The 442532-nt window shown below is 43.8% G+C and overlaps 11 protein-coding genes and 3 long non-coding RNA genes across 47 annotated transcripts in view; 7 read left to right on the top strand and 7 right to left on the bottom strand.

Moving 5' to 3' along the window:
• BRINP3 (BMP/retinoic acid inducible neural specific 3) overlaps positions 1 to 6844 on the bottom strand; it is a 245326-nt gene extending 238482 nt beyond the window's left edge. The window contains exon 1 of one of the 3 annotated variants that reach the window (XM_080602066.1): positions 6639 to 6844. The gene's annotated coding sequence lies outside the window, so the exon portion shown is untranslated. Of the gene's footprint in view, positions 1 to 3201; positions 3662 to 4702; positions 5788 to 6638 lie in introns of those variants that run through there. The other 2 variants (XM_080602067.1, XM_080602068.1) reach the window with 2 other exon arrangements.
• LOC308198878 (uncharacterized protein) lies at positions 4907 to 17040 on the top strand (the record flags this gene model as incomplete). 6 transcript variants are annotated; one of them, XR_013954258.1, is made up of 5 exons in its annotated part: positions 4907 to 4986; positions 5785 to 6291; positions 6604 to 8767; positions 9086 to 9158; positions 9323 to 17040. XR_013954258.1 is itself a non-coding variant. In XM_080602069.1 (2 exons), the coding sequence occupies 2 exons, from the start codon at positions 7021 to 7023 to the stop codon at positions 9349 to 9351; spliced, it is 468 nt and encodes a 155-aa protein (XP_080458195.1). In that variant the 3' UTR covers positions 9352 to 17040. The 6 variants fall into 6 exon arrangements, 1 of the variants encoding a protein (XP_080458195.1); XR_013954260.1 differs by having other exon boundaries at positions 6604 to 7459; XR_013954259.1 differs by lacking the exon at positions 9086 to 9158 and having other exon boundaries at positions 6604 to 7990.
• Positions 17041 to 128214: 111174 nt separating this feature from the next.
• LOC308199231 lies at positions 128215 to 149929 on the bottom strand. Of its 8 annotated transcripts, none has more exons than XR_013954515.1 (5): positions 149373 to 149929; positions 147108 to 148431; positions 144862 to 144944; positions 144092 to 144716; positions 137214 to 137352 (listed from the first exon to the last, which is right to left on the bottom strand). It is a non-coding gene; the product is annotated as an uncharacterized lncRNA (long non-coding RNA). The 8 variants fall into 8 exon arrangements; XR_013954516.1 differs by having other exon boundaries at positions 144092 to 144738; XR_013954514.1 differs by lacking the exon at positions 144862 to 144944 and having other exon boundaries at positions 128215 to 137352; positions 144092 to 144253; positions 147108 to 147161; positions 149370 to 149908.
• Positions 149930 to 158971: 9042 nt separating this feature from the next.
• Positions 158972 to 234617, bottom strand: LOC308199022. 10 transcript variants are annotated; one of them, XR_013954338.1, is made up of 6 exons: positions 234209 to 234617; positions 205927 to 206118; positions 190498 to 190609; positions 184887 to 185184; positions 171947 to 178592; positions 158972 to 160861 (listed from the first exon to the last, which is right to left on the bottom strand). It is a non-coding gene; the product is annotated as an uncharacterized lncRNA (long non-coding RNA). The 10 variants fall into 10 exon arrangements; XR_013954339.1 differs by having other exon boundaries at positions 184887 to 185187; XR_013954346.1 differs by lacking the exons at positions 190498 to 190609; positions 205927 to 206118 and adding an exon at positions 162915 to 171285 and having other exon boundaries at positions 171947 to 172004; positions 173307 to 178592; positions 184887 to 185187; positions 234209 to 234347.
• Positions 211857 to 215764, top strand: LOC308199023. The gene is made up of 2 exons (XR_013954348.1): positions 211857 to 213054; positions 215218 to 215764. It is a non-coding gene; the product is annotated as an uncharacterized lncRNA (long non-coding RNA).
• A 1078-nt stretch (positions 234618 to 235695) lies between the features above and the next one.
• Positions 235696 to 257029, top strand: LOC308199020 (1-phosphatidylinositol 3-phosphate 5-kinase-like). Of its 3 annotated transcripts, XR_013954336.1 has the most exons (7): positions 235696 to 235808; positions 239281 to 239524; positions 251342 to 251468; positions 251768 to 251963; positions 253250 to 253324; positions 256272 to 256409; positions 256779 to 257029. XR_013954336.1 is itself a non-coding variant. In XM_080602384.1 (4 exons), the coding sequence occupies exons 1-4, from the start codon at positions 251287 to 251289 to the stop codon at positions 256323 to 256325; spliced, it is 507 nt and encodes a 168-aa protein (XP_080458510.1). In that variant the 5' UTR covers positions 244083 to 251286; the 3' UTR covers positions 256326 to 256715. The 3 variants fall into 3 exon arrangements, 1 of the variants encoding a protein (XP_080458510.1); XR_013954337.1 differs by lacking the exons at positions 235696 to 235808; positions 239281 to 239524 and having other exon boundaries at positions 244083 to 251468; XM_080602384.1 differs by lacking the exons at positions 235696 to 235808; positions 239281 to 239524; positions 256779 to 257029 and having other exon boundaries at positions 244083 to 251468; positions 256272 to 256715.
• Positions 240104 to 242891, bottom strand: LOC308199016 (antigen-presenting glycoprotein CD1d-like). Its single transcript, XM_080602381.1, has 6 exons — positions 242550 to 242891; positions 241966 to 242223; positions 241548 to 241829; positions 241154 to 241438; positions 240950 to 241046; positions 240104 to 240758 (listed from the first exon to the last, which is right to left on the bottom strand). The coding sequence occupies exons 1-6, from the start codon at positions 242611 to 242613 to the stop codon at positions 240698 to 240700; spliced, it is 1047 nt and encodes a 348-aa protein (XP_080458507.1). The 5' UTR covers positions 242614 to 242891; the 3' UTR covers positions 240104 to 240697.
• On the top strand, positions 256826 to 258698 carry APOBEC4 (apolipoprotein B mRNA editing enzyme catalytic polypeptide like 4; the record flags this gene model as incomplete). The annotated part of the gene is given in 6 exon segments (XM_080602382.1): positions 256826 to 256843; positions 256846 to 256927; positions 256930 to 256998; positions 257001 to 257320; positions 257322 to 257387; positions 257389 to 258698. Coding segments are annotated over 6 exon segments (987 nt in total). The 3' UTR covers positions 257821 to 258698.
• An 8-nt stretch (positions 258699 to 258706) lies between these two features.
• ARPC5 (actin related protein 2/3 complex subunit 5) lies at positions 258707 to 262900 on the top strand. Its single transcript, XM_080602385.1, has 4 exons — positions 258707 to 258927; positions 259118 to 259190; positions 260965 to 261141; positions 261652 to 262900. The coding sequence occupies exons 1-4, from the start codon at positions 258785 to 258787 to the stop codon at positions 261712 to 261714; spliced, it is 456 nt and encodes a 151-aa protein (XP_080458511.1). The 5' UTR covers positions 258707 to 258784; the 3' UTR covers positions 261715 to 262900.
• A 496-nt stretch (positions 262901 to 263396) lies between these two features.
• Positions 263397 to 276747, top strand: NCF2 (neutrophil cytosolic factor 2). 2 transcript variants are annotated; one of them, XM_080602380.1, is made up of 16 exons: positions 263397 to 266187; positions 266468 to 266775; positions 267130 to 267212; positions 267498 to 267606; positions 267828 to 267962; positions 268327 to 268434; positions 269118 to 269177; positions 270245 to 270288; positions 270508 to 270649; positions 271241 to 271303; positions 271816 to 271894; positions 273220 to 273263; positions 273839 to 273981; positions 274053 to 274164; positions 274306 to 274465; positions 276506 to 276747. In XM_080602380.1, exons 2-16 carry the CDS (start codon positions 266602 to 266604, stop codon positions 276601 to 276603), a joined length of 1554 nt encoding a protein of 517 aa, XP_080458506.1. In that variant the 5' UTR covers positions 263397 to 266187; positions 266468 to 266601; the 3' UTR covers positions 276604 to 276747. The 2 variants fall into 2 exon arrangements, with proteins under 2 accessions (XP_080458506.1, XP_080458505.1); XM_080602379.1 differs by having other exon boundaries at positions 263397 to 266775.
• A 1285-nt stretch (positions 276748 to 278032) lies between these two features.
• SMG7 (SMG7 nonsense mediated mRNA decay factor) lies at positions 278033 to 329412 on the bottom strand. 7 transcript variants are annotated; one of them, XM_080602376.1, is made up of 24 exons: positions 329028 to 329412; positions 312286 to 312317; positions 310910 to 311027; positions 309808 to 309940; positions 307489 to 307660; positions 306564 to 306635; positions 305429 to 305579; positions 304931 to 305066; positions 302755 to 302917; positions 301555 to 301711; positions 298469 to 298539; positions 295115 to 295175; positions 294388 to 294507; positions 293589 to 294024; positions 289741 to 289885; positions 288405 to 288545; positions 288157 to 288287; positions 287062 to 287427; positions 285370 to 285519; positions 283130 to 283210; positions 282377 to 282536; positions 280905 to 281075; positions 280654 to 280802; positions 278033 to 280149 (listed from the first exon to the last, which is right to left on the bottom strand). In XM_080602376.1, the coding sequence occupies exons 1-24, from the start codon at positions 329054 to 329056 to the stop codon at positions 280036 to 280038; spliced, it is 3459 nt and encodes a 1152-aa protein (XP_080458502.1). In that variant the 5' UTR covers positions 329057 to 329412; the 3' UTR covers positions 278033 to 280035. The 7 variants fall into 7 exon arrangements, with proteins under 7 accessions (XP_080458502.1, XP_080458501.1, XP_080458500.1 ...); XM_080602375.1 differs by adding an exon at positions 317057 to 317173 and having other exon boundaries at positions 288157 to 288545; XM_080602374.1 differs by having other exon boundaries at positions 288157 to 288545; positions 301558 to 301711.
• Positions 329413 to 333559: 4147 nt separating this feature from the next.
• On the top strand, positions 333560 to 355818 carry NMNAT2 (nicotinamide nucleotide adenylyltransferase 2). Its single transcript, XM_080602383.1, has 11 exons — positions 333560 to 333719; positions 346454 to 346542; positions 347050 to 347117; positions 347490 to 347568; positions 348397 to 348523; positions 349160 to 349240; positions 349336 to 349380; positions 349856 to 349932; positions 351510 to 351611; positions 352334 to 352401; positions 352559 to 355818. The coding sequence occupies exons 1-11, from the start codon at positions 333635 to 333637 to the stop codon at positions 352659 to 352661; spliced, it is 924 nt and encodes a 307-aa protein (XP_080458509.1). The 5' UTR covers positions 333560 to 333634; the 3' UTR covers positions 352662 to 355818.
• A 151-nt stretch (positions 355819 to 355969) lies between these two features.
• LAMC2 (laminin subunit gamma 2) lies at positions 355970 to 374179 on the bottom strand. 2 transcript variants are annotated; one of them, XM_080602370.1, is made up of 23 exons: positions 372944 to 374179; positions 369532 to 369720; positions 368661 to 368790; positions 367925 to 368023; positions 367523 to 367659; positions 367129 to 367251; positions 366668 to 366857; positions 366250 to 366362; positions 365715 to 365933; positions 364920 to 365099; positions 364175 to 364408; positions 363393 to 363529; positions 362602 to 362755; positions 362114 to 362319; positions 361742 to 361821; positions 361137 to 361274; positions 360809 to 360953; positions 360426 to 360575; positions 359774 to 359888; positions 359157 to 359356; positions 358430 to 358588; positions 358242 to 358341; positions 355970 to 358032 (listed from the first exon to the last, which is right to left on the bottom strand). In XM_080602370.1, exons 1-23 carry the CDS (start codon positions 373236 to 373238, stop codon positions 357782 to 357784), a joined length of 3744 nt encoding a protein of 1247 aa, XP_080458496.1. In that variant the 5' UTR covers positions 373239 to 374179; the 3' UTR covers positions 355970 to 357781. The 2 variants fall into 2 exon arrangements, with proteins under 2 accessions (XP_080458496.1, XP_080458497.1); XM_080602371.1 differs by lacking the exon at positions 372944 to 374179 and adding an exon at positions 372704 to 372933.
• Positions 374180 to 377686: 3507 nt separating this feature from the next.
• Positions 377687 to 441462, bottom strand: LAMC1 (laminin subunit gamma 1). The gene is made up of 28 exons (XM_080602369.1): positions 440999 to 441462; positions 401355 to 401659; positions 399234 to 399364; positions 398089 to 398255; positions 396277 to 396465; positions 394180 to 394297; positions 393968 to 394066; positions 393728 to 393864; positions 392796 to 392918; positions 392517 to 392706; positions 392129 to 392241; positions 390614 to 390835; positions 390332 to 390520; positions 388630 to 388875; positions 388388 to 388541; positions 387789 to 387931; positions 387207 to 387385; positions 386922 to 387078; positions 384857 to 385062; positions 384362 to 384441; positions 383862 to 383999; positions 383504 to 383648; positions 382783 to 382932; positions 382263 to 382377; positions 381700 to 381899; positions 381417 to 381575; positions 380979 to 381078; positions 377687 to 380540 (listed from the first exon to the last, which is right to left on the bottom strand). The coding sequence occupies exons 1-28, from the start codon at positions 441393 to 441395 to the stop codon at positions 380284 to 380286; spliced, it is 4809 nt and encodes a 1602-aa protein (XP_080458495.1). The 5' UTR covers positions 441396 to 441462; the 3' UTR covers positions 377687 to 380283.
• Between the last annotated feature and the right edge of the window lie 1070 nt (positions 441463 to 442532).

A 442532-nucleotide genomic window follows, 5' to 3' on the forward strand; every position in this document is an offset into this window, starting at 1 on the left:
TCTGTTGTATTTATTCTGAAGTACTGTTTTATACAAAATACTGAAAGAGCTAAATGATCTCTCCACGGTTCTCAGTAGTGATAATATGGGATTAAAGGTATAGAGTAGTGATCTGATTCCCCAGATTTAAGTCCTTTATTTGTAATGTATAATAAATATCCAAAAAATCACTTTTCTCATTAATCGTGTGCTGGTAGATGTGGCCGTGAAAGTGTTACTGCAAATGAGCAGAACTTTCTAACCGTCGTTAATGTGACTGCTACTATAAAGATATCTGACAAACAAGCCTTGAGATCACACCTCGTTATTAGAGAAACCGCTACTGTTTAATAATATTAACTTAGCTAGTAGCATATATTGCCTGGTCAATCTTCTTTTGAAGGTGGAACAAAATCTGTGGCATTTGTGAAAGGCTCATTAAATATTTAAAGCTTTGACGTGGCAGAGAATGTCCTTGTTTCCTCTTGTCAGCTCGTTATCTTGTGGCATATAGAATAAATGGAGACTTTCAATGGAAGGTGGGAAAAAGACTGTGCTTAACCACACGGCGTGACCATGCAATTAAGGACTGTGCTTAATTGCATGGTGTTACCCAGGGCAAAGGAGCAATTATACATACCATATGTGTGGAGGAATAAATGGATATATATGTATGGTATAAATTATACATATTTATATGCACCTGTGCATATGTATATAAAAACTATCTTCATGCATTCACATTTATTATAGTACATAAAAGCAATTAATTTCAGAGCCTGGAAACAAAAATAACCACATAATAGTTTCAGTAGCATGACGACTTGAGTCACAAGGTACTGAATGCCTGCAGTTCAGCGAGGAACTTCAGAAAATGGAGCTCTCTTAATGTTCTTCAACTTTATATATATATATATATACGTATATATAATGTTAATTTATCAATGATGATATAATGCTAAGATGAAAAGCAGCATAAGATCATATTAAAAACCCTTCAATTCTTTACTATTTTAATAATATTTGACTAACAATATGCAAAGTCTTCTACAGCTCTGTATGCAGTATTTAACTTCATGGTGCTTGCATTTTTTTCTAAAACTGAAGTTAATTTTGGTTCCAATTTATTATCTTGGAAATTGATCTTTCTTTCAGTGAAGTTAATGACCATGCTTTGATCTACTTTAATAGTGCAAGATCAGGCCCTCACTGAACAGCAGACATATTGAACAACAGGAAAACAATGCCACAAGAAAAATGTGGTTGCAATTTAAGAAACAAAGAAACAAATTATCACCCACACTTATTTGGGTGTTAGGATGAGAATAAGAAGAGTAAGGTAACTTCTAAAATTACTAACTTAAATTACTGCCTGCAGTGGTCTATCAAGACAGGTTTTATTAATGCAACCTAAGAGTATTTTGGCTCTATTTGCCAAAATGTCTTTCTTGTGATTTCACTCCCAAATGAGATTACTAGTATTTCAGGACAGAAAACAAAAAATCAATGTCTACTTCTGACTTTGAGAAGGAGAGATGAACCTTTGGGAGGAGTAACAAAGAGCTGCACATAACACCTATAAAACATGTAAGGTTTCCAGAAAGTATCAACCACCACTCCCTTTTTCTCCTAAGCAAAAACTTAGGTAAAAATTATTTGATGTCCCATTTTTCCATTTAGATTTTCAAAAATCACCGAAGACGCAAGCTTGCTGGTTAAAAAAAAAAAAAAAAAAGGAGTTTTGTTTTAGTTAGGTGTTGCCTTTTTCTTTGTTGAAATCTTAAGCAATATATTTTCTAAACTGATCATAGCCAGAAGTGATAACTTAATTCCAAATTAGTCCAAATGAAATAAAACTATTTTAGTCCCATAAAAAATTGTTTCCACATGGGATTGAGAGGAGTGAAATCACTGCAATGTACATGACTAAAGAAATAACTTTTCAGACATACATTGGAGTAAACAATGAGTAGGCTCCTGTAATTGATTCTTCACAATACCATTCAGACTGTAGTAGAAAAAATGGGAAAGGATGAGACAGAGAGATTACATCACTTCAAGATCTTCAAGTTGTTTTGCTGGTTTGTTGAACAAATGCTGCCTTCTGCAGCAAGATCTGTAAAACATTCAGCTGCTTGTTTTCATGTTTCCTAGTTAACGTTTTCACTCACAGGGTTTCAGCATTTCATGAAGAAGCACCCCAAACAGCAACTCTAGTGAACTCAGCATCTGTTGAGAAGGTTAGTTCTCACTGGAGGTTGATCAGCTTACTGAAAATATAACAGATTTTGTTTTTTCTTCCTCACTTAAATTATGTACATGATTTAGAGAGAAAAAAAAATGGTTGTAGGCAAGAAACTGTAGGTAATTTCTTCATTTCTTCTTTGGAACTCTGATAATTAGCACTGCAACAGTGTGTAAGACTACAGGTCTTGCTATGCTTAGATAAAGAAAGCAGAAGAGAGATACATCAAGCGGCTCTATTCTCAAACCCAGGTCTTCCAGTAAAGCTGATAGAGCACATATTTAAACTGAGTAACCCCTTGTACTGCTGGAGTTGGGCATTGACAGCAGTCTGAAAACTCTGATATCTAAATGGATTCTGAAGTTATCTCTGAAGTTATTTCTTATATCTTGTAAATGTAAGTAGGACCACTCTAGCTTTATCTCTGTATACTTAATATGTCGGAGTTACCTGTCTTTGAAAATAAACAGTCTTTGAGGTTTTGACTTCACTTATTCTTTTTAGAGCATTCTTTTGTGATGGCATATTTAAGTAATGTTAGATGTGAGCAAATACGTTATTTTTGCTTCTTCTGTCAAACTTGCTTGTCAGATGCACGTCTCTGAATTATTCAATATATATATATACTTTGTAAATCAGGTCTGTTTCACATTGGCCTTCATTTCATGTGGATCTATGACTGATTTTGATGCTGTAACAGAATATTCTTCACTTATCACATGCATTACATTTTTCTTCCAGTCATGAATTTACTTTACTTCACATGCATACACTTCCTTAATCTCTAAAAGAAATCATTACTACTTGAAAATAATGTAGTCTTTCAAAAAAAAATTCTCAAACGGTAAATCATAACATATTCCACTTCTTTCCACTCTCTGCACTGCATGATTTAACACTTAAAGAAAGGTATGCAGAAGATACACTTGAATTCGGGAGTCAGTCACAATACAGATCGCTGGTAACAAAGTCCTTACCTTTTTTAATGCTTGATGATATCTAAGTAGCACAGGAATCGTAGCCCCCAAAAATCAGGTCTCCTGCCTTCTGATATGCGGTGATGGTGTACACCCTATTTTCTTTACCTCGATTTTTACACCATGCTACATATAGTTCATGCTTCTGTTGCCTAGGATTGGCTAGCGCATCTATGAGGAGCACTCAGGACTCATGCTTGGAGCACCCTGCAACCCCTGATTAACCCTTCCCAGTCAGGTCCCTCCGGCCCCCTGCCGCAAGCAGTCTTCGCAAGTCTACAGGGACGGTGGGTGGCCTGAGGGCTGGAGCAGTGCAGACACCCAGTCCCTCAAGGGCTCAGTTCCTCCTTCCCCTGCTTAGGGCCAGGTGAAGCAGTGAAGCAGCAAGCCTCCCTCTCCTGCGGGGATCGGTGGGAGGCTGGCGCTGCCACCGGACTGCCGGAGCCCCCCCCACCCCGAGCCCCTCTGGCTGCCCCCCACCCACCCTGCCCACAGCGTCTCGCCCCCAGGGACAGGCACAACTTAGAGGAATGATGACGCAGGGTTAGGTCCAGGCATGCATCTCTAAAGGCGTTTCCTCAGTCCGAGCCCCCTCCCTGGGGGCTGGCCTGCCACTCATAATATTTGAGAATGGAAAATCATCTCCTAATCGAAAAGGAGTCCCAAAGCCACATAGCTTCAGGGAGTTTGAAGGTGACAGAGGAGGGAACGGTAATCCTTGACAGCGAAGCCAGCCACAAACAAGCAGAGAGGCTGGACACCTAAAAGAAGGGAAGAGGACTGTTTCGGACCATTCCCCCAGGACTGAGGCGCGAGGATCGGGAGGTATTTACATGCTGCCACTCCTTTGTACAAAAAGCAAAACAACCAACCAAACCTAAGCAAAAAATCACCAGGCTGCTCCCCGGCATTCTTATTTTTTCTGAGTCATCCAGCCCTATTCGAGTAGAGGGTATCCTCTGGTCTGGGAGTGCTGGACGCTGGAAATGAACCATAAAGGCTAATGGGAATCTTCTGTATTAAACGTGCCTCATGCTCGCTGGTTACAATCGCCTATTAAGACTACATTAATTACATTGATTTATTTGATGTTTGTATGGAAAAGGTTCGGTGCCCCCCCTCCCTGTCTGCTGAGTATAGAAACACCACCCTGTCCAACCTGTGTCAGTTTTACTGCCCAGGCACCGCTGTCATCCATCACCGTGACTGTGATCTAAACAACTCCGCTGCCCTCATCCTGTCCTACCATCTCCCACCCTCGTCGGCACAGAGAAAATACAGATTGCTCTGAAACCCGGGAAATATTCTGCTGATGGGCACATAAATCTCTTCTGCAGAGCGCTATCATTTAACTAGCACGGCGAGGTGATGCTCAACAACGGATGAGTTATTCCCGCAGCGAGTTAACCCCCCCGGACTTTTTTTTTTTTTATGTTTCAAAAAAAAAAAAAAGAACAAAAATAGGGTGAAAAATCAGGTAGAGATTTTGAAACGCACTTACCTAGGTAATCCTCTATACTTGGGAAGGGAAGGGGGTCTGAATGAACAGAAACTTTCCTGAGGAGCCTGGTGCGGGAGAATCCCCGTAGCAGCAGCGTCAGAGGCGGGCAATTCGGGAGAAACGGCTGGGATTTGGTTAATTACCCCCGTCCCGTGAGAAGAGGGCCGGGGCAGGAAGCGGTGTGTACAGGAGGGGGGGCGGGAGGGGGAGAGGACGGCTGGTCGGCAATGCCGGTACGAGGAAAATCTGCTGGAGGACAGCCTCCGGGAGAAAGACACTTGTCTGTAAGGAGGGAAGTAGCCGGGGGCGGGGGAGGGGGGGGGGGGGAGTCCAGCTGCTGGGAGAAGAGAGGAGCTGGAGGAAGGATGAATTTTGGATCCCACGCTTGAAGGGCTCTTTTTTTCACTCCCCCTTTCCCGACATCAACCAGAAATTTGGAGGCGGGGGTAGGGGGTGGGGGAGGGGAGTGGGGCGGGCAGAGCACTCTCGGGAGCACGATATTGAAGAGGGCATTGATTTTTTCGGTTCTCTGCTTGCCACCAGGCAATAAATTCAGGTCTCGTGTGTTTCTCACTGGCACCTCTACCTGCTTGCAAGCCTTGAGCACCCTTATCATGATCTATGCACGTACTGCTTTGGAGACATGACTGCACACACACACACACACGCTTATCCCGCACACTAAATGACAGATTTAAATGGAGCTCAGTCAATACCTCCCCGTGAGAAGTAACATGTTCCCTCCCTACCTTCTGCTATTGAATGTGGGTGGATCTCTGCCGCTAATTAGAGACGCTAAAATGTTGGAAGTATTAGCCAGAAATAGCACTCTGAAGGTGCTCAATCTTTTTTTTTTTTTTTTTTTTAACAAAAACAGTTTATTTCCCTTGGTCCTCTTCTGTATTTTTTCTGTCAAAGTAAAGAAGTGCCTACATGATTCAAAAGACAATCTTCACTTGGAACGCGGCGGGTATATATATATATATATGTATATATATATGTGTGTGTGCGCATACGTTTTGTGAAGGCAATGCCTCGTTCCTACCCTAGGCGAGCAAAATTATAAATATTCCCTAAAACAGTAAAAAATACAACCGGGACGTGCAGTGGGATCCAGAACCACAGGAAGGGCACGCAGCGGGGGCAAGCACCAGCGCAGCGGGAGCGCGCTGCAGCAGCACTCCGCGCCCCCGGCGAGACCAGCCTCCCTTCCCGAGGTGTTCCCTTCGAGCAGAAACGGCAGGACAGAGGTCTGGAAAATCCCTTCTCTTCCCCTCCAGCCCCTTCTGGGGCACAATTCCCTGCCCCCAATCCAATCCAAGCTTCTTCGGGGGATCAGTAAGAGTGATGGACTTTTCCACATTATCTCCCCACGCAGACCTCCAGCCACTCCTTTCCACACACAACCCCGTAACCACTGGCGATTTCTGTCCGTCTTCCCACACGGAGAAAAACACCGGGCCCTTCCGACATCCCTGCGAGTCGCTGTGTCTGCAAGGGTTAAACCAGAGAATGTAGCAGCTAGAGTGTCTGATGAAAACATTAATAAAACGTGATGAATAAGCAGCGGAATGGTAAGGACGGTGCATGTGAGACTGCGGTGCAGATCGCAACTTAGTGCTGAGAGCTGTGACTAACGTGTGGAATGGAGTGGGCAAATAGGGCTGTTGCTTCAGGATTTCTTTGAGTTCAGAAAGTGGAGAGAAGCAAGCTATTGAAAGATTGAGAAGCAAGACGAGACAATTGGAAGGTTCCTTTCCTTCCTTTCCCTTTCCTTTCCTCCTTTCCCTTTCCTTTCCTTTCCTTTCCTTTCCTTTCCTTTCCTTTCCTTTCCTTTCCTTTCCTTTCCTTTTTCCTTTCCTTTTTTTTTTTTTTTTTTTTTGAGGGTCTGTTTGGTGGAGACGAGCAATCTGAATGTGAAATAAAACCTACTCACCGGGTGAAATCTCAGGAAACGAAGCGGCTGTGAGAAAAATGCATCCCGAATCCAAACATACAGTCCATGATCTTCAGCTTCAAGCTAAAGGAGGGATTTGCGTGGTGGTGGGACTTTGGAAACCATCAGCAGCTCCTTGTGGCACAGCGGCAAGTAAAACCATTCACACCGTGCGTGCCTGTGTGTGTGTGTGTGTGTCTGTGTCTGTGTGGGGGAGAGGCACAAGACCCAAAGAAACTGAAGGGGGAGGGGGAGGGAAGGAAATCCAAATAGCAAGAGGAGGGGATAGGATTTGGTGTTGGGTTTTTTTTGTGTGTGTGTGTGTGTGCTTCTTCTTGTTTTGTGTTTTGCTGTTGTTTTTGTGTTTTTGTTGTTGTTGTGGATGATGGTGGTGGTGATCCTCAAGGAAACCGGGGGATCTGAACAGCGGGCAGGAGGAGAGGGATTTCGCCGACCCGGGCCGAGCAACGACAAGCCTGCACCGTGCAGCAGACGACCCGCAGGCGCGCTCGTCCCGCCGTCTGCGGCAGAGGGGCGGGCTGGGGCGCTGGGGAGGGGACACCAGCAGGGGTCCCCGCGCCGGAGCCAGGACCCGCCGATCCCCCCCGGGAGGGAGGAGGGAGGTGGGAGGGAGGGAGGCAGGGATAGCGCGGGGAGGGGCAGCCGCGGAGAGCCCCGCGCGGCGGGACGCGGGGAGGCGCGGAGCAGGGCGGGGGGCACCGGGCCTCGGAACACGGGGGAGCGGCACGGCCGGGGCCGGCTGCCGGCCCTCGTCCTCCTGCAGCCGCAGTCCAGCGAGCGACAGCGGCGGTATCGACCGGGTAAGAGGACCCCTGCGTTCAGCATCTCCCCTGCCCGCGGAGAAGCCTTTGTTTCAGATCCCTTTGTTTTGGATGTTGGTTGTGGGTGTGTTTTTTTTCCCCCCTTTTTTTTTTTTTTTTTTTTTTTTTTTTTTTCTTTGCGCAGACGTGCCCCCCCCCATCCCCGGAGCTGCCTCTCTCCGGCGCCTGGCTGCCCGTCCGGCGGCTGCGGCTCCATCCTGGCCGCAGTGGCCGGGGCCCGCTCCGCGTCCCCAGCGGGGGAGGGCGCCAGGCGGCGGACGCTGCGCGGGGAACCCTCGTCCCGCAGGGGAGGGCACCGAGGGTGGACGGTAGGGCTGGGGAAGCGGAGGGAGAGTGTTCCCGCTGAGCATCCGTGCCCCCCTCCCTGCACTGTCTAAACGAAGCGTTCCCCCCTCCCTCCTCCCCTCCCTGCGCTTCTTGGCTCTCTGTATGGAAATCACGAGCTGGCTTGGTGGAAAAAATCTCCCTCTTCCTCGCACAGTGGCTCCAGAGTGTGTGCTGAATTTCAAGGTGTATGTGTGTGGGAGGGGAGCCAGCGACAGCATTTGTGCAGCTTGATCCTCCTTCCCACCCTCCACCCCTTCTGCTCTGTCCCGCTCTTACATATATGTACTGTAACCAGACATGCATGTTTATGGCAAGTAAACACATAATTCCGTAGGCATAGTTAGCCTGAGAGCTTGTTATTAATAAACTGAGAGCTAGCCACTGACAGGGAATGGGCTGCAGCTCAACAAGAAGCTTTGGCATCTTTACATGAGAGTAAGGTAACTTGGCCATGTTTACACCATGTTTATATGCTTTCCAGGATCAGTAAGAAAAGCGATCATATAGACCATGTGATGTATACATTGGACAAAATGGGGTGGCTGCCAGTATAACACCAGCTCTTGTTCATTGTGCTACATATGCTCTTCACAAGACACATCATTTCTGTTGACCTTTTTGATCAAAAAGGTTTTTGTCTTCTCTCAATCATCTGATTGAGCACTAGGGTGAAGTGTTCGTACATATGTCAATCAGGCAGTTTTTTGCTTCTACAATCCTTTTTGAGCAGTTGCAGAAGCCCATTTGCATCACCTTGCTTTGCTCCTATCAGCATTTTTAAGTCATTTTTATAGTAAAAAATCATGAAGTAATTTGTTCTTAGTAATGATTTAGTCTGCTTTTTGTTGTTGGTGGTGTTGTGTGTGTGTTTTTTTTTCTTTTTTTTTCTTTAGAGATGAGGGAAGAAGTAGAGGAAGGATGCTACTGTTAATGAAGAAAAAAATACGGTGTCCATTTCAGGTGTAGCAGCTGTTAAATATGTAGGCATATGTGTAATTATATATTTGACGCAGTTATAAAAATGAAAGGCATACCATCTTTCCCCTTTGCCTTGAAATACACTTTCTCCTACATCAACAAGTAGTACAGGCTCTCTCCCCCTCTTCTCTCCCCCTCCTTCCTTCAGCCGGTCCTGACAAAATACCAGTTAAAAAGGTTAGTCTGTTTATGTAAAGATCAGTGTTTCTTAACAAAGACTGCTGCACGTCAAGTCTGCAATGACTATCAAATAGACTTTGGGACTCAAGATACTCAATAAGACTACTGTTCATTTTCTAGAATTGATGAAATCCCAGAGAAAACACAAGACAAAGAGACACAGAGTGTGAATGGGATAGATCAACAATGCCAGGTTGTGCATAGGCAGCGATGTCTTCATAACAGTGTTTGTTGCTGTAAATGCTTTTAAGATCTGGTGGACAAAGGTCCACATATGTTTATGTGTGTATATGATATATATATGTATGTATAAACAGATTTTCTGCTATGCTAATGTTTTTCTCTTCTTCTCTTTAGGTTTCGTGCTAGCCCAAATGATGTCATAGGCTGAACTTGTTCTTCAGTCATTTCACACCAAAGATAGTTTAAGTCAAGCAAGAAGAATTTCGAGTCTGACCGACACCACCAAAAAAAAAGAAAATTAACTTAATTACAGTTTGGCTCAGACCCTTCACAGTTAGGTTCATTCTTCATTTATCCAGAGTGCAGTAGAAACTGTCTGATATGTATTTCACAGTTTCCATTTCCCTCCTGATAACTTCTTTAGTCAAGAGTAATACAACTTTGGTTCCTCAATTCATATCACTTCTTCTGGCCCTTTTTCTGCTTTAAATCTAATGAGGATTTTTGATATTATTCATTTGTGTACATTTGCTGAATACCTAAAAGTTAAAAAAATGTTGCCTTAGAGTAATGACATAGATCTTCCAATGATGCCAGTTTGCAGAATCACAGAATCATTAAGGTTGGAAAACACCTCCAAGATTATCTGGTCCAACCATCACCCTGCTACCAATGCCACCCCCTAAACCATGCCCCTAAGCACTACGTCCAACCTTTCCTTAAACACCCCCAGGGATGGTGACTCCACCACCTCCCTGGGCAACCCGTTCCAATGCCTGAGTGCTCTTTCTGAGAAGAAATGTCTCCTCATTTCCAACCTAAACCTCCCATGGCACAACTTGGGGCCATTCCCTCTAGTCCTAAAGCTAGTTATCTGTGAGAAGAGGCCAACCCCCAGCTCCCCACACCTTCCTTTCAGGTAGTTGCAGAGATGAATAAGGTCTCCCCTGAGCCTCTTCTTCTCAACTAAACAACCCCAGTTCCCTCAGCTGCTCCTCACAGGACTTGTGTCCCAGGCCCCGCACCAGCTTTGCAGCCCTTCTCTGGACATGTTCCAGGGCCTCAATGTCCTTCTTGTAGTGAGGGCCCCAAAGCTGAACACAGTACTCAAGGTGCGACCTCACCAGAGCAGAGTACAGAGGAAAAATCAATGCTGGCTACACTGTTCCTGATATAAGCCAGGATGCCGTTGGCCTTCTTGGCCACACTGATGGCTCATGTTCAGGCAAGCATCAACCAACACCCCCAGATCCTTTTCCTCTGCACAGCTTTCCAGCCACTCTGCCCCAAGCCTGTAGCACTGCATGGGATTGTTGTGGCCAACGTGCACGACACAGCACTTAGCCATGTTGAACCTCATCCCACTGGCCTCTGCCTATCAACCTATCCTGTCCAGGTCCCTCTGCAGGGCCTTCCTACCCTCTAGCAGACCGATACTTCCCCTCAACTTGGTGTCATCTGCACACTTACTGAGGGTGCACTCAATTTCCTCATCTAAATTTACATCAATAAAGATATTAAAGAGGATGGGCCCCAACACTGATCCCTGGGGAACACCACTGGTGACTGGTCGCCGGCTGCATTTCACCACTACTCTGTGGGCCCAGCCATCCAGCCAGTTTTTAACCCAGCAACGAGTGTACCTGTCCAAGCCATGGGCTGCCACTTAGTCTCCAGTCATCTGGGATCTCTCCGGATGACCATGACCACTGATAGATGATGGAAAGTGGCCCAGCAATCACATCTGCCAACTCCATCTTGCCCCATGACTTGTGACAGTCCAGGTGGAGCAGCCTGTCTCTAGCAGTCTCCAGCTGAACTGTGGAGGGGTTCTTCTGCTCCCCGTCCCAGAGTTCTAGGTCGGGAGGCTGAGTACTCCGAAGATAAGTGGTTTGGCTAGTAAAGATAGATGCAAAGAGGGCATTAAGAACCTCAGCCTTTTCCTTATCCTCAGTAGTCATGTTCCCCCTTGCATCCAGCAAAGAATGGAGATTCTCCTTGGCCCTCCTCTTGCCATTAATACATTTATAAAAACATTTTTTGTTATCCTCCAACACCTAATTGCCACCACAGTTCCATGTTAGCCTTTAAAATAGTCCTGAAGTAGGGTTGGAGTCTTGTAGAGCACTCTGATGCCTTTTGTTCAATGATGGTAATAATCCATGACCCTGTAATATAATTGATATGATATGATATATGATGTGATATTACAAAAATTTATAATAGTGCAGAATACTGGAATTGCAAGCAATGGAACAATGGCACTAAAGTACTTGAATGGGGTAAGAACTTCTACCATGAACTGGAAATACTAAATCCAAACTCAGACCTAGTCTCACCTGAGGAGCGAGACAGCACAGCATCATGTGAGAATGGAGAGGCACATTACGTCTGTCAGTCTTAAAAGCCAAGTGGCACTGAAGTATAGTTCATTAGATTCCTTTGTCCTGTTAATCTACATTCGGTAGTGCTGTGTATGTGTATTGGTAAATGCACATCTTAACAGTGTATCCCATAAAATATTTTTTTACTTCATATGATCAGATTTTTGACCCTCTGTCTTCCAGAACTAGCTCCATGCTTCTTTTTAGATACCAAAAATACATGCAATTCATTAAATCAGTTCAGCAGTTACCCTTAGTTTGCAACAGGCAAACATATTATGCAAACAACAAGGCCACCTTCTTGAAGTAGCTTCCTCTTCAAGCTATAATGAATTCTCTGCATGGTACTCTCCTGTAAATTCCTCATCTAAAAATTCCATCCACTACATGTTTTGTCAGGGGAAACCACTTGACTTTTGAAACAGTTGGGAGGAGCAAAATGATAACCTGCTGAAGTCCCTTGCCCTTAACTGAACTAACGGCAAAGTAATTAAAGATAAAGCAAAAAGGCTTAAATTTTGGACTCCTCATATTCTAAGAATTGCGTGTTTTGACATGGGTGAGGTTTTTTTTAGAAGTCTGATTTGAATGTCAAATTTGCATATTCAGCTAGAAAGCATAGGGAATGCTTAATTGTCTATGTCCAAGTGTTCATATTTTGCTTTGAAAACAATGTGTCAGATATTCCTGGGTTTCATTTTCTGTTACTATTTAAGTGCATCCATAAATTGAACTCATATCTAAATAAGTCCTGTGTTTGCTCACTATAGAAATAAATATGCTACATTTAGAATTTTACTTCACAGACACATTGCAACATATATGCTTTTATTTAAATGGAGATATGATTCATTTGAATAAAATTATAACCACTGACTTTTTCTTTTCTAGCAGAGGATTTTATTTTTAGGATTTCCCAGCATTTCACTTATAGGGAACAAATTGGAACTGTAGAATATCTTTAATTTCCTACCAAAAACTGCATCAAAGAAATACAGCATTAATGATGATTTTCTGCCTACTTAGAATCGTATAATCATAGAATATCCTGAGTTAGAAGGGACCCACACGGATCATCATGTCCAGCTTGTGGATCCACACAGGACTACCTAAAAATCAAACCATATGCCTGAGAGCATTGTCTAAATGCTTCTTGAACTGTTCTGGTGCCTGGCTACCCTCTCAGTGAAGAACCTTTTCCCAATATCCAATCTAAACTTTCCCTGACACAGCTTCGTGCTGTTCCTACAGGTTTTATCACTGGTCACCAGAGAGAAGAGATCAGCGCCTGCCCCTCCACTCTCCCTTATGAGGAAGCTGTAGGCCGTGATGAGGCCTCCCCTCCGTTTCCTCTTCTCTGGGTTGAACAAACCACATGACCTCAGCTGCTCCACGTGTCTTGCTTTCTAGACCCTTCACCATTTTCGTAGCCTTCCTTTGGACACTCTAACAGTTGTACATCTTTTTTATATTGTGGTGCCCACACGGTGCTTGAGATGAGGCCACACCAGCGCAGAGCGGAGTGGGATAGTCACTTCCTGGAACAGCTAGCAATGCTGTGCTTGATGCACCCCAGTGTACGGTTGGCCCTCATGGCTGCCAGGGCACACTCTTGACTCAGATTCAGCTCGCTATTAATCCCAGATTCCTTTCCGCAGGCTGCTTTCCTGCCACAAGTCCTGCAGTCTGTATGTATATCCAGGATTGTCCTGTCTCAGGTGCACAATCTGGCACTTGCTCTTGTTAAATTTTACATGGTTGGTGATTGCCCAGCCCTTTAATTTGCCAAGATTTCTCTGCAAGGCCTCACCAGCCTCTAGGGATTCAACCACTCCTCCTAATTTGACATCATCTGTAAACTTAGTATGCGTTTGAGTCCTGCATCCAGATCATTTATAAAATCATTCGAGAGACCTGGCCCCAAATGCAGCCCTGGGAAACCCCAGCAGTGACTGGTTGCCACCCTGATGTAACCCCATTTACCACTTGAGCCTGACCCTTCAGCCAATTGTTCAACCATTATCTCATGTACCTGTCTAGCTGTATGCTAGATATTCTGTCCAGAAGGATAATGTGAGAAATGGTATCAAAAGCTTTGCTGAAATACAAAAATATTACATTTACTGTCTTCCCTTTGTCCACTAGGGGGGTAACCTTGTCAAAAAAGGAAATTGTTAGTTAAACAGGACTTTCCCATGTGAATCTATCTTGGCTATAGCAAATGATTGTGTTGTCTTTCAAGTGTTTTTCAATGCCTCACAAAATGATCTTCTCCATAATTTTATCAGTCACTAAAGTGAGACTGACAGGCCTGTAAATACCAGGGTCTTCTTTCTTGCCCTTCTTGAAGACGGGGACAACATCTGCCAGTTTCCAATCAACAGGGACCTCTCCAAATTCCCAAGAATGTTAAAGAGTAATTGAGAAGTCTCATGATGACATCAGATGCTTCTTTCATTACCCTGGGATGAATCCATAAGGCCCCATATATGTCTTATACTCACCTTATCATTTGGCAGTAGAGGACAAAAGGTGGTTCTTTCTTTTTGTTTGTTTTGTTTTGTTTGTTTGTTTTCCAGGCTCTTGGTATCATTCAAACACCAGTCTTCTGAGATGGGATAATGCATAAGAAAAGACCAATGGTATTTTGCTACTCTTTTCAGGCCTGTAAGACCTGTAAGCTCACATGACCTCACTAGAAATAGCTATACATATGTGTCTTGAAGGGAGATAATAGCACGTGAGATATGGAGGCATGAACATTTCTAGGGCTTAGCAAACTAGCTACTCACTCACTGTTCTTGGAAGATTGAAGTCTGTTTTTTGGAATCTTTGCTGCAGTTATTATCTGTGCTAGGTAGAGCACTACAAGGTCCTCTACTTGTATTGAACACAGCAGCCCAAACCAGAAACACTATCTTTGAATGAACAGATGGATTTAATGTCTGTACTGCAATAGACATAGCTTTATAATTGTAAATTCTCCTTAGTATATAAAGCAAATGATCACTGCTATCTGGTATCTTGGTGGGTAAAATCACATAATTCCTTCAAAGTGTTCCCAATCTTGACATTAGAACTGAAGTGGGCAACAGAAAATGAAGCAATTTTCTTCAAATCCATGAGAAAATGACAATAATAATGTTAGAATACTGTTACTGTCATTTTTCCCTGTTTTATTTGCTTATATGTTTTTAAATTAAGTCATATTTGGCCACGTTTCCAAGATTTTGTAGGCAACTGTAAGGGCTTGGAATTTTTAAGTAACTTCTGATATATTAATGTATTCACTTTTTATTGGTAGCTGGACTTTAAAAAATCACCAAAGACTGTTACTTTCAAGAAGATGAAAATATAACTGTAGGGAAAAGGGTAAAGAAGATGTGTTTTAAATCCCGTTGAAGCTTTGTGCTGGAGTGTCTTATAAATCAAATGTCATGTTTTATTGTGGAAAATTTCTTCTCAGTGACTGTGGTAGCCCACTCTTCAGTATCAGAACTAGTGTCCTGCACGTTATGCAATATGTACTTCTAGTAGTTGGTGTAATGGAAATGGAACGGAGGAAACTATACCACAAGCACTAACTTTACAAACACTGTGAGAAACACTAGCCTAACATTTCAACAGATCTGCAGAGGAATGGAGTGGTACTTTCAGCGTGTTTGTGTTTAAATGCAGAAGCCATGCATTTAAACAGCAGGTAGCTGACTATAGTATGTCACACAGACTTAAAATCTGGTTGTTGGTATTTTGTTACTTCTGTGTCATCAGAATTGAGTCATTTCTGGACTAGGCAAGATATTAACAAAAAATAATTAAAAAATAAAAATAAATAAAAATAAATAAAAATAAATAAAAAATCACTGCCCAGAGAGGTTGGAATCTGAAAAACATTTGAATTAATAAAGGAGGACAGAGAAGTGTTAACATGAACAGAAGACTCTTCAGTGTGTTTTCTGTGGTGCAGATAAAAGACCAAGACCCACTTTCAGATGAGTTTTTGGAAGGGTGGTTGGTTCAAATGAAATTCTTTTCTATCTGTTCTGTGGTACAAAGGACAGACTTGCTCTAAGTTTAGCAAAAACAATTCTGTATTCAGCTGGTGGGAGATCCTGATTAAAATCTATGTACTTTTTCTTTATGAATGCTTGCAGAAGTAAAATATATGTTTGTCAGGGTGCATTAAAGAAATTTGTCACGGACTGAAAAGAAACGACTGGTATATACCACTGAAATTCTTGAATGATGCTTTGCAGTGTGAAGGAATTACACACTAGAAAAGTAGCGTTTTACAGGATACTTATGCTGGGAAGAAAAGGGCATGCATAGAAAGTAATTTGCATTTGGAAAATGGATTATTTTACAGATATTATTCCAAATATATAGTCATTCCCTGAATAACATCTGGTGCATTATCTCAATAGATGTATTTATGTCCCATATAAATGAGCTGAACAAAAGATAAGACTTGAAAATAACCTTTTTTTGTTATATGTCATTGCCTCATAAGAATCAAAATACATGGGTCACTAATGACAATGAACAAGAACAATACAGTTTCTTGAATAATCTGTTCAATGTATTTTCAGACTCTAGCATACACTTAAAATACAGCAATATTACAAGCATTTATCATTTGTAAAGGCTATGGAGCTAATGAGACAGAAAAAACATGATGTATGTAGATTGATGAACTTAATTTACTTTGTGGTTATTTATTTATTTATTTATTTATTTATTTTCTGTTTCTGTCTTTTACTATTTCTGTGGGAGTTTGGTCATTGTGGAACAAAATCGGTATATTTTTGTCAGCAACAGCTATGACCATTGTAATATTTCAACTTCTTACAGACTTGTGGGGGATTGATATTAGAAAGATCTCAGGTTCTCTTCTCAGTCACAAAGGAAAGGAGGCAGTAAAAAAGATGTCATTTGCTTCATTTATTTGATTTGATTCCCCATTTGTCAAGGCAGTGGAGCACAAAGACCAAATGTATTTTATGAAGCACTCTAGAATCTGCTTGATTTGAAGCATGTGCTTAAAAACTTCAGCAAAGAAGGATGGCATTATGTCTTTGATAGATCTTTAGCATGTGTTTTTCCAAGTCATATGGCAGTAATAATTTATACAATTAAGGTGGTGCAAATTCCTTTATCATAAAGCAATGATTTCAGTCAAATTTCTTTTAATGACTTTGTAGGGAGAACAAATCAAATCTTAGGACCTAAATCAGAATATGTGTATCCAGTTTTGAGTTAGCTGCCTTGGTTTTGTTCAACCTTAAAAATAACATTGACTTTTTAGCAGAAATCTCTTACACAACAGAACATTAAGTCATGTTCCTATTTTGAACACTAGGAGGTCAAACATCTGTTTCCTTGTGGTTTCAGATAAAGATGTGAAAAGCAACACTGAGAAAACATGCATGTAGGATAATCTCAGTGCGCATCAGTTGTGCATTTTGCATGGCTAAATAAAATAAAACATAACAAAACACAACCCTAAGGTAAAGTTTTCATTGACCATTGTTTGGACCATCTAGAGGCAAGAGTCAGCCTTTTCAACCAACTACAGGAATTTGTTCGACAATTCAGTGTCAGCATATAAAGTAATTGGCTGTTGCTCTTTTGAGGCAATAAACACTGTTAGAGGCTGAATAACTTTTGTAGCTAAAGTTTGATGTATGTATAAATAGAAATATGGTCAGTATGAAGTTAACCAATCTGCACTTTACAGCTGCACCTTACAGTTAATGGTCCAACCATTGTCTACGCATAAGAAATAGTTGTAGCATGATTTTTTTTCAAACTGAGTAGTCAGCAATATTTACTTACTAATGCAAAAAATAACATAAATAACAACAGCAAAAAAATGCAGTTATGAGTACATGAAGAAATCACTTACAGTTTCCCAGACTTCCAAGAGAGAAAAATATTTTTCTCTGTATAATTAAAACAAAAAAACAGAAAAAAAGAAAAAAAAAGAGAGAGAGAGAAAGCAAGGACAAAGGTACTCAAATTGTTCTTCTACTTCCAAAAATAAAAGGAATTTTTGATCATGAATTTTTCTTCTGCAACAATAAAAAAACATCAGTGACGTATAACAAAGAAAGCTCTACTACCACAGCTTCAAAACAAGCTACTCACTAAAAAATGTGGGCTTGCAAATGGACGTTTAATTGAAAAATATCCTATCTCACTATGTATTTTAGCTTGTTATAGAATATTCAGACCTCGTGATTAAGAATATTCAGTCTTCTGTAAACCTTTTTACTGGGTCTGTCTGGGATAGAGTTAATTTTTTTCACAGCAACCCATATGGTGCTGTGTTTCAGATTTGTCACCAAAACAATATTGATAACACACCAGTGTTTCAGCTATCACTGAGTGGTGCTTGAACAACACCAAGATCTCTGTTTGCCACGCTGTCCCCTGAAGCACGAAGGCTGGAGGCCTGCTGGTGGGCAAGAGATTGGGAGGGGGCACAGTTGTCCCAAACTGACCAAAGGGATATTCCATATCATATAAGATCACGTTCAGCAATGAAAGGTGGACGGGCAAGTTTCTTCCAAAGTTGCCTTTGCCCACAGGCCAGCTGGACACCAGTTTGCTGTTATGAAGTGGTGAGTGATTACCTTTGCATCATTTGGAATTTGTTTGGTTTGTTTTTTCACTTATTAAGCTGTCTTTATACCAACCCATGAGTTTTTATTACTTTTGCCCTTCTGATTCTCTTCTCCATCCCACTATGGAGGAGTGAGACTGACTGAGTGCAGGCCTTGCCACCTGCTGAGGTTAACCCTCTACAGCCTCCATGGCCACTTTTGGAAATGGAGAAGTAAGAGGTGATGCCTCAGCAATTGTGGAATTTTTGAAACAGAGAATGGTCTCCCATCTGCCAGATACTATAGCTTCATCCAGCTTTGCTGTTTCTCAAATCTCAGATTCAGTATATACTTATCTGTGATCTTCAGAAATGTAAGAAGGCACAAAAAATATCCAAGTAAGTAAGAAAATAAGAACATAAGGATTTGAAGTTAGAAATAACTTCACATGTAAGTTAGAAAATAAGAACATAACGCTAAAGGATGTGGGAGTGCATTCTCATAGTATTAGTAGTATTAAGCTGGGTTTTGGTGTAATGCTTCATTTTCTAGGTAGCTTTCAATAGCTGTTGTGTTTTATGAGTAATTTTTCTGATGTTGGTTTCTACTTTTTCTGCTACTGTGGTTATGGATGAATGTACACAAAAAATAAGTTATTCACACACACACACATAAAAAAAAAAAAAAAAAGGAGGTTTCAACAGCCTCATTGCCTCATTTAGCTCTGGGATTATTCTGTAAAGTATGTACAGAGTCAGCAAACCCTGCAAGGGGTAGAACCCCTAATGGAGGTGGATAATAATATTTGCATTTGACATCTTAAGTGAAGATAAAGACTTATATAATGCATCTGGATATTTATTTGGAGACCTAAAAGGTTACAGCACCTGTTAGTGAGAGCCAGTGGGACGACATGCATATGCTGTATGATATGAATGTGCTTATGCAGCTTCCAGCCTGCTTTGGTTTTAAATAGACTGTGGCTCCATCATGCACTAATGCACACAGCTGTCAAACATAACTGACAGATCTTATCGCTGCCTTAAACCTTCATTTCCATTGCCTGCTACTATCACTTATGCTTCCTTATTATGCTTTGATCCAAGTGAACCTGGAAATGTTTTTGGTTAAAGAATCCTGGTTTCTTGTATGTTTGCACACATGTTCCCTACAGAGATTCAATACCACCTTGTAGTATCAAGACAGCATGCAGAAGGAGAGGGGATGGTGCTAATCTGTGGAATGCTCCCACAGAGAGAAAAATTATACCTATAAGGATAACTGTTTATAATTTAGAAACTGTTTTATGTATTTTGCATTCAAAGAATTGTGGGGAAAAAAAAAAAAAGCTGGGATGGAAATATATTTTTTCATAACCTCAAAAAATAATATTATATTTTTTCCCCAAATTGCTTTCAAAATAGAAGTAACCCAGAACATTGAAGGTTTTAATTAGAATAATTAACATGGCTAAACTAGCTGGTAGATCAGACATGAGATCACTTTAGTTGTCAGTGGTTATTTAGGTTCTACTTTTAAACCACATGAGGCAGACATTTGTTGCAGGACGAGATCTTCCCTATCCTGTCTTGCGTTTTGCTGTCTAACTGAAGTAAGCTCACTAACTCAAAATTTCGTTTTAAATCTGAGAAAAATTGTTCTGTTTCATCATGCACTTACTGTGGGTCAATTTCTGACAAAACTCACCAGGCTAATTCACTGAATAGAAAGTTCACTGACTAACTTGTAAGCAGTTTCAATTGTAAATATACTTTAAGGACTGCATCTTAACAGAATATAATATAAACCTGACATTATGTTAAACAACCTATGTGGATTCAAATGTTTCGGTTCTTCCAACATGCCTCATTCTTATAATAACAAGACCATCTAATTTTTAAATGATGTGAAGAAATGAACTTAGAAACATGTACTGATGTTCACCACATCTTGTATTTTTCAAATGCTAAATGTTTCCACAGAAAAGCAAGACAAAAATCAATCATATTAAAACAAACAAATAAATAAATAAATAATCATCAATCTCATTCTTTCAGCAGTGCATTTCATATGTCTTGTATTTGCATGTAGATGATCTTATTCTGCAAGGTACCATAAGGAACAGTTGATAAAATGTACCTAACACATAAATTATTATCTTATGCTTGTCACAGGTAATTGCGGTGCACTTTACAGTGTCTTAGTTAAAAATTTCTCTTCTGGTAGAGCTGTAATGTTGGTAAGCAGCAAAGAACTCTTTTGCAAAGTTTCCAATGCATCTACAATTATCCTAACAAGTGCTCTATGTTATTTTTTATTTGAGTTAGCTAAAACACATTCAGAATGCTAGCTTTTCCATGAAAATCTACCTCTACACCCAACGTTATTCTGACCCTACTCAGACACTCTCCAGTATTATTTAAATAATCCTCTCACAAAGCAATGAATGATGTTTTTAGCCAATCACAAACACAGTCTTGTCTTGGTCACTGAAAATATTCCCTGGAGGTAAGTACATAAGCACCTCCTTCTTGCTAAAATCACAACTATTTAAAGCCTTCACTCTCTAAGTAGCTTGAAAATAGTTTCTAAGTCTTCTTTTGATAATGTAGCATCATTAAGGTGATATTTCTAAGTATGAAACTGACCTAACCCTGCACCATTGAAGTTGGTAGAAATTGTACATGAACCATGCAGAAATTGTTCCACGTACCTCCCGTGATAGGAGCAATTTGTACTTGCATTGGGTTGACCTTGCTCAAATGCCACACACCCACTCAGCCACTCTCCCACTGCCCCTTCTTAATGGGACAAAATAAGATGAACAATCTCATTGGCCAAGATGAAGATGATGGGGCGATCACGTAATAGTCACCATCATGAGCCAAACAGACTCATCTTGGGGAAAATTAAATTTGTTTCTAATTAAAGTAGGGTCAGATACTGAGAAACAAGGGCAAAACTTTAAAACAACAAAAAACTTTAAAACAACAACCCCCCACACTAGTCTCCTCTCAGAGGCTGGCCTGTAGCCCCCTTTTTGCAATGTCTGGATGTGGACACTCAATAGAATACTGTTGTGGAATACATTAGAAAATACTTTTTCATAAGAATGAGAGTATATTGACCTCATTTCTGTAAAACAAATAAATGAATAAATAAATAAAGTTCTAGTCATTGGATACTAAATAAGGACAGGAATAATGTTAAAATACAGAAACTCTGGAATTCATTGTGCTATAGCATACCATGCATAAAGTGTATTACTGTGGGCTAACATGAAACACAAGACAGGGATAAAAATTGGAGGGACATTACATAGGGCTGGTCCTCCTTTTAAGAATGATCTGTGAATCTGTTACCTTGTTGATCTCAGTTTGTTTATCATAACTGTGCCAGAAAAGACCTGACAGGTAATTCTCTGGTATCTTTTGTCTTTTCATGCTCCTTCATTTTTCTTCTTCATTTAAAGCAATATCTATCTATCTATCTATCTATCTATCTATCTATCTATTTATCTATCTTTCTTTCTATCTATCTTTCTATCTATCTTTCTGTCTATCTATCTATGACAGCAGCATTGTCTATATCTTTCCTTTGAAGGAAAGGGGGAGCTGAAAACAAGGAGAGTTGACTTTCCAGATGTACTTACAGCAACATGAAGGGAGACCTTTTTTCGGTTCAGATTTAAGTTTACCTAACACTTTTCACTACACATATCCTGTCTGTTTGTCTTCGCACAGGTGTTTATATGCAGACTTGAACAGAAATAGATCGACAAATATGCCTGAGTGCTCTCCTGAATGATTGCCAAAATCTATACACAAATGAAAGAGGGTCTGCTCTAGTTTATTCTAAAGATATTACTGGAAGAGAAAAAAATGGTAAGCACATTCCATAAGTTGTCAAGATAGGCAATGAACTAAACACAAAGCCAGAGAGAATAGGTCCTCTTCATTGTATGCCAGTTTCTACAGTTCTCACTATAGGAGGCAAAATAGAATGTACTGTAGTACAAGTATCAGCTTTGTTAATTCGCCCCTTTTCTGAAATCCTCATAAAAGAAAGATCAGCATAAGAGTGCAAGATAATTTCTGTCCATTGCCAAAGTACAATGAAACTACAATGAAATAAGAAGTCAATTACTGTAAGGAGAAAGGTCCAAATACTCAGAAGGCAGATACGGTAAAAATGTTCAACTGTATTGTGGCATGGTATACTGAAAAAGATACAAAGCAATTTCAAGTTTCTCTCCCAGATTGCTTTTGAGAGAAGAAGGTGCGCCAGAGGCTGCATGACCTGAAAATCTAGTATTTTCCTTTTGTATGTAAGTCACAGCAGGTTGAAGGTTTTGATTGGTTGGTTGTTTTTTGTTGTTGTTTGTTGCTGTTGTTGGTTGGTTAGTTGGTTTGGTTTTGATTTGGTTTGGGTGCTTTATAGTTATTATTTTATGTTACTTATTTATTTTTAATTTCAGATGTTCCTCTTTTAAAAACAGTACCTACAAGCAAAGCTGCCTATGCAATAGACTGTCTGGTGTTGTATACATTGGCAATGCAGAGTGGAAAATTATGCCTTGACTTCAGAACATTCCCCCTAAGGGAATTCTCTTCTAGGAATTTAGAGCTGTCTTAATAGTGCCTATGTTAATTCATGTTTTTCATATTTCATGTATACCAGTTATAGATTGGGATCTAAGGCAGCAGTTCTCAAATATACTTTGTGTCTGTATTCATAACACCTCTTGTGGTCACACTTCCAGAAACATGATTTCTAGTTTGGGAATTGTTGGTCTAAGGGACAGATCTGACGGTCTCTGTCATGATGTAGAGTTTAGATTCAGAAGAACATAAGCTTGGTTTAGTATGACATTGCTCAAACAAGATGTGGTGCTGTCTCACATCAGTTGAGAGACTGGGGACATAATTCTCTGTAATAATCTGGATCTGAACAGAAAGACAAAATGGCAAATAACTCTGAGTAGGCTGCTTTTGGCTATATAGAGTAAAATTATGCTGGAGACTGATAAATCATAGCAAGTAAAAGCATCAAACCTGTCTTCCAACATCCTTTGAGTAGTTATCGATGGACTTGTGGTTCAGAGACATCCCAATTCTGAACCAATGCCACATTTAGGGGTGGAAAGGCCTATACCTATATTAGCAAAAGGTGTAGTGCCACCAGAAAGGATTTGTAGAACGAAATAATTAGATGTCAGCAAAAATTCTGTGTGGTGCAAACTGAGAGCACCTGGCCATCAGAAATTCCAGTCCTGTGAGGTACAGTAAGCACAGATTGATCAAAGAAACAAAAAATAAATGCCAACAGCCAGCCACAAATCTTTTCCTTCATTATTTTCCCCTGACACTTTGTTTTTCTACACTTCTGCTTCTTTTTCCTTAACACACACACACACACCATAATAATGCATGTTCATCAGAATAACTCGATATTATACTTTATAAAATGTATTCTCAATGCATTGCATATGTAAGAATTGAATACTGACAGACAAATACCAGAGTTTGCTGTCAGTCTTGATTGTGCTTGAGTTAGCTTCAGCCTTTTTCACAGTGAATTATAATGTCCTTAACATCTTTCTGCATAGTTTAGCAGCTGGCATTCAGTCTCTTCAACCTCTTTTTTTTTTTTGATCGTATGGAGCAATTGCCTCAGGACAAGTAGTACATATACAGAAAATGTAATGGAGGGGTACAGACCTTTAGGGGTTTGTAGAAACCCGTTAGGGGTTTTATAGGGTCTGTTCAGAGATGTGCTAAGCTGGTATCTACAAAGAAGCTTAAAACTAGACCCATTTCATCAAGGTTTCTGTTAATACTGATGTTCATCTCATGGCTGGAAACATCTGGTGGTCTGAGAGAAAACTGCAATTTGCAAAAAGGGTTCCCATGTGTTCATTTATTGCTTTCTTGTATTAGACTATGTGATTATATTATACAATATATATGAAAATATATAGAGATGTCCTTGTGGACTATGCTGTGAACCCAGTAAGTGTCTCATTTGCACTGCCAAAAATTTGTCCTCTCATTACTACATGGTCCAAAGCTATCTAGAGTTTCCTTGAAGTGTCAGTTGTGGTTATAATGTGCTATTTTTTAATTTATTTATTTTTTTCATTCAGAATACTGATATTACGAGAGGGCAATGTCACAGTTCATGAGAACAGTCTTGAATATCATGACACTCAGCAAGTATGTGAGTTGATGGGATGCGGCAGGAAGACATGCACATACTTATAGTGACAGTGTTTGTGGAGATATCCTGGATTGCAGGAAACAAGGTTGGTACAATTTGCATTCATCTGGCTTGGACTTGGGTCAATTATATCCAGATTCTTTCTGGTAGGATTTAACAAAGCAATTCCCTTTCCATGGCATCAGGCAATGAAGAGGAGGCAGTGAACGGCAAACAAGCAGCATTAGCAGTTAGGGGCCTGGGGCTCCAGGAAAAAAACAAGGAACAAACAAAGATGACAGGACAGAGTTACCATGACACTCATCATTTTAATTTCACTCTCTGTATTTTTAAAACTAATATTTTCTCTAATAAACATTTTCATTTATTTAAACAGCAGTATAATCTTTTTAGTCACAATGGTACTTTCTGTAAGTTATGGGAACGTTTTAACCACTTCTTTCCTCATTTCCACCGGATCAATTTCAACATTAAGTTTTTTTTTTTCTCCTTGGTATTGGTATAACTTGACAAATAATACCTTCCAGTAATCTTGTAGTATTCTCCTGTGCTGCAAATGGGAAACCATAAGGACCATTGTCCCATCTTGAATAAGCTTAGGATAATTTTTCCCAAGTTTCCCATCTAAACCTTTCTGTCATGAATAGGTTGTTCATTAGGATTAGGTGCTGAGGAGGAAATAGGAGAGCAGAGTAGAAACTAAGGCTTCCTTTGGGAAGACAGCTGTATAAGAAATACTTAATAGAAAAGAAGTGTCACAAACAAAAGTACAGTATCTTTGTAATGATTGTCTTGTCTCCACATGTAGCGAAAGTGTAACTGTTCAGCTCCCCCTGCTGATCTATTTGCCCTGCTTTTCTAGACCAGGTAGATCTGTATATACCTGTATAAAATTGTTAATACCTTTATCAACAGAATAAACATGATGCACAAATTCTTTTCTCCATGTATTACAATGATATCTTTGACTCCCATAATTACATGTTTACTTAATTTTACTCTCACATTTAGAATAGAGTAGTTCAGTTGAAAGAGACCTACATGGATCATCAAATCTAACTGCCTGACCACTTCCAAGATAACCAAAAGGACCAGAATGACTAGATCTGTCAGAATTTCCTGTATGTTGTCTTCTCTTTACTGCTCAGATTTACTTGCACAGATACCTCCTCCTCTGTCTTTTCAGATCCTCCACCTACCACACTCAGAGCCTCATACCTATTCATTAATGGAGACTGTGTGGGCAGACAGGGGCTGTCTTCCCAACCCTTCCTGAAGGTTGGCCACCAGACAGAGCAGCTCATTTACCTGGGCACACCTCCCACAGGTGTGTGTGCTGTCACCCTCTATATCAGGGAGCAGCACTAGGTATAGCCCACGGCCTGAAAGCTGTGTGGTTACATGAACTGCCTGGAGGTTTGCCTGGGTGTTTGCATTCATCCTACTGGGGGCCAGCAGTTGCTTTATAATTCACAGTAATTTTTTTAGAATTAATGAGGCCTCTTCATGGTAGGAAGGCTAAAACATGCACTTGAGTTGCAGCTTCCTACTGGAAAAAACACTTCAGCTCCTATCAGGAAGACACTTTTGCTGAGTACAATCGACAGCCACCTAAATTCTCATCTGTGCTATCTACAGTCTTGAACAAAAAGATGCTGTTTTTTTATTTAAATATCCAATTTATTTGTATACTAATGTAGAGTGCAAAACACCAATTAAAATGAAGAGTTTTGGAAGGAACCTAAGTAAATAGTCTCTTAGGTTTCAGCATTGAGGTCATGCAATAATTATTGGAGAGTATGAAAATTTATATATAGGACAGACATGCTACGGGAATGGTAGAAAAATGGAATGGAAAAAGCATAACAATCAACTCACTACATGTGCACTTTGTGTACTTACATACACTTATTTTATATGTTTAGATCTCTCAAATTAACAGAGGCTGAGTTAGAATGTCATTTTGGCTGACAGATGCAGCAGCTCATAAAGTTCAGCCATAAAGAGGAAAGAAAATAAGAAGGTTACAGGTAAAGATACAATACCTTTGAAATGAATGTCGTATCCCCATCCTCAGCAAAAGTAGATGAGGTCTTTTTCCTTTTAATAGGTGGTTAAAAGTGTAGTGGATATAATCCTGCACTGGTATTATAGCAGTTTAGTTGGCTTTGACAGCAGTATGCGGATTATACCAGATAAGTGTCTAACCCATTTGTGGTACTGAAGTTGAAATCTTGAAACACATACTGATTTAAATTCACTAAAACATTTAGATGAGCACAGGATCAGTGTGTTGATCAGTATGGCAAAAGCTCAGCTTTTCATAAAATTGTTATGAGTTGAAACTAGATGGTTAAACTTAGAAGTTCATAACATGGTAGATACGATATTTACCATTACTAATAAGAGACCATTAGTAATGGACTTACAAGCCTTGCATTAACCTGACAGTACTGGGTCTCAGGATTTGCCAAGTTTGCCTTGTCCTGAGCTGTTCTTAACTTGTAACAATGGTCACTTGTAACTTGTAACTCAAGGATCTAATGTCTGCCCAATGGCTGCTTAAACTTAATTAAAACTACATGTGATAGAGGTTTGACAAAACTCTGGGGTCACTTGGAGCCAATGATAGCTGGTTTTGTGGTTTAAGACTAGGATAAGTTTGCTTTGCAGTTTTCAAATTTAATCCAGGAACCAATGAGGAGGAAGAAAACTGTATTAATAAAACATGTGAGTAGCCCCAAGCAGAACCCAAAACTGAGCAGAAAGAAGCCTTCATCTTAGGCTTCATAATCCCTCCAGGAAATATCTCAGAATTATAACTGTACATGATAAATCTCCCCTCATCCAGCTCTTCAGGAAGACCAACATTTTTAACCCCAGGGTATAGAAGAATACTGGAAGGCTAAGCATAGTGCTAAAGTAAAGTACTATGAATGTGTTTTGAATCATAGAATAGTTTGGGTTGGAATGGACCTCAAGGATCACCTAGTTCCAACCCCGCTGACATAGTTAAGGACACCAGCCACTAAATCAGGTTGCTCAGGGTCTCATCTAACTTGGTCTTGAACACCTCCAGGGGTGGGGCATCCACAACCTCTCTAAGCAACCTGTTCCAGTGCCTCACCACCCTCTGAGTGAAAAACTTTCTCCTAATTTCTAACCTAAATCACCCCTGTCTTAGTTTAAAACCATTCCCCTTGTCCTATCACTATCAACACATGTAAAAAGGTGTTCCCCCTCCTGTTTATACGCTCCCTTCAAGCACTGGAAGGCCGCAATGAGGTCTCCCCAGAGCCTTCTCTTCTCCAAGCTAAACAGTTCCCTCAACCTTTCTTCACAGGAGATGTGCTCCAGCCCTCTGATCATCTTAATGGCCCTCCCCTGGACCCATTCCAAGAGCTCCAAATCCTTCTTGTGATGGGGGCCCCAGGCCTGCACGCAGTTTTCCAGGTGGGGTCTCACAAGAGCAGAGCAGAGGGGGACAATTGCCTCCCTCTCCCTGCTGGCCACCCCTTTTTTGATGCAGACCAGGACATAGTTGGCCTTCTGGGCTGCAAATGCACACTGCTGGCTCATGTCCAGCTTCTCAGCCATCAGGACTCCCAAGACCTTCTCCACAGGGCTGCTCTCAAGTTATTCTTCACCCAGTCTATATAAATACCTGGGATTGCCCCAGCCCAAGTGCAACACCTTGCACTTGGCCTTGTTGAACCTCATTAGGTTCTCATGGACCCACTTCTCCAACCTGTCCGGGTCCCTCTGGATGGCATCCCTTCCCTCTATTGTATCAACTGCACCACTCAGCTTGGTGTCATCTGCAAACTTGCTGAGGGTACACTTGATTCCGTTGTCTATGTCACTGATAAAGACGTTGAAGAGCATCTGTCCCAAGACTGACCCCTGAGGGACACCATTTGTGACCAGCCTCCACCCAGACATAGAACTGTTGACCACAACCCTTTGGCTGCGACCAGCCAACCAATTCTTTATCCACCTAACAGTCCATCCTTCAAATCCATACCTCTCCAATTTAGAGAGAAGAATGTGGTGAGGGACCATATCAAAGGATTTGTTCAAGTCCAGGTAGATGATATCCATCGCCCTTCCTTTGTACACTGATGCCATCACTCCATCATAGAAGGCCACCAGATTGGTTAGGCAAGATCTGCCTTTGATGAAGCCATGCTGGCTGTCTCGGATCACCTCTTTATCTTGTGCATGCCTTAGCACGTCTTCCAGGAGGATCTGCTCCATGATCTTCCCGGGCACAAAGGTGAGGCTCACCAGCCTGTAGTTCCCCAGCTGTATGTAGGCTGAACAGCCCCAGCTCTCTCAGCCTTTCTTTGTAGGAGAGGTGCTCCAGACCCTCAATCATCTTTGTGGCTCTCCTCTCAACCTGCTCTAACAATTCAATGTCCTTCTTGTGCTGGTGCTTCAGACTCAGGCACAGTACTGCAAGTGGGGCCTCACAAGGGCAGAGTAGAGGAGGACAATCACCTCCCTTGACCTGCTGGCCACTCCTTTTTTGATGCAGCCCAGGGTGCAGTTGGTCTTCTGGGCTGCAAGCAAGCATTGCTTTCTCATGTCAAGCTTTTTGTCCACCAGAATGCCAAAGTCCTTCTCCACAGGGCTGCTCTCAATGACTTCTTCGCCCAGTTTGTAGTCATGTCTGGGACTGCCCCAGCCCAGGTGCAGCACCTTGCACTTGAACTTGTTGAACCTCATTAGGTTCACATGGGCCCAATTCTCAAGCTTGTCCAGGTCCCTTTGGATGGCATCCTTTCCTTCTACTGTATCAACTGCACCACTCAGCTTGGTGTCGTCTACAAACTTGCTGAGGGTGCACTCGATCCTACTGTCTGTGTGGTTGATAAAGATATGAAACAGTACTAGTCCCAAGACAGACCCCTGAGGGACACCACTTGTCATCGGCCTCCACTTGGACATAGAGCCATTGACCACCACTCTCTGGTTGCGACCAGAGGGGATACACTCTCTTTGGCCTTTCTTTTCTGAGCAATGTACGTCCTATAGAAACCCTTCCTGTTATTCTTTATGTCCCTTGCCAAACTCAGTTCCATCCATGCCTTGGCTTTCCTAATCCCACCCCTGAACATCCAGACTACATCTCTGTACTCTTCGCAGGCCACGTGTCCTTGCTTCCGCTGCCTGTGCATTTCCCTCTTGCATCTCAGTTTGACCAGCAGGTCCTTGCTCAGTCATCCCAGTTGTCTGGCCTCCCTGTCCACTTTTTTACGCAGGAGGATAGAGAGTTCTTGTGCTCTAAGGAAAGCATCCTTGGAGCAATTTCCTTTTGGTTTGGTTTGGGTTGGGTTGTGTGTTTTTGTTTTGTTTTGTTTTCTGTTTTTTTGTTTGTTTTTTCTCCCCTTGTAAACATTTTTCATTACATTATTAATGAGACTTCTTTAGCAAGTAGAAAAATTGGGCAATTAAGCAGTTAAAATATAAATCTGGCTAAAACCAAGGTCTTTGTGTCATATATGCAATGTGCACAACAGTATTTTGATTGTTAAGGTTTTATCAGAGAAGTCTGATTTTCAAGATTGGAACATCAACCCACCAAGATGTCAATTTACTTTGAACTTTGATTTTTCTCATCATATACTTTGATTTTTCCCACTATTGTTATCTAAATTCTTAAGTTTATATAGAAAAGATCCTATGTTCATATTGTAAAATGTCCTTCATGCCTAGGCCAAGTATTACACGCATTTCCATCCTATCTCTGATCATTGACTCCAAATGCATACTTTAATGAAGAGTGATACACACCAGTGCTGGAGAGAATAGGTAGAGAAGAGACAGAAATGACACCACTATTCTCCACCCTGAGACAATCTCAGCATGCCTAGGAGATGTATAATTCTGACAAACATTCTTCCTAAGGCTGCTTTTGGTGTGGAGTCTTAGAGTGGTTGAGGTCTTTGAAAAAGAGTACAAATCACTGCTCAACCACTGTGCATTTTTCCTTTCCTGGCAGATAATTCATACAAGCTGTGCAATAGGAACTGCTGTGTTTAGGCCCATCGAACAACGTGAAGATGTAAGTGAAACATGACAACTTCACAGTTCTCAAATAAATAAATAAATAGCCCTACTGAGGCTGTGAGTTCAAGGCTCAGAAGGAATATTACAAAACAGCTGCCTGAAGAAACATAAGTATATGTGGAACTTGAGAGAAGTACTCTGGAGAACTTTTGCAAAACTTACTGAGTAAAGGCATCCTCAGACAAATGGGAAGAACTGAGTGTCTCTGAAAATTCCTTGAAAAAAGTTTAGGAGTGTGAGGCTTCCTGAATGCAATACCTAAGGGCACAAATATGTTTGAGTAATACCATACTAGAAGGTGTGACAGACATCCTGATTTGAAGGTTTAGACTCGTATTCTTCATTATTACATTCCTGCAGAGAGGAATGCATAACTATGGGGTCTTCTTGATGTTAAAAGTATTTCCAGAACATTTCATAGAGTGATGTGCTAATCTTGTTTTGCAATTTGTGTAGAGATGTCCATCAATTGAGTCACTATTAGGAGGCTACATAACTTGGCACTTAAAAGGTTGTATCTGTTATTGGTACAGTGGTTTACAACAGTGATACAATGCTCAATGTCAGAACATTAGCTTCTTAATTTTAGGTGTAGTACTTATTACATTAAGTAAATTAATTTTTAGCCATCTTCCTAGATAAATTACAATACTTCATATTCTTAAATGCAACATTTTTTCAGTGTAGTCCATGACAACTACATGATTGTATGGCAAAATAAATAAGAACATGCTACTCACCATTTATATTAAAACAGTATTTTTACAGCAGTGGCTCAGAACACTGCATCTTTCAGTTATGCTTCTTTAATGCTCTAGGCCACTACTGCAGAACAGTCTTATTTTTATAAGCTGATGGAAAGATTAGGTGTCAAATTTAATAAACCCTTTGGCTCTTTTTCCATTATTCTCTGCTGTGGGTCACCTCTGCTTTGAAGTAGAATATTTTTTCATTTGGTGGTGGCAATAATCCAAATATATAAACCCCCATATATCATTTGATATAATTTGTATTGATCGACAGGTTTAAAGCAGACCTGTATTAATGATTTTTTTTTATATAATATAAATGGTTCAGACAGACTAGGGTAAAAATCCCATTAGTAAAGTACAGAGAAAGCTGTCTTTGGCTGAATAAAAAGTTCATTTCTTCTGCACTAAAATATTTTAAAAACTGGGTATGAGTAACTCCAGGTTTAAGAAAAACAATTCACAGATTTTTGCTGATAAACAAAAGTACTCAGTAAACTGAGTAGCTAATATCTGTACATCTCTGAGAGTAATCTCTTTCCCTCACACACATTCTTCAGATGTTATTATATACATGCTGAGTTGTATAGGAATTGTTTGACTATATGTTGATTCTGGCTGCTATAAAATGTTAGTTTATCCAAGACTGAAATATTTCTGTGGGAACGTACCGGCACAGGCTAAACTTGCACAAGGAAAGATACTGTAGAGAATTCCTGTCTGATTTGATAACCAAAGAGCAATCACAGCCTGGTAGCCAGATAGTCATCAGGACTGTATGAAATCATATTTAAGCCTGTGATCTTAATCAAGTAGAAAAGAGACATGTCTCATTTGTAATGTAACAACTAGCAACTATTTAATTTTCCCTTTACCCCACAAGAAGTCTTGGTTTCTGCACAAAACCAGGAAATCTCCCCTTATTTATTTATTTATTCAAGACAGAGTATTTCATGTATAGCTTGAAATGCCAAAGGGAATGACCTCGACTTGGGCTGTGAAACTGAGATCTGTTTTGGTGGTTTAAGTGGAAGACTAAAATACCACATGACTCATGTTGAAAATCTTAAAGAAAATATGATAATGCACTGAAAAACTCTGGGGAAGGAAAAAAAAAAAAAAGCTGAAGTCCTGCATTGTGTGTATGTGCTGCTCTAAACCCTTCGGGACTGTCAGGAGTGACTTTGTTTTCATGAAAACAGGAAGACCAATTTGTAAAATGGCATGAATGAACAGGAGTAAAACACTACAATAGGCATGGCCTAGTGAAAAGATTAACTTCCTAAGGGTAAAAAAATAAGCAGAAAGTTGAAAGACAAGAATTTTCTCTATGTAGTACATTAAAACAGGCCCTTGGGTTTGAGTAGCTGGTTGGAAGAGCTTGTTGGAAAACAGAATCAGATGACAGGGCATAATGAAAATGCTTTCAGCCTCTCTCAAATGTGTCTTAAATATCTTCATAACTATTTGGAATGAGATGAGATCAGAACAAATCGGATGATTTTTGTTAATTTATTTATTGAAATTCAAAAAAAAATCCCCTATGCTTCAAAATTTCTGCAATAACAATAACTGTCTCAAACAGTGAGTCCTAGTTTCCCCTTGGGGATCCTTTCTTTATTTTTGGTGTCTCTGTTCAGTACACTTTATTTAAGAAATCAGAGAAAAAGAATCAGATTCCACTGAAACAGAATATAGAAAGTACTTTTGTTTTCTGACAAATACTTGAACAATACATTCCATTTACAAAAGTCTGTATAACCTGAGAGATGAGAAAGGTCAGAAGACACTTAAATGTGCCTCTGTACCTGTTACTTATAATGATACAGCATTTTATGTACAGCTTTTTTACTTTCATTTATGTGTTTCATACACCAAGCTAAACATTTATTTAAACTTGCCCATTCAACACTACTGCCTACAAATTCATAGGCTTATAGATAATGTAAAATATTCCTAACAAGTTTGATAATGGAGTGCACATGTAATTTATTTGGAGTAATGAGATTCTGAATGGATGATTTGTAAACAGAACACTTTTTGTGACCTAGCAGCTCCACCAATTCACATTCCTAAATGATTTGTTTTGTTCCTTTTCAACTCAAGTGGAAATGCAGATACCATGGTTGATATCCCTTTTATATATATATATAAATAAATATATATATATGTTTATATATAATATATATATATACGTTGTGAGGAGCTACTGTGTATGAATATTAAATCATACAGGACAGAAAATGTTGTACTGGGCACAAATACAGGCATTCCAGTGGGACTTTTTTCAGAATATTTTGTTAACTAATTTTTGGGCTTGCAAATATATTGTGGGCTTTTGGCACTACTTGGTCGAGTACAGCCTGTTATTAACTATAAAATAGCTATATTCAGTATTATTGGATACGGAATACATTCCCAAACTTCTCAAGCCACTTGATTTCTGAGTCATCAGTTGCCATGACTCATCACACTTCCCTGAATGAGGAAAAAAAAAAAAAAAAGATACAAGCTGCAGAAACAGCATCTGCAAAATTTTTCTGCAGTTCTAAGGAAGTACCCTTTCTCCAAAGCATCCCTATGCTGTGGTCCTAAATTTCAGTCTGATTGGAAAGGATATGATTATTTCTTGTGCAAGGAAATGTGGAAACGGAGACCAGAACCACATGATGCAAATTTTATAGAACAAATAAGAATGCTTGTCTATAAAACACAGCTTCAGCAAGACCTAAGAGTGATTAAAGATAATACATTAGCCATCTGCACAATGTCTGGTAGCAGCAAGAAAGTAAACAAAGTCTTGGCATGTATTATGTCTCTAGAAGTGAGATGTGTGAATCAGAATTTAAACACATATAAAGCAGTAACATAGATTCATTTGGAATACTCTGAGCTTTTCTTTTAAAGATATTATATGAAGACTATAGGAAGCTGGAAAGCATCAATAAGCTGCAACAAAAGGTACTTAGACTAACACTGGAAACAAAGGAAATGCCTCATAAGGAATGTGAAAGCTGACTGTCAGTTTGCACAAAGGAAACTGAGGCCTCAGAAATCTAGGATCTGATATACCCTAAAAGGGAAAGATAGATGCCAATGCAAGCCATTTAATACAGTAACAGCTAACTGGGAAAAATAATTAAATAATAATAATAATAAATATATAAAAAAATAAAAAAGAGAGATAAAGGTTAAAATGAAAATATGGATTAGTACACTGAAGTAATTTGGACAGAATTAGGACATTCACAAATGGCTGATCTACACTGTAAAATAAAAAGAGATTATACATCAAATCAAACGAATCCTTAGATAACTAATCATAGGTAGACTGTGCCCATGAAATAACTTTAGGAAGGTAAATAAATTTATCTTTCCATCTTACAGATAACCTACCTGTGCTAACTATTACAGCAAGTGACTGCTCTTATCTGGAACAGATTAGATTTAGCTTTGGTGATGCAGAGCATGCATGTGACATAATCTGCATTTCAACCATAAAACCCATTATTTAAAAATAAACAAGCAAAATCTTTTAGGACCTGTTTTAAAAGATACCCTTTTATCTATCTTAAGGAAGGGGACAATGCTGATGTGGGATGAATGACTGAACTTTGCAAAGATGGGATACAAAAGGAAATTTCCCCTGGAACATCTGTGCAAAGATTTATGGCACAGACAGAACCTGAAAACAAAACATTTAAATTCTATACAGACTATTTTTCTCTAGCTGCTGCTGTATGTAACAAGACCACCTTGATGAAAAAAATCCACTTCTTTTTAAGAGAGCTCAAAGCCATTAACGATCTGCCCTCCTTAAGAGGAATTAATTCCTAAATGAATTATTTTCTTAGTTTTATTCTCAGGTCTACAATTTCTAATTCAAGATCAGTAAACAGCCAAGAACATGAGGAAAAGGGATGTGATAAATGCTTCCTCAGTTATAAAGAATGCTTTGAGAAAAGGCAATGGCAGATTGCTGTTTTCCTCTGGCAGAGTTTATTTGGGCAGAGATGGCTGACAGCTTTGCAGTTCTGTTGGCAAATTTTGTAGAGATAGTAGAGACAGTTGTGCACAGAATGAGAGAAGCAGAAGGGTAGGACTTACCCTCCATTTTATGTAACAGCTGCCCCTTTGAGTCACAGGATAGGGCTGTCCCTCAAAGCACTTTCCTTACAAAACACAACCTTCCATCTAAAAGCAGTTGTATCAGTCAGGAGACAGCTACAACAGCTGATCTTTGGCTCCAGGGAGTACTGTCATCTGCCTTAAGATTTTACAGGTAAATTGATACTCTCTGGACTTGTCTTCCCATATCACAGGTAAATTGATATTTCCAGCTTTCAAAAAGTTCTCATTTATTCTTCTTCTTTTACATAACTTCAAAATGCCTAAATATAGATATAACATACAAAGGACAGCTTTATGGGAAAGGCAATGTCAGTCAGGTCTCCTGGAACTCTATGTAGAATACAGGACACATTTCTCATATTATGTTTGATGTTATTTTGATAGTGTTATATTTTCTACTAGAAAACAAATGTGATCAGAAGTACCATCTGTTACAAAAATGAAGTACATGGCATAAGATCATAAAGCAGTCTTTTAATAAGTGAGATCTACTTATGTATCAATAAATTTTAATGTATGCTAACAGGGTGAGGAAGAGACACAGAATATGAAGACTATAACCTGAAGATTTCCACTAATGGAAAATCTAATGTGGACTGGTCCAAATTAGGACCCTCGGCTGTTAGACCATGCATACAAAATTTCACTTTTCTTTAAAGAAGAATTTATGTTTCTACCTAAATCAATAGCAAGTAATGTTTCTCTGCCAAAGCTGTAGTAACCAATGACAAATAAATATTCAGTTGTTACTGGAGAAGTCTTCAATCAACTATCATCTGTATTCAGACTCAGCAGTCAGAAGTAGGGTTATAGTTTACATACGTAGAACTGGAGTACTGCAGAGGTTTGGAAAAGCTGTCACTGGAAATGTTTACCGCAAATATCATTGTCTTGAACATCGTTATCCTCTGTCATCCTGAAAGCTACAACGGCCGCAGAACTAGGAGAGAAAGTAGTGCTTCTTCCATCAGAAATATATCACATTGAGATGTCAAGTTTGGCAGTGAGAAAACTGGAATGGGTAAATGGAAAACATTTCTTCTTTAAGCCGACAAAAGTTGCTTTTGGTTAAAATATTGTGTGTTAATCTGAATCATTCAAATGGTTCCTTTGGTTTTACTTATTCAGCTACAGAATTTGGACTTCTGGGTCAGCTTCAAAGTTGACTATTTGGACAACATATTTCAAAGGTTATGACATTCCCTTTTTTTGTCTTGGGCATGACTCTGCAAATGAAACAAAAAGGAACTTCTTGACACTTTGTAGGCTAAGCTTTAAACAGGTTCTTTCTTACTTGTATGCATTTTATTTCTCATGAAATAGAAGAAAATGTCCACTGTTTTCTTTGGTTCATCAGTATTCCAATAGTTAGCCTACTATAAAAAAAATAAATTTAAAAAAAAAAAATTTATTATGAGTTTGGGCTTGGGATGTGTGGGGGGCGGGGGGGGGGGGATTCCCCCCAATCTGTAAGGAATTCAGGGCTTGTTTAATAAAGATTCAGAAGTAAATTGAAGTAAATGATCTCCTTTATGGTATATTCTACAAAAAAAAAAAAGAGTTTAGGACTGGATTTTGCTTAATATGTCTAAGGTTAACTTTCTTCAGTATTGATTATTTTGAAGTCACCCTGACTCTGAAAGGATGCTATGTGTTGTTGGATTTTATAATGTGGTGTTTTATGTATTGTAATAACAACAGGGTGATAATTTTGTTTAGAAAACTTAACAATTTGAGTTTGCCAAAGGTAGCATAGGCTACACAGAGCCATAAAATGGAAGGTTCTTCAATTTCACGGAATTCCCACAGGAGCCATGATATTCCTCTGAGTGCATGTGTGTGCTTGTGTGCTGACAGCCAGATGCTGTCAAGGGCACACAAAATGTTTCCAACTTCAAATGCAGAATAATATTGAGATTATAGTGCCAGCAGGATTCCCTATTGTTATTTACCAGGTTAGTGAGAAGAAAAATACATTCAATGTCTTGGCTTACGTTATAGGGAGATGTGACTGGAGTATTTCTGTAAGTATTGCTTACAGAGAAGCTGCCAGACTTGATTACTCACTCATCATGAAGGACTTTTTCTCCCAGATTTCAGGTTTCACAAAGTACTGCTGTACTTGGAGATGTTTTTATTTTGATGTTTTAATAATAAGAAGAACCTGGTAACAGGCTCTAATGTCTTAGGAATAGGATTTGTCGGGAACCTAACTTTAAGACTTTGATTTCTGTCTTGTCAACCTTTCCGAATTGAAAAGCTCAATTCACAATTAAAAAAGGAACACAAAAAAAAAAATTCTAAGCTTTGAAAATATTGATAAGGTTTTGCTTTTTTTTTTTAACCTATATTTTTATACCTTCAAATGGAAACATAATCCTCCAATAAGAAACAGAAATTAATTTGGGATCATGAACAGATAATTAGATTCCAAGATGACCAGGCAGTAATTAAGGTCTTTTTCTGTTTTTGTTTGTTTGCTTTTGTTTTGTTTTGTTTTGTTTTTAAGCAAACATAGAAAAATGTGCTAAAGAGTAAGCAATATAAGAATACTGTCTAGTAGACAGCAATTGCAGATTTTCCTTCTGTGTTACCCACAAGGTTTTCAGAGAAAAACACTTTTAACTAGAAATAGATTTCTATACTCTTCCAAAATTCATTCATGGGTACTCAGCCAGTGCTATGACTTCTTATCTCATAAACTAAATATAAAAGTTTTATTTCAGAAACAGAAAAGCTCACTTGTGTATTTATTACACAAACAAGAAACTGAAAGTGTAATCATTACTGAATTAGCTCTTAAAGCAAAAAGTCATTGCCATTTTTTTCAACAACTTCCTTGGGCTTTGAAACAGATAGTTCAAAAAAGACTGCCAGGCCTCTTAACCTTATATAGCACAAATTTCTGTGACGCTATAAACGTCCCAGCCATTGCTATGGAGTAAGCAGGTTTCTTGCATCATCCTTACATGCTCTGAGTATGGAACAGGAAATGTCTGGACAGCAGGAGAAAAGAAGTCAAGTGAGAAATTATAGTTATTTTGTTATCTTTAACAATCTCGACTAGGCACAGAAGAATCAGTACTGAAAGAAGGAAAGAAGGAAAGAAGGAAGGAAAGAAGGAAGGGAGGAAGGGAGGAAGGGAGGAAGGGAGGAAGGGAGGGAGGGAGGGAGGGAGGGAGGGAGGGAGGGAGGAAGGAAGGAAGGAAGGAAGGAAGGAAGGAAGGAAGGAAGGAAGGAAGGAAGGAAGGAAGGAAGGAAGGAAGAGAAAGAAAGAAAGAAAGAAAGAAAGAAAGAAAGAAAGAAAGAAAGAAAGAAAGAAAGAAAGAAAGAAAGAAAGAAAGAAAGAAAGAAAGAAAGAAAGAAAGAAAGAGAAAGAAAGAAAAAGAAAGAAAGAAAGAGAAAGAAAGAAAGAAAGAAAGAAAGAAAGAAAGAAAGAAAGAAAGAAAGAAAGAAAGAAAGAAAGAAAGAAAGAAAGAAAGAAAGAAAAAGAAAGAGAAGAAAACAAACAAACAAAAACAAACAAGGAACTACTAAAGCACTTGTTCATATCCAAGTTACAGAGATCAGTTCCAGTGTTCAGAAGATGTGAGACAATGCTGTAAGATAATGACGTTCACACAACAAAATTCATCATTAGAGATGTTGTATTGTTTATGTAAGGTATGTAGAAGGAGACCGTATGCTCCTTTTAGGGTACCTGGTCAAGGACCTTTTCCAATGCAACAAGGGATAATAAGAAAGGGAGACAGTGACAGGATCCTAGTCTGGTCAGTCACACTAATTTATAAGAGCATATGACAGTGCAGGAAGGATTATGTCAGCAGAGTTACCTGATAGAGGACTTCTACACTGGGAGATGATGACCAGAAACAAATCTTCCAGTCACACTAATTGGTGGGCTTACAAGCCACAAGCACCGCTGAGAGGGAGTTAGGAGAATCTTAGCAAATAGAGATAGAGCGCTGACAGTGTCAAACTAGTGGATGCTGCTTAATGTCTTTGCTAACTATCGTGCATTGTGCAAATTAACTAAAGCAAGAAGCCTTGGGCCTCTTACTAAGGTTAGTCCTTTGATAAGAATGTGAGCCTATTCTAAGAAACTGGCAGAAACTGGTCCTGCGGATGGACAAGAGCCAAGGAGCAACTGAGTCTGTGCAAAGACAAGAGGTCAACTAGCGGTGATGAGGAAGACACACCAACCTTCATCCCCATGACCCCCAGCGACCACTACCAGGAGACACTGCGCAAGTGCAGATGGGAGGAGCTTATGGAAATGTCTTCTTGAATTAATTTTAATATGAATTAGGTTATGCATATGTATAAGCGCATTGTGAAACTTCATGCATATGTAACTCTTTAATGCATATAACCATGTCAAGTTGCTGCATCGCATGCGCACAACTTTGGTGGGACTACCCCCCAGGCTGCCCATCGCTGAATGTTTGTATGTTTGTATGGGCAAAGACCTGGGTTGCCTGGGTGCCAGGCTGGGCCCCCTGTGGCCAGGCACAAGTGGTCTTGTCACTGTGGTCTTGTGTTTGATGTTCTCCCCTGTGATATCCTTGTCTCTAAATTAGAGCGGCATGGATTTGGTGGAGAGATCTCTCAGTGGGTAAGGAGTTGTTTGGATGGCCACACTCACAGAATCACAGAATCACAGAACTGAAGGGGGTTGGAAGGGACCTCGAGAGATCATCGGGTCCAACACCCCTGCCAAAGCAGGTTCCTTAGAGCAGGTTGTCCAGGTAGGCGTCCAGACGGGCCTTGAATATCTCCAGAGAAGGAGACTCCACAACTTCCCTGGGCAGCCTGTTCCAGTGCTCCGTCACCCTCATTGTGAAGAAGTTCTCTTGCATGTTGGTGGGGAACTACCAGTGATCCATTTTGTGGCCATTGCCCCTTGTCCTGACCCCACAAACCACTGAAAAGAGGTTGGCCTAATCCCTCTGTCTCCCACACTTAAGGTATTTATAAACATTAATAAGATCCCCTCTCAGCCTTCTTTTCTCAAGGCTGAACTAACCCAGGTCTCTCAGCCTTTCCTCATAGGGGAGTTGCTCCAGGCCCCGTATCATCTTTGTGGCCCTCTGCTGGACTCTTCCCAGGAGATCCCTGTCTTTTTTGTACCAGGAAGACAGGTACACAACTCACTCAAAGAGTTATGGTCAATGTCCAAGTGGAGATCAGTAAAAAGTGGTGTTCCTCAGGGGTCATTGAGACCAGCGCTGTTTAACATCTTTGTTAATGACATGGACAGTGCAATTGAGACTAACTCTTAAAGCCTTAGCACATTCCCTAGACTAATCTTAAGACAGTTTAGCTATAGACTTGGAAAAAGTACTTTGCAGGTGACTGAACAATAGCAATAACAATAATGTGAGCTGACTTTTGGATGGAAAATGCTTTATTTAATCAGAAATTAAAATTTGTCTTGATTGTACTATTTTATTTTTTCAGAAATGTAAATTCAAATTTATTTATTTATTGCTTATTTTAGTCTTTTATGGCCTTCTTCCCAGCTAAGGTCTTGAACAATTTTGCATTAACATTTTCAAGAGCTGTGGACCATCTTCCTAAGTTCTTCTCTACAGCACTCTTTTTTGGAAACATTTGTCATCACAGTTCAGCCTGAGATGGACACAAATGTTGGATTAGTACATTATGACACAATATTTATCGGTGAAGACATCAAGAAATTATAAACTTGGAATGTCAGGGAGGGAGCAAAATAAGAAATTCAAATTGGAGCTGAACTTGGCAAGAGATGCAAAGAACAATAAGAAGGGATTCAAGTGCATTAGTCAGACAAAGAAGGCTAACGAGAGCGTACCCCTTCTGATAAACAAGATGGCAACCGGTGGCAACAGCCATGGAGAAGGCTGAGGTAGTCAACAATATTTATGCCTCAGTTTTCACTGGCAGTCACTCTTTCTACACCTCTCAAGTCTGTCAAGTCCCTAAACCTCCAGGCAGGGATGGGGGGAGTGAAGATCCTCCCACTGCATGCAAAGGTTGGGTTCGAGACCATCTGATGAACCTGAACATACATAAATCTGTGGGGCCCCATGAGATGTATTCTAGGGTCCTGAGGGAACTGGCTGATATAATTGCCAAAACACTCTCCATCATATTTGAAAAGTCATGGCAATCAGGTGAAGTCCCCCATAACTGGAAAAAGGGAAACATGAGTCCCATTTTAAAAAGGAGTAGAAAGAAAGACACAAGGAACTGTAAGACTGGGTCTACAGTCTTCCCTGGGAAGACCCTGAGAAGTTCCTCGGGAAGACCCAGGTAACTACAAGAATACAAATCATTCCTGACCAACCTAGTGGCCTTCTGTGATGAACTGACTACATCAGTGGAGAAGGGAAAAGCTACTGATGTCATCTACCTGGATTTCTGGAAGGCCTTTGATATGGTCCCACATAACATCCTTGTCTCTAAGCCTGAGAGAGATGGATTTGAAGGGTGGAGTATTTGGTGCATAAGGAATTGGCTGGATGGTTGCATCCAGACAGTTGCAGACAACAGCTTCATGTCTAGGTGGAGACCAATGATGAGGGATGTTCCTCAGGTGCCTGTATCGAGACCAGTAATTTCAAATATCTTTATTTAACATAGACTGTGTGCACCATCAGCATTTTTGCAGGTGACACCAAGCTGAGTGCTGCAGTTGACACAAGAGAAGAAAGAGAGGCCCTCCAAAGGGACATAGCCAGGCTTGAGAAGTGGGCCACATAAACCTTCCGAAGCTCAGCAGCTCCAAGTGCAAGGTCCTGCACCTGGGCTGGGTCAGTCCCATCAGTATAAACTAGGTGATGAATGGATTGAGAGCAGCTGTTTAGAGAATGATTTGAAGGTACTGGTGGATGAAAGTCTTGACACAAGCCAGCAATGTGCACTTGCAGCCCAGAAAGCCAATCAAATCCTAGGCTGCATCAAAAGCAGCATGGCCAGCAGGTCAAGAGAATTAATTCTCCCCTTCTACTCTGCTCTCGTTAGACACTTGGAGTACTGCATCCAGTTCTGGGGCCCCAAGTACAAGAAAGATGTGGACCTGTTAGAGCCAGAGAAGAGGGCCACAGAAATGATCAGAGATCTGGACCAACCCTCCTATGAAAAAAAACGTTGAGAGAGTTGGGGTTGTTTAGCCTGGAGAAGGGAAGGCTCCAAGAAGACCTTACCGCAGCCTTTCAGTACTTAAAGGGGGCTTATAGGAAAGGCAGAGAGACTTTTTACAAAGGTGTGTAGTGCCAGCTCCAAGGGTAATGATTTTAAACAGAAAGAAGGTACATTTAGATTAGATATAATGAAGAAATTCTTCACTATGAGGGTGGTTAGATGCTGGATCTTGTTGCCCAGAGAAGTTGTGGATGCCCCATCCCTGAAAGTGTTCAGGGTCAGGTTCAATGGGGCTTTGGGCAGCCTGATCTACTGAGAGATATCCCTGCCCATTGTAGGGGAGGTTGTACTACATGACCTTTAGAGGTCACGTCCACACCAAACCACTCTATAATTCTATGAAATATGACTCCAGAATACATGTGTGATTATTTAGTGAGTGTGCCACATTCCAGTATTGTTGACACACTACAGTGCTTAAGAAATTCCTTAAAGAAGTCTAGAATTGCTTGTTCTTCCTTTGTAGCTCCTCAGAAATGAGCAAGAGGACCACCTTATAGCTACAAATACAACCCATTATCATAATTTCTGCTTCTCATTGTCTAACTCAGATAACAAAAAACTATAAGAATAACTCATAACAAATCTCACCAAAACTACACATCGCACACACACACAAATAAATAAAGGCAAAGTCCACCTAGTTTAGTGCAATCGCATCTGTTAATATGACTATTTAAAAATAGTTAGAAGTTCCATCTGCTGCTATTCACAAGAATCCCACTCCCTCAGTCACCCTTGCGTAAAAGGGACTCATGTTCAAGCACTAACATGTGTCTCTGTCAAAACAGTAAACTCAATCTTCAACACATACTGAAGTCTGATATAGTCTGCTGGTTGGATTTATCTTTATTGGGACTATAACCAGACACTTGTGGATTTTCCTTTGCTTTTGTTAACATTCAGTTTGCTTACAAGGGTTTTGCAATCTGCATATTAACAGAAATTGAAATATTTGCCATGCTGTCACCATACTATCTTCCAGAGACATTATTTTATATAGCAATGGATGAGGCAGACTGAGAAGCAGAAATAACTCAGCACAGGTTCTTTCTAGTCTTTGGTGAAGGAGAACAGGAGGGAATGCTAAGTACATGGAAAAAGAAAAATCAACTGTATAGATACACAGTAATTTTATAAAACTTAGATTCTACTACAGAATTCGCCAAAGACAGAGGAAAATTACTCTTTTTTTTTCTCTTGAGCAACTATTACTGATGTTGATAAACGTGAACGTGTACTAAACTGTTATATTAAATTTACAATGATAAAGTTGAAATATATCTCTATGAAGGAAAATCACTTATCAGACAAGTATAGGGGAAAATACAGCCAGCTAAAATTATTTCTTTGAGATGACCGTGGAATTAATCTTGCAGCGATAGAATAACAGTATTAAGTATCTAAGCACAGGTGCTCAACTTCTGTATTTCTGCTCATTCTGTTTCATTCATTGTAATTCCTCCACCTGCTGCGATATTAGCCACGATCTTTCTGGAACTACTTCTAAGAACACAGACACATAATCCTAGTCTTACTGGCAGATAAAATATTTGCCTACCTACTCTGCAGCAATAACCCAGTTAGGAAAGTTCCTTTTCTCTTAGTGTCACCTCATGTTCAAAAGGTAGAATACTTAGTGTTGTTTTCTGAATGCGTATGTATAATATCTGTACTCCCTTTTCCACAGTGAAAATTTCCTTACTGAAAAACAGGCTTTTCAGTATCCTGAAACTTTACTTCAGTCAAAATACAGGATTGATTTTAAGGGTTCTGTTAAGGTATAAGAGTGTCTACCTTTAATGTCTTCTTTTTTTACTAGAAAATGAACTGATTTTATAATGAAAAGTAGACTTTGTTTTTCTGAACATTTGAGAACTTTGTGTATATGAATTGTATATTATATGAAAAGCCAAGTTATTGATAAAGGACTACATCTTAGCACAAATGAGTTACCTGCTTTTCAGATGCAACAATATTGTTACTGGTGAGATTAAGTTCAGAAAGGATTAAGGATTTTGAGAAGGAAGTTCTTAGCTCAGTAAAGACCTTTTTTCCTTTTCCTTTTTTTACCTGCACCTGTAACAGTTACACCATCTATTAAGTGAAAACTGTGGTCCTTGGTCACTTAGTCATGTGTAAGGCAAAAGTAATGGCAATGAAAAGAAATGAAAAGGGACCCAGCAATACTGGGAACCCAGGATAGGAATACAGTAAGAGTGATCTTTGAAAATGTCAAACTAATACACGTAAAGAAGAGTTACTTCAGTACCTCAGAGATTCAGTGTTGATGTGGGAGACATAAAAGAAAAGTAGAACTCATAAAAGACAAATTAAATCTGTTTCAGTAAGGCAGAATGCCAGATGAGAGAAAAAATTCCAAATGTTTTTTGTGTTGCATATGTTAAAGTCATATCATGGTGAAAAGCAGAAAAAATTTGTCTGTGTCAATGTTGTACAAACCACTTGGAACATCATGTTTGACTTTTAGGATGTAAGAAGGTGTCAGAATTAGCCAGATGCACTGCATGGATAAAGGAAATTTGATAGAGCTCTAAAACAGAACACTAAACTCTGTTCATCCAGATGAATAACATTTTGAAAAACTCCTGTTAACACTTTGTGTAAAAGTTGAAAAAGTCATTAATAAAATCTTTACTGTCTCTGTATGTCTCTCCATCTTACATTGTAGGACAATCTGCATGGCCTCCTCTTGGTAAAACAGCCTGGATAATACATTAGGAACTAGAACTCCAACAGTGTGTGTGACCAGAATACCCCAAACTTTCTCCTCTGAAAGGATGCTTGCCTAAACAATAGTGATGGTCAACAGCAAATTAACATTAGCAAAAGATTACTTAAAATGATGATGAACCAAATTAAATGGTATCCAGAGGATGAGCGAGAAACTTTAGAAGAAAAGATTCAGCTTGAAAAGTCATATGCATTAAGATACTTGGGGGATAACAGAGTAAACTTGGGTGTAACACCACCAGAAGTCACCTTGACAGCAATATGGTCTATATTTATTTCTCAAGAACAACCCCACCACCACCAGACGCCATGAGCCACCAGCACTCAGTTTATGGGGTGACAGCACAGGGGCAGCAAGTAGACACCCTTTATCAGGTGGGAAGCTATGACTCCTACGGGACTTTGTCACCATTATTTCTGTCAGCATGTATGGGGAGTGGCAGTGGTACACATGAAGCTGAAGCACCTGCATCTCCCATGGAGGGTGTGCAAGATTGGGATCCCACAGTGTTAGGAGAAGGAGCATGGGTTTGTAAGAGACTCAACTGTGGGAGATGGGTGTGCACATGTTTGTGTATGTTTGTGTACATGCATATTTAAAATTTGTAGGGACTAATTATGAAGGGGTCTTTAGAAATTTGTAGGTATTTATTAAGATCTAATGAATGTCTAGTAATGTGGTTTATATGTTGCTTTGCTGATTTGATCCAGAAGGTATATCTGTGTGATTGTCATTTAATTATGTGCTATTAAAAAACAAACAAACAAACAAGCAAACAAAAAAACACTGATTCTGATTTGAGTTGAGCTACATGAGCAGAGCAGTTTTTTTCTCGTGTCATTCTGTAATTTCCATACCATGTATGGTTGGTGTGTGCAACAATTATACTTGGTATCACTCAAGGAAGTTCAATGAGGGATTATTTACTTCTCTGCACTTCTGTTTTTATAATATGACCATAATTTCTGTCACTGATTTAATTTCTTTTTTTATGAAGTGCTGATGGCAAGCAGATTCCTAATTCCCTGTAATGAGTTTGCAGAATTTACTACTGAGATATTGCCTGTTGGGATAAAATATTCCAAAATCCACATTTTGTTTAAAGAAAAGTTATTTCTAATTGTAAATAAATTTTTCAAAGCACAAGCAGTGAACATGAAGATGAAATAATGTTTGTAGACAGACTGAAGAAGGCCAGCCAGGATCAAACCTTGTAAAAGAGGTTTTGTCATCCCTCTGTAGTGGCAGCTGTTTGCAAACACCCACTACCACTCATTCTCCAGCACTGCCTGTTGCAGATCTGTGTCCCTCTCCGGATGACAGCAGGAAGGGGAAGGGTTGGCTTGTTCAGGAAACACTGAGTGCTTGAAAAGCCATTTTCCTTTCTCCAGATGTAGGAAGGGAGCTTGATAGGACACTTGCATGGGCCATCTCCAGTCTTTCTGTTAGGATGTATACCTCAACTTAATTGATTATTTAAGGTGTGTTGTACTTTTAAGTTTATGTCCTTCAAACTACTGCACCAATAAAAGCAGTCCTGTCCTGCCATACCATCAAAACATCCAGTTTCAACCTGGATAACTGGATAGGAAATGAATGACTAAATGTATTAGGTGTGGACACAAGCACAACCCTGATATCCAGCTCTACTAGAACTGTAACTATGGGACAAACATTAATTTCACCCTACTAATACCCTTATAACGTGTGTTCCTGAACTCTTGTCATACAATGCCTGTCCTAGATACAAGATAGTTCAGTGCCTTTGGCTATGTTGCTTCACAGGAGTGACAGAGCTTCTGGCCATGATAGCTCCTGCTGTTTATTAACTGAAGAAAGTGTTAGTGAAAAAATGAATAACTGAATTATTGGAAACACATGATTTTACTGTATGAAGACACAAGCTACAGTGTCCCCAAACACTTTTGCCCAATGTCCTCTGGAAGCTTGCAGAGACTTCTGCATAAGCAGTAGCCTGCACAGATGCCCTCTGGATTATGTTCTATGCATCTTCACTGAGGGGAGAATAAACAAACTAAACCTAAATCCACACACTGTTAAATTTATATTGATTTTGCCAAAGTAAGTTGTTGACTTTTAACTCATTGTTAAGCATTTCATATTAAAAAATATATATATATAATAATAATAATAAAATTTACTTCTGGAAGTCTTATTGTAAAATGTTTCCTTCAGGCTGACTTTCTCTTGCCTGGATGAAGTTCTACTCTTCATAATTGTTCAGTTTTCAGTTTTCAGTGCAGAGGACAGTCCATTTGACCTTTTATCATTTGTACTTTAAAGATGAGTGAAAGGCAACTGACATTAATGTTTGACAAACCTGGATCATGTTCCGCGCTGGTCTGCCAAAACTGCAACCTCCACCTGACCCACATTTACCTGCAGCTACTCAAAGACTATTATTATACAAAGGACATAATCCTCTATAAATACCAGTGTGGGAAGCTTTCAAAGTTTAAGTATCTTATGACAAACACAAACTTATGTCTGGCTGGTAAAAATGGTCACTGTTCTCTATGTCGACACTATTTCTGGTCTCAATCTGCTTTAGTGCTTTTGTTACTTGGCTTAGGTGTTCAGTGTGAACAGAAAACAATGAAAATAAAATCTGGAAGAAAGCCTAAATTGATTTGTTTTCAGAATTTGGGTCCTTGGATCAACACTAGGAGATATAACTCATTGACATCTTGGATTAATCTCTAAAACCACCACTATTGATTTTATACCAACTGTCTTTAGCCCCTGTTTTTCAGAACAGGAAGCATGAGAAGATGGGTTTGAGGGCAAGGAGAGACATTTTAGGGCTGTTCAGAAGGAGCCATCTGGAGTTCCATACTTCAGAAAGGATGCATGGAGAATGGCTTCTGGAAACGGGTCTATCTGCTCTAAATTGTTATAGCATGTAACTGCTGTAATTTACCTATAGAGTCACAGGAACAGTAAAGGAGATAGACAATCTGTACTCCCTTTACCATGAAGTCAGCAGATTTATCTTCCATTTCCTTATTTTCCCATGGAACCTGTGATTACCAGGAGCAGAAGCATCTTCTATGGTAATTTAAAATGAATAAATAAAAGAGGTTATATATTCTGTGTTGAATGTATCTTTCTTTTTGCTTCAGAAGTGGGTAAAGAGAGACCAGTTAATTGCTTCAGTTGTTTTTAGGAAAATAGACATTTCTTCTGATGAATCACTTTATTGAAGTGTAAGAACTACTTAAAACTGTGGCATAAGAAAATTGCTGAGGTTTATTTCTAATTAGGGCCACGAAGAATGAAGTTATTTCATTTATTACTATATTGAATTAATATTTTGTATTTAACTGCAGGTGCCCATTTCGATGATTCAGTCTGTTCTAACCATTAACAAATAGAAAATGAAACTCCCTCCTTCTCAGAGAAAAATGCCACCAAAAATTTTTAGCAAAAATAACCCATTTCCTGCAGAAAAAAAAAAAAAGGGAATATGTATGCAGATTTTGATAGCTAGTTAAGATGAAATGAAAATCCACTCCCCCAAATAAAATTTTATTATATTTTTAAAAAGACTTTTTTTCAGACTCATTGAAAGAGATGCAGAGATTCTCTCCAACGTAAGAATACAAAGATGAAAAGAATAAATTAGGAAGGCAATTTTAAGGGTAATTTAAAACCTTGTTGAGTTAGTAATCTTCATGAAAATATAATATAAAGAGGTTTTATGATGTAAATAAAGTATTTATTATTATTATCATTATGTTGAGCTTCAAATGATGCTATTCTTGGAAATTAACGAAAAGAAACTGAGGAGTGCCTTGGGTTGGAGAAATACTTTTCTCTAAGGTGGTTCTCAGAAATCTTACATGACACAAGTAGGATCTAGGCAGTTTTTCTCTTCCTATGCATATGCTATTGTTCTCTCTCTACCTCTCCAACGCTTGCCCATGTGCCTACCTCTTTGCTCCTGCTTTGTTATTTCTCTTTAGCCCATAATATGCAATAACACAATGAACACCTAGGAAGAATTAATTTCTTGGGCTAATGACAAATACATATGATCTAATCCTGTGTGGTGTTTATACACTTGACAATGTTTTGTCTTTTCATCTCATTGTTTTCAGATTAGAACAAATATTTAAGATGGCTTTTTTTTTTTTTTTCCCCAAGACTGTCTTTTGGTGTAGCCTGCATGAAACCCATACACCATTACATAACAGCTAGAGATGTGCTGCAGATGTTCTGATTTTCGTTTATGAATGATTAGCCATTCTTTTTTTAAAGCATTGCAGGGAAGCAGTCCTTGATCCTGACTGCCTTTTGGCTAGGCCTCCAGACTTTGGCTTAAATGGATGAGAATTTTTGATCCTAGAACAAAAAATGAAAACAGTTGTTAGGAACAAGTGTACTTTTCTCCATAGAAAGGATATAAAGTCAAATTTTGATTCTTTTCACTTCAGTATGAAATTAAATACATTTTTCCATTTTGTTTTGCCTTTTTACTCTGGCCTTTCTACACAACTCAATTCAGAATAAATACAGATCAAGGAAATTATTGACTAGTTAGAACAATTTGCTCTTGAATTGTCAGAACGTTTTGTTCACTGTTGATAAGGAACAGTTTGGTAAATTCAATATGTTATCTTTTTGGTGTAGAACACAAGGATTGATTGTTTCCATAACAGCAGCATGAAAAAGTACTTTGGTGGTGTGAGCTGCTTCATTTAAAGAATAATAAGCTATGGGTATATGTGAACTGTTTCTGATAACAATGACAGTATTAATTTTAGAATGAATATGTACAATGTAACTGAATATGTATATAATAACTTTTATATTTTGCCATTTGTTTTAATGTAGTCAACTACAAAAGAGAGCTAAAATTAATAAAGAAAAGAAGAATTGTTATGTTTTTTCTTATGAGAAACTGAAAAAACAATTCAGATATGAAATATAAATTGTTTTGTTAAAACATAAAAAGAAAAATAACTTTGCAGAAATACTAAGCAATTTTTTTGTGGTTTGTTTATCAAAATTTACTAAAGTTCTAACAGAGAATCCCTTCCAAATGAGATATACTTTTTAATATATATATATTTTTAATTATGATTTACATAGTATTACGCTTTTTTAGGTGGGCTAATAAGTTTGTTGTAAATAGTAACACGGCCATCCTCTTGGCTTCGTTTGGCTTGAGTAATAAGCTTAGTGAGAGACATTCAGCATGCTTCCATATGGAAAATCAGTGGTACAACACAGGATGTTCCATCTGAGTTCTTTACACAACAAAGCTCAGAAAGAGAAGTTCTCCACCCAAAGGGCTTCTAGCATAATAAGTCAGTCTCTGTTTTAAAATTTCTGACCAACTACTTTAAAACAATGAATAGTATTTTTCACTTTGGCACACAGTGGAAAAAAAATAATAACAAAAAATCCAGCCAAGCAGGACTAGGTAGAAGACAACTTACTCTGGCAGATGTCTTAAAGAGATGGAATTATTTTATAAACACATGCAATACTGGATCTTTCTTTCTCCAGCCAAGAAATTTATGTTAATATTGGCTACAGGGAGGCTTTTTTCTTAAAGGAGTTATTGTTTTTGTTGTTGTTGTGTGTGTGGTTTTTTTTTGTTGTTTTTTGTTTTTTAACGTTCAGTGGCTACATCTTTAACTTTTGCTTTAATGTTATTTAACACTGGTGACATTGAAGTCTAGCATTTTTTATAACCTTTCCTTTTTTAATTTCTAATTGCACAAATTATAATTTGCACACATAGTATGTAGTAGGAAATAAATGTGCTTTCTATCACAGCACAACCTGATAATACAAATAACAACAGCATCTGTATCCTGAGTGAAAACTGTTTTCCTCATTCCAAATGCCAAAAACCTTGAGCCTAAATCTGGAATCTGACTTTAAACATAACTTGTCTATCTTCATGCTGTTTTGGCAGACAGAACAGAAACTGAGATCTTAAAAAAATCTATGTGCGCGTGCATCGTTGAGTCTTTCCCTTAGTGTATTTTCTTAGGTATGTTTGTTCCCATGCGAACTATGTTTGTCTTCTTTATGTAAAGTAACATAAAGAATTTTAACTTTTCTTTGATTAGTTACTAGAATCAGAATCACCAAAAATGCATTTTCAAATGAAGGAATAATAACATCATATCTCAAGCAGATGTTCTGTCCCGTGCAGTTCTTAAAATAAGAAATCTAGGCTCCAGATTTTGTTCTGAGAGAACGTTCTGAACATCTCCTCTATTTCCAGGTCCACTGAAACAAACAAACAAACAAACAAACAAAACTGTCAAATTCACTGTCACTTTAGAGTAATACTGTGTACTTATTACAAAATTGCATTTGATTATTTTATAACTTTGGATAATTTTCATTTACGTCTTTGTATTTGTAATAATCTAATATTCACTATACAATAATTTTGCATTTTGGCATATAGTAGAAAAGAAGCTTTCTGTTAGTTAAATTATGCTGGAACCAAGAGTAATAAGGCTGGAACTGCATTGTGAATTTTATACTAGAGGATTCAAAACTGCTTTAAAATTTTCAAAAAGCAACTTATAAATCACTTCTTGCTGAAACAGAGCCAGTTTCAAGGCACTACGTGCCAACTGGTTTATGCCACAATAACATTTCTTAAGGGTTAAGACTAGATTTATCTTTCAGTTGCACTGAGGTAGCTGTGAGAAAACTGCATGGGTTAGAGACTACTGTCACCAAGAACTGAAACTGTATTTCTGCAATTGGAGTGTTAGACAGGGTATAGGAAATGATAATTTTTTTAAACAAATATTTAATTTATTGTGATCAGTTCACATGGGAAGGTGTGCAGAGAGGGCACTGAAGCTTGGATGGCTCGATCAGGAAGCAATGGTATCCACCCGGCAGAAGGCCATGGCCTCTTGGAGCTGAACACGCACCACAACTGATGCAGCTTCCCAGACAGAGCTCCAGGGGAACACACCGCCAGCCAGGTGTCAGGCTGCAGGGTGAGCCCTGCTCCTGCACCAGCACAGGAGTGAGCACAGCAGTGCTCAGGAATGAGCACAACCATGGGAGGTGCACCCAGGTGGAGGCACTCCTCTGCCTAGTGACAGAGCTCAGGGAGAAGGTGAGTATGTTGAAGAGTATCAGGGAGTCAGAGGTAGAGACAGACCACAGAAGTTGCTCCTTACCTTCCATGGGACAGGCCCAGCAGGCAGAAGAGACACACTGTATGGAGGATTCCCTATCCTCTCCCCACATGGCTGCACACAGTGACCTAATGGACATGGGGCAGTGGCAACAAGTCCCTGCCCGGCGTGGCTGGTGCATCTCCTCAGTGAATACCCCACCTCCCCAAGTGCCTGTGTGCAATAGGTATGAGGCTCTGCAAGTGGAACCAAATGATATTGAGGAGTTCGGTTCATCTAGTTTGGAGGTGTCACTGAGGTTAAGTCAGCCTATACCCTGCATCAAAACTTTGCACAAAGACAAAAGGTTGTGTCATTGTCAGAGGAGACTTCCTTCTGAAGGGAACAGAAGACCCAGTATGCTGACCAGACCCACTTCATAGGGAGGTCTGCTGCTTCCCAGGGGCCTGGGTTAGAGATGCAAAGAGAAAGATTCCTTCTCTGATGAAACCCCCCAAATCGATTTTTCATGTAGGCAGCAAGGAAGTTTCAACAAGTCCAAGGGCAATCAAGAGAGACTTCAGGGTCTTGGGACAACTGGTTAAGGGATTAGGAGCACAAGTAGTGTTTTCTTCTACCCCTCTAGTTGCAGGGAATTATGATGGGAGAAACAGGAAGTGCCAGCAGATCAATACCTGGCTCCAAGCACTTTTGTCACAGGCAGGATTTTGGTTTGATGTTTGTTTGTTTGCTTTCGTCATGGGTCATTTGACAAGACACCAAGCTTGCTGGCAACAAATGAGGTATGCTTGTGTCAAACGGGGGAAATTGTTTTTTAACAGGAGTTGAATGGACTCATTGAAAGAGCTTTAAACTAGATTTGAAGGAGAAAAGGGATAAAACCAGGCTTGCCTGGGAGCAGTATGCCAGGGGTTGTGAGATGGTATGCTAGCAAGGTCCTTCAGTCTGTTGTCCCAGAGGAGGTAGGGGATGGAGAGCCATGTGACAGCAAAGGCACAAGGGATACTGATGGGTTAGAAATCACAGAAGTGCCCAGGAATTGTCATGAAGGAATTAGGGCTTCTGTAACCCAAAAGGTAATGGGATTGCTGGCTGGGGGAAACACAGTAACAAGAGATAAGGAAAAGGCTGATGCCTTCTTGGCCTCAGTCTTTAGCAGCAAGACCAGTTATTCTCCGGGTATCCGGCCCGCTGAGCTGGTAGATAGGGACAGGAGCAGGAACGAAGCTCTCACAATTCATGAGGAAATGGTTAGCAAACTACTAAAACACTTAGACATATACAGGTCTATGGGGCCAGATGGGATCCACCCAAGGGTACTGAGGGATCTAGCAGACATGCTCATCCAGACACTTTCCATCATTTATCAGCATTCTTGGCTACTGGGGGAGGTCCCAGTCAACTGGTGGTTAGCAAATGTGATGCCCATCTACAAGAAGGGCCAGAAGGAGAACCCCGGGTACTACAGGCCTGTTGTCAGTCTGACCTCAGTGCCACAGAAGGTTATGGAGCAGATCATGTGGAGTGCTATCTCACAGCACATACAGGACAACAAAGCGATCAGGCCCAGTCAGCGCAGGTTTATCAAAGGCAGGTCCCACCTGACGAACCTGACCTCTTCCTATGACTGGAGGCGGGTCATAAGTGGTGTCCCCCAGGGATCAGTACTGGGGCCAGTTCTCTGCAACATCTTTATCAATGATCTGGATGAGGAAATTGAGTGCACTCTCAGTTAGTTTGAGAAGACACAGAACTTTTCAGAAGTTAGGCATGAATATCGATCTTCAGAGGTCCCTTCCAACCTAGGCCATTCTGTGATTCTGTGATTATGGATGCACAAATAACATAATACACCCTCAGTCTAGTCACGTTCCATGAACTATCATGGCCACACGTAAAGAGTTTGGTCACGTTCAATGAGAACTATCATGGCTAGATTAATGAGTAGTACAATTTATTAAAGCAACAGATACACAGGTTCTTTGGATTGCCGGTGATAAATTCCCTGCCTTCAAAGTACATACAAATACCAAAAGTATCAATAACAGTATCTGGACAGATTGGAGAGCTGGGCAATCACCAACTGCATGAAGTTTAACAAGAGTAAGTGCTGGGTCCTGCACCTGGGATGGGGCAACCATGGCTATACATACAGACTGGGCGACAAGACGCTGGAGAGCAGCCCTGCAGAGGGATCTGTGAGTTGTGGTTGATAGCAAGCTGAATATGAGCCAGCAGTGTGCCCTGGCAGCCAGGGAGGACAACCATGTCCTGGGGTGTACCAAGCACGGCATCGCTAGTCAGTTGAAGGAAGTGATTGTCCTGCTCTACTCTGCGCTGGTGCAGCCTCACCTGAAGTACTGCGTGGAGTTCTGGGCGCCACACTACAAAAAGGACATGAAACTATTGGAGAGTGTCCAGAGAAGGGCTACAAAGATGGTGAAGGGCCTAGAGGGGAAGACATATGAGGAGCGGCTGAGGTTACTTGGCCTGTTCAACCTGGAAAAGGACGCTGAGGGAAGACCTCATCGTGGCCTACAGCTTGCTCACGAGGGGGAGCAGAGGGGCAGGTTCTGATCTCTTCTTCTCTTTAGTGACCAACAATAGGACCTGTGGGAATGGTGTCAAGCTGCGACAGGGGAGGTTCAGGATGGATATCAGGAAGAGGTTCTTCACCAAGAGGATCGTTGCACACTGGAACAGGCTCCCCAGGGACATGGTCATGGCACCAAGCCTGTCAGAGTTTAAGAAGTGTTTGGACTGTGCTCTTAGTCATATGGTCTGAATTTTTGGGTAGACCTGTATGGAGCCAGCAGTTGGACTCAATGATCTTTATGGGTCCCTTCCAACTCGGGATATTCTATGATTCTATGATTCTATAACACCTCCTGGCTATAAATGCATTAAAAGTTATAAAGTGACTCTATAGAGATGGGGGGGAAGAGAGGCTCAGCCCATCGACTGATCCCAGAATTCAGAAGGTATATATTCCCTTACATGATGGTATCTTCCCTAACATCCCCTCTTCCTTAAGCTAATTTATATCATTTTCTTTTATGTGGAGCTTAAGTGACTCTAGCCATGCTTACCTTTGCAGCGATTGGTATGAAATTTTCTCATTTTACTTTTAAAGGTATAGACTTTATAAATTTAAAGCACAAGCTCAGTGAGACATGGTTATACCTTAGAGGAGGGTAGCCTTTGGGATGGAGGTGTGCTTTTATAATGATATTATAATAGGCAAAGTTCACCAAAGTATAGCATTTTGTCAAAAACATGACAGGCCATTGGCTCAGGGTAGCAAATGTGCAGCTTATTGGTTCTGCTGTGCACAAGAACAATCAAGTTCCCATCTTATCACAGAGCCTGGTCGTGGTGTCTCTGCTCTGTTCCACACTATGTACAGTTCCTCTTAGAGTCAGCACACCAAATTCCCCCAGTATGGTCAACTTCTAAGGTTGAAGACCTAGGGAACTTCTATGTAGTGCGGCTACACTCCATCCTGGAAGCTTCTTCAATACTGTACCTTTTCTTTAAAACGTGAATATAAGTTTAATTTCTAAGTCACCTCTGGCAATTATTCCACAGTTTGTGGGAGTGCTTTAAGGAAGAAGAAAACTCTGAAGATACATGTATCTTGACCAATTACATGCTTTAAATGCAAAAGCACAAAACCACAGATTAATTTAGTCTGATAGGGACCTCAGAAGGTCTACTTGTCCAACCTCCCGCTCCAAGCAAGGTTGACTGTGACATTAGATCAGGTTTCTTAGGGCCGTGCTCAGTTTTGACCATCTCCAAGCATTGAGATTCCACAATGATTTATAGAATTTCTTGACATATTGTATTTCCAAATGAAAAACTTTGAATGAAAATTCTTGAGAAGAATGAATCTTGAGATCTTACAGTGGCCTAGGAGTACCTAAAGGGGGCCTACAAGAAAGCTGGAGAGAGACTCTGTCAGGGAGTGTAGTGACAGGACAAGGGTTAATGGCTTTAAACCAAAACAGTAGATTTAGATTACATATATGGAAGCGATTCTTCATGAGGCACTGGAACAGGTTGCCCAGAGAAGTTGTGGGTGCCCCATCCCTGGAAGGACAGGTTAGATGGGGCTTTAGGAAACCTGATCTAGTGGGAGCTGTCCCTGCCCTTGGTTTGGAATTACCTGATTGGTCCCTTCCAACTAAGCTATCTTCTGATTCTGTGATTCTATGAAATATTCATGTGTTTGTGCAGGAGGGCTTGGCATGTTATCTGGATGGAATCTTAAGAATGGATGGAATCTGCATGTTATCTTAAGGAATATTATTTTAATCATCATTTAAAAAAAAAAAAAAAAAAAAAAAGAAGAAGAAGAAGAAGAAGAGTAAAGGCTCTTCATACACATTCTCTTTTAATATTTTATTTAAACAACCTTACCTTTCCAGAAAGGGATTATCACCCCTAAAGAAAGAAGTTTCTTCCTGAGACTATTATAGGTAGGATTATTTGTTCTTGGCGATAAAAGCAATCAATGACTGCCACAATCTAGTGACAGGAGTAATTAGTGCTAGCAGGATTAAGTTTTGTGCAAAGGCAGGTGGAAAGAGACTTTCATAATGTCTAATTTCTTTTCTCACAATTGGAAATTGATGAGGGAGGAAGACAGTGTTGCACTGTGTGCTTGCCATTGAGCAGTTTGACCTATAGACACCTCAGGAGAATAAGGTAAATATGGCATTTACATGATGTTTTTAATAGGATTGACTGAATTATTTTGTTCCAAATTATTTCAGTGTACTGCCTATTGTTGAAAAGTGAATTTCACTTCTTTTTTTTTTGAATCTACAAGAACTTTTTTCCTTCCTATAGAACAAGCAAAGAGTGTGCTTATAGTCATTCTACACTATGAAACATTATAATGTATATTTTCTTGTCCCATAATCTTTGTGTTTAAATGGGGGAAATATTTTTTAATCATAGAATATCCTCAGCTGGAAGGGATCCACAAGGGTCATCAGATCCAACTGGGTCCACAAAGGACCACACAAATATCAAACCATGTTTCTGAGAGAGTGTCCAAGCACTTCCTTTAAGTACTTGATTAGTGCTGTTGAAGGGGTTCCATATAGGCAAGCATGTGGTGTCTGTGTGTGAAAGATCCCATGCTGAGGCACCATTTATTTGGTTTGAAGGAGTTAACACCTATCTTTTTTAAACTGTTTTGAAAATGTACTTTTCGATCATCTTTTTTTTTCTTGAATGCTGAGAACTCTCAAAATAGGGGACTATACTTATATACTTATTACAATTATATATTTTTATATATCGATGCTAAATATATAATTTATATATCATTATATAATTATATAAAATTATTATATTATAGACCTGCCAAAATTCAGGAATTCAGTTCACAATGCCTTTGCAATGCACATCTGCAATTTGAGAGTCCTTTACTGTGACTTGGTATAGAAGATCATGGAAAGAAAATGCAGGAGTCAGCACAGATGAGTGTCAGTGAAACAAGAATCCATATAACCACCCTATACTTTTCAATAGAAGGATGGAGACAGGCTTTCTGGACACTCAGTTATTTCTCCTCTGAATTGAACTTAAAGATACAAATAAACAACTCACAAAATTTTTGATAACTTAAGTTTTTCCAAGGTTGCTTTTTACCAATACTAGAATTTTGCAGTTTGCAGGCAAAAAGAGGAATATCCCACCCTTTTCTTAACCTTCCTTCCTTTATATTCCAATTCATTTTTTCTCATACATTCACTAAAATTACATAACCTTTATGTTATCTTTTGAACTCAAAGATGATGTGTTTTTCTGAATCCCATCTTTACATGGTTAAAAGGAATAAGGCATATAAGAGGTATATTTACCTAGTCAGTGCACTAAATTCTTTTACAATAATACATTTAATACAGACTTTGAACACATGTTAACTCATCTTTTAGCAAGAAAATTTTTGCTTTTCTGTATCTCTCTGCAATTATCTATATATTGTGATGTATTATGCAACATTTAATGTAGCTAAAGCTTTATAATATTATAATTGAGCACTTGAGCACTAGTTGTTCATTTTGCCACCACTTAGTAGCTATCAATGTTCTCTCACAGGCAAAAGTAAATTTAAAAATAGAAAAAAGAGCCTGATCCTATTCCGTTAAAGGCATTGGGGGGTTTTCAAGGTTTTGAATTGCCTTTAGGGGGACTTGGATTAAAACTGAAATAATAATTACAGCATCAATAGCTTTATATGAACAAACCTAATTTTCTTTTTCTAAAAAAAAAAAAAATCCTAATTAGTGGATAGAATATGTGTAATAGATATATTATATTTGGACTTTAGCAATACATTTACTGCCATGTCTCAATATTTTAATTAAAAAGTTATTTTAAATTAACTTTCATATTAACTGTCTTGTGGTTTGAAAATCTGCTCAGTGACCATCTTCATTTCTAAATTCTGCTGTGTCTCTGAAAGCCGTATCAATCATTAGAGAGTGCTAAAGACCTATATGAAGTCCATTGTACAGAAGCAGCTGAGCTGTAAATGAAAGTCTTATGTAGTCTGGGATTTTCCAGTTAATTACATACTATTGTGAAACAAATTCATTTATTTTAGCATATCTCCGAGTGTGTGAACATGTGTCACTTCACCATAAACTTTATTAGTTTTCATTACACAGAGGTCTGATATAATCTGATGGTCATTCTTACCTCTATATTGATTAGCAATGCTACATCATTCTGAAATACTGACAATTAAGGCTTTTTTTTTTTCCTCCCCTGTGAGAGGTCATGAGCATGTTGAGTTAGAATGTTTTCCATTAATTTTTTTTCTGTAATAACCTTAGTCCATTTGAGGCATTGCTTAATAGTCCATAACTTGTACTTTAATAGGAAACAGTAATTGATTTCCACTTGCACTTGAATACTGTAGGCTATAAATTTTAACACATTTAATACCCTGTTAATGATACACCTTTGGAAATACTAATAGAAACAGAGTGTGGGCCATCACTCTTTACACATGTATACCTTCAGGTTTACAGGGTATTTACTCAAGACATATTGCCTACAATGAAAATAACCAATTATATACGGGGCAAAAAAAAAAAAAAAAAAGGGCTTATATTTTACCTGCTTCTGTCCCCACAAGTTTTATGTGGGAGTCCTAGCTATAGATATGATAAATATGATATTCACTCAATGACAGCAGAACTAGAATAGGACGTGTTCAACTATGAAAAGATTAATAATATATCATTATATCCCCTTAGAAGGAGTAATGTTCTTAGTCAGCCTAGAGCTGAAAACAGAGACCGATAGCACCTAAAAAGTGGAAGCAGACTAAAAAGGTGTAATTACTATTTTCTTGCCTAAAACCCATACCCAAGTATACTAAAAAGTGTAACCAGTGACAGTACTTTGTAGCATCGTAACTTTACTAATAACATGACCAACAAGCATTTTGTACCGTAGCCAAGCATAAATGTGTAAATAATACAAGAATCAATCCAATGTTCTTGCAAGGGATGGATGGTGGAACACATGAAAGGGATTAGTAATATTATTTTTCCTTAGTTTTATATCTGTGTTTGTAGAGGGACCACTTTTAATATGCATTGACAGCCTGATTACAATGTAAATAAAAAGAAAGATAAGACGTCTCTGCAGCTAAACTGGCATTTTAGATGGATGAACAAGGATACAGTTCAGAAGGCACTGGTAGCTTATAGATTTATAATGAAAACAACAACTAGAGCCTGTAAAATTCTCCAGTTTGTAACTTTGCATACTAATAACTCACATATATCAGAAGCTGGCATTTTATTAAAGTTTAGGCAAGCCTGTGGCTTTAGATTCATAAAATTAAATTAAAGAGTTAGCAAAATGATGCCAATGGCTCTGCAAGACTGGGGGTGATTTGCTATTCTATCCTTGATAAAAGAGTGTTCACTGGTAGAAAAAGAGAAAGAGAAATAGAAAAGAGAAAGAAAGAAAGAAAGAAAGAAAGAAAGAAAGAAAGAAAGAAAGAAGGAAGGAAGGAAGGAAGGAAGGAAGGAAGGAAGGAAGGAAGGAAGGAAGGAAGGAAGGAAGGAAGGAAGGAAAGAAAGAAAGAAAGAAAGAAAGAAAGAAAGAAAGAAAGAAAGAAAGAAAGAAAGAAAGAAAGAAAGAAAGAAAGAAAGAAAGAAAGAAAGAAAGAGAAAGAGGGAAAGAGAGAAAGAGAGAAAGAAAGAGAAAGAAGAGAGAAAGAGAGAGAAAGAAAATAATAATAATAATAATAATAATAATAATAATAAAAGTCCTCTGTGGAATTTAAATATTGTAGCGATTTTATCATTACTCTCTCATAATTCAGATTACTTTTTCTACATTGTTTTTGATACATTATAGCACTGAACAAATAAACTGATGAAAAATGAGATTGTGAGGAAAAAAAAAGAGAGAGACGGTCTATTGGTTATGACTTTTTAATACTTGAATAAGTTTTTTATGATAGAATCATTACTTTTTATAAAAATTTAACATGGGATGAATGTTTGTTGACTGCATTTTACATAAAAATCTTATTTGGGGGCAAGGATTCAGCATGATGATTTCCTGAGATCTCATTCTGCTCCATTTCTTACACCTCTAATATTATTTTTCTTTAGTCAAGTTTAGTTGCATTAGTTTTTCTGAAGGGCTATAAAATCAGTCTTACAGTATTTTTTAAATTGTGCATTTCTATTGAACAGTTAGAATTGAACCATATCACTACGGTTTATATATTTGTACTAGCAATTGCTGTATAAATTACCTGCAGCACATCTCCAGTCATAGTGTGTTCTTGCTGAAATCAGCTTGGAATAGTATAATTGCCATAATTCTTTAAGAATCACTCAGCTGAGTAGAGGATAATTGTGTAAATAAACAGCTTTACCCCAATCATTTGTTGTTTATTTCATAGCTACATTTTATTTTTCTTCAGAAGTTTATATGTGGAAGGTAGTGGAGAAGTACATTATTTGTACACTAGTAAGTGGATAATAATAGATTTTGTGGTCACATTTGCTGATTGCAAATCCTGAAATCTGTAGGCAGTTGCTGTTTGAGAAATTTTTAACTAAAAAATAATAATTGGTGGAGATTCACCTTCAAAACAGAAATTGCTGTCCTCTTGAGTATGATTTACTTCTTCTGAAACTAAACTGAAAAGCTACAGCCATCCTAACAATTGGATCAGACTTGGTTTGGTTTTATTTAATTTTAAATGAAGACCAATTCATACCATTATTTATTTCAGCTTTGAATTTATCCCAGGGACAGCTTGTGCTTTCCTACATCTGCTTTTCTTTAATGGCATAGGAGACAATTAGGCATCATCAGCAGTCAGTCACTTAATATGAAATGATAGATTGTCATTCAGCAGTTTCATGCACATCTCCCACTGTAAAACCTCAGTGGAAGGGTATGGGTAAGAGGGACCAATATTCACATATGTACAGGACAGGCTCAGAGAAACTTATTGGCAAACATTATTCCAAAGAACAGGAGAAGTGTGTTCCCTGTTCCAAAAAACAAAACACAGTGGTGGGTAGGTAGCTTTCTTTTGTTTAAAAGAATTGTAATTCCAAAGAATTTTACAGAAAATCATTACGGAGTCCCTGATTTTTAAAGTTAAAATTAAGCAGGAACAGTCAGACAATAGAATTTACATCTTTGGAGGAAAAGTGGAAACAGCCCCTGTTGTAAAACTATTTGTAATAAGCGTACTCTGTGTTTTTTGTGGAGTATTGCATTTATTGCAATTCACTTCTTCACTTTTTTTTTTTTTTTTAATGTCCTGAGATACAGTAGATATGGCAGCAATTAAGAGAAAACAAGGGGATTAGGAAAGGTATGCAATAATAGTAGTATTAATATTTCACTCTATCGTCTTATTGTTTTACTCTGAAATAGCATATAAGTACTACACAGAAGAAAACTGGACTCTGATAAAACTCTATGTGGTGACAAAGACATTCTTATTATTACCCTTTCTGCGTCACCGAGAAAACATTTGAAAATCTTGATTCACTGGACCAAGGTCATCTCCTCTTTTTTTTATTTTTATTTATTTTTTTTTTTATGCCAAGAGTAAACAGACAAGTTAGTTTAGTATAGGGCTATGAAAGTAATCTATTAGCATCAACAGAGCATTTTTATTATCTCAGCCGGACTTAAAACTGCAATGGAAATCATGTGACATATTAGCTGTAGACAGAAGCATTTAAAAAAGATGTTTGCATATTCTTCAGTCTTATGCAGGAAAAAATTCAATTATATTGGCAATATAGTATATAAAGATTAATTTGTTTATTCAGTTTAGAAAAGATAACAAAATTAACTGTGTGGGCAAGTTCCTTATCTACCTTGGATAGGATGGTTTTCTCTTGCTGTTATAGTGACATAGGAAAATCTAGAAAGAGCATGTATTTATGGGTAAACCCCTCAGTGTAGATATTTTTTCTCTCTTCTTATTTTCAGCATATCCGAAACAAAGAGAAAAAAAAGAGGGGAAAAAAAAAAAAAAGAGAGCAGAGCAATTCCTATCATTTTGTAGATTAGATTTGTTTTTATTTTATTCAAATGTGCCTTTCTCTAGGAAAAAAGGAATATAATGGGAGGTGACAGAGTTCCACCATTTTATTTAGTGGATGTTAAAGACTACTTGTTTCTGTCAAAACCAGCATGGGACCATGATGGGAAAGTCATGCCTTACTAACTTAGCTTTTATGACAAGGATACCCACCTAAAGGACAAAGGACACAGTAGATGTGTGGTATTTTTAGATTTTAGCAAACTTTTTGATACTATTTCTCACATTATCCTTCTGGACAAAATGTCCAGCATACAGCTAGACATGTATTCAGGATGATGGGTGATCAAAGGTTTATAGTAAATGGGGTTCCAATCAGGCTGGTGTCCAGTCACTAGTGGAGTTCTCCAGGGCTTCATTTTAGGGCTGTTTCTCTTCAATGTTTTTATAAATGATCTGAACACACGACTCAAATGCACACTAAGTTTGCAAATAATACTAAATTAGTAGGAGTTGTTGACCTTCTCAAGTCTGGAGAGGCCTTGCAGAGAGATCTTGGCAAATTAGAGGGCTTGGTCCATCAACAAACATTTAAAATTCAACAACAGCAAGTGCCAGATTCTGCACCTGGGATGGGACAATCCTGGGTATATATACAGACTGATGGACAAATGGCTAAAGAGCAGCCTTGCAGAAAGCAATCTGGAACTTTTCATTGATGGTAAACTCCATAGGAGTCATGTGTGCCCTGGAAGCCAAAAGGGCCAACAGGATCCCAGGGTTCATTAAGCACAGTCTAGCTAACTGGTCAAAAGAAGTGATTGTCCCAATATACACATCATTGGTGAGGCCTCACCTTGAGCATCATGTGCAGATTGGGGTTCCACAATACAGGAGGGATATAAAACTATTAGACTGTGTCCAAAGGAGGGCAATTAAGATTGTGAAAGGACTAGAGGCCATGACTTGTGAGGAATAACTGTAGACACTTGGTTTCCTCAGCTTGGAGAACAGGAGACTGAAGGAAGACATCGTTGTTGTCTCCAACTTCCTCATGAGGGGGAGAGGAAATGGAGGTGCTGATCTCTTCTCCGTGGATGGGATGCGAGGTAATGGTGTAAAGTTACCTCAGGGGAAATTTTGACTAGATGGGCTGGATGTTAGGAAAAAGTTCTTCACTGAGGGGGTGGTCAGCCACTGGAACAGGGATGTGGTCATGGGTACAAGCCTGTTGGTTTTCAAGAAAAATTTGGACAATGCTCTTAGATATATGGTTTAATTCTCACTTTGCCCTGTGTGGAATCAAGGAATTGAGCTCAACGATCCTCATGGTTCCCTTGAAACTAAGGATATTCTATGATTGTATGATTCTTTACATCTCAGTTTCCTAGTAAGACATTTTTCCATGGAATCACCTTCCATAGGATAGCTTCTATCTCAATTAATGTGTGTTGATCAATACTGATAAAATGCTCAAAATGTATAATGGGCACATACTGAAATATGAGAAATTCTATCTAAACATCAGAAAACAGGGTGTTTTTGGGGGGGGTGTTTTTGTTATTGTTTGTTTGTTTGTTTAGACTGGTTGAGCATTTGAGCAGGTTGCAAAGAAAGGGTGTGGAGTGTCCATCCTTGGAAATATTAAAAACTCAGGGGATACAGTCCTGGGCAATGGACTTAATCAAGTGGGTTAAAGTGTATGGTCTCCAAAGGTTTCTTCCAACCTCAATTATTCTGTGATTTTGTAATCTTATGAATATGAATGAGGAAGAAAGACAACAGTTATACAACAGCTGAAATGTGGAGTTAATGAAAGACAAGCGTTTGCCACTATTACTATTGCTCCATTATTTGTATATAGCATACAGTTAAAACACAAAGGAATTCAAACAGGCTCAAAACCTTTTAATCTAGATTTAGCATTTAATTCTTTAGCCATTTTTCAGCAAACATCAGAACATGTTTATTAATATCTCACCTTAGTGTTCCTAACAGAAGCAATGCTTATATAATACTTGCCCATAAGTAGTTCTGTTTACATGGTGTCCATTATTCTTTCTGTAAATAAACAGATTTACTATTCTGCGTGTTACATGTTGGAGCTGTAAATTACATGTTGGAGCTGTAAATAATATCCACTATATGGAAACAGAAAATAGCTTTCCTGGAATCTGTCCATGTTTGTTTTGGTCTCTTGTTAGAGCTAACATTAATTCATAAAGTATGGACTGAATACAGATTTCTCCAAAATGGTGTACTGAAAAAGACTAATTTTATAGCATCATAACCCCAATGGCTTTTTCACGAATGTACCAAAAGAATAAGATAAGATAACTGTAGAGGCATTGAATCAAGAGAGGTTACTTCATTAACCTGCTGGGAAAATACTTACAGTTTCTCTACCGCTTCAACACCTGGGAAATCATTGAATCATTAAGGTTGAAAAAGACCTCCAAGATCATCTAGTCACACTGTCCCCCACCACCAATATTGCCCACTAAGCCATGTCCCTAAGTACCACATCCAGCCTTTCCTTAAAAAAAAACAGGGATGGTGACACCACCACCTCCCTGGGCAACCTGTTCCAATGCCTATCCACTCTTTCTGAGAAGAAATGTCTCCTAATTTCCAAGCTGAACCTCCCCCGGCACAACTTGAGGCCATTCCCTCTACTCCTATCACTAGTTACCTGTGAGAAGATGCCAACCCCAGCTCCCCACAACCTCCTTTCAGGGAGTTGTAGAGAGCAATAAGGTCTCCCCTGAGCCTTCTATTCTTCAGAATAAACAACCCCTGCTTCCTCAGACGCTCATCATAGGACTTGTGTTGCAGGCCCTTCAGCAGATTTGTAGCCCTTCTCTGGACACATTCCAGGGCCTCGATGTCTTTCTTATAGTGAGGGGCCCAAAAGTGAACACAGCACTCGAGGTGCGGCCTCACCAGAGCAGAGTAGAGAGGGACAATCACCTCCCTGGTCCTGCAGGCTATACTATTCCCAACACAAGCCATTGATAAGGTCCCCCCGATTCATCTCTTCTCCAGGCTGAACAGTGCTAACTATCAGCCTCTCCTCACAGGAGGGGTGCTCCAGGCCCTTCATCACCTTTGTGGCCCTCCCGTGGACTCTTTTCATTATGTCCATGTATGTCTTCTACTGGGGAGACCAAAAATGGACACAGTCCTCAGACACAGCCTCACCAACTCTGAGGAGAGGGGAAGGATCACCTCTCTTGATCTGCTGGCAACACTTTGTCTAAAGCAGCCATGAATGCAGTTAGCCTTCTTAGTGCCAAGGGCACATTACTAGCCCTTGGAGTCCTCTTGGACTCCTCTGCCAGGCTGATTTCTGACTGAGTGGCCCTCAACATGTGCTGGTGCCGGGGTTGTTCCTCCCCAGGTGCAGGACTCTGTACTTCTCTTTGTTGAACTTCATGGGACTTTTGTCAGGCTACCTCTCTGCCTGTCAAGGTCCCTCTGGATGGCTGCAGCCCTCTAGTGAGTCAGCCACACCCCCCAGTTTTGTGTCATCCGCAGACTTACTGAGGGTGCACTCTACCCCATTGTCCAGATCATTAACGAAGATATTAAACAAGACTAGACACAGTATTGACCCCTGGGGTACTCCACTCATTCCTGTCCTCCACTTAGACTATGCACCACTGACTGTTGCCCTCTGGGTCCAGCCGTTCAGACAGTTTTTGAAACACCTCACTGATCATCCAGACCATACTTGCTGAAGTTCAGGAAGAAAATATCCACTGCTTCCTCCTCATCTATGAGGCTGGTGGTTTCATTAGAGAGCCTTATTTGATTGGTCAGGCATGGCTTTCCGTTGGTGAATCCATGCTGACTGCTCCTGATGATATTCTTCTCTGTCATGTGACTGGAAATGGTTTCCAGGATTTCACTAATGCAATCCACTAAAGATAGGAACTGGACATTGCTGAATCAAGTTTTGAAGTCTGTTAAAAAATGTCTAAAGATGTTAAGTATGAAATCTAAAGTTTTCCAAATCAGATATTATGCTTTTGAGATGAAGTTAGACTTTGATCTAGTAAGTGGTTAATTGTCACTTAACAGTCAGCTTATCAGCAGTTCAATCAAAGTTAAAAGACTGTTCATATTTGTCAGTTCAGATGTGCCTGTATTGTTTGTAGATTTGAGGCCTTTGTAACTGACTCTGACTTCAGAAAGAAAACAAAAAAAAAATGTAGGTTTCAACAGATGCATGAAGATCTCAATGTAAATGCTGGTTTTGTAGCTCAGACCCATATCCACTTGGAAGATATAATATTTTATTAACTACTCTACTTCCAAATTTTTTGATAAAATATGATTTCAGTTGACTCTATTAAAAATTATGGAAAATGACACAGAGATTGAAATATTGATTTATTTTTAGATGTCATTTATATTGTTGCTTTAAAGAGCTCCAAATCACAAGGCATCCCGTAATTCTACTAAAGTCTTTATGACCTCTCCCTATTCCATTAATTCAAATATAAATTTTCCTTTTAGAAAACTGTAGCTGCTTTTTAATAGGAAAATACCATCTTGTACAATATGTCAGTTCTTTTAGACCTGCTTAAATTACTTTATGTGAATTTGTTTGAGGTTTTCTTGGTTGGTTGGTTCCTTTCATTTCATTTCATTTGGTATTTTTAAGGAAAATTTTTAAAGTTTAGTATTTTATTCTAATAATATAACTGTGATAAAAAAATTAGATTTTTTTTTTAATTTTTTATCTGGTGTTCTATTTCAGGATTATAGATAAAGATGTTCATGTTAAGATATTCAAGAAATTGCTGCCTGTTTGTGAATAAGGAAAATCTCTAATTCTGTGTATGTATCCATGCAAGAGGAAATAAATTGTCAAGTGATTTCTTGTAAACGATTGTCCCTTATTATTAATTCTGTCCTCTCTCTCCCAGTGCAAGTGTCAAACCAATCCTTTCCTAGCCCATTAATTTTAAATTTAGGTATTCATGTCTGGAAACAACTAAAATTGAACTACAGCCCTTGCATCTGCCTCTTGAGCTATTGTCTGTGACAGACATTTTTCCTTATTGATTGTGATCAAAAGAAAACTCAGAGCTAGAGGATTAGCACCACCACTCTAATTTTAAATACTGTGCAGGAAAGTGATTTTATTAAAAAAAAAAAAGTGTGCCATATTAAGGGGATATGAGTATTGTATCTTGAGTAGATACTTCATATTATATAGCAACATTTTACATGATCAGATAGTGACTGGACAAGGGGAGCTTGTTTTATATGAAAAAAGGGGAGATTTACATGGTAGGAGGAAATTCTTTACTCAGAGGGTGGTAAGAACTGGAACAAGTTGCCATTGTGGATGCCAAATCCCTGGAAGTGTTCAAGACCAGGTTGGATGGGGCCCTGGGCAACCGGATGGGGCCATGGGTGGTGTCCCTGTCCATTGCAGGGAGTTTGTGTGACAAACAATCTGCAGCCAATAACACAGGCTCAGGCAAGGATCTAAGTGAAGTTGCATTTTTATTCATGATTGCAATGGTAGGCATCCTGCAAGTAGGAGGAAATTCTTTACTCTTTTCCTTTTTTTTTTTTTTTTTTTAATCTTCTTCTCTTGTGACTAGAGGGCCCATGATTTTTTGTTTTTACTGATTTCTCACTGCTCATCTTGTTTTTCTTAGGTATCCTCCTTATTTTTGGACATTGGGACCTTCCCCTTATCTGCTTAACATACTCCCCACTGTTATGCCACTGTTATGTGTGTACAATCACTTTGGAATATGTAAGGTTAGTGAAATTTTCCACTGCAAAAACACAACTTTATTTCTCACAGTTGGAATCAGATGATCTTTAAGGTCCCTTCCAACACAAGTCATTCTATGTTCTGTGATTCTATAATTCTATGATTCTATATTCATCCTGTTATGGACTGAGTTTACTGGTTGTTAGTTCCCACATGGAACTAAGGTCCACATATTTTTTGTAGCTCAGTTTGCAGCAGTGCTACTCATCATTGGCCTCTGTCTACCATTGCCAGAAAACATATTTGTGATTTTAGTAAATCTTGTCCTTTTATGACTCATAGATTACTTATTGCACAGTCATCTCCAGCTTTCATGTCCAGTGTTCTCTAAATGAATGCCATCTTATAAAACCCAGTATATAACCACAGGACAATATACTTGCAAGAGCTAAAGTTACCTTGAGGAAAAAAAAATGGATATGTATCCATTTCTATTGTAACTGACAAGTGTTAGAGTCCAAATAATACATTTTTGAAGTTATAAAACATTTGGAATTGTTTTCCTTCTCCACCATCTATTGAAGATTTCTTTTTTCTATATCCAAAACTGTGAACACAAGTAAATCAAACAGTGTATTAAATGGCTGCAGAAGAGACTGAATATCATCTGCTTTGCAATATTAAAGAATTATAGCCAGAATTTGGCATATGGCTTACTTCTAATTCCCGTATGCATTATTTTGTTAAAATATATATACTATTGTCAGCATAATTCATTATGAATTAGAAGAGTGAAACTCATCCAAAACAAAATGGAAAGAGTAGCAAGTCAGAAAGGAATCTGGATTGCTGACAAACTGGGACAAGTAATGACTATGGCATGGTCACTAATGCAGGCTGAAATAAGGTGCTTGTCTTCTCTTTCGGAGAGAGAGGGAATTAATGATAAGATCTGGAGCCAGCACAGTCTGTGCATCTTTTAAGTGGTTCAAAAGCAGCAGAAACTGATTATAGAACTTCTCTCTATATATTCTTAAAAGGAGAACAAACCCTGAGGCAATATAGTTAATCCTCAAAGTAAGCCTGGCAACACGTGCCACCATGCCTCATATTTAAGCTAGAGGCTACCTCTGGTGAATCATGGGGCAGCTGGGTTTTAAGTCCTTTTCAGTTTTTCATGTCTCCTCTAAAATCCTTGAGAAAAGTACCTAAGTAGTGAAACATTTTCTATCTAATAGAAATATTAGGTTTAAATTTATGTCCAAGTATTTTTCAGTGATCTATTCAACTATTTCTAGGGACTGCTGTTAACCTCAGATTGCTTCTTTTTCGCTACCCAAAATCAAACCAACCTCACATAGTATGAGCCTAACATAGTAACAACAGAAAGATAAGAGAACATTAACTGTGAAGATGATTTGGTGATATGAGTGGAACCATATTCAAGGTCATAACCAAGTGTGGAGATATTAACCACTAGCTAGATGTGAACTTCAGCTGTGTTTGAACCAGTTTTGAAAAGAATTGACAGCATTGCTGTTTTTATTCATTCTGCACTCAGATGAAAGGATATTGTATAGATTGTGAAAGAAGTGGACAACTGCATTTTTAAAAGTGTCTAAAGAAAATACTCAATTCTCAATGGAAGTAAATGGGGATTACAAATCACCTTCATATGTTACTTACATTAAATAGGACTTGGGATTAGTCATGAATGTGTTTTACTAAAAATACTTATTCAAATGGAAAAGGAAATACAATTTCTCTACATTCAGCAGATTCAAATGATATGTCTATTTTCTGTTTTAAATGGGAGTTTGAATTTAGAGCTTAACAAGAAGAAGCTTTGTTATCAATTACCTACAATATGATGATTTGTATTCATATATTAATTATGTTATTTTATTAATGAATTCCATACATTCATATTTCTCTTTAATATAGTATTTCATTTTGGTATACATTTTTGTGTAGGTCCATCTTTTATAAACAAAAACATAAATAAACATGCAGAATTCTCAATATACAATTGTTTTCCTAATCAAAAAACTGCATTTAATCTGTTTCTGATTGTTCTTACTATAAATTAAGCATATTTTGAAAGGATCAATTAAGTGTGAAGAACTACAAATAAAAAAAAATGCTTAAACTTGGATTTTTCTGGTCTGTTCACCTTCCATATGAACTTTAGAGTTCAAATTTTCCAAAAAGAAAATTGAAGAATACTTTAAAAATATATGATTTTCCAATAGTTTATCAATCAAATTTAGATATGCTGTAAAGTAAGGCTGAGTGGAATTAGCCAATGTTGTGAGTAGCTGTAGCTAATTTAGGCATCCACTGTCCTATTTGTTCTGATTTACAAAAATGTCAGACTAGTCTATTTGTACTGAATATCTGATGTCTTGAGATTTCTCTAGTTCATTATTATTATTGTTTTCTTGTATTAGACTATCATTATCTGGAGAATGATAGCTTTAAATTCACCAAAAATTCTTCCATTTATGTATTTTGCTTTATTACACATTTTTATGCTTTTTTTTATGCTGCAGAGAACTTTTCTACAGCTCAAAATATTACATTTTTAAACTATTCCCTTAAATATATAACATCATTAAAATGTTTATAAATTTACTATAATCTTTTGCAAGTCTCCTGACTGTTACATTTCTGCTGCAGGAGAGAAGGATTATAGATGCACAGGTATAGATAACACACAGGGAGATGCATTTAAGAAAAGCACAGATTCCAGCCAAAATTTTGAAGAATTATCAGTTAGACACCTATTAAGATTTTTAAAGTGTATTTTAAAAATTGTGGTCTCTTAACTATACCTCTCGTATTATGCAAGTAAGTTAATGACACTCAGAGATCTGTTTCTAGTGTTTTTGCATTTCTGAACACACATTTGCTGCCATCTTCTATAACACTTCCACAGTCTACAACCTGCATCTATATGGCTGTGATGAAACGCTTCTTATACTTCTGTCCAGTTCCTTGGACAACCCTCTTTCTGTTCTTCAATTTGACCAGAAAATCGAAGATAATTCCCTTCTCAAGATGGGACATAATTTCTGTTGGCTGTGAAAGGGAGGAGTTCATAGAATCATAGAATTATTTAGGTTGGGAAAGGCAGGATACGGTTGGTTTTCTGCACTGTAAGCACACGTCAGCTCATGTCAAACTTCTCATCAGCCCACCCTTCAAATTCTACTCCTCAGGGCTGCTCTCAATCCATTCTCCACCCAGCCTGTATTTCTGCTGGGGACTGCCCAGGTGAACGACCTTGCACTCGGCCTTGTTGAATGTCATGGGGTTCACACAGGCCCATCTCTCGGGCCTGATCAGGTCCCTCTGGATGGCATCCCTTCCCTCCAGCGTGTTGACTGCACCATACAGCTTGGTGTCACCTGCAAATTTCCTGAGAGTGCACTCAATATCACTGTCCTTGTCACTGACAAAGATGTTAAACAGTGTTGATACCAGTACTGACCCCTGTGAAACACCACTCATTACTAATCTCCATTGGACATTGAGACGTTAACTGCAACTCTTCGAGTTTGACCATCCAGCCAATTCCTTACCCACCTATTGGTCTATCCATCAAATCTATGTCTCTCCAATTTAGAGACAAAGACATCATGGGGGACAGCATCAAATGTTTTCAACAATTCCAGGTAGGTGATGTCAGTTGCTCTTCCCCTATCCCCTTCCAATGCTGTAACCCCACCATAGAAGGGTACCATATTTGTCAAGCACAATCTGCCTTTAGTAAAGGCATGTTGGCTGTCACTAGTCACCTCCTTAAAACCAGGACACCTAGTCTGTCTTTTTTCACCTGTGTATAGGAGCTCTTCTTGTGGTCTTTAATATTCCTGGCCAATTTCAATTTCATCTGGGTTTTGGCTTCCTTAACCTCATCCCTGGATGTTCAGACAGTGTCTCTGTTTTCCCTCCAGGTTACTCATCATTGCTTTCACCCTCTGTATGCATCTTGTTTGTGTTTGAGTTTTGCTGCTTTCTCTTTGTCCATCCCCTCAGGCCTCCTGACATTTTTGCCTGACTTTCTGTTCATTGGGATGGACTATCCTTGAGCTTGGAAGAGGTGGTCCTTGAATGTCAATCAGTTTTCTTGGGCAACTCATCCTTCTGATGGGTGGACCCTGTGGTACGGACCCATATTTGGAGCAGTTGTTGAAGAGCTGCTGACTGGGGGCAGCCCCCGCAGGATCAGTTCGGGAGGGATGGCGACCTGTGGGAGGGACCCCATGTGGATCAGGGACAGAGAGTGACCGAGAAGGAGCAACGAAGATGAAGTACTATGGACTGACCGCAGCCACCATTCCCCCATTCCCCTGCACCGCTCGGGGGAGAAGGTCGAAGAGGGTGGATGGGGAAAGGTGTTGTTTCTCACTTCTCTAGCTTGTTAGTAATAAGCAATAAATTTTAGTGTCTCCCTACGCTGAGTCTATTTTGCCAGTGATGATAATATTTGAGTGATCTCCCCATCCTTATCTCAAACCTTGAGCCCTTTGCATCTTATTGTCTCCCCTTTTCTTTTGAGGAGAGGGAGTGAGAGAGCAGCTGTGGTGGAGCTCAGCTGCCCAGCTGCATGAAACCACCACACTAAGAAGCATGCAGAGAATAGTATCTGCTCTCCTGGTGTTGTAATCTCTGTTTTTTCCCTGCTCCTTCCCTTTTGGATCCTGAACTTTCCCATCATATGATCACTGTGGTCAAGGCTGCCTTTGAGCATCACATTCCCAACATGCATCTCCTTATTGTTGAGTAGGAAGTCCAGCTGAACACCACTCTTCATTGGCTTTTCTATCATCATCAACACAGTCCAGGAATATCCTGGATTGCTTATGTTCTGCTATGTTGTCCCTCCAGCAAATATCAGGGTGGTTCAAGGACCAAGACCTGTGAAAATGAGGATTCTCCTTTCCATCTTTAGAGGCCCTCATTGATTTGTTCTTCCTGGTCAGGCTGCCTATAGACAACCACTATAATGTCACCATTACTTGTCTTCTATTCAGTCCTTACTCATAAGCTCTTACTTGGCTCATCACCATGAGCTCCATGCATTCCAGCTACTTTCTCACATAAACAGCCACTCCTCTTCCTTGTCTTCCCAGCCTGTCCTTCTAAAAGAGTCTGTATCCATCCATAACAACATATCAGTCATGGGAGACGTCAATTCACATCTTCGTGATTCCAGCAAGATTGTAGTGTTGCAATTGTACTGCATTGAATTTTTCACTTTTAGAGTAGCACAGATTGAGATAATAGGTGCAGCAGTGCAGTGTTTTTCTTTTTGGTTTTTGTGTTGTTTTTTGTTTTTGTGTTGTTTTCTTGTTGTTTTCTGTACATGAATTTGGCCCCTGATCAGACATATTAAATCATTACATTCATTTCGTATTTCATCTTGTTATATTTTAGCACAAATGACTGTAGTACAGTCATTGAGACACAGTATTCTCCTGGAGAAACTGGCTGCTCATGGCTTGGAGAGGTGTGTAGTTAGATGGGTGAATGAGTGTCTGGATGGTTGGGCTCAAGAAGATAGGCTTCATACTGAATACAGTTCGATCCAGCTGGTGGCCAGTCATCAGTGTCACCCTCCCAGGACTCTGTATTGGATCCAGTTTTGTTTATTATCTTTATCAGTGATCTTGATGAGAGGATCGAATGCACCCTCACTAAGTGTGGTTTATGGACGATAACAAGTTAGGTGAGACTGTTAATTTGCATGAGAGTAGGGAGGTTCAGCAGAGGGATCTGGATAGGCTAGATTAATGGGCCAAGTCTAATTACACGACATTCAACAAGGATAAGTACTGGGTCCTGCACTTGGACCATAACAACCCCACGCAGCAGTATAGGCTGAGGAAGAGGGCTGGAAATTTGCCCAGCAGAAAATGACCCAGGGGTGCTTGGTTGACAAAGGGTCCAGTTTTGGACCCTTCACTACACTAAGGTATTAAGTTGCTGGAACGCATTCAGATAGCAATAAAGCCGCTGAAGGAACTAGAAAACAAGATATATGAGGAGTGGCTGGGGGAATTGGGGTTGTTTAGTCTAGAGAAAAGGAGGCTGAGGGGAGACCTCATCGTTCTCTACAACTACCTGAAAGGAGGTTGAAGTGAGGAAGGTGTTGGCCTGTTTTCTCAGGTGACAAGAGGCAGAACACAAGGAAATGATCTCAAGTTGTGCAAGGGAGGTTTACACTGGATATTAGGAAGAATTTCTTCATGGAAATGCCAGTTAGGCATTGGAACAGGCTTCTCAGGGAGGTGGTGGAGTCAATGTCCCCGGACATATTTAAGAGATGTGTGGATATAGCACTTAGGAACATGGTTTAGTGATGGGACTAAGTAGGTCAGGTTCATCACTGGACTTGATCTTAGAGGTCTTTTTCCAACCTAAATGATTACATGATTATATGATTCTATGAACACTCCTTTTAATTTCATCTCATTCATTCTGTCTCCTTTTTTGTATATTTTTCTGTTACCTGACTGTGACATTTTATGTCTTCACCCACTTATCAACATTTAAATGTACAACTGGGTTAGATCAAGATCCTAATTATAACAAAAAGTGTAGATATATTCCCATTAATTTTTATCTCTTAGTGATTTGCTACACTTGTCTCATGAAAACATATTTGATGGCCTAACACACTTAAATTAGGGGAAAATCTATCGAAGTACCTTTAAATTTAATACTTGTTATTGATCTCAAATATCATGGCTTCAAAACAAACATCTGAAATACAAAATAAAACAAAACAAAACAAAACAAAAAAAAACATTAATCTCTCCTGAGGAAAAATACTTAGTTTCCCAAGGAAACTAAGCAGTGACAGATTTGAGTTGTTTGGCTCACCTTTTGTGTTTACGACACAGATTAAGATATTGCACTATGTGATTAATGATTTGATAAAATATAGTCTCCCAGGATTAATTTTATTTGTCAGTGTAACAGAAAGCGTGTTCATTCCTCTTAAGGAGAATTATCTGTATTTTATCTAAAGTTAAGTTAATCACTTCCTGGTTTCCCCAATTTCTTTTTCTTTTTTCCTTTTTCTTTTTTTTTTTTCCTTTTCCCCAATTGTCTTTTATCTTTCTGCAGATTTCCATTAAAAGAAAAAAGATCTTTCTCTGTTAGGTGAAAAATCCATAAAATATTGCTGCATCCTGGATGTCATTAGGGTTGAATATTGTTTCTCGTATTTTCTTATTTACTGAAAACAGTTATCTAATTGTGCAAATATAAGCACAGGCTGTGTTTCATTTGGATTAATTAGACCACCACACCTTCTCTTTCATGTCTTAAAAAAATAAATAAATCTGAATTTTCATTTTAAACAAGGTTTCTCAAGATTTATCCAGTGCATATTTTCAGAGACAGAAGGCTAAGATCCTTGTTCTTAAGTTCTTACAAAGTTCTTAACAATGCAGTAATCAAAATGATATAACCAGTTTTCCCTCCTAGTTTTGCTATAAACCCAAGCTTAAGGCCATACAGAGTTTTCGGTTTAGCAATTTTTAATAGGTGGCATAACGGGATTTTGTCCTTTTTCCCCTTTTGGTACAAACCAAAACATAATAGTTATACACAATAAACAGTAGAGTTAAAAACATCAACCCTGAGAGATTTTTACAAATTAGTTGGCTTAACCAAAAGGAACGTTCCAGGACATAAAGTTGTGTAAGAGTGTGTTCCCATCAGCTTAAATTAGCTATTGGTTGTGTAGCAAGCTTATCTTTTATATGTGTATATATGTATGTTTGTACATAGTACACAACAAATGCATATGCACTACATGAGTACACTGGGTTTTCAGAAGGACTGAAGAGTAATATCAGCAGTGAATGTAATCTTAACTTTGAAGCTGCAAAACTGCAGGGGATACATTATGATAATTAACTTTTTGTTTCATCTTTTTTGCCATAGCATGGGTAAAATTCTCATCTCCATCCAAAAGTGAAGTCCATTTTCCTTGGTTACTGACAGTAAATTGTGTCTTATCTGTCCACAGAGAATAGTTAGTTAATTTAAAAGCCGGTGATCCCTTGGGAGCCGGTGCATGAGTCTTCCTTAAATTGTGTGTGGCAGGACTTTGCCATGGCTAGTTTCCAGTAACTTTAGTATCAGACTTGTGTTATTTCCTTTGGGAAATGATTTGGCAGTTTAAATATCTGTATTATGGAACTTTCTCTGATTACATCACTATGTTTTGTTGTGTTTTGTTTTTTTTTTAACTGCTCAGAACACTCCCATTTGCCCTATTATATCTCAATGCATAAAATACTTAGCAATTATCAATGAAAAGATGAGAATGTGTGTGGTGTTTCACAACGATGGCTAGCTAAGCTCCACCACACTTGCCGTCCTCAAAGGAACAGAGGGAGAAAATTGGATGAAAAAGTCTCAAGGATTGAGAGAAGTATAGTTTCACTGTCTTCAATTTTCACTCACCAATTACCGTCATGGGCAGAACAGACTTAATATAGGGACATTCATGTAGTTTACTGACTATCACTATCAGACTAGAACAGTGAGAAACTAAAAGCAAACTAAAAACACTTTTTCCTCCATGCACTCTCTTCTATGTCCTCCCCCTGAGCAGTGCAGGAGAATGGGAAATGGGGACTGAGGTCAGTCCACAACGCTTCATTTCCACCGCTTCATCTCAGTCACTCTCTTCTCTTGCTCCATGTGGGGTCCCTCCCACAGGATGCCATCCTTCCCGAACTGATCATGTGTGGGCTTCCCACAGGCAGCAGCTCTTCAAGAACTGCTCCCACATGGCTCCGTACCACAGGGTCCACCCGTCAGGAGTAAACTGCTCCAGCACAGGTCCCCCATGGGCTGCAGCTTCAGCCCAAGGCCTGCTCCTGCGGGGGCTCTCCATGGGCCGCAGCCTCCTCCAGGCCACATCCACCTGCTCCACCGGGGGCTCCTCCACGGGCTGCAGCATGGAGATCTGCTCCGTGTGGGACCCGTGGGCTGCAGGGGGACAGCCTGCTCCACCAGGGGCCTCTCCACTGGCCACAGGGGAACTTCTGCTGCGTGCCTGGACCACCTCCTGTCCTCCTCCTGCACTGACTGTGGTGGCTGCAGGGCTTTTTCTTACTCCTCTCTACCAGCTGATGCTGCACAGTAGTTTTTTCCCTTTCTTAAGTCTGTTCTCACAGAGGTGCAACCAGCATTGCTTCTTGGCTCAGTTTTGGCCAGCAGCAGGTCTCTTTTCGAGCCAGTTGGAGCTGGCTCATATATCTAACATGGGGAATCATTCTGAACTCTTCTCACAGAAGACAGTCTTGCAGCCACCCTGCTACCAAAACCTTGCAACATAAACCTAATGCATTGTGTAAGAGTGTTATCCAAGAACAAAAGAAAGGGAGGGAAAAGAAGGCGCAAATCCATGAAGACTATAGTTCAGGAGACCTTCGAGACCTTCCAGGCTTTTTTTTTAAGTTTTGGTTAAATGGCAGGATCTAGACAGAAGTTTACATGTTTTTCTGAATGTAGGTGACCTTTGAACAGTGGGACTGAACACAGATTAAGGGCTTGAGTAAAGGAAACCTATATTCATTTGAAAACTTTTTTTTTTTGGTATGGTAAAAAAAATTGCTTTGCCTTGCACATGAAAATACATGCAAACACAGCCACACTCACACATGTGCACAGGCATGTTTGCTTATATTTTTAGTGAAGGTATATAAATATTTTTGCTTTTGAAAATGTTAGGGATAGAACAGACTGAGATGGCTTACAGCTGCTCTACACAAGGTATACATTAATTGTATCAATTAATTATGTTGGTTCAGATCACATTTCAAATTCTGACTGTCATATTTGTATTTGTAAGTGTGATATGCTTTAACATATCTATTGACATTCTTAACAGAAGAGTCAAAATAGTTCTTCGATCACATTTCAGTTTCAGTTTTGTGTGTTTCAGGACTGCAATGGTTAATGGAAATGGCTTCACCAAGGGTAAATCGTGCTTGACCAATCTGTTGGCCTTCTGTGATGGAGTAACTGCATCAGTTGACAAGGGAAGACCAACTGATGTCATCTACCTGGACTTCTGCAAGGTCTTTGACATGGTCCTACATGACATCCTGGTCTCCAAATTGGAGAGAGATGGATTTGATGGGTGGACCATTCAGTGGATAAAGAGATGGCCTGAAGGTCACACCTAGAGAGTGGTGGTCAATGGCTCTATGTCCAAGTGGAGGCTGGTGACCAGTTGTGTCTCTCAGGGGTCTGTCCTGGGAACAATACTGTTTCATACCTTTATCAAAGACATAGCAGTGGGATTGAATGCACCCTCAGTAAACTTGCAGATGACATCAAGCTCAGTGGTGCAGTTGATACAACAAAAGGAAGGGATGCCATCAAAAGGGACCTGGACAAGCTTGAGAAGTGGGCCCACATGAACCTAATGAGGTTCAACAAGTCCAAGTGCATGGTGCTGCACCTGGGCTGGGGCAATCCCAGACATGAGTGCAGAGTTGGAGAAGAACTCATTGAGAGCAGCCCTGAGGAGAAGGATTTCAGTGTTCTGGTGGACAAAAAGCTCGACATGAGAAATCAATGCTTGCTGGCAGCCCAGAAGACCAACTGCATCCTGGGCTGCATCAAAAGAGGAGTGGGAAGTAGGAGGATGGAGGTGATTGTCCTCCTCTACTCTGCCCTTGTGAGGCCCCACTTGCAGTACTACATCCAGGTCTGGAGCCCTCAGCACAAGAACGACGTGGAACTGTTAGAATGGGTCCAGAGGAGGGCCACAAAGATGATCAAGGGGCTGGAGCACCTCACCTATCAAGAGAGGCTGAGTTGGGGATGTTCAGCCCAAAGAAGAGAAGGCTCCGGGGCAACCTCCTTGTGACCTTTCAGTACTCGAAGAGGATTTATAAAAAAGATTGAGAGTGACTCTTTGCTCAATCAGATAATGACAGAACAAGTGGAATGGTTTTAAACTAAAAGAAAGGAGATTTAGATTTGAGGTTAGGAGGAAATTCTTCACTCAGAAGGTGGTGAGGCACTGGAAAAGGTTGCTCAGAGAGGTTGCGGATGCCCCAAACCCTGGAGGCGTTCAAGGCCAGGTTAGATGAGTCCCTGAGCAACCTGATCTAGTGGGTGGCATCTTTGACTATGGCAGTGGAGTTGGAATTAGATGATCTCTGAGGTCCCTTCCAACACAACCCATTCTATGATTTTATGATTCTATGAAATAATTATTAGAAATTAAATTATATAATTAATATATAATTTACAACAACGTGTTTTTTTCATTTACAACATTGTTTTAGAAAAACAAGCTATTTCTATTAATCACACAGTGCTAATACAGTATATATTTTAACCTGGAAAATTATGTGGTATTTACTTGTAGTCTGCATACAATAAATCATTTACTTTTTACTGAAGAGAGCTTACATCACCAAAACTCTGCCAGCAACCTAAAGGAGGGATGATGGTGACTCCCTTATTTATGGAGTTTAACCCATTTCTGGATTCTTATCAGCAACAGTACTAATCATATCATCATACTAATAAATACAACTTGGAAAGAATAAAGAACCAGTGTCTGTCATTGGAAAAGAACCAGACTGATTGTAATAATATTTAATATATAGAGAAAAATATAATGTATAACACATATAAATAAAGATGTCTCAAGTTTACTTCCCTCTAGTTCATTTTTCCCATTGTAACAGTACACAGTTTAAAGACCTCTGTACTTTTGAAGCATTAAGGAGACTTTTAAAATTGATATAGGAATTAATACTGAAATTATTCTAAGACTGATTAACAACTTATTTTTAGCTATGAACTTCTTTCTTGAAAAACAGTGATAATCAGAAATGTTATGTGTTAATGTTGCTGTATCTGTGATACTAACTACTGTAAAGCTTATGTCAAATGCAGTACATGGAGTTTATCATATACTGAAAAGCTTCTGAATTAAATATCAGTAGCTTATCACATCACATAGGTGAGGGTACAGCATGCATGTCTTGCTGCATCTTGCCTGTAATTCATGCAGCTACATATTGAATTGGTGCTGTTCATTATTCTATGTATGAATGAGCAAAAAGGCATTGCAAATATATTCAGCTTTTATCAATTAAAAAAAAAAAATATTTATACACTCATCATTAATAATGCATGTTCTTAAATTATATTGCATAGAGATGTAATAACAGGCAAAATGCAAAGAGGGAATATAACAGCAGGCAGTAATTAGAGGTTGTCTTAGCCACAGAGTTTTGGAAAAGTATCAGATAATGTATTTAAAATAGTTGGGGTGGGTTTCACAAGCCAGTGCCTGTGACTTTTCATTCTCCTTGAAAATAGGGACAGCTTGTTTGTTCCTAGAATGCTGTCTTTTGTAAATCTGTGCACATAAATCTTTGGGAAATGCAGAAAAGGAAGGCACTGTTTCCATTTATATTCATCCGCAACAGCTCCCCAGTGGATGTTCATACACAAAAACATAGGATGATTACTTTTGCCTTCTAATTCTTCCACTGCTGGTTTGTTACCGTTATTGTGCATGCTGCAAATGGCAGCTGTTGTTTTGTTTTGTTTTGTGTTGTTTTGTTTTTCAGAGATGTAGTGCATGAAAATAGGACAGACAAGCAGTGGAACAAGTTGCACAGAGGTTGTGCTATCTCCATCCTTGGCGGTTTTCAAGTCCTGACTGCATAAAGCCCTGAGCAACTTCAACTGGTGTAGAGACCTTCAGAGGCCCCTTCCAACTTTAGCGATTGCTTAGTTTTCTGAAAAAGGGGCAAGAGGGATGGAGCTATGAAGAGTGTGTGTCTCTGTAACAGGATAATCACAATATGAAATACATCTCATCGGACTGGGGGGAGTTATGAATATTTTGTACAATGAAGTATGTCTCTCAGTTTATTTGCATGATGTTCTTAATAATTATCAGAATACCTAAAATTAAGTCAGAGGGAATTTAAGAAGGTAAATAGGAGTAGCAGAGATGAGCTTCCTGATGGAAGAAATACAAGCAGATCATTAAAAATGCTTCTGACTAACGACCTATTAGGCTGGAAACATTTTTAATGAATCAAACTGAAAAATCAAATTCAGGATTTGATGAGCAAAGGGCAAAAAACACCCTTAAAGATCAAGGGTCAAGGGCTGGTCAAGGGATGGCAGGGAGTGGAGGTAGAGGATGAAGAGCTGATTGAAATGTCAAGAGTGCCACTGACAATGATACAAAGAAGATGCTTCAACAGTACAAGCTGTCTCTTCTGACCCAGAGATCAAGGTCATCGGGCTAACAGCAGCTTAATAAACTTTGTAAGGAAAGATAAAGGTTTAGGAGACTAACACAGACTCCTTTTTTATTTTTTTTTTAATACATCCCCTTAGCTTGCCTTTTACTTTTGGGGAGAAACAATAAAAATGCTCCAGTTTGTAGAAAGTGTCTGTCAATCACTTTAAACACTGCTAACTGTATGTCATACCTATACCTGAAGAAACAATTTGATTACTCACAAGCTTTTGTGAGCCTGTTGCTTTGTCATAATTACGTGTACAAGTGGGTTGTTTCTAGGTTGTACCCTAGAAAGTCTCAGAGCACTTGTAAGTTGAGTCTGCTCTTGAGAAAGATGATACCTGTCACCTGAGTGGCTCACTGAGAAAAACAATTTTATCACAGAATCACAGAATTGTAGGGGTTGGAAGGGACCTAGAAAGATCATCAGGCCAAACCCCGCTGCCAAAGAAGGTTCCTTAGAGCAGAAGAATGTTCCTTAGAACATTCCTTTATCCAGTAATAATAGGAGTTCTGCATGCCAACAGGATTAATTTTACTGAAACACTCTTTTAAAGCTGTAGTTCTTCTAGTACTATGTCTTACTGAGAAACACGGTATATTTGCAGAATCTTCAGCAAGTTAAGGTAAGACACAAGTAGTGGTGGAGAAAGATGTAACAAGAAATTAACAGAATCCTCCAATGCTTAAGCTACAATATATTGACTTTGAATGAATGATGCTCCCCTTAGAACTACAAAACATCACTCACCTGATCCACCAAGACAAAAATCAAGGTGTCTTTAACAGGAGCACTTCTGTAGTACAGCTGAACATTTACAGAGTGGTTTGAGGGGGAGGGGTGAAAAAGAAGTCAGGTTGAGTGAGAGAATAACTGATCTTTCTGCTCTGCACTTGTGAAATGGTCTTATGTTTGAAATATTTTGTAGCTGTACTGAAAAGGAGTTCCTTCCATGAAGAAATCTTACCGATGCTTTACTTTCCTTGTCAGATAATGTTGAACTCTGAAGGATGAAGAACATTCCCTATTACCTATATTCTTGGGTGCAGATTGCTTGTGACCACCACAGCTGTATCAAATGTTCATTGGGAAGTAGTGCTGGCATAGTAAAGTTTTAAATTTTAGCACAGTGGATTTCAATAAGACACTATGGAAGGAACAGAAGGAGAGACCTAGAAAGGATTCTGAAACAGCAGAAATCTGTTGTTAAGGGACATCACCTCTTGCTGTTCTCTTGCACATCCTTATGCCTCCTTATGCAGCAAAGGGAGTATTGTTCAGTCCAGAACTGCCTACATCTGAGGAGGTTTTTTACAGAGTTCCTGTGGGAATGGGCTGCTCTACATGACATCCTGGTGTCTTTTCTAGACATTTAATTACTGCACTACTGAAGAAGACCTCATAATGGAGGCAGATTCAGCCTTCAGCTCTTTCATAGAGTTTCAGGCTTAAATAGAGGTGATCAGAAAACTACAGGATTTCCTCTCCACCCCCCTGCCACTTCCCACCCTTCAAATACCTGTCTTTAATACAGACTTTCAGGGTTCAACTTCCTTTTAAAACTTTCGTAATTCCACTGTGTTTACCTAGGAAAAGACTTAAGAAAACAGAAGACATTCATAGTGGGGGGGTGATGTGTCTGAAAACTGTGTTGTCCATAATCAAAATTTGTTTTTTGTTATTCCATGTGCTGTTCTTTCTCCCTCTATGTGCTGCTAATAATACACAGATGATCTTGTGATCAGTGTTGACACACTGATGGCTTGTAGGCAGATACAATTTTAAATGTATCAAAAAATCTCCTTTGAGACCCTGCATGTGCAGTAGGTCTCCTTATGACGGGGGTAATGTTGTTAGTATTACTTCTACAATTCTGTATGTATTTAGGTGGTAAGACTGTTAGTGAAATGCTGCATATCAGATGTCTATGCACAGCCTCTGGAATACTGAAATCCTGGCCTGGGTGGAACATTAACAAATGACTGTAAAATAATAACTTAACATAACATAACATAACATAGCGTAGCATAGCATAGCATAGCATAGCATAGCATAGCATAACATAATTTATAGGCCTTCTATTTATCAGGAAATGGTTATATTTTCTTTGACGTCTGAAATTCTATTGCACATGATAATGTACTTTTAAAAATAGTTCACACATAAAGAAAAACGTTACTATTGTTTCAAATAAGTAAATCCCAGCTATTTCTGCACAACATGAAAATAACTTTTGAGTAGTTTCTGATAGTTTTGTTCTCATTTTTAGAGTGAAAAAGACAAAATTTTAATTAAATAAGAAATTTGGCTGGAAATTGATCAGTCATTAATCTGGTCTGGTGCTTTCCACTATTTATGTAAAAAATGGTTTTGTACAATTATGAAATTCATTTCTAATAAATGACCAGTACTTATGTAGGTTTAATAGACTCAAGCCTCTAGTGCACAGAAAACAGTCAATGTCTCTTGAATTAATTGCAATTCATGCAATTACAGTAAGTTCCAATATGTTAACAGATGAGCATCCTAACCTTGTGATTTTTATGCTTATCCCAATAGACTTTTTCATAGCCCAGTATAAATCAGATTACTTCTGTCACTGCTAAAAATACTACAATATGGGGAAATAAATATAATCTGAAATAATTTATGTCCTTATATGAAATGCGAAGATGAATCCAATAAGGTTTAATAGTTAACCAGCAGGGTCCAGAATGAGGAAAACTACACTCCTAAGAAGATTTTAACATGCTTTATATATATAAGGACATATCCATACTACAGCCTACCCCCTGGGATTTGGAAGCATTTTCTTAGAGCATGGATCTCAGTGTGAACTAATTTGCTATCTTTTCTATTTTAATACATATGAAAGATTATGCTTATGGAAGTTTAACAGACCTGTGGAGAAGAGCATGCATATTAGTCATCTGAACTCCATGCTCGATGCATAAGTTGCTTCCATTACCTGAAATAGCTCTAGTAAATCCAGCTCAGCATTTCAATGCAACACAACATTTGATACTGCAGTTTTATCCTACATAGTCTGAGCTTTCCTTAACAGGTTTCTAGTTCAGCCTTTATAGCAGGGTCTCATTCTTCTCAAAATATGCTCAAAATTCTAGTCTAGCGTCAATTAGTCTTTTTAAAGGCAACAAAAAAGGAAAGAGATATTTCCATTTCTGACTGATATACACCTGATTCCAAATTTCTCTTCTCTACTTCTTTGCATAAAACAGGGGTTAGTTTTCTCTGTTTTTTATTCCTTGTAGTATTGTGGAAGCAGAAGTTGAAGAGTCATTCTATTTAAAAAATCTAGTGCAAGAAACTTTCAGTCCTCATGCACAGCATTCTAATGCTTTGGGAAAAGATGTTATGAATGACTTCATGATGCTTTGAGATCTCAACAATAAATATCTCTCTATTGGTAGAATTAGGATTTTGCCTCACTCACATACAGGGATAGATTTATTGACTACATCTTAAGTAAACATGCATACTAGTTCCAGAATTCTTGGAATTTGAAACTCAGTAGATCTTTGTCCATGCAGATGGCATAACAGAGCCAAAATCCTCTTCCAGATGTCCAGGAGTCAGGTATTTCCAATATAGGAAATACACAAGGATTCTGCAGGATGCTACGTTAGACTCTTTCTCTGTGTATGGCTCTTTCTGAAAACGTAAAGCCTGTCTAGACAATTTAAGAGAGATTTTTTTTCCCCTTTTTAATCAAAAAGGAGAGACATAGAAAAAGGGGAGATATTTAATGCATTTTTCACCTCTGTCTTTAATACCAGTTATGAGCTTCAGGACCCCAGCTGCCCTGCATTGGAGGACCATGACTGTGGAAATGACAAACTCCCAGTTAATCCCAAACTTGTGTGGGATTTGCTGCTCCACTTGGAGCAGCTGTGCACTGGCCACCACACAGACGTGAGGGACATAAAACTGAAAGTAAGAGAAAGAGAGAGTAAGGTCCTGCACCTGGGAAGGGGAAATCCCAAGTAGGAATACAGGCTGGGCAATGTGTGGATTGAGAGCAGCACTGAGGAGAAGGAACAGAACACCTTCCCTGTGAAAAAGGGCTAAGAAAGTTGGGGTTGTTCAGCCTGGAGAAGAGAAAGACATGGGGAGACCTTATAGTGGTGCTCCACTACCTAAAGGGAGCCTACAGGAAAACTGTGAAGTAATTCTTTCTCTGGGAGTGTAGTTACAGAACAAGTGGTAGTGGTTTTAAACTAAAAAAGGGTAGGTTTAGATTAGATATTAAGAAGAAATGCTTTACTCATTGGGTGGTGAGGCACTGGAACAGGTTGCCCAGAGATGAGGATGCCCCGTCCTTGGCAGTGTTCAGGGCTGTGGTGGATGGACATAGAGCAAACTGTTCTAGAGGAAGGTGTTCCTGCCCATAGCAGGGAGGTTGGAACTAGATAATATCTAAGTTACCTTCCAACTCAAACCATTCCGTCATTCTTTGATTCTGTGGGCTCAGATCCTCGCCCCAGAGTAAGGCTGGATCATATATGGGATATCATAGACCCATAGAATCATAGGATCATAGAATGGTTTGTGTTGGAAGGGACCTTAATGATTCTCTAATACAAGATGAAAGGCATTTGGGTGCCTGAATAGCCCTTTCCCACAGCTATGGTGTCATTGGTATTAGTGAGACTTGGTAGAATGATTCCCATGTCTGGAGTGCTGGGATGGAGGGCTATGGGCAGTTTGGAGGCATAGGCAGGACAGTCAAGGTGGAGGTGCTGCACTGTATGTACGGGAAAGATTAGACTGTACAGACCTTGCCTTTAGGGATGATACGGTAGAAAGCCTCTGGGTGAGGATTATAGGGATGGATAGCAAAACAGATGGTGTTGTCAAGGATGTCTAGTATTGACCACCCACCCAGGACAATGGCATGAATGAGCTATTCTATAGGCAATCAGGGGAAATCTCTGGATTGGTTGTCCTTGTTCTTGTCGGAGATTTCAATTTCTTACATATAAAGTGGGAATATCATAGTGTCAGGACACACAAGTCTGGGAAAGTCCCAAAGCAGGTTGAAGTTAACTTCCTGTCACAAGTACTTAGTGAGCCAACTAGGAAAGATGCCCACCTAGATCTGTTTTTTGAGAATAGAATAGACCCTGTGAGAGAGGTGACGGTAAGTGGCTGTTAGGCCACAGCAATCACAGAATAGTTGCATTCAAAATGTTTGGTGTAATAAGGAAAAAAGTTAGCAGAGTTGCTACCCTGGACTCTAAGAGAGCAAACTTTAAGCTTCTCAGGGAGCTAGTTAGAAGTTTCCCTTGGGAATCTCTTCTCTTCTCTTCTCTTCTCTTCTCTTCTCTTCTCTTCTCTTCTCTTCTCTTCTCTTCTCTTCTCTTCTCTTCTCTTCTCTTCTCTTCTCTTCTCTTCTCTTCTCTTCCCTTCCCTTCCCTTCCCTTCCCTTCCCTTCCCTTCCCTTCCCTTCCCTTCCCTTCCCTTCCCTTCCCTTCCCTTCCCTTCCCTTCCCTTCCCTTCCCTTCCCTTCCCTTCCCTTCCCTTCCCTTCCCTTCCCTTCCCTTCCCTTCCCTTCCCTTCCCTTCCCTTCCCTTCCCTTCCCTTCCCTTCCCTTCCCTTCCCTTCCCTTCCCTTCCCTTCCCTTCCCTTCCCTTCCCTTCCCTTCCCTTCCCTTCCCTTCCCTTCCCTTCCCTTCCCTTCCCTTCCCTTCCCTTCCCTTCCCTTCCCTTCCCTTCCCTTCCCTTCCCTTCCCTTCCCTTCCCTTCCCTTCCCTTCCCTTCCCTTCCCTTCCCTTCCCTTCCCTTCCCTTCCCTTCCCTTCCCTTCCCTTCCCTTCCCTTCCCTTCCCTTCCCTTCCCTTCCCTTCCCTTCCCTTCCCTTCCCTTCCCTTCCCTTCCCTTCCCTTCCCTTCCCTTCCCTTCCCTTCCCTTCCCTTCCCTTCCCTTCCCTTCCCTTCCCTTCCCTTCCCTTCCCTTCCCTTCCCTTCCCTTCCCTTCCCTTCCCTTCCCTTCCCTTCCCTTCCCTTCCCTTCCCTTCCCTTCCCTTCCCTTCCCTTCCCTTCCCTTCCCTTCCCTTCCCTTCCCTTCCCTTCCCTTCCCTTCCCTTCCCTTCCCTTCCCTTCCCTTCCCTTCCCTTCCCTTCCCTTCCCTTCCCTTCCCTTCCCTTCCCTTCCCTTCCCTTCCCTTCTCATTCTTTTCTTTTTCATTTCTCTTCTCTTCTCTCAGGAAAAATTACATTATTTTAGAACAGCATTCTCAAAATAGCTTTTGAATTTGAGCTATAGGCTACCATGGCCTGCCTCAACACACTCACTTCCAAAATCATGTTAATGTTCTATATTACATAATATTTTTCTATACATATTTATATATTGTGATGTGCAACTCCAACTGCACCTTCTTCCTGCAGGAATATACTTATTCATGACTGCTTCTAATAATTATTTCTAATATTTTTTGTCTCTACTGTGATTTCTCTTACCTGAAGAAAAATGTTGATAGCATATTAGTCTTTCTCCTTGTAGGCTGTTTCAGTAATTATAGCTGTTCTCTGAATAGTTAAATTTTATTTAGAAGTATAAATAGTGTTCTTCAACAGAAACATTTATTTCTTATGTTTACAGATTAGCTTTCCCCAAATCTTGATGATCATTATGCATCTTAGACTACTTTCAAATATTGGAGTTGCAATCTTCATTTCCATTAGGAGTTCGTAGAAGAAAAACTATGAGTCCTCCTAAGAACCCAGATTATCTGGAATTTCTGACAAAACTCTGTTCTCCTCAGATAGATCTTTTTTCCTCTACTAGTCTGCAGATCCATAAATAAATAAATAAATATTGTCATAAATAACTAAATAAATATAATTAATTACTCAATTGCTTATCCAAGCACTAATTGTACACAATTCTGTATAAATCAATGAACAAGTGGGCAGCTCTAATACTTTGAGATAGTGCTGCTAAAATTATCTCATTGGTACCAAATTTGAAAGGGAGCATTTTAAGATGTTTCATCTGGTCATGGATATGTGAAACAAAACATAGTAGCCCCAGTGTCATTCTTGTTGTGTATTTGACTAACCATTCAGAATTGGCATAATTCTTCCTCAATACTTAATCAGTTTTAAAACCTTAGAGAATGCTTCCAACATACTTTTCACAAAATGAGAAGCATGCAGATACAACTAATCATACATACTTGGAAAAAAAAAATGATAAAAACAGATTTCTTTTTGACTGGAAAAAATGGTTTACATAGCACCACACAAGCTACTAAGAAGAAAATTAACTCTGTCTCAAGCAAACAAGGACATGGGCAAAACAGTCTCAAGCACAGGGAAGATTATTATAATTTATTGCCAATTATTAACAGACTAGAGCATTAAGAATTAAAAGAAAATAAGAAATATCTTCCCTCCACCCCCATTCTTAAATCTCCTCCCCCTGGGTGGCTCAGGGGGTTGGAAAATGAGGGTTGAAGACATTCCATAATACTTCAACTCTGATGTGGCTTCAATCCTAACCCTCTTCCGCTACTCCGCCATAGGGTCTCTTTCACAGGATGCTGTCCTTCATGAACTGATCCAATGTGTGATTTCCATGGGCTGCTGTTCTTCAAGAACTGCTCCATCATGGTTCTGTATTGTAGGGTGTATTTCCTGCCAGACAATCTGTTTCTGCATGGGCATCTTTTCCATGGGCTGCTGTTCTGGCCTGGAATTTGTTCCTGTGGGGACTCTCCATTGCCTGCAGCTTCTTACACATCACATCCATCTGCTCTAGCTTGAGATCTTCCATGGGATTCAGCGTGGAGATCTGTTCCGATGTGCTACACCATGGGCTGCAGTGGGACAGCCTGCTCCACCATGGTCCTTACCACAGTCTGCAGGGGGATCTTCTGCTCCCTGCACCTGGGGAGGAACAACCTCAGGTACCAGCACATGTTGAGGGCCACTCAGTCAGAAAGCAATCTGGCAGAAAAGGACCTTGGTGTCTAAGAGGACTCCAAGGGCTAGTAATGTGCCCTTGCCACTAAGAAGGCTAACTGCATTCATGGCTGCTTTAGATAAAGTGTTGCCAGCAGATCAAGAGATGTGATCCTTCCCCTCTCCTCGGAGTTGGTGAGGCTGTGTCTGAGGACTGTGTCCATTTTTGGTCTCCCCAGTAGAAGACATACATGGACATAATGAAAAGAGTCCACGGGAGGGCCACAAAGGTGATGAAGGGCCTGGAGCACCCCTCCTGTGAGGAGAGGCTGATAGAGTTAGCACTGTTCAGCCTGGAGAAGAGATGGCTCAGGGGGGACGTTATCAATGTCTATAAATAGCTGAAGGGAGAGGGTGAAGAACATGGAGCCAGGCTCTTTACAGTGGTGCCCAGTGCCAGGACAAGAGGCAATGGGCACAAACTGGAACACAGAAGGTTCCATCTAAGCATCGGGAAGCACTTCTTTGCTGTGCAGATGACAGATCACTGAAACAGGTCACCCAGGGAGGTAGTGGAGAGAGAATCTCCCTCCTTGGAGATCTTCAGAAGCTGCCTGGACATGGTCCTGCAACCTGCTCAAGGTGACCCTGCTTGAGCCAGGGGATTGAACCAGAAGACATCCAGAAGTCCCTTCCAACCTTAACCATTCTGTTATTCAGTGGTTCTGTCATTCCGTGATTTTTTGTAATCAGTAGATGCATTTCCAAATGTATGTCATAAGAATTGATACAAAAATGCAGATTAGCAAGGCAATGAGTGCTGCATTTTCCATGAAACAAAAGCTGAACAATGTCACTCTAGTTATTCATTGCAACCTGGTTCAATGAGCTACTTAACCAAGTGTGAAATTTCATTGCTTTCATTGAGAAACTTCTGTCTGCTTAAAATATGATACTGGCAGGGAATAAATGCTGAGGAATTTCATTAAACCATGTTTTGTAAACTTTGTCTTTCTTTGCCTAGAAGCATCTAGGAGTTTCCAAGAAAACAATACATAATCAAAGACCTTATAATACCATACTTTAACAATGAGCAATTACCTATACAAAAAAAAAAAAATGTTGTTGATATGAAGGTGATAGTTTCAGAGAAACAGAAGTGACTATCAGGCTTTTTAGGTGGTGGGATAACAGCAGGAATGCACAGAGTACTTTATATTTTGGTGTTTTCTCCTCTTCCCAGCATGTCATGATGTCAAGCTTGGTGACGGTATGTGTGCTGTCAGTTCTTAGCACGAGGGAAAAAAAAAACACTCTCTCAATCTTACCAAGATTTATGAAGTCACTCTCTTCAGTGTAAGAGCCGCTCGTGAAATGAGATCAAATACAATATCATTTTATGTGAGTTCAGGATATTATTTCAGTAAGTAGCTACTGTAGAACTGAATGAACATCAAGTAGGCACAGTACTGTCGAGATAGTTCCTTCTCATTCCTGGATTTGACTTCAGGAGGAACTAATAAAAAGCAGATAATTATTCACTACAGGAAATGACAAGGCATAACATGGATTGTGAATTAGTCACTCATTGAAAGTCTGAGATAAAAACAGAAAAACAGAAAAAAAATCAGCATGTCATAGAGTGTCCATCAATGGTAGTCTACGTTCAGTGATCATCCAGTTAGTTGTGCCAAACACAGCTTATCTGCTTATTTGTAAGATGATGGAAAATAATTTTAAAACACTGAAATATGGCAACATAGTACCTCACTTTAAGTATTGATACTATTCCAGGTAAAACTGAAAAATGAGGCAAGGATTTATGTTAACGGTGCTTTTACTTCACAAGATTAGATAAATTTCAGTTTGACACCAAAATTCACACAGTGAAGGAAAGACAAAAGAATCTATAACCTTTGCTAGATCAAGCATCATATACATCTAGCACAGGACTTTGTTCCCAATAGTAAGCATGCTTCAAAGAATCAGGTAAGAAATCTCAGTGTGTATGCTGTAGAAAGCACAAAACTGTATTTGAAGTTTTAAGTATATGTATATATTTTTCCTGGCAAATATCTGCATAAAACTTATCAATCTGAATTTCATTTTAAATTTGATTGCTACTGAAAGAAAAAAAAAAAAAAAAACTAGATTATCTATTCCTTCAGTTTTACACTGATTGTAGAATATCAAATTTTTCATTAAGTATAAGACTTTGAGCAACCTTTTATTGTATAGATTTGGCTCAAAAATGTGCAGAGGCAGTTTAAGAGCTTTTCACAGCTTATTCTAGGTATGAAAGTCAAAAAAGGCTTTTAGTGATGAAAGATGTTCAGTATCTATTCATTTCTTTTGCTGTATCTGTGAATCATGAACCTGACCATTGCCAGAACTGTAGTAAATATTTTCAAATAGTCTGAAATTTTAGAACACTTCATTCTAGAATTTTCAAGTTATTTATCATATATTTTTAATTATTACTGTACTTTAAATGACTCCCCTTCTAAATCTCTAGTGAAATAAATTATGAAAATCCAAAACAGTGAGTAGGTAGTATATTCTTAGAAATACATCATTTCCTTTGTATATTTTCTCCCTCATTATGATCAAATGGGATATATAAATTATCAGAGTAACATAGGTTTTATAGACAGAGAAGCTGAAACTAAATTACAATGAATATTCATTGTTACTTCCCCACATGTCAACACTTACACAACTTTCTAAAGAAAATTTACACAAACCTTTGTCTTGTTTTGTTTTAGTTTTGTGCATTTATTTTATTTGTGGAGAACCATATGGCTGAGAAAAGATTTTAGAATTTATCTAATGTAGATTTGATAATGAAAACTGAACTGAAATAATGAAAACTTGCCCCTGAAGAGATCTCTACACAGTCACTGTTTGTATGGATATCAATAGATCTAACTGTGAGGCATAAACACATACCAAACAGATTTTTAAAGAAATTGTCCATCTAGGACTAAGAGACCACTAGCTCCTCATGAATTCAATGTAAAGAAGAAACCCAACAACATTCCTTGACCTAGTTAATCATCTGAACAGCTCTAACCCTATTATGAAAAATATCTTACAGCAGATATTTCACAATTAGATTTTTTAACAGTTATTTACATGTGATTGTATCCTGGCCACTCATTTATTTGAATATCCTTTGTTTCATTTTGTACAAATGAATGAACAGCTATAGGATTAAACTTCCAACTGGGAAATGCTTATTCCTTACATTCCTAACAAGTCGTCTCCTTTTCTGACATTTCTGTTGCTTTAGTTTTTCTCTCATACAACCATCCAGTACAGTGTACATACAGAGGTAAAAATAAAGTAGTAAATAAAACAATCTTTCTATGTTAGTTATAGAAGTAATTCCAGAACTGCAGAGACTATTCCAATTGGTTGGATCCAGGCTGAAGTTCCCAATCGTCATTCGTATTGCAGGCTTTGAGAAATTCTAGACTAGCCCATGTAAAACCATATTGTTTCAAGGACAAGCATCCTCAATTCTAAAAATGCACTTTGTTTTCTGAGGAACTGTTACATTGAACCTCAGCCTTTTCCTTACCCTCAGTAGTCGTGTTCCCCCCCTATGTCCAGCAAATAATGGAAATTCTCCTTGGCCCTCCTCTTGCCATTAATATAGTCATAAAAACATTTTTTGTTACCCTTAACCACAGTAGCCAGGTTGAGCTCATACTGGCCTTTGGCCTTCCTGATTTTTTCTCTGCATATGCTGGCAACTTGCCCTCTCTTGTACTCTCCCTGAGTTGCCTGCCCCTTCTTACACTGGACATAAACTCCATTTTTTTCCTGGACACTCAGCAAATGTTCATGTTCAGCCATGCCGGTCTTCTTCCCCACCGGCTCATCTTACGGCACACAAGGACAGCCTGCTCCTGCGCCATCAATATTTCCTTCTTGAGGAGCATCCAGCCTTCCCAGAGCCCTCTGCCCTTCAGTACTGACTCCCAAGGGAACCTCCCTACCAGTGTCCTGAACAGTTCAGTCTGCCCTCCAGAAGTCCAAGGTAGCAGTTTTACTGATCTCCCCCTCCTGACTTCACCAAGAATACCATTTCGTGGTCACTCTGCCCAAGACAACTCCCTACCACCACATCTTCCACCAGTACTTCTCTGTTCAGGAACAGCAGGTCTAGTGGGGCACCCCCTCTGGTAGGCTCACTAACCAGCTGAGTCAGGAAGCTGTCTTCCACACACTCCAGGAACTTCTAGACTGCTTCCTCAGGGCTGTATTGTATTTCCAGTATATGTCTGGGATGTTGAAGTCCCCCATGAGAACAAGTGCTAACAATTGCACAACTTCTGCCAGTTGCTTGCGGAATGCCTCATCCATCTTTTCATTCTGGTTTGGCTGTCTGTAACAGACCTCCACCAAGATGTCCGCCTTGTTGGCTAACCCCCTGATCCTTATCCACAGGGACTCTACCTTTTCATTCCCAACAACGAGCTCAACAACATCAAAACACTCTCTAATATAGAGAGCCACACCACCACTCCTCCTTTGTTGCCTTTCCCTTCCAAAGAGCTTGTAGCCATCCATTGCAGCACTCCAGTAGTGGGAATGATCCCACCACATTTCAGTGATGGGAACTAAGGTGTAACTTGCCTGCCACACAATGGCTTTCAGCCCCTCCTGTTTGTTGCCCATGCTGCATGAATTGGTGTAGCTGCACTTCAGTTGCGCCACTCCCATCACCCCCAATGATGACATTGCTCCCCCATGCTCATTTCTATCAAACCTCACTTCATCCCCATCCCCCGTCACACCTAGTCTAAAGCCCTCTCAATGAGCCCTGCCAGCTCCTGGGCTAGAATTCATTTTCCCCTTTAAAAAAAAGTGGGACCCATCTGCAGCCATCAGGCCAGGTGCCAAGGAAACCACCCCGTGGTTAAAAAAAAATAAAAAATCCTGAATTCCTGCTGTGGCACCAGCCTCTCAGCCATGTATTGATTGGCTGGGCTTTCCGGGTCCTCTCAGTAACCCTCCCTGCTATTAAAGTATAAAGGAAAACACCACCTGTACTCATACTCCATCCACTAACTGCCCCAATCCCCTGAAGTCCATTTTTATAGCCTTCAAGCTTCTCTCAGTGACTTCATCACTGCAGATCTGAATAAGAGATAATAATCAGAGGTGCAAAACCAGTCATGGCATTACCTGTTACCGTTCCTGGTGATGTCCCTGACCTGGGCCTCAGGGAGGCAGCAGACTTCCCTACGAGTAGGGTCTGGCCAAAACATGGGGCCCTCTGTTCCCCTCAGAAAGGAATTACCTATGACAATTAATCTTTCCTTCTTGGTGGAGGAAGTCTTGAGGCATGGATTTGACTTTGTTGCCCTAGACACCCTCCTGTGACTTTTCCCCACATCCTCACCACCCTGTCCCTCGAGCTCCAGGGCCTCAAACCTATTGTGTAAGGGCACCTGGGGTGGTGAGGCGGGTAGGGAGGCGACTCGCCTGTGACACCGAGCAGAGACCTGTTTCCATTCCTCTCCATCTCTCAGGTCCCCTCCCTCTGCCTGACAGCAACAGGGCAGGGGTTCCATCACTATTAGGGGTGTGTCTCCCCGGTGCCTTTCTCTCAGGCATGGCACGGAGTGACTCCACCAGTCTAACTCCTGCTCACACTCCCTGACAGTCCTTAATCTCTCCACCTCCTCCTTGAGCTCTGCCACCAGGCTGACCAGATCCTCCACCTGCTCGCACCTCACGCAGGCAGTATCTCTGCCACCCTCCATTGGCAGCAACAGGCTCAGGCACTCCCTGCAGGCAGAGACCTGCACAGCCACATCTTTGAGCAGGCACTGGGTCTGGGTTGCCACAGTCTTTTTGGCGAGTGCTTTGGTGAGCGCTTGCTGCCTGGCGGTGACAATGGCTGGGTTTGGTGTCTGGGAGGCAGCTGGTAGGTGAGCTGGTCTCCTGAGTGGGGAGGGATCCTCAGCCCTCCCTGCTCCCCCTGCCTGCGCAAACTGCCGTGCCATGGCCTGACTGACACGCCATGACCTGGTAGCTTGTCCTGTGCACTGCGCTCCTTGTATGATAATATGTAATATATGATATTATATGGAGAAAATTGTCCAGAAACGTGTTCTTTGGATCAAACTAGTAGTTAACACTGATTAGTCTATTACAATGATGACCCAGAGAAATATGAGTTGCACTGTCAGGGCTCCTCAATATAGTGATTTGTTGTTTCAATATTTATGATAATAAAATAGTTTTCCTACAGTATCTTCAGATTAAAAAAAAAAAAAGTCTAAGTTAAAATACTTTTTTATAATTTATGCTAATTAGTTGATATTAGCAATGCTTTAGCATTTTATGGCCTGGTTCAAATAGACACATTTAATTCTATACCCAACATGCTGTATTTGTTGTTATATTTGATAATTTAATTTTTACTTGTGTCTGCTTTCTTAACATTTCTATGGCATAGTGCCATCTTGGGGATGCTGCTAGCATCTGTAAGGACACAAGCTGTATATATAGGCTTTGAGAGAAAGATTTTTTCTGTTCTATGTTGCTGGTTTAGGATACTAAAACTGAATGTGATTGAAATTTGATTCTCTATGCCAGTGCTGATGGTGTGCTTACAGGAACTATTAGGAACTCTTGAATTTGTTTATATAACAAGAAATGTTTCACTGCATGGAGACTTCATGAAATTACAAGGGATAGACGAATATCAAATAAGCTACCTAGAATATAACAGGGATCCATATCTTGCAGATAAAGAGGAGGTTGAAAAATTCCAGCCTGAGCTAGTTAGACCTGTCTCTGGTGGGGTTGCAGCTGAGTGAAGGGCCAAGACATTTACAGGAGACAACTGTTAGTTCAGAAATTAGACCTGTAAGCAGCAGATTTTCTTATGCCTTTTCTTCAGCAGCAGCTTTGGACAAAACCTTTCTGCCCTCTCTAGTTGCAGCCTTCATTCTTTTTCTAACTAGCAGCTCAATAACATGGGCTTGTGAAATTGTAAACTGCCTGTGGACATGGAAGAGGAGAGGAAGAATGTCTTACACACTAAAAGTTAAAGAGAATAACAGGGCCCCAGAGGAAAAGGCAGGGCATGGTAGGGGGCAAGAGCATCTCAGCTTCCCATGCAAACTTCCCCCTATATTATCATTCCAGCACAGCTTTAAGTACTGATGTTTCTTAACATTTCTTGACTCTTTTCTCATCTCCTGAATACTTCTCTGCAGCTGTTATAAAGATAATTTTGTGGTCTTAAAAATTTTTGGAATTATGAAATTAAATATTTCCTTAAGCTGATTATGGAGCCACACTAACTACACGATTTACATAGAATCATAGAATCATAGAATATCCCAAGTTGGAAGGGACCCATAAGGATCATGGAGTCCAACTCCTGGCACCACACAGGTCTACCCAAAATTTTAGACCATGTGACTAAGTGCACAGTCCAAATTCTTCTTAAATTCAGACAGGCTTGGTGCAGTGACTACTTCCCTGGGGAGCCTGTACCAGTGTGCAACCACCCTCTCAGTGAAGAACTTCTTCCTGATGTGTAGCCTAAATAATTTTCCTGATGTCTATTTAGACTATAAAAATAGACATTTTTATAGTGGAAATCATATCATCACTATAGCACAAGAAAAGCATACGAGATACCTGTTCATTTTGGGAGCTTCTGCAACAGCAAGAAGTTCAAAAAAAACTGTGCTCATACATGAGAAGGGAAATACCAGACTGCTAACATACTGAGGTTTTGTTATGAAGTTCTGGCTGGAAAGAAATGAGTTTTAGTGAAAATGTTTAAGAAATGGACTGTGATTTTGCCACCAGGTATGTATATACCCAGTAATAATATTTATCTGTATAATTTAAAATTATGAAAGGTAGTCTTCATTTTAAATTATGAAAGCTATGGCATTTATGGAGAAAATTTTCAAATACCTTTGGATGTCAGAAATAAAGATATATTTACATATCACATGTGACCCCATTAAAACTGACACATGCAAGAACATAAAATGCAAAAATAACTTTGAAATTTTCACAGGATATCAATCTGAATAAGTTAGGGATCTGAACACCTTTCTCTTTGGTGAGTGTTTCTAAAAAATACTAACAAAATAAACTGCAACTCTTTTTTTTCTGTAGAAACAAATCTGTTTTCCTCTATATAGAGCTATTTCAACCATGACACCTTTATTTTCAGAGTTTTGGAGATTATTCTACAATATTAACAAATACTTAACCATATTAAATTAGAGTTTGTTCTCTAAAACAAATGAGAAATTGTTATAATTAAACATGGCATTCACAACTGCTATTATTTAACAATTATTTAGAAGTCTTTTATCATGTATTATTAGAGCATTTGTACTAGACATTTACCGTTCTGTGGTGACAGCATATGGTAATACATATTCTTCAATTCCTAAGTAGTTGTTCTACTTGTAAAACTTGAGAGTTGAAGTAGAGTTTAAGTGTATATCAAAAGATGATTAATTATACAATCTAGTATCACAAAGAGTACTTAAGTCATGAGATAGAAAATGGAGAACTGCTGGAGAAGTTTCACAACTAATATGCTCAGTAACACTTAATTATGCACAAATTCCCAATGCATTTGGTTGGTGGAGCTACTCAAATTATAGTAGCAACAGGCCAAGGAACAGTTAGTAAGCTTTGTGTTTGAACACTGATGTAATATATAGTGAATTTCTTATGGAATCACGAGTCTTCTTTCACCTACATATACTTGTTGAAAAATTTATGATCCAGGGCTACCTCTCAGTGTTTTGAGTGTTTGTGTAACCTTTGGGGCTAGTTTACAGGTTGCCACTGTAATTCAAAGAATCAGAATGAAACCAGTTCTTGATGTTGAAGACTGCTTTCTAGAGATGTTTCTGCTACTCAAAGACAATACAATGTGGCATGAATCATAACCTGAGAGCGTTTCTGAGTTTTGAAAACGTGGAATATTTGCAAAATCCTACATGCAATCAACATATGAAAACAGCTTGCCACAAATCACTTGCTATAGATCAGAAAATCATGTTTCGCTACCAATTTGTACCTCTCAACATGTAGGAATGTCTAGTCTTCCTGACCTGATAAGTTGTATTTTATAAATATTTATATTATTGACAGAGTAAACTATGTTTTGCAATACAAAGAAGACAAGAATCTTTGAGAATATCTGAAGGACAAAAAATAGTTTTTTCCATGTTTCCTCTCTACTTATTCTAGTGGCTGGTACCAAGGGCATTCCCTGTTGACTCACTTTTTCCCAGTCATACGTTTTGAATTACCCAACCGCTCCTGCACTACCACAGCCATGCTGCTGATTAATACAACTATAGACCAGGCATGGGTTCCTCATTTGATTAATTACTAGCTTTTCATGTAACCTGGGAAGGCTGGTAGTCCTTGAATTAACTTGTGGGGAAATTTGATATCTAATGCCAGGAACACATGAAATTGCATGTGAACTCTATCTCTAATTAAGGGGTGTTGTGTTAACAAGAGGTTCGGATATTTACTTTTTTCAAAGAATCAATTGTTACATTTAAAGGACTGCTTTATATGAGTCTTTGAATACCTAGGAAACAGAAAGAATTATGTTCTGTTTCTAGATTTTCTAGCTATGTTATATATTTTCAAACTTACATAACCATCAGATGGGTCCATAGCAGCACTAATCAACCTGATGATTGCCATTGTAAGTAAAGTTAGAGTAAACAAAACAAACAGCAACAACAACAACAATAAATATTAGGAGCACAGCTGAGCCTTATTATTTTCCCCTAATTCTTTAATATCAGTGGAAATTATATTTTCTTCAGATCTTCAAATAGTTAACATTCTCCCTTTGCTTTACCTTATTTTGAAATAAAATGAAATAAAAAAAACTTTTCATTTTCATAAAGTGAAAGAAAAGTCCCTTCCTTTTCCAAGCCTTTTTTTGACTGTGCACTCCAAAACTAGTGTTAATAAAGCTGCTTGCATCAAGTGCTTTATACTTTCTGGGCTGTGGGTTGTTTTGTTTGTTGTTTGTTGTTTGTTTGTGGTTTTTTTTTAAAGGCTGTATGGTGTTTTCACAGGGACAGCCTCATGATACTTTTGATTTTTGACAGTTTGTCACAATACAGCCATGGATCTGGAACACAAAGATGGATTCATGTCTCCCAAAACCTTTAACATCTTCTGCCCACACACTGCACACAGGATTTCATAACTGTGCTGTGGTGGTTGATGAACTAGTGTGGATGCAGTTATGCCAGGGAATTAGGTGAGCCCATGCTTAATTTAAATAATTGCTTATTGATTAAAAATAAGGATGCATTAACAAATTAGTAAAGAAATAATGCTTAATAGTACTAAATACTAAATAACAGTGACAAATAATAGCGTAGCACAAACACATCTCACTCACACCTGGCTTGTTACTATAATTTGTGATCTACAGCCCACACCATGGATACACAACTGAAAACATGCTCCCACTCACCTATCTCAACAGGCTACAGATGGGGAGGGGCACATGTTTTGGCACAAGTTTTGACAAAAAAAGATTATATTCACTACTGTCCCAAAGAAGATACAACACTTAGCTTATTCCATAGTAGGTCCAGTAATGCAGACAAGGCTCCAATACTTTGATGTAGCAGTCAGGACTATGGGTCTCTGTACCTCTGGAATTTTGGGAGGATCTTCCCCAGGTTTGCTTTACCGTACTAGGTTTACATCATGAGTCTCCTAGTCCGCCTGTGACATGGGCCACTCAATCACTTATCAGTTTTGACAGTTTAATTCAATCACTATCTTTTTTATTTACTGTAATTGTTTACTCCCTAAAATTATTTTGTATACTAATCCACACTTGTTTACAATTTATCTAGCTTTTGTATCACTAATCTCCAATCAAAACACTGTTTGCTTTCTTCCACCAAGATAATTTGTTCTGTTTTCTTGCAGACATAAAGATTACACATATAAAGTTCGCTATATAGATATTGATCTTTTACAAGGTCATAGCACCAAAAGAAGGCCATGCGGACTCTTCCCCAGGTGTCTGAAGGACAAATGATTGAAAGATTAGTATTAATTAACTTTCTTTTATTTTCAAATGGCTGGGATAATTCTCCATTCTGCACATGCAGAAGTTGTGGTTTAGTCATTTTTGTAATTGAAAAAAACAAGGACACAGAAGATGTAGACTGGAAATGGCAGTCATTCCTATGAATGAAAGATTAGAAGCAGTTTTCAGTTTTAGAAGGACATAATTGAAAAACTAACTAACTAAATAAATAAATAAATATAAAATCTCACCACTGAAAATAATTCATTGACAAAATCACAGAACAACTGAAGGGGCCTCTGGAGATTCTCTAGTTCAACCACCCTGCTCAGTCAGAGTCAGGTAAAAGAGGTTACACAGAACCAGATCCAGAAGAGTTTCGACTGTCCAAGGATGAAAGCTCTGCAGCCCCTCTAAGCAGACTGGCTTGGTGCTCAAAGTTTTCATGTCTTCAGTTTCATTGCCTTCAGTGTCCATTACCTATTCACTGACATATTAAGGTTGCTGGACAAAAGTTGCTAAACCTCCAGCAATTACAGATTAGCTACCTACAAAGCATAATTAACAAGAAATCCCCCATATACTTTCTAGGAATACAACATGTTCTTAAGTTCCTGTACACTAACACATGCAGTATGGGGAATTGTGCTTTACATTTCCTATTTACCAGATATTTTCTATTGATTGATCCCATCAATTTTTCAATTTTATATAGGAAAGCATAAGTTCCTTGTGGTTTTCATGACTGCTTTGCCTACAGAATTATTGAGTCCTATATGCAAGCAAAATTAATGCTACAGAATTTTTTGTTTGTTTGCTTTGTCATCTTCAGATAATATGCTGTTTAGGATATCTTACATTCATATAACTTTTATCCAGTACCCTTTTTTTTTTTAATAATTTGTTGTGTTTGCTTTTGTTTACTCGATTGGTTGGTTTTGGTCCATGTGAGCAGCAAACTCCATGGACAATTCAAGGACATTCCAATAATTTAGAATTTCTGCATTACAAGTTAACTATTTAGATAGAATGTGGATATGAATGACTAATAAGCTATGCAGCAAGACATGATTGGATGGGTTACTCTTGGCACTGTTTCAGCATAATTTTCCCCTTTTTATTTCTTTCACCAAAAGTGTGGAAGCCAAACAGAGACCTGGAAAAGTTCCAGATTCTTTGGAACTCTCTAGGGATTATAGAAAATGAAATATTTACCTAGTTCTTCTGAATAATAAAATAAATTAAAATAAAATAATATAAAATTAAATTAAATTAAAAGAAATGATAAGTAAAAGTAGCAAGGGGAAGAATTTTAAATAACACCTGCAACTACCACAGTAATTTAGAAAAGTAAAGTTGTTCTAATGAATATATAACACATAACTCCTGATTCCAGAAGCTTTTAGCTCTGAGTTGGAAAGTAAAAGCCAGTAGTATCCATTTACCAGAGAACTTTGTGTTTGTGTTAATCTATAATTTTAAGGTCAATGGTAGCAGTAAACTTTAGCTCAGATTCATATTTAGCTCACATATACAGTACAAATATATATATATGCTGGAAATGAAAACAGCACTAACCCTATTTTTTGCAAACTAACTGCTTCTTTGACTCAGATGGAGAGTTGGTAATAAAAAACTCTGCAGCGCTTATATGATCTAAAACTTACTGTACTCAGAATTTTTAAAGCTTTTTGTTTTTGTCCAATAGAATTCTTTTGCATGTATGTAATAGCATTAGATATTTATTCTTAGGCATCCCAATCATTTCCAAAGCATCTGTGTGTAGGTGTTGCTTTTTGTTGTTGGTGGTGATGGTTGTTGTTGTTTGCTTTTCATTTTTTAAACTGTATGTTTGGAGAACACATCATATGTCAACATGCTCCTGCATGTCAACATCATGTGTCAACGTGCTCCCGCTCTGGCCTTACTACAGTAGGATACTAACATATTCATGATTCACCACCAGAGATTACTGGCTTGATTTTGGAGCACAAATTTCTGAAAATTTTCTGATGCCTTTTTTATTAGAAAAGGTGAACTCCTTAAAACAAACAAAAAAAAAAATCGCTGAAAGCCACAGGATTCAACCATGTTATTTATCTATCTATCTACTTATTTATTATGTGAGAGGGATGTTTCTGGTTTATTTCTGGAATTCTCTCTGAAATTCTAACATTTTTTTCCTCAACAGAAATTTCAGGACAGTTGATAGGGATGTGGTATACCCTGATGGATATACCATCCAAGGCTTGTGATTCAAACCTTAATGTAATGAAACAGAGTCTAAAGCTACTTCCAAAACAGTCAATAGAAAGTGAATGGCCTCAACCTTGATTGCTTGCATTTCCTGGATAATATTATCTTCTGGGTTGGGACATTTTGAAGTTTGGAAGTAAAGAAATATTATTTATTGTGCAAAGTACAGGGGGGTTGATCTTGATTCTGGTGGAAATGGAGTACATCAAGACTAAATCAGAGGAAGCATAAGCAAAATAGTAGAAAATCTTAAGTGCAACATTTTCCTTTATTTCTCCCTATGCAACTGTAATTACATTAACCCAAGATTACAAATATAAGTCACAGGAAATAATACACTGGTGATCAAACAGCGGATCTGTTTTAATTTGGTTTTAAAGAAAAAAAAATACAAAAAAAAAATCTGGGCAATCCTTCCATAAGTTACTTTGGTTTTGTTTGTTTTTTTCATCTGTTTCTTCTTTAAATGGCAAGTGTTAGCATCTTGTTGAACCAAATGCTTCAACATGTGGCATCTATGTGGCATCTGCTTTTACGCACATGGGAAAATGAAACTTGCTGCGTGGAAAAATCCAATAGTCTATCAACTCCTAACCTTTAATTGACATGAATAAGATCAAATGTTTCTGACAACAAAGTGAAACCATTAAAGTAAGAAAAGATGAGGTAACATTCCTTTACATAGGTCTCCTATGCCTAAAGGAATGGATGATAAACATGAAGTTCCCACCTATATGGGAGTTAGCACAAATTCTAGGACTAAAAAATTATGTCAAACCAGGTAAGCAGAGGAAGAACACAATAAGAATGTCATGGAAGATATTGTAACTCTGAGAAAATATTATAAGCCAAGCTAAAGTGCACAGTAAAGACAAATAACTCTGAATTCAAGAAAAGTAGAAGATGAGAAAAAGAATTGAATCCATTAAACTGCAGGAGACTTAACAGAGAAGTGTAAACCAGATCAATGATACTCTATAGGAAGAAACAACAATTACTTTAGAAAGATTGGAAAGATTATCAGTTTAGGCACAAAATAAACATGATCTAACAAAATATTTATACTGGCCACATTCTACAAAGGGCATACTGAATATACCAGTAGATCTGAGCAAAGAAAATAAACATATATAAATTTTTTGTGATAACTGTAATAAAACGTAATGATACTTCTTCTTCTACTAAAGTAGTGTAAAGACTATTCTGTAGGCATATAATAAGCTAGATGTGCCATTTTATGGAGTCTCATCCTGCCTGCACCTCTTTGAAGAGGTGACTTCATAACTTTACAGAAGTGATCCGACTTGGGTCTTAACTGCAATTAACACAGAATTGTCCAGTTCACAGTCCTATACATCAAGACTACACAGTCTGAAATTTCTAAGAACAGATATAAAGAAAAAAAAAAGTGTCCAAAATGCTAAATAGAATAGGAGGATACTTTTCTTCCAAGTGTTGGAGTAGGAAGAGGATTTAATTGGTCTTCAGCTAACAACCTGGCTCAGCATAATTAAATACAATGTGACCCCACAAATAGAGATCTCTTTTGATGTTTGTCATGGTCAATAAGATTTTATAGCCTAAGATTGCTCAATTTTATTCAAAATATTTTTTGTGGAATTGACAGCCCAAAAAGATGTCTGATTTTTATTGATTCTTAGAGTTTCTTGTTTTTGTGGATCTCTATCCTAATTGCCCTGGAAAGCAGACAGAACAGGTGTCAGTTTTGCAAGTAAAAAATAAATTATTAGGTATGATTTCCCTCATTTACACAAGATAAAATAAGATAGACTTTTACAACTAAAGGCAAAAAGTAGAAATTTAACACATGCTACCTGATAATAGGTGATATGAAAAAAAAAAAAAACAGTTACGAACATATTGCCTACAAGAAGAGACTTAAGTAATGGTATAAAATATACTTGAGTTCTTCACAGGACAGTCCATTGTGAGGGTGCTGTATGGGGTCTGGCTGGGACGGAGTTAACTTTCCCTACAGTAAACCATACAGTGCTGTGCTCTGCACCTCTGGCTAGAACAGCACTGGTATCACACCAATGTTGTGTCTATTGCTGAGCAGTGCTGGCACAGCATCAAGGCTCTCTCCAAACCCCCTAAAGTCAGTAGGCTAGGTGTGGGCAAGAGGTGGAAAAGGGACTCCACTTGGGCAGCTGACCTAAACCAACCAAAGGGATATTCCATATCACATAATGACACACTCAGCAATAAAATCTGGGAAAGAAGAAGGAGACTGGCTGAGGATTCTTGTTATGGGGGCTGTCATATGTCCTTCTGATTAACTGTGTGTGTTGAGGCCATGCTTCCCAAATGTTGTTTGTTGATGGGAAGTAGAGAAAAATTTTTCTTCCATCTTTGCTTCTGTCTGGCCTTTGCTTGTTGTTTGTTGTTTTGTTTTGTTTTTTTCTTTGTTGGTTTGTCTGTGTGTTTTTATGTCTTTTATTTCCCTTTATTTAAATCATCCTTATCTGAACCTATGAGCCTTTTTTTCTTTCCATCATACACTCTTCTCACCCTCTTCTTTTGAGGAGGGGGAATGAGAGAGTGATTGTGTTGGAGTTTAGCTGCCTATTCATAGAATCATAGAATCATGTAAACACAAGGTTGGAAAGGACCTACAAGATCATCTAGTCCAACCATCCTCCTATCACCAATACTACCCACTAAGCTATTAAATCATATCTCATAGCACCTTGCCCAGGCGCTTCTTAAACACCGCAAGGGATGGTGACTCCACCACCTCCCTGGGCAGGCTGTTCCAGTGCCTGACCACTCTTTGAGAGAAAAAGCTTTTCCTGATATCTAATCTAAATCTCCCCAGGCGCAACTTGTGGCCATTTCCTCTAGTCCTATCATTAGTTATCTGAGAGAAGAGGCTGACCCCCTCCTCATCACAACCTCCCTTCAGGAAGCTGTAGAGTGCAATGAGGTCTTCCCTGCCCCCTCACAGTTTTATTGTTCAGCATGACACCATAAGGTATGCAATATCTCTTTGGCCAGTTGGGATCAGCTTTCCAGGTTCTGTCCACTCCCAGCTCCTTGTGCACTCCCAGCCACCTCACTGGCATGGTGGTGTGAGAAGCTGAAAAGTCCTTGACTTAGTGTAAGCACTGCTCTGCAACAATTAAAACATCAGCAGGTTATCAACATTACTCTGATCCTAAATCCAAAGCACAGCACCTTAGCAGCTACTGTGAAGAAAATTAACTCTTTCCCACCTGAAACGAGATCTAATGATATCAGCAACAATTTTACTCTTGTAAGATGTGACATATTTATAAGCAGTCATTCCTAAAATATTTGGATTTTACTTCAGATAAAAGCAATATTATATGCCAAATTGTGTACACCTTACAACTGCATTGTTTAGTGGCAGCTTTACATAGTTTACTCTAACTTTCTATAATGTTACACAAGAGCTTAGTGTAATTCTCATACCTCACAATCAAAAGTTACATAATCAGAAAAAATCATTTATATCAGAAATACTTAAAATGCAATAAAGGAGATGAAGATTTGAGTTTGCTGACTTGCCAGTTTCAATTTCTATGTCCTTGAAATATATTTGCCCTGTTTGATATTTAATATAAAATAAGGAAAAGACATACTAAACCGTTATTCTTCTGATGTTATGAAGATTCAAGTAACAGTAGCATGTTGTAAAAACTGCATATTTATATATAATAATTGTAAAAATACTATTAAAACTGTAAATTTATGTAAAAGTTTATGGTTTTGAGGTTTGATAAAACTAGGCTTCATATTCAAACAACTTTTGTTTTTTCCATATCTTGTGTCTACAATATGTGCATTCCAAAGAAATAAAATAATTCATTGACTTTTGACTTTGATGCGTTCACCTAGTTGAAAGGACAAAGAACCAGTCTAAGTCTAAAGTACCAGTCTGTACTCTGGGCTGGCGAGGCTGCACCTCAAATACTGTGTTCAGTTTTGGGCCCCTCACTACAAGAAGGATATGGAGGTGCTGGATTGTGTCCAGAGAAGGGCAACAAAGCTGGTAAAGGGTCTAGAAAACAGGTCTTTCAAGGAGCAGCTGAGAGAACTGGGGCTGTGTAGCCTAGAGAAAAGGAGTCTCAGGGGAGACCTAATCACGCTCTACAATTACCTTAAAGGTGGCTATAGTGAGGAGGGGATCCGGCTCTTCTCCAAAGTGATAAGATAAGGGGAAATGTCCCCAAGTTGTGCCAGGGGAGGCTTAGGTTGGATATTAGTAGAAATTTCTTTACTGAAAGGGTTGTGTGGCAATAGGAATAGGCTGCCCAGGGAAGGAAGGTTTTCAAGAAACGTATAGATTTGGAACTCAGTATAGTGGTGAACTTTAGTACTAGGTTAAAGGTTGGACTAGATGATCTTAGAGGTCTTTTCCAACCGGAATGATTCTGTGATTCTAAGCATGTCTCATAGAGCATAAATCTCTTACTGGAGTTGGCAAAATTTGCTCTGTATTGCTAAAGCTAGCATAGCTGTGAAAATGGAGTTGTGAAATCTCTACTACAGATGAGCATTTTGGAAAGTATACCCATAAACTGACATAATCTCCGGAGAAATTGTATCCCCAGTCTTGCTGGCATTTAGCATCTCATTTTGAGATGCTATGATAGCAATATTGACACCGTTTGTTTAGAAAGAAGGAATTCAATGTAGAGATCATTATCTTTAAAAGTATTTTGCAACATGCAAAGAATACAGAGATTGTCTTCTATACAGGGCTGAATACCCTCTTTGGACATTGAATTTTAAATAACAGGAGAGTACTAACTAATAGAATAGTATGTCTTTGATATGTGTGAGGTACATAACTTTCAGACTAAAAAAATCCTTCATGCATCATGCATAGACATTTGAATTTTGAAGTTGAGCACTTAGTCACATTTACATAACTTTCCCTGAAAATTCCAACAACTGTATACCAACCCTTCCAAAGAAGTTCAGAAGATTTCAGCTTCATTCCACAACTCCACACAAATTATGGTCTCATCATATAAATTTCACAAAGCAAAAGAGCATAGTTTAAATTATTATAGCCTTCAGTATTTATTTCTGAAATATTTGTCTCCTGTATGCAGGTGTAAAACTAAATATTTACTCTGTAATAATTCAACAGTACTTAGTGTTTTCACTTCTTAACTGCATATTATGTTCACTTTACTACAAAATGATAACACAAATGCAGATTTCTTATTAACAGTTAATCCAAGTGACACATATGGAGCCAAGAGTTTTGAGACAGGAGGGCTACAGTGCATGCAAATCAGTGAAATGTTTCTACCAGTATATATGACAAGGATTTATAAAAAATCAAAAGGCACTATCTTTAGTTCAAAGACCTTACTTTGAAACAGAAAACAGGAGATGTAGTAATACTATTTACTTGAATAGTCTTAACTCACAAACTTTACACACAAGATTAATGTTTATAATTCCATGTTTTGACCTTAGAATCATAGAATCATTAAGGTAGGAAAAGACCTCCAAGATCATCAGGTCCAACCATCACCCTACTACCAATGTCAACCACTAAACCATGTCCCTAAGCACCATGTCCAACCTCACCTTAAACACCTCCAGGGACAGTGACTCCATCTCTTCCCTGGGAAACCCGTTCCAATGCCTGACTACTGTTTCCGAGAAGAAATGTCTCCTCATTTCCAAACTAAACCTCCCCTGGTGCAACTTGAGGCCATTCCCTCTTGTCCTATCACTAGTTACCTGTGAGAAGAGGCCGACCCCCAGCTCCCCACACCTTCCTTTCAGGTAGTTGTAGAGAGCAATAAGGTCACCCCTGAGCCTCCTCTTCTCCAGACTAAACAACCCCAGTTCCCTCAGCTGCTCCTCACAGGACTTGTGTTCCAGACCCTCCACCAGCTTCATAGCCCTTCTCCGGACATGCTCCAGGGCCTCAATGTCCTTCTTGTAGTGAGGGGCCCAAAGCTGAACACAGCACTCGAGGTGCAGCCTCACCAGAGCAGAGTACAGGGGGATGATCACCTCCCTGGCCCCGCTGGCTGCACTATTCCTGATCCAAGCCAGGATGCTGTTGGCCTTCTTGGCCACCTGGGCACACTGCTGGCTCATGTTCATGCAAGAATCAATCAACACCCCCAGATCCTTTTTTTTCTTCACAGCTTTCGAGCCACTCTGCCCCAAGCCTGTAGTGATGCAACTTTGATTGCCAGTATGATATTTACATGATTAAACTGTGACCTGTTTTCTATTCTTTTAAATATTTTAGAGGTACAGAACAGCATATTAAAAAGAATATATAATCACATCTCTAAAGCAATATCTAGGAAGAATATTATTCCATTCATTACTTACTTTAATAAAGCAAAATTTATTAAGCCATACATTATAATTCTTTATACATTATATTATACTGTAATAAATATAATTATAATAAATCATATTAAATTCTGAATTTTATATATCTTTTAATTAATTCAAGGTACATTCACTGTGCTTTACTAAAGCTATAGAATTAAAAAAAAAAAGTTTAGCTTCAACTATAAATTGGTAACAGAAGGTAGAAATTTTAAGGATTTTTTTCTCTCTTTTTGTATTGTTTTCACAGAATCACAGCATTGTAGGTATTGGGAGGGATCTCTGGAGATGGTTGAGTTCACCCCCCCTGTAAAAGCAGGTCTCCTACAGTACGCTGAGCAGGAAAGTGTCCAGGCAGGTTTTGAATATCTCCAGAAAAGGAGGCTCCATAACTTCTGGACAGCCTGTTCCAGTGTTCTGTGACCCTCACTGTAAAGAAGTTCTTAAGCATGTTTGTGTATAACTTCCTGTGTTCCAGACACTTGTCCTATAGCTGCACACTACTGAAAAGAGTCTGGCCCTGTCCATTAGCTATTTATAAACATTGATCAGATCACCTCTCAGTCTTCTCTTCTCCATGCTGAACAGACCCAAGTCTCTCAGCCTTTCACCATACAAGTGATGCCTAGAAGATCCCTATCTTTTTGGAAATGGGGAGCCCAAACTGGACACAGTATTCCAGATGGGGCTTCACCAACGCAGAGTAGAGGGGGATGATCACCTCCCTCAGCGTGCTGGCCACGCTCTTTTAAACGCATGCCAGTATGCCATTGGTCTTCTTGGCCACAAGGCCACACTTCTGGCCAACCTGCTGTCCACCAGGACCCCTAGGTCTTTCTCTGCAGATTTTCTCTCCAGCAGGTCAACCCCTAACCTGTACTGATGCGTGCAGTTAATCCTCCCAGATACAAGACTCTATACTTGCTCTTGTTGAACCTCATCAGGTTCCTCTCTGCCCAGCTCTCCAGCCTGTCCAGGTCCTGCTGAATGGCAGCACAGCCTTCTACCACTTCTCCTTCACATACAGTATACACCTAGCCGTTGGGCTTAAATATGTTCCTTACATCTCCCATTACTAACATTTTTAGTTGCTAGGGAGCACTGCAACATCAGTTGAATACAGGGTGACCCTTACATTCTTTTTAGAGCTTCTCCTCCGACATCCCAGGAATCCCCATTAAACACAGATCAAATGTGCTACTTTAACTCTTGTTAAATAGTATGTGGCTTCCCCATGTTATCAGAATAGCTATTAGTGCTGAAAAAAAAATTTGCAGAATGATAAAATCTGGATTTGTGGGATTAGAAAGTACCCATCTCTACTGGTTTTTCTGTGGGTTCTCTAGTTGTTAAAGGCATTCAAGCACTGTTAGAAAATGAGAGAGAAAATACTTTGACAAAGGTTCAAATTTCACTTGGCTCTTGCATCACTGGACTAAGTCCTTGTTTTCTGAATTGAATTGGATATCTTCATTTCAATGCAAATCTCATGAATGTATCAGCATTAATTCGACTAGCATGCAGGAGAAACACATGGTGAATGTGTTCACTCTATTTTGTGAAAAAGCTATTATTCTAAATAGAAGCAATAATTACATAGATGCTGCATTACAGAAACTAAAAACTATATCTTCTAAATACTTAATAAAATATTACAATCCATGGATTTTGTGTTTTTATGCAGAAATTATTCTAGTATATTTTAAGTTAAAATGTTCTTATTCATGTAAATTAAAATGATTGCCAATCAATAGCTCCTCAGCCACTTTTTTGACTAAACAAAAATTACAAAACTAGAAGTGCAATGGTCAAATACAGATGCAACTCTGCAACTGATATTTAGCCTAGTCCTCTTTTCCGCTGGAACATTTAGAGGACACATTGATACCACAGAACTCAAGCTCATAGTCTAATTCTTCATTTTTATTGTTATGCCTAGTCCCCCGAATCCTAAATTAAAATCTACTGAAGTTATTAAGAAAAGAAGGCAATAAATGCTTCCATGGTTTCTACAGATTTTGACCAAATGTGCTCACCATGAAAATTAATTTAAAACAAACAAAAAAAAAAGTTTAGTCTAGAATAATAGAATAATTAAATAATCTAAAATAATAGAACAATATAGAAAATTGCACCTCGTTGCAAGTCTAGACAAAAGTCAGAACTCAATAGAAGAGATCACATGGAAAACAATGCCAAAACTCAATGGAAACTAAGAATAGAGATTGAAGAGACTATTATTTTGTTTATCCCTCTGTGTTGTTGTTTTGTTATTTTTTCCCCAAAGGTCACTGAGAGCTGGAGAAATTTATAACAACTGTATAAAGTCTGAGATCTGTTCCTAAAGTTCAGCTTTCCTCTCAGAGACCATACAAAATTCTAAATATTTGGTTCTTTATTAAAGCATAAAAACTTACAAAGAAATAAAGGCCAAATAGATTATTATCTCTATCAGTGGTGATTTTATTTGCTTTGTTTCTTGGTTTCTTAACTGGTTCAATGTGAAATTTGATACAAGCTATGCAATTTCTTCAAGTCTAGAGCCACACAGTTTGCATTGGTTTTTTCCTCCTAGAAATTTTGTGTATGATTATTCTTCAATTTGCCTGGTTATTTCTACTAAGTGTAATGTGAAGCAGGGGTGTATGACTGTAGATCAAAAGGATACCAAAATTACAGGTTACTCAATCTTTTATATTCTATTTTCTTCCTCAGGGAAAGCTGCAAAACTGCTTTCCCCTGTATCTGTTAACAAAGTATGTGCACTAACTGTATGGATAGTATAAATAATAGTGAGAGGTACAACAGGCAGAGTATCTGTGGGAAAAATATTTTTTGTAGTGCTTTAGCTTTTTTTAATATCTAGTTGTCAATTACCAATTTGAGAATATGCAGTCTGTCATGTCATTGTGAAGGGGTATTTGATTTAGAAGTGACTTCAAGGATCAACAGACTTTGAGTACCTTAGCAATCTCTGAGTGACATAGAAATGACTTAAAAGACTTACACTTCTTATTTATGCATGAAGATTTAGGTATATTTAAACTAAATATAAACTAATTTTAGGCATATTTAAACTAAATTTATGAATCACAGATTATTTGCATAAACTTAAATATTTTTGATTTCAGTAGAACCATCTCATTTTTTACTTACTGGGGTTTGATCTGTAAATTTAATGCACAGAATTGATTAAAGATGGTTGTGTGTCATTAGGTTCAGGGGGAAAAATCAGTAAGACACAATTCTTTTTGCTAAATAATGACTGCTTTCAGCTTACACTGAATGAAATATTTTTTGTTTGTAATTCTTCTCATCACACAACAGCTGTACTTTAATTTTGACAGGATGTTCACAGAAAATCAAGTAATCAGTTAAGATACGTACACATTGGAATATAAATATTCCTCTGTTTTGTTCATCTTGTTATTTACACATTAGAGTATCAGGCTGACTAGCAGGTTTTGACAATGTATTACATAAATATATTCAGTGAGGCAAAAATGGTGTCCACCCACCATCCACCACTGGAGGTGTTCCAGGCCAGGCTGTATGGGGCCTTGGCCAACCTGATCTAATGTGTGGAGATCCTGCCTATTGCATGGGGTTGGAACTAGATGATCTTTAAGGTCCCTTCCAAGCCTAGCCATTCTATGACTCTACGTTTCTATGATTCACCTGAAGAAATATTTTTGTGGTTTTGAAATAAATATTGCCATCCACTTTTTTTCAAGAAGAAATTTGTATGTTCTAAGAATCAAATTTGCATTGAAACTGACTTGGATGTATGTAGAAGAGTAGTTTTCTAAACAACAAATAGATCAAATTTCCATGGGTCCTGAAGGAACCTAATAGCTTATGAAACAACACAAGACTGGAAGCAAATCAGTACATGTTCATAACTGCAATATTGTTATTTTGCTGTTTTTAATATAGCCAAAATTGTTAGTATTTTAAGCCATATTTTGATTCATCTTTCCCCAAGTCACTATCTTTCTGTCTTAAAATTGGGGTTTTATAGCAGAAAATAAATCTGCATTCTTCCTGAAATGTCTTGTCAAAGAATATGTGATAGTGCATTATGGGATTTATATAAATGAACAAATAATAAGTAAAACCAATATTTCATTAAAATTTCTTTCCAATAGTGACTTGAATTGTGTCTATATTTTTAATTAGTCTGTCTTCTACCAACGTATGCACAAAGCAATTTATACGACTTATTGATTAAGATTCTTCTTCACAGTTCACGGTAATAACATTCAGTCAGATATTATGAATTCCAGCAAGTTTTATAGACCTTTCACCAAATCAGTTTTGGAGAGAAGCACTTCACTTGGAATTTCAGTAGCAATTGTTCCAAATCACTGGTAAATATACCAGAACAGCACTGACAAGCTTTTGTGCGGTGCTGTTTCAATAATAATATAAATGATATACAAATGCCCTAAGGGGGGACAGAAAACAAACAAAAAAATAATTTGGTTTGATGAAGTTCACTGGTTTCATGTTATTATTGGCTAGTATTAGCCTGTCTGTGAAAATGTGGAGAGAAAAACTCACAAATGGTGTTGCCCAGAGTTTAATGTTAGGGCAAGCTTTTAAAAATACTTTTATCAATGATCTTGATGAGGGGATCAAGTGAACCCTCAGTAAGTTTGCAGACAATACCTAGTTGGGTGGGAGTGTTCATCTGTATGTTGGTAGGAAGTCTCTGCAGAGGGATCTGGATAGGTTAGATTAATGGGCCATGTCCAGTTATATGGCATTCAACATGGTTAAATGTTGGGTGCACCACTTGGGTCATAAAAACACCATGCAGCAGTATAGGCTCAGAGAAGAGTGGGTGGAAAGTTGCCCAACAGAAAAAGTAGTAGCAAAAACATGAGCCAGCAGCGTGCCCATGTGGCCAAGAAGGTGAATGGCATCCAGGTCTGCATCAGAAATAATGTGGCCAGTAGGACTGGGGAAGTGATTGCCTGCCTCTGCACGGTGCTGTTGAGACCGTACCTTGAGTACTGTGTCCAGTTTTGGGCCCCACATTATAAGAAAGGTAGTGAGTTGCTGAAATGCATTCAAATAGCATTGAAGCTGCTGAAGGGACTAGAAAACAAGACATATGAGGAGTGGCTGAGGAAATTGGGGTTGTTTAGTCTGGAGGAAAGGAGGCTGAGGGGAGACCTGATCATTCTCTACAACTACCTGAAAAAGGTTGCAGCAAGGGGGGGGGGGGGGGGGGGGGGGGGGGGTTTAGTCTCTTTTCTCAGTTGACAAGAGGCAGGACACAAAGAAATGGTCTTGAGTTGTACTGGGAGGTTTAGAATGGATATTAGGAAGAAATTCATCATGGAGAGGGTGGTCAAGCATTGGAAGAGGCTACCCAGGGAGGTGGTAGAGTCACTGATCCTGGATATATTTAATAGATGTGTGGATGTAACATTTAGGAATATGCTTTGGTGGTGGACTTGGTAAAGTGATGGTTAGACATGATGATCAAAGAGGTCTTTTCCAAACTAAATGATTCTATAATAACGCTTTAGCTAATATCTAAGAGCACCAAATAAAGTTTTCTGCCCCTATGTATATCATTATCACTCTTACATAAAATTTATATAAAACGGATTTCATTTTTGACCACAGAAAACGTATTTTAACATTTTTTTTTTAAAATGTACTCTTCAAAGAAACAAAAAAGAGAGCAGATAAAATACTTGAACAATTTTCTTTCCTACCGTGTCTTTGAAGCCTTAATTATTTAGATATATTTTCCTCTTAAATCTGTCTTCCTCTTGCCAATGGATCTAGTGAATAGTACATTAAATAACATTTTAGCTCATCATTCCCAAGGTAGTTTGCATTTGGATTCATGCATGTCTGAATGCGCAAATATTTGTATGCTATTTTATGCCAGAACTAATATGACCACAACCCTTTTTCAAAAATTAAACTTTTCTTGTCATAGAATAATAGAATCAAGGAACCATTAAGGTTGGAAAAGACCTCCAAGATCATCAGGTCCAACCATCACCCTACTACCAATGTCAACCACTAAACCATGTCCCTAAGCACCATGTCCAACCTCACCTTAAACACCTCCAGGGATGGTGACTCCATCTCTTCCCTGGGCAACCCATTCCAATGCCTGACTACTGTTTCCGAGAAGAAATGTCTCCTAATTTCCAAACTAAACCTCCCCTGGTGCAACTTGAGGCCATTCCCTCTTGTCCTATCACTAGTTACCTGTGAGAAGAGGCCGACCCCCAGCTCCCCACACCTTTACAGGCACTTCAGGGAGCGAGCTGAGCACGTCGATTTCACCCCAGGGAGGTGGGAGGCCTTCAAGTTTTCATCAGTGCTAGAGCGCTGCCCCACCAGTGCAAGCCCAGCTACAACCCATCATCACCCAAAAATGGAAGGAAGGAAGAGAAAATAACTTGCATCCCAGACTCTTTCACCAACCAAGGCCTTGAAGTCTTTCTTCATTCACCTCAGATTACAGGATGTAGCTTCCTCCCCACCTGTCTGGAAGATCACTTGGTAGCAGGTAGTAGTCTGTCAAGTGCACCAGGTTGGGGAGTGTCCTGGTGATATCCCTGATCTGAGCTCCAGGTAGACTGCAGACTTCCCTAAGTTGAGGGTCAGCTGCATATTGGGCCCTCTGTTCCTCGCAGAAGGGAATTACCTACTACAATTACCCTTCTTTCTTTGTTATGGGAGGCAGTCTTGAGGTGTGGTGTCGACTGCCTCTTCCTACGTGACCTCATAGGCGGGCCTTCCACCTCATCCACACCTACCTCTCCTTCAAGATCCAGGGCCTCAAACCTGTTATGGAGCAGCACCTGGGGAAGCGAAGTAGGGAGGGAAGGAGGTTGCTCATGATGCCAAACTGGGACTCGCTTCCAAACCTCCTCATCTTTTTGGTTCCCTCCCTTTGGCCAATAGTGACAGGGCAGGGGCTCCACCACCTTCTGAGGGGCACCCCCCCCAGCACCCTTCTCTCTGGCACACCAGGGAGTTACTCCACCAGTCAATCTCCTGCTCACATGTGCTGATGCTCCTTTGTCTCTCCACCTCCTCCTTGAGCTAAGCCACCATGGTGAGAAACCCTTCCACCTGAGAACAGGCGGTCTCCCCTCTGCCCTCCCCAAGCAGCAGTAGGCTCAGGCACAACCTGCAGCCAGAGGCCTGAACATCTCTGGGCAGGTCCTCCATCTGGGTTGCCACAGTCTTTTTGGAGTGAGCTATCTGCCTAGTGGACACCATGGTAGGTTTGTAATCTTGCAGACTGCCAATAGTGGGTGCTATCGATTGAATTTTTAATGTTCTCACACAGTTTACAACCATTTCAATATTTCAGTATACTGTTCACTAAATGAACAATTTTAATATCAGTTGCATTTAACTTGCTGCTTTTTTTTTTTTTCTAATACTTTAATGCATGTTTTTGTATGTATCCAGGGTTATATATTACTAATTGCTTGACCTGAAACTGCCAACTTCATTATTATATACTGGAAGCATTTTGCTTTACTAAATTCTTTCTAATATTTTCCACCATAAGCTACATGATGGAAATCACCAAAAGACAAATGTCAATGGAAATTGCAATACATTGATAGAATGGAAATATGAAGATTCAGATCCTGAATACATGGTGTCACATTGGTTTTCTTGAACCTTAACAATCTTTAACAAAAATAAATGCATTAGAATTACAGTCTCTACAAGAAAGTAACAAGAGTGTGCATTCAATGTAGCGATCTGAAGCAAAGTACTGTAGGAGGCAAAGATTTTTTTTGGACAGCCAAAGATCAGGGGCTTTGATCTGTAGCCAACCCACTGAGAGTATCTTTCTCTATTCAAGCTTTATATTCAAGATCACCTCACTCAGACTCTGATGTTGATGCTGATCAGACCAAAGACATGCCTCTGAAACATTTATAGAGCAAAGTACGTTGCTAATGCATGTAACAAACACTATTTTCAGGATAACTAAAGGGAAAACATTGTCTGAAATAACCTTCATAACGCTAAAAAACATTCTCCATCTAACAGCGGGATGAAGGTTAATTATCTCATTTTTCATGGGGATACATAGATGTATGAAGTTTGGAACACAAGATTAACATTTAGAATGTTTTCCCTTTAAGGTACCACCTAATTAAAATTTCTCATCCAGTAGGTCCAGAATGAACCATAATGGGCATAAAATTTAGAAGGCAGGAAAAAAAATAGAAACAGTCTAAACTGGGAGAAAACAAAGTTCTAGGTAAAATACCTCTGCTAGTAAGTAACACACATAACTTATCAAAAATTGCCTGTTGATGACAAACTGCATTGTTCACATATTATTAGTGTTCTTATTTTATCATATGGTGTGTTGGAATTATGAAGTAATTTAGTGTATACTATTGTTTCTCACCTAATTTCTGTGGTTTGCGCTTACATGACTCTGATGAAAGGATTAAACTGGTCACAGTACCTTGCAGATAAATATATCACGTTATTTCTATGATGGCAGCAAGTGATAATCAAACTCAGGATCAAGCTGGATTTCACTGTTGACATGCCCTAACTTGCCTGTCAGAGATGTTTTTCTTTCTGAAGCTTGGAAAAAAATTCCTTTTTGATTATATATTTTATATATTTGTTAAGAAAATAGTTTGGTCTTTTTCTAGCTTTCAGCATCTTTTGTTACAAACACAATATTCTATTCTCTTTTTCATCTTTCTTTTTTTTCAAATGCTGGTGAGTTTTTATTATACTAGATAACTTCCACCTTTTCTGGTAAGTGAACCTTTCTACCTTATAGCCATGACGCTTTTTAAAATACCTGTGAACTTTAAAATTCTGTATTGCGTCAAAGAACTCAGATGAGAACAAAAGTATTTCTTACCTGAACTATGAGACTTGATCTGTTGTATTCATTTTTATTTCTTGATTTGTAATATTAGCAGATGATTCTCCAATTTATAAATATATTTGTATTTCATTCTTCACATAAATCATAAAGCACCAATCTTTATCCTTCCAATTTTCTAGTATCTCAACTAACTACAGTTAAAGATTTAAATAAATAAATAAATAAATACAGGTTTTATTTGTTGGCTAGATTATTGAGAACTTGTATGATTCAAATACATACAAGATTTTCCATTTTCCTTTTCATAAATTCCTTTTTGATGAAATATGTTTTTTAAAAAAATCATAATAAAGGGTTTAAGATAATTTTTCAATTTATATATTCCCGATTTTGGGTCATTTTGAGCTTTGCTTTAATAACAGTATCAATTTCTGTTGTGATGACATAGCAGAAGACTGTTGGACCCACAGAACTAAAAGTGCACTGTGCAAGATACAACACACACTTACATTAATCTCAGGCACTCCCAATGTGCTTGCACCAGAATAAATAACCACTGGCAGTGTATAAGCATCTTGTAACGTTATAACACTAACAACAGCATTTATATAGCTGTTGGTATATAGCAATCTATACATGTTTTAGAAATAATATATTAATAGTGTAGTATAGTATAGTATAGTATAATAATTTTCAGTGATTTATTTTTCTTTAACTTTCAAAGTGCTTTGGGTTGAAAGTATAATTCAGTAACTTTAAATTATTCATGAGATTTATGCAAACAGAAAAGTGACATTTCTCCTTCACTAGTTACCTACTAGCATTTCAGATATAAGAGAGAAACTTAGTTGTAAAAAAAGTCATGGAGACTCATTCTAATAAACAGCAATGTAGTGAAATCATATCGATAAATTATATAACGAAGAGCCTATATTTCTCAATGTTTCTGACTATATTTCCAGCTAAAGACAATCTGTTTGAAACTCGTGAAATTTGTAAATGGAACAAAATGCCATGTTTGTAGAAGACCTGATTTTGCATGCAGTTTGATTTTTATTTATTTATTTATTTTACATTACATGAAAAAAAAGAATTGAAAGAATAAGGTAAACTTGAACTCCCTATTATAACAGGGAATAAAAGAACAGAATGAACCATTCCTCCAGAGACCTGCATTTTTCTTCATTGTAATTTCCCTAGAATTCCCCTGATGAAGTTAATATGAAAAGAAACTAAAATGATATAAAATAGATATATCTGGTTGCATCTCTTTTGATTACTGCAGCACTTTAGCAATTTGCACTAACTGAAGGTCTTAATCTGAAACAATTTTATTTGTTTCATTCTGCACTTGAGAAAACAAACAAACAAAACACTAGCAAACCAAAACCAGCCAAAAAAAAAAAAATCTTTGTTCCAAATTCTCTGAGAGCTTCTTACAGTGCATTTGAAGGTGTAAATGGATTACAAGTAATCAAGTTACATGACTTTGAATAACTGCTTGTCAGAAGTAATTAAAATTTAAGGTGTTTACGATTATTGCCAAAAATTAAGGTGCTTTATATCAAAGTATTTTATGTTAGGGTTGCTTCCAGCTAAGTTTTCCGCTGGTGAACTGAGTAAACTATCTTACTAACATATGGTAATGTAATTGCTTGCAATTGTCTGTCCATTCCCTGAGATACTACTTACATATTCTTGAAATTTAAATTGATCATTTATGAACAGCAAATGTGCTATGCTTCTTCTTTTGGTGGTTTTAGTATCACCCTAGGGCAAAGACTTCACATTAGAACTACAACTCCATGTATCTGTCTCTCATGCGTGTATTTCAGATTTATGGGGAGAGGCAATAAAGCTGATCCCATTCCTCCTTTCTAGAATTCTGGATGCAATCATTAATAAAGCCATTGTTTGCACAGTTGTGGTGGCTCCATCAAAGAGCAAGATAAAACCTGGTTTTAAAACTTAAGAAAAGGAGGAGGTTGTATATGACAAAGAATAGCATACAGAAAATAGAATAATAGATAATTGTGAAAGGGACAGAAGATAAGAGGGTTGCGAGCATTGCAAACTTTGACTCAACTTTTCAAACTAAATTAGAGTTTCAATGTGTATGTAAGCTATAAATATTTGGTAGAAAGGTCCGTGTGTCCCCTACAAATTTCTAGTTCTGTTGGTCAAATTTTGGCACACAATCAGGGTTTTGATGGTAAGAATCACAGAATCACAGAATGGTTGAGATTGGAAAGGATCTCTGGAGGTTCCATCTGGCTGGGTCTTATCCAGCCCTCCTGCTCAAAGAGGGTCAGCTAGAACACGTTGCCCAGGACCATGTCCAGATATCTGTATAAAGCTTCTTCTTGGTAGTGGGAAGGGCTGCAGGGTGAGGGGAGGTGATACAGGGTATACTCTGGGGGAAGATAAGAGCCAGTCCCAGTCAGCTCCAAAAGAGACCCTGGCCAAAGCTGAGCCAATGAGCAATGTTGGTTGCACCTTTGCGAAAGCATATTGAGGAAAAAAAAAATGTTGTTTAACAGCAGAGATAAGTGAGAAAATAAAACTGAAACAACTCTGTAGACACCAAGGTCAGTGAAGAAGGAGGGCAGGAGGTGCTCCAAGTTCCAGAGTAGAAGTTCCCCTGCAGCCTGTGGAGAGGACCATGATGGAGCAGGCTGTCCCCCTACAGCTCATGGTGTACCATGGTGGAACAGATCTCCACACTACAGCCTGTACAGAGGAGTCTACATTGGAATGTGTGGATCTGACCTGAAGGAGGCTGCAGCCCATGTTGAGCTCATGCAGGAGCAGACTGCTGGAGCTGCAGCCTGTGGAGAGGAGCCCGTGCAGGAGCAGGTGATCTAGGGGGAGCTGCTGCCCTTGGTGGAACCATTCCATAGCAGTCCATTCCTGAAGGCTTGCTCCCTGCTCCATATTGGAGATATTCTTTAAGAACTGCAGTTTGTGGAATGCCCACATAGGATCAGTTTGGGAAGGACAGCATCCTTTCGGAGGAACCCCACGTTGGAGCAGGGTCAGAGTGACCATGAAGGAGTGGTGGAGATGAAGTGTTAGGGACTGACCACAGCCCCCATTCCCCATTTCCCTGTGCTGTTTGGGGGAAAGAGATGAGGGTGAATGGGGGGAAGGTGTATTTAGTTTGCTTTTAGTTTGTCACTGCTCTACTCTGTTAGTAATAGTCAATAAATTATATTAATCTCCTTACTCTGAGTCCATTTTGCCTGTGACAGTGATTAGTGAGTGATGTCCCTGTCATTATCTCAACCCTTGAGCCTTTTTTCATCGCATTTTTCTCCCCCTGATGTTCTGAGGAGGGGGGTAAGAGGGCGGTGTGGTGGAGTTCAGCTACGCATCGGTGTGAAACCATCACAAAGTCTTTTGAAGATCTCCAAGTAGGAAGACTACACAACCTCTCTTGGCAACCTGTGCCAGTGCTCAGTAACCCACACACTTAAAGCGTGTTTCTTCATATTCAGACAGAACCTCCTGTGCTCCACATTGTGCCCATTGACTCTTGTCCTGGCACCAGGCACCACTGAAAAGAGCCTGGCTCCATCCTCTTTGCACCTTCCCTGCAGGTATTTGGAGACATTGACAAGGTCCCCCCTAAGCCGTCTCTTCTCTAGGCTGAACAGTGCCAACTCTATCAGCCTCTCCCCACAGGAGGGGTGCTCCAGTCCCTTGTCCCTTCACCCCCTTTGTGGCCCTTCATTGGGCTCTCATACAGGTGACATCAGAACTGGACACAGTACTCCAGCCTTGCCAGTACCTGAATAAAGGGGAAGGATCACCTCTGTCAGTCTTCTGGTAATGCTTGACCTAAAGAAGCAAAAGATACCATCAGCTTTCTTTGCAGCAAAGACACATTACTGACTCGTGTAAACTTTGTGTCCAACAGGGCTGCCAGGTCCTTTTCTGACAGACCGCTTCCCAGCTGGGTGCCCCCCATCACGTTCTGCTCCATCAGGTTGTTCCTTCCGATGTGCAGGTTTTTACACTTTTCCTTGCTGAACTTCATGAGGTCCTTGCCAGCCCATTTCTCCACTCTGTCCTGGTCCCTCTGGATGGCAGCATGACCTTCTGGTGTATTGGCAACTCCTCTTAGTGTTGTGTCATAAGCAAAAGTGGAAAAAAAATCTTCTATGTAATCTGTTTTTTGTCAATGATTTTCTATTTAGTAGAAAGCTGGAAATGTATTCGTAAGCATACTGAAGATATAGCTGTCAAAAACTGTTTTAAACAGTGTTCAGTACTATTTAAAAATGTATACCACACGTATGATTCACATGATTCTTTGTCCTCCTTGTTCTTTCGCTGATCTTGCTAAACAGCTGTATACAACACTGCAGCTCAATAAAAAATACACACAGCATTGATATACATTTCACTGATCTCCTGATTTAGTAAGATATTGAATATGCTGGGAAATTTAGATAATTTTTTAGTAATTTGGAGTTTAGCACTTGATTTCTTTTTGTTTTTTTGGAGTTATTAGCTATAAAGCCTCCGAGAAATGTAAATGTAAATAGTTTGAATCATTTTTATTATTATTTAAAAGCCAGTGAGAAAAAAGCAATTCCAGCTGACTTAACAGAAATGCATATTTTGTTCTCATCTTAATTCTAAATAATTTTGTTTGATTAGATAACGGTGCTTGTTAATAGCTCATGCTGGAAAATAGAATTTTAAAAGATACAGATAAATGATTAATAATTTGATAACATTTTTCTTCAAATGTTACAAAACTGTCTCTTCAAATAAAAGCAAGAAATTGGCAGTCAGTTATGAATGATGATGTGACACAAATGGTTTTATTATATTTAGCATGCACAGCAGAAGGATTTCTATCCTTTTAAAAAGTTTCAGAAACAGAAGAGTTCAAGGCAAGTCTTCCACCAGGGGCCTCAATTTTCCAAACTCAGTATTGCCAATTCTTATTCGGCTAACTGCCCAGCAGAAACCAATGCAACAGAATTACTAGGAATCTAGCTTCCTCTCTGTTAAAATTATTTTGATTAACATTAGAAGTCTTCCATATAACATTTCTGACTGTATGTTTATTTATTGGAAATAATTCCAAAATATCTTTTAAACTAATATTATTTGTTTGTTTCTAATTCAAGTGTTTGCATCACAATCCAAAAGAGTAGGGAAATTTTATTAGACCTCAGCAACATCTGTAGTTTCCTTGCTCAGCTATAACATGAGTATGTTTCACTACTTCTGTGCTTAGAAACTGTATGTATGTGACAAAACTGTATAGTTTTGCAGAGTCTAAGGATCAAAAAATGTTAGTAGTAGCACTTTCTATTTTGTTTGTTTATGCCTCTAGAACCACTTTAAAAACAATTTGGAAAAGTATACCTTGCTCCTTCATAATGTAAGAATTAAAGAAGTTGTTTTAAAACACACTCTTTTTCAATTGACTGCTTCAACTCAGCTGACTCCTCAGCCCACTCACCTCCTCCCTGAGCTGTCACTAGGCAGAGGAGTGCCTCCACCTGGGTGCACCTCCCATGGTTGTGCTCGCTTCTGAGCAATGCTGTGCTCACTGCTGTGCTGGTGTAAGAGCAGGGCTCACCCTGCAGCCTGACACCTGGCTGGCGGCGTGTTTCCCCGGAGCTCTGGCCAGGAAGCTGCATTGGTTTTGGTGGGTGCTGAGCTCCGAGAAGCCACGGCCTTCTGCTGGGTCGATACCATTGCTCCCTGATCCAGCCGGTCACGTTTCAGTGCCCTTCCTGCTCACCCTCCCATATGCAATGCTGCGCAAGCTACACACCATGCCCAGACTGATGCCTAATGCCCTGTTTGCCCTCTCTGTTTGCAGCGCTGCTGGTCACTCCCGCTCCCCAGGTACTCCCAGCTCTGCCCAAGCCTTGTCAGCCTCTGTTGTGAGGACTTCCAGGAGTTCCCCTGAATTTCCTCAGTGCAAGAAACCCCCCTGCATGCTGCAGTCCCCCAGTCCGCTGCAGAACATGTCTGCCCCAGAGCTGATCTCCTTGGTGATTATTAAATCCTTTGTTAACTGTCTATGCTTAATCTCACTGTCTCTCCCATGTGTATGTGTTCTGCAAGGACTAAGTACCAGGTATCATGGGGACTAGCATGAGTGTGGTGGGTGCCAGCTCCTGGAGTCTGGTTAGGAGTGTGGGTGCCCCTGGCCAGTGGTGTCAGCTCATGGAGCCTGTGTGGGTCTTTAACCTCCAGACGCTGGAGGAGGAATAATATGTCCTCAAAATCAGATACCAGGGAAAAATACTGTAAGTGAGGCAAGTGAGATGCACCTGGTGAGTAGGGGACCCATGAGGAGGGTCAGGGGTGGGGAATCTGTGGGGACAGAGGGACCGTGCTAGTACTCATAGGACCTGTGAGTGTGCATGTGCAAAGATCATTTGAGATACGCCTGAAAAAAGTGGAATAAGGACAAATGGAAAGAAGTCTGATAGGCAAGAAAGTGGAAGGCCATCCAAAGACTTTAGCTCTGCTGAACCTACTCCGCACAAGATAAAGTTTTCTTACTTGAGGTGAGAGCAATTTTGAGGCACAATCTGTACAAAAATTTTTTGTCATGTTGGGAATCCAGAGGGCTTTCTGCATCATGGTTGCCATGAGTGAAATATTTCCAACACTAAATGGAGATTATTTTAGTGGTAAAATTATGCTTCTGTATGTTTTTAAAATATTCCAAGGAAAATGATAGAAAATTTGAAAGTCATAGTTATGTAAACCACTAAAAAAATTATGGAAGTCATAGTTAGCTTTTTATCTATTTCCATTAAATAATAATAATTGAAGTAGTGCCAAGGCTTCAATAGGAACCAAAGGTGGGGAAAAGGAGGAATCAAAGCAGTTTGGGAGGGAAAAGGGGATAAAAAAAGTCCAGTTACATGTAAACAAGCTCCTGGTCAGTACACTTGACAGGCCTTCTTCTGTGCCTGTTTGCTGCAGTCCATCCTACCTTCTCATTAAATTCCATTTATATTTTCCTGTTATAGAGAGCTAACTGCCAGCAACTAGACAAGGAACCCACGTGGTCCATGGTGCTAGCATAGACCAGAGTGAGTTTAGATATTTGCCAGCAACTGAAGTGGGAACTGCATGTCACACATGGGACCTCTCTATCTGTGGTGTCAGCAATGGTAGTGAGCACGGCTATGCATTTCAGTGTGTGATCATGGTCAGACGAGATGTTGAGTAGAGTAACTGGCTCAGAACCAGGTGTGTTCTCATCAGGTTGTGCCTGAGGACATAGAACTGGAGGTGCTGGCTGTTAGAGGATCCAGGAGGTCCAGGCCAAATGCTAGGCAGAGTGCTGGGTCTGGGAATCAACTGAGAGTCTCTCCTGTAAATCTGGAAGGTGGTGATGTGTGTGTGTCCATGAGTAAAGGAGTCTGTACCAGCAATTGAATTGGAGCTGTGGACCTCTGTGGCTCACATATCAAGGTGCCAGTAGCTGGGGAAACTGAGGATCTTGAGCCCATTACTGAATGAATCACATGTCTAAGCCCAGTTACCTGATCCTGTAATGGATCTTTATCCTGATCAGCTGGAGAGAGGGGAACAAGACGAGGCCATTAGTGTTGCTTATCTTTGTATGAGTGCTAAGTATTTCTATTTTTAATGGTCTGTGGCTCAGTGTACATGTGTAGTGTATAAGTATGTTTGTGTGTGACTGCCTATTGGAAATCCATGGTCAGCTTTGCTACTGGTTTGACTCTGGAGACATGGAATTGTTACAACCTTGCTTCTACCAGGCTACTGAATTCAGCAACGGCTAAAAAGTGGAGCTGATTGACAATAAACTGAACAAGAAAAAACGTGTACCTAGAGCATGGTACCTCTTTAAAACATATGTCTACCAGGTTGCTTTTCCAAAACTAACAAAAAGATGGGATATATTTCACAACTTGTACAGAAGGTGACCTTAAGAAATAGGTTTTTGAATAATTCAGCAGTGTGCTGTACATTTTTTCTTCATTCATAATGAAATAAGAGACTAGTACTTGCTATTTGTAGAAAGCAAGACACACAATTGGCTAAATGAGATGTGTTCTGCGTGGTCATTAAAGAAAAAATGTTCACTGCAAACATAGGATACACTATTCATTGCAATCATCCTGGTTTCTTTACACTGAGCTATAGTGTTCCCTCTGCACTGAAGTACAATGAAATAATTCTGAAACCCTTAAATTAATATCATTCCATCGTTCATCAGTTTCATTGATCTAGCAGCAGTCTGGAGACCTTGGGAGAATTACTCTAATAAGCATTTTTGTAAAGCATATGGTGGACCACCTATTCGAAGGAGAGAATAGGAACAATCTCATTTGCAGGTGAGCTTTATGGGAGGAAAGTTTTACTTTTCACTGAGTAAGAGGTGAGAGGTGACTGTGTGGTTTAGCTGCTGCAGCTGAGATGACTGCTGTCAGGATACAGGACCGATGTAGCTGACATTGTAAGCACTGGTCCGTTGGCTGTAAGGAGTCTGAGTAAGAAGAGGAAGATGGCAGCAGAAGCATGAGGACCTCAGTTTTTCATTTGCTTGAACACCTCCAGGGATGGGGCATCCACAATCTCTCTGGGCAACATGTTCCAGTGCCTCACTAGCTTGTTTAAAGCCCTCTTCACCAGTTTGGCAGGCCTATGACCACAGATGTTCTTCCCCTTCTCTGACCCCATCAGCTCCCAGCAGACCCGGTTTCTCAAAGTGAGTCCCATGGTCTAAGTAGCTGAAAACCCTGCCTGTGGCACCAGTCCTGCAGCCATCTGTTCATCTGCCAGATTCGACTGGCCCTTTCAATCCCTTTGCCTTTGACTGGCAGGATGGAAGAAAAGACTACCTGCACTCCTGAGTCCCTTACTGCTGCTCCCAGCACTCTGTAATCCCTCCTGACACTCCTGGCTACATCATTGGTGCCCATGTGAAACAGCAGCAGCAGATAATAGTCCTTAGGCTGTACGAGGCTTGGCAGCCTATTGGTGACATCCCTGATACAAGCCCCTGTAATCAGCACACTTCCCTTAAGAGCAGATCAGGTCTGCAGATGGGTGCCTCTGTACCTCTCAGAAGGGAGTCTCCTCCTACAACCACCCATTGCCTTTTCTTAGTGGGACTGGTTGTTATGCAGGGAGCAGACCCTGCCCCCGTCTTACTCAGCTCCACACCCCCGCCACAGGTCTTTCCTCTTCCATCTGCAGAGAGGTGAAGATGGAAAAGGAAATAAATATGAAAGAAAAATTGCAGACATTAAAACTTAAGGCCCTCAAACCTTAAAGAATAAAATGACACAGACTTTTGCTATCTCACAAAGATATACATGTTGACGTGTTGAGAGTAGCCTAGGAAGTGTAGATACTATCCGTTAATTTCAGATGAAAAATAGGCTTCAGTTCCCAATCCTATGCTGCTTTGAAAATCTCACCATTGTTATGCAAAGGCGCGAGGACATCCAGTAAATTCTGCTGAAAAACTTATAGTAGTTCCATAGCTTTAATGAATAAGAATGTTGTAAGAATATTTATTTATAAACAGTTCTTTTATGTCAATATTTAAAGTCTTCTTAGACTTCTAAAGATATTTTTGAAAAAAAATAAGTGTGTATATTTTTGACTATTTCAACACGTTTTGCTTTTAATGAACAGAAAAGTTTGAAAAGAGATTATTATTGTTATTTTAATTTTGAGAAGTTCCTTTAATTTTAATGTTTTAAAGCATTTGCTGAAATACATTTCTTAAGATAAAGAAGATAAGAATAAATAAGAATAAAGCATTTTTCAAAAATGCATATCTAAATTAGTAATTTCACTTTCCTAATACCACTCTGCTTTTCAGTCAAGGAGGAGAAAAATTGAGTCTTAATTAAGAGTTCAACAATTAGTCAGACTAGTGGTACTTACTTGCTAAATGATGTATTCCTGAAAGAATTCCCATTCCTTTTGTTAAGATTAGCCTTAAATTTAACTATATACTTTAGTTGCATATCTTTTGAAATAGCTAAGTTTTTCCAGCAATTTTCCTCGTATTTCTTTCCATTTTGAGCAAATGTATTCTTCAAAAACTCGTTACTATTAGTGCTGCAATTACAAGACCTGCATTTTTTTCATTAATTTTGTTTCTATTTGCAAAAGGCTAAATAAAATGTTCAGTTTAAGGCTTTTTTTTCTCTTTTTTTCTTTTTTCCCTTTTTTCTGCCTTTTTTTCTCTTTTTTATTGTTATTTTATTTTTAAAATTTGATTACTGTAAACCATACTCCAAAAGACCTTTCTTGCTCTATGTACTGATGCTTTCAAATGAACATAGAGCACGGCACTAACAACATAACTTATGCAAAAACTGGTGATTCTGTTGAAGGTTAATGGCTAGCATTGCACGAATGCCAGTGTAAAATCTATAATTAGGAGTGTCTGATGGCAGCTTACACTATAAGGTAAACAGAAAACATCTGCATTTTCACAGTAATGACAATCTCTGTCTCTCTCCATACCATTTTTTTTTGTGTTTTCATAGCATGTTTGTCACTAAATCTTAGTTTCTCATTAAATCCCAAGCTATAGGGAAAAATAAGTTTAAACTGCAGTTAAGAAAATGAAGGACATGTCTTTTCCATCTCCTTTTCACTGCCAGCTAGAATGCTATAAATTCATTTTTACTCTTAACAATGTTTTGCTTTGCTAAGATGGCAAACAAAAGAGACATCTCTTTTTGTTAAAGATATTTGCAAATTTCAGGATAGAAATAAGTAGAGACAAAATTCCATTATTTGGTGATTGCCTCATTTGAGATAACACATTTATGGAATAAAGTCCTTTTCTCATCCTGCTTCCAGGTTATACATTTGTCCTTTTGCTTGTAAACCATATTTAGAGAAAAGAATATGACCCATGTCTCCTCCTTGCAAGTAGAGTCCTAATCAATGCTGAACATCAGGTATATCTTTCTCTGACTCAGTGAACCTTGATTTTTCTTTTGTAAATTTCCATAGCTTCGTAGCCAAAAAGGAAGGATGCGTGATCCCAGATGTCACCCAACACTATGGAGGGAAGGCATGTTCTTCAGAGATCCTTGGCAGAATGAGGAATGGCCACAGGGTTTTGTTTATATTTGGATATTTATTATTCAATCAGTATAGCTTATTATTTACAATTTCTAGCACTGAGCATAGATTATAGTTGTGCAGAAATTTTAGAAATCTGAGTTACTCAGGCTTTTCAGTCACCTGGATGGACCCTCTGCAGATCTGGTCAAATTTTGATCTATCAGTGCACAATAATCCAGACTCAGCCTTTACTTAAAAGACCATAAGTAACTCACTCAGTCTTTGGAGGAAGAAGATGACTGTGAAGGCATACCTGGCCACCAGGGATCACAGGTTTTGCCACCCAGCAGCAGTTTCAGTATAAATCCCTTGTGACTTGTAGCTGCTTGATTTTATAGAGAGTGTTGCCTGTGCTGTTATACTACCCTGTGTTGTTATGCTTTCCTTTTCCAGGACTGGTGTCACCGTCTTCTGGCAACCCAGCACCTGGGTATTGATAACCCTGATGGGCTTAACTACCCTACCAACTGGCGCTCCTACTATGCTCTTGGTGAATCAGCACTCGAGTGTTGATAACACTAATGCCCTTTATCACCATGACAATGGTGGCCACACACACTGCGGCCAGAGAAGGGGCAGAAAGAAGTTGTGCACATTAACAGTCCACTTACATATTACAGATATTTTCCATACTGCCAAGAGTCAGGAGCAAAGGGTACTAGTCACAACAGAGCAGCCTTTAATCTTTTGATTATGACATCCTGAGAAAACATCCTGAGATATTAAAATCCTGAGAGCATTTTGAGATCAAATAACCAACAATGTACAAAGATACTCGTCATGAGTTACTGGGAACAAAACAACTTGTCTGTGGTTATATTTTTAAAGTGAGAAATAAACTTCTGTCAGGCAATAAATTAGTATATAATGTGAGAGTCAAGCTTCAAGGTAACAAGAGTTTATGAAGGTAGTTCAGTCTGTGGACCTCTGTAATTTGCGATTATTAGATTGTAACAGATTCCTTTTCATTTTATTATTTTAATCTTTGAGCTGTTCAATGTCATTCAATTCACTAATGAACTTAATTTTAATTTTCAGTCTTTCCTATTGATCTTAAATTTCATTATGTGGGCTCATTTCTTAAATGAAGTCAATTTGACCAATTTATTCTTTTCTCGGTAACCAGACGTACTACCACATTCTCAGCATTTATCCAATGATCAAATATGATCCCCACCTCATGATTTTTGGAGAAGACATGAATAAATTTCTAGATATCATTTTTAGGCCTTACCACTAATAATATCTTTTGAGGATTTGTATTGATGTTTGTAGAGTTTTTACATTTACATTTGTAGAGATGTCACCAATTGCGTTATATATACCTATTACTGAACGAATTCTAGTATAGAAAGAAGTCTAGTATATTCAGGCTAAAATCTTCAAAAAATGGTTTGGGGACCTTTCTGATTTGTAATTTTGTGGTTGGACTTCAATAGTTACTTTGCCTATGCAGATATCTCTGACATCATGTAGACATCAGCTCTTCTGAAGATCAAGATTCATAACCAACAAAAAGCAGAAAAAAAAACAGAAGTATTTTAGAGTTATACTTGAAAGCAAACCTTCAGGTGCTTATCACTGAAAAATATAGTCTGGGGGCATCTATCCAATTCTATCCTCTTCACTGTGTAATGTTTATGTTCATGGGGATGTCTTATGTACATAGGGATGCCTTAATGGGAACAATTTTCTTGAAAGAGTATCTTGCTACTGAATCAAGTTATCCTTGAGGATCTATTATTACTGTTAAAAAAAAAAACTGTTTTCTTTGATGTTTGGCTTTGAATATGAGCTATTTTCACAAATATATTTGAAGATTTGAACAATTCTTCCTCTCATATCAAAATTATCATAGAATCATAGAAAGGCTCAGCTTGGAAAGGACCTTAAACATCACCTAGTTCCAACCCCCCTGCCATAGGCAGGGACTCCACTCACTAGATCAGGTTGCTCAGAGACTCATCTAACCTGGTCTTGAACATCTTCAGGGATGGGGTATCCACAGCCTCCCTGGGCAACCTGTGCCTGTGCCTCACCACCCTCTGAATGAAGAATTTCGTCCTAATCTCTAATCTAAATCTCCCCACTTTTAGTTTAAAACCATTCCCTGTCATTATATGATTGAGCAAAAAGTCACTCTCCATCTTTTTTATAAATCTCCTTCAAGTACTGAAAGGTTGCAATGTAGTCACCCCAGAACCTTCTCTTCTTTAGGCTGAACAGCCCAAGCTCTCTCAGCCTCTCTTCACAGGAGAGGTGATCCAGCCCCTTGATCATCTTTGTGGCCCTCCTCTGGACCCACTCTAACAGATCAATGCCCTTCTTGTGCTGGGGTCTCCAGACCCGTATGCAATACTCCAAGTGGGACCTCTCAGGGGCCAAGTAGAAGGGGACAATTACCTTCCTTGACCTGCTGCCCACTTCTCTTTTGATGTAGCCCAGGATGCAGCTGGCCTTCTAGGCTGCAAGTGCGCACTGCCAGCTTATGTTGAGCTTTTCATCCACCAGAACCCACAAGTCCTTTTTTGCAGGGCTGCTCTCTGTGAGTTCTTCACCCAGTCTGTACTCATGTCTGGAATTGCCCTGGCCCAGGTGCATCACCTTGCACTTGAACTTGTTGAACCTCTTTAGGTTCACGTGTTCCACTTCTCAAGCTTGTCCAGGTCCCTAGGATGGCACCCCTTCCTTCTATCGTATCGACTGTAACGTTCAGCTTGGTGTCATTTGCAAACACGCTGAGGGTGTCCTTGATCCTATTGTCTATGTCTTTGATAAAGATATTAAACTGTACTGGTCCCAAGACAGACCCCTGAGGGACACCACTTGTCACTGGCCTCCAGTTGGACATAGAGCCATCAACCACCACTCTCTGCTTGTGACCTTCAAGCCAATTCCTTATGCACTGAATGGTCCACCCATCAAATCTAAATCTCTCCAATTTGGAGACCAGGAAGTCATGTGTAATTGTGTCAAAGGCCTTGCAGATTTCCAGGTAGATGACATTGGTCAGTCTTCCCATATCAGCTGATGCAGTCACTCCACCGTAGAAGACCACCAGACTGGTCAGGCATAATTTATTCTTGATGAAGCCATGCTGGCTGTCTCAAATCACCCCCTTGTCCTGCATGTGCCTTGACATTGCTTCCAGGAGGATCTGTTCCATGAGCTTGCCAGGCACAGAGGTGTAGGTCACCGGTCTGTAGTTCCCAGGGTCCTCATTTCTATCCTTGTTAAAAATGAGAGTGATGTTTCCCTTTTTCCAGTCACCAGGGACTTCGCCTGACTGCCAGGACTTTTCAAATGGGATGGAGAGAGGCTTGGCAGCTACATCAGCCAATTCCTTCCAGACCCTGGAATGCATGTCATCAGGGCCCATATAGACTTGTAGCTGTTCAGTTTCATTAAGTGGTCTCGAACCTGCTCTTCACTTACAGTGGGAGGGACTTTGTTTCCCCATTCCTTATCTACAGGATCAGGGAAACAAGAGACATGGGAGGCCTGACTGTCAGTGAAGGGTGAGGCAAAGAAGTTGATGAGTACTTCAGCCTTTTTCATGTCTGTTATTAACAGTTCTCTTGTCTCATTTATTAGAGGGGCAACACTCTCCTTGGCCTTTCTTTTGCAGCCAATGTACCTATAGAATCCCTTCTTGTTATTTTTAGCATCCCTTGACAAGCTCAGTTCCATCTGCACCTTGGCTTTCCTAATCCCAACCCCGTACATCCAGACAGCATCCCTGTACTCTTCCCAGTCCACATGTCCCTGTTTCCATTGCCTGTGCATTTCTCTCTTGTGTATCAGTCTAACCAGCAGATCCTTGCACAGCCATCTGGGTTTTCTGCCCTCCCTGTTTGCTTTCTTACTCAGGTGGACAGAGAGATATTTTGCTCTAACAAAAAATATCCATAAAGAGTTTTCAGCTCTGTTAAGCTCCTTTGCCCCTTAAAGGCAGTGTTCCAGGGGATCTTGTCCACTAGGTCTTTAAATAGCTGGAATAAATAGCTGTCACTTTATACAGTGGTAAAAAAGCTGTCTGCAGTAGTTACTGCATATTAATCAAACTAAATGGCATTACTGGTACAGAAACATTTATGATTACATCTCAGAAAGGATGCCAGAGGGTATATTTTACTTCTTAAGTAAGAAAGAGTTAAGAACTATAAATTTATTGCACGGAAGCTGTTGCAGCTATTAAGAACACTTTTTAAAGAATTGAATGCTGAAAAGCCTTATAAGTGGAAGCCAATCCCATTAAAATAGTAGCACAAAGCAAATACATCAGATAACTTAAAGATAAGGTCATCACCCTGTTGTTAATGAAAGTTACTTCTGTAAAAAACAAATTGCAGGAGTGTCATGACCTTAATGTGATGCATTCCAATTTAAGTGCATTTGTGGAAATTTATGTGAATCAAAAGATTATACATGAGCAATCTAATTCAGTTTAAAAATTCTTTTGAATGACAGTACTTAGTCATGCAGAGGGATTTATAGAAAAATTGTTGACCCTGACACACTTTTATTAAGTTTACACCATGATGTAAGGTATTGCAAAAGATTGGCACCATCCTTAGGTAAGAAAGAATTTTCCTTCCATTTAATGCCCATTCATATATATAAAAGGATATATATGTAGAATAAGGATATATAAAACTTGCATGCATTCAGTTTTTATAAGACAGTTGTTAGTTATTTCCAAAATAATCTACAAGATTAGCAGTTGACAGTATAATTAATTGATAGAACTACCCTTGATGGGAAAATGCATTTGGAAGACGATATTTGAGTAAGGAGACCAATACATAGTATATAACCTGAGCATATGACGGTCCCGTTGTAATTTAAAACAATGAGTTTTTGATACTTGGCAGGAAGTCTAAGATAATGTTTTTCTCTTTCTTTTTTCCTTGTGATCCTGCTTCTGTCTTCTCTATTTCTCCCTACTCCAAGATAAAAATTAGAATTACCTTTCACTTTTCTATAAGTATTTAATGTTACTTCAAAATTATCATGAAACTTATCTAGCTCTGCAAAAGACATTCCAAATTTTCCTTCAGTAAACAAAATCCTGTCATGGAAGCTTTCACGATGATTCAAGTTTATGAAGGTTGTTGAGAAAGTCTCTAAGGAATATTGATAAGCATATGCCAGGCAATTATATGTGCTGTGGCCTTCATGGAAGAAACAAAGTACCAGAAAGCATTACACTGCCCTTTCTACCTGTGCGCTGTCTGCCTAGAAGTACTGGGTGTGCACAGGTTCTCTTTCAATCTGAACTTTTTTTTTTCTTTTATACTCTTCTAAAGCACTTTCAACCTGCTGATATAGCGCCTTTAGTTATCTATTTTCTCTTCCCTACTAACAGCAAGCTCTAACCTACTAAGCTAATTACTTCAAATTCATTTTTCTCTTTTCATTCCAACTTTTTTTAAGGAGAATTAGAGAAGGTTTTGTGCCTGCAAAGGAATGAAATAACATCTTCAGTTTTTTCATATGCCTTTGTCACTCTGACATTCAGTATTCATTCAGTCATAGAATCACTTATGTTGTGAAAGACCTCTAAGATCTTCTAGTTCAATCTTTAACCTAAGACTGCCAAGACCACCCTTAAACCATTTAACTAAGCACTACACCTACACATTTTTGGACAACCTCCAGGGATGGTCAGCTACTCATGATGGACTCAACTACTTCCATGGTCAGCCTGTTCTAATGTATTCATACTCTTTCAGTGAAAAAATTTTCCTAAACTTTCCAAACTAAACTTCACTTGGCACAACTTGAAGCCATTTCCTCTTGTCCTATTGCTTGTTACTTGGGAGAAGAGACGAACCATCACTGAACTACAGCCTTCTTTGAAGTAGTTGTAGAGTATGATAAGGCCTCCCCCAAGCCTCCTTTTCTCTAGCTAAACAACCTCAGCACCCTTAGCTGCCTTTCATAGGATTTCTCCTGTAGACCCTTCAGCAGCTTCATTGTCCTTCTTTGGATGTGTTCCAGCATGTGGACAGCACGTGTCCCTTCTGCCTGCTGGGCCTGTCCCATGGAAGGTAGGGAGCAACTCCAGCAGTCTGTCTCCACCTCTGACTCCTTGATACTCCTCAGCCCACTCACCTCCTCCCTGAGCTCTCTCACTAGGCAGAGTGCCTCCACCTGGGTGCACCTCCCATGGTTGTGCTCACTCCTGAGCACTGCTGTGCTCACTCCTGTGCTCGTGTAAGAGTAGGGTTCACCCTGAAGCCTGACACCTGGCTGGCGGCATGTTCCCCCGGAGCTCTGTCTGGGAAGCTGCATCGGTTGTGGTGGGTGCTGAGCTCTGAGAGGCTTCTGCCAGGTGGATACTATCACTCCCTGATCAAGTCGGTCAACCTTCAGCATCCTCCCTGTACCCTCCTGTGCACACTGCTGTGCCAACTGCTGCACCACACCTTGACTGACTGTTTGTGAGCTCTGGTTGCCCGCACTCCTGGTCACCCACGCTCCCCAGGGGCTGCTTTTGTATGACAGATGAGGGGTACTCCTGGCTCTGTCCCAGCCTCATCATCTGCTCTCATGAGGGCTGCCAGCTCCTGGTGGCTCCCTCAGCCTTGATGTAGGGAACACCCTGCAGGCCATGATCCCCCACTCCACTGCAGAACGTGTCTGCACTGGAGCCGACTGCCTTGACAAGTGAGTCCTTTCCTTATGATCAGATTCTCAGTATGCTGTGCTCCAATGCAAGTGGTCAATTTGAAGTTCCAGGAAATAAAAGAAGCTTTGAATGGATGAAATGTTGCTGACATGAAGAAATCACAAATAGATTTACATATAAAAGCAACTGAGGATGAATTTGGCTTTTTTTCCAGCATGATGCTTCTTAATGAAACTTTGAATCAGCATAATTTTGTAAGAGTTTCTATGGCTTACAGAGGTATTAAAGGCATTAATATTGGTATCCGTATTAAAATATATGTAAGATCCTCTACTGGAATACATAAATTCATATATATTTTTTAGGTTTTTTCTTTCCTGAAGAAAAACTGTATGCAACACTTCAAAAAGAGCCGATGTGCTTTTGTAGAATCACTCAGAAATGACAGTAATTTGCACTTGTATTGTAGGTTTGCTATCAGGGAGACTGCAGGGGTAGTCTTTGTGAGAAGAGTCCAAAAAGGGACCTGCCACTGGCCAAAGCTAAACCAGTAACAGATGTAATGAGTGATGTTGTTTGCCCCTCAGTGATGTTTAAGAGTGAGAAAATGTGTGAGAGAAAAAAATCCTGTAGACACCAAGCTCAGTGAAGAAAGAGGGGGAGGAGGTGCTCCAGGTGATGTAGCAGAAATTCCCATGCAGCTTGTGGAGAGGACCACGGTGACACAGGTTGTCCCCTTGCAACCAATGGTGTACCTTGTCAGAGCAGATATCCATACTGCAGGTCATGGAGGACCCCCACAATGGAGTAGGTGAATGAAGGAGGCTGGTGAAGGAGGCTGCAGCCCGCGGAGATCCCCAGCAGCAGCAGACTCCTGGCTGGAACTGCAGCCCATGGAGGGGAACGGCAGAGCAGGTGGGGGGACTCGTACTGGAGCAGTCCATTCCCAAAGATCTGCATTCTGTGGTACAGGCCAATATTGGAGCAGTTCTTGAAGACCTGTACTCTGTGGGAAGTCCACGTAGCATCAGTTTGGAAAGGACAGTGGAGCTTGCAGTTGGCGATGGCAAAGTTGAGAGCCTCTGTGTAAGGATTAAGGGACAAACAAATAAAGGGGATGTCATTGTGGGAGTCTATTACAGACACAGACACACACACACACACACACCCCTCCTGCCCAGGATGACAACAACAATGAATTATTCTTTGAGAAACTAAGAAATACCTCAAGATCAACTGCCCATGTCCTTACGGGGGATTTCAACTTGCCAGACATAAACTGGGAATATCAAACGGCCGATGCGAGCAGGTCCAGGATGTTCTAAAAGCACCTCAATGCTAACGTCTTGGTGCAGGTACTAAGGGAGCCAACTGGGAAAGGTGCCCTCCTACCTCTGTTGCTTGAGAACAGAGAGTATCTTGTGGGTGACATGGCAATTGGCAACCGTCCTTGTCATAGTGACCATGAAGCGGTTGAGTTTAAAATTTTTGGTGACAGGAGGAAAACTGCCACCAAAACTTCAGCCCTGGATATGGGGAAAACAGACTTCAGGCTGCTCAGGGAACTAGTTAGCAAGGTCCCCTGAGAAACTGGTCTTGAAGCCGTTGGCATCCATCAGTGCTGGTCAGTCTTTAAGCACTGCCTCCTAAAAGCACAGGATCAGGCAATGCCAAAATACCGGAAGTCAAGCAGGCAGGGCAGAAGGCTGGCTTGGCTGACCAGGGATATTCTGCTGTAGCTTAGGGACAAAAAGAAAGCGTATGGCTGCTGGAAGCAGGGTCAGGCAACGTGGAAGGACTACAAGGATACTGTTCGCCTTTGTAGGGAGAAAATTTTTGTGGCCAAAGCCCAATTAGAGTGAAGCTGGCCAGGTCTGTGGGAGAAAATAAAAAGGGCTTTTTTAAATAGGTGAATAGAAAAAAGGAGGTCCAGAGAAAACATAGGTCTGATACTTGATGGGGAAGGTCACCTCACAGACAAGGACATAGGCAAAGCAGAGACATTTAATGCCTTCTTTGCCTCTGTCTTCAGCGACAATGATGGGCTTCGAGACCCCGGGTGCCCTGAGCTGGAGGACCGTGACAGTGGGAATGATAAACTCCCAAACAACCCTGAACATGTGTGGGATTTGCTGCTCCTCCTGGATCCATACAAGTCCATGGGTCCAGATGGGATTCTTCCCAGGGTGCTCAGAGAATTGGTTGACATCATCGTGGGACCTCTCTCAATTATTTTTCAGCGGTCTTGGGACTCTGGAGAGGTCCCAGTTGACTGGAAGCTGGCAAATGTTGTGCCAATTTTCAAGAAGGGCAAGAAAGAAGACCGTGGTAACTACAGGCCTGTCAGTCTCACATCAGTGCCTGGTAAAATTATGGAGAAGATTATCCTGAAGCGCACCTGGGGGACAAAGCAGTCATAGGTCACAGCCAACATGGGTTCACAAAGGGTACATCCTGTTTGACTAACTTGATTTCCTTTTATGATAAGATCACCAACTAGTCGATCAAGGGAAGCCAGTTGATGTAATCTTTTTGGATTTCAGTAAAGCTTTTGATACAGTTTCTCATAGGATCCTACTGGACAAAATGTCCAGCATACAGCTAGACAAAAACATAATACGATGGGTGAACAATTAGATGATGGGTAGGGCTCCTTGACACCAAGGGAATGGTGTCAAGCTGCAACAGAGGAGGTCAAGGCTGGATATGAGGAAAAGGTTCTTCACCGAGAGGGTTGTCAAGCACTGAAACAGGCTCCCCAGGGATGCAGTCACGGCACCAAGCCTGTTGGAGTTTAAGAAGCGTTTGGACTGTGTTCTTAGTCATATGGTCTGAAGTCATGCTTCGTTGGGTTAAAAACTGGCTGGGTAGCCAGGCCCAGAGAGTCATGGTGAATGGAGTTAAATCCAGTTGGAGGCCAGTCACTAGTGGAGTCCCCCAAGGCTCAGTATTAGAGCCAGTTCTCTTCAATATCTTTATCAGTGATCTGGATGAGGGGATTGAGTGCACCCTTAGTAGGTTTGCAGGTGACACCAAGTTAAGTGTATGTGTTATTCTGCTCGAGGGTGGAAAGGCTCTGCAGGAGGATCTGGGTAGGCTGGACCGATGGGCTGAGGCCAACTGTATGAAGTTCAACAAGGCCAAGTGCCAGGTCCTGCACTTGGGGCACAACAACCCCAAGCTTGGGGGAAACTTTCTTTCCCAAAGTTGTACCAGGAGAGGTTTAGGTTGGATATTAGGAAAAACTTCTTTACTGAAGGGGTTGTTAGGCATTGGAATGGGCTGCCCAGGGACTTCGTTTAGTCACCATCCCTGGAGGTCTTTAAAAGACATTTAGATGTAGAACTTAGTGATACGGTTTAATGGAGGACTTGTTAGTGTTAGGTCAGAGGTTGGACTAGGTGATTTTGGAGGTCTCTTCCAACCTAAATGATTCTGGGATTCTGGGATTCTGTGAATTTTTGGTTAGACCTGTGTGGTGCCAGGAGTTGGACTCAATGATCCTTCCGGGTCTCTTCCAACTCAGGATATTCTATGATTCTATGAACTAGGTGCTGTTGCCTTTGGTATGGCAGAATTTCACCCTTTGTTTTTAGTGAAAACATTCTAGCATGTCATTTTTGCATATTTCTCATCTCCAGTATAACATTAGCTTCAGAAAATCTATTCAAAGATATTGCAAGTTGGAAATTCACATCCTCTATAATATGAATGTTACAAGTATGGAAGAAAGTAGGCTTACATAATGATGTTGAAGTTCAGGGACTAGTATATAGCTATTTAATAAGCTTTTGCATAGATCAGTTTAGGACAGTGAGTAATATAACATATGGGTCCCTGTTCTATATCCTTGCTTTTTTAAATATTCATTGTTCTTTTGACAAACATTTTATACCTTTTTTTTATTTTTCAATTTATGTAGTTTCTTTACGGTTTTCTGGATCTCTGGATTTTTTTTTCTCTTTTGCGTTCTTTCTCATTTTATATTCATAAAAGAAGGTAAATGTATACATTTTAGTAGTTTTAAAATTGTTGGTGACAGCAAAAAATAATTTTGGGGGATGTTTTCCTTTTTGCTACTACTTCAATAACATCTGCAAATAAAAAGCAATAAGCAAAATAACATTTTCAATCCAGACAGCTGGGGAAGAAGAAGCTCTTGTGATATGAACTTCCATGTTGTTTCTTCAGGAGTATTCTTTTACTTTCATGTTAAACTAATGCACTGGGACCACAAGATGTTCTGAAGTCCAAGACATTACTTCTGCCAAGCATTGCTGTTTCCCAGTAGGGTGCATGGGGTGCATGTTGATAACAATCCTGCACCCTAAAGCCCATTACTCAATAAATTAGAACCTCAACCATTATGTGATTCTGTGAAATCATTTCAGATATATATGTTAAAAGAACTATGCTCATCCCCTGAGATTGAATTTGGCCACATTAGTTGTAGACTACAATGCCATGGCCAATCTGATATGCATGCAAATACAACTTGAAGCCTAGTAGTTTTGCATTAACTCTTGTTCCTACTGTATTTGATACTTATGAAAGCAGTATTATATGATTTTGCTGAAAATGAAGAGTTATTAATGAAATAAATCTTATATGTTATTTTTAAAATAACATATTAGACTCCAAGAAAGCAGAATCATAGAATAAAAGAATATCCTGAGTAGAAAGGGACTCACAAGGATAATTGAGTCCAACTCCTGACTCCACACAGGACTGCCTAAACATCAAAACCTATGTCTGAGAGCATTGCCCAAACACTTCTTGAACTGCATCAGGACCACTGCCCTGGGGAGCCTGTTCCAGCACCTGGCCACCCTCTCAGTGAAGAACCTTTTCCCCTTATCCAACGTGAACCTCCCTTGACACACCTTCGTGCTGTTCCCTCTGGTCCTGTTGCCGGTCACCAGACAGAAGAGATCAGCGCCTCTCCTTCTGCTCCCCCTTGTGACTAAGCTGTAGAGTGCAACGAGGTCTTCCCTCTGTCTCCTGTTCTCTAAGTTGAACAAACCAAGTGAACTCAGGCACTCCTCATGTCTTGCCCTCTAGACCCTTCACTATCTTTGTTGCCTTTCTTTGGACATTCTTTAATAGTTTTATGTACTATATTGTGACACACAAAACTGCACACAGTATTTGAAATTACTAAAATAATAATCATTAGCAAACAATAGAAAAATTCTTCTAACTATAGCTAAGTGGCATTTGTTCTGTATCGCTGATGGAAAAGAAAAAAAAATCTGTTCATTATTAAATAACAGAATAACCCTGAATGCTGTTGCACATGCAAATTCTCGTTTGAAGACATACAATTTACCCAATAGAACTGCACGTGAAATAGACAACCTTAAAAAAAAAAAAATCCCTGCAGCAGGGAATTGTAAGAGTACAAAGAAAATTTATAACAGATTTTTCCCTCCTACTTCCTGCAGAGGGAGCTTAGAACAATCACACTTCTCTAAGCTCACCACTACAGTTTTAAGCAGTGCAGAAATCTTGTTCCTAGCTGCATAAATGAACCACTTAGAAAAGGACTTTCACAACAGCTAATGCCTACTGCCTTTAACAAACAGCACATTTTAAATTCGAAAACCTGGATGAAGATGTGTATATTTCATGAAGTATATAACCATTAGTCAGTAAATATTGCTTCAGGGACTGTTCTGTACATCTAGTTTAATTTCTGGCTAAATTAAGGAAATTGATTCTTTCCCTGTTGTAATATAAAAGTCAAACATTTTCCTTATTATTGATTTTTTTTAACTATATATGGTGTTCACACTCAGTAAGGGTTTTGGCTCTGAAAAACAGAAGTTATCTGACACATGCTTAGAACAGGACATGTATGAACATACCATTTTGAAACTCCCTATAAGTGTCAACACTAGATATATGCAAATCTGAAAGTGAGGGGAAGTCTAAATGACATAAAATGAGTAGATGTGAAAGAGAAATTGAAGATGGAATACATGTTATATTAAGACAATTTAATCAAATAAATTTTATTCTTTCAGACAAATTGGCTCACTTCTAAGTATTTCATGCTTAGAGAAACAAAGTGTTTATATTTGTTGTGCAGATAGCTGGACTACAAAAACAACACTCAAAGGTTCAGGGTGCAGAATGCTGCAGGGATAAATACATACATGCTGTAGCCATTTTATTTTTTCTTGTTGTCACTTAAATAATATCGAAGGAAAAAAGAATAGCAAAATGTAAAGTTTAGGAACTGTCAATATCTCCTATTCAACAGAGTACATAGCTCTTCTGATTAAATTCAACAGAGGACTTATCTGCATATAGCAAAAGCAAACTGAAGCTCATTGTGGCAGAATGATAATTTTGCATTATGAAAACTTCCATTTTTGTCAATCATTTTGAGTTCTTATTGGTAATGGGATGTGTGTGTGAGGAGAGAAACAAGAGCTGAAACGATAAAGTAAAAATTCTGTAGGAATGCCAGTGTAAGAATATATGTAATATATTCTTTTAGGGCACTTCTAGTAAAAGAAGGAAAATTATACTGAAAAATCATATATTTCATAACTTGGTCTGCAGTTAATCTGAATCGTGTATTTCGCAACTTGGTCTGCAGTTAATCTGACATTCACATTCAGGCACACTATGTGGAAGACTTTGAATTTGCATCAATTTTCCTAAAAGGGGGCTGTTCTAAAATAAATAAATAAATAAATTACAAATAACAAATTACAAATTCATCACCAGTCTTTTTGAGTACCCTCAGAAAAAGAAGGCAACACAGCAAGGTGAAAAGCAGCATAGGATTGCATCTACTCTGCCCTTGCGAGGCCCCACCTGGAGTACTGCATCCAGGTCCGGGGCACAAGATGTGGACCTGTTAGAGTGTGTCCAGAGGAGGGCTACGAGGATGACCAGCAGGCCTATGAAGACCATCTCTTCTATGAAGAAAGGGTGAGAGAGCTGGAGATGTTCAGCCTGGAGAAGAGAAGGCTACACGGAGACCTCATTGTGGCCTTTCAATGCTTAAAGGGGGTCTTACAAAAAAAAAAAAAAAAACTCTTTACTTGAGAAGAAAATGATAGGACAAGGGGGAATGATCTTAAACTGAAAGAGGATAGATTTAGACAAGACATTAGGAGGAAATTCTTCACTGTAAGGGTAGTGAAGCATTGGAACAAGTTGCCCAGAGAAGCTGTGGCTGCCCCATCCCTGGGGGTGTTCCAGGCCAGGCTGTATGGGGCCTTGGCCAACCTGATCTAGTGGGTGGCATCCCTGCCCAAGGCAGGGGGGTTGGAGTTAGATGATCTCTAAGATCCCTTCCAACCTGAGCCATTCTATGATTCTATGATCTCTAACTCATCTACTCTCTAATTTTAGTGAAAGTTTGAGTGAAGACAAATATCAAAACTAGAGATGCAAGGAACATCGTATCATTCTTACTTACATCTTCATGTTATTTTCTATGATATGACATTGATAGCCAAAAGGTTCAATTGTATCCTGGAGTACATCAAGTACAGCATTGCTATACTTCATTCCTCATTAAATATGTAGTCTTTAAGGATGAAAAAATATATTTTGCATCTAAAAGAAGAATGAAATTCAATAGAAAGGTGAACAGTTTTCCAAATATCTTTGTATTTTGACAGAAGAACATAAAAGACAGCACTCCTGCATATTTCCATTCCTAGATATGAATGGAATTACAAACAAATTAGAAGGAACAAGGATTTCACAAGCTACATGTGAATACTGGGAAATGGCACTCAGGCACTGACAAGTGAGCTAGAGATACAGTGAAACTGGCAATTAGGCATCAATACTCACTATGAAATGATTAAATGTCAGCCTTTCCTTCCTCTTCATTTGGACAGCAGTCACTGGAGGTTTTCGGCTTATTCTGTTTGCTGACATGCTCATGAGGAAGAATTCATTACTGTCTTAGAAAAAGACTGTAACTGTCCATTTATAGAACATAAATAAAGAAATCTGTAAAAAAAAAAAAATTATGTATCAAGGGCTTTTAAGGATTTAAAGATAAAGATGAGCTGCAGGCTAAATCTCCTGTCATCCCCACTTTTCAGAACACGATCTGGACTCTTCTTTCTTTTGATGGCAAAACACACAGAAGATCTACATTCTGGTCCTATTGATTTGTAAAATCATAAGGAAGGGCTAGATGGAAATTGAGTCAAGTAAGGGAAGATACAGGGAGATGGGCATTTCATGAGGATGAAGAAACAACAAGTTAAAAAGTCTAAATAAACAAAAACATTTTTTGAGACTAAATATTTAATTTTCTTATGATAGCATAACCTATTTTTAAGGAGGTAACAATTATTTTACTTATCTTTGTTTTCTCTGGAGGATTTCCTAAAAACCTAGAGGTTTCTTCAAATACTGCTCTAGCACAACTCTTCATTGTCTTCTTCACTGGGTTGCTTGGCTCTGTCTGTGTGTTAAGTTTACCTAAGCTAGTTAATTAAATATTATCACAATTAAACATCTACATCAATTACAACAGTCTCTTCAGAGCATTCATATCATGAAAAAGATGAGAGACATCAAGCATCTTGGAAATTGCCTCACTGACTCACTTGTTTTTAAAACCCAGAACACTGCATTCCCTTTCTGGTTTGTAATAACTTCATTTCCAGTTTTTATGTTATTTGTGATTGCTCTGGAAAAAGAAAAAAAAAAAAAAAAAAAGCTGTTGCAGTTAGGTCTCTGGAAACATCATAATAGTGCTTGGATAAGAATTAAAAGTACATTTAGAATGGAAAAAAAAATAGAAATGGAATTGAGAACAAAACAGAAAATGCTCTGTCTTTTAGCTTAAATGGAGTGTTGATATTTTGAATATCAGAAATGCAGGTCAGGTCTGCCATATATAACAGCTGTGGAGGACCTTCATAAATGATTCTGGAAGATGATCCTACTTGATGAAACTACTTGAGCAACTTAAATTCAGGGAGAGAATAAATGGACTAGATATTTTGTTGCTGTTCTTGAATAAAGATAAGGTGAGTGTTTAGTGAATAAATTACAATAAATATCCGTAAAATCATTATTGATGTGTAGAAAACAAGTGTGAAAAAAATAATTCTCTGTTTCTCATTATGCTGAACAAGAGGGCACTCAGTGAAATTGCCAGGTGGCAGCAGTAGAACAAACTTTTATGGCAACACAAATTCAGTGCCTTCTCAGGGAGTGGTACTAGGGTCAAATTATAAATGGATTAGAAAAAAAATGTAAATGGATAAGAAAATGAATTAGTAAGGTTCACTGGTAGATAGTCCAGATGCAAGTTTTGACCTACATATCTTTTAGCCCCTGACTTTCAGGAATCGTGTGAGATAAACTTAATGAAGAAGAAGTTATACGTCTATCTTACTTCTCACGTAGTTAGGCATTTGCTGTTAGCTACTCTTGTAAACAAGAGACTCTTTAGATATATATTTGATACTATTCAGCATAAGTGTTTTTACAATAACTAGAACATAGATTCTTCAATAGTTTTAATTGTCAATTGCAAGTCAGAACTTGAATTTGCCAGTGAGTGTGATGCATTATGACTTAAAATGCCTCTAAATGACTTAAGGGAGATCCTGGCCCTTACAGAATCTGGAATATGTGCCAGAATAAGAATGGATTTAAATGTCCACAAAACTAATTAGAATAAAGCAGAATAGCTTTTATAGACTTTTCTTGCCAGAGCATCTAATTTTCCGAAGTGACTCTTAAAGTAATTGGATAGATATGAGCAGTGTAATAATGGTGTGAGCATATGGTGATTCCACTGTGCACTCAGAAGTGTTCACATGAGGCCCTCCATGTCATATGTGAGTACTGTGTCTGGGAAGGATGGTCAAGATCCCACACTTAACTCTTTCATTCCCCTCTAATTGGGAAATAGAGACCCTCTATCTTCCCCTTGTCCTTAACTACAAAACTTAGCTTGATATACTTTCAGTATTGTGTTCCTGAAGTTATGCTCCAGTTCAACCCTGCTTCATGAGTTCAACTATTTTTAGACACTTGTATTAATTCATGAAAAGAATTATGCCAAAGTTGTACAGTATAGGAAGACTAAGGCAAAAACTCCTTTTTTCAAATGATGTGACTACCTCAAATGTGATGTGGTGGGTACAAAAAGGAAGGAAACACAATGAAGTCCTGCTCATACATGCAACCACTACTTGGGAAAATACTTTGTTTATTACATTGTACAATGGAAGTGGTTTCAAGGAGTTTTGGCAAGTGGTACCCAAATTAATTCTATAAGCACAGAAGAATCTCATCCAATTCAATTAGAATTCAAAATTCAGAATTATATTCTTCATTCTTCCAGCACCAAGGATGTCTACAGGCAAGCAATTTTGTGTCTTTTGCATAACTGTGATAGACCTATATTTAAAACCTGTTGGCTATAATGTCATTTATGAAAATAGAACTGTAGATTTTCATGAAGAATAAATACTAGTAAAGTTTAGTGCTTCATTTATTTGGTGTCAAAAAAATAAGTCAGTTATTCTTTTGATTAGTATGGGAGGAATGTATTTATTGACATTGAAAAATAAATTATAAGCATTAATATTTAGATATTTGTAAAACAACACGACAGGAATGTATCACCGGAAATACACACCTAAGAAACAGCAAAGATTTCCATTGCAAATTATACACTATGATACGGCTTATAAAGTTGTACAACGAACAAGTTAAAAACAATGACTAGGGGTCATATTATTAATAAAATGCAAAAGTGTTTTGTACAGGCAAGGGTTATGATATTCAGGAAAGAAAGAAAAAAAAAAAGCAGAAATATGCTTTTTCTACTTACAAATCCTGAAACACGATAGCAACTTTTTCTCCGTGGAAATTTTGTCATTTGCAACTGCTGTTAAGCAAAGACAGAAAGCTGGTGAGTGTGGTAGAGAGAGATATTTTGGGAACTCCATACGGATAGTCTGAACTAACACTGGAAACATTATGGAGATACTTGGCATGAATCACAATTGGATATTTTAGTCTATCAATATCAAGGAATAAATTTACATGCTCAAACTGCTTTTTTGAAGCCAAGAATTCTTAGCCCAGATAAATACATTACCTTTCTCCTGACCATTTCTCAAATGGGAAAATCATCTACCTCTCTCAATAAAAATGAAAAGAAAACAGAAAGATTGTTTTTCTTTATAGCACATGTACAAATTAAGGTTTCATCCAGAGCACAATGTTTTTGATCTGTAGCACTTCAAAACAATCTATGGAGCCTATTCCCAAAATAAAGGGGAAAAAAAAAAAAAGAGAGAGAGAAAGAGAGAGATTTTTCCTCTTTTTTAGGGCCAGTTCTGTTTAATGTTTTTATGAAAGAGCTGGGTGCAGTACTCCAATGCATACTAAGCAAATTTGCAGATGATATTAAATTAAGAAGAGCTGTTGACACCTTAGAGGGAGAGATTGCAGAGAAATCTTGACAAATCAGAGGGCTGGGCAATCACCAACTGCTTGAATTTCAAAGAGAGCAAGTGCAAGATTCTGCACGTGAGATGGTTAATCCTGGAGATATGTACAGACTAGGGAACAAGAGCCTAGAGAACAGCTCCATGGAAACATATCTGGGAGTTTGGTTCAACAGCAAGTTCAGTATGAGTCAACAGTGTGCCCCGTAAACCAAAAGGGCCAACTGTATCCTGCGGTGCATCAAGTACAGCATTGCTAGACAGTCGGGGGAAGTGATTGTTCTGCTCTAGTCTGCACTCATGAAGCCTCACCTCAAGCACTGTGTGCAGTTCTAGGTGCCACAAGAGAATAAATAAATAAAGAAGGAGATAAAGCTATTAGAGAATGTCCAGAGAAAGGCAACAAAGATAGTGAAGGGTCTAGAGGGCAAGACATGAGGAGCGCCTGAGTTCACTTGGTTTGTTCAACTTAGAGAACAGGAGACAGAGGGAAGACCTCGTTGCACTCTACAGCTTAGTCACAAGGGGGAGCAGAAGGAGAGGCGCTGATCTCTTCTGTCTGGTGACCGGCAACAGGACCAGAGGGAGCAGCACGAAGGTGTGTCAAGGGAGGTTCACGTTGGATAAGGGGAAAAGGTTCTTCACTGAGAGGGTGGCCAGGTGCCGGAACAGGCTCCCCAGGGCAGTGGTCACGGCACCAATCTTGATGCAGTTCAAAAAGCGTTTGAAAAATAAGTTTGTTTTTCTGCAGAGCAAGTAATCCATTTAATATTTTCTTTATAAATAAATAAATACATACATAGAAGAATGCTTATGTAGGATATCACCAAATTTGACAATTCTCTTCTTCTCTTTGATCATAATTATTGGATGTATAAATATGGATCTATCCTTATTCCTTGTAATTGAAACTTTCTGAATAGTGATTAAAGAAATAGACTTAAAGCTATGTATTTTTTTAAAGTTATCATTTTATAAACTTCTTTGTCAAAAGTGCATTTGACTATTAATCACATTCTAGAATAGATATCACTTAAACCCATAAATCAATGTCTTCCTTGTTTGTTTTGGTCACATCTGCATCATTTTAATAACTTATAATATTCCCAGTAATTTTATTTTTATACACATTATTCTGTTTTCCATTATGCAGCAGTTTTGTATGCAGCAGAGCTATAAACTAATGTACACATGGGAATAAATATGTCTGGAATTATATTTGAAAGAAAATCACATCCATGTCTGCTTTTTCTTCCCTATTACTTGCAAACAGTTAATACAGTGGAGACAATAGGAGTCTAGAGAATCAATGGTGTTTCCCATGAGGAAGGAGTAATTTGAGAGTTGAGTCAAACATGTCTGTTAGCACTAGATCAAGCTCTCTTCTGTGGGTCTACATTTTTTTTCCCTTCTGTGGTTTAACACAGTAGGCAGGCAAGCACCACAGAGCCATTCACTCATTCACCTCCATCACCCAACTTTGGAATAAAAAAAAAAAAAAAAAAAAAAAAAAAAGGTAAACAACTCATGGGTTGATATATAGGCATTACAATAGGATAGAAAAAGAAGGGAAAATAATAATATTAATAATATTATTAAAAAAATATATAAAGCAAGTGATGCACAATGCAATTGCTCACCACCTGGTGACTGACGCTCAGCCAGACCTCCAGCAGCAGGTACATCCCCTCCCCATGCCGCCCCTTGGCCACTTCCCCATGTTTATTGCTCAGTATGACATCATATGGTATGGCGTATCCCCATTGTCAGTTTGGGTCAGCTGTCCTGGTTCTGTCCCCTCCCATTTCCTTGTGCACTCCCAGACTCCACGCTGGCAGGGCAGTATGAGAAGCTGAAAAGCCCTTGACTCTGGATAAGCACTGCTCTGCAACAATTAAAACACTAGCACGTTATCAACATTATTCTCATCCTAAATCCAAAACACAGCAGCATACCAGCTACTAGGAGGAAAATTAACTCTATCCCAACCTAAACCAGGACAATATGACTCCTTATTCTATACCAGACAGAGGATCTAAATTATTTATATAAGTCTCTCATACTGGGAAACAATTCAGTTTGTCCTAGTTAATTTTAAAGTTTCTATGTGCTACAATTCCAGTACAATACTGAGAATTGTATGCTCTCCATTAGGTCCCACGAACAAGAAGATCCTAGAATCATAGAATTGTTTAAGTTGGAAAAGACATTTAAGATCAAGTCCAATCATTAATCTAGGACAGTCAATTGCACCACTAAACCATATCCCCAAGCACCACAGCCATACGTCTTTCGAAAAAAGAATGGAGAGCAGCTCTTTGCTCAATCATATAATGACAGGACGAGGGGAAGTGGTTTTAAACTAAAAGAGGGTAAATTTAGATAACAGGTTAGGAGGAAATTGACTCAGAGGGTGGTGAGGCACTGGAACGGGTTGCCCAGAGAAGCTGTGAATGCCCCATCCCTGGAGGTGTTCAAGACCAGGTTAGATGAGTCCCTGAGCAACCTGATCTAGTGGCTGGCATCCCTTCCTGTGGCAGGGGGGTTGGAACTAGATGATCATAAAATCGTTAAGGTTGGAAAAGACCTTCAAGATCATCTGGTCCAACCATCACCCTACTACCAATGTCAACCACTAAACCACATCCCTAAGCACCATGTCCAACCTCTCCTTGAACACCTCCAGGTATGGTGACTCCACTACCTCCCTGGGCAACCCATTCTAATGCTTGACTACTCTTTGTGAGAAGAAATGTCCCCTAATTTCTAACCTAAACCTCCCCTGGCACAACTTGAGTCCATTCCCTCTAGTCCTATTGCTAGTTGCCTGTGAGAGAGGCCGACCCCTAGCTCCTTACAACTTCCTTTCAGGTAGTTGTAGAGATCAATAAAGTCTCCCCTGAGCCTCTTCTTCTCCAGACTAAACAACACCAGTTCCCTCAGCTGTCGTCACTGGACCTGTGTTCCAGGCCCTTCAACAGCTTTGTAGCCTTTCTCTAGACACATTCCAGGGCCTCGATGTCCTTCTTGTAGTGAGGGGCCCAAAACTGAACATCGTACTCAAGGTGTGGCATCAGCAGAGCATTTTTCAAAATGTTTTAATATACATTTTCAATATATTGCCATAAATTAGAGTATCTATTGGAAACCTAATCATCCAGATGTAATGGAAATGATTTAGTTTTCTATGTAATTCATTCAATTATTTACATCCCAAGAAAGGAGCTTGCTCATCAAGTTGTCCATCTTTATCTTAAACTCACCAATAAATGAAACTCACAATTTTATGAGATAGGATAAGACCGATGTTAGCACAAGTTCATTAAATATCAATACTATGGCTTAAATGTCTATTCCATAGAGGAGCTGAAGACAAAACATAACTCTTGCTATTAAGCTTGAGTTTGACAGATGGATTAGTAATACTATGTAGAAACTAGGAGATCCTGGGAAAAGGTAGAAAAATCAAAAGAACTTTTAATTTAGACTTTTTATTTAGAGGACAGTTTAAGTCTGGAAGCATTAAGATGAATCCAGGAAAGTCACAAATAAAATTACAAATTATCACATACAGAAAGGATACAGAATCAAACTAGCTGAGGCTAAGGACCTTTGGAGGTCATCTGGTCCAAACCCCAGTGTTTAATTCTGTATCCATTGCTTCTTCTCCTATCACTGGGCACCACCAAGAAGAGTCTGGATCCATCATTTTTTCACCCTTCCTTCAGGTTTGAAAGGAGTCTTCATGCTGTGCCAGCACTGCTCAGCAATAGACAAAACATTGGTGTTACACCAATGCTGTTCTAGTCACAAGTGCAGAGCACAGCAGGGAAAGTTAGCTCCATCCCAGCCAGACCCAGCACATGGAAAGGTGTTCCAGACCTTTGATAATCTGCATGGTCCTCCTCTAGAATCACTCTAATAGGTCCATGTCTTTCTTGTGCTGGAGACCCCAGAGCTGAATGCAGTGCTCCAGGTGGGGTCTCATGAGAGCAGAGGGGAAAAACAACCTCCCTTGACCTGCTGGCCATGCTGTTTTTGATGCAGCCCAGGATATGGTTGGCTTTCTGGGCTGCAAGCACACATTGCCAACTCATGTTGAGCTTCTTGTCAACCAACACCCCCAGGTCCTTCTCATCAGGGTTGCTTTCAATCCATACTCCACCCAGCCTGTATTTGTGTTTGGGATTGCCTTGACCCAGATGCAGGACCTTGCAATTGGCCTTGTTGAACTTCATGAGGTTCACACAGACCCACCTCTCAGCCAGTGCATCAGCCGCACCACACAGCTTGGTGTCATTGGCAAACTTGTTGAGGATGCACTCAATCTCACTGTCCATGTCACTAACAAAGATGATAGACCATGCTGGTTCCAGTGCTGGCCCCTGAGGACACCACTCATCACTGACCTCCAACTGGACATTGAGCCTGGACTGGAACTCTTTAAGTGTGACCATCCAGCCAGTTCCTTACCCACCAAGTGGTCCTTCCATCGAATTCATGTCTCTCCAATTTAGAGACAAGGATATCATGGGGGAACAGTGTCAAATGCTTTGCACAGTTCTAGGTAGATGATGTCAGTTGCTCTTCCCCTATCCCCTTCCAGTGCTGTAACCCCATTGCAGAAGGCCACCTGATTTGTCAAGCACAATCTGCCCTTACTGGAGCCACATTGGCTGTCACCAATCACCTCCTTATTTTCCATGGGCCTTAGCAGTTTTTCCAGGAGGATCTCCTCCATGATCTTGATGGGCACAGAGGTGAGACTGACTGGCCTTGCAGTTCCCTGTGTCTTCCTTTTATCCCTTTTTAAAAATGGGGGCTAGGTTTCCCCTTTTCCAGTCAGTGTGAACTTCAACAGACGCATCCTATCAGGTCCCGTGGACTTGTGCACTGTTAGGTTCCTTAGCTGGTCTCAAACCTGATCTTTTCCTAACGGTGGGCGGTTCATCATTCTTCCAATCCCTGACTTTGCATTCTGGGACTTGGTAGTGTGCCTAGAGCACCTGCTTGTGAGGACTGAGGCAAAAAACTCATTGGGTATCTCAGCCTTCTCTCTATCCCTGGTAACCAGTTCTTTTTCCTTCTGAAGAGGGCCCACAATTTCCCTAGTCTTCCTTTTATGTACCTATAGAAGCTTTGCTTGTCACCCTTGATATCCCTGGCCAGATTTAATTCTAATAGGCCTTTAGCTTTCCTAACCTGATCCCTGGCTGCTAGGACAATTTCTATGTATTAGTGTCACGCTATCTGTCCTTGTTTCTGCCTTCTGTAGGCCTCCTTTTTCTGCTTGAGTTTGGCCAGGAGCTCCTTGTTCATCCATGCAGGCCTCCGGATGCTTTGTCCCATGGGCTTTGTCCCATGGTACTTCCTCGTTGTTGGGATGTCTCCTGAGCTTGGAGGAGGTGATCCTTGCCTATTAATCAGCTTACTTGGGCCCCTCTTCCCTCCAGGGCTTTGTCCCATGGTACTCTACCAAGCAGATCCATGAAGAAGGCAAAGTCTTCTCTCCAAAGTCCAGGGTAGCGAGCTTGCTGTGCTCCCTCCTCGCTGCCCTCTGGATCCAAACCTGTACCATTTCATGGTCACTGCAGCCAAGGCTGCCCTTAAGTTTCACATTCCCCACTAGCCCCTTCTTGTTGGTGAGAATGAGGTCCAGCACAGCACCCGTCCTTGTTGGCTCCTCTATCACTTGGAGAAGGAAGTTGTCATCAATGTATTCCAGGAACCTCCTGAATTGCCTATACCCTGCTGTGCTGTCCCTCTAACAGATAATGATCACTGATACTGGCATCAAGCTGAGAGGAGCGGGATGGACTGGGGTTCCCCTTCCCTAGTGCTGCAGAGTCTAGTTGCAGGCCAATAGCTAGTGGTGTCCCCCAGGGGTAAGTACTGGGTCCAGTGTTGTTCAACTTATTTGTCAATGACCTGGACGATGGAGCAGAGAGCACCCTCAGCAAGTTTGCTGATGACACAAAGCTGGGAGGAGTGGCTGACACCCCAGGGGGCTGTTCTGCCATTCAGATGGACCTCGACAAGCTGGAAGGTTGGGCCAAGAGGAACCTCATGAAGTTCAACAAAGGCAAGTGCAGGATGCTGCACTCATCCTCATACCCTTCCTCATACCACTCCATCCTCATACCCTTTCCTGTTGGTACTAGAAGTCACCAGCTCCCATTCTTCACCTTCTCTAAAAATCGCACCCACCATTATAATAATACCAGACACTGCCAGCATCTCCACTGCAGCTGGGATCCAGGGTTCTTCAAGCTATTGCTTCTCAGAGGATATCCTCTCTGTTTCTCCTTCATTTCCTCTTATGTTGTGTGGCCTGGTGACTTCCTCCTGTGACTCCTCCACTTGGTGAAGCAGCTCCTCTGAGACAGCACACTACCTGCAGGAAAACAGACCATCTCTTCAGCAGTCCATCTCTCCTGGGTTGTGGAGGGCTGCATTTACCAGCTAAGTCTCTAGCTGAATCAAAGCCTCTGCCCTGGCAGGGGCAGATGCTTCAACACCTGCTGAGGGAAACTGCCCTGTGGGGTGTTAGCAACACACCTGAGATGTTAGAAATAATCTGAGGCCTCCTTGATTGCACCCTGCTGCACAAACTGCTGCATCTTTTGTCTGTGTTCTGGGCCTGGCTCTTATATAGACATCTCCTGAGCACCAGCATTAGCTCTCTAACTAGAGGGCAGCTGAAACAAAGGCTCCAGGCACCCTAGGTCAAGGGCAGTTGACCATGCTTATCAGAAGCTGCTAGAGCTACTTCAGGCCTACATCCTTGTGTCTCCCCTTACTTTATCCTTACCTGGTAGCAGCAGATACCCCCAAGTTTCACAGACTGTTTCTAGGAGTATCCCAATGGTCTTGTCCCCAGAAAATCCACAAGTTCCCAAGACAGAACAGAGTCTGCTGCACAAACTGCTGCATCTAGCAGCTGTCTGTTAGCTGAGCTCTCAGAGTGCAACTAATGCCAAAAGCATTATCTGCTGTATGCCACATGCACTACAGTTCACATTTTGAATGCACCTGGAGTAGGTGAAACCATGTGACTGAAGGACAGATGTCAAATTGGCTGCTGGTTTTCGGCAACTGCAGATTGTATCACCCCTTTCTCCCCATTCCAAAAGGATGTGCAGCAGCAAGCATGGCTGTAACTCTCCATCAACTGCAGTGCAATACTGCAACATAATTAATCACTTTGCAGATACTATACAGGTGAAAGTATTGCAGTTTGTATCCATGTTGACTGGGAGTTTCCAATGGCATCCTTTGTTAGCAACAGTGTTTCTGAGCCATGTATGATGTTCAATATTTGTATAATGCAAATCTGATTTCTCACAGGGCCTGTGTGACACTGTTGCAAACAGCTATCTACTACCATGCAAGGAGCAGTTGCTTAGCAAGACAAGAAATTGAGTGACATATACACCAGCAATACAAAATACATTTCTCTCTTCCTTTGTTCAGATTTATAAGGTGTATTTGGTAACTTGGATCCATATGCTTCTGGAATGACCAGCTTTCATCACTTCTATGAGTTCTAAGAACCCATTAATAACTTTCGAAAATTGTTTTTAGGGATTTTTATCTTTCATTCAATGTTTATGTGTTTACTGCATATTTAATTACTTAAGGATTGTGGGTTTTTTGTTTTGGTTTGTTTTGGTTTGTTTTTTTTTTTCTTTCAAAATGAGCACACCAAAGACACATTAGGTCCCAGACTATAAAGCTTTGCTTTATAAAAGCAAGAAAAATGCAAAATGGGTACAAGGTACCTCTAGCAATAGAAAAAAAAAAATAGTCCTAAGAACTGTCAGTTAAAAGAGTGAAAGCAAATAGTTGGAAGTAATCTCCCATCATTCAGTCTTTCTGAGAGGTCTTTTTCTACGCTCCTTTCCACTCAGGCAACTTTCAATGGCTTCTGGGGTAAACAAATATCATAACGATCCCTCTAGATTTACAAAAAAAAGGCTTCTAAGTCTGGGTTAGTTTTGGATCTTTTCTCTACCTCAGGCAGTTCAGCCTGTACTGATGCTGTAACTTTGCCCTTTTCAGTTTTAAACTCTACGTGTCAAAATATTCTCAAAACCATACTCATTTGTTCTACAGGAAGGAAGAAGGCCTTCCTCTGTTCTCATGTCCACTATTGTCAACCTGATCTCGACTGTGTTTTTAATAATATATAATTTATATACTTAATATGTTTTTTAATGTGGTATATGGTAATTAATTCCACATGACACCATTATGTGTGCAATACAAAGGTGTTCTCTTCAAAATCCTACATACATAAGGTACTTGAGCTTCAGATCTAATTTTTCTGAATACAAAAATCTCCAGCTCTGATTCTAATGTAAAAATATTGATCATTGAGACATTTTATAATGTCTTTATAAATGAGACTAAAAGTGACATCTTCAGTTGAGATGCAATGAACTCCTGCTATAACTAATGCTTTGTCTATGAGTAGCCACGGCGGTATCATTTAAGCCTCTCCTGCCCTCTACCATGATAAATAAAACATCAGGAATGAACTAATGAAAACAGAAATAGAAATAGAGAAGAAACATGACTGCACCCTCTTCTCAAAATCATGTAATAATTACAGCCCTTGATCCACTAATAATAATAATAATTATTATAATTATAATTTTGATTGCTTATCCATCATCACTTGCTTGCCCATCATCAATTCTTGGAAAACTAAGGAGTGGTGTTGGCAGAACTGTCACCTTGGACTTCCAGAGGGGAGACTTTGGCCACACAGCCAGGATGATGATGCCAATGAATTATTCTTTGAGAAACTAAGAGATACCTCAAGATCAACTGCCCTTGTCTTTATGGGGTATTTCAACTTGCCAGCTGTTAACTGGGAATATCACACGGCTGTTGTGATGGGACCTCATCAGGCTGGCATCCAGTCACCAGTGGGATCCCCCAGGGCTCCATTTTAGGCCACAAAGATGATTAAGGATCTGGAGCATCTCTCCTATGCAGAAAGGCTGGGAGAGTTCTGACTGTTTTGCCTACAGAAGAGAAGGATGGGGGGGGTACACCTACCAGTAGATGACATTAGGGTGCAAAAAGGATGAAGTCAGGTTCTTTTCAGTGATGCCCAGTGACAAGGCAAGAAGAAAGGGGCACAAACTGGAACATAGATGGTTCCTTCTGAAAATCAGGAAATAATTTTTTACTGTGCGTGTAATGGAGCACTCGCACGTGTTACCCAGAGAGGTTGTGGATTCTTCCTCCTTCATGATCTTCAAAAGCTGCCTGGATATGTTTCTGGGCAACCTGCTTAGGTGGCCCTCCTAGACCAGGAGACTTGGACCAAAAAACCTCCAGATATCCCTTCCAACCTAATGCGTTTCTTTGATTCTCTGTGATTCTTTGTATGGTGGTGAATATTTTTACTGTAAAGTTTATTGTTGAATGTATGTCCTTCTTAAAATACAATCCACACAAGCAAATTCAGTAGAGTTTGTTGAGGTGGTAGTGTCAATATATAAAACTATATGCTGAGGAGTTTATAAAGATCAACAGATAACATAATAAATCAGGAAATATGAGAATGTATTGAAATTTTTGGAGTTTTAGAATGAAAATTTTAAGGCTTCAGAAGCAGTGGTGTTTCATTTTAATTACATTGCAGTTATAAGTTCTAGGGACGTGTATACTGCATAGCTTTCCTTTATTCTCTAACAGATGGAAACAATCTCAAAAACACAATCTCCTTTAATAAACCCTAGTTATACCCCAGGCATGTTCTGCTTATCTTTCACTCCAAGGTTAAAATAAATTGAATATCTGTAGATATATGGTATTAAATATTTGTATGTAAACAATGCCAGTTAAAAATCTTAGAAATCTCTGTCATAGCCTATGTTACATGTGAATGAATGATTGCTTATGTTTATATATATTTATACATGAAATTATAATTTTATTGATTCCTCAACCAAAACATGTTTTTACTTTCATGGAAAAGAAAAAAAAATCCTAATTTTAAATGTAGAATTCTGTTGTTTTACATATTACTTCAGCTAACCATTTTTAATGCCTGCCTTTACATTCATCAATATATTGAATGCAATGTATCATCATCTGCAGTGATTTATTTTAGAGATTAACATTTTGTCACAGCTTTAATGTTTAAAATTATAGTTAAGCACTTTAAATTTCCAAGTAGAAGGAAGACACTTTCAAGGGTAAGGTCCGAAAGACAAATTGGTTTCTCTGTTTAGGAAGTCTCATTTCCTATGAATTTCTACTGCCATCTTTTTCCCACTAAAATTAATTATTCTTCTAGAACACATCCCATATATGTTTTTGTATTATATGGATTTTTCAATGGATAAATAGACCTATAATACCATTTATAATCTAAATTGAAGGTAAATAAAATGTTACTTATGCTGGAAGAAAGGAAAGAACTAATTTGAGTAGTAAGTCTCTGCTGATAAGAATTTCCTCTGGCTTCACTGATTTTACTAGCTAAAAATCTATTTTCAAATGTTTAGATACCGTTCTGGCATCATCAGCTCTCTTATTGTGTCTTTAAAAGGGAGTTTTAACCAATGAATTCACAACGGAAATAAAATTGGAAGTGACTTCTTATACAGAACCAGTTTATACCTCCTTGTAAATATTTCTGAAAGTTCTCTACATAAGCCAAAATTTTATTTCTGAATTCTTAACTTTTCCAAGGCTGGAAACAGGTTCCTCGGGCATTCTAACCTAAGATTCAGAATTTTCTATACATTAAAATATATTTGCTATCCAAATATAAACAGTGACAAAGTTACATTTGAGAGTTAACTCTTCTGGTATTTGCAACAGTGCTTTAGGAGGCTCTAAGTATTTTTCCTTACCCATTCCAAGCCATCCAGTATCTGGAAGTTAATTACTCAGTGACCACAGATTCTGTAGTCCATATAAGATAAAATTAATAAAATTGAAAATTGTGAGCACATCTTTCAGTTCATCATCTTGACAGCATCTTAGACTCTCTTATATGTTTTCTGTTACTGGCTTGGCTAATACTTCTGGTTTAGTTCTTCCAAAAATAATAGTTATATCTCTAAAAAAATTAATCTCCAGCCTTTATGACATCATCCTTTTCCCTGCCAATAGTCAGCAGTAGATTTTTAATGTTTTTATGTGTCCCCAAAAAATGGTGTGCATTGTAGTTGTGACAATACAACTTTTAACATGGGTTAAAGAATCACAGTGACTCAACTGAAATATTTATTTTATTTTAGTAGTTGTAGTAGTAGTAGTAGTGCTTGTACTTTTTTTTTCACATATTTGTTTCTTTACTCAGAATGTCACAGTTCCCCTACTCCTCTCCAAGGAGGTGGTGGTCTAGTCTTCAGATATGTGATTTGCTTGGGAACACCAGATCCTTTGTGAGAGGGATGGTTTATGAAAAAGGGAAAGAGCTACGAGAAACAAATTTTTGTTTGGAACAAGAAAACAGAAAAGGAGTCTTTTTTCGCTTCTGATGTGTTTGTATTCATCTGGAAATTCTGATGACAACACAAAAAAAAATCAATGTCAATGGAATCATCAATAACAGGAAAACTTACAAATTCACCTTCATAATGATTTCCTCATTCAGGGTCCCTCTTTCTACTAAGCACATAATCCTGATTACAGTCAAGTCGCTTGAGGAGCAAAAGAGAGGAATGAGTGTGGAAAGAAAACAAAGAAGAGGTGGTACAGAGTAAATGAGGGATATGAAAAACCCACCCGAGACAGAAAAAAGGGTGTTGAGAAATGAGGGAGAATATAGACCCTGGTGAGATGTTGGGCAGTGATTCAAAGGAGTTGTTACTAAGTTTTGAAAAGGTTTTCACAACCTGAGTACCTGGTGCATGCAGAAACATGCAGGTGTTATGAAAAATGGTGGGAAGTGTTCCTTCTATGAAATGATATGTAGCACAAAAATTGGAGGTGGATCTATAATCAGCATAGTAATTATCTGTGGAAAACAATAAGCTCAGAAATATCCCTTTTATATGTTAAAGAAAATCCACCTTGAAGTGACTTCCTATTCTATACTAGTAGCTGACATAAAAACAATCAAACCAATTACCCAGAAAAGGGCAATTGAACTTATTTTTTGCTCTTACATACATGGTCCCTCTACCACAATATATACTTAGTATATTTACTCTATGTTTACTGGAGTTTGTATGCCCAACAAACTGACTTGCAGAAAACCTGCAATGTGGTATACACATCTAACCAATTTAGGACATTGCTGGGGCTGGCCACTGTGTCACTTAAGGAGACTCCTGTAGGGTTGGTTTTTTTTTCAGAACAGTGAGCCATGTAGCTGAACATGTCCGAACATTGAGAAGGATATTCTTTTACATTTAAATTAGTAGAAGGTTTATTGACTCCTTGTTACTAAAATGCGTACATCTAGAAATGTTTAAATCAGATGGATTCTTGATTCAGAATGCATTTCAATTAGCTCTAAGCTACCTGTACCTTATTAAATATTTCTGTGTCAGAATATATATTTTTTAGAACTGTAGAATAACAGATGTGATTATTCATTGATTTTTTATCATCTACTTCATTAGAAAGAAGCTATAAAAATATATCATTCAACTCATTTGCATGGAAATAAATAACAACACAAGGCCCAGTGGTCTGTGTGTGGTGGATTATGTTGCACACTAAAATATTTTGGTATGCATCATAAAATGAATTCCATTGGAATAGATTTCACTATGCAAGCTTGAGCAGTGTTGAATGAGATGTATATTGTTCATGGCATAGAATACAGAAGGGAAAGTACATCAGTAGCTTCTAGTGTGAATTTAAGAAAATGATTAGAAAGTTGCAATATCTTAAGGGCAGAGCAGAAAACATAATGATTGGAAACAAGAACCAATTAAGAAAAGAATTTTCATTTCATTGCTATGTAGTTTGATATGGTCTGTTGCTGATTTTTTCTCTGCAGATGTTTAAATAACTAGGCTTTATTTCTTTTCTTTTCTTCATAACTACATTTATTCTTTCTTTATGTTTGGATGGTCACTTCAGTTTCAAAATCCTTTTGCCTCTCTTTTTTTAAATGACTTCTTCCTCTTATACAAAATTGCTTCTTTACCTGTGAAGGAAACCAAAAATGAATTTTTAAGGCATAGTAATTCATTTTTCTTCAGAAAAAGATTTCACAATGTACTCCTCATTTCTATATGCATTTTATTTCTTTACCAAAATTAGTCACTTAATTTAAATTATTTTACACAAAGCTGCATGCCTAGACGTACAAGGTACATCTAAACTGAGCTAAAAATAAGAATTTACTGTCAGAGAAAGGTACTTTGCATAATGCGCAGTATTGCTAATAGTGGATAAAGATGAAAAAGGGTTGCAAGAATATTCCTTGAAGGTTGTGAGGCTCCATGTTTTTTTACCCATTTATTAAAGAGGGAGGTGTAAGTGATACCCAAGGCCTGTTCCCTATATTGGGTTACAATTTATATGTTTATGATAAATATATTTCACATCTCTAGTGAACATCATTTTGCACGTTTAACTGCTTGTTGTCCCATTGCAGGGGTGTTATAAATTTATGTAGAAGTGGGAAGAAACTGTATTGACAAAAAAAATAATTTGTTTTACAATGCTTAGTCTAATGAGCCTTTTTTTTTTCAGGACCAATTTAGTAAATGAAAAAAAAAATGTGCAAAACATACTTAAATTGACTAGGTATGAATGAAGAAGAATGACTAATTGTTCAAACAACATGTCTGCCTTTGTGTCTATGCAGAAGCATAGCATACATGAGAAGTCACTGTTAATGCAATTTTTCTGGCAAGGAGTAGATGATGAAAAGGAAACTGTTATCCTGCTACAAGATATAAAATGGAAGGGAAGGGAAGGGAAGGGAAGGGAAGGGAAGGGAAGGGAAGGGAAGGGAAGGGAAGGGAAGGGAAGGGAAGGGAAGGGAAGGGAAGGGAAGGGAAGGGAAGGGAAGGGAAGGGAAGGGAAGGGAAGGGAAGGGAAGGGAAGGGAAGGGAAGGGAAGGGAAGGGAAGGGAAGGGAAGGGAAGGGAAGGGAAGGGAAGGGAAGGGAAGGGAAGGGAAGGGAAGGGAAGGGAAGGGAAGGGAAGGGAAGGGAAGGGAAGGGAAGGGAAGGGAAGGGAAGGGAAGGGAAGGGAAGGGAAGGGAAGGGAAGGGAAGGGAAGGGAAGGGAAGGGAAGGGAAGGGAAGGGAAGGGAAGGGAAGGGAAGGGAAGGGAAGGGAAGGGAAGGGAAGGGAAGGGAAGGGAAGGGAAGGGAAGGGAAGGGAAGGGAAGGGAAGGGAAGGGAAGGGAAGGGAAGGGAAGTTCTGCTGCAAGTCTTACATTTTTCAAGCCACAAAAATTCAAAAGATTCCTAAAAAGTGAGCTGGATGACTGATGTGCCTTTGTAGCATTTAACAGGTCACACCAAATATTAATCTAGAAAGGAGTTCTCTAAGAAAGCGTGCAAGATTCTTTGGATCTGCTGAAATCTTCATAGCAAGAAATAGATGAAGTTAAATGAGTAATTATATAACATAAAGCATTTTAACAGGGCTACTTGGTACGGCAGAAGGTGGAGAGTCAAGCATGGCAGTGTGTATATTTCTAGAAAAACTCTACAAAGGTGAGAGATACAACATACTTTTCAGATCTATGAAAGTATTTTCTCTTTGTGATATATAACCAACTCTTTTGTTTGGATTATCTTTGATTAATGAGAATGATTTTTTCTTACCATCCTTCTAACATGCCCTGAAAACATGTTTAGTTACACCTCTGTTGTGGTTCAGCCCAGACAGCAGCTAAGCACCACACAGCCGTTTGCTCCCCCTCCCCCTCCCTCAGTGGGATGTGGGAGAAAATCCGGAAGAAAAAAAAAAAGAAAAAAGAAAAAAAAAAAAAAAGAAAAAAAGAAAAAAAAAAGCTTGTGGGTTGAGATAAAGACAGTTTATAAGGACAGAATAGAAAGGAAAATAATAATAATAATGATAATAGTACTACTAATAATAATGTGTACAAAACAAGTGATGCACAATGAAACTGCTCACCACCCACTGACCGATGCCCAGCCTATCCCCGAGCAGCCGGTCCCCCCACCCCGGCCAGCACCCCCATAATAATTGTTCAGCATGACCCCATAAGGTGTGGAATACCCCTTTGGCCAGTTGGGGTCAGCTGTCCTGGTTCTGTCCCCTCCCGGCTCCTGATGCACCTTAAGACTGCTCACTGGCAGGACATTGTGAGAAGCTGGAAAGTCCTTGGCTTAGTGCAGGCAGTGCTCTGCAACAATTAAAACATCAGTGTGATATCAACAGTATTCTCATCCTAAATCCAAAACACAGCACTTTACCAGCTCCTAGGAGGAAAATTAACTCTATCCTAGCCTCAACCAGGACCATCTCCAGACAGTTTTCTCCTTTGTAGGCTGAAGTTGACTGGCCCTCAGACCTAAAATTTTAATTTTCCCAAAGTTTACCATTTTTCTATTTATCTCCTTTCTTTGTGAACAGGTAAATTGCTGTCTAACCTCTACCCAAATAATGATGAACAGAATGAAATTACTCTTATACTTGTTTCATGCAAGTAATACTCATCAGCTGAGGCTTGGAACTCTCAAAATATTAGAACTGATTAATCTTTTCCTAACAGGAACCATTGCTGAAGGAGTAAGTTAGGTGAGTGAGGCAAAATTCATCCCAGAGTTGTACTCCACACCAGAGGATGAATATGGTTTAGCATAATTCATAGTCAATCCCTAACCTGGTAAGAGTAACATGGACTAACCAACTATGTTTACTAGGAAAGATAACCTGTTGTGTTCAGTTCAGATATACAGCTACTGAATAGGGTCTTCACCCTTTAAAAAACACTGAAACTTCATAAACATTGATGTAGAGGGAAAAGTCCAATTGAAATACAAATTAAAGCAACTTTAATCTGGTATCAACCAACATTTATCTTTTGTTGTTGTTCAGAAGGATCAGCTTTTGAGGTGAATCTTGTCTTTTTTCAGAAATCTTGATATTGTTAATGGGACTACTTATATTCAATGCGTAAAAACTTCATCACAGGAAAATTCAAATAGATTCACATTTTGTTTCTTGTAAAGTACACATAGGGGTCTCAGAAAAATAATAGATGTTTCAAGCAGAACAATGGTGCATAATGTTTCAACATGACTTGGACTACTCTTTGTGAAACCATATTCCATTACAGCTTGGCTTAAGATAGAACTTTAGTATAATGCAAAAGCTTGATGTTAGACTTCCAAAAAGAGAATTTTGCTAAAGTTCAAACATGGCCTCTTAATATTTACAAAACTTGGACAAAAGTCCATATTACCTTCTGACATTTCCTATGAGAGTAACTCAAACACGTGAAATAATGACTGCACTACTTAATTTCCAGGCAAATAGGCTATACATATTATAAGCTATAAATTATACACTTATACATATGAAGAATTATATAAATGAATACATAATTATTGTCTCCACAGAAATCCAGCATAGGTAAACACAAGTTTGGAGAAACCATTTAATCGTTCAGAAATCACAGAGATTCATGACTATGACTTTCCCAGTTTTGATTCTCTTTGCAAAACGTTACATTATTAACTTACTTTGAGTAAGTAAAGAAATTTTGTTGTATCCATTTAAATAGAGAAAATACCTTTTGCTGGTTATTCTCATTATTATTTTCAGTTTTCACTCACTGGATTGTGATGGAAAAGTATTTCTATCACTTATTAGCTTTATATTGCAGGGTGTTTTGCTTTACTGATGATAATTTTGAGTTTTTTTCTTGGTAAATGTTAAATAGTACCTGGGAGATGAAGGTAGAAGGAGGAGCTAAATCCATAGATCAGCATGAAGATAAACATAACAAGTAGCTGAGCATGTTATTGATAGTGGCAGATGACCCTGCACTTGTATTCCATTATTTACTAGCTTTCAAATGTTGACATTATAAATTTTAGAATTTTAGTAAAAGTTTTGATCCAGTACCTTTGTAATTTCCTTACAGCCTTTCATTTTTTTTTTTAAATGTATTGTAGTAATCCCCAAATCTCACTGACAGACATAACTCTAGACTAGCCCTACAGAAATACCTTCTAGAATTTTATAAAAACTCAGATTAGCTATATGATTCTTGGGCCAATAAAAGATCTGCATGGCTTCCTCTTGATAAAACTACACTTAAAATATCCACCAGACAGATTAAATAGTCACCAGAGGACTACCAAGAAACTTGTGAGAAAAGGAGTCATTTTGAAAAGATTAACATAAGAAAGACAGAATACCTGTGATAATGGGGAAGGACCTTGGAGTAAGCCGAGTGGGATCATAGCAGCACTTGAACCTGTTTTGGTACTGTTAGATGTCTCTACCAGCTTCACTCCCCCCACCCAGGACAGGCAGAGCATCCTGCCTGCCAGACAGTGTGAGCTGCCAGCACCCAGCTTGTGGGGTATCAGCACAGAGGAGCAAGTAGAACTCACCTGAAGTGTGCAATTGTGACTACTGGAGGGCTTTGTTACCAGCATGAAGGTCACCAGGGTGTGGGAAGCAACAGGTGTAGACATGAAACTGGAGCACCCACACAGTGTGTATAAATATGAAAATCCACAGAACTATGTGTATAGGGGCAGGGAGGGAAATTTTGTGTAAGATTTATAGAAGGTTGTTCAGAAGTCTGTAGGTGTTCTTTAACATTTTGTGTCTAGAATTCTAGTTTATGTATTGCATTGCTGGTATTGATCCTGAAGTTCACTGATCGCCAGTTAATTACATGTTGTAAGTAAACTAAATTTCTTTGATCATCACCTGGCTTGAAACACTTGAGTTAATTAGCTTTTTCCTTAAGGCACTATAGTTAATATTATTTCCTTTACTATTCCCTTAGGAATTTTAGAGTATTATTCATTATCCACATAATTTACATAAGACTGCTGGCTTTATTCGACAAATTCTCAAGAATCTAAGAGGATATGTACATTATCCAAGCATAAATAGATGAATCTGTATACTCATCTTACTGATGTTATTCACTTCTCACAGAAAACATTTCTTTCTGAATGAGAGGGAAAAATAAAAAAAGTTACATTGTGGGGTGGCAGACATTTAAACTGTTCATTTGATCCTTGGTCCTGCAATTAGGACTTCATCTTGCAGTCATTTGTCAAACTTAGTGGGAAGAATACACGGTGAATGAGAATCTGCCAGTGTGAATCTGCGCATTGACATTAAATGAGAGAAAAATTCAATTCCTTACTAAATTTCTATCACTAGTCTCCTAATGTAACGAATATAATGGGAAATAATTGGCTTCCTGAAAGAAGAAAATAAACTTCATCTCATCAAAGGAAAAAAAAAAATCGAAATTAAATCAGATTTAATTAAATCTAATTTAATTCAGTAGTTTTTTTGTTTGTTTTTTACATGAGGAGAACATACTGTTTCTTCTTTAAACTAACATTTTCAAACATGAAAAGTTTATATAATCATTAAGGTTGGAAAAGACCTTCAAAATCATCTGGTCCAACCATTCCCCTACTACCAATATCACCCACTAAACCATGTCCCTAAGCACCAAGTCCAACGTCTCGTTAAAATCTCCCAGGAACAGTGACACCACCACTTCCCTGGACAACCAGTTCCAATGCCTGACTACTCTTTGTGAGAAGAAATGTCTCCTAATTTCCAACCTATGCCCCCCCCCCAGCACAATTTAAGGCCATTCCCTCTACCCATGAGCATCCAGCTTTTAAAAACCTAGTTTAAAGCCCTCTCAATGAGCCCTGCCAGCTCCTGGGCTAGGATCCATTTCCTCCTTTGAGACAGGTGGGACCAGCCATCAATCAGGCCAGGCACCGAGTAAACCACCCCACGGTCAAAAAAATTAAAAATTAAAAATCCTGTGATTGCACCAGCCTCTCAGCCAGGTATTGATCAGCTGGGCTTTCCAGGTCCTTTCAGTACCCCTCCCCGCTGCTGAAGGGATAAAGAAAAACACCAGCTCTGCTCCCGCTCCATCCACTAACTGCCACAATCCCCTGAAGTCCCTTTTGATAATCTTCATGCTTCTCTTAGCGATTTTCACATCTCTGCTAACCTGAATTATCAGTAAGGGATAATAATCAGAGGACCAAACTTGCCTCATTTTACGAGCTGTTTACCTCAACAATAATGCTTTGTGTACAGAATAAATGAGAACAAAAAATCATGTTTTGTAGACAAAAAGAAGTGACTGATGGTTGAAGGCTGATCACATCTGTATGACAAGCGGTCTTGTGCTTCTGCGGTGGAAGGAATTTAAGGAGTAGGAACACCTTGTTTTGTCAGTCTTCTTTCTCTGTTTTAACTCCAGTGTTTTTGGCTCTCTACCCAGCTGTGGGTCTCTGTGTCAGCAAGTTCTTTTCAGCTGACATTTCCAGATGGATTAATGGCAAATTGTGAAGTGTATACAAAGCAGCAGGATTAATCCCTCACTTTATAAACTGAATGCATACATTATATTGTAAGAGAGAAAAGAAAATCTCACTGCTTCCATTTTTCCTCTTGCTTCTCTTTTCTGAAGATTTGAAAAGACTTAAAAAAAAAAAAAAATCTGGAATGTTATGCACCATTTTGTTTCACTGTTATTGCTTTCTTCTAGTGTAACTCATTGCCCTTATAAAGTCTGTCTTATATTTTTTATCTTACAGTGATGAGAAGTACCTAGCAGAATATGCAGAAAGACCACATTAAGGGAATTTGAAGTTTTTCTATTCTATTCAATCTTTTTTTTTTTGGTGTCTCTTCCTCAAGGCAATAAATTACAATTTTTACTTGAGAAGGATTAAAGCCTTGTGAGATGAACTTCAACATTATCATTCTGCAAGGAATGCATGTTAGATCTTAAAAAATGAAAAACAGTTTTGCGGCTGAGCACATTTTTTCTTTTGCTCTGCACTGGAATGCATGACCCCTGTTGCCTGCTAAGCGTAGGGTAAGGGTGCAAGCACTTGAAATATATGTGATTGAACTCAGCATGTAGAGCTCCAAAGTACTCATTCTCAGTGAAAAGGAAACTGTTTTTTACCAGAATATATATACCACAAGAATGCCACGCATAATTTTCAATAGCAGGCTACCATAAAAAGTCTCTCTCTTGAAGTACTACCGAAATGTTAGGGTTGCTTCTGAAATTCTGCCCAGTGTGATGTAATACGATGTGCTTCCTTAGGTGACTAGGTACATGGAAGTTTATGACTGGTTCTATATTGTACTTGAATGTGAGTACATCAAGGCTTATATAACCAGTGACACAATGTAAGTTCTACAGTACCAAGGACCTCTGATTTAAAAGTACAGACTCCACAAATTCTAAATATTTAATCATGGTATAGTTAAAATAAATCTTTTTTTTTTCTTTCACATAGTAATTAAAAGTAGAATGAATTGTGTCCACAGAGGGATGTTTGCGAATGCCGTAGTAGACACATTTTTGTATTTTGCTGAGGTTTGCCTCCTAGATTTATTCTTCAAAAATCAAAATTATTTTGGAAGTTGTACAGAATTTATTCATCATGAAATCTAGGGAGCAGTTTAAAGACAAATATCCCACCAAATGTATCAATCTATACTAATTTGAATTAGCCCCTCTGAAAACACTGCTAATTGCCTAAGGAAAAGGTCCAAGTACATGATTTGGGTAGTCTAAAATTCAGTTGTTTTTGATTTATTAGCCCAGCAGTAGGAAATTAATTCTGTCCCTAGAATTCCACTAGTGATAACATTACTCCCCTGCCATTCACAGAAAGTTCAATTTAAGTCACTATTAAAGCATACCAGCCTAGATTATAATTTCTAGGTTTATTCATGGGATGACAAAGCAATAAGTAATCACAAAATCATAGAATCATTAAGGTAGGAAAAGACCTTCAAGATCATCTGGTCCAACCATCACCCTACTACCAATGTCAACCACTAAACCACATCCCTAACCACCATGTCCAACCTTCCCTTAAACATCCCCAGAGACAGTGACTCCACCACCTCCCTGGGCAACCTGTTCCAATGCCCGACTGCTCTTTCTGAGAAGAAATGTCTCCTCGTTTCTAACCTAAACCTCCCCTTGCGCAACTTGAGTCCATTCCCTCTAGTCCTATTGCTAGTTACCTGTGAGAAGAGGCCGACCCCCAGCTCCCCACACCTTCCTTTCAGGTAATTGTATAGAGCAATAAGGTCTCCCCTGAGCTTCCTCTTCTCCAGACTAAACAATCCCAGTTCCCTCAGCCGCTCCTCATAGGACTTGTGTTCCACATCCTTCACCAGCTTTGTAGCCCTTCTCTGGACATGCTCCAAGGTCTCGATGTCTTTCTTATACTGAGGGGCCCAAAACTGAACATCGTACTTGAGGTGCGGCCTCACCAGAGCTGAGTACAGGGGGCTGTTCATCTCCCTGCTCCTGCTGGCATCGCTGCCAGCCTGAATTATCACTAAGGAGTAATAATGGGAGGGGCGAACCAGGTCAGGAAGTTTCCTGGTGATGTCCCGGACCCGGGCCGCAGGGAGGCAGCAGACTTCCCTATGGGTAGGGGCCTGCCGACATATGGGGCCTTCTGTTCCCTTCAGAAGGGAGTCAGCTACGACCATTACCCTTCTTTCCTTCTTGGTGGAGGAAGTCTTGAGGCGTGGAGTCAAATTCCTTGCCCTAGACAGCTTCTTGTGACTTTCCCCCACATCCCCACCACTCTGTCCTTCGAGCTCCAGGGCCTCAAACCTATTGTGTAACGGCACCTGGGGAGGTGAGGCAGGTAGGGAGGGGGCTCACCTGCAACGCCTAGCAGGGACCTGTTTCCATTCCTCTCCATCTCTCAGGTCCCCTCCCTCTGCCTGAGAGTGACAGGCCAGGGGGTCCCCCACTATTAGGGGTGCGTCGCCCCAGTGCCTTTCTCTCAGGCATGGCATGGAGTGACTCCACCAGTCTAACTCCTGCTCACACTCCCTGACAGTCCTTAATCTCTCCACCTCCTCCTTGAGCTCTGCCACCAGGCTGACCAGATCCTCCACCTGCTCGCACCTCACGCAGGCAGTATCCCTGCCACCCTCTATTGGCACGAACAGGCTCAGGCAGTCCCTGCAGGCAGAGACCTGCACAGCCACATCTTTGAGCAGGCACTGGGTCTGGGTTGCCACAGTCTTTTTGGTGAGCTCTTTGGTGAGCATTTGCCGCCTGGCGGTGGCCATGGCTGGGTTTGGTGTCTGGGAGGCAGCTGGTAGGTGAGCTGGTCTCCTGAGTGGGCAGGGATCCTCTGCCCTCCCTGCTACCCCTGCAGGCACAAACTGCTGTGCCACGGCCTGACTGAAACGCCATGCCCTGTCACCTGCCCTGTTCGCTGCTGGGGTCTGGCAGGGCCTGGCCGGGCCTATCGGCTCCCTCGGCTGCCTCGAGTGGCCTCGAAGCAGAAAAGCACCTGCCCACCACGATCCCTCGCTCAGCTGCAGAACATGACTGCCTTGGAACCGACATGTTAGAGATTATCAGAACCTCAAAAATATAGGTAGCGTTTTGTGGATTTCCTACGCACTTCAGTCAGAAAATGTTGGCCATGTTTGGCAGTCAGTGCCTGGCTGACAATTTTGCCTTTAGAAGTCTCCTTCAAGAGGAACAATTTAAATGTGTCTTTCCAGTAAAGGGAACAAATGCAGAAGAATTCACTCAGCTTGAAATAACTTCTTTTAGGCAAAATCTTGCCATTAGCCTGCTTGCCATTTACTGTTCAAAAAGAATGTTTTTCTACAACATGCAAATGTAAGGATAATCTTCCCGATTCATCTTAATAAATGTAGTCCTGAATCTGATAAAACTCTGGATTTTCCACATTGCATTACCCCACTGATGTTATTTTGGGCTTAAGTCAATTGAAGTTAAGCTTCAGCTAGTATTTATTTTAGATCTTAAGGATATTAAAGGATATTTGTCTTTTTCTAGAGAAAGCTAATCGGTTAATTGGAAGTTTTTTGAGTTCAAGTAATTGACTGTGTGTTAAAATAAGTGCAATTTGCTATGTTCTAGCAAGAGGTAAAATTGCAGAGGTAAAGGTCAAAATTGCTTTTGAAGCTGAAGACTCAGTTTCATAATCTGCTGATGACTCAGAAAAAGAGATCAGGTTCACATTAACTCTTCTATTTAATTATGTTTCGTCCCCTGAACAAGGTAAATTGCTATAAAGCTGTAAAGTGTCTTCTAATACTGTATATATATATATATATATATTCATTCTGGAACTTAATATAACAATGATGTTTTAATGAATACTCAAAAGGAAAACAGTAGATCACTATGCAGTTCACCATAATGCTTACTGGACCATGCCTCTGATGAAATACAACAATCTCTGGCACAAGATTTCCCACCATGCAGTGGAATCATTTAGAAAAGAACTTGTCAACACTGTATGATTCAGAGAGTGATCTGCCAGGCCATTCATTAGGCACTTGCTTGAGTATTTTTGCATGCAAAACTCTTGTGGAAGATCTGGAAATGCATTATAAAGAGAAGGAAATGATGTATTCTTGCATGTTAAAAATCAGTTTCATGAACGTAAGTCTAAAAACAATTTGAGATTACTTGATTTTTAACAGAAGCATGACCTAATCATGGAATAGGTTGGCTCTTCATTAGACTGATCACAGGCTACAATGGCTGTTCACAATTTAATATGTTTGGTTGTTTTTCTTATTGGTCTTTTTTGCACCAATTGTAATACTGCTTTTAAAAATGGTTTTGTGCTTTTATTTGAAAGGGTTTTTGTTTTGTTTTGTTTTGTGGGGGGGTGTATTCAGCAGAGCAGTCATCCATAAAATGGTAGACAGGGTAAATGCTGTGGTTTTTGGACATCAAGCTTGAAAAGCTTGTCAGCAGAATCAAGACTTCCACTTTACAGATTGTTCCAGTTCACTGACTGAATACATGAGGAAAGAACAATTTGAGCATAGGTCAGGATCCTGCTGTCATTATTTTTACAGCATGTTTCACCGTATGCTTGCTTAATAGCGATACAGTGAGAAGGGCAGAACTGGTGTGGCACAGACCTGGTGTGCATGGCAGAAATAATCTCACTAGATCAGATGTAAAGGGAAGCACTTAGGTAGCAAGTAAAAAAAAAAAAAAGTTTAGCCTCTTAAAGTAGACGTACCTGATTTGTCACAGTAGTATCAAATTTTCTATTTGTCTGGTTGCAGTACAGTCAGATGCTGAAAGAAAAAGAGTTCATCTGTTTTGTCTGTACGTGCTTTGACAGCACTATCATCTTTCATTTTCACTTTTTGCAAGTAATCTTCAAAAATCTGTACATTTTTGCCTTCTGCAGAGTTGACAAAATGGACATACTCAAGCAGGTCTTGCTGAAGTTAAAGAAAGCAACAGCAAATTTGTGTAATTCTTTTATTTCTTTCATTCTACTGAAGCTTAGAAGAAATGGGTGAATGACTGCAAGCAAAAGTTTTCTCTTCTTTGTTAGTCTATGCCAGTTCTTAACTCTTTAGAGCACTTTCAGATTTTTCTAAGAGCAGCTTATATTTCTCTCTTAAAATGGCAAGGTGAAATATGTCTCTTTTTTTTCAAGCAGATTTGCCTGTCATTAAGACCAGCTGCAATGCTTGCAGAGTCAAAGACTACCAAACTGGAACTGCCAAGGCTGATAGTGCAAGGAAAGCTGGCAAAGTCATGGATGAAGGCCAGCTTGCATGCTATTCACAGGCCTACCCTAAGCTCTCTTTACTGGCAGTCTTCCTTCTGCTATTTCTTTCATCATGCCAAATCATATCACCAGCCAACTTTCCTCTTCTACCCCTAGTATACTTCCTATCCTGTTATATAAACAGATTTTATTGTGCTTCTGTCACTTTGCAAAATGATCTGCAGGGTATTGAGAAACAGATCAGAACCAATGTGGTGGTCTCAACTTTTGGATACGTACGTTTTCTCTCTTCCAAAAGCTTTCTCTTGTTCTTTCAGGCAGTACTCATAGGAAGCTCTAGGTCACCTTTTTTGTTTGTTTGTTTTTGTTTTGTTCCAAACCAGTAACTCTAGACCTTGTTTGCTGTTCAGTGTTACAGTTAAACACCTGCCTAATTACTATGCAACTTTGAATTCTGATCCAGTTCCATAGGGTGCCCAAACAGGCAAAAAAATGATGAGGTGGACACTGTCATCACCATCAAGGAAAGATCATTATTGGAATAAAATGACAACTGTCTGCTGATAAACCACTTATCTGCAAAAGAACAATGTTAAGAGACAATACAAATCATGGAAAATGTATGTGAAAAATGTGTCTGTTCTAACCACAGCAACACTTTCAACAGTTTAATACACAATTGCTTGCATGATATATGGTTAGGCATAAGTTCACCTACTAAGGATTTTAAATCTGTAAATTCAGGTTAATGTGGAGACAGATACATGTATAAGAATTAAATGGTGAGTTTAAAAACTGAAAGCATAGTTTGAAATCATAAACTTTGACAAGATGAAATCCAGATGAACACTTCTACCTGTGTTGTCTTTACAGCAAATCCCATAGTAATGAAGACTAGCAGCTCCAAGTAAGGAGGCAAGGCATGCAATAAAAAGCAGAGAATTTTTTATATCAGTTATAAACAAATAAATGCCTCAAATGTTGAACTGAACTGATGACTGAAATAGTTGATTGGTAGCATAGATTAAGGAAAAATAATAATCAAAAGAGAATTGTAAATATTCTGTCAGGTTTACAGTAGTAGTATACATTTTCAAAATGTATATATATATATGTATCTTAAATTCAGCTTTTTTACAGCAACTGTTCACAACAAGAGGAATAAAGACCTGAAATGTTGCCCAGAGAGGTTATAGAGTATCCATCCTGGCAAATTTTTGAACCTTGACTGGACAAGGTCCTGAGAAATACGAGCTTTCTTGGAAGCTGGCCCTGCTTTGAACAGGAGATTGGATTAGACACCTCCAGAAATCCCCTCCAAACTAAATTATTCTACGATTATAACCGCAATTCACATGCTTCAGTGAGGTAGAGGATCTCCAGCTTGAAAGAATTTATATTGACATAAAGTATTGACGTGTCCATATACATAGTAGGCTTTTTAAACCATATTAAATTTTAACCTCCTTATAAATTCTTGTAACTTGCAACTCAAATGAAATTAATTGAGATATCCACCATACCACTTTAGAAAGAATGTAACTGATTTCAAGAGTATCAGTGAGATTTACCATAATTTTAATAACTTTAATAGACTTAGCTCATCATAAAAAATCTTTGTAAAATATTTAATAAATATTTTATTTTGTTTGCAATCTGATAATTTGCACATCATTAAATTCTGTTCATTCTGTTCCTTCAGACTGAAGCTTTGGGAGTCTGACTAATAGAATTTCCTAATATTGTTCATTCGTGACTCATCTGTTAAACTACTTTTTCTTTTCTCCATTTCACATATATGAAATGAAATTTTAATACACAACTTTTCTATTAGGCTGCGAACAGCAATATCCAGTGTTTGTATTCTACTAGCAGTCTGGCCTTTGGATTCTAGAAGAATCTAGTTCCACATTTTAACACGTAGTTTAAGCAGCTTCTGCTGTGTTTTGCTTTTCCCCCATTGGCTCGTTTTTATCCTCAGGTCTCCAATGCAACAGCACATTTTTATCTTTTTTCAAACAATCCTACAACTGAAATTGATCACTTTTCACTCGAAAACCTTTTTCATCACAACCAGAATTAAATTCTTGACAATAAGATTTCACAAAGTTGAAGGAAATTGGAAATTTAGCAAGTTGTCCAAGGTCAAAACTAACTACATTTACGAACTACATCTAAGCTGTTTGAAAAACTGAGAAATTACAATTAAAAATAATAAATAAATAAGGTGGGTTGGCTTATAATGCATTATATCATTCCCTATATTATGTTTAGGGAGATGGTCAATAATAACTCTCCTGATTTAGCTGTGTAAACATGTCATCTTTTGAGTTTTCATAGAATCATAGAATCATTAAGGTTGGAAGAGACCTTCAAGATCATCTGGTCCAACCATCACCCTACTGCCAACGTCACCCAACTTTGGAGATGAGGGCTTCATCCTCACAGCAGCCCTCCAGCGCAGGTATCGCCTCCCAGCCCGCCTTAGGAGCACAGGGAAGGGAGCGAAGGGAAGCGGCAGAGAAGGGCGCAGGGAGGCCGCTACAGCCGAGGGTGGGGAGCAGGAAAGGAGAGCACCTTGCATCAGCACGGACATGGCACGGCACAGCCGCCATTATGCGCTGCCTCCTCCCTCACGCAGCCACCGTCACGTGACAATTCCTCCCTCATGTGGCAGACATTACATGACGTCTCCTCCCTTGCGCCGCCGCCATTTCGCGACACCTGGTCCCTCACACGGCCGCCACCCTTAGATGTCGCCGCGCTTCCCGCTCCCGGCTACCGCCCGCCCGCCTCGCCCCGGCGGCGAGCAGTGGTTCCCGGCGGCCGCCAGGCGGCCCCCTTTCGCTTTCGGCTGGCCGGTGTGCTTGTGGCACAGGGACCCAGGCAGGGTATGAGGAGCGAGCTGGAGGCCCGGGCACAGGAGTGGAGGCGGAGGGCGGCCCCTGCGCCCAAGGGGCAGCCGTCTCTCTGGCAAGCAAAATGGCCCAGGAGAGCCATCCCCAGGAAAGGGGCCCTCAGCCCCCCAGTGCTCCTCCTCCTTCTGCATGAAGGCATCTTTCAGGCCGCAGACACCCACTCCCAATATGGCCGTTTTGGACTATGGCCATGGCAGGTCATCACAGGGGCCCTCACAGAGGCTTCCTGATGTCACGGTGGCATCTGCAGCAAATTTTGTTCAGGGCCCTGTAAAACCCTCTGTGCCTGGCCCACCATTCACGGAGCTTCCAGGCCCCTCTGGTTATGATACCCAGCAATGGTTGGAATGAAGAGGTCCTGGAGCAGTGTCTGTCATTGGCTCTGTAGGACAACAGAGAATTGGATCTTGGAACCAGAGAAGAAGTGGGGACAGAGGAGTGCCACTGGAAGAGGAGCAATGCCCATCACCATGGCAGATGATGAGAAGCCTATGGAGGTGGATCCACCTCAGGAGGAGAAGGAAGAACCATTGGGGTAGATCCACCTCCAACCCAGCTGATGTGGCAGAACAGCATCGTGCCAGGGCTCCCATCTGCGAGGCCACAACATCGTCATCGCAGGAGCGCCCACAGAGCTCCTTGTCCACAGCACAGCCTCCATCCCCACGATGAATTAAGAAGGGCCATCCATTAGCATCTCACAGGCTTGCCTGCAGGATGGCCTCCTTTCCTACCCCCTATTCCCCATCCCCGCCTCTCATGAAGAGGAGGCATCTCCTCTGTACAATGTCCCAAGGAGCGGGCAAGTCTGGACTTGGCTTCCTTTGGGCTACTGCACAGGGCAACAGGAGGCCTCCCGCAGAGGGCCATGCTGGGCCTTGGGTATCTCCATGTGGGAAAGAGAAGGCTGCCCAACGAGGGCTTGAAGGCAAAGTCGTGCCCTCCGTGGCGGTGCACAGGGAACAACAACAGATCAGTCAAAGCAGTGATGGAGACAAGCATTCCTCTGGAGAACCAGAAGGCTTCTGGTCTGCCAGGAAAAAGCACGGGAGTGAAGCGTTAAGTCCATTCAAGATGCTTCATTAGTGGTTCTTCCCAAGACTGGGCAACAAATTACAATATTAATAATAATAGTAATAAACCAACAGTAAAATGACTTTCCTCTCTTACTTGGTGTCATTTTTGCTACTGCATCTGAACTGCGGCATCCTCTTCTGGTCTCTCCAGTGTAAGAAAGTTACTGATGTATGTAGTATGGGCCCTCCCAGGACATTTGAGGGACTGAGGGACTGGAGCACACGGCATATAAGGGTAGGCTGGGGACACTCCTTTGGTGAGAAGTAAGGAGAGAAAGCTCAGGGCTGGGCCTCTCTGCTGACTACAGCTGCCTACTGGGAGGGCGTAGAGAAGATGAAACCTTCCTGTGCAACATGCTCTAGGTGACCCTGCTTGAGCAGGGGTGTTGGACTAGATGATCTCCAGAGGTCCCTTCCAGCCTCAGCCACTCTGTGATTCTGTGAACAACTCAATTATTATGGCCAAGAAACTAGATGAAGATGGGCTATTTCTTGTTACCAAACTGACATAGGATAGCTTTCTTGGCCTTGACTTTCATTCAGTTTTATCATACATTTCACAGAGAAGCTGCCTTTTTGGCCCCTCTTGCTGCAAAATACTAAGAATTGACATGACTGGAGGGAAGGCAGGAGAGTCCCAGGCTGCCAGCTCTTGTCATTACTGGCTGGTAACTGCAGAAACAGCAACTGCAGTGATTTGGCAGTCTGGGCCTATTCTGAAGTGAGTTGCAATCTTTTAGCAGTTGCCTAAAAGGAATAAAAATGTACAAGCCAAAGATGGTTAAGACACTTTTCTGGAAGCCAGAGAAAGCTGTTCTTTAGTATTATTTTAACAGACTGGCAACTGGGATTAACCAAGGTTACATAAAGAGTCTTATCCAGCCATGTAAGGAGAGGCAGGCATCCTGTGCAGTTTATCTGTAAACTAGTGAAGGGGTACTTTTTGCATATTGCCTTTCGGGTTGCAAACTATCCTGAATCCCTACCACACAGCTTTGCTACAAGAAAGAATCTCTTGCTGAATCAGGGTGTTTCACAGCTCTTTCCTGCCCCCCCATCAGAAAGGTTACAGACAGGTGTTGGAAAGTGGGATGAACAGCGTTTCCCTGGATCAGTGCTAGCTAGCGTTAGTCAGATTTGCAACTGATACAGCCTTAAAGGTTGCTGACACCTGTTAAAACCAGGGAGTTTGGGGAGTTTTGTTTTTTTTATTATTATTCTTTCAGATGAAACACATTTCTAAAGTGAATTCTCCAATACTACAAAATGAATTTTGCAATACAGAATAAATATGCATATAAGGAACTTGTGAAAATAGCTGTTTTGCTTTTAACTTCTGTGCAAGTGCAATTAAATTCATGTGCAGGCATCAGCAAACTCGTGATCATACATGATCATCACATGAATGTGTTCTTATTTCTCAGCTAGCTCTTGTCTTTTACCATTGAAGTGGTGGCTGCAGCAACAACAACAACAAAAATATTTGGAAAGTACTGACCTAAAGAATCTCACATTAGAGAAGCCTACAGTGCAGAAGTAGAGTTTGATAAAGGTTGTAGAATGGTTGACCTTGGCTTGCTGCCAAGATCCCCAACCAACTGCTCTTCTGTTCTTCCTCAACAGGACATGAGGAGAAAGCAAAATGAAAAATTTCATTGGTCAAGATGAAGGCAGGGAGATCACATGCCAATTATTGTTATGGGCAAAACAGACTATACTTGGGAAAATTAATTTAATTTGTTATCAATTAAAATAGAGTTGGATAGTGAGAAACAAAGACAAAAACTGAAACAAGTTTCCTGCCTCCCCAATAAAACTTGCTCTCTGCTGCTGCCTTGCTCCTCAGACTTTTCCCCTGCTCCAACATGGGTACCTCCTACAGGCTGTAGCCATTCGCAAACTGTGTGGGTCCCCCAGGATAAACCTTCTCCAGTGTAATCTCTTCCGCAGGAGATGTGCAGCATTTTGTCTGTTTTTAAACATGGTTTCCCAGTGGCATCATCAGTGTTGCTGGTGGGCTCAGGTGGGGCCTCAGGGACACGGTTGTAGAGCTCTCTGGAACCAGCTGGAATTGGCTTCTGTCCCAAACACAGCAGCCTTCCATCTCCTCACACAGAGGACTCCTTGCAGCCCCTCTGCTGCCAAAACCTGGATACATCAACCAAAAACAGGTAGTGAGATTAGTTTTCTTTGTTTTGAAGTTCATGATGAATAAATACCTAGATGCATAAGACAGTCACAATGTTTTTTTCACCTCTGAATATTCTAGATTGGTTTTGACCAAGCTAAAGTGAAGATTATGGTATCATCTATATATCATTTTGAATGTTCCATAGTGATGAAATACGATCTACAAAAATCTCTGTATGAGGGTGGCAACATAGCATTTCTTCCAAGTATCACATGGGAACAGATTATATTGAAACTGTAGTGGTTCAGTAGCAGTCTACTAAAACTTTTAACACCAGAAGTGTATTTGCCCAGTTTGTGTTGCTCTGAAAAAAAAAATATATATATATATATGTTAATCCAAATACTATTAAAACCTCTTTCTCAAAATGAGTCTGCTGTAGATTTCAATACTGCAGCTGCTCAATTTATGGTACTTTTAAAAATGAAGAAACTGCAAGTAAAGATTTTGATCCGGATTCCATTCACTATATAACTGCTACATTTTTATATTCTTTCCCAAACATTATATTTTGGCCAACATGTGAGGGATAGTTCAATATAACTCATTTTGACCACTCTGAGTTTCATCACAAATATTATTTCCTATGCCTTTTCAAATACTTATCTGTTTATTTCCTCCTTATTTCAAGTATATGTAAGTTTTTACTTGTACAGAAAATTAAAAAAAAAAAAAACTGTTAGAAAATCATTGGAAATAGTCAAAGCCGCCTCCTAAAGCTTTGCAAATTTGGGGATTAGGAACACATCTAAAAAAGACATTTTTGCTGTATTGAGGCAACATGCCTTTTGAATTCTTGCAAGTGTTTCTCTTGAGTTTCTCAGGCTTATTTTGTGAAGAGGTAGCAAACACTATCGTTGTTTTGATGACCACTTCAAATTTCTATGAAGGTTACTATATCAATATCAGATTATGTGTTACTAGCTTGCTCTACTGTAAAATTAATGAGTGATATCTGTTCATCGTCATATTTGAGAGCACACTATGGTTTATTCTACAGGGTTGCTTTTGTTAGAAGTCCAGCAGATACAGATAATGAACTCCTTGTTATTCATCAAAATGCTGCCCTAACAATACCATCTGTATGTCTGTGGGAACCAACTTGAGTCCTGCTGATGAGAGCTGAAGTTCAGTCAATGATTAGTGTCCTCTACAAGAGTCTTTAAAAAGGGTGATTAGTCAGCTGGAAGGGGTAGCTGGTTAGTTTTTATCCCACAGTTTTGTTAGGTCAGAAACTTAGATAATAAGGACAGAAGACTTAGATAATAAGTGCTTTAAAAAGTCATCAGAATGAAAATAAGCTTCAGGCTTTTCTATTTCACTTAATAAACAGTGCCCCTGACAATCTACTTCCTTGTTCTGCATAAACTGCAGTCCTATATAATTTCATCAATCTAAATCCACAGGCATAGGGTCATTTATGCAATCATTCAGTCCTTTGTCTCCTAGGTAACACTCATTGAGAGATGAAATATGGCCACCCACTTTCTTATCTTCTGTTACTTGTTCTCATGCTAATCTGTATAATTCATTAGTTTCTTCCTCCTCTTTCCCCCTTTACACTCAGTCACTTTGTTTAGGCGAAGGTTGAATAGAACAATTATTTAGCCCTTCAGTTGTACAGAAAATGGAGAAGTATTTAGATGAGAACATTAAAAACTTGACAAATCCATACACCGAAGAGTGCATGTAAACTACAGGTAGGTCTTTTATTTTACTCTGATGGAAAAGAAACAAGTCTTTGCAAAATTTAACAGTTCAGAATATGAATTGAGGTTCTCTTTTAGATTAAAGAATATTTGAGATTCTTTTAGACATAGAATTTAGAACCATATTTTCTTCTGATTCAATTTCAGTTGCCATTTGCACTTTAAAATAGTAGTAAACTTAATTTGGCAAACTTGTTCTATATCAAAGTGTAAACATTTTTACTGTTTAGAAAAAATGATCCACCTTCTACATTCAGACAGGTGTATTTGACATATCAAAGGACTGATTATCAAATCTACTGTATTATCACAATTGATATTGCTACTTTAGAAGAAGATTATGTTATCTGTGTTTTAGAAATGTCCCTAAAATTTCTCCTTTGCAACTTTTTGCTCCTGACCGAGAATTAAAATTTTCCTCAAACTCTGATTTTTGGGCTCATTTAACAGCTTTTGTTCTTACATCACAAAGTCTGTGATTACTTTTCCAGTATGTTGGCTTCAAAAGGCCATGTTAATTGCTCCATAATAAAAGCTGAAAAAAACAAACAAACAAACAAAAAACTTATAAAGCTGTGATAAACCTTGAATAGTGATTGTTGTGTACCTTCTCAGAATATGTTGTTGTAAGAGTTGATAGTGATCACAGAATGATCTACCTCATCAGCTCAAATTAAGCTCTGTGGAATACTCAGTAGTTGCTTCATACTAGTTTTATATCAGTCATGGAAAAAACAGTGCAGCTAAACCAACATAAAAGTTGTGCAGCAATGATAAGCCAGGCCTTTCGGTCTTCTTTGTTTTCTCAAACCTTTTCAACTTCAGATGCAATCCAGTGATTTTACGTGTACGCACATTAATTGCAAGTATTAAGAGACCGAATAATGATCTCTAATTTATTTTTTTTTTTTGGAGAGAATGAGTCACCCAAACTGCATTCAGCTTTATCACACAAGAATAGAGAACATTAGCTTCTGCTGTTGGTGAATCCAACTAATTGTGTTTTTGTATTTTGCTATGAAGTAACATCTAAAGCATGGAAGCCCAGGAAGAAAAAAATATATATATCTTCTCCCAAGACCTATATTTTTAATATAAATATTCTTTCAGAACAAATAAGGAAAAGAATTAGAAGTTTCAAAGAATACAGGACTTCTGAAGAGCTTTCAAAAAGAAAAAAGATTTGTGAAGTATTTGACTACAAGATATCTTTTGATCTCCAACCTCATATGGAAAGAATTTGTACGTTAATACATTATACGTATATAACATTCAGCCCGTGCTTTAGAACCTTCACTTATCACCTGCATTTAAGAATTGCTTTCCCTTGAAATATAATATGGCCTCTGCAATTCTGCTCCACTTGCTCTGAAACACTGGCTTTATGTCCTGTAAACCCCTTAGTAGGGGCCCTGGCCTTTTTAATATTGGTGTTAAGTATCTAATTTAAATCTAAGCTAAGAGAGCACATCTTGGAAGGTCGACTGTAGAAGCTCTTATAGTATATGGAAAAATTCTTGAATATTTTCATGACAGCCTCTTCATTAGATGGAATGACAAAGTTTCTGAGTTTCTGATTCAGGGTAGTCCATGTCCAAAAGAAGATATCAGACTATATCTGTAGTAGACTGGTAGACTTTTTCATTGGAAGACTGAATATAGGACCACAAGTTCAGTTATGCTGTTCTTGAAATTCATGAATCAGCTGCAGAAGTGATAGACTGCATAGTTGAGAGGGATAAGCACAGTACTTCTAGACTTGCTGTGCATACATAAAATGAGTATTTATTTTCTAATTTTGGAAAAGAAAGCAGATAAATAACAGAAGTACAAAATACAAGGAATGTCTTGCTTTGCTATTCCTTATCTATCTGGGGCTATTCTTAACTATTACATCATCACTGTGACAATTTTTATTAGGTAGTTTAAGTTTGTAAAAATAAATATTCAGGCATTGCATTTTTATTTTCAAATAATAAATGATCTAAATACAGTCTAGATAGTATATTAATCTATTTGTTGTCATGTTTAGAGCCTGTAATATATTTTCTTAAAATATTTGAAAGACTAAGAAGATTTTATTATTGCCAAGTCCTGCACCTGGGAAGTGACCACCCTGGCTATACATACAGACTGGGCAAAAAGATACTGGAGAGCAGCCCCGCAGAGAGGGATCTGGGGGTTTTGGTTGATAGCAAGCTGGATATGAGCCAGCAGTGTGCCCTGGCAGCCAGGAGGGCCAACCGTATCCTGGGGTGCATCAAGCACGGCATCTCTAGTTGGCTGAGGGAGGTGATTGTCCCACTCTGCTCTGCGCTGGTGCGGCCTCACCTCAAGGACTGTGTGCAGTTCTGGGCACCACAGCACAAAAAGAACGTGAAACTGTTGGAGAGTGTCCAGAGAAAGGCTACAAAAATGGTGAAGGGCCTAGAGGGGAAGACGTATGAGGAGTAGCTGAGGTCACTTGGCCTGTTCAGCCTGGAAAAGAGGATGCTGAGGGGAGACCTCATCACGGCCTACAGCTTCCTCACGAGGGGGCGTGGAGGGACAGGCGCCGATCTCTTCTCTGTAGTGACCAGTGATAGGACCCGCAGGAATGGTGTCAAGCTGTGACAGGAGGTTCAGGCTGGACATCGGGAAGAGGTTCTTCACTGAGAGGGTTCTCGCACACTGGAACAGGCTCCCCAGGGACATGGTCACAGCACCGAGCCTGTCAGAGTTTAAGAAGTGTTTGGACTGTGCTCTTAGTCACATGGTCTGAATTTTTGGGTAGACCTGTGTGGTGCCAGGAGTTGGACTTGATGGTCCTTGTGGGTCCCTTCCAAATCAGGATATTCTATGATTCTGTGATTCTATGATTTTCATTTTCTTCTTCTCTGTAAGAAGTTCAGTTCAATAAAAATTTGATATACACCTGATTTCAGGGTTTCCAGGTTGTAGCACTCTTGTTGCTTTCTGAGACATTTTGAGGGTGTATCATTCCTGGAGGTCTCTAAATATGCCCATTCACATATATGTTTCAGTGGTTGATTATTTTGAAAAACATAATTGAAAATGATTACAAATGTGCTGTTAAGGTAAAATGTAAACTACAGAGACAAACAAATTTGCCTAACGATTTTTCAAAGAGACATCAATACAGGAGACAAAGTTATTAGACTCTTGGCATTTTTTACTTTTTTTTTTTTTTTTGCTAATACAGTTTAACTCTACCTTGTATTTGCTTTTTTAAATTGTTGTCATGAGTTTTAAGGTCTCAACTCACAAAGACAGTTAAAACATTATGCTGACTAATGACATGACATAGATTGTTTTTGTCAGAACGAGGAGGAATGCAGAAACTGTTAAGTGTAATTAATCCCCTTCTCCTTAGGAGTGTACTGACAAATGAAGTGTAAAATCAAAAGTGTGATGGTATGTGGGGAAGAAGTATTTCCTGTTTACCCCTAGAACTGAGGACACACAATGAGGTTCTCCTACTAAATATGAATCACAGAATTACAGAATTGTAGGGGTTGGAAGGGACCTCAAGAGATCATCTAGTCCAATCCCACTGCCAAAGCAGGTTCCCTAGAGCAGGCTGCCCAGGTAGGCGTCCAGATGGGTCTTGAATATCTCCAGAGAAGGAGACTCAACAACCACCCTGGGCAGCCTGTTCCAGTGCTCCGTCACGCTCATCGTGAAGAAGTTTTTTCACATGTTGGTGCAAAACTTCCAGTGATCCATTTTGTGGCCGTTGCCCCTTGTCCTGTCCCCACAAACCACTGAAAAGAGGTTGGCCAAATCCCTCTGTCTCCCATACTTAAGGTATTTATAAACATTAATAAGATCCCCTCTCAGTCTTCTTTTCTCAAGGCTGAACAGACCCAGGTCTCTCAGCCTTTCCTCATAGGGGAGTTGCTCCAGGCCACGTATCATCTTTGTGGCCCTCTGCTGGACTCTTCCCAGGAGATCCCTGTCTTTCTTGTACCAGGGAGCCCAGAACTGGACACAGGACTCCAGGTGAGGCCTGACCAGGACAGAGTAGACGAACATGTGCTGTTGGGAAGCTGTTAGTGTTCTGGCTTGTAAAATACCCTGCATTCATACCAACAGAGTAACTTACTTGAACAGATAACAGGATTTGGGGTTATTAGTCTGGCATTCATTATGATATTGTCTTGTCCTACTTGGTGGGTTGCAAGGGAGGTGGTTCTTAATCCCCCCGCAAAAAAAAAAAAAAAAAAAAAAAAAAATGCAGGGCCACAGAGGCAACAGAACCACTACAATGACTCAGAGGAACACTATAAACAATTTATTGGTTATTTCTAACAGCAATCAATTAAATGTGTGGATAAAGGTGTTTGGCACAGGTGTTAATCCCTCACCAATTGCTTTACAGCAAAACTGGCAGTGCCCAACAATAATCAACAAACATTGCAAATAGCAGGAAGACAGCACACTGAGTCATATTTAGGGTATATATAATAGGGCTTAGCACAGGCATTTAACTTGTAGGAAAATATTAAGAGAATGAGATAGGAGAAAGAGAGGTTTCACTACCTTGGATCCAGTAATGTCTACTCAAGACAAAGTCTTGATCCTTTGGTGGAGGGTCAACACTGTCACACAGGCATTCCTGCCCTTATAAAGTCTCCTCATTCCAGGACCACCCTCAGGGTGACAACTGTCTCATACATGCGTGGTTTGGTGTTCTGGAAGCTTTGGGAGGGCTTTCAGTGATTCCACACCTCTCCTGCCCCCAGCAATCTGCCCAAAACGGATGTTCTCCAACTGCAAAGGGGGAGAGGAGAAAGGCATCCTGACATCCTGCCTCCATAGGGCTCAGTCCGTCACTCTCCTGCTTGAGTTGTTTGAGGCAAAAAAAAGAAAAAAAAAAGAAAAAAAAACAGGTCAGGTTCCATACCGGTCTTAGACAAATATGCACAGTGCATACCTCAAATGCTGTGATATTTGTTGTAGCAAATACACAGGGACTAATGAAAGTAATGTGGCAATTAACTTCACGACCACATGTTCTTCATAATCCCAGACTATGCAGATTTAATTTGCCAGTGTTTTCTGGAGTTTGAGACAAACAAGCTCTAATACAAAGAGGAAATCTGAGTAAAAGAAATAGAAAGGTATTAACAGAAATGGAAAAAAATATAGAGATAACTGGTGGAAAAAAAATTACCAGTACAAGAAAGCTGTGCATTTTTGTCCAACCTTTATTAACTCAAGATAAATAGAGAACCTTTCTCTGAAATTATTTTTAATTATTTTGCTCAAAGCAATATTTTTCATTCACCACTTTGTTTGTAGAGGTTTTTTGTCCTACTCAACGATATTTTTATATCACTAGCTTTGTCAGCTACACTATCAAACACTCTTATGCTTCCAAGAGACACCTTCCAACATTTATCCTTCCAAGAGACACCTTCCAACATTTTCTGTGTTTATTTTTTGTAATGCAAAATCCTAGTTGTACCTATAATTTCATAATTTCATATATCTCTTTGAAACTTTATACCATCTTCAAATATGATATTATACGATTTTCCTAAAATCCGTAAAACCTAAACTAAGTCTCTGTCTTTTCTCCTGTAGCAGATGAATTGGAGATGTTTAATTTATAGAAGACTTCTTTTTCTAAATCTGATGTTCTTGTACATCTCTGTCTTTGCAAGGTATGTGTGTTAGCTTTAAACCAAATTATGTAAAGTTTTTATGGGAGATGGAAGCTTCAAGATATTTTCCTCACCTTTTTAGCATATGAATGCCTCGTGCTGGTTTGGAATTTTTTGTCAAACTCCCAATCATTGTCATCTTCATTAAGTTTTGGCTCTCCTGTTTTAAATAATTAAAGCTTTGGTTATTGGCATTGCCAAAACCTCATGCTCTGTTGTCCTAAGACTTAGGGATCTACCCAAATGACAATTGTGGTGGTTGTTGTTGTTTTTGTTGTGTTTTTTTTTGTTGTTTGTTTGTTTTTGTACTGTCTTCATGAAGCCATTCTTCTTTTTTTCTCACTGGGAGGAATTATTCTTCTAGCCTCTTCAGCAGTTCTCTTTATACCACTGATGATTTGAAACCCTCTGTAGGAATTCCTTTTTAATAGTAATATATTTGAATATATAAACTAAAATATTATATAAATGTATTCTAATATATTAATAATGTGATAACTAATCCTGAATATTGATTCAGGATTCTTCAAAATTCTCTTTTTGAGACATCTTGTTTAGAGACATCTTTTTGTTTGCTTTCTTTATGATTTTGAGTCAGCCTCTCAATTCCATCACTCCTACAAAAGAGATCTTAGTCAAAGTTGTTTCCTGTTAGGCTTTTGAAACCCTGAATATAGCACCCACGTGTAGGCTGTAGAAAATAATTAGAAACTGAAAAGTAGAATAAAGCAGTTGGAACTGCATAAATATATCTTGACACAGGAAGCATTTCATAGTTCACTTTCTTAAAAGGGAGAAAACGATAACAAAAATGGAAGATCCATAGGGTCTGAATGATTGGACAAATAAATCCCATTCAGCTATAAGTGCTCAGACTGTCCTCAAGGTCTGCAAAGAAAAAGGCTGTGAAATGAAAAATATTTTATTTAAAAATCTTTTCATCTGAATGAAGCTTCTATTATTATAAAAAAAAGAAAAAAAAAAGTCTTCCTTGTTCTGCTTGGGACAGCAATCTCTAAATCTGACTGGCCTTTTTGTACTGTGGAAATGTGATTGGGAGTGTGGAGGGGTTTTTGATTGTTTGTTCATGCTGAGTAGTGACTCGAATCTGTGAGGAGTCTTACACACCACAGATGTCCATGGAGACAACCTTCAAAGAAGGCTGAGGGACTCTGCTTGTGTGAATAGTGAAATTGCCAAGCAGGGAGTACAAGATGGTATTCTGAGAAATGAAATGAAGCTTTACATGGAGCCTTGGAAGCTTCACTAAACTGTGCTCTGCAGACTGAGGAGGGCAAAGGTGGTGCAAATGAAAAATTACTTGGCTCAATGCTCTGTTGTCAGTTTGTGGATTATTGATTTGGTTAAGGATTAATTTCCTTGTAGGTACTTTCAAGGTTATTGTACTACAGTGGGCTTTGGTTTTAATTTCTGTTGCAGCTAAAGTTCAGCTGAGGTCAGTGATCTGGGTATGGGTCCATCTGCTTGTACTTTTGTGGTTAGTACACTCCTTTTTCTGAGTGTATTAATTCAATCACAGGGTATTTTTATTCCCCCTTAACTGAGAATATTACATTTAAAACTCAGGAAACTACTGGACTTTTTTTTTTCTCCCTGTAGCTTCACAATGGCATTTCATTTGTCATTCAAAGTAATTATCTCATTTCTTTACACTTGGGCTTCCCCTCTGGAAGTTCAGTATGGCATCCACATCTACATCAAGTCTTTCTTGTAATGGTAATGAATAATGTCTCTTTTGGCTTCCTTATACAATTACCTAAGGGCACATGATTATTCTCCTGCATAAATGTGACTGATTAATGGAAACTGTGGCTTTAAATATTTTTAAATCCATATCTACACTTTCTGAAAGAAAAATGTTGAAAGAGAACCCATAATGTGAAAGTGCTTTGTATTTCTTTCTTTTAGTGAAAATATATATGTATATACCTATTAATGATTATTCTCCAGAGGAGAAGAATATAGTCAATTTATATTGAAGAATAACTCAGAGCAATTTTTCTTGCGTGGGACCTCAGAAATATTACTCAGCATTAACCTGTTCTCCTTGGAAAAGATCATCTGCTACCACGTGCCATATCCTGCACATTTTCCATTCCCTTCCCTAGTCAATGTGTTAATTTGTTAACTATTCAACCCAAAAATACATCATGGAGAACTATTGTGTTGAGAAAGAATTGTGGTCACTTGGTGAACTTAGTGGAGCAGAATGAAATTTAGCAGTGTGATTGGCTATTTTTAAGACAGTGTTCTACTTCTATTCTGTTCCTTTCTCTGAACCATATATAACACATACAGGAGTTAGTGAAATTGTTTCCACTATATCTCTGCTATTTAAGCATCTCCTAGGTATTATAAGTTTATTTCAGGGATGTCCTTTCACTTGCCAAATGAGTTTTTATCTGTGCATGAACTTTCCCCTTTGAAGTGATTCAGAGAATTCAAACTTCTTTTTTTTTTCTTGTTATTGAAGGTGCTGCAATTCACAGAGAAAACATATTTCAACCTTTTAGCTCCTAAGCTTAATATTTTATTATTCCAGAAATAATCTTACATAGAATACTGTTGTTAATGAACTGGTATGCTATTCTCTGCTTGAAAGATCTCAGTAACCAGTTAAAATACATTTATTTGCCCTATCAGTTTAGTTTTTAAAAGTGGATTGATTTTAATACATCACAGTGGCTGACAATAACCACACTGCTTTCTACACTACTTTCCATGAGCATATCCCGCTTCTGTGCTAGCATTCTTTTGGCATTTGCAGAACAAAGCATAATTGTATCCCTTCTTATACCAGTCTTTTTACTTTAGACTAGAAGAAAACTAGGCTGAGTACAAAATAACACACACACCCCAAACATTTGTTTTTAAAACTTTTTGGTTCATTTTCTCTTTTTCTGCTTGTTTGGCTAGTTAGAGGACTTTTTCTCCTGTATCTGACTATTTTCAATTTGTTTAAAGATCCTCTTCAGTAATTGATAATTAGGTCACAAGTATTCACTGAAGCACATGTTTATAGTTGTCAGAACTTAAAATTAAATTACATCTCATGATATTGTGTGTCTTAATTTTCTGTCCCCTGGGCTCTAGTCTTCACATGAGAGTGTCCGGCTGAAGATTTGCTTACTCACATCCTTCTTTTGAAGACGTAGACAGAAAGAAATAATCGACTTGACAAAGAGAAAGAAGAAGACAGACTAGACAAAAATCCATTTTGTGCAATGTTCAAGAGTAGAAAAAAAAATAAGAACAAAAGGAAGGATGTAATAATTTCCTCTGATACTTTCTCAAATTCAGCAACTAGCAAAACAGAAGATTTTTATGTTTTTTGTAACTCTCAATAGATAAGTCTCATGATTTTTTTTTCCAGTTTTCCGTGTTCACATACTGCACTAAGATCAAACACATCCTGCACTAAGAACAAGCTCCTGTTATTTTTTCTGAAATTGATGGGTTTTCCTTGAGGCTTATAATGAAAAACAGTTAACAGTTCATAAAAAAAAAAAATAGAAATGCCTGCAATTTTATGCTTTTTAATCCAGACATGGTTTAAAAGCATGTTAAAAGCAAACATTGATAATATTTGATAAGGTTTTAATAACATACAATTTAGATGATAACCAAAGCAATTACATAGACTTCAGTGGTACTGAAGGTTACCCAAACTGAATTGACTTCTGAGGAATCTGAAACAGGTATAGCCAAATTTCTGTATGATTATATTGCACAAATTCGCTGTCAGGATTCCTGATTAATGCAGTCCATCCTCTACTAATTAGTAGGATGGTATTGCGAAGAGAGCACCAGAAGGAGCAAATGGCGATGAGGGAGTTAGGAAATTTATACTGATTAAGCAACTTAATTTACTTTCAGGGTAGCTATAGAGCCAGTTAGTATATGCTCCTTCTCTTACTCCTCCACCCCTTGCCCCCAATAAAGCTAAGTGTTTTACAACTGACTTACTAAGCCATTAGCAATTTGGCTATTCTTGTTCAGAAGAAGCTGCACATAGGAGGAGAAAAATAGCCCATTCAAATACTTTAGATTGAGTGAAATCCAATCATGCAATAAATATCTGCTCTCAAAAGAGGGGAGTTCTCTTTAAGATGTATTTTGTATTAGTACTTAGTACTATCTCATGCAAAGTTTGGCAGCTACCAGATTGTGATGATAAAGAAAGTAAATTGGTAGCATTCACAAAGGCTTTGCAAACAAAATACTGCAGATCCAGCACAGCTGGAAAGTATCACATGGTATTTAAGCTTATATTTTTAGAAGTTTTATGACACCTCAGTTAAAGCATCTTTTAAAAAGTTCTATTAGGCAAGATTTACTGATAATTTTAAGAATGTGATGAAAGTCTAGCTTGGTTTTCTTTGTGTGTGAGACAGCACAGGCAGGCACCAGGAGCAAACACAGACCCACAGCTAAAAAGCAAAGACTAGATTTGTTTTTATTACCTCAGCAAACGGGGAATCCCTGAAGCAGTACCCAGGCAGAGACACACAAGTTGAGATACAGGCACTGCTTAGCTCGGTCCACATGAGAAGGTTACTGGCCTGTTGTTCACACCTGTTTAACAAGGGTTTGCACAGGCACTGTTTATACCACCATGCTGCGATCCTCACTGTACTTCTTTGATCTTATCTGTACCAAGGATGGGAGCACATGCGCATCCATAGGGCACCTGCCAGTTTACCAGACACCTATGTTATCTATACACAGATGTGTTACTTGCCCAACACACAGAACACAAACAGCAGTAGGTACAATCTCTGTGCTTTTCTACATTACTACTCTGCAGACTTTATGCATTCCCAGCTGCAGGGTCACTTAAGTGTATTTACAATCCTCCTCAACAGTCTTCCATTCTGATCCTTTTCTCCTTGCAATCTTCTGCTTTCATAAAATCATAGAATGGTTTGGATTGGAAGGGACCTTAAAAATCATCTAATTCCTGCCATGGGCAGGGATACCTTCCATTAGACCAGGTTGCTCAAAGCCCCATCCAGCCTGGACTTGTACACTGCCAGGGAAGGGACATCCACAGCTTCTCTGGGCAACCTGTTGCAGTGCCTCACCACCCTCATAGTAAAGAACATCTTCCTAATACCTAATCTGCCCTGTTTTAGTTTAAAGCCATTAGTTCTCCTATCACTACACTCCCTGACAAAGAGTCCCTCCCCAGCTTTCTTGTACACCCCCTTTAGGTACTGGCAGGCAGCTATAAGGTCTCCCTGGAGCCTTCTCTTCTCCTGCCTGAACAACCCAAACTCCCTCAGCCTGTCTTCATAGAAGAGGTGCTCCAGCCCCTTGATAATCTTTGTGGCCCTCCTCTGGACCTGTTCTAATAGGCCCACATCCGTTTTCTCCTGGGAGCCACAGAGCTGAGCACAGTGCTCCAGGTGGGGTCTCACAAGAGCAGAGTAGAGGGGGAGAATCAACTCTCTCGACCTGCTGGCCACACTGCTTTTGATGTGGCCCAGGATACAGTTGGCTTTCTGGGCTGCAAGCACACATTGCCAACTCATGTTGAGCTTCTCGTCAACCAGCACTCCCAGGCAGGTTCTTCTCATCAGCGCTGCTTTTAATCTGTTCCCCACCCAATCTGTATTTGTGCTTGGAATTGCCTCGACCCAGGTGCAGGACCTTGCACTTGACCTTGTTGCACCGTGTGAGGCTCACACAATCCCAACTCTTAGGCCTGTCCAGGTCCCTCAGGATGGCATCCCTTCCCTCCAGCATATTGACTGAATGACAGCTTGTTGTTTTCAGCAAACCTGCTGAGGATGCACTCAATCTCACTGTCCACAACACCAACAAAGGTGTTAAACAGTGCTGGTTCCAACGCTGACCCCTGAGGAACACCACTCATCACTGGTCTCCACCTGGACATGGATAATGGTCTGATGATGGATATATGTTCTGATAATTCCAATTTGGTTCTTGTTCTGGCCATGCAGCTCTAATCACAGGGCTGCAACCCAGTCTCCATTCCTTTGCAAAATTAAGATTATTTAATACAGAGTAAACAAAGTGTCTAACAATCAAAAAACATATGTCCGTGTCAGATACACTCTAAATATGCATCTAATCATCTGTAATACCTATTTAGAGTCCTCCCATAACTGCAACATTTGCTGTTGCCACACTGTTACATCTGGTAAGCACCTGCAGCCCAGATACTGTCGCCACAGCACCCAAAGTGTCACAGGGAGGATGACCTCCTTTATCAGAGCCAGCAGAGCAGGGTAAGTGGGGAGGCTGTGCAGAAACAGGGGAGAGAGGAAGAATCCAGAGGTGACAGCAGCACAGCAGAGGCACTGTCAGCATTAGCAGCAATTGCTTGAGCTTACAATAGACAAAAGATCGCAAGGTTCCTCACAGAAACAGACTCCAGGCCAGAGCTGCAGCCCGTGGAGAGGAGCCCACGCAGGAGCAGGGGGTCTGGGGGGAGCTGCCGCCCGTGGGGGACCCGTGCTGGAGCAGTTTGCTCCTGGGGGATGGACCCTGTTGTACAGAGCCGTATGGGAGCAGTTCTTGAAGAGCTGCTGCCTGTGGGCAGCCCCTGCAGGATCAGTTTGGGAAGGATGGCATCCAGTGGGAGGGACCCCACGTGGAGCAAGGGCAGAGAGTGACCAAGAAGGAGCAGTGGAGACGAAGTACTATGGACTGACCGCAGCCCCTATTTCCCATTGCCCTGCGCCACTTGGGGAAGGATGAGATAGAAGAGGGTGGATGGGAGGGGAAGATGTTTTTAGTTTTCTTTTAGTTCTCACTGCTCTAGTCTGATATCGGCAGGCAATAATTATATTAATCTCCCTTATGCTGAGTCTGTTTTTCCCATGAGAGTAATTGTTGTGTAATTTCCCTGTCCTTATCTCAACTTATGAGCTATTTTTCTTTCTATTTTCTCCCCTTGTCTTTTTGTTCTTTTGAGCAGGGGAAGTGAGAGAGAGGTTTGGTGGAGCTGAGCTACCTACCAGTGCAAAACCACCACAAATAACAGGTTCTTATATTTACACACAGAAAGCTTCAACCAGATGCTTTGTGTTTGTTTTTTTTTAAACAATTAACAAAAATGCCTAAGTATTTTTTATAATTATTGTAGTAACTGTTTTAATTTTCCTGAAGTGCTGTGTTTTAATCATCACCTGTTCACTCTCAGCCTCATTGTTTCACAGACTATGAACAACTGAGAGTACCATTTAACTAAAGCTTGATTCCTAATGATGTGCTAGTACCTAATACCTTACAAAATGATCAGCTAGACAATGCATCATCTTAACTGTCTGAGATGTAACTTTTTTTCATAAAAAGTCTTGCAGACATATTTTGTTTACTCTGTTCAAGTGCATTTAACTCCTTCAAAGAGTTGCTGAAAGCTTATATACATACAATGATTCTAAGTAAAATTATTTGAGATTTAGCAATTTCCTATTCTTGTCTGTGATTATGATTTAGTGAAGGAGGATTCTGATCTCAGTTCTACTGGTGCAAGGCTTATACAGTGAAGCAATATGAGAATATCTCCAGACAAGCCATGAGATTTATATCCACTTCTGAATATAAAACCATGTTTCTGCTTTCAAGTAGCTGGGCATTGTATCTCTGACCTGCCATCTAGTAATAAAAAGATCATGGGTGCTGCAGCTGAAATCCCTACAATTACAAAATCTGTTCTGGTTTATTAGTTTCAAGATTGAGTATTAGCCTTTTATTCCAACCACTGAGTAGCTATTAATAAAAATAATGCTGTTGAATTACTCATAAAACTATCTGCATGCCAAAGTAAGTGGCCCAGAAGTTGCTTATTACAGTGATAGGTCCTCTGACTATTTTTTTTACCCTTGTCAACTTGATTGATGCTGAATATACTAGCTAAAAGTTTATCAAGCAAAATGGTTGTAAAAACAAAATGAATTAAAAAAAATGAATAAACCTTCGCTGAAGGTCTATTTGGGGGAAAAATCTCATTTAAATACCATTTTAAGATTTGGTTAACAATTGCCACTTGAATACATGATTCCCAGATGATTCCATCAAAAGAAAAGAAAGAGATTGAAATAAATTTGAGGAATACAGAAATCACACTGCAAAGTATATAAAAATAGAACAGGAGAGTGCAATGATTTGTTGGAAAGACTATTAAAGTATTGAGAGAGTAGATCTTTCAGCAGTTATTCCACTAAAATTGCTGTCAATACTGGAAGTCAATCTGAAGCTACATCAGGAAGGTCAGCTCTATTCCATAATCACAGCAATAGCAGCTGCTCAGAGGTAGCAAGTACCACAGCTTTTCTTAGTGCCCTTTCGCTCACATCTTTACTCCACAGTGGTAGAAGACGTTCTAAGTGTAGCAGTAAATAATAAATAATTGTTAATTGCATGTTCAGTATTTTTATATGAAAATAAAACTGAAAAGCAGACTTAAATGTGGGAGATAAGCAAAATTTGAAAGCATGTCTGAAAACAAATTAAGCTCTTTCATACTTGGTAAAATGTTTTGCTTTTGAAAATGAATTTTGTTTTGATAACAAACTTGTCCAAATGATTTTACAGATGCTGTGTCCATCAGTTTGTTACCTTGCTGTTAATGGCAGGTTTTATTCATGACCATTTATAATTCTGTAATGCACAACAGAAATCACTTAGGTATTTTCCTATCAGTCTTCCTAAGTTTTGAGTTCACCTGCTTTATTAATCGCCAAAGTATCATTATTAGTCATACTATCATTATTCATTTTGTGAGGGGCTTACATTTGTGAGTGTTCAGTATAATGCGACTTCAACAAAGGGTCACAGTTACATTAATAATGTCATACAATGAGTATAACTGCAATTTTTTTTAATTCTTAAATCAATGTTCACTACATTTTAATAACCTTTAATGAAAATCAAGAATTGAGCTAACATCATATACAAAGAATTTTATGGGTATGATATGGATTGGATTCTTATCTGATCTAGTTCTGGGTACAGTCATATAGCAATGTTTCATTTGAATTGAGAATTTGTCACAATAATTAGAAACTGCTCTGGGTTTGTGGATCTAGAAGCAGAAGCAGGGCTCAATTTCTCTCAACAATTTCTGAAACAATTCATTTTGAGTAATTTATGTTGCTGTCATGATCTTAACCATATTTTTTCTGCACTCATACGCTGTTTGAGTCTTTCTGGCAGGTTTAAAGCAGTCCCGTTAATGCTAATACCGAGAATGAGGACGGTCTTTGAGAAAGGTTCTTTTACTATGAGCTTAATGGCAGGGTATACAGAAGAGAAGGACTGGAAGTAAAAGAAAACAGTGGGGTGTGAAAGGCAAGATTTCTCTGAAAAGTTCTGAGAAACTTAAAAATCTCTTTTCTGAATGCTTTGCATTTCTTTTCACTGATTGCAATACTGGGAATCAGGGGATCTTCATTCTGCTCTGTATTTAGTTGGCTATGTGAACTCCCAGAAGCTACATGGCCATCCTCTGGACCTGCTCTAAAAGGTGCAAGTCTTTCTTGTTCTGGGAATCTCAGACCTGGATGCAGCACTCCAAGTGAAGCCTCACAAAGAAGGGGACAGTCACCTCCCTCAACCTGCTGGCCATGCCTCTCTTGATGCAGCCCAGGTACAGTTGGCCCTCTGGGCTGTAACCACGCACTGCTGGCTCATGTTGAGCTTTTTGTCCACCAGAACCCTGCAAGTCCTTCTCCACAGCGCTGCTCTCAATGTGTTCCTCTCCTAGTTTGTACTCATTTCTGATATTTCCCCAACCCAGGTGCTTACCACCTTTAATATGAAGGTGGTGAGGCACTGGAATAGGTTGCCCAGAAAAGTTGTGGATGCATCATCCCTGAAGTGTTCAAGGCCAGGCTGGATGGAGTTTTCTGTGATCTCATCTAGTAGAAGAAGTCCCTGCCCGTAGCGGGGAAATTGGAATGGAATGATCTTTAAGGTCTCTTCCAACTCAAACCAATCTAGGATTTTATGATTCTATGAAACTATCTGTTGCTATTTATTTGCTCCATGCCCAGGAGGATGTGCTTAGAGACTTGGCTGAAATCTTTATTATAGCAGTAATGATATGATTAACATTCATTACTATGAATGGCATTAACAATGTCCAACCATATCCTGACACAGCACTATATCCCCTCCCAAAGGATTTCACAAGTAATAATCTCCTATCATGCCTAGCAATTTCAGTTGCTGCTGGTTAAATCTTTCTGCTCACACAATTTGCCAACAAAGTTTTCCAAGGGTAGTTATACAAAATCTAGTCATACAGCTTAATCTACAGATGTGTTAACTGTGTTTTCAATCCATCATCCACATTAATATACTGGATAACTGAAATATGACAAATGTAATTTTAAGATGAACATTTGCAGACTATGAAATGAACTTTTTAAAAAGGTTTAGAAAGAATAATTTCCAAAATGTTGAGCAATGTATTTTATTCATAGTTTCATTTGTTATTGAAAAACAATGTTAAAATTTAGCCTGGTCACGTTAAGAAAAATACACAGCGGAGGAATGTCATCAGAGATCAAAAAAGATCAATCACTCTTGAAAGATGTAAAGGAAAAGAAATGACATGGAACCTAGGGCAAACTGTGACCTTAAAAAGGCAGAAATGGCAAATCCTTGCATCATAGCATTCATGCCCTCATAGCTGTTTTGTGACAACTACCCAGTGAAGTAGGTGAAAAGTGAGTTTCAGAAGTGGAATTCAGAGTAGCAATGAATTTGCATATGTGGATGTGAAGATTTTAGCCATGATTTATTAGGATGTATTCCTACTGATGATGTAAATTACTTTTTTATCACAGGATGAAAAAATTAATTACAAGTGAACATGTTATGAAGTGAGTTCCCATTAGTACACCAGCTGCTTTTTTAAGCTGAAACATTTAATCTGTTCTTGCTATTTATACTGTACAGCATCATCATTTATTGAATTTCCATCTTGAGTTCTGACATCTCTGAAATATTTTTGAATGGCAGCACTTAGGAAAACTTTAATTGATCATTGGAGATAATGCTTTCTTTCAAAATTAGGTTTTGAAATAGTAAGGGATGGATCATAAAGCATCTAAGAAAGCAGAACTTCCTTTGCTTAGTTTTCATTTTTCTGTGAATGAAGCAGAAAACTCCCCAGCAAAAAGTTGAAGTGGTTGTCAGGATATTTTTTCCTTAATGTCTTAGGATTATATACTTCAACTCATTACTATCATTCCTAGCTTTCAACTCTACACAAAATATTCATTGGAAAAGCCCTACAAGATATAATAGACCTTAGTCTCATGGCAGATTCTTGAGGCATGTTGTAGAATTCAATAGAGAAGTATAACCCTCCTACAGAATAATTTGAAAGGATATAGTAAATGTGTTTACTCAAGTCGATGACTCTTGGAAGGATCTCCCAGCTGCCTTATGCTCAGAAACACATGCAGATGGGTATCTCCAAGTGGCTAGTCCAAACTTATGGCTTCCAGCAACCATCTCTTAGGCTGTCAAGTCTCTCCAGTATACAGCCCAGACTTATAGCCAATACAATATTTGGCTTCCAGACCTCTTAGCCTCCTCACCAGCTAATCTGGCTCAATGTTCATTAATGATTAGTAACCAATGTAATGATTAATAACCATGCATCTGCTATGCGCTGATTTCTCTCACTCAGAGATAAATCCTTTTTCTTTTCACAAAGGAAATGGCTTACTAGTCAAAAGGAACAAAATATGCGTTGGCAATCATATAAAGCAGAAGAAAATGTTACAGTGAGTGCTGGTTGCTAGGAGACCTGATTACACAACTATCAGCTGATGATAAGTAAAAGTCTTTTGATCCAGGAATTAATAGTCTTTTGGAAAGGACCTTAGGAAATCTTCTAATCTATCTCTCTGCCGCCGTATGTATCATCTAAACCCAAACCACTCTTCACAAATATTTTAAGAGGTTGTTTATAATAGGTTTTTACTAGGAAAAAAAATATGGAATATGCATCATATTCTGGTATGACTGTCCCATGTCATATCCCCTTTTTCCTCTCCTAGTTTTCCATCACAGATCAGTTCACAGGACAATGTTTCTGTCTCCTTATACATATTGTATGGGTTTCCTGACATAAACTGCAACTAGCTAGGGAGCTTCCCGTACCCAAAAAGCAATAGTAGGAGCATATGAGGGCATTTGAGCTGCTTCAGAAGTTGTTGGTATAGAAGCGTAGCTTCTCTTGGCACCACAACTACCTGTGCTACTTTGGATGTTTAAAGGTAGAATCCCCGCTACACATCAAGTAACTGATGCTACGTGTGGTAAGTGGGTAGAATTCATTTATGCAATTGGCTTGAACAGGGAAACCCAATCACCCAGGAATACTGGAAGAGATCATGGACTGGCCAGAAGGCAGAGATTTTGGAGTATCTTCTGTGGAGCTAACTTATACCAAAGAGGCACCACCATATAATGAATTATCGGAAGATGAAAAGCATTATGTTTTGTTCACTGATGAATCCTGTCATAATGTAGGAAACTATCAAAAGTAAAAAGCTGCTGTGTGGAGTCAAACAACTATGAGTCATGGAAGCCATGAGTCAGTTTACAGAGGTGAAAGCCATCCAATTAGCCCTAAAACTTCCCAAAAGAGAAAAGTGGTCAATACTCTACCTCTATACTGACTCATGGATGGTGGAAGATGCCCTCTGGGTATGGCTACAGCAAAGGAAGCAGAGCAACTGGCAGTGCAAAGGTTAACCCATCTGAGCTGCTGCACTGTGGCAAGACATGGCTGCCCAAGTGGAAAACACTAATGTAAAATGTCAATAGGATGAAGCCTGGCAAATTGATAATATTGGACCACTCCCACAAACCTGCCAAGGCAAGCTCAACATACTCTCAATTGTAGAAGCTACTACTGAGTGGCTGGATACACGCCTAGTGAGCCACTGCCTGAAACACCATCTGGTGGTGGGTGATGGGAAAGAATGGGTACATCAGGTGTGTGCTTCAGGATTTAACCCTTGGAGAAACTAATCTGTAACCTGAGCTATATGTTGTAGAACCAGCAACAGGCCAACTCCACAAACAGGGCAAGTGTAGCAATGACCCAAGCTAAGCTGGTGTTGGCATCCAGAAATTGAGCATGCTGCTTCTCCTGTCCAGTGTAACTGCCTTGGCACATGAGGCCTAAATCATCTGTGGTTCTTGTGAACATTTTGGGAGAGACCCACTGAATAAGAAAAAAATAATATCTATATATCTGTTAAGGGACAATGAATAGTGGTGATGAGAATGTATACACCTGTGTGTGTTAGAGGCAACAATAATCTGAATATACAAATATACTAAAGTAGGTGGAACCTAAGTGTGACACAAATGGTATGGAGTAAGGGGTGGAGGTTATACTGGGTCTGGCTGGGATGGAGTTAACTTTCCCCATAGCATCCCATATAATGTTGTGCTCTGCACTTGTAGCTAGAACAGCACTGATATTGCACCAATGTTTCCTCTGTGTTCTAGCACAGCATCCAGTCTCTCTGAATATCCCAAAGCCAGTAGGCTGGGGATGGGCAAGAGGTGGGAAGGGGGCATCACCAGGGCAGCTGACCTAAACCAACCAAAGGGATATTCCATATCATACGATGTCACACTCAGGAATAGAAGGTGAGAAGGGGGAAGGAGAAGGGGTTATGCTCGTTTTTGTTTTTTTTTTGCATAGAATACATCTCCGCCACCTTTCCTTCCTTGCCTGCCCCTCCTGAATAGTATATATCTACTGATTACACCTGGGCAGTGGCTACCATCTCCTCCTGTTTGTTACCCATGCTGCATGCATTTGTATGGAGTCACTTCATTTGGGCTGAGCGTCTACGCTTTTAGGTGTAGAGTTTTAGGACATTTAGGGGTGTTCCTCACTCTTCTGATAGGTACACCCTTCCACCCTGTTGCTCGCAAGCATGTGAGCATCCTGGTTACCCAGCTCCCGCGTGTTCATTAGTTTAAAGCTCAATTCACTAAGGCGGCCAACCTGCCAGCTAAGATTCTCCCTCATTGCTTTTCTAAATAGCAGGACACCTCTCTCCCCAGTAACCTGTATTCATTAAAGTAACTTCCATGATCATAAAAGTCAAAGCCTTGTTAACAACACCAACTACATAGCCAGACATCCCTAGTGATTGATTGCCTTAGTAATTTTTTAGAAATAGTTTGTTGAATAATTTATTTCCTACCTGCTTTTTGAACAATCTACTTTTTCAATTTAGCATTTTTCCCCTTATTTAAGTTTTAAAGTAAGTTCATAAATGCTAGATTTAATTCTTTTCTTCCAGTCAGCTACTCAAATACTCCAATCTAATCCTTTTTATAAACATCTCCAACTTGTATCTTTGTTTCGTCTTCAAAATTGCCTACATGTATTCACTTGGTACACCAGCTACCTTCCTTTTGCCAGTCAATTCTGTTTGTAACATATACTCTCTATACAGCATTGTATTCTTTATTTATGTATAACCATATTTCAGGTGTTTTGATCAAAGAGACTATTTACTTTGGAGATGACAAGATGTGAGCCTTTTTGCTCTTCCTATTGGACTGTCTAGTAATACCTTTGTAGCAACATCTCATATTTTCCCATCTGTGAACTTATATTTTTCAAGGAAGATGTGATGTGTACTGAAATAAGATAAATGACTGGTGATTAAATCTTTTGAATAGTTGGGTTTCAAACAAGGAATTCATTTTCTGAAATATTACAGTGTTGTTGATAGAACCAGTAAGAAGTTTCAGACTGCCTATAAGTAGCCAGTCTCTAAATCAGTTTCCTGGTGTGGTGATAGAAGGTAAAACAGTGAACAAAATTGTATTTTTTCAGAGATATATTAGAATCATATATGTAAAAAATACATTAATTATCTCCCTGAAAGGTGAGGTGACTTTTGGGGTAACCAATTTTCCATCTCTGCTGAATGTCATCATTAGCAATATCAGAGTGAGGTTGAGTGACTGATAAGTAGACATTAGAAGATTGTGCATAAATTCTGATGCTTCAAGACAAAAAAGAAAAAAAAAAAAAAAAAAAGCCTTCGTCCTTTTGGGGCAAGGCGCTTCCAAAAAAAACCAATCTATTTCAAAATCTTCTTTAAGTTAAACCAAGTATTGTGATTTAACACAGGGATGGAAGAGAGTACTGAAAAAGATAAAACTGTGAGAACTCACAAAAAAAAAAGGATTAAAAATAAGAAAATAACAAGTGACGCACAACACGATTGCTCAGCACCAGGTGACTGATTCCCACCCAGTCCCTGAGCAACAGCAGGCCCACTCCCCCAGTCCCCTCCAGCTTTGTTCAGCATGACATTATATGGTATAGAATATCCCCTTGGCCAGTTTGGATTGGCTGTCCTGGCTGTGTCCCCTCCCTGCTTCTTCTCTGCCCCAAACCTCCTTGCTGGCAGGGCAGTATAAGAAGCTTAAAAGTCATTAGCTTAGTGTAAGCAGTGCTCAGCAACAACTAAAACAATGGTGTGTTATCAACTTTGCTCTCATCCTAAATCCAAAACACAGCACCATATCAACTACTGTGAAGAAAACTATCACAACAAACACCAGGCCACCAAGAAACTAAACAGCAAGTAAGCAGAAATAATATTAAATATCAACCTAAATGATCTGTGGAAGCCATTTAAGAAAAACACTGAGAATTTTGATATGGGCATCAAAGTTCTGACTACAAACATGGATTGATGCAAACCAGCTGTGGTGGTTTCACAATGATGGCTAGCTAAACTCCATAACACCACTCTGTCACTCCCACTCCTCAAAAGAACAAAGAAAATATGATGAAAAAAAGGCTCACAGTTTGAGGTAAGGACAGTTTAATTAAAGGAAAAGAGAAAATCAAGGAAAGGCAGCATGGAAGCAAAGGGAGAAAACAATTATTCTCTATTTCCCATATTCCCATAAATTCCCATAAGTAACAGATGTTCAGCCACATCTTAAGAAGCAGAGCGTCAACATGCATCAGCTGCTCAGGAGGACAGTTATTTTCATAAAGAGAACTCCCCCCCCACACACACACACACATCCCGCCCCCCCTTCCTCTTTCCCAGCTTTTATTGCTGAATGTGACGTCATATGCTATGGAATATCCCTTTGGTAGGTTTAGGCCAGCTGCCCCAATGATGCCTCCTTCCCATCTCTTGCCGACACTAAGCCCAGCCTGCTCACTTTTTTCCAGGGTGGGAGAGGTTGGAAAGAGTCTTTATGCTGTGCCAGCACTGCTTAGCAATAGACAAAACCTTGGTGTGATATCAGTGCTGCTCTAGCTACAAGAGCACAGCACAACACTATAAGCTGCTTTGGGGAAAGTTAACTCCATCCCAGCCAAATCCAGTACAACAGCTCCTGTCTGTCCCCAGAGCTTTCAGATTTGAATGTTAAAGCCATGTTTTCAATGAAAGTGGAAATGAAGAAGCGTTACATTCCATTCTTTTGGGTTACAAATTACAATGATGTAATTTCAGGAGTAATTGAGTTTTCCATCATGCTAATTAAAACCTGAAAGATAGATTAAATGAAAGAAATCAGATTCTTTAGGGACTGGAAAGTTTTATATGTGTAACATTTATAATCCAGTTCACATAAGTAGAGTCAATTAAAGTTTCTGAGCAATGTTTTTTTGTTCTTGTGTCCTCTCCAGGAATTTGTAACCTGGGAAAAATTGGAACTGCTTCCAATTACAACAAATTTAGCACTGGATTCTTTACATCTTATTTGTTAATCCCACTATTTGGATGATAATATTAATCATGCCTTTGTAAAATAAATGTAACTATATTTTAAAGCACAGTAATTCCCAAAGATGTGAAATATGAGAGAAGTTTGTAAACCAAAACCTGATGCAGATGGGTAATTCATGGAGATTAATTTAATGATTCTTCCCATCCTACCTCTATATAGCTAGGAAAAAGAAAATAAAGGAGAGAGATCTTCCTAAATACAGCTTAAAAGGCTAAATTCAGCATGAATCATCTTGATGAGGTGTGCCCCTCCCTGTAGCCAACAGAAGGATCCTATAGAGCTGGGAATAACTATGCTGAAGTTTTTAGCCATTTTGAGAGCTCTTCTCTCCAAAATTCATTTATCACTTTTCCTTACCATTCTCAGCCATTTTCTTCAAAAGTGAAGAAAATTAACTGAATGACTAAGAGAGATTTTTTAACAGCTCATACTACTATACCAATACATGCATTTATTTATATACACACACATATATATATAAAATCTGTGTTATAGTATGCTTAAAATATACTTCATACTTTTTAAGGAAAGCAATATTTGAATATGCAGTTATATGAGAATATATTCAACATAAAATCTGGAAAACATACCCAGGAGATATGTTTGCCTTCATATTTATTTTTTAAATAATCTCCTGTAAGTATCCAAAATATATTTCATGCATATATAAAGTGCATAAAAAATAAAACTACAACATAATAGGATATATTTCAAATTTATGCTACATATATTTCTCCTGTCTTTACAAAAATTGTTTTTTGAACCATTTTGATTGTTATCTAGGGGTGTCTTCTGCAAAGAACTGATAAGTAACAGAGATGATCAAATGGCTGGTTGATGAGCTCTTTCTCCAGTGGAACTTTAAGTCTGATTCAGGAGGGTCACTGCCAGTCAAGAATTGAATTATTAAGTATGGTAATTAATCTAGCCACAGGTACCTATTTGTAACATTTTGAACTTGGAGATTACAAGACAGACTTGAATAAACTGTAGTTTGTTCCTACTTGGTAGTTGAAGATTAACAAAATGAATTATTGTAGTGTAATAAGATTTAATCTAGGCCATGATAAGTAAATTGATACTTTGGTGTTTTTACTAACTCCAATAAATATTTCTATCTTTAATTTACTAATCAAAGTAAGAAGAGATGAGTGTTGGACATTCTTTTCAGACATTACTATTTGCAAAAGGACTCTAACAATAGATCCTGAACAGCTTTCATTACCTGAAAATGTTTGAGTTAAAATTTAATATGTGTATTTATTTGTGAGTCTATGTGTGTGTACACATACCTTTTCCAGAGTTACCAAATTATTTGTTTTATGAAGCAGTCATAGTGTGCCAAATGCTTATTATCATTAGGTTTTATTCTAGTTTGTAATTTCCCAAATGGCTCAAAGCAAAGATTCAGTTCCCAAAATCCCATGCCATTGTCCTTCAAGTTCTATATATTCTGTAAAACTGATGCAAGTACTGAGAATTTAGATTGTTAAATTTATAGAATTAAGGACTTCTGGGTAACGTTATTAATTCAAGTGCTAGATGATGAGCATTAGGGATTTTGAAGAACACACTCAATTAGGAATTGTATAGGCCATTAATTTCCTTGGGGATGTTATGAAGATTAATTAGTTAATGCTTTGACAGTGCTTTGAAGATACAAAGTTAAAAGGAATCTTAAAGATTAGTTCCAACCCTCCTGCCAAAGGCAGAGAAAAGGGGGACCCCTCTAGGTTGATATCACCCCCCTCAACCTGCTGGCCATGCCTCTGTTGGTGCAGCCAAGGATACAGTTGGCTTTCTGGGCTTCAAGTGCACACTCCTGGGTCATGCTGAGCTTTTCATCCACCATAACACCCAAGTCCTTCTTTGCAGGGCTGCTCTCAGTGAGTTCTTCACTCAGTCCATCCTCTTGCACTTAGACTTGTTGAGCCTCATTAGGTTAACATGGGCCCACTTTCTTAGTTTGTCCAGGTCCTTTGGATGTCATCCCTTCCTTCTGTTCTATCTACTGCACCACTCAGCTTGGTGTCATCTGCAAAATTGCTGAGGGTGCACTCGTTCCCATTGTCTATGTAATTGATAAAGATATTAAACACCATTGGTCCCAAGACCGGGTCCCTGAGGGACAGGACTCATCACCAGCTTCCACCTGCACATACAGCCCTTGACCACCACTGTGGGTGTGGCCTTCCTTATCCACTGCATGGTCCACCCATCAAATCCATTGCTCTCCTGTTTGGAGACCAGGATGTCCAGTGAGACCATGTCAAAGGCCTTACAGAAGTCCAGGTAGATGACATCCACTCATCCCTTGCCCTTGGTGAAGCTGACAACACAAAGCTGGGAGGAGTGTCTGATATTCCAGGGGGTTGTGCTGCCATTCAGAGGAATCTCAACAGGCTGGAGGGTTGGGCCAAGAGGAACCTCATGACATTCAACAAAGGCAAGTGCAGGGTCCTACACCTAAGGGAGGAATAACCCCAAGCACCACACAGGCTGGGGACTGACCTGCTGGAGTGCAGCTCTGCAGAGAGGGACCTGGGAGTCCTGGTGAACAGCAGGCTGACCATGAATCGGTAACATGCCCTTGTGGCCAAGAAAGCCAGTGGTATCCTGGGGTGCACTTGGAAGAGCCTGTTGACAGCAGGCCACGGAAGGTGATCCTCCCCCTCTACTCAGCCCTGGTGAGGCCCCACCTGGAGTATTGTGTCCAGTTCTGGGCTCCCCAGTACAAAAGGGACATGGAATTACTGGAGCAAGTTCAGAGGAGGGCTACAAAGATGATTAGAGGAGTGGGGCACCTGTTGTACGAGGACAGGCTGACAAAACTGGGCCTGTTTAGCCTAGAAAAGAGAAGACTGAGGGAAGACCTCATCAATGTATATAAATCTCTGAGGGGAGGGTGTCAAGAGAACGAAGCTGGTCTCTTTTCAGTTGTGCCCAGCGACAGGACGGGAGGCAACGGGTACAAACTGAAGCACAGGCAGTTCCAGCTAAATATGAGAGGGCATTTCTTTACTGTGAGGGTGACAGAGCACTGGAAGAGGTTGCCCAGAGAGGCTGTGCAATATCCAGCTCTGGAGATATTCAAAACCCACCTGGATGCAATCCTGCGGAATGTGCTGTAGGTGATCCTGCTTGGCAGGGGTGTTGGACTAGATGATCTTCAGAGGTCCTTTCCAACCTTGGCCATTCTGTGATTCTGTAATGCTGTGTTTTATGTGAGTACTGGCAGTGTTATATGTGGCGGTGGTCAAGGCAGCACCTTGTCTGCGACAATCTGTGTGAATCTTTAAATTTCAGAAAAATCACTTATGAGAGGAAAAGTACTTGAATACAAAAACATAGCCTCAGTTTAGAGGGAGATTTAAGCTTTTGAGCCCGGTAACATAACTCTTGAGTATCACAGAGAAAAATCTATAAATTCCAGAGACCTTCCTAGGGATCCTTAAAGATTCTGCCTCTGAAGAATGACATAATCTTGTAGGCACGTGTGATGGGTCACATTACATTTTCATGGCCTCACTTCATGTTTCCTTCCACTCCAAGATAATAAAAAGACTAAAAGTAAAAGCATCACCACTCTGTCACTGTGCAGGGAAGGAGGGTTGAAGACTCTCCCAACAATCTTGCCTTTGATAATCAGAGTGGGAGGGCTCATTCACTACAGCAGCAGCAACTGATTTAGTTCATATTGAACTTGCTCTAAATTAACTACTGAATTAACTACAGACTGAGATCAGATATCAAAGTGTGTGACTGTTTCCTTTGATATCTAACATTTTGAATTTTTGTGTCATACAAAGCTGAGACAGAAAGAGCTTTCTAAATTTCACCCTTATCAGCAAAAGAAATTTATCACTTTTTATGTTTCCACTGTCAGTCATGCAGATTTTTGAACAGAAGGAATAAAGATTCGTAGTGCCACTTTAGAGAAACTTATACAGATCTGACAAAAAAAAAGACTAAAAGTTCAACATACCCACCACTTTTCTACATTGATAATATAAGCCTAGATCAAGATCTCTGCCAACAATACTGGGAAATTTGACATAGACTTTAAGAGAGGCAGTATATTATGACTTTCATGCATTGCTAAACACTGCCTAGACAGTTCCAAAGATTTACAGTTTAAATACAATTAGTAACAATGTAAGAGAAACAAAGATAATTAATTAGGATCTCAAAATAATTTGGAACTGAGAGGAAAACAAAAGCAAAATTCTAAAACTTCTGTTTCACTTGATAATTTAGTGTGCCAAATATTCTGTGAGAATGAATATTACTCGTAGTAAAAATGAGGAAAAAAAATCATCACATTTAAAATGTTTCAACAAAAAGAAAAATCCCTACCATAGGATGGTTTACATTTTTGTGAGTTATTGGTTCAGGATAATAACAAAACATGTTAGTTTGCATTATCTGTGGCTTACAAAAGAGGATTTCTCTTTACATCTACCACTTTGTTTTAATCTTACATTTCTACTGTTACATCTCTACAATAATATCGTGCCACCTAATAAGATTCTCTGGTACCACTAACTAATCTTGCTGAGGATTTCTGTAACTCTTAAAAATAGCTTTATTAACAATATTGAAGAGGATATAATGAATCCTGAAGAAACTCTAACCAGAAATACTGAATACAACATGGAGGCTACTAGAAGTATTTACAAAACAACAAAAGAGTTACACAAGATCTAAAATACCACATATTCACTTCCAGAAATCCTTACTTGAAGATTTATTTTCTACATTAATATTAAAGTCCTTAAGAAGTTAAATTTTTACTGTCAAAAACTGTTCACCACACAGTAGCAGCAATAGCTTCATAGGCATCTTCCTAGATGTGTCTGAGATCATCAGAATGGACACACACAGAAAGAAGAAAGGTGGACTGACAGAAAAGAAGATTCTTGACCTCTTTTCTCTGTGACAGAAGGCAAACCTAAATACATTCAATATTTTTTTTCTTCATAGGCAAATTTCCTGCAGAGTTAGCATGTATTATTAAATCAATAAAATTCTCCCATGAATTTAGTATTTTGTTAGGTTGATGAATGTTATTGTAGAAATGAGCAGTGATGCTTAAGATCAAGTTTTAAGATTAATTAAAAAGTGAGTAGATAGTGAGTCTCATACAGAAGCAATCAAAGTGTATAACCAAAGAGTAGCTTGTAGCTTATAACTTACAATAGGAAACAATGAAACCAGCCCACAACTTAGAAAAAGCCTCCTAATTCAAAACTATTTCATACCAGTTAGCACAAGTTATGAGAAGTACAAAGGACTGGGAAAGATTTCAGTTTTAGAAAGAAAACCACAACTCACATATTTTGTCAATCTTTCAGTTAGTTCACAAAGAGTTAAATTCTAATTCCATAGAAATCTAGCATCCATCCTCATCTTTTCCTCTTTTATTAAAAACATGATTTTGATTAAACAACAACCTCAGCCCAAGGCCTTTTCTAGACAGTAGCTGGCCAACTGAAATTAATTAACTTGGGTATCATCACAGAGTATCAACTTCTGCAATCAACAATAATTATAGGGCAATGGTTGTGTGTCCCATTACTGTCTGAGTGAGTACACTAAATATGAAAATCATTGCCGTCACACCATATTTTCCCCTGACAAATAATACCCATCTACAAACCAGTAATATGCTATGGTACATCAGTGCAAAGGAATTTTAAGCAATGTATGAATTCATGGTAGAAAATCTAATCATTGCAACTGACAGAGAATATAATTTTACAAACATTGTAATCCTATTTGCATGTTATTCTATTTGCTTAACATCTCCATCAGCTTGAGGATTCATTCAAAGAAGCTTTCAAAAGTTCAGACAGCATTTTATTTTTCTACTTTTTTATTGACATTTACAAAATTGGACCCAAATACTTTAACAACCCTCCAGTTCCAAAACTACAAGGCAAAAAAGGACTAACATTCAGTAGTCTATAAATCTAAGAATTTGTTTATGAGTCTGTTTTCCTTAAAACTTTATGTTTTCCTTTCACCTATTTCCTTATCTGTTCTCTTCAGTAACATTTTCCATTAACAGTAATATTTCTGCTCACCCCTCATTTTCGTCTCCATGTATGCTCCACATCTTTTTCCCGCCTCTGTTTTATTTTTTGCTGTGTATGGTTTCTTATGCTTGCACCTGAAATAAAAACTGAATGTCCTGATGTCCAAAATATCCCTTGGATTTTTGAAAAAGCTGAGTAAAAGCCATTCAGTGATTTTCTGAATTATGGAGAGGAAAACAAAAAATAAAATTTTGAAGATTTATAATTTTTTTTTACCTCAATCCCAGATCTGAGGATACAACTCATCATTCTAGATGAACTCAAAGCACTATTCAGTAAAAATATGTAGAATCACAGAAGCATAGAATCATTCAGGTTGGAAAAGACCTCTAAGATCATCCAGTGCAACCTTTAACTTAGTACTAAAGACCACCACTAAACCATGCTACTAAGTTCTAAATCTACACGCTTCTTGAAGACCTCCAGGGATGGTGATTCAACCAATTCCCTGGGAAGCTTATTCCAAAGCCATACAACCCTTTCAGTAAAGAAATTTCTCCTAATATCCAACTTAAACCTCCCCTGGCACAACTTGAGGCTGGTTCCCCTCATCTTATCACTTGGTCCTTGGGAGGAGAACCTGATCTCCACCTCGCTATAGGCTATTTTAGAACTATGGAAAATGAGATTCCAAATGCTTAGAATCTCATGGTTAAACTGTTAGTTCAAACTGAAATTCATCCATGGTTTGGATGAACATTTACTTTTCTGAAACAAACAAATACCTACTTTTCTGAAAAAAGAAAAAAAAAAAGAAAAGAAAAAAAAAGTCCTGAAAAAATAACAAATTTGTATTGCAGGCTTCATTACAGTCTTAGCAGAATCTCTACCTATCTTCTTTGCTTTGTAGGGATGAAGAACATATGGATAAGGATGCAGTTAACCTATACTGTTTGGATTTCAGAAAGTTTTGGCAAAATCCGTTATGAAAATCTTCTAGGGAAACTAAGAAGGAGCTCCATGCCTGGATAAAATAATAAAAATAATTAGTTAAAATAGAAAAAGTAGAGGATGAAAACAAATAGTAATTTCTCAAAACTAGGATTTTGGCAGGATTCTATGCTGAAACCTGTTTTTCTACATCTTCATAACTCCTTACATGAATGGTCAATATACTTACAATCTCATAGTCTCTTACTCAGATCCACTGTTATCATCATTCATAAAATCACAAATCCTGGTGAGCTTGTTATGCTTTGCAGATGATAAGAAATTTAAAAATGGATAGTGATGAAAGGATCTTATGAAGAACTGAAAAACGTTTCTATGAGAATTTATAACTAATAGACTGATAAATGAAATTCACTTTGACTAAATGTAAAGTGATGTCCAGAGAAGAAAACAAATTGCATTCAAAATGATAGGCCCTAGGCTGCTCATTGCTACTCAGGAGTAAGACACTGCAGCTAAAGCAATCAGCTCTGCATTTGGCATTAGCCCAGAAGCAAATAAAATGTTAGCAATTGTTAGAAACAGAACTATTGTGAAAGGAATAAAATGATACACAAATAAAACAAGAGCACATCAGCATTCTGTTGCATGAATCTTTGGCTGATGCATGTTCAGAACACTGCACAATTCTGTTTACATCATCTTAAATTACTAAATTACTATAGCAGAATGAACTGGATTGGGGTGGAGCTAAACCGTAAAACTCATCCACTCACAAGCAACAGGGTGATCTTGAGCACCTATCACAGTAAGTGAGTAATGTCCCACAACCATCAAAAAGGTTCTGTGAAAAAGGTTAGTCAGTCAAAGAACTAAATGAACTGCCTCTACAAGCATAATATATTTTCTTCTGAAGCTTCTGAATCCCTTTTACTTCAAAGTCAAATGTTTCCCTAAACTTGAGACATAAAGTATGGTTTTTCCATACCTAATTAGGTTAGAATTTGAATGCCTCCATTTAAAAGGATGGAAACAAGCCATTAATTGTAGGTTGAAATCTACAGTGTTGGAGACATCAATACTTTTATCTCAATTTCTCCAAATAATCTAGAAAAATAAAGCCTCAGTTATTTTTGAGGTGGAAAAAGATTTATATTCTCTAACATGGGGACAACATATTGAATGCCTGCTATGATATTATTAAAATGAACTGAAGTTTCTAGATCCAGGAAAAGACTAGCTTAAAGTCAATTTTTCTTTAGATCCATAACAGCTCTTGAAGAATTTAGAAACAACATACCAATTCCTGCAGTTGGTATTTTTCTTTTACTGTTTTAAAAAGCAAAGTCAAAACAGAACCTGGAGGTTATTAAGACATCTTTTTTAATATCAAAGTATACAGGGGGGCAATAAAGAATGATCCTGTGGGGCTAAGCTCTTTTGTCAATAGTATATTGAAACTATTGACAATATTGTAAATTCATCATTTTTTTCTGCTTATTGCTAATAAGAAACATTTAATATTTTGAAATCGAAATGGAAGCAAGGAAGTATATATCAATGCATGTTCATTTTAAATTGACTTATTATAGCTTTGTACTACCTCATCATTCTCTCCCCAGATGCACTGACATATTTTCATTTCACTCTTACATGCTGAATTACCTAGGAAGTGGAGGAGAGTGGGAGAAAAACACACACATGCACAGTTCTCCTTGCATGATTGGTGATCCAGGAACTTAATCATCTCATAAAAATAATCTAGCCAAAAAAAAAAAAAAAGTGACTAAAAAGTGACTGAAATGAAAAATAAAAATTCAACAGCATAGTCTGAAAAAGGCCAGAGATTTTTTCCTTATAGTGATAATTTACGTACATGCTCTATAGTATGCCACCTTCATTTCTTACCTTTGTAGCCATGACAGATGTAGAGAGACTATAAATGGAAGACTTAAATAACTAATTCATTTCTATTTTCTGAAGAGTCATTTCCAGTGCATCTGTAGCAGTGAATCACATGCTGTGTAAAAATACTTAAAAAAAAAATCAGTCCAACATAAATGAAAGCAAGGACTTTTCTACCTCAGTAAGGCCTTTGACATGGTCCTATATGACATCCTGATCTCAAAATTGGAGAGGGCTGGATTTGAAGGGTGGATCATTCAGTGGATAAAGAATTGGCTTGAAGGTCGCAACCAGTGAGTGGTGGTCAATGGCTCTATGTCCAGGTGGACGTTGTGTGGAATAATTAGCTGAGGTGACTTGGAAATTAAACTGATATTCACATTTTAAAGAAAATGTACAGCGTTGAAGAAGCTTTCTGGGTGGAGTGTAGCTGCACTACATAGAAGTTCCCTAGGCATCCTTAGATGTTAAGCACACTTGGGGAACCTGGTGTGCTGACTCTAAGGAACAGCACAGAGTGTAGGAGACACCGCAGCTAGGCTCTGTGGCAAGAGGAGGACTCGACTGATCTTGTGCACACCAAGACCAATAAGCTGCATGTTTGCTACATTGAGCCAATGACCTGTCATGTTTTTGACAAAATTCTGTACTCTAGTGAACTTTCATAACAGTTGCTCAAATTTTGTGTTATAACAACATTCAAAGTTAAGGCCTCAGTCGTGCAAAAAGTGCTCTGGGAATCATCCATGTGCATAAAAATATCTAAGTGTATACATTAAGGATTAATGTCAATCTTTACATATATGCTCACATGCTTTGTCAAATAGAGACTGTTTTTTGCATGGACTTAAGTTCTTTATTGAACTGTAACCCTAAATGACTGCAAAAGTCCTATATTCTTCCTATAAGAAGATATAATTTGATAATAAAATCCAGTTTTAAGTGTGGTTGGAAAAAAATCTGATTGTGTTACTTTAGAAATATGGTGTTCCACTAAAATCATATCAAATGATATACAGAGCAAACACAGCCAGTGTGGTAGAAGTTCTTAGCTGCAGCTGAACATCTATACCTGGACTTCTGTCTACCCATCAACACTAATGGGCCCCAGGGCTCCATTTTAGGGGCACTTCTCTTCAACATTCTTAATTTGTGGAAGATACTAAATAAGGACCAGCTGTTGACTCCCTTGAGGGTATGGAGGCTTTGAAAGAGATCTTGACCAATCTGAGGTCTGGGAAATCACCAAACGTGAAGTTTTACAAGAGCAAGTGCTGGATATTGCACCTGGGACATTGCAACCATGGATAAATGTTCTGACTAGGGGACAAGAAGGTGGAGAGCAAGTTGATGGCAAGTTGAATATGAGTGAAGAGTGTGCCATGGCAGCCAAATGGACAATTGTATCCTGGGGTACATTAAGCCCAGCATTGCCAGCTGGTTGAGGGAAATGATTTTCCCTCTCTACTCTGCACTGGTGCAGCCTCAGCTTGAGTAATATCTACAGATTTGGGCACCACAGTATAAGAAGGACATAAAACTATTAGAGATCATTCAAAGGAGAACTACAAAGATGGTGAAGGGTCTTGGGGGCAAGACTTAGGAGGAATGGCTGAAATCACTTGGTTTGTTCATCTTAGAGAAGAAAAGACTGAGGTGCAACCTCAATGTGGTCTGCAGCCTCCTCACAAGGGGTAGTGGAGAGGCAGGCATTGATCTCCTCTCTGGTGACCAGCAATAGGACCCGTGGGAATGGCTGTGTCAGGGTAGAGTTACGCTGGATATTAGGAAAAAGTCCTTCACAGAAAGGGTGGTCAAGCACTGGAACAGGTTCCTCCCAGGGAAGTGGTCAAAGCACCAAGCATGTCTGAGTTCAAGAAAAGTTTGGACAAGGCTCTCAGACGTAGTTTGAGTTTTGGATCGCCCTGTGTGGAGCCAGGAGTTGGACTCGATGATCTTTATGGGTCCCTTCCAATTTGGGATATTCTATGATTCTATGATTCTATGATCTATGACCCTGCATTTTGCTTGATTGTTGGGGAAGGAGGAGATGAGTTTTACTACAGACAAAGCTCATCAAAAAGCATTATTATGAGCATAGCGGGATTTTAGGTTCAGTCAGGACAACAAACTTCAAAGCTCTGCCAAAATAACATGCTGTTGGACACAGTCCTAGTGAGTTAATATGAGATTACTTAAGAAATCTAAAACAATTTCTAAGCAGTTTGCTAATAAAAATCTGGCATTTTCATCTATGAGTATAATTCTACTGCACAGCTAAAGAGAAAGGAACACTAAAGGAAGGAAGGGAGCACCCTTTGACTTTATTTTTGTAGGCAGCAAATTCATTGGCTGAGCTCAGCTAATAGAAAATTTTATGAAATATTAAACAATGTGTAGAGATACTGCACCTTAAGGATATCTTTTTCTGTACTTTCCCCTGCTTTTTTTTTTAATATGCTTCCAGGAAAAAAAAAGAAAAAAGAAAAAAAAAAAAAAAAGAAAAAAAGAGAGAGAGAGAGAAAAGTAAAAAGAATTTAGTACTAAAGTGACAGAGTAGTCATCAGAGGCAAGAAGACCTGCAGTTTACTCAGTTCCCTTGTGAAGCTGTAATTTGCTTGATTTGCTATATTGGTTTCATTAATTTATCCTGTAGTCCATTCTCAAGAACAGAATACATTATGCTATGTCAGCAAAATTCAGTGGAGCTGCATTTCATAACTAAGAACATCTGAAATTCATTAGAATTTGCTACAGTTCATCATCCTCTCTATACTTCATCTTTTAACAAAAGCTGCATGTGAATTTGTGAATGTAGGATGTCATGTTTATGCATTTTGCATCACACTACTTTGCAAGGATGGGATAAAATTGAGCAAGAATTAATGAGAAAAAAAAATAATGTTTTTACCCATATCGTTATAGGTTGCTTTCAGAAGATAACAATACATTAATTGTCCCAAGCAGACATAGTTGTGTCATGAAATGTCTTTGTGTTAGAACATTTTTACTTCTTTCTCCTCTAGAAACAATCTCTTATTCTTAATCTCTCATCTCAGTCTAGGAAGAATCTCTCCAAACTCAACAAAATGGAGGGACAGGATGCCATTCAGATGGACCTTGACAGCCCTGGGAGTTGGGTGCTTATGAACCTTGTGAAGTTCAACAAGGCCATGTGCAAGGCCTTTACTGCAACTGAGTCAAGGCAATCCCAAGCAGGAATACAGGCTGGGAAATGAGTGGATAGAGTGCAGCCCTAGAGAGAAGGACTTTGGAGGTAGAGGTGGATGAATAATTGCACACAAGCTGGCAATGTGTGCTTGCAGCCCAGAAACCCAGTCATATCCTGAGATGCATCAAAACAAGCATGACCAGCAGGTTGAGGGAGGTGAATCTCCCCATCTACTCTGCTGCCACGAGACCACACGTGGAGGATTGCATCCAGGTCGTTGGACCCCAACACAAGAAAGACATGGACCTCTTAGAGCAGACACAGAGGAGGGCCACAAAGATAGGCTCCTATAAAATAGGCTGAGGAGAAGTTTTTTTGGTTTTGGTTTTGGTTTGTTTTTTAGCCTGGAGAAGAGAAGGCTCTGGGGAGATCTTATAATGTTCTTTCAATACTTAAAGTGGGCCTACAGGAAAGATGGGGAGGGACCCTTTATCAGGGAGTGTAGTGACAGGGGTAATCTCTTTAAACTAAAAGATGGTAGATTTAGATTAGATATTCATGAGAAATTCTTCATGGTGCAAGTAGTGAGGTATCAGAACAGGTAGCCCAGAGAAGCTGTGGATGCCCCATCCCTGGAAGTGTTCAAAGGCATGTTGGATGAGGCTTGGTGCAACCTGGTCTAGCGGAAGGTATGATCCATCTTTCTCCTATTTGGAGACCAGGATGTCAAATGGGACCATGTCAAAGGCCTTGCAGAAGTCCAGGTAGATGACATTGGTCAGTCTTCCCATATCAAGTGATGCAGTCACTCTATCATAGAAGGCCACCAGATTGGTCAGGCACAATTTACCCTTGGTGAAGCCATGCTGGCTATCTTGGATCAGCTCCTTGTCCTGCATGTGCCTTAACATTGCTTCCAGGAGGATCTTTTCTATGATCTTGCCAAGCACAGAGGTGAGGCTCACTGGTCTCTAGCTCCCCAGGTCCTCCTTCCTACTCTTGTTAAAAATGGCAGTGATGTTTCCCTTTTTTCAGTCACCAGGGACTTCGCGTGACTGACAGGACTTTTCAAATAGGATGGAAAGAGGCTTGGCAACTACATCAGCCAATTCCTTCAGGACACTCAGATGTACGTCATCAGGCCCCATAGGCTTGTACTTATTTAATTTTGTCAGGTGGTCTCGAACCTGCTCTTCACTTACAGTGGGTGGAACTTTGCTCCCACAGCCTCCATCTATGCTGTTGTGGTTTAACTGCCCAGCAGCTAAGCACCACACAGCCGTTCGCTCACACCCCCCCCAATCCCATGTGGGATGGGGGAGAGAATCAAAAAAAAAAAAGCGCCTGTGGGTTGAGATAAAGACAGTTTATTAGGACAGAAAAGAAAGGACAATAATAATAATAATAATAATAATAATAATAATAATAATGATAATTATTATATAATAATGATAATTATATATAATAATGGTAACAGTACTACTACTAATAACGTGTACAAAACAAGTGATGCACAATGCAATTGCTCACCACCCGCTGACCAATGCCCAGCCTATCCCCAAGCAGCCATTCCCCCACCCCGGCCAGCCTCCCTATATAATTGTTCAGCATGACACCATATGGTACAGAACATCCCTTTGGCCAGTTTGGGTCAGCTGTCCTGGGTCTGTCCTCTCCCAGCTCCTGCTGCACCCCCAGCCTGCTCGCTGGCAGGACAGAGCGAGAAGCTGGAAAGTCCTTGGCTTAGTGTAGGCACTGCTCTGCAACAATTAAAACATCAGCGTGGTATCAACATTATTTTTATCCTAAATCCCAAACACAGCACCCTACCAGCTACTAGGATGAAAATTAACTCTATCTTAGCCAAAACCAGGACATATGGGTTCAGGGAAATAGAAGACTTGGGAAGCCTGACTGTCAGTGAAGACTGAGACAAAGAAGTTGTTGAGTACCCCAGTCTTCTCCATGTCTGTCGTTACCAGTTCAACCTTCTCATCCATCAGAGGGGGCACACTCTCCCTGGCCGTTCTTGTCTGAGCAATGTACCTGTAGAATCCCTTCCTGTTATTCTTTGCATCCCTTGCCAAACTCGGTTCCATCCATGCCTTGGCTTTCCTTATTGCATCCCTGCACATCCAGACTGCATCCCTGTACTTTTCCCAGGCCACATGTCCCTGCTTCTACTGCCTGTGCATTTCCCTCTTGCCTCAGTTTGACCAGCAGGTCCTTGCTGAGCCATCCCGGTTGTCTGCCCTCCCTGCCCACTGCTTTATGCAGGGGGATGGAACGTTCTTGTGCTCTAAGGAAAACATCTTTAAAGAGTTGCCAGGTCTGCTCAGCTCCTTTGACCATAAGGACAGTGTTTCAGGGGATCTATTTATTTTTCTCTAAAAGTATTCTTCTGAAAGAAATAGAAGTAGAAAGGGCAGCTCTTCATCATCATTCGTGCTTATGCTTTTTTATTAACCAAAACCTGATAACTAACAATCAGAAATCATGATGGTTTATGGTAGGAAAACAGTGTTCCTAATGCAGGGGATAAAAAGGTCCCTGGTGACATGAATAGAAAGTTCCTAAAAATAATGTGGTCTGCAGAAAACCCTATTGAGATTAGATACTATGTGCTTTATAATTAGAAAGGAAAGAAAATAAGATTCTATTACTGACTTTATATTTTCTTCTTATGCCTGATTCTTCTGTATTGCTTTCTCTCATTAGAATGCTGTGTGGACAAATAAAATTTCAATATATACTGTCTTTTTCATATACATTCTTAGATATTTATATATAAGGACATGATTATACTGTCACTAATTCACCATTTTACTAAATACCAATTTACTAAACAAAATAATTGAAAGTATCATTGAGTGCTTAACTCTGAAATATTTTTTACCATGAAAGTTATGTCCCAGAGCAAATAAATTTAGTAGAGGTGAGAGAATATAATTTTTCTTTAAATATCTTTTTCACTTTTATTATTTAATCAAAGTCAGATTAAAACAAATATAAAGGAACATCAGGAAACACTCCTGGAGGCAACAATCATACTCATCACCTCCACAAAAGTTAAGATGGGCTACACAGTGCTGTTCCCCGCAATATGTTTAGAACTGAATCTCAGAATGGCAAAAATTAGTATCAACCAAACTCAGGTTATGAGGCAGACTAATCTTCTGCTTAAGGCATCGAGGTTTTTTGGGTGCTCCCTCTCCACAAGAAACAAAGATAACCTGATCTTTCTTCTCCCTGACTCCACCCCTTCCTCTTTTGCTCTGCCCGTCTCCCCCTCAACTTCTTCCTCTCCTCCTTGCCCTCTGTCATCTTCCTCCCCCCTTGCCTAGAAGTGCAAGGCAGATTTTGTGAAAATTGAGTTTCTGAACAGCTCTTTCTGTTATTTTGCTTACAATGTTAGATGGAGTGTGTAAACACACAACTAATTACTTTACGTTTCTGTAAAAATCCCTATGAAAACAAGGAAATGTCAAAATATGAGTATCAAAATCAGATCAAATGAGGACCAGTTCATTTCTCCTCTTCCAGTTCTGCTACCTGTATCATTTAAAAGCAGATAACTGCTAACTTGCTAACAGGCAATCATGTATATTTTCCTGTGGTTATATATGCTAGACTGAACTGTATTTCCTTTTAACTATGTTCCGTCTGCATTTTTTGCAGTAAGAGTTCTGAAGTTAATTCTTTGTGCACACAGTTATGTAATTAGCTTTATGCTATAAAAGACAAAGCACTCTCTAAAAAAGTAATTATTTCTGTGATTTGGAGGGTCTGATTACTTTGTTAATACATTACTTCAATATTTCATTTGATATTTTAAAGTTTGCAAAAATATCAAATGAAAGTTTAACTAGATGTTGGAATAAAAGAAGAGGGTGTATGGGGGGAGAAGGTGTTTTTCAGTTTGTTTTCAATTTCTCACTACTCTAGCTTGTCAGTAATAGGTAATAAATTATATTATTCTCCCTATCCTGAGTCTCTTTTGCCCATGACAATTATTGTTGAGTAATTTCCCTGTCGTTATCTCAACACTTGAGCCCTTTTTTTCCCCATATTTTCTCCTCCTTTCTCTTTGAGGAGGTGAAGTGAGAGAGCAGTTGTGGTGGAATTCAGCTGCCCGGCTGAATAAAACCACCATACCATCAGCCAGACCCAGTAAAATTGGTTGGCTTTCTGGGCTGCAAGTGCACATTGCAAGCTCATGCTGAGCTTCTCATCAAGAAAACTCCCAAGTTCTTCTCCTCAGAGCTGCTCTCAATAAATACTCCACCCAGCCTGTACTTGTGCTTAGGATTGCCCTCACCCAAACGCAGTACCTTGCACTTGGCCTTGTTGAACCTCCTGAAATTCACACAGGCCCACCTCTCAGGCCTGTCCAGGTCCCTTCCAGGCATCCCTTCCCTCCAGTGTGTCGTCTGAACCAACAGCTTGGTGTCATAAGCAAACTTAATGATTCATACTTTACTATTAAGTTTAAAAAACAGTCCTTTTCTAAACCCATATATCCTTTAAAGAAAGAATATGTTAAAGCATTGCTATCTACTGTTCCAGCTGGGTAATCTTATCTACTGAAATCAAGCATTTGAGTTAAAAAAAATTAATATAGTTTCAGATTTTAGTCATCTTCTCATATGGTGTTGACAGTGTCTGACTAATGCTTTTTTTGGTCATCATTGTTCACTGGTACAAAATAATATAATACAGAAATTCTTTAATTGAGTGTAAAATAGATTAACAACAGCTTTTTGCATGTATACTCTCAAACGAAACAGTGAAGAATTTCATGTCTTTCCTAAAACATATTTTCCCTGTTGCACAGTGTAATTATCTGTTTTAGAGAATGAAGGAAATCACAGTATTCCTGGAAAATTAAAGAAATGAGACCTCAATGTGTTCACTAGCTGCTACATACTTAGGGAATTCCTGTACATTGTTCCTAATTTCTGATTCCTAACCTACACAGTCCTATTATTGATAAAACAGCATAGACACTGTGAATAATCTGTAACTGGTGACAGCTTCTTAAGGAAACAGAAAGAATGGGATCCTCAGGAACAGACATGAGTTGCTATTTCTAATTTCCAGTAGTTCACCTGAGTCTACAGAGTTTGACAGAATATACTCTGGTGGAAAGTTGAGATGCAGCTATTTTGAGTCTGGGTCAGCATGCTAAAACATGGACTAGTGTCTTGTAATTGGGTGGTATTTCTTTTCCCACTTGTGGGTTTTAAATTAACATAAATTTATGGAAGTCCTAAAACTTTTCTCGACTTGTATATTGAGATATGTATGGTGAAAAGGGAAAAAATTAGAACTTTTGTATGCAATCAAATTTCAAAATAATCCCAAAGAAGTAATTTTAAAAATCTACAAATCTTTGACATGAAGTGTATTTATTTAATGACAGCAAAACATGAAAATGGTAGATTAAGGGCTAGATTCTCAGGCTGTGAAAGCTAACAGTTTCAAGGACACCAATAATGCTTACATTTAAATTACTAATTTTCATAGCTATTGCTTTCTCTGTGTCCGTTCTGTGTGTCATACAAATGTCAGGAAGTAATACATGCATAGTCAGTAATTTTATTTAATTAACTAATAATATTTATTACTTTTTACTCTACTGTTATTTCTACAGATTTTTAATAGATTTGAAGTTCTAATAGCTTGTATTCCATTGTGTATACATGATATATCTTTCCACCATTGAACAACTAAGGTGGACTTATTTTCCAGATGTACTGTTTGATGAAGTAATTCACCATTTACTGATCTTCTTTTGTTCCATTCGAGGATGACAGCATTTTCTTTTTTTCCTTTTCCTTCTTTTTTCTTTTTCTTTCCCTCCTTTTTTAAAGAATGGATGCCTAATTTTCCCAGTATTAAACCCTTATGCAGCCTGGTTGCATATTTCTTGTTGCCTCTCTCTTAAAAATCTGCTCTCTCTTGTATTTTTAAGCAAACTTTGACCAAAACCAGAAAGAAAGAAGAACTTTGGACACAACATGGGACGGCAGTGTTAGAAAGATGAGCAAGAGCTCAGTTAATATTCAGTCCAAGAGAAGAATTGGTCTAATAACCCCTATCTTGCCTTTGAGAAAGTGACCATCATTATATGACAAATCATCAAAGGTTGCAGAAGCTACAGAATACTAAAGAAGACATGCAGTACTAAATACTAAATTATAGTGCTAGTAAGAGGTATAATAATGTTGTTCCTTTAATTACAGCACCTGAAACATATCTCATTGTAACCTTGGACATGATGACACCCAAGGAAATGCAATGAACTATAAGCAAAACTACAAATTTCGTTGTATTTCAGGAGCAAAGTACTAGAAATGAATATGAAAAGGAGGCAGTACAAATTGATGGAGAGAACTGTTAAAAAAAATGCATATTTAAAAGAAACAGGGAAAATGAAAAATTCACATGAAAGAAATAAGAGGGGGAGAAAAGTAGCAGAAGAAATGCAAAATAGAAAGTTAAAGAACCTGAAGGTGACATAAACAAACAAAAAAGTAGAAAAATCAATAAAAAAGAAGACTGAAAAAAATATGAAAGACAAATATGACAAGAACATAAAAAAGGAAATAATAAAAAAGAGTAGCTATAAAATATAAATGTGCCTGCTCCTAAACACTGTTTTATTTATGGTATTTCAAAATGGGTTACCTTCTTTTGGTCATTAATATTAATGAAAAAAACAGAATTTATTTTGAGATATTTATTGTTGTCCAGTTTGCTGCTACTAAATAACAACTAAAAAAAAAAATATTACCATAAGGAACAGATCTGAATGTACAAAAGTGTATGGGGAGAAGTCCACAGGGACAGAAGCTTGGAAAAAAGAAAGAAATAAGAAAATAAAAACAGAAACAAACAAACAAACAAACAAAAAATGGGAAGGTGAGAGAGAGAATAGTTACAGGGGATTGAAAATGACCGAGAGCCAGAAAAGAACACAAAACTTCTTTGGAATGTGAACTTGTCAACAAATGTTCATCCCAAGAGCAGTATATATTTCTCATTTACTGTATTTAAGTAAATAATTTAATGAGCTCACATTTAAGCAAATATGCTGCTGAGCTTGTTGTTTAGTTTAGTTTAGTTTTTATATTTTAAGTCCTAAAACACTTCCCATAAGTGTAAACTCTGAAAACATAATTTTTGGGAATTTCTCAGTCCTTGCTGTCTTTCCTGCTATTATTTTTAGTTTATTTGTTTTGTTTTGTTTTGTTTTTAATCAGATCAAAAGTGCAGTTCTAAAAATGGCAATGTTTCCATGGAACAGAGAAATCGTCTAATGGTCATTTTGAGAATCCATATTTGTAGCAACTGAAACTAATTTTTGAAAGGTAACTCTACAGTCAGATTTGTAAGATTTTTTTCTCAGTGAGTAGATGTCCCATAATGGTGTCATGTTATGCCAGCGGCCTACCAGATCATACATACTACTGAAATATAACAATTTCTTTTTCAAGTAAATAATACATGATTTGGTCCCATTTCCAAAGTAGTAGCTGAAGTGCTTTATGTTCAGTATTCTAGCATGAATTACAGTTATGTCTTCTGGAGCTCTTCTATTTTTTTTATTATTTTTTTTTTTAGAACATTTACTAAAGCCAAATCATTTTAAAACTTTAATAAAAATAACAATGTTACTAATGTTATGCATCAAACCTTTGTTAAGTCTTGAAATGTTCTGAAGTGCTATACAATGTTATTTTGCAAACTGTCTTTATATTTCAATGACAGCTTCACAGAATAATTCCCTGAAGCCCTAGCTGCTCAAAATCTACAATGTTTAATGAAAAAAATAAATCAGTTACCAAGATCATTAGCATTATTACTAACTGCTACAATAGCATATTTAACTATTACTTGCTCAATTGATGAGATATCTGGCAGCGCTTAAACAAATTCCCCACTTATAGAGGCAGTAGTCACCACTCTAACAGTTATAAAGAAGTACCAATCTCTTTCTTAAGCACGCTTTAAATTACTACTCTTTCTAATAATAATGATAGACAAGTTGACAGACTAATGGAAAAAAGGCTTGTCTGTTAATATGTCAGTGCTTTTTAACATGTAATGGAAAAAATGGAGGATCTCAGACAATGAACAGAAAAAGCTAAAGCTCAGAATCTTAAAGATGTTTTGAAAAATTCCTACACAGAAGTAAAGTTCTGACAATTTTGTATACACATTGAAATTATTCCTGTTTACTGTATTGGAACAGTCTATGGAAGATATGACCTAATGTTCATGTGAAAAGGTGACATTTAGTAACATGAATTAAAGTACATTCTTCGATGCATGTTGCGAACCTCCAGGAAAATTTACTATAAATCAGTCTTAGTTAAAGGGAGAAACAGTTGAATTCCCTCCTCTCAGCTTCTTCGGCATTTCTGTCTCAACATTCACCATCTTGTCTCACTCTGTTAAACTCATTCTTCTAAGGAGAAAAGGAAAAGGAAAAAGAGGAAAAAGAGGAAAAAGAGGAAAAAGAGGAAAAAGAGGAAAAAGAGGAAAAAGGGGAAAAAGGGGAAAAAGGGGAAAAAGGGGAAAAAGGGGAAAAAGGGGAAAAAGGGGAAAAAGGGGAAAAAGGGGAAAAAGGGGAAAAAGAGGAAAAAGGGGAAAAAGGGGAAAAAGGGGAAAAAGAGGAGGGGAGGGGAGGGGAGGGGAGGGGAGGGGAGGGGAGGGGAGGGGAGGGGAGGGGAGGGGAGGGGAGGGGAGGGGAGGGGAGGGGAGGGGAGGGGAGGGGAGGGGAGGGGAGGGGAGGGGAGGGGAGGGGAGGGGAGAGGAGCGGAGAGGAGCGGAGAGGAGAGGAGAGGAGAGGAGAGGAGAGGAGAGGAGAGGAGAGGAGAGGAGAGGAGAGGAGAGGAGAGGAGAGGAGAGGAGAGGAGAGGAGAGGAGAGGAGAGGAGAGGAGAGGAGAGGAGAGGAGAGGAGAGGAGAGGAGAGGAGAGGAGAGGAGAGGAGAGGAGAGGAGAGGAGAGGAGAGGAGAGGGATGGGGGGGATGGGGGGGATGGGATGGGACACGACACCTCTCGTTTTGAAGATGTCTGTCCTTCCAAACATCTTCTATGTGTACTGAGACCCTGCTTCCCAGGATGTGGCTGAACATTGCTCATTGATGGGAAGTAAAGAATTTTTTTTTCCTTCCCTCTGTGCTTCTGCATGGCCTTTGCTTTTGTCGTGTGTGTCCTGTTCCACCCCCCCTACCCCCATCCCCTTCTTTTCCCCTTAATTAAATTATCCTTATCTCAATCTGTGAGCGATTTTTTTCCTTTCCAGCATACTTACTTCTCACCCTCTTCTTCTTCTGAGGGGAAGTGAGAGAAAGGTTGTGGTGGAGGTCAGCTGCCCAGCAATGTAAAACCATCACAGCTTTCTACTGGGACTCAGGAACTTACCTGATCACCTTGATCTTTAAAAGATAATTCAAGAGAGTCTTTGCAATGCCACTGAATAGCTCCCTTGGCACTGGTGGGTCCAACACATCAAGATCCTTAGACTTGTGTATGTCTGGTTTGTTTAAATGTTTCCAAACTGAACCTCTTCTAGCAAGTCTAACTCTTCCGTGATCCAGACTTTCCCCCTGTTGCCAGGTGACTGAATTCCTGAAGGCTGCTTTTACCACTGAAGATACAGGTGGAGACACTGAGCACTTTTCTGTGTGGACAATGAGTCTTCTCTTTGTCCTTTTTTGCCAGGTCCCCAATGGGGCTCCTGCATAGCTCAGGCTCAGCTGCCAGAGATTAACTTTTTGAGAGTGTTCCTAGTTCTGAGTTCCTCATCAGCCAGCACCACACTTGGGTAACAGATGAGTAAGGGAAAACAGTGAATTAGGAGCTGCCATTCAGCCAGCATAAAGTCCACTGTAGCTTCTGCTGAGATACCAGGACTGGAAGAATACACAGTTGTCTCAGGACTAAATTTGCGCACAGTTATTCTGAATTTTTTTGACCATAACTAAAGATCAAGCCATAAATGTCTTGAAGCTTGCTTAGGAGCAAGTTCTTGTGAATGAAAATGGAATATTGATTCATTAAAACTTAATCATTCCCCAATATTCCTCAGACACTCAGTAAAGCCTGAAAAACTCTGATCTTTGGTATGACTGGCCTGCTTCTCAAATCACTTGCTCTGCCATAAATTTGAATAGTGCTTAACTGATGGAGACTCTTAGCACACACTGGTACTGTTACACTTAGGAAAAATATCTAGGACAGATTAAGGTTATCAAAACTGGAAATGTGTTGATTCTCCATATTAAATACAAGACAGGATGGAGCAAAGAAATATAGATGAGTTCTTCAACACAAGGTGACCTTTCTCCATTAAATGCAGTGGTAGCTCATTGATGTATAGCATTCAAGCGTTGAACTATGACAATATTCAAGAAATTGAAAAAAATATATATAATCTAGAAAGTGATTGTCCATGAAAATATTTGAAAAGGCCTTTGATAATTGTTTTTAAAATATTAAATGAAATCAAATGAATTCATAAGATCCTAAGGAATGCAAACATTCTGTAAAGTGGCATTCTTTTTGTAGTACAAAAACTATTAATTGGAAATCTAAAGGTTGGCAGTTTGCAGATTGCCAGCTCCATTGTAAAGTTTTATACAATTTAAGAAGCCATTCAAATGTATTACATAAAATCTCATGTATTGACAAGTCTTAAGTTCACAGGACAAAACAAGGCAGACCCATTTAGCAGATAAGACATGAAAGAGAGATTGGGAAACTCATTTACAATCTAATAAGCCTATTGATGAAGTTAAAAATCCTAGAGCAATAGAAGAAGGAAATGCATGCCTAATGCATATTCATAATTAAGTTTCTGTGTTGTGATATGTGTGATGCATATACTTCTTTGGAATTAGTAAATCACCCAAATGACTCACAGTTAATGACTCTCATTAATGAAGAATATTAATGTATTGCTTTGACATTCATCCTCAGATTTCATTTCTATAGACTAAAAGAGACCTTGTTTTGTTTTGTAACATGCCGATTCATAAAAATTCTGCCAACTGTTGCAAATGCTTTCATTGCTTTCCTGCCTTTGACACTTCCAAGGTTGTTGTCATAACTGATAAATTTTCCTTCTGTAAGGGCACCTTTTTAAAGCATAGGATGAAAGACATAGAATTCACCTCACAAAATTTCTTTTGTGTGATTTTCAGAGAGGTTGTGTACAGATTTAATTCAAAAATGCCACACGTATTGTCATCAAGCAGGATCCAAATGTACTGGCTTGTGTAGCTGAAGTAGAATACATTATATTTACATATAAGTTCATATTATATCAGCTAACTGTCTCTTTGGCCTTTCTCAATACCTGGTTCTAATTTGAATGTGACAATTTTGTTCACACCAAGACTTTTTATGATTTGGGCCCAGTTTGCTCTCACTTAATCAGTGTAATCAGTAAACATCCATGAAATAACTATGGTCTTATGGGCTTAGGAGGCTTAATTAGAGCTGCAGGTTACACAATTGGGGTAATATGGATATGCTCTAAGGTAGGGTTTTTTCAGTATATTTTTTTCCCCTCTCCAGATTCATTGAAGATTCCTCTTTCTGACATTTTTTTTCCCCGTTTATACCTCAGTATGACTAGAAAAGTGCAGGGACATGCTTCAATGTATCCTGTGCTTTAAAGGGACAGGATGTGAAGCTATACAGGTATATCTGAGACTGGCGGAGCAGAAAACATCACCGTAAGTGGAGATGTTGTGGTTTCACACCCGCAGTCAGCTAAGAACCACACAGCTGCTCTCTCTCATTCCCCCTCAACAGAACAAGGGGAGAAAATACAAATAAAAAGCTCATGGATCGAGATAATGATTATTCATTGATTACAGTCATAGGCAAAATAGACTCAGCATAGGGAAGATAAATATGATTTTTTGTCAATTAATAACAGACAAGAGCTCCTGCATGGGCCCTCAGCAGGATGCATCTTCCTTCTGACCATATCCACCTGCTTCGGCATGGAGTCTTCTGCAGGCTGTATGGTGGGTATCTGCCACCACGCAGTACACCAAGGTCTGCAGGGGGAGAGCCGACTCCACCATGGTCCTCTCCACGGGCTGTGGAGGAACCTCTGTGCTGACACCTAGAGCACCTCCTCCCCCTCCTGCTTCACGGACCTTGGTGTACGCAAGGTTGTTTCTCTCTACATTTTCTCAATCCCCTCTCCCAGCTGCTGCTGTGCAGCAGGTTTTGCCTTTCTTCAATGTGCTCTACCAGAGGCACAACCAGCATTGCTCATCGGCTCAGCTCTGGCCAGTGGCTGGTCCCTTTGGAGCCATCTGGAACTGGCTCTTACCCAGCATGGGGACAGCATCTGGATTCTTCTCACAGAGACCACACCTGCAGCTCCCCCCTACAACGAAATCCTTGCCACATAAACCCCATATACTACCAAACCGCATTTGTCTCAAAACAAGTTTTCTCACTTTTCCCCTTCTGATTCTTTGCCCCATCCCAACTGGGGAGGGTGAGTGAGTGAGCAGCTGTGTGGCTTAGCTGTCTGCTGGGGTTAAACCACAGCACAGATCCCAGTTAAGCCAAAACTGGTAAGAAGGAACGTCTGCAGTTTTCCTCTTCTTAACAGCAAACCAGAATGTATCTGGTGAGCAGTAGATGACAGGCTTCAGGATGTCCCTTTAGAAAATAATATTTAATAATTTTGTTTTCCGACTTTTCAAGGATTATAAAAAAATTTACAGCACATTGGACTCTGACTGCAAACTCACAGCTTCTCTGCTACAGCATGAGGCTCTTTGCAGAGAGAACGAGAATACAATCCTGATCCAATGAATAAGCATGTTCATTCCTCTGGTGATCAGTGTCACTTATCTTTAAGTCATTCCCAGATAAGTTTCTACCCCCCTCAGTTAAGCACTATTAAAGCTGATACTCTGTGCTACCCAGAGCCCATCAAAGGGGAGCAGATATGATTCAATGGAATAGTACCCAGAAACTTTTTACCAGTGTTACACATACCTATTGAGAAGGGTAAGTGCACATTCACAAGAAAACCCTCATAGCAGATACCTAATTACTTATGCCATCCTTTCAGTATCCCAGTGAAAGAAAATAAAGACTGAATAAGTTCTTGGCTGTAAAAAACTTCCATAATTGCTTCATCATTTTTTGAGGGATGATGCAAAAGAAGATTTTATTCACAGAACAAAAATGTATCTTTTTACCATATTCCTATCTCAACTAAAAGGGATCATAGAAATAAAAAGAGTACATATTCTGCTAAAGTTCTTTACCCTGCTTTTATTTTTGAAAAATAAATTCAACAGTTCCTCCTGAAAGAAGTCAATGCCTGTCCCAGCAGAATGCGGCACTTACGATCGCCACTGTCCCAAATGTTTTTATCTTCTTTGTCTTGGGAGGAGAAACCCAAACTTACTTTGCAGGTTACTTGCCCAACTACTCCATCATTTTGCAATGCTAAAACCTAAAACTCAGTCAAAAAATGTAGTACATTTGTAGTGCATCAATAACACCTCTTTGTTAACCCATGTGGGAGAGAGATCCTAAGGCAACCCAGACAGGATTATACTATGTTAGAGGAATTACAGCCCATACCCTCCCTATTAGTTCTAGCTAAGTACATATTTCTTTGTCATGCAGTGTGGATGCACTGCCACAAACCACATTTCTGCATAACTTGGGTTCTGTTATGTGCAATTTATCCAACAAAATAAAATATTGTCCACAAGCAGAATGAAGAGTTACTTCTAACGTTCAATTCCTCTGGCTGTTAACACATCAAATAATCTTGATGACGGACCTTGTGCATTTACTTTTAACCATTTATTCTATTATTGTCATAAGGCATGTGAATTTTCAATAACAGATGCAAATCTATTCCTCATATTACAGGGCATGTTATTTTCAGACAGGGTGAGTGCTTCAATGCCCAAAGAGAATGCTTAAAGAAATCAGTAACCAAAGTCTTCTCAGGAAGACTCAGACATGAAAGACTATGGATAAATAGATTATTCTGAATGAAAAATAATCTGTCATAAGTAGAAGTTACTTGTAATTGTTCAGTGACCATAACAGAGAGCGAGCAATAAATTTATTTCTAAATGTTTTCTTTCACTTCAATGACTAGATATATATTCTGCCAAAACTGAACTCTTCTAAACATATTGTCTCATTCAACCATGGAAACACTCTCTTTTAAGCACATATTTACTCTTTTTCTTGAATACCAAAAGCCAGGCTAGTCTGCTTTGTTTCAGATATACAGCTCAAGGTCATTTTAACAGCAGCAATGCTGTCTTTGCTCAGTGTGAGAAACATACAGCCCACGACACACGCTGACTGGTTCATAGAGCCAGCTGTAACTTTAGTCTTTGAAATCTCCTGAATTCATTGGATTGTGCAGTCCTTGTCAACAATGGTACAATAAGTGGTTCAGTAAAACTACCTGGACATGCAGTCTGAGTGCTTTACCATTGCCCTGTTTGAGCATCAAGCCCAGTCTCCTATTGCTCTAGGAAAAAAAAAAAAATTTACTTTCAATACTGAAAAGTTACCTCTACTTACTGTTTGTGCATGCCTCATTGCTTCTTTGACATTTCTTATAACTTAATCAAACTTACTTAATGGACCTTTGACAATTTAGACCAGCTGACAGGTATGGTGGCCTTTCATGTTAGAGAGCTATATGACATTCAGCAGTTTCATTTATACAGTGTGAGATACTATCCAATTTATTCTGAAAGCCTGTGGGAATGTTTTTTACAGAAGAGCTCTTAGCAGGCAATAACAAGATGTTTCTGTGCTCATGGAAGCCTTTAAAGACTTAAACAGCAAAGTTTTGTATTTATCTTCAAGGTCAATGAACATGACTCACCATGAAGTAGATTGAATTATTTTTCCATAGCTCATACTGTCTTTGGTTTCATTTTTAAAACCACAGCAAATACATACATTGTGTTGGTCTTATAGTATTAGCATACACTGGCTGCCTGTTCACACCAAGCCTACTTAATAGCCTTCTAGTTTTGATAATCCACATTAATATCTAAATTCAGCAGTCAGGCAGGTAAATGTGAAAGATTCCTCTACCTTTATTAGCTCCCTCTATCAGTTCTTCACTACAAAATTTCTTGAAGTGTTGCCTACAACACAAAAACCAGTTACAGGAAGGAGAAACAAAAGAGGTAAATGTGCTTAAGATGCACTGGCTGCCACCACCTCACATTAATAGCAGTGGCTGAAAGGACAGAAGTTTATGAAATAAACAGTGTGTCTCAGCTAGCAAAAAGATAGTGAGAAGAATACCAAAGTGTCCCAGAGTGGCATTGCTGCTAGCAGCACTCTCCCAGATAGTCTGCATCCATTGTCAATGGGAAGACATAATCATAAGGACAGAAAATATATACTGCAAAGCACACATTTTATTAGTTGAACACTTCGTAAGGTAGATATTCCAATGCTGTTTTCTTTGTCTAATAAAAAAATCTTGAACCCACTGGGTATGTGCATTTGGTGTTACAGCTAAACTGCATATGCATAACTGTAGACTGAAGAACGTGAAAAAATTCTAGTATTCATTTCACACTTTATAGCTAGTTTTTAACATTGTTACAACTGTAATAGAGGAAAAGATTCACTTGTAGTCTAAGCAAGTTCTCTTCCTCCTTTTTTACAAATAAAGATTGTCACATAAAACAAGTCATGGAACTCATATGCACAGTAAAACTGGGACACTGAAGTTAATTGATTAGTTAATAACTACTTTAGCTGTATCAATTTTCCTGTTACAAACAGGCCTGGCAATATACAGTAAATAAATTATTTAGAAAGTCCTGTTCCTAACCTGTACTGGATAAGGATTTTTCCACAAGATATATTTAACTTGTTAGTTGCTGGCAAATGTCACGATTTAACGTAGCAGTTGTAACCTGTCTACACTGAGCCAAAGAGCTGTATTCCTCTTTCATTCCACCAGTACTCTCATCAACACTGTCTTGCCACCACAATGAATGTAGCAAACAAGTCTATATAATGTTCTACCTTCTTGCATTAAGCCATTCCTCTAAAGGCATGACGACATCAGCAAAACTTGCAGCCTTACACTGCACCGCATTTACACCTTTACACCACATTTAAAGCAAGCATGAAAAAACACTTCTACAACAGGAAAAGTGACACTATACAAAAAATCTACAGTGTAATTAAAATAGACCCTTTTGTATCCTGGCATTTCTTCATGATCAGATCATAAGACATTGGTTTATAGGTTTTTTGTTTGTGTGTGTAATATGCTGCTTGCTTGGCTACACAGTGCTTATTGATTAACATTCATAGGGAAAGAAAAAATAAAAAACATATTCAAGTTGACATAATAAATCTTTGTGGACATTTAAAGCAATTTATAGAAAATTACATTGAAGAGAGTTGGTCAGTTCAAATACTAAATTGTATTTCCTGTCTTATTTTTGACTTGTCAAAGCTACATATAAAAGACCATTTAAAAAAAAAAAAAAGTGTTCTTCACATCAACTTCTCTTCACATCAACTTATTCTGGTTAATCCCCTAAATGTTAATTAGAAACCTAAAGAAATCATGGTAGGAGTCCAAAGGGCCCTGTATTATCTCTATCATCTCAGCAGGCTCAGAATAATGCAAATTAAAACACAAGGTACCTAAACTAATAAATTAAATAAAATGAGAGGTTTCTGTTTTTTTAACAGATTTCATTTAAAAGACAAGTTGCCTTCACATATTCACCCATAATTTTTTTAATCATGTCTTGAGACCATACAGGCAAGGATTTTTCTCTTTGCCCCCATTATTATTATTTTTGTTTCTCATCTAGGACTGGGAGATTCTTGTAACAATAGTTTGATATATGGTGTTGATTGTTAGATTTCTGAATATTCATTAGCTTTTTAAAATTAATTCATTTAAAAAAAATGCAGTTAGCATTAGTTTCCATACTTCTCCTGTTAGATTCAGTTATAAAATTAGACCTCATGGAGTTGTTCTTCATCTTTGCTTCATCTTTGAATGTGTAACTAGTTTTCCAGAACCTTCCTGTTCTGAAATAGTGATCAAAATCACCTCTTCATCAAACAGTTATACTTCCATTTGGGATTCTGATATTAGTAAGAACTATTCCACTATGCTGCTGTTCTGGGTGTCCCAGAACCGTAACATAAAAGTGAGGAGACACACAGGAATCAAAAGCAGGGCTTACAGTGAGAAGGAGTTGAATGAAATAATCTCCTTGTAAATCTTACTTAATTCATTTAAATGTATGTTCTGGAAGAGTAAAATAAAATAACAAAGTGTTTTTTTGTTAAGGGATGTTAAGAGTGTGGCCATCTCCTCTGGCCACTGGAGCCCCACCTGGTGCCTGGAGACATATCTGAACATTATCAATTTACCCTAAGCAAGGTCCTGGAAAGTTTCTTATTCCAGCATCTTTAACTGGGAAGGCTACACTTTGTCAGCTTAGGGAATAGAAAGATAAAAGGCTGGAAGAACACTCTGGCCTCACAAAGAATATGCTACATTCCGTAATTTTAACCTTTTATTATAAAGCTTGGATGAACACAAGATTGTCACAAAACCACTGGAAAAATCTGGAAATTTTAGCTGGTAACATTCTATTATGCCTTTTATGCTGAAGGGCAGGAAAATGGTAGGAGAACTTTCCTACTACAGAGAGCCTTCTACTCCTAAAATACAACACAGCACACAGTTTTTCTTGGTACCTAGAAACCAGACCAATCATTAACGGTAAATGCAAAGCAAATCAGGCCTCAAAGTAAATCCAACACAGGATAAATGCTGGTGTCTTGTCCAATTTCAGAAGGACTTTTTCTCACAACTCTATCACTGTGTACCTATCTAAGATCTAAGTACCTATCTCTTCTGTTGTGCCAAATGTTGAATCAGCTGCAAGGTGGAATGAATCAACAACGGACACAGGGACCTTGGGGTGCGGACTGTAGCAGAAGAAACCTGCTCAGTTCATTTATTTTAAAGTAAGCCAGGGTCAAATTGGTCTACTGATTTCTTCATGACATGCAATCAGTGAATTATACTTTCCAGACCAATATAAGCAAGAGGTAAGCTACAGTATTAAACACTTGCAAAATGTTCATAAGCACCTGCAAATTTCCAAGCACTATAGATAGTGCTAAAACCTCTAATCATAGGCAAGTACACACAGAGTGTGTTAAATACTTGCCTGTTAACCATCACACATCCCCTCCACTGGCATGGTGTGTTCTCCTTGCACATCCTCTGTGGGAGAATTCAGTGCCCCAGCTCCATGTGTACCCCTGCCACTCCCCACACACTGGTGACCAAGGCTCCCAGCAGTCACACCTGCACACAGGTTGGGTCCCAGCGTGTGCTGCCCTACATGCTGTCACACCAACAGCTGGCTGCTGCCTGCTTACCATGTCCAGTAGAAACAGCAAAGCTAGTAGGACGACTTTTGTCAGTTTCAAACCACATTTTTGCTGTTGGTGTTTCCACTCCAAGATCACTTTTCCGCTGTTATAAATTTTCATGTTACTCTTAATCCCCTTCTCAAGCTCTGTTTCAGAAGTTGCTTGTTCTACCCCTTACTCCTTGTGACACTATTTCTATTTTATACAACTGCCTCCCTAAGACAGTGAAATACAATTTCTTGCTGCTAAATGATAAAAGGGAGAAGTGAGGAAGGGATTGTCATCACTACAATCTGTTAGTGGGATCCAGCTATCTTTGCTTTGACCCAGAAAGGGAAGAGCAAGTAAGGGATTTAAACTAAGTCACAGGTGTGTGTAAATGGCGGCAAACGTGAGCTCTGCACTGAGTGAAAGTCGAGTTACCTGCTATGCAGCAAGAATTAACTAGAACAATTTTTAGCTCAGGTTCAATAAAATTAGCCTGACACTGACATCTATTGGCAGAATTCTGAAAGAGGAATTTTGGGTCAGGCTGGATTGAAATGGATGAAAAGAGAAATAAACTTTGTTTCAAAAAAACTGATACCAGCCTGATCCAATTAAGTTTATTTCCAGCAGCTAAGAATCTAATTCTTAATCTATAAAAACATAAAATACAATCCTTCAAACATTTACAAGCTCTCATAGTTCTATGTATTTACATGTTACAAATGTACATACACTGATGAAGGACTATAATAAAAACATTTCAAGCTATGTAGTTTTAAAATCATGTAATTAAAAAGGAAACTAGCCTAAATCTAATCATTGTGTTTAGTTCAGATGATGCTGTACTTACTGTCAAAGGATGTTTGAACTTTCTTCTGTAAAGAAATTATAACTTCTTCTGACATTTCTATGTGCTCTCCTTCAAACATAATATTCCATCAAACTCTCCATGAAAAGTTAAGACTTTTCACTAAGGTATGAAAGCTCTAAGTTTTCTTTCAAAGATCTTTTTTTTTTTTGGTTGCTGTTGTGTAGGCAGGTAAGCACCACACAGAAGCTCACTCTCTTTCTCTAGAAGGATGAGGAAGAAATTTTGAAAGGTAAAGAGTGAGGAAAGTCACGGGTCAAGATAAAGACCGTTTAATAGGTAAAGCAAGAAAAGCAAAATAAGGAATTCATTCACTTTGCATTGCCAAGCAGATGTTTAACCATTTCCAGGAAAGCAGTTCTCCGTCACACACAACGGTTACTTGGGAAAAGCTAAAACTCTGAACATCCCCTCTTTCTTTCCAGCAACATATATTGCTGAGCATGACATCACGTGGCTACAGAATATCCTTTTAGTCCACTAAAGGTCCACTGTCCTGGCTGTGTCCCCTCCCATCTTCTTGTGCACCCCCAGCCTACTCGCTGCTGGGGGTCTTAACACTGTGTAAGCACTGTTCCAGGTAAAACACCATCAGAAATTCAAAATATAGCATCATATAAGCTATTATGGACAAAATTAATTCTAACTCAGATAAAACCAGTACAATCTCCACCCCTTATTCCATATCACTTATACCATGGTCAGGTGCCACACTGTCCAATATGTCATAATTAATCACCATCCCCTTCCTGTCTTTTGATATACACACAGATGTCATTCCCCTAGCCTATGCGTTACCACTGTGAAATGCCCATAAATATCTATTGAGTTCATTTAGTCCATGACTTGGGTTATGGTAGTTGCTCAGGACAGGAAAGGCACAGTTTTGTATGATGTTATTGGTCACAAAAGCTAGCTTAGGTCAGATCACAGCTGCATTTCCACTGCTTTTTTTGAGGTTCATCCTCCATTGGTTGGAGGATGGTTCCTGCTATAGTGCTTATATTGTTCCTGCTATAGTACTTCCTATAACATACAACTCAAATCATTGATTACAACAATTTAAGGGCATATTCATTACATTAGTCTAGCCATGGTAGTTCTCACTGAACACGACCAAACTCTTGAAGTGTGGCTGTGGTAGTTCATTGAACGTGACTAGACTGAGGGTGTATTATGTTATTTGTGAATCCGTAATCATGGTAGTTCATTACACTGAACACAACCGGACTTATAATGACAAATTGGGTATCACCCAATTGCTTTAACCTTTAATGCAATAACACCAGAAAATACAGAGAAAGAAATTAATTAATTTCTATTATTGTGGCTATCTTACATATATATATAGATATACTTTTTGTGTAAAGGTATAAGTTTCTTTAAGTTAGAAAATGAGGGGGTTAAAAGCATTAACAGTCTTTTGTTGACTGAGTGTAGTCAGGAAACCAGGGAGTGAAGGAAATAGAAGTGTTTTTGAATCCCTGGAGCCAGAACACTCCTTTTGATCTGATAGCTTCAGATAGGTTTTTCTGAAGTCTGTCACTGGCTGATTTCTTGGTTTCTGGATCTAAAGTTGTGGGTAAATACATATTTTTTTCGTACTAATTACAGCAGTAATTTTCTTTGTTTGTATCTATGCATTGATACAGTGTACATTTAAATGTTGTTCAAAATTAGTGAATGTTGAAATGAAAAGATGAGACTCATCTAATTTTAGGAGGCTAGATAAATCTTAAAGAGGGGAAATTATACCAGTAGATAGTTAATTCTGTTTTATATGAAAGAGACAAATTATGTACTTTGAGGAAAGGGCAAGATGACCCAGGACTTGGAGATGTCTAAAGGATGATTAACCAATGAACTGCTAATCAGGAAAACCATTACACTGGCATTCTTGAGGAAAGACTTGTTTTTTAACTTTCGTCCCTTATCTCCCTTGCTTCCGCTAGCTCAAGGCTTCCAGTCCCCCGGTTTTCTTTAAGGTTTCATTCTTTTCTTAGTTTAAGACTATACAAGGCTACCAGCCTCCCTATTTTCTTCAAAGTTTTCTTGTTTTCCCCACCTCAAGGCTACAAGCTGGTCTCTTGTGTAGAGGACAACACGCTCCCAGCCTGTACTTCCCAAAGAGTCTGTATACTTCCATAGTAACAGTCCAGTCGTGGGAGCCATCTCATCACATCTGTGTGATCCCAATAAGATTGTAGCTCTGCAACTGTATGCACATCTCTAACTCAGCTTGTTTATTCCCTATACTGCATGCATTAGTATACAAGCATTTAAGAGGGACATCTCAGCATGTTAGTTTCCTAGAAATGGTACGGGGGATTTCTCTATAATGGTGTCTTGTAGGTATTTTCTTGCTAATCTGCAAATGCTGGAGGTAACCATACTTAATCCCCATTTTGTTGGTTTTATGATTCCTCTCTATCACATTATCCCATACCCTTTGTTCAGCAACCCTGTCTGTCACTCCCTCGCAGTGCCACTGGTTACTCTCTCCCTCCTGCTTCATTCCTAGTTTAAAGTTTTTAAAGTCCTCCTTATGAGGTCAGCCATCCTATTGGCAAAAATGCCTTTGTCCCACTTAATGAGGTGGAACCCATCTCTCCCAAGCAGATTCTGATCCTTGAACAGAATGTTGTGGTCAAAGAACTCAAAATGCCCTCACCAGCACCAGTTCTGCAGCCACTTATTATCTTGTACAGTAAGATAATTTCATTCTGGGAGCTGTCGCTTGGCCATGTGGAGGAGACAGTGGGGGACCTCGGCTCTGATGGTTGCTCCAGAGAGGAGCATCTTTTCCAGGACCCAGATCCACCAGAGACCTGCACACGACACAGGGGATAAAGAGGAAGGGGAGAGGGGGAAAAGACATTTTACCTGGGTTTTGGGATGAAGGGGCTACTGGGCAGTGCCTGGGGGAGACTGACTCCTGACAGAAGACAGGAGGCAGAAGAGCGTGTGACACTGGCAGTGTATTTCTTGTGGCTCCGGATGAGACCCCAGGAGATGGCAGCACAGAGTGGAGCCCATTTGGGGTCAATAACTGTCCCCCTGGCCAGAGTATGGTGAGCACCTGCCCCCAGCATGTGAATTGTGGGCTGGGGACACTACCAAAGACTCGTGTAGCTACAGAAGGAAGGTCTGAGCATCAATTCACAGGGTGGGCGTGCAAAGGATGCATGGATCCTTCAATCACAAGAGAAATGATCCCGCAGGATCAGGGTGGTACCCAGGAACTCCTCAAAGGGCTGGAGTCCGGCGCAGGTCTGTTGTGCCACCAGGGTCTGAGACCTCCTGGTGCTCACAGGCTGCCTGCAGGAGTCACACACCTTTGGAGATACACCAGCAACCCAGGTTTGTCTGAGAGACCCTGGCCCCACAGGTTAGTGTGAAGCAGTGAGCCCAGAACTAGAAGCAGGAGTGGAGGGGGCAAGAACGGGGCACCTTGGCATGCTGTGAAGTGGAGAGTGCCCCCCTGGTGCTGGGAACCGACCCCTCCATGCAGGGGGTAGTGGCCTGGCTGTGTCCAACCCCCTGCTACTCTTATGGGGTCCCACAGTGGAGGAATGGGGATAGATGGGGATGAGCTGGGCCTCCAACTTGCCCCCAAGTCTGCTCATGTCCCAGAGAGGGGGAGGAAGAGGAAGAGGAAGAACAGAAGGAGAAGGAGAAAGAGGGACCAAGAGAGCTGCATGGTGCCCATAGCAAGGCCGCAGCAGCAAGAGCATGAGAAGAAAGAACCCTGGGAGGGGTGGGGAGGGGAAAGGGCCTGTCATCCGGCACTACAGAGGACAGGCAGGTTCTTTTAGGGACCCTTGAGAATGAGGACTGGCCACGGAGTTGTGGATGCAATTAGAGATTTATTATTGCATATAAACAATAATTATAGGTGTAGTTTATTGTCTACTAACTATTGCATTTAGAGCAGCTTACATTTGCACAGAATTCCTAGAACTCTGAGTTATATAGACCTTTCTCTGACCTGAGCCCTCTGCAGATAGGGTTAAAATCTTGTTAATCAGCATGCAATACAACCGTAACCTAGAGTCAAACTTTTACTTAAAAGACCATTCCCCACTACCTGCCATTGGAGCCTTAGAGTGGCAGCACAGGGCCAGGCATGATGTCAGAGCTGGGACAGGGGGAGGGCACCGCTGGCTGTGGTCTCCCTAGTCCACAACTCCTCCATCCCTGCCACGTGCTGCACAAGGCCTATTGCAGGGCGGCTGCACCCCGTTTCCAGAGAGCTTCTTCCACTCGGGACGGCTCAGGGCCACCTCTCTGCATCCCCACCCCCCCACAGTGCTGTGGGGCTCTGGCACCTCCCAGCAGACAGCTTGGGGTTGCGCTGCAACCTGGCGCTCCCCTTCTCTCTTCAAAAGAGAATCACCTCTTTTGCCTGGCTGGTTATGCTGTGCTTAATGCATCCTAAAGTGCAGTTTACCTTCCTGGCTGCCATTGTAATCAGCATCCAGCTGTGGCTCAGCAGGGTGGCCTGGCCCCAGGGAGGCCTCATTACCATGTCCCCAAGCCACTGCTCCTCTCTGGCTGTCCCCTGGCACATCCCCTCACCCACAGTTTCTTTTCCCCTTCCCTGGGGGGTGCCCACTTTGGTGCAGAAGGCAGAACTGAAACCTCAGCTGAGGGGAAGTTTGAGGCAGGACACCCTGATAACCTTCAAACACAATCCAGGCCAGGGTGCCTCCTCTGCCTTTAGTGGGGTGCCCGTTACCCACCCAAGCACAACCGGGACCCGGGTTCCCCGCTCCGTGTCTGCGTCTGGCTGCAGCAGGCTCACGGGGAAGGCCCGTACGGGGCTGCTGCAGGCTGAGCCCGCACACCCAACTCAGACACAGTCAGACGCAGAGAGATGAGGACAACAAACCCCTTCCCTTCCCTGGAGCTGCCCCATGGAGAAGTGGGGACGCTGTGATTGCCTGGCTGGCCCAGAAACTGCACTGATGATCCCACTTCCCCTGTGGCTCATCTCAGCATCACCCAGGGGATGTCCAGCCGTGCTTACAGAATATTTCCATCTCTCCTGGCAGGGTCACTGGCACTGGGATCAGAGGAGAGCGTTTGGCTCCCTGTTCTTCAGCTTCAGCGGTCGGACTTCAGCCTGCAGCATCTTCCAAGCACTGTGGAATGTTTCGCTCCAGGCTTACTCTGTGTTCAGGGAACAAATTGCCTGTATGTCCTGTTGGTGCTGAGACTGCAGCCTCCCAGTCCTGAGACGAGCCCTTGCCAAAGCTGAACGTTTCATCCATCTGTCCTAGCCCAGCAAGCTATCAGGTGAGTCTCAGTACAATCTTCTCTGCATCGAGACCCCTCAACCCTGCAACACCAGCAGATGACTTTGGCTGTCATGGAAATTCAATCCTGCCCACAGCATTATGGTTCATGGGCATTGGCATAGCTGTGGTGGATGTGGCCACAAGCCAGTGGTATTTTCTTGTGACTCAGCTGGTTGACTCACACATGGGTGCCAGAAACCTTTCCTGTGAAACTTTCTGAGGAAGCTGCCTGTGAAACAAAACCTTTTGAAGCCTCATGTTCAAGTGGGTGACTGGGAGCATAAACTAAATTTCTTCGTATATATGTCTAAACTCCACTGTCTGATGAGAGGTTGACTTCCTTTTTCCCCTCATTCAGGAGGTTTGGGGACACTTTGCCCCTGTATGCACAGTTGCTTTTTTCCATGAAATACTTAAGAACATGTTAGTATATGCACAAATAATTTCTAATTGTTATTATTATTGCTCTGGTATTTCCTGCAATTAGCACTGATAATTCAGTGGTGCCACACTCCCGTTTCCATTTGCAGCTGGCCGAAACTTCCATAAGCCCACCAAAACCCAGAGGAAAGAAGTGTTCTTGATGAAAATATCAATGTTTAATTTCATTTTATACATATCTGTCACTCCCACAGATTAAATCAGTTTCAGTGTTACTCAATGCTTTCAAACATGGTTTGTGGCCAAGTGGTGTTAGTCTGCATGCCATAATTCAGGTTCAGCATAAATATTTCTGGAATATAGTTAATAAAGGCAGTTTTTGGGAGGAAGAAAAAAAAAAAGAAAGAAAAAAAAGGTAGTAGAAAGTTACAATAGAAGAACACAGCTTACTGCCTAAATATATTGTTATACCAGAACTAGTAGAAATTGTCACTGGGGACTGGTGTACCTTAAAAAGCTTCAGCAGGTGCACAGGCAGATCCATGAGGTAAGGGATCTTTATATATATATATCTTTACATATAAGGAGCAAAAAGGTCTCAGACTTGTACGCCTGTCTATTTAGTAAATTGAAACAGGTCAGGACCTGCCCAGGTTTTCCCACTGGAGCTCCAAGTCAAGTCAATCTCACTTCTGGCAGTGCCCAGGGGTTTGTTGCAGCAGAACAAGGTAGAGATTTTATCTTCATGAGGGTGGGGGAATCAAAAGGCTATTGTTTGCTGTCTCCTGGGCTAAGCTTCATTACTCACGATGGAGCTCCTGGGCTCTGATTCCTCCATCTTCTGGTATTTTCTGAAATGAGAGGGGGACAAACCTTTTGAGAGACCGAGCTCTTTGGTGCTACATTTCAGAGACCTCCTGGACACACAGCCAACATCCAGTGAGGCTGGAGCAGGAGCTATGCTGCTGAATGCAGTGACCCCCCGGGGCCATTTCTTCCCCTCCTCTCCCAGTGCCACGCAGCAAGGCAGGAAGAGCCTCACCTACGTCTCCAGACCCAAAGCACCACGATGGCAGCCACAGTCACACCTGCCGAAAGAGCAGCCACAAGCCCCGAGATCAGCACAGCCTTCGAGTTCCCTGAGAAACACACAGAGCGGGTGACCATGAGCTTTATAACTTTCATCCATTACCCGTGCCTGTCTGGTGGTGTAGGACGGTGCATCATCCCCATCCCTAGAACCTACCCCAGGGGATGAGGAGGCTGCGAGTACCCAAGCTGCAGTGGCGTATACGGCAGGTGTAGCTGTGCCCATCGCCAGGGTTCACGGCCAGGACGCTGCGGAGCTGGTAGGTGAGGTCAGCGTTGGGCAAGATGGCACTAGTGGTGAGCGCCGGGCCTGGCAGCACCTCCTGGCCATCCCGCAGCCAGGCCACACTGATGGGCCGCGGGTAGAAGCCGGTGACACGGCAAACCAACAGGAGCTGGGCTGGGCCAGGTGCACGAGCGAAGACGGTGGCCACGGGTGGCTCTGGGTAAGGGTAAGAGCAAGGGTCAGAGAGAACCCCAGCGGGGGCATAACTCGGTCCCCGTAGTGGGGGCCTTTGGGGTGGGCTGTGTCTGAGTCGGGGCGGTCTCACCTCGTCTCGCCAGAGCTGCCTTCCCATACTGTAGTAACAACTCCATGTCATCGACACAGGTATCGTTGAAGAGGACTTGTACCAGCTCACTGAAGGCGGTGTAGTTCTGGAGAGTGGCCTGAACATACCGTGCCAGATCGGTGTCTTCATAGAGGATCCACTTGCCAAGGTCCACATCATAGCTGAGGAAGTCCTGGCCATTGTAGCCCACATAGGCAAAGGCGCGGGAGGTCCTGTTGGGGTATAGCTCACAGCCTGCCACGCACTGGACCACAAAAGGGTCTGGAAGGGCAGAGAGGAGAGAGATATGGTGTGAGGGGATGGGGGTGTGGTCAGTGTCTCGGGCACAGCACTGGGTCCTTCCCCACCTCCTGGACTCCAGTTTGGAGTGGAGATGCTGAGAACGCCAGATACTCACAGGGCACATCCCTCTCACTAGCACCATCATTGATCAGGTGGCTGAACTTCTGCAGGTAGATTTTTATCATGTTCTCAATGGTGTCCCAGTCACTGCGGGGCAGGGCTGGGCGCACCCAGGGCTGATAGAAGTGGATATTCCAGGTGCGCTTGTCCAGAGCCCCAAGCTCTATGTCTTCCAGCAGGCCCAATCCCTCTGTGTCCACAGAGGAGGTGTTTTGGAAAGTGGAAATCTGGAGCAGCCGGACGGTGAAGGACCCTATGGGAGACCCTATGAGTCAGCAAGGGGAGAGGGGAACACAGGGAGAGGCCTGGGGAAAGCAAAGGGATAGAGGGATGGATCCTCAAGGTCATAGGAACCTGTGCTCCCCTGCCTCCCCCACAAGAACACTGTGGCCTTGGCAGCCCCATCTCCCACCCTCCATAACCGTTAGAGTTGGATGCATTCCAGTCAGGGAGGAGGTGTGTAGCCAGAGGAAAAGCAGGGCTGCAGTGGCAAACACATGGAACGGGCAGGGAAAAAGGAGAAGCTCGCCTGTGAGGTCCACAGAAGGATAGAGGGGGTGAGGAAGGACTCCCGCTTACCTTCTGGATCTGCCCATGTGCCAGGCAGGAGGAGGACGAGGAGGAGGAAGAGAGGGTGATGCATGGTGAAAGTGGTGAGACCCTAAGTTTGCAGGTACTGCAGGAGGAGAAAAGGACTGAAGGAGCCAGGGCTGCACGCTTCTCGCCAAGGCAGCTCTACCCAGGAAGCTCCCGCTGTGTCAGCGTGTGCCTGGCACCCAATAGAACAAGCACTGAGGTTTTGGGGAGGGCCCCAAGGTTCCTTCCAAGGCGGGGTTGGGCTCTGGCACCCTGGCCTTGGGCTGTGAGAGTCGGGGGAACGTGGATGGGTGTGAGGCTGTCCCACTTGCTGTAGGTAGGGTTCCTTATGGACATGGTGGCACCTCAGTACCTAGAAGGTGCAGGTGGCCAGCTCCTCTTTTCCACTGCTGGTGAGGGTTGGGGTCCAGCCTGGCTGTGGGCCATGTTCACTGTCAGTGATGGGAATGTCTCTAGCTGCCATTTGCATCTGGAGCTATCGACCCTGCATGGCGCAGAAATCTCTATCCCACCTGTGCTGCCACCCCTGGAAATGAACTGTGCAGGTTTGCCACGATGTGACCATCTTTCCCATGGGGGACACAAACTCCATTTCAACAGCCCAGCATCGTGCCTTGGCTCTCCATTCTCTCATGATGGGCACTGGCCCCATGCCTGTTTGTCACTGTCCCTGGATCCTGGGGACTGAGGCCCGGTGCAGAGGTACCCCACGAGGGGTGTGAAGGGGACAACGGTCCCCACTTGCTGTCCCGGCACCATTCCCCCTGCCACCTGACATTGGCTGAGCTCTGTCAGCTTGTGGGGAGCCCAGTACTCCTGAGGCAGAAGGGCTGGGGCTAGGGACATGTTGGGGGTGGGCAGTGCAGGGGAAATCTCTGCTTCTCTGCTCCCCCACAGTGCTGTGGGGCTCTGACACCTCCCAGGAGACAGCTTGGGGTTGGGCTGCAACCTGGCGCTCCCCTTCTCTTCCCACCATTTTCGGTGTCACCCACTGTCTCCCCTCTCCAAGTGCCTCCAGGCCATAGAAATGGGAATTGCAGGAGCCACAGCCCTCATTCCATCTCCCCATTGTCACGTAGAATTTTTCCCTAGATCTAGTCTGAACCCTCTCCTAGCAGAGCTTTGTGCAATTCCTGTGTGGAACACCTGCCTCTCAGATTCCCCTCTTCATGAAGTTGTAGGTCACCTCTTTAGCCTTTTCTTCTCCAGACTAGACAAAGTGTCACCAGCCTCTCTCCATAAGACCTACCTTTCATCCCTTTTACCAATTTTCTTACCCTCCTCTGGATGCTTTCTAGGATCTTAATATCCCTTTGATATTGTGGAGTCCAGAACGGCACGCAATATTCAATGTGAAGCCACGCCAACTCTAAAAAGAGTGGGAGAATCACCTCTTTTGCCTGGTTGGCTATGCTGTGCTTAATGCATGCTAAAATGCAGTTTACCCTCCTGGCTGCCATTGTAATCAGCATCCAGCTGTGGCTCAGCAGGGTGGCCTGGCCCCAGGGAGGCCTCATTACCATGTCCCCTAGCCACTGCTCCTCTCTGGCTGTCCCCTGGCACATCCCCTCACCCACAGTTTCTTTTCCCCTTCCCTGGGGGGTGCCCACTTTGGTGCAGAAGGCAGAACTGAAACCTCAGCTGAGGGGAAGTTTGAGGCAGGACACCCTGATAACCTTCAAACACAATCCAGGCCAGGGTGCCTCCTCTGCCTTTAGTGGGGTGCCCGTTACCCACCCAAGCACAACCGGGACCCGGGTTCCCCGCTCCGTGTCTGCGTCTGGCTGCAGCAGGGTCACGGGGAAGGCCCGTACGGGGCTGCTGCAGGCTGAGCCCGCACACCCAACTCAGACACAGTCAGACGCAGAGAGATGAGGACAACAAACCCCTTCCCTTCCCTGGAGCTGCCCCATGGAGAAGTGGGGACGCTGTGATTGCCTGGCTGGCCCAGAAACTGCACTGATGATCCCACTTCCCCTGTGGCTCATCTCAGCATCACCCAGGGGATGTCCAGCCGTGCTCACAGAATATTTCCATCTCTTCTGGTAGAGCCATTGGCACGGGGATCACAGAAGAGAGTTTGGCTTCTGGGATAGGAAAGGGTAGCCTTGGGGAAGCCAGCAAAGGAAGGGTCATGGATGGACATTCATCCGTGGGGTCCTATCAGGTGGCTGTTGGGCCTCACACTCCCCTCAGATGTCTGTCAGTCACTGCTGGCTGGGTAGCTGATACAGCAGCACCAGGTCCATTGCTTATGGACATTACTTTGAGTTCAATAGTTGCAGGGTGTCTGATGGGGCGGTTTCAGGTATCTGGCTTTGCAGGTGCTCATGATTTTTTCAATTCCCTCTGAATTTTCCTCAAATGTATCTTACTAGTGTATTGGACCAGAAGTGCTGTGTTCTCTCCTCTCCTTATCAATCCTCACTCTACTTGTCGTCATGTTTTCATTGCTTCTTTGTATTGACTTAGGAGTTGTGATACCATAAAAGCCAGTCAAAGAAACTAAATCTGCAGTTTTGGAAAGCAAGCATTCTTTAATCATTGTGCCAGACACACAGAGGATCACTGTACGTAGTGTGCATGCCAAATTGTTCAAGCTACGGGGGTTATATGCAAGCAGAAGATACATTTTCATTAGATTTCAAAGAAATAATTAATATATTCATGCCATTTCCCAGAACTCATTAGAATATGTAAATGTCCGTGACACATGCTCATTTGTTTCTCCTGGTGGTCTTTTGAGGTCTTCTGGTGGCTGTCAGTAGTCTTCCTCACTGTGTTTGGTGGTTGAACGCAGTTCTTGTGCATGCTCAGGTCAACTTGTTCTTTCCTATCTTGCTGTTTCAACTTCGGCATACTTTCTAATCTAAGTCATTTACACATCCAAGAACATATGCATACCATGAGTTCCTCAGCTAATGTTCTGACACATCCCCCAGGCCTGGGTCATCTAGCCCTCACTTTGAGATAGAAGTCTCTATGTTCTTAAAAATAAAGCTGACTAATTAGTGATTAAGGTAGCATCAGGGATAAGGTAGCATCAGGGATACGAAGTTTCTAAACTTCCTTCTGTCTAACTAAACATAGTAAAGGTTTGACCTATCTGCTCATAAAATATTTCAGATTTGACTCCATTGCTCCATCAGGGAGAAAACCATGTGTCCTTTTGGCTCGGTATCAACTATAACAGAGGTCACAACTGCTTCCTCTTTCCTATTTTCACATTGTTTTGCTTAGAAAATGAATTCTTCTGTGATGTGATTTCTGTATCCAAAATCTCCAAAATGTGACCGTGTGTTAGATCAAGAGGTGTATTCAGCAGAGGAATAAAAAATCTCACTCCTTGGTTAGCAGACTGGGGAAGGGCTATACATATTCCCTGGTCGGCATGGTTGTAAACTCTCACAAATCCCTGGATTAGTTTCTCTGCAAGGTTTGGAGAATTATTGTGTCTACTACCTCTTTTCTCCTCATAACTGATGGTGGGGAGGAAAAAGAGGATTGTCCAATATAGAAGTGACGTGCATCCTAAAACTACTAGCAAACCAACAAACAAAGGCTAAACAAAGGCTAACCATTAGCATGTGTTCTGATAACACAGACACACTTGACAGGTGGAGATTGGTTTCTTTCCTCTTCTCCCTGCAAGAAAAAGAAGAGGAAAACTTGGTCCTTTCTCTAACCCGTTTTTAAAAGGAAGGAATAATCCATCTTGTGTTGATTTTATGCTCTCTGGCATGGGCATCAGTGGCCAACCAGGCGTACTTATTGAGCGATGTTTTCAGTACTAGAGGAACCTGCCCCATCTTAGGGAGTTCTACCAGTACCAGTTGTCCAGGATAACATGACATTGGGCCAGATTAATTTGTTCCCCAGAGAGAAGGAGGTCAAGGAGAGAAAGGATTTAGCCATGGGCATCTATTTATTCCCCACTGGTCATTTATTCTGGATATCATACCCCAGAGCTGGTTTGTCCAGCCTGGATTGTGGGGTTTCAAGAACCATTTTAAGAGACTTTGTCTGCACCACTATTCCATTTGCCTGTGGATAACAGAGTATGGAACCCCCTCAGACTTTGCCCACTCTTGAAGCACAACTGCAGTAAAGTGACAGTCCTTACCAGATTGTATCAATTGTGGTTTTGGAAAACAGCTAATGGATTTGTGGGTGTCAGGTTTGCCTAAGAGATCTCTGACCTGATCCTCTTTGACCAAGGGAAAGTCCTCCTTTCTCCAGACTTCTTCCCTTGTCTAGGGTCAGACAGTCTTATCAGTGAAGACTGAAGCAAAGAAGGTATTCAGTAATTCTGCCTTCTTCCAGGGCACCCACCTCAGTAAGCAGCAGGCCCACATTTTCCCTAGTCTACCTTCTGGTACTTGTATATTTGAAGAAGCCCTTCTTGTTGCCCTTGACACCCCTTGCCAGATGTGACTCCAAATGGGCCTTGGCCTTCCTCGTCACATCCCTGCATCCTCTGACAATGTCCCTATATTCTTTCCAAGTGGCCTGTCCCCTTTTCCGTATTCTGTATACTTCCATCTTCCACTTGAGTCCTTCCAGGAGCTCCTTGCTCATCCAAACAAGTCTTCTGTCCCTTTGCTTGCCTTTTTGCTCATACGAATGCATAGATCTTGAGCTTGGAGGAAGTTATGTTTAAATACTGACTGCCTGTCATGGACTCCCTTTCCTTCTAGGGCCCTGACCCGTGCTATTCCTCCAAGTAGGTCCCTGAAAAGGCCTAGGGTAACTCTCCTGAAGTCCAGGGTTGCGATCCTACTTCTTTCCCTGCTTCCTCCTTGCAAGATCCTGAACTCCACCATCCCATGGTCACTGCAGCCAAGGCTGCCCTCAACCTTTACATCTCCAGCCAGCCTTTCTGTGTTTGTAAGCACAAGATCCAACAGCACACCTCTCCTCTTTGGCTTTTCGACCGCCTGTGTCAAAAAGTTATCATCAATGCTCTGCAGGAACCTCTTGGACTGTTTGCACCTAGCTCTATGTTCTTTCCAGCAGACTTCAGGGTGGCTGAAATCCCCTATGAAAACTGGGGCCTGTGACTGTGAGGCTACTTCCATCAGTCTGTAGAAGGCTTCAGCTACTTCCTCTTCCTGATCAGGTGGCCTGTAGCAAAATCCCACAACAGTGTCAGCCGTGGTAGCCTGCCCTTTAATCCTTACCCATAAGCTCTCAACTCGCTCTTCATCCACCCCTAGGCAGAGCTCAATGCATTCCAGTTGCTCTCTCACATAGAATGCAACTCCCCTAACCTCACCTTCCCGGCCTGTCTTTCCTAAAAAGCACATAGCCCTCCATGACAGCATTCCAGTCATATGAGCTATCACACCGCGTTTCTGTAATTGCAATAAGATCGTAGCCTTATGACCTCACACAGATCTCCAATTCATCCTGTTTATTGCCCATGCTTTGTGCATTGCTTGTGTAAACATTTCAGGGAGGTGATCAAGCCTACAGGTTTCCCAGGAGGGGTGCAAGAGGAGCCTTCACAGTCATGTTCTACACTCACTTCCCTGGCTGCATGCACCTGCTGGAGGCATCCTGACTTGAGCCACTTATTGCTGCCTTCTCTGTCCCTGTAATTCTCCCCTTCCCCTGTCTCTCCTAGTTTAAAGCCCTCCTTAACCAGGTTGGCTTACCTGTTAGCAAAGACACACGTACCCCTCCTAGTGAGGTGGATCCCATCTCTCCCCATCAGTTCTTGATCTTCAGACAGGGTTCCATGGTCGTAGATGCCAAATCCCTGTTGCCAATGCCAGCAGCGCAGCCAGTTGTTAACTTCGAATATCTGTCTTGTGCTTTCACTTTCTCCAAATCCTAACCGTGTTCTTATACCTAACACTGAGTCATGGGCAGTTCCAACATCCAACCCAGATAGGGTTCCCATGAAATAGCACTAAAATGAGAAGCCTTTTCATATACCTCAAATTCCTTGGGCAGTTCTTTCACAGCCCTAATCACAACAGTAGTCTTTGCTTTATTATCTTTTATCATCCAAAGTGCCAGGTCCTGAACGTTGGCCAAAACAACCCCAATGCAGTGCTACAGGCTTGGGGCAGAGTGGCTGGAAAGCTGTGCAGAGGAAAAGGAACTGTGGGTGTCGGTCAATGCTCACCTGAACATGAGCCAGCAGTGTGCCCAGGTGGCCAAGAAGGCCAACAGCATCCTGGCTTTTATCAGGAATAGTGCAGCCAGCAGGGCCAGGGAGGTGATCATCCCCCTGTACTCTGCTCTGGTGAGGCCGCACCTCGAGTACTGGGTTCAGCTTTGGGCCCTTCACTACAAGAAGGACATCGAGGCCCTGGAGTGTGTCCAGAGAAGGGCCTGGAACACAGGTCCTGTGAGGAGCGGCTGAGGGAACTGGGGGTGTTTACTCTGGAGAAGAGGAGGCTCAGGGAGACCTTATTGCTCTCTGCACCTACCTGAAAGGAAGGTGTGGGGAGCTGGGGTTGGCCTCTTCTCACAGGTAACCAGTGATAGGACAAGAGGGAATGGCCTCAAGTTGTGCCAGGGAAGGTTTAGGTTAGAAATGAGGAGACATTTCTTCTCAGAAAGAGCAGTCAGGCATTGGGACGGGTTGCCCAGGGAGGTGGTGGCGTCACCGTCCCTGGGGGTGTTTAAGGAGAGACTGGACGTGGTGCTTAGCGACACGGTTTAGTGGGTAACATTGGCAGTAGGGTGATGGTTGGACCCGGTGATCTTGGAGATCTTTTCCTACCTTAATGATTCTATGATTCTGTGATTCTAACCTCTGCCTAAGCTTAAACATGGAGAACGCTCCAGGTCAAAAACACACCCTAGATAGGGCTCCCATGAAATACAGATCACAATGGAAAACGTTTGGCAGCCCTCAACTTCCTTTGGCAGCCATTACGCAACCCTACTCACAGCAGGATTCTTCACTCTCTCTCCAAACCGTAACCCAACCTCTCCCTCCAAACCCTAACCCAAACCCTAACAATAACCCTAACTCAACATCAACCCCGTCTAAGTCTCTCATGAAATAGTGTTCACAACAGAAGCCATTTGGTAGCCCTCAACACCCTTTTACAACCTTTACACAACTTTGTTATCCATAGGTTCATGCCCAGTGTGCCTCACCAATATACACACGGAATCAGAATCCAAACAAAGGTCTTTTAATTAAATATTTAATTACATAATGCTGCAGGTACTTGGCAATCTTTCACAAAGCAAGCACACCTCTGACTTGAATCACCATTATTTATACAAAGCAAATTTGTGAAACTACCTCTCTGGCTACTTTTGATTGGCTGTCTTGTCTCGCCCAACTTATCTCTACTGGGTTTGTGCATTGCAGATGACCAGTGGGGGAGGGGACAGGGACATAACAAATTCCATATTTGTATACACTAGCATTTTGGTGGGTATGATTTTTACTATGTTAATGGCCCTTAATGAGCAAATGTTTACCATAGGTCAGTCTGGAATCTTCCTACAGCTGTTTTTTTTCTTTCTTGTTGTTTAGCTTTCATCCCTTCGTAGTGGTTTTACCTTGCTAGGCAGCTGAACTCCACCACAACCACTCTATTACTCCTCCTCCTCAGAAGAGGAAGGGAAGAAGAAAAGGAAAAAAAACAACTCACGGGTTGAGATAAGGATAATTTAATTAAAGGAAAAATAATTAATAATGGAAAATTATTATTAATTAAATAGTTTAACTAAAGGGAAAAGGAAAGGGGAAAAGGAAGAAGAAAAAAAAAAGCCATGTGGAAGCACAGAGAGAGAGGAAAGAAATTACTCTCTACTTCCCACCACCAAGTGATGCTTGACCATGTGGGGGGACGACACACTACTCTGCACTGTCGAAACATGTTTTCTCTTTCCAAAACCAGAAACGACTACAGTTTATGCTGACATTTAGAATTAAAAAAAAAAAAAAAAGTATCCTATCCAGGGGATACAGCCTTCATTGGCATCCCGTTTAACATAATGAAGAGATGCTTGTGTATCTGATAGGTGAAAGGGTGTGAGATGGTGTGCTGAGATTCTTGGAAAACTTGTGCCACGTTCTTTATGGAAAATTCTTAAACTTCAGAGAGAAAAGAGAATTCTGTAGTATTAAATACTGTGACAGGCTAGTTGAGCCAGTCTGCTTGCATCTCACTTTGGACCCGACTAGCAAAGGGGTGGTGGTTGGGTTCAGGAATACAAGTTATGTAAAGGTTCATCAGTAGCACAGCATTTTTTTAAAACTACGTTTGGGAGACATGCTAAACAAGGCCTTTACCAAGATATTTTGGCTACTTGTGCTGCAGCCTGTATGGAATAACTTGATCGTTCTACTGCCACTTACGTGTGTAGGTCTTCAAAGCAGCAGCTTTCTGTGGAGCAAATTAGTGCCTTTGACTAATGTTTCAAATCTAAAAGGCATTACGATTATGTATTATGAATATAGATAAAGTACTTTGAATTTGCTGCTTATTTATAGGCAAAACTGGGATGTAACTTTTGTTTTGTCTCATATCTTAATTTGTTCTTCTGGAAGTAATATCTGCTGTATAGTGCCAGTACAAGAATTTCAGTAATTCGCTTTTTCCTTTGTGTACTCACAACTGTTATACTTGGTATTGTTTGCAGTGTCCTATTACCATGACTTCTAGCTCAAACTCAGTCTTTTAAGAGGCTCAGACTTATGTCTTAGTAAATTCTTTCATTTTCGAAGTAGCCTTTCAGAAAGATGCAGGTATTCAGCTGCAAACTCTATATTAACAAGGTTTGTTTGTCTCTTGCAGAGTCATTGTTCAACAGGAGAGTGGAGAAGTCCAAAGAACTCTTTTTTACAACCCTAGGCTGGCACCACTGCAATCTGGATCTGCTGAGAGAAGAGAATGGGGAGAAACAAGCCATGGAAAGGCTGCTGTAAGAAAATTATAGAAAAAGGAATTTGCATATCTTAAGTAACAGTTCCTGAAGCCCTCCTGTTCCACCAGCTTTCAGTGGGACTTGATCTGTGGACAACACAAAGAACTAATTTACATTAAGAAAACAACGTTTTTACAGTATATTTTGATTGCTTTCTTGCCTGTGGTTTTATATGTTGAAACAGAGGACCAGAGAGTTGACTCTCTGAAATTAACTTCTGAAAGGTGACTTCAATTAAACGCTGCTCTGTATCTTCCTCACCACAATTTGTTGTTGCTGTGGTTGTTTTTTTACAGCTCTGCTAATCACAACCACCTGATGGCACTGCTTCAGCAACTTCTGTACAAAGAGTCTCTGTCCCTGTCGTGGAGGGATATCCTTGTACCTGTGGTCTGTCAGGTAGTTCAAACTGTACATCCTGATGTCAAGAACAGAGATGATGACATGGATATCCGCCAGCGACATCGAAAGAATAAGCTTCAGACAGTGGATGTAAGGAAAGACAAAGAATGCACATGCTGGCAGCACCTGCTATTTGAAGAGAAGGGTCATCCCCACTACCCTCAGCATGTTCAGTGATGTAATTGGCCAACATGGCCTTTGGATAATGCGGATTTCTAGGAAAAGTTGTAAAGAAAGAACTTTGTATCCTGGGAAAGGATTTAAGTGCTTTATATAATGCTCTGGAGCTGACCTCTTCTTTCAGGCTGTAGGATGGTAGGGATAGGAAGGTAGGGAAGAGCAACACTTCTGTAATGACTCAAATTCTTTTTTAGCTTCTGCGTGTTTTATGCTCGGATTGGAGAGGTATGCTGGATAAGTAACCTTCAGGACTCTGTGTATCAATCTATTGCCCTGTAACTCCCTGCTGTGGAGGATTTAACTCTTCCCATGCTAATTACAACTACTTTTTTTGGAGGAAAACTTGATTGTTATGGGATGGTACTTTCAGGTCTACCAGATGTCCCAGAGATGACATTGCTGAACTGTAAGGCTGGAGCTGTGGCATGCAGAGTTTCTTCTGAGACCTCTAAGGAAGCAGTGTCACTGAGGTTCACAGGCTCAGGCTTATTTTTGCTTGGCAGAAGTTTGTCTTGGGAGGCTTCTTTCATTTGGAAGCAAGTTAAGATATGAGCAGAGCCTTATGCTACTTATGACAATTCTGTAGCATCTCTTGAGGCAGCAACAACTGATGCTTCCTGTCCTGAAGCCTAGTTTCAAAAAGTAGATGTTCAGATGTGGAAACTCTCATAGGGATTTTATATGTCAGTAACAGAAACACACTCTGAAACATGTCATTAGGAACCTGATTCATGTTTGTTACTCCTGTGACTGATTGTGACTGTAGGAAGACCAGTCAACTTTTTGTGTTCAAATAGTAAGTAGAGGTTTGTTTATTCTCTTTTGTCATTACAACTCTTGTTCATTATTAGTGAAAACAGTATGTGCAAAGGCATATGCTCCCAACGGCCTGCAGAACTTCTGTTCCCTTATTGTCTTCCAGTGTGTACTTGAATCTGCAAATCTGTATTTGTTGGGAGGAGCTTGGAGATCCTGGAACTTAATACTTGCTTTCACGTTGTTGTCTCTAGTTTGCCAGACTTTAAGAAAAAGAGTTGTGTGTCCAGCATGACAGCACCTGATCTTTCATCTGACAATTGAGGGTACAGAGGAAGCTTGCACAGTAGTCACAATAGCTATTCTGTTAGGTTTACAGCATTTAGAAGTTATGGGAATGTATAACAGTTCTAAGTGTTTGACTTCTTTTGCTCTGTTAGATTCCTGGTGGAAAGAATCTTGACTCCATGGTGATGAATGGATTTGTTTGCACCAGGAACGTTGCACACAGAAAGGTAATGCAGACTGGATTGATCAAGTGCTGGCTGTAGCACACGCTGAGGAAACGAATGTGTGCTAGAGGCTTCTCTCACCAATCTGGAGATGTATGAGCTTTTTCCAGTTTGCTGAGCTCCCGAATAAGAACGTATTATAATGTGTTTCTTTTCAAAGCTGTTTTCTTTTAGCTCAGAGATTCTAGTGAAGGGAGGAGAAAAAGCTTCCCTTATGTATGTACAGCAAAATATCATTTCCACCCCTATCATTCCAGAAGGTACCTAATGATTACCCCAAGGTTTAGCCAGAAAAAAAAAGAGAAAAAAAAAAAAAGAAAAAAAAAAGACCTTTATGGTCATGATCTTTGTGACTGAATAATGAAGTGAACCTTTAAATAAAGCTGGAGGTCAAAATAGAAGTGATCTGGATGGAGGCTCCAAGGTATGTCAAGCTTTAGTGTAGCTTAGTGTAGCTGGGGGGGACTGCAGAAACTTCCAACACTTCACTCTTGCTGGACAGTAGCTGTGAAATTCCAAGAACTGGGTGTAACATAGCAAAGAAGAATGTATAGCTCACAGAATCACAGAATGGTCTGGGTTGGAAGGGACCTCAAGGACCATCTAGTTCCAACCACCCTGCCACAGGCAGGGACGCCACCACTAGATCAGATTGCTCAGGGCCTCATCTAACCTGGCCTTGAACACCTCCAGGGATGGGGCATCCACAACCTCTCTGGTCAACCTGTTCCACTGCCTCACCACCCTCTGAGTAAAGAATTTCCTCCTATCCTTGAATCTAAATCTCCCCTCTTTTAGTTTAAAACCATTCCCCCTTGTGCTGTCATTATCTGATTAGCAAAGAGTTGCTCCCCATCTTTTTTATAAGTCCCCTTTAAGTACTGAAAGGTTACAATGGAGTCACCCGAGAGCTTTCTCTTCTGTAGGCTGAACAGCCCCAGCTCTCTCAGCGTTTCTTTGTAGGAGAGGTGCTCCAGCCCCTCGATCATCTTTGTAGCCCTGTAATTAGTGGGGAGAGTAACTGAGACACTTATGTTTAAATACTGTCACGGGTAGTTTGATATGGTTTTTTTGTTTTGTTTTGGTTTTTTTTCCCATTTACTTTTCCCTTCCACCTGTCTGTCTTTTAGGTATTTTGTTTATTTCCTATATGAACTCTTGCAGAAAAAAATCCCAAAATTCTTCTGCTGAAGTGCTCAATTGAGTACCTCTACTGAAAAGAAAAAAAGTTTACCTGCATAGACCCTATAGTACTTCAGGTACGACTTTTGTTCTTGGTTAAAACTGCCTGACAGAGTGATTCACCAAAAGGGTGAATCAGTGCACATCTAATTCTTCAGTAAGTTAAGGTGCACTTGAGTTAGAGGGATTGTGCATGGAAGAGAGATTTCTTCTTGTAACAGCTAGCTGGGAAAACTGTTGGACTAAATAGAGTACAAACTTGTAGTCTTCTGAGGGTTTTTGCCATCAAGAGTTACACATACTGAGAGATCTTGATCCTTACAATTAAATGCAGTATTTTAGGAAATATCTTTCATTTTTAATGGTGCCCTGTGTAAGGAACACACGGTTCAGAAAGTCAGAGCTAGACATGGCTTAAATGTGCAGAGAGATATTAAAGTGGATATAAGTGAGAGTTAGGTTATATCCACATTTTTCTTTGTCAAGCTTGAACAAATGGGACAACACCCAACCTGATGAAGCGATAAACTGCAAAATGTTACTTTGGAACAGGTGCCTTGGGTATGAAAACACTGAAATGGGTGGACTTTCTTTAATGCACTGCATGCCTGTCCAAGGATCAGTTTTCAGGTCTCTGCTAGGATATTCATAATTAGGGCATTTAGTGCCTTACTAAGCTTGGGCCATAATGTTTTTTTTCCATCTTTGACTGTTTCCTTAAAACGCATTTAACTTCCATTTGGTGCTTAATAGACAGATTTACAGGTTTGAAAACTTTAGTAATAAAATTTACTTCTGCATAGTGAGTTTTGGTTTTCCAGTAAAAGCTTAAGCTGAGTCCTGTCCTTTGTCCGAACAATATAGCAGCATCTATTGTTCTTTCTGACTGCTGGTTGCTGTGATTTTTTCAGTACCTGCTTCAGAACCTGATCATAAGTATTTGTGTATCTGCATTAAAATCCTGTAGGGCAGAGAATACTACAGAAATTCTAGTTTAGTTGGAAAGGTCAGCTTCTATTGGATGACCAACTGCTTTCGTGGTACCTTTCTTTTGCCTGGAACTTTTAAAACTTGACTGATGTGAGCCACAATAACACAACTGAAAATACCTGGCTTGGGAAGCTGTATTGTCCCTCTAAGAGTGTAGCCCAGGAGTTCTTACAGGGTTGCAGCCCTGCTTTCTCTTTCTGTGCATGGTAATAGAAGTGGGGAGATAGTGAAATGAAGCCAGAAGGTGGGGATGGCTGGAAGGGCAATTTTGCAGTGCACAGCATTTGCGATCCTACTCCGGAAGCACTGTCCCCAAGTACACATTTAGGGACTGAGGCTCTCTGTATGATGCAGGGAGTTGAAGTGAGACAGAGCAGTTGTACTCTGAGTGAATGGAAGCATCTGTGAGTGCCAGCACTCAACATGAGTGTATATCTGAAGGTGGAGAACACAATATTGCAAACAGCTTTTATTTAGGATGCTCTAATTACAGTATCATTTGAACATAAAAGACTTTTTTTGTGTGTTAGGATGTGAGGCGCATATAGATATTTCATTAAGATATTTGAGCTTCATATGGTGGAATGAAGTATTGCTTTGTGAGAAGAAATGATCCAGGTTACTGAGAATAGAGCTGCTGTCTCTGGACTCCATACACAAAGATTTCTGTTGAGTGGTGTGATTGTGCATATATAAAAATGTTTGGATACTGCAACTTTCTTATTCCATATATAGTATGGAGTACTATAACAGTAACTTTCTTCTTTCTTTCAAATAGTATCTTTCTTCTTCACCAAGCAATTTTGAAAAGAAAGATTGCAATGTCCGCTGAAGTAGAAACTGAACCATCTTAAAAAGCCAGTAAAGGAAGTAAGAAACATATTTACTATTATCCTGAGCTGGAGCTGCTGAGATGGTAATTATATATATTTTTTTCTTTTTCGGTTGGTATTTACTTGTTTGTTTAGCCAGATTGCACAAAACTCATCTGCTAATTCCTGAAAAGTAAGCTTATTTCTACTTTACGGTTGTTTCTGTCTAGGGTAAGGGGGCAGAAGCCAGAAAAATATTTTTGACTCGTGTTTTAGCAAAAAGGCTAGTTTGCAAAAACTAGATATGGTTCCAGGTGGCAAGAGCTTTGTTCTCCATGTTAATGACCAACTTTTTATGCCCTGCTACGAGTTTCAGTACATTTTTGAAGAGACTTTCCACTATTATCTTTGCAGTTTATGTGCAAAACAAATCAAAAGGTTAAATTTAAATATTACTTTTCTTTTTTATTCAGGAGCACCAGCTATGTAGCAAGTGAACAGGGAGATCTTTCAACAGAACATGAATCCAGGGGAGAAACAATTTTCCGAGAATATCTGACACACCAAGGGACAGTAGTAAAGCCCTATAGCTGGCAGACACAGAACCAAATATGTGCTGTGTGTCCTACCACATATGGACAGATGAAGAAGCAAGAGTCCTTTACGCAGAATTTCACCAGGCCTCTGGATTCCCAACCATCTTCTCTTCTACGAGCTGCGGAGCTTCTCAGGCACAGTAGTCCAAAAAGGCCATTCTACGAACTGTACAGACCAAGACAGCCACCCAGAATCTATGCTCTTCGAGGTGGATGGTTATCTGGATTCACTGACACGTGCCCACGAAAACACGGGACGCATCATCGTCTACTCAAATTACCCTCCTTGTAATGAGGCTTACCACTGCTGCGTACGAAAGATCAATTACTTCTTGCTAAAGTACCCCAAAGTCGCACTACTCTGCCTCTGTTTCTCTCAGCTTCATCATGCCGAGGACAGCTTCACCACCGCTGCATGGGCGCTGCCAAGCTCTGTGGAGCCTTTCCAGCCTGCGGCCTCAGGTGACACTGCCCCCACTGCCGGCGGGGGACGTGGTGTCACCTCCTTTCCAGTTTCATCTACAGCATCCCTGGGTCAATGCTTTATCAGCCAGCTACACCACCAGGAACCTCAACAGATCAACATAATCCACATCAAATCAACAACTTAACAGGAACAGAACCGTATTTTAGGAAAGCATGTCCACAAGCAATGCAGGGAAAGCCTGCTGTGCAGCAAAACTTAAAGACCTTTTCTTTTTCTAGCCCTGCCTTCCAAAAGCCTTTACAAGTGACGAAAGGCAGTCTGCCACCTCTGATGTCTCAAAGCCACTTGGTGCTTTTCCCACGCATGTTTCTGCCCTCCCAGAGGGAACACCCCACACCTAAAAATATTGTACGGCATTTAAAAATGCCAAATGAATTATTCAATGAAACTAGTAATTATGAAACATTTCCAAGCAGCAGACACCTATGCTGAAGACGACAGAATTCAAACCACTTTCCGGTCAGAAAACCTGGATCGAAAATGGAAAAAAAAATGCTAAAGTCACTTCCTAGGAAAGTTAATCCATAGAACAACCGTGGACCTCAAATCACTAATTACAAAGACAACACCCTTTTATTTTAGACCTACACCTCTCCAATATAAACCCACTGCAGTACTAACAAAACCTCAGCATCTTCTGGTTACCTCCTACAATCAATTTATTGTTCTCCAGCTAACATCTGCTGGAAAACAGCATGTGCACAACGGCCACCACTGCAGTCTCTGCCTGGGGCCTCACAGCTGAGGTGGCTTTGGTGGAAGGTACGGAGCAGCCTAAAATCCTCCACCGGCAGGAGGGCGGTTCTGCAGGGGAGATGCCTCTTCCTACACCTGGCTCCTTAATAACAGTTTGTACACGTAGCAGTGGTACGTACGGCTTTTCTAGGGCCGCCACATGCACTCAGAGGAACTTCACGAAGTTGTGTCATTTCTACTAAGAAACATCCGATAGGGTAAGGTAGGTAACAGAGATCTACACAGAGATCTACGCACGGTTTACATAGGAAACACCAGATTCCTGTCACTTATAGGGGAAGAAAGTCAAATTAAACGCTGGAGCAGCACTTTGGCTTCGTGGTGCGACATGTCTGTTACTGAAGCCCTACAGAGCGGGACAGCTGGAGCCAGGAGAGCCCCGCTCCGCACGAGGGCTCTGGGGCAGCACCCCCGAGCCCCGCACTCCCCTCACGGCTGAGGCGGGAGCGCCTGGGGGCGGGAAGCCGGCCCCGCCTCCGCCCGCCTCCGGGCCCCAGCCCCCGCCCCCCCGCCCTCAGCGCGCACGCGCGGGGCGCGGCCAGGGGGCGCCTGCGCCGTGGGGCGGGCGGGGCCGGGCCGGGCTGTGGCGGCGGCGGCGGCGGCGGGGAGCGAGGCGCGGGGCGCGGGGAGCGGCGCGGCCATGGCGAAGCACACGGTGTCGTCGGCCCGCTTCCGGCGGGTGGACGTGGACGAGTACGACGAGAACAAGTTCGTGGACGAGGAGGAAGGAGGAGACGGGCAGGCGGGGCCCGACGAGGGGGAAGTGGACTCGTGCCTCAGGCAATATCCTTCCGCGGCGGGGCGGGACGGGAGCGGCACCGGGACGGGGGGGGGGAGGGTAGAGGACCAGGGCCGGGGGCGGGGAGGGAGGGACCGGGCTCGGACCGGGCCCAGGCCGAGGGAGGGGAAGGGCCGGGCCGTGCGGAAGGGCCGGTGTGGTTCCGCCGTTTGCCCGTCCTTATCCGCCCGGCACAGGGAACATGCTGGCCGCGCTGCAGGCGGCTCTGAAGAACCCCCCGATCAACACGAAGAACCAGGCGGTGAAGGTGAGGTAGCGGGCTCGCGGGGTTGCTCCTTACCAGTGCCTCCCTGCTGCTGTAGGGCCAGCCCCCAGCAGCCGGGGGGTGGGGGGGGCAGCCAGGAGACCCAGCGTTGGGGTATTCCCCGGTGTCCAAACACCTTTGACCTCCGCTGTTTTACTCAGAAAGCTCGGATGCCATCTGTCTGTGTGCCTCTAACTCAGTGCTAGGTCGGGTTTACTGGGTCCTTCAGCCCGTATGTACCGCATGTGCTGTGCCCTGGCTGGCTCAGCACTTCATCTTGTGCCCGTGTCTGGCCAGGATCAAGCTCAGAAGGGCAAGTTCACCTGGCAGCACGTAGCCATAGCCGGTACCGAGCCACCAAGGAACCACAGCCTCTGACTAATGACGCTGCTAGCACAGCCAGACCGCGCACCTACATAAAAGGAAGAACTGATGGTTATTGCATCCAATCACAATTAAGCCATTAAAACCTCAGAAATTGCAAGCACGCCCCCTGAGACAGAATATAGGAGCATGCTGCCTGCATGTACTTCTGAATCTCCCCAGAATAAACCTCGAGTGGCTCAGGATTGCAGCGGCGAGAGCAACAGACAGATAAGATGAGGAACTGCCCAGATGTGGAGCACCTGTGGAGGACTGTCGTCCTGGTTTGAGGGGAGCCTTACAGCCACGGTGCTGGGCTTCTCTAGCACAGGAGGTTTTTCACCGAGCTCCATACCCTTTCCTGAGGGCTTCCACAGAGAACCAGCTGGTGTTTCTTACAGATCCTGTTGCCTAAGAGAGTGACCGGCTTTGTTTTCACATGAAGGACTTGTTTCCATTAGATGTGTGTTCATGTATTTAAGAATACAGTGTGAAGGCAGTGGAAGTGGAGAGGGCAGAGCAACTGAATTTTCATGTTTGGTTTCATTTTTAGTTGTGCTTGTGGAATTTAAGTTTTGCTCATAGTTCTTGCTGTGAGAAGTCTTTCTAAGTAGCTGTAGGACATAAACAAGAAAACTGACATCAGTAATTTCTGCAGGAGGAAGCTGCTGGAAGAATTCATATAATTGAATTACTTAAAAGTCTAACAAAATTGAGACCATTTTTCTTTCATCCTCCCTCAGTTAGTGATGGATGGGCAGGAAGAACTGATTTATGCTGATTAGATGCAGCTGTAATCATGCTACACAAATTCCTGGGCCTGAAATGATATCCAGACCAACTTGCAAATGGTTATTGATGCAGAATATTGTTAGTGCTGCCAGGTTGCATCCTGCATGCCTGGGACAGAAGTTTTGACAGGCTGTTTTGAAAGTTTTTTCGTGTGGCTTCCAGCAGTCACCACTTCCAGGTTGGCCAATACCAGTTCCATGGAATATGATAATTGCATCTCATTAAACAGTACAAAGGTGTGGAAAAGGCTCTGGTAACAGGGGAGGCCAGTCAAGTACTTAATCCTTATAATTTTTTTTTGAACATGCCAGACCTTGAATTTCAATACAAATATTTAATATTTAGTCCCAGTCTCACTTAGTAGGTGGAAAATTGCAAACGAGCACAGAGGCAGAAAAATGTAAAGCAGAACAAACTCGTGCTCTGTTGCGCTCTTCAGCACTGGGAGGCTGTATCTGTTACACGTTAGTATCACAGTCTTTTGTACAAGCTGCTTTATTCAAACGTATTTTAAAGTTGCTAAAGAGAAGAATTCTAGTTCCACTTGTTCAGGAGGTGACTGGTGCTCGGATGTACCTTATGTGCGAATAAATATATCTCTGCCTTTCCTACTTGTTGACAGGATCGTGCAGAAAGCATTGTCCTGAAGGTTCTCATCTCTTTCAAAGCCAACGATATCGAGAAGGCAGTGCAGTCGCTGGATAAGAACGGTGTCGATCTGCTGATGAAATACATCTACAAAGGCTTTGAGAGCCCCTCTGACAACAGCAGTGCTGTGCTGCTGCAGTGGCATGAGAAGGTGCGTGTCTAGGGTATGCTCCCACCCAGGTCCTTCTTGCTAGCAGCTTCTTGGGTCCTGGGCACGCTCCCTGAGCCTGGCAAGAACCTCCTTTCTGCCTGGTGAAACTGAAATGCCACATTTTGCACAGCGAAATGTGGCTCAGAGCTGTGTCGTTTGTCATTCTTCTGATTCCTTGGGTAAAGATTCTATGTTAAAATTTGATTTTTGTTAGACTGACGCAAACAAAATAGTTCAACCTAGTGATTCAGGCAGATGGAAGTAGAATTTCCTTCCTAGAGGGAAGCAAAATTTGCAATTTAGGTATGCAGGGAGATAAAAGTTTATTAAATAACTGTCTTTAAAACGAATGTGGTTATGCTTCCCTGCTACGCTGGGTGCTAGTGTTTTGCTCTTGATGTAAAGTGCTGGGAGATGCTCCTTTGAAATACAGTCGGGAAGTCTTTCCTGGCAGCAGTAGTTTCATTCTGTAGCCACCTTGACCTGGAACTGCCTCTTTTCTCTTCTCAGGCCCTGGCTGCGGGAGGAGTGGGGTCCATTGTCCGCGTTTTGACTGCCAGGAAAACGGTTTGACTCCAGCAGGGAGCAGCTGTCCGCCATCCACGGCGGGGGAGATGCTGGTGCAAAACCCAACCAACTCAATGCCATTGCTGCCCTGTGGGCAGTGTCTGTCTCTCAGCTTGTCTTCTCACTGCTTCTTTCATACCTGACAAGTAATGCATATCGTGATCTCTTCTTGTTAAACTCTGGAAAATTATGAAGGTGCAATTTTATTTCTAACAGGAATATTTGGTACTCAAGCATTTCAGTGACATGTATAGAGCTACATATAAAACTTCGTGTTTAGGATGATTTGCGTTTGTGTATAATTGTGACAGATTTGGACCTGACTTTCCAAACAAAAGCTGAGGGACGTAGGGCAATGTCTTAATTCTTTTTTTGCTAGCCAAGCAGTGGCTTGACGTAAGATAAATATTTGAGAAGTGGGGCAGCTATTCGTGTAGGTAACTGGACCACGTTTCCTTTGGTCAGCCTCTGAACCTACAGCAGCGAACAGGGCAGAATACAATGGCCCCCTTCCGACCAATCATCATTCCAGAAAGCTGAGTATTTTCTTTAACCTCACATCTCATGGCCAGTTCTGAAGTCCAGGGGGAAAGTCGCACAGGATAAAGTTGCCTGTCCTGCAGTTTGGATGGTAGAATTTAAAGGGTTGATGGTCCATTTACACTGGAGTGCAGTCCAGTGAACTCTATTTTGGGGAGTAAGGATCCTAAACAGGAGAAGACAAAGGAGCTTTCAAACAGTAAATCACCTTTCAGCAACTTGAATGTGATTTGATTCTCTCCAGCACAACATGGTGGCTCCCTCTGGTAATCTGAGAAATAAATACTGGTATCCACACCAACCTTGCAAAGCTCCCATATTTTGTTTACTAGATACAGTTTTAAGGGTACCAGACAGTTAACATTCCTGTTGTACCACAGTGCGTTAGCTAGTGGGCAAATTAAGTTCTAAAATAAAGAAGAGTATTTTAAAAAGAATTAAGAAAGCCCAGGGCATCCCAGACCACAGATCACCACTGAAGGTTAGGGCCAGGACTGATGTAAACGCGTTTTATGTTCACCATTTTACAGCAATTCAGTTGTGTAAAACTGTTGGGGAATTTGTGAAACCTTTGCTGTTTTTTGATATCTGCTTTTTTGGTTTTTTGTAATAACAATAAAGACCAGACAAATAAATTGTCACTGAATATTTACTTGGAGTCTGAAATACCTTGAAGTTAACTGTTCAACTAATGTAATTTTTAATTCAGCAGGTGGCTGGCTACTCAAGGACTGACAAAAGTTAAAAAGTAAGCCCTCCCTTATTTTTCTGGCTAAGCTTGCTTTGTAGTAGTTACTTGTCCCTTTAACTAACGTCAGTACATGTGCGCAGCTTCATCCCACTAAAAAATATCTTAAGCTATTTGAAGATACTTAAACACCCCGAAATGTTCCAAACCAGGACTAGCAGAGATGTCGCTGCCTACATTAAAATCTTACCAAGGGAGTGAGACCGTCACAGCCATTGGTGGTAGGTGCTTTCTCAAGAGAAGGAAAACTGATGGCTTAGCAGGGTTGTGTGAGTGAAACTCCTGATATCATGGCTGGGCTTCTGTTTATCTTTCTGCTGACCCCAGCTCTGAGAGATTAAACTTTTAATTGTTAGTTTTGATAAATTAAGCAAAGATAAAGTCCTGGGCTTGTCCAGTGGGCAGAATGAGTGTGTGTGTCATTGCTAATTATATATGTATTCACTTTGAACTCCCAAAGCATACGGAGAAAGCTATCGGTGAGCACTCTGATGTCTGAAGGACAACTTATGTTTGTTACTCAAGTCATCGCTTTGGAAAGCCAGAGCTAGTACCTTCGGAATACTCAAACCAGTGTCCTGATGCACCACGTTTGCATAGGAGTTGGTAAGAAGGCAGCTTCAGACGTTTTCCTCCTCTCCCACCTCCTCCTCCACTTCTTTCGCAGAAGAGCCAGCGTGGGTACCCCTCTGTCACTCAGCTCTGGAGACTGGTTTCTCTGCAAATTACTCCAAATTCGGGGAGGAGAGGAGAGGAAAAACTACTTTCAAAAACAACCAGTGTCAAAGCAGGCCAGCTACCTCTAGGTGGCATTAGATAAACAAAGGCAACAAGAAGAGTGATCTTAACGTTTCCTGGGTTCCCCATCAAAGTATCCGGTGAAGTATTTAGAAGTATTTTTAATAATATGCGTGCTTATTCCACCTATATTTTCAGGGACGTGCTAAGAGGATGACTTGACAAGCACTGCCGTGGAGGTAGGAGTGCAAGATTTGCAGGAAAGCCTCTTCTGTTAACTGCTAGTAACTGAAACGGGAGAAGACCGCTTACCAAGGAGCACTCCCTTTGCTCCCGTCTGGTGTGGCTGCTTCCAGGTGAGAGCCCAGATCCTCGGGCACGCACTGCCACTGCCTGCTGACAAAGTGGAGCCTGAAGTGCAAGCTTGGACTCCACACTACTGGAGATGCTCCATCAGCTTTGTTGGTTCATGAAGCAACGTTGGAAGCTGGACCCTACCCGGATGACTCTGGGCTGCCTTGGCCACAGCTGTTTGGAGAAGAACTGCAGCATGATGCATGGGCAGGCTCCTGGCGGGGAGGAAAGCATCTTCCAGGCCAGCAGTGAGGACCTCTCAGCTTGAAGAAACCCATTTATGCCCATATACACCTGGAGATGGAGGCACATGGGTCAGGAGAAGGAGACAGCAAGTTGTACATTGCACAGCGGCACTGGGGACCCATGGAAAAAGAGGAAAACTGAAAGGCGGGGAAGAAGAATCCCTACATCAAGAAGGAAACCTTCACTGAAAAATACTCTACATACAAATGGGTCCCACTCCAAGGGGAATGGCATTTGGAGAGCTCCTCTAGGAAAGCTTTGTGCTCCCGAGCCTTCTTTGTGAGCGTCTCACTACTGCTTTTAGCTTTGGCCGAAGCGTGTGGTAACAGCACCTTCCTGCTTTTGCAACAGCCGAGCACGTTAGGAGGGAAACCGCTGCCCCTGTGCTGCTGAGAGGTGCAGCCCTGCTGAGTCCGGGCTTTGATATGTTACCATCCCTGTTATTCACTTCCTCTTGGACAAGAAATGAGTTTCTTCTTCTACATCGAGTTGGTAAAAGAAAGGGGAACAAGAGACACACTTTGTTACTAGAAAGGTTGTGTTTACCACAGTTTTGACATCGGACTTTGTATGTTATGCTAAAAAAAATCAAGAAGAGGAGTAGCTGCTACGTGCATTTGCTGTGCTTGCATCTTTCAGATCCCATCTTTCTGTGAAACAGGAGGGAAAATGGCACTTGCCACCTGGGTGATCTTGCATCCTCCTCCAGCCCCCTTGCACTGGTTCTGGGATCAGCCTGACCTGCCAGTGCGCTGAGGCAGATAACTAAACCAGCAGAAAATTATTCCTCCAGAAGGTGAACCATTTCCTGCTAGATGGCATCTCCCAGCCACAGGAGATGGGAGAGAGAGTCAGAGCCTTGCAGGAGCCAACAGTGGTTTAACAAAACCGTGGAAGTCTGCTCCTAGCTGGGGCCAGCCTCTGCCCCATGGAGCTCAATGGCAGGAGGACAATATTGTATGGGGAAATGGAGCCGAGAGTAGGGAAAATGGATTGTGAGAGAAGTGTTTGTTTGGGCTAGGAAAAGAGTCAGATCTCCAGAGTGGTGGGTGCTGTAATTGAATGCAAAACCTTCAACTACAGAGTGCATCCTCTTCCCGCTATCTAAACCCTGGAGGGGAGAAGAGAGGGTGGGTTTGCTTCCCCTGAGCATTGAAATAGCTCCTCAAAATGAGACGTACTCGGCTTCTGAGCAGGCCTTCCTCACGGGAAGGACAAAAGGCTTCTGGGAGCGTTTTGACGCTCCCAAACCAGGTACTCCCCTCCCTCTCCCACCGCATTGGCTGGTTGCATTTCCCTCTGCTTTTTTGGAGGTCATGGAGCCTGCTCTGTGCTGCCCACAGTTGCTTTAAGAAGCCCACGGGAGCTGGCTGGGTGTGGTGGGATGCTGAGGAGACACTCAGCTTGCAACTGGAGAACCAAGGTTCAGGGATGTGCTCTGTCACACACTTAAAAGCCAGGCCTCATTGTTCAGCAGCTCGGGTTCTTTCTAGCCCTGAGCAGAAGTTGAGCAAAAGCCTCCTCCGCAATCTCCCTCCTGTTGTCGGCATTATCTAGTTTGTTGGGGAAGTCTGAGTAAACACATGAGGGCAAAGTCTTGCTGACGTGTTTCATTTTCTTATGAAATGCGCGTCACATCACCACAAGATGAGGCAGAGGCAAAGCACCAGGATTAGGAGCTGCATGACAGCACTCAACCCCAGGCTTCTGGGCCAGGAGGTCAGAGCCCTGCACTCACCCTGGGACTGTCACGTGCTGAGTGTCCCCTCTCCATCCAGCAACACTCCGGGGCCAGGCTGTGCTCCACAGCCCACGGAACGCCCAGAGAGAAGTGTCACTGGGGTGACCACAAGGTAACAGCGCTACTAGGGCGCAGCTGGCCCCGTCGCAGCCCCCAAAGCCCACTTTGGGCTGTAGTGCTCACCCCGCAGCTTTGTGAGCCCAACCTGACGGGGCACGCAGCTGCCACCAAGCAGGGCTTTTGATGCAGCCCCCGAGGTGGAGCCCCCGGAGGGCTCAGCACGACGCATGCTGAGCTCTGCGTGGAAACCCGCTGCGGCGGGGGCAGCCTCTCTTCCACTTCCCCATCTCGGGCCGTGTTGCACTGATACCAGTGAGGCCACTTCCTGGCAGGTTTGCGACACGGGCTGCGGAAAGGCAGAAGCACAGCTAAAAGGGAGCAGGGAGAGGCCGAGCGAGGAAGACGGGCACTGCAGGGCGAGTCCCCCAGCGTGGCCGGGTACCCCGCATCCTGCTCCCACCGCACCATGTCTCTGGTCGAGACGATCCGGCTGTGGCAAGAGGGGGTGTGCGCCGCAGACGGGAAGGAGTGGAGGGCAGCCCTGGATGCCTTCACAGCCGTCCAGAGCCCCCCAGCCAAAATCTGCTACAACATCGGCTGCATCCACCTCGTCCTGGGGAAGCTGGCTGAGGCAGAGGAGGTGAGCGCTGCGGTGGGAGGGCTGGGATGGAGCTGTGACAGCCCCAGGCTGTTCTCTGTTCTCACTGAGCTGGTTTACTCAGTGAGTCATGGATGGAGGCAGCAGCTGAGGCACGGAGCTTTCTGACAGTGCTCTCCCTCCCGGAGGCAACCGCAGACCCGAGTGCCTGGTGCCAGATGCTTCCAGCTCCAAGAACAAGGAGCCTGGTGCAGGCTCTACCCCCCGGTGCTGCAGGGAGGCTTTGCCCACAGAGCCCAGCTTAGGCCAGTCGACTAAAGCAGACAGGACAGGCAGAGCCACTCTACAGCTTCAGTTTTCCTTAAAGACCTTCCCTTCTTACCCCTCGTTTTGCAGGCATTCACCCAGAGCATCAGCTGTGACAAGCACCTGGCTGTGGCCTATTTCCAGCGAGGAACCGTCTTTTACAGGAGGCAGAAGTAAGTGGATGTTTTTAATGCTTTGGTTTTGCCCCCTGCAGTGACGCCAGCCTTTGGCTGAAAGCAGCTGTAGGCAGGTTGGTGGAGCAGGGGCTAAACCACAGCTCCTCGAGGTGAAACAGCTCCAGGAGGCAGGGAACTTCACCTTGGGGTATCTGAAGACACCACGAGGCCATGGGAGAGACCCAACCAAACTCGGTCAAGTTTAATTAAAGACTCATGAGGGCCCAGGTGGTGTACAAGGTGGGGAAGCCCTCTGGCATTACCTTGTCCTCTACTCCACAGCCACGAAATGGCCGTCAAGGATTTTAAGGAGGCGCTGGCCCAGCTGCGAGGCAACCAGCTCATCGACTACAAGATCCTGGGGCTGCGGTACAGGCTCTTTGCTTGTGAGGTGAGAAAGCCTGACCGGTATATTTAGCCTGTTCACTGGCAAAAAAATAAAAAAATAAAAATCAGGGGAAAAACACACTGCCTTGCCGAAAAACAAGCACGCTGGCGCAGGGATGGGGAACCTAGGTGCTACCTAGGGATTTTATTAGGGTGGCAGAAAATCCCAACAGCAAGGGTCCAGTGCCTCTAAGAGCTGACTTCTTGCTCCCATCCCTGTGGCAGATACTTTACAACATCGCACTGGTGTATGCCACGATGGAGGACTGGAAGAAAGCTGAGGAGCACCTGACGCTGGCAGCGTGCATGAAGAGCGAGCCCCAGCACAACAAGATTGACAGGGCGATGGAAGCTATCCTGGTAAGGAGGAGCAGGCCTTACAGCATGGTGCTTGCTCGTGGTGGTCAAACAGGAAGGGGAGAGAAAGTCCAAGGAGCAGAGAGAACGCCTTTTAGCTACAGCTTTAGCTGTGCAGGAGAAAACTGTGGATGGCTACACCAGACATGGGTGTCGCAAGGAGGGGGAATGGTGGGAAGAGCTTTCAGGCACTGTGATGGTAAGATGGGGCTGAAGAGATCCTGGAAGGGCTTGGGTGAGATTGGCAAGGTGATGGTTTGACTTTACGGAGGGAGACCTTCGCCACAGAGATAGAAGGAAGGAAAGTGGCAACGTGACAGTCCCTGATCGCACCTCTGAAGAGCACTGCGACTTCTCTACGCTACAGAAACAGAAGCTCTATGAGCTGGTGGCAATTCCCCCGGGGAAGCTGTTTCGACCAAATGAAAAGCAAGTGGCTCAGCTGGAGAAGAAGGACTACCTGGGAAAAGCCATGGTAAGAAAGAAGCATCTTCTTTATTCAAGCCAAGGCTGTGGGCTGAAGAGATCTGCTGAGCGCCCGCTGCCTCAGAGCCACCAGGCGCTGAGCTGCCGCCTGGCGAGGCACTGGGCCAGGGAGCCAGTCTGCACCCTGGGGATGGACGCCTGCAGGCACCAGCACTCTGCGGGAACAGAAGAGTTAAGCCCTGCAGAAATACACTTTTATCTGTGCAGCTCAGCACGGCCTATTTTCAGTTTCCTTAGTGAGAGATGAGGGACAGTCACTCAGCAGTGAGATGGGAAGCTCCCACTGGAGCTTCAACCTGGGCCAAAATTTTGTTTGGGGTACCGGGGTGTGGGGGGGTGGAAATGAAGCTATTTAAACTCTGACACCCACAAGTGACCTCCAGTTCTTCCCCTGCTCACACTGAAGCAGTTTTTTCAGTTCAGACAATCCAACAGGACTTCTCTTGCACTAATGAGCAGAATCCAAGCAGTGGGATGCACCCTTGGGCTCAGGTCCTGGCAAGGCAGAACAGCTCAGGTCCTGGCGCCAGCGCTGCTGCAGAAAGCAAACCTGGAGCATCCACACCCAGAGAATTTGGCTTGGACAACAGCAGAGGAGGGTGGGTATCGGAGATGGGAGGTCTAAGAGCAGCTACAGGCACCAAGTCACTGCGTGTCTTCCTTTGGCTGTAGGTGGTGGCATCCGTGGTGGACAAGGACGATTTTTCCGGATTTGCTCCACTTCAACCGCAGGTAAGGCTCCAGCCACCCACTCACAGTGCCCTCAGCACCGCAGCCCGTGTGGTGTGGGTAGCTTTGAGCATACACGAGGATGGCAATGGCCATCCCACACCTCGCCCAGGGCTCCAGCGAGCAAAGACCACCATGAACTTCCTGCTACTGCTGGGGGAGGATGAGGTGGAAGCCGCCCCCACGTCTCAGCTGCTCTCTTCTTCATCAGAAGGTGCAGCCCAAACCCACCCACGTCTGTGGTTACGCTGGCTCCCTGAATGGAGAAGTAGTGGCCTGGTCACACGTCCTCTGCCCCCACCATGGGATGACTGATTTCAGCAGGGACCACAGGGAGGTCACAAACCTGCCCCGCAAGCCTCCTCAGGGTTGCTCTGTCTAAGCTCAAAACACCAGAGGAGCAAGAGCAGTTCTGGTTTTGTTCCTTGTCTTCCTTTCTGGGTCTGTCAGCTCTGCACATCTGCCTTGATGCTTTCCTGATGAAGTAACAACAATTTTCCATTTTTTAAGTCACCAGAGAGTGTTTCCAAGGGTCTTTTGAGAGGATACGGGGAAGCACAACCACTGCAGACCTACAGTGCTGTTATGTGAGACAAAATACACTGTTTTCAATGCAACAGAGGTCCTTGCTCCAGGAGCCAGACCTTCCGTACTATTTCAGTACAAAAGTAGCTTCGTCAGAGAGTTCATAACATCCACCAGAGACCTTATGTTACATAGGCAGGAGGGACTGTAAAGCACTGCGACAGCAGCTGGGTGTTTTATAGTCACGGGATGATACGCAGCAGCACAACTCACTGTTTGAGCCAGCTGATCTCTAACTCACGATCCCAACCCGCTGTGAGTACGTGAAGCTAAGATCACAAAAAACCAGGATGACACCTCTGGAAATCACGAGGGGGAAGATTTGGAAACTGCTTCTCTGAAGGAGCAAACCGACCAACCCAACATGAGTGTGGGGAGGAAGGACCCACGTAGGCATGATAACAGGAATAGGAGGAGACTGCAGGCCATTTCTGCAGACTAACCAGAATCTGCCAGATTACAGACAACTTTCTTTTTGTTCACAGGCCTCTGGTCCTCCACCCAGGCCCAAGACACCAGAAATCCTCAAGTAAGTTGGAGGAAAGGTGAGGAAACGTTAGCAGCGTTGCTAACACGCGCAGCCAGGTCCGCTCCCGTCCCGCGTCACCACAGCTGAGTGCCCAGCCAGCACCCAGAACTAACGGGGGGGAAGGAGAACGGACCAGAGAAACAAGAAAGCAGAGTTTAGGTCCCCTATGAAGTAAAACGGCGGTACCACTGCCCCTTCTGACACAGCTTCCAAACCTAGGGCCCTCGAAGGGCAGCCGCACCGTGTCCTGTACGAGTTCATCCCCGAGACCACTGAGGAGCTGCAGGTCCTGCCAGGAAACATCGTCTTTGTCCTGAAGAAAGAGAAGGACAACTGGGCCACAGTGATGTTCAACGGGAAGGTACCAGGGGCAGGCTGGGCACGAGGGGGTGGATGATGGGGCTGGCACCAGGAGGCTCTGCGGGGGATTAACAGAGCAAAGCCTTGCAGTCACCCCTGAGTTTCTGACCCAGCTCCCCGCGTCCCCCCTTCAGGTTTGAGGGCAGACGTCTCTGGGCCTGACAGAGGCCACCCCTGCCCCCGGGAGACCTGACAGGCTCAGGGAGCTTTAAGCCCAGCTCCTCGTGTCCTGCTCCCAGCATTCCTGCCAGGCAGGGGACCGAGGCACACTGCTCCTCCCACACGGCCACGTGAGCTGACAGGAATCAACGCGGAGCTGGGTCGCTCAAGCTGCCTGTCTCCTCAGATACCACACGCAGCAAATGTTCTCTTACCTTCAGTTCCCTGGATGATGGAAGTAACCATCTCCAGATGATCCAAAGCCATTCACATACTCCCACAAGGATTCAGTGAAACCCGTCCAGCCTGCAGCAACTAAACTTCAAGTCCCAGGGATTCTCCCATGTTCAGGGCTGGGACAAACTCAGTCGCTTCCTCCAGCAGCAGGTTCCTTCCCACCAAGCGAACCTCCCTTGTCTCTGTACCCCTGCAGAAAGGGATCGTCCCCTGCAACTACCTCGAGCCCGTGGAGCTCCAGAACAAGCTGCACATCCAGGTAAGGAGCCCAGGAGGAGCTGGTGTCCTGGGGGGAGACACAGATCACCCAGCACTTACTCTAGCAAGACTCAAAACTGTAATTCCTTCCCTCTTGTAACACTGTGGAGCTTCTGGCTCAAGGTCATCTTGACACAAGCTCAGAAGCCTGCAAAACTCCAGACAGACACATCATGCTGTGATGATGGCCCCCAGGTGGTAGCTGGTAACCCTGGGGAGATCAAGGGGTACCAAATTCACCCTGCCCAACTCAAAACCCCAAAGAGACCGTGGGAAAATAGCCAGGGACATGCTGTGCACACACTGCCTCCTACAAGGTAAGGCGGTTACTCTCACTGAGGCTAGAACTGCCTGGTTCCACCCCAAAACGATGGGCAGCATGGCAGAGCTCATCCCCAAACCCCTGGCTAGGTGGGCTGGAGGGGGTCCCCAAGACAGGAGCGCCCCGGGGCTGTGCCCGCTCCCTCAGGAGGGCTCCTAGTGACAGCACTGTCCTCTTCCCACCTGGCACAGGACGAAATCCCTCCTGAACCCGAGATTCCTGAGCCTCCCAGCTCCATTGCTCCAGCAAAGGCCCGTCGGCCAGCACCAGGTCAGTGTGGGGAGGGGAAGGGGTGGGAGGACCTTGGGGACAAACCTGGGGACAGCCTCCTTGGTGCTGTGTCCTCACAGCCTGTGCCATCTGTCAAGACCAGGGCTGGGGGCCAGCTCCTTCTGTTCTCCAGATCCTCTGGCCCCCTTTGCCACCAAGGATGGGGAAGCATTAAGGCAGGAGACAACGCTGCAACTGCAGTGCTGAGGATGGAGCAAACCAGAGCGCGTAAGCCCCTCTGTGCTCCTAATTAGCACAGCAGCTAATGGAAAAAAGGGTCTGGGGATAGGAACAGGGCAAGTGACCCAGCTTGTGCAAGTCCTAGAGCAAGAAGATCATTACGGGCTTCTCCTTAAAGCAGGGCGCCTGGGATTATCAGAGTGCTGAGCTAGTTTTGGAGGCACTGCCAGTGCCCTGGGGACTTCTGGCTGATGCTGCTCAGCACCCACATCCCAGGCTGGGGCTGCAGCACCTGGGGCGGGGGTGGCAGCATCAGAGACACCAAACTGCCCCAAGCACAGCCAGGCAGCGAAGATGCTGTGAAACTGATGCCCAGCACCTCAAAAATCAATTCCCCTCCTCCCAGCCACATAAATGAGCTCAGGCAGCACTGGGGTCCCACTCCAAACCCAGCTAACTACCTCCAGGGCCCCATCCCCAGGCAGGGAGGGCAAGCAGGACACAAGACTGCAGCCCGAACATAGGCTCTTGCTGCAGGGAACAGGGCTTCTCTTTCACCCCAGAGCAGCCCACCCCAGCCCCCAACAAATGACCACCAGCACCAGGTCGCTGTCAGCGCTGGGATTTGCATCATCTTTGCAAATTCCCAGCACCAGAGAGAGCCAGCTGGGAGAGGCATATGTTACAGCACAGGCCAGCTCTCACTTTGTCCGCAAAGTCCAGCATTGGAGGTTATTCAGCTGTCGGAGCACAAGATACATCATTATTTGTGCTTGCAAACGCATTTGTATTTTAAAGAAGGCCACCCAGGAGTAACATCCCAGCCCTAAAGCTCCTACCCCAGCAACGCAGGACAGGCTCCACAGGGGGAAAGCAAGGACAGCACAGACCTGAATCAAGGCAGGGAAGGCAGAGCCCAAACCTCTTCTTGGTGGTTACTGCTAAACCCCATGGAAGGATCCCACCACAGCTGGTGCCACTTCCATTTGAGTGACCACAGCTGGCTCCAGAGTTGGTTGGTGTCACTGCAGATAATGATGGGTGTCAAAGAGAAGGGCTACAGAAATACTGGGAACATATTTATGCCCAGAGCAGTAACGCTTACCCTGTTCCACATGCTGAGCCACTGTTTTCTTCTTCCTCAGACTACGTTCCTGTTACTACAACACAGCCGAGAGAAGCTGCAACGGTAAGACGTGTGTGGTGGGCATCACGGGAAGGCAGAGCCAGGGTCCACACTACAAACCAGCACCTATTGCACGTTGAGAGGTGCTGGAATGCTTTGCAAGCACCATAGCCCTGGGAGTGCTTCAGCTTTTTGTCACTCAGGAGCTTCTCCAAAGCGTAACGCAGGGGCTAGCAGGATATCAGGGCCTGGGATGCCTCCTCCAGAAGCAACAATCCCAACTGAAAACAAGAACAGAGGGGAAGGGAGTGGGCACACCTTGAATTTGGACACCTAGGAAGCCACGCATGGTCACTGGATGCCTCGTGCACTACTGTGCTCTCTCCTGGGCCAAGCGCAGGGCAGCCAACCAGCCACACGTGCTACATAGCTTTGGTGGCCTAGCCCAGAAGTATTAAAGGCTGCCAATGGTAACAGGGATGGCTCCCAGACAGCTGATGGCACACAGCTCAGCCTTTACTGAGGTGACAGCAGTTTCTGTGTCCCAGTCCCTCTTCCTGCCCACAGCAAGCCCCTGAGCTGGAAACAGGCACAGCCCCGGGGGGGAAGCCTCTGACACCGCCATTTTCCACCTGCAGGAAACCAAACCAGCACCTTGCATTCTCAAGGTGCATTACAAATACACAGTTGCGATGCAAGTCCAGCCAGGCCTCTCCTACAAGGAGCTCCTGAACCTCATTTGCAAGAAACTGGAGCTCCAGCCCGAGCACACGCAGCTGAGGTGAGGCGCTGCCCACTGCAGGGGCTGTGTTTTTGTGTCTCCCACCCTTACCACGTCCTCTGCGTGCCCAGGTACAAGCCTGTGGGCAGCGAGGAGCTGGTGACCCTGAGCACGGGGAACCTGGAGGCAGCTTGGAGCCACAGCAAGGACAACTGCCTGACGGTGTGGTGCGACATCACAGAGGTCAGTGACAGCTGGTGGTGGCAGCCGCCTCTTCTGCTGGCAGGGACTGGGGCTGAAACCTAAGCAGAGCTTGTCTGTCTTATTCTGGGACAAAAAGAGAAAAGCCAAGAAGTGTCTTTACCAGCTTATTTCCTGCCTTAGGGAGAGGGATTTTTACCAGACAGCGAACCAGAGGAGCCACAGAAGGCAACGCCGGAGGAGATGGGACCAACCCAAGTGGTAGCACAGTACAATTACGAAGCCACGCAGCCCGAAGACCTGGAGTTTCAGGCAGGAGATGTGATACTTGTTTTATCCAAAGGTAACTACGCTCCTGTTGTGACAGGGGAAGGGAGGGACCTTCCAGCTGTGGTGAGGGCATGGGCCTGACTCTGAGATGCCAAGCACCTGCAGCAGCTCCTGTTAAGCTGTAGGCTCCCAGCACCTGCCAGTCAGGCCCAAATCCCTCAGGTACCTGGTGACACAGAGGACAGGTGCCAGCAGCACTTTAGCCAGCTCCTCAGGGCAACCTAAAAGCTTCATTAGGGACTTTGATCTCTTGCCCCAAAATCTCCACTTCTCTGAAGCAAACTGTTTCATACTTGGGATCTGAGGAGCAGCAGCCTGGCTCAGGCAGCCTGCACCGAGAGGAGGCTGCTTCTCCTGCAAATTACAGTTTGCCACCTGCAGATAGAAAACAGGCTGCTTGCATTCCTAAGTCAGCCTCAGTCTTCTTTAGTGATTGCATGAGAACTGATGTTTAAATACAGGCCAGGAATCTCAACAAGAGCTAGTCCACATTTTTGACTTTGATCCTCTCACTTGTGCCCAACAGCCACGCAGGGAGGGCAAGCTGGCTGTGCTGCAGCAAAGGCTGCAGCTGAGCCCGGCTTGGGTGAAAAATTAGCTACAGAGAGAGCTGCTTGCACAGGGCAACTGTTTCTTCCTCCCCTGAGCCTCTGAATAAAGCCATGACAGCAGAAATGGTTTTAAATGAGGAGAGAAAAAAAAAAACACCACGACAAAATTACAGTACCTTGCTACATGCAGCACTACCACTAATTTGTGTAGCAGGGTTAGGCAGCTGTACGCTAGTTCCTCCTCCAGTTGTACAGATGAAGTTTTGCATGTTACAACACTGATGAAGTAGTGTCGTGCAGAGGGGGAAGTCATCACTGAGCTATACTATTTCCCATTAAAAAGTTGTTTTTTCCTCGTTGGGTTCCTGACAGCAAGAGTTTTCAGAGCTCCCAGCTTTAATCACCCTGGGGTAGCAGAATCTTTTTGTTTGTTGTTTGAGATGAACGTGGAACAGCAGGTGAAACTATGCTTTAGTTCCTGTCTTGAAGGGGGCAGTCCCAGGTCTCTAATCACTTCTGCACTCTCATCTTGTTTCTGCTGTTATTCAAGGCAGTTTCTGAGCCCACATCTGGCTTTAAGACCCCAATTCTCAAATTCTTAGCAGAAATACCACCTCAGAAAGCATCCTCTACTGCCTTTGCCATCCCTGCCTGCTGCTGATGATAGATTAAAAATTGGACGTTCAGCAAATAAAACCACTACAGCCTTTATTATGGTTGTAATTTATATGAAAGCAGTCAGACAGTGAGGAAAGGCAGTGATACAAAGCCTTTAACACTTACAGGCTTATTTGCCTACATAAATTGCATGGTTTCGCAACAGAACTTTCTTCTGTTCCCTTTCTTAAAGTCACTCTTTGTAAAACATGAAAACTTGCAACATTTCCAGGAACATAATTTTATCTTTTCAGAAACTTGGCTGCTATATCTTTAAAAAAAAAAAAAGTCTCTATATTGATCTGTTCTTCCCACGTTATTCAGCAGTGTATTTCTCTCTACAACTCCCTGAAAGGAAGGTGTGGGGAGCTGGGGGTCTTCTCACAGGTAACTAGTGATAGGACTAGAGGGAATGGCCTCAAGTTGTGCCAGGGAGGTTCAAGTTGGAAATGAGGAGACATTTCTTCTCAGAAGGGCACTGGGACAGGTTGCCCAGGGAGGTGGTGGCGTCACGGTCCCTGGGGGTGTTTAAGGAGAGGTTGGACGTGGTGCTTAGGGACATGGTTGAGTGGGTGACATTGGTAATAGGGTGCTGGTTGGACCAGATGATATTGGAGGTCTCTTCCAACCTTAGTGATTCTTAGCTTAGGAGCTTGCTCAGCTTTCCTCCTCAGACCCCCTCCCTGTCTCCATAGTCACCTCTCTATCAGGCTCTCACGGGGCTGTTTATCTGCAGACACCTAAAATGGTGAACTCAGGCCTGTCCATAGCACACAAAGGTATGTTATTATCATGCTCCTGCACATCCCTAGGGTGACAAAAATTGTGCAAATTTTATCTTCCAGTGAATGAAGACTGGTTAGAAGGCCAGTGCAACGGGAAGATAGGCATCTTCCCATCTGCTTTCGTTCAAGATTGTAACACTAAAGACCCAGAAATCTGATTTCTAAAGAGCTAAAGGAGTCTTGGACACCAAGGAAAATTAAGAAATCAACTGTTGCAATTAAGTTTCCACCTTAATCACTGCATCTGAAAATGGACTGAAAATATTATTGCTACACATATTAAATGCTTTATTTTTGTTTTACCTTTTGCATTGCTCTGTCTGAAACGGGTAGTTACCTTCCTGCTAGGGATACATGCAGCGCTAAGGCTGTGCTCACCAGCAGACTCGGCAGCCCCAGCTCTGCCCCACCAACCAGCCCTTTGCCACATCAGTGCCTGGGAAAACCCATGGCAGGGTGGTGCCAGTTGCTTTTACAGGCCCGCTGACCTGGGGAGCTGCTCCTTGGGAAGCTACGGACCAGGAAAGGCTGAACGTGAACAGAATTTACTTCCTTAAAACATTATTGCTCACTGCAAGAGCTTAATCAAAAGCCACTGCACAGCCTCACCCTGCTCCACTGACAACCCACTTCAGCCACCACACACATACACATTTTCAGCTCTAGGGGTCGTTTCTGAGAGCTTTTTCTCAGCAGTCACAAGAGACAGTAATTTAAGATGACACTGCCGCAGATCTCAACAGGTCACCTGGTAGTAAAGTTGCTCCCTACACAGAAGTCCGCATAACTGTAACTTCTATAACTTCTTCCATATCCAATTTAAACAGGTTTGTCGCCCCTCTGCCATCGGGTGCCATGGCTCTGCTTTCACCATATTTAACCTTCCCTGGCTGCTGGCAGCTGGTCCTTCTGGCATTTTAAAAATACCTATGCTGCCCCGTCCTCGTAACATGAGAGCTCTAGGCACAGCTAGCCCTCTGCAACACCGCAAGCCTTCTGCTTCAGGGAGGTTTCCCCGGTTCTCATCCTATCGCCCAGGTTCTGTACAACCCCACCCTCCCATTGACTTTAATCTCATAATTAATTTTAAAAGGAACTTATTCTGGAGAGTAGCATGGATGAAACAAACACCTGACCTCTCAAAAATGGAGCCGCTCTACAGCTTTCTTAACCTGCCTTTGGCACATCTGGAAGCATGCTGTTTAGAAACTGGCTGTAAACAGCCAACAAGTGCAAGTGCCATCCTGATTCACAGGCAGGTCAACAGCAGAAGGATCTGTGTCCTCCGGCTCCTGCTGCCTGTGCTCTACCAGGTTCAGGTAATCCAGCCTGCAAGTGACACAGCTTTGTAAGCTACTCCCAGCCCAGATTTTTGATTCAGTACATGAAAACACATCGTACACAGGCAGCACAAAACCACAATCCAATTATCTGCACTGAGCCCAAGCCAGAATTTGTGATTTATTTAGTTCTCTTTCAGGAAAAAAAAAAAATCAACTCCAAACCTTCTTCTGACTTCTCCAGAGAAATGCATTTTTGAAAGCCTGCTGAGTTACACAGGAAATAAATGCTATACACAGACCTGGATGGAGAGAACATGGTTTAATTAAAGGCAAAGCTGATTTCAGCAGCTGCAGTTCTTGCACAGACAGACAAAAAACACAAAAAAAGCTTACAACACAAACCAGTTTCTGTTGGGGGCCCCTTCCCTCGCTCCCCTGGGCTCCGGAAGGCAGGAGGAGTCCCAGCCAAGAGTCAGACACGTTCCTGACACCGGATTCTCATGCACAAGTGGAGCGGTGCGGCTGGGACCCTGGCACGGCCGGGAGTGAGATGGTGAACCTGGTTAGCTCGTTTAGGGTGCAAGAGTCAGTGACAGTTCAAACACTGGAATGTCGCAGCTGCCGGGGCGCACAGCTCAATACACAAATGGGGAGGGCAGGGGATAGGTACAGAGGGGTTTGGTTCGTATTAGCACTGGGTGGGAACTTCACTTTTTGGACTTGTTAAAGGAAATACATCTTCAAAATGCAACAAAGAACAGTGATGTTGCTAACGTGGAGAACGTGGGGGAGCTGCTCATACCCTCGGATGGGTATTGGGTCTCCATCTTCCCTTTTTATACTCTGTCGGGGCTGCCCAGACTCCAGTGTCACTTAGGCTCCTGCATGTGCTTTGCTCTGCAGCTGACTTCCAGCTCAGAGATCCTGAACCATCACACAACCCCTTACTGCTAAACACAGCAAATGGACGTTGAGATTGTTTCCGTAACTTCCCTGGGAAACCTAACAAAAACGCTGTCCTTTCCTTTAATGAAGTTTCCAGTCTTCCTTTCCCCTAATAAATAGCAAATAAAACGTTTTCCTTTCCCTTCTGCACCTTGTCACATGTGAACAGCACTATGCTTTCTTCCACGTGTGGGTTGCACATGTGTGTCCACGGTGCCTCAGATTTCTTTCTAGAACTGAAAGTCTGGGGGCTGCAGCTGGGAGGGCAGGGGACGGGTTTCTGCAGAGCTGGTGTGTGCCTATGGGGGCTCGTACACTCCACACTGTCCAGGCTGACTGTCGTCTTTACCCAGTCCTGCTGGACCCCTGATTACTTTCTGCAAGATGTTGCACATTGGCAATAAAACTACTAGCATCCAGCGAAAATGGGAGGATGGGGAAAAGAAAAAAAAACATTGAAAGCTTTCTACCTACCTATTAAAATGAGTCAGGCTGTGAATGCACAGACTAGCCTGCCCTTTGTGGGGCTAGCCACTATGCTACAGTAAAATGTACAGGAATCAAACATTAATTTAAAACCCCATAGCAGTTAACTTGCTTGTCCAGCAGGGTGCTGCAATGCCCCACGTCACTGATAATAGCTCAAACACCTACTGAGAGGAGGGCATTTCATGCTGGAGTCTCTAACCCACGCACAGGCTTGCCAAAAGCCTTTGAGTGAAAGGAAGTGGTGTCAAGTGCCAGATTCTCCTTCATGAAACTCCTTCACTAGCCCAGGAGATAAAGCCCACCTTGCCACCAACCTCCTCTGACCGGAGCAGCAGCTGGGGCTTCCGTTGCTCTACACTGACTACAAAGCATGTCTCCGTACGGAAGAATTCAGTGTGATCTTACTACTGAGATAGTCATAAAGATGTTTAGGAGTAATTTCAACTACATTCTCAGTCAGCGAAGCAATCATTAATGGATTCCTATTTTATCTCCCCAAAGAGAGGAAAAGGATTGAGAAGTTCTCATTGGCTTCTCCCATCTGCCCTTCGTTCTCAGCTTTTACTTCCCATGTGGCTGGGGACATGCACGATGGAGAAGGTGAGAGGCGGTGATATCGGGTTACTGAGTGAGACAAACAGCAGTTCCTCTCTCCCTTCAGAGGGCCCAGGGATGGGAGAGTTCCTGATGTTGTTTTCTTGCACTGCAGACGTTTTGTGCACACTCAGTGGGTTGGTGGAGCACTTACGCCCTCCTGACAGCGAGGAACAGAAGAGAGGGCTGCCACCTGCACAGGACTGTGTGGGCCAGTCCTGCAAACCCAACATGCCATGGTTTATGGAGCCTTTGTTTGCAAGGGTTGCCACCTCGTTCTCAATGCGGCGGGTTCATGGTGCCTTGTCCACGTTGCTGTTTCTGCTTCTGCTGCATTAACAGCTGCTCCAGGGCTGAGGGTCCCGGGTGCATCATGGAACTGGACCAGATGGACTAAAAGCAAACAGTCAACACTAGCACCTCCTTGTTTTCTTACAGAGGAGGAGACTATACTATATTTTCCCCTCTTCCCTTCATCACCTTCATACCTGTCTTATCATGAAAGTCAAGACTTCAAAGGCAGCTCCCCTTGAAGCAGCTTACCCTCCCCACCAGAATCCTCATTGCCATATAAATATATCCCATATTCACAATTACTAACTTTACACCAGTCAAAGCAAATGTTATAATTTCTTCCAGTTCTGCCAGCCTCGTCTTGTTCCACAAAATATTCTAGAACAGCAAGAACTGAAAAGCCATGACATCTTCCAGAACTGGTCATACCTCCCACATTGCCTACGTAAGCAAGTCTGCAGGAAAAGCCTCCAAGGTTTCTGACCCTGAACCCCCGCTGGAACAGCAGCGTGAGCTGCCTACAGCCACCAGACCCTGGCCCCATAGGCAAGTGCCTGTTCCCAAGCACAGCTTTATAGTCACAAGCTCTATAGTTAACTATACCTTCAGACTCTCCATGAGCACAGCTGAGGAGTCCTCTATGGCAGGGCCTTGGGCTGCCCAGGTGCCACTGGGAGTGCTGGGCTGGTGCCAGCTGCTCTCTGAGGATGACGATGTTGCTGGGAGATAGTCCAGACCAAACCCTCCCATTGCTAAAATGGGGAAAAGAGACAAATTCGGAGGAATCTAGCAAAACCATTGCAAAAACAAATGTCAACAGCTGGCTTCATCCAGGCCTGGAACACAGCACTTGCCTGGCTTATCTGTTTTCCAGCGGTCTGCGATTCTCCTGTCTCTGTTGTCTGGAGTCCCAATAGGTCCGAAGTTGGAGAAGGGAACAGAATTGTGGTTATGGGTTGGAGGGGAGCTTGGCAAGCTGCTGGGGTTGGAGGAGTGAGGAGACTGGCTGGCTGGTGTCGAATGATCTAGTGATTACAAGGCAAGAGGGAAAAGGTGAAGAGAAACAGCAGGAGCCTCCTGATTTTGAATTTCATAGTGCTGCTGCAATTTCTGCCATCACCCAGTTTTCTCCAGTACTGAAGGTCAGTTTTTATTCCCTCCATTACACGAGTAAATTCCTAAATTCTGAGCGAAAATGTTTGCACATATACAATAATACAATGACTGTGTTTAAGTGCACATACATGCCTACCAGAAAGCAAAAATCCAGGAAACCTCGAGAGGGCTGGCTAACCAACAGTGAGTTTTCCCCATGTTTCTTGAATAACTTCTCTCAAACAAACAAACAAAAAAAACCACCTATCTCCAAGCTTTACAAGCTAATAAAGAATAACTTTAGACCAAGGAGTTTGCAAGTTTACAACTTCAATTCAAATGTTTTACACTTCTTTGAGTCTTAAAGCAATTCAGACCAGAACTGAATACTGAGCAAAGCAGGAGCGCAGGCATGGAAGTGTCTCTCTGTGAGCAGGAGAGCACGATGCCTGAAGAGAACAAAGAAGAGCAGGGTGCCAGGATGTATTCTCGGATGAGGAGGTGAAGTGAAAGCTAAAACCCATGTAGTGTCATAAATCCTGCTAGAATAAAAGCACTTTGCAGCTCCCTCCATTTCATCAACAGTTCCTTCTGGTTGGCTGCAAAAGTCTTGATACAACCAAAGAACATCTCCAATGGCTAAGTTATTTAAAGTCCTCTTTTTACGTTCCTTCCCTCCCCTCACACTTGTGTGGATTTTTTGTGATGGTAAAGTCATGACATAACTCTAATGTGTTTTATGCCCTCAAGAAAATTGTTAAAGAAAAAGCTGGTTTGCTTTGTAGGCTGCTTTACACTTTAAAAAAATAATGTCATACTTTCCTCCTCACTCTTCAATCATGTAATTTCTCTTTCACCTATCTGCTTTATAAAATCCAAATCTTCCCGGTTCTTCCAAAGAAGCAACATTAGAAGTACAATAATTTTTAAAATGCATGAAGTCCTACTCTCAAATGCCTGTCACGAATTTAAGTTAAGGAGATTTCAGGATTTAACACTTCCTACAACTTTTATCCTGCTCAACTACTTCAACTAAAAATCTAGGTTCTTACCCTATATTAGCAACAGAATCCCATCGCATTTCCAAGGATTATATATAAAGGAACACAGAAACCTTCAGACATTGTAAAGAAGATTTTTTTTAATTTCCAGTTACATTTAACTTGCAGTAGGCTCAGAATTAACTCCAATCCTCTTAAAATACACACAAGAAAAATTGTACCAGGATTACCTGAGCTGGCTGGAAGGGATGGAGACCACGGAGTCCCTTCAAAGAGAGAATATAGTGAAGTCTCCTGATGGGCAACTGAAGGGGTGACTTCTGTTTTTGTGCTGGTATTCATGTTTTTCCCATACACCTCATTAAACATGCTGTTATTTGGATATCTTTCCTGGAATAAAAAGTTTGAGTACAGGATTTATTTGAAACAATGAGAACATACAAAGGAAATTATTACAAATCAAAACACTTTTGTAACTCCTTTTTCACTCCTCAGAATCTTCCCTGAACACTTTATTTAACCAAGTCCATCAGATCCTGAAGCAGGGCCAATTTCTCCTGGCTGAACTGCAAAGCCTTCATAAAAATTTTTAATTTCTGCTCAAGAGACCCTGCTCTGCTCCTTGGAAGAGAATGGGTATTCCGCTGGTGAGGAATAAAAATACTCCCACACCACAAAACGTGGGGATGCACCTTTTCACTCAACTCTACGATCCCACTGAAAGCAAACATCCCAGGAACTCAACAAGACTCAACAGTACCTCTGCAGAACAACAGCTGGGGTGAATTTGAGAAGACAACTGATTTTCAACAATGGTAAAAGGCAAAAAATAACCTTGCTAATACAGACTGAAATTAGGCCTTTGGATCTCCTTTCAAGTTTGCCATTAGTTTGCTCTAAAGGATGTGCCCATACTTCTGTCACTATCCAGCTAAACAGTAAGTCTGAACAGCAAAATGCTGCCAGCTTTGGCCATCACATACCTGATTAAGAGAAAAGCCACTGAGAGACAGGAAAGATGACGACTGAGACATCAATTCTGACGGTTTTTCCAGCAGGGACTTCTTTGAAAAACCAGAAAAGGAAAACAAGCAGTTGGTTTTCAGTGCAGCGAGCAGGAGCAAAGTAAGCTACAAAAAACTGCCCAGGTATTTTTGTTTAAAACCTTTCTTGCATTTTTGACCTCAGCACCGTGGAGGGCAGGGGGGAACAAACTAACAAATGCAGAAAATCAAAGGTTTCCCTATTAATTTTAATTAATAACTAAAAATCAACAATTATGACAGCTCAGAGTCCCAGGCAAACCCCACTGACAGCACAGTTTCCCAGTTCTCAAGCACCTCTGGCTGCTTCAACAGTCTGACACGTCTAGAGGGGATGTTCCTGGCAAACACACCAACCCTGTGGATGTATAAAACCTTGCACAAATGAGACAGGATCCTTTCCAGTGAGCAGAGTGCTCAGTCACACCTGATGAAACCCTTGCACGTTGCTATTCATTGACGGATTGTTTGTTAGTTTCGAGTACTCCTGCTGTATAGACCCTCAGAAAAATCACAGCTCGTCTTACTGTCTAATTGGGTTAAACAGTTAAAGTTTCATTTATTTCTCTCTCATTTTCATTATAAATGACTAAAGAAGAAGAAAAGTGTTTGCAGCAGAGGTTCCAAAACTCCCATGGGTTCTATGTTGAAATATTATGGCCTTTTCCATGACCTTTTCCATCATCTACACCTCCTCCCATACAGCTATTATCTGCAGCCTAGTATTTCTCAGTTTTCGTTTTCAGTTGTTATGATTAAGCAGTGAAAAATACTGATATGAAATATAATTATATGAACCAAGCCTATTTAGGGAAGACACAGAATTAGTTATCACTGAGACAAATGACAGCAAAACTGTAAAGCTTGGCTGCTAGATAATTGAACACCCGTGACCTTAGGATCAGGATCAAAAATTCACAGAATTAGTGAAGTCACGAGTAAAGCTGTGTGAGATCCAAAATTACATCTGTAGTCTTGTTCCAAATAAAAACCCTCTTGCCCCCAAACCAGCTCAGCACATCAGGTATTTTAAAATTTATTGTTCAAATAATAAGAAAAGCCCCTCTCTAACGTGGTCTTAATATCTGGAATAACTTTGCTTTTATCCTGTAAGCCTGAGACAAACAGCCCCATTTTCTTGGCAAGCAGCTCCTAGCTTGTTAGATTTTCAAACTGACAACTCATTACTTTGAAAGCACGTTGTAAAAAGCAGACAAAATTTGTACTCGGCACATCCACACAGCCTGCACAGAGGAGTATTTCCGTCCATCTGTCAGCAGACAGCAACTGCAGGAGCTTCAAAGGAAGCTGCTGAAGCAGCAGCTGTTAGTTCCTTAGCAAAGGTATGGAAGAAGACAGCAATGGGTGCCTGCTTTGCTACTGGCTCCTCAGACGACATGCAAATTAACAGAGGAATAGATTTATTAACCAGGGATTCCAAACAGAGTCACAAAATACTCCTCCCTGTTACAGCCACGACTCTGAAATATGAGTATTTACTGAGCGTGCCTGTAGCCACGAGAAGCGCACTGTGTTTTTAGAGCTAAGTGACAACTTCAGCAGCTCACAGGCCCTCCAGCTAGCAAGCTGGGAACCCAGAAATGCAGACAGAAATCTCTCAGGCTGTCAAACTCCCTGCATTTCTATAGGAGTCAGTGATTATTTAGCCAGTCGCTTGCAGGTTTCTTCTAAAACCATCTGGCTCTTTTGCAATCTCTTCTGCATTTACTAGGGTAGTTTCCCCCTGCCTTTACGTGTTTCTTACATGCAGTAGTACCAAAGGCACTTGTTCTGATGACTTCCCTTCCCTTTCACTGTGCACACCCTTGCCCCTATTACCACGCCCATACAACTGGGGAAGAGCAAGTGTCTTAAAGGGTGCACCAATGTCCCTCCCGTGAACTGTGCTTACAAAAACACCCCACAGTTATTCTGCTTTCTGAACAAACTGGCAGGTCTGGCCGTGGACCGAGAGCTATGTGGGATGCTACGGCACCTCCCCAGCTCTCCAGAGCCAGGGGCCTTGGGCTGAGCTCTTGCACGGAGACTGGCTCAGCGGCAGGAGGAGAAGTGCAGAGGAGGGATGGGGAAGAGAAAGAAATTTCCCATTTCTTATAATTTCACAGAAGAAAGAGATGCCAGTTTGAGTGAGAAGCAGCAGTATTAAGTCAAATACATACAAAGAGGCTTCGTCCAGGAAGAGAGGCGAGAGGCCCCAGCAGAGCTGGGTAAAGATCAGGAGGATTAGAGAAAATCAGCTCTTCCTCCTCCTCCAAGGCAGCCAGACTCTTTAACAGGTCCGGAGGAAGCAAAGGGGAGCTCTTGGGGTCCTAGTGACAGAAATGAGCACAGTGAGACAACAGAAGGCAGAAAGGGAAGAGCAAGAGCCAAGTGGGGAGAGACTAAACCAAAGCAGGAGAGAGAAACCAACAGGAGAACGGCAGGCTGTGGCGAGGAGCGCAGCATGCACAAGGGCGAGATGAGAACAGTGCAACAGAAGTGGGTGGAAGCACACAGAAAAACGCTGAGCAAAAAACAAAACCAGCCCCACGGCCTCAGGTGTAGTGGGAGAGGCCCTGCACCCTCCTGGTAAGTGGTGCAGCCAAAATGATGGGCAACTAATTGCAAACAATGCAGCATGTGCTTCCCACAGCATCACGGACAAATACTGAACGCGCTTTCACATTAGAGGACAATGAACATGATTTTTCCTGACAAGGAAGATCTTAAATTATTATTCTACAGCTGTAATTCAAGTTTCAGCTGAAGTTACACTTGCATCTTCCCTCCTCTATTTGCAGAATTTAAACCCCGTGAGACACTGCCACTGCTAATGGCTACCACACAAAGCTACAGGAAAAAATAAACTATTAAGTGCTACATCTTGAATTTTGTGAGGGATGCTTAAAATACAAGCATCGCTGGCACAGCCTCTGTTTGTGCTGCACTGTGCTTGCACCAAGGCAGTTTCTGATTTAGGGATGAGAACAAGGCTTTGGCCCAGTCTCCATCTAAAAATCACAGCCTGACATCAGAGGAGAGGCAGTCTCCTGAATATTGTCTGTCTTTTCTCCCCAAAGGAGAAGCTAAGTGATCTCAGCTGACCTTTTGAAAAATCCTGACTGCATTTACAGAGGCATATCTGACCAAAGGTTTAAAAAGGCCTCTGTTTAAGTTTCCTTATAAACATCACCAGAAGCACTTCCAGACAATCCAGGACTTGATACATAACAAAGACTGCAGGCTTTTTATAAACTGCAGCATGAAGCAGAACTGCACAGAAGCAAACAGAAGCAAAGTATTCCATTAGTGCAACCAAGAGCTAAGGGACAGAGTTCAGTGCTCTTGCTACGTGGTGGGATTTGCAGGAGGAAAAAAAAAATCAAAAATGGGGTTGCTCCTAATATCCTCAGTTTCTATCCCCAGTTTGGCTCTTGCAGCCTCACCTATTCAACACACACAAGATACTCTGTGGGAGGTAAGAGTTTATCTAAAGGGTAAGCATTCAATTACAATTATTTAGATGGCGTTCATGGTTTTCTTCAGTTGCCAGACAAGTATTTTCCCTGTCAGCTGCCATGTGTCTTGGCCCAGCAGATGCAGTGCAGAGACCAGCATTGTATCTACATTGAGCGTGACTTACACCTACTTGAAAACAGATCTTCAAGAGCCTGATCCCCCTCCACAGTCCACTGAAGCAGCAAATCCAGTACTGTATGCTGGGATCCCGTTTACCAACACCCAGCTCCCTTGTAAATGTTCTCACTGATCCACTTGGGACTAGGGGGCATTCCTAAACTGGGCAAACTGCCTGAGCTGTCAGCTATATCAGAGCCTCACTAGTTTTCACCACTTGTTACGTGGATCTTTACCTCAAAGTTCATCCTGGAGACAGCATCCTGCTCTGGGCGGAAGACTCCTTGCCGTTTCCCCCTGCGGTCCATGTTGGACTGCTGTGCCATCACCCTGTTGTCGGCCATGCCGTAGGAAGAGTCCCAGTAATATTCTGGCACCTTGACTTCTGAGGGGTTCTGGTTATATGGCTCCATTGGGAAAGGCTTCATTTTTTTCTCCAGAGGTTGCTGTTGCATCACAGGAGGCTGTAATGACTGTTCAAACAATTTTAGAGGGTCCTGGGCCTGCAGGTAATAGGACTGCTTTACAGGCATGATCTTCCCCAGTGAACCTTGGACTTGTGGCGGGTTCCAGAGCTGCTTTGATGAGTCTGTCTGTGGATACTGAGGCAGAGATGCATGCTTTCGTCAGCAGGTAGGAACAATTAATGTCAACTGGCTTTCTAACTTCAAGCTGTCATTCTAGCTGACTCATAGCAGATATTCTGCAAACATTCTCATCTGCTACATTATTCACCAAAATTCAGTCTCAGTAGGCGTATAGCCTCATCAAGCTCCAAGCCAACAGCCAAGCACAATCCTTACTCCAATTCAACACCTTACAGACACCTTTAAGGTACTGAACTGCTGCCCAGAACAGGAGGGTCTCGCTCGCCATCACGGCCAGACGTGCCAGAAAGTAGGTTTTGTCAAGCACACGAGCACGAAACCAAGAGGAAGGAACTGACAGCGGAACCCGGTGAGCCCACAGGAAAAGAGCGAGTAGGGTGAAGATTCAGAGCCCATCCTCATTACTCAAACAAGACATATCTACAAAGGCCTAGGGCAGAAATATCGCAGAATCATCACCTTCATACCTTGTCTACACACAGAAACACACACAAAGATTACCATCTTCTCAACCCAGTAGATACCTTCCTCTTAGTTATAGAACAGCAGGTTCATGCCCACTAAACTTCAGCTGTTTTTCAAGTTTGCCCAGAAGTTCACAGATCAAAATTCCACAGCGAGGTCTTTAACAACAACCGTATGAGGTAGTCCGGGAACAGAAGTCTCCGACATCGCCAGTTATTTTTAAACACAGTTTGAGCACACTGTACTAGCCAGGCTTACCTGCTGGAACCCAGAGTGGTGTGGCGGGCTCTTCCCCAGGCCCTGCACAGCTTTTGTTGGGGACTGTTGCTGCTGCTGCTGGGCCAGCGCTTGGACCTGCAACTGGCCTGCTGACTGTGCTGTTGCCTGAGCTGGTAAAGATGAGAGGGGTTGCTGGGAGGGAGGTGGTGTTTGCTGAGGTCCCTGGGTCATCGGCCCCGGTCCGGAGGGCCGCTGCTGGCTGTAAGGAATGTGGGACTGTTTCCCACCTTGCACCTGGTTTCCTGCAGGCGAGTGAGCTGTGGGCTGGAGGAAGGTTCCTGGGACAGAAACGCCGCCTGGGAAGGTGTACCCCGTGCTCATGGAGAAAGCCACAGGGGGAGGGACAACGTAGGTCGGAGGTGGGAACCCTGCAAAAGAAAGAGCCGTAACTGCAGTTTCTCAGCAGAAAGCAGCTTCTTCAAGAAAATGTTTTGGGTTTTTGTTTGGTTTTTTATTTTGTACATTTAGAGCATCAGAACAGGAAACACCAAGGACAGCTTGCAGACAGGCACTAACATCTCCTATTCCACCTTTGCAAGTACACAGCTACGATCACAGAGGGATTCAGAGCGTCTTCAGTTTTCTTCCAGTATTCCGGGCACTGCTAACAGTCTGTCAGAGCAGCATCTGGGAGAGTTGCGGGATTACTCCCATACCTCCACCTCCCTGCTCCTCCTCCCCTTTTTCACTCATCACCTGGGTTTTTTTTGATGTGTTACCCCCAGAGTTCCCACCCCTTCAAACACACACATTTCCAGACAATTTCTGCAGCACTGGTCACAGAAGCAATCGATAAGTCTACTGCCTCCCCCCAGAACACCACCAGTCCTAGGATTAATTTAGATAAGGAGATAGATGGCAAGCAAACCAATCCTCACATCCACAAGATCCATTTCCTTCCTGTAGCTGACACTGAAAAGCCAAGTTTGAAAGGCAAGCTTTAATTCTATGACAGGCCAGATTTCCTGCTGGCGTTAAGACAAAGAGGCCCCTCTCTCTTATACTGAGGAACTACGCAGAGGAGCTACAGGGAAGATACAGCTCCCGGCTATTTTGTGAGCAAAGATGGACAGTAAGGCATGACAGGAATGCTCCGCAACAAAATGGGAACACGCAATGCAGCAACAACAGCAAATGACACCACACAAATTACAGCTTGAAACATGAGCATCACTACAAAAGAAACCAAGCTAGAAAGAAAGCAGTATGACTGATCTTTTGTAATAGTCCTATGTACAGGGAACGCTTTCTCCTGGGCTAGCAGAAGCCTGTGTCATGTTTTGACTTACTACAGAAACAGCCTCCTGTGAAATCCCTTGATCTTGTGCTAATCGAGAAGGAAGGTGGCAGATTTCATGGCAGACACTGATAACAAAACATAAGGAATCCTATTCATCTCATTTCAGTTCTGCTATGCCCTTTCTTTACTACACTGTAAGACTCTCACCATGAGAATGCGCGTTCATTAGAACAGCAACTACCTTCAGAGGCTGTAACAGCTAAGAGCGCAGGCTTTTCTTTGCAGTCAACCGTAAAACCACACTTTGAAAGAAAACAAGTTACCTGGCCGGCTAGGAAGGGGAGGGAAAGCTCCTGGGTGATGAATGGGGATGAACTGGGAACTGCTGGCCTGACTCGGAGTCTGAGTTACAGGTGTTTTCCTGGCTTCAGACACTGGAGTCTTCCTCATCTCTGTCTGGGATTTCACCTAATACAAAATAAAGCAAGAAGAAATTAGGTAACTTTTCCTGTGATTAACCACATCATGTCTCAAGCCAAAAAACAAACTCAAATAGTTAGAGAGAATTTTCTTTTGCCCTAAGTTACTGGAGGAGGTTTGGAACATCAGAATCTAGTTCCTTCTTCTCTGGCCTCAGGCAGGTGACTTTGCCTCTCCTCAGGCACTCCTCGCCTCACAAAAGCACTGGAGAGATGTCCACCCAGAAGACTGCAACAGGCTCCTCCTCTAGCGAGAGAGTGGGAAGCAGACATAACATCCTCAGACCATACGAAGGACTTACCATGCTGGTCACCTGCAATGCCTTAAAAACAAAACAGAAGATGCAAATGCTATTACGCTTCTCCTAGGGCACTGCTTCGACCTACTTCAAGCTACTTACATGCAGCACCTTAGAAAACAAACACTGCCACCTTCTTCCTAGGGAACTTTTTCAGCCTCATCTACACGGTGCAGCATATGCACAAACTCCTGCATATCATGAAATTCTTTTGAATAAGAGCATACACGACACATAACTGAGGTGGTAACCTCTTTCAGTTTACTGTGAAATTGCTGTATGTTCTGTTAAAAGAGCTGCACCAGTTAAAGGCAGAGAGAAGAATGTAATGTAATGTTTACCTGATTCTGAGTCTGTTGCGGGCTGGGTCTTCCTGGAGAGGAAGACAGAGGGGAAGACTACTTTCCCTTTCTGTTCAGCTCGGCAGAACTGCCTGGAATGCAAGATGGAGCAGGCAGGAAAAAGACAGCAAGCAAAGAACCCGGGCAATATAGAAAGGGCCCAGGAGCAGACCTGATGCCAAGCCTCAGAGGTGACTGAAAGGGGTTTTTATCAGGGATCAAATAAAAAACCCAAACAACAACAAAAAAACAGCTGTGTGGGACTTATTTCAACATTTAGAGCTGCTGATTTGAAAGGACTAAGAGGGCAGGCACTTCCTTCCAAAATCAGTGATGGGGTGAAGATGCATTCAATCTTTCTCTTGAGTCTTTCTTAAATAACTCTGAATTTCCCCGTTTTTAAATTATGGGAGTGTAGTTTGGTTTTTGTTTCATTAAAAAAGTAGCTTTTGAGACTGAGAGGTTTGGCTGTATTTTTCATCTCCCACTAGAAAAAGCTGGGAGGAAACTCCACCTCAGAGTCTGGCTGATGCTAAATACCACAAATGATGGAGCAGCCCCTGCTCCCCCTCTCACGCCACAGCTGTTCGCTGCCCACCTGTACCCTGTATCACATTCTGTATGTTCAAGTTATATCGTGCTGTACCTTTTTTCTCTCTCCACAAGAATCCAGACATCGTTACAACCCATACTGCATGCATTCTTTCATAGCAATGTCCGAATTCAAAGATGCTCTTCTTGCAGTGGGATTTCAAAACACGAGCTCTAGTCCACCATAAACTCAAAGCTGTAATAAAACATTTCCAAAGGTGGCTTCCAAAAGACTCCCCCCATACGATTTATAGTGGGCTTTTAAAAGCTAAACAACTGAAATTGGTTAATCCAGTTGTTTCTCCTTGACCTCACCTCAAAAGCATCAATACTCCCACTTCTTTACATCCCCAGCAGTCTCGAGAGTTCCCACCTGGTGCCTGGGAAAAGCACCACTTCATCCCAGCGGCCTTTACGTTACCTTGAGCAGGTCCGCATTACGCCTTCCTTTGCGCCCAACAGCATCTCCCCTAGAGGCCAGGTTCAACCTACGCCAGCCACGCTTGCGTGATCCTGTCTGAGCACGCAAGTTTTCCACTTATCTGTGAAACAGGACCAACTACTTCCCTACAACATTCTTAGCATTTTTGCTAAAGTAGGAGCTGCAACTTTTATAGAGTTTAGGCTTTTGAAAATGATGAGCTACAGAGTAGACAAAGTTTGAAATTTCAGGGAAAGCCAAACCAAAGCACTAGCAGACCACAAATTGGTACAAAACCTAAGCAGTCATCTTCTCACAGCAGGGCAGGGAGCAAACCCTCCTCCCCACATCCTGGAGCAGGTCTGGGTAAATAAGTCCAGCAAACGGTGTTGTGATAGTTAAACTAAATAGAGCTGATGGAATTAAAAACTCCAAATTAGTTTCTATTCAACAGGAGATGAACGGTGACCAACTAGATCCAAACACAGCATGCTACCTAGGAAAAATGCATTTCAAACCCAACGGTAAGTCTTAAGACCAAAAAAAGGCAAGTTTCTGATAAATCAACTGGGTTAAAATGATATTATCTTCCCTACACAAAAGACCTACACTACTTCTTCAAACATATTGGTTTTTCAGCCTCAAGCCCTTCTTCTGCAAGGCAGGGTCACAAACACCAGCACAGGAGTTATGCTCAGGCCTGCAGCCGCATTCCAGACGTGTTCAGCAAACAAAACCCAAACACCTGCCACTCCAACTCACCTATCTAGGCAGTTTTTCAGGTACCAGGCTGGTGTCAGTGACTCACAGACAACTGCCACGCAGTTTCTGCAGGCTACTCCCCTTCCCCCCCCCCACCCCAGCACAGACCCCACGCAAACCCAACGCAAGGCTGCCCGTGCAGACCTCCCATTTCGTACTGACATTGCCTAATAGGAAATGATCAGGAGGAGAACAAGAAGAATGATCCAAGGGTCCTACCAACACACACCAGAAAGACAGGGAGCTGCTTTGTCTAGCCTAGGGAAAACAAGATTTCAGTAACAGGTCCTCAGAGCACTTGCAAAGAGAAGACTTGAGTTATTCTCCAGACCAGTCCTGGGAAGTAGTAGGTTTACACGGTAGCAAGGGGGATGAAGTGCATTAGGAAATGATTTCTGCGTGTAAGAACAGCGAAGAACTCACCCTGTTTATCAAGGGAAATAACTGAATCTCCATCATTATCATTAAATGCCTCTAGACAACACCTGTCAATGGATGAGATACAGCCAAAACAATCCAGGTACAGATTACATCGACCCTGAAATTCTCCACCCTTATTTACTACAACTCTGTGGAAGCCAGAACAGTAAATTCACTCCCTACACACAAGGTGAGCAGTTTTGTACACAGTGCTACATAAATGGGGAAAAAGAGCATGCCTTTAAAAAAATACAACTGAGAAAAGAACAGCTGATGTGAAAATCAACAATTTTGAACAAGCATCTCAGCGCAGAATTACAGGTTAAAAGCTGCCTGGCTTTTCTTACGACCACTGAGGGCCACCTTACTGCACACGCAGTACAGAGGATCCTCCTCTCCGTGTAAACAACTCAGTGCTTTTGTGGTGTGTTTGATTTATCGCAAGCGCACAAGCCAACTGAACAGAAAATGCCCAGCTCCTTCGCAACAACCACAGCATGGGTAATAGCATGACTAAGACCTGGCCATGCACGCTGCCCCTTGAACTGCTTGTGGAACAAAAGCTAGAAGGCTTTTTTTTTTTTTTTTTTTAAATACTGAACATACAAAAAAATTGCCTTTCATTGCTCCCTATCTTTTCCTCCCCAATAAACTGAGACAGCATCAAGGAAAAGGGCAGAGACCCAAAGTTTACTTATATCTGGTCTCTGAGACAGACTATTTTTTCTTCCTTTGTGCATTAAGGGTACCTGCAGGCCCGCAGAAAGACCTTGGCTTTACTGATTTCTGTGCAAGCAGTGATGGCCCTGACACAAACATACTGCTAAGATGCAGTATCCCTTTGATCTAAAGGCTTACCTGAACTGCCACATTCTGCTTTCCTGCTTCCTGCATCTTATCCAAGCCGCATTTCTTGGTCTCATTCTTCCTTTTATTGTTATCCTTCTTTCCATCGTTCTTATTGGCTACTATTCCTTTGCTATAGTCCCGTCTTTCCCTACCTACATCTTTAGGTGGATAGATTCGCCCTTGCTCTCTGTTCATTTCTCGTGGCTTAATATTTTCTTTGAATGTGACCATTGGTTTTTCTCCTGCATCACAGTTGTTGTTTAGGCTTCTGCCAGAGGACAGAACTGATTTGAGTCCAGGGCTGCCATCTGTGGATAGTGGTTCTGTGATAGATGTTTCCTGCAAGGTGACACTCTCTTTGGCTTCGCTAGAATCCTCTAGTAATAATTCCGGGATTTCCGTCAGGAACAACAGCTTTCCTACCTCATTTTCACACTGAATCAACCTAAAAAAGACAGAAATTGAAAAGCAAATATGAATAGTTGGTGGCTTTTTTTTCCACGAGGTAACCTAACACTCTTGCTACAACTTCAAATATTGTTTCCACTCGTCTCAGCTGTGCTGCAGTATCACTAAAGGGCCTCACCAGATGTGATGCTTCACTCCAAATACACTCCTTATCAGAATTAGTTTAAGGAACAATGGCACACTGACACACAGAACATGTTATTAGCACTGTCAGCATCCTGTACTCACATTATATTGAATTGCTTGGTAAAATAATGAGAAAAATAAAGTTCACCTCTGGCACCTGCACTGCTTAAACTTACAGAAGCAACTGAAACTCACAGAAGCTATTTGCAGTTACCTTGGCTGATTATCAGCAATCCATTTGCCTGTGAAGATGAGTCGCTGTTGCCGTATCCGACGTTGTTGCCCTTCCTTATCTCCTGTAATTGCCTGGTGGCCTTTGGAAAAATCCAAGTTCCTAACATTCAAATAGCAGAGGGAATAATATTAATTACACAGTTACCCGCAGAAAAAGCATGTTTCTTTAGAAATACAACTGGTCAGCATTATTTTGTCATAGGTTGTGATGTTTCGCCAGATTCTATTCAAAACATACTGTCTGAGTTACAGATTCAATTCTCTTCTCATAAGATGTATCTACATTAAAGAGGCTCTTTTTTTTGGTGTGTTCATGTTATTAGGTACAGGGACAGTTAAAAACAGAAAAAAAAGTAAAATAAAAACACATCAAGCAGTTTTCAATGAAAAAAAATATTCCTTTCCTCATTTCTTAAATTATTTCTCCCTTTCATTTTATTAGCCTGAAGACTGCAGAAGAAAAACAGTCATGAGCAATGCTATAAGCTCATGGCATTCCTCAGAGTTTTATTGAGGACTGGCATAGGATCTATTTTCCTCTTCAGAATGCAGATGAAATCCTACGTTACCTATTACAGTCTCGAGATGCTAGCTGCATCAATCCATACAGCAGCACGTTTTCATAAAGAAAGTATTGCAGGGAACAGGTCAGTGGCTATCAAAGCAGTGACGCTAGCAAGGAGGCAGTTTCTTCAGCTGTCACCTACCTGAATGAGGGTCTCAGAGCCAAGAATCCCTGCAACTCAAATTCTTCTGGAAGGGGGGTTGCTGGTGAATAGACAGTAAACAAGATAAGGAAAGCATTAACACGTTAAGTACAGAAACATAAGTTCATACCTCAGCAAGTTAACTATACACAGTAAAGCCTTCAACTAACATATCCACTGTACTTGTCTACCCTGCAAGCTGAGGAGCTCAAGAAGGATAAAGCAGAGCAAGTCTGACCAACACGAGAAAAGAAGCATTTGCAAAGCATTCGTGTGCACTAATACTAGATGACAACTTATTGCACGTTTGCCTTTCAACTGCAATTTCCCACATCAGAAAAAGCATGTATCATTCCCAGTCACAGAATCACAGAATGCTAGGGATTGGAAGGGACCTTGAAAGATCATCTAGTCCAACCCCCCTGCCGGAGCAGGAACACCTAGATCAGGTCACACCGGAATATGTCCAGGCAGGTTTTGAATGTCTCCAGAGAAAGAGACTCCACAACCCCTCTGGGCAGCCTGTTCCAGTGCTCTGTCACCCTCACTGTGAAGAAGTTTCATCCCATATTTAAGAGGAACCTCCTGTGTTCCAGCTTGCACCCATTGCCCCTTGTCCTATCATCAGATGTCACAGAGAAAAGCCTCCTGACACTCACACTTCACATATTAATGAAGTCACCCCTCGGTCTCCTCCAAGCTAAAGAGACCCAGCTCCCTCAGCCTTTCCTCGTAAGGGAGATGCTCCACTCACTTAATCATCCTCAGGGCTCTGCACTGGACTCTCTCAAGCAGTTCCCTGTCCTTCTTGAACTGAGGGGCCCAGAACTGGACACAATATTCCAGATGCGGTCTCACCAGGGCAGAGTAGAGGCTGAGAGAGGTTCTCCTCCCCCTATTAACCACCCCCCCCTTCTGACACACCCCAGGATGCCATTGGCCTTCTTGGCCACGAGGGCACAGTGCTGGCTCATGGTCATCCCGCTGTCCACCAGGACCCCCAGGTCCCTTTCCCCTATGCTGCTCTCCAGCAGGCCAGTCCCCAACTTAAACTGGTGCCTGGAACTGTTCTTTCCCCAGTGCAGGACTCTACACTTGCCCTTGTTATATTTCATTAAATTTGTCCCTGCCCAACTCTCCAGCCTGTCTAGGTCCCACTGGATGGCAGCACAGCCTTCCCGCTTGTCAGCCACTCCTCCCAGTTTAGTGTCATCAGCAAACTTGCTGACGTACATTCTATTTCCTCATCTAAGCTGTTGATGAATATATTGAATAATACTGGTCCCAGTACCGACCCTTGAGGGACCCCACTAGATACAGGACTCCAACTAGACTCTGTCCCATTGACCACAACTCTCTGGCTTCTTCCCTTCAGCCAGGTCACAGCCCACCTCACTACCTTAGACCACATTTCCTCGTTTAGCTGCAAGTATGCTGTGGGAGACCATGTCAAAGGCTTTACTGAAATCAAGCTAGACCACGTTCACAGCTTTACTGTCATCTATGAACCTGGTTATATCCTCCAAAAAGGCTATCAGGTTGGTCAAGCACAACTTCCCCTTGGTGAAGCCATGCTGACTGCTCCTAATGACCCTCTTATCCTTGATATGCCTAGAGACAATGCCAAGGATAAGTTGTTCCATCACCTTTCCAGGGATGGAGGTGAGGCTGACCGGTCTATAGTTACCTGGGTCCTCCTTGTCGCCTTTTTTGAAGACTGGAGTGACATTTGCTTTCCTCCAGTCCTCAGACACCTCTCCCGTTCCCCACAACTTACCAAATGTGACAGAGAGTGGCCTAGCAATGACTTCCACCAGCTCCCTCAGCACCTGCGGGTGCATCCTATCAGGACCCACGGACTTATGGATGTCCAGCTTGCTTAATCAGTCCTTAACCCAGTCCTCATCAACTGAGGCAAACGTCTCCTTTATCCTGACTTCCCCTGGGGCCCCAGGGGTACAGGGGGCTCCTCAGGACAGCCTCCAGCATTATAGACAGAGACAAAAGGCATTCAGTAACTTTGCCTTCTCTTTATCTTCTGTCACCAGGGCACCCACCTCATTCATCAGTGGGCCTACATTGCCTCTAGTGTTAGTTTTGTCTGCAGTGTATTTGAAGAAGCCTTTTCTGTTGTCCTTGACCCCTCTTGCAACGTTTAATTCTAAGGAGGCCTTAGCTTCCCTAGTTGCCTCTCTGCATCCTCTGACAACAGCCTTATATTCCTCCCCAGTGGCAGCCCCTCCTTCCATGATCTGTAGACTCTCCTCTTCCACTTGAGTTTGCCCAGCAGTTCCCTGTTTAACCATGCAGGTCTCCTGGCTCCCTTTTTCCTGACTTCCTACCTGTTGGGATGCTCTGATCTTGAGCTTGGAAGAAGCAGTCCTTGAAAGCTAACCAACTATCCTGGGCCTCTTTACCTTCTAATACCTTGTCCCATGGGATTTCCCCTAGCAATTGCTTGAAAATGCCAAAGTCGGCCCTACTGAAGTCCAGGGTTGCGATTCTGTTTGGTATTCTGTTCCTGCCATGAGATCCTGTACTCCACCATCTCATGGCTGCAACCAAGGCTGCCCTCAACCTTCACCGCTTCAACCAGACCCTCCTTGTTAGTGAGGACAAGATCCAGCAGCACTCCTCTCCTAGTTGGCACATCCACCGTTTGCATCAGGAAGTTATCATCAATGCACTGGAGGAACCTCCAGGACTGCAGATGGCTGGCTGAGTAGGCCTTCCAGCAAATGTCAGGGTAGTTGAAATCCCCCAGGATACACAGGGCCTGTAATTGTGAGGCTGCTATCAGCTGCCTGTAGAAGGCCTCGTCAACTGCCTCATCCTGATCTGGTGTCCTGTAATAGACACCCACACCAGCATCACCCATGCCAGCCTGCCCCTTAATTCTCACCCACAGACTCTCAACTTGCTCCTCATCAGCCCCTGAACAGTACTCAATACATTGTAGTTGCTCTCTCACGTAAAGAGCAACTCCACCACCTCGCATTGCCGGCCTGTCTTTCCTGAGAAGGACATAACCATCCATGACCACATTCCAGCCATGTGAGCTGTCCCACCACGTCTCTGTAATCGTCACCAGATCATAACCTCCTGACTGAATGTGGATTTCTAACTCCTCCTGCTTATTCCCCACGCTGCGTGCATTGGTGTACAGGCACTTCAGGGAGCGAGCTGAGCATGCCAGTTTCATCCCAGGGGGGTGGGAGGCCTTCAAATCTTCATCAGTGCTAGAGCGCTGCCCCACCAGTGCAAGCCCAGCTACAACCTCACCCCGCTTTGGATCTAGTTTAAAGCTTTCCAAATGAGTCAGTCCTTCACAGCACAGACCAGAAGCATCCTTACCATTATTATTGGACAGATCTTCTTCATGAGGCTGGAAGCTGTTTAGAAGAGAAATCAGCCATGGCCATATGCTGCAATCAGAAGAGAAACTGTGAGTGAAAACCACAAAACCTGAAACTTACCTTACCAAGAAAACACTGAAATCTACTACACAGCCACGGCTTGCGTTAGTCCTTTGATTCCCAATAAAAAGTTTTTCCCTCAAGCATCAGGGAAAATAAGACTGACTTGAAGAACTTAGTATTTTAAAAAAGTCATTGTGAAGTTAACCAGGAAGCCAGACGCTCACGGCATGAGTTGCTCGTAATCCAGCAACTCAGGAAGCTTACCATGAATTTTACTAGACAAAAATATTTCATGAGCAAAAGTTGAGAACACTCTGAACTTGTTTGCAATTGACGTTTTTCAGTCTAAAGCTGCCTACTTTCAGTGACAAAGTAAATGAAACAGTTTGGAAGCAAAACAAATCACCGAGATACAGACGTACTTCTGTTCTGCTGACATTAGCAAAGCTCTGTGGCACTGGAACAGACACCAGAAAGGCAAGAAGGTCTAAGTAATGGCTGTACTGAGTAAGGAGATTAAAGTGGAGGTTGGCTGGCGGTAACCCAGTCTTGCACCAGCAGCAGCAGTGCAAGCAGTGACTAGAAATTCTTTACAAAGGCCCTGGAGCAAATCATTTAAAAATCACAACAATCACTGCATAGGTGGTTAACATTTAACTACCACCAACAGGCTGCCTTTTTTTTTTTTTTTTAAAGCTGCAGCCTAGAACTCTAAGCATCCTTCTCTGCTTTAGTGATAGGCATCAAGTCCCTGAAGGCAACAAGTAAACTGTTTCTTAAAATGGAAATAGCAGGCACAGGTGTCCACTGTGCTCGGTATTAGTGAAATGAATCTTTGTCTTCCCTCAGCCAGGCTTTCAGCCATCATCCAGCACCTGGACAGAAGAACGCAGCATGCGCCTGAGAGCCTGAGGTTAGCCGCTTGCCTGCACAGCTGCAGGGACAGGAAACACGATGTTTATATACTGTATATTCTGTATGCTAAAGTAAGCAATACCTCCTTCCTCCCTGTGACCAACAAAAAAACAAAAGGAGGAAAAAAGGGAGAGTACAAGTCTGTTAAAATGTACAGTAAATTCCAATCTTCTAGTACTTTTGAAAAAAATGAGATTTTGTAGTAAGAGGTCTCTAAAGTAGAGTGATGTAGTAACACTTTTTAAAAAAAAAAACTAGATCCAGTGTGGCTGCCCCAGGGAAAGTTTGGAAAATCTGTTTCCAGAGAGCGCACACACTAGTGTTGATATATTGACTTCTGTCCTCAGTTTTTGCTTTCAGATCCATCTGCCACTCTAGGTAAGCACCTTTCGTTCCTATTTCAGACGCTCAGTCTGTCTGAAGTAGTGTTAGTTCTCCACAGGAGAACAATAAGCACAGAACAGGGACAACTGAAAGTTTAGAAAGGAGTAAGGATTATTTCTTAGTCTGAGAACACAATTAACAATGAATTCAGAGTAAGGAAGACTTCAAGTAATATAAAACAGACATCAGTTTATTAAACAGAGGCCAATAATGGCACGTGTTTGTGTGACCTGCAGCCAAACGATGCCTTTCATGAGGATTTTACAACAGAAGTAGAAGGAAAACTTTAAGTCTCACCAATAATGGGGAAGATGGATGTCAACTTTTTGGGGCCAACAAATGGAATGACTGCTGAAGCCCATTTTGACAAATCTTAGCAGTACTTAATTTTCTTTTTAAGTTCAGCTGTACACACTACAGCTGTTCGCTGCCCACTTCACAGCTCCTTTACGCAATGGGTACCTGGCATTACTAGAGAATGTTGTTTTATCACATCACAGATTTGAAAACCAGGTGGCATCTTCAAAGAGAACCTGTTACCTCTCCGGGTAGAGGGATCTACTCAGGCTAACTCAAACCACGTTTACACCTGAAGATTCATTTTGGTACTCCCTAAAATACTACATACATCTCCCTGCAAGGACTATTTTATGTTGAAGAGTCTTGAATAATCTTCACCATTAAAATAGTGTGATAAAGCCTTCCTTTAGAATATGCATACAGCAACACTTACTACCTTATTACCTTCTGATAACAATTTGTTAACTTTTATTTTCCTTAAAAAACTCTAGAATTGATGCTCCCGAAGCTCTAGGACGTAATGTTCTGCACATGACCGCAGGTCTCAGCACTTGTTCAGCATTTCCACAAACCAAGGTTACAGGTACTCCTGCTCCCCAAACATCAACGTACAGGAAGCGCAAGCCATGGCCAGAATCACATCTTACAGCACAGACCACCTTGAGAGAGCTGGAAGCACCGTGGCAAATCACACAAGATCGGCTAAGCTGCTTTCACACTGTTTTCCTTACAGTGGCCATCCTAGGAAAAATACCCATCCAGCTGTGTCAGTAGCAGTTGCTCCAATCTGAAGAAATATCTAACAGGCCAGAAATACTTTACTGAACTGCTACAATTCATGAAAAGTTAACAGGCTACCTATAAAGTTAACTCATTTTCAACTGTTTAAGCATAAATTTATGAGATTAGAGGCAGAAGTGAAAAATCAGAGCGACAACCCAGAACAGCGACGTCTGTACTGACATTTCTTGTCTACAAAATTCAACTTAATTCCAGGATCATGAGCCAGTAAAATTCTGGATTCCAGCTCTGCCCAAGCTGATGACTTACTGCATGAAATTAAGGCAAGTTTTTTCCTGCCACCTACCTCAATAAATCTGAGAAATCATTACAACAGACTTGACTAAGGCTGTACTAAGTAGTTACACTCAAGTCAGACATTAAAGTGGATCCTCTGATCTTATTAACTTAAAAAAAAGTTACAAGCAAACCTAAGGCCAATTAAAGCAGTGAATTTGCTGATGCAGCACAAAAAAAGTCTCACGATCAGTTTTATGAATTTTTTAGCACATGCACATTCTCTGGGATTTTGATGTCTGTAATGACAAGTTATGCGATCAGCTTTCCTACGACCACTTTGTATATCATCAGTCATTATTACCTTATGCAATTAAATGTATCAAAAGAAAGATTAACACTCACTACCGTCTTTCATCAACTACTGCCTCCTGGAAAACACTGGGCCTAAGTTTCAGCCAGTCCATTGAAACCTTCACAGCTGGAAGAGGATATGCAGCCCCAGAGTCTTCCTGATAGTCATTTTGTAAAGGGCACTTGCACAGAACTCCAAGAAAGGACACTGGAAACAGAGCACAGGGAAAAAAAAAATCAGTGCAGGAGCAATGGTTTAAAATTGGCCAAATAACGTCATCAAACAAATCCAGATCCCATAAAAAAGCATACTTTAAGAGCTAGTTGTTTAAGTAGTACAATTACTTCATCTTAACAAATCCTCTGGCAGACCAGAGCATCTTTCTCATTATAGAAAAATATATAGTGGGGGGGAAACATTTATTTTTTTCCTTTTTCTTCCTCTAAGTGTTATGGTAAATCCTTTTGACAAGCTAACAAAATCCAGTGACACAAGCCCATTACAATCAGACCAGAAAATGTTTTTTTGTTTTTTGTTTTGTTTTTTTTTTTTTTTTAAAAGAAGTGGTCAACCATTTGTCTGCATTTTATTCACTTTTATTCACTTTCCCAGGTCAGCAGGCACACAAATGGAGTTAGCTCTGCAGGCAGGCCCATTACAGCACACACGCTGAGAAACAGTACCAGACAAGTATGAACACGGTGCTTTCTCCAGATTCCAGTCTGGAGTTCACTGTGAAATTCTGTTATTCAGAAATTTAGGTATTTACGAACAAAGCCAAGCTAAGCATAAGCCCTTTCAGATCAAGGGAATCAACATTATAGGAAGCCTAAAATGCTCTGCACTCCTACCTGATATTATCAAGGGCACAGAAGCAGCCGAGGCCCAGAGCCTATCGGCACCCATTTCACCCTTAGTCCCGGCAAGTTAGAACTGCCTCCCATCAAAGTGTGAGAAACAACTCACACCACACTGCAGACAGCTGCAGAGCAGCCCTACAAACATGGTACTACCCGCAGACAAGTCAGATCCAAGTGAGCACCCAGGTTATAATGGTCCTTCAGAAACAGGAAGAATATGCAGAGCTCTGTAAGGTTTCAAACAGGGGGGCACAAATCCAGTGGTCATTAACACTGCTAGACATAAATGACTGCACAACCATCTTGTCTTAACATTTTATAGCAAATTACTAATGGATTCCACATAAAACCAAACAAGAAATATAAGAACAAATAAATTCTCATACTTACTGAAGAGAGCCAGCAACTGTGTCCAGCAGAGCTGCTCATCCTGGCTGTAACTGTGCTGCTCTGTTTCATTGCTGAAGTCTCGCAGGTGATGCAGTTGGAACAGATTGATAACAGTAATATGTACCAACTGCTGAGAATTGAAGGCCTTTTGGAATAACAACCTCTGCAACAGACATACATACGGAGCATGTATTTTTATATTGCAAAGCACACCCTTAAAAGGATTAGTAGCCTCTACTGCACTGCTTGATTAATGTTCCTGCCCTCGAGTCAACACTCGTTCTAGATTGCTTTCAGGTCATCCCTAATAGCTCAGCACTCAGCTTTCCCAGCAGGACACAGGCAGATGCCTGCTGTTAAACCCAAGGTTTTTGCTGGTACACCAAGTCATACACACAACAAATCAGCACTCCCTTGGGAATGGCTCTCTCTCAGAACGCATGCCTTTAATGTGCAATTACAGCATTGCAATGCAACTGCAAGAATTGCAAGGGCATGCATGTCCACTGTGGTTTTCAGCCTTCCCAAGAAAAAGCAGAGATAGGGTGACATTTCAAAAGAAAAACACACCCCAGGAAAATTTAACTACGCTGTGGTTATATATTAAAGACTAATTCCACATCTAACTTCATGGTTCATGGAGTGCTGTGGTTAACTGAAATAGCACAAGCTATTTACTGATGCGCTTTAGCAGCTACATTGTGAGACACCTTTCGCAAAGCAGGAAAAAAAAAGATATCCTAAACCACAACCAATGCATTCTGTTCAGATACGCAGGCAGGCAAATTGATCAACCAGCGTAAGCATCAGAAAAAGGTCTGCGCTTCCTTTTCAACCTTGATTTTCAGGTACAGGCATGAAGCACGCAGCAGTCGACAACTGCCAGTGCCGCCGGGAGCAGAGCTGGGGGCCTGGCTGAACGCTGAATTGGTTATCCACCATACAGGCAATTTCACATCCACATTCAGCACATCTAAGTCAGAAGAGTTGCTCTCTAGTAAATTAAGCCCTAAGTTGCACAACATAAATAAAGTAATCTAAGCAACAAAGCAGGCCTCAATTAGTTCTATTTTAATACTGTGGATCAGTTAAAAAAAAAAACGGCTATTTCACATGCCTGAGCAATGCTCATAATTATTGATTATAGGCATTATGGAAAAAGTAGTACTTGCTCAACAGCCAACACCACGCACAAAGAGATACAATTATTTAATTTAGGAAAATTCCCAGCATTCAAGCAGTTCACATTCAAAGCTCATACAATTCACAACAAGTTCCCGTTTCTTTGTTTTTATTTCAATGACTGTTTGGACCTAGCCCTAGCAGCCCAACTAAATGCAAAAATTCAATGTAAATTGACACTGTAAAGACTATTTGTATTTCCTTACATTACTAAAATCTGCTCCCTCTTTCTTAACTTGTAAAAGCATATACTCTATTTGCTCTGTCAAACCTATCCATAATATCTGCTCATTCTCCACAAACGACGACGTTGAAGAAGCTGAAGCTGTTTCCAGGAGGTGACTAACAGTTAATATTATGTCCACTTTGAAATTGTACTACCTTGTATAAATACCTTAAGAAGTTCCCTTTGTTGCAGTCTTTGCTATATTGTCCAACTTAATGAGCTGGCTGCATAATTAATGGATACTCCTGGATTTTCCAGAGGAAACATGTTCTGAATAGTTTTAGTCTACACACAAATTATGGTTGTACTAGCACACTGCTTTTAGAGGCAAACCACTGGTAGGAGAGGCAAGTTGTCTGAGGAAGATTAAAAGCCATCTTAATAACCAGTGGGAGTGATGGAAAACCATCCAGAAATGAAGCACTCAAAAGTCTTCAGGCAACTAAGCCAAGACTTTACAGATGAATTGAGGGCTTTTCACAGGCATCCAGGAATCATCCAGGTTTAAAAGTAAAGAACCAGTTGTAGCCGTTGATTTCTCCTGTATCTCCACCAACAACGTGCCACATGTCAAAAGGGAAGAAATCCTACTATTTGCAGAAGTCAACAGAACTATATTATTAGCTGTGATAGAAACCTTCCTTAACTGACTACCTGAGTTTCCCATATTTTAGCATGTGAAAAAGTTATCACTGGACTGTAATTTCAGAACTCTGCTGCTAAAAATATTCTCTTCAATATGCTAATTAAAACATTGTTAGAACTAACCTTGAACTGTTCTTCCAGCTTCTCTCGAAGAGGGCTCAGCTTCTCCAAACTCTTACTCAGGTACACATGGCCATGGAATTTAATAAATGCCTTGATGAAGTCAGACACACTCCATCGCGTCTTCACCTCATCACGACTACATTCAGAAAATAAGGACCGGCTTTAGTCTTTGGAATTAGACACAACTGCACGTAACATTATAAACTTTCTTTGTGAAGTTCAAGAAAGGAGGAATGCCCATGCAAGACTGCTTTTTCATATTGGCACAATATGCTTTTTTCCTGCACTCACTATTCACACTCAAGTGCATCCCAGACAAATTATTCTTTGTTCTAAACGTGTATAAGGATACTCTGATGAAGAAGGGGGTTAATGAACTTGGCTCAGTCTCCACTTCCAAATAAAACAACAATAAAAACAACTTCTGGCAAGGGAGTTACATTTAGAGGCAATCTCCTCTGTCCTATCTGAGTAGGAACATCTCACGCTTAGTCTTACCTTTCCAGTGCTTTCGAAAGTGCTTTTTGTAGGTTAGTGGAGGCAGCTGGGAAAGGAAACTTCACAGCAATACTTCTGCAGTAGTAGAAAATCGTGGTCAAGTGGTCTCCTTTGGATGAGGCTAGAATAGCCAACTGATTATAAGGCTGACCTAAACGAGAGAAAAGGAAAGTCATCTTCCAACAAGCTGTTATTAAGTGAAATGTGCTAGGTTTGAGCTGAAGTCTGCTCACTTTAAAAGGGAACACAAAGCCATAAAATCTTTAGTAGGCAACATTCAGATTCATCTGCTGACCCTTTCACTCCAGCCTCATTATCAGTACCACTCAAAAGAAAAAGCTTTGAAACTTGTGATACAGATTTTTTTTTTTTTTTAGCCTATCATTTAAAACAAGGCAACAATCACACCACAAGACTTTTGTCTAAACAAGATACTTTCAAATGAGGTTTTTCCCATGAACATATTTATCATCCCCTATCTGGAAAAGATCTAATCCAATTTTACCTCTTGAGGCAAATCAAGAGATGTTTTTTTTCCCACCTATGGTGTAAAATTTTTGCTAGTTAGAACATGGAGAACTGTTTGGTTAAAACATTGCTAAAAAAACTGAACTACTAGTTTCAGCAGCCTGACTCAAAAACAATTCATCCTTCACACCATCCCTAAGTTTCAGGCCACCATAACCCAATAACTAAGAAGTTTCATTCCCAAACTAATGAAGCTCTTAATTTGCATGAGTAACTTGAGAAGTCCAGTTTTAGCTCCCCAACTTTACAAATGGGAATGTGAACAAGTAATGAAAGAGAAGAATGCCACTGGTGGACAAGTATTCATTAATTGTCCCTTACAGAACACACGTGTTAAACAGTGTAACATAGCAGTAGAAGTCTTGGAGTGAAGCTGCACATTACCTGCTTTGTTATTAAATACTCATAAAGGAGAAAACTCACACAGATCAGACAAACAGCTATTATTTAAATTATTTCCTGGTGGATCGGGCTTTGTTACTCAATTGCTTCGGGTATTAGGGGAAGGGCTTATACAACCTCTCAAGTTTCCAATCACCACATAAGAGAAGCAGATACTCCAAATCTTCCTTTTGAATTATAAACCTGAACGGTATCCCAGACTTACCATTAGAAGGGACAAGCTGAGCTGCGTGTCTGTAATAAGACTCTGCCTGGCTGGTCTGATTCCTATATCGAGCTAAAAACAACAACACCACAACAAAAATTGAGACCAAAAAAGGCAACTTTCCTGCAATTACTTTAATACAACCCAGTTTTACCTGAAGAGCATTTTGCTGTCATTTCAGAAATAAGCATAAGAACACACAATTAGACTGAGCAACACAGAGATTCAACAGGTAGAATTTTAAGGTGATCATTTTTCCTAAGGCCTTTCCTCTTGTCATGGCTCATCATTTTTTATTTAGAAAGTTGCTGTGCCAGCAGCAACACAACCAGAGAGCTTCAAATATTTTTTCCTACTTCTCTGCACAATCAACAACTAGATCTACTTTTAGGTTACTACATAAATAATTGGAGATTACTGCAAAAACAGAACTTCCTACAACACATAGCTCTACTCTAAAGTAATAAGCCTGTTGAAATTAATGTAAAAATCGAAGTCTCATTTATAAAAGACTGGATTTAACTATCTTCTTTGCATACAAGAGATTTAAAAGTATTGTTCTGAAACGGAGAAGTATGCTAGCCTGCTGCAACAAGTTTTTGTAATAGTTACTGGTTTCAACATTTCACTGTGCCTACCAGCTATAACATGACTACATGATTAGTATGCTAGAACACAAGATTCTAGCAAATCACTAGAAAGCTACCCTTAACTGTCTCCATGCATTACTGTGCAACACATCAGAAAAGTCTAACAGCATTGCTTTCCAGACTTTCCCCCTGCAGCAACCAAATACACCATCAGCTGCTAATTTGGAGCACGCTTGGTCTAGCAGTTGCACAGGGAACGTACAGATTCTGCCCTGTGGAGGCTGAACACTGAGTTAGAACTCAATGCCCCACCTCCTTTTGCTTCAGAAACTCACCAATATCTCCAAGGTGGACAAGGCAGTGCTGGCAGATATAAGAGCAGGAGCTGGACTGCGGCTTCACTATGGCGCTGGTGTGCGTCTGTTTATTGCTAATGATTCCCAGCTGGGAAGACTTCACGCGACATGGCAAGTCTACATTAAAAACTGTGCACAATTCCTGTAATAACTAGAAAAGCAGGTCTAGTTTAGTAGTGGTTAGAGACAGTAATCAGAAAAGCATTGAAACAACAGACAAAACCAGCACAGATCACTCAGAGGCATTGATTAGTTAAACATATTTGAAGTGAACAAGCCTATGTTACTGAAAGAGAGACTTACAAATTACATTATCTATATGGAAGACATGGAGCTTCATATTGCTTTTTATATTGCTTTATTCTTCCCAGAACCCTGAAGATATTTTTTACTGAAGGTGTGCATCTCAGATCAGTAGGCATCTCAATCCCCACAGTATTCAAATTACCAAGCATCAGGGGAGACTGATTATCAGAGGTCTCAAAATCTTGCGTGTATTTTTAAAATAGGTCACTCTTCAGGGGAAAGCAGTCTTTATAGCTACATGAAGAGACACCATTCTTTGGAAATAACAGAAAGGAACGCCGTTCTTCTGAAGAAGTTTGTTCCAACATAAGAAATAGCACTACCTTGACTTCAGCGTCAGGGAGAAGCGTGAACAAAACCAAGTTTATAGGCAATACAAGGCAAAAGTGACTGAGTTGTCCCACTGGATGGGCTGCCAAATCACTAATTATTTGTGTGAAGCTAACGCTGAGGCTCAGAGAACTAGGCAGCAGCTACTTAATCAAATATCTCGAAAGCTGATTCAAGGAAAAGCTGAACTTTGCCATTCTAATTAGCGCTTTTGAAGTTCTTCCTAATGGACTCCAGTCTAGAAATGAAAAGAGTTTGTTCTACTGTGTTACAGGGTTAAAAATCCAAGTAAAAATTGACTGACTTTCGCCGCTGGGAACATACTCAATCTCCAAATAAAATAGACCTGTGGCAGAGTCCCACTTCCAGATAAAGGCACTCAGAAAGCCCAGGGCAGAGATGTGCACTGCCAACAGCTAAAGATTCAATGCAGGGTTCTTGTTTGCTGCAGAAAAAGATGTGTTAGATCTCCTTCCCCTTCTACTCCGTCTTTCATACAGCAGATAAAAATCTCCAAGCGAGAGGAACGTCACAGATGAAAGTGGGATAAAAGAGAAACTTGACATCTTCCAACACGCTGAATCACGAGAATTCGTGCTCTCTTTCAAAACTGTCATTTACAAAGGCCTCGCTGTTGGAGAGCAGGTATCATGGCTGAGGAAAGTCTTTAGACTAAAAACGGAACGATTAACATCACAAATGGAGAAAGACAGCCCAGTCTGTGGTGTCACGCACAAGAGCAAAGTTTCCTGAAAAACTGCAGGGAAGAAAGACTTTTGCAAGACAAATGGCGTAGATGGCAGAAAACCCTTGGCAGTCACACCACAGACTGTCAAACTGGCTGCTTTGAATAAGAAGCATTCCAAAAAGCAATGCCCAAGGGAAAAGAAAAAAAATCTCAGATTCTAAAAAAAATAGTGTTGACTTGTACACATTCAGAATCATATTCAGAACTGATGAAGAAAGAATGACTTATTGCGCACGTTGTAACCTAAAGCCAGTGCAAACTGAAATCGAGCATTGGAAAGACTACAGGCAAAGAGACAGCAGTAATGAGTAAGTACACGAACATGATTTTGAAGTGAACTGAAAACTCACGGAAGATACTTAGCTCAAGAGCACTCATCAATACATCTTTGCATAATGGGAAGAAGAGCTCCTATATTTGAAATTTGCACTTGCAAATTATTTTTGATAAAAACAAAATTGAGACTGAAGATGTGCTTGTAAGCTTAGAAGCCCTGATCAGAAGAACAGCAAGACATTACATGTTGTTAAATGCAAAGCAATATTCTCGGGGATAACCACCCTACTTAAAACCACAGCTGTGGAAGGCATTAAGTTAGGTAGCAATATAATTCAAAAGAAAGAAGAAAAAGCTGTATTTATTGTAGATAGCCCTTAGAAAACATGAACTCAATGCTCACCACTGGTGTGTTACAAGGAAGGGACACAGAACAAAGCACAAAACATTACACCATCACACAAATCCTCACAGTGCATCCACATTTTGGAACTAGCAGTTGCTGGAGCAGCACGGGAGACCGACAGACGACAGTTAAAGCTCTGTGAAGGACCTACGTGCACATCAGCATAGGCTGAAGCATGCTTGCCTACAGATTACACGAATGTACCACAACCAACAGATTTTTTGCAACTCACCTGTGTGTAGAAGCCACTAGCTGCCTCTAAGAACAGAGAAAGGTTCGCCTGAACTTCGCTCCGATTTGGATTTGCTCTATTTTTCGCCTGACCCTGTAGCGTCGTGATCTGATTTTTAAAGGCATGATTCCAACTGAAAACAAAATAATAGTTTTCCTTGTTGTTTTGCAAGTGTTTTACGCATATAGCGTAAGAAACAGGAAAGAACTGTTTAATCACATAGCATCAAACATGAAAATGGAGTGTATTCAAATTCAGACATCATTCAGATGAGAAATAACGTTAAATATGGAAGAATTACCTTTTCCCACCTCTCATTACTACAGAAACCAATCCTGATACTGTATAGCTAACACTGCAACACCATAAATATTTGCTTGTAATTGCTTTGTTTTAGGCAGTACAGCTCTCTCTTAAAACAGAATGTGAGGTGTAGAAATCCGAGCTAGAAATCACGCAGCAGCTATAGGCATAGACATGACAATTTTTGACAGTCTACTCACCTTGCTTCCCTCAGAGCCCTGGAAGAACCACAGGCCTCTCTCAGCGACCTGTTACAGCCTATGCCTGCCTCTTAAGCACAAAGGACTGGACTCAGAGCATGGAGAAAACACAGCACAATCTTTCCTGGATCCATAAAGTGCCTCTCATGAGTGTCTGGTAAGGTCCTCTCTTGATGCTCCTCCCTCTTCCTTCCCCTTCTGCCCAAATACACCTCAGAGAGCTTACAGCGAGGGGCTCTGACAGCTATTTAGCCTCTGCTATATCTTGATCAAAGCTCCTGGAGACTGCAGCAGGCAATCTTCCTCCTTTCTGGAAACTTGCAGCTTCAGCCCTTCCTTGATAGCACAGAAGACTGATGTTTCTTCCCTCATTCCCTTGCATCTTGCTCACCAAAACCTACTCTAACTGCCAGAGGTAAAATACTCATCTATTGAACTCTCTTAATCTACTGTATTCTTATGTTTCACCCTCAGCATAGCTCTCACGTTAAAGGAGATAAGGCAACTATTTCATAGGGTACAAATCACTTTCTGTAAGCCTTGGGATTTCCTGCTCATCAGCCCAGATTACACACACAGAGGTTTATTGAGGTACTTACAGGTCCTGCTCCACTTTTTTATCTAAAGCATACTCCAAATCGGTCACTAGCATTTTCTGGTATAAGTCCTGTAAAGCCTGTCTGGATGTCCAGACTTCTGCTGGACCCAGCTTTGAATCTGAGCAAGAAAAAACAAAAACAGACAACAGTTTTTTGTAATACTCAAATTTACAAAGTCATTCCAGCCGATTTTTCACTGACCTACCAAATTAAAGAACACAGTGCAGTGTAAGACAGGCAATGCCAAACACACACTTTTCCTCACAGATTCATCAGAATTTTGAAACAGAAAAACTACAGAGGGATTGGGGATTGACTCATTGGTCTCCTGCAACACGAGAACTAGGTAAGAGCAAAGTCAGCAGTGGGAAAGCTCAAAAAAAAAGACAGAAGGGGGTGATTCTCCCCAGCTCAATATGTTGTAGAACTTCTTGCCAGTGGATAAATTAAAAAAAAATCAGAGGAGCCTGAAAAAATAGTGGAAAAAATTTAATCATGTAAAGCTAAATAGGAGAGTCCGTGAGCCAGTGCTGCTGTTTAGGAGAACACAGTGGAGAAGTACAGCTGCATGCTTGCCATTTTCTAACTCCCCGGTAGCCTTCTGCAGTTCATCACTTCAGGGCGAGTGCAAACACTGTCCCGAGCTATCAGAGTTACACAGTCCAGTTTCCCATGCCTTGTAAAATCACTGAGCTGGGGCTGCTGGAGCACGAGGGACGAGCATCACCCCAGGGAAACCATTCTGCTGACAGCACCTGCTGGGTGCAGGCAGGCCGTGCTCCCGCAGGGCCCACACCGAGCCGCGAGATGCGCTACGCCGAGGTGCTACGCTCAGCGCAGCAGGGCTTCATCATGCGAGCTGCTTGCACGGCGTGGTTGATACCTTAATGTAAACTATTCCCAATTGCCATAACTACAGACAGTTTAAAAGTCAGCTCGTAGCATTTTGTAGCAGCCACGGGCTGCACTTTGTAAGGCATGTGGTAGTGTTTGGATCAACATTTCCATCACCCAGTTCTCTCAAAACCAGCAAGATCCTTTCCCCGCTGCTAATCCAAAGTACAGCAAATCCTGTGGCAGTCCAGACAGGAGACTCTCATCCCCAAACAGAGAGTAACAGGGTCATGATCTCTGTCTCCAAAGGCTTTTTAGCATGCCCAAAGTCAACTTTAAAAATACAAGTATTTTAGACATCAAAGAGATCAGCACAGTTGTTAAGATTATATTTATTTGCATACAGAGGATAAGCCTTTAACATAATGCCACATACTTCCCAGGGGATTCTTAGGAATGGTAAGCATAAGGAACATACAAAAAGAAAACAAACATAAATCAAGTATTATTAGCTAGATCAACCATCTAACAAAGGCAATTACCTGTCATGTCAGCCTTCAGGACTTCTGCCTGCCTGTAAGAAAGCAATAAAACAGTAAATTAGAAATAGACTGATCAAAATAATCAAATCATGCTAAAGCACGTTCATGCACCAGGGAGTAGAGAACATGGGGCCAGCTCCTCTAAGGGCTGCCTATAACCTAAAATGCCATATAGTTTATCCCCTGAATTATGGATTTAAGTTAGTGTTGCTAAACAGCATTTCTTCTACTTTCATACCATAATACAAGTCAACAATTCACTTTCTCCTGCTTAGATTGTTTCTTTCGGAAAAAAAAAATATATACATATACATATATATATAAAGAACCTGACACTGCATTTTAAACTTTGTCTGGCAGCAGCATCCTGCCACATAAGCGATACCTGCTTACCTGTAAGCAGGGATCTGAAATTCACCCTGCCACACATGAAATGCATTGGAGAGGAGAGTTGTGCTGGGTTTAGCATGGAGGCTTGGGAAGTACTGGGGCCAGGAGAAAGCCCCTCCTTGCCCCTGCCGGGGAGGCTGCACAAACAAGCACGCACGCTCTCACCAATGTCAAGTGGTGGTGACTATAAAAATAGGAGTTTCTCAGGTTGTTCTGGGTCCCACCTCCTCACCACAGACGAGAAAAGGTTTTGAGATCCACATCAGGATTAAGAAGTTATCACACGAGTCCCAGTATTTCACTAGGAAGACACACACCGGGCGGCCCCTTCACCAACCTTCTGACTGCATTAAATGCAAGATCACCTCCAGCAACTGGCCACGAGGCACCAGAGCACCACCCAGGAAGCAATGGGATGCTCCGAGGGCTTTCATCAAGAATATCTTCACCGGTGCCAAAAGGAAAGCTGTACTTGCCTCACCAGCTGAGGCAGCCCGGCGATGCTTTGGCTCGCAGGTTAGGAACGGCAGTGAGACAGAGCTGGCCCTGCCAGGTGCACAGCTATCTTTTTTGCTGCTCTGAGCAGCCAGCCAAGGCAATAACACAGCTTGGCTCGCCCAGGAACACCCGCCGGTTCTGCAGGCTTCTTTCCTTTGAGCTGAGGCAGCCGCGACTCCTGCAGAGCAGGACGCCCAGCGCCGCCCCCACCAGCCGCACGCTCCCCTCCCAGGAACGGGCTCTGCCCAGCCGCTGCTCCGCTGGCACTGCCCGCGTGGGACCACCTGCGACTACCAGCCTTGTGATGGAGAAATGCAAACAGCACCGTTATGAAGGCTTCCTCCCCCCCCAAAAAAAAAGTTTTGGCCAGCTGTTTCCTGGAGAATTATTTTGCACCAAGTCAGTGCCGCTGCTGATAGATGCTCTGCAAACGCATCACCCCACCTGCGTGGCTGGTCCTGGCCGAGTGAAGGAAGATGCTGATGCCTGAGCCTTCGATATTTCTGTTACTACTGAGTAGCTCCTCCCCAGAGCTACTGCTAAAAGAGATTTTTGCCTGAACTTACACCAAAATTTTTTTCAGTCAGTTTTGGAAGTCAGTCCTCAAATACCTTTAATGCTAATCTCAGCAGCAGCTGTAAAGCAAACTGCCTTTTATATTTCATAAGCTTGCGACACGCTACACGCTAAAGGGATTATCACTATAATTTTTAATAAGATGCATAGGAGTTATTTCAATACTTCCTCGAGGCCAAAGGGATTAGTCAGGCTGGTCTCACACTTGCATGCTGCTTCTTGTTTCCACCTAAAGATAACCTCCAAATAAAACACCTGCACCCGCAGTGGCTGAGATAGGGCAAGAGAGGACACACCGGGTACCAAACCTGCTCTGCCTCGCTGGCCAAGTACCTGAAGTACCTTTGCTGGTGCCTGCGGACTCCCAGCAGGGGCACACCGTGGCCACCGATACCTGCAAGAGGTTCACGAATGGCTCCTCATTTGCAAGTCTCATCAGGCATCTGGCAATAAGATCTTTTTATCCCTATTTTTTCTTGAACCAGCTCATGCTGAATTTGCATTAGAATGACTCACTCTGCTGCAAAAGCGTGTTGCCTGTCAGCTAACTCGGTGCAGCTTACATTTTATCACCTCAAGACCATTCTGAAGCAGCTCCCTGCTTGGCTTGCCTCAGCAGTTGTCTTCAGGCCACGTCTTCCTGACCAGTTTGTCAGTCCAAAGCCAAAAAACACAAAACATAGTTCAAACATATTTCAGGCGTCTTTGTCAGAACGTACAGCTTGATGCGCTGTGCTAGCTACTCAGTTACACTCAGCCCGGTGTTTTAGCTCGAAGCCCAAAGACAAAAGCCTTCTGTTCAATTCCTAAGCACCTGTTAGGCACTGCCTTTGTGTAACAGGTAGTTAGACACCAACACACTTAAATCCATGTCCCAGACCACCACTTCTCTCTTATGAACTCCAATGTTGCCATTTATAAACCAAGCTTTCTAACAGTCTTATTGCCATCTGCCTTCAGACCCTTCAGGTAGCAGTAAATTAAAGAATCCATTTTATCGTTGCCCCAAACCAGCTCATCTTTGTTTCAATACAAATTCTTTGGTTTTATTATAATTCAACGCAATTTAATTTAAAAAACTCAGCCCCGCACGCACCATGCTGTAACTACTGGAAGCAGCAGCAGTTTGAGGGAAGCACAGCTTTGTTAACCAGCTTCATCACCGAGCACAGGCGAGCAAACAAAACGAAGCCCAAGTTTTCAGAGCAGCTGTCCTGGGCTGCCTCGCTGCCACGCGCTGCTTCCAAGGGGCAGAACGGCCAGAGCCGAGATTCGTTTACCCCACACTCCTTTCTCTTACACGGCGAGGAGGAGCTGGGTAAGATCTGTGATGGCACAAGTCCTACAAAACCCATGAAAACTCCCGACCTCGCAGGAACACTGAGCACAGCACGCTGTTTTCCACCATGCCTGAAGGGGAACTCCATTTGGTTTTCCCCTGGCAGCCCTGAAGCATCAGCAACTATTTCAGTTCCCCTATCATATCCCAGCCCCCCCCACACACACACCGATAAGGGAGCAACAGAGGGAGTATAGGGGATTCTTCATTTGGGGGAGAAAAGGTCACTTTTCTATGATAAGATATTAACAAGAAAGCCAGATGCACTTAACACAAGTTGTTATTAAATGTTTAACCACGCCAACAGGTGGAAATGCTCACGCAGAAGGAATTCCGAAGCAACACCGAGCAACTACTCTATTCGATTTTCCTCAAAATAAGTTAACTTCAACAAAAAATCATAATGGCTTAGTACCTGAATATTGGTGCGTTGGTTTTGGTTTTTGTTTTGTTTTAAAGTATGCTGGTGTCGATTTGGGGCAGGGGAAAGCACCAGGGAACACAACCAGCACAGGCACTGCACCAGCAACATTCTGCAGCAGGTGTAGGGGAGAAGGGGGCTGGTCTAAACCCCCTCACGTTGCACTGAGGAGACCATTTGTACCTGCAGTCGTTTGCGCATCCAAGGTTCTGTCTGTTAAAAAGGGCTGACCGGTTCAGCGCAATAAGCATTCTCCCTCCCATCCCTAAGAATAACCACCAACACTTGCTAAAATACTGAGCTTTATCAGCAGCTTGTAGGCCCTCGCTGGGCACTAACAGTTTGCAGCTGGTAAGCTTTGCCAGAGGTTGGCTTTTGCAAGATGCTTCAGAAACAACCGACTTCCCTGAACTCTTCGTGGACAGTAGCTGCGTCTCCACAAACTGCTGAAGGGAAACAGCCTTATGGCCGTCTCAGGACTGCACAAAAATATTTGTATAGCTGAAAAACAGTACTGGGGTACTTGCGGATAAACCCCATCTTTGACATTTTCTTCACTTGGCAATTCTTACAGGCTTCAGCCAGGAGCCCTAGTTAGCAGCCCGAAGCGTCTTCACCTAAAAACAGCGACTGGATGGAGTCAGGACTTCACCGTGCTATAGGGAATTATTTATTGTGTAGAGATTTCACTTACATGTGCATCAGACATGCACTGTTAACAATTATTTCAGGCAGCTTTGGTTTTCTTGAGGTAGTTCTTACTGTTCCTCTTACTGTTCCAAGCTTGCCAGTGTCGCCACCTCACTGAATGACCACGAAGGGCTGGAGTTGCTTGCTTTGAAGCCGACAGGTCCTGGGGATGTCGGCTCTTCCTGACGTAGCAAGAGATCCTCAGGCTGAGTCACCCAGTGAAATGCTCCTTTTGCCCTGAAAGCACAGTCTTCATGCACTTAGCAATGATTTTCCTCAAGGAACAGCTGCAGCAGACATCTACCAGGTGTTTTTGTGTGTGCTAACTGGTTTAAAGCTTACTGTTACTCTCACAGGCAGCTGAGCACAGGGTGCAGCTAAATTTCTGATCAATGGCATTATCAGGCTGTGGCTGCAGATCACAGCCACACAGACAACTAATTCTGCACAGTGTGACCCTGCAATTAAAAAGCCAACTCTGCAAGCAGATCCTAAAGCAAGGCAGTCACCACCTGAATCCAACCCCTCTCCATAGCAAGCCCTGCTCTGTGACCTTATTCCCACCTCAGCCAGCAGGGAGCTGAGAAAGGGGACACAGAATAGGATTATTATTTTTTTAAAACCTTATCTACTCCCTTTCTCCGAGTCCAGGCTCTACTAGAAGCAAGACAAAAGAAAGCAAGAAAGCTCTCGCAAGGAATAGCAGAGAGCATTAAGACTAACTCCAGTACGCTCACCTGGGTTTTCTAAAGCTTGCTTTGAAATATCGCCTGTACTGTTTGTTAACTTTCCACCTCAACCTACTGGTTACCTGGAATACTGTTTTACTGGAGACATGGGAAAAAAATAAACTCTACCTGGGTGTCGCTCGTGGTTGAGGGGAAGGAAGAAAAGCACAAGCCCTCCCTGTGTTCACCTTCCTTTCCGTGGGAGCTGACAGCGGAGCTCTTCAGCTAACCACGGCAGTGCTCGCACTATAGAAAAAATAGGAACGAATTACCCAGGGATTAAAAGCAATCATAACTACAAAAAGGCACAACGATAAAAGACTGGATGGACAAATGGCACTTTTAATACTTCTGGCACTAAGATACGAATCTCTTTTCTTTCTTTAAGGAATACCTCTAAAAGGAAGTCTCAACAAAGGAACACCACTCTCAGGAAACACTCTTGTGAGCAGCATCCTTACAGGAGCACAACTGCTGCACTGGCCGACAAGTCAGGTTTGCAGCTGAGCTGAGAAGAAGCCAGCAGCCAAACGCTTAGCACAGGTTCTACAACCTGCTCAGATATCCCCTTAAGCTTCATGCCACCCACTAGACGAGCAATCTTTGGGGTGTGACGGCACAGAAGTTCAGGACTGCCTTGCACCCCACTCAGCCGCTCGCAGACCGCTCCCTGGGGAACACCCGGGGTCCAGGGAGAAAGATCAGCAGGCCCCGCTCCCTCCCGACCCGCCAGGAATATTCAGCACAGCACCCACGTGGGATGGGAGAGGCGTGCACCCGGACCGGGGCCATTCCCACAAGGTTTTAGGAGCAGGGGGAAGCAGCAGCACGACTTTCTGAACACGCTTCTGTTCCCTGCACCACCACTTTCTCTGCTGTCTGAGACCCACCCCGATTAAAGCACACAAAATTAGCTTCTCTTTCGAGAAATCCACGGCTACGCCAGTGTCGTTTTTTATAACACAGTCACTGACTTACGAAAATCTTTATTTCTGCTAAGGGCCGGAAAAAACACAGACAATAAACGTTAGTAAGTGAACACGATTCAACTCCTTTTAATAGCTTTTGCGTTATGAAAGCCATGCCCAGGATTACAGAAAACAGCCCAGAGCATCACGACCGGTAGGCCCCTGGACGTCCCGCAGCCTCTCCTTCCTGACCTGCAGCTCCGGCAGGTCTCTGCTGCCCGTGGCCTCCGCCGGTAGCTCAAGAGATAACGTGCAGGGTTCGCTGCGGCCCCCCGCCTCCAAAATTATCCCCTGCACAGCACGCGAGCAGCAGACAGAAGAACACGGCCATCAGCGGCCAGCACGAGCAGCCCCCAGCCCACGCTTGCCGCGAGCCGACTGCAACAGCCTCGGCGGCGCTCAGCCCGATGCCTTCCCGAGCACCAACACCGGGACCAACAGCCCGGTACTGACGGCCTCCGAAAGCGGGAAGCTGCCAGCGGAGTTCCTGCCGTTTCAGTTACTCACTGCAGCCACTCAACAGGCGTACGAAGCAAGGCGTTGCCCAACCGCGTTCGTTTTCGTACCTCACGATTACGTAACTGTCGTGCGAGTAAAACATCCACGCAGACACGCGGCACGCAACAAGTGTCAGGGGAGGCCGCCGCGGGACGGCATTCTGCTACACGGAGCGTGCCGCGAGGTTCCCACCAGCCGTGACACGTAGCACCGGGATCACACCCGGGCGCAGGCCTCACCACAGAGGTTGGTTTCAGTCTCTTGGAGCTCAATGCACGCGGCGCTCTGGAAGCACCGAAGACTGACACCAGTCAGGGAGGATGACAGCTCCCGTTTCGTTGTCAGACACGGCTGATCGGTGCATCGCTGCCAGCAGGGCACAGGAGCCTCCTCAGCAGCTCCCTGCTCTCGTTCCCAGGGAACTGCTTTGAAACGCGCTTCAGCCAGAGCGTATTTGCAGAACTATTTTCCTCCCAAAAAGTACGGAAATAAGGAAGAGGTGAACCCTCTATTATCACAGGTTTAATGCAGCTCTAACACACACACAGCAATTTCGAATAAAAAAAGGATGCGGACATTAAATTCTCACCTCAGGCCACACAACCAGCACTATTTCCTACAGAGCTGGACGAATGCTCACACACAGCCTGAGGTCTCACAGTACCTGTGTGAGCTGCAGGGAGCTAGGGGAAGGAGGCTTTGTTACCTTGCCACACTCCCAACTCCTGGCTGAGCCGTGCAACTCCCCATCCGGATGGGCTGCAAAACTTGGGAGTCCACCAGCAAAATTCACGTGCTCTGGGAGGCGTAAGAGCTGCTCTCTTGTCTGCATTCAGCTGGAAGAGAAACCGACCCCAGCAGCTTGGGGCTGGAGCATTTTACGAGCTCAGGACCGGAGCAGCACGGATACGCTGCTCTGAGAACTGCCCCTCTCTAGAAACTGAGCAGCTTGAAGTTTCTGAGCACAAATTGGAGCCAAATGGGTCCCGAGGAAAACCAACATGTGTAACTAAGCCTTGGCCAAAGCGGTGCAGCTCCGCCGCAGAGCCCAGCGTACCCCTGCAGCTCTGCTCACGGCAGGTCAGGAACAGCTCTGAACCAAGCTGCCCTGCTCTCGGTGCCGCCAGTTAACCTGTAACGCACCCCTCCGGCCTCAGTAACTCACCAGCCAGCTGGGAGCAAGCTTCTGAGCAAATCGGTAACTTCTACAGCTAGTCCTGCTTTGGGGGACTACCCATTTTTTAAAAATCATTGTATTTCAAGCGTACATCTCAACACCTCAGATACAGACCCAAAAAGGACTGCCTCCGAGCAGCTCACGCAGAGCAGAGCTGCTCACCACGCTCACTCCGCCCACTGCAACGGCTGGGGAAAAGGCTCCACAGCACTGGGCTACAACCCCCAGCCCGAGGGGAAAAAAATGCCAGGGCTGGAAAGGACGTCCAGAGACGAGGCATGCGATTCCCTCACCCCGCCATTCCCACAAAACACCCACAAAACACCGTGCCGTGTGCTTCCCAGCTCCTCCAGGGGCAGACGCTTCCCTGTGCCGGAGCAGCCCACCCCAGCCACCCCGCTGGCCCCGCAGAACCTCAGCGTGCCTTACACCGAGCCGTGCCTTACACCGAGCCGGCATTTCCTGCATCTCTGCTGCAAATTGAGTAAGAACGGATCGTGCCGGGAAAAGATCCGGCGTGAGTGCGTAATTAAAGGCCATTAGCTCAACGCCCGCGCGTGCTCCGCTCGCAGAAGCCAGCTCAGCTCTGGCATTTCACTCCACAACCACAATAGCTTGGACCTTGTCACCACACAAACGCTTCGTGGAGTATTCTAGCACATCCAGAACAAATTGGAAAATAGAATAGTTTGGCACTGCGTTTTGGCATTTGACGGAAAAGCATGGAAACCACATGAATCACGCTGCTTCAGCCTCAAAATCTAAGCTCCATATGCTCGACGGTACTGTCAGCCCTACAGAGAAGGCTTCCCGCAGCCAAGTCCTTCAAGGCTCAGAGGTCTTCAAACACAAGCTACTCCTGGACCGCGTCTGAAAAACTCCAGCATAGCAGTTGCCAGTTTCATAGTCCTCAAAGAATTATTTCAGGAGTTAACAGGAACAGTTACACGTAAGATACATTTTTATAACTATCTTCAATGCCAAGCATGCAGAATTTTACCTGGTTTTGAGACAATATCCCAAAACTCTACATACACAACATAGTGTTACAGGTAGACATCAAGCACCTTTTTTAATGCTCACTTCTACCCAGCAGGCTACAATGGAAGCTACCAAAATAGCCTGTAGTTGCCCAGACAGCATCAGGAAGCATTTGGTATCTTCACGAGAAAGATACCGGACATACCTTTTGGGATAGCCTAAAGCTGTAGAGGTTATTGCAGTCTTTGAGATCAAAACCAGGAAGACAGGTGTTTCAGCTCACCCCGCCAGCCACGATTCCCTACCCCTGACCTTGCCCCAAGCCCTGTCACTCCTACAGCTTGCTTCAAAACTAAAGCCATCTCAAAAACGAGGTAATACAGGGACGTATGCACCAGGTGGCAAAGTCTCCACAATTCACACCCTTACATACCCTACGTGACATGCTCCTAAATTAAAGTATTCTGTATTACTTCAGATTAGTAGTAAGAATCCATATTAAGCACTTTATCACTTATTTTCTAGTTAAAGATTTTACATATAGGTTCAACTTCATGCGTATTGATGGTAATAACACAAACTAAAATCCCCCCTAGATTTTTACTAGAAGTTTACCCCGTATCTTTCAATCATTTCATTTATAATCAGTAACCCACACAAAAAATAGCCTTCCCTGAATCCCACATTTCTATCCAAAATGAAATCACATTTCCTTTTTTACTAGCAACTGCGGCTGAATGTTGAAGCTGGAAGAGTTGCTTCTGTTTTCATACGCTTCTTAAGTGACAAAGGCTGCTCTTACTGACATTCATAAAAACAGACCTGCGTCCCCGCCCCCCGAGGAACAGCTGGTTAGATCAAGCCCCTCTCCTCAGCAGTTCTGTCACTGCATCGTCCTCTACCAGCATTTATACCGCTTCGAGACAGACACCTAGCATCTAGGCAAGAGCCAAGCAAGTCTCCCTCTTTCTCCCCCTCTTCACAGCAGCAGATGATTAACTCTTCTATTTTTAGTTACTAGGAGGCTGGTCTACAAAGACTGCCCCAGAGACCCCTCTCAATGGCTCAAATGTACCTCAGATTAGGAGTACAAATGCTCAAAGGCCCTGGTACAAACATTCACTGACTGCAGAAGAACCAAAGCTGGAGTCTGTCAGAGGTTCCTTAGCAGCTCCAGGAACCCCTGGTTTAAAAACAGATGACATGGCACAGCTGCCTGCCACAAAGCAGAACCCACGTGCTTTTGTCAAATCGGAGCGACCAAGGCAAAGCAAATACCAGGAGGCTGGCCGTGCAGCAGAGAACACGGTAGCAGAATTCCAGGGATTATCGTAGACCAAAGGGCTGAAAGATGGTCTTCCCAACTGATTTGTCACATATTCATTCCCCTCCCCTCCTGACATTAGCTGCAAGGAAGCTAATTAGCTCCTTCAGAGAAAGGGGAAAAAATATACAAAATCAACTTACACATACCAGTGTTAGATGAAGCAGCAAAGTGTTCAATAGGGCTGAGCATTAGAAGGTATTTTCAACAACACAATGAAATTAAAATATGGGAAACAGACCCCTGATGTATTACAGAATCACAGAATCGAAGGGGTTGGAAGGGACCTCAAAAGATCATCGGGTCCAACCCCCCTGCCAAAGCAGGCTCCTTAGAGCAGGCTGCCCAGGTAGGCGTCCAGACGGGCCTTGAATATCTCCAGAGAGGGAGAGACATTATAAGTACTTTCAGAAAAATGACTTTTTCCCTCCTACAGGTGGTAGACAAAATTAACTCTAGCAGGACTCCTAAGTACCTCAAGGGTATCTCTGATTTGAGTCCCATCAGTGAAATTCGGCCTGTCGCCCACAGCAGGGTAACAATCCCAAGAGACTCCTCAGCCTTCTGGTTCCTTACGATAATCCCTTGAGTGCAGAAGCCAGTGTGAATAATCTGAGAAATGTCCTACTGGAATACAGAAAGAAAAGAGAGCAGGCCTAACGTTACTCCAAAAGCTCTTGTTCCATCTTACAGCATTACGTTGATCTGAACAGGTAGCTGCAAATACAGCTTGGAGGAATTGAAATACGCAATATCCAGACACTGCTTGAGCAATTTCCCCCGCATTTGGTTGTCTAGGAAGACACCAAGCCTACAACCTGAACCGCTCCTCCAGCTCTTAAACTTAAGTGGGAAGAGCAGCAGCGGCCACACGAGCCTGGAAACAGGGCCTAAAGGCAGCACTGTGAGCAGTGGTGACGAAACCAGGCTAACCGTAAGACTGCATCCGACAAGACGCTGCCCGCAGCCCGAGCACCCGGGGCGCAGGCCGAAGGGCCACCAGTGCTCCCTCCTGTAAGGGCCAGCGAGAAACCAGGGCCCGAGGGCAGAGCCACGGCCCCCGGCTCACCCCGCAGCACCACTCCTTACTACCGCCCCTCGCTCCGACGGGTCTGCTCACACAAGCGAATCTCTGCCGGGAGGCCCGAGAGCAGCGACGAAGGGCCCTCGGCCCCCAGCAGCTCCAGGCCCCCCTCTGCTCCTTCCCCGGCCACCACGCACACCCCGCGATCCCTCCTCTCCTGCACCAGGCGCAGCAGGGAGGGCAGAAGGCAAGGCACCCATCCAAAGCCGCCGTCTTCCCCGTCAGCCCAAGGGGCGCCCAGCAGCGGCTCCAGCCGGCCTCTTCTTCTCCAGCGGGAAGCATCACGATGCCCGCAACAGCCAGAGCTGCAAACCCAGGAGCTCCGCCTTCCAGGTAGATGGAATGAAACGAAGCTTTAGGTGGTCTGATGTAGAAGGGAACGATATAATTCAGCGCCCAAATCAACTTATTCGGAGGCCAACACACATCTCATCAGAGAAGTCTAGGGCTACTCGTTGTGAAGCTCCTGTGAGGACAATACTCTTTAGACAGAAGGAATGGATTTTATGAGTAGCTTGAGTATCACGGTATGCTTTACATTCAGTACTGAAATAAAACAAGCTAAGCCATCATCAAGTCGATGTTAACAGGCAAGTTTATCTTCTCACCCTGCTCTAAAATAAAGAAGCTTAACCCAAAACCTCTGCAAGCCTGCACTCGGGGAAAGGGACAGCCTGTTCAAAGTGCTGCGTTCAGTCCAAGAGCCCCGCTCCCAGCTCCAGGGAAGCACCACTTGGTTACCCTGCCACAACAGGGCCCCCTCCTTTTCAGCACAGGTCAAACCAGGCAGGAATACGCAGGTTAGAACAAGACCTGCCGCAAGAGTCGTCCCTACAGCCAAGAACGAATAAATAAATACAGCTGCAGCTTTACTTACATTACCTGCACTTGTAGGTCACCGGAACGCTGCTTCGCAGTAACCCCGAGCACAGCGCAGTAACAGCGACCGCCACAGGCCGTGCGCTGCAGCAGGAAACGGAGGGGTCTCAGCCTGGCCTGAAAGCTGGGGTACCGCTGCGACAGCCACACCACCGATGCACGGGCACGCAGGGGCTCACATGTCCTAGGAAATGGGGCTTTGTTTACTACTGCTACAGGTCAGTGACAACGAGCACTACATCACCAGGAGCAGCAGCCCCTTGCTGTTAGCGCCTCGCTCCTGCCGTGCGCAAAGCTCCCCCCGTCCGTCAGCAGCACCTTGATGAATGGCACTGGGGAACATAGCCCAGTTAAATGGAGGGGGTTAAAAAAGAGGAAATAAAGCAGTTCTCTGGAGACCTGGCCCAAAACATACACCATCGAATCAGGGCCGAGGGGAGAGGGCGAGAGGAAGAGTGGGGTGCTCCTGCAAGCAGCAGCAGCTCTCTAGATGGCCAGCCCTTGGCCAGGCCAGGCCAGGGATTAAGGAAGAAGGCCCAGGTCACCTGCTCGCTGCGGCCTTCTCCCCCTGCCTGCATCCACACCGAGCCACCTCCCTGCCAGCCATGCCAGCCGAAACGTGCCCACCAGTCCCTGAATGCCCACGGGACTTGGGCCCGGCCTCCCTGTCTGCCCCAACAGGACCTTGCAGTGGCGCAGGCTCAAGCCCCACACACACGGTCAGCGCCGAGACTCCTGTCCCTCCGCAGATGGGTCAACTTTGTCAAAAGCACTGGGGAGAGTGCAGCGACAGCTGGTAAGCAGGACGTGCACAGGAGCCTCGTTTCCTTGGGCAGAACGCAGCGTAAGAGCTACGAAAGATGGTGTGACCTTAGCACAAGTTGCCCCTGGGTGGCAGAAGGATGTAAAAAGCCCCAAAAAGCCCACGAGAAGAAAAAGGGGGGAGTTGGAGCTGCTTGGCTACGGCTGCCTGGCACGCACTGAGCGGGCAGACCCAAGGGACACAGTGCGTGTCTGGGGGCTTGCAGCAGGAAGGGTTTCTTCTAGCTGGTAGCTCTGGGGGAATTGCTTAATGTCTCTTTTTTTTTTTTTAATTGTAATTCTTTTTACTTCATAGGTCACCACACAAAGCTTGTAGACCTGCTGTAAGCAGTACTCATCATCAATCTTATTTGCCTTTAAAACCACTGCCCTCTGCCTTGAAGAATAGCTGCTCATGTTAAATAATTGCGGTAAGTCTAGTTACCAAGTGCCGGGAACAGCTCGTATGGACAAAAAAAGACGGAACACTGTTCCCTTTACTTCTCCCCAGAGAAAACACCTTGCTAAGAAGCGCCTCCCGAAAGGCCAGCGCAGCTTTCTGACCCCTCTGCTACTCCTCTCCCGTTTAAAATCCAAGAGTAAACAACGTGCGAAAGTAGCATTAATCATTGCAGAACATAGAAAAGACAGAGGGAAAACTTTCCCAGACCCAGTGGACATGAAGACAAGTCACAAAGGACTGCAGATCAGCTGGAGTGAGGTCTGTGAAACCCCAGGTTGCGCTCACCCACCTCAGGGCAGGCGACCTGGGGGGCAACAGCAGCCACGAGCCCGCGGGCTGGGATGAGCAGACGGAGCCAGGCCGCCAGCAGCGGCACGTGGCAGGAAAGCGAGCGCAAGGTTCAGACAACACGAAGGAGGAGCACCACAGGCCGTCTCCTTCCTCAGAGGCTGTCAAGCCCTGAACAACCTGCTGCGACACCGGGGCCGCCCCTCCTGGAGAGGGAGGTAGGACAGGGACTGCTGAGGTCACCTCCAGCCCCAGCGACCCCATCAGCTTCAGGCGGCACGCTACAGCCATGCATCGCTGGACTATTAACCCCGAGTTGACGTTTACTAACATTTTTCCTTCCAGATACTCTCAAGCTAGTTAACTGACCCTGCCTGTCTCATGGGATTCGCTCTGGGCTTCAAGCAGTACTGGTTTGTGCCTTTCGGGCTCTGACAAACATCGGTTTTACATCCTCCTCCTGAGGGATCGGTACCAGAACACGTTCACACGCGAAGGCTGCAGCACTAAATTACCTCTGCTCCTGCCCTCCTCCACGAACAGGGAAGAAACATAGCGAGAGGTGTGTCACGGCCTGGCAGACAGCAACGGAGCAACCGCACTGAGACACGGCCGATGCAGAAGTAAATGGAGCTACTGAGGAGTCTTTGAAAAGGGAGCCACAATTTAAATTATTAAAGCAGTCAAACCTTTAATGAAGTTGGTTATAGCCTCATCCTAAGACTAAAGGAAACTGCCTCCTGGTTCGTCAGCACCAGGATTTCTAAGCAGTGCTCAAGCCCTGTAATTCAGGCACTTTTTATGCTATGTTTACATAGTGCTAAAAGCCACAATTTACCAGAGTAATGCCACACTTAACTTGAGACTGGAGTTCACAGCTCTGTAAAACACAATCCAGACAGTCACATCTCTGCCAAACTGCTAGGCTTCTGAGCCCAGGTTGACTACACTTTGAATGTTAGCACACGGAACTGGCAGTGAAGCTCTTTCCTTAGAGCAAAGACAAGAGGAGTAGGTGGATTCAAGTTCAATACTGTCTTTAAAAAGGAAGTACTTGGAAGTTTCATTGGTATTAACATCGGCAGTATGATTTGCTTGTAAGTGCCTTCTGTAGCTAGCAGGATACATGAAATGCTTATTTTAAGATGCCTGTCCCACAAGATCAGTTTGATATATGGAGAATACTGGAAGACCCCCCAGGCAGCATGAATTTCTAGCCAGATCAGACACACCAGGCTGAGAATGCATTCACCTGAACAGAGAGATGCAAACTCTGCCCCTCTCCTCAGAGCTCTTTGAAAGAACTTTCTGACGTTTTTGCTCACCTGACTAGATCGAGGGATCTTTGTGAAGTGTCTGAGACAGACCCGAGAGAAGTACCTAGGAAAGTTAACTCAGAAGAGACAGAACGCAGCCCGGTACTCCTGAAAGGTGACCTTGAAAAGGCTATTGCAAGCAGGAAAGCAAAGACCCCAACACTATCTCACGACATACGAAGATGACTTGAAAAAGGACTTTAGAGAGACGGAGTACATTAAGTCTGACCTTCTCTGCTCGTTCTGGAAAACTTCTGCAGGAGCACCAGCTGTTTCTCAGCTCTTGCACTCTTACTGAAGGGTCGTGATCTTTTAAGAGCGGCATTTTAGAACAACTGATTCGTGTACATACACACGCACAGAAAACGAGAGGCTGGTTGGGGAGGAGTTAAGGCACTCTGGCCAAGAATCCCGTTCTTCCCTGCTCATTCTCTCCGGTGTCTCTTGATTCTTGCAGAGTCATTATTTCACTAGTTATTCAAGCATTACACGGTCACCTCAGATATTCAGCTCTCTCCCACCTGAACCTCAAATACACAGAGAAAGATTTTTCACACAAACTTTTCTGTCCCTCATTAGCTTTACAAAGGGATAGCAGAGACAAACTGCCCTGCACCTTTACTCAGCTCAACGTTTTTTAAGCTACCTTTTTGTATCATTATCCTCTATCTATCTGTTCCTTCACCATTCCATGCGGACGGAGCTTGCAATGCTGGCGCAAGGAGGATGCCCTCCTCTGTAAGGCAGAGGACTAACAGACCTGGCTCTGAGAGCTTGAGGCCTTCTTCCCTCACGCGCCTGGGCTGCAGCCATCCAGTTCCCAGCAGCTCAATTTCTGCCCTATGCAAATCAAAGAATTAAACATACACAGTACTGCTGCCGTGGACATAAAAGGCGTTTTGCAGATTTAAGGAAACTGCCCCCAAGCTTACCCTCTCCACAGAGAACTGAAACAAATGCTGTGCAGAGGGAAAACGCGCACGTTACCGGCTACAGACTGCTTGGAAAGTTTTGGGGGCTTCCCCCCCCCTTTTTTTCTTTTCCCTTTTCTGGAGAAGATCAGGTTTGTGGTAGCAAACACAGGAATCACCAGATGTAAGGTATTAGCACCCAGATGCTCAGTCCTGTTACACTAGGCACTACACAAACACAGAGCAGTCAGAAAATACACTAGAGGCTGAGCTACGCCATCAGGGGAGCAAAGTTAGCAGGGAGAGGCGACTGCTGCCCACATGCTGCAGGCGAGGAGGATCTCCAGCTTGGCACAGAACGAGGGGTGCCAAGAAAAAGCCTGGCGCTGCAGGAAGGTGCCTTGGGCAGGACACACGCGGCTGGGGCAACACTGCCTGGCAGGAACACGAGGCAGCCAGGGGCTCGTAGCCACAGGGGGAGCTGCAACGTTATTAAGGCAGATGCTAAAGCGACTCTTGTACCCGTAGAGCATAGCTAGCAACAGACGTTTTAGACCCTGTATTCATAAGTGTCTGGAAAAATGGAAGAAGCAGCTAAGACGGCGCAGGTTAGAGATCTAACTGAAGAAAGAAAAAAAAAAACAGCTTGTGAACTTGCTACTAGACAAAAGATCAACTACTTTTAGGGGGCGGGTGCTTGAGCTGGGATCTAGACCACCGGGGAGGCAGGCACAGATAAGACGAAGAGGAAGAGATGGATCTGAAGAATCAGCACGGAGACACAGCTGAAGCGCTTCACAACAGTAGACAAGAATTGTTTGGGAAATACAAAAGCCCCCTGGAACCCACTCCAGAAACCTGCCCAGGCCTTTAAGTCTCCAGAAGGAGCCAGCATGTCTTTCTGGTAGCGCTACACCTTTCTCACGAGGCGCCCCGGAAGGCTGGGAGGCGCACAACACCCCCTCCCTCAGCACATCGCAGACACCGAAAGGCCACCGGCGTCTCAGGACGCTCCTTCCCGCAGCTGTGAGACAAAAAAAGCATTTCGAGCCCGCCGAGGGAGCCTGCGGGGAGCCGGGCGGTGCCAGCCCCCAGCGCCCTCAGCGAGGGCCGGGGCCCCGCGTCCCGCCCGGCGCTCCCAGCCGCCCAGCTCCAGGCGGCGGGGGCACGGCAGGGCCGCCCCGCAGGGCCCAGCAGCTCCCCGCCGCCCCGGGGCACGGCGTGACCTTGCGGCGGGGCCGGGGCAGGGAGCGACGGGGGCTGAGGACCGACCCCGCTCCCCTCCGCGCCGAGGGGGCCCCGGCCCGAGCCTCCCCGGCCCCGCGGCGGGGCTGGGCCCGGAGCCCCCCGAGCCCCCCGCGGCCTCGCCCGGCGGCAGGAGGCGCCCCCCGGCCCCGGCCGGGCTCTCACCGGAGATACTGCGCGCACAGCAGGCTCATCCTCCGCCGCTCAGCCGCCGCCGCTGCGCCGCCCCGCCGCGGCTCTCACAGGCCGGGCCGGCCCCACGCCCCCAGGCCGCCGCCGCTGCCGCCGCCGCCTCCGGCCGCCGCCGCCATCTTCCCGTGCAGGGCCGCGGGGAGGGGCGGGAGGGGAGGGGCCGGGGGCCGCGCTCCGGCCGGGCACGGGCCGCACCGGGAGGGGGAGGAGGAGGAGGAGGAAGAGCTGGAGCTGCCGCGGCCGCCGCTTCAGGTGCAGGTGCAGGTGCAGGCACAGCCGCCGCCGCCCTGTCCCGTCCCGTCCCCGCCGCCCCTCCGGGCCCTCCCGCCCCGCCGGCCGCACTTCCGGGCCCGGCCCCGCCGCCACTTCCGGCGGCGCCACCGGCAAAGCCTTCCCCCGCGCCTTCCCCCCCCACCGCCCGCCCGCCCGCAGTGGCGGCCGCCGATTGGCTGCCCCGCTGCCATGGCAACCCCCGGACGGGAGGGGGGGGATGAGCGGCGTGTCGCCACGGCAACCGCGGCGCCTGCCCGGCCCGCGGCGCGGCCCCCGTTCTCCTCAGCGGGCGGGCGGGGAGTTCGCGGCCCGCCCCCCCCCTCCCAGCGCAGCAGCCATTTGGCCGCCTGGGCCAGCGTGAGGAAACGGGGCAGGAATCGGAAACGGGAGCGCAAAACCTGCCGCGGGGGAGGGCGCTGAGGGCCGGCACCGGCTGCCCGCAGGAGCTGTGGATGCCCCGTCCCGGGCGGTGTTGGAGGCCGGGCTGGATGGGGCCTTGGCAAGGTCCCTGAGGACAAAGCACAAACTGTGTTTTGAGAATGCACCCCTCGTGGTTTTTTTTTTCCAGGTTGAAATGAGAACGCGCTTGGGGAAGTGGTTTTTGTGTTGGAACAGAAGCCTCCTGAGGTGACGGGATCGGTTTCCTGGTTTCCTGGCAGCTCCCAGCACAGCACCCGGGGCAGGGCTTGGGGCTCTGCCTCCATCCCTCCTCTGCGTGGGCTCTTGCCTGCAGAGAGGGAACAAACTGGGCAGCACTGGGCAAACTGGGGCTGTTCTCACCTGCCCAGAGCTTGCTCTGGGGTCCAGGGGCTGCGTCCCCAGCCCTTCTTCAGTCTCAGCTAAACCTTTCCACCTTTTTCCCCTTCTTTTGCTAGACAGGATCCCCTGCCAGAGGCGTCCTCCGAGGCAGAACGACACTGTACAGCACGACTATAGCACAGCCACCAAACTGCAAAGGGTACTCTGGCATGTCCTCTGCTTCCTGTACCCCATGGCAGCAAGGCCTTGGTGCTACCTGCACTGTTACGTAAATTAGAAGGTGGCTGCAAGGACAATTTGATATATATGTATTTTTTTTAGCCAGTGTTAGCACCGTGATGGACTTCATACGATGCAACTGGAGCACTGGCTTGTCTCTGTGACTCTGAACGCACTTCTGAGCAGAACAGGTTGGGTCTGTCCAAACAGGAATTTTCAGTGCTGCCTCACCCTAAACTCAGCTTCTGCATGTGGATTCAAAGACAGAAGCTTAATTTGGGGTGTTTTGGCTAGGTGGCACATCCAGGGTGGCACATTCTGGCTTCCTGCAACATCTGTTCGTCCCACGCACATGGGTCTCATCCTTCATGCCGCGTCGGGAAGAAGCAAGGAGTGGGCTGCATTGACTCTGTGGCTGTCTTGTTTAGTCTTGTTTGAGTCCAATTCACTTCAAGAGCCACTTCAAAAGCCCCGAGAGAGTTGCATGGGGCAGAACCGATTACTGAGTCTTGGGCAGCCTGCCACACTGGGGAACAAACAGTCCCAGTGTTTCTTACTAATTTCTACTCCAAACCTTTTTGGAGGCAAGGGGGGTACTTTCCTTCCATTTAAGGAGGAGCCACAAGTCTGTCTCCTCTTACTTTTATTCAAAGAGAGTTGTGATAAAGGTCTTATCTTCAAAGAAGCAGATTTCTCGTAGAGGTCAGAGCATATTATAATTTTTATTGCTAATGAGTCAATAATTGTGGTCTACCATTTTATTAATTACATGGTACTGGGACGGATTTGATCCACAGATGAGCCTGGTTGACCAGATAGCCCAAGAACGCAGTGAATAGCAATGTATCCTGTCTCTGCAACACAGCCAAAATGCTGAGGAGTGAAGGGATCCTGATCCAAAAAGTGAATCTGCTTGGCATCCTCCAGCAGCCTAAAGCATTGCAGAGCCCAAGGTCTCCTTTTTGTGTGTGTAAACTCTCCCCGTTTTCACGCAGGGAGGTGGCCACCTGCTGACTCCCCACCCGTCAGACCTTGACTTGTGGATCTGTGAGACATCACACTGGGCTGCCGTTCCAGGTGAAAACCTGGGATCAGGGAAAGCTGAGAGTACAGAGCACAACAACCAGGTGAGAAAACCCCAGATCCTCTGCCGATTTGGTGATTATTTCAATCTCAGTATTATGAGTCTGGGAAATGAGCACTTGAAGCAATTGAAGAACTTGAAGGAAGAAACAAAGTATGAAGATACCTAAACAATCTTAATTTTGCCCTGTATCAGTCTCTCTCAGTAATTATGTTGCTGCTATTAAAATGTATTTGTTGTCATCCCAGATTTTATTACGTGGGTTTTTAATCAGTGACATGTTAGTGACAAAAGCCTCGTCTTATCCTAATTATAGCCTCATGGCTCCAAATATAGTCTATATGCAAAACTTCAGAAAATTTGAGTCTATAAGGGTCTGTAAAGTCTTCATTGTTCCCTTGCAAATACCATTCCAGACAAAGAAAAAAAATAAGACAAAGAAAAAAAAATGTAAAAATGCTGCATTCCTTAAAGAAATCCCTTTTAATCCTTACAATTCAGAAAGTATCTAATAGATTTAATTCTGAGAGTGTGTGCTGCACATTCTTGACAGAGGTACTTACCCACTAAATAAAAGCCAAATCCCTCTTGGAAGGGAAGGACAAAGCCTCCATCTCGCAGCCCCAGCCTGCACAGCCCAGCTCAGAGCATAACTGCGCAGATCAATCCTGCACGGCTGAGCTGTAACCTCAGACAGAATCGGGGACGGAAAAGTGCCAGCAGAGCTGATTGCATCTGTGGCCAATGCTCAGCTGCTGAATATAAGCAGGACAGAAATCTGCTACCAAGCTGACCTTCCCCGGGAGATATCCTGACGAGGCAGCGTCACATCCCAGGAGTGCTGGGGATGTTTGCAGAGGTGGCTGCACCAGGCTCTTGGGTCCACGATCGCAGTGTCCCCAAGGGCCCCCAGGAGCTTCACCCCACAGCACCCTGTGGCAGCTTTGTCCAGGCCACGAACCGCGCGGGGAGCAAAAGCTCTTGAGCTGGAAGAAGCGCTCAGTGGTTCTGCTCAGGAATTTTCAGGCCTCGGCTGGAAGTCACGCTGTTCACTGGGCGAGAGCCCTGCTCTCTCCTTCCTTGTTTGGATGGCTGTGCATGATTTGGGTCACCAGAAAGGGACGTCCCACAGGCTACCCCATCCCGTGTGGCCTCAGACCTACTCACCATAGCTCTGGCAGCTCCCTCCAGCTCAGCCATGCTCGTGCCATAGCAGCTGCCCCTATGCTTCTAGTTTGTGCGCTGTGTGGTCACTCTGTCACCAACTGGTTCAGCTTGGCTGTCTCCCTTGTGCTTTGGATTAAGTAAAAATTGTGTTTCGAACACCTTGCCTGGGCTTTAGTTCCTTTGCTATGAAAGGAAGCAACGCGCAGTGGAGTGAGACAAGGAGCCCTGGGACCATCGCTGCCTGCGCTCTGCCCGAGCTGCGGTCGCTGCCGCTGCTAAAGGCGCCGAAGCATCTGCAGTGGGAGGGAAGCACCCTCATCCCCCCGGCAGCAGATGTAGAGCCACCTCCTGGTTCAGTGCCAAAAACTTGGTAATTCAGGTCACCCCAGTGCCCCTCCAGTGCTTTACCCAGCAGTCACGCTTCTGCCCCGAGGGGACTGAACGTCCGAGGTTGCCACGTCCAGGCACTTCGTTCCCTTAGCAAGCTCGTTAAATGCTAGGGGAAGAAATCAACGTCATACTAAAACACCTCTGGGGGAAAAGCACTAAAGCAAAGAAAAAAAAAGGGGGGGGGGGGTTGGAAGCTGTTGTTTTGTCAGTGCTCCAGCGCAGGGGAGCCCACCACCACCGTGCTGCGCAGGCACGGGCCAGTCGCCACGCCGCGTCCCAGCCAGGCTTCCAGCAGGGAGGTTTCCATCCCTCGGTACCCGCAGGTGGCTTTTTAAAGCTGCCGAGTTAACTTTTAGCCCAGGCGGAGGACGAGTTTTGTGAGGACGGAGCACGCCCAGGGGAGGCCTGAGGAGCGCCCTCTTCTCCTGCCGTCGCCCCGAGGCCCGCAAACGCCACTGAAGGCCGCGGCTGCGGAGGCAGAGCTGCGCGGCACCCACCAGCAGCCCCCGCCGCCCCCTCCGCCGTTTCTCGCCCGGTTTCCAGCGCCCTTCTCCCCTCACGGCCGGCGGGGGCAGGCTGCGGGAGGCGGCCCCGGCCCCGGCCCCGCCCCGGCCCCGCTCCCCCCCCCGCTCCGCCTCCGCCGCAGCCGCACCGAGACACAAAAAGCGGCTGGGGCCGGGCCGGGGCCATGACGGAGACCACCAAGACCCACGTTATCCTGCTGGCCTGCGGCAGCTTCAACCCCATCACCAAGGGCCACATCCAGATGTTCGGTGAGGCTCCGCGGGGGGGGCGGCCCGCGGGGGGGGGCCCGGGGGCGGCGGGGCCGGGGCGGCTGTCCGCGGGCCGTGTGGTGCTGAAGGCCGGGAGGGAGCAGCAGCAGCAGCAGCAGCAGGAGGAGGAGGAGGAGGAGGCGAGGTCCCGGCCTCGCCAGCAGCCGGAGGCCGCCGAGGAGGACGGCCCCGCTGTGGGGAGCGGCACAAGGCGCGGGGGGGGCCCCGTTTTCGCTCCGCTTTGTCGCGGCCCTGCCCCTAAGACCCCCGGGGCCGTCCTGGCAAAGGCTCCCGGCAGCGTCCGCGAGCCCGCGGTCTCCGCAGCGCTTTTATTTCCCCCCCCGGCTGGGGAGGGAGGAGGGAGGGACCGGGCCAAGCAGCTACAGCCAGGTATGGCGTAAGTGAACGAAAATCCGGGCGGCCGTCGGAGGGACCGGGCTGCCCAGCCTCGCGTTGGATAACCGGCCGCAGGAATCGGAAACGTTGCCGCGAGGTGGTCGGTATCCCCGAGCGGCCGTGAGGTGCTCCGGGTGGCGGGGGTGCTGAAAGCACCGCTCCAGCCTGCTCGGGGAAAAGGCGGGGATGGAGGGAGGCAGGCAGGGAGGAAGGGCAGCCGCTGTCAAAGACAGCCTGGCATGCCATAAACACTGACTGCCCGGATAAAGCTCGGGCTGCCTGGAGATCCCCGCACAAGCAGCCACTCGCCTGAGGACGGGGCTCTGCGAGGGTGAGGTGTCCGCTGCAGGCCGCCCCGTGGCACGGAACGGGGGAGATCGGCTGGCGCCTCGCACACGCCTTCCCAGAGCACGCAGAGAGGATCCGTCCCTGATGGCTGACGGGGGGTTTCAGGCTGGAGAGCGGATGCTGAAGGTCTTGTGCTACAGCTGGGGAAGCATCCCTGGGGTTTCTGTAAGCTGTATGCGGGTTTCTAAGCACGCACACCAAAAAAAAAAATTTGAAACCAGCTTGGGGTATTTCTGCATCAGGCCTTGTTTTTGTAGATCATAATGAGATGGTCAGCAGGCTAGAAAATAACGGCTTTCTGGATGCAAATGATCACACTGCAATTTCTTTTCCTAAGTGCGAGCAGATTTCCTGGACACCAGTATACCCAGAACTTCAAAAATCCCATTCCCTAAGCTAAAACCAGTCGCAAGCAAAAAGGAACAAGAGGAACTATTTAAAAATCAAAACGTAATTAAATGAAATTACAGGGTGTTGGTTGTGACTATAGATAAAACAGATTTCTGTAATCCATATTATTAGAGATGACATTCTGATTAAGAAAAGTAAAACTAAAAATATCAACGTGGCCCATATTCAATGGACTAAAAAACAGTAACAACATTTATTTTAGAAAATAAGGGTCGGTAAAATAATGCTTTGCAGTTGACACACAATGAGATTTTTTTTCTTTTTTTTGGCTCAGTGCTGTTCAGTATCTTTTATCAATGACCTGGAAGAAAATATATAATCCCCGCTGGTAAAAAGCGCCAATGACTCCGAAGTGGATAGAACAGGAATTAATGATGATAACGAGTCAGTTGTGCTGCCCAACTCGGTCTGTTTGATAGAAATGCCTTACTCAAACAGTGAAGTCAAATGCAAAGTCATGTGTCCAGCGAGGAGGAAAGCACGTCACATATAAACAACAGGCAAACAAATGTCTTCTGCCAAACGGTGATGTTGTCAAGGACTGAGGAGCAACCGTACGTAGTGCACTGCATACAAACAATGTGATGCTGTAGAAAAAACAGCGAGTGCAATCCTTGTGCATGCGAGCAGGGGAGTATCAAGCAGAAGAAGAGAGGTTGCCTCGTTTTTACATACTGCATTAGCAAACCCTTCCTGGAAGAACAGTAACGAGAATTACATTAGCTCCGGAAACCAGGCTTTATGGCGAGAGTGGAGAGAGGCTCGGTCTAGATTTACAAAAGCCACAAAGGAGCAACGAGATCATGGCCTAGGGGTGTCTGCACGAGGGAGGGATGTGGGACTGGGGGAGGGCACTTCTCTTGGCACAGCAGGGACTGATGACGTGCCAGGAGCAGGTTGGGATGCCACACAACTTCAGACTAGAAATCTGGCGTGTGCTTTTGAGTGAAATTAATCAACGACTAGGAAAAGACATTCAGGCACCTGGTGGATTTTCCGTCACTGGAAGTCTTTAAATCAGGACTCAGCAGTTTTCCAGGAAGACATGTTTTAGCTCAGAGAGGATGGCTTGATGTGGAAATTTTTTGTCTGTATGTCCTGGAGAGATCCTGGCCTGTAAGGTCCTGAGAAACTGGGACAGGGACAAGAGAGTCTTCTACGTCTAAAGGACATGGAAATTAGTTCCTAAATCCCTGTACATTTTTGTTTGAGGACTCCCTCACCCCCATTTAAAAGAGGAATCATATGAGGGCAGGGGAATCATGACCAAAACTTGTCTTGCTCCTTGAGCTCTGTGCTATGAGAGCCCAACAAAAAGAGTGTCCTATCTTGTAAATGCTGTATTTCCAAGAGCTGAATTTGTGCAAAATGACTGTCTTTATTTTTTCAGATAAATATTTGGGCTTCATTGGCCTGTTACGGTTTGTTGCTTACCATAAAGAGATACCATTTATCTATTTAATTCGTGGCACCAGTTAAGCTAAGAGGACATATAAGACTTGCACTGGCATGCCACTATAGACATACCACTGTACGCCCATCACATGTCTCAGTCTGGATCTTATCATCTTTTATTCGGGGCAAACCCCAGTCTATGCCCATAGGAATTTTTCCTGAATGAGAGATGGGTTAGTTATCTGAAAGGCTCTTCTAACGGGGGAAATGTTTCCCCGATTTTTTTTTCCCACTGGACGTGAATTTAAGACTCACTATCATGATGCTCAGGTTTGCAGGAAGCTGGGAACTTGTCCCAACCCCAGACCTCCAGCTGCAGCCCGTGGCTGACCCTGGCATCCATGAAGGTACTGCAGCCGGGCTCCTTCCCTCTCCACCAGTTCCGTGGCTGGGTCACTGGGGCTCACCAAGCAAGCCTGATTTGTGCCTGTGTATATACAATAAACGTCATACATAAAAGCTAATAATTAACACAAAACATAAACTTCACATATAAGGAGAAGGAGGTGAGATGCTGTGCTGTAGAGCTGTCCGTTTTAAGGGGTTGCGACAACACCCACATAGCCCTGAAAACACTTTGAGTTATTTGTGGTGTTGTATGTGCTCTGAGATGTACGTGTATTCTGAGTCACAACTTTAAGTTGTATTTTCTATATTTATGTGGCAACAAGAAACTCAGCCCAGGACGTGGGGCGCGGGGGGGAAGGAAAGTCGGGAGGAAAGAAAAGTGCAGAGGTGGTTTAATGAGGCTTTAACATGATCACCGGTGGGCTTCAGCCTGCGGTGAGAAGCACCCATCCTGGCCTCACTGCAGTTCTGCTGCTTCCTCCCCATGCGAGCAATGCCACCCAAAGGACAAGAGCCAACGGGCCAATGTCAAAAGCAAAATACTATCTGCATGGTGATGCAAACGTACTGGAGCATGTGCCGGCGCTCTGCCAGCTTTGACAAGTAAAGCGTTTCCCTGCCATGTCCCAGCACAGGGAACCCCAGCACAGCTGTGGCTCCTCCAGAGCACAAAACCACAGGGCAGCCTCCAGAGCAAGATGGAAAGCGTACCTTAAATTAAAAAATAAAAAAGAAAAGAAAAAAAAGAAAATGCAGTTCACTTTGAAGGTAGTCTTGGGCATAGTACTGGGATTAAAGGTGTCCCTGTGCAAGGTCACAGGCTGGAGGGTTGGTGTGGATCCCTCTCAGGGTGTTTCAGGGTTGGAAAGGGAGGTAACGAAGTGCTGGAGCTGAGGGGAAGAGCTTCTGTTGGGTGAGCTGCTTTGTAGCACTGCGTGGGAAAGGGCTTGTCCTACCCCATAAATGTATGAGATCTGTGGGGTTGTCCCAATAATTCCTGCAAACCGAACCTCAGGGACTGGGAGGAGGTGTACCAGGTCAATCAAAATGCAGTGCTTTAATATTGTTTGTTTGTTTGTTTGTTTGTTTTTCTTAAATTATAGAACAAAAGGTTACTCTCCAAATGCAATATTTCCCATTTTGGCACTTCTGACACACGTCAAACCTGACCTGCACACTCCTCCACTCCCATTTTCCCCTCTGTTCATCAGGCTTTGGTTAGCGGAGTGTTTCCTGGCCCCTCTGCCCTGGCAGAGGACGGTTTCGAGCCCTGGTGGTGCAGTGCCCATGGGATCCTGGAGGCTGGGGCATGGGGGATGCTCAGAGCTGGATCTGAAGGCAGCACTTTGGGCAAACCCCAAGGAAAGGGCCACGGTGCTGTTATTTCACTCTGTCAGAGGCGTCTGGTTTTATTTACACCAATTTTTTTCTGCACTATCAAGCACCGATAGCGAGCAGGTGATTTTAATTAAATCTATGGTGTCTGCCTGCATCCAGACTTCCTCATCTGCTGCAGCTTGGTTTATCGAGCTCTGGGTTGCTGAGCAGGGGCTCTCAGCACCCTACGTGCTTTACGTCTGTTTGGCCATGGATATGCCCACACACTTCATTTCGCACAGCTCCGAGCCCTGGGCACGCATAGAGAAGCAGAGCTTGTGCACTGGGGCTATCTCAAGCCCTGAAATTCAGCAAATCTCCACTGCCTTCCCTTCTCCACCCTTTTTGTCTAACAAGAACTGAACTTTCCCCATATTTGACGTGCATCTGTCGTTGAGGTGAGTTTGTATCCCAGCCAGTAAGACGGGTAAAAAAATCTCTCTGACACCATGAAATACAATGCAGTAGTCTGAAATACAATACTTCTGAAAACAGTGGCAGAGGGCTCCGCCATTAAAAGTAAAAGTCTCCGTTGCTTTGCTTCTTAAGAGAATTTGAGCTATTAAAAATCCCAGCGGGCCGGGCCGCTCGCTGCTTGTTCAAAGCAGCCCTTGGAGCTCCGCTGCGCTACGTCAGTGGGCTTTGGAGCCAAAAGGACCGAGCCTGGGAAGGAAAGGGGAAGGAAAAAGCAGGGGCTGAGGCTTTTGCCACTCTTGTGTTGTTTCAATAGCCTGAATTTCAGGAGTCACGTTGTCTTACTAGTTGAGACAGCTGAAGTGCAAGGCAGCTTAATGAGCTCTGCACTGCCTGGAACAGGGCTGGGAGAGACGGGTGAGCAGAGGGACAGCTCGTCCTGTCCCCTTTTCCTGAAGTGCAAAAATATCTGCAGATGACCAGAAGCAAAACTCCCCCTCTAGCAAAAGCTCATCAGGGATGTGAGGGAGGCTTTGCCTCTACAGCCAGCACCACGAGCAGGAAGCGAAGGCTGCCTCATGCTGCCATTTCATCCCCCCTGAGATCTGGCCACGCACTTAGGTCCAGTGATCGACGATCAAGGTGGGCGAGGGGGCTCAGGGCGGGCTGGAGGACATCGCAGATGGCGAGGAGCGGACTCGGGCCTGGCTTTGCTCCCCACTGTGGTGCCAGAGCGTGGTTGGGCTCGGGGAGCGCTGGCAGCAGAGGGATCAGCAGAGCCAGGAGAGAAGTTATTTATAACCCTCCAGGTGAGTTATCGGACATCGGAAGTCGTAGCAGGGCAAACTCCACTCCTCCATGCTCACGTCTCAGCATCCTTTATGTTAACTTGGGCTGCCCTCTGAAGCGCCCTAGAGGAGGACCCACTGACCCCCAGCTTCCATCATCTCCAGCATCTCATCCCATCCTTCTGATCCACAGAGCGGAGGAGCTTCCCCAGCACCATCAAAACTCCATCAATAACTGCTCAAGGATCCTCCTAAACTATTTATAAGCTCTTAAATATTTAGCAGTATTTATTACAGCTGGTGAGGCTCTGCATTGTCTCTAAAACAACACCACCTGCTGAAACGTGCCACGTGCTACCTTCTGCTTCAACCAAACGCAAGCAAACCCAGAAATCCACTCCTACAACCTCATTCAAGCAAGAACCAGGGGCTCCGCTTCCATTTCAAAACCAGAGGCTCGCACTAAGATGCTCACACCTCCTGCATGGTCTGCCCTGTTACTTTTGAGCAGCAGCCCATGGGATGTTGAGGACATCGCCTAGCTGCGTGCTGTGCCCACATCGCTCCTGCGACCTTGGGCACGTCGCTTCAGTTCTCCCAGCTGGTGCCTCTAATACAGCAGAACCAGCTTTGGATTTTGAGGAGAAGATGCGGAAGAGCTCCCGTGGAGCATGGGGAACCCGGACGGAGCAGCTTTGCTTGCAGCTTCTTTGCTTGGTGCCTCAGTGAATGGGGGTCTCAGGAGCCACTGTGCAACCGCACCCCGGCAGGGGCAGTGCCCGTCCCTGCCCCACCCAGGGCTGCACCCAGGCAGCACGCTCACTGGGATGTGCTGCCACAGTTTGGATATGCAAGAAAAGCCCCATTTGATTGCACAAGAAAGGAAGCCAGTGGAAAACAAGTGAAAGAATCCATTTTTTTTCTCCTTTAAAAAAAAAAAATGTTCTTGGTGACAGGGATGTACCAGCCTGCAGCTGGCTGCGGTGGGGAGCGGCACCTCCCTGGGGATGAGCAGCGAGGCACCTGTCCTACATCCACCAGCATGCTGGCAGAAGAAGAAGAAGACCATTTCCATGGCAGGATAATGAAAATATTTGCCATGTGCCTTCTGCTGCTGAGTTTGTCCTACTTGACTCTATCCGCAGGCCCGAGGCAATAAAAGCCATTCCCAAAGTGAGCAGTTGGGAATAGCTGGAACACGCTCACCTTTGTTTGCCAAAGGGTTTATTTTGGTCACTGATATTTGGGCTCTAATCAAAGTAGAGACACAGCCATGCGATGCAAGTTTGGGGTCAGACCCTGGGGGGAACGGGAGGATCTTTGTTGTGGGCTGGTGTTTCCCCCCGAAATGGCCAGTGGGTTCCTTGGGGGAGACAAGCAATGAAAAAAGCAGCCATCGGAGGTGGCACTCACATCCCCAGGGGTTCATGGCAAAACCAGACCACTTTGTCCCTGCAACACCTTCTTTCCTTCCTTCCTGCTCGGGAGGGCACAGCTCTGCACCTTTCCCTGCTCCAGTTCAGTGGGCTTGGGGCATTTTGTCCTCAAATGCTCACCTGTAATCATTTTGGCCCATTTCTCTCTAAACACTGCGCTGGAAGAGGAAGGAGCTCGGCACCCTTCTCCCGCAGCGGGTCGGACCTGCAGAGCCAGGGCCCACCTGGAGGCATCAGCACAGCTCTGGTGCCAGCAGCAGCTCCCATAACCGTGCCCCTGCACACGTTGCTCCTCAGCTCCGGGGTGGGATCACCCAGAGGGGAAAATCACCCTGGCCCGGGTTAGGCTCTCCCTGCGATGCGTCTTCTCAGGCTCCGTGACAGGGACCCAGACGGACCGGGACTGGCCTGATCCCTTCCAAGGCCCCATCTGGCTGGGTCTCGTGTAGGTGCTCTGCTCTTTGTAGGTCAGCTCACTGGGAAGTGACTCAGCCTTCAACCTTCTCTCTCTTTTTTTTTTTTTTAAAGTCAGGATGCCACAGATGGCAATGGCCTGAGCCTCCTTACTCATCCTTCAGGCGGCTCTCCAGGGCCCAGGGGGGTTGCAGGGAGGATATGCAGGCGCTGCACCTCTGGAGGCTTTAAAACCTTGGCTTCCACCTCTAGTATCAAGGTATCCTGCTGGCTGGTTCTTTTCTGTGCCTGTGAAAAGCCATTAAAAGAAGAGTGCAGCAACAACTGAAGCCATCTAGCATGGAAGTCCCTCCCGATTTTCTTCTTTATCCAATGCCCGGATGCAGCTCAGGACTAAAGGGGTGGGGGGAAAGTGTAACGGAGCAATTATCTTGGAGATGAAAAATCATTAAGCATTAACGGGGCTTAATGGGATAGCTCTACCCCCTCCTCCCACTTCTTTGGAAAGTGAAGCTTTCATTGGAGAGCAGCCAGGGCTTGTTTTTGCGGCAGGGACATCGCCGTGTGCCCTGGGGAGCGGGGCCGCCGAAGCCAGGAGGGCAGGCGAGGAGTGCTGGGAGACAGGGAAACGACAGGTTTGTCACACAGCTCAGCCTAGAGAGCTGCCCCAGCCCGGTGCCCAAATTCATTTTTCAGCATTATTTGAAGGCCCAAGTGGATGCAGCCACAAATACATCCCTGATTTGGCATTTGGAGTCATGTATATATATATATATATTTGTATACATCACTCAGTTAGGCTGAGAATAACTGCTGGCTCCTTGCCTGACTTAGGCACAGGGTATGGAACAAGATTTAGACCCAAAAGTGCTGCTGGCTAAAGGATAGAGCATTGTGCTTGCGTATCTGGGTCACTGGTCCCCGCAGGAGCAGGAATTTTGGCTGGGGGGAAGGCACCCGGCCTGCCCTCGGTGCCTGTGCGGGGTTGTAGCAGTGGCTCCGCAGCATCCCCCGGGCGGCATCTCCTCATCTGGGAGAAAACAAAGGAGAGAGGAACTCTTAGGGGCGGGGATGAATCGGGGACAAAGGCAAAACATTTGAAATCACACCTTAAAAGATTAAGCACAAGGAATATTTGATTTCATTAACATCAATTGAGGCGATGGAGCGGCGCCAGTGGGGCGGAAGCGTTACAATTAAATATAGTTGGTGAAAATCTCCAAAAAGAAATGTCTCTTAAATAAGCAGCGATTTCCTAGCAGGGGAGCAGGATGCTATTTCTGGAGCGATCTGGACATAAAACAATCGTTTATCGTTTCTGTAGCCCTGGAGCACGCCCTGTGATCAGTCCTTGCCTCACCATCGTCTCGCAGGGGGCGGCAGTGCCAAAACCACACAAAATCCGCTCATGGCAGAGGGGAGGAAGGCTGGGCTGGGGACACAACCCCTGCCAGCGGGGAGGTGTCAGCAGGACCCGTGTCCCCCCAGCGGGCCCCTTCTGTCCTTCGCTGGCCCGGTAATGGTTGGTGCCTGACGGTGTGGACGTGGTGGTTTTTGGCACATGGCACCAGGCAGAACCGGGCTGAGGAAGGGCCTGGAGGCTGGGGTGCAACGAGAGCAGCTCAGCCCTGCTCTTCTGGCCACAACGCTGGAGAAAAGCCCACCGCCGGCACCAGGATGCTCAACACCAGCCCTCCTGCTGCTCTGTGTGACGTCCCCAGCTCCTGCCCCGTCCCACCAGGCACCGGCACTGGTGGAGGGGAGACTTTAGAGGATGCAGAGAAGCGCTTCAGCTCCCACCACCAACATTTTCCTCACCAAAAAGCTGTTTCATTTCAGTCCAGCCCCGCTCTCAGGCCAGCCTCAAGAGCCATCAGTTTGGAAACCTCGTCACCAGGCTGAGCGCAGTGACAAACAGGCCAGGAACCCAACAAACCTGGGACCCAGACTCCCGAGACCAATGGCTGTCCTGACAAAATCTCAGTGGTTTTTTTTGTTTGTTTGTTTGTTTGTTTTTTTGTTTTTTTTCCCAAGCAGCAATCTTTGCGTAAGCAGGGAGATAGGGCCGGGAGCTGCACCGACGGCTGACCGTAAGGAATACAGATGAGAAGAGGAATGCGACACCATTGCATTATCTTTGGCACCCCCATGTCTGCAGGGAGTCTTCAACCTGCTCCCCACAAGCAGCATGCTCTGCATGAATATACAAGTTTTATCTAAAAAGGCATTTTCTGAGAGGGTGTAACGGCCCAGGGCTTTGGAGGAAGCACCAAGCACCGCACAGTCAGAGCAGCCATGACTACTCAAAGCAATGATCCAACAAATCCAGCATCCCACTTCCAGCTCCAGAAACTGAGAAAAAACAACCAAACAAACAAATAAACCCACAGGTCATACTTTGGCATGGAGAAACTCAGCTTAACCCCACCGTGTGCACAGCACCGCTGCTTTTGGGCTGGAAGACCCAAAGGCAGACAAAGACTCACCCTCAGCCCTTTCAGCACCAGTCGTGACCTCCACCACTTTCCACCATCCACGCCATGGGCACTACCATCCCCTCTTAGAAGACCTAAAGTGATTTGCTCTTGCCTCATATAGAGGACGACACTCAAGGCTGGATAAGCTTATGTGTTTGGACAGGCATGGCTACGGCTGCCTGTAGCTTTCTCCATCTCTACACTGAAGAGTAATTCAGTCCAAGAAAATTAAATCTGTGGGGAAAAAAAAAAACACAAGGCTTTAATGCGGTTTTGTGATTACAGCACTGATGTGCCACAAACTCAAACCATCGTCTTGTGACACCCCAAAGCCATGGTGCCACCTGCCCCAGGTCCCCTGCCGCTGTCCCAGCATTTATCTTCTGTCTCCTGTATTTGGTATTTCTGACGTGGATGTCAAGCTCTTGCAAATGCAAATCCCAACTTTTAAATATATATTTTGAAGAGCAACAGAATCCTTACAGGTTTCTCAAGAGACTGATATGCAGTTAGATAGCAAGTGAATAATTCAGAGCAAGAACATCCACCTCCTCCCTCCCGTGAGCTGCACCGCCAGGGGCACCTGGACATCCGAAAGGGTTTGTCCTTCCGAGGCTGTTGGACTTGCTGTAGAAACGGGCAAGCACTTTCTCTGCCTACAGCTGCTGGAATTATACAGGATTTCTTGGGCTTCCACTCCTTCGCTTGCAGGTGCCCAGAGGGTTTTCTGAAGGGCGCTCAGGTCTGATCTCTCCTGAGAGCCGCTGCGGAGAGTATGCGGCGCAGGTCAGGGGCAGTGCCCAGGGATGTGGGGTCAGAGCTGGGCTAGCTCACGCTCACACAGCCCTCAGCAAGTGGGTATCTGTCTGAATTTTTTGGTTCTGGCCACCAAAAACTTGGGCCCAACTAAGAGTATAGGTCACCTTCACAACCATGAATCCATTCTGCTTTCCTTAGAGTGAATTTGACAAAGATGCTGCACACAAATAGGAAGCTTGGAGGTGAACAGGTTAGTGTTTTCAGTCTTCTTTTGGCAAGGAAAATCAGTCCAGGGCAAAGCAGGAACTAATGAGAGGATGTGTTAATTTAAAAGTCCACAACCATTTTTGTTAGAGAATTTATTTTTTTCTTAGTATTTTAAATGCAAAATTTATACGCTATGCTGTCTTTTTAAATTTTTTTATGTATTTATTTTTTCTCCTAGTCTGTAAGAGATCCCAGGGCAGGTTCAGGGAAAAAAAATATACAATTTCCCCCTTCACAATTGATTAACTTTAGAGGTATTCATGGAAAGGCCGTTAACATGAAGGATGTGGGGCTGTTGGAGTGGGTCCAGAGAAGGGCACAAAGATGATCGAGGGGCTGGAGCACCTCTCCTACAAAGAAAGGCTGAGAGAGCTGGGGCTGTTCAGCCTACAGAAGAAAAGGCTTCGGGGTGACCCCATTGCAACCTTTCAGTACTTAAAGGGGTCTTATAAAAAGGATGGAGAAGGACTCTTTACTCAGGTGGATAATGACAGGACGAGGGGGGATGGTTTTAAACTAAAAGAGGGGAGATTTAAATTAGGTGTTAGGAGGAAATTCTTCACTCAGAGGGTGGTGAGGCACTGGCACAGGTTGCCCAGAGAGGTTGTGGATGCCCCATCCCTGGAGGTGTCCAAGGCCAGGTTAGATGAGGCCCTGGGCAGCCTGATCTAGTGGGTGGTGTCCCTGCCTATGGCAGGGGGTTGGAACCAGCTGATCCTTGAGGTCCCTTCCAACCCGAGCCGTTCTGTGATTCTGTGATTCTATCGACATCAATAATGGCACACACAGAGCATCCAAGAGGAAGAAGCTGCCACTCTTTCCCTATGATTCCCCTTTTTAAAACACAAAATGGAGAAGAAAGGCTTTTTTTTTTTTCCTAAGTGCATATTTGGCCATCACAGCAGGCTATAAAGGGAAGTCCCAGGGAAGTCACCACATAATCCTCACTCCACAGCTGTAAATGGGAACAAAGCTCCCTTTCTCCAACGCTCGTACATTAAATGCACACAGGAGTCTGGGGTCAGAGCAAGATTTTAGGCTTTTCTGGGGACTGGTTCAGTGTTTGTGGAGGTCCTGAGCATGCACAAGGGGCTCTCAAGCTTCTGCATAGGGTGTTTTTATGTACATAACTTATACCACGCATAGCAATAATCATGCAGTAGCACTGATTTTAGCAACCTGCCCAAAAGGGGACAGCCTCCTCCACCCAACGCCCCTACTCCTCTCAAACACCCTTTCCAACCCATTTTCTCTCCCATGGTGACCCTTATCACAGGGCTGAGCAAGCCAAGATGTCCTCCCTGCTCCTCTGCACAAACCAAATTATTCAACCCCATTTTAATTTCTTCAGACACTGGCAAGTACAGGGCACAAGGACTGGGAAGAAAGCCAGAGAAAGGATTTAGGGGAAGCCTAGGAGGTGCACGAAGGCTGACAAATGTCTCACTGGCTGTCCCAGAGGCATGGCAATCACAGTTCCGTTCTTGACTTCTATCTGTCCCAAAAGCTGTTTTCATGAATAATATTCCTTTTTCTGCATGTCAAAACTTGGAGGAACAAAATAATTTTTTGATCAGCCCTGCAGAAGACAATAAAAGCCAGTGGAGGATGAAGATGTTGGAACCCTTGCCTAAATGATGGAAATTACTAATTGTGGGGGGCGTGAGAGGTACCAGATTCACAGCTGGGAGATGAGGGTGCAGCTTTTAGGGCAAGGCAGGTGATGGCCATATGAAGCTGGAGGTGAACCCCTCAAAGGGCATTTGGCAAAGCCAAAAATATGGTTTTGCAGGGCTCGGTGGGTTGGGCTGGTGCACTGACCCCCTCTTGTTGTTCTCCTCCAGAGAGGGCCCGCGATTACCTGCACAAGACTGGGCGGTTCATTGTCATCGGTGGCATCGTCTCGCCTGTGCATGACTCCTATGGGAAGATGGTGAGTTGTCCCCGTGATCTCTTTCCTCTCTGTATGTGCCGTGCTGAGCGTCCTGCAGCCATGAGAATGCCTCTGAGAAGATGGAGAGGGATAAACCCACACAGGCTTTAGATAAAACTTGCAGCGAGACCCTGTAACCAACTAAAACCAGAGAGGAAAGAACTGCTGCCAAGCAAAGTGATGGTGGTCATTCTGCTTGGGTTGGGTTGCCTAAATGATTTTAAAACCCAATTTTATTTTGAGGAGAGCAGCAATACAAGTGAGCTTTAGAAGTGTGTTCTAGAGTTAAAAAAAAAAAAAAAAAACAGCATAGGAGAGGAGACGTTCTGCATCCTGGGTCTGCAGCCACCATACCCCAGGTAACCACGCTGACTGCTGCAGCTCTGAGAGGCAGCAGGACTCCCCCTCATCCAGAAAGGAGGAGCTTAAACCACTTTTTGCAGCTGTGTTTATGGGCCGTCTCCTTTTAATCTTCATTTTGATCGTTCCTTCGCCACTCTCCTGCAGGGCCTGGTCTCCAGCCGGCACCGCCTGACCATGTGCCAGCTGGCCGTGCAGTCCTCCGACTGGATCCGGTGAGTGGCCCCGATGGTCATCGTGGTCCTCGTGGTCCCTTCCAGCCCGAATAGCCACCACAGGGACAGGCGCTAGGGCCAAGGGGCCAGCAAGCACTGACCCGCAGGAGGCCCACATCTGAGGTGGGACCAGCAGCTCAGCTGCCTTCAGGAGGGAGGGTCATAGCACACATAGACACGTCCAAGCCAAGTGGAATTTGGGTACGAAGAACAGGAAGGAGCCTGGGCATGGGCACACGCGTTCAGGTCCTGTCCCACACAGGGGACTGTGTGAGGAAGGGACAAGTGGGGATGAAGCCGTCAGGAAGAGCTGGGTGGAAGGGCTGGAGGAAGGAGACGTGAGGACATCAGCCAATGCTGTTGCTCCTGCAGGGTGGACCCCTGGGAGTGCTACCAGGACACCTGGCAGACCACCTGCAGCGTGCTGGAGCACCACCGTGACCTGATGAAGGTGAGTGCCCTTACGCTGTAGGCACCCTGCGACCTGATCCCATGCCAGGATCAGGCAGCAGACACCATCCTCCACCCAGCTGGTGCTTCTGAACCCAGAGGTGGGCACCAAAGACCAAAACAGAGAAGATGCAGACAATTGCCTGACCTGGAGGAGTGTGCAAGGCCCCTTGCCACAGCTATTGTGTGCTCCTCTTCCCTGCATGCAAAAGCAAATGGAGCCCTTCGGATCAGCTACTCGTGCTGTCACCAGTAAGCGGGGGCCAAGCAAGGAGCGGTAGATAACAAGGAACACTTCCTCTAAAGCAGAACTTCATTGCTGTGCAAAAACTGCTTGGAGGTGGGCTCACCAGCACACTCATCTACCAGGGCAAAACATGAGGAGTGGCTTCAGTCTCACGGCCACTCAGTCAGACGTCACCTCCAGCCAGGGATGATGGCCACCTGAGCCCCGTGCACACCAGGAGCGGGTGTGGAGGCAGTCCTTCCAAATGCCCAGGCAGAAGTTCTCAGAACTTACGAGCACCTCCAAGCGACAGAGGTTGCACCTGCCTGTACACAAGACAACAGCAACTTTGCCAGCCTTAAGGGCCAGTGCAAAAACCCAACCCCACTGTCCTGAGCCATAATCACAGCTCGTTGGGCCCAAGACCCATCTGGTGGGGTCACATAGCAACAGGAATCCTAAAATGAGTCTGGATGTGTCTGTCATTAGTGATGACCTTCGTCTTTGGGTACAGGGACTTGCTGCTGGGGTGGTAAAAGTTCTGGGAGGCACCTCCAGCCTAGGGGAAGCCACCCTTTCAATTAAACTTCTTCCTTGCTGCAGAGAGTGACTGGCTGCATCCTCTCCAACGTCAACACCCCCTCCATGACCCCCGTGATCGGACAGCCCCAGAACGAGTCTCCGCAGCCCATCTACCAGAACAACAATGTTTCCAACAAGCCCACCGCAGGTAGGTGGCACTGAGGGTGTAGAAGAGGAGCTGGCCACCCGGTCCTCAGATCCCAGCCCAAGCAACCAAACACATGCCTCTTTGGGTTGAGCTCTCCTGAGCTGCTCCAGCTCGTCCTCCTCCACCACTAATGGTAGAGCAGGGGTTTCCCTCATCCTTCTCACAGTGTTTTGGTGTGCTGGCACCACTGGAGATAGGGAATGGCAGGGTGCTTGAACTCTTTGCAGCCCTGGGATCCCCAAGATTGACCGGAGGCACCTGCCTCATGACTCATACTTATTTTTGGTTGGTTTTCCTAAATCAAACAAAAGATTTCTATACCTCCATGTTAAGCTGCCCCATGTCCATGCTCCTGATGAAAACCACTCCAGCTCCCTCTACTCTCCTGGCTGCATATTTCTGCCCTTCCCTGCTCCATCTGAAAAAAAAAATCATTTTTTAGCTGGCCTGGGTCAGGTCTTTCAGCAGGCTCCATTGCACCCGATGGATATTTGGTTATTTGATGGCTGAGCTGTCTGCCAGAGGAGGTGGTGGGAGCTGCTGTCCCCATGCGTGGGAGCCTCCCGTACTCTGCGCGAGTGGTCAGCCATGGACAAAGCCTGTCCCCATCTTACCTCTTTTCTTCTCTGCCTTTAGCAAAGATCCTGGGGAAGGTGGGAGAAAGCCTGAGTCGGATTTGCTGTGTTCGCCCGCCCATGGAGCGCTTCACCTTTGTGGGTAGGTACAGGAGACACCCAGCACCACCTCCAGGCCCTCTCTCCCTCCCCAGCACCCCTGCCAGGCACTAGCACCTCTCTTCTGCCTCCCCCCAGATGAAAATGCCAACCTGGGGACAGTGATGAGATACGAAGAGATTGGTGAGTACCCAGCCCCTCACCGTGCCGCGCCAGTGCTCAGCAGTGCAGGAACCCCGGTGGCAAGGGACCTGGGACCATCACCTCCCCAGGGCCCTCCACATTTCTCTGTGGATCAAGCCCCCACAGCAGACCACAGAGCACTTATGCACGTCCATAAAATGCAGAAATTACTCCTGTCCCTGTGGGATGTCTCACCTCCAGGGCAGAGCAGCCACCTAAGAGCAGACAGCAATGACACAGCAGCACACAAGAGGAGATGAAATAGCGTATGGGGTAGTTCAGGGTGAACTTCCTGTTTGGCACCACTGGGGATGCAAGAAGGACCGTGGGATCTTTAGCAGGACATGTTTTGGTGGGGGGGGATTTTTTTGGTGGAAGAGGACTCACTCAAGCAGAGGAATGGGATGACAGCAAGGAGGGAAGGAGCCCAGCCCTGTTTGCCCCACCTCTGAGCTTTTCCGCTTCCTTCCTTCAGAGCTCCGCATCCTCCTGCTCTGCGGCAGTGACCTGCTGGAGTCCTTCTGCATCCCTGGCCTCTGGAATGAATCTGACGTGAGTCACCGCTGGGACCCCCCGTGCACCTTCCCCAGGCTCCATCCCACCTCCGCTGCCGCCTCCCCTGCACCCAGCGCTGCCGGGAGCTGCCCAGGTCCTCCAGGCTCACAGGAGCCATCCCTGCTGTCCCCACCGCCCCCAGCCCTTGCCTCCCCTGCACAAGTAACCACGTCAGCAACCCTGCCCAGCTCTCCTGGCCTCCAAACCTGTGCCTGCTCGCACAGGGCCACCCAAGGCACAGCTGCTGCAGGGTAACCGTCTCCTAGGGGATTTTGAAGAATGGAATGCACTCCCATTTGTTTTCTCTTGGAAGGAGGCAGGATCAAGTAGGTGCATGCCCCAACAGAGTAAGGTGTCAAGGTAGGAAAGTAGAGGTTTACAAAACTGCCGTAAGAGAAGTGTTGTCCTGACATTAGAAATTAAAGACATTTGAAACAATATCAACAGCTTGCACTCAATAAAAGAAGAATGAGTAATAATAATAACAACAACAACAATTAAAGGAGAAAAAAATAATAATAAAGGAAGAAAGAAAAAAGGAATTAATACCAAGAAGAAAAATCGTCTTGAATCCTCAGCTAGATGCTGTCTGACACCATCTCACAGTGGGGCAGTGAGCGAGCCAGCCGCAGTAATGGCTGTGGTGAGGTTGGTGGGGAGAGCAGGCATCTGAAACTACATCCACATGGCAGAATGCAAGGCGAGTGATGGAAAAGTTGCTTTTCTCCTCCCTTTCAAAGGCAGATCTGACCTGCAGCTGGCAAATGACCCCTATGGAGATGCCTAGCTCCATGTTTTGCTCAGGTGTTGGTGCTTTTACAGTGAACTGCTAGGATTCTGGCACAGTTCAGTGCTCTGAGACACGAGCCCATCTCAAACACCAGCCCTAGGGAGAGGGGATGGATTACTGACCTGCTCACCCCCTTCTGTGCTCTGAATCACAGCTGGTGACCGCTGGAAATAAAAAATGCTTCAGCCAGCTCTGGGCAAGTCACTTTGCCCCAGGCTAGTGGGAGCAAGCTGCGTGGTGCTGGGATCAGTGCCTCCAAACCTCTCGCCTTCCGTTCTGAGGAGAACCCGGCCATGGTGAGCCAGCCACGGAGCACCATCTCAGGGAGAACAGTAAATAATAATGTAAACACAAAGAGGGCCAGGGATGAAGGGCTGTGCAGACAACGTGCCTGATCCAGCAGTGCAGCTGCCACCTCTTCCTCTCAAATCTCCAGTGAGGCAGAGTTCATGTCCTCCTCAGGCAACATCTGCTGCTGCTAGCCTTTCCACCATGACAGGTCCTCCCTAAAGCCTAACTTTGACCTCTATTAATAGAACTTAACCCTGTTCCTTTTTATTTCATCTACCACAGACCACTCAACATGTCACCAGCAGCACTCCTTAATAAATCCAAGTTTCTGCCAAAGGTTGTCCAGAAAGAGAGTAAATTTGAGGCTAGCTCCATCCACACCTTTGCTAAACATTCATGGGGTGTGCAGCTCCATTTTGGGGAGGGGTAGGGTGGGATGGGAGATGATTTTTGCACTAGGAGGTTACAAAAACTCTCTTTGGGTTGATTCTAGATGGAGGTGATCGTTGGGGAGTTCGGGATTGTGGTGGTCCCCCGGGATGGAGCAGATCCTGATCGGATCATGAACCACTCCTCAATACTCCGCAAGTACAAGGTAAGGGGATTCACAGACAGTCAGGGAATCAGAGAATACCCAAAGCTGGAACACGCGGATCATTGAGTCCAACTCCTGGCTCCACACAGGACCACCCAAAAATCAGACCATGTGTCTCAGAGCATTGTCCAAACACTCCTTGAACTCTGTCAGGCTCAGTGCTGTGCCCACATCCCTGGGCAGTCTGTCCCAGTGCCCGACCACCTCTGAGTGCAGAACCTTTCCCTAACCCCCAGCCTGACCTTCCCCTGTCCCAGCTCCATGCCGTTCCCTCGGGTCCTGTCGCTGTCCCCAGAGAGCAGAGCTCAGCGCCTGCCCCTCTGCTCCCCTCGTGAGGGAGCTGCAGGCCGCCATGAGGCCTCCCCTCAGCCTGCTCTGCTCTGGGCTGAGTAAACCAAGGGACCTCAGCCATTCCTCACACATCTTTCCCTCCAGACACTTCATCATCTTTGTTGCCCTCACTGTTGCCCTTTGCTGCACCACTTCCATGAGATGAAACTTTCTCGTGAGCCCAAATGAGAGCCTCAAAGTGCCACCCGGCCTCACCAACATCACACAGGGCGGGGGGCCCGGAGAATTCCACCTTGGTTTTGCCCCAGCTGCTTACTGGGATCAGCAATGGGGCCACCAAGCCCTGCCCAGGTCCCTATCATCAACTGGGCACTGGCAGACACCGGCTTTCGGACCATCCCTTTGCTTCTTTCTTCTTCCTCCCTCCACAGAGCAACATCCTGGTGGTGAAGGATGACTTGAACCACCCCATGTCAGTCATCAGCTCCACCAAAAGCAGGTGGGTGATGCTGAGGGCCTCCTGCTATGGAGGGGAATCAGGGTGCCCCCAGCCAACCCCTCCATTCATGGGGACACCACGGTGTTTCCAGCCCTGGTCAGCCCTGGAAAGGGGCCACGCAACCCCTCTGACCCATCCTCTTCTCCCACTTCCCCAGACTGGCCCTGCAGCATGGGGACGGACATGTCGTGGATTACCTCTGCCAGCCCGTAATTGACTACATCCTCAAGAGCCAGCTCTACATCAATGCCTCTGGCTAAGCACCTGAGGCCCTGCAGCAAGACAACCCTGTTGCCCCACGTCCCTACAGCTCTCCATCACACTTTTCTCTCTCTTTCTGTGTCTCCATCTCTCTCCCCACCCCACGGCCTCTCACTCCCAGCGCCGACACTCCATAGTGCAGCAACATCTAGCGGCACAGCCCCGTGGGGAATGGTTTGGTCTCTCTTTTTTTGGGAACTGCCCTCCCCATCGTGTGTGGGGAGGGAGGGGGACAGAGATGTGCTCAGTGTGCTCGGGGAGGGAGGCAGCTCTGGCACACACCCCCCCCACACATGTCACTGGGAAATGGTCCCCCCGATCCGACCTCCCAGCATGCTCAGAGCAGGGGCTTCCTCTTTGGCATCATCTTACCCTACTTAAGCTTAATACATCCAGGTGGACTTTTTTTTTTTTTTTTTTAAATTAGTTGCAGCGTGAGCCCCATGAACCTCTTGTCCCAGTGCCCTGCTTCCAAATGAATCCTGGTGGGTAGTGGACAGGTGTAACGCAACTGGTTCGGTGCCCCACCACAGGTGGACCTCCTCAGGCCAGCAGCAGGACAACCCAGCCACCAAAATCCTTCTCTTGACCCTAAAAATTAAGGAGATGGTATTTCTGAAGGGGTAAACATTGTGGCCAAAGCATTACTTGCTGGAAAGTATGTCATGTCTCACCTTTCCTTGGCTGCAAGTGAGCCTAGCTCATCCCAAGGCAAGCGGAGCTGGGTGAGGCTATACTCCAGCCCCCACATCAGAGGGGATGGCCCACAGCACTTAGACAGGGACCTGCCATTTCCAAGGCCAAGAAGTGTGGGAGGAAGAAGAGGGATGAAGCAGGAGGCAACCCAAAGCCACTGATGAGAATTGCTTCAGGCCTGGCTGAGCTTCATGGAGACTGGGTCTTGCCTCATCCTCTAGCCTCCAGCTCTCTATTTCTACCTGTAAACTCCCCCCTTTTCCCTTCACTCCAACCCTTGAAGAGTTTATTAAATTCATGATATTTTCGCCCTCCCAAACTGGCTTTGGATATGCCACACGTCCCCTGGGACAAGCCGGTCTCCTACTTTCATGCCTGTTATGTGCCCTGTGTAACCTGCTCAGACAAATGCCCCAAACCAGGGCAGATAACATGGAGCAAAAGAAAATTAAGTCCTGCAGAGACAAGGGTTACTGAAGCGGGCTGCTCTCCTGCTGGGTGTGCCCAAGGTGAAAGGATCCTGCTTCTCCTGATGGCTCAGCCTCATGGAAGGATGACAGCCGCAAGGAGGAAGGTACAGTCCTGCTCTACTTCTCACCTTCTCCCCCCCCTTTGCTCCTTCTAACCATGTATCTCCAGTGTCTATAGCTCCTGGACCCATTCCCCAAAGACCCGGGCTGACGAGGCCTAGGGAACCCCCCGCCACAGCACGCCTGCTCTCCATGATCCCTAGGGCAGCGCTGTGACCAGCTGCTGGTCCCCAGCAAGGGCCAGTACTGTGCTGTCACACATGAAGGCTGAGACTCCTCCAGGGTGTCTCAGGGAAAGAGCTGAATTTACTTCTTCCTTAAAATCTACAAAGAGTCACGAGCTGGAAGCTTCAAAGACGGAAGCTTCCAAGACGAGACATTGCACTAAGCATGGTGACCTGCTGGACACTGCTGCCCTCTGTGCTGTAAATTTGCCACAGCCCCCTCCAGAGAAGGTAGCTGGTATCTCTGCAACAGCAAGCGACCTCGGGCAAGACAACATTGCCTACAAACCCCAGGTCCTCACAGCGCACAGGGCTTCATGAGCAGCAGCTAGCGGCTCCGCAGAGGAAGGCCCTGCCAAGTCCCAGAAGGGAAAGCATGAGAGAGAGACGTGACATGAGCTGCCCAAAAGGCCAGAAGAGGTCTTCCCCTGTCAGGGATTTCCCTCCACGTGAAGGCTAGATCAGAAATGGCTGTGAACGTGGCAGCTTGCCAAGCAAGCTGAATCCCACAGCTCCAGCTCTGCTATCTGCAGGCAGTTGTGTACATACCTCGAGGGGTGTGGAGATACAGGAAAAACAAACCAGAGAGGGTGGCCAGAGCGTGCAGGAATCAGCCCGCAGAGATGCCTCTTCTCCTGAGATGTCCTTCTGCTAGTTTGAGCTGCTAACCAACACCCTACCGAGCCCCCTTAGCTAACGCGTTGGGCAGGTACCCGTAGCTGGGTTTCTTGTCCATAAACACCCAATGTCTGTAAGCCAGTGGCTAGATTTCTCTAAATCCGTCGTCCTCACTGTCCCGTGTGGTCAGTTTTTCAGCCTCTCTGTCCTCTCCAACCCAGCACAGAAGTTATTCTAGACAACAGCCTCAGACATCACGCTCAGTTTTTAGCTCCAAGCTGGAGGAGAAAAAGTAATGTTAGAAGCCAGCCTCCAACACACACACACACAGAGGGATTTTAACCTCTAGGAAAAGTGAAGCAGCTTTGAAGAGGGAGGAAGGATGGTGGATTTTAATGGTGGAAATGGGAAAACAAAAGAGGAGACACTAAGAAGGAGTGAAGGTGGCACGTCTGAGAGCAAACTCAGATCCCCTTCTCCCTCCCTCCCTCAGGTACACGAGATGGGACGTGCGGGAAGCCAGCTGGCTTTCAATCTCATCGTGTTTAGGACGGCATGCCTTAGAGACATAGCGTTGTGATAGGGATGATGAATATATTCTGTCTTACTAGTCTTATCTACGCCTTCATGTATCCGCTCAGTAAAACTCACAGTACGGGGCGAGGATGGGGTGGGAGGGGGGTTTGTAACAGGTCAGTCAATGCTGGGATTGGTTTTGAAAACGGCTCTGGGTGGGTATGGGAAAGATCATCCCTTGAGATCCACGTAGATGGTGGGGAGGTGAGGAAGGGGGTTTCCAGCGCATGGGTGGGGTGGGAGGAAGCTCTTGTGTTTGGGTCCTTGAACCTCCGATTTTAAAGTGTGATTTGCTGAAAGAGAAATGGACTTCAAATGCCTTTTGGAAAAAAAATGGGGGGGGGAGGGGGGGGGGGTTGAAGTTGCCATGCCACCAATATCACTTTTGTGAAAGGTTTTGGAGCCTCATTTTTTTTTCTTCTGTTGCTATATGAAGAAATTGGTCATTGACAAAAGAAAAGTCTTTATCAGCAAAATGTTTAAATTATGTAATAAACAAAAGAAAAGAAAAACAGATGCTGGTGGTGTCATCCTTCACCACTGCTGTGTCTTTTTAAACCAGTCCCAAGACAGAGTCAGCACGAGGAGTGCAAGCTGCTGGGAGAAGTCATGGCCATCCTCACCAAAGCATGGCACTGGAGAAGAGAAACCAGTAGGCAACAGCCAGCCAAAAGTATTCATTATTTATTGGCCTCCTCCCTTTCAAAAACCCAACTCACAGAAAAATGAAGTCAGCTCCGTAATACCTGTCCTATGCTGTACAACGGGAGAAGGAAAACATGCCAAAGGCAAGAATATTGCTTAAATACAAATACAACACAGACAATTACTCAGTATACCTTTATCAAGCAAAAGCACAGGCACTGCTTTACCAGAGAATCAGAGATAACGGGGTGGGTGAGTCCCCCAGAATGTCCTCCTCTGTCCAGAGCCTCCTCTTTCACCACCATGCGGCTCAGGGGCTTCAGCGGGGCTGACCAGCACCTGAGAGCTCCCCCAAATGGCCTCTAAAGGAAGCTGGAAATGGTGTCAGAAGGGAGGTGGGCCCGCAGGAAAGCTGCAGGTGGCTGAAGGGAGGATTGTAGGCTTCTGTTCCTCCACGCTCTGCTCAGAAAAAACTTATGGCAGAAACAACCCGTGCACAATTACTCAGGTCTAGCGCCCTTTGCGAAACATCCCGCACCACACTTGAGGAAGGGGAGGGATCGGGCAGCACCAAACCAGAGGTGGAGAAACATTGAAGCCATTTTCAATACTCTAAAACAGATCAAATTAAAGCGCTGGCACTGCAGCAAGGATGGGACTGGGTTCTCAGATGCCAGTGTTTTTGGCTGTGGTTCCCCCAGAGAAAGCTCCTGTTCCTGGGACAAGTGCCTCAGGTCCTAAGTGCCTGTGCAGAGGGGAAACAACTTTGCTTTTCCTGGGCTCATCCAGGGAGCTGCCTGGTACCAAACTGACCGGTCTCAGAAGGGAAAGTTGTGCTTGTGTGCATGTGTGTGTGATGGGCTGCTAGGGAGACCCATGTTTGCCCAGAAGGAGCTTTGACAAAAACCCATTCCTCAAGGGCTTTGGGACCCAAAAAGAAAGGGTGTCCTTTCCTCTTTGCTGAAGGGGACAGGTGGAGCAGAGGAAAGACTTTCCACTTGAGAAGCCCCAGCAGTCCCCTCCTCCACCGACCTGCTAGTACAGGATCCCCTTCTTCCTCCACCTAGCACATCACCCCGAGCTCCAAGCCAACTGGCATCATTTTCTTTCCTCTCTCTTCCACCTGCCTGCAATGCATGGTGGAAGACCTGCAGCTTTAGAAAAGGGGTCGTCAGCAGCATCTGATGCTGAATCTCTAAGCCACAACAAAAAAGCACACCAGAACCATTTCCAGCAAGGCCAGGACCAGGCAAGCTGGGAGAAGAGAGCCATGAGAAGCATCACCAGTGCCGTGGCTCAAAACTCATTCCAGCTTCCACTTCACGCTGCTCAGTCCCTGCCTGCTGAGCTCCAGAAGGTGAGGAAAGCCCCACAGAGAGCACAAGGAGGTGGCGGCAGTGTGAAAAGCAAGGAAAGGGACTTCAGTCCTTCTGTGTGTACCAGACCAGGAGAGGGGATCCAGAGGGGTTGGAGAACCTCTCAGCCCTGAGCTTCAGGCTCAGAACGTGACTGTGCAAACTCCCCAGGTTGGCATCAAGCAACCCCCCCTGCACCTCGGAGAACCGAAGGAATGGGCTCCTCAGTCAGCAGCACCTTCATGCAAGCAGGTGTCTCCTTCCTCCTGAAATTGAGGGACGGATCATTTTGAAAATCAGGGACTCTCCCAGGCCAGCGTGACAACGTGAACTTCAGCTGCTATGCTAAACTCAAATGTAAAGTTTAGTTTGACACAAGTCCAATGCAGCTGATCCTGCCAGGACTGGGGAGAGCAGCTGGGCCGGGCTCTCCCACCTTCAGCCTGACTCAGGCTGCAGCCTTCCTGGAGCTGGCTCAAGGTAATTCAATGGCTTTTGTGTTGTAGCAGCCAGGAGGAAGACTTCTCTGGATGTCCTCCAGGTTCTTAATATCTGCTAGGATCTCATCAATGCTCATGTCCAGTTTCTGTACCCGGACCTTCTGCAGCGTGGCTCTTTGCTCCAGCTCTGACATCTGTTTCCTCAGCCGGTTGGTTTTGGTTTTGGCTTTACCAAAATTCAGCTCAAGCTGCTTCAGGCCTTCTTCATCCACAGCACCAGGCTGGTCTGTTGCACGGGAGGGAAACAAGGAATAAGTAACCACAGGTGGAGGCTGAGGACTAGCTCCTCCTAGATACTTCATCTTTACCCTGCTCTCCAGCCAATTTACAGGTGTCATCTGAGGCAAGTTCCCACAAAACACTCGGCACCCCCACGCAGAGCCCAGTGGTGGCCTGATTTGAGCTACATGGCTACAGCAACATTGCAAAACCTACTCATCAGATGCAGCAGCTCCTCCAGGGCACTTAGTGTCTCCTGCACGGCCACCTCTGCCTGGTCAGCCTCGTAATGGACACTTTGAGCTTCCTGAGCTGTCTGAAGAATGCAAGGTGGAAGCTGTAAAGCAAAGCCTTGCCCAAATGTCAGCAGGGAAGGGGACAAGGTGTGGGAGCCAGGGACCCACCTCCCGTATCACAGCGGTATCCGCCTCAACCTCTGAGATCTTGCCCTTGAATTCTCCATCCACTTCTTTGGCCTCGTGCTGCAGGGCTGCTACTGCCTTCTCCAGGGCGAGGACACCGTCAGCCGTTTTGTTGGCCTCCAACTTCAGCCGTGTGAGCTCCTACAGAAGGGAAAGGCATTTTGCTCGGGGGCAGAGAATGGCTGGAATCACTCTGGATGCACCCGGGCGTGGAACTGGTGGGAACTGGGTCCTTCCAGGGACCCTGGGACCCAAGTTATCACAGGTTCTCCTGCGTCCTTCATGTGCTCTCACCAGCTGGTGCAGAGAGTTGTTTGTACGATCAGGGCTCAGCCCATCCGGCACATGCTGTTGAGTCCCTGGGAAATCACGATGCGCAGTTTGGGTGTCAGACCCACCAGCACCAAGCCTGGGATCTCATGAGCCTGTCAGCAACTCTGGCCGTAGCAGTGACAGGTAAGGGCTCAGTGTGAAAAATCCCCTAGGTCACCAAGAGGTGGCTACAGAAAGATACTACAGAGATCCCCATGCACCCACTCTTTTCCAGCTACCTCAGGTATCTCTGCACGATCCACTGACAAAAGTCAACAAAAAAGCCAATGCATCACATCCACCACAAAGACCACAGGGGTCACCAACCATCTCCTCCTCCATGGTTTGTCCGTCCAAACCTCTTTTTGCCAGCAATAGCACCAGGGCTTGTCCTCACCTGCTGGATCCCCATGGTGATTTCCTTTGCTTCTCCTGCTATGCTGCTGGCTGCTTTGGATTCGGAAGCAGCATTGCCTAGGATGGTTTCGGCTCGGTCTGTTTTCTCCCTGGCACTTGCTACCATGCTGCTGATAATTGGAAGCCTCCTCATAGCATCTTCAGCTTCCCTTCTCTTGTCATCTGCTTGCAGGTTAAACTCTAAAAGAAATGCACACCAGCATGAAGTGGCATTACCTGCGTGAGAACTCAAGAGGGGGAGAAAAGGAAGGGTTTTCCTCCTGGCTTGGCCTGGTTTAGACTTCTCTCATCTTCCAGAAAGTCTGGCCACAATGGTGACAGCACAAGTAAGAAAGGAGGAGAGGAGCAATTGCCAGAGAGGATCTCCTACAGGTGTTTGCTCCTTCTCACGAGAGCTGCTGGCCTCCTGGGGGCACTGGGACCATCACCAGGCCCTGGGCAGCATGTCCCCACCACAGACACGGTGCGGAGCAGCACGTGGTGCCACCACCCCGGCTCTGAGGACATTTCTGGCAGAGGCCACCTGCAGCCCACTTAGCATGTTCAGCTGTAACACGGAATTTGGGGGCAAGGAAGAGGTCAGGAGCACAAGGTTACCCCGCAGGCTCTTCAGGATCTGCTCCACTTCATAAAAGGTGGCGTTGCCGGCACTCATGGCTTGCAGGGCTGTGCTCCTGGCGAGGTTGGCTCGGGACAGCAGCTGGGTCAGCATCTGTGACAGACCGAGGGGACACAATGAGATGAAGGACGCAGCACAGGAGCATCAGGTGGTCCCAGGGCAGTCACAAGAACCACAGCAGCAGCCTGCAAGGAGCTGTGCTGAGAGAGAAGACTGCAAGCCCATTCCCAAATGCCTTCTGTTTCCCCTGAACCCAGGTTACCACAGCCTGATCTATCAGCAGAGGCTTGCGTGAGCGCTTCTCAACCGGCTCAAGCCACCGTGAGCCACCTTAGCTCCAGTCTGTCCTGGAGCAGGTCCCTAACCTGCCTCACGTGGAGGAGGTGTGCTAGGGAGAGCCTGCAGCAGCAGCTCTGAGCGCATGGTGGCATCTCACTCCAGCTCTGGCAGAACCAGAAGAAGGTGGGACCAACCCCAACAGGCTGTGTCTGGGGAAATGTGCCATCCTGCAGCATGGCAGGGTGACATCCAGCCCCTTTGGGGCACAGGGGAGGACAGTGCATAGTCTCTGCAATGCAAGGGACACGCCACCTGCAGCTCAAGCTCGAGGTGACTCGGTCAGTGACTTACTGCTCTCTCGCCTTCTCCTCTCTGCAGCAGCTGCTTGATTTCTTCTTCCCAGAGGCCGGTGCGGCTCTGCAGCTGCCTGTACTGTGCCATGTACACGTCCACCATGCTCAGGAGAGCATTTGCATCCTTCTTCAACTGGGTTGCCTCCCCCTGAAACACAAAGATGGGATCACTGCCTTGGGGGGGGCTCAATGTCACCCTGTTGTTCACGGGGAACTGTGGCAAGCAGCGATGGATGCTCGTACCACAGCCAGCTGCAGGGGCAAAAGGGTGAGGAGTGGGACAACCAGGGCCCAGCTGGGATGGGGTCCTGGAACAGGATGAGCTGATGGAGGGGCAGGATGAAAGGGGATGGCTTGGCCCCACAGGATCAAAGCCCTCACCTCAAAGGACCCAAAATTGGTCTTCGTCAGGCGGGACAGGGAGCTGAGGAGCATCAGGCTGCTCTGATAAGCCTTGTCTGCCTCAGAGGCTGTCCTGTCAGCCTTGGACTCCAGGCCTCCAGCCAGTGACTTCAGCTCCTCATACCTGCGCAGATACAACGTGGAAGACTAAACCCAAGGACTAAAGTCAAGTCCTGCCGTCCTGCCTCCAGCTGCATGTTTCTGAAACATAGCTGAGGAGGCCGGGGGAGGGACACAGAGGCTTGGACACCCCTCTGCTCCATCCCGCAGCCCCTTTCCCTCCGCTGAGACACAGCCATCAACTTACTTCTGGAGCAGCCCTTGCAGGGAACCAGAGGCCGCTGCCTCCCCACTCACAGCCATGCGCACCAGCTCCAGTGCCTGCTGCGAGTCGTCCTGCGCCGCCTTCGTGGCTTGCTCGATGATGTTGGCTGCTTGCATGTGGCTGAAAAGCACGGGAGGAGCCTTGTGAGAAGAGCTTCCCACCCAAGTTTCTTCCATCTATGTCCTTTGCGGTTTTATCCAGAGGTGCTGGATCAGGCTCTCCCAGGAAATGTGATTTGTTTGAGAAGGGGACCTGCACCCTGGGATCATCTGCTTCGCTTGTTCCTCCTGCGTCTCCCCAGGGCAGAGGAGCACCAGAGGAACAGGTAGATGCTGCCTGTTCCAGCTGGATGCCCACGGGCCAAACTCTGACCAGGAAGGTGCTTGTAAAACACACTGCCCAACATCATTCTCATGGGAAACAGGGGACACCAAAGGCAACCCAGTAGACATGTCTCCCCTGCTCCAGGACTTGTACGGAGCCCATGGGAGCTGCAGCGTCAGGGCTAGGCAAGGCCACCAAACTGGGCCCTCCCATGTTCCCAGCAGGCTCTCGGTCCCCTGCCAGCACCGCGAGGAGGGACTCACCTGTTGGCTAACCTCAGAGCCTCTTGGGCCAGGATCAAGAACTTGTTTGAGCCTCCAGGGAAGTGTGAAACTGCAATAGTCTGAGGAGAGAGGGAGGGAGGTGTGATCGCTCTTCCCTGGCCTTGCATCCGATTCAGCAGGGATAAAAGCAGCTGTGGCATGCTAAACCTCCAGAGCCACCCAGAGACCCTTGCCTGCAGCTCTCCAGATCCCAGCCCTACAGAAAGAGCCAGTCCTATCCACCACAATTTATTCTCTGCTCACAAAGCAAATATCATAACTGTAACACGTCAAATTCTTTCTCTCTCCATGGACTTTTTCAACCCAGTGGCTGGGCTGAACTAAGAGCGTGTCACACAAAGGTGCTCTTACCACTCGACCCAGGGTGGATCCACTTCGGTCCAGGTCCAGCCTGGCTCTCTCCAGCAGCTGCCTGGTGTCCTGCACCTGCCTCTCGTACTGCCTGCTGAGAGACCTCAGCCTCTCCACCGTCGCCTTGGTGTCGTCCAACTGGCTCTGGCAACTGGACCCTTGTCCCTTCATCCTGGTTACACGGCTTTCCAGAGATCTGTCGGAGGCTGGGAAGAGGGAAAGAGGGAGGCAGTGGCTGAAATGAAGTGCAAAAAGGCAGGGACAGCAAAACCACACTGTGATATGACACAGGTTGCCCCTTCCCTTGGACTCTCGGTGGTCCCGTGCCATGGACACGCTCAGGGAAGTACACACAGCTGCCCCAGACTGTCATCTCCTGAACGATTTCTCTCAAGAGACAAATGTCCTCTCCATAGAGGCATCCCCAGAAGCCGCTCCCGCCCAGCCTACTCCTCCAGCCCTGTCTGATGGCAACCTTTGTGTGGTACCTTGCAGGCTGAGAGCTTCTCCAAGGATGGCCTGCAACGTCTCCTCAGCCAGCTGCATCTTCCTCTCCAGCTCCTCATCCATGACCCCGCCGCCAGCTTGCGCCGCTGAGAAAAGCAGCTCCAGCTCCTGCAGCTGCTGCAGGTACAGGTCCACCTGCAAAACACAGGTGGTCATCAGTGCATGGCCACCAAACCCGTGGAGGAGAGGCCAGGGCATGAGCGAGACCCATAGCATAGAAATATGGAGCGAGGAGTTGTTTTTTAGGTGAACGCTGCTTGCTATGGGCACAGCAGGCCAGCAGCTCTAGGTCATTGTTTTTTACATCAGTTGAGTCAGATGCAAGCACAAACTTCAGGCGCAGCCTGCAGAACCACCTTTCCCTCTCATGGGAAAGCCAGGACAAGATGCTTGAGGGTAACCGTGTCTTTGCATACATTTCAGTGCAAAGCCACTCGTTTCTGCTCAGCTGCTGCCTTGCTGATCACAGCCATAACAAGGGCCACCATGAAGAGCCAGCGGGGCCACAGCATTAGGGCTTCACCTGCTAACAGCCAGACTGATACAATGGCTGGGCTCTGCACCTCGGGGCTGGCTGCAAATCTGCTGCCCGGCTGTGCTTCTGGGGGAGGAAAGCCAGGAGACAAGGATGGTCTCCCCTCCCACCTTTCTGCTCCAAGACCAAATGCTGATCGACCAGCTCAAACGCTCTCCAGAGCTGGAGCATCCGCGCAGCTCTGTGCAGGGAGTGGGCTGCCCAGAGGGACAGACAGATGGACACAGGGACACTCACCTGGGCTTTCACCTGGCTATAGCAGGCTGGGCACTCGCTCTGCTCACAGTCGGGGCCCTCAAAGCCAGGCTTGCAGATGCAGCTCCCATCACTCCGGCATGTCAGAGGCTCGGCCCCCACCAAGTTGCAGTTGCAGGCTGTGGAGCATGGAGACAGGTCAGAGTGGCCAAGGACGAGGACCTTCCCTGCTCCTTGCTCTGGGCACGTCTTTCCACCCACTGCCTCCCCCTGCTTCCCTCCAACCTCGCTTTCCCACCACTTGTCCACAGGTGGGAAGTATCCTAGGGAAGCCCCTAGGACACACATCAACCCCCACAAGGCACCCCGTGCTCTGACAAAGCCTTGGCTTTCGCAGCACCCACCGTCCCCAGGGCCCTGCCACCACTGGGGAACATGCACCTCCTGCCCGTGCTGCAGAGGGAGATCTGCTCTGGGTAACGCAGCTTGCCTCGGGTAAGCACTGCGAGCAAACACCCTTCGTCACCTCTGCCAAGGGCTTGGAGCACAGAACAAACACCAAAAGCCACAAGGCCAAAGTGCAAATGTACAGGGTCCATTAAGCCTTCTTGCATGCCAGCATGGACTTTCTTACTCATCCCCAGTCGCGGTGCTCAGACCGTGCCCACCGCAGGTTCGCTTCTACTTGGCCCCAGGGTGCTGCTGTGTGGTTTTTGGGTGCCGCACGCACAGCCCCCTGCAGCCGTGGGCTCTGGTTTGCTGAAACCTCCTGCAGCCAGGCTGTGTCCTCGAGCACAGCCCCCTGCCCGTCCCTGTCCTCGTACCCCGGCACTTGTCGGCAGGGTTGGGGGCCAGGGGGTTCCCAAAGAAGCCGTCCTTGCAGCGGTCGCAGTAGAAGCCGGCTGTGTTGTAGATGCACTTGAGGCACTCGCCCGTCTGGCGGTTGCAGTTCCCCACGGCGTTGGGCTCCACGTTGCCGTTGCACTGGCAGGGCTGGCACGGCCGGGAGGCTGCGGGGTCTCCAAAATAGCCGTCAGCACAGTACTCGCAGTTGGACCCTGAGAAAGGGAGGGCGAGAAAAGCTCAGGATCCTGGCCACAAACTGGAAGCCCCCAGCCTCCCTCAGCCCATGGGGATGGGGACGCTGTGCCTGAAGGCTGCCACCTCCCAAATGCCGAGCGCCCAAAGAGCTCCCAAAAGCTGAGTGCAATGATTTTCCTTGGCGAGTCATGTCCTACTGTTCCCCTCCCTCCCCATCGATCCTTTTCCCCATGCACTTTATCTGTTTGTACAATAACTTTCCCAGGTGACTGCAGGAACAGCTCTGTGTATGCACAGCACATGCAGCTCCAGGGCAGGGCACGCACATTTGCACAGCCCTTGGCACGACGGGTGCTGGTGCTTTGCCTGAACACCGGGTTACCAGCGAGAGCAGCAGTGGGGTACATGGGTGGGGAAGCCTCGGCGAGAAGGCATGATTGCCCACCCAGCCCACGGACACCTACAGCTCCACGTAAAGCACACGAAAACTCCTGGGGATGGGCTAACGGACCAGAGCAAGGGCGTTACCGGCGGCTCCAGGAGGGCAGTGGTCACAGACGACTTCTTCTCTGCCCAGCACTGCCGAGCAGCCCTGGCCGTTGTTGCAGGGACATGCCCTGCAGCCGTGCGGGGGCCGGGGGTCTCGGTAGAAGCCAAACGGGCAGCTGATGCTGTTGCCCACGTTTTCATCTCCCGAGTAGCATTCGCCTGAGGGAGGAAGGACAGGGTATGGGACAAGCCTTTTGCTGTCACCCCCCCCGGCAGGACACCCTCCACGAATCCGAGCATGAGCAACTCAACGCTAGCTTTTCCCTTTGCATCAGAACTGAGGAGGGGGCATACAGTGCCCTCAGCAAGGGGGCTGTGGGCATTTGGCTGAGGCCCCACCACACCACATCCATGTTCAACCTCATCCACGTTCGTTACTTTGAATTCACATTGCAACACTGCAGGCTGCTTTGGCAAAACGGGTAGTGAAGCATTTTCACATCACTCACTGATGTCTGTTCACACCACCCCTACCTTCAGAACACAAAGTGAGAAAAGATTGTAATGCTACCCAGGCAATAGGAGACGTTTTTCTGACCACAACCAGAACTAAGCCAAAGTTGATCCCAGCGTACCTTTCTTTTATTTCAGGCAGCAGCTCTTTCTAGGTTTTAGAGAGTTTTATCTGTGATGTTTCCTGTACTCCAACACCAGCCACCCCCAAGCCAGGGCTCTCCCTCCCACATCCCCCCGTAGCTTGATTTTTGGGACACGGGCAGCCACCCTGCACCCCCGCCCTCCCAGCACACACAACGTGGTCACGACTCCTCTTACCAGTGTCCGGGTCACAAATTCCTCCCCCTTGGCAATTGCAGGGCACGCAGATGCTGAACGGCCCCATGCTGGGAGCATCTCTCCGGTAGCCAGCAGCACAGCTCTCACAGAACTGGCCCTGGTACCCGTCGGGACACTGGCACCGCTCCACCCAGGGCGCGAGGATGCCGGCGGCAGGCTGTGCTGACACCAGGGTGATGTTGTCGATGTAGCCGGTGCCTGGCGGGAGATGCAGCAGCTCACCTGCAAGATCCTGGCTTGCTCTGCAAGCCCCTGCATCTCTGCATCCATCTCCACACAGGCTGTGCTGCCAACCACAAAGAGCGGGGGCAGGTGGACCAGAGCTAAGGTCTTGTTTCCCCCACCCCATGGCTGTTGGCATCCTGCTAAAGCCCTTCATGATTTCATCTGGCCCATGTTATGACACGTTTTTCTTTGTTAAACACCTTTTAGCATGGCTGTCTCCAGCTGGAGACTCGTCTGCAGCAAGGAGAGCTAAGCCTTGTGCCGTACCCTTGTGGCTCCCCCCACTTACTGTACTCCCCAAAGGTGGCTCGGATCCGGAGGGCCGTCAGGTTCCCCAGCAGCCTGCGATATTCAAAGTGATTCAGCCTGGGGCTCCACTTGCTGCTGGGGTGCTCATCCAACCTGCGCACGGGACCAGGTAGAAGCCATGTTGAAGACCGTGAGCTGTCCCAGCTGCTCTCTCCCGTCTCCCTCCTGTGCCCAAAGCACCGGGGGACAACCTCCACCCGCACAACCGGCACCAAGCGAAGCCCCCATCCTGACTCAGGACAGATCTCCTACCGCCCTCTCACCCTCATCCTTGCCCACGAGGAGAGATGCACAGAGCACCGACCCAAACCACTTAAGCCTGGCCGCCTCTGAGGGACCTGAGCTAGGTCCCTGAGCCCACCAGGCTCACCCTGCCCGAATCCCGAATTCCCCTTCACCTGAAGGTGTACGTCTGGCTGACGCCACAGGGCAGGATCTTCCCGGGAGGCAAGAAGGGGGCAGTGACTCGCAGGCCAGCTCCTTCCAGGACCACGTCGTGCGGGGAGGGTTGCTGTCCCCCTCGGTCCAGACGGTAATCGAAGGAGAGCACCTGGCCGTAGCTCAGCTGCTGGTTCCCAAGGAATTTGGCTGCAAATGGAAGCAGGGCAGAGGACCAGAGGGAAGGAATTACAGGCTTAAAGTTTTGCTTTCCTCCTGAAGGCACACTCCGCAGGGTCAGACCAAGCAGCACTGCAATGGCTGACCCCAGCATCACCTCCCAGGCTGGGGAAGCGCTGGGGGTGTCACCTCCCTGCCCCAGGACGGTCCCTTCACTCTGCCCATGCCACCTCCTTCCCCAGCACCGCCGACCCCTGCGGGTCACCCCCTTCTGCCTCGATCAGCTGGGCTCCGTGCATACCAGGTGCCACAAAGTAGAGCGCTTCCCACGTCCTTGCCGCTATGAACACGTCCTGGTGGCGTGGAGACCACTGGAGCTCAGCTGGGGACCCATTCTCACGGACCCCTGTCCAGCCTTCTGCACCTGGAGGGCAAGCACGGAGGAAGCACCCCCCAGTCAGAGACAGGGAAGGGTGCTTCCAGCTCTCCAGCATCTTCTGCAAGCTGCATCTTTCCAAAAAAAAAACCTCTGATTTCCTATGTCTTGACCTGCTTGCCTCCACACCCTGCTTGTACCCACACCAGCAACCTCATCGACAGCAGCTGGGAACGCCTGTCCAGGGCTCCTCTGGTAACTCAAGGGCAGGAGGGTGGCAACAACCCCCCCTGCACACCAGCTGCAGGGATGGCCTCACCTTGCTGGAAGCTGGAGGTGATCCTGTGGATGCTGTAATTCTCTGCACTGACACACGAGGATGAGTGTCCGTAGCAGAAACACGGCGAGCATCCTGCTGGGTTTCTGGCATCCAAGTTATAGAAGTTTTGTTTGCACCTGGAAAAGAAAGGCTACAATGCTCGCGTGGTTTTTCTCCTCTCCCTCCCTCGCTCAGCCTGCTGTAGGACACAAACCCGCACACAGCAAACTCAACCAACCCTCTGAAGACAGCCGTGTGCACCCATTGCTGCCTTTCAGGGTTGCCCCAAGGCAAGGACAGGCCTGCAGGCATCTCCCCTCCCGGGGGGGACCTTGGTGAGCATCTGGGAGCGGGGATGGGGATGAGCCCGGGCACAGTGCCCGATGCCCCCTGGACACCCACCTGTCACAGCGCTCACCGGTGGTGCCGCCCTTGCAGACGCAGCGGCCCGAGATGCACTCCCCCGTGCTGCCGGCTGGGTCACAGGCACACTGCAGGCTCCTGCAACGGGGACAGCAGGGACACCACGGTGACCTCCAGATCAGCGGGGGGCTCGGTGCCCCAGCGCACTGGTCATACGAGACATCAGAGAATCCACCCCCCCCCTACACCAGATGGACCAGGGTGGGGCCCAACGAGTAGGAAGGGGCTGCAGCACTGATGATGCTGACACTTCCAAAGGTGCTTAACATGTGAAGGGGGCTGGTCCTGCTCTTCACAGGGTCTGGTCCTTCTCTTAACGACCTGCTCTTAATAAACACCTACATCCAACAGCAATTTTTGCACAGACGCGATTGCAGCAGGGCCGGCGCTACACGGGACAGTGACACTGTGCAGACCCGCGCTTGGGCTGGTTTTGTTCTACATCGCCTCGCCCAGCTGCTGCCTGTTCTGCATTAGCTGGACGGTAAAGCGTTGCCTCAGAGAGCTGCTAAGGTCTCCTTCTGGTGCCACCACGTGGCAGTGAGCTCTGCAGACAGGACGGGAAGCCCATCCCTGCTCTCCCCAAGGATGGAGATGGGTCGCCCATGGGCAAACCCACCCATGAAACAAAGCACCTCTGCCCCGGCCAGCGCAGGAGAGCCCCGGAGGTGGTCCCCGTGGCTGTCCCCACGCGTGGCTGGCCGCCAGCACTTACTGCCCGTGTCTCTGGCACCCGGCCTCGGAGAAGGAGTGGAAGCCCGGCTGGCAGCGGTCGCACTTCTCGCCCATCACGCCGGGTTTGCAGCTGCAGCGGCCGTCGCTGTTGCACTGAGGGCTGAGGGACCCTGGATGGAGGAGCTGAGCTGGATTTTTCCACTCAAAGCAACTCAAAGCATGGGGAGCCCCCCCTTTGCCCTCTCTGCTTGCCACCCGTTTTTCATGTTTGTGGGGGTGCCCCGGGCATCATTTCTCCTTAAAACTGCAGCAATGTGAAAAGCAGGCAGAGAAACTGGGGGGGGGGGGGGGGGGGGGCTGAAGCTTTCCACCCACCCCGCAGCATGGTGGCCCTTTGCAGCACGTCCTGTCCCCAGGTGTGATGCTGTGAGCTCAGGAATTAGCCCTTCACTTTTACAATGCAATTAAGGGACTTCATGGAGCCTGCCAAATGCTGCAACATGCAGAAACCTTGAGCCTGGCTCACGAGGCCAGCAGAAGCCTGGGCTCCCCCTGCTGGGGCTTGGTTGGCATCCCCAGTGACAAGGGCAGGAGCAGTTCCCTGTGGGGCAGCTCCTGGCTGGCCCTGGCCACCTGCCAGATTGAGGACAGAGGGGAGCAGGAGGCACAGGGCAGACCTTGCCGCCGCACAGCCTGTCTGGGGGCTTGTTGGGGGGCCATTCTTCCTCTCTGCTCCTCTTTTTCTCCTCCTACCAGCCACAAGCTCTGCCAGGGCTACTGAGCCAAGCCTTGCACAGGTGCGAATGCACACAACGGAGTCGGGGTTGGAAAACGCAGCAGAAATCCAACAAGCAAACTCTTCAGGCCTCCCTAACCCCACCGCCCTGTCAGCCCCGGTGGTGGCCCAGTACCCTGGGGGTGGCAGCGGCAGGGCAGGCAGCAGTCCCCGTCGCGCTGGCGGAAGTATCCCTCCTTGCAGCGCTCACAGCGGGGGCCCTCGGTGTTGCCCAGGCAGCCGAGGCAGCGGTACCCGTTCCCCGTCTCCATCAGTAGGTGCCAGTCAAAGATGCACTGTCTGGACATCCCGTTGCAGTCGCAGGCTGGGGAGAAGAAAAGAGGAGGTTAGAGGGAAGGGTACTGGCTGTGGAGCCCGCCCATGACCCGAGGAACAAGTCCAGGCCACACAAATCTCCCAAAATGAGCTCGGCGATGCTCTCAGTCCCTCCCCAGAGAGTCACCAGCCATGGCCACTGCAGGCCATGCTCCACAGGGGAGAGCTGTGCCACCAGCGCAAGGCATGCTTTGCTGCCAGTTATTTCCAGGACAAATATGGGAGGGGAGGAAAGACATGCTCTCAGCATCAAGGAATGTTTTACGCTTGCTCGACAGCTGCACGTTTATCGGTGCACCACATTCAAGGTGGCACCGAAAGGGGGAGGCAGGTGGGACGAGAGCTGCTGTAGGCAATGCAACCTCGCTGAAAAGGGACTTGTGGCCAAGGTAGTGCTGTCCTCCCATCTGTCCGCTTGCTCCGGGGGAAAGCAGGGCCCCCCAGGTCACCTCCAGCAGGGCCCACGCCCCAAGCCCCTGCAGCACAGCCTGGCCCCCAGCCTCGTCCCCACCCCCCAGCCTTACTGCAGAGGAGTGTCTCAGTTCAGCAGCACCACCAGCTAGAGCAGCTGAGGTTGGGAGAATAACTGGCAAGACAGGCAGCAGAAAGATGTGACCTGAGGGATGAAGCAGGACCCTCAAGGGTGCAGAGCCTGCTCAGGAGCCGCCCCACGCTGCCCTGGCGCTGCCCACAAAGGTCTGTCCCAAGCCGGCTTCCACCTGGTGCCCTCAGCCGCCGAAGACCTCTGTCCCCCCCGCCCCGGGGCCCCCGCCATTCCTGGGCCAAGGCCAAGCCTGCAGGCCCGCTGCCAGTGCTGGCAGATGCCCTCGATGCCCATCAGCACTCGTGTACCTGAGGAGCACGTTCAGCCCAGCCTGATACTGAGAGGAACGATGACAACCTGGCGCAAACAGGGACAGAGCTTTCCTAGCTCCAGCAAGTGTGGCTCTTGGTCCAGCCCTGCCACCAGGAGCCTGGCACCCAGCACTGCCCCGCCTGCTGGGGACACCTGCAGGAGCCCAAGTCCTGTCTTGGTCGGTGTGGAAGAAACGCCCAGAGCCTCAGTAGACATCTCCAGTGACCAAAGGGCAGAAATGGTTAAAAAAAAAAAATCTCCAAAAGAAGCACCATGGGGTTTTGTTTCCCAAGGTATTTGCACTCGCCTGCACGCTGTGACTGCTCGGTGCCCGTCCCCTCCCCTTCCCTCCATATTAAAGCATTTAACCCCACCCACACCTCGCCCTGCACGATCCAGAGGATTTAACAATCCAGAGGATTTACCAGCTTGCCAAATCACAGCTCCCCGGGGAAGGAAAGCCTGTTCTCAGGTCTTGCTCCAAGGCTGAAGCATGTTGAGAGCTGACTCCCAGCCTTGGCATGGATTCAGGGCTGGCTAACACGAAGCTGTTCACAGTGCTACTGCAGGTTGGTGCCACGGCCTCACCGCTGCTGCTGGTCTTCTCTTGGAGCCTGGCGGCCTTCGGCAGGCTGAGCATTACCACAGGCGAAGCAAGATGGAGCGGGCTCGAAGCCAAGGACAGGAGCCGCTCTGCAGCCGGGGGCCCCAAGGCCCTACCCACGGATTTCTTCGGTGCCGCATCGGGATGAGGGAGGTCTGGGGCACACATCCAGTAGGACCTCGCTCCCCAAGCTTCCACCCGGCAGAATAAAACACGAAAAATGTTTGGTTGCTGTGCTGATGTAAAGCCCACCATGGGAAAGGCTTGGAGAAGGAGACAGTTCTTTCCAACGCAGTGAATAAGCACGCTGCGCCTTGGCTACAGACACTGCGGTGCCGACTTTGAGAAGCACGCATGTACCACAGCAGCCAGCACCAGGCTAGAGACGTCAGCTTGTCTGCATGCTTGCTGTCGTAGGTGCTCTGCAGCCTGGTAAGCTTCCATTGGATCTCCCCAAGCCAAGAATCGCAGCCAGGAGCCTCCAAGTCTTCGCTGAAATCTTCAAACAGCCATTGCCACCCAGAGCAGCTCAGAGCTGTGAGCCTCTCACCTTCCTCGTACACCCCAGCCCACCTCCGCTCAGGCAACCGAAGCCCCTTTTTCCTCCCTCATTTCGCACTCAAAGGGTTGGAAACCTGTGAGCCCCCCCCGCACCTCAGCTCATCCCCGCACCCTGGAGAATCTTAAACCAGCCCCAACCAACGCCCAGGGATGTGTGTGCTGCAGCCAAGGCAGCGAGCAGAGGCAGAAAATAAAAATCTCCATCGGTATTTTAGAACACAATTATGGCTGCTGTAGTAATTACCCAATTAGCAAGCAAACCAAATTAGGTCTGTCCTTTAAAAACGCACTCATTCAGCACTTTTTTCCCCTATCATGTTCTACTGCGCTTAAATGAAATCTGATATCAAGGGACCTGCTTCAAATCCTGCAAGCCTATTTCCAAGCAGCAGTATTACAGAGAAACAAACAAAACCAACTGAGGCTGCTCAGCGTTTATGAAGAACATGTGAAGAGCTGATTCTGGTCGTTAGGACTGCACGCATCCCGTAAGGCTCCAGCTCGCACGAAACACAAACTCCGCATGTGTTGCTGCTGGATCCTGGACGCTTCCAGCTCTTCCTCGGGCTCAGCAAACACGCTGGTTATCAGCGGCGGCAGGCAAACAAACCCCTTCCCTGTGCAATCCTTGTGCTCACACCCAAATCCCACCCAGGCAGCCAAGCTTTCCTCAGAAAGCAATACAGTAATTACACCCAAACAAGTTACTCAAAAGGGACGCTGGTAAAAACTGGTCTAGGTGCTCACGGGAATTTAGCTCCAGAGGAAGCCTGAGGAGAAGCACCTTAGGGGTGTGGGTTTATCCCCAGCAGCAGGAGGGGAGAGCGTGGCCCAGCAGAAGAGCGCTGCTGGACCCAAAGGGCTCCACATTCCCAGGGCTGGCAGCAAAGCTGCCGGCAGGACAGCTTTCCAGCCCCAGAGCGGACCTCCCCAGCCCCCTGAAAGCCTCACCTTCTCCTCCTTCGGTGCTGAGGGCTGCAAGCAGCGGGGACACTGCCAGGACCACGAGCCAGCACCTGGCCATCGCCACAGCCCTGTGGCAGGCGCTGGGCACGCAAAGCCCCAGCTCCAGGCTGCTGCACTTGAGCTCCATTCTTATTTGTGTTCCCCCTCCACCCTGGTGGTTTTTATCAGCTCCTCCACCTGAGTCACTCCCAGCAGGAAGAGCGCGGGTGCCTTGCTCTGACTCACCGTGAACAGGGGAGCCCAGCCCAGCAGCGCAGCCGGGCGCACATGCGCCTGCCGCCAGCCAAAGGCATTGCCGACGACGGGACGCGGCACCCCGAGGGCCTGCTGGCGGCACCGTCCCGGGGAAAACGGCTGCTGGGACAACGTGACTTCGATGGCGGCTGCCCAGCTCTGCCCCGTCCACCCTCCTCCATACGGGCTTTGCCACCGCCCTCCAGGCAGGTCGGCACGTAGGAGCGGGGCTGCCTGGGCACGCAGGCGGCACAACAGGTAGCGGAGTGAGAGGGGATGAGATCATGGGGAGCCCGAGGAGGGGGGACAGGGGCTGCCCGCACAGCCTCCCGGGCCGCTGAGCCACCCTGCCAGAGCAGGGAGAGGGGCCCAGCAGGACCCACAGCCAAAGGCTGCTGGGGATGCAAAAAGCCCCTGAAGTCAGCTTGGACACATGCTAATAAAAAAAAAAAAAAAAAGGCTATCAGGATCTACAGGCATCAGGTTCAGGAAATCCCCAGACCTAGAGATGGGAGAAAGGCTGGGAATTATCAGCGACTCCCATGCGTGTTTATCTGCTTTTACACCTGAGACAGAAAATAAGGTTAAACAGGCCATTGGCCTGGCCCAGTACAACTGCGTTTGTGCTGGAAAAGGATGAGGAGCAGACGCCCCGGAGCCCCGTGCCCATCAGCGTTTTGGTCCCAAGGGCTGCAGACTTGCCGTGTGAGACCCGAAGGCAGTTCTGCCTTGCTCCTCACCCGCACGTCTGAGGCAGCCGCGACCACGTCCGCAGGGGAGGAGAGCAGTCTGGAGGCCGGGTGTGCTGGGTTTGGGTGGCCGGGGGTGAGCAGAGCCCAGACGCTGCCCCATGGCAGAGAATGGTCAGTGCCGGCCGGCTCCAGAAGGACCCACCGCTGGCCAAGCTGAGCCAGTGAGTGCGTTTTGAAGAAAGGGAAAAGCTGCTGCATGACAGCAGTGGGGAGAGAGGAGTGAGAAAACATAGATGAAACAGCTCTGCAGACAGCGAGGTCAGTGAAGGAGGGGAGTTCTTCTCGAAGAGCTGCAGCCTGGGGGAAGCCCACTGGGGAGCAGTTTGGGAAGGACGGCATCACATGGGAGGGGACCATGAACCATCCTCCCTGTCCTTATCTCAACCCTTGAGCCTATTTTCACTATATTTTTCCCCACCTTCCTTTGAGGAGCGGGAATGAGAGAGCACAGCAGTGGCATTAATTTTGCTAGCAGTGTGAAACCTCCACACCAGGGCCTCCCAGCCCTGCCCATAGCCAAACACACAGGAGAAATGGGACGCTGGCACATCCCTGTGACCCCCGAAAGCAGCCCCGAGGCTGATCTCAGGGAAGGATGGTCCTCATGCTGCAGCTCAGCACTGCTTATTGCCTTGATCTGTGACCGCGAGTGGGCCACTGACACCAGCACCTGCAGATGAAGGTGCCCAACAAGTTCACCCCCAGCCCAACGCTGCAGTTACCTTTCTGCCTTAGGGACTGGAGCCCAGCCCAAATCAGGCTGGCACTCTGCTCCTTCCAAAGCTAACAGACCCGGGCTAGTTAACATTCAGGTCTCCTCCTGAACCTTTTAAGGTGCCCAACAGCCTCCGCGCACTGATGTACCCAGCGGTGACTCAGGGCTTCCCTCAGCGCCTCCTCGCGCCGTGGTGACCTCCTAGTACAACCAGCCTGAATTCACTGCCTTTTGCTGACTCCATTTGCCAAGTTTAACCTGCCTCCGCTGACTGATTCAACTCTCTTTTACAAACAGGCTGCTCCCTTTTAATTGCTTACACTGTGTCTTAATATAGTTCACAACAAGGAAACCAGCTTCGCAAATGCACTAGTGGCATATTGACATTTGACAACCAAGATTGTCTTGTCTGATTCTTTCATTATTTTTAAGTAGCGAGGCAAAACCACCGCATTCCCACCTATTTGGCAGAGTTCTTATAGGTCTGTTTATTCCTTTAGTGAAATGCACTTAATCCGTTCTGCTCCAAAACCCAATTTCTTGGCCGAGTTCTCTATTAGAAGACCAGCTCTCACCGTCGGGAAGCTTTTCACAAGAATTGCGATTTTTCCTTATTTGGCTCTTTCATATTATTCCTTCTGTCTCGCCATTCGCACTCAGCCTCTGACCTCACTTCTGCAAACAAGCACTGACACAGCTCGCTCTCTAGTCATTTCTGCATATTTGCTTTGGTTACTCTTACCTCGTCATCCTCCACCATCACTCAAAGTCACCTCTAACAGCTGCATTAATGCACACACGACACTACCCAAAGCAGAGTTTCAAGGCCATGATTTTCAAAACACACTAGACCTGAAACAAACTGGTGCCCACCACCCACTGCAGGAGAACCGTCACCCATCGTGATGGCAGCAGTGGCTGGAGGAGGCCTTACACAAACGTTGCTGCTCCCTTGGGGCCTATGCAGAAGTGGGTTCTCCTCAGGTGCTTGCTCGCTTGCTTTCCTTCCAGCCGCTGCTGCCCCCCACACACGTGCTCACCTACACGTGTCCATGCACTGCAAAATCTGCCAGCAGAAGGAGCTTCCTCCCAGTCCCGCAGTGCCTAAAGCAGAACACCAGTGGTAACTGGTTAAGCCTTTAAAGACAGCCCCTTGCTCAGGAACGTGTGGGCATCCTTCAGAAGACATCCTGTGGCACTTCTGTGGTTTTTGTGGACACTTCTGGTGTACCTGGAGGCACAGCTCGGCAGCTGGGACAGCCCATGTTCAGGAGAGGCAAACCCCCTAATTTCAGCCGCACAGAGCAGAAAAGAGATGGAGAATTTGGGCAAGGGCTTGGTGGGACCCCCCAGACCCGGCCGTGCTCACCAGAGCTGGCGGCTCCCCGGGTCAGAGGGGGCAGAGGAACAAGAACCCAGCTGGACCCCAGCAGCAGTCCCACCACCTCCACATTTTACGCCAACAAGGCATAAAAAATTCACAGCCCTTGGCTCAGGGAAGCCACGTCTCGTATGCCTAAAATTCCCCCTGGATTACGGGGCGGGCCGAGCTGAGAGCCACCCCTGGTGACGGGGGTGACCCCGCAAAGATCACAGCCGCGGGGCTGCCTTTCCCTGGCTGGGACCCAGGTCCTGCCCACGGGGCCGCGGCGGTGAGCAAGCGGGGCAGGGTGCAGCAAGGAAACGCCGTCACGTCTGGCCTCGCCTCGCCACCGCCCTGCCTGTACACGTGAGGGGATGAGACACAGGCAGGCAGGCAGGAAGACAGGCAGGGACTCTGGCATATCTGTCTTGCTGTGCTCTCCCCTTTGCCTCCAGAGAGCAGCCTGGGAAGGGCCCCAAGCTCCGTGAAGCCCCCGGAGCTCCCCCTTTCGCTAGGACAAGCACCCGGCTGCTTTTCACCCCAGCTGTGAAGACTCCTCCTCTGCCCAGGTCCTTTCCATTGCCAGCTGACCCCCGTGCCAGCCTCTCCCTCCTCCGGAGAGCACAGGCGTGAAGATGGAGTTTGACCTCGGAGAGTGGGAAAAGTCCCCGGAAATTAGAGAAAAGCCAGCAAAGCATGGTGCTGTCCCCCGTGAGCAAGGTCCCTCCTCTTGATGTTTACCTCAAGGTCAAGCTCAGCTCCTGCTGGGCAGAAACATCCCCCTCAGATCCTGGGTGGACTCCTGGGCTCAAATACCTGATAAGCTTCCTCAGCTCACTTCCTTTCACACCGTCTTGTTTCCCAGGCCCCAGCAACGAACAAGCCTGGAGAGAGGCTGCTGGGGAGCAGGTCCCTCAGGTCCCCATGTCCCTGCAGCTCCTCACTGGCCGTGGTGGCAGCTCCTGCATGGGTCAGGCACTCCAGCCCCGGTGATCTGGCAAGGGGCTGTCAAAATAAGCACAGGAAAAGGCACAGTACAATCTGACAAGACTGTGGAAGCGCCACCACGATTTCTCCAGAGTAGAGGAAATGGTTTGGAAAGTCCTAGCTCTGGTCAGACAGGTGCTCCCCTGCACTGGAGATACCCCCCCACGTTGGTGGCACCACCCGGGGACATCGAGGAGCACCCCCAGGTTTCCTCCCACGCAAGAAGGGGAGAGAAGGGATTAGCTGTGATGCGAGTTAATGAGACATGCATTTTCCTCTGCAGAGAAAAATAAAAGAAATCCAGTCTACAACTGTAAGATTTGTTTGATTTCAAAGCTACGTTGTCTGTTATCACAGTAATTTTTCCTAACATTCAAAACTTAATTCAGGAATAAAATCTCTCTGCTCTTGCTGACTGGACCCAGAAACAACAGAGAACAACCAGACTGTCAGCAGTTTCTGTTGAAGAAGTCCCAGGTCCTTTATGTAGGGTTTCCATTTCCCTTTCAGTCCTTTCACCCCAGCAGCCCCTTGCTTTTCAGCAAGCCAGCTGTAAGCAGACAAGATTGTACCCCTAAAATGCAGAGAGCCACCCCTCCAACCCTCCTGTTCCTTCAAGGAGAGCTCAGCTCCAACACCGTTGCACAGATGGCACACACTCTTATTTCCAAAGGACTGGAAAAACAGCAGCGTAAAATTCATTGCAGTCAGTGCAATTGAGCTCTGGACACAGAGAGAAACCCGTGTTCAGTGTGCCCGTTTGCAGCCCGCTGCAGGAATTTGCAAATTGCTTTTCTCCTTCCTTCCCTGCCCCTCACCCTGCTCTTCCAGTTCACTGAGCAAGAGAAGAACCCCGTAACGGAGACGGACCCACATCGACCAGCACCAAAAAAGCAAAACTCAAAGGAATCCCAATGTATAGGGGGTTACAAATATTCAGACTTTATTATAAATAAGAAATACTGTTTTATACATAAAAACTGCAAGTGTTGCATTTTGTTCACCGCCCCAGACAGCGAGACCACAGATTAAGGCAAAAAAGCTGAAGTGAAGGCACGTACTGAGGGGGCCACAGTCAGGAATCAAGTGATGAAGGGACCGCCACGCGCTGCCCGCGACATCCAGCACTCCTCCAGCAGCCGTCTCAACATCACATTACGCAAAGAAATAACTGGACTTATACAATGAGTAATGGCTGTAATGCAGTAGTGATTAAGAGATCGCTTATAAAGATTTTTTTTTTTATTTAAAAATAAAATTCTGTTAAAAACAGCTTAACAACAACAAAAAAAATAGAAGAGAAAGCAGGAAACCTTAGGCCTGAGGTCAGCCAGGGCATGCGCGCATCTTCACATCTGCTCTTCTCACAGCCTTGGCAGAGAGGTGACGTGGTTAGACAGCCATCTGACCAGAGCAGCCAGCCAGAAAACACTGATGTGAAGGTCCCACGAGCGTGGGCAAGCATAGGGAAACTCTCCTCCAGGGGTGGGACTAGGTATGTTCACAGGTGGGGGAAAACCCCAAGGCAATTTTTGGTAAATTGCAAGAAAAATTGGAAGATGGGTACAAGAGATGCAGGGTTTGCTAGAAACATCCCCCCGCCCCGCAGCAGTTTGAGGATGCGCTCAGCCTCCAGCTAAGTCCTCACTCCTTGCATAGAGGTCTGAACCCCAAATCCAGCTCTGACCACCTCAGCACCGGGTCCCGACAGCGCTCCAGCTCCTCACAGTCCAGCTGCGAAACCGCGGCCGCTCCCAGCGCGTCACGGCCAGAACCTGGGGGGCAGAAAGCGCCCGTCCCCCGGCTGCGGCAGCAGGCGTGGGTCACTGCTGGCCCCACGCCATGCGCTTGCTGAGAACATGCATTGGGGGAAGAGGGTAGGAGCCCTGCTAGAGGAAACACCGGGCTCCAAGGGGATTATATGGACAGAAGTGATACGTGGTGCACGTGCCGTGATGGTTACAGGGGAAAGCACGTAGAGGAGGCCAGGCTGTGCCACTCTGGAAATATGGCTGAGTATATTTACACACGCATACACATGCACACGAGAGACTTCCTCACACTATAATCATGATAAAAACGGAAAAAAAATATCACATTCACACAAAAAATATAAATTTGAAATAATTAATAGCACCAGTGTGTGTCAGATAATAATTTCTTCCCCGCTACGCAAACGTACAAAGTTGCATAGTGTTTAAGGATAGATATATGCTGGATCTCAAGGAAGAGAGAGGGGATGCTGGGCTGGAGCCACGGAGGAAGCTGCAGAGGGTGCTCTCGTATCAGAGGAGGGCTGAGGGAGGAGCGAAGGGCTCCCACTGCTGTCTCCCAGCACCGGCAAGCAGCTGGCAGTGGGAAGCACTGCCTGGGGAGGAACCTGAAAACTGCTCTTTCAGCCAGGTTGGGGGAGGAAAAAAAAAAAAAATGGTGAGAGCAATACCAAAAAGTGTAAAAATACTACTAGCCTCCTTCAGGAAGACGATGGGGAGAAAGACCTTCTCGTTTGCATCTTCAAGCCCTCTTCCTTCCCTACCCATAGCCATTCAGGTTGAAGTTCAGACCAGCTGTCAGAGCTCTCTGGAAGGCAGCTCTCCTCTTCAGCAAGATTTCTGCTGCTTGAACAAATGAATCTGTCAATCAGACACCTGTAGCCTAAAACAAAGATCCTCTGGCGATCTGAGGGCAACACCTCCAGATGGGAACTCAGCTCATCACTTCCAGACTCCCCAGCCTGGACCACCCAACCAGCAGCTGCTTGCAGACTGCACACAAAACTTCTGCTCCACAGGCCAGCAGCAGTGCTGGCAAGACCTACCACTCCCCTAGCATCCCATCTTCCCAAAAAGCTCCTCTCAGAGGCTGCATTATTCTCAGAGCGATGCATCATCACAGAAAGCATTTCAGAAAGAGGCTTAGGATATTTCGTAAGAGGCTACCAATGTTTTTGATTGGCCACTAGTCAACGTAACAAAACAAAATAAGAAATTCACAGGGTTAGAAGTTGGGAACAGGGATCTGAGTGAGTGCAGCTATACTGGCCATTACAGTAATACTTTGGTAGCCAACCCCCTTCCTTCATAGGGACAGAGCTCTGGGACCAAGGATTTTACAGTCAAGGGGAGAAGAAAGGAGAGAAAGTAGAGTTAGTTTTGCCTTGCTGTATACAGCTCACATGGTTATTTCTGAACCACAGAATAAAGAGTCCAGAGCATCTCTCATCCTTGCGCTAATTAAAGGGAAACGGTGTCTGAGAAAGGGGCGAAGGTGGAGTGCTCAGGAAGACAATTTATATAAAAAACCCTTTGATGCCCAAAGACGGATATTTAATTTGCCTCTCTTAAAAAAAAAATAAAAAAAAACTTTTCAACTTATCCTGATTTGAAAAGAGAACAGTGGCTGCGAGCTGCGAAGAGTTGGGGATTTGAAGAAGGTAACGTGTGTTAAGGCACTCCATAGCCAAACCATTGCTCCACCAGTCACCCGGGGAATACCCTCCACCCCCAGCGCTCCCTTAGGGTTTCTCAATGGACGGGGTGTTAAAACAGCCAGATGGCAAGGTCTTCTTGATGTCTTCCAGGTTGCTAATGTCTTTCAGGATTTCCTCAATGTCCCTGTTGTAGGCCTGTATTGCATCATCTTGCTTCCTGGCTTCTCTCTCAAGCAAAGACACTTTCTGGTCCAGGTCGCTACTTCTCATCTGGTCTTTGGCACTATTCAGGGTACCCTCAATCTCGTTCAGTTTGTTCAAGTCCACCGTCTCCAGTTGCCCTGAAAAGCCAGAAGGAAATAGACCATTAAAAAGCTTTTGAAGCACTGCTTTCAGGTGCTTACACACAGCAGAGCTCCTGCTCTGGAGTGTGAACCAAGTTCACTCTGGAGAGTGAACCAAGATCTCCATCAGACCATCCATCTTTGCATTAAAATAGGACCACGTGAATTGGCTGCACACTCCAATGCCTTAACAATAGTCCTCAGCTTGCAGGAAAGCAGTACTGAACACCGCACAATGAGCTTTGATGCTACCCCAGAGAAAAAAACACTTGCCAAAAGCGCACAAACCCAATTTCTAAAAAAAAAAAATATTTAAAAAAAAAAACCACTATTTGATTCATGGCACAGCACCACACAACACTGGCTGCCAGCGCTTCCCAAACAGGAGACAGGAAAACACTCAAAGGAATATAGCACACATAAGGAGAGCCTTACCTAGTTGATCTAAAAGATCATTAATGACAGTAAGCAAGTTGTTCACAGACTTCTTTGCTTTTCTTGCATTGTCTTCTGCCTCCTGGGCTGCCTGTGAGGCCTGCAGGGTTAAAAAAAAAAAAAAAAACAAGAGCACAATAAACTCTGTAGGTTTTATGAAACAGCTGCCTCTCCTTTTCATGCATGAAAAGTCAGAACAGAGTCAGGTTTCTGTTAAAAGTACTATGTTAAGGAAACTGGCTCTCAAAGTCCGGTAATGAACCTATGGCAAGGTTACTATAGGAGCTCCTTCACTAGTCTCACGCATGCAATTCCACTTAAAATTTGGAAGATAGAGAATACTAACTGCACCCAGTGCTGACTGGGCAGCAGGGGAGCAGGAGAAGGCTTGCACTGGCAGGACAGCATCTTCTTGCCTCTGCTGCCAGCGTCACTTACCATGCCTGCCATCATCATGTCCTGATCAGCATCATCTTGCTTCCGCTTCAGCTCTTTTTCTGCTTCCTGGAGTTGCTTCATCATGTCATCCACTTCTTTGGCCAGCCCCGTCACATCAGAGAAAGTCTTGTCAGCTTCGGCTCTGGTAGCAGCAGCACTCTACAGCCAACATGGGAAGAGGATGGAAACAGGCAGTGAAGGCGTGGAGCGTTCTGGAACAGAGTTTATGCAAATACACGCCAATACCTCAGGAGGGTTGGCTCCAGAACTGCAAGGGACTCACCTTCTGAACAGAACTGGCGATCTTCTCAGCATCATCTGCTTTAGTCTTGGCTTCGTGGGCATCAGCAGCAGCATTGCCAAGCGCCATCTCTGCCTGGCGTGTCTTATTGTTGGCTTCAGCAATGGTCCGGGTGATGGCAGGAATCTTCTTCAGTGCCTCCTCAGCTGCTGTCTTGTTATCGTTCACCCGCTTATCAAAATCTAAGAAAGGGAAAAACAGATTCTCATCGTCTGCTCCAGAAGAGCTTTGGGATGTTTCTCTGACCAAACTACCCTGGCTTTGCCACCTGGAAATTAGAGGGAAGAACAGCAAACTGGGGCATGGGGGTGCATACGCTTGCAGCTCACCCCGTTACACATCATCTCAGGCTAAATAAGTAAGCTGGACAAAAAGGAGATTTCTAGTCACTAGAAAGATTTCCATTTTCCTTTAAAAAAGCCAGAAGAATCTATTCAACACTTGGGTACTGGCAACAGCATGACCCATTTAACTGAGATGGCTATAGTGCAGAGTTACCTCTCTGAGAAGAATTACAGGATTCCCTGCAAGTGATTTCTCTTTACCTTTCAGGTTGCTGAGAATGGTATTAGCCTCCTGCAGTGTGCCGTTGCCTTTCCGAGCAGCTTCCTCAGCCAGGGCTTTCGCTGCATCCGCTCGAGCCAGGAGCTGGTCTGCAGTCTAAGGAGACAAGACATCTGTCAGCATACTCTTACCATTTGATGGATGACCATCTAGGCCTCTCAGAAAGCATCATTTAGCACGAAACATGACTGCAATACAGAACTGCTGTCATCCCCTAAGTGAGTGGCAATACTTCCTCTGAAACCATAGTAAATTCTGGTACTTTGGAACACCATCCTGAATACACACCTGGCAAATATACCAACTCTCCAATATAGCCACAATGAAGTGGCTTTAGCATTTCCTTCACAGGACCATTCCTCAATATTTGTGTAAGTAACAAACACTGCTGAGATATGACTGAGTAAGGCCAAGTCTTTCACACCTGGGCAGTTACTTGTTTTCTTTTTTTTGTTTCTTCTTCCTCCCAGGGAACAAAAGCCTGCACAAAACAGAACTGACCTGCTGCTCCGTCTTCCCTTTCTCCAAAAGGTTCTTTACTTCCAGCTCCTTTCCTTTCATGTCTTCCCTCAAGTCTTCGTAGTCTTTCAGCTTCCTTGCTATTAGCTGATCTAACTCCTCTGCTTCCTTCTTGATCTTATTTGCTTCATTCTGCATGCAGAAATCAGAAACAAATGCAGATTCTCTGAACATTAAAGAAATTCTGAACAGGTGACAAAACACAGTATAATTTCTAATGTTAAAACAGGCAGAAGTGATGACAGGTTATAGCTGTAACGATACACCTTCAAAGTTCCAAATACAATGGTCTGTGCAGTGCAGGACAGGGGATGCAAACAGTTTTGTGCATAAGAAAGTCTGCACTACTACAGTGAGTGAAGGAAAGGGAGTAGCTCTGCAGACTTCAGGGGGGACCAGATTCTTTGCACTTTTTGATTCAAGCCATGATGTTTGACAAACAACATTTCACTCTTCTTTTGTACTTCAGAGACTGCGGGAGGGGTCTATATTTGCAGTTTCCTGCTTGTTAATCTCTTGCATAAAGAGCAATATAGACGTCTCGGTGATACCTTGATGGATGAAAATTCCACAGACAGATGTAAAGCAGAGTAACATTAGCAGAGTACATACAACATATGCCTGCAACCTAGCGTGCTGCCTTTATGATTGTCCACACTTGTCTTTACAAAATGCTACATATGATGCTTCATCATTCATGTACCTCTAGCCCTGTGGAATCCACGGTGGGCAGATTGGTGAGATTAGCATAGATCTGAAGGGCCTTGTTTCCAGCTTCCTCTGCCTCTGTAAGCACCTTGTTGGCCTGTTTCTCTAGGTCCCGAGAAATGTTCCTTGCTTGATTATATCTAATTAAAAAACAAACAACAAAAAAAAGAACAAAACACAGATCCAGTTACTCTATAATTTTTTTAGTAGAATCAAACTTACTGAAAGAATAGAGAGGCTAAAACAAAGACAACTGTCATAAAATCTAAAGCATAAAATGCTAAAAAGGCATCTTAAACTTAAGTACTGCTCTAAAGCCAGGAAATAAAAACAATTTTCTGTTGCTGACTCACTTCTGGTTGAGCTCATCAATATCATTCGCAGTTTGGTTTTCCCCAGCCAAGGTCTTCAGCAGCAGCTGATACGCTTCTGTGGAAGTATCATTTGCTGCCTTGGCTACGCGAACAATTTCATCCGCTTCTTGCTTGTGTCTGGACAAGATTACAGAAGAAAAATAATGCCATTGGAATCGTCAAGCAGCAGTTTCTATCCTCAACTCCAAGTTTTTATTTTCTCCTATTTTTCCTTCCTTCACCCAGATTTGCACAGCTGCAATATTTGCAATGGAAGATGCTGTTTGAGAACATCTCTGCAACCACAGGCGTTACTCCAGCAGCACCCACGAGACCAGTCTATAAACACCACTACAGTCACACGTGTCCCTAGTGCACAGACCCAGCGTCTGCCCAGACACACAGGCATGCACCCAGACCAAGCCTCATTTCCCCCCCTCTTCTAGGTGGCTGTAGGGCACTGATGTGGGCTGGGAGGAGCGTGCAGCATCACAGGCTACCTTTCAGCCAGCTTACGGGCCTCTTCTGCCAACAGAGTCATGTTGTTAGGGTCGCCACTCGACTCCGGAGGTGTAATGGACTGGAAAAAAAGAAAGAAAAAATACCTTGAAGCTCTACTACCATCTTTTATTCATCAGTGCTTTAAACATTTATTGTCATGATCTAAATGCTTTGAGATGTGTCTAACCTACTTCTGGCCTCTGTATTTCTTCTTAAGTTCATGCAGTTTCTACTAGCAGCTATCCCTTAAAAACAAATGGTTTGGTACTTATTTATTTATTTTAATATTTTTCTTTGAGCAGGGGGCTAAGATGCAATTTATGACAGATAACTGAGATTTTCCTTCGTTTTCCACATTACTGAGTAAAGGAGAAGATGCTTCCATAGCAAGTTTGCTACAAGAGAGAGAAAGAGCAGAGAAACACACCCAGACAGCACAGCAAGGAAAGGCCCTGTCCTCTCCTTGCCCCACTGGATCTCCACTGCACACTCACCACATTGTCAGCTGCCATCTTTGCCTTCTCGAGCATATCAGAAGCTGTCGTGATCAGGTCTTCTGTGGCTTCCACCCGTTTCCGGGCTTTCTCTGCCAAGTTCTCCGTCTCCTGCACCGTGTTCTGGATGTTCCTCAGCCTGTTGAGCTGGCTCACTAGTGTGCTGTTGATGTCTTTGAGACGATCCATCAGGCCCTGATCTACGTCTGAAAGACACGATACAAAAGAGGAAGCAAAATTAATTACAGCAGGAAGAGAAGTTGGAGCAGCAGCTTACCTTTGCAGGCAACAGGTTGGCAGATTAATCCCCTGTTGAAATGGGACTTAGCAAAGCAGTTTCATGAATCAGTTAGCTTGAGATCAAAGCCATCATCAGAATGTGCACAAGAGTCATTAACTACTAGTGAGACAGTCTGCTGGGTGTCTGAACTGGCTCTAACAGGAGATTTGTGTTCAGAATCATCTTTCACCTCTATCATTGATTAAAAAAAGACAACAGAGCTGCTCTTCATAAGGTATGAAACATCTGCTTTGCTAATTCTTTTTTTATCTTAACTACTACAAGGGCAGTACACTGTCCTCCTCTTTGGGCAATGGTGGCTCCCCACTGAGACAGGTGCAGCCTCCAGACAGAGCAGCTGGAAGATCTGCAGAACAGCAAATCCACCCCAACTCTTCCCAGCTTTCAGCATCCCTCTGGACTGGGGAGGACAAACAACCCAGCCTTGGTTCTTCTATCTGTAGAACCTATGCCCACGCAAAATAACCAAATTCTTGACCACCAGGTAACTCCTCATAACAATGTCGTAATAATGGAGCCATAAAGCACAGATACATGCCTCAGGACCAGAAGGAATTATTTTTGAAAAGGTGAGAGCACTGTTAAGAAATAAAGCACAAGAAGCCCACATGCCTCCAAAATTATGATTTTTTACAAATACATTGTGTCTTCACCTTGTAGCACATCCTATGTATTGAATGTGCACATTTAATGCCTTTAAAAAAATGCATCAAGTAGAAAAGCACAAATAAACATCACATGGGCTTTTTACAAGGGTAGGATCTGCATTTAACTTGTCTTTTCTTGAGTGAAGATGTGGAAAGAAAGACAAAAAATAACACCACAAAACCCAATCCATCCCCTAAACCTTACCACAACACCCACTCTCTGATCTCCTACTCAGGACTACTGTTATCTAGGTGTGGATGCTAAGCAGGGAACATAAAGCTACCCCAGTTAGAACTCAGAAGAGTTTCAGGAACCATTCCCACTACCAGCAGGAATCTTTCCAAGCAAATGACACGTGATGTCAGATTTTTGCCAGCTTTTCCCAGTTTTGCACAAAAGGGACAAATTTTTCAGAAGTGGTTTCAAATCAGGAGTCTTCTTCAAGTTGCTCTTCTCCAGAATACACGTCAACTTACGTGTTAAAAACCTCTCATCAAAAAACACTGTCAAATTACTAAATACCCTGCTCACAGATATCCTATGGTAAAGAACCTCTTTGAAACAGAGTTTAACAGGAAAAACACCTACAGGCCACCATAACAGCACTTTCAGACCATTATACACTTTATGGTGGGATAATAAAACTTGGCAGTAGGATTTTGAAGCTTTTGTTCTAATCACTGATGATATCCCCAACAAGAAACGCTTTATCCCAAGGTATCTGAGCAAATTTATAAACATTTTCACCATTTCTTACTGGTGAAAGCTGCAGCAACACAGAGATGTACCCATTTGTGTACTGGAAAGTCTTCTGCTTCTTCACAACGCAAGTAAACTTCCTTTACACATGGAGAAGAGGGTAAGACTTCTATCTATTGTACAGAGACAAAGGCAGATTTTCCTTTGCTTAAATAAAGACCAGAGGGAACACCAGGGGTAAATCACAGCCCTCGTTGTTTCAGTGATTACACGTACAGTCTCAGCACTACCCGAAATAGTTGTCTACCCTAATGCACAGTACAGGCCTGAAAATAAAAGCTTTGCGTCCCAAGGGAATGTGCACATCAAGCAAAGAGCTCATTCTTCATTAGTCCATGCCTGATCGGCTCAACTCACCTTTACTGTTTTGTGCTTCTCGGAGCAGCTCCGTGACATCTCTTTCTGCCTGCTTCAACCTCTCCTCAAAGGCCTGGTCAGTTACAGTTTCTTCTCCAGTACCCAGATTCGCTATAAGATTTTCCAGCTCCTGAAGCCTCTCTCGCTGCTCTGCCACCTGCGCGAGAGGGATGGAGCACAGCTACAGCACGGAGCGAGGAGCAGTCAACATATTTGCTGCTGGGCAAGTAGGTATGGTGCGTGGCACCGACTCTGGAAACCAAACGGTCACGTTCGTGGCCTTACCTTATCTTTCACTAGTCTGTAACATGCTGGACACTCCTGACAGCCTGGCCACGACCGGTTGTAGAAATAGTTCTCCTCACACTGGTCGCAGCGGGTCCCCACAAAGCCTTCCTTGCACTCGCAGCGACCGTCCTCCCGGCACTGCAGGGAACGCGAACCCTCAGGGTCACAGTCACACGCTGCAGGGAAGTCAAACCTCAGTCAGAGCTGAGAGGATGCAGAAATACCCTACAGCTACAGACCGTTCCCTGCAAACCAACAGGGGACCCACCAACCCACAGCCAGAGCCCTGCTCCCCAGCAGGGTGCTGCCACACATGGGAAGGCACACCGTGTAGCTGGACACGATTCATTTCATGTCAAACTGTATTAACAGTTTTGCCATTGCCTCTTCCACAAAACATTTTAATTTCTTACCCCATTTCATTGTAACCAACTTCACTTTTTTTTTTTCCTCTCTTGAAAGGTGGGGATATGAGGAGAAAAGTTTGGACCATACTCTTTTGCAATTATGTTTACAAGGTATGTTGCTCCTCAACACTGGATCTGTGAACTGAGACCGTCTGCAGGGAATCTCACTTACGTTTGCAGCCTTCAGGGCCAAATCCAAAGTGGTTGGCCTCGCATCTGTCACAACGCTGGCCGGTGACGCCAGGCTGGCACTCGCACTGCCCTGTTCGTATGTCGCACTGGCCGTTGGTGGAGCCCAGTGCATGGCAGTCACACCTGGAGGACACAGCCACACGTTAGGTGGTGACAACGGACAGCAGGCATGAGTGAAGCACCTCTGAAGGAGCCCTAGTGAGCACAGCTGGAAGTTTCCATGCCAGTGGAGTGACTTTGCTTGCAGTGCAGATATGGGACAAGGCACCGAGCCTTTGAACCATGCAAGGTCACTTGGTGGTTGCACTAAAAAAGGAACCCACGAGCCCTGGCTACCAACGATCACGCAGCCACGTGACACGTTTCTATTTAAAACTCTGATTTAAGGCTATTTAAAAAGCTATTTATAAGTCAAGCTTTTTGTACAGCCTTTGGAGCTGCCCCTTAACTCCTGCTCCTCTCCACCCTTGGCAGCATCAACACAGAACACCAGTTACTCGTGACAAACATCACGTTCCTCCACCTCCTAACACAGACCCTCCAAAACCAGGCTCGTTGCCCCATGCCAAGGTGACTTACCTCTCACAGCCGCGTCCGCTCTGGAGGTTGAAGAAGCCAGGCTCGCAAGCACTGCAGTCCCTCTCGGTGACGTGCGAGAGGCACTCGCACTGCCCCGTCACTTGATTGCAGCTTGTCTGTTGATTCACAGTGCCATAGGGATTACAGTGACAGGCTGCAAAAAGAAAAGGAATGGGAAGCATCACCCAAAGGCAGTCCTCAGGGACAAAACTGCTTTTAAATGTGAGAGGAAAGGCTCTTACCCCGGCACTTGTCGGCAGGGTTGGGGGCCAGGGGGTTCCCAAAGAAGCCGTCCTTGCAGCGGTCGCAGTAGAAGCCGGCTGTGTTGTAGATGCACTTGAGGCACTCGCCCGTCTGGCGGTTGCAGTTCCCCACAGCGTTAGGATCGATGTTGTCATTGCACTGGCACAGGCGGCAAGGCCTCACAGCACCGTTCTCACCAAGTGGGTCCCCAAAATAGGCATCGTCACACAGCTCGCATCTCTTGCCTGGGGCGGGACAGAAGTGCACGTGCTACAGCAGAGAGCCCACTGCTGCAGTCTCACCTGGCCTCCTTCTGCTGCCCCCCCAAAAAGTACACTCCTCAGCTTCTTCCCCTTTTCTCCTTGTGAAGGAACCAGGAAGGTGCACAAGACTACACAAGAATCCCTCTCAATCTCTAGATTTAACCCTTTTTCATTGGAACTTTGCATTATGAATTATTTCAGCTTCCCCCTTCCCTCCTATCACCTCAAGTCCTATTTGCTGTAATTTGTTGTTAATTGAAGAGTTCAAGTAGGTAGAACTCAGTGGGACGCCACTGCTTCAGGAAGCCACATGGCCAACGAGACCTGCTGAACCTCCACAGGCAGCCACAAAGCATCCAAGCCAGCAGTTCCCAAAGCTCATTGCAGACACAACCTTGCCAGCCAGCTAAAAGCTGTTTCTTTGGCAGTTCTTACACACACAATCCATCTTTCCCCTCACCTTTCCCACCACACCACAACCACAAACAGGAAGATGGGAGTCAGGAGGGACCCCCCTGTGACCCTGTCAGCTATAAGTAAAGGTGGGCTTTTACTGAGCAGCCTGAGCTGCGAGGGACTTGGAACTCAGGCCCCCAGGCTCTGCTTTAGTTCACCAAGTGGTGGCACCCATGGCAACTCCCATGAGCTGCTCTAGATAGCGTGTCTGCGTGCTTGATCAGGGGCTTTCCTAAGCATTTAAGGCATTTACAGGTACTCTGTACTTTGGACTCTTTCATGCCAAGCATAAAATCAACAGAGAAGCACTGAAGCTGCCAACCATTTTAAGTCTTATTTGCTGTTGGCAGGCAGAACAAAAGGCTCCACTTAACGACTCAAGTACACGCTCAGACTTCACGGTTTATCATTAAGAAAAAAGAGCAGCACCTGTTCACATATTTCTCTTTAGGACTGTTAAGTATAAATTTGGTCTCGTACTTTTCGACTGGTATTCACGAGTCAATGCAGCCTTCCTGCTTTTTCCACGCAGGACACTGGCCCTCTCTCTGCAAGCATCCCAAGGTGCCTCTGGCTGGCAAATAGGCTCACCTTCTAATTTTGTTTCAGTCTGACCCATCCTTCCTGGCTCTTTTAGATCTATCAAACTTTCAGCCCAATACCACACAATCATGTGTACTAGACTCTGTACCAGAAGCTAGCATGGCTCTGATACATAGCAGAGAAATGTTTGGGCTTTGTACAGATTAAATCTTTGTTACCCTTTTGATCTTAAGAAAAGGGCACAAAGAACAGTTCTTCAGCCCTGAGCCTCACGAGAGAGAAAATAGGTCTAGAAGAAGGGAGAAGTAAACTGCATTTGAGCCTGGAGACACAGCAGTTGTCAGTGCCACTCACTGTGGGTCACGGCAGCAGAACTGGTAGAAGACATGTCCACAGGCACATGGGGTGTAGAACAAAGCCCTTTCTGGTAAGGACTCACCTGTCGTGCCAGCCTGGCAGCTGGTGCACACAACCTCCCTTGTGCGGGGCACGATGGCACAGCTGGAGCCGCCGGGGCACGGGCAGGGCTGGCAGTCCGAGGCCGTGCCTGCTGTCGCATCTCCATAATACCCATCGCTGCACTTCTCGCAGTGCGACCCTGCTGTGTTATCCCTACAGTTGCACACACCTGGAACAGAGAACACATTTTTTTTTATTCTTCATCCAACACAGGAAGGAGAACAGCCCCCTGGCTGCTCCCTTTCCCATCACCCCTTCTTACCTGTCTCGGGATCGCATGTCTCGCTGTGCCCGTTGCAAGTGCAAGGCACGCAGGGGCTGTAGGGCCCGAGGCCGGGCGTCTCTCGGCGGTACCCAGGGGAGCAGCGCTCACAGAACTGCCCCTCGTAGCCTGCTGGACAGGAGCAGCTCTCCACCCATGCCGCAGGCACACCGGGCCCGGGGAGAGCACTTGTGATGGTAACATCATCCAGGTGGCCAGCACCTGGGAACCAGAGAGGGGAAATACTTCCTGAGCATGTCACCTAGTGCACCTGAACTGCACAAGAGACAGGTTTGCAGCTGATAAGGTGAATCAAGAAGCAAAATCCTCCAGGGAAGTTTAGACAGATGACAGATGCAATATAGCTCACACAGGGCATGTGCAGGTCTAGAAAGTTGAGGACGACAAGCCAGAGGAGGACGCTGAGAACAGCACATGAGTAAGTACTGTCAGCTAAAAGAAGTTATGCTTTACATGCATATGGTTTCCATTTCCAAATCAAATATCAAAAACAATTCCTGCCTTTCTAGGGAGGTCAGACCATCTCTCCAGCAATTTAAATACACCTTCCTTAAGCAGTGTCTGTAAACCATACCTCAGGGCAAACTCTTCAGCATTTGAAAGCTTCCCCCCCTCTCCTCCCAGCCCCTTCCCTGGAGCAGAACTGCGCTGGGACACACAATAGCCAGTGTGTGTTACAGCACCAGGTTTGTACGCTGTGGTGGCTCTCAAGCACTGAGCAGAGCCCCCAGCTTCTGTGTTATTAGCAACAGCTGCAGTGCCATAGGGACAGCTTGCTCCACACCTTTCCCCCCTCCTCTTCACCACCTTGCATTCTTCTTTATGAGCAACCTCTACTCAAAACACTTGCAGCTTCCTCATCTTCCCCAAACACAGATTTGTCCTTTGTACATACTTGTTTTTAAACTCAGAAAATCCTTCACATGGCAATACCCAAAGATTCAAATATTTCTGCCCCTAATTAGTGCCTGGTTTTCATAAATCCTCATCACGGGATACCTTTGAACATGTTCAGCACATGCTGTGCTTTCAATACCTTGTCCTCCACACTTGTCCTGCCAAGGCATGATCAGAAAACAGGGGGAAGGTAACTGTTCCTGGAGAAATTATTTTTGACTCTCTACATCTCCCTTACCATGTCCTTCAGGACTCTGGATTACATATTACTACCAATCTGGAAGACACTGGCTGCACAACACAGCAGAACTCCACATTCAGAAGCACAGAACCACGTCTGCTCCCCAGAGCAGCATCAGCAGGTAATGAGTGCTCATTTTGAGACTCACAGGCAGCACTTTGCTTGCCCACCCCCTCTCCAGAAAGCCCAAGAGAAGCTGTTGCACTGCAAGGCCAGGTGGAAAGCAATTCCACATGGCTTTGCCAAATAAGTCCACACAGCTATTTATGACTAGGTCCTGCAATAAAACAACTGGATCACTGGACAAATGGGCCTGTCTGCCCCTCTTTTCTGTGACACTCTGCTCAGCGACTCACTTCTCTCGCTGTATGTCCCACGGATCTTGATGGCAGTCAGATTGTGGAGAAGCTTCTGAAAGTCGAATGCAGACAGAGCAGGCCTCCACGGGTAATCGGCAGCCTCATGGAGCCTAGGGAGAAGAGCCATGCATCATTTGCAAAGCTTTCAGATGCTAACAGCTGTGCCCTTTTAAAGCACCATTTCCAACAATGGTATGCGATTGCCACATACTTTGCATACACTTATGCAACACTGATGAACAGAGAGCTTCAAATTAACCTGATAAGACTGCTCTTGTGAGCTCAAATTAATGCTGTTTGTTTTCTCAAGAGCTGATAGGGCAGGGTGCACAGCAGGCTAGGTCCCAGCTGCTCCAGCCTCTTGCTGGGCTGGGACCACGCTCACCTGAAGGTGTAGGTCAGCGGGCTCTCGCTGGGGTAGGAGTTGCCCTGGGCAATGAGAGGCACCGACACTCTCAGCCCAGCCCCTTCCAGCACCAGGTCCTCTGCGGAAAGGCGAGTGTCTCGTCTGTCCACGCGGAAGGAGAAGGTCAGGTTCTGACCGTAACTCAAAACTTGGTTGCCCAAGAACTTGCCTGAAATGGGAAGAAATCCTTACAGTCAGGGGACAGAGAATGGGAAGGTCACAGGCAGCGCAGAAAACCTCGCTTCTTGAATGACCTACGTGGTGCAACAAAATACATGGGGAAGTAGCTGTCTGAGATGACTGAGATATCCTGGGTCTCTGCACTCCACTGGAGAGGGACTTCTGAGCCGTCACGTTGTTCAGCACGCCACTCGTCCTCTCCTGAAAACCAAATGTACAAGGATCAACACCCTTTGAAGGAGCAGCTTTGCACAGACTACTCGCATCATACTGCAAGCTGCTTATATATAACTAATTAGTATTTTATACACTGGTACTAACTGACCTGAGTCAGTTATTGGAGTGCTGACTTGAACCCTCTGAACTTTGAGCCCTACAAAAAAATACTTTTCAACATCTTTATTTCTAAAAGCCTCAGTAAAGAACTGGAAAACTTGAAGTCATCTATGACTTGATGCAAATTTCAGCCTTCATAAGAGCTGTTCTCCATTGGAATTTTAATTAAAAATATGTTCTTTTCAGACTATGCAGAATGCAAACATTTGTATGCAGGAAACTGACTGTATGAAAAAAGATTTGTGCACAGCTTACACATCCATCAGAAACCCACCTGTTTTATTCAGAGCCATTTAACCCAGAATCTACAACGATCATAATCCTCTCAAACTCCTGATTCGGCTCTAAAATTGAGAAAATGTCCCTCTTCTCAGCACCAAAGTTACAAAATTTTACATCTGCAATATCTACTTAAAACTGTGAGGTGTACGTTAAACACAGTGGGTGCCTGAGGCCAAAGCAGCAAATTCCTTCCACCCCAACTGAACAAACAACCTGAAGGCAGGGAAGCTCCCACTGACTTCAGTAACTCAGCACTTCCGAGAAAGGGATCCTGTACTTGCCTGCCCAAAGTTTGCTATCCCGCACAGGGAGGAAAAGAGCAGGATTTTAATCGCTTCTCATGCTTTGGTCTACAGCCCAACCTGAGATACAAAGACAGACTCAATTTTTACCAAACTGGAAGCTGGAGGTGATGCTGTAGATGCTGTAGCCAGCGGCATTGGTGCAAACTGAAGAGTGTCCAAAACAGAAGCAGGGGGTACAGCCTCTTGGATTTGAGGGATCCAGATGGAAAAACCCAGGTTTGCATCTGCAGATGCGAAGGAAAAAGAATTAATTTCCCTGATGTTTACTCCAGGCCATTGCTCAAATATTTCTCATTCTTGAAACAAAGCCACAGGAAGAGAACTCACCTCTCACAGTGGAAGCCTTCAACATTGTCCTTGCAAGTACACCGTCCTGTTTCGACATTGCATTCACCTGTGCTACCAGCAGGATTGCAAGAACAGGGCCTGAGAGAGACAAGAGAGAGGATAATTCATTAAAGCCGCACAGCCCTGAAAAGGTATCTGTTTTTTCTTTTAGACAGACGTTCCTCCACCAAAGAGCAGCAGTTCCCCCTTACCTGCACCCAGCCTCGGAGAGCGAGTGGAAACCTGGCTGGCACCGGTCACATTTATCACCCATCACGCCAGGTTTGCAGCTGCACTGGCCGTAGCTATCGCACTGCGTGCTGAGGGAGCCTGCAGGGAAACGAGGGACAGGGACCTTAACAGACCCACGGAACTGTATGAGCTCGTGATTTTCTTCAGCTCTATGAAGTGTGCAAGATACACAGAAGTCTGAGGCATAGCTTCAAGCTGATGAGCGATGCCTTACAGTTCACTGTTTTTCCACAGCAAGTCTAAAGAGACAAACCTTTACCTACTCTTCCAAAAACAGATCTGTTGTCAGCTTTAAGTATTCTTTCCAACTACCCTTTTTATATGTACCTTTACCCTTTCATTGCATGCTCCTCCTTATTCCTCTTCTGTCCTCAATGCTGTCTTTGCCTGCCTATTTAATTCCCTGCCTTTTCTTTCCCTGCAACACATCCTTTCTGAGATTTTATATCCTAAATCCCGTGTTCTTCCTAATCATCATTTACCCTTTGCCAGGAGATATCCTGACCTCTTCTCCCCCTCATGTTCCAATTTTCTCCATTGACTCCCAAGTTGGATTTAAAGACTGAATTGTCTCCTCAGAGAGAGTCTGCACGTGACACTATTAACCTTAATAAATTCTGCAGCAAAAATCTCATTTTTGACAGGACACATTCCTCAAAAGTACTAGTCAAAAGCAGAAAGGGACTTGCACATACAATAGCACAGGTTTCTTTAATCTGAGGCAGACAAAATGCTATTTTCCCAAGCACCAATGCAGCCAGCAGACTAGAATTTGTCAGCATTGTGAGAGTTAACCACCAGGATAAAAGTATATTAAAATGCAGAAACAGTTGCTTCTTTCCACTTTGATCCACACTAGAAGATTATAGCAAAGCAGAAAGTTGTGAGATGATTAGGTCAGACAGGATAGAAAAGAGAGAAGAACTCACAAAGCTTTCACCATATGCAGAGTTTAAATCCCCATTGCAGTCCCACTATTGAATATGTAGGAAAAAACAGTAATCAGATGAAAAACTAACATCTAAACTAATTCAGGGCCTTCAAATACTCACTGGGTGGCAGTGTGCCATGGCATACAAGCTGATGGCTAAATTATAAAGCCCTTTGAAATTCATCCTTAAATACCTGAGACATCACCTCATTGCTTCTCCCACTCCCTGACACAAACCCTGTGCACAAACACGCCGTAAAATAAGGTCAGACACAAGAACCAGGGAGAGCAGAGGGAGAAGAAAGAGGCCTTTCTTGGTCAAAAGTTTCACAACTGTGCAACTCTCTGACCAAATTAGATAGGAGACATACCCTGCCAGACCTCTCGCTGGCTGCTTTTAGGGCATGCCACAAGCAATTACTTATTCCAGCTACTCTATTTTGGAACCTCACATCATATCTTACTATCTGTTACCCTTTGTTTCCTTCACCCGTATTTGTCGTGGGACTGGTGTAGTTATGGGATTGCTCCATACAGGTCAAGTGGTTCCCTTGACTACAAAAGATTTGTTCTCCTGCCAGAATTTTTTCCGATTTTTTTTAAAAAAAAAAAAAAAAAGAGTCTGACTACATATTTTGACTCAATTTTTTTTTTTTCTCACCCCCTTTTGTGTTTAAGGTTTCAGCAGTTTATATTTACAGTGCTTAGATACTCAGTAGGAGAAACCGACGCTGCTAATGCTCACTACCATTCTTCAGTATGAACAACTTCCAGAAATATCCACTCGCATAATCTTGTTTGTTAAGAATTTAAACGAGCACTTCAGTGCTGGGTGTGTCCAGGGTAACACATACACAGTTGTGAAAAAAAAAAAAGACAACTATTTTAGAGCACATTTGAAGGAGGAAATGCTACAGTGGTGATCCATCTGCCCCTGCCACCCCATCCCCAGTTAGATCCAAGGATAATTTCAACCATAATACAACCCAATAAACATTTCCTGTGTAGGCCAAAAGAAAAAAGAAAAAAAAGCCTCTTTTTACCCCTACAGTTTGCCATCAGCTGCAAAACTGAGAGAAGAGCTTGCATGAACTTCCATGCACAAATATTTGCTGCCTCTACTTACCAACGGGGTTGCAGCTGCAGGGCAGACATCCCTCCTCGCTCCCGAGGCGGTAGAAGCCGTCCCTGCACCTCTCGCAGTGGGCACCGTCGGTGTTATCCTGGCAGCCCATGCAGTGGCCGCCGTGGCCTGTCGAGCGGTACAGCTCGGGGTCGAAGTAGCACTCCTGGGACCTCCCGTTGCAGTCGCAAGCTGCAGGAAAAGGGTATCATCCGTGGGTAGTGTGCACGGCCATCCGGAGCCCAGCAGTCACAAGACCCACTACACAAAGCTGATTATTCAACTCGGAGGAGGAACCTTTAACCATCCTAAGACATTTGTGCCACAGTGAGAAGAAAGAGGAAAAAAACGTGTTTTTGCAGCGGTTGCAGGTACAAGGCTGTAACGATGAAACGGGCTTGATGAACCAAACCAGCCCACAGCTATACCAGCTGTCAGCATGGACCTCGAGCACTTCATTCCCTCCGTCCCCTAGGGGAGGGAAGCGACTGGCGGTGCCACCAAGCACCCGAGACCCCGGACAGGCAGGGCTGGAAGATACCCGGCATCGGCCCCTCGGGCCGGGCTGCCACTTGCAGCCGCCGTGCTGCCTCCCACACAGCAACGCCGATCTCAGGCACGCAAACAAGCACCAGAAGATAACAGTAAGGGCTGACCCCCTGCTGCACGAAGAGTTTCTGCTCCGGGAGCAGGCAGACCACAGATTTCCTCTGTTCAGGGAGCAGGAGAGCTGGGTTTCGTTGGCCTGTCAAGGGAAGCCACAGGTCTCCACCAGACAGCTGGGAACTATCAGCACACACAGAGGTCAGACAGGAAGAAAGCTTTTCTGTCTGAAAAAGCTTCCCCATAAAGTAAACTAGCAGAAGCTTTGGTCTGAGACACAAAACCGAGAAAAATGAATTGGCATTTGGTCCTAGAGATTCGCATTTGCAGCCCAGAACTGTTGCAAGTCTTGAAACTGGATGAAACAGTTTACAAGTAACTAAAAACCAATAATCCAAAGGCAAGAGGAAGTCAGAGAATACTAAGCAAGCTTTGTAAAGGACAGTTATACTCCAGCATACTAAATGTAGGGTTTTTTTTTTAGTACAAACTGCTATATTTTTGTGGCAAATCTTTCCTAAAGGTCACTCCAATCCTCCAGAAAGGAGATCTCCCTTTCTACGGATCTTCCAGAAAGGTCCTACAGGACAGGAATGACAAACCCAAGGCAACATTCTTCAAAAGACCTGGATGTGCTCAGAGTAGCACAAGGAAATGGACTTTGCTCTATTTTCTCATCAGCTTATACTCTGGGACAGGAATCTGAGCTCATTTTGAGAGTGCCTTGTGTGTGCAAATCCCTGAGGAGAATCTGAATGCTGACACGATAACAGTAACAGCCCATCTGCAGCCATGCGCTTCATCAGAGAACAAGCAGGACATTCTGTGTAAATGCCAGATAAAATACAGCATTTGGTCATTCCAGTTCAAGGTCTGCCTCAAAGGGAAGCTCTGGTCTTCTTCCTCTGAAAATGCGGGCAGACGTTTGTTAGATTATTACTTTATCTAAACTCACACTGAAGGCTCTCTGTAACCTGAGATACTTCCAGAGGCATTAAGAGGGATTTAAAGCATCTCCATCTTGAGAGCACAAATCCTACAAGCATGTACTTTATTGGACATGTACTCCTAAACCACTGGGGAAACTGTATTCAAGACCCTTAGCACTGGCTAACTGGAGCTGAGCCTTAAAACCATGCAAGACCAGCATGACAACAGAGGCAGCGGACCAAAACCATGAGCAATTTTCGTGCAAGGCACGGTCACACGTACGCAAGCATTCATTGGCGCTCTCTGCTGTCGCTCTCCTCCACGGCCGGTCATTGAAGAAAGGAAGACACTTTTCACAGTCGACCCCAAAGGTGTTGTGCTTGCAGTTGCAGACCAGCTTCCCAAGCTCATTCCTCACGCATTCGCTTGCGTGACCGTTGCATTTGCATCTGGGTAACGAGAGACAAGGAACAGGTATTTAAACTTCAAGGATCCAGGTCGCCCACAGAGCAATCCAGAAAACAATGCCCAGATCTGAAACTCTGGGACAAGACATATTTGAAGGTGTAAGACTCTGCTTATATGCTTAGAGTCAGCTACTATGAAACAAGCAGGTGTAGCATGCTCAAGGCAAGCATTTAAAGAGCAAGAAGGCTAACCTGCCTCCTCTGAAGTCCGTCACTGAAGTAGAATAAACTGAGCAGGAGAAGCAAAAATGTTGGGTTTAGACTAGTATGCATCTCTCTCATGAAAGTCCAAGAAGAGATGTGCACACTGGCCACATGCTACCATTTGTGAGGGTAAGAAATTAATTAGCACAAGGTGACTGATATCAAAGCCCAGTCTCAGGACTGCTCTCTGCAAACAACCTGAAACACTCCATTGGTCCCAACTCTATTTATGAAAACATTTTATTGTCAACAAATTAAGATTAAAGCATTTTGCAATATGCTTTAGCAAAAGAAAGAGGGCACAGAGAACCACGGTATTGTACAGTGCTTCAGATCTTTGTAGGATTTGCCCCCCAATATTTAGGTGTAGCATGTCAAAAATCTCAGCATCTCTGCTTTTATTCTAGACTACACATAAAGCAAAACCACAAAAAGCACTGGGTAGAAAAAAAAAAATTTCCCTTTCATTTTACATCCTTGTCACTCTTTTTGTACCCCTTCCCCAATTGCTTAACATTTGATCTGATCGGGAAAATAAAATATTCAACCAGTCTGTCCCTGAGATTTATAGCCTCAATAGGTAATACACAGTGTTTGCAAGCTTCACGAGACGCATTCTACTGCATTTTTGACTTAGGACAGTCAATAAAGACTGGAACCTAATGGTACCACGTGAGTATAATCAAAATCTTTAAAGCACTTCAGTAATCCTGACCAAAAGCTTCAAACAAATACAGAGGTTTATTGTTTACTCACCTACCACCCACGGCAAAATCAGAAATAGCGTAGTAATACGACTTGAGAACTTTGGGGTCGTTGAAAACTTCATCTCCGAAGGTGTTCAGACGGTTGAGGCTCACCCTGATGTCGGTAGCCGTCACCCATTCCTAGAGCAGACAGAAATCCCACCAGAGTACATACACATCAGACGTACCCCTCCAGCGCCCGTCAGCACCGTATCGTTAGCAGCTGTATTTACACTCAGTAAGTCATGCCAGCAGTCATTCATCAGTCAGCACGCTCCTGCCTCATCATTTCCCCCTCTGTACCTCTGAGGCTCACGCGTCCCTGCCCAGGAAGCCTCGCATCATATCCTCTCGGTTCAGATAAGTTTTCCAGACATCCCCTCCTGTCCCTGCCTACCCTTCCCCGTGCCTCCTCGGGTCCTCACTGCTCTCAACTGGGAAGCCGTGGGCAACATCTTCAGCAAACAGAGCGGGGGGCCTGTGTGCTGCCCTCACATACCTCACCGGCTGACAACAGCTTTCTTGCAAAGCAAGAATGGAAAAAGCTTTAGGGTATGCTCGTCTGCAGACACACACCTCCAGACAAAAAGACACACAGATGAGTGAGGGTGGGAAGAAAAACAGGCAGGCAGATCTGACTTGCAACACAAGAGCTTTTCATAATATTTACACAGCATCTTCAGCACAGTACCCTACCCTCCTCCAGCAACAGCCAGCAAACTTAGCCTGTCCCCAAATTTCATGTCATCTTCAGCCTCTGACTGCTGTTAGCACCACACTGTTCTTATTACAGCTTTTGCAATACTGTTTTCCTTCAAACACCATAAAGAATATGGGAAAAACATCCATGCATGTACAACTGCACTGCAGCTACGATGCTGATTAACCAGCACAATAAGAAGATTTGCTGAGTTACAAACACTGGCATAAACACAGGGAAATGCTGAGCACAAAACACACACTGACTTCAGCTCTGAAAAGCAATGCCAGAGGTTTGCACATATTTTAGGAAACCAGTAGTCAGGTCTCCATTCCTTCGGGGGAGTTTATGAGAAGATCACGCATCGTACCGCTAACTTGGGATCTCTGTTCACCCTTAATGACCGGACTCTGGTCACGGCAAGGTCTAGCTGCACAAACAAGGTGGCCAAACTGGCTCTTTTCCATTTTGCGAGTTCTTCTCTTTCCCATTAATCTTTATTTTCCTTTATATAATTGAGCCTTACCAGACCCTGCTTTTCTGCCCACTGGCTGCAGATCGGAGGCAGGCAAGCTCCGAACCTGCTGGGTGCCCACAACTCAGCGTGCTCTTGCTAATCTATGAGAACAGGGAAGGACGGCTGACGCGAGGGCGTGCCGCTCACAGCTCCAGAGGAAGGAGACAAGCCCCGATGGGGCAAATTCCACAGCTTGAGCTCTTTGTTGCAATATAATCTGGAAAAGTCATCAAGCAGCACAGAGAAAATGGCAAGTAAACTGGATAAACTGGTGCTACTGGTATGCTCCAGACCACTACCCAGCCAGTGCTGTGAATGGTAAGAACAGAAAACCCCCCACTAAACCCCTTATCCAAACCTTTTGTAGGAGAAACTAAATGCTGTAGATAAAACCAAGCTCCCCCCACCCCAGCACATGAGATAGAACAAGTTAGGGTTTCAAATAACCCTTTATTTGTTTAGAATACCACATTTCTTAAACTTTCATGCTCAAAACCTACATGCAAATGCCCCAAATATCAATCTGACTCAGGCATTACCATCTCCTGGTCTTTTTGAAACAGCAAGATGCACACAACTGCCTTCTAAGTTGGCAGAGGTGAGGTAAGCATCCAATAATTTCCATAATGCCTCTGAGAAGTCATCTTTAATGCCACTAATTTTTTTCTTTTTTTTTCTTTGTTTTTTTTTTTTTTTTTTTTTTACCATAAACTTACTTTTGATAGAGTCAGGAGTTTACTCTTTCTTCAAAAGCATTTGTTTGGATCGTTCAACCCAACTTACCTGTCCAACAGTCCTTCAGGCTGAATTGAGGGCTATAAGTGCAGCCCACAGTTAGCACAAAGCTACCGCCCACGACAACTAAGCAAAAGAACTCAGCCCACACCATCTGATAGCTGCTCCCGCTCACATACCTGTAGCACAGGGCTGTTGTCAAAGTTGTAGGCACTGGGTCGCCCCTCCAGCGTTGAGAAAGCCACGTTGCCCCCAGTGAGAGGGGAGATGTCACTGAACTCATCCGTGCAGAGCGCCTGCTGCTCATCCTCTCCAGTCCGAATAAAACCCCGATTGACTTTGTTATAGGTGCTCTCACAGGACCCGCTGTAGTACTGGTAGGGCACCCACGGGCCATCTTCCCTGGTGCGTTTGTAGATTGCAAAGCTCTCTGGCCGGCTGGTGTGAAACTTCAGACGCACGTATGTGATGTCGAAGGCCTTTCCTGCAGGTGAGAGGAGAAAGTCATGAGAAAGACTCAACTTAAAACAAAGACTGAGGAGAGCTGCACCGCAGTTCTGTTTAGAAGATCTCCTCTAGGACCATCCAATGGGATGAGCAGTGCCCAGTAGCACCAGTACTGTATTTCCCAGCAAAGACAAGGTGAAGATACCAACAGCAGAAGTCAACAGGAAGGCTGAGTAGATAAACAAACACATCTACGGATTTCAGTGCAACCAAACACACAGCTTATGAGCTCTAATTCGTTTCTACAGGCATCCCCGATAACGTCCGTATCCCCACAGGATGACAGATTACATCATATACATTAACAGTTTGTGTGTGCAAGGCCAGGTACAAGTTAAACATGCAATTTGGTAATATTTTTTCCAAATACATGTACGGGAGAAGCAGCATTAACCAGAGGTTAGAGTCCCACCACTGCGCCTGTTTTGTACCTCTGCTTCCCCCAATCAGACAATAGCTCAAACTCTCTCTGCTCATGAAGCCTTTCCTCCAGCGCTGAGCTACCAAGGATACCCCTTTCTGTGTATTCCCTGGGAAAGACACAACAAGGTTTAAGTTTCCCAGAGCGTATGATTAAATTTGCCAAGACACTTTTTGGATCCAAGTGCAGCAACCCACAAGCTAGCCGTGTATCTTCCTCTCCTAGGAGGAGAAATGCAACCCCACCTCCCTGCCCTCTGTTCATCTCCCAGCAGCTTTGTGAGCATCAGCAGATCATCCTCTGAAACAGACTCTCTCCGCTGACTTGAGCGCCCACCCCTGTGCATTGAACCAGACACAAGGGGTTTCACGCCCACAAGAAAACCTTTAACACCTCGGCACGTTGCTGCATTCTCCACCTTGGCGTTCCTGCACCAGGAGCCGGGATGTTGCACTGGATGCCATCTCCCTGTGAGGCTCTAGGCTGAGGAACACCACCCGCACGTGGTGGTGGTAGGACAGTAATAACCACTGTCCTCCAGCGTTATTCAACCGATAGGAATAATAACCTGCAACACAGCCTTACTGGACTTGGTCACTGGGGACAGCAGCGCCAGGAACCCATACAGCTCGTAATGCACCCGTGGGAGCTTCCTCCTCTAAGCAATGAAAACCATCAGGGGACAAGGACCACACCATGCTCCAGCCGCCTTCCTCCACTGGCCAAGCTGCGTGCTGGCTGTTACTGCTGCACCTCGGCCAGCAGGCTGTGGGCGATCACCCCATCCTGGAGCTAAATGCACGCTGGATTTCGGATTTGCCGCGGGCAGCCAACAGCCGTACGGAAACGTGAGAGGCACAACCACCAGCACGCAGTAGGGAGCACGCAAGGACAAGGCGAGGTTTGTCTGGGACAAATCATCAGGAGTTTCAACTCCGCCACGCTCTCTTACCCTCCCACCACCTCCGAGAAAAACCCTGCTCGGAGCACAGCCTGCAGCAGCCGCTGCCCTTCGCTTACAAAAAAAAAAAGCCATCAGAAGAGTTTCAACTGATCAAGAATCAGGCTCTCTCTGCCTGGAGGTCACGCAGATTTAACCTCAATTTGTAAAAATGAACTAACTACACTGTGTTAAAGTTTAACGCGAGGCTTTGCACCTGCTGAAGAGTGGTTCGCTGCACAAGTTAAAACAAACCAGGCAGCACAAGGCAATGAGAACAGTGTGTGCCTCGAAGCACATATGCAAAAACCTGACTGCAATGAAAATCCACCTGCAATTTAAGTCCTTTCATACCTGTCTAACCTGACTTAAATCAGCTCAGCTTCACGCAAGTTAGGCTTTGAACTGAAGTTAATGAGTGACTCCAGACAAGACGTTCCATCTCCCCATCTCTACGTGAAACGTGGGGTTTGCAGGTGCCGCTCTGCGGGCGGGAGCCTTGCCCCAGGGTTGTGCTGAAGCCCCTTCCCATGGTCACACCAGCTGCAAGATGCATCCACGATACTCGGGCCGGAGACACCAAGTGGTCAGGCTCGGGTCAGTGGCCGCAGCTCTTGCGTGCAGGACACCAGGAGCAGCCCGTGCTAGGCACGCTCACTGCATGGCCGGTGCAGGAGATGACTCGCTGTCCCTTCTGACCGCTGGGAACACAGAAGTAGCAAGAAAAGCGTGGTAAAGGGTCCCGAACTCAGCACACACGCATACATACAGCACCTGAAAAACTGACGCTGGCATGTAGCAAGGACACACACACACAGACAAAAGACCAACCTCATGTTTAAAGGCTAAATCTGACAATACTCCCGTCTACCAAAAGTACTACTTTAGGGCATGCCATGGAAGACAACTGGGGCATTGTACAGACACAATCTCTCTCCCCGGCACTTCCTACAAAATGCCCATTACTATTTATATAGTGTGCAAGCTGACGATGACCTAAGCACAAGACTGGAAGCCAGATACTCACAATCTGTGGCTCTTGCTCAGTGCTAGCTCACTGTTGGTTTGGGGTCAAGCCACTTGACACGAGCTCCTCACACACGGAAGGCAACAAGTGAGAAGCAATCACACTGTTAACGACAAATTGATTCCACAGGAGCCAGAAACTACAAGAGTGAACACTCAACATCGTAATACAACTTGGGATAAGCCTCCTCTTGCTGCCCAATTCACGCAGGAGATGAGCAACCCCCTTTCTATTTAGAAGCATTTTTTGTATGAGTCTCAGCGCAAAGCGAGGAGGAAGCATATATCAGGTGTTTAAATCAGACCCTCGCAGGCTTCCCATTTCTCCTGCTATGTGGTCTCTTCTCAAGAACAACCCCTCGCCGAAGGCAAAGAGTGCTAAAAGGTGAAGAGCAGGTAAGCAGAACCTCGAGGCAAGCACAGACACAAACCGATAGCCAGACGTGCACAAATAGCTTGGTTTTCTTAAACTGGGACAGCCTCTCTCTAGAGAGAAGCAAAACCCCTGAGTTCAGGCTTCATCAAGATGACTTCAGGGAGGAAACGTGGTGAAAGAATCCAGCAAATGAAGAGAAGTGGGCTCGTGCTTACACTCTGCAAACACAAAACACTCTAGCAGGAAGGCCAGCTCACAGCCTGCATGTCCCAAGAAAAGAAACAGATTGTAAAGTTTGCAGGGCCGTCCCAACGAAAACAGCCATGCCACCTCCATAGCACGCAAACAACCCCGTTTTTTTTTTCCCCTTCTCTACTACAACTAGATTATAGCTCTGTTCCCCAATCAGGTCTCCTACAGCTCCCTGAAAAAAAAAAAAAAAACAAAACCACACACCTAAGCTAAAGGTACAACACGTGCAGAATGCACTCTCGGCAGCACAAAAACATTTTTCCACAGAAATCTCTTGCGCTAATTGGAAAGCACAAGTCTTCATCTGCAGTTTTACACCACGGGCCAAAGAAAACGCACTGGAAACTGCACAGGTTTGCCCAGGTGAAAAGAAATCCATTTCAGCTGGCAGTGGAACTACTTGAGACGCCTTGCTAACGGTGTGACGCAGGAATGCGGTTACTGCATGCAGCAAGGCTGCGCTCCAGCACTGTATCAGCTCGCCACGGGTAAATACTGCTGGAACAATAGCGTTTACCCAAGACAGCTGACAGTGTTGAAATACGTTTTCCCCCTGTTTATACTGAGTGCAAAAGCTGTGCTTAGCAGCCTGGCCGCTAGCAGGGCTCTTCAAGGTTGCAGAGCCTTTTTGCTAGCAAAGCTAAGCCTTCCAGGCTGCCTTCAAGTCTTGCAGGGCTGAATAAATACATGCTACTATTACCCTGAGAAACGGCAACAGCAATAACTAGGTGAAAGGCAGTTTTAAATATTTAATTTGGAGGACAAGAAGTCACTGTTCTTCTGTTCCTAGACACTGATAATTTTTTTAATCACGGTTTGGTCTACTTGGACTCATATACTAGCATTCTCTTAAGAAAGCAGGCACACGCAAAAGCCTTCAAGGCAGCACTTCAGTTCCAGATTTGAGCAAGCCTGAGTGCCTGGAGAAGCGGTAAAGATGGTATCAGAGATGTTCCCTCTGCTGAAAGCTGCTAAACACTACCCCCAACAACCTGACCGTGTTGTCAAACCGGTCACAACCTCCAGGCAAGCTGATGGATGTCAGCAGGGTCGTTGCCCACTTCTGCATCCCAGGGTCTAGCAGGAAACACACCATGCTGAAAACCGTAAGGATAGCCTGGAAAATTTAAGTAAATGCTATTTAGATCTTTACAAGAAACTCCTCCCTTTCCCCCCAAGTTAGGAATTCATCCCTAGACACAAAAGGCCTCCTTGTGCTCAGGCCCCTCAGAAGGGATGGATAATTTACATCAGGAAAGCATCCCGCCAGCTGGCACTCTGACTACAAGCACTGGATTGTGAGCAGATGCCTTTGAGATAAGCCCCGACCGACACTTGCCTCCTTCATTATCGGTCTGCTCACATCCTCTGCATGGCTTCAGAAAGAGCTCACGCTCCCTCTCCTTTATTCTCTGCAACTCCTCGGTGCAGCCTCCAAGCAGTAAGCTTTAAAACGCGGCTGTTAAGTTTTGCTGCTGAGGATAAAAGTCCATCTGAGAAGACCACGTCAGGCAGAGTCAAACTTCTGCACAAGTATTTTCAGCAAAATTCTCTGAATAGTAATGAAACAGCTCAGCATTGCTCTGGATGTTTCTCCTTTGGTTAGCTCCAGTTTCAAGCAGCTTTTTTCTTAGAGACACCTGCTGACGACAATTCCATGTAAAATTTGAAAGAACTGAAAACAACACGGTAGCATATTTATTACTTTGTTACTAGATTTCATTTCCAATTCACAGTGACAAGACAAAGAGCGAGTAGCTCTCAATACCCCCGGCATTTCCTTTTGCTTTTTGTCCCATCTGACCCATCCCATTCTCAGTCCCAGGACGAAAGGCCAGGTTTGCCAGCCCACAGAACTGGAAGGCACCCAAAGCCATGCACCCCTCTTGTTCTCACTCCTAACTCCGTTCTGCCTTCTTGAACTGTCATCCACCACCCAGCACAATGCTGAACCAGCAAAAGACTTGAGGGCAGCGAAACACTTATCCGCTCCTCTCTGAGGAACGAAGAATTACCAGCAATAGCAGGAGGCAGCAGCTTCCACAGGGCATAGCAGAGGTACTGCGACCCTACACCAGCAGAAAGCTGCAAGGAACACAAACACTGATGCCGGCAGACAGAAGCCAGCAAGGTAGCGAGCTCTTATTTAAGACTGATTGCTGCTTCCTAAGTCCACTACTCCAGACTCTCAGCTACTGCCGTATTTTGGGCAGCCTTCCACGCTAGAAACCCCCCCTAGAGCACAGGGACCACTGGTGCAAAGGCAGTATTTAAGGAGAAGGAGTTATCCCATCCTGCGGAATGGGAAAGGGTTTTCCAGCATGCAGATGAGCGATGAAAGCAGGACAGTAATTGAAAGGATGGGAGAATGAGAAACTTCCAGAGCAACTTGTTCTTTTGGAATAAAAAAGGTTTACTAAACATCAGCCCAACACCTGCAAGACACATAACTGGTAAGTTATGTCGCTTGCATCACATACACATGAAATGGCCAAACTTATGACAAAAAGCAAGAAATTATTATAGTTCTAGAGCAAATGTCCATTGTAACTACACCCTAGCTTTTCTGGGAAAATTTGTGGAGGAGGAAGATTACAGCACTGGTATTGCACATAAAGTGGAATAGCCAGAGTCTGAAAAAAAAAGAAAATGCAGGGTTTTTCCTTTTCTGATGATCTTCCTTAGAAAAACAACACCTCGCAGCATCACGGACGACAGATCTCATTCTGCATGGTGGCCTTCCTGGGAACATACTGTGAAAAGTGGTAATGATAAAACTTCGGTTGATTTTCTTGTCCTCTCCTAAAGGACCTAGGGATTCAGGCAGGTGTGTTGTGAACAAGAAAGGTCTGAAGGATTTTAACATAACCTAATTACAAACCATGCTCCACCAAAAGAGATTTCAGCACGCAGAGCTCCACTAGAGTTGAGTGTTTGTGTTTTTAAGAAAGCCCCTGGAGAAACAAATACAGATTGCTTTTTCTAGGCATTCGTACCAAAACAGGGCAGGAGGAAGGAAACGCGTTTGGGACACTCGGTGGAACTGGCGCAGCCTTTAGCACACTGGAATGAACATGAACTCCCACCACCCCATTAGGTCATGCATTCTTCCAAGCACTCCTGAACAAAGGCACAATTGACTTGTGAGTGTAGGCGGTCCGGACAGCAAAAGGCTGCCTAGTAAATTATTGCATAATAATCCAACATTGATAAGTCATCAAGGCTGCTTGTTCCAGCCATGTTTCCAAAGGGGGAGGAGGGGAAAGTTGCTTCCCCCTGCATGGGCTGCAGGCAGCCTCAGGAAATAATAAAAAAAAAAGAAATGTTTTTCATCTGATGATGAAAAGTCAGCATGTGGATCAGCATAAAAATCAGAAGATGTTGTCCAATAATTCAGTAAGGCTTGCTGCTTTATTTGTACAGCTTTGATGCAAAGATGTTAAGTTGACTTCCCAAAAAAGCCAGCTGTGTTTATTCATTAGGGACTCGAAAGATAGATATCGTGTACAACACGGAAGTCCTATCAGCACAAGCAGCCTCAAAGCCCTTTTTCAGCACAAATGATAAAAGCTTGTTCTAAAAAGGCAAGTGCAGACGGATCACAGATGATCGAGGGCTCCACGTGCCATTTTGGGAAGGGCTCTGTTTCGTTCACGTACCCAGACTGCAAGGCTACCTCCTGCCACCAGCATCATCACCAAGGCAAGAAGATCTGGGTGACGGCAGACCGGGATCCCAGATCGGGATCCTTGGCAAGTTCATCTGCTGGTACCAAGTGCCCAGAAACTGCTCCATGGCCTGTGCTCAACAGGTATGGGTCAAACCAAGTTGCTCCTCCAACTCAAGAGGTATCGAAGAGTTGGGGTTTACTGCTGGGGTTTACTTACCTCTCCCCCAAATGAGAGCAAGCTGTCTTTTGCCCTTTATTCCCAGCAGAAGGCAAGGCAACTGCTAAGAAGCAATCATTTCACCACTGATAAACCGTAATGACCCCCCCACCAGGGACTTTAGCAGTTGCAATCCCTTAAATGTGGCAGCTCCCACCCGCTCCCAATCCCAAGGGACCCTGGAGCCACAGCGAGGTTCAGTTTTCCAACCCAGTGCCTCCTGCAGGAGATGCAGCTACCACCCAGTAGGAACTGAAGCAAGCAGCCACCACCACAGCGCACACTGGTGGCACCAGGAGGTCAGAGATCCACCAAAAAACATTCAGCTGAGTCATATACAGGCAGCGCTTCCCATCCCTGGCAATGGGGTAAGATGCCTCTCTTACGGCTGATTCTTGGGTAAGAAAGTATCTCTGAAGGAACCAAAGCAAACCTGACACACTGCCATGTCTTTCTCATAAGATTCAAGTTAAAGCAACATAAGAAGTCGCAAAAAAAGCAAAAGTTTAAACAGCAACAAAATGAAGGTGTAGCTACTTTAAACACGATGTTTGGCCAACTGTGAAACGTAACTTCTTGCAAGAAGAAAAAAGCTTCATCGGACCGCACTGCAGTGCCTTGCAAACAGGCTGTTCGAGTATCAGGCGACCTGCTGAGAACGGCAAAGCCATGTATTTAAGGAACATGCAGATTTTACTCACTTGCTATGGTAAAAAAAAAAGTTGAATCAGGGAGCCTTTTAGCAGGGAGGGAAGGCAGTGCAGGGCTTTCCTGAGGTCCGCTCTTCTGCGCAAGGGCAGCGCGAGCTCCCCCAGGAGGGCCGTGCTCCGGCAGCCTGGTGCCGGCCCCTCGCTCGTTCAACCAGCACGCGTCCGGCACGTGCAGTGCCACGGCTCTGCAAGCCCAGCAAACCGAGTGACAAGCCCAAGCACCCCGGCCACAGGCAGCAGAGGGGACGTGGGTCAGGCCTGCCCATGCCGGCGGGATGCCGAGCAGCCCTTGCGCTCCCATCTCCGGACCGAGTCCAACAACACGGCCCCCAGCTCCTGTTAAGTGAGGGTTTGCGGGCTGTCCCCTCGCCTCGGAAAGGCAGCCCCTTCCCCACTCGCCCTCATCCTCCATATGTGCTCATAACCCGCAGCAGCTCTAACGCCTGACTTTGCTCCTATCTGAATCAGACATCAAAAATACACAACTCGTGCTGTTGAGCCTAATTATAAACATATTAAATTATACGACTATGCGAGAGCAGCAAATCCAGCAGCAGCAGCTGCTCTAGGAGTGAGACAAGTTGTCCAGACCGGTGCTGTCTTCACAACCAGCAGGAGGCGACACATTTTCCTAACCCGAAACCATCCAAATTCCAGAGAATTCGGTGGTTTATCTCCCTCCCGCCCCTGCCCTTCCACCTCCCACTCACCAGCCAAAGCTTTTTTCAGACACAGGCCATAACTAACACCGCAGCTATTTGGAAAGAGCACTGCTGCTGTTCGCATCCATCACCTGGCTCGGGGCAGCCAGGACAGCTTTCTTTTTTCTCCAGTATTTAGGAAGTTTTGCATTCTTCGAAAACCGTTTGAGAGAACTAACTTCTAGCACATCTGAATCGCATCACTCAGCACGGCCCAGAGCTTCCACACCTTCCATCTCTCCATCATGCTGAGAAACCCCTGCCTTTTCCACCAGCCCGTCTCTCCTCCTGCCAGAGTCCTGCCTGGATCTCAAGTAGCAGTTCCCATGCCTTCACACTATCCCTTAACGCATTTTATGTGAATTACAGGCTTATGTACAAGCTATCACTATTTGTGAAACAAATTACAGCAATATCCATAAGGACCATTTTCAACCAGCCACCCACACAATAGTTTTACTTTCTCAGCCTATTAAGCTGAGGAAGGAATTGGGATAAACAGACTTGGCAAAGCCATTGCTGGAGCGAGGCCATTTCCAAAACAAAGCTTGCCACTGACTTATGTTTCAAATATGTTTTGGAAAGTCAGAAACAAAGCTTCTTCCAATTTTTTTTTTCTCGAAGCAGAGAGGGAACTGCGCTTCAGTTCTCCGCTCACAACAGCAGTTAGCGAATGCCTTCAAATCTGTACCTGGAGAATGAAATGCACACACCGAAAACACTCATGAAGGTTACAAAGGTGCATTAAAACATGCAAGTTCATGTCCATCTACACATCCTTTCTGGAAACACACCAAATCTCTAGGCACAGTGATTATTTCTAAGGAGAGAGAATTCAGCAAAACCAGAAAGCATACTTGAGAAGGAAGCATGGCTTAGCATGACCATTTTCCCACAGAAACAGCTCGATAGGATTATTTCGGAAAACCACTAACAAAAAAATGAAACTGGATGCTCTCTATTGACACTTCAAAGGGGATGCTAACTCCAGGCTTCTGAGTACACTCAGCTTCAAGATCTGAAGTCCTTGGTTTAATGCAAGGACAGACTAGAATGGAGCCAAATCTGCTTTATGTCAGGCTCCCAAAAAAAAAAAAAAAAAAGAGTTATCAACACCAAACCTAGATTTGTAAAGTTATCTGTACATCAAAACTCCTCCCTAACTAGGCTATAGGCTGGATTTATTTATTTATATTTTTTTTAAAAAATGCATGTGTGTGCACAAACTTTCCTTACCATTTTGCGTCAGAGGGAGGTTTCCAGACAAAGAACATCACTTTGCTGCTCCTTTATAAAGGAAAGATTTCAAAGAAGCTACTGACCTCGCAGCTGGAAGTGAGACTAAACACCACCTGGGATATCGCTGAGACGATGTAACATCAAACAAGTTTCCTACAAACTATGTTTTCCAAGAAGAGCCCCGGTGGAAACAAAACATTAGACGTTAGCAAGGGAAAAGACCATTCACAGGGACGTTCATCCCTAGAGCTTATCTGCTGGTCTCAACACATAGGCTGTACAACCACCGGTATAAAGCTAAATGATAGTGACCTGTTCCTGATGACAGGAATGCAAGCAAACCCTAATAACTCCCTAATTAATTCACCTTGTTAGGAGTTGAACAGGGAGGCAGTTATATCGTAAAGAACAGGCTGAGCAGGCTGGTGGAAGCTACTCAAAGAAATACGTTTAATTCCCAGATGGTCAGGGGTCACGACACTCAAGAAGTCAGAGCTGCCTTTAAGTAAGAACTGTGGATTAGGAACAGCTGCAGAAACACAGAACAAAGTCCAGGCAAGGCAAAAGCAAACCCACTCACTTCACAAGGAGTAGGCTCACCAGCCCCAGCGTTACTGCGCAGGACGTTGCAGGGAGGTCACTGCAGAAGAACCCCCTGCGAGCAGCCTTCAGCAACTGCCCGAGCAGCTTCCTGCGCCCAGTCAAATCCCAAAGGCACTCTCCAGCCTTTGCTTCCATCACCTTCAGTGACAGTCAAATCCAAACCGACCTACCTGTGGCTCCTTCCATCCACAGACACTCCATCAGAGCTGAAGAGCATCATGCTCTTCAGTCTGCTGGTGACTTAGAGCAACAAGGGCTTTGCTTCTCCTAAAGCTCACTGCAGTATAACCATGTCTCCTTGTTCCCCAGATAGGTTCCTCATTCAGAGGTCAAGGGAAACTACCACCACACCAACCCCAAATGTTAATCTTCAGATTTCACCATTAGTAAAACATCGGGGTGTCTAAACATAAAAATCTGGAAAAGCGTGGGCTGCTCATGGGAAGCCAACAGTTGGAAGATGGAGTAATTTAATCTGCTTGACACCACCCCGGAAGATAAGCTTCTTACTTCTACCCTCTTAAATACTGTCAGCACTCCTTCCTGAGCAAGGAGCTAGCTAAAGCCATCAATACGTTTATCACTCCAAGATGGATTTGTGTAACTCAGTGCAACAGAAATGAAGAAAAAACAAAGATACCAAATCATACAAATTCTAGGTTTGCTTATTTGATGGCCTGATCAGATAAATATTTTTTAAAGCCTACCATTTCCCACTAAACTTCTGATATCAAATGAAGGCATCAATACATATTGTCGAACTAATTAATAGGTTCAGTCACAGACCAAAAAATAAAACCAATTAGTTTTAAGCCCTCAGTAGCAGCACACATCAGCCACAATGACACAGCGATCTTGTGGCACAATGCACACCGTCGTGGGTCTCCACTTGAAAAACAAAATTCACCAACAAAACATTTTAGTGAATGAGATTCAGCAGTAGCATAAGCCTCTGAAAGAAGAAAAAAGGCAAACCCAGGATCTGTCCGCATTAAGGAAACACTATAAACACGCTGGAGAAGTGGGGGAAGGATTTTCACTCATCAAAAATGCATGTACCACCAACACTGCCTTTTAACCTTCAAACCCACTTGGACTTCTCATTATAGACCCTCACACTAGAATATAAGTGAAAAACCTTACTTGAGTGTTTCTAGTTTGAAAATAACGAGTGCTAGAAATGGAAAGCTTTCCAAGGACTTCATCTCTAGTCTTAAATGCAAGGTGTTTCATTACCGTAGAGCAGCAGATGGACAGGAGAGGCGGTAAGACAACTCAGTGGCTGCTGAGATCTTCTCAGGTGAAGCAAGACATTCAAAGCAGGCAACCAGAGACCTGCACAATTCCCAATATTTTAGCAATACAACAGGAAGGGTGGGACGGAAGCAGCCCAGTGAGTAGAGGAATTAATAACATATGGCTTCCTACATATGAGCCTCCCGAGTTACGGATGGGAAGTCCTGCATCTTCTGATCTCCTTGACAGGGATACCTCACACCTGACTGCAGAAGCCGAAAGCCGCAAGAGGTGAAGATGAGTGTTTGAATCCTGGTTCCCTCTTTGGCTGACTTTTTCCATAACGCTAACAAGAACTGTCATTGCCGCAGAGAGCTTCCTCCTTCTATCCAACCAAGCAGAAAAAGAGAAAAGCGTTCAGAAACTATGCGGGGCACGACAGGGCACAGACCAAATTCTTGGGTGAGTTACTTCCATAAGATGCATTCCAGAACCAGAAACACAACTGCCTCATGTTTGCAAAGAGTAAACTAACAGCTACGGTTTCCTGAGTCACTAGGAAAATTTCCATGAGCCTCCTGTCACACTGTCATAAAAAGGCTTTAACGCACAAAGTAAATGGAACGATACCGGATGTAAGAGCCTCCCTCTGGATGAGCAAACGGACGGCAACAACCTTCTTGGATGTCTCCCTGCTCCAAAGCCTCGGTGGGTGGATTTGGGAAATGGTTTCATTCACAGTTCCTACTCCAAAAGCAGAACAAAACTCAGAGAACTTCAAATCTGTGGATAAGGTGAGCGCATGCTCAGATTTCCTTTCACCATGGTCTAATAACCCCATATTTTGCTGTAAATTACTTACATGAATACAACGTTATTTTTATCTGAAAAAAACTTTAAAGGAATAAAATTTGTATTTCATAAAAAGTCAGAAAGAGTCACTTCTGCTACCATTTGCCTGCTCAGACGTGAGGAAATTTTCTTAAGAAAAAGTTTTTCAGTGCACCCAGTATAGTTCAATTTCAGGTCTCCTCACATAAACCAAGGCAAAGAAAAGGGCTCCTATAAAAAGCTATCAGCCTGTGATTAGACATGCCAGATTTTACACAGATGACAACAGGAGAGACTTAGATCAATACTAACAATAGCGTTAATCATTTCCAGATCAACCTGGTCTACTTCTGCAAGAAGTTGTTTGAGCTTTTTAACTCAATTGCTCTTTGCAAAGCGAAAGACAGAAGTAAAAAGTTAATTTTCAGTTGATTAAAAACAGCAATGGACTTTTATTGTTATTACTTTTTTATTGTTATAGGTGTATAAAGAAATCCAGATGAGTGCTGCTAATTTCTGAAATGTGGTGAGAACAGCGGGGAAAAAGGTACAAACCTGGACAAAAAAATTGACAGCACTGACACAGCCTGGGGGAAGATGAGGGTTATTTTCCTGGAATAGCTGGTTTTGCTGAGAATAAGGCACCAGCTTGTCCTGTAATTTAAAGTGCAGTATATACAGTGGTAAAATACTGCTAGAGTAAGCAGAGCTTACTTTGGAAAAGACCTAAGGGAAAGGGACCTTTAGGAAGTTTTCGGATGCATTCATGCTTAAACTCCTACCCCTTACTTCAGCTGTAAGCATGCAGTTTCCTCCTCTCAGTCTTCCTCTATCCAGAAACCCTACGTGCTGAAGTTAAGTCAATGTGAGCAGCAACAGAAATAAAATTTGAGAGAGTTCAGTTAAAAATCTGTGTAAGCCAAGTAGTTTTTATCCAGACAGAGGTCACTGCTCCAGAACGGAGCACAAAATCACATCAGTGCACTGACCAGATGCGGCTTTGTTTTCTCCAGTAACACTCAGCTTATCACCTAGCCAGATCTGGTTAGTTCATATTTTAATTTATGTTGTAGAAGGACAGGGCTGTTGGACAGATTTGCTTTTTAAGAGCATTTCGATCTCCCAGGAACATTAAGTACACAAACTATGTAAAGCTTCATTAACCAAGTGACCAAGTAGTAATGGTCCTGCGATTTAAAGCACGCTGCCTAACACGGCCATATCCTCCCCCAGACTCACTGGCTGAAATCTATTTCCCCCCAACTCATGGGAAAACAAAGCCAGGCTGTTCCCAGCCCTTTCAGGGACATGCCAATAAGCTTTGGAAACAAGATGAACTTCACCAGTAAAGCTGTAAGTGTGAAGATGCAAAAGAGGAAAATCAGCATGCTGTTTAATTGCATTCATATATTACATTGTCACACCAAAAATATCGTTTGTTTGTGTTTTTTTTTAATCAGTTCTCAAGAGTCACCTGTTTCGCTCAAGACAGAGCACTCAAATATTTCAAGGTCCCTCTGACACAAATATCTTTAGAGCTGAAAAAGGTGGATTTACTCATGTATTTGCTAAGCAAAGTTTCCCTAAATATTTGCATCTCCACAGCAAACAAACATGAAGCTGTGCCAATCCTATTTGCATAGAATAGTCTCAACCTAGGGTTTAAAGGAGCACCAGAGGAAAAAAAAAAAAGAAAAAAAAAGAAAAAACCCACCACCACTAATTTCTAGTTATGAGACCTTTGAGGTTATGTTCCAGGCCTCGATGGACACTCACTGTCAGCACACAGGAAACTTGCAGCTCTCCCTTTTCCCACACCCCTTTGAAATCCCTTTAGAAGCAGCTAATCCCCCCCAGCTCCCACTTCCCTGTCAAACAATGAGGCACTAGGGTGTTGGGATAATCTCTCAATCCTAACACCCACCATTAACCATGAATCTTGGAAGTGCATTCAAACAAAACATCATTCAGAACAAAAAAAAAAAAAAGGAACCTTCAAGCCTATTTAAATAAAAAAGAAAATGATGAAATAATGAAAGGTTGATAAGAAACCTGTAGCTGACTCAACTCCTGATCTAATCTATTTCTTTTTCTGAACAGTGAAAGAAAAAAAACAAGAAATCTCCCAGATAAAGTCAAGGTATTTAAATTTTTCCAAAGAACCCCTTTCTTTACTGATTTTTCTATGCATCTCATCTTCAACAGTATGTCTGTGGTTACACTGTTGAAGACAACACATATACAACGTTCAATTCATTTTAAAGTCAAAATTAAACTCTGTTTGTTTTCCAGAGCACGACATCAACACACCCTTTATAACATTTTTGCATGACTTCTTTTCTCCCCCTTTACAAACTGCATGACCACGGACATGTTCAACTTTTGTAGGTTTGGAAGGTTATTTGAAATAATGCAAAAAGAGAAAGAAGTATTAATATTTGCCCTAACTCTGAAGTCCTCTGGCAGTACTACAGACAGGGGGACAGGTGACCATCATCTTACATTGGTACCTGCACAGCTTTGGCAAAAGTGCATTTGGTTTTTTGTGTATTTTTGGTTCCATGCAAGTATGGAAGCTGTTCAGATGAGCCACAACCATTGCTCAACAGCCACAACTCTCCCTCTCCTCAAGGGAATGCATTAAGAAAGGAAGAAGAAATTTAAAAAATCAGGTCTACAGTGAAGTCTCCAGAGGGAAAGCCCATCGCGTCCTGCACCCAGCTGAGCGTGCAGGCCTGGGAAGGATGGTGCTCCACAAAGAGGACTGCCAAAACCACTAACACCAGATACGCCACATCTGGTCTGTTTTCATTGCTCAGTGTCTGGACAGCCCAACCAAGCACAAACTGTGCTAACATTTTTGTTTTTCCTCTTGTTTATCCTTTAACTTGCAGCTGCAGAGAAGAAGCCTCCCCTTCCCATCGCAGAAGCCCCACCGGGCCCCAACTGCAGAACAGCACGTAAAACAAATCCAGCGCCTCCACCCACCGAGCTGCAAGGTCACAAGCTTCAAGCAGAAGGCTCCAGCAACCACCCTGGCAGCAGAGGAATAGCATCAACTGCTTTGATGGACAATGGGTTGGACAGAGTGGCTGAGCTGGCATCCCCACCTCCACCCTTCCCAAAAAAGGATAATCCCTGTATTCATTTGACCACTTAATATTTTACATTTGCCAAGGCTTTATCCAACAGGAAATTAAAGCATTGTGTTGCTGGCTTAAAAGAGGTTTTCAGCGTTTTAGAAAATTTTGCTTCTTTAAGTAAGCATTGAGGTTATCCCTCCTTTGGAAAAAGGTAGGTAGGACTTTGAGACGCTACACTCATACACTCTCAAAACCAATCCAAGGAGCTTTAACTGATATTCAGCATAAAGACAGAAGAGCTTAAATGATGTACCGCAGCAGTTCACACTGAATGGGATTTATTTTGCACCAGAGTAGAAGGTAGGTGTTCCCACTGAAGCCCATCAACCTCCATCTGCAGACAGACAGCCAACTTCACCGGTTTTCCCAAAACATATCCTGCACTGCTGCATGTACATCGAAGGATGCTACTTCCCATAGTAACTTTTCTGTCCCAAGTCTTTTCATCTCTAAAATTTTTCCTCCCTTCTCCAAGTTCTTAAAGGGGAGAGATGAGCTTGGAAGTATTTTGCAAGGTGTGGAGTGAAGAAGAGGCCAAGGGCAAGAAACCTATCTGAGCTGCACTGCTCCAGGAGGACGAGCTTGTCATTTGTCCTCCCCTCAGCCTCTCCTTTTCCTGCTGGAGCTGCTAAAATCAAATGTAAAATAAGCACCATTGTAAATTGCAGATAATCACTTCCTAATGACAGCACTGAAAAATCCCTGAGTTTCAGTAGAATTTTTTTTAACCTTGTCTTCAGTGATGTTATCACGGAGATTTTGAGCCCACTGGGCATTCCCATTCTCCCTTCATTATATCTTCCATTACTAAAACCAATTAATGATTCAATTAATCTCACCTGCCAATGAAGACTCATCCAATAATGTATGGCTGAGTGTTTTGGCCAGTGTAGCCAAGAATTAACGCAGATCAGTGGAAGTGAATAGGTCAAACACCTCCCTCCATCATGCGATACTCCACACATCCATGGAGTATTCTATTTGCTGTGCTACGGAATAACCTAACATTGCTGCAGCCTTTTGAAACGCCTCTGAAACCACCTAACCAGCTTCATTAGTACTGGCTTCAGGAGCTGTGTCATCTGCAAATATTACCTCTTCACCTTTTGAAGAGATTAAAAACCACAAATGCCAACAGAGGTTCTTGAGAAATCCCACTGCTAACCTCTGATGAAAACTGACTGCATTTTTTTAAACCCCTCACCACAAGGAAATCCTGAAGAGTAAAAACCTGCTAAAGCCTCCCCCATACTCTAGCAAATACTCTCTTTTTTTTTATGCCAGGAATGTACCTCCGACAGCTTATTCCTCTACTCCCAGCCCAATGCGGCCACAGAGCTTCTTCCCTCCCTGCCAGAAAACCTGCCAGTCACCAAAACATCCTCTCAGCTACACATCAGGAATACTAATAGCTTTTTGTTTTTTCTTTAATTTTAAAAAACCATACAACATCTGGAACAACAACTGCAGGCTTCAAGCCTCCCAGACGTTGCAATGACTGCTGGGGCCCCTGCCCTTTAGAGCCAGCACACACCCCCAGCCCAGGGGACAGGCTTACTCCAGCAAAGATAAAAGGCGACCCGCGCCTGTATCGTCCTTCCTCCCCTGTCCAGAAATTTGCTCTCAAATGTACAAACCAAGGCAGATCTGGCATTTGTTTATGTATATTTACACAGTCTGTTTACAGAAGTCACTGGAATTAATAAAAGAAATCATTTAATCTGACCACAGGGGGTGGGGGAAGGGGAGAAAACACTGTAAATTTAGAAATAAGAACCATCTGTTCCTCCCGACAGCCCCTGTCCACCCTCCCAGCTTGGATGAATTCTCTGGAGCGGGCTTCAGCAGGGCAAAGAGTTGTCTTCTGCCATCACCCGGATCTTCGCGCGCTTCCAGAAAACAACAGCTTAGTGTCATCCTATCTGCAGAGGTAAATGTTAAAAAAAGGCACAAGCATCCAACTGTCTGGATGGAGCCCTGCTCTGGATGGAGCCAGGCAGCTGCCAGCGGTGCCCAGGGGCAGGCCCAGGGGCAGGGCACAGCCTGGAGCCCCTCAGGCAGCAGGTCGGGGCCTGGCACAGGCTGCCCGCAGAGGCTGGGGGGCTCCTCCTTGGGGGGCTTCCAGAGCCGCCTGGACGTGGGGCTGGGCACCAGCTGGGGGGCCCTGCTGGGGCAGGCCTGGGGCCTGAAGGACCGGGGGCCCTGCTGGTCTCAGCCATTTGCGATTCTGCCTGATTCCCGGTCCCAAACACAGCTCCTTCAGGAGCCCGAGGTGCTGCGATCTCCGCGCAGTTCTCGCAGTCCTCGCAACACAGCTGGTGGGATTTTGGCTCTCTGTATTGCTTAAAGCGATAGACAGCTGCAAGTACTGCAAGGGGAAAGAACGCTGAACACTAGACTTGAAAACACCACCCATGTCTGAACGTGGCGGTACTCCTGCCAATCCAACACACGGGCTGCTCTACCACTAACTAGCCCCGAGTCGACCCGTCACCAGTACCTGGTAACAATCAACCATCTCACTCTCCCCTCCCAAAAGCAGATGAGAGTATCCAAGACGTAAAGCGTGGCCACAAAGAACAACCAGATCTGAAGCTGGAAGCTATATATTCACCATACCAGTAAAGTCAGTGACACATGCAGTTACAGCCTACGGCTCACCAGTGGTGTGCAAGCAACACCACCACAGAACCAAAGAAATGTGGCAGAACACCGAACCCCCCTGGATTTACTGTGTTAAAGTCCCATTCAATGGTGAAAACCTATAGGTTGTTCGAGTATTGCTGCAGCACGTGTTCCTATGCTTAAAAAAAAGCATATTCAAAACTCCAGCTAGAGAAACCTTAGTTACATATTAGAAGTTTTCTTGTTTTTCAATATCTTGACATCCTGAACTATCAGATTAAAACAAATACATCTAGTAGCACTCAGAGGTCGATCACAACTGAAACCTGTAGCTATTAGGTCACTAAGGAACAAGACAAAAGAAAAGACTCACCAATTTATATAATCTCCCCTCCCCCAGACACACATACAGCCCCCTTCATACTGCACCTGAGACACATTTCCACTGCAATTTCTGCTTTACAAAACAGGAAAAAAAACCACACAAATTAAGAGATCAGCTTGCAATTGACAGTAGTAAAAACTTGTCTTGGTGAGATATGATGAGGAAAGGGCCTCACATCTGCCCTAAGACGAAACTTCATTTGGGATTTTTTTCCTTCCTACTTCCTTTAAATTTCACGCAAAATGTTTGCCAATTACCTACTCAGATGAGCACTTCTCATTTCTTAATGGGGCTTTGTAACTTCATCAACTGAAAGAAAGTATGAAGTTCTGCAAATCAGGAAATTGTAGATGTAGGGAAGCATCAAGTCCACAGACTTTAAACGCAAGGGTGTCCCAAAAGAGGAACAGAGACAAGGAGACATCCCTTGATCCTACCCTGCACGCTTGGTATAACCACTGAGTGCGATGTTCCCATGTTGTCAGATACAGAAAATGGGTGAGCCAGTAGAGAGCTCACTTCTCCTTTTTCCAGTTTTCCAGTTAATTATGGACAGAGATGCGTCCTCACTTGGGCTGTTTTTCTTCATAGCACAGATTTGTCCAAGTCTGATTTCTTTTTTTTTTTACACGAATTATCCCAAATGAACAGGACTATTGCTGAACTCCACAGATGGAAACAGATGCTGCCGTCCTCCACGCTGGCTCCACATCTCTCAGATAAATTCTGCACCTGCAGAAAAATAAATTCTGCATCGCGTGTAGCAGACATGGTAGAGGCGAGAGCAGCACTGAGTAACCACAGACCTTGCAGGAAATGGATACGGGGTGGTCTGTGGCCCTGCCTGCAAGCAGCATTGACACTTCTGTAGCGAACTTACTAAGAAACCAAAAACCCTTTTCTTAGGGAAGGAAACAAAGCCAGAGAAAAAAATATTGCGTGCAACAGAGTTGTATGTTCTAAAATTAAGTATATTTTCAAAAGTTTTGAAGGATTAAAACACTATAAACATTTTCATCCCTGCACCAGACAGAAGCAGAAGACAAGCCTGTTCCATACCAGCACCAGAGGACAGGCAGAAAGAAAATGTCCCTGGCATTTTTCAGGAGCAAAGCTGTAAGGAGTTACCAGATGTGGAGATCACCACTTCGCATGTAGCCGACCAGCCAGCACATCAGTGGCATCACCCCGTGAGCAGGCTGGGTAGAGATACACAATACTTCACATTCAAGAAAAATCGCTTGGCGTCTTCCCTACTAGTTCTCTCTAGATCAGGAACCTGAAACTCTGTTTCTAGGCTCCAGGCCTGTGCTAAAATAAACAGAAACCAGGCTACAGTGTCCAGACCAACTTCTTTTCCTAAAGCATGAAAGCCAGAAGTGTTCCTGGTGATATATTGCTTTAAGCAAAAATGTGTATTTTGGCAAAACTTTACTTAGTTGAGAGTACTCCGGCCTGCTCTTTGGCCAGTTAAAAAGGAAGCATCCAGCTGAGAGCCCACAGCTATCTCTGCTCTCTGGAAAAAACAAATCAGTTTTGAAGCAAACAGTTCTGCAAATGAAACTGCATGCGTTATTTTCAGTGGAAAAAGAAGTTTTCCTTTAAAGAGTATACACCTGCAGCATGCCTGAAGTTTGAAAGTCTGCCCAGGGACAGTAAATCCAGACAGGAGCCCTCAGGCAGAGCAGCACTCATGGGTGGCTCTGGTGAAGCTGCAGGATGGAGTCCCTGTAACAGAGATTTGGGCATCTCTGTCCTAGGACAAAGCTCTCTGTCGTGCCCAGCTCTGCCAACAAATCATGAACTTCTCTTTCCAAAACCCTGAGTGGATCAGAAGGTATAACACCATCTGCATGTCAAGTCACTAGACAGCCCTAAGGACATCCCTAGAGCTAGAACACAAACTCAGGAACCGCCAATTCCCTCCTTTGATTCACAACCAGTGCATCCATCAGTTTAATCTTCTACTTCTCTGTCATGCCATTAAGCCTCTCTATGGCACAGAAAGGTAATGAATCTGTAGGTCAGTTCCTGAAATACACACATCAAAGCTTTTGTTTTTTTATATATATATAACTGCCCTCAAAGAGTGGTTTATAGACTACTGCTTACATTCTCCTCACTCTCAGGCAACCTCCAGCTGTATCACATTGTAACAGCAGAGAGGATTGTCTCAATTATCAGTTACTACTTACTCCTATCACCGTTTGATAATGTAGCACAGAGTTTAGAAACATTTGAATTCATCTCCAAGGTAAGATGCCTCAATCAGAAAAACAGGATGACCATCAGCTTCTGGCAATTCCTAGCTCTGCAAACCCTCACTTCAAGGGGCTGTGCTGCACTCAGGATATAAACTCTTGGAAAAAAAATAGGAAAAGCAACTAAATACCATTTTCATTTCTCTAATGAACTCCTGGTCCAGAAAGGGAAGAAAAAAGAAAAGTTTGCCAGGGCTGTATTTTTTACATGTTCAAAGACAAGGGGAGGTTTCTCTCTGCCACTTACAAATTGATGTGATCATTTCCAAAACCAGGAGACCAATCAAGAACTGCATGGAGAGCAACATGCAAGAACCCTGAGACACATGCAGAAGCACTTTATTCATAAAGAGCAGGATGAACATCTGAAAGCCAGGATGCATAAACAGGAAAGCCGCAGTCCCTGAAAACAATAGGATCAGCCAGGTCACCTTTCTGGGTTTTGCCACCAATTGTTTGCCTGTACTTTTGCAGAGACTGGAGAAGTTTAACATATATGTGCCTAAGAGTGCTTTGTTCGGCTGGGGGTCCCAGCACCACCACCAGAGGACACCTTGGGAAAGTCTTACACGAGGTATCCATTTAATAAGTGGGGAAAAGAGCTAAAAACTGGAAGTCAACACACAATGATTTATTGAACTAGTAGGTGACACCCATCACTGGTGAGCAAGAGAGGAAGGCCATGACGAGCAGCTTGACTTTTCCTACTACCAATTCTACAAGAGAAGCCACATCCCCTTATGTGGCCATCCAGCTCTGGAGGACACATGCCAGTGCAAGCAGCCAGGTGAAGACCACTCATCTCTGGATCTGCCTTTTTTTCTTAAAAAAGTTTGATTAGTTACAATGCCATAGAAAAAAAAAAACTGAGATCTTTTTCTCTCTTTTATTTCTTTCCAACCACACAAAATAATTACATGCAAAATGTTGGGGAAAAACATTGAAAAAACTTGACAATATCCAATTGACAGAGTTTCATCTTTTTTAAAATAAAAAAATAAAAAAAAAGTCATACCCAGTGCGGTTGTGCCTCTGCTGCACACCAAAAGCAAAGAATGGTTGCAAAAAGATTCCCAAGCTGGTATAAAGCTGCAAGCAGGAAGCAGATCTGAAACAAGGGGGTTTGGCAGGGAAAAAAAAAAAAACAAACACAAAGAGGAAATGGAGTCTTGTACACAAGAGGCAATGCAAACATGAAACTGAATACCAAGTTGCTGCTGAAGTTCAACCGCTTCAAGTCTCAATTTATTCCACAGAAGTGGAAAAGGCCATGAAAAAAATACTAAAAAAGTAAAAACCAAGCAACTGGAAAAAAGAACAACTAAGACCCTTTTATTCCCCCACAGCTAAGTATCTGAAGCTTTCTACACCAACCAGGCATGAAAGTTCCCTGAGAATAAGCAAGCTGCCAGCTATATTCCCAAATTTAGCACAGAAATACTGTGACCTATGACAGTGAACATTTTGTAAGTTACGACCACAAGGAGAAATAGAACTTTTAAAAAAGTCTTACAGAAGCATGATACTCACTTGAACTCCAAAAAAAGTAACAGTGTTTTCTCACCAAAAAAATCTAGTCTCCGTTAGCCTCCAGAAACATTAAAATAATTTGCCACCATTTGCAATTAATTGTTGAAGATAAGACGTAAGCATGTGCACTCCATCTGAACATAAGCCCACTTTGGCTACGCACCTCGGGAAGTCAGGATGGGGGCGATCTCCTCCAGGCTGCTGTGCTGTCACGGACCTGCTGCGTCCAAGAAAATAAAGGACTTTCCCACATTTGGAATAAAGCACAACCAGTAAATGACGCTGACCCTGTTACTTATTTTTATAAGGTCTTTTTCTACATCCGCTTCTTTAGGATCGCTTTATGTTACTACAGTTATCCGCTGAACAAGGTGCTGCTGAGCCATACGGAAAAGAGCAGCCTACTCCTAACACGTAATGCAGTTTGGGTAAGGAAGCAAAATTAACTGTTCCTTATCAACACATACATTCTGCTGGACTGCGTCTTGAAAGTCAGTGAATCCTATTAAATCAGACTGAACATAGAGGGAATCTTAACGATAGGGGCGAGGGGTATAAAACCCCGTGCAACGCAAAGGAAGAAAGGAGCAATCGCTACATTGCAAAAACCTGAATGTCAGCAAAAAGCCTCCCTTATTCCCACAACTATATGTTCACCAGACTGGATTTTCTTTGACCATTTTAGGCAAGCTAAAAAAAAATGCAGCTTTTTACTTTTCCCTTACGTTCGCCGTGTGTCCTAATTTCTCGCAGAACTGTGGTTCCACACGAGTTACAGATGACTTTCACAGCTGTGGAGGAGACAGCTGGGTACAGAATAATATCTGGCAAGGGCTGTGCAGGCTTGAGATAAGCCTATATATCTGCTGAAGCAATCAGCAACAGCACAATAAAATCTGTGTGGTCACCGTTAGATTTCAGCGATGACAAAAGGCAGATACCAACAGCTGACGGCTACTATAAAGAAGCCAATTTCAGACTGGAGGAACAGGAAACTTCCTCCATCATTTCGGGCGCTGTTTACATTTGGAAGCTCATCTCTGCAATCGCAACAGCCAAGGCGAGGCTGCCTGTGGTTTCAGTTTGTGTTTGGGGACACAGCTCCATAGTCACTGAATCCCACCAAGCAGCTGCCCTGCCTGCCTCTCCTTCCCTTCTGAAATGCTCACCTTCCCTTTGGGGCATGCTTGGTAAAGTTTGGGGTCCTGAAAAGAATCAGTCCTGAAAAATTAAATTTTTCTAGTGCTTACAGCTACTTTGACAGGTGGTAGAGGGGTAGGAGTCATAGAAACTCACTTATTTGCTTTGGTTTCCTTCCATTTTGTTCTACTCTAGGATGGATGCAAGGCGATCCAACCTTGTCTCAGTCCTCTGAGGCTGGAAGAAGCCTTCCCTTATTGGGAAGAAGGACTAAGCTGGGAGGTCTGCACCCAAGCTGCTGCCACGTCCTAGAAATGTAAATATCATTACTTGTACTTTACTTATATTTATAGTCTTGCCTGCAGAGTGATAAAACAAGGAAAAAAGGATTTTAGTAGAGGAAGAAGTTACCAAAAAGCAGTTGGTCCCTCAGATACTATCTCAGGTTCTTCTTCTGACTAGCTTTACAGCTGGTGTCCTCTTCATCACAAAAGGCAGAAGTAATTCAGAAATCCTGAGCTCTGTCTGTTATTTGGACTATTTGGTCTATGCAATGGATGGCAGCACACTGAGAAGGTAGCTTATCCAAAAGACGGTCTCCTCTTAGCACAGAAAAGCAGCTCCTCGGTGCTGGGTCAAGACGACATCAGAGAGATCTTAAAAACCCAGCACTTCTTAAAATACAGTGCCTCAGCTTCCAGCAAGCCTGTCAACACCAAAACAACAGCCCTGCCTTGAGCACTTCTATTTTTAACATTTTCCATCTGTGCACGGGACAACTATTTAATAAATCTAAGGGAAATAGAACTGAAGGAGTTGAAGGAACTTTTTCAGAGCCAGCCCAATTAACGTGAACACAAGCTGTAACCTCCAGCAGTCCAACTGCATTGCAGGGATTCCTGAATTAGCATCACGTGGCGGCCTCGGAGACAGGACAGATGCTGAAAACTGATGCCTGATCACCTGGGAGCACGACAGCAGGTGACAGAGTTGAGCCTAACACAAACTTTCCTGCATAATATGCTTGTGCGATGGAGCAAACGTCACCTGGCATGGCTGCTACGGAGAATGGGTGTTGTAAGGGAGCAAGGTGATCCTAAACAGCTCGTTATTCGATAGATGCACCTAATGCCTTGAATTTTCTTTAGGATGCTGAGGACTGCGCTGTAAATGCAAGCAGTACAAGAACACGCGGAAGCCCCCGTGGCTGGCACGTGCACACACAGACTACCTTTAGCGAACAAGCCTTAGCTTGAACCCAGCTCACGCTCGGACTGAGGACACTCTGCCCTAAAACAGTCACAAGCCTGCTGCGGCGGAAAGAAACTACGCATTGCACATCAAAAACAAAGTTTATGCAGAGGTTTCAGCCTCTCCTCCTGTCAGCAGGGAGGAAGGGCCCAGGGCCCCCAGCAGCAGCATGGCACTGGCCCCACGGCTTGAACACCACAGCACCGTCGCGCTGCTTTTCAAACCAAGCCCATTTTGGGCAGCTTTCAAGTGTTACTCGGACAGGAGAGAGTCAAAAGCTCACCTCCATCCCCCCCCCAAGAGAGAAGAAAGAAAAAAAAAAGAAGTTGCACTACAAAACTCTGCCCGCAGTTGCAAAGAAGCCTTTGGTAACCTGAAAGAAGAGCACTTGCTCCCGTGATTCAGGCACCACTACACGTATATATCCCTTATGTGCAGAAATGAAAGCTGTCTGGGTGTGTGCTTCATCCAAGTCCCTCACGACCCGGGAACCCAACCGCAGGACAGGCGGCTCCTGCTCCCAGCACAGTGCCTCTGGTCACGGAGCCAGGGCCTGCCCCTCAGCACCACCGGATCCTCTGCAGTGGCCTGGGCAGGAGCTGCTGCATACCCGCACAAAAATGCATAGCCCTAAGGGTTTTCTTGCTCATCTCTGTGTGGGTAGGACACATAAAGGGAGAACTCTCAGTAAAGCCCTCAGGTATGCTAAGCTCCTTTTCCATTCCTCCAGGCAGCTACAAATTAAGCAAGTAGGTGAAAGTTGCATCAGATTAAAAAAAAAAACCAAAAAAAAACACCTCTCCTTAAGACTAATGAATCCAGCTCATTTTCTGGCCCAAAGAGCATGTTTTCGCCTAAAGCCAGAAGGCACGGCCATTGTTTTTGCATCTGTATTCTACAAAGACATATCACTGTTCACTGGCTGACGCTGTTGCAAGAGCAGCTCTGCAGCTTTGTACAGGTGGCAGATGACTTGCAGGGCTGTGTCCTCCTCCAAGACGGGTTCGCCAGCCGTGCATCCCTCGGGAAGGTTTTCAAGAAAAGAAATGCTGACACAACACCAACCTGGCCAGCCTGACAGTAATTCTGCAGGAGCTGTTTGAGCAGTTAACCCAAGGCACTGAGACACGACAGACATCTCCAGGCTGCCTGTCATTCAGCAGTTTGTTTGGCTCTGGGATGGGTGTTATCCATCAGCAGCACAGGAAGCTTTTATGGGCTTTATCTCATCCATCACTACAGGAACTCTAAGCCCATAAAAAAAAAAGCCATTACCTTATTAATATTAAAATGAGTGTATAAATGTAATTGCATTTGGATGCACCAGCTGATACTTCAGCATTATTCATGAAAATTAGGTTTAGTTTTCGCATTGATTCATCTTAATTATGATGAACAGATTTAAAAGAGACACTATTGATCAATCCTTCGTCCCTGAATCTGCTTTCCAGAGCGTCAAACAGCTGCATAAATATCACTTTGTCCACTTATTTTAATGGATTATTAATTTTAAAAATTTGCTTATGCAAAGTCAGCTAGAACAAGCTAGGACAGCTGAATCTCAAACTAAAATGAAGATGTTTTACATAAAGTAAAACTATGTAAGAATTCTGTGTTTAAGTTAGGACACAAACATCAGTATTTTATTTATGAAAACCCTTCCCCAGAAAGGCCCTATAATCTCTCAACCTTTTTTCTAGGTTTGTCAGCTGAATGAGCTGCATCCCTGTGCAAGGCCCAAAAGAGAAATTTTAGCTTGCTCATTTCTTTCCTTTTACTGAAGTTCGAGCATCAAAAGCTCTGAGTAGCTTCACATAAACCGAAGTGCTCACTTCTGATTAGTATTATTGCAGGGCTCTTTGTAAAAAAAACTTCAGGGTGTTTCCAACATTGGCTGAAACTGGTGTAAACTGTGTCCAGTCCCTGCCGCAGGCTGTGCATTCCCAGCGCCTCTTCCCCTTCAGCTGACACTTGCATGGCCCCAGGCACATCGCAGCAGTGATCCCACTATCTCCAAACCCACCAAAAAGGTTATCTTTCGATCAAGGCAGCCGCTAGGACTTGATGAAACAAGCTGAGAGGCTCTACCCAGGGCTGCAGAACCATACCCCCAGCCCCGGCAGAGCAGGACAAGTAGGAGCCGCAGGAGTACCTTGGTGGTACAGGGACACTGCACCTTCACCTCCTGCCTCCGAAACAAAGCGCAAGGCCACTGCGGGAACGCTGCGCAGTGTTCCTGCCCTGCAATGTGCTGTCACAGTAACTGAGTGCAGAGACAGCATAAAAGCCTCAGGACTGGGGATAGGAGGAAGGGAAAGAAATAGGTGCACAAGACAAAACGGTACAGACCGGGCAAGGAGTTGAGCAACTCATGAATGTTGTCCGTTATTCAAGCCAGAAGTGAAAGCCCAGGCTTCCTACGGAGCATCCTTGTTGTTTGTACTTAATTTTGGAGGAGCTTAACAATGATTTGCTTGTTTTTTACCTTGCTAATGTTCTTCAAAGAAGTGGCGTATGTCCTTTAGGCATGGGGACGGAAGGCGTTCCTGGAATGATGTACCAACTATTTATTGATTCATTTTTAATTGCCAATTTGGAATGACAAGTAATCTTTTCCAACTGCTCAAGAATCCTCCTCTTCCAATCTTTAAACATACTTTTCTCAGGAACGTTAAAAAAAAAAAGCACACTAAGCTAGTACTTAAATGTTCTTTCAACTACAAGTGCTCGTTTCTACTTCAAAGCAATGGTCTCTGCTACTAGAATTTAACTAGTTTATCATTAACTGTGTGATAGCTTTTGATGTTCCACTCCAAAACACCTCAAACCATCACTGCTTGTCCTGGAGGCTCAAGGCTTACCCCGCTACTCAGCTTACATCTGAGAAGGCAGAAGTGGTCTTAACAGCTATCTCGAGGGGCAGGACACTTGGAAAAGCTACCAAGATGTGGTGGTTTTACTCAGGTGGGCAGCTGAACTCCACCTCAGCCGCTCTCTCACTCCCCCTCCTCAAAGGGGTAGGGGGAGAAAATACGATGCAAAGGGCTCAAGGGTTGAGATAAGGACAGGGAGATCACTCACCAATTATCGTGACAGGCAAAACAGACTCAGCGTAGGGAGATAATAAAATTTATTGGCTATTACTAACATGCTAGAGAAGAGAGAAACAAAGGAAAAAAAAACAAAAACCTTTCCCCCATCCATCCTCTTCCACCTCCTCCCCCCGAGCGGCGCAGGGGAATGGGGGCTGCAGTCAGTCCACAGCACTTCATCTCCGCCACTCCTTCATGGTCACTCTCTGCCCCTGCTCCACGTGGGGTCCCTCTCACGGGATGCCGTCCTTCCCGAACTGATCCTGCAGGAGCTGCCCACAGGCAGCAGCTCTTCAAGAACTGCTCCCACACGGCTCCGTACCACGGGGTCCGTCCCCCAGGAGCAAACTGCTCCAGCACGGCTCCCCCACGGGCGGCAGCTCCCCCAGACCCCCTGCTCCTGCATGGGCTCCTCTCCACGGGCTGCAGCTCCGGCCCGGGGCCTGCTCCTGCGGGGGCTCTCCATGGGCCGCAGCCTCCTCCAGGCCACATCCACCTGCTCCACCGGGGGCTCCTCCACGGGCTGCAGCGTGGAGATCTGCTCCGTGTGGGACCCGTGGGCTGCAGGGGGACAGCCTGCTCCACCAGGGGCCTCTCCACAGGCCGCAGGGGAACTGCTGCTGCCTGCCTGGAGCACCTCCTGCCCTCCTGCTGCACTGACCTTGGTGGCTGCAGGGTTGTTTCTCACTCCTCTCTCTCCCAACTGCTGTTGAGCAGCAGGTTTTTTCCCTTTCTTAAAACTGCTCTCACAGAGGCACAAACAACATCACTTATTGGCCCAGCTCTGGCCAGCAGCAGGCCCCTTAACTAACATGGGGCAGCTTCTAGATTCTTCTCACAGAAGCCACCCCTATGGCCCCCCACTACCAAAACCTTGCCACATAAACGCACTACACAAGGACGTATTTTTTGTTTCTCTTTTAAAAATGCACAGCGAGGCAGTCATTATTTTAGACCTGACAAGACACCCTGTGCTACAACCTGAAGCAAGAGCCACTTCTCACCCAAGGGGTGGCCAAGCATCACATACCTGATGAGCTGCCGCTGTATTTAAAACACCCTCCACGGGCACTGTGCCCACTTGCCAAGCAAAACATTTTAGCAATCAATTACCTTTTCTGCATGAGTTTCCCATGACAAAAAACTGGCTTTCAGAAGTCAGCAAGAGAAGAGCAAAAGCTGACAGACCGCAACCACGTGTTTGAAGACAAGCTTGCCTCGAAGCACCCCGGGCAGCCAGCGCAACTACCTGCACAAGGCAAAGGCTTCTGCGGATGGCACACGGCCACGGACGGACGTGCTCCGCGCTCCCTTTGTGCTTTGGACTATTACCAACAGATTTCTTGAGCAAGTCGGGACACGCACCACCCCTCAGAGGGGGGCGATGAAGAAAGTTTGCCTGTGTTGGGCTAATTACGTACAGGGAGCATAGACGTGAAAGTGAGCACGGGAGGGAGCGGAGGGTTGGTTCTTTTCACATCTGCACCCTCTGCGGGTCCGGTGGTGACACCAACTCGTTTGCTTGAGGTTTCTTCGAGCCAGGCTCTCGTGGTTTCCCCAGAGCCACGAATGGCTTCCTGCGGCCGTGCGGTGGGATGGGGCACAGGGCTGCTGGGACGGACAGCTGCGGAGGGACAAAAGCCAGGGGACTGCCAGCACTGCTGTGAATTTCAAAGAGTCGTGCTATTTAGGCAGGCACAGTTTAAACTTTCTGGTACACAGTGCTAATGACACAGATTAACAACTCTAAACTCCATTCATTTTGCTGAACAACCTCTCTTCCCACAAACCCTTTCTATACACTGTGTAAGCACTCAATACCACTCCTGCCCATGGGATCACCCTTTCAAAACACATTTAATTCCCTCCCACTGTTTTCAAGTTAACGTAGACTTTTTAGGGGTGGGGAAGAAACAGAAAAGCTGGATTTGTGTGACAGAAAGGCTGGGGAACAGCGTCCCTCCCATCTGCCAGAGCAGCATGTTAATTTTCTACCAAGCGTTCCACAACAGAACAATGCCGCAGCCCCTGAAGTTGCAGAACAGACCGTTTGGATGACACGAAAAAGGCCATTAATTCGCAGACAAATTAACGAGGAGACATACTTGGTACAAGGTTTGCAATAGGAAGAACCAAGCTTCCCTTCCTATGAAGGCTTTTGGCCTCTTCCACGCAATAGCTACTCACACTGTGTGCACAGAAATCAGAGTCACCAGCCCAGACCACACCGCTGCTGCAACAGTGCATCCAAATCCTGGGCAGTAATAAACATTAATTTGGCTAAAACATATGGAGAGACCAGACTACTCCAAGCACACCCAAAAACCACACCAGTTCCTTTCCTGGTGTGACCAAGAACTTCACCTCTGCTGGTGACTGCAGTGCTCCTCAACAGCCAGTGCCACAGCCGCATCACAGCTTCTCCAGACCGCTTTCGGACACTACTGTTGGATGCTATGAATTAGGAGCAAAATATGATTTGTCATCAAAAAGCAGGATTTTTATTGTCAGGCTTTTGCTTGTACTCACAGAGAATCAAGGCAACAAACCTGATTTGGGGAATCTTCTGAAGATCTTCCCCAACACTACCTACACAGAGAGTTGAACACATTTTCCCAGATATCTCTAAATGTATCAGTGGATACCAAATTAAATACCTTTTAATAGTCCCTTTTGGGTGACGGTTCATGAAGTTGTGCAGTCTTCACCCAAATAGAGGCTGGCGGCAGTGCCAACAGAGCACACCAACTTGGGGTATCCCGAGTTTGGGATTTCTGGCCTTTCAGCACCTCCCAAGCTGATACGGACCTATTCTTACACAGCTCCTGCACCTTACAAGGGATGGAAGTACAGGAAAGTAAGACCAGGAAGAAATCTGCAGCAGAGAAAATACCCCTTAAATTGACCAAAGCAGCTGTGTTGTAAGCAGTACTCCTGCCTGTTTGCCCTGGGTAGATGAGCGATGCAGTCTCCTCCCAGAGGCTTTCAGCCAGATGTTTGCAGTTCACACACAGTTCACAGCAGCAGGACTGGGAAGGTCTATGGTGACTCACAGTGACACATCAAACCTTCCACACAGGATGCCAATGATGGGGAATGCAGGGTCAATAAATGTTTCTTTTAAACTCATCACCTACTCAGGCAGCTTCTAGTAATTTTTTCCTCATCCAGTAGCCTCAAATCTCCAGTGTTTAGAAATTTACCCATGAAAAGAAAAATGCGTTGTTTATAACTGCCCTTTTAGGATAATAAGTGACACCAATGTAAGTATGCAAGAGAGCTGTAGTTTCAGATCTGTAGCTCTGCAAGTCATTTCATTGTTTCCTAGAGGCATTTACTACCATATGAAATATCAATCCCTCAAGAAAACCACAAGCTTCCATTCCCAACCAGAAGTCAAGGACTGGCACCGCGACAACCGACTTCAACGTTTTCAGACAGACGAATTACCAATGGATAAAAAAGCCATTCCGTGTGAGAAAGTAGCAGTGTGTACGTACAGATGTATGCAGAGTAACTCTGCTCAGGGAGCAGAAGAGCAGCGATGTGCAATGCCAGTAATTTAACCAGTTAACTCATGCCTGCAGAGCGCCAGTCGATCTGCACTGAGCATCCATCCCTTCCCAGTGCAGCGTGAAATCCCTGGAGAGGAGGAGCTGGGGGGCAGAGAGCAGGCTGGGAGGTAAAGCAGGTAGAAAGCTGCATTTCATTCAATAGGGAATGATCACGGGAGTTCGGTTTATTTAGAGTTCAAGCATTTGCATGGTGAGCAACAAATGCTTGCAAGCCCACACCTGGTCAGCTCCCACAGATGCCCAACTGTCCGAGTGCCCGGGTAATTAACCTCAGCCTCCCTGTCTTGGGGCTTGCAGTTGCTCAGGGTTTTCCAAGTCTCACAGAATCGTCCAGGTTGGAAGAGACCTCCAAGATCACCTAGTCCAACCTCTGACCTAACACTAACAAGTCCTACACTAAACCATATCACTAAGCTCTACATCTAAACATCTTTTAAAGACCTCCAGGGATGGTGACTCAACCACTTCCCTGGGCAGCCCATTCCAACGCCTAACAACCCTTTCAGTAAAGAAGTTCTTCCTAATATCCAACCTAAACCTCCCCGACACAACTTTAGCCCATTCCCCCTCGTCCTGTCACCAGGCAGTGGGAGAACAGACCAACCCCTACCTTGCTACAGCCTCCTTTAAGGTACCTGTAGAGTGCGATAAGGTCGCCCCTGAGCCTCCTCCAGGCTGAACAACCCCAGCTTCCTCAACCTCTCCTCCTAAGACTTGTTCTCCAGACCCCTCACCAGCTTCATTGCCCTTCTCTGGACTCGCTCGAGCACCTCAATGTTCTTCCTGCAGCAAGGGGCCCAGCGTCTCCTCACTCCATGCTTTTTACGTCTTCTTCATAACCCTCCACACATGCTGGGAATCAACAGTGAAAAGAGATGAGGTTTTATGACGAAATGATGACTAAAGAACGTTAGGGCATTCAACTATGGTGAACTCAGAGCATCCTAGGGGTGAGGAATCCCCACAAATTACACAGCCCATGAACATCAGCACCAGGGAAATGGGAGCAGGAGGGAAGCGAAGCCCAGGCACGTTGCAAGGAGCTGAGGAAAAGAAAAGAAAGCCAGGGGCAGATACAGGAGAGGGGCCAGAAAACACAAGAGTGAAGCCAACAGGGGGTCAAGCAAGAAGATCAGAGAAACCACATTTGGTTGAATCATCGGATCATTCACAACTTCCATTAAGCAAGTGACTCAGCACTGCAAAACTGCATGCAGTACGCTCCTCAAGCCAGGCCAGCGGGAGCCAGGAGACCCACCAAGGAACCCGGAGAAGGTCCCAAAGCACACGAGACACCAAAGCAGTGGCAGGGAGGCATCAGCACCAGAACCAGAGCAGGGAGAGCTGGACCACACCGTGCACAGCAACGGCTGCAGCCGGGAGGCAGTACCGGCTCCAGGAGATGCAGATATGCAGGACACCCACAAATAAACTACGCTCGGGAGCTCAAAGGCAGCGGTGTGGCCTCTCCAGGGCTCATCCCCCAGGACTCATCCCCCAGGACTGGCTGCACAGCCCGGCTCGCCGCAGGGGACTGTCGGGAAGAACATCCCACACGAAATCCCATAGGATGGGACATGCAGAGGACTGCAGATGAAAGGACTATAAATAACCAACATAATCGGAAACGGACCACAGAAGTCCCTGGACAAGAAAGATTTCTTTTCACTTAGTTAAGCAATCTTACTTAATGCTAAGATACCAAGAAGCATTTTTTCCAGAAGGGAATGATTTGTCATTCCGTTAATCCCAGTAAGAGATAGTACCAACACAAACGGAGCATTTAGTTTACAGCATAAGAAAGTATCATGAAGAGGGACTGCTTATCCCTCTTGAAGACAGAGGTTCAATACAACCATTTCCTTAAAGCCCCTAGAGAGACGTTATCTTTGAATTAAAAGAGTTGCTTTCCAAAACTATATACATTGAAGCAAAATGTACACGGAAAGGAAAGAAAATCCTTTTTACCAACAAATCTGCTCAGGATCCCTGGCACTTTTCCCCCCTCAGAAATAACCCAGCCCACGTGCCAGGTGCTCACCATGGCAGAACCAGGCCTTTTCTGGTGCCCAAGGAGGCTGAACTATAAAGCAGACCTTGAAAAGATAAATCACAAGATGAAAGCAATTTGCTGAGAACTGGACTGCTGCCAACTCGAGACTTTGCCGAGCTCACTCAGCCCCGGAACAGGGGAGAGAACAAACGCTGCAGACAAACCACGCGGCCACGCGCACACCGTCCGCTTAGACACAGAGGGGCCACGGAACACCAATCCCTGTTATCAAGCAGATTTTGATGTGCCGTGGAATTCAGGTGTTTTGTTTTTAAAAGATTCCCAAGATGTAGCTGGCCTTTCTGTCGAGAAGGGCCGAGCCCCCCTTCCAGCTCAGCCCGCCTAACGCTCTGCACCCAGCCCTTCCCTCAAGAGCATCCCAAGCCCCTGACGCTGAATTGGAGGATTCCTTTGCTGCCCTCCCAGAAAACGTGGCACGCAACGCAAAGCAAAGCCAGATAAACTGTTCTCCAAGCACTTCTCTCTGCAACAAAGACAAGAACATTACTGAGAGCTGATCCACAAATCCACAAACCCTGTGTCTTTGCAAGATCTCAATATACCACCTCTACAAACAGCTCATAAACCTTCCCCTTCCTCCACAAAAACAACCATGCCCCAAAACAAATGCACAGATAAACCCTAAAGCTATCTGGAATTCTGCCTCCTATACACAAGATAATACTGGCTTACCTACACACAAAAAAATCCTATAATAGTTTTTGGATACTATTTCTGAAAGAGGAAATTTTGAAATTCTCCATTAGTGAACACAGCTGTGTTGTGTCAGAACTGCAGGCATGATTACCACTGGAAACTTCTCTTTGATGACTATCACATTGGAATATCTGAAACAAGTAGAAGCATGGAAACCAGAAGAGCTTTGCCACCCAGTTTCAAAACAAAATGCTGAAGATCACTGAATAATACATAGGGGGGTTGGGGTTTTGTTTTTTAAGTCATCTCTCGAGTAGGGCTGGACCAGCAGAAGAGATTAAAGACTGAGGTTGGGTGGTTTGTGCTTAACTTAAATAAAATTTCCTTACCGTTTCTGTTCCTTTTTGCACTTGAAGAGTCTCCACCGCTGTAGGAGCTTCTGTAGAGGGAAGAGTCTGAGAACTTGCGATGGCCTCCCTCGGAAGCACGCGGTGCCTCCCGTGAAGGCTCACAGCACGGTACCAGCCCGTACCTGCGGCCTGGCAGGCTGTGGAAGGCAGCCTCACCCCCACGGCCCCGGCCCTGTTTGACAGCCGTACGCTTCTGCAGGCGGCAGCTCTCTAATCTCACAGCACAAAGGGTGTGCTGAGCGCCCGGCCAGAGCGCTCGTCGGTGCTGATGGGATGGCCAACGCCGCCCTCGCACGAGCACGTTGCTAGAAAGAAGTCGCTCTGACGGCAGCAGAACGGGGACGGGCCCCTCTCACACGCACCCGAGAGCGGTCGGTCGCATTCAGCGTGCAGACAACGCACAGCAAACACGGTCAAATAACGCATCTGCTTTCACAGGCACGCAGGGGAGACGAACAACAACGCGCCCTCTCAAACCCACGCCGCTCACAGGCTGCCACGGGCCGACAAACCGACCTCAAGTCCATCCTCAGGGAAGGCCTTTGCCTTAAGCTGCCCAAATATCGCTGCGAGTCTGGAACAGAGCTAGTAGTGCCACAGGTCCTCGACACAGGCACCCACGCTTGTCCTTCACCTACGGCCAGCGAAGCTTCCCTGGGCACACCGTGCCCGGGCCAAAACCAGACTTGTGCTGCGGGACAGCCGAGGCCGCCCAGCTCCTGCAGCTTACGGGCCGGTTACAGAGCTCGTGTTATTTTCTGAACCAACTTTAAAACGCATTGTGGTAGCCACTAATAAGCAAGACTCGATGAAGAAGAGACACGTAAGCGTAGGCTGAACTGATTTTATCCCACATCCCAGCTAAGGCACAGGTAGACAGCAGCCAGCCCGCACAGGAGCTACCACAGCACTACCAGCAGCAGCAGTCGATGCACCGGGACCCCAAGGACACAAACGGTACCAGCACCACCCTTGCAAGTGCTGCACGATGAAGGACGTCAATGCTACGCTCTTTATGCTGCAGTTTTAAGTATTACGGTAAACTAGAGGTTGCAGATCAGTGTCATTCTTCATTTCCATGAGAAGCAGCGGCCCGAGATTTTCGCTTGCAGCCCTGCCAAGGCCAAGCCAGCTCCCTGGAGCTTTGGGCTGCAAATCAAATGCTACTGAGCAAACCAGAAATTTTTCAGTAAGCTCAGCAAACAATAGTTTCCAAGATTTAAAACTACAAAAACATCTATGTGTCTGTGTCAAAACTGGTGATTAATCCTTCCAGCAATTCAGGGCCAGCACCACAAATAGCAGCTATTTCTGCTGCAAAAACACCACCCAATCGCAACTCGCTCCATCCCCTAAAATAAGCGCTCTGCCATGTATAGTATTCCCAAATGCCTCAGTGCCATCAGCATCCCAAGAAGGACGCAGGACAGAGGAATTGGAGAAAACTTTGGAATTTAAAGAGTATGTGAGAAGCGATAAAGAGCTTTAAAGCTACTTTATATAACCGCACCGAACAACTGCTGGCCATTAAAAAAACTGATCTCTTAACTACTCATGTTGAAACCTGCAAAATGTAAATCAAGCCTTTGTGAGGCCAACTAAAATAGAGTCCCCTCAGGGCCCTGCAAATACCACAGAGAAGGCACTGGAGCACTGGGCAAGCCATTCCCAGCCCGGGTCCAACAACGTCTCCCGAGGATTTCCCAACAAATTGCACTGCTAGGGTGCTGTGCTCGGCGCAGAGGACTCTTCCAAATTAAATGGCTTGCACGATAAGAAGCCTTTACTGACGGAAGATTACAGATGCAGGATAAAGCCGTTACAGAAGGAAATGCAGGTCAGGAACTGAGCTCCTTAGCCTGTCCCCCTCCATGCTCAGCTGTTTGGGAATAACCAACACTGCGCTGGGTGAGCCGGCTTGCCGAGTAGGCTCTCACCAGGGCAGTGAGAGCATCCCCTAAAAGCCCTGGTTTGAAAGGCAAAACTAGTAACTGAGGAGGAGCTCAGGTTGGAGTCGCAGTGTACTTGTGCACTCACAACCCCATGGTGTCAACATAAGTGCTAGGAACACTCTGCCAATGAATCAATCACCATTTCTCAGGGTTTAGTTTTAACTACTTATGCAAACCTTTACGCGCCAACAACCCACTTGCTCGATTTAGTTCCATGGCTGTTTCCTAGGAAGGCAGCACCCGGACACCCTGAAAGGTTTTAACAGGACAACCTGCGGCAACTGCTTGCTTCCCAGCTGCATAAACCAAATACTTGAGTTAGGGCATGTTTTGTAGCCCTTCCTTTAAAAAAAAAAAAGCTGCCTTTCTGTGCTTAAAAAAAAAAAAATCTATTCTGCTACAAACAACTGGCGAATCAAACTGAAGCTGAACATAAAAACTGGCATCTTGCCTGGGTTTCCTCGCAAATGCCTTCAAATGGCAGTCATGCCCCAAAGTACGCTTCGCAGGCAGAGTATATATAACCAAGCATCGTTACTCTCCTCACAGCCAAATAAAGGACTGAGCGGTTAGAAAAGGGGGAGGTGAAGGAGCCTCACAGCCCGTTTCTCCTAACAGCCAGGGGCTTTAACGAGTTTTTCTTTATCTTACATTGACAAGATGCCCACCCTCGTGGTGAGGGGTGCTTACAGGCCAGCCTGCAGCACGGATTTCAGAAGAATCCATGAGCAGCAGGACTCAGCTCTAACCGCGACCCAGCCCCACAAACACAGCTGACGTGTTTGTTACAACAGATGGCACCGAGGAAGAGAGGACAGAAGCAGGGCTGCTCTCAGCAGAGCCGCCGGTGTGCCGAGGATGGACGCTGCCTCTTCGTCTGAGGAACAAAATGCTGGGATCCCAACAGCTGGAACCAAGCCTTTGCCAGCACCGGGAATACTCCATGCTTTTTCTTGTCCTCTTCTTCCAGCGTTTAAAGCTTTACCCCAAGGCTTTGTTTTGCTGTATAAGGGGTCTAACTAGCAAAGCTGTGCTAAAACATGCACACAAAGTGCTGGGCAGATGCCAGGACTGTCCCAGTGCTGCAAGCAGAAGTGAACGGCACAGGCTGTAAAAACGATGGGACTCTCTGACTTCAGAAACAAGCAAAGACAACTAACTGCATATCGCAGCATCTCAGCTTCCACGTTCAGCTTAAAAGCAGTCATCACTTCCCCAAAGTCCCTTATTCTTGGAAGGCATGGGAACAAGGGGGGAGGGTGGCACTGGAAAAAAGAAAGATTACTTTGGGCAAGTCTCAAATAGAAAGAACTCAGCCTTAGGAGCTGGCAGCTGGGGGAAGCAAGGGGATGTTTTTAAGAAAAGCAGAAGGGAAGGACATGGCGGTGTGCTCCCGCTCTCACCCATCAGCTCGCTCACACGCGAACCAGAGCCACGCTCACTTCTCCAGAGCTCTCGGGGGAAGGCTCTTACTTGGAGGGCCTTGGTGCTCTCTCATACAAAGGGAAGAAGCGTTTATGACTGCTGATAGCCATTTCTAGAAGGGGTGGTAATTTCCCCTCTCTTCTGTGAGCATCGTAACTTTTGGGCTGAGACCTCCTGTCCACACACACCTGCAACGTAATAATGCTGATCTACACTGTATTTTCTGCACCAAGCTGTTTGCTAGCATCCAATTCCCAAGCTAAGGTTTTTAAACTTGAAGTGTAAATTCTTAGAATTTCCAAAGAAGTTACAAACCCCAACAGCCCACTTTCACATGTTGACAACAGACGTGCGTTTCTTATTTGCCTTCTGCCGTGGCCCTCGGAAACATTACCCTGCTCTATACAGGCCGAACATCATTGTACATTAATCAAGACATCCCAAGGCGCCAAAAACTCAGCGCAGGTCAGCATTCGCAAGCTGGAGGCGCAGAGGGGATGCTGCCAGCCCTGACGGGGCGCACAGCAGTGCTGAGCAGCCAGGACAGCAATGCTTTCAGGAGTAAAAGCGGCTGCAGAATCAAGCGGGTCCTTGGAGCTTGTGCAGAACCAGATGTGTAAGAGGGCTTCGTGCCCCCAAACGCCTCACAAAACCATACAACACCACTTGCATAAGTAGCTTAACACTTTGCTATTGAGTCTTCTTAAAATTAACTCCTGCCGCCATCATGCCCAGATCAAGCATCTCACAGTTGGACAGGCAGCTTCCTCTCAAAACAAACCCGAAATCCAGGTGATTGACAGAGACCACACTGCAGTGCCACAATATTAACTTGCCAGCGATGTTTTAAAGGTGGTGTTTTCATGACAGACATGAGCACACTTCTTCAAAGCCCAGGACACAGCGCATTGTTTGTTCCAGTATGTTAGAAAAGCGGATTGTTTTTCAAAGTATATGTATATATATATACACACACACAGCTGCACAGGATCAAATACAGCAGTAATGCAGATAAGCCCATAAACTAAGGTTTACCTTGATAATAAGGGGTTATGATGATGTTCAATTAATAAATGAAATCAAATCTTAGCTTACTGCTTTCTCCAATGAGGAGAATAACGATTCCCGATGTACAAAAAAATAAGAAATAACGCAGAAGAGGAGGTGTTCCTGCCTGCCCTAACCCAGGCATCGACGGTGTGTTCATCCCAGAGCCCCCAGCGCGAGGCCCCGCTGCAGCACAGGGGCTCTGCAGGTGGCTGCAGCCAGCAGCGCCGCTGCCGCGAGCGCCCACGGATCGCCCCCGTCGCACCCCGCGCGGGAGCGTGCCAGCCGGCCACCCAAGGGTCCCGCAACCCAGCGCCCGCCTCCCCGGCCCCAAACACAGCTTCGTGCAGGGGGAGCCGAGGCGCATCGCGATGCTCGGGCTCTGCGCTTCGACACGGGCTCTGCGGCGACGGCTGCACGCGGAACCCCCGGGTCTGTACGGTCACCCTGGGCTAATTACCCCGGGGCGATTACCCCCGAGGGGCTAATTGCCCCCGAGGGCTGCGCGGGGGGGGGGGGGGGGCCGCCCGGCTCCGCCGCGGCCTTACCCAGGTGCAGGGTGAGGTTGACGGCGGCGGGGTGCTGCACGCCGGCCAGCATGCTCTGGCTCTGCCACCAGGTGGTGTCGGCCTGGCTGTTGTAGTCGGTGAGGAAGGCGGCGCCGTGCCGCAGGTGGGGCTGGGCGGCGTCGCAGAGGTGGCACGACTGGGTGACGCCGGTGACGCCGGTCTGCACGCAGTACTCCTCGGCCGGCGACCCGCACGTGTTGGTGGCCACCACCGTGGCGTTGAAGGCGGCGTTGACGAACTCGGGCATGCAGCGCTGCGGCCGCCCGCTCCGCTCCTCCGCGCACTCGTCCATGGCGGCGCCGCAGCCGCGGGGCAGCGCCAGAGCCGCCAGCGCCGCCAGCACCAGCGGCAGCGCCCGGCGCCCGCCGCCGCGCATGGCGGCGGGGCTGGGGCGGAGGGGGCCGGGGGGCGGCGGGGGCTCGCTGGGGCCGCCGCGCAGCTCCGAGCCGCCGACTCGCGCCCTGCTCCCGCTGCGGGCTGGGCCGGGCCGCGCCGCGCCGCCGGGCGGAGCCGGGCGCGCTGCCGAGGGGCGGGCGGGCGGCGCGGGGCAGGCCGGGAGCTGCCCCCGGCCGCCATGGCCCGGCCCGGCCCCGCCGCTGGAATGCGGGGGGGGGGAGGGCGGGGGCGGCCGCTGAGGGGAGGCGGAGGGCGGGGAGCCGGGGCTCGGCGCCCTGCCGGTGCCGCTGGGCGAGGGGCTCCGAGCAGCCCGGCCGTCGCCAGGCTGGGGGTCCCGAGCGGGAGGAGAGGTCCTGCTGACGGGGGGACGGGGTCGGTTAGGCTGGGAAGCACCTGAGAGAGCACCAAGTCCAAGCGGGCGCTTGGTTCTTTCCATCGAAACCCAATTCGTCCTCTTGGCCGCGATTTCTCCTCTGAGACGCGCGTTTATAATACCCCAGCGCAGCGATGCAGCCACGTTTTGTTCACCAAGCTTGCGCTGATCTCACCAAAATCAGAATTGCATCTCTGTGAGCCTGGGCTGTGCTCGCTCTTCAGCGCCTTGCCTGCTGAAACAGTCCGTCAAAGCTTTGAGTCTATCAAAGCATCCCAGTGCATTCCCCAAAAATACATTTCTTTTGCAACACACAAAAATAAATAAAATACTCTTCCCACTTAGCTGTTTGAGCTCACATAAATGAAGCAGATTTTAAGTGAAGTTACCAATTACCGACTTCATGTATGAAACTGCACAATTCCTTTTCCATGGAAAAGGCTCCACGTTTTCAGGGCTTACAACCAAAATCTGTTCCATTTAGGCATTGGGAAACCCTTCACTGCTGCCAGTTTACTGACCCAGACTCGAATCTGAAAGGGAAGTTGTCACAAGTAGTAATTGTGGAGTCGGTATTTAGCTGGTGCTGATCGAGCAGGACAGCCCAGGTAACTTCTCTAACTTTCCAATGCTTACAGAGTGAATAACAGCAACAATACCTTGGTCAATAAATCCTTATGACTGGAAAATCCCACGAAGTAGAGTGAGTCATCCTGTGTGGGAGGAGTTGCCTGGAAGGAAGGA

Source organism: Anser brachyrhynchus, assembly GCF_964034855.1.
Source record: "Anser brachyrhynchus genome assembly, chromosome: 8".
Classification (NCBI taxonomy): Eukaryota; Metazoa; Chordata; class Aves; order Anseriformes; family Anatidae; genus Anser; species Anser brachyrhynchus.

What these genes read in the sequence shown, in the direction of transcription:
- LAMC1 (XM_080602369.1), bottom strand. Translation starts at nt 441,395, where the DNA reads ATGCGCGGCGGCGGGCGCCGGGCGCTGCCGCTGGTGCTGGCGGCGCTG. An exon ending in CTCTCCGAGGCTGGGTGCAG is followed by an intron (nt 394,067 to 394,179) that starts GTAAGGGGGAAC and finishes TGTCTCTCTCAG; the next exon opens with GCCCTGTTCTTGCAATCCTG. An exon ending in AGATGGCAGCTGACAATGTG is followed by an intron (nt 384,442 to 384,856) that starts GTGAGTGTGCAG and finishes CTTTTTTTCCAG; the next exon opens with TCCATTACACCTCCGGAGTC.
- NCF2 (XM_080602379.1), top strand. Translation starts at nt 266,602, where the DNA reads ATGTCTCTGGTCGAGACGATCCGGCTGTGGCAAGAGGGGGTGTGCGCC. An exon ending in AGCTGGCTGAGGCAGAGGAG is followed by an intron (nt 266,776 to 267,129) that starts GTGAGCGCTGCG and finishes CTCGTTTTGCAG; the next exon opens with GCATTCACCCAGAGCATCAG. An exon ending in AGAACAAGCTGCACATCCAG is followed by an intron (nt 271,304 to 271,815) that starts GTAAGGAGCCCA and finishes CACCTGGCACAG; the next exon opens with GACGAAATCCCTCCTGAACC.
- LOC308199016 (XM_080602381.1), bottom strand. Translation starts at nt 242,613, where the DNA reads ATGCATCACCCTCTCTTCCTCCTCCTCGTCCTCCTCCTGCCTGGCACA. An exon ending in CACATGGGCAGATCCAGAAG is followed by an intron (nt 242,224 to 242,549) that starts GTAAGCGGGAGT and finishes GGTCTCCCATAG; the next exon opens with GGTCCTTCACCGTCCGGCTG. An exon ending in CTTTGGGTCTGGAGACGTAG is followed by an intron (nt 240,759 to 240,949) that starts GTGAGGCTCTTC and finishes CTCTCATTTCAG; the next exon opens with AAAATACCAGAAGATGGAGG.
- LAMC2 (XM_080602370.1), bottom strand. Translation starts at nt 373,238, where the DNA reads ATGATCTCATCCCCTCTCACTCCGCTACCTGTTGTGCCGCCTGCGTGC. An exon ending in ACCGGTGAGCGCTGTGACAG is followed by an intron (nt 367,660 to 367,924) that starts GTGGGTGTCCAG and finishes TTTCTTTTCCAG; the next exon opens with GTGCAAACAAAACTTCTATA. An exon ending in CCCTGCCGACAAGTGCCGGG is followed by an intron (nt 363,530 to 364,174) that starts GTACGAGGACAG and finishes CATGCTCCACAG; the next exon opens with CCTGCAACTGCAACTTGGTG.
- ARPC5 (XM_080602385.1), top strand. Translation starts at nt 258,785, where the DNA reads ATGGCGAAGCACACGGTGTCGTCGGCCCGCTTCCGGCGGGTGGACGTG. An exon ending in CGAAGAACCAGGCGGTGAAG is followed by an intron (nt 259,191 to 260,964) that starts GTGAGGTAGCGG and finishes ACTTGTTGACAG; the next exon opens with GATCGTGCAGAAAGCATTGT. An exon ending in TGCTGCAGTGGCATGAGAAG is followed by an intron (nt 261,142 to 261,651) that starts GTGCGTGTCTAG and finishes TTCTCTTCTCAG; the next exon opens with GCCCTGGCTGCGGGAGGAGT.
- LOC308199020 (XM_080602384.1), top strand. Translation starts at nt 251,287, where the DNA reads ATGCAGGTATTCAGCTGCAAACTCTATATTAACAAGGTTTGTTTGTCT. An exon ending in CAAGCCATGGAAAGGCTGCT is followed by an intron (nt 251,469 to 251,767) that starts GTAAGAAAATTA and finishes GTTTTTTTACAG; the next exon opens with CTCTGCTAATCACAACCACC. An exon ending in ATAAGCTTCAGACAGTGGAT is followed by an intron (nt 251,964 to 253,249) that starts GTAAGGAAAGAC and finishes TTGCTCTGTTAG; the next exon opens with ATTCCTGGTGGAAAGAATCT.
- SMG7 (XM_080602372.1), bottom strand. Translation starts at nt 329,056, where the DNA reads ATGAGCCTGCTGTGCGCGCAGTATCTCCG. An exon ending in TGTCCACCTTGGAGATATTG is followed by an intron (nt 306,636 to 307,488) that starts GTGAGTTTCTGA and finishes TGTTGTTTTTAG; the next exon opens with CTCGATATAGGAATCAGACC. An exon ending in AGCAGAATGTGGCAGTTCAG is followed by an intron (nt 289,886 to 293,588) that starts GTAAGCCTTTAG and finishes ATTTTGTATTAG; the next exon opens with GTGAAATCCCAGACAGAGAT.
- NMNAT2 (XM_080602383.1), top strand. Translation starts at nt 333,635, where the DNA reads ATGACGGAGACCACCAAGACCCACGTTATCCTGCTGGCCTGCGGCAGC. An exon ending in GGGCCACATCCAGATGTTCG is followed by an intron (nt 333,720 to 346,453) that starts GTGAGGCTCCGC and finishes GTTCTCCTCCAG; the next exon opens with AGAGGGCCCGCGATTACCTG. An exon ending in GGAGCGCTTCACCTTTGTGG is followed by an intron (nt 349,241 to 349,335) that starts GTAGGTACAGGA and finishes GCCTCCCCCCAG; the next exon opens with ATGAAAATGCCAACCTGGGG.